This window comes from Rhinolophus sinicus, linkage group LG04 (genome assembly GCF_036562045.2).
Source record: "Rhinolophus sinicus isolate RSC01 linkage group LG04, ASM3656204v1, whole genome shotgun sequence".
Classification (NCBI taxonomy): Eukaryota; Metazoa; Chordata; class Mammalia; order Chiroptera; family Rhinolophidae; genus Rhinolophus; species Rhinolophus sinicus.
The window spans coordinates 166,476,942-167,053,657 of NC_133754.1; the positions used below are offsets into that span (position 1 = coordinate 166,476,942).

The following is a 576,716-nucleotide window of genomic DNA, read 5'->3' on the forward strand; positions in this document are numbered from 1 at the left end:
AATTTGATTACCCTGCGGTTGACTCTTTTTTCACAAATGTTGTGTTTGTTAATCAATTTTAATGTACTGGCTTGTGGGGGAGAGTGCTGGAATTGATGGCCAGTGCCAATGTACAAAAAAAAAAAAGGACAAAAAGCAGACCAAAATAAATTTCTGGCAGCCCTCAGATATCGCAGATTGTGCTTGATGGCTTTTCAAAGTTGATAACTCAAATCTAAATACACTCTCATATCAAGGGATGATCAGAAACTTCTTGAAAGAGGAAGCCCTAGAACAGTTACCTAATCTTAGAGGAATTCCAGCATTATAATAGAGATTCAGGAAGGTAATCTATTCAAAGAAGGCACTCAGGCTGTGTTGTCAGTTACTGATGAATTTTTCTGGTTGCTACTTTCACCCAGCGAAGCTCTCAGAGTGATGTGTTTATGGCAAACGTTAAACTGTTGAATTGTAGTGTTCTGGGTTTCATTCAGCAAACTCGGTTTTCCATTAAAATAGAAACTCATTTGGGCTTCTTTAAAGACAAGATAACTGTCTTGGGCTATCTAAGGTCATTATCTGAGTTTAATTCTTTGCACCCTCTTGCTGTAAGTCAGTGAAGGAGGAGGGGTCTTGGCAGAATTCACTGGGTTATGGGAGACGAAGCAATGGCTCGGAATGACAGTAGTACAGAGACTCTGGGCGAGATGGCCAGGACTGCCACCCCAAAGTTTGGACTCTAAGCCGCTTCTTACTAGCCAGGTGACCTTGGGCAAGTTACGTCATCCAGCTGCCCTCTACTTTCCTTGTCTATAAAATGGGACCTATGAATGTACCTACCTCCCAAAGCTTTTGTGAGGATTAAGTGAGCTAATGGATGTGAAAGCTACCATTGTTGGTTTCTCCCCTCTAGCAGTGAAACCTGAGGTGGTTATCACAGTTTGATAAACTTGAACTCGGTTCTGCAGTCCCAAACATTGGGAGATGATGCAATATCTTGATTTGAAGACTAAAATGCTCTTTCAGTGTTTTCTTTCCCCTCTAATACCCCAGCATCACTGCAGATACAACAACTAAGGACCAGGCTCACCTAAAACTTGGCAGAGACACTTTTAAGTAGGGCCAGCTATAAAACTGGGAATCACACCTTGTGGATTTGTGCCATGACTTGCAAAGGCCTTTTTTTTGGCTGTGTCAGATCTAGAGAAACAGTGAGTGACCTTGACCTTTCATAAACCAGTCAAGAGTTATTGGACAGAGAGGGGCATTTCAAGTCAAGTTCACCACTGAAGAACTATATCCTGGTTGACAATGTTGGCAACGCTCTGCTTGTCTTTCCTGGAAGAGGACGAGAAGGACCTGCTATGTGCTCCCTTCAGGAATCAGAGGAAGCATGGACATTTGAATTAATAATTAACTTCACCACTATCAGACACTGTACTGAGCACTGTGTTAAGCACTTTATATGAAGTGAGTCATTTCCCCACTGAGGTGGGTGCCGCCATTGGTGCACTAGAATACTGCCTGATTTACTCTTATTCCAGGACATAATGTGGTTTGCTGGTGTATGATAGGTAAGCAATACATATTTGTTTAATAAGTGAACCCCATGCTACAGTCAAAACCTACAGTGGAGAGTGGTTCAGCGACTAGCCCAGAGTTGTACAGCTAAGTAAGTGAGGCAGCCAGTGTTCTTGGAGCCCCCACGGGGCTGGCGGCATCACTACTGCTTATGTAGCCTGCCTTTTAGTTGTCCTTGTTTGCTCCTGTTCTCAGCTGTGCCAGGCTTCCCTGAGTCCAGAATTCTTAGATCAAGTTCCCCAGAGAGTAAACCTCTAATCTGCACCAGGCTGGGAGGAATCTTAGGGCCTAACTGCTTGGATGGATGGATGGCGTTTAGACTGTTGTTAATTTTTCACTACTACAAAATTTCTCTGTGCACCCTGAGACATAGTCACTATTGCCTTAGGCTCAATTTAGAGAAACTGATTTATTAGATCAGCATTATCAACCATTGGCAAGTTGTTCCTCAAAAAATTTACATTCCCATCAGCAAGGTATGAAGGTATTGGTTTCTCTACACGCTGGGCAGCACTGTATATTATGATCTTGTTCTTTGATATGGCTTTTAAATACTGGTATCTGCATATATCAGCTTTGGGGCAAATCAACCTTTTATGGCAGTTAGGTTGGACCTCACCCGGCTCTGAAGATGTGAAAGTTGAACAATGTTAGAATGTAATTGGAGACTTCCACTTTGCCCATATGGAAATAGAGGCCTCAGGAGTGGAGGTGACTTCCCCGTGCCACACACTAGCAGAGCGGGGATTATGGAATATGTGTCCCGTCCCAGCCAAGTCCAAGACTTCGCTGCATCAAACTGCACTGACACAGGAACCCTACAACCTACCCTTCCTGAACCCCTTTCCCTCCTGAAGCCAGAGGCGTGGACCTCTGGAGGGGAAGAGAACCCATATTTTCAGACCACCTTCTATGAGCTTCAACCTAGGTTCTTTGCATATATTATGCTCACAACAACCCTGTGAGGTAAGAATTATTAATTCAATTATTCAGAGGAGGCAATGGAAGAATGGAGATTCAATTAATCAAATTAGTAATCTGTGCTCAGTCTTGAGGAGATTTAGCATCAGGGACTAGATTAAATTTGTTTTAGAATGAATACTGTGGCAGTGTGTGAGTTAGATTTAAAGGGAGGAAGAATGGTGTCAGCAAAATCCATCTGCCCTGTGTGGCTAAGGGAGATGTTTCCTGAAAAGACTGAAGACATTATGATACCTGCTCCCTGCTAATGTACTAATACAAGCATAAGAGTGAAAACTAGCAGCACAAGCAACTTCTCAAGACAGTGTCTAGCTGTTTCAGGATCTGTGTTGCTCAGGGTTGAGCATAAGTCGAACACAATGCTTGCTGGCCGAGGCCCTGTTCTGGAATGAGTGAGCTGTCCAGCATGGCCAGTGTGTAAATGTCAAGTAAACACCAAATTCAAGTGCAATCTAACCATTGTGCTGGGACTGTTTGCTTTAGATATAATAGTCTGCAGGAAGGCAGAAGGAGAGGGAGGGGGAAAAATATATGTCACTTCTTAAGGCACATCGTGAACGTTGTGAGGCCTCCCTGGGCCAGCTGGAATGTTGTAGAGACCAACGTCAAATAAATAAAGAGCCTGCACTCCATGTTGCAAAAATAAGCATGTCCATTTGCTTGAAAAAAAATTTTTCAGATGAGGGAACATTTTCCAGTCAATCACACTGCAGCAAAGTCATCCTGTTGAATTTGTGACTCACAGCCTCTCTGTGTCAATAGACAGAGAGTTAGCCCAGTGTTATGACTTCACTAGAAGATGGAAGCAGAAGCTGGGATGAGGCAGGGCCAGCTTTAAAACAGGGCTCTCAGCTCTGACAATAAATAGCAAAGGAACGTCTGACTGCTCACAGGCTGGGCAACTGCATTTGTTGTGCCCTTTTCTTTATTTCCTGCTTATCTCCGAGAAAAGAACCAATTTAAACTTGGACTTACTTCATCCTTTCCTTGCATCAGCATTGATGGAGGACGTGATCATTGTAAGGGTTCTGACTGATGGCTCATCTCGTGGGTCTGGTGCTCTGTGTGTGTTATTATCCCATCCGGTTCTATGTATAGCGATTCTATAAGGTGGTATTTGTGTTATTTTATAGGTGAGAATCTTGACGCTCGCAGAGGTTAGACACCTTTGTAAGCTCCTGGCTAAGGATTCTAATACAGTTCTTTCTGGCTTTAATTTCAGATTCTGTGTAATTTTCGGACAGCCTCCCATTTGGCTGTCCTACTGTGAGCCAGACATGAGCCTTGGCACTAGGGCCCCACAGATAAACAAAAAGTGGTTCCTGCTTTCGAGAACCCCAGGGACCAGCCAATGACTCTTGTCTGGTATTCAAGATGACAGGGACATGATCAGGTTAGGTGGCCTGAAACCAGAAGATATTTAAGAAAAGATAGTACCCAGAGACTCCCTGCTTGTTTTCCAAGTTGGCACCATGTGTGGATGCCTCAGGAATGCCTGAGGGATAGAAAAACCACCGAGAGAGAATAGAGCATAGATGAGCTAAATGTGGCGCTAACTGGCTCATCTGAAGGCAAAGCTTACTGCCCATTGGCTTTGTTTGGTTGCCAGTTGGGGGGACGTAGAGGCTTCCTGTTTGGTCTTGTGTAGCCACAGAGCAGGATGGCAGGGTCGTGAGCTCTTCCACGCAGCTGGAAGGCCTGGCCTCTAGTCTGGGCCCACCTGAACACACACGTGAGCTTGGGTTAGTCATTTACTCCATCTGTACATTGGGCTCTTCAGCCCTAACGTGAAGGAGGGAGTGGAGCAAGTATCTTGTGGCTCAGAAGTATCAGGATTAATCTGGATGGTTGGATCCATGCTTGACTTTGTGTGCATGGCCTCAGCCTCGATAGTCTCAACCTAAGAAATGAAAAAAGCAATGAACCTGCTAGCTCTCAAGGCTGAGACGTTTCTTTTTCATTCGCCCTGCAACTCTGCTAAAAATTGAGCTCATAAAGTAGGTTTGATCCTTTAAAAAAAGTCTGCTGTCTAGCTAGACAAAAACAGTTCTTAGAATGGCTTTGCTTGCGTTTTAATATAGCACCTATTCTTTCTTCTTTCTTTCTGTGATCTCAGTGTTCTCCCAGTTATGAGAACCTGTCAGCGTATGTAATATATTTCTTGATTGCCTTAGTCCTTTTAAAGTTCTAGTCCTTAACGTTTTTCTTCTTGATGGCTGGGAAAATTCTTGAAAGGACACGGTCAATACTCTTTTGCTGGAGTATACTTTTAAAAAATTTATTTTGGCTCTGTGTTGTTTGTCAAGCCCTCATCGAGTCCTGTTCGTGAGACTGCTCCTTTTACCATTTTGAATTTCTCTCCTTCTGGTTGGCAAGCATCATGTTTCCGCTGTAATCTGCCTGAAAAACAAACAGGAGAGTTTACACTGGTCTCTGTGTCAACCATCTGCCCACTCAATGATCTATATAACAATGTAAGTGCTAGAAGACCGTGTGTGTGTGTGTGTGTGTGTGTGTGTGTGTGTAGGGAGAAAAAGTCGTTCATTCATTCAGACAGCTGATATTTAGGGAGCACCAACTATGTGTCGGGCTCAGTGCTGGGCGTTGGGAACACCTATGGTGAACAAAGCCGGATGCCACCCACAGGGAGCTGACAGTCTGTTGGCATGCAAAAGATGTTAATCAAATAATCACACAAGCAATCACAAACTGCAAAAACTGCTGTGACACAGGATGCCCAGTATAGGAAAGCTTGTACATAACAGGTGAAGCTGGCCTTGTTGGGGTGTGCAAGGGGTGCAGTGGGGAGAAGAAAGTCATGTATTCTCTGTGACCTCTGATCTCCAGTAAATAATTAAGACAAGTATTCATTCCCTTGACTTTCTAAACCTACCACGGCCTCAATGATATTTAAAAATTTTTTTTTAAAGAGAGAATGACCAAATGTAATACATACTTGTGTATGGGAACCCTGTGAGAATGTGAAAAACATCCAGACCTGTAGAAAATTTTTATAAGAGTTCATTTGAGCCCAAACTGATTACAGTTGCCAGGAGACAAGATCTCAAATGCTCCCCTCAACGATATTTTATTTTATTTTTGGGTTATAAACAATGAAAATTTATTTCTCACAGGTCTGGAGGCTGGGAAATCCAAGATCAAAGTGCCTGCAGATTCAGTGTCCGGTGAGGGCCCTCTTCCTGGTTCATAGATGGCCATCTTCTTTCTGTGTCTTCCTAGAGCAAAAGCAAATGACATTTTAGTTATTTAATTTTTTTAAAGTTATTTAATGCCCCATGCAAGGGACTCAGGGCACAGAGACAAACAAGGTATTGCCCAGGAGACATACCCCTAAAAACATTGTCATACAAGGTGCCAAGGGTCATAATAGCAAGTGGGGTGTACAAGGCGTCCAGAAGAGAGAGAGGTTGATTCTGCTTGAGGTGCCCGTGGCAGGGAGGGAAGAGGAAGGCTGTGTAGGCAGAGCGAGTCATGGAGGTGGGTGAGTGCAGGGTTTGCAGGTGGACTGGTATGAAACCCTGTGGGACCAGAGTAGAGTGTATAGGTGGGATTGATGAATCTTTGGAAAAGTCATTTAGGGACCCAAATTAAGGGACCCAATGTCCTGACTCCCCTTAAGACGGAGAGTTGCTCAAGATCCATGTGTTAAAGTTGTATTTTCCACACTTGCAGTGATTCTAGAACTGTGCTTAATTTTTTGAAATCGATGCGTTCTACCAGTCCTAATATGATTGATAATTTTCTTTAAATCCACTCATTTTTAAAACACTTTAAAACACATTGAATAACATGTAATATCACAATTTGGATGTGCTAGCTCAATATTTTATAACACATAACACCATACATGCATCACAACGGAAAGAAGCCTACAGAATCACCTTGAGTCCCGCCACTGGCGCTTGCATTCCATCCTGATCAAAACCATTCTCCGGCAACTGTAGGGCAATGTAGATGTGAAAAACCAAACATTTACTTATTTCTTCCATCATTAGTGTGTTATATTCAGAGATCGAGCAGAATCTCTTCTACCCAAACTGCTGATTTCTATGATAAGCAGGTAAGGTTTACTACATCCTTTGGAAGAAGCATTTGGACTTGGATTCTCTCTTCCTCCCTCCCTCCCTCCCTCCCTCCCTCCCTCCCTCCCTCCCTCCCTCCCTCCCTCCCTCACACACACACACACACACACATCTTATTTTCTCCCATTTCTGTGGTTCTGAAGAGCAAGTACTGTCCATCCAATGACAATCCACTCGCGTGTCTCCTCTTGGGCACCCCAGCAGGGCAGCTTCTCGTGATCAGTTGCCTGTTTAAAATGTACAGTGTATTTTTTTCTGCCCATGAACACTCATAACTAAAAGGAAGGAAATGTCCCATATTAAGCATCTTACCACTGAGTTAATCCTCAAAACAACCCTAAAATAGTAGTGGTTAAAGCACCCTTTACAGGTTAAGAAATGGGGGCTCAAACAGATCTGAGTAACTGCGAGTCTCAGGGCTGTGTGGCGAGCCAGACCTGGGCTTTGAATCCAGGATTGTCTAGAGACCCAAAGCCTGGAACTTTCTCTCTGGCTTCTAAATTCACTTGGGTGAACGCTGTTCCTCATCCATTTAACAGACATTTGCTGAATTCCAGTTATGTACAAAGTGCTCTGCTATATGAAGGGGGATTCAGAAGAATATCTACGATAGAAACTATGTTCCTGGAGTAGTCAGAATTGTAAAGAATTACATTTTTAACAATTGAATTTAATTAACTCATTTTTAAGTTTAAAAAATTGATTTTTGTATTAACTAATACATGCACATAATAAAAGGTTCAATTTATGAAAAATCTAAGATTAAAGGCAAAACTTTTCCCTATTACTCCAAAACAGTAGATCTGTTGTACAGATGAAACTATCATGAATACCCAGCTTCTTATTTTTACTTTTTACTTTACTCTGCCATTCTACAAAGACTTTGCAGTGAGTGACAGTGAAGGCTGGGTTTGCTTTTGTAACGCTAATAATGTAGAAATAGAAAACCAAGTTTCTGGAAAAAAAATTGAAAAGGAAGCTAGCCTGCAATATAGTTGCTATGACTGAACATCAAACTGCTGCTTAGCTTCCCGGCAGCCAAGACAAAGGGGAACACACTGAGTTCCATAGCTCTCATCATAGAGGAAGAAGCCCCATTGTTATTTTGGGTCCTCAAGCCTCAAGTTCACTTCTCACCTGGAAGCCCAACTAGGGACATTGATTGGCACAATAATTAATGTTTTGGGTATCAGTTTTACCACAAATGCCAATTTTTGTCTGTCATTTCTTGTGAAGGCTTTTAATTAAGGCCAAGAGCTTAACACGGAAGCAGATATCAGTGAGGGCTGGGCGAACCTGGCTCAACAACCAACTGGAACACAAAGCAGAATGGAATAAAGATGAATGAGGGCCACAGGTAAAGTATAGCAGGGACTCAGAGGATCCTGGGATTAAGAAGTCCCTCCTTATCTGTAGGGTGAGGGGGGTGAGGGGGGGAGGGGAATGCCTTCCAAGAACCCCAGGAGGTGCCCAAAACCACGGATTAGTACCAAGCCCTAATCAACTTCTTCACCTCTGTCGGAAATGTGGCATCAGCCTCTTCATCGGCCGACACAGCCTCTCCTGTAATTTTTATGTTTTTCAGTCCAAACCTATTGCTCAATCTATGTAACCATCACTTACTTGCAGTACATGGCTTGGTGTCACTTATTTCAGGGGACCCCTTGCTGAAGTCTCCGAATAGGCTCAATAGTTTCTGACGCAACAAGTTTCTGTCAATTGGAAGAAAATTTCTGTTCATGTCCTCCACCCACGAATTTAATGCCTTTTCCATCTTAATTAAGCCCTTATCACGCACTGTGGCTGTAACTTTTGCAGTTTGAGGTGTGACTGCAAAACTAGCATCGCTTTCTTTTTCTTTCTTCACAATTTCACAGGTAAAAGATTTGTTCTTACTGTAGCTCTTAGCAACCTCAGCATATGAATTCTTATTAAGTTGAGAACTGTCACCGTCACACTTGAAGGAAGCATTTTATGACTTCTCTTTGGCGTCTCCGAATTGCCAGCATCACTACTCCTGTACCTTGGGTCATTATTAAATAAAATAAGGGTTGCATGAACATAAGCACTGTGATACCACAACCGTCAGTCTGATAACTCACCTGACAACTGTGATGGCTATTAGCTGCTGACTAATGGGTGGGGAGCACACGCAGTGTGGAGATGCTGGACAAAGGGATGAATTATGTTCCCGGCAGGACAAAGCATGCTTTGCGAGATCTCATCAACCTACTCAGAACGTGCACCATTTAAAACTTACGAATTATTTCTGGAATTTTCTGTTTAATATTTTTGGACAGAGGTTGACCACAGGTAACTGAAACAAACCGTGAATAAAGGGGGATGACTGTATTTGCAAGTTAGGCCATGGAGAAAGCCTTCACAAAGGAGAAAAACTTCAGCCTGAACTTGGAAGAGCAGGAGTCAGTAGGCAGAGAAGAAAGTAAAAGGAAGGGGCACTCCAGGCTTTCTCTCACAAAGAAAATGAAAATGCTTGGCCTGTTTGGAGGTGGTCAAACTGTTGGGGGGTGAGAGAAAGAGATTCTAATAAGGCTTCCATTAAAGAGGCTGGATTTGCTGCTTGGACATTTTCTAGCTCTTCCGAGACAACTTTTTGTTGAGTTAAGCGAAAACGAATGAGAATCAGATGGACCACATTTCTCTTGAATACACATGGGCTTAAAAACGAAGGGGAACAAGAACTTGACAGAATGTGTGTTGGCTTTTGCCAAACCCAAAGTATTTGAAAAATCACACAAGACACATCTCGAACCCAAACACATGCCTGGACTCTCCCACCCCTAATTGCAGCTGCAGCCATTTAATGAAATGAATTGTGTACAAGAAAATGGGGTCTGAATGGAGGGGCCTCATTAAAGAGAATGACTGATGCAGGGCGGTTAGCCAGTGTGCCCCTGAGAATGTACACATCTCATTGCCCTGGTGGAGAAAGACAGAGGGCCCATGTACAGTCGCTAACCAAGCTATTGATCTAGCTCTCTTGCAGAACAATTAAAACCCCCTGTTGCTTAACTTGATTGTATCCCGTGTAGAAAGAATTAGGCATCTCTTATTTGTCTCCTCTGCCTCTCAGTTTTACACTGCAGAGTGTAAAATGGAACGGAAATATGTCTTGCATCAGTCTCTGGTCACGTGAGTGGAGAGCAAATGAGAGATTGTGGAAAGAGAAGAACAAGATCATTAACATACTATTTGTTATGATTCTAAACTTCTGGTTTGAGGATCATGAACCTTTGAAAAGTGTAAGGAATCAGGCCTAGAGAAGTTCACTAACTTGTCCATGGTCCACAGTTGGTTAGTTGTGGAATTCAGACTCAAGCCTGGGCCTCCGATTGTCGTCTTTCATAGCAAAAACAATTTTGCCAGGCTCAGGAACTGAGAATAAAAATTAATTCTCTCATGTATTCCTTCTTTCCTTCCAAACAGATTTTTTTTTTTTCGACTGCTCAGTGATGGCTGTGGGATCCAAAGATAGTTAAAAACTCCAACTCAGTCTGGAGGAACTGCCATGTAACTGCTGTCACAGAGTTCAGAAATCAAAACAGCAGCAGCCACAGAAGTGAGGTGTAGGAGGGGTGGGGGCAGGAGAAGAGAGGAGGAAGGCTGCACGGAGGAGGAAGCATTGGGACGGGCCGTAAAGTCCAATTTTCTGGATGGACCTGTGAGGAAATGGAGGGAGGCATGAGAAGTATGGCAGGCGTGGATAGACAGGTGAGCCGTGGGGATCTGTGACACTGAGGCTCAGTGAGGCCGGGGCTCGATTTGGGAAGGGGGTGGTGGTGGTGTTGGCACTAGGTGAGGGAGAAGTGGGCAGGGGTCAACCTCCAAGTGTCTTGTATGCCATGTAAAGTGGGGTGGTTGGCTTATGGTGTAGCCATACCCAGGACTGCTCAAAGGCCATCCTCTTGAAATGAAAGTTCTTAAAGAGGAGTCTGACTTATATTTTCCTATGTTTTATTGCCATTATTGTTATTATTACATTATTATTTGTGTGTGTGTGTGTGTGTGTGTATTTTTAAGGTCTTTAATACAATCAAAATGGCACGGTTGTTGAACTGTACACTTAGGATTCATGTACTTTTCTGTCTGTAGGCTACACCTCAACAACAAAGGAAATAAGTGAAATGTTGGGCAGGATCCTTACCCACTTTTTAAACTACAAGGTGTTGGCTCATTAAAACAAAGGTCGGGGTAGAGTAATTGGAATCTATAGAATTAGCTTTTTTGTCCTGGGGCGCGGAGAGTGTGACCCAAACAAACCTTGGGTAAGTCAGTGGGACTATGAGAAAAACCTGCCGACTGAAGGTCTCCACTTGTGTGTTCTAGAGATTCTTCTAGCTTAACACATCCCTAAAATCTTCTGCCCAAACCTGCTCTTGTTTCGTGGTTCCTGATTTTGGTAACACTGTCATCTCTGGGTCACTCAACCCAGAAACCTGGGAGTTCCTTGTGACTATCCTTTCTCCCTTATCCCTCTATGTAGGTATTTCCCAGTCCTACTAACCTTACCTTCTAAGTATTTCTTTAGTATGTCACTTTCTCTCCAGCCCTAGGCTCACTGGTCTGGTTTGGGCCCTTTTTGTCTCTCACTCTTCTTCCACTGAAAACAAACAGAAAAAAAACGACAACACCTCATATTTTTAATTTATTCTACCAATTTATATTTTGCCACATTATAGTTACCTGGATTATTGCAGTAGCTGCCTGAAGTGGCCTCCTTGCCTCCAGTCTTTGCCCTGGAAAAGCATTCTCCATGGTGCTGCTGGAGTGATTATTTGTTTGTGAAAATCACTTGTCATTGCCCATCCTTCGCTGTCCTACATAGCAGTGCTCTGCTCGCACAAGACCGGCTGTGGGCTCCCATGAGCCCCATCTCTCGTTGCTTCCAGCCTTAAACTTGCCACTGACCACAACGATAGCTTGCAGCTTCCAGAACAAGGTAAGCTGCTTTTTGTTTGCGTGCTGGCTTGTGTTGTTTTGCTTACAGGCTTTTGCTTTCTTTTGTTTTTGCCTTTGCGCCTTTGCTCATACTGTTCTCTCCCCTGGGGATGGCCTACCTACCCATCCCTTATTACCCCAACGGGGACGCTTCGAAGAAGGGTTCCTTCTGAATCAGCCTTTTATCCTCAGCACCTGACATGAAAATTGGCACACAATCGTTGATGTTCAAGAAATATTTACTTGATGAGAGTTGTTTTTGTTTTGAATTTTTATGAGAGGTTTTTTTTTTTTTAGCCAAACTGACGACATATGCTGGGAGCAAGACCTCACTGTTCTCTGGATGAGAGTATTCTTAACTCATGAGCATAGTCCAAGATGCCCATTCACTCATTCACTTATCTGCATGATCTCGTTTAATCTTCGCAGAAAGCTCATAGGCAGGTGCCATTCATGTGATCTGCACTGGTATGGTCACATTGATTTTCATTGTTCTCACATCCATAGCATGGTATTGTAGCAGTTGGTAAATAAGTGGCAACTGTTCTGAGTGCCCCCCCCCACGCCTCCTGTGGTGTTCCCTATGATCCAGCAACAAATGAGTTAACTCCACGCACTGATGGGGGCCCCAGGAACCCATGTAGTTTCCCTGCCACGTGGGTTGTTAAATTGTGGTGCACTGTAACCCCAGCCCACAGGGGAGGTTTCACAGGCCCCAGGGTCACAGCAGGCAAGTGATGACTCTTCCTCTGAGTCCAGGGCTCTTCCCAGGACCCAGGCAAGCCTCTTGCGCCTGCCTCTTCTCATCTGTGTGTTGTCACGTATCTGGGCTGGCTGAACCCACTTACGTTTTGACAAACTCCTCCATGCACAGAGTGAGGCTCAGGGTAACCTAACGTCAGAGGCTTGAGAATGGCCTTCCAAATTTATCTAAGCTTAAAATATGACACCGAGCAATGGTGGTCTTTCCCCCCACGTAAAGATGGTGTGTCTGTGTGTGTGTGTGTGTGTGTGTGTGTTGTAAATTTAAGATCAGCCAAATTAAAATTAGTTCAACTCATTCAAACAAAATTACATTCACATGGAGACACAGTGGGGAGTCTCTGGCCTGAACGCGTAATTATTTTCCTTGAGTTATAACTGTTTCCCTGTCTCTTGCTATCCAAAAATATAGAGTTCCTTTTTCAGCTCATACCTCCCTGAGGGAGAGTGGGGCAACTGGAGACAGAGCACAGGGCACAAAATTCATTGCTGTTTCTGCACACGGGGCCCAACATTTACACATAAATAAAAACATCCTTCTAAGGGTGAAGGCTTTTTGCTCTGAAGCTCCTAGTCTCAGCCTGATTCTGCTGAACATCCTGGGATTTGAAGGACTTTCACATCGACCTCCCACCTGCCCTGCCACACCCCATCCCTGGTCCTTATGTCCACCCCGAAACCAGGACCAACTCCAAATCCCCTGCCTCCATCTCCTCCCTGAATGAGCTTCTACCGTGTTCCCCCCAAAATAAGAGCTAACTGGAAACTAAGCCCTAGCATGATTTTTCAGGATGACACCCCCTGAACATAAGCCCTAATGAACCTTTTGGAGCAAAACTTAATATAAGACCCGGTCTTATTTTTGGAGAAACATGGTACCACATGGCCTTGGTACCAGCCTGTCCACCTGGAAGCCTTGGACACATATGAGAAGTCAAGGGCAATGTAGAAATAGCTGGGCGCGTGTCACAGACCAATAGCAAGCATCTCCTGTGTGCTAGGTTCTAGTCTAGGAAAAAGGGATACTCTGTGTTTCCTCGAGTTTAGGACACTTTTTTCCCCTCCTATTTTAACATCTTTGAAACTGGGATAGGCGTTACAATCAATGGCTCTCATAACCGCTGTTGGACAGGTGCCAGTCATGACGTGTGAAGGCCGTAATCAGTTGATTCCATATATAAATGTATATAATATGCACAAGAGGGATAAATGTTGTCAAAAGCTGTTTCTAACTAAGTTCAGAAGAGCTCTTTCACTAAGTATAAAGTAGAAATTCCCAGCGATAAGAAGGCATATGTCGCAGTATAATTGGCAGCATTTTTTCTTTCTCAGTGGCTTATAAAATGTTGAAATATGATATTTGGGTAGATGACCCCCTTTGTCCTTGAGGAGCTCGTGTTTTAGTAGGAACCCCCCCCCCCATGTCATTAAAGACAGTGGAGCAATACGTGCTACAACAGAGGAAAGCTGGGGGTGCTGTGGGCAGACAGGAGAGAGAACTGACCAGGCAGAAGGGGCTGGGGGAGGCTTGGAAAGGGAGGTGGAATTGGAGCTAGAACTTGAAGGATGCCTGGCAGTTCATCAGGCAGAGGAGAGGAAGGGCATTCTACCAGCCAGAGGGAGAGATGCAAAGGTGAAGATGAGCATCACTTTGGGGAAAGGATGGATAGTCTGTGTCTGGGTCAGGGCTGGGGAGGGAGGGCTCCTAGACGCATGCGGGAGGAGTGTGGTTTTAATCGGGGAGGGGACACGCTCAGGCCTGTGTTTTAGAACAGTGCCTGCCTGCAGTGTGCCAGTGGCATGAGGATAATTGCTGGGAGGCTGTGGAGGTGCTGCTGGGAGGGTCCAACAAAGGAGGTGTGAGGCTCTGTGTCAGGGAAGGAAGGGCGAAATGGGAAGCCATGCTTGCCGGTTGTCAGACATTTTATCTCAGTTGGTTCCCACAGCCACCCTTGGAGGTGGGAAGTGTCATCCCTATTTTACAGTTGAGTAAACCGAGGCTGGGTGAGGCACAGTGATTTGTATCATAAGTTGAGTAGGGAAAGCAGAACAGTACCAAGGGAAGGTAGCTGACTGGCTGTTGAGCATCCTCACGCAGTGGCACAGCTGTGGAGAGGACACTGTGACCTTGGTGCCTAGTCCAGGGGCCTGGCAGGTTTAGAGACTGGGTTAGCCTGCCCACCCATGGCTGCTTCAGCTCTCGGGGCTGGAGTCACCTACACAAGTTCTGAGACATGGATGTTCATGTTATGTTATACTGGTCCATACCATTCCATGCCATATGATATTATATATTGATTTACAATGAAAAGTAGAAGTTTCACAGTGAGGGCAATACCCCTGTTTTCAGCATTCTCTCCCTCTAGATCTGTCTGTAGGAAGCCAGAATATGACCAGAAGGTTACTTTGTGGGCCTGGAAACTAAGCAAGAGGTCTTTTATGGGCCTTTACTCTTTAAAGGTATCAACTCCTGACAGGCTGGTGCACCCATCCTGCCACTGGGAGGGTACAGGCCCAAAGTCCACTGGTGAGGACCCCTGTCCCCCAATCAGTGCTGGGATCTACTTCTGTGTCTTACCAAGTCTTTGCCGTGATCTACTAGGCCCCAGACAGCCTCGCTCCCTGTTTCCTTCCTGACTCAACTCTGATTCCCCGCTTGCAGACTCCCTTCCAACACCTGACATCCTCCACCTCTGGCCCTTGGCATCTGTAATTTCCTCTTCCTCTTCTCCAGACACTCAGATGGCAGATTCTCACCATTTCAAGTTGTTGCTCAAGTACCAACTTCTCAGCATAACTGACCTTTACAATATTGTAATCCTCCCTTCCTAAACCCGGAAAGCTCCATTCCTTTAGCTGACTTTATTTTCTCTGTATCATGTATTTTTCTTAGTGATCTTTTGTTATCGCCTGACTTCCTTCCTAGAATATAAGCTACACAAGAGTAGTGCTCTGGTGTTTTGTTCATGCTACACCCTCATACCTAGAACAGTGCCTGGCACAGGGTAAAGGTTTAGTAACTATTTCTTGAGTGAATGAATGAATGAATGGATGGATGGATGCTTTTTCTGTACCTCCAGAGACTGACACTCCTTTTCTTCCTGCCTCTGGCCACTTCTGAAGGACACATTCCTTCTTTAGATACCTTGACCCTAAATTAAGTGTAGCTTTTGTTCTGGAAGAGCCATCCTATCTTTTGTCAGATTTGCATATCTTTGCCCTAATGCTTGAGGGCATCTCACTGTCACCTCTAATTCTAGTCCCGTGACTAGCCTGGGTGAGTAGATAGCTGCCGCAGGACACTCAGGCCCTCTGATACCCCAGCAGTCCTCCCCGTCTAGAACCCTAGAAGTAGGTAAAGAAGGTCGAGGTGTCTTTAAGAGTTCTAGAGAGAAGGTAGGAGGAGGTTGGGTGAAAAGAGGAGAGCTGAGTAACAGGGAGCAGGGTCGTCTGAGTTAGAAATTCAGGAGTAGCAGTGGGTCATTTTGGGAGTGCTGCGTCCATGACATTCATTTCTGTTAAGGTCAAAGCTCGCTTACCAGAAGTGAATTCCAATCGAGCAGCTGATAGCGAGCTGTGGTTTGGGAAGGCAAGTATGGTTGGACCCGCAGGCCTATAAGCCTTATTTGAAGGGACTTCAAATACGTGGGTCCCTTATTTTCAGGGTCTCACTGCGATGGCTGTGCTCAAGCTGCAGGCCTCTCCACATGGAAGAGTCTCAGTGTTTCCATAGAACCTTCTGCCCTCTGGGCTGGAGAAAGGCCAGTCTGAGACACCTGCAACTTCCAGTGTAATGAGATCTCTTAACACGTGACGTTTTAACTACTGGTTTATCTATCTGTGTCCTCAACTAGACAGGGAGATCTCTGGGGGCAGGAGAGCTTCTGTTTGCAAAGCTCCCTCCTTTTTTAAAGACTTTTTTTTTAATAGCAGTTTTAGGTTCACAGCAAAATTCAAAGGAAGGTACAGGTGTTTCCCATGTAACTCCTGTCTCTACCCAGGCATGCATCCTGGGGCGGTACTGTTCAACATCCCCCCCAGAGCAGTACCTGTGTTAGCAACTGATGAACCCACATTGACACATCATTATCACCCAAAGTCCATAGTTTACCTTAGAGGTCACTCTTGGTGTTTTATACTATGTGGGTTTGGACAAATGTGTAATGACATGTCTCCATCATTATGGTATCATACAAAGTATTTTAACTGCCCTAAAAATCCTCTTTCCTCTGCCTGTTCATCCCTGTCCCCTGACTTCCAACCCCTGATCCTTTTACTGCCTCCATAGTTTTGCCTGTTCCACAGTGTCATACAGTTGGAATCATACAGTATGTAGCTTTCTCACTTTGGCTTCTTTCACTAGTAATATGCATTTAAGGCTTCCCTATGTCTTTTCATGGCTGGATAGCTTATTTCTTTTTTAGCACTGGATAATATTCTATTGTCTGGATGTATCAAAGTTTATTAATCCATTCACCTACTAAAGGACATAAAAATATTTCAAATTGTGATAAAATATGCATAACGTAAAACATACCATTTTAACCACTTTTAAGTGTACAGTTCAGTGGTATTAAATATACCCACCTTGCTGTGCAACCATCACCACCATCCATCTCCAGAACTTTTTCATCTTCTCAAACTGAAACTCTGTACCCAATAAACCATTCTCCCCTCCCTCCACCCCTGGTAACCTCTATTCCATTTTCTGTCTCTGAGTTGACTACACTAAGTGCCCCATATCAGTGGAATCATATAATATTTGTCCTCTTGTGACAGGATTATTTCTCTTAGCATAATGTCTTTAAGGTTCATCCATGTTGTAGCATGCCAGAATTTTCTTCCTTTTTAAGGCTGAATACTATTCCATTATATCTATATCTGTATCTGTATATCTATATCTATATAGATATATAGATATATAGGTATTATATATATCACATTGTGTTTATCCAGCATCCATCAATAGATACTTGGGTTGCTTTCCTATTTGCTTTTGAGTTATCTCGTGTCCAGAATATTGGGTAGGTGTTATGTGAACGGTTAATGGATGAACGAAGCTTGAATGGCACCTTGAGAAGGTCTGGGGTGGAGGAGAGTTGAAGAAAGATTCCCCCTTGAAGCAGTGGGTTCTGTCTAGGGAAGGAGCAGCAGGATGCTGATGAGTGACGTTTATACAGCGTCTGAGACCTTCATCACTTCCCCTGTTGGTTTCTGTTGTCTCTTGTTTCTAGCAATGATGAGCAGTAACATTGTCCACACTCAAAGGGCCTGTAGATCTGTTTTTAGGGAACACAGGAAGTGAGGACTGGGGTGAGTCCGTCCCATTCTTAGCCTACTCTAACAAGAAGAGGAGCCTCAAGGTCACGTGTAAGAATTTGACATTTAGTCAACACCTGTGGGCACCAGGCACTGTGCTGGTCCTCATCCATCTGGTGTCACAGATGCCCCCTAACAAGCCTGTGAGGTCAGGATTCCCCGTCACCACACACACACACACACACACACACACACACACACACGCGAGGTGCTCCCTGACGTCCAGCGAGGGTCAGAGCTGATTCAAAGTCACACAGTTCTTAGAGCTAGACTTGGGCTGTTGCTGCAGCCTGTGCTCTTACCTCCAAACCTCACTATCCCCAAGTGGGCTAAGCCATAGCTGTGGTTGGCGTCTGGAAAATACTTGCCAGGTTGTAGGACTGAAGTCCAAGGCCTAGCCCCACAGAGCTCCTCGGACTGGTGTAAGATCAGTCAGGATGGGTTTTCCGACATTGTGGCCCCAGAGTTAGCCAGACAGCCTCTGTGGCCCTTTAGCCAGGGCCGCTTAGCTCAGTTCTTACAGTCTCTGGAAGGTCTCATAACTGGTCCAGAGGCCAGTGGGTCTGGGTCCTGACTCTTACTACCTGAGTATTCCTTGCCTACCGAGGAGGCCTCAGATGGCCAGGGAAGGGCCTGGGATCAAATGGAAGTTAACTTATCCTAGAAAAGAGCCCATTTTCTTCTCCTCTATCCTACGTCCTGGGACCCTTTTGGATCCCTGGGTCCTCCCTCCCTCCCTCAGGTGTCAAAAATGCAGGAGTCACTCCAGCTGGCATTCTCATTCTGGAACCTGCCACTTTCCAGCTATATGTCCTTGGGCAACTCATTTATCCATTGTGTGTCTCAGTGTCCCCTTCTCTGAAGTGGGGATAATCATTACACCCACCTTAGAGTGCTGATGTGGGGTTTAAAGGAGTTAATATATATAACGCATTTAGCATAGAATCCGCATGTTTATGGCTCAATAAATGTTAGCTTTCATTATTAGTAATCCCTTCTACATATGCCTTCTCAACCTCGAATGCCCTTCCTGTCATTTCTACTGCAGACCCAGCTCTCCAGCAACCTCCTCCAAGAAGTCTTCCCTGATTCTAGCCAGGATAGAGCCCTCCAGACCCCACAGTACTTTCACCCTCTTACTCGTGGTGTTTGTTATTTATGGGCCTTAATCCTCTCTCTTCCTGATTTGCGAGCACCGTTGGCTGGGAAGATGATTTTTTTCACTGTGCAGGCTGTGAAATCATGCAACACCAAGCATGATTTCCCCTCCATCTCTGGGCCTTAGCTCTTGAGGCCACATGGAGATTATAAGCCCTGAACAGGGGGAGGAGACCCAGGACTCAGTGCTTAGTCAGCTTGGGTCCATCTCGCTGTTCTGGGCTCCGGTTTCTCTCTCTCTACACCGAGGAGGCTGGGTTAGATGACTTCTGAAGTCCTTCCAGTCTTGACCATTTTACAAATAAACAGAAGGCACTAAATCCTTTAGAAAGCAATCTCTCCCATCTGCTAAGTTGGACTTCCCAGCCTCCACAATTCCCACTCAGCATCCATTTGTTCATTGTTGCGTTTAGAGCTTGGATGTCGGAGGCACAGAGACCCAAGGCTGAATCTTGGTCCTTGGTAATGGTGGCTTCATGCAAGTTACTTCCTCATTTCTGAGCGACTCTCTTTCCTCATCAGTACGTTGACGAACATGTTAAGAGTGATTATAAAGGGTGTATTATATGAACTCATTTTTAAAGGGCTTAGCTCTGTGCCTATGATGGAGTCGATCAAGTGTAGCCATTATCTCACTTTCCAAAAAAATAGGAGAAGGAAAGAAAGAAGGACATCTGTGGCTCCACTTTTGACCAAAGCTTTTCATAAACAAACAGTTATGTTTAAAAGCAAGGAATACAGGACATCATTAAGTAAAATGCTAATTTATTTTACTGATGGTAGTCCTTAGTTCTCAGGCTTTATTGCATACGTACACCTTAAAGAACAGAGGCCTCCTACATAAAGCATTTTCTAGACCAGTGCCTTCAACCATTTGACGTGGAATCCTTCCCCATCGCCTTGCCCTTTCCCCCTCCTCCTCTTACTGCTCTGTTTCAGGCTCAGACCTCCTCACCCATCCAAAGGTAGCACTGAAGTTGGTTCCACTGAGAAAAGCGATGGTCCAAACTTTCCTTATAAACCAACTGGTAACAATACTGACTAATTGAAATCAGTCTATGCCAGGTACCAGGATAAAAACCGCGTATGAATCCTTCAATTCTCCTTGCTGTGCTCTGCAATAGATGTTACTATGATTGCCACTTCACAGGTGGGAGAACTGAGGACCAAAAATATCAAGACATTTGCTTGAGATCACAAGGCTGGTGTATGTGGTGAAGTCAGGATTTAAATGCAGTGACCTGATTCCAGATTCTCCAAGATTAACTACTGGGCTTTATTCCCTCCCCTGACAGTATGTGAAGTTCACAGACTGGGGAAAGGCAGCTAGATGAGGTGATTGTAGGGAGCAAAGGGAGCGATGAGGATTGTCACTCCTTTCTCCTCACGTCCCCATGTGCCCGTGTAATTCAGGCATTTACCTTTTCTTCCATACCGTTGCAATAACTGAACCTCCTAGAGGTCCACACCACCACGCTGGCCACTCACGGTTAATCTGCCATCCCAGATGGCTGGGGAGATCTTTCTGATACCAAATCTCACTATTCAACTACATCATCTAAAAACACATAAGTGAGTAGGGGGCATATACACTCTTTAATAAGTGGTTATGGAACAACTGATAACCATTCAGGGAAAAAATTTACACATGTACACACACACACACACACACACACACACACAAAATCGGAGTCCTACCTTACACCTCATGCAAAGTGAACTCCAAGCAATTTAAATATTTAAAGATAACAAATGAAACCACGTTAGAAAAAACATGTATAACCATTTTTATAATTTTGAAATGGAAAGAGATTTCCTAAGTATTTTGCAAAAATACAGAAGTTTTAACAGATGCACAGACTTTACTATATATAAACATTAGAAATTCACATATGTAGGGGAAAAAATCCACAAATTAAAGAGGAAAAACCAAATATTGGAGACGATATTTGCAACATCTTAACAATGAAAAGTTAATATGCTGGCCACATAGAGCCGTCTCTCAAAATTATGAGAAAACTTTAACGGCAACATGGACAAAATATGTGAACTGCCAATTAGGGAAGAAGAAATAGAAATGACCAATAGCACTTTTTAAAAGTTTAGTTTTACTAGTGATCAAAGAGATAAATAAAACAAGATACTATTTTTTTTACCAACCATATTGACGAATGGGGCATGTGTATACCTTTGGTGGAAGTGTAAGTTGATCCAAACTTACAAGGAGAATTTTATAAGTTGAACCTGAATTTTGCAACTTGAAGTCCTAGAAGTCAAGCCTAACCTTGAATTCTAGGAATTCAGTTTGGGGACATATTTAAGAATCGTGAGAAAGCTTTGGGTCTTTGGATAAGATAAGAATTACGTGGTATTTATAGCATGTGCCTGTTTGTTTCTCCGGGAGCTTGTGAGGCCAGCCTGCAGAAATGAGTCTTATTCCCAATGTTGGGCACAGGCTGTAGCAAAGGGACCAAGCAAATATGGCTCGGCGTGTGTTTGCTGCCTGGTGACTGAATAGCAAGAAGGAAAAGCATCAGTGGAGGTATGCGCGTGGCTGCTGTTAACAACCTAAGAACTTCCCAGTCACCGCCCTCCTAGGGCAGTCCATTCCCCTGGGATCTGGGGAGAGAAAAATTGAGGCAGTTCCTGTTTTTAAAAATCCAGTGGATGGACTAATAGTACCCCCAGCAGTGTATGAGAGCTTGGTTACTCTACATTCTTGCCAACACTGGGTATTACCTGACTTTTCCATTTTAGCCATTCTCTCGCGTGTCCAGGGTAGTTTCTAATTTGCATTTCCCTTATGCACCTTTTTATATGTTTATTGGCCATTTGGATATACTGTGTGTGTGGTGTGTGTGTGTGTGTGTGTGTGTGTGTGTGTGTGTGTGTGTGTGAAGTGCCCATTCAAGTTTCTCCTCCTCCGTCTTCTCCTGCTTCTGCACTTTTTTCTATGGGGTTTGTCTATCTGTTTGTAATTGATGTATAGGAGTTCTGTATACGTTCTATTTGTGAGTCCTTTGTTGGATATATTTTTGCAAATATCTTTTCTCAATCTGTGCTTTGTGTTTTCAGTCACTTAATGGTGACTTTTGAGGAGGAGTTCTTATGTTTAAAGTAGTCCAACTTACCAGATTTTTCCTTTATGATTACTGCTTTTTATGCACTTTTTATAAAAAAATTTTGCCTACCCTAAGCCATATATATATGTACATATATATATATATATACATATATATGTACATATATATATGTATTTACAAAGCCATGTTGTTTTACTTTTAACGTTTAGATCTATAATCCATCTGGAATTGATTGTAATGTGTGGTTAAATTTTTTTTTCATGTGTTTATCCAATTGCTCTGGCACTATTTATTGAAAACATCATTCTTCCCTCTCTGCATTGCCATTGTCACCTATATCATAAATCAAGTAACCTATATGAGTGAATCTGTTTCTGAATTCTTTCTTTCAATCTGTTGGTCTGTTTGTGCCCAAACCACATTGTCTTAATTACTATAGCTTTATAATATGTAGTGGTATAAGACCTCCAGCTTTGTTCTTCAAGATTGTCTTGAATATTTTTTTGCATTTTTTATATAAATTTTAGAATCAGCCTGTCAATTTCCACAACTGTTCTGGCAGTATACACTAGAGTGGAACAATTGCACTCCTAGGTAAATACTTAGCAGAAAGAAATATCCAAGAGTGTCCATAGCAACTCTATTTATAAGAGCCCCAAATTAGAAACCACCTAAATGTCCATCAACAGAATGGATAAATAAATAACTGCACAGTCAGAGTGGAATACTTTGCAGCAAATGAGAATAAAGCAACAAAGTGCTACATAAAACACCGTAGTTAAATCTCACAAGCATGATGTTTTATACAATAAACCAAAACCAAGAGGGTTCATACTGGGATTCCATTTATACAAAGCTCAAAAACCAAGTAAAGCTAACGTCTGGTGTCAGAAGTCAGAGAAGTCATGTCATGCGGTTTGGGGAGGAGGGGTCACTGTACAGGCCTCTTGCATTCAGTGAACATTCAAACACTTGTAATTGTGCACCTGTCTGTATGCATATTATAATTCAATTAAAAGCTTAGAATTAATTCAATGCAACAGCATATATCGAAGGCTTACTTGGAGGCAGGTAAGGGATGAAGGAACAAGCCTTTAAAATTTTGCAAAGCATAATGGGACCAAAAAGACCAGTCCGTTTGGCTTGCCTGGGGGTTGGGGAAGTTGTGTCAGTTACTGGGCGCTAAGTAGGATTTCAACTACTACAGTCTAGGAGCTATTAGTGCTTTTAAGGTCAGGAAATAGAAACACATGAATCTAATGCGACAAGTTGTACTTCTAATGTGAAACAAGGTTAAAGTTTAATTTAAGGCCTGACTAATTTCCTTGGAACTCCTGGGTAAATAGGTACGTTGTAATCTGGATGGGGATTATAAAAACTCTAAAATCTCTAATAGGAAGAAAATAGATACATGGATCCCTTTATCCTCTATCCTTGAGTACACTGAACAAGTTACTAACAAAGGTCGTTAGTTAGACGTGGCTTCACCAATGAAGTGAACTGTAGTTGTATTTGTTAAAGAAACAAAAACAAAAACCCCTAAATTTCTCAGGATAGTAAGGAGTTGCCAAAGGAGCCCAAGAAGGAACTATACTCATAGGTAAGGTCCAGGGGAAACCTTGGATACTATGAAGCAACCAGGGACAGGGAGATGGAATTTTCGTTCTAATCGTTGGCAATTTGGGGAAATCCCAAAGGACCAAATGTTCTGGAAGAAATTTTGTGTAGTAAGAATGTCCCCAAATTAGACCTCTCAGCTTAATTCAGGCCTTCTGGAACCGGCTGGCTTCATGAAGGGTAGTTTGATTGCTTCCTGAGAAATGTAAACCAACTCGATTCCACCAAGTGTGGGTGAAAGCCAGGCAGGGGGGGACTTGGTTACTTGTACAATGCGGACTGGTTCTGCACAGATGGAATGAACTGCTATTTCACAGCTACTTTGTTGCAAAGTATCTCAGCCCGGTGGAAAAAGTGTGTAATGGAAAGGACTCTGGAGGCAGACAGATAAGGATGCCAACCTTTCCTTGGCCATTTACAGGTTCTATGACCTTGCAATGCCACATCACGACTTCTCTGTGCCTCGGTTTCTGAAAAGTGGGGATAATAACATACATCTCGAGTCACATACACCTTGTGAGAATGAACTCAAATACAGAGTCTGGCACATACCAGGCCTTCACCCAATAATCATAATATTATTATTATTTTCGCAATGCTTTCTGGCTGACGTCATGCTGGACAATAACTGTGGCCTTGAGCATCTCCTTTTCTAGGTCAGCGTGTCCAAGTTAGAGTTCCTACTGTGATTTCATTTATACAAAGTTCAAAAAAACAAGCAAAGCTAATGTACGCTGTTAGAAGTCAGGAAAGTCGTGTCGTTTGGGGAGGAAGGGTCATAGTGCAGGTGTATGGTGCATTCTCTTTCACTTTGGATATATGTATGCCAAATCACGTGCTCACAGAGCCTGGCTCAGTCCTCAGGCAATGGGAACTTGGCAATGAAGCCGGGAGAAGTATGGAGCTATTGATTGGACTATCTGTTGCCATAAGTCTTGAAAACTCAACATAGGATGTTTTGAACTTTAAAAAAAACACACAAAAAACAGTATCCCACAGTGAGAACTGCATTTTCTATTGATTTCAGTGCATATGTGTTTATAGATGAAATAATTGTATCACAAGGCAATACTTATCTATTCACTGTAATGTACCCAGATCTTTTATATGCTAAACTCTTCTATCTCTCTTAAACAAAAATGTCGGTTGCAATCCAGTATATTGATTTTAGTACCTATGAATGGATCAAAACTGGCAGTTTGAAAAACATTGCTCTCCTCCAGCTCCTCAGATTATAGACGAGGAAACTGAGGCACAGAGAATTGGAAAGGGAGTTGCTTAAGGAAAGTGGTAGGTAGCACAGGACTGAAGCCAGATGTGTGGATTTCAAAGCTCTGGCTGTTTGGCTGTTTCCACAAACCTCTGGAGGTGCACCCCAAGTGTGTAAACAGCATGACTCCTGACAGGCTGGAAGGGACTGTTTTTTGTTTTCTTTTTAATAAGAGGATCGGCAAAGGCTGTTAGATACAACCTTTCAGGAACAGGCCCGTTGCTAAAAGGAAACACTAGAATACATATGTCTTCTGGAGTTCACAGCTCCGCCTTCACCTGCGAAGTGTAAGCAGATACCTCACCTCCTTCTAGGTGGCCTCTAGGACTGCCCATGCTGTGGCCAGAAGAACTAGCAGTTCTGCTTAAGGAACTGAGTGGTTCTGATCTTGTCCTGCCTTCTGCAAACAGCCAGAAGCAGTTTGTTAATCTGCCCCCAGGCCCGCCACTGTTTGCAGAGCTAGAAAAAGGATGTCAGACCTTAAGGCACAATGATAGTGGGGAAGGCTGGTAAGATTCTGTCCAGAGTGGTTTTTGTTGTGGATTTCTTTATGGGCGGCTCCTTCACCTCTGTAGGAACGGAATGCCGGGCCTTCACTGTAGATGGAGTTTCTGAATTCCTCCCCAGTGCTCCAGGGAAATTGAGTGCTACTCAGTACTCTTTCCTTATTCTGATTTGTCAGTTCTTCCCATTCTAGTCTCATCTACCTGAAGAGGTATGCACTCTGAGTCTTGCTCATCCTGCTACAGGACTTGGCCCTGTAAATGTGGTTTGAATCCCAGTGAGTTGTGCTATTTCCCAAGAATTTGTTTCCCTTGAGCGAGATTTTTTTTTTTTTTAATTCAGGGAAGGACATGGACTTTTGGCCTTATATTCGTGGCTGCGCCAAAGCCCAGAAATCAGATCTAACTGGCTATGTCTAACCAGCAAGTTTCTGCTTGAAGACACACAAGGCTCATGTTGCTGAAGCCAAATTTACAGAAGCCTCTTCTGTCACACCTTGGCCTTGCCTGCCATCTGCTCTTTGGCTAAAATGCTTGAAATTCTGCCCAGGTGTGTGTGCAGAGCTGTAAGCTGGGAGGTGGGGCACTGCTGACCTGCCCCTTATTCATCCCCTCATCATTAGCAATTGGCATGTATTCATTGCTCCTTTATTGAATACTTACTGAGTACCTTGTCGAGGGCCTTTGCTGGAGATCTAATGGCCAAGTGAGACAGATAAGGTCCTTGGTCTGATGATGATTCTATTCCAGAGAGAGAAAGCCTCTGTCATAAACATGTAAACAAATGAGATAATGTTACATAGTGTATACGTGTTATGGAAAGAAAAAAAGGATAATGAAATAGAACGATTGGGGCTGGTCTCCGGAAGGAGATAACATTGATCAGAAATCTGACTTACAAGCATGCAAGTATATGGCCCAGTGAAATGAGCTGGCGGGCGTGGTGAAGGGAGAGAGTCAGAATGATGGCTAAGCTGTGAGGGCGGAGGAGAGGTAAGGGGGTGGCGGCGGGGGAGAAAGGTGAGGCTGAGTCTTACCAGGTGTGCCCTCCATGTTCCAGGAGGTGTTGTTAGGTCCCAGGAAGGAATGTACATTTTATTCCAAATGCAACGGGGATGTTGTCTCTTTCCTACCTTTCTGACCTTCCTCTCTGCAAGCTGCAAATTGTGACTTCTGGTCTTGCTCCACTTAAGACTTCTGGTCTTGAAGGTGTCCTCAAAGCTGATGGCTACTACCCTATAGGGTAAGATTTGTTTTTCCTTTTTAAATTAAAAAAAAATTGTATATATGATATAAAAAAACTATCTTTGTGCAAACAATATTATGACAAGAGATAAAGACAGGAAAAGCAATCACTTCCCCATCTCCACCATAACTAGCAAGACAAATCTCATCTTCCATATCATGGTCCAATACTTGCCAATAGATACACTTTTTATATATTTCATCTGGTGAGAATGACCCATGGTATGGAGCAAAATATAAATCGTTTACTAGCTAATGCATTCCACTCCCTTCTGTCTTCCTTTCGGCAGCCCTACTTACTGAAACTAACATTGTTAACCAAAGCAGCCAGGCATTGTGCAAATTGTTTTAAGTGCATTATCTCAAATAATCAACATAACAACCCTGTGAGGTAAGTGCTATTATTATTCTCTTTTTACAGCGGAAAAACCGGAGGCCCAGAAAGATTACATAAATTGCTGAAGATTATGCAAATTGTCACCACTAGCAACAAAGTCAGAATTCAAATCTAAAGTCCCCAAACTACTGTGCCCTTGAGCTGATCTAGGTACTGCCTCCCAGCTCCATCAATTACAAGGAAACTTCACCAAACCAGGTTCTTTTAAAAGGAACTTCTGCTTCTGCCTAGCTGGGCTGAGAAAAGGACTGTTGTTGGGTTTTCTTCATATGTATCTCATGCTTCCTATAAATTATGCTGGTCATTAACATGCATACAGCTTGGTAAACAGTTAAATGTTTATCAACGTCTTTCAAATATATGACCTCACTTGCTACTCACACAGTAAGGGCTCTTTCAGTATGCCCAGTTGACGGATGGGGAGAGAGGACAGTGACCAGCCCAAGGTCATCTAGACTTGCAGGAGATTTCTGTTGCCAGACCAGGAAGATGAGGATGGATGGGGAATGGTCGGGGGCTCATGTTATGGGTAGATACTGAAATTCTGTTTTCCTCGTCCGTGGATCTTCCTGTGCTGGATGTTACCGTGGGAGAGGAGGTGGGGATAAATGTTCTCAATTTCCTTCTGCAGAAAGGGTTAATGCTCTTGAGTTGCCCCAACGCTTGGCCCAGATTCTTGACTTTTGGAAGCTATTTGCCATTTCACTCGTATATCACAATCTCCCAAGGAATCCTCTGAAGTAATGCGGGCATCCTGTGTCCAAAGTGATCCAGTTAGGTTAAAGCAAAGATTTCCCAGTTTTTATTTTTAGCACAAAACATCCGTGTTACCGGCAAAAACAACTCTGCTGACCATTTAAGTAAGGGCTTTCACACCTACTATCTCAACAATTCCCAGTGAGGCAGACAGGCTTGCTGTTATTTGTGCCCATTGTACAGATGAGGAAACTGAGTCCCAGCGAGTACCCAGGGCTAGTAAGTAGTATTGTCAGGACTACAGTCCAATTTGTCCAAAATGAATCCGAGTGTAGTTCATACTTTTCCCACACTATGCCTTTTTTGTTTTATTTTCTAAAAAATAAAAGATATGAAACATTCAGCTGCCCTAAAATGGTTTATTTACTGCAGTCCTGCCAACCTCCCACCCAGGATAATGCACCTTATAGATCTGTTCTCCAGGCAGCATCTGAGCATCTGGCAAATGGTAGGATCGCTCCCCATGGCAGCTGGGAACCAGTGAGTGAAACATTTACCAAGTTATTGACATAATGGCTCCTCGTGTTTGTGTAGGTATCAGGCAGTTATAGATTGCTTTTTAACACTCTGTTTAAAAATGAAAATAAATGTGACAATAAGCCCCAAATGGCCCTAATAGAATGTCAAGAATAATCAATACTGGAGTATGGTAAGTTTATAGTCCAGGGAGGGAACTCAGTGGGGGACCCATGCATGCTGCCTGATGGGGCTGAGGGTTTGCAGGATGGGAGGGAGTTCAGAGGGCTTTGAGAGCTGGAGGAGGATGCTGGAGCAGGGGTGAGGAAGGAACAGTTCGTAGGTGATCTCATGCCAGTCCCAGGGTCCCTCTTGGTGACATCAAGAGCAATCGCATATCAATGTCGTAGCTGCATATAAATGAGGTCGCCTTCTAAAGGTGAACCATAAACTAGCAAAGCAGGGATACGACCAGAGATATGCAAATCAAAAGGAGATAGAACAGATGAGCAGAGCAAGGGTATCCAGAAGTTTAACATATCTAAAGAAGGATTGTGCAGATCTGAAGGGGACCAGATCATTCCTGGAATCTTGGAAAAAAACAGGAACTGCAGAGACTGATATGGTCTGGGCACCAGACTTGGAGCCATTCTCTTTTAGGGTAAGTGGAGAGAGGTGAACGCTCCAGGACACGTTAGCTCAAACCTGCTACACTTGCAGGTTGCAGGACTGTATCTGGGACCCTCCAAGAGTCTACTGTGCCTTCCTATAGGCAGGTCCGTCTATAGAGAACATCTGCTGGTCATTCATGCCCAGAGGGCTGCTGAGGCAGGAACCTCTGGGAGCATTTGGGGTTTGGGGATATAGTGTTAGGGATGGTGATGAAGTGAGCAGTGGCTGTGAGGGGAAGGGGAGAGGGAGGGGTATTCAGACTAATAACTGGATTTGGCCAACAAAAGATCATGGTGACCTTGGTAAGAACTTTCAGTAGCAGAATGTGTCTGATGCCAGCTTGTGTGCCGTGCAGGACTGGGGAGGAAGACAGTTGAGCCAACTGAAGTGAGAGCTAAAGCAATCGCTGGAGGGGAACGCAATGAAGGGATTTCTACATTTGTTTATTTATTTTGTAGTGTGTGAGAGAGATGTAAGCATCTTTGAATGTGGAGGGGAAGAGCTGGTGGAGAGGAATGGATTACAGATACTGCAGAGAGAGCAGGTGGGACTGACAGCTTGGTGCCCCTGGGGAGATGGATGGGAGGGTCGCAGGCTCAGGGGCAAGAAGAGAGGCAGGACTGGAAGTCTTCTGTGCTGAGGCTGAGTGAGCCAGTTCAGGGTGGGCACAGCTCTTAGTGTGAGGAGTGGGTGGGTGTGGAACTTGCTGCCGAGAGAAGTGGTAGGTCATCCTTAGCAGGTGTCAAGGGAAAGGCTTCCTGACGGATCTTCAGACAGCAAGAGCCCTCGCCCCCAACCCCCAGGAACAAAACTGTGAGGGCCAGTCAGGGTAAAGGATACAGTCTCTTTCTGCCCTCGATGGATGGTGATACAACCAAAGGAAGAGTCACCAAGTCCAGCCCGTGTCCAGTGTAAAAATGAAAGTGATACTAGAAGTAGCGCCATTATGAAATCTAGACACATCAGTCTTCTCCAATGTATCATCGAATACATGGCTTTGCCAGCCCTGTGTCTTTATTCCTCACCCACCCGCCCCCCACCAAGGCGGCAACTCACTGAGGACCCAAGGCCCCTCCTCAGCTCAGGCTGGGACCTCACATGTACACATCCGTTTGGGGAGGAAGCGGAAGCAGGGTGAGGATCTGAAGCCTCCATGCCAGACAGTAGGGAGCCCAGGGAGATGCCATTTCCAAGAACTCCCATCTTGGAAGTGGGAGCTGGTGGGTGCTTCTTTAAGCAAACTCGTCAGGTATAAGTGAGTTACTCTGGAGCCAGCTCTTCTCATTATAGAAGGAATCTTCCTTTACTTAATACCTGCCAGCAGATACCAAAGTTCCTAGTGCATTCAATTAGGACTTAAATGTCAGCAAGGACACGTGGGCCACACAGATGGGCCATTTCCCTCGGGTGGTGGCTTGAGATTAGATTGGGGTCCTACACCTGGAGGTATGGGGGAAGGAGTTTTTCTGAATTGGGATCTCCCTTCTCTAGCAGCTAGGGCTGTGCTCTTTCCTCCCCAGGTCTTGCTTTGGGTTTGGCTGGAAGGAGAACAGATGCTCAGATGGTCCCAGTTTATGAAAAAGAGATGAGCACAGTCCAGGAAAGGAAACTACTGGTGGAAGCCAATTAGAAATAGCAGCTGGAGGGCGAGGCTGTTCTACCGTGTTCCCCCAAAAATAAGATCGGGTCTTATATTAATTTTTGCTCCAAAAGACGCGTCAGGGCTTATGTTCAGGGAATATCATCCTGAAAAATCATGCTAGGGCTCATTTTCTGGTTAGGTCTTATTTTCAGGGAAACATGGTAGTAAAAGTTGTGCATGTTATCTAGACTGGACTTGGTGATGAACATGGCAACATGTGAAAAACTGTAAGCAGCGCAGACGTGCGAATGCCCCTCGAGGGTTGGCAGTGTGGTAGTGAGGGAAGGGCCCGAAGCCAGGACCCCAGTCCTGCCACTTCTCACGGTGTGACTTTGGGTCACTGTCACAGTTTCCTCAGCTGAGAATGAACATGACAATACCCAAATCTTAGGGCCCTTCTGAGGATCAGGGGAGGCAATATAGTTTGAAGTTCTGTGCAAATTAAGGTACCCATTACAAATGATTCTCATCAGTAGAGACTTCACACACCGGGTAGGTATACGCTTGCAAGAGCAGAGGTGTGTGCCACATTCATTTATTCAGCAAACTTCTGATGTTGCCCGCTGTGTGTGAGGCCCCATGCTAGGCACGTGGGATACAAAACAAACAAAAACAAAACAATCAGATGTAAATCTCAGACCTGAAAATTGGCCAGTGTGTTGCAGGAGCGGGGAAGCAGTGATTTCGGTAGAATCCTGCTAAGCGCTGTGAAGGAAGTGGGTGACATGTTCTAGTTTTGGGAAGGGATCCCACGTGAACTGAGTTGATTTTTGAGAGGGCACATTGCAGGCTGAGGAGGAAAGAAAGGCTTTCAAGGCAGAAGCAACAGCCTAGGGCATGGAGCAGCAGGCTGTTTGGAGAACTTGCAAGAAAAGCTTTGGCGCCAGGGCATTGAATGGCCTAAATCCTGACATGAACCTTCTGAAGGACGGCAGGAAGCTGTGAGTTCTTTTGGTTCCCTTTCCTTCTTGTCAAGGCTTTCTTGGGATGGGCATTAAGAGGAGATGGGGATACAAGGAATTTGAGGTGTTAAAGGGGAGACCTGGGAGCCTGGGAGGGAGAGAAGTGGGTCTATGTGTACATGCCGGATCCCCTACTCAATTGCTTAGGGTCAAAAATATGAGTGAGAGGAGAGTGGGCTCGGCCGTACTTGCTGTGAAAAAACTGTTTTAGTTCATTGAAAATTTAGATAAAAGGTTAATATCTTATAGATAAAAAAAAACACAAAAAACCCTTTTGCTTGAATCCAAACACAATTGCTATTTAGGTTTAGGCCTCTTCTTCCCATGTATCTCCTTAAGATCAGTGTTCAGCCCTCATCAGCCAGCATATAAGGCCCAACTGCTTTTGGTTCATCTCTATTCTGAATTGTATCTAATCCCTCTACTTCTACCCAAAACATGTGTGTAGTTACGCTCCTTGGAATATGCATAAATACTCATTTCTCATGGTTAAAACTCCATCTCATTAGTTCTGATGGCAGCCGGCTGAGGGCGTGAGGAGGTCCCGGTTGTACAGTGAAAAAGGAACAGCGCATGTGCTCTGGGACCAGGGTGGCTTGAAGCCCTCCAGGCACCATCACTGGTGATGGTTGTATCATTTGATCACAGTAGGGCTAAGTTTCCTCACCTGGAAGGCAGAAATACTAGCACCTATCTTCTAGGCTTTTACAGTTCAATGTCATAACAGGTGTGGAAAAAAATCCCTTGGTACACTTGAAGGGAGCAGGAATTTATGACTGAGGAGTTCAGTGCTTTATGCAACATATATATTCATATATACATATATAATGGTCACAAATCACATCCATATCTATTCCCCCTTCTATATTCCTCCTCCTCTTGTTATTTTGCAGTTGCAGATGGAGGAAGCTGGCTAAGGGATCAGCAGGGTGAAAAAAAAGTGTCATATTTAAATTTCCTGCCACACATTTTGTGTCCTGAATACATAACAGAGGGAGTTATAGAGGGAGTATCAAATATTAAAAAAAAACATTTGTAGAAGTACAGCATGGTGATGAAGAGCATGGATGGTAGCTTCAGACAAACCAGAGTGCAAATCCCAACACTTCCTACCTGTACCTAGCTGCTCTGAGCCTCAGCTTCTTAATCAGTGAAATGGGTATAATGATACAGGCTTCATCGATTACTAATATGCTGTTTTGCACAGTGCTTTGTACAGGGTTGGTGCCAGTAAGCCTGTGATAATTCACAGAAGCTACTAATCATCTTCATCATCATCATCTTTTTGAAAGATTTTTGTGTCAAATTTTCTATTAACTGAGGTAAAGGTTTCTATTAATTGACCTTAAAGGCTGATGTTTGTTCATGCCTTCATTTGTTCAGCAAATATTTACGGCATTCCTACTATATGTCTGGCGCGGTGCTAAGCTCTGTAAAGTTCTGAATGAGATAGTGTAGGCGATCATATCTCTAATGTGAGTAAATAACTTCTCTGGTATATCCCTTTGTCAAGTTTCAGGTGATTACGTTTAAGAAAAGGGTTGAGTACTGGTGTCTTTTATTGGTCACTAAATTATTGTGCTCTGCTTTTCTTTTTTTTTTTTTCAAAAGAGATTTGAGGCAGCATAAATAGAACTGACAAAATAAGGAAGACAGATCAAGAACCATCAAACGTAATGGGGAAGTTAGTTGATCCAGATGCGTAGCATAAGAACATTAATTGCAATCGTGCACTAAACTTAGAACTGAGCTTCCCAGTAGTCAAGGGGAAATGGAAAAGGATGAGTTAAAGGTCATCTGGGACAATAAATAAAAGCAAACCAGCTCATCAAATGTCACTTTCTTTTTCCTTCAGTGGGAAACTCGAAGAGAGGTTATGAGATAAAACTTTAAGACACATTGAAATGAAAAGTATCCCCCAAATCTGTTACCAAAGAAATAGCGTTCTTAGTGTGGCTGTCTCCTACACCAAGACATGACAGGTGCTGACACATTTAGACGATGAACGAAAGCATCACAGTCAAGTTATAAATAAGGCTTTCTGGTGCTGTGTATGATGTAGGAACTGCTCGGAGAGAGACTCCAGGGAAATAAAGTTGTTTGCATTGTCTTAGATTGTTTCCTTTCAAGTATCAATTGTTTCAGCTAGGCTTTTTGCAAGGGCTAGCAAGCAGAAAATTGTAATACAATTAGAGATCGGCTATCTTAATGTTGTTGAAATAGGCAAAAACATGGTAGAATAAAAACACACAGAACCCCCGCCCCCCCCACCAACAGACCACCAACCAATCTGTTGATTGAAGAATCTTTCATCTTCCCAATGTATGACTTTAATGGTATTAGATAGTAGCCAGAAAATTTAAAGACTTCTCTACAGCTTATTTTTATTATGTTTATTTTTATGCTTCATTGTGTGTAATGTGTCATTATTACTGTGGCTTTGTTCTGATACTAAAGCACAACTCTTAAAAATACCAAGTTGAAGCTCTAGGCACATAGTCTCCCAAAAGCTGTAAGAACTTGCACCTGGAAATCAGAGAACTGAAGAATTACGTATTATAGGAAGACTTGCGTGTGATGCTCCAGCCCCAAATTTACAGATTCTTTTCTTTTTTTTTAAATTAAAGTTTATTGGGGTGACAATTGTTAGTAAAGTTACATGGATTTCAAGTGTACAATTCTGTATTACATCATCTATAAATCTCAATGTGTGTTCACCACCCAGAGTCAGTTCTCCTTCCATCACCATATATCTGACCCGGTTTATCCTCTTCTACAAAATTTCTACCCCCGACATTTACAGATTCTAATAGGACTTTCATGAACTTGCCACATTCCAGGAATAATTAATTTAGTTAGGGAAACTTGGAAAATATTTTAAAAGATTAGGGTAAAAATTTTCCTAGAACCCTCTACTTGATCAGAAATGGTTTTCTGTAGTGAAATAATTTTCCCTTTTCCCACAAATATGCATTCAGCAAACATTACCGAGCACCAACCATCTACTATGTGCCTGGGCCAGCGTAGGGGGTGGTTGTAGTCATGGGTGCAAAGGTAAGTTAGTCTGGTGGGAGATGCAGGAGGGAAAGGAGTCATAGTTTGCTGAGAGCCGCAGTACAGAGTGGTACCAAGTGTAGTCGGAATCCAGAGGGAGAAGCTCTGTCTGACCGCATGAGCTGGAGAAGACATCCCAGAGGAAGAAGCTCAGGCTGAATCTTGAAATACGAGTAAGTGTCCCAGAAATGGATGAGAGAAAGGATATTCTGAGCCAAAGGAAAAGCATGCACCAACATGCTGCAATAGGAAAGAGGGTGAAGCAACTAGGAAACAACAAAGAGTCCACTGGTGTGAGCAGAGGGACCAGGGGTGGTGGGAAATGAGGCTGGAAGCTCCGTTTTCAAAATGCGTGGGTTTTGTGAGAGCTGTTGCTTCCACAGAGAATCAGAACTCTAGTGCAGATAGGAAGTTGGTAATGTCTCCGCTTACACCAGGGCCCCTCTTTCTAAGAATGGTGTCATCCTCGTATGTCCAGACTCTGGTCCAATGTCTCTTGCTGGCTGTTGGACAAAGAACTTCAGTTTTGTGTATCCAGGAAAGTTGAACATACCTTGAAAGCCAGACGAGAGGTTTGCATAATCGTCCTTTTGGAAGTCACCAGAGACAATTGTAGGAGTTTCACGACCAGAATTGCGTTTTAGAGTTATCACTCACGGCACAGAGTGGGTGAGGAGAAACTGAAGGCAACCTCTTGTGTGTGGTAAGAGGATGACGGCATGATTGGGGCAGTGATGGAGAAGAAGGAGTGAATTGGGAGAAGCTACCAGTCGGTTATGGGAGAGGAAGTAATGCATAGATTCAAAGATGACAATCGTTTCTGGCTCGAACAAAGAGGTGCATAGTGGTCCAGTTCTTTGAGAGAGATGGCATATGAAGAACAAGTATGTGGGAAACATGATACATGAGTATGTTGATTTTGTGGCCCTCATAGGACCTATCCAAATGGTGGTTAGATATAAAGGGTTAGAGCTCAGGAGAGAAATATGGGCTGAAGATAAGGATTTGGAATTGTTAGTGAGAGGATGGCCATGGGAGGACAGGCGGTCTCAGGGAGTGCAAATAAAGAAGAGAGCTTAGGACAAAGTCCTGCGGAACTTGGACACTTGCTGGCCCAAGGAGTTCCTTGAAATGGCAGCCTCACCTGCTATGTGACGTTAGGTAAGGGCCCGAAATCCATGACTTGGTTTCTTTATCTGTAAGGGAGATAATTGCAGTAACTCCTGAGTGTGATGTGGGAGATGAAACGAGTTAATACATACAAAGTGCTTACCAGAGTATTTGCTCATAGTAAGAGCTCAGTACATGTTAGTAACTGTTTTTCTCACGTCGCCATAACAGCCACAGCAGGAAGAACACTGGGAGCGATGGGTTTGAGAGTAAATGCAGGACCTGGTTTTGAATGTCACCTCCACAGGCTGTGAAACCTGGACCCAACTGATTTCCCTTCTCCCAAGTCTTGGCAACGTGGGGATAAGACCCAAAGTCCTTGTTCTTACCTGAGGTGACGTTAGAATTAACTGGGTCCTGGACCCCTTCCATCCCTAAGATTCTTACATAATTGTCCTGGAGTCTGACCAGGGCATCAGGACTTCAAACAAACAAACAAAGCAACCCAACTCCCCAGGTAATTCTATTGTGCAGCCAAAGGAGAGAGAGAGCCTCCTTGGAGGATCTTGTGGAGATCAAAATGAAAACTGGGTGAAAGGGCTTGCTCACTGCTAACGTACTTCTGACACCTTCTCACTGTTTTCCTGTGCTAGCTCTGAATTCCCTCTCCCTTTAACTTTGAAAGAAAAGTAAGTCTGTACTTAAAAAAATAAAAAAAATCCCCTGTCCGCGTAGGCCATCATAGAAAGCAGTCTCTTGCTGCTGCTTCATCTTTGGCTCCAAAGTCAGCCCAGCCACACCCGACTAATAACACGCCAACAGGGCTTTTCCTGGGCTAAGCAACAAGGGTCTGGTCGTCAGAAGCTCTCTCCAGCCCTCTGGAAGCTCTGAAGGCACAGATTTGACAAGCCACTGAACACCCTCTACGGTGGGAGGAGGAAAGGGAGGACGTGGGCAGGGACAGTGATAGAAGCACAGGTTTCCGGGGAAGGAGCAGAGCCATGTGGACTTGACTGTCAGGACACTTTGGGGTTCAAGAACGCCCATTGTAAGGGGAGCATGATGAGGGACCCGAGGAGGAGGCAGGCTGGGTTAGGACCTGTTGCTGTGTATGTGGAAATGACATGTCGAAGCTCTGACTCTAGGACAGGAATTTCCACCTTGTTTTAAGAGCATTTCGTACACCTCCTCCTCTTCTTCCATCTATTTCTTCATTGTTGTCTTGTCACAGGAATCCCAGAGATGTGTTTGTCAGCTCCCATAAGCCTAAAGGTCACATTATTTTTATTATATATCTTGACCTAACTTCGATGGGCTTCCGCCAAGTTAAGTCCCGTCAGTCAGTCAGGCAACAGACCTTCATGGCTGGAACCATCCTCAGGGACTCCCCTGAGCAGCAGATTTGGATTTACTGAGGGCTTCATGCTAATGGTTATTCATCCACAAGCAGACCTCATGTCTGCTCGTGAGATTCCTGATGTTATTTTAATCCCAAGCTCTACAGTCCCAGTCTTACCAATTAGATTTCTGCTTTCTCACCGCCTTGAGACCGGGTCTCCAAATTCCTTTTGATCAAATTCATGCACGTCATTCCATTTATCCAACTATTCATTCCTGAATCCAGTGATCTATCCACCTACACTCACTCACCCATCCTCAGTTCATCCATCCATCCCTCCACCCATCCACCCACTTACTCTTCAACCAAGTTTAAATCCTTCTCCAAAAGTAGTATTTGGTATTATTCCGTGGAGACAGAATATGCTCACCATATGCTAGCTATTTTATTATTATTAATCAATAATAATAATCAATTTTATTATCAATTGAATCATTCAAAAAAATTAGTCTTCTTTGGTGACTGTCATGTGCTAGTTACTACTGAGGTTACAGTAACTGCTGTGTTTCCCTGAAAATAAGACCTAGCCGGACAATCACCTTTAATGCGTCTTTTGGAGCATAGGTAATCGCGTCAGGGTAGCAGGGTGTGTGGGAGGCGCAGAGCCTGCCGCAGTCAAGCCTGGCCACATAAGCTCGGGCCAGCAGATTGATGAAGGCTCTTGGGTGTCATGCTAAGACATTGGGAGCTGTTGAAGGGATTTCAGCTTTGTACTTGCATCTGAAATCGACTTGACTGTTTCTTCTAAAACCAGAAGCAGTTGCCCCTCCCATACTTTCCAAGTTCAGTCTCAGAGCCACAACTTAATAGACTTGACCTGGGAACAAAGTCACCTGACCCCAGGGCCACTGATTTCTGTCCACCACTTTACGCTGCCAGGCACCCCTTCTCCTCTGACTCATTCTCCTTCACCCCATATCTAATCTTTTTTATCTGTCAGTTTTCTAACACAAGTCTGAAAACCTAGTCAGAGCTCAATAAATGTTTGTTGAGTGAATCACTAATTCCTGTTGAAGGGGCGTGTGTGTGTCTCCATTCCAGGTCTACTTTAAGTTGCATTGGTAGAAAGGGACTGGATTAGCAATGAACAAATCAGGTTGCAGGCCTGGCTTTCTCAGTGATGAACTGTACCTCTTGGTCAGGTCTCCACATATTCTTGGGATTCTGCTGCCACGTCTATGAGATGGTAGCTCTGGCTTGCCTGAGGTTTGTGAGCTGAGCAAGGGCTTTGCTAACTGTAGAGTGCAACACATTCATAGGGTAACGTTCCTGCTTCTCCCCTAGTTTAGGTTATCATCATATTACATCAGATAATGGACAATCACCTCCATGCCTGCTCTATCAGTCACGGTCCTTGCAGGACACAGATAGTACATTTGGGAGTATTTAGTACAGCAACTTTTATAAAAGGGTATTGGGGTTTGGGGAAACCACAAAAGCATTTGGGTAGTACTTTGGGATTAGTAACACTGGCTATTTTGGCCACTCCCCCAGGCCTGAAGGGTCAAGGGGAGGGAGGCAGGGGCATCAATATACCAAGCTGTCTTCCATCTCCTCCCATCTCCTGCCAGTGCCTCCCATTGGCTGAACCCAACCGGAAGCCAGGGTCCAGGTTATCACTGATGTAGCCCGTAAAGGTCAGCTTCCTGGGGCACAGAGCAAAGTGAAGTAGGCAGAGTGGCTGTAGGGGTCACACGGGAGGTGTCGTGCATATCTATCCTACCCACATTTATTGTCTCTCCCCTGCAAAGCTGTTCCCATTGCTCTAAATGCCCAGCCCCCTCACCCTATATCTGGCTCATTCCTATTTGTCATCTAGCCTTTTATCCAGGCCTCATCTCCCCCAGTAAGCCTTCCTGAAACTCCTTTCTGTCACGATATGGGTCATATTGTAGGGATTGTTTGTTCTCTGGAGATAGGACCTCTGTCTTCTTTCCCTTTCCATTCTCCAACCCCAGCGCAGGGCCTGTGTGGAGCATACTCAGGAGGTGTTGCTTGCCCTGAGCTGAGTTCTGTAAACTGGAAGCACAGGGCTCCATGGGTTTCTTCTCGCCTACAAAAGCTTCAATGGCTTGCCATTTTCCGTGAGTCAGAGATATTCCAAACCTCTTTCTTTGCTCTCTGAACTGCTCCATCTGCTCTCATGCTCACCCATCTCACACCCAGCACCTACGCCAGCCGGCCTGCTAAGTTTGGGGATCCTTGACTTCTGTTGCCGTGCCTTGGGTTGTTTTGTGATTCATTCCAGTTGGGTTTGTTTTTGGAATTTGATTCTTGGTGTGCACATGAGTGTAGGATTGCTTGGGTAACTCTAACAACCTCTAGAAAAGTTATGAGTGAGTCTGAATGTATCACACAGTAGTACTTACACACATTCTCTCTAACTCCCCATCCAAACACATTTATCTCTTCTGTGTCTGGGCTGATAAGGTGCCTGGGGTACTGGGAAAGGTAGAGGAGGTCTGTGGATTTATTGGTTCCTTCTTTCATGAGCTGTGACCTTGAACGAGAACCTTTGTTTCCCACCTTTTCAAGAAGTGGGTCAGACTACTGTCTTCCTGGGCAATCCTGGAGACTCTGGAGGTTTTATATGTAAGCACTGTAAATGAAGACATCTTAAGGCAATGTCAGCAGGTAGGATTCTGTGCTGTCCCCAAAGCAGCCCACTTGGCACTGCCATTAACTTTCTTGAAGGCAGTAGTTGTGTGTGAGTGGGTATATGTGCTGCATCTAGAAATCACAGATATTTTCATACCAAATAATAGTTGTTGCAAATTTCTCAAATATCATACTCATCACTGCTTGGAAATTAGACTCACCATCAGATCTTATTACTTAATGGATTAATAAAGAAGCCCCTATTATCATATCACAAATTTGCTTTTTAATATGTTAATAGTTGGGGTTTACACGTTTGCCTTTCTTTGTAATCACCTGTATTTTCGTGTACGTCTGTAAACACAGTATGTTGAGATGTCGAGATGGTGCCAAATAGGTCCCTAGGGCACACATGTGTACACACACATACACGCTCACACACACACACAAACTGCACAACCTCTAAAGAAGTCAGATTTGGATTCCAGGAAATACCCTCAGGGGAAACTGCCAGAACCCAGGGATACTGATTGCTGCCGTCTGCAGGTGCTCCAGGAAAACGGGTAGGGGCTTGGACACAGACAGCTAGGATGGGAGGGTTGGGAGACAGAGGGTGGGGTGTGTGGGGGGGATCAAGTGTGAAAAAACAAATTCAGAGAGGCAAGTAGAGCTTTGGGGCTTAAATCCCAGCTCTGCCATGCACTTGCTGTGTGATTTTGAACAAATTCCCTCTCTTTGCTGAATCTCAGTCTCTTCTACCTGTGAAATAGTGGTAATAGTACTGCAGGTCCTCTAATAACGTCATTTTGTTATAACATTGACGAGATACCCTAGGAACTTACCTCTTGTTTCTATCAGTGAGCCTGTGTGCTAAAATTATTTTCCTTCTACATGATTTCGCGTACAGTCACAGAACCTACCCATGACATTAAGTGAGGACTGATGTACTACCTTGCAGGGTGACAATGGTGATCTAAAAGAAATAAACCACGGGTGCCAAAAATGTATGCAGGTAGACACTTAGGTCAGCGTTGCTCAAGCAGTGGTTCGCCATAATCAGAAGTGTCTGGATGCTGATGGTAACCACTTTAAGCACCTCTTGTAATTGCAGAAGTCAAATGTGACTTGTATTCATCTTTTGTTATCGTATATATCGAGTATTACAATTTTAAGAGTTCTTTCCTTTCTTAAAAATGTGTATTCCTTTTTTGGCACCCTCTGTATATGTGGTGTGCCTTCCACTGAGCTTGACACACACAATAGGCCCCCAGCCATGGCCAGCACAAAACAAATGAAAAGAGGAAGGTCAGGGAGCAAACGTTGTGCCTTCTGAGGAGGGGTGGTGACCACCTGTCCTCATGTCCAGACAGTGCGCTGACAGTCTCCACAAGTCTGATGTAGTGCTGACCACCAGGAATCCTTAGGGCTGGCATTTGGGGTTTGGAGAACTGAGGAAATGTTGCTTGCTTGGGTGCCAAGCCTTAGATTCTTCAAAGGACCCTGGTTCCCTGGGGTGGTCACTTTGTGGGGCATGAGGTTAAAATCCGTCTGCCTCTTCCCCCTCTTAAGGGAAAACAGGCCGTTAATGGGGCTGCAGTGGTTGGGTCTGGAATTCTTAGGCTGTGAGGACACCTTGTCCTCAACTCACCTGGGCCTGCCTGTGGCTGAGGGCCCGGAGCTCGTCACATGGCAGGCTCCCGGGCTCTCATGAGGGCTGGTGTGGTGGGCCCGCGTGGCAGGCGTGGGACTCACAGAAGCACACATAGTAGGCCCAGGCGGCCTTGCTGGCGTGGTCAAGGCAGGACCAGCACTAGGTTGTGACGAGGTACCTGGGGCGTGGTTTTTAAGGAGGCCCTCTCTCCCAGGCGGCCGACCTTGGACTTATACAACCTTGAGAATGAGGACATCCTGACATTTTGCACCTGAGGACCTCTTTTACCTCACCCTGGTCTAGGTCCTGGGTCAAGGAGAGTGAGGTGAGCCTCACAGGCCAGGTGTTTTCAGATTGGGCTTCACACTGAAACCATCGGAAAAGCCTGTTAAAATGCTGAATTCCTCCCGAATCAGAATCTCTTGGGTGGGGCCTTGGTATCCTTGTGTATCACTATCCCTTCCGATCATGCTTATGGGGCCAACCCCAGGAGGGCCCCTCAGTAGTGTAGGGATGAATCCAGACCCCACAGATCTTTGTGCTTTACAAAGCACTTTTCCACACACGAAACTTATTTGATTTTCATAAAGATGGGGCCCATTTCAAAGAGGAAAATCACATCAGTGATTATGTGGCAGAGCCAGAAGCAACACTATTCATTTATTTCTTCATTTGTTTTCATTTGGCAAACATGGATTAAATATCTCCTGAGATACCCACAGGAAATTGCCACCTAGTAGGGTTTACACACACACACACACACACACACACACACACACACCCCCGCACACAGACTACTTCACATCCAAGGGCTGTGGGGATCAGAGGAAGGGGCAGTGGGGACGTGTGTGGGGAGGAGGAGTCCCGGAAGGCTTCCTGGAGGAGGTCTGGGCTTGGTTTTGAAGGTTGAGTGTGATTTCACCATTTATGGAAAGGCATTCTTGCAGAGGGAACGGCACATACAAAGTTGTGCTTTGCTGGGCTTGAGAAGGTTGAAAACGTGGTGATTCACTGAGAAGAGGCTGGGTAGGTGGACGGGGATGAGATTGCTGAGTTTGAATGGTTTCCGTGAGACCACACAGGGAGTCACCGAAAGTACTATGTCTGGGCAGGAGAGTGACATCAGCCATGTGGTTTCGCCCAGTGCTTCTCAAACATGCCACGCGTGTTGCCTGCACATCACCTGGGCATCTTGTTAAAATGCAGATTCTGACTCCATATGTCCAGGATGGGGCCTGGCCCTCTGCATTTCTGACAAGTTCCGGGGCGATGCTGATGTTGCTGGTCCCTGGAGCACACTTGAAGTGGCTGTATTTCTACTCACAGTGGACTAATGAAGAGAGAGACTGGAGGCAGGAAAATCACCAAAGCAGGCACCGGGGAGTGGAGAACGGGTTGTTCAAGAAGGCTGTTGCTTCTCCTGTGAGCTTTGGGAATGAGACTCCATCAGCCCTGGCTATGTCATCCTCTGTATTTCTCCCACGCAGAACAGGGCAGACGTAGGAAGGGTCAGCATTCGGCTTTGCTCATGTCTCTTGAGATGGTGAGTTTCGGCACCTGACATCACAGTGCTCTTGGGCGATCGTCATAACCTATCAATAGTCACTCCAGCACAGGACTTGGAACAGTTTCGCTAGCAGAAAATATGAGTGTCTTCCATCCTGGGGTAAAATAGTGTAACCACAAGTACAGGATCCATAGAATGTGCCCAGCTGTTTCAGTGGTTTCTGTTACTATTTGTGAAGTCTTCCTTCTTGTCATCTGCTAGCAGAAGAGTGGTGGCAGTTGCCAGAGGTTTGAGGAAAAAAAAAAAAAAAATCATGGGAGAATTTACATTTGAGAAAATTCCATTCATTGACTTAATTATTTCTGGGAATTCAGGAAAGACCACCATGATCCGTTAGCCGCGAAAACGCTTGGGTCGGCCTTGGAAATGCTAAAATTCTGCAGGACCAGCTTTTGGGAAATCCTGTACTGTGCAATTCTGTAGCCTGACTATTTTGCTTGTATTGAAACTTTCTGAAATATTAAATAGTGCTATAGCAACATAAGGTGAGCTTAACATAGGGAATGAAAATAATTAAATCTAGGAGGGGGCAGTGATAAATCTTGAAGTCATCACCCTGCCATTCTTATCCTTACATGTCAATGTTTCCTGTTTTTTTTTTCTAGGCTTCATCATTTTATGCAGACTTATTTTTTTCTTTAAGCAGTGGCAATTACATTCGATTTTGTTTTCTGCTTTTTCTACTTGACACTGCAGCATAACTATTTTTCCATGTTGTTATGCAAGTCTCATAACCAAGTTCATGGGCTGTATAATACACTGGTTAGATGTATGATAGTTTACTTCAACCTTGCTATTGGCCATTTAAGTCACATGGTGCTTTTAAAAATGGAATGAGCAACACTGTTAGTGGGAGTGTGAAATGGCACAACCCTTTTGGGAAAGCAATTTGGCAATATGTATCACAGGCCTGAAAAATATTCATTGCCTTAGAGCTAGTCATTCGACTTCTGGGAATCTCTCATAAGGAAATAATCTAAAGTGCAGAGCCGGATTTATGCATCTAGATAGAAACTTTATGTATAATAGAGAAAAATTTGAAACAACCTAAATGTTCACACATAGGGGAAGCATTATGTCAATGATTACATAGCTGCTCAATGGAGTATTATGCACCCATAAAAATGTTTATGAAGAGTTTATAAATGGAAAATGCTTACATTATGATTGAAATAAGCAGGATGTAAGATTGTATTTATACTATGCTCCAGCTGTGTAAAAATAGATGAACAAGTATGCATAGAAAAGGTTGGAGGGAAACACACCAAAATGTTAACAGTGGGTAGCAGGAATAGGAGGGATTTTATTTTTATTTCAACTTTTCATGTCTTAAAAAAAAGTTTATTTTGTTCTGATAAAAAATTAACCCACTTTTATTGAATAAAATTGCAAGCATTAAAGAAATATGCACTGTAGAAAGTTAACCCTTGTTCACTGTCCTCTTTGCATATATCTAAAATAAGTTTCCAAAATCAATTTAGTGTGAGACTGTCAGACCAAACTATTTTTGAAGTACTTGTACATATTTCTCTTTGGTGGAATTCTTTTGCTTTTTATTTTTTATTAAATACATGTATCCTAAGACAATTTAAGTTCTACATAATGCAATTTTTGGGGAGTCAGAATTGTAGTATCTGTGATTTTCTTTATAAGAAAGGAGGATGAGGTCAGCTGAGCACTAGTTACGCACATTATCAGACGGGCATTACTATCAAGTTCTGAATTGCTTGGATGCCTTGGACGTGGAGTAAAATCAGTTTGTTGACCTGGTCCTTGTGATTCTAGATAATCTATCCTGATGCAAAATTATTTTTATGAGAGAGTTAAACTAGAAAACCTCTACATTTCTGTATTTTCCAAGTGGTCTAGCTGACCAAATATTTATAATAATTAGAACAATCTTTAAAACCATACAGGCACATAATGAGTTCTTTAGGAAAGAATGGATTAAATAAATTATGGTAAGTACATTCAGTGGAATGCTATATAGTTGTTAAAGATAATAATATACCTCCATATTTATTGACGTTGAAAACATGTCTGCAACACGTTAGCTAAGTGATAAAACGTAAGTTCTAAAACATGTACACTGTGACTCTGGTTTGTAAATATTATGTTTAGTATAACATACATACACACACACTTACATAATATCCTAGAAAGGGATTCACCAAAGTATTAATGATAGTTATCTCTAAGGAGTACGAATGTGGGTGATTTTAATTTTCATTTTCTTTGATTGAATTTTCTAAATTTGCTAATGAAACATTCAATGTTTATTTGATTTAGAAAATAATTTTTCAAATATATGGTAATGGAAGGAGAACTGACTCTGGGTGGTAAACACACAGTGGGATTTATAGATGATGTAATACAGAATTGTACACCTGAAATCTATGTAACTTTACTAACAATTGTCACCCCAATAAACTTTAATTAAAAAAAAAAAAGAAAAGAATTTTTAAGAGTCCCCCAGCTTAAAGAAAAGAGGAAGGAAGAAGCAAGACTATCTTTTGCATGGGAGGTGAAGAATTGTTGAAAGAAATTTAACCCAATGTATTTCTACTGTGTGATTTTCCACACAGGCCCTTGGTGCTGACATGTGCTCCTGTGAAAATTAAGCTACTCACTGTTTCTCCCACCCATCCCCTTTCTCACCCCACCTGTATTTCTCTGAATCTAGGCTAAAGGCCTAGATGGAGCGTCACTTCCTCCAGGAAGTCTTCTCCCCCCCACCAACAGAATTTTTACAGTCATGAATCTGATTCCTTGTCTCATCACTATTTGTTGCGTTAGGGATATACAAGACACTAAGATATTATTATTTAAGATATGAAGATATTATCGACACTAGAGAGTTTCGTAAATAAAGTTATAGGAGCTTTATATTTCTGCTTCTCCATATTGCAGAGTTTGGTAAGTAGTAGGTGCACAATAAAACTTTGCTATAGGACTGAGAGGTTGACACAAGGTCCTTTCTTCCCTGGGAGAAAGGGTGACTGAGAGATGATAGTCACAAATAAAAGTGCGCTAGCAAAATAAGACAGTGACATCAAAGAACCTTCTAGAATGACCCCGTGAATGCTAGGGATTGCAACAAGCACTTAATTTCCCTCAATCCTTTTAATAACCTGTGAAATAGGTATTACTAGCCCCAATTTACAAATGAAGAAACCGAGGCTGAAGTTTGCACAGCCAGTGAATGGGGCAGATAGGATTTTCACCTATCTGAATCTACAACTCCTGAGCTTTTCCATGGGGCAGGAGAGGCACCAGATGACTGGCTCGGGAGATAGGGTCGAAGGTTTCCCTCTTCCAACTCAAATATCCTTTCATGACAGGTAGCTAATAAAGGTTCCAGTTTCATTTATGATTGGATGGCTATCATATGCCAGTAAACTAGCAAATGGCATGGCATTTCTTTTCTTTTCTTTTTTTGATAGGACGTTTATACCTGTCTGCCCAATTAAGAGTTTTATTTCTAATTTCTATTTCTTAGCCCACATGCATGTGCCTGACCAACATAACCTCTCCTCTGAACAATATGCAACAAATGAGGATGTTTTCCTTCTAATGAGCATTGAGAAACGATTAGCTGCTTCTTTCCCTGTCTTTCCTGAGCATGGCTGCTGAACTGCACCGGGTTACTGTGTTTCCCCGAAAATAAGACCTAGCCAGACCATCAGCTCTAATGCGTCTTTTGGAGCAAAAATTAATATAAGACCTGGTCTTATTTTACTATAAGAGCATAATACCCTTATTTTACTATAAGACCAGGTATAATATAATATAATACAATATAATATAATATAATATAATATAATATAATATAATATAATATAATATAATACCGGGTCTTATATTAATTTTTGCTCCAAAAGACGCATTAGAGCTGACGGTCCGGTTAGGTCTTATTGTCGGGGAAACACGGTATATGCTGGTGAGTGGCAATTCAAAAGACAGGAGAGGCACAAGCCAGAGAGGGTGATAGAAAGAGCATAAAAAGAGCAAGAAAAAAGCAGAACTTCTAATTGTATTTAAAAACATTTACAGTCAATTAAAAAAAAAATTTTTAGTACTGAGATGTAATTGATATATAACATCGTATTAGTTTAAGGTGTACAATATAATGATTTGATATATGTGTATATTGTAAAATGACCACCACAATAAGTTTGTTAACATCACCACACATAGTTACACACATATTCTTGTGATGAGAAGTTTTAAGATTTACCCTCTTAGCAACTTTCAAATATGCAATACAGTATTGTTAACTATAGTCATCTTGTTGTACATTACATCTTATACCTGGAAGTTTGTACCTTTGGCTACCTTTCCCCATCTTCCCCAACCCACAGCCCCACCTCTGGCAACCATCAATCTGTTTTGTTTTTATTAGTTCAGTTTTTTTAGATTTCACATATATGTGAGATCATGTGGTATTTTGTTTTTCTCTGTCTGACTTATTGCACTCAGCATAATACCCTCAAGGTCCATTCATGTTATTGCAAGTGTCAAGACTTCCTTCTTTTTTTGTGGCTGAATAATATTCCAGTGTGTGTGTGTGTGTGTGTGTGTGTGTGTGTGTGTATGTGTACCATATTTTCTTTATCTAGTTATCTGTTGATAGACACTTAGGTTGTTTCATATCTTGGCTTTTGTAAATAATGCTGCAATGAACGTGGGCGTGCAGATATCTTTTTGAGATAGTAATTCTGTTTCCTTCAGGTGAATACCCGGAAGTAGGATTCCTGGATCTGTTGATTTTCATTATTTGCTGCAGCTGTGGCCTGTAAAGTCACCGTGCAAATGGAATTAGTGTTCAGTGAGGAAACGCAGGGTTAGGTTCCTGTGAGCCTCCTGTCACATGTTTTCATCAACTGATCAACACATAACTTTGTTTTATGTATGTTTCTGTTTAGCGACACCTTATTTAATACATATTGTTGATTCATGAACATTGAACTGACAGCCAACAGCACCATAACTGAGGCCTGAAAGAAGCATCTCTAACATATTTTTCCGTAAGGCATATCACTGCCTACGTGCACTTCGGAATAATAGCACTTCAGCACTATGCTTGGGGGCCATGGTAAACAGTGAAATCACCAACAAAAAGCACAGACAAAAAATGAGAAAAACGTGGCATGAAATAAACCTGTGCGAAGGATACTGGTTTACAGTATGAGAGCTGAAACAGGAAGGCAGAGCATCGTCTTGTTCGACCTTAGCTGGGAATGTGTGGTGATAGTTTGCTGCATCTGTCATAACAAAACACTACCGACGATGTGGCTTAACAACAGAAATTCATTTTCTCACAGGTCTGGAGAGTGGAAGTCTGGGGTCAAGGGGTCAGCAGGTTTTGTTTCTCCTGAGGCCCTCTCCTTGGTTTGTAGATGGTCACCTTCTCTCTTTGTCCCCCATGGTCTTTCCTCCTGTCTAGCTCTGTCCTAACCTCCTCTTCTTGTAAGGACATCATCGATAGCCCCCCCCACCCCCCCGCAATGGTCTCATGTCACTTAATTACTCCTTTAAAGGCCCAATTTCCAAATAGAGCCACATGCTGAGGTACTGGGGTTTAAGACTTCAACATATGAATTTTTGGGGCAGGGGAAGTAACAGTGTATGTCTTGGGGACTCAAATTTTTTGCTGCTCTGCGCGTGTCTGTAAATGACCTCAAAAGCACTGTAAGTATTGATTTCCAGGTGACAAATTCTGGCTAGTAGGTGAATTCATAAATAAGGAGTAATGACTTGGGAATAATGAGGATTGGCTGTCACTGTGTCAATGACAACTGTGGAATTAGACATCTGGCAGGCTGCTGAATTGTTTGATCCTTGCAAGGCTGGTGTAAAATAAACTTCCAACTGCAAGAAGATAACTTTCTCTCCCGTTTCCGAGACATGGACTGAGATACATAGTCCGGGTAACTAAGAGGAAGGGAGCAGGAGCTTTCTTACTCCCTGTCACCTCCTCCCCTTCCCTCTTTCTCAAATTCTTCTCTTGGAGTGAAATCCTATGTAGTTTAAAGACAAGGAAAACAATAGTGCTTGTAAAGCTTCTGGCCTCACCCAAAATATTATAAAGTGAGCTATAAATCCCGGGAACACAATGTCTGCACACTCTGGAGCTTTCTAGAAACTCTAAGCCAAGCCAGTGGAGGGTCTGGGGCTGGGGAATGGAGAATTTCTCACACTCGTCCACTGCTCATGGTCTCTGCAACAGGCTCCTGTTTATTTTCTCCTTCAGCTCCCTGAACAATCTATGTGTGTGTGTGGGAAGGGGTGGTGGTGGTGGGGGTTGGGGGGGGCATGGCAGCAATTACTGGAGTTCAGAAGGAGATTGAGTTGCACGAAATCCTGTGGCTGAAAGGGGTCAGCATCAGAACCAAGGATTTCAGACCCCCCAGATTTATCCTCTTTTTGTGACTTTTGAGTTCGAACAAACTGAATCATGCCCAGTTGTTGATATCAGTGTATCTATATTTGGGAGGATCAATGAGTCTTTCTAGCCTTTGAGGTATTTGTGAATTCTTTTACTTTTTCATGCTCATTTCTTGAGTATCTACTACAGTTGACCCTTCAACAACATGAGGGTTAGAGGTGCCAACCCCCATGCAGTTGAAAATCCACCTATAAATTTTGACTCCCTCAAAACTTAATGGCAGTAGGCCGTTTGCATCCCTGTATTCAACCAACCGTGGATGAAAACGATTTTCTTTTCTTTCTTTCTTTTAAATTTTTATTGGGGAATTTTATTATTTTATTGGGGAATATTGGGAAACAGTGTGTTTCTCCAGGGCCCATCAGCTCCAAGTCTGTCCTTCAATCTAGTTGTGAAGGGCACAGCTCAGCTCCAAGTCCAGTCACCATTTTCAATCTTCAGTTGCAGGGGGCACAGCCCACCATCCCATGGGGGAATTGAAACCAGCAACCTTGTTCAGAGCTTGCACTCTAACCAACTGAGCCATCCGGCCACCCTGAAAACTGCTCTCTACATCTGTAGTTGGGAATCCTTGGTTGGGAAAACTGCGGTTGGGAATGTGAAAATACTGTTTTCAGTCCAAGGTTGGTTTGATCTGTGGGTGTGAAACCTAGAGATAGGAAGGGCCTACTATATTTATAGAACGCAAGCCACACAGACGGGGACCTGCGCAGTTAAAGCCCATGTTGTTAGGGGTCAGCTATATGTGCAACAGAGGGGATGGGCCTCGGGGTCCCAAGCTGTGTGAGTTCTGGCTGCCACCACGGTGGAATTCTGAGCAGATCAATAGAAGTATAATGTGAGCTACATATGCAATTTTAGTTTATCTAGTAGTCTCAACAGAAAACTGAAACGGGTCAAATTAATTTGACGACATTTTTGTTTAACCGCGTATATGCAAAGAACTATCCTGTCAACATGTCATCGATATGAAAATTGTTAATGAGGTATTTTTACACCCTTTTATTCGTACTACGTTGTTTTCAAAGTCCAATGTGAACTTTATACTCACTGCACATCTCAATTTGTACTAGCCCCATAGGTAGTGCTCAGTAGCCATATGTGGCTGTTGGCCACCATATTGGATGGCACATATCAATGGGAGATATTTCTAGATTAATTCATACACCACCTTGGGAGGCTGGCTATAATGAAAGCCTATACTGTGTACGCTGGGAGCACTGGGGAGGCCGCAGTTTACTTTGTCTGGGAATTGCTTCTGAAGGGTTTCCAGAGGAGGCGGCTTCTGAGTTGGGACTTGATTGCACCCAAAAGGAAAGGGCATCCTTGGCAATAGCAGGAGCACGTATCTGGGGACTAGTGAAAGAAGGGGGCCTGATTCCCTGAGCTGGTGTGGTCCTGACATTCTTCATGTTGGCTTGAGTTTTGCAGTGGGATTGGAGTTACCAGAGGTGACAATAGATTTTCAGTCCTGATGAGTTTGCTCAGGGCTGTGTGTTTAGAACTGAGCAAGCCAATCCCTGCTTTCTACTGGCTCATCTCTGGACCAGTGCTTTTCAAACTCAAGCAGGCATCAAGAGTCCCTGGCGGGCTTGTGAAAGCACTGACTTCTTGGCCCTCCCCCAGAGTGTCTGATTTAGTAGTCCTGGGGTGGGGCCTGAGAACTTGCATTTCCAGCAAGCTCCAAGCTGCTACTGCTTGTAGAATCTGTCTTTGAGAACCACTGGCCTAGTAGATGAGTAAAGCTATCAGACAATCATTCAACAGACACTCCCAGCTTAGCACTTTGTGGTAGGCACTACTTCAGCACTGGGGATACAGTGGTGAGCAAGACAAGTGAAGTCCCCTTTTTCAGTGGAGCTTTGAGCATGGACTCAAATAATACATGGTGGGGACCTCAGGGATCTGGAATTGACCGGATAATAATATCCTACTTTTAGCCCTAAAATGCGGATGCTTACACAAATTACAATGTTTTTACATCGAAGATTATTTCTGCTCCCCAAGAGCACATCTGTCAGAAGGGATACACCATGTGATGAGAAATTATTGTGTGACATACTTGTGTCAGGGGCTTTACAAATATGATCGTGTTGCATTTTGAGAATGTGATAAGCATTGTTACCTGCTTTATGTAATGGAAGTGACTGAGTTTCAGAAAGGTTGGTGGAATAACAGAGCAGTGGTTTGTCTCTGGTCTGTCTATGGGCTCATGGTGTTCCCTCGGTGTGGTCCTCTTAGCAGCACTTCCCTCTCCTCCAGTTTTTCTAGTTCACTTTTCTTGCTCATCTTTCAGATCCCTGAGCAACTACCGATTCCTCAGAAAAGTTTTTCTTGACCTCTCTGATAAGTTTCCAATGGTGTATTTATTGATTGTTTAACTCACAGAGCCTGCTACATGATGGTGCTTAATAAAATGTGTTGAATGAATGAATGAGATGAATGAATTTAACGAAATCAGGGAAGGCTTCTTGGAGGAGGTGGACCTTGACTTAACTGGGCTGAAAAGAAGACATTTCAGGAGACTGGAGCAAGGAGAGGAGCAGCCTGGCAGATAAAACCGGACATAGCCTTGAACTTGGAGGGATGGAGGCCCCTGGGGGGAGGGGGAATCAAGCATTCTGCACAAACTTGGGACTTTGATAGATGGGTGGGGGTTATTTTGGGGAGAGATTGTAGAGGTAGATGTGGATTCCTGATAAATGAGTTCAGGAAATAGGGAGCCCTTGAATGTTTAGGGGTAGCTGAACCACATCTAACTTTTTTTCTGTTCTAGAGAAAAAAATTCACCTCCTCAGGGTCTTGTGATGGGCGCTTGAGGGGTTCCATAGGAAGAATCACACTTAAGATTCAAGCTCCAAAACTATACGATTAGGATCAAGTCCTAGTTCCAGCCCTTAATAGCATATGAGTGGGCAAGTCACTTAACCACTCTGAAACTCAGTTTTGTTCTCTGAAAAATAGGCACCTCTGCAAAAAAAATAAACTAACTAAATAAAATCACTGACTTCATTGTATTGTTGTGCAGACCAAATGAGATAATACAAGGTAAATGGTCTGGGATATTGTCTGGCGTGTGGCCATCACTGAAGACGTACTAGTTGTTACTAGGAAGACGATTTTTCTCTTGTCTTCCCTTTCATCCATCCCTTCTCTTTCTCTTCCTCCTCTTTTCATACTTTGCCCACAAAAAGATTTTTAAGGGTTCCTGAGTGGAACCCTAGAAACGGCTCTTGGTATCCAGGTAGGTGGGACCTCACTGAGGGGCTAAAAGGCAGGATCTGGGGGTAGCAGGGCAAAGCCCAAGGTGAAGCTTGGCCACAGCTGGTGGCATTTAATTCCCCACTTGATTCCCCGCCACTGACAAAAGGCAGATCATTCACCTTTCTGTCTCGGATTGGACACCTCCATCATGGGACCATACTCTCAGCTGACCATTATTGCTTTTATTATTGTTTCACTGCCCTAAATTCCTAATCTCCTCCCAGGAAATGATTTGGCAACTACTGAGGCCTGTGAGTGGCTGGGGCCAAATCAGATGAATGCCACAGAACAGGCTAATCTGAAGGGAAGTCCCTGCCTGCAGTAAGACCACATTGCACTCACCTCTACAAAAAAAACAGAAACAAATGACGCTTAACGAAGGAAAAACATACTTTCCAAGTTCACTTGGCTGCAGAGCCTTCTAGGAGGCTGAATTACAGTAAATCTAAAAATAAGGCCTGGGGCGGACCAGTGCGCTTTTCCCTTAAATGCACAAAAGATTTCTTTTCTACCTGACTAGGGAACAATATAATTCAACAGGCACGTTTTGCCTTATTTTTTTGCGTCGGACCCAGAAAAGCTCAGGGGAGAAAGAGTTCCTGAGATTGTAGCTTATTGCTTGAAGATCAAACCAGGGAAAGTTATTTTTATACCTAGTAGTTTTTTTCCCCCCTTCGTTCTCCTTTCAACTGCCTGGTATTTATCCTCACAATTAGGGGGTTTGTCTTGTTAAACAAAGTATTTTTTTCTTTCTTTTCTTGATTATAAAAGAAATACATGTTCGTGGTAGAAAATTAGAAACTACTGAAAAAAAAAAAGGGAAGGAAAAAAAGATCTGTCATTCAAAGATAACCACAGTTAACTCTTTGATACTTTTTTCTTCTTTCTTTTTTTCTATGCTTCTTTTAAATAGTTAAGTCTGTATGATACGTATAGCTTTTATACCACAGTTGCCATGAAATATTTCCAACACATGGCAGAATGCACTGCATGTCCCTTTCCCATCACATTTTCCTTCTCTCCCAGAGGTAAGTTTGTTTATGATTCCATTGCTTTTCTTCATAGTTTTGCACATATTTAAGTGTCACTAAACAATAGATTGTGCAATTCTGCATGTTTTTGAACTTAGTCTAGACAGCATAGTGTATGTTATAGCTCAGGAGTACCAAGGAATCTTATGGGAACTTGTGACCAGGTGACTCTAGGTTGATTACCCCAGATTCAAGTTGCTCCTGGTGTGCTATGTAGACAGTAGCAGTAATAGCCTTTTCTGTGTGAGTCAAGACATAAAGGTTGGGCAGCCATTGCTTTTATTTTTGATTCCTCCTAAGTTTGTGATATTCAACTATGATGATATGTTTATTTCTACTTCGTTCATTTTTACCATTGTGTAGTATTTCAGTATGTGAATATATCACAAGTTATAGTACTTATTCATTATCTGATAGACAGACATTTGGGTTGTTTTTGATGTTTGGCTATTTCAAGCACTGCTTTTATGGGCATTCTTAGACATGTTTCTGGTTCTAATTTAGAACATACATTTATGCTGGGTTATAGGGTATGAGCGTCCTGAAATGTTCCAGAAAATGGCAAGTCGTGTTCCAAAATGATTGCACAAACAATTTAAACTCCTTTGGAAAGTGCATAAGGGTTCCTGTTGCTCCAGATCTTTGGTGATACTGGGTATTGTCAGACTTTTGCATTTTTGTCATTCTGGTGTATGAAAATGATATCACATTGTGATTTTAACTTGAATTTTCTTGATTGCGGATCAGGTTGACTGCCTTTTAATTTTTTTTCCTGAATTTTGCCATTCAAGTTTTCTCCTTTTTTGAAAAGTCCATTAATATCTTTTGGTCATTTTCCTGTTTGTTTGTTTGTTTATTTATTTACTTATTTATTTGTAAGAGTTCTTTATATACTCTAAATACTATTCCTTGAACACTGTTATAACTATTTCCTCCCAACTTTTGCTTTTTTATGCTGTATTTTGATGAATAGAAATTGTTAAATTTATCAATTTGATAAAGGTTAACCTTTTTTTGGTGGGTCTTACTTAAGAAATCCATCCCTACCCTGAAGTCATCAATATATACTATATGTTTTCTTCAAAACATTTTAAAGTTTTACTTTTCATTTCAATTACTAAAATATGTAGAACTGATTTTTTTGGGGGGTATGGATGAAGTAGGGATCAAAATTTTTATTTTATCTTCCACGTGAATAGCTGATGGCTCCATAACTATTTATTGACTAGTCTATCTTTATCCACAGACATGTCACAGAAACCCTTTCCTATCTTAGGTATCTATAAATGCACCTGTTTCTGGCCTGAATTTTCTCCCAGTTGACATGTATGTCTCTACGTATTAACAGTATTCTATCTCAATTTTTATCATTTTATAATACGTTCTGATATTTGGAAGGGCAAGTTTTGCTATTTGTTTTTCTTCAGAATTATCTGAATTACTATTGGCTCTTTGCTTCATACATTTTAAATTAGATGCTCAAGTTCCCTGTATAACCCTGTTGGTATGTTTCTTTCAATTGTGTTAAATCTGCAGATCAATTTAGGGGCGATTGACCTCTGTATATTGAAACTTCCTATCCACGAATGTAGTCCCACTCTCTCTTTCCATTTCAAACTTTTAAAATGTCATCTAGCAAGTTTTATAGCTTTCTCCATAAAGGTCTTGCACATTTTATATTGCAACTATTTTTGTTACCATAATAAATCGTATTTTAAAAATTGCATTTTTAACTGACGACTGTTGGGTTATAAAATGTAATTGAGTTATATCTACTGATAACCATTTTGCTAGTTTTCTTATTCTTTCTTATAATTTGTAGTTGCTACTGGTATTTTCTGTAGACAATCATATAGTTTCAGAATAAAGATAATTTTTGTATCTTTCTTTTATTTGTATTGTCTAATTACATGAGGTAGGACCTCTAAAATAATACCAAATTTAAACAGCAGTTTCTTTGCTGACTGTAAAGGAAATTCTTCTAATAATTCACCAGTAAGTATGATATTTACTTTGGATTTTTGTAAACACTTTTTTTTAAGTTGAGGAAATTTCTGTTTCGTTTGCCAAGTTTTTTTTTTTAAAGCATTTATTAGTGTTATTTTTTTTAATTCGTGTTAAAATTTTAAAAAGCTTTTTGGTGTGTCTACTCATATGCTCTTGTGATTTATCTCACTTTATATGTTACAACGATGAAGAGCAAAAATAAATATCTAATTTAAATTAGTGGTGTTTCTTGAATAGACCCAATTTAATCATGTGTATTGTCTTTCTTTATAATTTCTGGATTTGATTTGCTAAAATTTTGTTTGGGAACTTTGCGTCTAGGTTCATATGGCCAGTAATTTTTATTGGCTGGTGATTTTCCTTCTTTATATTATATTTGCCTCCTTTTGATATCAAAGCTGTACTTTCCTCATCAAATGAGTGGGGAGGTCATGCTTCTCCTTCACTTCTCGTCAAGAATTTGAGTTATCTGTTTTTGACATTTAGTTAGAACGTGCTTTTGTAACCACTGGGCCTGTGAGTTCTTTGTGGGCTGGTTTTATTATAAATTATAAACTTAATTTCTTTAATGGTTAAAGGAAAAACCAGGTTTTCTAATTCTTTTTAGTTAACTTTAGTAGATTATACTTATAAGAATCTTTCCGTTTTATCTAAATTTTAAAATGTGTTGGCATAGCATTGTTAATGGTATTTATCTTTGTAATCTCTGCCCTATCTGTAATTGTCGCTTTTATTATTCTTCATATTTATTTGAGCCTTCTGTCATTTCATTCTTGGTTATTCTCACCAAAAGTTTATCAATTTTATTAGACTTCATAAAGAACCAACTTTTGACTTTGTTCTCTCTCTTTTCATTTTCTGTTTTACTAATTTCTGCTCTCATTTTTATTTCTTTATATCTACTCTCCTCGGGTTTATTCTATGGTTATTTTCTAATTCCTCAAGTTGGATATTTCGCTCATGGTATTTCAGCCTTTCCTCTTTTCTAATCAAACCATGTAAGGCTACCTATCCCTCCTCAAGTGTTGATTTAGCTACATTCAATACATTGTGATATGTTGCATTTTCATTTCATCACAATTCTGTGTGTATGTTCTAATCTCTACTTTAATTCTTTCTTTGATCTTTGACATATTTAAAAGTATGCTCATGCATTTCTGAAACCATAAGGTTTTCCTTGTTATCTTTTTGTGACTTATTCCCAACTGAATTGCTTTGCGGTTAGAGAATGCAGCATATATGCTATGCTTCTGAGTTTTGTTGGACTTACTTCGTGGTCTGGAAGAAAGATTCCATGTATTCAGGGGAAACCATATGGGAAGCACTTTATGTACATAGACTCCCCCCAACAGAGATTCCAAATACAAAATTTTTTTCAACAGATGAGGAAACTGAAACTCAGAGGTGTAAGTGGAGGAGGCAGGAATTAACTCAGGTTGGTTTAACTCAAAACAGTTTTTCTACTCAGATAATAGCACAGTTTCTTATTTGGAAAATAAGATATAATATCATTTAATGAAGAAAATAGGAATTTAAGGGCTATCTGGGTATTTCTCCTTTTTGTCTTAGCACTAGCTTTTCATTAATTTCCCTACCCATTCAGGATATCTTTTGAGGCTGCCCCGGGCCTATCTGTGGATCTGTGTCTTGTCCTTGAGAAGTCCAGGTTCTAGTTGGAAAGTCAAGAAAACTTAGGTTACCTTCTTCTAATATGACTCTTAACACTTTGGATCATTTGTTCTTTTAGTGAAATACAAAAAAAAAAATATCTCTTAGAAAACACTCAGCAGAGCATGTTGAATAAGTAGAGTTGCTATTTCTGGGCAGTTTATTGTGGTGATGATTCTATAATCATTGTTGTGTATTTTAGGTCCCTGCTCTTTTCAAGTCTCTCCCCCTGCCTCCTGGTCCTAGACACACCTCTAGTTTCCATCCGCAGCTCTCTCCCTGGGAAGTTTCACCTAATCCCATCACTGGTTTCCTTGGGGGTGCTGGCTCCCCCAGATCTGTGTCTCCAGCCCCTACCGTGCTTCCATTTCCTACCTTCACTGACTGGTGCCTCTCTGCTGAGGACACCATTAGCCTTTGGCTTTAGGGAGTGAAAGCTGGGAAGGCCCCTGAGCGCAGGGTTGGAGGCAGAGGCTGCCTTCTCCTGCTCTTGCCACTTGAGATGCTTGCACACCTGCCTCTGTGCAGCCTCCTTCTCCCTCCCATCCCTTTGTTCCTCACATCCAAGGATGGGTGGTGGTTGGGCACTTCCTCCTACAGTGGGTATCTCATCTCATCTTCCCTAACCCCCTTGCAGGAAAGTCATTCCTGCCTTTACTTTGCAGATGAAGAAATTGGGAGCTTAGAGATGTGAAAATCTGCCCACGGTCTTGGCTGGGGATGCAAACTCAGGCCCACCTCCAAGTGGGTGTTCTTTCCCCCATTCTGTGGTCTTAGAAGACTTAAGATTCTATTTCTGCTGCTTCTAAGTAGTGACCTTGGGCAAGTCACTGGCCTTCTGTGGAACATAGTTTCTTCATCTTAAAACTGGACAGACTCATTCTATCTTCCGTTTTCATGGGGTTGTTGGATGTTTCAGAGCAACAGAAAGCTCTGTGGAGAAGACACATGAACTTGGAAAGGCTGGCTGCTAGGTCGGCTGTCTGAGCCTCACACATTCTCTCTGCCCAAACTGGGGTACCTTCTGAGAGCCGAGCCCTTCTGGGTTTGCTGTCTGTGCATGCCTGGAGTCTGGGAGGCAATTCCTGGGAGGCAGAGAAAGCAGCCTGTGCACAGAGCTGAGGTGGAGGGAAAATGGAGCATTGGGGAAACGGCAAGGACTTTTATGGCTGGGCTAGGGAGGGTGAGAGGCAAGCAGGGCCCAGGTTTCCTGGCTTTGGCTTTTAATTCAAGGACAAAAGGAAGACAGAGAAGGCATTTGAAGCAACAATGGTGATGATGACAGTAATAGTCATGCTGCTGCTAATAGCTAATGTTTACTAAGTGCTAAGCTTTCCTCCATTAACTTGTACTGCATACAACCACTGTAAGGGGAAGAGGCTATTATCATTTTTGTTTTACAGATGGGGAAATCAAGTTCAGAGATGTTAAGTAACTTACCCAAGGCCACACAGGTGGTCTGCTGTCCACCCAGAATTCAAACTCATACTGTCTGACTTGACCACCACTTGCTCCTCAGTGGTGAGAGCTGAAATGTTAACATTGCTCACTTTTTCAGGTGGACTTTTAAGAAGATATTTCTGTGTAGAGGAAGAGAGGAGGGGAGACTGGAGGCAGGGAGAATAGTGAGAGGCCCTGGTCTCGCTAAATGATGATGGTAGCCTTAACCCAAAGGGGTGACTATGGAAGTCGATACATTTGAAAGGCTTTAAGATGCTGGAGTGAATAGGACATGGATTCATTCATTCAACAGAGGTTGATTCAGTGTCTAAGATGTGTCAGGCCCAGAAATGGCTAGGCCTTGGTTGGGCTGTTGTCTGAAAGAGTCGGGGGTCTGTGAGTGAGAACTGAGAGTCGAGAGTGATTTCACCAGACACAGAGGGTTCTTCCTGAAAGTGAAAATGCAGCCCACACCACTGCCGGGGGCAGAGGAGGTGAGGGGAGATTACTAGAAGGTTCTAATAATCTCCCCTCAACTCCTGCTGAAGGGAGTTGTGGGCCACGTAGAAAAAGGCCTCCTGTGGTTCCCACCCTGATGGGACTGGCTCCCTTTTGGCTCAGGATGAGGTTGTCTTGGCTTTGATTTCTCGTTAATTACCCTCGAAGGTTAATTCTGTAAGTGCCAGTAATGACCAAGAGTTAATTTCCCTCTCTCTCCTGCCTGCCTCATGTCTTCATTTTTTTTTCTTTAATGGGCCATCCAAGCTTGTTGGAATGTTTACCAAAGCAGGATAGTTAGAGATGTAAATAAATGAATTTACCTTGTCAAAAGGATCTGGAGATAGAATTAAGGGGAGAGGAGTAATTTACAGGTGAATAATTACTTGGAAACCTCAGCAAGGAGACTGTTGGGGTTCTCTAATTATTTATCTTCTCCCAATTTTCTCTTCTTTGAACTGCTAGCATGCGGGCATATGGGGGTGGCATGGGGAGTGGGAGGTGTTATTTTGGATTTCCCCTCTCGATTGTGAAATACCTTTTGGGGGAGGGCCTCAGCCAGGATGCAGGGTTGGCCAATCAAGCCCTTTGCAATTTGCAGGACACTTTCACACTCATGACTTCATTAAGATCTTTTTGTGTGCTCTCTGAGGTGGATGAGGTTGCTAGCCCCATTTATGGATGGGAAAACTGAGGTTCCTAGGGGTGAGGTCACTCCCCACAAGCCACATGATGAGTAAGTTGTGTATTGTGGGTCAGACCCAGGCTTCTCATTCTCCCTGGCCTTCCAGCTGCCTTCTACCTTCCCCAGAGGGTTCTTGTCCCCTCCGAAACGCCCCAGGCTGCCTGGGTTCCTCCGCTAGACACCCAAATGCTCTGTTGGGAACAACCTGCTTCGTCTTCCCTGTAGGCTGGTGGCCGCGCCCCTTCCTTACGCAGCTCATTTTCCATTTTAAGATTTCCTGTTTGAACTAAAGGGCAAAGATCTCGGCAGTATCAGCCTGGAGCCGGGCTTCTGTGTGTATAAAGGGGAGCCTTGGCCCCTGCCCTCTGTTTGTCCACTGGCCTTATCGACGGAGCCCAAGTCCCAAGTTCAGAGGTTCCAGTTCCTTCCCGATTTGCTGGGTAAAGTCCGGCCCTTCCGTGCGGGCGGCCAGGGTGGGTGGCCAGCCTGGAGCCAGCAGTCATTTACAGCCAGGCAGTGCTTCCGTCCTGCCTGGTGAGTGAGCCACCGGCTGCAGCAGACAGAGAGATGGACAGATGCACGGACATGGGGATTTGGGGTGCCTTCTCTCTCTACCTTCTTCCCCTTTGCCCTGCTGGCCTGAGCAGCCTTGTGTCCCTGTGAACAAGGCCAGCCAGGGAGGAGGTCTGTGCTCCCTGCAGCTTCCTTCAAAGTACAGATCTTCTTTTGGGGCCAGTCTGGCCCATCCAGGCCAGCACACACACTCACGCTCACACACAGATTTCTGCACAAGCACAGACTCCCAGTGAACACCAGGGCTCTCCATCGCTGAGTCCTTTCCCGGAGAGAGGCACTTAACTGGTACCATTTTTATGGGGGATAATAAGAACGAGTGCTGGGAGAACAGCTTGTTGGTTCCAAGGTCCTTTCATGTCCTGGTCTCATCTGATCTGCAGGACAATCAGGAGTCGTCCAGATAGTTATCGCCTCCCTTTTACAGATGAGCAGTTGGAACTCAGAATCAATGGCTTCGTTCAATCAGCCCTTTATTCAACAAGAGTGTCTAGGGAGCTCCCATCTCCCAGGTGCTGGGGATTAGAGGAGAGGGCAATGCAGTCCCTCTTCAGGTTGCTCAGCAAGTCAGAGAATAAAATCAGTGATTGCAAGGCAGGGAACAGAATACCTGGAGAGGCACCTGGGAGTGCTGTGGGAGCAGGGGGTCAGGGTGTGGGTTGGAGGCTCAGGAAATGTTTTGTCAAGACGTCTGTGAAGTGAGCAGGCTGGGACATGGGCATGGCTCTCCGTGGTACTGGCAGGACATTCCCCACCTACCAGTCTGGGCGCGAGGGCCCCTTTACATAGATTCCCACACGACTCTAGGTCTCTCCACGGAATGTCAGCCCCACGGGAGGAGAGGCTTCTTGTGAACTGCTTTATCTCCAGGGCCTACACGGGAGCCTGGCCCTAAGCACTCGATAAATATTTGCTGCTGAATGAATAGACACAGACGCACACAGCACTCTGTACCTCAGAACGATAGGATCCTCAAGCTGAAGGAAGTTTCTAGAATAGTACAGGTTGCTGACTCCAGAGCCAAAACCCTGGAGACCTGACTCTGAGTCTCGTGTGCTTTCCCCAAAGACTGTGGGACTAGGTGCTGGTGTGAGAGCACCCAAATTCTGGTCCCATTTACATCTCCCAACTTGGTGTGATATTTCCACCACTGCAAAATCATCCTGTTGGCTGACCTTTCCTGCTCTAATATTTGGTGAGTGCAGGAATTTCTGTGAGCTGAAGAGACTCCTCTTTCCAGTCTGAGAAGACAGTCTGATCTCCCTTTGCCAACCCTTGTGGCCAGAAAAATGCCTGGTCTGTGGTCACAGCTGTCGATCCTCTGGGCTCCTACCCGCCTCACCACCCCACTAGCCTGCCCTGCTGCCTCCTGGGGATGGATGAGGGCGCAGCCTGCCCACCCTCCCATGTGACTGCGCCCCCTCTGAGCCCAGCCTCCCCATTCCCTTTTCCAGAATGAGAGGTCTGAGACCCAAGGAGCCTGGGGACGATGGGGTGTCTGTCACTGGGCTATGCTAGACTGTGGCCTGTGTAGGCTGCTGACCCACAGCTGCCCATGCTGGTCTGCTCTTCCTTTCTCCCTCATGGATGCTGATGTGTGGTGTGGTCTGCAGCAGGATTGAGGCCCAGAGACGGCAGCATTACTGGGAAAGACCTGGAGCGTCCAACGAGCCCTCAGCTTTCAGCCAGCATCCTGTCTGGGAGGCAGCACCTAGAGGCTTCATGGGGAGAAAAGATGCTCCATTGTCTGCCCCACCAGCCAGCCTCTCTCATCTGAGCCTTTTAGGGCTGCGTCAGTTTCTCTTCCCTGTCATTTGTTGTCCCCTTCCCCACAATGCTGTATTTTTCTATCCTCTTCCTCTAGGAGTAAGTCTGGCATGGTGAAACTTGAAGTTAGAAAGAATAGGGAGCCTTTGAATTCCAGCCCTGCCACAAACCAGCAGTGTATCTTGAGCCTCAGGTTTTTCATCTAGAAAATAATTATTTTTTCCCAGGCTTGTTGTGGAGATTCTGTGAGATAATAAGGTATGTAGGCCTTTGGGCAGGTAATAGCAGTGAACAATACCGTAGCATTAGCTCTGTGCTATACACTATTCTGAGCACGCCACAGCCCTAGAAGGCTGGTACGATTTACTTTCATTTTACAGGTAGGTTAAGTTGTGACACAGGGTCAGAGCTGGGATCATGAATCCAGCAGTCTGGCTCTTAACCAGTAGCCCATTGCCTTGGAGACACGTGTACTTGCTGGGTTCAGTGGCTCCCGGCTAATTTGGGAGCCGCTAGTGTATGCCAGAATGAGACTCATCCTTGGTCATCTCGGGGCCTTCCCCTCTCCCCCTCCCCCCTCATCCCTCCTTGCTCTCCTTTCCCTTTCCTCCCACATGCCCTCCCACACGCCTCAGGCTGGGACTTGGCTCTGTTTTCTCATTCTGCAGAGGAGTGGCGGCAGAGCACCTTAGGCCAAGGTTTTGTTAAGAGGCATAAACTGAAGTTGTATTTGTCTGTCTTTGGAGTCTGCTGTTTAAAAGGTTTCTGAGTGATTCAATTCAACAGACATAACAAGGTGGCTAGAGGCTGTCCCCCCACAGAGCTTACAGCTCAGAGGCTTTACCAGCAGGATGCTCCCCCTGCACCCTCCCTGCCCCCAAGGCTGAACCTGCCAGAAGCAAAGGGGTCTCAGCCTTAGCACCTGTAGGCCTCAGAGGCCAGGCTGGAAGGGACCTGGGAAACCAGGTTTAGAGATGGAGAAGGGCTGTGTCCATTTCAAAGAGAGGAAGGGCGAGGGTTGGGCTCCGAATCCAGCACTTGTGATTCCTGACTGGGTGCTTCCTTTGACTCTTTTCCTTTTACATTTTACTTCTATTTCTAAAGCTTCGGGAGAGAGAAGGAGGCCCTCGATGGCCCATGATGGCTGTAAATCCCACTTTTGAGAGTGGGGACTCTTGAAGGAGGCCCATTGCTTATCCTGAGAAAGAGCGTGGGGCTGAGGGTTCGAGCAGCAGGAGAGGAGACCAAGTGACTTGCCAAGGGGCACACAGCGTCCAGGAAGGCAGCGTCCCCTCTCTCGCCTCTCACGGGCCCTCTGAGGGGTCCTTCTGGGCAGAGAGTTTGAAAGAACAAACTGGAGGCAGCAGAGCGAGAGCCTTGGGTTTGTGGCCGAGCTCTACTGCGGAGGCACTGGGTGGTCTGCAGAGGGGTTCTGCCTGTCTGCTCTCACATGTCCCAGCTGCACAAAGACAGGCTCCCCCATGACCACACCTGTCCAGCCTAGGACAGGTGGATCCAGACTCAGTCAGCTATTCCCATGGCATTGCATTGGGGAGCAGAGTGTGTGTGTGGGGGGTCATCCTAGGCTGGGGGAGAGAAGACCTCTGTTGTTTCTTTCCCCAAAACTCTGAATTCTCCCATGAGTCCCGTAAGAGAGTGTTGGCTACCTCTTATCTCCAACAAGGGATGTACAGTTTTCCTCTTCTGACTTGAAAAAGGGAAAGCAAGGCAGGGGTAGGGATGGGGGGCACCTTTACCTAGGACAGGGTTGAGATAAAAAGAAGCAGGGACCTCAGTTCTAAGACATTCTCAATTCAATACCAGTCTTTATGGGGTGAAAGAAAGACACATATTCAGTGGGCACATCCATGCTAAGTTGCCCCTGGGGGTCGTCAGAAATCCAAATATGAACAAAAAAAAAAAAGGTGTGTTTTAGGATCGGGGAAATATGATGTTTACTTAGAAATGAAAATCGATTGCCTTTAACTTGTGATAAGATAATTATGCTCCTGTGAGTCAGCGCCATGCATTTGTGTTCATAAACCTCCCTCATTAAGCAGTAAGGCTACACATTTTATCTTAATTCATATTTTATAGGGCTGTGAATTCCTTCGTTTATCTCCCTTTGTTTTCCTGTGTAGACAGAAGGCTGCCTGGCCTCAGCAGAGGTGACTTAACTTATTATCTAGCAACTATTTCCCTGGAGCCCAGCCGAGGCCGAAGTGGGCTCTAATTTCTCTTCTTACTGCTTGACCATAACCTTGGATGATTCACTTCATCTCTGTGCCTCTGTCCTCTCACCGGCACAGTTAATTTAACATATTATGTCTCTCATGGACATGTTGCAAGGATTCAGTGAGATATTGCTACAGCTCCTCTATGAAGGAGGAGTTGGTATTGTCCAAAGTCCACACCTGGTCTTAGCCATTCCTGCACACTGTCCCAGTTACCATGAATGGCCCTGTAAACATGAGGTGGTGTTGGCTTGATAATGTCATCTCCTGAGGAGGGGAAGAGAAGGTCTCTGGAGAATGGAACCAATATAGATGGAGGGTCTGAGATCTCACTGCCTGGATTCAGATCTCTTCTTGACAACCCACGAGCTGAATGAACCTTGAACATGGCAATCTAGTAACTCTTTAAGCCTCAGTTTCCTCATCTGTGAAGTGGGGCTAATGATACCTACCTCATAGAATGGTTGTGGAGATCCAGTGAGAATATCAAGTGTTATGTATATAGTTTGGCACAGTAAATAAGAGCTCTGATGACTAATATTTTAAAAGAAAAATATATGCCAGGCCTGGTACTAGATACGTGCCATAAATTAGCTGTGATGACCCTCTGTAAGGTCAGTGTTATTTGCTTTGTGTTGCAGGTGAAGGAACAGTCTTGGAAAGGTGAGGAGCTTAGGCTCCCTCTCCTTCCACCTGCTGCTTTCCTGACTCCTCAGGGGTAAAGGAGCTCTCTTCGTGATTGAGCATGGTGACCTCTCATTCGTTGCCATGCTGGGGTCTAAGGCTCCTTTGAAAGTTTCTCACTGAGAGAGAGTCTGGAGACCCTTGGGGTTGGCTTTGATAGCCATTGACATTCATGGGGCCACTCAGTTGGGCCCCCAGCCCCCCTCCTGGTCGCCCCACTCAGTCCTCCAGTTAGCCACTGAAGCCTCCAGCTCAGAGCTCTTGTCAGGTGCCAGCTCCCCTGCAGCTGACTCTGGTAGGTTCCCTTGAAAGCTTGCAATCAGCTGTCCTGGGTCTGTCTGTCCTGTGAGAGGACTCTGGGGACAAGATGGAAGCTTTAGTGACTGTTGGAGAGCTCCACAAGGTATTGTGTCTCTCACGGGGCACACCATACCTGGAAGTCTGAAAAGAATCCCTTCCAGCAGAACCCCCTCAAACTCCAGGGGTGTAGGGGCGGCAGGCTAGGCCCCATTCGTCGGACATTCTCTATGCTCTAAACGCCATTAGAGCACCATGTTCATTAGATCAGTCACTCATCATGAAAACCTCACTATGCAGGTGTTATTATTCCCTTTTATGGTTGAGGGATGTCGTGTGAAGAGTATGTAAAAGATCATAGGCTCTGGAGCCACACTTCTTGGGTTTAAATCTGGGCTCTTTCATCAACTAGCTGTATGGGCACTTAACTTCAGCTACCTGAGCCTTAGCTTAACCTTCTGTAAAATGGGAATATCTGTAGTAGCCAACTTCATGGGTGACGGTCAGGATTCAGTTAGGCATTGAATGGTACACCATAAATGGTAGCAGAAGGCTGATGTTGCTGGAGAAATATGATTGGAGAGGGGAAGTCCCACACCCCAGGGCACTTGGCCAGGAAGAAGTAGAAGTAAGTCTGTTTGGAAGCCAGATACGCTTGAGTCTAAAGCCTCTGCTGTTATCAACAGCATCACATTTTCTCCTTTCATTAAGCTTCCCGACTCAGACCAGTTCCAGACAGAGCCTAGAGCCAGCTGGAAAGTGGCTAAGGAGAAGAGAAGGCAATAGCAGCAGCCCCTGTGGAGACACTGGTCAACGAGAACTGAGGAGGCCCTAACAGCTTGTACTTGTTCAAGGAAAAACAGTTCCCAAACCATCACAGGCGTAGTCGTGTGGCCCCTGTAGAGTAGGTGTCCAGGGAAAATGTGTCTGGCTCCTACCATGACACAGAGAATTGTGTGGTACGTTTGCTGCTTTTGTAGCTTCTTTTAGGGCATGTCTGTCCTTCTAGAGGGACAGAAACAAAGAACATGCAATCCAGGCTGGACGACTAGGCCATAGCCAGCAGATGAGTTGGGGATGGAGAGGGAGGGAAGTCATATTTGGGTGCTCCTCTCTGCCCAGCACAGAGCAAGGTGTGCTCATGGATGAGCACATACTGTTGTCCCCATCACCCCGTACAATAGCTCAGAGAACTGACGGGACTTGTCGGAGGTCCACATGAAGACGTGGCAGCGTGAGTGCTCCAAGCCTCCTGGTCTTATTTCAGTTTCTTCAACACACCAACTCCTTTTTCTCCTCAGGCCCTTTGCACATGCCTGCCCCTCTGCCTGGAATTTCTCCCATTTCAGGCCTCCTTCTACAGTCTAAGGGATTCTTTCTTTAAGCTCCATTTTTGCTTCATGGTCTCAGCAATTAATTTCCTGGGCAGATTTCTTCAGTAAAACGTAAATGCCAAGAGAGCAGAGTATTGTTTTAGTCATGGTGGTAGACTCACCACCTAGAGCAGTTCTTGGCACTTAGTAGGTATTCAACATTTTCTCAATGAAAACATGAGAGCTAAGAGTCTGACCCAGAGTTCAGGCATAAGTGGCCACTCCGCATTGCTTTTTCTTTTTTTTTATGTAACAACTTTATTAAGCTATAGCTCACATACCACACAATTCATCTGTTGCAAGTGTACAGTTCAATGGTTTTTAGTACATTCACAAAGTTGCACATTTACATCACCATAAAAGGAAACTCTGTACTCATTAACAGTCACTCCCCATTTCTCTGTACCCCTGGCAACCCTAATCTACATTCTGTCTCTACGGATTTGCCTAATCTGGACATTTCATATAAATGAAATTCATATAAATGGAATCATTACATGTGGTCTTTTGTGACTGGCTTCTTGCACTTAGCATAATGTTTTCAAGGTTCATCCCTGTCTTAGATCAGTACTTCGTTCCTTTTTATTGCCCAATAACATTTCATTGTGTGAATATACCTCATTTTGTTTGTCCATTTACCAGCAGATGAGCATTGGAGTTGTTTCCACCTTTTGGCGCTTATGAATAACGCTGCTATGATCATTCGTGTACAGGTTTCTGTGTGGACATAGATTTTCATTTGTCTTGGGTGTAGACCTTCACCTTGCTTTCTGTTTTGCCAACCAGCTACAGCGGGCTCTCATTTGAATGGGTGGAGCCTGGCCTCCTGGGAGGAGCTAATCCACCTTCCCTCTTTTTCCACCTGCACCTAGTCAGGCTTTGCCCTCCAAGAGCTCCGTGAATGCTGGGGGTTGGGGAAGGAGCCTTTCCATCCCCAGCCTTTCCATCCTGGTGACCAGGCAGCCATGCTGTCTTCTCCGCTTGCAGTCACTGCCTTTGTCAGCACCTCTCCTTTCATCTTTATGGAGGGAGAACAAAGATCGAAATGCCCTGTCCCCAGACAAAAACAGACACAGCATTTTAATGATTAACATCATAACATTATTATTGGCCTGCACAGGCCTCCTGCTGTAAATGTGCACAGCACCCCAGCTTCCAGCTCCCTCGTGCTCTAAGCCCCAGGGCGAAGGATAATTTCATAGAGATTCAGGGCTTCCCTGGGAAAGTCCTGTACACACTCTCTGCTGCTACTGGTACATTCTGGGCAATTCTAAAACTTTTCCCCATAACCCATGACCTCTTTTTTTTTTTTTTTTAATTTTATTGGGGAATATTAGGGAACAGTGTGTTTCTTCAGGGCCCATCAGCTCCAAGTCATTGTCCTTCAATCTAGTTGTGCAGGGCACAGCTCAGCTCCAAGTCCAGTTGTCATTTACAATCTTAGTAGTCGCAGGGGGCACAGCCCACCATCCCATGTAGGAACTGATCTGGCAACCTTGTCGTTAAGAGCTCGCGCTCTAACCAACTGAGCCATCCGGCCACCCCTCCGGAAGCTCAGTGGCAGCTCGTTGCCTTCCATCTAGTTGTGGAGGGCGCAGCTCACTGGCCCATGTGGGAAACCAACTGGCAGTCCTGTTGTTCAGAGCTCACGCTCTAACCACCTGAGCCATCCGGCCGCCCCCAACCCATGGCCTCTTACCCACTCCCAGGTGGTCTGCTGGGCACTTGTCATCTGTTACCTCATTTTTACCTTCTCAGTCACCCAGCAAAGCAGCTGCTGTTACTCCGTTTTCCAGATGAGGAAGTTGAATCCAGGCTTTCATCTGTTATCCCCAATCTGCTATATCAAGAAATCTTAAAATACTGAAAGGAACACCTGGAAATAAAAGATGCTGCAGCGGAGCCATCCGTTCACCTACTTCTTTGTCTCTTTTTGGGGCTAATTTTCTTTTTTTTTTCTCTTCCTTATAGAATCATTCTAGCTCTTGAGTCTTCCTCCTTTCCCTTTCTCTCTCCCAACATCCTCCTTAGTTTGCTTCGAGTGGACACAGAGGGGCTTAAACGTGTCAAATTGAATAGTACAATTTGCTATTCAGCCTTTCATTCATGTGCCGTCTCAGTCATTCATTCGATCATTCACTCTGTGCTCATTTGTTGAGCTCCTTCTATGCCCAGGACCAGTCTCCATACCATTCCCTGTGGATACAAAGGTGGTTGTGGTATGATCCGAGGCTCCAAAGTCCTCATTGTCCAGCGGAGAAGGCAGAGACGCAAGCGAGCAGTTTCTAGTTAACGTGAAGAATATAACTGTAGAGGCTGCAGTTATAGCACGGCACTGCTACAACACACGGAATAAAAACCGACCCGGAGAAATCATGGAAGACCTTCCTGAGAAGGTGTCACCAGAGTTAGGAACTGAAGGATGAATAGGAGTTTATTTTTCTCATTTATTCCTGGACAGACCATGTTAGTAGTGTCAGGCTGTCTGCTTATACTCTGTCATTTAAGCAGACGTTCTCCATATCACATACCTGGTCTTTTCTGGCAATAGCTGTTGAAACCAAGGATTGACCTCAGACCCCAGGAAAGCTGATTCTTAGGTAGACCGGTAACCACTGATTAGTGTGGTCTGGCTTGCAAAGATAAGCTCAGGCAATCAGGTTCCTTTTTCAGGAAGTCAGACTTGGGAACTAACAGATGATCTAGTTGGCGTTGGTGCTGCATTTGCCAAGTTGCCAGGTAGAGTTGAGGTTGGAAGGTCACGATGACTGTGTGTGAGCGAAGGTATATTAGCAGTAAAGCAACGAGTAAACAGAGGAAACCTGGGAGAAAAAGGAGGTTGAGAACGAGAGGTAGAGAAAACCTGAGATGTCATGAGTGCGAGAGAGTCCAGTGGCTTCTGAGACAGTGAGCAACAGGTGCCTGGGGTGGCAACAGTTTTCCAGTCCCCAGGGTAATTCTCTACTTTCACTCCTGTCTTGGGATACCTGTGGGAGACCACTGAACAGCCCCACTGTACATTTCCCCTTTTAGCAGGAGCTCAAATGACTCCTGTGCCTTGAAACCCAGAGTCTTGATAGAACAATAATCGATTCCAAAAATGTTTTCAGGCAAAGCAGAGCTTTTCCAGCTGGGGAAGAGGAAGAGGTCATGGTAGAATGGGCTAGAAAGGGCCAAGCTCTGAGGAGGTGGGACGTTCAGTCCATTTGGGCCTAGAATCAGGGATGGGCCTGGTGCACCAGACTGAGGCGATTTAAAAGGAGTCCTTCACAATTTGGGGACGTGAAATTGCAGTAACAATTACTAAGTCATTCTTTCAACGAGGATGCAAAAGACTGGCCTTTGTCAGGAATGAGGCCATCCGTTTCCCTTTTATTCCTGGCCTCCCTTCATATATAGTTCTCATCTGAGGCACTTATCTCAGCTGAACTTTTGGCAATGGCAGAGCTAGAGGAAATGTTCTTTATTTTCTACAAGCCTCCACCTTTTACAGCCTCTCTTGCCAACACTCTTTCTGTTATCAGGAGCTGAGAGATTTCATAGTTCTCATTGTGTCATTGAACTGGAGTGTTTCCCTTTCCTGCCTCCTACCAGTGGTGTTGACCTTGGGCAAGTGACTCAATCTCTTTGAATCTCATTTTCTTCACCTCTAAAATGGGAGTAATTGTACCTACCCAGACAAACTTTCTGTGGGGAAGTACCAAGATTTAAAAAAAAAAAAAAAAAGATTAACATATCTTAATTTTTAATTTTCCAGTCCATCAGAGACCAATACTAGAATGCAGCTTGTGACATTTTCAACCTGAGTTCAACAAGCTTCCAAGCTGGTCTTGACCCTGTTCCGTGAGGTGAGTCTGCTGATGACGTGCTTGTCACAGCGATGTCCAGGTGTGAGGAAGGTCTCTCACCACTCACTTTCATTTCTGTATTGATCGTGATGTGGAGACAGAGTTTGTGTACCAACATCAGTCCATGGATTGTTTTGAGTAGCGCTGGCTTAGGGGTCTTACAGAATCAACTCATGTCAACCCATGGATAGGACTTAGGGAGCTGAGAGTGCTTTATGTGTAATGCGTGTGTGTGTGTGTGTGTGTGTGAGAGAGAGAGAGAGAGAGAGAAAGAGAGAGAGATCTGCGTTGCGTTTATGGGGTCATAACGTGATGCTGATCTGTTTCCTGAATGCTTTCAATGTTTTCTTTAGCTTTTCCAATGACGTTCCTGTACTGACTTAATGTTTTCTGGTGTGTCCCTTTCTCAGTACTGTGGCTTTAGCCACAGTGTGTGGACACGGGAAGGTAACATGTATGCATGCAGAGGCTGCAGGTTTTAGAGTCAGGCAGCTCTGAGCTTGAGTCTTGGCCACTTTCTAGCTGTGGGATGTTGGGCAAGCTCTTTAATCACACCTCAGCTTCTTCTTTTATAACAGAGTGCCGGTGAGACTTAACTGGCAGTTCTTGTGAGAATTCAATGATCTGGTGTGTAAAAAATGCCTTGTGTCTGGCAGGTGCCCAATAAAGCGCCTCCCTTTGTCCCTGTTTCTGTCTGTTGTATCCTCTGAGATTTGGAAGCCTCAGGACGTGGCATAGGCAGGCAATAACCAAGGGTGGCAGCAGTGCCATAAATCACTGTGTCAGCACGTCCCCACCCACTTTGCTGAGGACGCAAGTGGAGCCAGAAACAAACAGCGTGGGTACCTCAGTGCTGAAGCCTGTTCCTTCCATAGCCTCTCTGCCTGAGGGCACCTCTGGATCGCAGGCAGCATAGGACCCCAAAAGTTCCCTGTGGATGGGGGGCCATTCTGTACAGGGGCTGTTAGTTGCCTGCCCATTGCCTCCTCGGCCTTTCTTCTCTGCTAGCACAACCTTGGTTTTGTCATGGAAGGTGTCTCTATCTCTAGTTTGGGTGAATTGTTATTAGTTTAACTAGTTATAGTAATCTTGTTTTCCCTTGTCAGCAATGGATATTAAGATGGATGTATCTATCATCTACTGAGAATGGACACAGAGGGACTTAAATGTGTCAAATTGAATAGCACAGTGTACCATTCAGCCTTTCATTCAGGTTCCATCTCAGTCATTCATTCGGTCTAAGGGATGTAAAGGAGGAGCTGATGGGAGGCATCTGGAAAAGGTTCCTCAACTCTTCAAAAGGGGAAACTAGAAGTCTCTTTTCTGCCCCTGCATGTTTTCATGTCCAGATGTGATGCCTGGAACTGTGGCAGCCCTCTTGTGACCATGAGGAAAGCCAGTCTGGGAACAAAGTTGATATATTGAGACATGGAAAAAGTCTGGGTCCTTGATGAAGTTGTCAAATCATTCCTTAAGTCACTTTACCTCCAACCTTTATGTTACTTGAATTGGGAGAAGCGGATTATACGAGCATTCTGTATCAAAATTCACAAATAAAATGTGCAGAAGTGGATTTTCTGGTACCTGTAATGTTGAAGGCAGAGTGATGTTTGGGGATTCCTGCACACAGGCTCTGCTTTCTTCCTGCAGGTAAGGACATGGACTCACTCGTGCTATGTTCAAACACTCCCTTAAACAGAACCCACACGTGTTAGGGTAAATTCTTCTAGCCTACTGACTTAAGCCATAAGTAAGAAAAGGGTAGTGACATAGCCCTTCGAGTACCATCAGAAGTTCAGGAGAAGCCTCACTGAGACACATGCTCTGATCTGTACCTGCCTTGTGTGGTCACTCTGAGTTCAATAAAATTCCCTCCCTCCCTCCCTCCCTCCCTCCTTCCCTCCCTCTTTCTTTTCTTTCTTTCTTTCTTTCTTTCTTTCTTTCTTTCTTTCTTTCTTTCTTTCTTTCTTTCTTTCTTTCTTCCTTCCTTCCTTCCTTCCTTCCTTCCTTCCTTCCTTCCTTCCTTCCTTCCTTTTCATTCATGCACACATTTGAACTTGTTGAGTGCTTCCCATATGGCAGCCACTGGGAGTACAATGGAGGAGGGGGACCGCCTTTGGAGAGGTCACGTGCTAATTGACAAACACTTTGGTTGCTCTACATGCCAGATTCCCTTATAGGATTCTCAATGTCTCAGCGACCATGTATGTGTCACTTTAATATTTTTAATTCATTTGAGATGTGTCAAGGAAGGGGAGATTTGTTTCTGCTGTCATTAGAAAATCTAGGTTCAGTATATGTGTCCGTTGAGTTGGCCAGCAAAAGCAGCACACTGGGAAATGTAATAGCCACATGTTTCTTTTACATAGTGAAAAAACTATAACTCATCACATTGAGGTATGAAATAGTTATTCATACATGATATATCTGGGTCTCAGATTGTCAGTGTTGAGTGGTTATTGGTCCTCAATGGGTATCTGTTCCCCTTATGATTCACCCTAGTAACTGGTGACAATCCTCAATTTTTCTGTTTATGTCCCGATGTACTTCCACTGGCTCTTGCATCCTTAGCTACAAAGCATTGTAGAAGAGAATAAATAAATACTCAGGACAATGTCTTTGCAGGTGATGGACAGAGATACCATATGAAGCGCCCAAGGTTTTGAGCTTGGGAAGCTTTGGGTTTATGCTCTCTTGGGGGGAAATGAAAATGTGAAATAAATTTGTTTTTATATAATGAACTACCGAGTTTCCCCGAAAATAAGACCTAGCTGGATCATCAGCTCTAATGCATCTTTTGGAGCAAAAATTAGTACAAGACCCGGTATTATATTATTTTATATTATATTATACCCGCTATATATTATATTATATTATATTATATTATATTATATTATATTATATTATATTATATTATATTATACCTGGTCTTATATTATTTTAAAATAAAACTGGCTCTTATATTAATTTTTGCTCCAAAAGATGCATTAGAGCTGATGGTCTGGCTAGGTCTTATTTTCGGGGAAACATGGTAGCAACTAACATCACTGTGATAATTAAATTTGTGAACTCACCCTAGAAAAAGTGCTACATACCTCGTTGCTGAATGTCACTATAGTCACCTTCAAAGTACTCTTGGGAAGCTATGCACCCTCACCAGCACCTAGTCCACCCTTCCAAGCAATTTTGGAACTCTTTTCTGGAATGGCCATTAGAGCTGTTATATTACCAATGATGTCCTGAATGTCATCAAAAGGTCTCCCTTTCATATTTCCTTTTCTTTGGGTAAAGAAAGAAATCATTGGGGGCCAGATCAGGTGAGAATGGAGGGTGTTTCAATACAGTTATCTGTTTACTGGCTATAAACTCCCTCACAGACAGTGCCGTGTGAGCTGGTGCATTGTCGTGATGCAAGAGCCATGAATTGTTGGTGAAAAGTTCAGGTCGACTAACTTTTTTATGCAGCCTTTTCAGCACTTCCGAATAGTAAACTTGGTTAACTGTTTGTCCAGTTGGTACAAATTCATAAGGAATAATCCCTCTGATATCAAAAAAGGTTAGCCACATCGTTGCAACAAGTTCATGAACTTAATTGTTAGACCTTGTGCTTCCCGGAACATGGGTCTTTGTTTCCACGTCTCTGGAACGTGTGTTTTTGCTTCCCAGAGGAGAACCTCAGTTAGGATCTGGTTCTTATTTCTCACTCCCCACCTCCTTATCCACATGTTGAGACTCAAAGAGTGGTTGAACCAGGAGGGAGAAAGAAGGGCTTTGGAGACATGGGAGATGGTAACTTTGGCAATGTGTAGACATGCTTTTCGTTCTGCTATCCTTCAAACTCAGGGAAAAAGAAAACCAGCTAGATAGAGAGATGGCGTGATGTGTGTTAGGGCTCACTGCAGGCGCTCCCACAGGGATGGAAAGCAGACTTGACTCTATCCTGCAGGTTAGAGCTAGGGTTGGTTGCAAAGAGCAAAGCTTCCTGGCAAGTGCAGTGCTCATGCTCTAGATTCCTTGACAATAGCTCACTCCTGTCTTTGTTCCTCTTACCAGTATTATGTCTACCATGTAATGAACAATTTATTGTATTTCCATTCAGTACAACACATGTATATTGAGCTGGGCTCAGAGAGAGGTACAAGGAATACTGAAATGAATTAGACGTGAGTCTGCATGGGACTCAAGAACTAGTGGTGGGGACTAACAAATTGACATACCTTGAAAGCTCAATAGTTAAGTGCCCACCTCGCAAGACTCACAGGGCTGAGGGAACCCAGAGATGGGGCCATGAGAGCTCATGATTTGTGGGAGCAGCTAGGAGTTCAGTGCGACTGGAGCAGAGTATCCAAGTGCTGAGAGTAGCAAGAAGGGAGGCTGGGGGACGGGCTCAGGTTGTGCCACGGAGAGCCGTGCCTGGATGTGTCTAGAGGATGGACTTCATCCCGTAAGTGAAAGGAATCTTATCGGCAGGTTTTATGCTGGATATACATTGTACATGGTCAAATTTCTTCCCTCCCTCCTGCCCTCCTTTCTTCCCTTCCTTTCTTCTGTTCTTTATTTTTTATAACTTCTAACTGGCCTCTGATATCCCCTCTGTAGTCTTTGTAATAATAATAATAGTAATAAATAATAATAATAATAATTGCTACCACTTTTTGAACCTGTACTATGCTCTAGGCCTTGTGCTAAGCACCATCCCCAAATCTCATTTAATTCTCATAATGGCCTCATTAGAAAACAGCCTGAGAGAGTTTAACTTTCCTAAAGTCATGCAGCTAGCAAAAGGTAGAGCTAGAATTTAAATACAGACACAGTTTGACTATAAACCCGTTCCCCTAATTAGGAGGGAACTGTCCAAGGCCGGCTCTAAAATACTTGGGGCGAGGGGATGAAAAGCAATAGACAGATATCAGTGACATGGAGAGGGAGGAATCATGGGAACACAGGATGCATGAGCTAGCCGTAGGATTCTCCGGTGCATGGCAGCCAGGTGCTGTGTATGACGTCCTCCTGCTCCTTCGATCGTTCCCGACTCTTCCTGTAACTTGAGAGACAGCTCCTCAGGGGTACAGACAAGCCTGCTGCTTCCTTTTATCCCAGAGCTGGAGAGCACAGCAGCCTTCAGAAGAGAATGAAGACGACTTAGGCTTCCCAGACAGGGCACCAGCAAGTAGCCAGTAAGTGGTTGCAAACCGTTTTGCAACCATTAAGCGCCCTTTTGATGTGACATAGGAATAAGAAAAAAAATTCCCCTCTCTTGAAGGATCCGGTGATTCATTTCTTTTTACACTTCTTTGCCCATTGAAGCCCTTTCCCTGCACTCAGTCACAACAATAAAGGGATAGTCAGCTTCAACCAGATCAAGGGACAGAATAATTTGAGGCCTGATTGAAGCTTTGTTCCTCACAACTCTTACTGCTTAATTATGACGATGACGAGGACGATGTCTTCTGAGTGTTTACTGTATTCAAGGAAGCTTCATAAGAACTATAGAAGGTAGGTACTCTCATTATTTCCTTTTACATATGGGGAAGCTGAGGTTTAGAGACATTAAATATTTTTTCCAAGATCACACGGGTAGTGGTGAAGCCCGTTCTCTTATCCTCAAAATATGATGTTTATCAGTACTGTGATTTTATTGTTGCTGTTGTTATCATTATTATTACATTTTATGGACCAAACTTTATGCCAGACCTGGGCTGGGCAGAGGCACTTCTAACTCAGGGTCCCATTGAAAACTTCACCACCGCTCTGTGCCTGGCATTGCTCCTACAGCCCAACGCTCTGCAGCATTTTCTTCTGAAGCTGTGCAACTGCCTGTTTACTGTAAAATCCATTTGTGAGGAAACAAAAAGCACAGTGAAAAAAGCAACCTAGGTCCACATGACCTGTTTATTCTTGCAGCCTCCCTTCCTGTACTTATCTGTGTGTGTTTAGATTTTGATTACAGGTATCTATTTGTTTTTTAAAAACCCATGCAATGTTTTATCCTTCCTTTATCACTTGACGTTATTTGGGGGCACTTTTCTAAATCTTCATGATCAGAATGTGCTCTGACTGCAGTAACCCCCTTGTTGATGTGCCATTATTTATTTCAAGACCTCTTTTTTTTAGACAGTTTAGTTTGCAATTACTATCCGTATCGATGTTGTTTAAAAGATTTCTTTGGAGTTGCCTTTTTGGAATAGTTGTCAGGAGAGGGCTTATTGGGTCAAGGGCAGCCATCATGTATTTATTGAGCACCTGCTGTGTTTAGGAGCTGGAGACCCAGATGCGAATAGCACAGACACATCACTGCCCTCTTCAAGCTTAACACTCATCCCCTGGGGGACACAGAGACCAAAGTGATAAATAAATAAATAGTAAGACAGTTACGGATTGTGAGAGTGCTGTGAAGGGATAAGCAAAGTGCTGGGATAGAAAATAATTGGGGAGGGAGGGTCCATTTGGGTAGGTTTCCTGGAAGCCACTCTGCGAAAGGGTCATTTGAGCTGAGACCTGGAGAAGGAGAGTGAGCTGGCTAGAGGGAGGGAGCGCGGGCAAAGCGAGGTGACCCCCATATCAAGTGAGCTGGATGTGAGAGCCGCATACAGTGTACAGATGGCCACACACTTTGGTGTATCGCTTGCTTCAAAAATCTGGATCCTGTTTGAAGTGGTTCTTCAATCCCGCTCTCCCTACCCCTGTAGTAGCCGCTGGGGCCTGGGGCTCACACAGTAGCTGCAGGACTCATTCTCAGCTCTGCTTTACTTGTGTTCTGGGCTGGCTTCATTCTTAGGCAAGTTCTCCTCTTGTTGTGGTGAGATGGTCACCAGTAGCTCATGCTTATGTCTTTACCAGTGGTTCTGGCTGAAGTCTTGTTTATTGGCTGAGTTAATGGTGGCCTGGTGGGAGTCGGGGAGGGTGGGTAGTTGGGTGAGTTGGTGGGGATAATGAGGTGGGGTGCAAGGCAGGGAATGATCATCCAAGCATGGATTATGTACCCCTTTCTGGTGCTGGGATGTGCGTCAATACCCCCTAGACCTCACGGGGTGATAATAGTGGATGGGTAATTATTCAAAGAAAATGACATTCTGCTGTCAGGAGGAGGTGGGCGGCTGGGCAGGCAAAACCAAAACGATCTACTTCTACATTTACCTCTCTCTCACTCGTTATACTCTGGCACTGGCCTCCTTCCTCATTCTGGAACCCCTGAACCCTTTACCGTCTCCATCACTTGGCACATGCTCCCTCCTTCTGCCCCAAATTCTCCCAGAAAGACCAGCTCATTCTCATCCTTTAGCTCTTAGCTCAAATGACCCTTTCTCCAAAGCTTCTCTGGCTGCCCATCCAAGTAGACTCCCCAATTATTTTCTTTCTTTCTTTATTTATTTTTTAAATTTTATTTTATTAAATTTATTGGGGTGACAATTGTTAGTAAAGTTACATAGATTTCAGGTGTACAATTCTGTATTACATCATCTATAAATCCCATTGTGTGTTCATCACCCAGAGTCAGTTCTCCTTCCATCACCATATATTCTATCCCCCTTACCCTCATCTCCCACCCCTCATCCCCCACCCTCCCCAATTATTTTCTACTCCATCCATCACCTTGTTTCTCTCTTTTAGACACTTATCACAGTCTGTAATTACCTTGTTTATGTCTTTGTTTACCCCTTTGGTCTCTATCCCTCCTGCCAGTATGTCAGCTTGGGGAGGACAGGGAATCTGTCTGTCTGTCCTCCTTCCTGCTGTGTCTCTAGTTCCTCAAACACAGCCTGGCACGTAACAGGTGCCCATGACATATGTGTTGAGTTGAGTAAAGGAATGAATGGGTGGACGTTCGTAGTTTCTCCAGACTTCCTGGGTTAAAGCCAGAGTCACTGGCTTAAAATGTGTAGATTTAGACCAAGGGTCCCAAACCCAAAGCCACCAGCATTCAAGCTTTGACTTCAAAAGTTTCAATTCCTAGCTTTACTTCTTTCTATCTTGGATAAGCCAACAGGCTTTTCTGGGCCTCAGTTTCTTCTATAACACCAGCCAAAAGACCCTTACCTCTTGGGGTGGGGGGTGAGAATCAAAAGTGATGTGGGATGTGGAGGGGTTTTGTAACTTGAAAAGTGTTATGCAAATGTCAGGCCTTGTTATTGCCAATAGATCTCTGAGCTTTCTGGTACAGGATTCCAAGCCACATCTGCTTTGAACCCCTTCCTCTCTCTCTTCCTTGCGTGTCTGGTTTCTAGCTTGCATTTATGTCCTTATTTATGGATCAATTTATTTGCTAAATAGAGTAGCTGTATTGTCCCAGCCCCAGTGTTAGGTGCTGGGTTATGGTGGTGAACAAGCCTTACGTGAGGAGTCACAGGTGTGTGTGTGTGTGTGTGTGTGTGTGTGAGTGTGTGTCACTCATGTGCACATGTGATATGTGTACTGGAGGAACAGGGACAAGAATGAAGGACCCGCCTCCCCCTCCCCCATTTTAGGTCTTCTCAGACATTGTTCTGCCTGTTTATTTAAAAAAAAAGGTGGGGATCTCTGGCTCTCAGTGATAATTGTATGTATGAAGAACTGGCAGGTCATCAACTATAATTTTTTTTTCAATTAAAAAATGAAAATGATCTTCAAAGACACAGAATTAAAAACACCAGGAATGGAAATCACTAGGTTTCTAACTTGGTCTGGACACAAAGGCCTTCTTCCTCCTTATTTCTCCCCAGAGGCCCAGGGTATTGGGCAATCGCAGGCCAGCCCATTCGACTCTTCCTCATTTGGCCAGGACGCTCGCCGAAATCCTTCTTCCAGGACGCTTCATGTGAACACACTGTACAGTCTCAATTTCATCACTGCCTTGGGGGCTCAGAACCCTCCACGTGTGCTTTTGAGCTGGGCCATCTTTATTCTTTTGTGCACGTCTGTCTGTTCTCAGAGGGTCTGAGCCTGAGAATGTGGTCCAAAACTCTAGAGGTTTTGTCACATGTCTCCTTAGCTTTCCGGTGAAGACACAAAGAATATATATGCCTTGTTGCTGAGGCTGCCACAGTCATTCTCATGGATAGCTTGGTAATTGCCTTTTGGGGAAGTGAACTCTGCTTTGGGGCCTCCCTGAAATCTGCATACACACGACACTGATGGGAAAAATAATACCTTCTCAAAGCAAGCTGAAGGGTGAAGAAAGAATATTTTTATTTACCCTAGACCTGTTCTTCTCAGCCCACTCAATTCACCCGTGTACCACTTGGCAGCTGCCACTGAAGGCATAGGTGTCCTGGTTCATGAATACTTTCCAGAACATTCTTCACTTTGCCTCTGTTCTAGATTTGTTCAGTATCAGGCCTTTGGCTGTGGTTTCCACATGTGATTGTTAATTTTATGTGTCAACTTGACTAGGCCAAGGGATGCCCAGAGAGCTGGTAAAACATTATTTCTGGGTGTGTCTGTGATGGTGTCTCTGAAAGAGATTAGCATTTGAATTGTTGGACTGAATAACGAAGATGGCTGTCCCCAGTGTCACTGGGCATCATGTAATCCTCTGAGGACCTGAGTAGAACAAAAAGGTGGAGGGAGGGTGAATTTACTCCGTCTGCTTGAGCGGGGCTATCCATCTTCTCTTGCCCTGGGACATCAGCACTCCTGATTATTGGGTGTTCAGACTCAGGCTGAATTACACCACTGACTTCCCTAATTCTCCAGCTTGCAGATGGGAAATCATGGGACTTCTTGCCTTCATAACTGTGAGCCAATTCGTATAATATATCTCCTTATATCTATCTGTCTGTCTGTCTGTCTGTCTGTCTGTCATATCTATCTATCTATCTATCTATCTATCTATCTATCTATCTATCTATCTATCTATCTATCTATCTATCTATCTATCTATCTATCTATCTATCATCATCGCTCTGTCTCTCCATCTATACATCTTTGATCTTTTTCTTGCTCCTGACCCTCGCAATTATCAATTTATTTAGGTTCTCCTGCCTTGGTCCTTGGCTTTCCCGCACGACTTGTGTTGAATCCATCCCCTTGAACTCCAGTAAGCTTCTGCAGATCCTGTAGTGCCATCCGGGCCTCCGTCCTTAGCTTAGGCCTGTTTAATTGACTCATCCTGAACTTGGAAGCCTCCCATGAACCAAGCTCTAGCGAGGCACTCGTAGTCTGTGTTATCTGGTGGGCTTACACTGGGGGCACCTTGCTCTTCTGAGGGTTTTGTTTTTCTGAAATTCCAGAGGACCAGACCCCCCACCTCTCACCCCCAACAGGTGTTCAGTGTAACTGCTGCCTGAGCAGAGCAGTAAAACAATTCTTCAGTGCTATAAACTCAAGGGCTCGCCTGCTGAAGGTCAGTGTGTTCAGAGAGGTTTTACAGCCCGTAAACATAGCAGCCACTTACAGTGGAGCACATTGGGTCGTAAATTATTTCACCAATAGCACTAGCCCCTTATTTACAGAGAAATGGGGGCGGGGGGAAATTATACATGCGTCCACTCTGCATGGTGAGAAAATGCAGTTCTGGCTTTCCCCATGGACTTCCTATCATTCTACTGATAAATTATTTGTTTTTCCCCCTTTGCCTGTTATTAACATTGGAGTTTTGGCCCTCAGGCCCAAACTACATTTGCCCAGTCAGTCTTTTTTCTCTGCTAGAACTGCAGCCTTGGAGAGGCCCTGTTTGGTCCAGGTTGGCTGTGTGCAAGGTGGTTCCTAGCCCCGAGACTACGTCAATGACAACTAGTGAAGTCTAGAACTTAGAGGTATTTCAGGATTGGTGAGGGTGGCTTCTGCAGCGTGTTCTGCGATGAAATGACTTCTGGGAGCCCTGGTCAGTTCTGCCACAGGCGAAGCCTGGGTGTCCTGCTCCCTGACTATGCAGAAGGAAAGGCCCCATTCACCTGCCGGCAACTCTATTCTGCTGCTTGGCACCTTGTGCTTTTTTCCATTTGCCCTTCAGTCTGGATCTAGGGCAACTCGGGTAGAGAAGGACTGAAAAATTACATATCAGGGAGGTGGGTGTCTGACAGCCCCTGGGGTGTTTGAAAGGCCTCTGGATAAGAAGTCAGCCAGATAGATATTTAAAACCTGGATCTGCTCAGGCCCAGCTGAGTTCACTGGGCACTTTACATCATCCTGGCCCTTACTTTCTTCATCTGCAAAATGGGTTCAACTGGGTTCACCTCATGGGAGAGGTGACATGAGGATTCCTGTGAAAGAGCCCAGCATGTCGTATGCAGAGAACTGAGCTACGTAGGTCATGTTCAGCCTCTCAGCAAGCTGTCAAGGGTTGGTTCCTCGGTAGTTCCTCCTCCTCTCCCCATCATGAGAACTTCAGGGGCTGGAGAAGGTTCCAGACATTGCAACAGGGCCCCCATGCATGTGGGCCTGGGCTCAGTGTGAGCTGCCCTGGAACTTGGGAGGCCTCACACAATGTGAATCGGCAGCCGGCCGCTGCCCTGTGGAGCTGTGCTCTGGTGGTTTAACAAGACCTGTCATAAGCCTCCCTGCTGCTCCTCTGCTGTGAGAGCTCTTCCTAGTTATGGGCTTTCCCATGGTTTGGGTTAAATTGAGTTGGGGGTTTTGGAAGAATTGTTCTGGGCAAAGGATGTCTCTTCCTGTGCAGCTGACTTCTAACTATCTCCAGACAGACACCAGGCAGGGAGGGATGGAGCAGCACCAAGGTATCGAGAGGACAGCTGCTAGCCCTTCCGGCCCAATCAGCCTCAGAGTCCTGGTGGAAGGCGCCAGAGGCTTGTAAAATACCAGGATGTTTTCTATAGCAGTTGCAGTAAAGGGCTTTCCCTAGTCCTTGATTTCCATCCAAGACTGATTTGGGTCTATGGGTTTCTCACTTCCCCTTCTTCCTGAACAAATGAGCCAGATCCACTTGAACTCTGCCGAGCTGGATCCCGTGACACACACCGAGGAGGAGAGAAACTGTGACCTACCAGCTCCCACTGTATCGGCTGTGATATTTCACTGAATCCTGACAGCAGCTCCTATCTCTAGGATGGAGTAGATAATTCTGGATGCAAAGGGAACTGAGGCCCATGGAGGTGAACTGACTTGTGCGAGGTCATGCAGACAGGAAATGGCAGCTGGGGTTTGAATCCAGGACTCTGGCCCCAAATCCCTGAACAACTTTGCCACTTCAGAGGCCAGAAGGGAAAAAGACCGAAACCTGGGGCTGGAAGAAGGCAGAGTAGAGGAGTGAGGAGGGTGGAGGAAGAGAAGAAAAGGGAAATACTTAAAGAAAAGCATGTAGTTATTGCCTCACTGAGGCAAATGAAGTTTGCTCATGCGATAGCAAATTTTGAAACTTGACTTTGAAGGCTTGATGTTCAGAACTCTGAGCTGTGAGGCCTGCGTGGTGAGAACTTTCCCAGCACACCCCACCCACCCCACCCCCAACCTCTAATTATAGATCTGGTTGTTGGATCATGCTTTCCCACGCAACTTGATCAGATTTATTGAAACAGCAATTTTTCTTATCCAACCACTTCTTATTGGCAGTTCCACAAGCTATATATGCCATCCAGCAACAGGGGGTATGGGGCTTAAGCAAAGGGGGATGCGCGTTTGGCCACCCCCATTACTCAAACGAGGAAGCAAGTACAGAGTTTATGACACTTGCCCAAGGTCAAATGGCTGACAATGGTGAAGCCAGACTTGGACCTCATCTCTGTCAGATTTTGGGACCCATTTTTCTATAGTCCTAGTCTGAGGGCTGCTTTGTACGAAAATGTTCACATGTGTTCTCCAATTCAGTTGTCACAATAACTAGAAAGTCAGGTGTGTGTTCTTATAGATCTTATCTTGTAGAAGGGAAATGGAGACTCAACGTTAAATGCTTTGACTAAGACCCCATGGCTGTCTAATGCGTGGTAGAACTTGCACTTGAATTCTCTAGACTCTGACTTCCTGTTCTTTTTATTTTACTATGTTTAAGGACCAGAATTCCCCCATCTTTCCATCTTCCTTCCTTCCCTCCCTCCTTCCCTCCCTCCTTCCCTCCCTCCCTCCCTCCCTCTCTCCTTTCCTCCCTCCCCTCCTGCCTTCCTTCCATCCAGACGTCATCTTTTCAGTACTGACTTTTACCAGGTCCTGTGCTATAGTGATGAAAGCCTTCAGGAGCCTGTGGTCTGATAAAACCAATAATGAATTATATGATAAAAATGCATGGTAAGTGTGACCATAGAAACATGTGGGTGGAAGGAGATTAATCTGCCCAGTTGGTTGGGGAAGACAGTGATATTTTGCCCCTGCATGTTGAATACTTTGTTTTGAAAAGTGTGTTCTGTGTGTATTTTTCAAAATCTCCTAATTGAATGAGGCACCTGCCTCTGTGGCATCCTCGTGGGCAGTGGTTGAGCAGGAAGTCATCCTCCATGCGAATTAGGTTAATTTGATGAAAATGAAATGAAAAGCTCTGTAATCTGGGGTGATGGGAAAGGTCGGGGAGCATGAAGCTGTACTAGCTGCAGAAGTTGCTCATTGAGTTGTGACCTTGGGCTCTAGCTGGTTACATAAACCACCTCAGGTGAGAGTTAACCAGGGCTGGCCCAGCTGACAGGAGCTGGGTTGCCTCTTCTCATTAGGATCCTGAGTGCATTTCTGGAACTGTCCAGACATGTAGAGAGGGCTCCTTTTCTGGAGGTCACATTTCCTAGGAGGTCTCCAGGTGGACTTCTCTGAAGCCCTGAAATTGGATGTAAAAATGTGTGTATATGTACATGTGCAGTTCTCGGGAAGAAGGGCCATCACTTTAGTCAGTTTCTCAAAATGGTCCATGAGCAAACTCGTGTGAAGAACTAGTGATGTAGTTTCTGGTTCCTACTCAAGCAGAGTTTTGACCCAGTAGGTCTGGGTTGAGGCTCAGGACTCTGTGTTTCAGTTAGTTTATTTATGCCAGGTGATTCTAATGCTCAGTCAGTCTTGGGAACCGTTGAACTAGAACTTTCCATCTCCAACTTCAATGCGCATGAAGCCCTGGGGGACCTTGATAGCACGCAGATTCTGATTCCTTAGGGCTGGGATGGGGATATAGATTCCACTCCTAACCAGCTCTGAGGTGACGCTGCTGCTGCTGGAGGGTGGACCACACTTGAAGTAGGAAGGGTCTACAGGCACTTCTTTGCTTGGGTCAGTCGTGGGACACTGGTTAGATTCAAACCACGTCCAATTCCTCTGCTTGGGATTGAGGTGAATTACTCAAGCCACTTCCCTTTTAGAAGGACGGTAAGACATTTCTTAGGGAGTGTTGAGTACTTCACAGCCAAATATGCCATTTCCACTGGCGGTATGGAGCGTGTAAAGAAGAAGTCCGGGGTTAGATAGACCTAGGAATAAATCCTGGCCCCAATATTGATCATTCCTAAGTATCATTAGGGATGATATCAACTATAAATAACAGAACAATCGACTAACAGTGGTTTAAATCAATGGTTTATTTTTCATACATAATGAGAAGTCCTGTGGTAGAGCTGGGAGCCTTGGATCCACTGCCAGTCATGAAGGACCCAGGCTCCCTCTGTTTCTTTGCTCAGCATCTCTCGTGTGTAGCTCTCACGGGGAAGAGAGCACATCTCCCAGCATCTGGCCAGCATTTGGAGCAGGACGAAGGGGACACTGGTTGGAATCATGTTGCCTAGCCATCCCTAGCTGCAAGGAATGTTGGAAAAGGATTATGAACATTTCCAACGTCTCTTCTTGAAAGCGGCAGGAGAGAAGAGCTTACAGAAATGCAGTTGGCTCAGCCCACAATAATGTCGGCCACATCAGTGATTCTAGGCAACGACTGACTCTCTCTGAGCTTCAGTTTACTCATTTGTAAAACCGGAGAGTAAATGTGATGAGCCGTTCCCATACCAGCAGCAATATCGTCACCTGGAAACTTGCGTCCCACCCGTGACCTACTGAATCAGAAACTCTGAGGGTGGAGGCCAGCAATGTGTGTTTGAACAAGCCCTCCAGGGCATTCTGAGGCACACTCAAGTTTGAGAACCACTACCTTAACGATTTCTGGGAAGACGAAGCAAGGTTATTACTTAAAGCATTTGACACAGAGTGTTCATAGCTTGTAGCCTGGGAGTTCCACATGTTAGAACAAAACAAACTGATAGAATCCATTTCTTGGAATGCTGACTTTGAAGAAGAAGTTTAGAAAATATCCAGTCAGAAATTTCTAAGGTCGGTTCTGAGTAGTGATGTCAATCCTCTAAATCCTTAGGGTCCTTTTGAGAATGTTGACTTAGGGTACTAAAGAAAGGCTACTGAGCTGAAGGAGGTTGGCGAGAGTTAGCTATTCCTTTATTTCTCAGAAATGAGAGCTTTGTTGAAGTATAATTCAAATACCATGAGATTCGCCCTTCATACGTACACAGTTCGGTGACTTTCAGTATGTTCACTAAGTTTTGCAACCATCGCCACTATCAAATTTCGGAACATTTTTATCAGCCTCCAAAGAAACCACGTACCCATTAGCAATCGCTCCCCATTCTCTCCTGCCCCCAGCCTCTCTCACAACCACTAATCTACTTTCTGTTTTTAAGGATTTCCTTTATCAACCTATCTATCTATTTACCTACTTATCTTTTTGCTGATTTGTTTACTAGGAAAAATTCCAAGATTAATGCTGATATCCTTGGAGAAAATAATCCCAATTCTCAGACCGAAGTTCCAGCATGAATTCATCCTGTGATATCACCATAACAAATGTGATGATATTGTTTATTGTTTATTGTTGTTGACAAATTTGATTTTGTTGTTCTGTTGCGCATGAGAACATTTGGGTAAATTGTTACACGTCTGTGGTCTTCAGTCTCATCTATAAAGTGGGGGAGCTGACCACCCCTGAAGGATCTCTAAGGACCTCTGGTTCTGAGAGTCTAAATTGCTGTTCTGTGCTCATTAGAGACAACCAGAAACTCTGCCCACAGCTCTGGATCCTGCACTGTAAGTGGGACCAATTGGTGGAAGGCCACTGAAATGAAATAGATTACCAGGCTGGGGAGTGGCCAGAAGCCTTGGCGGACAAAACTGGGGAGTTACTTTGGAGAAAGAAAGGGGCTGGAGGTCTAAGAGACTGGCCTTGAAGTCTTTATCCTGGGAAGAAGGACGCGGATGGATTCCACAGGGCTCAAGGGGCAGAAGCATGCCTAATGAAAGGAGTTTCAGATCAACACAAGGGAAACCCTACGATAGTCAGAGATAGCAAATATTTTATCGGGTAGTGAGTTCCCTGTCACTGGAGGTGTGCTTGTGGTTCAGTCATCCAAAGGGGGTTGGGCTAAAGGATCTTTCAGGTTTTGGGCAAAAATGTGATGTGAATTTCTGGAAGTCTGAGATCAAAGTCAAGTAAATGTGCATTAAAATCCTTACCTTTTACCTGCTTCCATGGACTACAACCTATGGCAAACAATGCAGGTTCTATGTGTAACTTGCCTGTCTCCTCTATAATTGGAGTCTTGCTTTGCATATTGGGGATTTCTCCACGGATGTGTGAAGAAAGCAATCTTCCTGTTGGCATTCTTTTTCATCACTGGGCCAGCCAGCACTTGTATTTAGTATTGGTCCCCATTTCAGTGTAATAGGAGAGAAGCATGCAAACAGAACACTGCTGTACAGGGGACAGGGGCCTTCATGGTGGCCCCAAGAGGGTGGGGGCTCCTCTGTTGGGGTAGCCAAGGGGGTCTTTGCAGCACAGAAGCTTGAGCTGAGCCCCGAAAGAAACAAGGAGTCCCCCTTGAAGGCGAGGGCTGAGCCACGTGGCTGGAACTCCTGCTAGCAAATTCCCTACCAGTTCCCTAGGAATCCAGGGAAGAAGGAGGATGATGGCGCAGTGTATCAAGCACCAAGTCTGGACAGCCCTGTTTAAGCACTAGTCTGTTTTATCTCACTGAATCCTCACATCAGCCCTATGAGAAAGGTATGATTATTTTCTCTAATTCCCACAGATGGGAACTGAGTCAACTGGCTAGTCACATAGGGACAAATAATGATGGGCAGAAGGAGGGACCAGGGGACTTCCAAAGGCCTCACTGAGGAGGTGACAGATGGACTGGCCTCGGGGGATGAAGAGATGTCGGTCAGGGGTAGAGCAGACGTTGCCAACAGAGGAAGGAGCATGTACCGTGTGACAACGTGGGGTGCCTGAGGAGTAGGAGGTGCTTGGCCTTTCCATGTGGCTGAGCACTGGCCTGAGCCGGTGATGAAGAGTGGGTGCAAAATGCCCAGCCATGGTCAGTCCTTGCAGGACTTGTGTGTCCTGCTCTAAGCAGCTTGCTTTTGCCTCCTAAGACAGGCAGTGAGGACTCACTCACTTAGGTGAGTTCAAGAGTCTTTCTCCAGGAGGCTACTGGGAAGTGGACTTTCCCATGACCTGTCGTATCCCCCTGCTTCCCCCAGGGTCTGGCTCTCCGCCTTGCCCTTCTCTTAACAAGTGAATGTTTGTGACTCTAGCAGGGATGGGTAGTCACAAAGGAGGCGCATCTCACCTGATCTGTCCCTAAGAAACTTCGCAGGCCAGACCTTTAAGATCTGGTGCCTATTGCTATGAGGTGCATCTCCTTACTGTGGTCCTCACACATGGAGATTGGACTCTCACTCTGTTTTCCTGACCACACTCAATGCTGAGACGAGACTGTACGGGAGAGTGGTCTTCCTTTGGGGCTCAACAAAAAGTGTGGTGATTTAGGCTCCCGAAGCCACTTCCCAAAAAGTACCACTCCCAGCACTCAGTGTCTTGCTCTTTTGTATTGGCACGTAGCTGGTGGAACAGAAAGAGTTAAGGCTTTGGCACCAGAGGGACCAAAAGTTGGATGCTGGTGCAGTTCTGTCTAGCTGTGTGGCTTTGGAGGAGAAACCAGGACGAAAGCACTGGTTTTGCAAGGTTAGAGATCATAGAAAACAGACAGTTGGGAGCTGTTCAGACACTGGGTTTTTCATTCTGCATGTTGCATTATTATTCTTAGCAGAGTCATCAACAAGGTATCTTGGAGAAGCACCCCTTTTCAGAGGCCCCAGAGTGTGAGCAGGGTTTATGATGGTCCCCCTGGCAGTTGGGTCCACCCAGTTTCTTCTGCAGACAAATGTTTGGACTGAACTTCACCCTCTGCACAATGAGGAAACATGTTTTAAAGACCTCACTTGTCAAAAAAAGGCTTATAAAACGGACTTAACGAGACTTCTGGATACAGCGGGAGCCGTAGGATTGGCCGCTCTGGTGAGGGAGGCTGGAACGCAGCCTTTAAAGCGCTGGCCGTGTGCTCCAGGCCTGGTGTGTCCCATCCTGGCCGGGTCACGTGTTCCCTGCTCACGCCTCTTTTTACTTCCCTGATAAAATTCCTACCTGGATAATGCTCTGAGATGACTGACTGTTAAATGCCCTGCAAATACAAAACCATGCTGCAAGGTCCCACTTGAGAGAAGGCCGGAAGATCTCTAGTTCAACATGAAAGTTGGCTTCTTCTGGATAGAGCAAAACAACAGAATCCTTCTAGGCCAATGCCTTCACTTTTTAAATGATGAAGCTGAGGTCCAGAGAGGGGAAGGTATATTATCTTACTCATATTTTACAACAATAAAAAAATAAACACATAGGATAGGACTTGATGCTGGATGGGAGCTTCTAGACTCTTCCCCCCTCCCCCGCCCCATCCCCCTCCTGCTCCTTTATTTTTTCCACAGAGAGAGAGCACAGTTTGTCCTCCCAGGACCAAATGAGGTTGGTAGCATACTGTTCCCATTTTACAGAAACAGCAAACAAGTCCCCGGACATCACACAGGTTAGTTGGCTGTGTGGTGGCTGAGCCAGGATCTCAGGTGTGCCTGATGACAGAACGTTCTCTTAATTACAACACCACATTTAAGGTGAGCACGCTGGAGTGGAGGGCCTCGCTGCCTTGGGAAGCGGCTGATTTGGGACTCAGATCATGACGGCCACACGGCTTACTGACTCTTCTCTACCTGTGGTCAGCTTCTGAGAAGTCAAGTTCCTTTGTTAAGCCCTGTACCCCCTTTCATTGTTAGGAATATTGGGACTTTAAAGGGAGGGAGTTTGGGGGCACATACGGCTCTGTGAAAGGGTGAGGATGGATGTTTTCATGTTCAATTGGCAGCCCTAGGCTGAATTCCTGATTCCCCTTCCTTATCTGTTTGCCTCTTGGTCCTTTTCTTGGTGTATAGACAGTGCCCAATAAGTAGTCGCAGGGTGAATGGGTGAACTGCATTCTGTGTGAAGGCGTTAGTTCCTTGTTTGGACGTTGGCTACTGATTCTCAGGGATGGGGCCTTCTCCTTCCCTCCGCCCTGCAGGGCTGGGCATGGTGCCTGGCTGGAGAAGGCATCCCATGGGCACCTACTGAACAAGTGCATACATGGGTTTCTTTTTAGGCTGCTGGTACTGAATCACCCAGCTGGACATGGGCCCTGATTTTGGAAACATTCTCGGCTTTGTGCATTTACAAACATGTTCCTATAGTTTGGATCTTGCAGCCATCTGACCCCTGCGGTAGAACCATTATCTGTGAAGGAACTCAGTGCCCTGAGGGCCTCCTCCAAGGTTATGACCTCGCTGAAGGAGAACTGGGAACAAGGGAGGGCCTGGGGGCGAGGGAGGCACTGCACTGCCAGGGTGGATGGTCCTCCGTCAGGAAGAAATGACACCCATGACCTGGGGCGTAGTGTTCGCCACACAAGGGCTCACGAGCCCTGAGAACATGGGGGTGCTCAACCCACCTGGAAGTGCTTTGCTGATATTAATGAAACTTGGTTACTAAGAGTCAGTTGGAAGGATTTGAAACGCCACCTTTCCTCCAAAGCCTTAGGAAGCGTAACATTAGCAAGAGAGAGGTTTCTGGTTTTGGTTTTGTTTATTCACGGAGAAGTCAGAGTTAGTCCAGTTGAGGGTTGGCATGTGACACAGTGTCAGGGGTTCAGGCTCCTGTCTCGGTGCTGTTCTCACTCAAGATCACCTCCTGGCCCAAGATGCCAGCTGGAACTCCAGCCGTTATATCTGCACTCAGAAAGCAGGAAGAAAGAAAGGCCGAGATAAGGACAAGCGCGTTTTAAGCACACTTCCTAGAAATTGCAGACACCTCTTCCAATTATATCCCATTGATCAGAACTTCGTCATGTATCCAAATATAGCAGCAGGAGAGGCTGTAATTTATTAGTCTGGGTGGCCACGTACTCGGCTAATAGCAAAGGGTTCTCTCACTGAGGGAGAAGGGGAGAGCTGACACTGGAGGGTGACTGGAGTCAGTGCCACAGGTGTGAATTTGCTCTGTTCTTCCAAACCTCCGGGCCAGAGGGAGTAGCTATTATTGCCAAATGAGTTTTAAGGAACCAGAGACAGAAAAATGAATGAATGGCTTGCCCAGGTCACCGAGTTGGATACTAGAGGAGCTGGGATTTGAATCCAGACTGTCTGGAAAACCTGAGTTGTTTACTTGTCCTGCTTTTTGATTGAGATGATGTTTTCCTATGAGCAAGAAGGGTGTCGATGCCCAAAGAACATAGGAAAATGCCCATTCATCTGTGGCTCATTCAGCCATTATTGACTTGTGTGCCCTTTATGGGCCAATTGTCCTTCTCCAATTTGGCATCTGTTAGCTTCCTGACAGCTCTTCTCTTACTCATCTCTGCACGTCCCGCATTCCTGCAGGGGCCCGCAGCTAGGGGATGCCCCACGCGTTTTTGTTGAGTGAATTCATTAGTTACCGAGTGAAGCTCTATCACAGGGCGTTTTATTACCCTGGCTTTCTCAGGGCTCTTGTCTATGTGTCCTGAAGGGCCAGCCCATTCTGCACTCATCAGGCACACAGAGGCCTCAGAAACCCATCTCTCGCGTGCTTTTCAGAATCTCATACAGCCTGGCTGTGCCAGGTGCCCTGCCAGACCCTGGGAACCTAAGAGGGGAAAGGTGCTAATACCGTAGTTCTGAGAGCAACGATGAGCTTTCCACTTTGCTGAGTGCTTCACGTAATTACTGCCGTTCTGCTTAACCCTCAAAACAATGTTCTCAGGATGGGAATGTGACTTTCCAAAGGTCACACGGCTAATAAGTGGTGGAGCTAGGAAGCCGACCCTGGTTTGTTGGATTCCAGATCTTGTATCTGTGCACCATTCATATTATTTATTTATTCTTCTGTAAAGATTTGACAAGTCAGACATTGAAATAGGTGCTTAGCATTACCCATGGCAGCAGAGACCCAGAAGCTGGATAAATGACTTAGAAAACCTAGTTTGCTCTGGTCACACATTACCTAGGCACACCCCTCTTTGGCCCCTACCCCCCAATGCCAACAGACTCTCTCTGTCTCTCTCTGTCTCTCTCTCTACCTCTGTCTCTGTTTCTGTTTATCTTCCTGGCTTTCTGCTCAGATTTTTCCAGCAAATTCAGTTACTCTGCAGTGAAGTCACCGGGCCTTTCACCCAAGGCCTCCAAACTCCTCCATCCACCAGCCACCTTTCCTTTTGTCAAACCTTCCCTGTCGGTCAAGGGCTGTGTGATAGGGAGGCACCCCTGGCTTGTGGGTGTGTGTGAGGCCACACACTGAGTCAGCCTGGCTGGGAAGGGAGGCTTCTCTGGCCAGAGCGGCCCTGAGGCTGGATCTCAGGGGTCTCGGGTAATTGGGGGTCATGAACCTCTCAGCGCACTTCAGCACACACGTCAGGGGCAGCCGTCAAGACACGGGGCTGCCCTGCGTGGTTGCAAAGGGCTTTTCCGTCATGTCTTTATTGCTTCTGGCCCACAGCAGTCCCAGAAGGGCGGCTCATAGTAAGAACTCATTTTACAGCCCGGGGAGAGGAGCTCCTGCCAGTTTAAAGGGAGGATCTGAATCCAGAAAGCCAATACATGTCAGACGGGGGTTTCAGGTCTCCTCCAGGCCCTGCTTAGCTTGTCCGTTCACACATTTTCAGGAAGTCCTTCCGGCCAGACTCTATCCTACCTATGTGCTCTCATCCTTGCCCACTGAGCCCTGAGTGTGCTGGTGTGTTTTTTGGTCCCTCGCGATCGCCCTGCTTGTGATGCCCTAGGGCCTTTGCTGCAGCTGGTCCTCCTGCCCAGAAGGCTCTTGTTCCCTATCACCCTGTGACTGGCACCTCACCTCTCAGATCTCAGCTTAATGACCTTTGTTCCAAGGCCTTCCCTGGGGACTCAGTATAGCGCTACCTCGGCCCTCTCTACCATCGCATGTGCCTTTTTAATGTTTTGTTTTGTTTTGTTGTTTTGTTGTCCTCCCCTCTCCCACTCCCGCTTCCCCAGTATAGTATTATGAAAGCAATGATCTCTCAGGAAGGCAGGATGCTTTAGAATAGTGACTCAGAGCAGGGGCTGGCAAACTTGTCCTATGAAAGGGCTAGACTGTAAATATTTTAGGCTTTGAGGGGCCATACAGTCTCTGCTGCAACCGCTCAACTCTGCCCTTATTGTGTGAAAGCCACCACAGACGATGTGAACGGATGGATGTGGCTGTGCTCCAATAAAACTTTATTTCTAAAAACTGGTGGTGAACAGATTTGGTCCACAGGCTATAGTTAACAGTCCCCCAGTTCAGAATGTTGATCGCTTTGAATCAGCTGAGCCATGTTTGAATCATACCTCTGCCTCTCCTTGTCTTGGGATCTTGTGCAAGTTCCTCCCTTGCTTGGTGCCTCAGTTTCCCTATCCATCTGTGTATTCGAGATAATGACAGAACTGATCTTATGTATTGTTGTGAGCCTGTTATACAAATCTGGCTTGTTTGGTGCTCAGTCCCCAGCCTCTCAGGAGGTCCTGTACAAAGGAGGGCCTCAACATATATACTTGTTTGAACAAATGAATGCCTGGGCACCTACTGGGTGCCAGGCTTTGTGCTGAGCTCTGCAGAGATGTTGATGAACTCGAATGGGTTGGGCTCACTGCTCTCACCGTGCTCAGAGTTTCGGGGCTGTGATAAACGGTTTTTACCTGCTGGGGCAGCGAATGCCACGTCCCCTGGCAGGTGATATTGACGAGGGAAGGAGGGAGTGGTGGGAACAGTGGAAAACTGAAGCATACGTGTCCCCCTCTAAGTTGTAGCCATGGGCTGTGCAGGCCCAAGTTGTAAACCTTCTGATTATTCAAAAACGTTGGCATGGGTTGTACATCTAGGTGTAGTGTTTTGATCGTTGCAGGTAACAATGGATCTGAGAGAGCAACAAGAAACCAAACCCAAATAACTCCAAGTGAGCCAAGTGGACACACTTGCAGGTTGGGTTCAGTCATCCTCTTCTCACAAGCCCATGTTATGGGTAAAGAAGCTGAGGGTCAGGGAGGTCAAGCGGCTTGACCACAGGCACACAGCTGGCATGGAGAGGCTCTGGGGTTTAAACCCAGGTTCTGCTGACTCCCAAACTGGGTTCTGTACCAGTTGCTCCAGTTGCCACTGAATGAAGAGGAAAGGGGTGGCTTGGGAGGTTTGTTGTGGTCACTGGGAGCTCAGCAGCCCTCGGAATTTCACCTTTACTCCTTGTCCCAGCCTTGAGGGTTGGCTGCAGGACAGCCCCCCTGCAGAAGGCTGACCTCAAAAGCCAGGCAGAGGAATGCGCATCCCAACAGGACCCGGCTCCTTGACCCCCCAGGGCACCCCTTCACATGTCCCTCCAGCACAGTCTTCTGCCCATTTGTGCAATTTCTGCAACCTTGCTTTCATGTCCAGTCCCCTTCGGCAGAGGAACCTGGCCTCAAGGCCCCTTTTGCCCATTACCCTAGATGACCCAGGAGAGGGAGGGTGGAGGGAGACCTGCATATATCACTTCCTTCCTCTGCGGGGTTTGGTGGAGAGGACATAGTTTTTGGAGCTTGACAGACCTGGATTGGAATCCTAGCTCTGCAGTCAGTCACCTGCTGGGTGACCTTGGACCAGTTCCTTCACCTCTCTGAGCCTCAGTTTCCTTGTCTTTGAAGCAGGTGCAGGAGTCTGTTCTTTGTAGAATTATGCTGAGATAATATGTGCACCCTGGTGGCACATGGGCTGGAGTGCTGTGGTCACGTACAAGTCGCAGGGCCTTCTCCCCGCCTTCTCCTGTCCTCTTCTGTTCCCAACCCCAGCTGGCCCCTGCTGCGGCTCTCTTGCCTAGATGCTGAGAGAAGTTTGTGGAACCTGGGTGGATCTCTGCCCCTGTATCCCCTCTCCCCAGTGCCAGGGCTGCAAGGGAAGGGTTTGGGCATAAATTACGCCCATCTGTTCCCTCCCTGCTGAGGGAGGGGAGGAGGGGAAACACATGGGCCTTGGTGGATGTTGTACTTTCCATGTGCAGCTGTCAGGAACAATGGAAGGGAAAAATGCGAGCTCAGTGAGGAGTCCACCCCACCCTGCCTCCCTGCCCCTAATGGAGATCGCAGGAACCGAGTTCTCTGACGTCGGTGCTTCTGGAGAAGAGAGACCCCTCCTTGTACCAGTCCAGACTGTTCTCATGGCTACCCCTGTGTGCCTTCAAATTCATCATTATTCATTCATTCATTCATTCATTCATTCATTCATTCATTCATTCACTCATTCCACAAATGTTTCCTGAGCACACACATATCTGGGCCAGCCAAAGCTGCAGGCTAAGAACTGAGACCACTGTCTTACCTTTGCTGAGCTCCCCATTTGGTAGGAGAGACAACATAGTAACTGGCCAGCTTTGAGTGCAGTGGTGGAGGTGTGTGCACCAGGCCGCACAAACATAGAGGAAGAAAGGTTTCGTAGGATCATCCTTTGATCCCAGGAGGAGTTACTGTGAACGAGGGGAAAGTACTCAGCAGACTGAGAATGGGGAGTGCTTGGAGAAGCAGCAGGAGGTGGGCTGCGGGGAGTGGGAACGAGTCCTCTTTTCTCTGTCTTTCAATCCTTCCTCTTTACTGGATCCTCCCCATCAGCATATAACCATGTCTGTTCTCTCATCTTAGAGAAAACTCTCCCTCTACCTGATGTCTTTCTCTAGCTCCTGCCCATCAGTTTCCTTTCTAGTCAGATTCCCCAAGTCAATTTTATATGATGTGCATACTGTCTCCATTTACTTCTCTCCTATTCATTTTCTCCACAACGTACCTCTACTCTCATTGCTTCATTCAGACTCTTCTGAGAAGGTCATTGTGACCTCTACTGCATCAGGACTGCCTGAGTCAGTAGGCATTCCCAGTCATTTTATTTGATTTTTCAGCAGCATTGCGTGTGCTGGACCATTACATCCTGTGAGGTACAAAGCGCTTCTCGTGCTTTGAGCCAACACAAACTCTTGGTTTTCTCTCTATGTCCTTGGCTGCTCTTCTTCCTCCTCCTTTGTTGAGTTTCACTCCTGTCTACCAGATTTTTAAATATTGGAATTCCTCAAGGTTGGGAGGTAGGTCTTCCTGTCAGATTTGTTTTTCTTTATCTCTAGGTTGCTTAATCCATTCCCATAATTCAATTACCATTTCTATGGCGATAGCCCCAAACCTACATCTTTCTGCGAAAACCTCTAGCTTCAGACCATAGACCCAAGAGCCTATCTAGCATCTGCACTTGGCTATTGCTCTGTCTTCCCAAACTTAACAACTGAACTTGACACCCTCCCTCCCATCCTGATCCCTTTCAGGTACTGGCGCCATCACACATCCAGCGGGGCAGGTCAGAGACTTGGGTGCCATCCATGGTCACTCCTCTTCTTTACCCTCCCCCCCCCATCTTGGCACTGTAAGTCCTGCGTCCTGGGAAACCCCTCAGTCCTGGGGACACGAATGGTCGATCACTTTACTAACATGCAAAGGTAAAACCCCAAATCTCTACCATTACTGAAAAGGCCCTGCGTAATCTGACCCCGACAAACGTCATCTTGCCCTCCTTTCTCCTCGCTCTTGGGGTTCCAGACTGTACTCCATCATCCCTCAGAGCATTTGTGCATTCCATGGCTCTCCGTATCTAGAACATTCCCCCCTTTTGCTTAATCCCTTTTCACCCTTCAGATATCAGATTAAACATCCCATCCTTTGCTCAGAGAAGCCATTCTGGACACCCCCCAGATCTGACTAAGCCGTTCCCCATGATACATTCTCCAGTACCTCTCTCTTAGCTGTGTCCCAGTAGTAATGACATGATTAGTCAATGTCTGTCTTTTCATCAAGAATGTCAGTTGCACATCCTGAGGGGCTGTGGTCAGGGTGAGATGAGTGTGCTGCCTGGGCGCATTGGGACTCAGAGGCAGGGGCCTGTTTGTGGGGCTTTGGCTGAAGGGAGACAGGCAGGTGTGTGTTCTAGAGAGAATATTTTGGTGGCTCTGTAGAGGATAGATTGGAGAACATATGTCCATTTAGGGAGACTGGTTAGGAGGCGCTTGGGGCATGTTAGGTGGCATGAACTTATAAGTGTGTAGGACTGAGGGGGCTTATGAGGTTGACTCTTCATGGCTTAGAGGCAGTGATGAAGCTGGAAGACTTAAAGCTGTTTCCCAGGTTTGGGGGTTGGCGCTTTGGGTGCTGGGTGACGGCTACATGGTTAGGCACCATCAATTCTGTTGTGATCCTGATAAACACTAGGAATCCGTTCACTGTGGCTGCTGTCACTTCTTGAATGTCTAGTCCCCATATTTCTGTTGAAACTAATTTCCTTGCACCTCCCTCGGATCCGTTTTATCCGCCACCCAATCACAAAGCTCCGGGTAGACAAGAACAGGAGTCATGGTAAGTCAGGAGAATGGAACATTTTTAGGACTCACGGAGGGCTGTGGCCAGACAAGGGGACAGAGCTCTGGGCTGGCGGTTAGCACGTGTGGCTTCCAGTCTCGTTATAGTGCCTCACCAGCTCTGGGACCTTGGGCAAGTCCCTGTCCCTCTCTGGCTCCCCCACCCTCACTTCTCCAGGGGGTTGATTTAATTCAGTGGCTCTCAACCTTGGCTGCATATGAGAATTATATGGAGAGGTTTAAAAAATACAAACGACCAGGTCCCAGCTTCTAGAGATTGAGATTTAATTGGACTGGGGTGGGACAGACACGTTGGCATTTTTCTAAAGCTCAGCAGGTACTTCTTACAGCAGCCAGATTGAGAACTACTCGATCAGATGGTCTCGGAGACTTTTCAGCTCTGGAAGTCTAATATAAGAATGGCTCACTTTGGACCCCCGGGGTCCCTGGTTTAACCTGCCTCCCATCTTTGTACCCTAACTCACCTGTCCCTTGTGGTCCTGGCCTTGAACTTGGGCTCTAGGGTAGCAGTAGGGACAGTTTTCGGCTGAGGCTGGGAAGTAGAAAATGCAGTCTGTGGAGAGAGGGGGATGGGGTGCGAGTTCTGTGAGGAGGAACAGATTGAAGCGATTAACATTTAATCAGTTTGGTATTGTTCTTCTGGAGACCACAGCTTATGAGGCTGCTTAATAAATGTCTGGTCGGGGTCCAATCCAGAGTCACCAAATGGGTGTTGCTATGGTTTCTGAGGAGGTTGTTTCCCACACAAGTTACTGCTTCCCAACCCAAACTGAAAAACCAGCATCTTCCCTCTGCTCCTTAACTCTGTCCCTTCCCAGATGAGCCTGTGTTGGCTCGTCTGCCTGGGTCTGGGGCCATGCACTGGCTATGGTGGGACCAGCCATCGGTGGCGTCATGTGTGCCAACCTCTGAGAACAGCCCCACGCGTCCTCACTCTCCCCTCTTCCATGGGGTCCCATTGCTCAGCTGGTGTCATCAGCATGCCGAGGTTTCAGGGTCCCTGTGTGTGTGACCCCGTTGCCCTTGATCTGGGGAGAGGAGTGGTGGCAAGGCTGGACTGGCAGGCAGTGTACGTGTGTGTGTAAAAGTGTGTGCACACATGAGCGAATGGGTGGTTCTTGTGACTGAACATGTGTAGGTGAGTGTGCAAAAGTTTATGTGTAGTGGGTGCGTTGGTGCTTGAGTGTACTTGTCAGTGGGTAATGTGTCCTGGGTGTGACTTTGTGTGTGTGTGTATGTGTGTGTGTGTGTGTGTGTGTTTAAAGATCTGTGTGGGAATGGCAAGAACTGGAAGTAAGCACCTAGGCAATGCTGCCAAATATTCAATTTAAGACAAATGAACACTTACAAAGTCCAACATAAAAGCACTCATGTGAATATCACCCAGCTTAAGAGGTAAAACTTGACCAAGCAGTTGAAGCTTTCTGGACACTCTTTTCTGATTGTATCCCCTCCACCCCGCAGAGTGGTGGATTTGGGGTTCATCCTTCCCATAATGAGGCTCTCCCCTTGTCTGTTTCAATAGATAGGCTTCTTCCACTCTTGCATCTTTTTGTAAGACATAATTAAGTGTATGTGCGTGTGTGTGCACACAAGCACATGTGTTACATTGGGGGTTATAAGGAGAAGATGTGAGGTGGTGAGGGAGACTGGGGAAACCTTGTGACTCAGAGATGCTCTGAAAATGCCCAGTGACACCTTCTAGGCGTGTGACTGAAGGCAAGCTTCCTACCCTCTGCAAGCCTGTCTCCCAACCTCTCTCCCTTCCTTCTTCTTTTCCCCTCAAATTCCTGTAGTGTTTTCCTCTTTGGGGAAATTTGAATAGGAGCAGTTTTGCCCCAACAAGGACTTTAGTTGAAGGACTCCTGCCTGCTCACTGCTAAGTGAAACTACATGTATAAAAGCTCACTTGAGATGTGGTCCATTTTGACTACATAACCAAAGTGAGTGAGCATTGAGAACAAATCCTGGCTGTCAGGCAACATCTGAACTAAAACAAAACGACTTGAAAACTGAAGCCAAGATCCTGTAAGGAAATAGGTCTTTTACTGGTTTGTTCATCCATTCAGTCACTTACCCAGCTACATCCTTGGTTTAAAAGGTGAATGAGATCCTTCTAGTAGGAGAGAAAGACGAGGAAATAGGTAAAGACAAGACATTTGCTGATGTCACTGGAAATACACAGCGACAATGGAAATGCATGGCCAGGACTCCATTGCTTCCTCTCTGCATGTCTGTGTTAAACAATTACCATGCACCTCAGGTTGTACTAGACACCAGGAAGAACTGAGAACTAGAAGACATGAGCTGCCAGCTAGGTAGTTTAAAGGCCGTATAAATGTGAATAATCGGCTGATGGAGGAGGGGCTGACACTGCCATTTATCGAGCACTTATTTTGTACCAGGCACTGCAGGGGGCAATTGGCCTAAAGTGATCCTTACAATAGCCACTGAGTAAGTATTATCCCCAGTTTACAGGTGAACAAACTGAGTCTTAGGTTAAGGTATCTGTTTGGTAAATATCAGAGAAGAGAGTCAAACCCAGGTCTTTTGGACTTTCCAGCCCAGCACTGCTTTCTGAAAATAATTCTGTGGCAAGAACTATAATATGACTTAGTGTAAGTAGTTTCCAGTGAATAAGAAAACAAGAATTGGATGTGAATATTGAGAACATCCAGTGTAAGATAAAACATTTGGTTAGCATTTGTCTGAGAAAGCTTTGGAAAACCAGTTGTATGTTGTACATTTGGCTTTGAAGGAGCGGTCCTCTCATTCCAGGAACCTCACCTTTTTTATTTTCTGAACCCCGATAATTTAAAGCATATATTCTTGATACAATGTTGAAGGAAGATTCTTGAGACAAAAGAAAGAGGGAAATAATATCAATTGTCATGGCATAGGAGCTGAAATCCAAGTTTGATAATCCCTTCTAAATAGCTCTGAGCTTTTATGATTTGCTAGAATCACAGAAAGACTTAATGTAGCCCAAGAGTGGGGAAAATGCCTCGATTGCTAAGGCTGCACAGAGATTTTTTCAATTACTTCATAGTTGTTTTTGTTTTTTTTTAATTAAAAAAAAAATTTGTTTGAGCCCCAAATGATCTCCACAGTTTCCTTAGATGGGATTAGACATGAGTTTTAAGTTTTCAAAGTTAGGGACAAAGTTCCTGTGTCCCAAAAATGTCTTTAATTAAAAGCAAGAAAAAAAATGTATTTTTTTTTTTTTTATCCTCATCAAACTAAAAAATGGCTGAAGGGATTTTATTCAAACTTTCCCCCAAAATTCACCTTTTGCCAAGACCCAGCATGGAAAATTTCAGCCCAAAAGGATCACTCTTTGGCAAGTTACCCGAGCTAATGAAAACAGAGGGGCATAAAGGGAGTCTGTGTGTAGCTCCAACTGTAGTGGTCACTGGAGCCCACATTGTATGAGAAGAAGGGCCTCATTCAATAACCCCCCTTTTAAGTCCTTCTTATCATCAATATGGATGAGACTTGGATTTGAAGTGGTCACCACACAAAAAGCACTTACTTTACGAATACAATTTGGGTAGTGACATTATTTCAAGTGGCTTTGCTCAACTATGATTCATTTTGGAATAAAGTTATTGTAAATGGAAAGGTAAGAATTGTTCCAAGGAGTAACAATTCATTCATTCACTCATTCATTCACTCATTTATTTTATAAGTGTTCATTGAGTTCCTGCCATGTGTGTGGCACTTCAATAGATGATGGAAATACTACGGTTGGGAAATAGATGTGGTTCCTGCACTTATGGGTTTATGGGGGGTGGGGAAGGAAAAAGTTTAAATCACAATCTGTGCCAGATTCTGCAACAGAATGGGGTGCTGAGATGGAGAAGGTCAGGAGTGGGTGGTGACAGGGGGCTCTATCTGTAGGGAGGCTGGTGGAGGTCTAATCCATTTTCATTTAGCGTTTAGCAAATATTTGGTGAGTGGCCTCCATGCCTGGGTTGGGAGTGGTCCTTAGTGGGAAAACAGAGCTGAATCACACCTTGATTCTGCCCTCAGGGTGCTCTCAGACCAGTGGGAGAGCAGGCAGGTAAGCAAGGAGCTCTGATACTGTGTGACAGATGCTTTAATGCAGCCATGTGCAGTGTTTACTAGAGAGACGGGGAGGAGAGCTGAATAGGCTGGGCGGGCAGTGGCCAAAGAAGGCGTCTCTCAGGAGAGACAATTGAACAGGCGTTTGTGAGAGTCAATATTGGGAATACAGAGCTGAATGAGAACCAGGGCTGCCTTCAAGGAGCTTCCAGTCCAAGCTTACTTCCTGACTCACTTGTCTGAGGGGCTGGAGCGTGTTGCCTGACCCACCTCTCCAGTAGCAAGCCTGGAACTTGTATCAGAGAGAGTGCTTAGTAAATGGTGGGTTCCTTTCTCTGACATCTCGTGGGGTACCTCTTTGGATTTTGCCTAGGGTTTCAGGACTTGCCTTTTGGAGTCAGACTGCCTGGGTTCAAACTCTAGCACTAGGGCTTCCTAAGCTGTGTTGCTTTAGGCAAGTTACTCTCTGTGCTACAGTGTCCCTATACACAAGGCAGGGATAATAACAATACTTACGTCCTAGGACTGTTATAAGGACTAGTGGTGATAGTGCTTTACAGTCACTAAAGGCGTGGCTGACTCTGATCATCCTCGTGTCACTAAGTGCTGCGTCTCACTTTCCCACAACCCACTCTGCATTCAGTCTAATGATGTGCGTGGAGTACTTAAATGTCGGGCATTGTGCTAGGGAGTTAGCAATGACCATGCCGGACCCTGGGGTCTCCATCTTATAGGTGGTTAACTTCCTGAATGTCTCTAAATGAAAATTCTTTGCCTCATCTACCCAGTTAAATACCTATTGGTTATCTCTGTAACTCCAAAACCATTAGTGGGGGAGTGCCTGTTCATTTTTCATCAGCACATCTGGCTTTTAGGTGAAAAACTCTTGCCAGAAATTTTGAAATATCTTGTTACTTTAAACATCAGAAGACTAGGAGATTTCTTATTGTTAATTGGAAGTAAAAATTTCTTCGTGGCCCAGAGCAAGAGCAAAACTGTGATTTCACAGGTCAGTGGAAAGCTTACCATGGTTGTTTTTGCTTGGAATTAATTTTATTTAGGGAGTAGGAGGAACAGAAGGAAGGTGGTTTCCAAAATGATAAATCAATGTGGCTGTGCAAGTGCAGTTGAAGGAGGCTACTGAAGTGGGGAAGCATTGCCCACATGTGGACTTGGGTCCTCATTTCATCTCTGAGCCTCAGTTTCCCTTTGTGTAAAACTAGGGTAACAGAACCTCCTGTGTGGGGCGGGCTGAGGTTTAAACGAGCGTATGCAATGGAAACACAGCAGTCCGATACAGGATAAAGTATTATTCGCTATGGTTTTTGCTCCAGAGATGTGGACTTACTAGGGGACAGCGACATTTCCTCCTTTTCTATTTTCTGGGTCTCTGGATAGGTCAGAGGTGGTGGCAGGCGTGAGGGGCTCTGAGGAAACCTGTTGGGGCGTTTGGTAGGTGGTTGGGTAACACACTCCTGGGAAGTCTGTATTCTCCTCTGTTGCCCGATCTTTGAGAGAATTCCCCCCCTTTTCTTTAGTGAGCTTGTTTCTGTTTGTTTTTACATGTTTGCAAATCTTTGCGATGTGCAGTTGCAATGGATATAGGAGATACAGAAGGATAGGTGGGGACTTGATTTGAATGTGTGTGTGCACTGCAGTGGTGTGTATGCCTGGGGGCCTGGCCAGGGGCAGGCTTTTTTAGTGGCACCTTGGTGTGCGCCTTCCTACCTCCCCTCCCCAGCATCAGGCTTCCAACCACCCTCCCTCTGCCACCGCATTCTTCTTGTCATCCCTAGGGAGGCTGGACACAGAACCCAGGCCCTGCCCAGCACGCTACAGCCAGGCTGCGGTCCGCAAGCCTTGCCGGGTCTCAGTGAGGCTCGGCGGGGCTTGGGCGGTGCGCCTGGGTCCCGAGGTCGCCGGTGCTGGCACTCGCGACAGCCCCTGTGCGCGCAGCGGGCCTGCCGCCCGTCGGCCCGGGGAACTGACCAGGCCGCGTGTGAGCGCCGGGATTCCTGCTCCTGCCTTAAATATGCCGGTTATTTTTATCTCCCTACGTCAGGCAGTGAAGGCCATCCCACCAGTGGCCTCGGCCGCTACACAATGTTTCCCTTTAGTCGGGAGGGGAAATGGAGGGAGGCCAGACTTCCTGATCACATGGTGCTGAAGTCAATGAAAAAAAAAAATTAAGGGGGACCCCTCCCTTTTTCTTCCATGCCTGATCCAGAACCCCCACCCCGCTCCCCCCACCCAGCCCCCTCGGACTCTGTGCGTCGAAGAGAGAGGCACAGGCTCCAGGCGGAGGGCCAGCCAGGCAGGAGAGAGAAAACATAAACACGAGATTGTTGCAGTAATTGGTGGCTCTGAAAACACTGAGGAAATGAGAGGCTTGTACGAAACATCAGCCGACAAGAAACGGGGTGATGTCAGACAGCCTTCCAGGATTAGAAACCCTTAAAAGCTCGGAGCCCGCGGCTGCGGCGTAAAGTGCTGGGCTCTCCCGGGTAGGAAGCCGGGATTTCGCCCGACTCCCGGGCGCTCGCCATCGTCTGGCTTCCTTTCTGTCCTTCCCTTTTCTCCTTCTTTAACTTTCTGTTCTTTCTTTCTTTCTTTCTTTCTTTCTTTCTTTCTTTCTTTCTTTCTTTCTTTCTTTCTTTCTTTCTTTCTTTCTCTCTGCTTTCTTTCTTTTCTTTCTCTCTCTCTCTCTCTGTATCTCTTTCTCTCTCCTTCCTTCCTTCCTTCCTTCCTTCCTTCCTTCCTTCCTTCCTTCCTTCCTTCCTTCCTTCCTTCTTCTCTCTATTTCGCCTTTCTTTTCTTCTCCCTTCTCTTTTCACTTTTATTTCCTGTCGCTTCTTTATTAAAAGTAAAAGGAGAGACCACATCAAATAACTTCCATTTCTAATACACCTGGTATTTTTATATCTTTTCCTTACTTTGAAACACCTAACCAGACTAAATCCCGAAACAAACCCAAAAGGGGCAAATTATGCTTAAGTGTCTGTTGCTTGACTTGACTCTTCTCAGTCCTCATCCCCACCCCCTTTTCGGGTTAGAACTCACTTCTCAATAATGTGCAAACATGTGGAAGGGCTGGAAACAAACAAGAAGCATTTATCAAGGACAAGGTCACCAAGAAAGTGGGATTAAATTCTTGCAAAAATCTGGCCATTTCAGAGGAGAATATAGATTTCCTAGTTACAAGTCACCTGGCCACCCAGCTAATTACTCCAGCTGCTGCTGCCTCATTTTAGGAGATAATTAAGAAAAGTAAAAGTGCACGCGCGCACACACTCACTCACTCACTCACTCACTCACTCACTCCTGGCTCTCCCTGCCTTCCCCCAGCCCACAGGGCAGTGTAGCTAACAACCAGTGAGCAGGGGCTTGTGCCAGGTCCACCTGGAAACTGCTGCATCTTTAAGTTGGAGGACAGGTCTCATCTGTTCAGTGACACAAAAGGTGCCGCCTGTCGGGGCTCTCTCTTGGTGTTTGTCAGGACTAATGAGGCGATGTTTGGAAAGGGCTTGAGCCCTTCCAACCAAAGGCAACCACGACACCTTTTCAAAGAATGATTTATGTCCAGCTTTACCCAAATAGGAACCAAAAGAGGGTTTTCTGTTTTCTCATCTTTAGAGCAGATGAATTCAGCACCTGGATCCTTGCTTTGGGGCATTTCAGAAGCTTTAGAATCTGCCTTATTAATTGCTCTGTCACCCTCTACTGTGAGGGCAGTGTTTCCCCTCTCTTTCTGAGACTCAGAAAAAGGTTACCTCAAGGTCGAATCTGTGCACCCTTGGAGGAATTGGACCAGTTCCAAAGACTTGGGTTCCCTTCACCATTGCTCATGGTGAGAACAATGCCCCTCGGCCTGAACCTCTTCCCCACACACTTATAAATCTTGTGGTGATTTAGCGCCCTTAATGCTTGATGCTCCCAAGCTGTGGTAATTTGAGCCAAGTATACTTTTTAGTCTGATCCAATATACCTGTGGTTATGCCACCCACCAAGAGGTAGATAACAGCCCTGTTTCCTACTTCTCATGGGCACATTTTCCATCTTTGATGTTCCCCTTATGTTCTGCATATCCCAAAGGGAAACCTCATTTCCCCAGTCTTCTCCTGATGTTCCTATGTGAAATACTGTTTCCCTGAAAATAAGACCTAGCCGGACCATCAGCTCTAATGTGTCTTTTGAAGCAAAAATTAATATAAGATCCGGTCTTATTTTACCATAATATAAGACTGGGTCTATAATATAATAATATAACATAACATAACATAACATAACATAACATAACATAACATAACATAACATAACATAACATAACATAACATAACATAACATAACATAACATAACATAACATAACATAACATAACATAACATAACATAACACCAGGTCTTATATTAATTTTTGCTCCAAAAGACGCATTAAAGCTGATGGTCTGGCTAGGTCTTATTTTCAGGGAAACAAGGTAATGGGGTCTCCACTCCCTCATTTTCTCAACCTAGGAAGCTTGGGCTCTTCCTTGTCTGTTCCTGCTTGCTCCCCATACATATCAAGGTCAACAGATCCTGCTGTTATCCCCAGAAGATCTCAGGTCCTCTGATGCTTCTATCTATCTCTTGGAGTAAAAAACTGCAACAGCTCCTGAGGCTGACCGCTTTCTCTGGGTGCCTGGGCCTGGGAGTCTCACAGTTTGAGTTTAAGCCCCAGATTTGCTACTTAGGAACTTCACAACCTCAGGTAAGTTACTTTGAGGCTGGAAGCCTCACTTTGCTCATCTATAAAATGGAGATAATGACAGACCCACTGCATAGGCTTGTTGTGAGGATAAAATCGGATAAGGCGTGTGAAGGAGTTGGCCCAGTACCTGCCACAGAGTAGGTGCTCCATAAACAGCAGCCGTTATTTATTATGCTCTCTACGAGTGCTTCTCAGACGCCCGCTTGCTGCACAGCTGCCTGGAGGGCTTGGAGGAATACAGGTTCCAGGGCGCCACCCCGTAGCTCCTGATTCAGCAGGTGCAGGGCAGGGCCTGAGGATCTGTATTCGTAAAGAGCTCCTGGTGAGGCTGATGCTGCAGCCCCATGGACCACCCTGGGCTGTGGACAAAGTCACGTCTGCCTGTGTCTCTGGCTCCTTCTGTCCGCATAGCTTGGCAAGGCCCATGTGGTCCTGTTTTTCTCCTGGACCCACGCACCTCTCTAGCCTACTCACACCAGACTGCTCCCCATCTAAGCAGTTGACACCCCACAGCCCTCCAGGCTTCCTTGCAGTTTGAACTGCCTCACTGCTGGAAAAGTTCCCTCCTTCTCTTCACTGCCTTGTGAGCGTCTCCCCCTCGAGGCTCAGATGCAGGGCTTCCTCTTCTCTGAAGCCTTTCTGGCTTTTCCTCTCAGCGCCAGTCCCCTCCCTCCCCCACGCTCTGCTTCCCACTCAGACTTCCTCGTGGTGTTCACTGGGCTCCGAGCAATGATCTGTATGGACGTGCCTGTCTCCCCCACTGATCAGTGTTCTCCTCCGGGCAGGGCCCAGTTCTTGTTTGTCTCTTTGTCCCCAGGGTACACATAGCTCCTAACTCATGGAGAGGGTCAGTACTGTTTGTTGAATGAATAAGAGAAGGAATGAACCAGCAGCCTATCTTCTAGGAAAATCACAGCCTATTGGGTAGGATTGTGGGGTGCTCTGGGGCTACAGACATGCTCCACAGCCCCCAGCTTCCAGGAGTCCATCCCTGGCATTTAAGGAAAGAATGTCTTATTCCTACAACTCTAAACTCCCTCTCCCTTTACATCACTGAATTGTCCTAACATTATTTTCTCCACTCACAAGTGGGTGATTAAGACTAGAGGAGAAGAAGTGACTAGCAAAGGTTTTGTGGCTCAGAAGTGAGAGTCCAGCTCAGGTCAGCTTGGATACAAAGATCGCCCCAACCCCACCAAACATGCATGTGTGTGCACAAGCACTCACGTACACACAACACACACACACACACACACACACACACACACACACACACAGATACACACACACCTCTAGCAATTATTTCTTTATGGAGGTTAAGGCTGGCAGTCAGTTCTAGAAGGGTCTTGCCAGAGTGTTCCCTAATGGCAGTTGAGTTGGTTTGGTTACTTGTCCAGGGTTACCCTCACCAGGCTTCAACTCTGGGCTTGGAGCTTCCAACATCTTCCTGGCCCCAGCAGCAACCCAGGAGGCCCAGAAAGGCAGCAGGAGGGCAACTTCTGGGCCAGTTCTGGAGACGGAGACAGGAGATCAAAGGGACGGGAACAACCTGCAGAAAGACCTGGTGACTGAACTACATTTTAGCTATAGTCCGTGAGGAATAAACCCCAGAGCTACGATGACAGTGGTAATGATGACAGTGTTTGGGTGCTTTTCATGTACCTGACACTGTATCCTGGACTTTGCATATATTTAACCCTCACAGTAATCCGGTAATATAGGGATTGCTATTATTCCTGTGTAGATGAGGAAACTGAGGCTCAGCAAATTTAGATCACTTGCTCAAGATCACACCGCTAAGCAGGAAAAGCTATGTGGAAAAGACAGATCCTTATTGCCATCTTATTGCCATGGCAAGTGATGAGACCCAGTGTTAGGAAGCAGAAGAAACGAAAAGACTTAGATTTCAGTGACAGCTTTATTCCATCTCTATTGACCATTTCACACAAGCCTGAGGGCACAGAGACTCTAGAGTCCAGGATTCTAGACTGGCTGAGATGGAAAGGCTGGGCCATCATCTTAATCAAACCTACTTTGCACACATGTGGCCAGGTTGAGACACAGAGAGGGCTTGGTATGGGCCTAATATCACACACAGCTTATGAGGGAGCGTCTGAGTTGGGCCTATAATCCAGCAGAGCTTTCTCCATCCCTTCCTCATACAAAAGTGTACTGGGGCACCTATACTAGGCCAGGCACTCATGATTTTGAGATTATTTCCCATTGGCCCCTTTCACCCTGACAAGGCTCTGAAATAAGAAGTTCAACGGTGAAGTTCATTCAGACATCAATGGAGAGGTGAGGTGGGCAGGCACCTGACACAAGCCCAGGGATTGCTGCATTGTCTACACTTATCGTCTGGTTAGTAACAGGGGTAGAAGCATATTTTGACCTTTGGCAAGAATGACTTTTCTTGGGTGGCTGTTTCCCTGCATTCTTGACACCTCCAGATGACCCATAGCAAGGAATGACGACCAGGGTCACGCTCTGCTCACACATAAAATCTCGGGGAAATCTGATAGCCTCATTTGATATGCCAGGTATTAGCTGAATGGGACTGGCAAGTGATGGAACCTCTCTGAGCCTCCATGTACCCGTCTTTAAAATGGAGATAAATGAAGTACCTGCCATGCCTACTTCACCAGGCTGTTAATGTGAGTCAGAGGGGTTGGTATATGTAAGGAGGGCTTCGTGGAGCCAGGGTCACATACAGGTTGTTAACGTGACCATTACTGCCCTTGGGCCGCTGGAAGCAGCCAGTTCAGGAACCCATATTTCTAAGACAGGGCACGATAGGGCAGGGTGGATGTGGAGGCAGAGGAGAGGAAACCACACCTATACACTCGTTGGGCCTGTGCCTGACACTCCATCAGGCACCTTCTATTCATGCTCTCATTTGAGCAGCACTGTGACCCTATGAAGTGGGTATTTGTAGTGCATTCTATGGTGGCCCCCCAAAGATATATCCATGTCCCAACCCTGGGAACCTGTCAATTTTACCTTATCTGGAAAAAGGGTCTTTGAGATGCAATTCAGTTGAGGATACTGAGATGAGATCATCTTGAATCATCCAGGTGGGTCCTAAATCCAATGACAAGTGTCCTTATAAGAGACACGAAGAGGAGAGACTCACGGGGAGAAGAGAAAAAGGCTGTGTGAAGACAGGGGCAGAGATTGGAGTGACGCAGCCGAGGATCACGAAGCTCACTAGTGATCTAAGCCAAGGGACCCCTGGAACCACCAGAGCTGGCAGAGATGGGAAGAGTCCCCCTTAGAGCCTTCAGAGGGAGTGCAACCCTGCCAACACCTAGATTTTGGACGTTTGGCCTCGAGAACTGTGAGAGAATACATTTCTGGGCATTAAGCCACCCAGTTTGTGTTCACTTGTTATGGCAGCCCTAGGAAACTAATACAGCATTATGTTTACCCCCTTAACAAATGAAAAAAACTGGATCAGAGAAGTTAAATGCCTTCTTCAAAGCCATCCAGCTAACAACGAGCTACAGTTCAAGCTCAGGCTCACCGGACTCCAAAGCTGGGACTCAGCCCCCCTTCAAGTAGTGGGAGTGTTTGAGGGATGTAGAGGCAGGTCTCCTAAGATGAGGAACTAGACTTCCTAAGCTGAGGAAAGATGGGAAGTGGCCCTTTCAGTTCTGAGGCAGATCTTTCAAGCCAGAGAATTCCCTAGGAGAAACGACTCCACCGCAAATCCCACACAGGTGGTGAAGGGAGGAATGTAAGGGTAGTTTTGGTGGTTGGATGTTCAGAGATGGTATCAAGAGCCATGGTTTTGGGGCACACTGGTTCAGCAGCTTTTGGGGACAGAGTCCCAGAGAGCAGATTCCGGGCTCTCGACCTCACGTGGGAAGGTGCTGGCTCTGGTAGTAGATGGCCATCAGCTGTGGCTAGTTGGCCATCAGCTGTAACCAGTAAGCCATTGGCCACTAATATAACTGCCGCGGCTACGCTAGCAAGTGCGGATTGCAGCTAGCACGGTGGGTTGATTGGCAGAGAAGCAGATGGCGGATTGTGGATGAGACGGTTAGCAAGCGTGGTTAGCAAATGTGGATTGCGGCTAGCAAGTGTGGTTAGCAAGCGGACTGTGGATTGCAGATCATGTGGATCCTACTTCCTGTGTCTCGCCCGGCCGCCAGTGAGACTGGGGTGCAGGAAGACCCCCTGTTGGGGTACTGGCGGATGTTTGCTTTTGTGTCTCGACCAGCCACCATCGAGAATATAGTGGTATGACTCCCGTATCTATGGCTCCGTGGATGTTCCTTTTTGGCCTCACCATATCCTGTGTTCTTGTGCCGGGAGCGGGACCAGAGACATTGCATGACACAGCTCATCCACAGGGGGACCTGGGCAACAATCCGCCAGCCAGTCTGAGCTTGGAAAAACACGATTTCTCCTTCCACCTTTTTTTTCTTTTTTAACACAAGCCAGGCTGGAAGGGGCCTCAATAAGGAAGGAAAGCAATAGGAAATGCCTTTAGAAAATGAGATTTTTCAGAAAGCATATCATGGCATTCTTGTTGCAAGGGCTTGGGCCCTGCAATTTGAAATAGGAAATCGGAGAAACCAAAGGCAGCCAATGAGAGGACAGTGTAGAGGCCCTCTCCGTTCAGAAGCCAGCTGTGGTGATAAGGCTGGCAGCTGTGGATATGGAGCCAAGTCACATGGAGGCCAGTTGAGCGAACAGTGGGTGTTGATCCAGAGCAGAGCAGTCTTGGACAGAACATGAGAGTTTTCCTCACACAACTGAAGGTCTGTCATGAGGCAGGGGGAACAGGTGCATTCTGAGGGGGCCCAAAGGGACACACTACAACCATTGGGCTGGATACATCATAGGTGGCAGTAGAATGAAAGGTTAAAAGCTCCCAAGCAGGGGAAATCCCAGTTTCACCTCTTACTAACTAGGGAAAGTGATTTAAGCTCTCTGTCCTCTGTTTTATCATCTGTACAATGGGAGTAATAGTCATAACTTCCCTGTAGAGTTATTGAGAGGATTACATTTTATTAAATATCAAGTTCCCGGAAGAGTATCCGGCATATAGTAATCACCCTGTAGATCCTAGCTATTTTTATCTTTACTTAGAGAGGTCAAGGAAAGCTTTCTAGTGGACACTGAGCTGCGATTGAAAAGATGGGGGTAAGCATTTGAGACATGGAGGCAAGTGGGTAAGGTCACAATAGGCAGAGGGACAGCAAGCACAGAGACAAGCAGAGACGCACGTGAGTGTGTTTGTTCCAGGGGGTGTAGAGTTCCAAAAGGAAAGCAATGAGAGATGGGGCTGGAGGGGTTGGTCGGGCCAGTGCATGGAGGGCTGGGGTGTCTGAGTTAGGAGTTTGGACATTGTCCTGTAGGTCAGTGCTTCTCAAACTTGAGTCTGCATCAAAATCACCTGCGGGCTCATAAGAACACGTGGCTGGGCCCTACCCCAGAAATTCTGATCCAGCGGATCTGGGGTGGGGCCTGAATTTGCATCTCTAACAAGTTCCCAGGTGACCCTGGTGCTGGTTGGTCCAGGGACTACACTTTGAGAACCATTGCCACAGGTGGCAAGGGCAACTGGAGGATTGAAGGCAGATTCAAGGTGAGGTTCAGGGGCGGCTTTCAGGGGAAAATGCACTCAGTTTTGTTGCTCTTGAAGCCACACTGGTAGCCACCTGAGACCAGAGTGGGAGATTGTTGGAAACGGAGTTGCAGGAGCTGACATCTTCTGTTCTCTGATGATGGCAGTAGCATACAGGTTGGCAGGACCCAGGGAAGAAGCGTCCAGCAGGCTGTCTCAGAGGGCAGTGGTCTGGCTGGGTGCCACTCCAGGCAGTTTCACACTTTATTTTCCTCTTTCATGAAGGGTAGGTGACCTTCTTCCTGGGAATCCCAGGATATAGAGCAGAATCCAGAGAGCAAAGGAAAACCTCACAACTGCAGCTCCTTCCAAACCCACGGCTGCCACCCACCTGGGGCTCTGTCAGTAACTGCTGGGGCAGCACGTGGTTTCCTGGGGTCGCTGAGGAAGGGAGGACAATTATCAAGGCCGCATCCCACCCCTTCTCTGTCAGTGCTGGGGGAAAAACAATATTTAGTTAGTTAAACACCCGGCTATGGTTTCGTTTGAAAAGCTGGCTTTGATTAGGAGACTGCAGGGGTTGATTTATGAGGACAGATGAAAAAAAAGAACAAGCATAAATGTGTAGAACTCACCCAAATGATGACTAAGGGGACATAGAATAGACAGAGTCCTTGCAAACAGAGACGGAAATGACTTATTAAGCTTTTAGGTCCCATCTTGTGTTCATGTAGTCACAGTTCCTGATGATATTCTTTCAAGATTTTTGTCTAGACTGGTTTTGAAATCAGGGCTGCATCAATTGGATTGAGGTGCATATTTTTTCAAGATGATTCTCACCTCTGCAAACAAGTTTTTTCCCGTGTGTGTGTGTGTGTGTGTGTGTGTGTGTGTGCATATATAAAATATATGCAATATATAAGCTATATATATGAGTGTGTGTGTGTGTGTGTGTGTATATATATATATGCAATATAGTTTTCTTTGCTTCCTGGTGACAGGCGCTTGTGAAGGGATGTTTATTAGAGCATTGCTTGAAAATGAAAAACTAAAAACAGTCTACAGTGTCCATCCATCAATGTGGGGGTTTGATTAGATAACCCATCACTCCCCCAGACTATGGAATTATATGGGAAGGTTTACAAGAACATGGTCTTTTTGCCATGTGTGTACGTGCAGCCATCTCAGGTGCAAATAGTAAGATTCAGGGTAGTGTATCTGGTTGATTGCTTGAGTGCAAAACCACACACACACACACACACACACACACAGTTGCCTATTTCCCCTATGAACATACACGGATATAAACTCGTAGACAAAGGCTTGGAAGGATGCACATCAACATGAGCCTCTGGGGAGTCCTGTTTATCATGTTTGTATTGTTTGCATTGAGAATGTATTGACGCAGTACTCGTGTAATTAAGACATCATTAGAAACAGAACCAAATCCTTACTCTGAACTCCTATGATAAGAATGACAAGAACTGCAACCCTCGCCCTCCATACCTTTTTCCCAGGACCTCGGCAGTGTCCTCTGACTCTTTAGCCCCTTGGTATCTGCCTCTTGTCTTGGGCCCCTGATGATGCTCACCTATGAGCTTGCCCCCTGTGAACTGCTCGTCATGACTTCACCTGGCCTTGGCCTGATCCTCACAGCTCACCTCAACTGACCCCAAGCAGAGTTGTCCCCAGAGCTCGGTCTCTGAGAGAGCCTGTGTTACAGCTCTTCTTGTAGACTGGCTGTTTCAGTTTTGCACAGCCCCATTTCTCCTTGCCTCCTTCTTTGCCTCCCCTTCTTTCTCTCTTTTGTGGGGTTGGGGTGAGACAGTATGAGCCACACCACCATACCAGGTAACACTCCAAAGATCCCACCGTACCAGGTCTCTGCAGAGCACTGGCCCACCTTGTTCTCTCTTCCTTTAAGATGCAGCCCTCCTCTCCCTGGCCCACTGCCTAGAAAGTTCTGGGCAGTTGTTCCTTCTGCACTGATTCCAGAATCTCATTTCTGGGAGGTCTGGCCTGGTGGTGCCCACAAGTCCATGGTGGGCACCCAGGAGAGATCTCCTTCCGGGACACTCACAGGATCATGTTTTTCCACTGCCCTCAGTCATCTAGCCAAGGAATACGCTAGCTAAAAGCACCTTGGTTTTCTCATTTGTAAGTTGAGAAGATTGGTTTCGATGGTTTCTGAGCTTGCTCCCAGCTCTGACGTCCAATGTTTCACTTCATGCCTTTGTTGGTGCTCACCTCTCCAGGGTGGCCCTTGGACCACGTTATTCCATTCCCACGACAACTCTGTGGAGTTGACAGGGTAGCTCATATTTCTCCCATTTTACAGCCTAGGAAAATAAGGCTTTGAGATGGCCAGACACCCAAGGTCGTTTAGCTGGCATTGGGACCTCGGCAGGTGTTTGCACATACAACATCTGGAAAGAAACTCAAGAGGAATAAGAGCTTCTCTGGTAGATACAGGGGAAAGCATCTTCCCAGCAGAGGGCAGAGGGCAGAGCAGCACACAGAGTTGAAGTGGGGTGTGCCCTGATTAGCTCAATGAGGCTGGAGCAAGGGGTGTGGGAAGGAAGTGGAAGGAGAGGAGGCTGGGCACCTTTTCCGTCTCCTTATACCTGGTGTTAGGTTAAGGTTTGCTCCAAAAGACGCATTAGGGCTTATGTTCAGGGGATGTCATCCTGAAAAATCATGCTAGGGCTTATTTTCCGGTTAGGTCTTATTTTTGGGGAAACACGGTAAATAAGTTTGCCTCAAATACTTCTGCCTCTGGGAAGCCCTCTGGGCAGTGATGTTCTGGTAAATGTTTAACAATAGTTCCCCCCACCAAAAAAAAACAACAACACACAACCTTTATTTACAGTTATTTACATAACTGATTACCAGCTATTCCCACCGTGGTGGATTTCAAGTTAGCTATGTGGTCACTGAATACTTAGTTAAGAAGAGTTGGCTCCCGGAAGCCAGTAAAAGCCACCTCACTGAGTCGCTAATTCTTTTCTCTTCAACAGAGGGTTGCCCCGCTGACTTAGCAACTATCACGTTGCTGAAACCGTCTGTAAATAAGTCTTTTATACTGGAATGTGTCAGTTTGTCAAAGGCAGTATCCGTTTGATTAAGTGATTTAATGATGATTAAGTGAATTAAATCTGCTATTAAAATGTGTAAAAGCACATAAAGTACTTTGGAATAGTTCTGACACTAGGAAGTGCTATGTAAGTGAAAGCCGTGCCTGAGGTACTAGCTCTCTTCCAGTCTTGCAGGGAGCACTGATAGCGCTCAAGGTCATGCCTATTGAAGGGATGATGAACTCTAACCCAAAAGGGCACACAGGCTTTACTTTTCTTATTCTGCTGCTTTTCACAGACCACCCCTTAATCCAAACTAATTTAAAATTCTATGCAGCTTTTTGGTTTCATGGGGGGAAAACCCTCCCACTCAATGCCTATGGACAACAAAGGGCCTCCAAATCTATTCTCTTGATAATGGACAGGACTAAGTCCATTGCACAGGACTAAGTCATTGGGGAGGTGGATTTGGATTCTAATGGGGGCTCCACCATTTTTTTGGCTGGGTTTCTGAATGAATTGCTGCACCACCCTGAGCCAAATCCCCTCATCTGAAAAAGGAAGATGATGACACGACCTTTCTTAGGGTTAATGAGACTAATACATGAGTTTGGGAACCTGGGCTGTTCTGTTTGCTTCCTATCCCGCGATCTGCGTACCGTCATCATCTGCCCTGCTCCGTTGGCACCCAGGAGGCTGGCCGATACAGCACTCCTTGCCCTAAGCCGTCCCTTGCCAAGCCTAATGCCTAGGCACGTAAGAGAGGCTTGTTAATAATATTAGCAGCCACCGTTTATTAAGGGCTGAAGTTGAACTAAACCCTGTGCCAAATGTTTTTTTTTCTCAAGTGCATTATATCATTTAATCCTCACAACAGCTCTGTGTGGAAGGTGCTAATTATGATACCCATTTTGCAGATGAGAAAAGGAGAGCTCAGAGTTGTTAGTGATTTGGTAAGTCATCAAGCTGGCAAGCAGGGAGTCATGATTCAAATTAATTAATGCTAATCACACCATTATTTGGTGAGCAGGGACCAAGTCTTAGACTCAGAGCCACACTGCAGAGTTGTGTACCGGGAAGTGCTGGACAAACTCTTGCTTGTGGGTGAAGGCTGTCAGTTCAGAGCCCTAGGTTTCTGCATCATTGTTCCTGGAAGTTCTCCTTCTGGCGTCAGGGCCACCCTTGCCTCCACAGACCCTGGCCTCTTGTTTAGCGTGTCTGGGCTGCTATCTGTTCCCAAACAAACCCCAGTGGACGGAGTTTCCTCTCATTACCTCTTGCCCATATTTCTAGCCGCTTGGAGCTGCTGGAACAGCCGCATTGTCGCTCCTCCACCCTCCTGGTCACCCACACCCACTGGTGTTTACAACATGTCTCTAGCATCTGCGAACTTCATTAGAGCCGGAGCTACACCCTCTTCCTGCTCATTGGTGCAGACTGTGTATGCGGCCAGATCGCACATGGCTCCCCAGGGTGCCTGCCAGACACTTCCACCAGCCAGGCCAGATCTCCTTCTCTGGGGACCCCTGGCCAAGCCATAATCCAGAGCTTGTGTCTCTGTAGGAGAAACATTCCTGGTACCAAGGCCACACTCCGTTCTAGTTTGTGGCTCTGGTTGGCACGATTTGGACAGTGGCTTAGAAGAAGTATTAATTTTGGAGTCAGGAACACCTGCCACTTATTATCTCTGTGATGTTGGTCCAGTTGCCTAGCTTCTCTGGGCCTCCGGTTCCTGATGTGTAGAACTGAAGATAAATAGGGCTGAGGGTGGAAGTTATTACAGAGAAAGCTCCTGGCACATCTTAGGTGTAAAATTCTCTCTCTCTCTCTCTCTCTCTCTCTCTCTCTCTCTCTCCCCTCCTCTCCCTCTCCTCTCTCCTTCTCCCTCCCTCTCTCTCTCTCTCATTTCTAAAGACCACTTTGAGGCTATCAAAGATCAAATAGTGTAGAGTATATTGTGATTTATTTGTTTATTTGGGGAGTGCTATCTACTAGATGTTGATGTTATCAGAGATTAGAAGGATAATTACCTTTATTTTATAGATGAATATTCTAAGGTTCAGAGACTTTAAATTAATTGTTTTCACGGTCGTCCAAATAACAGATTGGGTTTGCAAGCAACTCGAATTTAAACTGACTCTTTATTTTCAATTTCTCTTGTCATTTTTAAAGAATGAAAATAAGCAAGCAAGTGTTATAAGCCAAATGAAATCATCTTTATTCTTGTAAAAAGACAGCTGCCTTTGCTCTTTGCACTGATTCTTCTATAGCCATAGACTCTCTTGCTAATATCATTGTCATTTGTGACTTCATCACACCACTATCCAATTCTCTCTGCTCCTTGGGTGAAATGAGCTTTCTAAACCCATTTTGAGATATCACCTATCAAGGATGGGATTCCGGAAGCTGCACTGACATTGGGCTGATACCGGAAAGCTTCTTGCATAGGAAACAAGTCAGGACTTAAGTCTAAATATGGGGATGCCTTGGATAACAAAATAGGTCTGAAGGTCATTGTCATTATTGTTCATTTTCTTCTTCTTAAGCTCAGAAGGTGACAAGTGTTTAAAAGTGTTTTCCTCCTACACCATCCTTTTATTGAGAATAAAGAGCATGGAAGCTTTGGGCTGTGAGCTTGCACCCACCACCATGTTGTGAGTTCCTTGCTGGCACACTGGGCCTTACTGATCTCTACACACCTTTGTGGCCCCTTCCCATAGTGCTTTGCACACAACTGCAGGCAAACACGAATGAGCAAACATTTACTGAGCAGTCTGTTTGTTCTCTGTATTATGTTGGGTACTTTCACATGAGAAAAATAAAAGTGACTTGTCCCAGGCCACACCAATAGTGGTAGAGGCTGACTCTGAACCCAGCTGAACCTTCTGACTCCATATTTAGTGCTCTTTCCTTTATATCTCAGCTGCCGCTCAGTATCTCCATTAATGATGATTATTGAGCAAGATTTAAATGTCTTTTCTTTCAAAGGTTGCCAGCAGTGTTGTATATGCTGTTGGGGGAAGGAGGGTGAATGAAGAAGGCATGATCCCTTTTCACAGAAAGGATTATAATGAGCTTCAGCTGTCTGGGTGGTTCACTCACCATGTGAGAGTAAAGAGGATCAAAGAGAGCAATGTGTCACCATGGGAACTGTCCCAGTTTTATAATCTTCATTTTTCAAAGGCCTGAATATGAACACATGGAAAGCAGGAAAAATTCGGTGAATGGGAAGTGATGCAGGCTAATGATTTAAATACAAGTTTTGAAGAGGGAAATCAGAGAGTGGAGAAATATTTTGAGCAGATTTATAAATTGCTGCTCAACTCACTTTTCAAGGATGAGTAACAGTTGGCTGCAGGTGAGAAGGAGAATTATGGTCCATATTTGGAAAAGATGCATTGAGATCATGCTTCTTGCCCAAAAGATATAGCAATGGCCTTGCTCAAGGAGAAATGGAAGAAGCTTCTGTAGGACAGCCACTTACCTGAGTGGGAGATGCCTGGAATTGCTTCTGAAAGGAGATAGGAGCAGAGATGACATTGTGGAGGGAGCTTGTCAGATTGCAAAAAATGGCCACAAATTATTCCCCACCCACTATGTATATCTCTTTGCCTGTGACTGCAATTCCTGTCATCAGGAGGTGGGATTTCCAGTCCTGGAATAAGGACTTGGACATGTGACTTGTTTGGTCAGTGAGATGCTAGCAAATGTGACAGAGGCAGAGGCTTGAAAAATGCTTCAGATTAGGGACAGCCCTATGCTGCTGCTTTTGGTTACACTGAGACCACCACCATATGAATAAGCCTAGGCCACCTGCTGGGTGATGAGAGATACATGGCCTGGTTACTTCCATCACCCCGTCTGACAGCTAGACAGACATGTGTGAGGCTGTTGATGGCCAACTGACCTCAAATGAGTGGGCCCCGTTGATCCCAGATAGAGCCAAGTTGAGTTGTCCCAGCTATCTCAGCCCAAACTTCTGACTCGTAGAGTCATAAGTGAATAGATGGTTGCTTTAAGCTGCTAAGTTTTGGGATGATTTGTTATACACTAAAAACTGACGGATACATGGCGCAAACACCAAATGGGAAAAGAAAACTGCACTCATGAGGTAGGTGTAGAACAGATATTGGCAACAAGCTTACAAAGCTTCAAGTATTTACTGGCTCGCTACAGAAACAAATTGATGTAGGATATAAACAATGGGGCTTCAATGACAAACCTTCGTTCAAATAGAAGCACATAATTTAAGAATCCTGAAATGAATATTGTTGATTTTCTAGTTATTAAAAAATGACATGTGCTCACTATAAAAAAATGCAAAACTTTAGACACTATGGAAAAGCATAAAAGAGTACGTGTACATTCAGAGATAACCTCTTGCAACTTTGAAACATGTCCTCCCAAACATTTCTCTTTTCCTATGTATGTTTTTTCTTAAAAAGAAATTGAACTAATCATACTTTTTCACTTAATATGTCATTAATATACAGTAATAATTATGGTACTACATCATCATTTTCAATGTCTACATTGGATTTAGTTGTATAAAGACTATCATATATTGATTACCCGATCCCTCATTGTTTTAATGTTTAGCTTGCTTCCAATTTTTCACCACCTCGATCACTGCTATGACGAATGATGAACATATACATATACATACATATGACACTTGTAGGAAATCATCCTCGAAGTCAAATTGTGGAAGACAGTGCATAATGAAACAATAGATAGAAGTGAAATTTTGGTGTCAAAGGTTATCCACATTTGCTGTTTATATAGCTATCCCCCAGTTGCTTTCTAGAAACTCTGTATCAACTTACATCCCTACCAATAATGCTTAGAAAAAACTATGTGCTTTTGACCTGCAAAGTAGACCAGAGCATAGAGGAAACAGAGAGAGGAATTCATCTACGTTTGTTCTACAAATGCAAGTGGGGTAACCTTGGGAGAAAATGACCATGTCATTTCAGAGTTTTCAGCTGCTCAAGGGGACAGTGAAGATGATGATTGGATGACTCAGGTTCTGTAAAGCTCTTCACGGGTAGAAAAGATGAGCCCAGTTGAGGGTGATGCAATGTCAAATAGAGATAGATGTCAAGTCCTGCATCTGGCCCTGAGTAAGCAACAGTATCATATCACTACATGGTGGGGACCCAGTGGCTTAACAACCAGCCATGTGTGAAAAAGACCAGGGAGCCCAATGTGTGTCACCAGGAACATGTGGTGCCATCAAAGCTAATGACACCATTGGCTGCACGGCATCTGGAGAGGAGTGTCCTGTTCTACTCTAGGCTGGAGGAACCATATCCACATCACTGAGTTCCATCCTGGCTATGGTACTGTAAGGGTGATCTAGGTAACCTGGGGTAGGGGCTTCTGAACAGAGAAGGAGGGACTCCAGTTCTTTTCGTTTAAGCAATATTGAAAGAGTTGGGAAGGCTTAGCTTAGAAAACAAACAAGAGAGTCAGGAGAGACATTAAAAATTTTTTCAGCATTGGGGTTTTCAAAATAAAAATATCTTTATTATTTTTTAAAATTAGAGGTAATCAGCACAAAAAAGGAGAACACAAGCCAAAAGGGGTAAAAAGAAAAGAGAATCACCCTGAATTGTATTCCAAGAGGAATGCCATTAACATCTTGAAGAACATACTTTCAGACAGCACTTTGCAAATTCATACACACAAAATATGCATGCATTTTACATCAATGATATACTAATTTTTTTCTCACTCAATAGTATGTAATGAACATATTTCTGTGTCAACTAGGTCATCCTATTTAATGGCTGTTTAGAATTTCATTGTATGGTTTTATCATAACCAATTTCTTATTGGTAGAAATTTGGTTAAGTATTTCTGCTGGTATAAATACACAATTTAATAATATCTTTGACTTATTGTACAATTGGTTAATTACCTTCTTAGGATAAATTCCTAGAAGTAAAACTTCTGGATCAGAATATTTGCACAGTTAAAATTTTGATATTATGCTGTCCTCCAGAAAGATTGACCAATTTACACTCCAGTTATCTTGGTTTCATTTATGTTTCTTAGGTTACTTTGGTGTCTTTGAATACATTTTTTAATATGTTTAGTACCATTGCATTTCTTAATTTATAAATTGCCAGTTAATATCCTTTACTCATTTTTGTTTTGAATAAATTTGTATGAGTTTTTTGTAGGTGTTATAACACTTTATTTCATATATATATATATATATATATATATATATATATATATATATATATATATATATATATATAATCACATATATTCCCCCTCCCCGCCGTGTGCGAATTAAACTTCTTTATGTGGTTTGTTTATTTGTTTTTGCTAACTAAATTTTTCAATTTTCAGTAGCCAATTCTATTCATTACTTTCATCCTTCAATATTTTTAATGGTTGTCATGTGTAATAGGATTAGACATTTACTCAGTTTATGAAGAAGACAGAACCAGTCCAATGGGAGAAAAGTTGCAGTGTGTCAGACTGCAAACCACACATAATAAACAACTTTCTTCCAATTAGAACTGTCAAATGTGGAATGCATTGGCCTGGAAGGTAGTGAGATTTCCCATAATTAGGGACTATCAAGCACGAATTGCACGACCACCTGATAGTGAAGCTGTACCGGGTGAGGCCAGACGGGTTCTGGCATCCTTAATTATTTACAAGGCAGATTTTTCAAATGGGATGACAATCATTTGATTCTACTCATTTTTCCCAGAGAACTTGTTTCAAAACTGTAACACCATCTGCAGTGTGGGCTTTCCAAGAGCAACTGGACAAAAGCTGATGTGGCAGAGCTAGCAGCTCTAAATTAAAATAGTTCTGAACCGCTGATTATTATTAAAAAGCATACCAGAAGGAAGCTAAGGGTCATGTGGTTGTCATTCATGAGTTTTACTTTCATCACCATACATCACCTTGCAGCCACAGAAATTTCCATGAAACCATATGAAACCCATAGTAGCTGATCTCCCACAGCTAGGGATGAAAATGGGTTTAGGCAGAGCTGACTTCTTAGCACAGGTCAAGCATGGACCTGGCCAAGTCCTAGGATAGCACCAGAGCAAGGTGGTGCTGGGCAAGATGATAGAAGCAATCTGCTATGATGCTGCTAGTGTACATCTGGCAAAACTGAGTTACAGAGAGGGGAGCGGATATCCCAGTAAACACATCTCGGAAAAGTTAGGAGGCGCTGCACTTCTTGATCAGTCTGACCATATCGGTCTTCCAGTTTTGATCTTGGGTTATTGCTTTTTGTTAGCTAAGATTGATGGGGAACAGTTATGGCTAAACTTAGACTTGGGGGCGGCCCAATGGCTCATTTGGTTAGAGCACGAGCTCTGAACAACAGGGTTGCTGGTTCGATTCCCACATGGGCCTGTTACGCCCTCTGCGACTAGATTGAAGACCATGAGCTGCTGCTGAGCTTCTGGAGGGGCTGCCAGATGGCTCAGTTGGTTAGAGCGCAAGCTTTCACCAATAAGGTTGCTAGTTCAATTCCCACATGGGATGGTGGGCTGTGCCCCCTGCAACTAAAGATTGAAAACAGTGACTGGACTTGGAGCTGAGCTGCGCCCTCCACAACTAGATAGAAGGACAAAGACTTGGAGCTGATGGGCCCTGGAGAAACACACTGTTCCCCAGTATTCCCCAATAAAATTATTTGAAAAAAACCCTCAAAAACAAAAAAAGTTAGATTTGGAAGAATGCTCTTACTTTCCACCCATCCATCCATTCAACAGTATATAATGAAGCACTACCATGTGCAAGGCATTGGGAATATAGCAACGAACAGGAAAGATAGCAGCCCACAGCCTAGAGGGGAAGACAACTTGAAACCACCCTATGACAACATAGGATAGTGAAAGGTCTGAGGTATAGGATGCTTTGGTCGTTCATGTCCATGACATCAAAATTTGTCCAGAGGATCAGGAAAGGCCTTCTGGGAAGACTAAACTTAAGGAGAGATTCAAAGAAGGAGGAGGAGAAATTGGCCATGAGGATGAGAGAAGAGAAAGAAGACGATGGCCAAGTAAATATTTTGGTGAAAGGAGAAGCATGTGCAAGGGATCCAAGCCAGAGAGAAATTTAGATTTCCACATCTCTGGAGTTGTATAGGGCTGCTTCTCATGTGATGTAGTGGAAAGAGCCAGAATTTAAAATACGGCATCAGGTGTTTGGCTTTTAGCCCTGCCAGTTCCTGGCTACATGACCTTGGCAAATAACATAATCTGTCTTAACCTCAATTTTCTCATTTGACAAATGGTGATAATAATACCTACTTCACAGGATTATTCTGAGAATGGGATGAGCTAATGGATATAAAATTGGCCAACATGGGGTTAGGTTTTAAATATCTTAAAGCCTTCATTTTGAAGTTGTCAATGACCAAAATCTATTTCTTTCACCTGGCCCAGATCTTCTTTGCTGTCTGTGAACACGTGTCACCTGGATCAGTTCAGGAGGCTGTTACTATCTCAGTTCCTACTTTGGGTCATTGTGGAGTCAGGCACTGTGAGAATGTGCAAGAAGTATGATGCAAGGATCTAAAGGTGCAGTTTAACTGAGGAGAGAAGGTTAGTCTAAAGTGGTGTCTGTCTTCTACAACGTCTGCTGTCTCCACCTCCATTTAGGCCACGAGCCCCTGCGAGGCAGGTCAAATAGGATCTATAAAATAGGTCCTCTCCTCATTCCCAATGACAAGACTCCCAAGAGCCTTGCGGAGTTGGTTCTCAGCAAAACTTAGTTAGATAGACCCGAAAGAAGTTTGAGAACTTACAGCAGAGTTTAAAGGGTAGTCAACACAGGGTATAGATCAGAGGGATTATGGAAATAAAAATATGTGTAGATCAGAGAAGATTTGTAGAGGGGAGGTTGGAATGTTTCACTTTCGTAGACGCTGCCAAAGAACTTTCAGGGCACTTTATGCTCCTACCAGTGATGTATGAGAAATCCAGTTACTCACATCCTTAGTTGATGTCAGTCTTTTTAATTTTAGCCATTCTGGTGAGGAGACAGTGCTATTTTATTGTGGTTTTGTTTTACATTTTCCTAATGACTAATGATTTTCAGCATCTTTTCATACGATTATTAGAAATTTAAATATCCTTTTGGTGAAGTGCCTGTTCAAATCTTTTGCTCATTTTAAAAAGTGTTGACTGTCTTTTATTGATTTGGAGGAGGTCTTTATTTTTTATCTTTTTAAAAAATTCTATTTTGGTTTTTCAATTACAGTTGACATTCAATATTATATTAGTTTCAAGTGTATAGTCTAGTGGTTAGACATTTATATAACTTATGAAGTGATCCCCCTGATAAATCTAGTACCCTCCTGGCACCATACATAGTTATTACAATATTATTGATTCTGTTTGGGGGAATTTTTAATGTTATGGATACAAGTCCTTTGTTGTATATGTCTACTGCAAGTCTCTTTTCCTGTCTGTGACTTACCTTTTACTCTTCATAGTTTCTTTTGGTAAAAGAAATTCTTAATTTTAATGCAAAGCAGTATGCCAAGTTTTTCCTTTTAAAATGAGTTCTTTTGTGTACTGTTTAAGAAGTCTTTACCTACTCCAAGGTGATGAAGCTATTCTCTTATTTGTTTTTTTCTAGAAGCCTTTTGTAAAGTTTTTACTTTGAAAACATTTCAAACCTAGAGACAAGTTGAAAGACTAGTACCATGAATTCATGTATGCCCTTCACCTAGATTCATCAATTAAAAATTTTTAATAAACTATTTTTTTCTACAAAAAAGAAATGTTTGCATATGGTTAAAAATATCCACTCTGATGGACGATGACAAGTAAATGACAAGTAAACCTAATTGCTCTGACCGGGTCCTCCTCCCCAAAGGCAACTGATATTGTCGCTTTTTTATACATACTTTTACAGATATTTTCCATAGGTATACCTCAATATAGTTATGAATATTCCTTTTACTTATTTACCAAATTGAACATATTAATAAGGTGGTCGTGAACATTGCTGTTTTTATTTAACAATGTATCTCAGTGCCCTTCCCGTAGCTGCCCTTTTGGAAAAGACTGTATTCTTTTTAAGGGCTGCAAATAAGTGCTTTGTATCAAAGCTTTATAATTTAAAGCCACCGATCCCTCCTGAAGGGATCAGTTAGGTTGTGTTTAGTCTTTGCTTGACACAAACAGAGCTGCAGTAAACATCCTTGTACACGGGCCTTCGTGGGAGTGAGCAAGGCAATGGCTTGTTCCAAGGGTATGCGTGTTTACAATTCTGTCAGTTCTGGCCAAATTGCCAAAAAGGTTATTTTGGTTTTAAACCCCCAGCAGCAGCACGTGATGGGGCGTTTCCTCTCTCTGGAGGAGTTAAGGAAGCGGAGAAGAGGAAGGAGAGCACTTATAATGGAAGGAGCAGTATAAACAAAGGCTGAGAGAGCAGTCTCCTAACCTCGGCACTGTTGACATTTTTGGCTGGATGATTCTTTTGTTGTGGGGCTGGCCTTGGACTGCGGGATGATGAGCGGCATCCCTGGCCTCCCTCCCTCTCCCCAGGAGATGCCAGTAAAAAGCCACCCTCTCCCCACCTGAGGCGTGACAACCTAACATGTCTCCAGATATTGGCAAATGTTTCCTGGGGGGAAAAATTCCCGACGTTGAGAACCAAGACTTGGGAGAAAGGATGTCCAAGGATCAGGCTATGGAGTGTGTGTGTGTGTGTGTGTGTGTGTGTGTGTGTGTGTGTATTTTTATTTGGTAAAGTGAGATCACAAAATAACCCCAATGCTTTATTACTAACGAGCAGCTCAGGGCTGGTCCTCTAAGTGCACACAAGTTGTTCATGACCTTGAATCTTATTTGAATCTTGCAACAGCGTGAGAGGGTGTTGATACCTGCTCTACAGATAAGGAAATCAAGGCTCAGGGAGAGACGTAGAAGCCAGTGGCCTCCCCTGGCCCTCAGGTGACAGCACTTGCCATTGCTCTGCTTTGAGAGCCAGCATCACTATTGCAATTTCTGAAAACACAGTGTGGAGCCATTTACATGTATGTTAGTCATTATTTCCATCATCCGTTGAACCTCAGAATAGTCTCTAAGTCATCGTTCTCTCTCTCTCTCTCCTCACGTTTTGGTTTATTTTTGGAAGTGAGATCAATGGGTTGCCCTTTGCTTTCTTTCAGGAAACTCTCTGCTGCGTTTCTAACCACACCCAGGAGTAGAGCGCATGGTTGGACCTTCATAGAACACATGACAGCCTTTCTCCAGCTCAGTTTCCTGATCGACGAAGTGATACCTCTGCTCCCACGCTCTACAGGTCTTGTTGTGTATTACGTTTACTCTTTGGCAGCCATTACTATAATTTCTAACTCATAGGAATAAGTAACAATGACTATAGAAGTTCAGCTTCTAATGAAGTGCTGGTGCATAGTAGGTGCTCAGTAAATGTTTGTTGAGTGACAAAGTGTATAATCACCTGATTACCTAAGAACAGTACTAATCTAGGCAATAGGGAATCTGCCTCAGAGGTCCCTGAACTTTGGAATGCCACTCCAACATTTTCTAAGCCCCTCCAAGCATCAAGATTTGCCAGAGCCAGCAATGCTATCCAGACAAGGTGTTTGGGCCCCGTTTGGACCAGGCCCAACTTGGACCCCACTTTGGCTTTGGTCCCCATCTCTCCCCTTTGGTATCCTTTCCAATCCTCTACCTAGTGCATGGGGTTGACCAGATGCCCCAGAAGAGCCCCACACTTGGCATCTAAGACATGGTCTTAGAGACACATGAACGGAATCTGCTTCCAGGGAAGCCGCCTCGTGAAAGGATCTTTTCTGCTGGTCAGAGAGTATTTATTTTGCAGGATCCAGCACATGAATTTGGGCTGTCAGAATAGTGCTGAAACATGGATTTTGGTGACTGAAATTGTTTATATATACAGAGAACTCACAAAAATATTTGCATGGGCCTCCATATGCCCTCGGGCTAATCCTGTCTAGTGGGTTATCATTCATTCGTTCAGGCCGTCCTTCAGGAGAGTGCATGTCTTCACGTGACCTGCAATGAGGTAGGGTACTTGCTGTGATAAGTGCTATGCTATTTTATTGTTATTATTATTGGCAGTATGACCTCATGCATGGGACCCCAGACAAAGAAGTAATTAATCCAGCTCGCACACGGTGTATGGTTTCAACAGAAGGGAGGTTACCTTTACGGAAGCCGTAGCATTGGAGCTTAGGTCTTAAAGAATACCCAGAATTTCTTCAGGAGGGGCATGCCATTTTCAGGGCACAGAAAATAATTCTAGGAGGCTAAAGGATATGTGGGGGCTGAAGAGAGATGGGAGATAAACTGGAAGGAAGGTGGACCCATAACACAAAGGATCCTGTCACCAGGTTTCTCAACCTCTTTTCTAAAGAAAAGGCCGAGTCACCAAATGCTTTTTAGCCAAGAAATAGATGATCTGTCAGCTACATTGTTTAGAAAGTTCATCCCAGTGGCTGGGTGGAGGTTAGATGGGAGAAAGCAAGATAGGATTCAAGGAAACCCTTCTAGAAGCTCTGGGTAAGAGGGAACCAGCACCTGACTGAAGGTGGCAGCTATGGAGAAGGGAGGCGGTAAGGCCACAGCTGGTGGGACCGCAGTACCGAGAGACCAGGAGACTCAGAGTTGCCATGTCCTCTCCATCAGGGTGGCCTTTTAGCCTTCCTCCCTTTCCTACTCTTCTCGCTTCCGTCTACTCTGCTCAGTTGAGGAAATGGGACAGGCTGAAACAAGATTCTCTCCTGGGCGTGAAGGGAGCTGAGATGAGCAGAACATTGGCAGCCCACCCTCAGGAAGACCTTCCCAGAGATGCTCGTAGAGTATTGTTTTCAGCCTGAATAGAGAAAGGCCTCCCCAAAGCCTTCTGGATTTATCCTGAGGGGCTTCAGGCAGGCTGATCAGTTGCCTCCAGAGTGGCCCATGGACGGGTCCCAGCACGCTGCCGAGCTCTCCTGTGTAGTCTTCCTTCCCCGGCATGTGTATGAGTCCCCATGAGGACCTGTTGCATCTCTGGAAATGACCTCAGTCTTTAGAATATTTGTTCTTTTTGGCTTTTCAAACAATGTCCTCGTTTTGCCAGAGGAAAAGGGAAAGAGACTCTCTAAACGAGCAGGCCGCCCTTTGTTCTGGGCCCATAAATCTGGCGTGAGCACATGTCCGGCCTTCCCGCCCCTCCTGCATCATTGTCTCGTTGCTGATTAATAGGTCAGAGCTAACTTTAAACTGGCATTTCCTGACCAGCCCATCTCCCAGCCCCCCACCCTGCCTGGCTGTTCTTAAAAACCCTCCGTCCGTATTTTAGAACATGACTTCACAGTACCCCATGGGCTCTTCTCCGGGTGGGCTCCCAGGCGACTGCTCTAACTTTGGCCAAAGCTGCCTGCACAGTTCAGGAGTTGGCCCGAGGAAGGGCTCCGGCTGAGAAGTGGGTGTGCGGCTGGATGGGTGCCCTCTCAGGGTGTTTGTGCCCCCCCTGGCCTGGCTCGTCTTGGAAGATCCTCCCTGCGCCCATTGGAGGGGCTGTATATAGAGAGAGTGTGACAATAAATAGGACAGGGTGTTTTGTTTTGTCTATGTCTTTCTTTAATGCTCTGTGAGTTACTGAATTAAATCTCAGCCATGCCAACTGATGTTCTAGAAGAGAAGGTTCCAACATGGAAAGTGCTGCTGATGTTGACTAAGTAAAGCAGGATACAGAAGTTGCGCGTGTTTGTTACCCAGCCATATAGTTCTCACAGTTACTATGCTTCACTTGGGTAACCAGGAGGTGGAAGGGATATATACCTCAAACCTGGCTTCAGTTCTGTGAGTTGTCCTTTCACGCAGGGATAAGCGGTAGCATCTCCACCTATGACTCTAACCTCCGGCTTGTCAACGACCTAGTTGATAAGAATTCCAATAGCATCCCCAGTCTTAGCCAGGTAGGCTGTAATCCGGCTCATTGAAAAACAGCTTCTATGTGTTGAAAACCCACGGCCATCAGGCTGCAGCTGGGGAAAGCTAAAGCATCTTATGGAGGTCATCTCAGGTAGTGAGCTCAACAAGCCAGGATCATCTCCATGTTGCAGGGAAGACATGAAAGTCAGAAGATAGGAAATTGGTTTATAGTCACACAGCTAGTAAATGAGAGTGGAGTGTGAATCCGGGGGTTTCTGAGCCCAGTGGCTGTGTTCTTTCGATTATTCTGCTTTCCTAATGGCCAATTGAGAGTTCAGAAAACATGGGGACCATGTAAAACTCTCAGTGAGTTTAGCAAGAGACCTTCTGCAAGTCCACATCTGGTGTTAACAGAGCCTGATTGAAAGGTCTGGTGGGGAAATCAACCATGCAGCCTGAGGGGGTCTCTCTTACACTCAGTGAATCCACCTTCTTCACTTCACCTTGGGATCTGAGACAGCTGAGCACCTCTGGACCTCAAAGCCTTTCACCGTAGTGACATTGAGGAGAGTAATACACAGAGCTAGTGGTTGATTTCTCTGATTTCCCCACCTTATCAGCTGATCAGGAAAACAGACTTTCCATAAATAAACAAGCCCTGGGAGCATCCAACAAAAATAAACAATGAGTGACCGTTGAGCAAGTCCAATTTAAATTACCTAAAATTCTGGCTTTGGAAAGCCCTGGTTCCTTCCGCATTTCAATCATTAGACTCTTTTGGAATAAAGAGTGTTCCAGATAGGTGGTGATGAAAGACTGAGATACACGTAAGTCATTCACAGGGCATTAAAAAAAAAAAAAAGGCAAAATAAAACATCCTGTTCTACTTATTTTCATATACACTCTCTCCATGCAGTCCCTTTGATTGTATTCAGGTATTATCTTTCAAGGCCAGGGAGGTGATAGTTACTATGAAAATTTTAGAAAAAAGTAGATATACAAAAATAATAACATGAAGGCAACTCTTAATCTCATCATAAAGACATAACCACTGTTGACATTTTGGTGTATTTTTCTTTAAGGTATGTGTGTGTGTGTGTACATACCTGTCTATATGACTAGATAATAGACATACTTATATAGAATTATACGAAATATTCTCTTTTATAGCCTGCCGTACTCATTCAACCTCAAGAATATCTTTTCATGTTAGTAGCTGCTTTTCTACAATATCACCTTACACGGCTGAGCAGTATTCCGCTATAGGGAAGTACCATAAACATTTTAACCCATTTCCTATTTTGCCCACTGCTTCTGGTGTTAGTTTATGTTAGGGGTTTATTATTTATTGGGTACTTTTCATGGGCTGCATTTTTTACAAATATGTCATAGTGGGAGGCAGTGCCCAGTGATGGAGAGACCTTCGTTCAAAGCCCATCTCTGTTCCTTACTAAATCTTCGACTTTGTGTAACTTACTTAATATCTCTGAGCCTTAATTAATTTCTGTGGAGAATATGGGGAATGATACTCTCCTTAAAGGGCTATTGTGAAATTGAGGTGACAGGAGATCCACAGGGAGTCAGGCACAGAGCCGGTCCACAGCTAACGGTAGCTGCCATTGTTGTTGAGTGTGCCCTGCGCAGCCTGAAGGAAAGAGACCAGGGAGGTGTTTGTGTCGGTCTGAGGAGCCTGGGGGAGCCCTGAAGGGAGAGTTGGGGTAAGCAGGCAAAGCAGGGAGACTTGCAAACATTCCTCTGGGCCTCTGCTTTAGTTTTGCAATATGGATCCAGGGCTCTGAGAGAGGACACATTTTCTGCTGGGAGATTAGATGTAGGTAAAGGGCCTGATAAAAATCTTGACTATAGTAGGTACTAAATATATTTGTCCCTTCTCTCTCTTCCCTTTACAATTGATTGACAAGTATAAAAATGTGAGCCTTTTGCTTTCTTGTTCTCTTAAAAAATATTTCTATCCATCCTACTCTTTGATTGTTCTAGGCTAATAATGGTGGTTCCTGACATCTCCATAGTAATAGTCCCAGCATTTTACATACATTGTCTTCCCACAACAAACCTGTAAGCTGCAAGGTAGGGGTGGTCTTCAGTTTTGTAAAGAAGAAAACTGAAGTCAGAGAGGTTGAATAGCTTGCCCAGTCCGACAACAACTCTAGACAGCTTGAAATTCAGGCCTGTCCAGCTACCCAAACTTCCCCCTGCTTTGAATGGATGAGCGTTTCTTCTGGAGCCTTCAACCTCAAGGTCACTGGCTCTCCCTTTCTCTTATTATCTTTGCTTTCATAGGTGACTATTCTACAGGCAATGTTCAAATATCCAGTAAACTTAGGGAGACCAGGGACCCTTGTGATTGGAGCCAACTGCATGGGGAGCCAGCCGAGTTGTACTTTCAGCAATTATTTAAGCAGAGAAGAAATAACGCTGCTTGTATGAGCGCCAAACCCTCCCCATCGCTTGTGCCCCATCCACCTCTGATAAGGGGGATGTTTTGGGATTCGTATTCTTTCTTGACTCTGGAAATGAAACTTGTTTAGCTGTCATGTTTAGTTTTGGACACATTTGCCGAAGCAGCTGTTCACGTTGCACAATTTATGCTTCTCACCAGCTATCTCTAGCCTTACCATAGGCAGAGGACATGATCGTTTTTCTTGTTCAAGGATGAGCTGCAGTGATGAAAATAGACTTCCTCCCACCCCACCCCAAACCAACGAAGAGAACAGAAGTGGTTCCATCATGTCTGTGGGAAGGATGGGGTGGGATGTGAGTGACAGAATGGACCCTGGCTTCACGGTCAGAGAGATGTGGGTTTCAATTTCAGCTCTCTCTCTGACCTTGCTGACCTTCTGCTGTCTCATTGGTAAAGTGGAAACAAGAGTATGACTTATCTCATGGTGAGGATTAGGTCGGCAAGATTTATACCAGGGCCTGCTAATCATAGGCACTGTTCTAAGGACTTTATTGACAAACTCACTTCATCCTTACCGCAAACCCCATGAGCAGATATTAATTATCATTATCTCCATTTTGCAGAAGAGGAAACTGGAGCAGAAGGAGATTATATAACTGGCCCAAGGTCACATAGTAAGTGGGATTCAGTCGGGGGTGTCTGGGCTCTTCATTACGACTCCATACTGCCTCTCATTATAGCACATCGTGAGCTAGTGCATGGGAATTCCCTCCACTCCCTTTGGGCAAGTGACTTTTCTTTCTTTTTTTTTAACCAGAAGAGGATCTGTTCTATAATAGTTGAGACATGAAATTCAAATACAATAAACCAGAGTGGAAATTCATAAAGTCACTTTAAAAAGAGTCCCCCAGAACAGGAGGACTTGTCAATGACAGCGTTGAGGTATTTATGGATTTGAAGATGGAGGAGAACATTTTGAAGAGGGTTTCATCATCCATGCAAATGAGAATTAAGGGAAGTCACAGCAGTATCTGGGTAGAAATCAATCTGGCATCATCCAAGCCAGAGTCTCGGCCAATGCACTTTGAGAATTACATCTCCATGGACACACAATCCCCACTGAGGTCATCTGCCCAAAGGATGAGGATGTTTGATGAGGGTGACTTGAGTTTCTGGTCTACCTGATGGTTATCGCTCCTTGTAAATGAATGCACTGACACTCTGGTTTATTCGTATACATCCATCTCATTATTCTTGGTTGATATGAATCTTCTGTGAGAGATTAACCTTCCTGTTGTGATCAAATCAGGTGTCTGAAATGGAAAAGAGTCCTGGCATCCTGGCATAGGGGATTTCACAAAAATAATAAAATCAGTGTAGGCTGTTGTGGCTCCTTGGTGATAGCCAGGTAGATTTCTTCAGTCAGCTCTGTTCATGTTACCATGGACACTGCACTGTGTCTCCCTTAGCTTCTACAGATGTCAGTGACTCTATCCTGGCTCCTGCTTCCCCTGGAAGCTCTGGGCAGATGTGAAGGTTAGAAAGGTCTCTCTTGCTTAGCTTGAAAACCTGCTTTCGTGGTGCTCCAAACATTTGCTCCTATTCTACACATAGCCCTCAACTCCATCCTTGGGACCGCCCTTTGAGATTTTTGATGACAACCCTCATTACTCCCAGGCTGTTTTTGTGTTTTGTTTTTTTTCCTCTCTCCAGACTCTAGACAAGTGGCGTTCATTCCTTTCTCACATGGTGTCCAGAACCTTCTTGGGCCCAGTTACTGACTCCTTTTTTATGTGGGTTGGAGAATTTCAGTAGGGTTATCAAAGGGCAGAAGAGAGTGGACAGGGATCCTCCACGAGGTTTGGGGCATAGCTTAAAGCTGCTGGGCGCAAGCAAGACATTTCATGAATGATTCATGCTTTATCTTAGTGATGATGATGCAGACTTTGCCTTTCATTCCAAATTTAATCTATGGTTGTGAAATAAAAATATATGATTTTTCATTCCTCCATCTTCTTCTGCTGCATAACTGTAGTGATAGTTACACCCCAATGGCAAAGTACTAATGAGGAGCGTGGGTACTAGTCTGTAAGACTTGAGTCTTTCAGTGTGGCTTATAATTGTATCAGAAAGGTGGCTCACATTGCTACAGCTGTTGTCAAAGAGGGGAGTGTGTTGAGGGGCGGGCAGGGAGCAGAGTTGGGTAGAGTTCTGGGTGTCTGTCAACATGTCAAATGTCCTAGCAATCCTACATATGGGATCTAATGGATGGCAATAGTGTGTAGAGTGGTCATTGTAGCGTCACTTCAAAGAGCAGTAGTCTCAAGTTATGGTCAAGTAAATTGTGTACATGTTGGGAACACACAGAGGTAAGCTGTTTCAAAGACTGGGAAGAATGGAGTGCGTCTCTGTACTGGCGTGGAGGGGTCCAAGGTATTTTTTAAAGGGAAAAAAAATCAGGCTTAAGAACATTCTGGATAGTGTGATTCCACTTTTGGTTTAAAGAAAATTACACACGTTGTAAAGTCATGCAGAAACACCTGGAAGAAGATAAACACTTAATTGTTATGAGTGGTAATCTTACTGGGCAGAGAGAGGGTGGGAGACAGATTTTTCAAAAATTTTATGAGGTATACATTTTCTGTTTTTTTCTTTGTATTATCTGTATATATCTCCTTTTTTTCTTTATCTATTTCTGCCTTATTTGAATGAAGACATATTGCTTTTGTAAATAAAAGCATTGCTTTCTAAAAAGGAACACAAGGCACTATGCTTATGTTTATTTTTTCTCTTAATGCTTTCAAAATTAAAAAATTAATGCATCATGGTAAAAATTGAAAAAGTATAAAAATATAGAATGAATAGGTCTGCTCACCATCCTACTCCCCAGAACTTCTGTGCAGACACAACCCTGTATATAACAAAATTTCCCTTTAAAACCACCCATATACACATGTGAGCCTACAGTGTTCTACACTTTGCTTTTCTTTTTAACTTAATAATACCTCACGTAGTTTTTGCTGTGATGACATATGCAGATTATCATATGGTTGGTCCATGATTGACTTACCAGACATTTAGGTTATTTTTTCCTATTATAAACAATGCTGAAATGATATATGTGATATGGGCCTCCTTTAGTGTCAGTTCTGGCCAAGTCGCCAAATCCCTAGGAATGATACAGTCAGTAGTGAATATCTCCCTCCCCAATCCTAAACAAGGTGCTGGACCACCTAGACAGGCCCTGCTGAGACTGTAGCCTGTTCTGCCAGCGTGGACCATCAGCTGACTCCAGCCTTCCAAAGGCAGCAGAGGTTGGACAGGCTGGGAAGGAGACCTTCTCTGGGGAGTGTTGTTAGTGTGTCTCTGCCCCTCTCCACTCTCATCTCCCATGAGAAGGTAGGTTGGATGAAGCCCGCTGAGGAAGGCTTAGAGGGAACTCTCCAAGAGCGTGGCATCGGTTTCTGGGACCCGAGTTTGAGAGTATAAGGCTTATGAGGAGAAGCTAGGGTGGCCTGAGGGGATATAGAAAGAGCTGAGAGCACCTTGCTGGGAGCAAAGGAGAGCAACAGAGCCTGTCATCTGTGCATCTACAAAAAGGCCAGCAAGAGAGAGGGCCCCTAGAGCCTCTTTGAAAGAGACTCTTCCCAACAGGGCTCTCAGAGAGAAGCAATGGGGAGTGTGGGAAGCCCAAGTCCTAAGGCAGAGTTGCAAGTAGCTGCCAGAGGACGCCTCACCAGCATCTGGGAATTGCTAACTAGGAAATCCCCACCAGCAGCCCAGCCCATAGGGCAACAGCTGGGCTCCCAGAAGTACCAGCCTTGTGACACTCTATCTCCTTTCCCCATTTCCTCTTTATCTGGTCAGTTCTGGGGAGGTAGCCAGGTGAGGGGGAAGAGGCGAGGTGGAAGAGAGAAGATACTCGCTTCCCAACTGGCATCCGAGCTTGAAGCAGACCTGAGCTGAGGAAAGGAGAAACTTTCAGATGGAATTTGTTCAGAGTTCTGGTCAATACACTGGATTGTGCTTTGAAATTACAGACTTTTTGTGAATTAAAGGACCAGGTGAATAAATTCACAGGGTGAGAAAAAACACAGTTGTATTATAATTGCCCCTTATTGAGTCCAGCTCATTCTATGTTCTTTGTGAACATATGTGATTTTATATGTAGCATACATTTCTCAAAGTGGAATTTTAGTGCAGCAAGAGTATATCTAAAATTTTGATAAATGTGGTCAAATTGCCCTTCAAATAATGTGTTCTTATTTACATTCATTGACAGATGAAACTGGCATTTTCCTGGCCTACGCTTTCTGTGTTATGATTATCAACCATTTTAGTCTTTGCTACTCTACCAGGTTAAAAAAAAAAGATATTCCATATATATAGATATTTTTACTATGAGAGAAATTAAGATATTTATATTTATTTTTAAAAGATGTTTATTATTTTTTTTCTGTGAACACCATTTCAAATTTCACTTGCCCATTTTTTTTCCTATTGGGTTGTTGGTCTTTTTCTTATTAATTAGTAAGAACTCTTTATATATTAAAGCATCAGTCCTTGGCCCATCACATAAGTTGCAGATATATGTTCATGTGTGTTATTTGCCTTTTGATGTAGGTTATTGTGCACTAATGGATTTTCAAGTGTGTGGCTGCTATTGTATAGAGTGAATACAAACTTACTCTGGGGTGCTCCTGAATTAACAGCAGTTTTTTTTTTTCCCCCCTTTTATATTTTCTCCATCAATAGGCAGCACAAGCCTAAGTAACACCACAGCAGGCAAAGGATGACCCTTGAGGTCAAGAGGTTGGGAACCACCACTCTAGGCTATACTGATCGCTCCTGAACTGTGTCACCCAGAGCTGCACCCAGCCTTCTTTGGTTGAAGTTCATTACTTAAGTCTCTTGTGAAGCCAGAAATCATTAGATTGCTAATTCCTTATAAAACACAAGCAAACGGCATTTCGAGGTGGGGCCCCCAAAAAAGGAACTGGAATGTCTCTCTTCCTCTCTCCCTTCTCCCTTTGCATCTCCTGCTCTTCCTCCTTTGCTTTTCTCTCTTCTCTAGCTTCCTAAAGGAGAAAGGGAGAAAAACAGAGAGGACAACAGTGGGAGGGCAAGGTGACAGAAAGGGAAGGCTCTCCATTGTTTCAGATGAAGCCTAGGTTCTTTACCATGGCACTCAGGGTCCTTGACATCTGGCCCCGCCTGTCCTTCTCTCTGTCCCCCACACCCTGCCACTCAGCCACACCAGTCTACTCGCTCTGCTCTCTGCCTAGGGCAGCCCTCTGGCCTTGCCACCATCTGGTTTCTCTACCAAGAGCTTGCTTCCCCTTCCCCACCTGGTGTGCTTGTGCTTTGCAAATGTTACTTCCTCTAGGAAGCTTTCCATGGCCCAGGCTGAGTTAGTCTTCCCTCCCTTGGCCCTCAGTTTTCTTACAGGATTTACAACATTATTCCACAAGTCTCTGGTCTCTCCCATCAGCCTGTGAGGCCCCTGACAGTCAGAAACTGCCCGACTCACCTCTGGGACTGACCCAGTTCTTGGTACATGGAAGTGGCTTCGCCAGTGTCCATTGAACAAAACATTGTTTAAAGAGCAAACGTGTGTGTTAGGGAAGGTGTCGTGATGCAAATGGAACAGTGTCCTTCCCAGTGGTGATGGAGACCCCCCCCACCCCCGAGATCTTCACCCCATGCCAACTTCTTCCTCCTCAAGTCCTAAGCCTGACACTGGCAACCTGCACTGAGCCTTGTGGATTCACATATGGGCAATGCCCCTAGTGGGCAGAGGTCAACCACTGACCTCCACTGGGAGCTCCATTCCCTTTATCATGCCAGAGAAGAACCTGGGAAAATGCAGAGCCCCTGGCTATTGAGTTACATCCCTGAGAAAAATCTGCTTTGAATAGTGATCCTCAAACTCTGGTCAATGTCAAAACACCAAGGCCCAAGCCCTATCCAGCTTCCCAGGGCCTGGGCCTCTGTATTCTTCAGTCGCTCTCCAGGTGATTCTGCTACACACCAAACTCTGAGAACCACTGGCCTAGAAGAAGTGGACTAGAGCTCCCCCCTGTTATCCCAACAGCATTCTTCCTTAGCTGACAACAGCTACTAGTAGTCCAATCCTTTCCAAGTCTGCTATCTGCTTGCATTTCTTCCTGTACGTTCAATCCTAAATGGTTGTGGGCTGTTGCCCTTTCTTCTCATATTCTTCCTACCAGATCTCAGTTCCTAGAAAACTCCTCACTATCCACAGCAGCACGTATTTGGTCCCCACCACATATGCGTGGAATGAATACATATACAAACAACCAAGAAAGTTTAATTAGGAAGCACTTACAGGTCTCTACTTGCAGCAGTAGTTCAGGCACTAGGAGAAGCAGAAGACGCTCGGGGAGATTGCGTTCTTGTTGAGGACAGGACGAGCCATGAGCTGGGAGTCACGGTCAGTCCTGCTGTTGACTGCATGTCACTCTGAGCTCCAATTTCTTCAGCTCTTGAATGGGAACAATGACAATAACAATAATACCCATCTTCATGGTTTAGTGTGAGGACTATGTAGACTAATGAGAGTGAAAGTGTTTTCTAAACAAATCCATGAACATAAAATACTATCACAAAGAAAAAAACAACCTGGTGAATAATGACAAATTAAAACACATTTTCTCCAGCTCTCCCGACCCTACATTTTTGCAATTCTTCCCCCATAGCTATCAATTTTCAATGAGAGGTGACACATGGTAAGATGTTGAGCTGGTCTTCCTCTTCTTAGTTTCCAGGCTCTTGCACGGATGTGGCAAGCCATTGGTGGCTTCCTTAGGAATCTATTGAGAGAAGATTTGCTACAGAACTCTTCTCTCCTTGCATCATGGTCAGCTCGATTTGCCTTCTGCCCATTCAGAGCCATCACAGAGGCTGGTGGGCTCTCCTTTGTCTCTGAGTGGCATTGGGAAGACCACACTCAAATTTTCGGGTGTGTTGGCCATTAGCAAAGCATCACTTCCCTTTTAGGAGAAGAAATTATTCACTATCGGGGAAAAAATTGCTAACGCTTTGGATGGTTTGCATAAAAAAAATAAAAAAACAGATCACATTTTTTCTTCTTCTCAGCAATATGGAGAAATAAATGCCAGGTACAGTTCTTGGTTTGTAAAATAATAATACTAACCCCCAACATTTATAAGTGCTTTTGAGTTTACTGAGAAGCTAGTTTCACATCCATTTTCTCATCAGTTTTTCACAATCACCTTTTAAAGTCGCTTGTGCCATTACCTCGATTTTTACCGATAAGGAAAGTGATCCCCAACAGGGAGGTCAGGCTCTCACAAGCGCTCACAGCTAAAATATTAGAGTCATCGTCCCCACTGAGCAAAAGAAACTTGCAGATGCTTGAGGAACCCAACATACTCACACAACAACAGCTAGGATGTTTCAAGAATGAGTCTCACCTGTTTGTGAGCTCTGCAGTTGTCACTCCCTGAGGATTGCTGAGAACACCTGTCACATCTGTCAGCGAGGCTCCCATTACAGCTCCGAAGGAAGGGCCTGTTACGGGGCTGTTAGTCATGCACGTGTTGCTCTTGGTCATCAGCTCAGTATGAAACTCAGCCAAGAACCCAGTTTTCCCCACCAGGCTTCTAACTGTTGTAAAACGTGGAGGGCATTTTTCCTTCGTTGGGTTCCCTGTTTGCAACAACACCTCCTTGACTTCTGAGTTTGCACTGTTTCCTTCTAGAAGGCTGATACCTTGGCATTCAGATCACCTGATGATCTGATTCTACTTCTTTTAGTTCACATTCTCATCAGTTCCTTTCTCTTTGTGTCTGGGCTTCTTTTCCTACAAAATGAGAGCTCCTGTTCTTACAAAATTAGAGGTCATTTCCTAAAGATCTATTGAGCCATCTCTCCACCTGCACATTCAGTCTTAGTCCAAATCCTCACCATCAGTCCCCTAGGCGAGGACAAGGACGAGGACGAGGGCGGCCGCCTTGGAAGTATCTCCAGTCTCTCACCCACTATTAGTTCCCTTGTCTGACCGTGTCGTTCCCCTGTAGTAGGTATCCACTGGCCCCATGATGAAAGCTATACTCATTAGAGGGCTCAATGAGACCTTTATCATTTGACCTCATGCCCACCTTCTTGTCTAGCACTGTATTGACCCTGTTTAACTCCAGCCAGATCAATGCAGTCATCATTCCCCAAACCTGTCACATTCTTTCATTCCTTTTTACCTTTGCTCAGACTATCTCTCTCTTGGAGTGCCTTCCCCTCTTCTGTTTAGTAGGCACACTTCTAGTATTTTCTCAAGGTTCAATTCTTATGCCATCTTCTCAATGTAGCCTTTTCTGATTTCCCTAATAAGAATGAATCCTCTCTTCTTTGTGCCTGAATGACATTTTATATCCATTATTCATTCATTCGTTTGTATATTTATTGCTTTGTCAATCAGTATTTGAGCAGGAAATATGTATATCAAACAGTGATGATTTCAGGGGAGGGAGTATAGGTGTCAGGGAATTGAGTGATATATACAAACATCCCTGAGACATTATCCTTACTCTTAAGGAACTTATGGGACACTGTACACATACATCAATAATATTAGTACAATGTACTGTGTGCATTAATGAAGACGTGAACAAAGGGTTATGGGATTATGGAGAAGGCAGCAGACTAATTCTGTTTGAAAAAAATCAAGGCAGGCTTCACAGAAGGGTAGATATTTGAGCTGGGCCTTTATTCATTCATATGTATTAAGGACTTGCTAGCTGCCAGGGACATTCATTAGGGAGTTTGATGAAGGTGATGCGTGATGACCAAGTGAGAACTTGGCAGCTGGAGAAGGATGCGGAGAAAGCAATTCCAGCAGAGGAAGAAGCATGGGCACATTCACAGACTTGTGAAAGATCATGGAAAGGGAGCTATTTTGTGCAGCTGGAGCTCATGGGACCCTGTGAAAGTGAGGAGAAATTCGGCTGGAAGAGCAGGCACCAGACTATGAATGTTTGTGTACAATTATGACAAAGGGGGTTCTGTATCCCTGTAAAACTTGTTTTGTCATTTCAGTGAGTCTCACCGATAGTGAGCATCTTGTGAGCAGAGGCCACAGCTTCTAAATCTTCAGGACCCAGCACATTGTGTGGCATTTAACAGGTGCACAGTTAATCTTTGTTGAATTAGTAACTATATCTCCATAACTCTATTGAGTAGGAGGTTGGTGTCATGTGTTTTGAGATTTATTCCTATTTTGGCTACTATTCCTGATGGGCTGTTATGCTGAATGGGACCGGTCCTAATTTGTAGGACCAAGTTTCAGGGGGTAAGTGCACCCAGAACACATGTCACCTAAGGCAGCCTGAAACAGCCAAGAGAGCCTGCATGGTGTTGGGAGGTCAATGAAGCATTGTAAACATAGGGATGACAGGGGCCCTTAGTCTTGTTAGAAAGGCCACTTTGGAAACAGTGTAGAACAAGGGTGGGCAAACTATGGCTCATGAGTGAAATCTACCCAGCTCCTGTTTTTCTAAATTAAATTTTATTGAAACACATCCATACACGTTCATTTGTGTATTGTCTGTCACTGCTTTAGCACTACAGTGGCAAAGTTGCCGAGTTGTGACAAAGATCCTATGGCCTCAAAGTGAAAAATACTTGCTCTCTGCTCCTTTACAGAAAAAGTTTGTCAACTTCTGATGCAGAGGATGGATTAGAGGAGGGCAAAAGCCGGTGAGAAGGACTTTTGTTAGGAAGCCATAGCAAATGATAAAAGCCATGGCATTGCCCTGAACTAGGCAGGGGCATTTGAGCTGGAGAGAAGGAGAAGGTGCCAGAAGAGGTGAAATCAACCAGACTTGGGGACTAATTAGGTGGAATGGCCAGAGGATTCTAGAACAACTCCCTTTCTAGCTTGGGAGGGTGGTAGTACCAATTGCTGAGGTTGGGATGCCAGGAAGAAGAGCAGGTTTGGGGATGCAAAGCATGATTCCAAGTTGGACAGGTAGCCTTGGGACATCCAAGTGGAGGTGGTAGATGGAAAAGTGGGTCAGGAGCTCGAAAGAGATCTGCTCTGGATACAGACTCAGGAGTTGTCAGGGTTTGGCTGTACAGATTACCAAGGAAAGTGTGTGGAGTGGGAAGAGAGATGACCAGCGATGGAACCCACAGAAACACCAGTGGTTAAGGATGGACAGAGGACGAGGAACCTGGAATGGAAATGGTGAATGAGGTCCCAGGGCGGATGAAGAAAACTAAGAGAGTATTTTCTGGGCAAATTTAGCTAGACAAAGTGCACCTACCCACTGATGTTTCAGAAAGAGAATGAGGTGGGGGTTGTAGATAGGGGCACGAGGGAGAAAGGGTGAAAGTAAGAAGGATGTAGTGCAGCCAGAGATAAGTGAGGACAGGAAGAAGCAGCCTCCATTCATTGAACATTTCTTATGGGTCTGTTAACATCCTAAGTGCTTTACTTATGTGAGTTTATTTCATCTGCACATCAGCCTTTCAAGGAAGGAATAGTAACCCCCCTTTTACACCTGGGAAAACTGAGGTGTACATACTCAGCCACTCACTGGAGGTTATACTACTGGCACGTGGCGGGTTGGGGCTTCTAACTCTCAAACCAATGCCCTTAAACCCTATGGCAGGTGACAGACACATGGCTATTCTACTCCCCCACCCACCAAATCCTTACAAATATCAACGGTCACCAAAGACCAGCTCCAATGTTGTCTTCTGGAATGGCTTCCCCTCACCTGTCCCCATTCTGTGCTCTGTCCTGAGGCAGAATTGTATTAGGTCAAAAGCACAGATGTGGGAGCCTGACCGCCCGGGTTCAGATCCCAGCCCCAGCACTTATAAGCTGTGTGAGCTTATCGCCCAGCCTCCTCGTGCCCCGATAAAATAAGGTTGATGAGAGTCCCTGTCATGTAAGTTGCTGGCTCATGTAAAACACTTAGAGCAGGACTTAGTGCATAGTGAACATTTAATAATGGCAACTCTCAAATGACATTCACGACATGCCAGGTGCATATATATTAGTTAGCATTTACTCCTCACAACAAACTTCCAAGGAATGAATTGTTTTTTCCATTTTACGGACAAGGAACTGAAGCATAAAGAGGTGAAGTCACTTGCTGACGGTCACACAGCTCCAACAAATATTTGGTAGGGTTGACGGTCTTGCTATCCCACTCCCGGTCCCATCAGAGTTAGTGTTTCTTTCTCCTGTGCATCCCTCAGTCCTAGCACTCCTCACGTCGCACTGTGGTTCATTGTGTTTGCTTGTCCGTTCCACAGCACTGGACAAGATTGTGCCTTATTCCCTTTTGTATTCCCAGCAACAAGGAATGGTGCTTTACACTTTGTAGAGTCTCAACAAATATTTCCTGAATAAATTACTGATGGAACAAACTCATATTGAGATTACGAACTGAATCCAGTTGGTCTTCACAACTGCCCTGTACAGTGGGAACATTGAAACTTCCCCTGGGACACTCCACTCGGCTCTCAGAACATCCCCTCAGCTGGCCATCTGGCGTTAATAAGTTTGGTTTTGCCCTAATGGGAGTACCACTGTTTAGCCCAGGGCAAGAAAACCACTTGGAAGGGCTAGTATTGGGAGATAGTTCTCAGGTCCCCAGATGGCTGGCCTTACTGATTCTGAGAACCTCTCGGAAGCTTCCAGAATGCATTTACAAGCACACAAGAAGCCAGACCTGCTGCTTTTCAGGCATAGTTCCTTTGGGCCAAACATTCTATCCCTAGCTCCCCACTCACCTGGTCTTCACTCCCAAATGGCTTCTAGCTCTCTTGAAGGCCATCCTGCTTCCTTCCTGTGGGTGACAACTTGCTTAGAGCCCCTCATGGCCTTTCACGGGAGGAGGAAAACATGCTCTAGAGCTGACTTTGCCTTTGTGACCCCCCCATGGGAAGACTTGGCCTCTCTCGTGAGTTGATTTGGGTGAGGAAGTTCTGCTCTGGTGGTGAAAGCAAAGTCATGGGACCCTGAAGCCAGGTTGCTTGTTCTCAGCCTCTTCACCTCCTGGTGGTGGGGTTTCTAAGTTTACTTTGCTCTGGCAGAGTGACGTTTTAATTTTAGCTGGAAGGCGCCTGGGTGAGGTGGAAAGACTCCTATTGAGGGGACATGTGGCAGGGTGGGGAAGGAAGACACACTGGAATTCATCCCACGGGCTCTAAAGCTGAACGGTACCTGTAGAATCTCTTAGTCCAGTCCTTCCATGAAAAGCATTGGACTGTTAGGCCACACCTGGTTGTGTGACCTTGTGCAAATCCCTTAAACCTCTCTGAGAATTTACCATCATTAAAATGGCCTTCTTAGTGGGGATGGTGCCATGAGCAGATGTATTTGCAAATGTGTATGGTTAAGGAATTTTTTTAACTCTAGGGCTCCAACTGTATACATGCCAGTTACTGTGAATATTTGCATGTATGTACGGGGGTCTGACAGTTAAGTTCGCGAACTCATTCTAGAAAAAGTGTTACCTACCTCATTGCTGAATATCACTATGGTCACCTTTGAAGTACTCCCCTTGGGAAGCTATGCACTAATGCCATCACCTAGTCCACTCTTCAAAGCAATGTTGGAACCTTTTTTCTGGAATGGCCATCAGAGCTGTCGTCTTATTACCCTTGAGGCCTGAATGTCATCAAAATGTCTTCCTTTCAATATTTCCTTAATCTTTAGGTAAAGAAAGAAGTCATTGGGGGCCAGATCAGGTGAGAAGGGAGGGTGTTCCAATACAGTTATCTGTTTACTGGCTAAAAACTCCCTCACAGACAGTGCAGTGTGAGCTGGTGCATTGTCGTGATGCAAGAGCCATGAATTGGCAAAAAGTTCAGGTTGTTTTCGTTTAATTTTTTCATGCAGCCTTTTCAGCACTTCCAAATAGTAAACTTGGTTAACTGTTTGTCCAGTTGGTATAAATTCATAATGAATAAATGCCTCTGATATCAAAAAAGGTTAGCGACATCATTGCAACAAGTTCGCAAACTTAATTATCTGACCTCGTATGTATATGTGCGTGTGTATAATGCATTTGTTGAATGAATGAACATTCCTGTGCCTGTTTCTTTTTTTATGAAATGATATGGTGCCAGTACCGACCACATAATATTGCTGTGGGTTTTAAATGTGTTAGTACCTGTACAAATTTTAGAAAAATTCCTCAGCAGGCAGGAAGTGCGGGCATATAATAATAATAATAACAATTATTATTATTATTGAATAATTATTATTGGTGGCCGGGAATTTGCTGTCTTTTATTTATATTGCTTATCCTCAATGCTTACACCTGGCACAGAATGGCTGCCTGATCAGTATGTGTGTAATGCATGAGAGAGAGTTGACAAACAGCAACAATAAAAGGTACCTCTTTATTGCCCGCTTTTTCACTATCAGAGCCGAGACTTGGGTCCCAGTGCCAATCAGGAAGTGATAGGTGAGCTTTCAGGGAACAGCTATCTGGGCACATTCCTTGTGGTCCTGGGTGCCCCAAACATTCTCCTTCCCACGGCGTGAGGAGCCTCACCCTCTGGACCTGGAGAATGCAGACTTACATTTAGGGGCGCAGCTCCCAGCTGAACCGGCGGTACAAAGAACTTGGTAAGTGCTAATGGGAGCTTCCCTGCAGCAGGGGCTGCTGCCCAGGTAAAAGCCGCCTGTCACGACTGGGCTCTTTCTGACCCTCCAGATGGCCTGGGCAACCCCTCCAAGTTGAGGAGCTGTAAGGGAGGTGGTGGAGCCTCCACAGTTCTCTGTCTGTAGCTCCACGTCTCCCGTCTCAGCAGGCAGGAAGTGCAGGCTGTGGCTTTGGTGACCCATCTCTCTTGGTTCATTATAAGAACATCGAGGGGTAACCCCTGCGGTCCTTGCCTCGCTGGATGGTGAGTCATCTCCGCTGCAAGCAGCCATTCGGAAAAAGTGGTTCTGCTCAAGGGCAGATTCCTTAGGCCAATAATCACAGGCAGCAGCTTCTGGATTCCAGCGAGAAGAGCAATTGGTTCTCACCCAGACAGTCAGAAAGCAGCAGGGGCTGTTCCCCAGGCTCCTATTGACAGTGTCAAGAACATGGCCTTCGGAATCATACTGACCTGGTTTGAATTCCACCACCGACTAGCTGTGGCTGTGTACAAATCGAGTACTTCTTTAAATCTTGGTTTTCTCCATCTGCAAGATGAGGACAGTAATATTTTCCTGGTGGCTCTATGTAAATTCGAAAGGTAACACACGTAAGGATTCCTAGCATAGAGCCTGGCATACAGGTGATGCATGGTAAATGGCAGCTGCTATGATTCATGCAAGCAAGGAAACAGATTTAGTGTAGTCTCTCGAGCAAGGTCAGCAAACTTGCTCGAGAGACTAAGGTCTGTAAAAGCCAGGTATTAAATATTTTAGGTTCTGTGGGGCCAGACAGTCTCTGCTGCAACTACTCAAGTTTGCCACACAAAAGTAGCCATAGACCATACTTAAATCAATGGCATGGCTAGGTTTCAATAAAACTTTATTTACAAAATAGGCTCCTGGTAGGATTTGGCACCTGGATTGTAATTTTCTCACACAAGGAAACTGAGCCCTATAATACCCACATATTCTAATCACTAATAATATTTTATCTGTTTTATTTTTTATGGCAGTTATTTAATTCTTCTTTGCACAATAGAGAATCTCAGCTTGGAAGTCTAAATTGTGTTTGTCTCTGGACTCAGGCATGACTGGGCATATCTTCAGAGTCCATTTTGCATATGGAACCATCTCAAGGGGAGGAAGAAATGCAAGTGCATTAACTTGGTTCAAGGATAATGGTGTAATTGTAGGAGGAAGAAGTACTTTTGAGTATGTTTGCTTCTGGAAGTCAGGGGCTATACCTGACTCATCTCTAGGGACTGGCATAGTCAGTCTTTTGTGAATGAATTTAATAAATGGATCCTATCTAATTCCCTTCAGTCCTCCTAGCACAGTTGTATGTCTCTGAGGGTAGATGGCTCTGGCTAATTAGATGTAATATTCCTATGTGCAATTCAGAACACAAATTGCCATGACAAAGATTGGGATGCATTTTGGGTTATTTGTGTAACGTGCTCCCAATGCCTCATGAGATTAAGGCCAGTGCCCACATAATAGCAGAGGGCGGTGTTCCTTGAAGATCGTGACAGGTATTTTCCAACTATGGCCACACCGATGGATATACCATCCCACATGTTCTTATTACAGTGGATACAAACACTCTTCCATCAATAAGTGGGCTCTATGTTTCCTCCCTTTGGACCTGGATGGACCTTTGTAACCATCAGAATGTGGCAGAAGTGATGCCGCATGACTCCCAAAGCTAGGTCATAAAAGGTAATATGGTTTCTACTTTTTGTTTTCTTCTTACTCTCAGGACATTTGTCCTTGAAATCCATCCACTCTGTTGTGAGGAAATGCAGGTCACATGGAGAAGGCACTTGGAGTGCTTTGGATGACAGTCTTAGTTAAACCCCAGCTGACAGTCAATGTCAATACGTGAATAAAGGAGCCTTCAGATAATTCTAACCCCCAGGCTTCGAGTCGTCCAGTTGAGGCCTTAGACATCATGAGGAAGGGATAAGTGTCTTGTCCAAATTCCCTATTCGCAGAGAGATTATACATGAGGATTGTTTTCTTAAGTTACTCAATTTGAGATAATTTGTTATGCAGCCTTAGAGAGCTAATGCAAAGATATTGCAATCCTTTACGACCTTTCTAGCCTTATGATGTCCCAGAGGACTTGAAAGGGCAATAATGCTGGGAAAAGGCAGCAGGCACCCTGAGTTTATCATTCATTCATTCATTCATTCATTCATTCATTCATTGTTCATTTATTTCCTACTCTGTACCAGGCTCTGTGTTAGAATCTGCAGAAACAGATGTATATGCTGTTTTAGTTTCTAGTCTCAAAGAGGTCATAATATACAGGGGGAGACAGATACTACCCAAATAATTAAATTTGCAAACTAATAAGGGCTTAAAGAAGCCAGCAGGAAAACAGTGAAGGGAACAATTATTTTTACCTGGAGGCATTTGGAAAGGCTCTACACAGAAGGTGACACTGAGTTGAGTTCTGCAGGAAGTATATAGACGTTCACTACACAGCCAGGAGGGGAGCAGGAATTTTAGGCAGAGGCAACTGTGCACAGAAAAGTTTGTAGGTGGGAAGGAATGTGGAGGCTGGGGCAATATGGCTGGAAAGAATTTGAAGGGGACTGGCAGGAAAGGGAGCAGGGAAGGTAGGATGGAGTCCTATCGCGATGAGCCTCCCATGGTTGGTCTGAGAACATGCAAGTGTATTCTGTAAGCAAAGGAGCCACGGGAGTATTTTAAGTATGGAATGAATTAACTGCTCAGACCTGGATTTTAGCGGGGCCATTTTGCAGCACTGTGGAAGAGGGGCAGGAAGGAGAATTGAAGCCACGGAGCCCAGTTAGGAGGCTGTTACCGCCTAAGAGACCGTGGAGGAAGGGCGCGTGCCGAGGCAATGTCCGTGGTGAAGGAGATGAGATGGATATGTGAGAAGTTGTACAGCTGACCCTTGCATGGGAAGAGCAAGGGGAAGGGGGACATCCCCCTGTTCCTGGTCTGGGTGTTGGGGCGGACGCTGGCGCCGTATGAGTAATATGGTGAGCTCACCTTCAGACCTGTTAGGTTTGACACTTGCAAGTGGAAACATTTCATAGTCAGTCTATTCGTGGATCAGAAGATCCCTGGAGAGATCTGGGATGGAGATAGAGCACTGGGAATTGTCATCCTATATGTATAATCAAAGCCATGGGAGTGGGTGAGGTTATTGAGAACAGAGTTTCTCAACCTTGATAAACACGGCACATATACTGTTTTGGTAAACATACCTCCCCGGGCCCCCCCTACACACATACATGCACAAAACCCAAACAAACAGACCTAGGAAAATAAACTGATAGAACTCTGCTGTCTTGGATACAGCTAAGAATCATTGCACCATGCATGTGTTTTCATAATCAAGGAGATTTTGCTGAGCTTCACCTGCAAGGATTTGTATTCAAAGAACACACATCTCTTTCCTTTATTAAATATTACGTTACATATTGTTGAATATGTTTTTTAAAATTTATTTACCCAGTCTTAGAGATTCTGATAGGAATTTTATGCTGTCTCCCTGAGGCCTAAGTGACACCAACTTTTAAAGAAAGGGCTGAGAAAGAGGCACCTGGGAAAAAGATAAAACAGAGAGAGCCCAGAGCCAGAGAGGCAAGGGGTGGGGGTTGGAGTTTGTGGGGTGGAGGGAACAGGGGAGTCAGGGACCAGAGGGCTTCTAGGGAGAAGCCACCCGTGGCAGGTACTGCTGCAATGAGGCCCGAGGCAAGGCCTTTTGGTCCCGGGACGGGCAGGCAATGGTTGCATACTGCACACAGATGGACCAAACACGGGAGGATGGGAGCGTGGAGGTCACCCCTCCTCAAGGGGAGCTTGATTGCATGATTTGATGCTGTCACACAACAGTTATTTCACAATTCGCATAGTTGATTTCACGCATGTCTGAAAGTTCTGCTGTGCTCTGGCAGTTAAAAGTGTTGTCTCTGGGCAGTTGGGGAATTGGGTGCCCCCAATATGGTGCCACTTGTCCAGAGCAGTTTCGGAGAAATGGGCGAGGCAGAAGTCAGATTGCAGGGATCAGAGAGCCCCAGGGGAGATGCAAGAGCTGTGAGGGTTGTTGACTATTCTCCTGGCTGGCTGAGGGCACAGCCACAGTCAGCTCTGCTCTGACAAACAGAAACTGAGCACTGGAGCCACTTCTGTGCTTGTAAGGTCTCTATTAGTGACCAAGGACCATCAACTCACACAAAGGGCATGGGCAGCACAGCCGGATTTTATTTGCATTTCACCTCCCTGCAAATTTCTCCAAGAAAGAAAAAACAAACACAAAAACATAAAACAAAAAATCCTGTCTATTTGCATGTGTGTGCAGTGGTAATTTTTTCAGAGAGGATGTTAAATCAAGGCCAAAAGAGTCATTAAAATCAAACACACCTTCTGTACCCTCTCAATATCCGGGAACAATAAAGCTTAAGCAAACAAAATTGCCAATAGCCTAAAAATGGAAAATAAACCCTCTACCTTGCCTAAGTGGGGTCTGAAGAGAAACCCCTGGAACTCTGGATATTCCGGAACCAACCCTTTTGTGCTCCGGAGACTTTAAGGAACAGGTCTCCACATTTTGTTTGCCTGGATTATTTTATTTTATTTTATTTTTTAACTCTACATATGACCAGTTGCAACTGTTGCCAAAATTGTCCTGGGTAGTCAATAAGTACATTCGTTTTCTGAGAGGGATGTATTTTGAAGAAGAGCAGAAAGTACAATGTGGAAAATGTCAGGAGGAATTAAATCAAAGAGTGACATAATTCCCAGGGGGAGGCAGACGTCAGCTGCATTCCCTGTCTCTTGCTCTCCTTTGGAACTCTTTCAGAACTCATTGGAAAATAAATATGTATGTGATGGAGAAGTGGGTGGATCCAATAGCTACAATAAGACAGAGGGAATGAAATGCAAACACACCCTTGGTTGGATTATTAAACTGATTTAAATTCATAATTCACAGCTGTATGTAAAGCATTGTTTTCCATTGTATCTTCCTCTCTGTACGAAATAAAAAAGGTAACTTGGGGTTTATTCATTTTGACTTGGAACATAGTACTCTGTATAGTAGACTCGCAGTAAGTATCTGTCAAATATTAAGCGCATAAATAAGTGAGAAGGAGTAAGTAAATGGCAAATGTGTCCATCTATAAGCAGCAGAAATTAGGTCAGGGTCAAAGGAGCTTGTTGGGTTGTATAAGATTAAATTGTTGTGCAATTCAAAACAAAAGAAAAACCCTTGTGCTTCTATGCCAGTCGTTATGTAGGCAGGTTCACACCCATTATTGTATTTAATTCTTCCAACAATACCGTGAAGTAAATATTATTATCTCCATTTTATAGTTAAGGAAAGGCTTAGGGAGGGTAGCAATTGCCCAAGTAGCATATTTAGGAAGTGATGAAAATGCCATTCTTCTTACTCTTAACCAAGTCTTCTTTTCTTACTCTGAACCAAATTTTCTTTCATACGTTATGATAAACACTGGATAGTTAGAGGTGTGTATATATCCATTGTGGCCTCCAGGAATATTGCAAGTTTCAGAAAACCCAACAATAGAGTTTCATTTTATATTTCCCAGATCCAATGTGAAGGAAAACAAAACAAAACAAAAACAACACCTCTCATCTGTTTGGATAGTTTAAATGGAGTTCTTTTGAAGATGTAAGATAAGTGAGGTTTTGGCTATTAATTTCATAAACTTGGGTCTCCCCAGAATTTGGGTACTTTATCATTTTCAAAAAATAAATTTTATTCTGAAATAGTCACAGACTTGCACAACAGTGGCAAGTACAATGCAAAGAACTCTTTTTCCTTCTGAATTATTTCAAAATAGGTTACCAATCTGATGTCTTATGAGCCCTGAATACTTATGTGAGTATTTCCTACAAAGATATTCTCCTTTATAACCACAAGGCAACCATCCGAGTCAGGAAATTGACATCTCTACAGTACTATTATCTAATCCTCAGACCCCATTCCAGTGTCACCAATTGTTCCAATGATTTCCTGTTAGTACTCTAAAAGACTCCACTTTCGAATCGTTGTTCTTAGTTGTCACGTCTCTTTAGCCTCCTTTAGCATGGAGCAGTGGACCTGTTCTTGGTCAAATGTTCACTTTTTAAGTTGTTTATCAGTATGAAGTCATGGTTTCGTATTTTATTCAATGAGTTCTAATCCTTTGCTTTCATCATCATTTATGTTGATCTTTGAAGTGTCCCACATTTGGCCAGCGGGGGTCCTATCAATCTGGTTTCTGTGTCCTTTTGACACATCAGGATCATTCTTTGAGTCTTGCCTTACTTTCTGCACAACAAGATATTCCAGGTCTTTATTTTCATGACCTTGACACTTTTGAAGATTACAGGCCAGTTATTTTGTAGAACGTCCCTCAGTTTGATGGAGTTTGCCTCATGTTTCCTCATGATATTATCCCAGTTGTGCATCTCTGGCAGGAATATCATGGAAGCGATACTGTTCTCACTGCATCCATCATGTTGGGTGGGATTCCAGTGTGTCCCATCATTGCCGATGCTCAATGTGATGGCTTCCTACGGTGGCATTTGCCAGGACTCTTCACTATAAAGTTATACTGCTTTTTCCCTTTGTAATTTTCCCTTTGTAGGTACTTTGAAAGTAAGAAAATACCCTGTTCTTGGTCAAATGTTCACTTTTTAAGGTGTTTATCAGTATGAAATCATGGTTTCTTATCTCATTCAATGAGTTCTAATCCTTTGCTCTCATTATTTATGTTGGTGTTCGAAGTGTCCCAGATTGGGCCAGTGGGGGTCCTTTCAGTCTGGCTTCTAATGTCCTTTTGATATATCACCATCATTCTTTGAGGCTTTCCTTACTTTTTGGCACAACAAGATAGTCCAGGCTCATCTTGTACTTTCCCTGCGTCAGCCCTGGAATCAGCCGTTTCTCCAGGGAACCCTGGTTCCTTTTAGAGTCGAATGTTATTTGAAAGCCAAGATTTGAGTGCTAGTTGTGCTCATTTCTATAGGGGTGTCACTGTTTCCAGGTCCTTTGTATTGACAGAGCCAGGAAACACACACACACACACACACACACACACACACACACACACACACACACACCACATCTATCTCTACCTATTATGTATGTATGTATGTATGTATGTATGTATCCTTTATCTATCTACATAAGTACTGAAAATAATGATTTCACTCACGGTTTTAACTCCAGATGAACACCATAAGATTCATTCTAGTTTTCTCCTTTTTCATACTGTGACGCCCTTCTCCCACGGCGAATAACCTGGTTCCCATTAGCCCTAACATATTTACTGATTACTTAGTCAGTAAATGTGTAACCTCTCTTCCAGTTCTGCTGCTTTCCCGTCCCTTGTGTGGGTGTCTTCTCACCCCAGCTCAGGGGGACACCCTGCACTGGACTGTGGATGCTCTCATCCTTCTTGGGCTTTAATTCTCCCTTTTGGGCTATTCCCCCATATGGACGCTCTTCTACCCAGGCTCTGGCACCCCACACTGGGCTGTGTCCCCATAGGGACTCCCTCCTGACCCTGTCCAGGAGCTGACATCTCATGCCAGGCTGTCCCTCTACAGGCTGAGGCTCTGACACCCTACTCTTAACTGCCATGGCTTTCCCATCCCCAGCTGGACCTGCTTTGTCCCAACTAATGGGTTTAGGATTGAATAGTTCAGAAAGGAAGAGAAAAAAGGAGAAGGGGAAAGAGAAGGGGGGAAAGCAAGTGTTTCTATTTTAGTTAAAAAACAGGCTACTAAAAATAATCTTTTCATTTTTAGGAAATTTTATCCAGGCTAGAAGTAGGTGGTTTTTTGGTTTGTTTGCTTGTTTTTTCTTTTTTTTAAGGAACATGCTTCATGTATTAAGCAGGCAATCGTTCAAATCATCCTTGGCTGCGTTGGATATCTTTAGTTAGCACCAGGCATCCATTCCCACTCCCTTCTTAAAGATCTTTCTTTACCACTGGAGATAGAAGGCTAAAAACTACATTTCCCTTACTCCCTTGCAGTTGGGATTCTGGGAGCAAATTACGTTCCACCAATGAGATGAAATTCCAGGAGACTTGGAAGTTAGAAGTGAGTTGGATGCCACAGTCCTGTTGTCATTGTTGCCGGCAACTGAAGTCATAGACACACGCGTGTCTGGGGACTGACTCAGATTTATGGCAAGTAATGAAGTCTTTTTGAGGATGAGAGATGTTGGCCGTTTAAGTCCGAAGCAGCAGCAGTGCACTGAACTCTGATTCTCAGCTTTGGGAGGAGCCAGTATTCTCGTAGCATGCCTCCTCCAGCTTGCCAAGGATTATATAAGCACCTCATTCCCTGTATTAAATACCTTTCTGTTTAAAATACCTTGAGGGACTTCTTTTTTCCTTATTAATTCCTAACTGGCACACTGACTTTGGATATTAAGGGGGGATAAGATAGTAGGCAATAGATATTAACTTTTGGAAGAGAATCATTGCTTTTTATTTACTCTAACTTGTTTCGTACTTATTATGGGTAATGTGCTAAGCTAGACTCACAGATATGAATAAAGGTAATGAATGCACACATCCTGGTCTCAAGAAATTACGGACTGGAAGAAGGAAGTACAGGGGAAAAAAACATGATAAGCAACCATGTCTAAAATGAGACAGAAGGTGATGTGTTATAAAAGAGATACAAGGAAAACAAAACAAAACAAAAAGCTACAAGCATAGCGTTCCTCACAGGTCCTGGCCTGGCTTACTTAGTCTTCAGCACCACTTGCTGTCACTAACCCCTTGGCTTTATGCACCTAAGGGCCACCGTATTGAACTCTTTACCGTACTTTAAACACCGTTCTCCCTTTCAGAATGTTCTTCCTCCACCTTTCCTTCCTAGATAACGCGTGCACATTCTTCAGAACTAAACCTCAGTGGCACTCACCTCCTCTGCAAAGGAATCATATCGTTTCTCTCTTCCTGCTGGACTTCTGATTAACTGGGGAAACCAAATGCTTGTTGAAGGCATCTCTCCCTCCTTTCTTTAAAGTCTCTGCTTACTGGTCATTTTAGAGAAAGTGGCCTCTAGAAGGAGAAATTATACTATTAAAAGGCTCTCCCCATTCCCCCCAAGGAAATTGCTTTATGGTTGCAGAGTACTTAAAGCAAAACTTCCAAAGACAAATCCTTTATAAGAAGACACACACTCTTACGTATGCATGCATTTGCGTATATGTGTTTCTAATTCCTGACTGTCTCTGCCTACCCTTGGGAATTTTTCCTCAGGGTCTAACATATCTATGATCTGCCAGAACAATTGTAAAGCTGATCTCTGGGCAAACATAGGAAGGATTGTTCAATTGCTTTTGTCTCTGTGAAGATAGATCCTTTGTTGACTTCTGAATTAATTCATATGCTTCACTCCCCTGCTACTTGTTTGGGGTCTGGGTGTTGTTCAGCATTACCATTGTTATTATGGGACATTCATGGAATGCTGCATGTTTGGAAAATAGCTACCATGGTTTGTTAACCAGCACAAGCTGAGAACATTTCAGCAATGGTTGATTCACTTTGTAAAGCCCTGGCAACAATACACAATATTTATGGGATTGCAAAATCTTATTAAATGAATAAAGTTCCATTTTCCCTACATGGATTCCACCAACATTTATTGAGTGTCGACTAAGTGCTATGCGCTGTGCTACGATTCCACTGAATGAATGAACATTCATTAAGCAACTCCTATGCCAGTTATTGGGTAAATATTCCACTGAGTGAATAAACATTTATTAAGTGCCTTCTAGAGACCCAGGTATAATACTAGGATTGAACTAAATGGATAGAATCTTATTATGTATGTTCAATATGCCAGATACCACATGAACCTTCCATCAAATGGATAAATATTTATTAAGTATTTTCATGTGCTAAGCACCAAGCTAGGCACTTTAACATTCCACTTAACCCTCATCATTATAGTGGAGAAGAACAAATATTATTCAACCCATTTTATGCATGAAGAAACAGAGGCAAAAGGCTAAGGTTCATGACAAGACTTCGTGGGACCTGAGATTTGAACCCATGTGTCCTAATGCTGTGTCCAGTGCTCTTTCCATTATACCATCATGGATTTCTATGTTTATTAAACTCAACCTAGTTCAATAATATAAGAACAAATGAGAACTGATGGTATATTGACTATCACTCAGTGGAATTTTATTTCTGTAATATTCTCAGGGCAAGAAGAGAATTTGGCCTTACTTGTTTAAGCATAGTCATCACCATTAGATTGGAGCAGTTAAAATTCTTATGTTCTTGAGTCCCAGCCTCTCTTACTTGAAAATGTTGTAGACAATGAGTTAAGTTAGTTCTCAGGGCTATGGAGACAATTCCCACTGGAGTCACTAAAACTCATGTAAGACTATTGATCCCTATAAAATGCCACAAGAACGGCACTGCCTAAAGACCAGAGAACTGTACTCCGGGATTACACTGCTGATTTTTCATACCACATCTTATCATTTCTTCAGTGAATTAGTCTGCAAATGTTCATTGAGTGCCTAGTACATAGCAGACATCGTGTAAGTGAACAATATTCCATGTAAGGGAAAGACCCAGTCAATTATTAGCTTTGTAATTGTTAGCTGTGTGCCATTAGGCTAGTTATCTAATATCTCTGAGTCTTAAGTTCCCTCATCCAGAAAGAGGATAGGTGTTTATGAGGATATCATTCATTACTGTTCCTTTTCCTAAACTCTTAATATTCAATTTCTCAAGTTACAAAATAAGCATATTATTACATGCTGCTATCATCTGTCTATTATCTATCAATCATCTATCTATCTCTATCATCTATCTCATCTAATAAACATTTTTAAGAATAGAATAATGTTTTATTTCTTTGTAACTGCATAGCAACTAAACTTAAATATTTTCTTTTATTTTTTAATTACAGTTGACATTCAATATTATTTTATATTTATTTCAGGTGTATAGCATAGTGGTTAGACATTTATATTATTTAGAGATGTGATGCCCCGACTAGTCTAATACCCACCTGAAACTGTACATAGTTATTACCACATCATTGACTATATTTTATGCTTTACTTTACACCCCCATGACTATTTTGTAACTACCATTTGTACTTCTTAATCCCTTCACCTTTTTCACCCTGCCCCCCAACTCCCTCTCATCTATCACCCCAACAAATCTAGTACCCATCTGACACCATACATAGTTATTACAATATTATTGACTATATTCCTTATGCTATGCACTACATCTCCATAACTACTTTGTAACAACCAATTCGTACTTCTTAATCCCGTCCCCTTTTTTCTCCCACACCCCTAATCTCCCTCCCATCTGGCAACCATCAAAATGTTTTCTGTATCTATGTGTGTGTTTCTGTTTTGTTTGTTTACTTTGTTCTTTAGATTCCACATATGAGTGAAATCAAATTGCATCTGTCTTTTCTGTCTTACACTCCACTCAGCACAATACCCTCCAGGTCCATCCATGCCTCTGCAGTGGAAAGAACCCATTCCCTTCCATGGCCGAGCAATATTCCATTGTATATATGTACCACCTCCTCTTTATCCATTCTTCCATCAACAGAAGCCCAGGCTGCCTCCACATCTTGGCCATTGTAAACAGTGATGCAGTGAACATATGGATGCACATGTCCCATCGAAGTAGCACTTGGGTTTCTTTGGATAAATATTCAGAAGTGGGATTACTGGGTCTTTCTTTGCCTCTTGTTATAGCCTTGTTTTAAAGTCTATTTTGTCTGGTATAAGTATTGCTACCCCAGCTTTTGTTTGTTTGTTTCTTTCTATTTTCATAAAATATCTTTTTCCATCACTTACTTTCTGTCTGTGTGTCCTTCAATCTGAAGTGAGTCTTTTGTAGGCAGCATATGTAAGGGTTTTGTTTTCTTATCCATTCAGCCCTCCTATGTCTTTTGATTGGAGCATTTAATCCATTTACATTGAAAGTAATTGTTGTTAAATATATAGCTATTGTCATTTTATTATTCATAATTTTGATCTTTTATTTCTTCCATCTTAAAAAGTCCCTCTAACATTCCTTGTACCACTGATTTGGTAGTGATGAACTCCTTTAGCTTTTCTTGTCTGGGAAGCTCTTTATCTGTCCTTTGATTCTAAATGATAGCTTTGTTAGATAGAGTGATCTTGGTTGTAAGTCCTTGCTTTTCATCACATTGAATATTTTGTGCCAATCCCTTCTGGTCTGCAAAGTTTCTGTTGAAAAAATCAGCTGACAATCTTATGGGAGCTCCTTTATAAGTTATTAGCTGCCTTTCTTTTTCTGTTTTTAGGATTCTCTCTTTGTCTTTAACCTTTGTCATTTTAATTATAGTGTGTCTTGGTGTGGTCCTGTTTGGGTTCATCTTGTTTGGAACTCTCTGAGCTTCCTGGATTTGTGTATCTGGTTGTTTTTTTTTTGTTTTTTTTTTACCAGGTTAGGGAAGTTTTGAGTCATTATTTCTTCAAATTGGTTCTCAATTCCTTGCTTTCTCTCTTCTCCTTCTGGTACCCCTATGATGCCAGTGTTGTTATGCTTGATGTTGTCCCAGATGTCTCTTAAACTCTCCTCAGTTTTTTGGATTCTTTTTTCTTTTTGCTGTTCGATTGGGTATTTTCTGATACCCTGTCCTCCAAATCACTGACTGGTTCAATTCTCTGCTTCATGCAGTCTGCTGGTGATTCCTTCTAGTGCATTTTCGTTTCAGTTATTGTATTCTTCACTTCTGATTGGCTCCTCTTTTTTCTTTTTTTTTATGATTTCTATGTCCTTTTTTATGCTTGCTATCTCTTTGTTGAAGTTCTCACTAAGTTCATTGATCATCCTTATAACCATTGTTTTAAACTCGGTATCTGGTAGGTTGCCTGCTTCCATTTTGCTTAGTTGTTTTTCTAGGGTTTTCTCCTGTTTTTTCGTTTGGGATGTATTTCTTTGTTTCCTCATCTTGACTGCCTTTCTGTTTGTTTCTATGTATTAGGTAGATCTGCTATGTCTCCCAGTCTTGGCTGGGTGGCCTTATGTAGTAGGTGCCCTGTGGGACCCTGGCACAGTTTCCCTGGTCACCTGCTCTGGGTGCTCCAGGAGTGTCCCTTGTATGGGTTGAGTGTGCCCTCCTGTATAGTTGAACCTTAATTGCTATTTGCATGTCAGTGGGTCGGATTGACCCTCAGGCTGATGGCTGTGGGGTTTGGCCATGTCCACAGCTTACAGGCTACTTTGCTGCTTACTCCACTGAGTGGGATTTGCCCCAGTGGGCTCTGCTACCTGTTGAGACTGCCCTTTGTGTATGTAGCTTGTGGGGCTAATTGGGCGGTGGTCTGCTGTGATCTGAAGCCAACTTCTAAGTATGTTGGTTCTAGGGCCTCTTGGGAGGGGCTCTGGTGCAGGCCCAGGTCACCCACTGCTTGTGACCAGCTGGGGGCTATCTGGTAGGAGCTACAAAATGATCTGTGTTTGTTCGCTATCTGTGCTAAACCTGGAGGCCATGCTACAAACTGAGGACTTCTGCCATCAGTCCTGGGTCTTGGGTAGCTCCACAAAATGCTAGGGCACCCTGATGCCCGCTGACACCTGCTGGTTCCCTTAAGGTTCAGCTACTGATAGAGCCTCATGTAGTATGCAAGTTGGGTGAGGCAGGGTCTCAGAGAGTCACTAGAATGATAAGAGTTGTGGTCACCAGTTTAATGTAAATTCTGGTTTGGTGTCCGTGCTGAACCTGGAGGTATTCAGCAAAAGTCTCGGAGCACACTGAGGCCAGTCGCCACCAGTCTGGGGCCTGCCCGACTCCAATAGTTTTCCAAGAAAGAGTGCAATGCAGGTGGGGCTGGCTGCTCAGGAGAATGTGCCTCTGGGGTTGAGGAAGTTGGGTGGGACAGGGTCCCAGCTGAGCTCACCAGACTAATTCAGATTCAGATTTGGCTTGTGGGGGTGGGATCAACACAGGAAAGATAGCGCCCACCTACTGACTGTACGGGGAAGGACTCCACACAGAGAAAATGGCAACTGCCCTCCAGCCCTTGGCCTGCAGACACACACCTTAGTCTGCCCCCTGTATGCCTCTGATGCCCCCAAGTCACTGTCCCTCTGCTGGAGCCCAGGGTGAGTGCCTGCAATGAGTGAGTCTGTGCAGGGGCCCTTTCAAAGAACTTCTGGGTTTACCACAGACTTCTATCCCACCTGGATAATCAGAATCCATAGTGTTTTTCACAACCAGATGTTGTGGGGTTCCTCTTCCTGGCACCAGTTACTCTGGGCTGGAGAGCCTGGTGTGGGGCTGGGGTCCCCCGCTTCTTTGCGGGGGGGAAACTTCACAGCTGAGATATCCTTCTGATTCTCAACTGCCACACAGAGGGTTCGGGTCAGCCCATTTCGCCTCTCTGCCCCTCCTCCCAGTCTCGAAGTGACTTTTAAATATCCTTAGTTATAAAACTTCTGTTCAGCTGGACTCTAGCTGGCTCTCCAGGTTGATTGTTCTATAATTTAGTTATAATTTTAATGTGTTCATGGAAGGAAGCCGGCACAGTATTTATCTACTCTGCCATTTTGGATCTGCCACATATAAACATTTTGCAAATGCTTTTTTTAGCCCATTATTTCCCTTAATCTCACAGGCCTAAAAAAGTAGATATTCTTAACCCAGACAAGAAAATCAAGGCCCAGGGAGACTAAGCAACCTGCTTAAGGTCACACAGCTGATAAATGGCAGAATTGGGATTTAACCTCAGGTCTGTCTGATTTCAGAGCCTTGCTTTCTTCTTCATACCGTGTTTGGCCTATAAAGACACTGATCAAAAAATACTCATGAGGAAGGTGATTCTAGCAATAAAATAGCAGAGTGAGTCCAAGGCAGGATTGAACCATCCAGTTAGTTTACTCTCAGTGTGTTCTAGAAGTGGCCTTTAGATGTTGATTTGAAACAAAGAAATGAAAAATCAATCTCCTCCAGTAATCACTAAAGAAAAGCTTTACAGGCTGGCAAAAAGGCTGATATCCTTATAAATATTCCTCATGTCCTGAGGTGGAGGACTGATGTAGACCTTAGGGTGCATAGAAAGAGCAGGCCTGGCTTCCAGTAGGCACCATCAGTTCTTTCTGCATCAATGTAGGCACCTTTCATCTATAAAGTAAGACAGAGGATGATTTGTTAAATGATTGCCATGGAAGTTCAATGGGAATTGTAGGTGAATGCATTTGGTAGAGACATGTTTAAGTGAAGTTTATTTAAACAAACATTTATTGAATGAGTCTATATAGTGCACCATCTCTGAGCACTAGGATACAATGGCAAGTAATGTGCAGCTTGTGCCATTGGGATGGTCTTTCTGAGAAATGGGTGTGATAATGGTAGCTTTAATGGAGTACAGAGGAGGGAGTAACTACTTAGTGGTTGGCAGGGATGTTATTTGAAGGTAAGGGGAGAGAGCAGAGGGGAGAGGGTAGAAGCCGTTCTTCTGCTCGGACAGAGTGGAGATGTTATTGCATTGCTCTAACCCTGATGCTGCAGCCATCCAGAGACCCTTGCCTCTGACCTTGTCCTTGGCAGAAAGCACTGCGGTTAAGTGGTACTGTGGAAAATATCTTTGTGGCTAATGAATCATCTAATAAAAAATATACTTAGAACAATGAGAAAAACCCTTAGCTGGTTTGTTCCCATAAAGAAGGGGCACTACAGGTCACTTCATAACAGCTTTCAACCCAGTGACCCAGGTTTCTTCCTCATGACCGGAATCGTGGTCTTTGCATTCTTCCAGATGTTCTTGGGACTTGGTGTGCCTTATAGATATACTATTTGCTGTTGTTAGGGTGATGAATCATGCCAGATGTAGATCCCCCAAACTTCCCAATTACCAAGGGAGTGCTGTGATGGAACCTTGATAGAATCCTAGGGCTATCACATAACTGTGGGGTTTGGAGCATGTTTTTTAATAACTCACATAGGAAGTATACACGTATAGGAATATATAGGGAGATAGTACCTACCTTGCAGGAGTTCTATGAGGAATCAATGAGATAATGTACAGAAGTTTGGCACAGAGTAGATGGTAAGTAAGTGTTACTTTCCCCCTTCTACATCAGGGGTCAACAAACTATGTCCCATAGGCCAAATCTGGCACTCCATCAGTTTTTGTGAATAAAGTTTTATTGGAACACAGCAACCGCCATTCATTTATGTATCGTCAATGGCATCTTTTGTATTCAGTGGCAGAGTGTGTAGCTGTGACAGGTATCAGATGTGCTGTAGGTGCGCAAAGCAGGAAATATTTACTGTCTGGCCCTTGACCGAAATTGTTCTCTGATCCCCATGGTACATAACGGCCTTTGTGAAAAATGATCTTATCTCCCTGTTCCCTTCCTTCCAAAAGTGCCCTTTATCAGACCAAATGCTATTTGTGGCTTAAACACTACTCTCAGGTCAGCTAGTTGGGGTCCTTCGGCTCTCCTCTGAATGCAATCCTGTTTATTAAAAGTCCTCTGAGTGTGACTCTTAGCACATACCCCAACCCACCCCGCCCCTGGATTTGGGCCATCCAGCTTAGAGAAGAGAAAGAGTGTCACCTGCCTTACTCTGGACGACAGCTTTCAGACTAGGGTGGCGTAAGCTTATATCTGTTACAGACGTTGCTTCGCTGTCTTTAGGACCATGTACTCTTCTCCTAAGCTCTTCCACCCTGTCCTCTGCACCAACACTTATAAATTTCAGTGTCTGACTTTACATCCATCCTTGTTAAATTCCTTCTTGAGATAATTTGTTCATTTTTTTCCCCGTCTTCCTGCCATCTCTTTGGATTTTGAGTCTGCTATCCAGTGTATATACTAAGCCTCCTGGCTTCATGTCTTTTGAGAATTGGCTCAGCTGGTTTCCAAGTCTCTGCAAGAAACTGTTGGAGCAGCCAGAGCTGAGGATTGCGTCCTCCAGGATGCAGTTTGTACACACTCTCCAGCTTGGCCTTGACCTTTGGAGACTGTGGCTGAACTGACTAGGAAGTCAACCAACTGCGTTGCTGTCCGGTTCACAATCTCTTTATCTTAGCTAAACTTTATCATGAGAGTTTGGGTCAAAGGCCTTTCAGACATAATATAGCAACATACAGTGCTTTTTAATCTATTAGTCTCTGATCCTAACACAAAAACAAATAGGGTTACTTGCTAGAACTTATTCTTGGGGATTGCTTAATGGATCCTAGAGCTCATTGTCTATTTGGGAATGATTATAACATTTTTGAGTGAGTTAGAATTTGTCATATAGTCTGTCAGGATTACTAGAATTTACCGAAGGCCTTCTGAATCTAGGGTTCATGCACTTGCATGAGAATAAATTACATCTTTATTTTCATTAATCTCTAACTGAAATTTAGCATGTTCCCCAATTGTGAATGTAAGCAACAAACCACAATCACATTAGCATGGCCTGTGACTGTCACCAGTATAAATCATGGATTCGTTTATATCACATTGGAGTTGTCAACATCTTAAAATATCTCTTAAGTTCAAAATTACTTTAACATTATGGTACTTGTTGTTTAATGCATTAATAAAGAAGCATATATATTATTATATTGCAGATTTAAAAAAATATTTTGATAGTTTTAATGTAATTGGTTTCCTTTTTAATTTGACACATTTCATATTATGCATTTGAAAATATTACTCTGAGAAGGGGTCTGTAGGTGTCACCAGATTGCCAAAAGGGTTTGCGCACAGAAATGCATATTTGTCATTATGATAGCAGCTTCTTCTCAAAAGCCTCAGGGGCTGGAGTTCTGCACAGGACTTCCTTTTACCCAGACAAATCCCCAAAGGGTCAGAAGAATCCGTATCTCACTTTTTCTAGGTTCTTGTCTTCATTCAGACTACGGAAACACTCGAAAAACTTTTCTGTCTGTTCACAATTTGAATAGGAAATGTTGCCTCCTAATATTTTTTCTCACAGGTCAAGCAGACCTGGATTTTAATTATAGCTCTCCCATAGACTTCTCTGGTCCTCAAGCTTCTAATTTGCAAAATAGGGATATTGCCATCTACACTGAAAGGTGGTAGCACTGTTAAACAAGGTAACATATGTTTTTCCATTGGATCCTCTGGAAAGTAGCCCATGAGAGGGAATTGGAAGCATAAGCAGTTCATTGGGATGGGGGAGGGTAACTGCATGTGGCAGGGGGAGGAATCAGAATTGGGCAGAGAAAGTCTTCAGACCCTGATGCAAATTTGACATTTATGATGAAAGGCAAGAAGGAGAAGCAAGACAGGGAGAGCTGCAGACTGTGATTCATATCTCACTAAGTCTCTGCCAACTGAATTGTTTGCTTTGGTGCAAAAAACACCTGTTAAAGAAGTCCCCTGTTGGGCAGAAATAGCCAGGTTCAGTCACCTTCCCACACCCAGTCATGGTCTACAGGGTGGTCAGGAAGAACGTGGCCTTGGCTTGAAAGCTGAGGTACAACCTGAAAGTGTTATGGCTGGAGGCTATTAGCTGCCTATTCTCCTGGAAGCTGAATGCAAACTCTTTCTTGAAGAGAGAGCTGAGCAGTCAGCCTTCATATCTGCCCCAAGTTGAAATGGCGGAGCACAGTCTTGCCGTAACATGCAACACACCTAGAGAGAAATAAGCGTGGTTATGGCCCATGTCTCTAAGAGAATTGCTTACCTGATTTTATTCATACTGGGCACCAGAATCTTGATTATAATCATCAGGTAAGCTAGGGGTCTTTTCATACCAGTACCTAGAACAGTTCTTTGACTTGGACTTTGTCGAAGTGACAGAAAATATGTTGAGAGTGACTTTGTGACTGAGTCCATGCTCTGTAATAATAATAATGATAATAATAATAATGATGATGATGGTGGTGATGTAATGTCTCTATATGGATATAGGGTCAACTAATCATGAGGCCTACATATTGGGCACTAATGTTAGCTTCTCTTTTTTGTGTCCTCCAGGAACAGAGCTTACTCCGCCCATGTAGGTGAGGAATGTTGATTCTTCTTCTCCCAGCTGAGCTCTGGTGTGTTCCACACCATCTTCTCCCAGGCAGTGGATACGGAAATGCCTGCTTCTTCCTTCGAAGTCTTTATCTCTAATCGTAGATGGTTTTTAGTCTTTGCTTAAGGACTTCCTCCAGGGGTATTCTGAAGGGCTTCCTCTTTATCATTTCATTACTATGGAAGCTACATTTTCCCTCTGATGCGCTCTTTAAAATGCTGTCTGTGTCCTTTGTTATCTGACAATAGATGTGAGGGGCTCCTTCTTTTCCAATTTAAACACTCTGGTCTATACTCTCTGGAAAAAGGTCCTGCTTCAGGGTAACTATTCTCTGTTGTGACCCTAGGAAGAGCATTTGAACCCCATCTGGCAGGAAGAATCACTTCCTTCTGAGGTACAAGCAGAATACCTTGTAGCCCCATTACACTTCCTGTGTAACATAGTTAACATTCCCCGACTTCAGGACTTACAAATGAATTTAGAGCTAATGCTGTTTAATCAATCCATCCCTGCCCAAGATGACGTGGGCTACAATGACATTGATGTCTATTAATTTCCATTGCCTGCTTTTCCTTGCTGGCTTGAGTCCATTTGCCATGGACTTGGGAGATAGTTGTTTCTGTCCCTCATTGAAGTGATATGATTGTAACCTCAGACTTCTAAATGGGTTTGTGCAAATAGTTCCTTCCCAGGATTGCCCTCCAATCCTCCAACCTCAGATCCCTTGGCAAGCTCCCTGGCAGTGATAAAACTGTCATCCAGGAGATGGGCAGTCATCCTCATAGCTGAATGGTGAGCCAAATGGACAAAGGGAGGCAGAAGCTGATGCCAAGAAGACCAGCCACTTGCCAGCTCCTCTTTGGCTGAGCCACTGCGTGCCCTGGAATGATGTATAGCCACGTGGCTGGGAGAAAGCTTGGCTCACTGAGGTCCTCAGTGCCTCACTCTCCACCCCTTTTAAAATCTGGGCTGAAAACAGGACGTGACCTCCAGCAATAATAACACCTATATCTCTCTTTGAGAATGTCTTATTTTCCATGCTTTGTGTGAGGTAACATCACTCTGAAGCAAGGATGATTATTTCTGTGTTATAGATGGGGAAACTAAGGCTCAGAAGTCACTTGCCACTTGTGGAACAGTCATAAGTAGCAGACTTGGGATGTGAACACAGGTGTGCCTGACGCCAGTGCCTGCACTGCATTCTCTCCTCTACATGCCGTGAACCAGGACATAATGGAGTCAATTGCACCCAGTCTGAGGGAAGAGCATCTGCGGAACAGATGTCTGACGCACTGGCTGCGTGCCACGAGGATATGGCTTATTCTTGGCGATAATGGCAATCTTGAGAAAGTGCTTCATGGCAGAAGTGCTTTTGCCATGAGTCACTGTTCTCTTTGTGAGAGTTTATAGCTCATCTACCTATGGCTCCCACCTTTTTATGCCCTAGCAATCCAGAAGAGCAATTCTATTAAGCAATGTCCTACCAGTAACATATGGAGTTTGTGGGAAGTCATGTGACTCACGTTAATCAGCACCCAGGTAAAATGCAGCTGTTTATGGGATTACGTAACTTACTAACATCTCCAGATAACCTGTGTCCGTTTTTTTTTTTTTTTTAAATCTAAGCGTTACTGATTCCTCCTCCTCACTGGTTTTCAAGTTAGAAATCCAAGCTCCTGATCAAAGTTCCCCCAGTTGTCCATGATCTGGCCTTGCCTGTCTTTCTCTCAATGACGTCTCTGGAATCTTATTCTTGGCAATATGTGCTCCAGCCATACCAACATGCTGGTGGTTCCAGAAGCAGCTGTGCTGACCCAGGCCTTTGCACTTTCTTTCCTTAAAAACACTTTCTCACCTTGTGTCCTCGCCTTGTCTTTGTGCATCTTGCAAGTCTCAGCTCTCAGACTCCCTCCCCTGATGTCTTCAGCCACACTTAGGCTCTCCTTCCTCCTCTTATCCTCCCACAGTCTCTTGTAACACCTCCATATCCAGTTTTGGGAATCCTCTGTGATCTTTTCCCCCTTCTGCCTGAACCTGTGTGAGCCTCAAGGGAGGGAAATGTGTCTTATTGTTCTCTGAACAGCTAGCAGTTGTTAGATAGCCTGACTCATAATCAGTATTTGGGAAACCTTTGGAAGTTTAACGTCAGGGTATTTTGGAATCTCAGTCATGGGCTGTGGGTAAGAAGAGACGGGATCAGGTAGAATTGGAGGGAGACAACTCACCAGCCTTTATTATTTGGCCTCACTGTGGGATATAGTGCTTCCCAGAATCAGTGTCACACTGAGTAAAATTAAAACTGGTAAATGAAAGCTTGATTCAAGCTTTCTAAGAAGGATGTGTTGACCAAATTCAAGGGTGTTAGGTTTTGTTGCATAGGTGAGGAGTCAGGTCCATGCTCTGGGTGTGGGACTGCAGACTATGTTGAAAGGAAGAAGATCTTTTGTTCCTGGAGGAGAACTATGTCAGGGCTTTGCAGGATAGCAGGCCTTGGCTAACCATGATGGATTCTGCACCAAGATTTCGACTGCAAAGCAGGAAGCCTGAGGCAGATGTCCCTTGAAATGGTTGTGAACACTTGGCAATGGTTAGGAAAAGAGCCAGGAGTGGCCAGGAGCCACTAATTGTTCAGCAGATACCAATCCCCAATTTTCCACCTAACTCAATATACCTCTCCAACTTTCTCTTTCTCTCTCTCTCTCTCGCTCTCTCTCTCTCTCTCTCTCTCTCTCTCTCTCTCTCTCTCACACACACACACACACACACACACACACACACACACACACACGCGAGCATGGCTGCTGGTGGAATGTGCTTCATCTTTATGAGAAATGCTCTGCCAGGGTAAGGTGGAGCCTGAAGGTATATTCCTCAGTCAGGGCTGTGGGTTGGGCCAGCAGGGACTGACAGCTACAGTAAATCACTTTTAGTGATAAAACACCAAGCAGCCAATAGAAGCTGTAATAAATATTTAGGAGCAGGGACTCACATTTAATACTTTTTATATTCCAGGCTGTGAGCGGAGTGCTTCAATGCACAGACCACCCTCACTTTAATTAATTTAGCTTAATATTTAATTGAAATTTTTGAGATAATTGTAGGTTCACATGTAGCTGTAAAAAAAATAGAGAGATGCTGTGTACTTAGTTTCCCCCAGTGGCGTCATCTTGCAAACCTATAGTATGCGATCTCAACTGGGACATCGCCATTGATACCATCTACAGATTGTATGCCATTTTCTCTAGCTTTACTTGTACTCGTTTGTGTGCTTGTATATTTAGTTCCATGTACTTCTTTTTAAATTAAAATTTATTAGGGTGACAATGGTTAGTAAAGTTATATAAGTTTCAAGTGTAGTATTCTGTAATGCATCATCTATATATTACATTATGCATTCACCACCCAGAGTCAGTTCTCTTTCCATCACCATATATTTGACCCCATTTACCCTCATCTACGACCCTCCTCTCCCCTTATGTCACATGTGTAGTTGGTGTATCTGCCACTGTTTTCAAGATACGCAATAGTTCCAACACCACAATGATCCCTCACATGGTCCCTTTAAAACTACACTCTCCCTTTAGTACCGTTTCTTAATCCTCAAAATACACATGTGAGGCAACTAAGTCTTAGAGAATTCTGTCATTTGTCAAGTGTCGTCCTGTCAGTATGGAGTGAAGTTTAGATTCAGAAGTTTGCCCAAAAACTCACATCACATTCATGTTCTTAATTTCTCATTTGTTCATTCATCCAACCAAATATTTACTGAGTGCCTACTGTGTTCTAAATGATTTTCTAGGGGCTGGGATTTCAGCAGTAAAAAGAGGACCGTGTCACTGCTTCTTATAGAGTTGCCATTCAAGTGTGAGAGTCAGGCCAGGCCTGTAAGAATCCAATGTATAATAGAAGTTCAGGTGAGGACAGTTGCTCTGAAGAAAAATAGAGGAAGGGGATAGAGGAATGGGGGCATGCTGTTTTAGATAGGGTGACCAAGAAAGTCTGCTATAATGAAGTGAAATTTGAGAAGAATCTTGATTAATGAGGAGTAGGAAACCCTGGATTTCTGGGGGAAGAACATTGCAGGCAGAGAGGTGAGCAATCACAAAGGTGCAAGTTGGGAACGATTGGGGCATGTTTTGGGTGTCAGGGAGGCCACTGTGTCTGGAGGAGAATGCAGGAGGGAGAGAGCAGGGGGCATGAGCTTAGAGAGGGGGCCAGAGCTGGATTGTGAGGGCCTCGCAGCCATGGGAAAGAGTTTGGGTCTCATTCTAAGTGGGAGTGGAAGCCACTGGAAGGTGTTTGTTTGTTTTGTTTTTTTAAGTTTCAGGTATACAAAACAATGTAATAGTTAGACATTTACACCCGTCCTCACAAAGTGATACCCCCCTATCTACTACCCCTTTGATAGCATACATAGCTGTTACAATTCCATTGAGGCTTTGAGCAGGAGTTACCATCATCCCGATGGTAACTGCTTTTCAGTTTGTAAAAAACCACCTTCTGGCTGCTGGGTGGAGCATGAGCTGGAGGAGGGCAAAGTTGAGAGCAGGGAGAACAATTTGGTGGCAGCAGTCATAACCCACATGAAAGACAGGGGTAGCCTGGACCAGTGTGACAGTGCTGGAAACAGTGAGAAGTATTTGGATTCAAGATGTATTTTATCAGCGGACCCCACCAGTGGACTTGCTGAAAGATTGGATATGCAGTGGGTGTGAGAGCAGATCAGAAAAGGGAAAGGGAGTCATTTTAGACAGTGCTAAGACTGTGTCACTTCTGCTCGTTAACCAGGACATCACAGTTTAGTGCCAGAGATGAGGAATCTTATTCCAAGTGAAAGGAATACTGTATCCAAAGCACTTTGCTGGCTTGTCCCCCTTCTCTCGCTCTCAATGGACAGCCTGTAGGTTCAGAGAGAAAATATCCTTGATCTCAGTCCACCATAAGAAAAAGACCATTGGCTCAATCATCTAGCAGACTCACAAGGTGGAGCCCAGTGCCCAGCCCTGTGCTGATACTGGGAAACCAGAGCTGATTGGACCCAGTCCCTGCCCCTGAGGGCTCCTAGTGTGGTGGGGAGATAGGCAAATGAAGAAACAATTACAGCCTTAAACGCCAGAGTGGAGCGACCTGTGCTTGTGTGTGTGTGTGATGCGGGAGGCGGCTGAGCATCCAGGGAAATGGGTGTGAGTTTTGTTGAGTTGAAACAATGGCCGTTGGGTGGCATGTTATGGATAGTGTCATGGGATGAGGAGATGCCCGAGCATCCGTCTTGCGGCTTGAGGAGGTGTTCTGCAGTTGCAGAAGGAAGACGATGAATTGCCGAGGTGGGAACAGCAACAGCAAAAAGACTGATCACTGTGCAGCATGGAGTGCTTTGGGGTGGGTGGGCTGTTTGTCCTGATGGAAACGCGTGAGCAGTGGAGGGAGAGGAGGCTGAGGCCGGCTCCCTACGTCTGGCGAAGCTGCTTAGATATCATCCCGATGGTAACTAGAGTGGGTGGGAGCCCTCAAAGATTGTAAGGAAAGGAGCTGCTTGGCTAGCTGTGGATTTTTCTTTTTTTTTTTTAAAGATTTTATTGGGGAAGGGGAACAGGACTTTATTGGGGAACAGTGTGTACTTCCAGGACTTTTTCCAAGTCAAGTTGTTGTCCTTTCAATCTTAGTTGTGGAGGGTGCTGTTCAGCTTCAAGTTGTTGACATTTCAGTCTTAGTTGTGGAGGGTGCAGCTCAGCTCCAGGTCCAGTTGCTGTAGTTAGTTGCAGGGGGCGCAGCCCACCATCCCTTGTGGGAGTCGAACCGGCAACCCTGTGGTTGAGAGGACGCGCCCCAACCAACTGAGCCATCCGGGAGCTCAGCAGCAGCTCAAGGTGCCGTGTTCAATCTTAGTTGCAGGAGGCGGAGCCCACCATCCCTTGTGGGACTCGAGGAATTGAACTGGCAACCTTGTGGTTGAGAGCCCACTGGCCCATGTGGGAATCAAACCGGCAGCCTTTGGAGTTAGGAGCACGGAGCTCTAACCGCCTGAGCCACCGGCCTGGCCCTAGCTTTGGATTTTGAAAGCTCACTTTTACCAAATTAGGAGCTTCATGTACGAAGGTCTACATCTTAGAGAACAAAGGAGCTACTCCTACCCTCAGCTCGGCAACCTTCCTGGGCATTCTTAGTCTAAGCTTCAGTCTTACCTGACACAAGTCTACAGATTACAACCTGAACTGTCAAAGAAGGGCCCCCAGTTGCCTCTCTGAAGCAGTGTCCACACCTCTCAGCGTGGTGAGTAAAAAGGCCTATTTGCTTGTCTCTCAGGCTGTGGGGTCTGTGGCAGAAGGGGCCTGAGCGGGGGTACAGCTGAGCTTGTGAGAAAGCCCTTCAGTTTGGGACTCCAGGGCCCTTCCTGGAAGCTGTGGGTTTTGCTTCCTGTGTGGTCTCAGATTCATCCCCTCATCTCAGTTTCTCCATCTGGAAAAATGGGAGAACAATATGTAACTTCTTGGGGTGCCGCAAGAATTATTGTGTGTGGAGGATTTGTACAAGGCAGATGAAAGCCTTTCTCAAATGTGCATCTGTCTACACACACACTAACAGATAAGACTAACTGGAAAGAAAGAGTGAAAATACATGTGTGTTGTAGATAAGCTCAGTCCTTGCTCTTTCTCCTCCTTCCTCGGGGTCATGGCAGAGGTCTTTGCCAAGGAAACAACTTCTATCACCTGGCTGGTAAGTTTTCTCCCCTGTGAAATGGAGCTATATGGTCCATCTCTCCTAGGGCGATTTGAGAGTAGTACTTGGCACATAATAAGTGCTCAATAAATGTTTAATACACAAAAAGAAAAAGGTGTAAGCATCTGAGGCTTTTCAGATGCATTGAGTTCATCAAATTCTCCAGAAGCTTCAAGGAAAGAATCTAGAACATAAGATTTAGAGGTAAGTTAGCGTGGTTCCAAATTGTGTATCCACAAGTTACTGGTGATGAGACCTTAGGCAAGTCTCTCACTGAGCTATGGTTTTCTCCTCTGGCACAAGGGGATATGGCCCTCTTTCTTATTGGATTGCTTTTCTTCTTGTGTAAAATAAGATTATGTGCATAAAGTGATCAGTGCATAGTACGGGCTTTAGTGCCCAATAGTTGAGTGTTTTTTGCTTTTGCATCTGTTGTATGTATTTGCACACCAATCACAACTCCATTCTGGAGAAGAGGTGACTTCCCCGGTCATGCCAGGGGTTGCAAGGCTCCGAGTCCACATGACATAGGTACAAAGTCTCAGCTTTGTGGTCTCTCTGGGATGGTCACACAGCTGTTTGAAGGGACAATCAAAGGTTTGTAGCTGCTGTGTTGGGGCACAGACAGACAGCAGCAGTAGCGTGGTGGTGGGGGGGACAACTGCCTTTGGGCACTAGTGTGTCATGCTTTGGGGGACTGTCTTCTGATGTCTAAAGGCCATGTCTGACTTTTAGAAAAAAGCCCACCCTTCTCTCTAACTACACAGAAACTAGATACCATGTTTTCGAATACAATCCTTTTTGACCCCCCTCTTTCCTTTATAGATTATTTGTGCATGGACACAAATAATGGAAATTTGTCTTCCCAGGAAATGATGAGAGTCCCCCGGAGGCAATAGTCTCTGGAGGCGAGGTCGCACAGCCAGCAATTGGAAGATCAGAGTCTTAAATATCTGTCAACTTGATGTGTAAAACCATCCTCCAATGCCTAACCAGCTAGAGCGCCTGGCCTCCATACTCTCCTGACCCTGTGCTTGCCAAGCCCCCGGGTCTCCCCCGGCCTGTAACTTAGCTCCTGTAACTTTGCCTATGTCTCCCAGGTGTTCTGCAAAGTGTCTTTTGTTCCCACAGCAGTTTACCTGCTTTCAGAAGGCTCTGCTCCCCGATCATGCCTGCCCGTGTGCCACTGTGTCAAAGCCCGCTGAATTCTCCTGTTCCAGTGCAGTGTTTCATCGCTCGGATACCTGTGTGATGCCCCATATCTGTGTCACCTAAGACATGCTGCACCTTCTCCTCTGCCCCCCCACCAGGCTCTCCTACTGCTCCTCCAGCTGCTGAATTTCACATACTTCAAAATCCCTGCCTGTGTTTCTCGTTTGCTAAGGCAGTGCAGCTCCACAGAAGCTCTAAGGAGTCCCTGGAACTGAATGCTATGTTAGCTTAGTATCGAGGGTCTGCCCTGCTTGGTTCTGCCCGTGGTGGCTTTGGCACTTCAGAGTGTGGTGAAGAATATAGGAGGGCATGGTGAAGGAGAACCCCAGGTACATGACAGGGGCCTTGCAGAGGGGAACACTCCAGAGACAGTGGCTGTCCTGAGGACGGTATCAGGCCCAGGACCGGTGGGAGGGCACAGCCATTGTGCTGAGCCGGTGCGGGTTCCTCTTCAGCCCGCACGGGGTCCTTCAAGACCATACTTTGGGCACTCCAGCCAGTGGCCCCTCACAGCATACCTCTCCCAACCTCGTAATACTTGGTTCTCCCCATTTCTTTTTCAAGACACTTTTTCTGAGGCCTCCATTAAATGACATTATTCCTGAGGTTATTCCGGAAAGATTTCAGAATAGAGTTCATCGTAAGGGACTCTAGCGCATGCAGTGTTGGTAAACCAGGTCTCTTTCCAGGTAAACCAGCTCTCTTTCCACAATTCAGCTAATATTTGCAGAATGCCATGCGTGCCTCAGGCACAGTGCTGAGGACTGGGGACGGAGACATGAATAGGCATAGTCTCTTCTCTTACAGAGTTTATAGTCTACACAGGAGGTGAAAGCATCAACATGTGTAAGATAGATGTCATGTACCATGGTGATGGTTGGTGATGGTATGAATGATGGTGGCAAGGGCAGAGGAAGAGGCAAAAGTCTGTTTAAGATGTGGGTTGGTGCTGCGACCCTCTAGAGAAGGATGTATAGGAGTCCTTGTACTGAAAATGGCATTGCCCTGGGTCGGGGTGGGGAAATATAAGGAAGAGGCCATGTGGTACAGTGCTTGGATATTGGAGCAGCATAAAGCGAAGCCGTTTGGCCGTGCCACACTACTTGATATGTGTGGCAGGGACAATGTGTGTGTTCACCAACCTCCTTTTCCTTTCTACTTAGACGCATAGCTAGACTGCCCTTCCCAGCCGCCCTTGCAATTAGGCAGGGCCATGTGACTAAGTTCCAGTCAGTGAATTCTGTACATTCTCCATACTTTTGAATTTTCCATTCCTCCGGTTTAGTGAAGAGAACACCAAGGACTAAGGGGATGATAGAACCATAAGTTGGATGGAGCAGTCCCTGAACAGGTGTGGGGAGCAAGGACCCAGTCGACCACCCATTGAACTCTAACATGAGCTAGAGAAAAATCTATTGGTTAGGTTACTGAGATTTTTGGGGGTGTTTGTTTCTGCAGTTGTTCTCTCTGGATTAATCAATGCAGCTACAGAATAAGGTCCAGGGAGGGAGGAGAAATTGGAGAGGAGACCTGGGGCCAGGTTATGAAGGGCTGTGAGTACAAGTATGCGCATGGACAGCCGTGGAAGATTTGCAAACTTGTTTACAGTATGGGGTGATGAGAGGTGGCAATGAGGGGGTAGTAATGAGAAGGCAGTTAGATTTGGCTATACGAGTATTTCCCAGAGGATTAACTCTTTTTGAGTTAATATTATGGACACTCTGGCTAAGGCCATCTTATAGCTGGAAGACTAAAACCAGACACTACCAGCACCATGGTATATACCACTGAAGTCCTCATATCAAGTCAGAGCCAACCAAATCGACAACATTCTCGAGGATCTGCTTTGGTTTGAAATTTTTGTCATGCTCGTCCGATGGTGTCCTTGACACTGAAATCCCCACAAGAAATTCTACCTTTCCCATTAACACCCTTCCCATGACAGCAAACGGGAGGCATTCTAGAAATCCCTTGAAGAGTATTCCTTCTCATCTTGGCCAGTGGAGGGGAATCATGCGGAGCCCTGAACTGATTTGGTTGACTTACAGAAGTCTGAGGTAATTGGAGAACTGTTTCTAGCACCTCTAGATATATGCATACAAGCCTAGGAGTCTTGGACAGTGCAGTGTAAGTCTGAGGAATGTCTGGATCCTGTTGACTCCTCAGTTCTGAGATGACCCTTGAGTTTGGAAGAAATCCTTCTCTTTGCTACACAGCACCAGGAAAGAGCTAGAATGCCTTGGCGTTAAGTGTTTTCTGTGGTTGTACATATAGCAACAAATAAGTGAGGTCAAGGCAGATATTACTCACCGAGAGAAACCAGATAAGAGTCAAGAGAAGGGCGGTGAGCAAGCTGGTATGTGTGTCCAGGGCCGGAATTGTTCTCTGAAAGAGTGTTCATAGGCCCGTGAGCATTTCACTATTGCCTGCAAAGCAGATCACAACTTGTGCAAAAGAAATGCCTCTTAAGAGGTGTTTATTTGGTTCAGGATTGTATTTCAAGTGTTTTTCTGATGCAAAAGCTGCATCAGAAAAACACTTGATATAACTGATGTAACACCACTAGAGAGTAAGAGGTGAGGTGCATGTGGAACTGGTATTTATTGTGTCCTATAAGGTGCCAAGCTCCATGCTAGGTGTCTTGCAACATTGTCTTGTTTAATTCTTACTAGAATTCTTTGGAGTAACGTGGCGTTGGGCCCATTTTATAGGTGTAAGTTGTGCAATGAGAATATCCAACTTGTTACAGGCGAGGCCAGGGAGTGAATCCAGTTTCTGTTCTCAGAATCCCTATTTCTCTCCTCTCTCCACTGATGGCAGAGATGTGTTTTTCCTGCTAATTCTCCCCTTCTCCTACACATTCAGTGTCTTCAGGAGGCATGTGTCTTCGGTCTCCAGAAGAGCACTGGGTCGCCTTTGTCTTCTTCCACTCTGTGCTTGAGCACATCCTGGACCCCAAAGCCTGCCGAGGTTTTCCCACTGGAAGGCTGGCATTCCACCAGTGCCGAGGATTAGCCATGGCAGAGCCCTAATGGGGCTGAGCCTGATTCTTCAGGCTGGGGAGCTCTGGAGGCCCCCGTAAAGATGAGCGTCATGGACAGATGGCATCTTCTGATTCATAGCATCTGTTGGCGCTAGCCGTCAGGGAGACCACAGCCAATCAATTCTCGGAGTCTCCTGGCTGAACAAGGCCCGGACCACTGCTGTAAACCAGACCGGAGCTGTTGGCAGAGCCAGACATTCTTCAAGGAAACACAAGAAATTTAAGATAATCCGGGGGCAGGATTTTCATCCTGGGCTTCCCGATTTCCCTGAGAGCTGTGTGCTATTGCTAAATGATAGTGGAGAAAGCAGTTTAAGATTTCCTTTGAGAAATGGATGCCTCATGCTGGAAGTTGGAGGGATCCCATGGCTCCAACATGAGGAAGACAGACACTGTGATTCAAAAGCAAGAGCCTGGGCTTTGAAGTCAGCAAAACTGGGTTCAATTCCCATCCTTAACTCTTACTAGCTGTGTGGCTTGGGGTAAATGTCTTGGCCTCTCTGAGACTCAGGATCCCTAGCTATAAAACGGAGATACTACTACCTACCTTGACTGTATGTGAAGGACTTAGCACAGTATCTGGGTACCATGGGATTCTAATCAGCAACCTTTCCCTTTCTGTTATGTTTGGGTCTCTGCTTGCTGAAAGTTTGGGTTCTAAAAACAAGGCTAAGAGGCTACTTTTATGGGCTGTGCTTATGCAAGTTTCTCCATGGCCCATTTTCACGGGTAATTAACACTAAGTTACCACATCAATATACTTGTCAGTCTGACACAGTACAAGTTGATCTCTAGATCCATGGATCCCTAGCAAAAAGAGTGCGAGCTCACTCTGGGGTCCTCAGATCTCAGCACTGCCACATATCTTCATGATGAAGGCAGACTGGTTATATGCTTAGACTGTTGTTTCTCTGCTTGGGTTTTTCTGATAAGTAGATGGTTGTTCAAGGAAATTACCTCAGGCCAGCATGGCTGCCTCCCAACAGGCCTCTGGCTGATAATTCAGAGTTATCATCGTCAATTCACCCTCCCTTATTGATTGACTGATTGATTGATTGATTCATTCCTTCACTCATCCATTCTGAGTGACAAACATGTGCTAGTACTGGGGTACGATGATGTACAAGACTGCCTTCAAGGAGACCCCAATTCGAGGAGAAGACAAGGGGCTGATGAGTGCACCTGGATGCCGTAAACGCTAGAAGGTAATAGGCTAAGGGTGAAAGGAGGCATCTGGGAAGGTGCCTTGTGACAGGTGATGTCTGAGCCGAGCCAAAATTGACAAGTAGGAATCAAGTTGACCTCTATTATTTTCCCTTTTGCCCCCCCCCCCAAAGGGACTGTCAACCCCTGAGCAGACATTCAGCTCTTCCATTATCTGGCTCCTGCCTCAATTCCTATATGGCTCGTGACAAGTACAGTGGTCCAAGCATCCTGAAGACGTGCTCTCTGCTTAGGTTTTGAGGCTATCTTATATCTCTGAGCTTGGATTCTGACCTCTTTCCTTGTACATACGGCTTTCTCTCTCTCATTATTGATATCCTTCTTCTCTTCAAGCCTAAACTCAGTGCTGCCCTCCATGAAGCCTTTTCAGATTCCTCAACTCAGAATTCACTGCTCTTCCGTGTGCTTTCTGTGGACCCTCCTATTTAGAATGTGGTGGCTGTGCCTTGTCTCATCATTCTGTTGATGTTTATCTCCTTAACTAGATAGCCTATGAGTCCTATTACAGCAGGAATCATGTCTTATTCAAGTGGCTGTCCCTTCGTGCTAATGTTAAAAGAATGTAGGGATGAATCGATCAGTGAATTAATAAGGAGATGAAATAAGTACAGTGTGATTATGGGTGTCGTCTCCATAGTTAAGAAATATCCTTATGGGGGCGGCTGGTTGGCTCAGTTGGTTAGAGTGCAGTGCTTGTAACACCAGGGTTACTGGTTCGATTCCCACATGGGCCAGTGAGCTGCGCCCTCCACAACTAGATTGAAGACAACAACTTGACTTGGAGCTGATGGGTTCTGGAAAAACACATTGTTCCCCAATAAAATTAAAAAAACAAACAAACAAACAAAAAAAACAGAAAAGAAAATAAATATTCTTATGGTGATTACTACTATAGCAAGGGTTCACATACATAGTTCTTAGTAAACTTTTGCTGGTGCCAATTTCGGCAAAGCAGAATTTTTTCTCCCTATTGATTTTGGTGAGCTGAAACCTACAACAACAAAGCAACAGAAATGATAGCTGCCATCTATTGAGAACCTGCTGTGCTAATTCCTTGTCATATTTATTGTATTTAACCCTTATCCTGTCCTTACAATATAGGTACAGTTATTATCATGCCCATTGTATAGGTGGGGCAACTGAGGCACAGAAAGGTTAAGTCACTTGTCCCAAGTGTCATAACAAGTAAGTTTTAGAGCTGACGTTTGAACTGATACAGTCTGGCTCCTGAGTCAGAGCTCTTGACGGAAGCAGTGGATTGTCTCACTTTCTGCACCCTGTCAAGGGTTACCTAACTTTTCCCTTGCACCAAAGGAAGAACTGGCAGATTCCTGGCATAGTTTATACCTATCGCATCCATTGCAGCCTTGGCAAAGATTCCCATACCATTTTATGGAGAGAGCTCTCCTAAAAGAAAGCCATTTTCAACAGAGACATGCATGGAAAGGGCCAGTTTATTTGGGTTGAATCAAGGAATTTCCAGGCCTTATTGACAACGGAATTGCAGCTTGTTGAGCCCCACCTCCGCTTAGGGAAAAGCCTGTGATCTGATGGTCTTTCTCTTCTTTGCCAGCATTTTGCAATATCGGTAGGGCCAGGCGTTATGATGGAAATTCCAGTTGTTGTTTTCGTGCATGTTTCTGAATACGTACAGTCCTGACATCTGCAGTCCTGCAGTGGAGGTTCATACCCAGCGTGGTAATCTGTTTCAACACTGCCAAATAGTTCATTTGAAAACGTATTGGCTGCTAACCCATTTTCTGCTGTTGTGTTTTGAACAAGTGTTTCCCAAAACTATTTCCTAACAGCACTGAGGAGTCAGGAGAAGAGAGAAACTAAAACAGAACAGGATTGTAGAATTTATTGGGGAGGAAAAACACCAAATAAACCACCACCACCGCCGCCACCACTACTCACCTCCTGACCCCTAAAAAGCCTGGGCAGTAGCTCTGATTTGAAACTAGAGCTTCCGAGCTGGTGGTCTTTCCTTGATAAAGGCGATTTTAGTCTTTCTTTAGATTGGGGGAGTCTCTTCACCCCTTTGAAAGCTTTCAGTCAGCAGTTGTGACTTCCAGGAGATGAAGTTGGACATAGTGGATGTTTTGGAAATATCCAGTCATAGAAGAAGCAAGTGTGAAGATGTGGAGGACCGCTGGGTCCCGGGACAGAGCTCCCTGGTCTGCATGGTGATGGGCACCCTCCCCACATGTCTAGCTCGGCCCCGATGACGGAGCTCGCTTCTCAGATGATCTTGAGTTGAACAGACAGGCTCAGAAGCTACCGGAAGTGCAGTTCCTAAAATTCCAATAGCTATCTTCTGACCCATGCATTGAGATTACAGCAGGGCCAGGTTTACACTTTGGTCAATGTTGCTCAAGCAGTAGTTTACCATTATCAGAAGTGTCTGGATGCTGATGGTAACCACTTTGAGCACCTCTTGTAATTGCAGAAGTCAAACATGACTTGTACTCATCTTTTGTTATAGGCATATATTATTACAATTTTAATAGTTTTTTCCTTTCTTAAAATGTGTATATATTTTTTTGGCACCTCTGTATTTTTTAAAATATATATTTAGAACATACATACATTTAAAATGCATATTTTTAGAATATGTCTATTTAAAACATATATGAAACATTCAAGCTTTGCATTATTTGTATATAATATATACATATGTATATATATACATTTATATGTGTATACACATATAAACCATTTTCTGTTTATATAGCTATAAGAATATATATATATAGATAGATATAGATATAGATATCTCTTTCCAAGTAACTGTTTGAGAAAGAACCAGTCTATATTTAAAATTTAAGTTAGAATTTAAATAAATTAAAATTTAAATACATTAAATTTTAATGTTATGTATAGAATGGTTCTTTAAATCATCATTTATGTGTGTACTTGTATATACATATATACATATATCCCTTCTTTTCTAAGTAGTTACACACACACACACACACACACACACACACACACACTCACACACCATGAGAGGCAGAAGAAATTCATAGCCCTTTGTAAAATCTCTCACTTACTTGGCACTTGGGTGATGTGGAAAGTGTTCTCTCTCTACCAGCTCCCCACTTTCCATACCCTTTGACCCCCACATAATTACCACCTTGTTTTTCTTCTTTTCAGTTTTTCAACAGAGCCTTATTTTTTTATTAAATGAAAAATTTGATGTGTAGTTCAAGAGAAATTCAGTCCGTATGTTTCAGATTCATTTACAGTTAAATCATCAGAAGTCATTTTGCAATCACAGTCTGGCAGCCAGGGGACTTTGGCAGCTTTTTTCGGTCCTTTGACTTGGAGTCAAGATGTGCTGGGCTATCTGGCACAGAGTGCTCTGGACTCCCCAGCAGGCAAGCGACAATTCACTGCAGCAACTGGTAGGTGGGGCAGGGCTTTGGGCCTGGGGCCTGTTAACTTCTTTACCAGTGGCTCAGGAGCCTGCTTTCCTAATATGGACTCTATCTTGTCATCCTATACTCAGTTTCTCCATCTATAAATTAGGATGTTATCTACCCCTAGTAATTCCTTTGTGCTTCATTCCTCTTATCTTAAAATAGGGATACTAATAGTACCTACTTCCTGTGGCTGAGAAGAACGCGTAAATCATCTAGGGAAAGTGCTTAGCGTTGGGTCTAATAGGAGTTCAGTACCGCAGTGAATGCTCTTATGGTTCGCATGATTGCCAGTGGGTAGAAAGCTGCCACTATGGAGGATAACTTCCAGGTGCCAGGTGTTGTGCTGGCCACTTCTTAGTCCTCATGCTGATGTCACTCCCATCTCCTAGCTCTGTCTGACTGCTGCACCCTCTCTCTTTTCACACAAATTTCTCTTCTCTTGACTTTCCCTTCCAGTTAAGGTCTGGGGCTCTGCTCCAGGCCTCCTCTTTTCTTTCCCTACTCTCTCTGGCGGATGCATCTTTTCCTGTGGATTTAACAATTTCTAGGCTGGGTTTCCAGCCTCCACGTCTGCTCTGAGGTCGAGGCCCTTCTGTCTGTATTCACTTGGACAGTCCCCAGGCACCTCTCACTCAGTAGACTCACGCCCATGTCCATTAGCTCCCGGTGTCCTCACCTCCCCGGGCTCCCACAGACCTCCTGCTTTGGTCTTCGTGTTGGTTGTTAATGGCACACACCTAAGCCGGGTCACCCATCTTGGTTACCACCCAATCTAATAAGTTGCCAAGTCCTGCTGATGTGATTGATTTCATGCTTTTCCAATTGGCGTCTTCCTTCCAGTTTCCACAGTCGTCCTACACTGGTCCAGGACCTCAGCCTCTCTCCTTTCGGCAGCTACAGCCCCTCTCCTGTCTCCTGACTTCCAGCTCTGCCCCTTTGGCGTCTCCCCCATTCACGGCAGGGGTGAGATTTCTGAGACCAGGTTAGAATCATGCCACTCTTCTGGCTGCCAACTGTCTAAAGAATGACAACCAAACTTCTGAATTTGTCATTCAATACCTATACCATCTGTCCCTAAGTTATTTACTCACCCTCGTTTTTCTACCATCTACCATTGAATACAAGTTTCTGGGTTTTCTACTCCATAACAGCCTGGCAATTCCTGCATAGGGCTTGGAGCCACCTTCTGAGTGATTATACTGAGGCCACATACCACATATGTTTGCTGTTGAATGAACTCAGGGCTTTGGAAACCTGAAGGAGCAGGGGTACCCCTCTGTGCACTCCGCAGCATGCCAGCTGTATGTCTGCTGAGCAGAGCACTCCAGCTCTGTCAACCCAGCCTCCATAAGGAACCTCTTACTTAGGTGATCACCAGCCATGCAAGTTCAGGGAGACATGGGGCACTCTACTGGTGTGTGTGTGTATGTGTGTGTGTGTGAGGGGGGTGACATTTAAGGACTTCACTAAAGGACAAGCAGTTAGCTCTGGGCACCTGAGGTAGGCCTTTGACCTGCTCTTCCCCCACCTCCCACCCCCAGGTCAGACCAGAAGAGTTCCTGGCCTCAGCTGGTTTCAGGTGGCCTATCAGGCAGGTAAGGATTTATGGCTGGAGGCTGACTTGCCGAGGTGGGCACCAGCTTTCTGTTCTCTGTGTTACCCTGGATCAGGCACCCCACTTTGGCCCCTCCACCTTTTTATACCAAGAGGAAAGGGATGAACTGGTGTCAAGTGCCTTCAATGCAGTTAGCTCCATGACAGTGGCACCCACCTATAACCAGACCCAGATTGTTGTCATAGGAAGCGTTAGCCCACGTCACCTGCTTCAGAATTTAGAACAAAATAGATTGAGGGTCGTTGAGGGTCACAAAGCTTCTCTGCAAGTTTATGTAGTAGAAGATGAACCTATGAAAGTCATACATGTTAGTGGACCAAGGGAAACTATGCTGGGTAGAAAGGAAGGTCCTGGAGGAAAATAACTTGAATGTTTTCATGTCTCAGCTGGCCATCTCTGGTTGCTGACTCAGCTTTCCCACTGGACTCCTATTATACAAATATCTCTAAGAGAGTGTAAACCAAGTTCAACTGATGTTTGTATAAGCTGCTGAGGGATCTCGGAGAGGGAGGGATGAACGTGGTCTGGGTCGAGGCAGGAGATAGGACAAGGAAGGGATATTTACATTGGGTTTCAGAGTGTGAATAGGAGTTTTCCGGGAAGTTAAGAGGGAAAAGCATTCACTGTAAAGACAATAACATGTACAAAGTCATGTTTAAAAGCTAGTAAATAGGTTTAGTCTGGGGCTTAGGGAGGGGTGGGGGAGATGAAGTTTTATTCTGATGTATCCACTTGGAAGGTGATGGAAGATGTTCCTTCTCAGACAGTGAAGAGCTAAAAGTTATGGAGGCGGAGAAGCTTGGATACCGTCCTCACAGTACAGAGGGGCCTGAGAAGGGTGGAGTCACTTTTCCTGCAGCAGGTTCAAGTGGACTTGAACCCTGCCCTTTTCACCCCTGGCCCGGTGCCTTTTCATTTTCTGTCTTCTGTCTCCCTCCCCATGACTCTAAGCAGGACTCATGCGGGTGAGCGAACATCTCCAATGCAGAAACTCTTTGAAAAAACAAAAAACAAAACCCCAAGCAACACAGAAATCTGGGGATTTCACTACTCCAAGCATGGAGGGGAGAGGCATGCCTGGGCAAGAACTCAGCGCTAGATGGGCTGGGTGGGACCGGAGGACTGACCAGAGACGCGTGGGCTCACCCTGAGGACACCAGCCCCAGGGCTCTCCCTCTGCGATGCTCCTCCTTTTCGGCAGGGGGGGGGGGGGGGAGAGGGGGAAGGAATTTCAGAGCGAATATTTGTCACGAAAGGAAATCTTGGCTGGCCTCAGAAATCACAGATAATTAAGAGATATGATTTATCACTGATGATGTTTCCCAGGCACAGCCAGAGTGTGAGTAAGTGTTTTTCAGGCTGCTTGGGAAGGCTCTACTCTGCTCACACGTCAGAGGCCTCACGCCGTCGTTGCTGGGACACCGGCAGAGCCTGGGCAGAGGCCGCTGGGTCTTCCCAGTAACCATCCCCTGGGCCTCCAGTCCTGCCCTGCCAGGGGAGAAGGCGACCTGGTGGGATGGAGAGAATGCTGGCCTTGACACAAGACAGACTGGGGTGAGTTCCAGCTTCTGATAAAGCACCAGGCAACATACCTAGCTTTTCTGGGCCTCGGTTTCCTTATTTGTAGAATTAGCACGCAGGTTCTCAAATGGGGCAGTGTTATCCCCCAGAGGACACTGAACAATGTCTGGAGACATTTTCAGTTGTCACAAAAGGGGGGTGGGTACTACTGTCCCCTGGTAGGGAGAGGCCAGGGGCCTTGCTAGCCATCCTGCGATGCGCGGGACAGCCCCAGCATCAAAGGATTGTCTGGCCCCAAATGCCGGTGGTGCTGAGGCTGAGAAAACCTGAGTTGAAGCAATGACACGGACCTCAGAGTTACTGAGAAGATGAACGGGATCACATGTCTGTACTGCCTGATGTGAGCAGGCCCTGCTGGTTAAATGGCAGTTTAAAAAAGGGGTAGCTCAAAACATTTCTCTTGCAAGGCCGTGAGGCCACCAGTCTGAGGTCGTTCCGAAGGAGAGACGCCAGCTGGGAAGGGAGGGAGGCTGACCAGTGTCTACCCTCTAAAAACACTTGCTCCCTTCTTCCCTTTGTTTCTCCCTCCCTTCCTCCACTTCCTCTGTTCCTCAAACATTTACTGAGCTAGGAACTTGGGAAATAGTAGTGAACCGAACAAAAAGCTCCCTGTCCTCATAAAACTTTCATTCTAGTGAGTTTCCCGCAAATGAATACATCATGTTAAATCAAAGGGTTAAAAAGTTCCCACAGAGAAAAAAGAAAGCCTGGTAAGGGACCTGGACGGGGGTGAGCTGTGTGTATAACTGCAGGAGGTGAGGACAGGTCTCCCTGATAAGGTGGCGTTTGAGCAGAAAGCTGGACAAAACGAGGGCCCGAGTCCAGCAGAGTTAGCATCCTCCTCTGACCTGGACCTCCTCACCTTGTCCCGAGAGCCCTGATGGCCTTTCGCGAATGACCTAGCTGACGTTGGCAGGGATGAGGGTCCTAGGCCAGCTCCCTAGGTGTGGGGCCAGGCAGGAGGTCAGGAAGATCAGCTCCGCCTGCTGGCCCGCCCTGCGGCTGGCTGCTGGGGTGTTTGCAGAAGGAAGGGTGGGGGTTTTTACTTGATTAGGGTCTATGTGCTCAGGCCCTGGCTTGAAGGGAAACTGGCTGGGTGCCCAGGGGGTGAGCCGTTGGCTCTTGGTCTCCTTGAAGGGGGGATGGGGCTCTTTGTACTCCACCCCAGGCCCTGGCAGCCAACTCAGGGCTGCGTGCCACAGCAGAGGCAAGGCCAGCTTCCAGATTCAGGAGGAGTGTGTCTGGAAGTGGGCCTTTGCCACGGTTGGTGCTGCGGGAGTGAGAACATTGGTGGGGGGAGGGGGAAGACACCACCTTTGACTACTCTCTTTACAGGTTCCCAAAGCTTTTTTTTCAACAGTGCATTTTCTAATTCCTGGGAGAGATATTAAGGAAGAATTAGCAGGGCTGGGTATTTGTGGAGGAGGTAAAGAGGCTGGGAGAGAGAGATGGGGGCGGTCAAAGCTATCTCCATTTCAGCAACATTTGTTTCCATTTATAAGTCTTCGCTGTGTGTCTCCTGCATGGCCAGGACTGGACTAGACAATAGTGTGGTCTCAAAGGAACTACTCTGTTTCCCCGAAAAATAAGACCTAGCCGGACCATCAGCTCTAATGCATCTTTTGGAGCAAAAATTAATGTAAGACCTGGTCTTATTTTACTGTAAGACTGGGTATAATATAATATGATATATAATATAATATAATATAATATAATATAATATAATATAATATATAATATAATATGATGTAATATATTATATTATATTATATTATACTAATTTTTGCTCCAAAAGACACATTAGAGCTGATGGTCCGGCTAGGCCTTATTTTTGGGGAAACACAGTATGAGTACAGAAGGGACCACATCTGTCTTATTTGTAGCGGTAGCCTCAATGTCAAGCAGAGAGCTCTACCTGCAACAGGGGTGCAATTAACACTCGGGGTTTATGGACTAGGCGGGGAGAAAAGACAAATGACAGGTAGTCGTCCTCTCTGGTCCTCTAGGTTGTGTAGTTAAGATTCCGATTACTGTGAGAGTTTGGAGAAGTGGCCAGGAGAGGAGGAGACTCTGGTCCTGGAGGGTCTGGAGGCAGGTCCAGGAAGCACTGAGGGTGGCCTGTCCTAGAGCCACTGCGATGGTTAGTTAGGTAGGAGATTTAGGGAGAAGCTACGTCTGAATGCCAAGGTAAGAGGACAGTGGGAGCCATTGAAGATTTTGGAGTTGGGAGTGAGTGAAGATGAAAGGATCTTCCTGGCTCCACAGCTTTGCACCTAACGTTCTCCTTGCGTGATACCCACCCATTCCCACTGGTCAGGCTTGGACTCTTAAAGACCCACCCTCAGCAACTTCCTCTCTGATTGCTTCTTTGCCACACCTCAGGTCAGCTGTATGCTTGAGTACCTCTGGTGACGGGATGCTCTCTACCACCCACGCTGCAGTACAGAGATTGCAAAATGGTGACCTGCAGGCCATGTCTGCCTTTCCTACAGGCTTTGTTTAGACTGACAGCTGTTTACACATTTTTCACATGAGTCCCCAACACTGAAATATCAGATTTTGCACCCAGAAGTAGAACTTCTATCTGGCTTACCTTGACATGAGAAGACTTGGCCATGCTGGGCGTACATTTTCAAACGGCAAGAAGTGGCTGAAGCCTAGAAGCAGCTGCCCCTTTAGATGGAGCATGAGCTCTCCAGCTTTCTCCAGCCCCCACCTCTTCCTATGATGCCCACCATGCTTCCCTCATTTGTGTAACCTGCCTGGCACCTGTTGCCTTTGAGGCTTATGACATAAAACAGGCATTGGAATCAATCAGACATGGGTGCAAATTCTGACTGTTCCACTTACCAGTTGTGTGGTTAGTTACCTGATTTGAGCCTGGTTTTCCTCTGTAAAATGGGAATCATAGCGCTCACCTTTGGAGTTGTGAGGACTAAATAAAATTATGTATGTACTGTGCCCAGCTGAGTATCTGGACAGTGCAGGCAATTTATAAATGGCAGGTCTCATTTTTATTGGCATTGCTTTACTTCCTGGATCTGGATTTCAGAGGTTTCTCCTGGATGGAGTCTTCCTGGCCTTCACTGAGATAAGGGGAATTAGTGCCTTGTATTTGTACGGCTCTGCATATTCAAAGCCCTTTTGTGCTGACTCACTGACAACATTCATGGGATGCCCTCTGCCCCCCTCAGTCCCCACCCCCAGTTCATCATCAGTGCCGTTTCCTTTATCCTTGTTCTGCGTTTTCTCCCTGAGCTGTCTTCCTGATCAGAAGGCGGGGCCTTGGACGTCATTGATCCAGGCTCAGTCTCCCTCCCTAGGCTGCAGTGGTCGGGCAGCACTCTTTAGACAAAGTCTGGAAGCTGAAGGCTTGTCAACTTGGCGATCCCCAACCCCCTGTCCTGAGAGGCAGGGGCTCAGTGGGAGAGCTTTGGAGTCAGACAGGCCGGGTCCCAGTCCCAGCACTGTCATTTTCTACTCTTGGAATCTCGGTTAACTTACATGGCCTTTCTGAACTTCAGTTCTACCAAGTGTCTGCAAAGAGGGGCTAAGAAGACCTACTCTGCAGGGCTAGCATGAGAATTAGATGGGATAATATAGCATCGACTTGCTCAGGAATATGATAAGTTGTTTAATTGTTTATTATTTTGGGAATGTCTACTGAGTGCTAGGGACTGTATCACTGGCTCCCAATGCATAGTAGTGAATCGGAGCAGGTCCTGCCCACAGGGAGCCCCAATGCAGAGTTTAGCATCCTCTTTCTCTGTACTGTGAGGATTGGGTGCCCTTTCCCAGCGCACAAGAAGGGACTTTTAATTCATACAATCACAAGGGAAATGTGAAGTCTCAGCTCTGCCCAGGTGGGAGAGCAGAACAGGGTCAGGAGACACAGAAATAATAGGTTCTCTGGTTTATCAGGAGGAGCAGCAGGAGGCCAGGGTGGTGGGAGAGCCTTGCATCTCCTCTTCTGGAGGTAAATAAAGCTTCCTGAGAACTTTGGACACAGCCCAAAGCCTGCTCCACCTTCCCTGCAGGCCAGTGAGGCAGGGAAGATGAGCATGGTTTGGCCTTGGGTGCGTCTGTACCTGGCAGGACCTCCCCTGCCCTTTTCTGGGAGCCTGGCTGGGGGTACCAGCAATGTCTGCCGGGAAATATCCTGGTGCTAGGCATGGCCAGGAGTGCTGTGGAAAGGCCCTCGGACTTTTAGGAAGTCCCTGGACAAAAACTGGTGTGTTCCGGCAAGTGTTTTGCATTTTTAATCTTTCGCTTTGATAGGAAAACTTATCAAAACCATACAGTTGAATATTTCTCTGGCAGTAATTTCCTTCTCAAAATGCACACTGTAACTCTAGGAGGGGGTGCTGCACTGGCGTGGAATTGGAGTTTGGCTTGAGATCTTTGGAAGTATGAGGCAAGAACATGGAATAAGTTTGCAATTCTGATAGAGTCCCAAGTGTCAGGCAGTTACCCTATTGACATTAATATATAAAAATGATAATAATAATAATATCACGTAATGTGTACTTACTACGTACAAGCACTGTGGTAATATTTTAGGTGCATTATCCCTTTTAATTCATACAACCACAAGGGAAATGTGATTGTGCCCATTTTAAAGGTGGGAAAACTGAGGAACCAAGAGGTTAAATGGCCCCCAAATAAGAGAGTTGGCATATCCTCTGGGTCTGACCCCTGAGCCTGCACCTTAACCACGGAACTTTAACTGCTTTGAAGTATGGCTCAGCCATTTGGCGAGGAGGGCCCATTTTGAAGTGCTGAGAAATAAAAGGATTTGCCCAAGTCATCCAGGGAATGCTTGGTAGGACCGGGACACCAGTGCCTTTGACGCTAGCCACTGGGGGAGCTGCAGCAGGGAAGGCAAACTGCATTGGACTCGCAGCAGGAACCACTTAGATGACTCTTCAGTCAGTTCTTTGCTTTGAGGCTTTCAATGGCTCCTGTTTGCCTGGGGCAAAGAATAACCATTTGGCTTGGTCTTCTAGCTCTCTCCAACCCATGACTTTGCTGCACTCATCCCTGTCATCAGCACTTCACGCCCACACTCCAGCCTCACACAAAGCATGATTCTGTCTTTGGAGTCCCCATGGTAGGCTTAGAAAGCACATCACACGCCGTGGTGACCTGCTTTCATGCCCACTCCCTACACCTATGCACACACACCACAGAGAGGTCAACAGAGAGCTCAGCTCCTCTAGGGCAGAGACCAACTGACTCATGGTGATCCCTTTACCGTGCTTCCATCGCAGAGCCTGGCACAGAACTCACACCGCATACACATTTAGAGAAGAGATAAACAGATGAGTGACTCAATGAGTGAGTGCGTGCGTGTGTGTGTGTGTGTGTGTGTGTGTGTGAGTGGAGGAATGATTGAATGAGTACAGAGTTGAATGGATGAGTACAAATCAGCTCCCCTCTTCCAACACCATCTCCAATACCAAACCTGGCCAGGGCCTTTTGCCCTCTGCAGGTTCAGACTCTGGGAAGGTGAGTGAGTGCTGAATTCTTGACTAGAGACCTTTGTTTCCTCTTAGAAAGATAGCAATGAAAATTTGCATCTTGATTTACAGTTCACGAATCATACTAGCAGACACCACCTCATTTCCCTTCATAAAGGAGAAAGAAGGTGAGGTAAGGTATGTCAGCACCAAGTGGGTGCTGGACAAACATGAGGTTCCTTTTCCTTCCGGCTCAGGACACCCATGTGATATGGGAGAGACAGTCCTAGGTTCCAGAAGCAGCCAGGGCTGGAACCCATTTGGCTGGTAGAGACCCTGCCCCACCTCACCTTCCTAGAATGGCCAAGAGAACTCGAGGGGAGTTGGAGAGAAGGGAGAAGATGACCAGAACTCGACTCAAGGGTCTACCAGGTGCCAGCCTCCGGGTCAGGTGTTTCAGGTACAATAGCTCATGAATCCTCAAAACTGTCTCTGAAGAAAGGCTTATGATCTTTTGATAGCACCCACTCACACCCTCATGAAGGGTTAAAGTAGCTTGCCCAAGGTCACTCTATTTGAACATGTAAAAGTAGGGGTTAAATTAAGATCTGTCTGACTCCAGACTGCCGGTTCTTTCTTCTACATGACTCCCCGGAGCTCCCTCTGGCTGGGATGGATTAATTCCTTAGTTTGACTCATTATTTTGTGATTCTACTGTTTGGAATACAAAGATTAAGGAGACACATTAGCAGCTCACACTGTTTGTGTGCTGGGAGGGGGAAAGTGGAGCATAGATAGATATATAAATTATCTCTATGAAGTGCTTTAAGCCCAAAGGGATCTGGGAGTGCTAGGTGAGGAGAGGAAGCAACTTTGCTAGGGGTATTGGGGAAGGCTTCCTGGAGGAGGTGACTGATTTAGCTCTTTTCAAGACACTTCGTGATGAGCCAAGCACCTATGCAGGGCAAAGTGTTCTCCCGGGCCAGTGAGAAAAACAAAGGTTGCATGAGACTAAGTGGTTAGGGGATGAAGGTGGCATTGAGGATGAGTCAGGTACAGACCCAGCCTTCGTGTTAAGTGGGTTAAGTGGGTTAGTCTGTGCTCTGGGAGACACCCAGTGTTTCACGATGTTGAGAGAAAGAAAAGGACATATGCCATTGAGGGACCGTTGCCCACCCAGAAGAATGAGTATAAGAGAGGCTAAGAATATTGAGAGCAGCACACATATCCAGTGTAAACTTCAGTTTATCCTCGTATTTTTTATGGGGATATCTCTTCCTTTTTCTGCCTGGTAAAATGCTATCATCCAGTGAGCAGAATAGCAGTGTGTTCAGCCACAGAAGGAGGACATCCATCCATAGGGGACAGTATGCTCCCTAGAGCATAGGCGCACAGAGAGCACATACATTTGTGAATTTGTATCAGTCAGCTTTTGCTGTATAACAAACCAGTCCAAAGCGTAGTGACTTAAAACAAACAATATTCATCATTTATTATACAAAAATGATTTTGTGGGTTGGCTGAGTTATTCTTCTGCTCAGAGCCAGCTTAGCTGTAGCTGGATGGTGTTACTCACATGTCTGGGGCCTCTTCTGGGATCTCTTTCCATGGGCTTTCTCCTCAAGAGGCTAGCTGGGGCTTGTAAACGTGGTGGCAGAAGTGTTCAGCAGGAAGAAAGGGCAAGCACAGTGCTTTTATAGCCTTTGCTTGCTTCACATTTGCTAATGTCCCAAAGATAGTCACATGGCCAACTGAGATCCAAGGGATAGAGAAATCAGCTCCACTTCCTAATGGAAGGAGCTGCAAGTGACACTGAAGGAATGGGGAGAATCTGTGGGTGGGAAATCCAGTGATCTTGGTGCCCAGGGCAGGTGATGGAGGAGACTGAAGAGACAGAGACATACCGTGATGGGCCTTGAGTGCTGAGTAAAGGGGTTTCAATTCTATTGTGTTTGTGATAGGAGTCCATGAAAGGATTTAAACAGGGGAGTGAGTACAGGACCAATTTAGCATTTTAGAAGGCACATTTTGGTGATATATTAGAAAGAGGTAGATCCAAAGCTAAGAATCCAGTAGGACATACGCAGTTTAGGAACAGGGAGCCAAGGCCTGAACTGAGACCCTGGGACTGAACTCCTGGAAGACAAGGCCGTTACTTGCTGATGCTTTTAGCCTCAGGGTCCAGCACACGACCTGGTTTAGACAAGGTGACCCATGAATATTCAAATGAATGTTGGAGGAGAACAAAGTATGGGCTGGCAGATCCTTTAGAGGTGGCATTCTCCAGGGTTTTCCTGAAAGGCAGAAAGACATAGGGAGAAAAATAGGACCCGTGTGAATGATCAGAGATGGGCTCATGTCAGCCAAGGAAGGGAAAGCTGGGTGCAGAGTCAGAAACCAGTCGCAAGAAAATAGGATGCAGGTCTGTCTGTCCATCTTCTATCCTCTCCTTCATGCCAGGGAGGCCTTATGAGTCCACCTTGGGTAACTTGCTTTATTTACCAGGACCTCACTTTCCAAATTCTGGGAAATGGAGATGGCACCAGGCAATGCCAAGAATGTGTTTTGAGGAGAAACTATGAAACAATGCCACATGAAGGCATTTTTGTTTTTTTATTTTACCAATGCCTGTTCATCATGGTTGAGTGCCACTGGACAAACCTACCCATGTCAAGGGCAGGCTGGGTGTGATGGAGCAGGTACTTTTCCTTAATGGAGAAGCTTTCCATTGGGAACTTCCCAGCACTGATACTCAGTGCTATTGCCAGTCTACCTTTCTAAAGAATGTTAGTGTCCCTAATGAGATCATCTACTTAATGTCCTGGTGATGTCGAGTGCTATTATGCCCATTTCTCAGATAATGGATGTCTCCCACTGAAGGTGGTAATAGGCCGTCAGGGAAAGCCTTGGCAGAGGCTAGGACAGAACACAGAAGTCTGAACTCTGACCTCAAGGTTATGGCCCTTCTCCAGGGTAAGCTTCGACACAGACTTCTCAGGTTTACTCAACTCCAGTGCTAACCAGCTTCTCGGAGTCCTTTGTCTCCAATAGCCATCGTTATGTAAAGAGCTGAAAAGCATATGTGCCAATTAATGAAAAAGATGTTCCCTAAAAGGGATTTTTATGAGATCAAAAGGGTTTATAACTGGGACAGGTCTGCAAGCGTTGAATGCTGTGTTTTTCTGGCATGTGCTATAATTAATACATATGTTGAATATTATACATAATGTGCATATTAGTGACCCAATGCACAATTCATATGTTAATGCTATTAATTGCATATTACCTAGGCTGCTTAATGAACATTACATAGGTTTTTAATGAGTGTAGTTATTATAATTGAATTCAATTATATTTCTGCTATGCATATGAAGTCAATAGAATAGCTGTACCATATAGGCAAAAGGAAACAGGTGTTTGTAGTCAGGGCAACTTGTAAGCTGGAGGAAGGGGAAGGGAGAAGCCAAGGGCCTGGCATGACGTGCTTGGCTGGGCCCTTTGTGGGACCCGGATGGCAGTGCACAAAGCAGGGTAAACAGCAGGCAGTGTATACACAAAGACAGGCTCTCCAGGCTCTCCTGCTGCCCCTTTGCTGTGCGTTTGGGACAGGGTGCAGCCCTGGAGCCCTGAAGCCAGCCACGCCCATGCTGTAACAGGACACTTTCCTCCTGGCTGACCCAAAGCCGGAGGGTGGTTGCATCACTTCCTCTGGCACCACAGAGACCACGTGACTCAGGCATCTGGGCTGGCCAGGGATGCTGGCACAGGAGTCCCCGGACCCTGCATTGCTTCTTTCCTCTAGAATCTGTGTCTGGAATGGAGAGGCAAAGCTGATGCAGCAGCTGCTGCTGTCACTGCTGCTCACACAGACTCTTACACTATCCAGAAGGGGCAGCCCCGTGTGTGCAGAAAACCAGGGAATGAAAAAGGCACCGACATTCTGGACACTTAACTTCCTGGAGAAAGGAAGAGAAAGGTGACTCAGATACGATGGGCACCTGGGGCCTAGGCACTGCTGATGTTGCTGTCTTTAATCTTCACAGGCAAGAGGCAGGATGTTCCTATTGGTTGAAGTGACACTAAGCCTCAAGGGAGGTTAGAAATTTGCCTAAGGTTTTTTTTTTTTTTTTTTTCCCCTCGCTCTCTCAGGAACACACACAGCTAGCTAGCTAGTTGAAGGTAGGATTAGGACTTGAACACAGACCTGTCTTATTCCAAAGTTTACAGCATCCAATTAGCCCAGGCTGCCTCCATGCAACTTTGTGGTCCTATTTTTGACTTTTGAAAATCTTTAATATGTAATAATTAAAAATTTTTAAATTGAGGTATGATTGACATATAACATTAGTTTCAGATGTACACCATAATGATTCAATATTTGTATAAATTGCAAAATGGTCACCAGAATAAGTCTAGTTAATACCGTCATTATACATAGTTATAAAATATTTTTTTCTTGTGACGAGAACTTTTAAGATTTACTCTCTTAGCATCTTTCAAATATGCAATACGGTCTTGTTAACTATAACATGGTGTGCATTACATCCCTAGGACTTATATATTTTTTAACTGGAAGTTTGTTCCTTTTGACCCCCTTTCACCCATTTTGCCCAGCCCCCACGTTTACTTCTGGCAACAGACAATCTGTTCTCTGTATCTAAGAGCTTGTTTTTTGATTTCCGTTTTTTTTTTTTTCAGAGTTCTCATATAAGTGAGATCATACAGTGTTTGTCTTTCTCTGTCTGACTTATTTCACTTAGTGTAATGTCTTCAGGCTCCATCCATGTTGTTGCAAATGGCAGGATATCCTTCCTTTTCATAATTGAATAATATTCCATTATATTCACACACTATATATATGTGTGTATATATACACACTACAAATGTGTATATACAGTATCTATCTCTCTATCTATCTATACATTTAGATAGACACATTTTCTTTATCCATTCATTCATCAATGTTGTGCTCCTATTTTCAAAGGCCACTCTAGAAGTTTGTGTTAAGATAATGATGGAAGGAAAAGCTTGGTGGAGACAGCAGGATAGAGAGAAAAGGAAAGAAGAAAAGAATAATTAAAAAACAAAAATCACAGAGAGAGAACTTCATTTTTCCAGTAAAACTTCTTGCAAAGTATAGATTTGCAAGTCTCCTCTTCTGCCTCTCTCTTTCCACTCTCATTGACCACCAATTTGCTATGTTAGGCTGGCCAGGAATATACTTTCTATTTAGAAAGTGAACACAGCCAGATTTGGGCCCCGGCCTGGGGCCTGACTCACTTTTGCTGGGATGACACATTCACTGCACATGTTTCACAATTTTCAGAAACACCAGATTTATTTCTGTCAATACTCGGAGCCTCACATTGCTGCCCACCTAGGCCACACACTGAGGTGTCGCTATTTTTTTTCTCCTGGGGTTTAAATGGATGGGAAGACATCCCATGCCTGAAATATCACCCTCGTTTGTAAGGAGAAACAGTCTGGCCAAGAATCGCAGTGTTTTTAACCAGAATTTGGCTGGCTTTCAGTGGCCACCATGCCAAGGCTGTACCAGCCAGAGGGATGGCTGTGAATGCTGAGGGGGTTTGAGACTTGAAAACAAGGAAAAAAAATGCAGACGGCGGAGAGGGGAGGAGAGAATTGAAAGTTGATTAAGTTTGGAGTGGAAGGAAGGAAGAGGAAGAGAGGGAATTTAAAAAGAGAAAGGCAGAAACGGAAATAATGAAGGAAGGATGAGGAGAGAGAAGGGAGGGGTGAATTCATTTTAACTAATAGACTATTATGTGACTGTCAAGCAGTGTTTGGGGTGCTTGTACACACCACCTCATTTAATTCTTTTAGACACTTTGTGGGTAAGCATTACTAATCCTCATTATGATTAATCAGAAAGTAGGGGGGTCAGGAAGTTGGAATACCATGCCCTAATTTATACTGATAGTACAAGTCAGAGTGAGGATTTGAACCCCTGGCTCTCTAACTCCTCAAAGGCTGGAGGACTCCGCTGGCAAGAGCATGATGGGAGGCCCCGTGATCTGGATGGCCTGGGACCGTCTCCTCTAAGGGGGTTGTTTACACACTTAGACATTAAGTGCTTAAGCCTCAAAGGGCCTGCCACATACACAAAGCTCAGGGCTCAGAGCTATCTGGAAACTTTCTTCAGGGTAAACAAAAACAACCACTTCAACTATTTTGCCAACAAATCTCTCTCCAAAAAGAAAAGGAAAGGGAAAGTGATGCTATTTTTTCCCCCTCCAAAGTAAAGGTTACAACAACATTTTCTTTGAACTGATGTGAGAGCAGCCAGCAGACATTTCTTTGGTAACCATCTCCATGTGTCCGTGTGGAAAGTACCTTGCAGTGACTAAGCATGAGTCGAGGTGATTCACTTGTCACTCTGCTTGAGGACTTTGGTCGTGTTCTGGCAGCGCAGAATGTTTTCATGGGCTTCAGACCCAGGCTCTCCCCCTTGCCCCCTGCCCACCCCCTCGTAGGGCACAGGTACCTGAGAATGTACACCTTTCTTGGCTTGTAAGGTGAGGACCATGGGGGAGGGGTGGAAAGCTCTCTCTGGACTCCTGTCAGGCCTTCTAGGAAAGTCTTAGCTGCTGACTTCCTTGGCTGCTTGCTGAGCAGTCGGGGGTCCAAGGCAGCATCTGAAATGAAATGAAGTTAATTTACCAAGAATCCAGGATGTGTTGGGAGTTTTCTCTTAGATTGTCTCAGTCTCCCTCCCAGTAGTCCAGGGACGCACTTGTTACCTTCCTTCTTCATCGCAACTGAGGACCTCACAGGGAAAGGAGCCTGACAGTTCACACAGACGTGGCCTGAGAACACAGGGTTGATTAATGGCCATGCGAGGCCAGTGAAGCAGGCGTATGTGTCATGGTACAGGAGCGTCCACACGGGACTAGTCTGTCCCCAGGTTGATTCTTTTTACAATTAAATTTTTAAAAATTTAATCATATTATTTTAGTCCTTTCAGGTTGCTGTAACAGAATACCATAGACTGTGTGGCTTATGAACAACAGAAATTTCTTTCCCACAGTTCTGGAGGCCGGAAGTCCAAGGTCAAGGTGCCAACAAATCCAGTGTCTGGTGAGAGGGGCTTATGTTCTGGTTCATAGATGGTCGTCTTCTCACTGCGTCCTCACATGGAAGACAAGGTGAGAGAATTCTCTCAGATCTCTTTTATAACAGTACTAATCCTAGTCACCTCTGAAAGATCTCACCCAAATTTCACCACACTGGGGATGAGGTTTCAACATGTGAAGTTTGAGCGGGGCGTGGGGGGCACACACACTAAATGTTTATTTGGTCTGTAGCACATATATTTATAGAAAATGGCATATATCATGAGTATATAGCTTGGTAAATTTTCACAAACTGAATATAGCCTGTAACCAGCACCCAAATCAAGAAACAAAACATTACCTGTGGTAGCTCATCTCCAAGATGGCTGCCTTCAAGTCCTTCCCTCTGTGTGCGTTGTACCTCTTTCCCATGGAAGTGGAATCTCTTCCTCTCCTCTCTTGAATTCAGACTGCCTTAGTGACTTCTTTGACCAATAGAATGACATGGAAATGACACTAAGACTAGGTCATAAGAAGCCTTGCAGTATTCACCTGGGTCTCTTAGAAACTCTTGGAACTCTGAACCACCATGTAAGAAGTCCAACTACCTTGAGACTGCCAGGTTGGAGAGGCCACGTATAGGCACCCCTGTCAACAGTTTAAGGGGAGCCCAGGTTCCCAGTAACCCCCGCTGAAGCACAGAACGTGTTAGGACAGCTTTTCTGGACCCTGCAGACCAGTCCTTCTACCAGCTGAAGAACACTGAGTGACCTCCATCAAAACCTCATGGAGCCAAGAATCCCCCAGGTGAGTGCACCCGGCCATAATTCCTGACCCACAAAGTCATGTGATATGAAGAAATGGTTGTTGTTTTAAGCCCATACATTTTGGGATAGTTTATTAGGAAGCAATAGATAATCAAACATTATCAATCACTACAGAAGCTCTCTGGTGACCCTTTCCTGTCACCATGTTCCCTCCAATAGTAACTATTCTCCTGATTCCTCTGTTATAGGTTAGTTCCTTTTTTTTTTTTATACTTCCTATCAATGGAATCATATGATATGTCCTTCTGGTGTCTGGTCTCTGGCTCAATATTATGTTTATGACATTCTTCCCTGATGTTGCTTATTGCTACAGGTTGTCATTTTCCGCCGCATGCTACTGTGTGAATATATTTATTTACCCATTCCACTGTTTATAGACATTTGTGTTATTTCCGTCTTTGGGTTGTTATGAATAACATTGCTATGGAGATTCCAGTGCATGCATTTCTGTTGGATGTATACCCAGGAGAGGGACTGCTAGGGACTAAGGTGTTTTTAGCTTTTGGAGCCATTGCCACATAGGTCTTCTAAGTGGTTGTATCAATTTTGACTCTTATCTGCAGTGTTTGATGGTTGCTCCGCAGTCTCCTTAGAACTTGTTCATTACTGTCTTTTTCATTTTGTGTTTGAGAATTGTATGCAATTTGCTGGCTCACTAGAAATAGCTGGGCTGTGCACCTGCCAAGGTGGCATCTGAGGCGTTCAGGCTAAATGCAGAAAAACTGAACTCCCTTGACCCAGATTGGAAAGAATGTTGCAACTGTCCATTCACTTCCAGAAAGAAGGTTGCTGGGCTCAGCTTCCGCTTTCCTCATTCATCTGGAGACTTTTTTCTTTGTAAGTCGGGCTCGCTGAAGAAGTGATGCAGGATGTGATTGGGAATCTGACAATTTTCTTCACTCTTGGGCTCTGAGTCATCTCCAGGTCATGGGGTATTTGGAAGAATGTGAAGTAGTGTGTGGCAATTTGGTGCATTTTAGGGCAATCATGGGTGGGTGGCTAGGTCATAAAAACCTGTCCAGGGGATTTGAAAATTCCTCCTGCCAGACCCTCCGTACCTCACAGGTTTGTCTTCCTAATTGATGGGATACGCTATCTGGGCACACTGAACTTGAAATTACAAACAAACAAACAGACAGACACAAACCCCAAGAGTGCGACTTATTTGGATGGATGGATTGAGCTTATGGCAACTGGAAAAAGTATGGGTCTCTTGTAACTAACGTGCCCCAAGTCCAGGGGAATCACAGATTTCGAAAAACGCAGACATTTGGTGTGATGGTTAGTTTTTTTTGTGTGTTAATGTGGCTAGGCTGTAGTTATTGAATCACACACTAATCTAGGTGTTACTGTGAAGGTATTTTGTAGACATGGTTTACATCTATAGTCAGTTGATTTTAAGTAATGGAGATTGCCCTTGGTAATGTGGGTGGGCCTCATCTAATCAGACGAAGGCCTTAAGAGCAAAAACTAAGGTTTCCTAGAGAAAAAGAAGTTGTGACTCAGACTGCAGCATCTTGCCTGAATTTCTACTCGGCCCTATGGCTATCAGGCCAACTAGCCAGTATATTTACATATACACATATACTTGTATGTATCTGTACACACAGATAGATAGATAGATAGATAGATAGATAGATAGATAGATAGATAGATAGATGCGATTGGCTTTGTTTTTCTGACTGACATATGGCCTAAATGAAATTAACCAATCTGGAAGAAACTCATAGATTTGGATCAGAGGCCAGCCTATCCTAAATTCCTATGATGCTTTTGGAGCGCGCCTGATTATCAGACACCTGCCCTGCTCAGTCTGACTCAATTATAAGAGGAATGAAGCTGCAAACCACACTATGGATACTCAGGAAAAGTTCTCAGTGACAGTATGACATGTCTGGTGAATCCTGTAGCCAAACCCGGGACTGTGGTTCATCCCACTGCTTCTGTGAAAATCCATCGCCTCTCATGACTGGACTAAAGCTACAGCTGAAAGCAACTCGCTGTGAGGTAATTTGGAGTCAGAATTGAGGGGTCCTTCCTTATTACCTCCCTCCTTCTAACTCACACAGTCTGAAAATACCGGCGCTCTCAGTGACTCAGACTGAGCAGGGGACCAGGGCTAGACTTACAGTGATGGACTTATGTTTTGCTTTTTTAGAAATAAAATTAGTAATTCTTAAAAACAACTTTTACATTAATGATTTGAAAACAATATTCGTTCTGTATAATTAACTGCTTATTTTTGCTACGAAATAGTCAATGTGGCTTCATACGTGGATTTCTGCTTCTGATGTAGCTCCTGATGGCAAAACAAACAAAACACAAACCTACTAACCTCGGATGTTTCTGCACAAGACCTCAGAGCCTCGGGTTTCTGATAACCCTGCAGTGCAACCTTGGGTGGGTCACTTAGTTCCTCTACCCCTGAGTTTTATAGATGCCAGAGCAGGGAGGAGCGAATGAGGTCATCTCATGTTGACATTGACAAAATGAGGTAACTGTCTCACGGCACATTTCCTCACAGAAATAGAAAGCATTAAAAATCGTTAAGACATCTATATACCAGACCCTGTGCATGTGGGTGTTAGGTCATGGATTCCAATGCTTCTAGCTCTCTGTAGAAAAAGTGACAATTGTTATCTGTAATTTTAATAGTAAACTCTGGTTGAGCTCGGTTGTACTGTTGTCTGCCTTCCTTGGAGAGGTTTTATACCCAAATCAATATGCAACTGCCTTAAATACCCTGTGGTATGCATAGGACTATGTATGCACACAAACACACAGAAATAAGACACATCTGTTGACATCAGGGGACATTCCTGCTGCAGACCCGGGACCAAAAGCACCTACCTTTCAGAGAGACTGGCAGGCTCAGTCTACTGCAAAAGCATCCTGCTCAGTCCTGAGGTCCTAGATGTTCTCCTGTCGACACATTCCTCTCCTGTGGGCAGGGCACTCTTACAAACCCTCACAGATGACTGCATCACTCTCCTCTGAGAAACCTACAGAGGCTCCCATTTCCTATGGGAAAAACCCAAACTCCTTGGTCCTCCATGACATGGCACATGGCATGCTTCTCTTTCCGTCCTCATCTTATGTGCAACTGTCCAGCAACACACAGAATGAAGCTCTCCCTTCCCTGAACACGCCAGGCTTGTTCTAACCCCCATGTTCTCATTCGTGCTACTGCTCTTGTCTCTCCCTTCTCATCCCTACTACTCAGCGAAATCTATCTTTTAAGAGGCAGCTCACATATCACTTCCTTGTTAAATCCTTCCTGGCTTTCCTGGGAAGATTTTTTTTCCTCCTTCACTTGCTTCTACAGCAGCTTTCATGGATTTCAATGATGCCCCTTATTATGCTGCACTGAATTAGTTTTTCTTTGTACATCGACTTCCGCCTTAGAGGGGGAGCTCAGTGAGGGTAGAGGCCGAGTCTCGTTTCCAGTCGTGTCTCCTTCACTCATTCCAGGGCCTGGCATAGATGAGATGCTCATCACACTAGCTGAGGAATCAATGAAGGGTAACTGTATCTATTCTCTTGTTTGTTTACACAACAGATGTTTATTGTGTGTCTCTTCTGAAACAGGCAGACAGCAATGGGAAAAAAGGAAGCAGCTGACAGTCTAAGGAGGTGACCCGCCATACAGTTAACACACACGTCCACGTCCGGGTACAGTGTGTCATTGCTGAGTGAGACCCTGGTGCATGTTCTTCCTCGGCCGTGCTCATGTGGAAGCACATGCGGATGTGGGGTCACCATTTTGAGACATCACAGGGACAGCAGCTACCCTGGGGAGTCTTCAGAACCCATAACACCGGGACTGTGAGCCGCAAACCTTTGTGACTATAAACCACAGAGATTTGAGAGGTTATTTGTTACTGTAGCATCACCCAGTCTATCCTAACTACTACTCAACCTCTGGTGCAAATGTTAAAGACAGGGAAAGGCTCTCGGCCTGAATGTGGGCTTGGGCTCTGGGAAAACAAGTCCTGTTTTGCGGTTCCCAGCCATCCTTCTGTTTCTTAACGAGACAGCCAGGATCTGAATCTAGGAGCCAGAGCTTCTGTCCATTTTGGCCCAGGAGAGGACTCATTGGAAGTGCCACTTTCATTGCCGTAGCATATTCTTACCTGTATAGGGAGATAAGATCTGGCTGAGGTCTGTGTGATGGCTCTGACCTTGGCCAGGGGTCAAGGCATGCTGTGTTCTTGGGAGGGAAGCTCAGGGGCCTCCTGTAGTCCGGTCTCCCTGCTGAACTGACTACTCCCTGGAGTTAGGACCTGTGTTTAGAAGACGCTGAGATCAGATATGAAGGTCAATGGCGCCGAGTGGTGGTGATGGGCAATCTTGCTTTGACCTGGAGTGTCAGTGCAAATGGCTCACTCTCCATTTCTCTCTAACTGTGGTAACACACCCCACTGTAGTGTGTGTCTGTGTCTGTGTGTTTCCTTAAAACAATTCTCTGGAACTCATCGTTCTGTTTTACAAATTGGAAACTGAGGTGCAGAGAGGCTGAGCGGCTCAAACCAATGTCATGGGCTATTTTGTTGAACAGCTAGAATCCAAAAAGTGGTCTTTTAGATTTGAAGGCTTTGGTTCTTTCCCCTCCCACATAATTGTAAAAGTGCGTTTCAACAAATACTTCTTGAGGACCTCTCTGTGAGCACCAGGCAGGAAGGGGAGCAAAGCTTGCTCACCGCCTTCACGGAGCTCTCATTTTGTTGGGAGACCCAGGACCATAAATGAATGGTTATAGCAGAGAGTGATAAGTGCCACGTTTAGAGAGCACTGGGGAGGGGTTGGGAGAGAGGGCTTCCTGGAGGAGGGGCCATGGGGCTGAGACTGGAAATATGAGGGGACATTTTCTGGGCAGCTGCGGAGAGTAGGGGAGGGAATCCTAGGCAGAGATTCAAGCATGTGCAAAGGTACCGAGGTATGAGACCTCAGGCCTTGATGGGGAACTGAAAATTTAGTTGGTGTGATAGCGAGCAGCAGGGAATTTAGAATTTGCAAGCGACCTGTAGTTCTCTGAATTCTGTGGGGGCCTTAAATGATTTAGATAATTACAACACGTCTTCCTTTGGCAGCACATCAGTCACCCCGTCTCAGCAACTCTCCAAGTTGCTGAGGACGCTGGCTCAGTGCCACTTCCACCACCCCCCCAGCTGGACTGGCGGCAGGCCTGCCTGCGTGAGCCTCTGATGGCAGCGCCCTGAAGGTACTAAACGCATTCCAGCCAGGGCAGCTCAGGAGAGTCTGACAACCTTCTGTGCGGCCCTCCATCAAAGGGAATAACAGCAATTTTAAAGGGCAGGGTAATTGGCTTTATTTGGAGAGACTTCTACACATTACATGCTGTGCTAGTCACTTTAAATATTAGCTCACTTTATTCCCTCAGTCATCCCAAGTGGAGGACCTTATCGTTCTCAGTTTTAGGGGAAACTTGGCCTCACAGGGTTTTAATGGCATGTCCTGGTTTTACGTGGCTTGTCCCTCTCATGTGGTCTTACTTCTGTTGATTTCAGTTAGATTCAAAACTGAGAGCAGTCATCTATAAAATGGGTATATTTCGTGTCCCTTAAGTTTCCTGAGAAATTGAAACCCATCCCCAAGTCCATTGGTGGGCCTTGGTTTTCCCTGACCACCTTTCTCAGGGACCTGGCTGGCACAGGCTCTTTGCTTGGTGAGGGCATGCTACCTTTGCAGCCTCTTCCTGGCTAAGGAAGTGGGGTGACAGAAATGGTAACTCCTTCCTATTTTTAATCCTGGCCTTTAACCCACAAAAGTCACAACTGGCCTTTGGGTCAGGCTTCCCCAGAATAAAGGGAGGAGGGACATAAAGAATTCAAATGGGGAACTGGTTCAACAAGGAGGAGAGTGGGGAGGAGCGGGGCTTCTAGGAGCAGGCAGAGGTCGCAGGGAGCCCAGCTGGAGGAGGATGGAGGATGGAGGGGCAGGAGGAGACGGGACAGTGTACAGGGCCTGTGCACAGCAAGTGGGTGTGCCTTCCGGCGTAAGGGAGTACAGAGCGGATGGAGGGGCAGGAGGCCGGGATCGGAGCCCGGGAGCGGGAAGTCAGAGAGGAGCAGTGGCCGGTGGTATGTTTTGGTTCTGCTTTCAGAAGTGCAGCCGTGGTTTGACTGCAACATTCAAAGACCTGAAAATATGGAAGCAGGCTTTGGGGGAGAGGAGCACTGAGAATAGCAGTGGTGAATACGGGAAGTGCTGAGCTGAGGGCTCTTCACTGGAGCCATGGCTTCTTTCTGGAGCCTATCAGTCTACAAGAAGAGGATCCCCAGGGCTGAACTGCTCTGGGCCTGCTTGAGTCCCCCAGCGGGTTCTGTCTTTTGCCCTGTATCTGCATTCCAGACCTGCCCACATCAGCTTAATATACTTCGTGAACCTTAAGGGGCCATATAAAAAAAGTTGCTGTGAATCATAGTGATTATGTATTCATTCAGCCTGATTTATCGAGACCTAATCTGTGCCAAGTCCTGGAACTGGGAGATGAGCTAGAACTCACTGACTGATGAAACTGTATGATGCAGTGTGACCAGCAGTATGCAGAGGCACACGTATAGAGCTTTGGAGCCCAGAGAAGGGAGAGGCTGAGTGAGCCCTGGCAGAGTCAAGATGGTCTTCTTGATGGATTTGCAAAGATGTGCCCAGGAACTTGACTGAGGGGAAAGCTAAGTGCAGGCCAGGCACAAGGGCTGCAACGGGCTGAAAGGAGATGGAGAGCCGAGTACGATCGGGGAACAGCCAGGAGTGGGCAAAGGTGAAACCAGGAGATAGGGGCATACATGTCAGGTGTGGCAACTTGGATTTTATTCCACAGGCATTGGGAACTATGGGAGGCTTTTGCAAAAGGTAAAGGGGATCTTAGTACTATATTTCAGAATCCTGAATTTATAATAATTATAATAAATAATAATATTAATTACACATGATGATGGTAACACAAGTAACGAATCTATCCATCATATGTCAAAGGTGATGGGATGTCACTCCCATGATTATGTCCCGTTATATATGACTCCATCTCCGTGGGCTGTGGGGAGAGAGTTTCCTGCTGGCCTCGAGGATGCAAACTGCAACCTGGTGAAGTACCTATTGAGAGGACCATGTGACAGGGAGCTGTCGTGGCTCCTAGGAGTTGGCCTTTAGCTCATCAGCCATTGAAAGCTGGGATCCTTAGTCATTCATCTGCAAAGAAATGGATTCTGCCGAAAACCTGAATGCGCTTGCAAACAGTCTTCCCCATTCGATCTTCCAGATGAGAACACAACCCAATGGCAACTTGACTGGAGCCTGTGAGACTAAGTCATGCAGGGAATCCTGACTCGTGGAAATTGTGAGATAAATGTTTGTGTTTGTTTAAAGCTGCCAGTTTTGTCGTAATTTGTTACAGAGCAATGGATAACTAATACAAGTTCATCTGGCAAGTAAGCAGCACAGGAATCTGCTTCTAAGTGAATCTAGTTTGTGTTAAGGAGTACAGAGCCGTAGTATGTCTATTTTATAAGCTGATGGCATCTGCAGCTGCCCACAGAGTAGAATTTGAAAGATAGTGCTGCCCCACCATGTGCTCCAACCCCTAAGAGCTCTCCATTGCATGTCAGTCATCAGAGAGTAAATCTAACCTTTTCAGAGTCTTCCAGGCAGGACAGGGAAGGGGAAGAGCAAAGCTCAGAGTGAGGTAGGCCTGGACCAAATCATGATGCTACCCTGCAACATCACCTATTCTGACTTTTCTGAGACTCATCTGTAACAATCTACTTAGACACACTAAGAGGAGTACACAAAATGTCTGTCAGTCTTGTCAAGACTGGAACATGGCAGATCTGCAGAAAAATGTTTCTTTCTTTCTAACCATCTGCTAAGAACCCAGTTTTGGAGTACCTGCTATGTGGCATGGCACACGGCCATCACCTACTGTTTGTCACTGTCTAGAGGTACATTCTTTATCTTGATCTCCCTTGTTCTAGGTCTCCCATGTCCTTCATATTAGTCCTTGCTCTCCTAGAGGTGACACTGTGTTGAGGAAGACACAACAATACATGTTGCTCTGTGTGGAACTGAGTTACCACCTTTACCACCTACCTTCCATGTTCTAGGCACGTTGTTCACTTGAGTGGAAAGCTGTTATCTGAGTGGGAGGAGATCCCAGGAAACACTGATGGGGACGAGTTCTGAGACAGGAGGGGAAGGAAAAAGTATCAAGCCAGATACCATCTTGGGTGACTGGGGCTCCCTCAGTCCTCCTGGGTGACAGTGTGGACCATGACTGGGGGTGATCCCAACCGAGTGGCGACGAAGTGACTATTTACCCACAATACCCCACTGTCTATGTCTGAGCATGGCTCCAGGGGCATTAACTCTGCCCATCTGTCTTGTTCTGCCGTCGGGCCAAGTGTGCTCCAGTGCCTAGAAAAAAAGAAAGGCACATGTGTTTCCATCACCTTGGGCAGCCTTTGGTGTGCAGAGATTAATGCTGACGGTACATGGGTAAGGCTTCCGTCAGGATAATTCCAGGGAAAGTCCTCTGGACCTCTCAGGGTTGTGAGAGTTAATGGTGTAATGCCTGGCATGTGGGGGGTGCTCGACAAATACTAGTTTTCTCTCTCTCTCTCTCTCTCTCTCTCTTTCCCTCCCTCCCTCCCTCCCTCCCTCCCTCCCTCCCTCCCTCCCTCCCTCCCTCCCTCCCTTCTTTGCTTTTCTTTCTTTGTTTTGTTTTTTTTTTTAAACTATATTTTCGCCAAAGAAAGGTTTATGAGAAACTTACTGAATGAGGTCTTAGGAGCCCAGGCTACTTTGCAGCAGGTGGGGAACTGGTAAGAACCAAGAATGCAAACGTTGCCCTGGGCCTCCACACCTTCATATGCTCTCGTGCCCAGCAGACCTCAGTTCCCCACAGCGTGAGGATCAGGCTGTATGCCAGCCGTCTGGTCCTGCTCACACACTCTGTTCCTGTGGTTTGAGAGTCGCCCTGGTCCACTGGGAAGTGGACACCCTCACGGTGGCCCAGTGTGGGGAGAAGGATGCAGGCACTGGAGGCACACAGCTGTGATCCCAGCTCCGCCACTTTAGAGCAGGGGGATCTTAGGGATCTTAGCAAGTCCACTTTCCTTTGCGTTCATCTTCACATCTGTAAAAACGGGATAGTAATACTTATCTCCTCTGTGCTTATTTGCGGGACTATGTACGATACCAAATACAGTCGACAGTCCCGTTTTGCGGTAGTTGTCTTCTCTAAAGTCACCCAAAGCAGTGAGCGAATGCTAAGCCATTGCTCCCAGGGGAGATACAGGGTTAGATTACTGTGAGCTGCTGATCACATTTTCACGAAACGATCATGTGTGTTTCAGTTTAGAGTCACCTCACTTAATACACATGGTTCATCCATTACTGTTGAACTCACGGCCAACAGCACTATAACTTATGCTTGAATAGAGTTTCTCTAATGCACGTATTTCCTCTGTGAGGCACATCACAGCCTTCTTGGGTTTACGGGCGCTGGACAGCCCTTCAGCACTACACTTGGTGGCCATTTTAAACAGCAAAATTATCAGCAAAAAGTCCCCCAAAGTGAAAAACATGGCATTACGTAGACCACAAGATGGATACTTATTTACAGCATGACAGCTGGAAGCAGAAGGCAGCGCGTCACTTCGTAATACGTCAGCTGGGAACGTGTGTGCCGCGGACTCAAATATTTTTGCTGCTCTGTGCGTGTCTGTGAATGACTGTGAAAGAGAGAGAGAGAGAGAGGCCGCAGTATTGACTGGGGTTACAAATGAATTTTAGCAGTTAAGTGAATTTGCAAATACAGAATCCAGGAATTAGGAGGATTGATTGTACTTCACGTTAGGCCTGGCACGCAGGAGGTGCTCAGTTAAATGGCAGCTTATTATATTATCATCAGGAATAGCGTGGAGTCTGGCACAGATCTCCTAGAGGACACCGGGAATCCAAACACCAGCTCACTCCCAGAGTAAGCAGGAGGGAGCACGTGAGTGTGAAGTCCCTCAAACCAGTGCTCCAGGAACACCACGGCCTCCTGTCTCTCTGCCAGGTCTCCCAGGACTCCCACATTCCGCAGGCTTCACACCTGGGCCTCCCTGGGAGCCAGAAAGTGAAAATTCCAGGGCTGCACCAGGCGTCCCCTCATTTGATATTGAGGCTGCTGGCCCTCTGTGTGCCAGAGACAAGCCCTGGGTCCAGCCCAGCCTGGCCCAGACGCCTGCATGCCATTGCTGGTGAGCACAGGCCTGTATCCTGCCATTGTTCTGCGAAGGGCCGCCGTGGGCTGAACTGTGGCAGAGAGGGAATCTGTTTCCAAATTGCTGGATCACAGAGGGGAAAGAAGTTGACCTGCTCTCTACCACAACACCCCCTTCCTGCTCTCCACCCGCTCTCCCTCCGGTCAGGTGGCCAGAGAAGCTGCAGGAGGTCCTTAACCTCGCTTTCTGCACTTTCCCAGGGGGAGGCAGGAAAAGAAAGGGAACTCCCATTTCTCGAGGCTTCCTCTGTGCCAAGCCCAGGGCTGGCCATTGTCCACCACTGCGTCATGAAATTCTCCCTCTGCAGTGTCCAGTGACACTGGGTTACAGATGAGGAAACTGAGGCTCAGATGGTCCCCTGAGCAGCAGTGATTTCAACCCCAGCTTGCATATTTGGCAACATTAACTTGATTTGGGTTCAACGCAGGATTATGTCAGAGACTTTTCAAACAGCATGAGAGGAGTTCCACACAGGGGCCCTATAGCAATCCTTACGATAAAATGATAGTAATAACAACAGCAACAATCCAACCTCTAACGGAGTGCTTTCCAAGTACAGGGCACCATACTCAGGGCTTTACATAATTTTCTCATTCAATGTAATCATCTCAGTGTTTTGAGGTGGGGATTATCATTATACCCATTTTAGAGATGGGGCATCTGAGGCTCAAGAGATGTGAGCTGACTTACCTGAGGTTATAGAGACTGTAAGTTAGAAAACAGGAGAGCAAGGACCGAAGGCCAGGCTGTCTGACTCCAGAGCCTTCCCTCTTACCTGCTGCATGGCCTAGGGCTAAACTGCCATCTGCTTCCTCATTTTCAACCCCCTCTCCTGTCAACTGTGACTCCTCCATCTCACTGAGTGCAACAGGCAACAAAGGTCACCAGGAGCCAGGGCCACTTCTGGGGGAAGAGGCCAAAAGCCTTCCAAGCTCTGATGTACAGAGTGAGATGCTGTGGTCCTCATCACGACTGCCTTGTCATTATCATCACGTCACCGTCTTCTCCATTCCCATCATCGTCATGGCTACATGGCTCAAAGGACTCCTGCTCACCCTAAACTTTTGGTTCAATTTTCCCATCCTTAGTGCTTCCTTTGGGCTTCATGACTTCTCTCCTATTAGGCCTAGTTTCCAGAGAAGAGAGCTACCATTTATTGAGCTCCTACTGTATACTGAGGTCTGTGTTAAGCCCATCACACCCTGTGAGGGGTATCGTTAATACCCTTTCCAGAAGAGGTCACCTGAGAAAGGTCAAGTCACTTCCTGAAGATAACAGTGGTGATTTCCGTGGAGCTGGGAAAAAAATTACTGAGGGATTTTTAGTTTTAAAAGAATATCATCTGGTTCCTTTCCTTTCTCCATTCTCTTTCCACCAGCTTGTTCACCCATTAGTTATTTGGATTATTTTCTTAGAGTGCCTCTAAATTTGGAGTTTTCATCTGCTGGCCCCCCAATATTTTCAACTGTAGTGATGCACTTTTCATACTCAGGAGGTGTCCAAATGGCATGAACTTGGGGTTTAAAAGTGTATCTCAACCATCTCTTCCTGTAGAGCCAACATAGAAGCCTGGACAGAATTCCAGCATCTTCTTTCCTGCCCTGAGCCTGGGGTGGGTGAGTGTAACAGTTGAATTGTGGGAGTCAAAGGGACAGGAGGTGCTGGGCTCCCAGCTTGCCTTCATCCTGTGGAAACCGCCCCTCATCCCACCCTGGCTAAAGCAGTTTTCTTCCCATGTGATTTGTGTCGACCACACAGCATCACATCCATGGAAAGATGAAATGGAGCCCACGGGCAGCCAGATCCCACAATCCCTCAGGTCACCTGGAAGGGACAAGAGGCTGAGAAACATTTTACTTGGCACTGTGAATGGTAGGCTTAGGCTCTGTAGTTCTGCAGTCAGTGCTACAATTTACTCCCTGGGTGACCTTAACTAAATCACTTAACCTCTCTGAACCCAGCTCCCTCACCTATAAAATGGGGGCAAATAATACAGATCTTGTATGGCTAGGAATTTAGCAAAATTATGTGTGTTGTAGTAAAGTAGGTGCTCAATAGATGTTACTCTCCCTCCTTCTCTTCCCTGTCAAGCAGGGTTATGGTGAGAGCTAAGAGAAGCACCCAAATCCAGTTTTTCACCGGCCTGTCCCTCCTCTTCTAGGACAGAGTTAATTGCTGGCTAGAATGATCAGCAGACCAAATATTGGCCAAGTACAAGTTTGGTGCAAATGCATATGAACAGTGATTTAGTGAAGCACCCACACCCAGCTCTACCAGATTGTCCCTGCTCCAAAGGTGGAACTAGGAATGTGTCGACGTCTACCCTAATGTGAGTTTGGATGCGTTTGGGGCGTGGGTGTGGGGATGACGAGGACTGGACCTTCCACAACTACCAGAGCGTGAGGACCGGCAAAGTTGAAAACAATACAGTCGACATTCAGGAAGGCACGGCAGCTGTGAGGACCGGTGCAGGAGAGCAGCGGATGGGGCCACGAGTTCAGAAAGAGGGAGAGCAGGTGGAGATCACCTAGAGGTTGGGGGTACGCCAGGAGCTTCCAAGTCAGCTCTGTTTGCAGCTCACTCTCATTGTCCATCTTGAGTGTGATGTGTGGGTGGGTAGTCCAGCTGAAAGGATGGGACATAAAGAGAGGCCAAGGTTAAAATGTACGACTCCTCCTTTTTCTGGAAGACATGTGAAATAAAACATGTTATCCGAGCCTCCCCAGTGCATTAAGATATGCGTTTCCAATACTTTCCTCATTACCATCTAGGCTTACTTATTCATTTTCAAGCAATGATCAGTTTGGAGGAATTTCAACGTCCTGCATTTTCAACTGAACAAAATTCATCTTAACCCCACACCCATCCAGTATAAAATAAGAATTTTTTTTCTAATTTAATAATCATCATTAAAGGAAGTCTATAATAAGAAATTAATCCTTCCAATTACTTTTTTGGTAAAGGCAGATATGAAGTTTCTCTTAAGGCTTGGCAGTTCTCTTCTTCTAAGGGGGGGATATGTTCCTTTGTAAACATATCAGGAACATCACCTCCGGTTGTCATGGAGATGGTAAAAGTACCATGGCAAGTCCACCTTCTTACTACATGTCTGTTTTCCAAGGATAGGCGTGCCTTTGTGGTTTTCAGGGATACAAGGAGAGGGAGTCATAATTAAAAATGAAGGGAACAAGAACAAAATCATTTCTGAAATTATAATTTTGTTTAACACGGATGCAAAAGATGGTCACCACCTCCATAAATGATCGTAGGTGGGGTGTCCCCGTGGGAAAGCAGAGTTACAGTGCTCGTTCTGGCAAGGGTGGCCCGGCACATTTGGCAGCCTGGACCATCTTCACTGGGATAAGTGGGGTGGGGCTGGTGAGGCGGAGACTCCAGTCTAGAAAGTGTGCCCAGGCTCTCAGCGACGTTGATGCTGCGTCTGTCCTGGATAAGACTAGAGTTGAGGGGATCTTGAGAGCATTTCCTCCAAAACCCATTTCACAATTAGGGAAACTGCCTCAGAGAGTTTCTGGGAAATTTTCCTTTATCCTGAATCCTGAATGTATAAAATATTGAAAAAGTCAACAATGAACTCGAGCATAAAATTTCCAGATATAAGTCTGGTCCATGAGCATACGGGAGGATGTTTAACTTCACTAATCAAAGACATGCTAACTAAAACACTGGAGTGCGATTTCCTAGTTTGAGAAATTTAAATAAAATATTCAGAATGCGGGGAAGCATTAGAAAAGGGGCACTCTCGTTCACACTGAGGCCAAATGATTTGATTGGTGCAACGTTTCTGAAGGGCATTTTTGCAATACCTGTCAATATCTGTGAAGAGGCTTAAAGATGTACATATAGTTTTTGACACAGCAGTTAAAAGTTTAGAAAGTTATAAACAGGTAGATGTACACAAAGGTCAAATGAAGGGACTATTTACATAGCACATTCATAGAATGTGATATTTATAATCACAAAAATATCTGGGTTCATCTTCCTGATTTATTTCCAAACCTTCTTTATCATCATTGACAGTTGAAAGAACATGAACTTTGGTGACAAAAGATGCAGATTTAAAGTCCTCATTTTGTCTCCTAGCTGTGTGACTTCTTAAGTCATTTCATCTTCTGAGTTATTGCTGCCTCACTTGTCAAATGAAGTCAGAAATAGTACCAAAATTGGAAGTGCGGGGTAAGGATTCCTGAGTTCATATGCGAGGAAGCACCTTGTAAAGGCTTACACCACCCAGAACTCATGATTGTGGTAATTTCTTCTGAACACAGCTAAAACCACAGCCAGAACCCTCCTCTTGCTGTCTGCAGGATTATTCCTGGAGGAGGGGGACCTGCTGTCTTCCGCCTGTGGCAGAAAAATTCCCAAGCAGATTGGACCTCTACCCGCGACCCAGAGTCTGTTCAGCACGACTTCAGCACCCAGGGGGCATGGACAATTGAGGGATGGAGGACAGTTAAGAACATCCCATGACTGGGCCATTCACAGCCACCAAGTGGGGGCTGTGACTAGACAAGTGAGGGCAGTGACCTCAGATGTCAGCACACAGAGTTCCCTAACTTGGGTGACATGGTCATGATCGGTTGCCATAGCTGTGTGCTTCCTGTAACATCTGTTACTATTTTTTTTTTTTTAATAACTCACTTTGAAAAACTAAAATGAATTTATTTACCAAGGAAACTTTATATCACTATGGTAAAGGAAAACAAAAATAGACTTACTTGCTAAAGTACAGGTTAACCAAGGCACACACACAGTGACAACAAAATACTGAAATTAAATTCTAGCTATTCTTGCCTGCTGAAGCCTAGTCTTAAAATATGTTCTCAGTTACAGAGGAAAGAAAGTAGAAAGTGTAGAGAGCTGTTGACACACATGCACCAACATGGGAATTTCTCTTTGACACGTAATCCAAAGCACGAAAGGAGAATTGAAAAGTGATCACCCATCTTATTACATTCTTTTCTCTTAAGCGTATGATTCCTGAAATCATCCCCCACGGGTGACCTGCGTGGTTTTGTATCAACCCTTGGAGAAGTATTGATAGAGCCAAAGTCTCCCACTGTCTCCCCACCCATTTCATCAATGTGAAAACCGTGGCCCAAATAAGAGAAGAAGCTTGTTCCAAAGCCCACAGTGCATCAATGGATGAAGAGGCCTGTTTCCTTGCTTGATGTGCCTTCCACCAAATGCTCCAGTGGACCTGGTAAGATGGTTTGGTTTTAAAGGATAAACAAGATGAACAAAGACAAGCTCTGAATCACCGAGACTTTTTGTCTTGAAGAAATTACAGCTGCTCTTTTGCATTTGTGGCTCAGCGTTTAGAAAAAGGACAAAAAACAAAACAAAACAAAACAAAACACACACACACAAACCAGCATGCATCCTTCAAAGACTATTTTGAATTATAGACTTTCTTTGAAATGGCCTATATTTAAGCATGGAGTTCAACATGCAACATTCTTTTTGCTCGCTGAGTTGCTGCCTCTCTCCGTAGCCACCAATGTCTGCCACTACTTGTGTACCTTGGGAGCAACTGGGTTGGTACCACATGCTGGGAGGGAAGGGTTTCTGAGCTGAACTTGCTAGGAGTCTACGGGTGGGCAAGAATTTTTGGAATGAAAAGGTTTTAACTGGGTGGTTGGGGGAGCAGGAGAGGGAAGAGCAGAGGTTATGACAGAGTCCAAACCCTCATTAGGTGACCGCCAACAATTCCTTCTTGCAAAGTAGAGTTACAGTTTTCCAAGTCCCCAGGAAAACCTTTCCTGACCCCTAAAACTCCATCGTGTCTCTGATTTATGGTCCTGTTGTGTCACATTTTTAATTTCCAATAGTAGTCATAATTTAAAATGACCGATAGAAGGATTTTTGGCTTAACGCCTGTCTCTTCCACTGGACTGGGAGCTTCACAAGGGCAGGGTGTGTTTGTGAATCGCTGGTGTACCCCAGTGCCTAGCATGGTGCCTCGCAGATAGTTGATGCTCAGTAAATATTTGCTCACGGCATCAATACCATGTGAGAAAGGGAGGCACCTCCTTAGGCACGTGTCCTGGCGAGGTAATGGAGGGGTGTGGTGCACGAGTTTTCAAAGTGTGGTCTGGGGACCCCTGGGAGTCCCTGATAGCCTCTCAGGGGGTCCACGAAATTACAACTATTTTTGTAATAATACTAAGATGTCATTTGCTTTTCTCACTGCCATTCTGTCATGGGCATAAGGTGGAGTTTCCTGGAGGCTACTCAATGTGTGATGACGCTGTTGCTCTGATGACGAACAGAACGTGTGCTGTGTATTCTTGGGCTTCAAAAATTTCTGTTTTAATTTCTCATACGGTGATTGATATAACCCACAGAAGCAAAAGCTCTTTGCGAGCCTCCATAATTTTGAAGACCGTAAAGGTGTCCTGAGACCACAGTGTTTGAGGATTGCTGACCTAGTGGTAAACATGAGCCACCCTGGAGCCTGAGGGTCTGGGTTCAAATTCTAGATGTGTCTGGTCTTAGGTGAACTGTATAACCTCTTGGTGGCTTGGTTTCCTCATCTGTAAAATAGGGTAACAATACAACTGATCACATATAGGTAAGGCTGTTGAGTGGTTTAAATATGAGATGATTGCTACAAAAAGTAACTAGAACACTGCCTAGCACAGAGTGAGTGTTCTATAAATATTAGCTATTATGGAGGGCCAAAGAAATTGAGAGACCTGTTCAAGGTCACAGAGGAGTGAGTGACAGAGCCTCCCCTGAACCACTGGTGGGACTGAGTGTACGCATAGCTCTTCCCATGCCTAGGAGATGCAGAAGCTAGCAGGCAGGGTTCCTCTCCCCCAAGTGGCCCAGGGACCAGGAATCCAGGAAGAAGAATGTTGGACCAGTCGCATCGCCAATGAGTAATCTCTGAGGGAGGTGCTGGTAGGAAGAGGCCCCAAGGACAGTCACTTGGCCAGCTCTCCTGGGAAGCCCTTGTGGGCACTGGGCTCTGGCACCTGCAAGTGAGAAGGCGGCAGTGCTGGCCTGGGCCAGGGAGAAGCTCCGATTCCTGGAAGTGTGTATCAGCACATTCATTACTGTCTTATCAGCAGAGTGCAAAGGAGGTCAGGGAGCAAAGGACAGATCCTCTTACTTGTGACAAAACGCTCTTCTGGTCAAGTATGAAAAATGTTTCAGGAATGAGTTCTCAGCCCTGGTGTGAAAACAGATGTTGGATTATTTATTATTTATTTGTTTGTTTGTTTATTTATTTCCCTCCTCTGACATAATTCAGGAAGATAGGGCAGGAATCAAATATTTGAAGCCCAGCTGCTCACGTGTATAAAAGGCCCTGGAATGATGTCAGAAGAGAGGCTTCCAAGTCAAGGCCTCAGGGACTGGGGGAGCCTCCACCCACTCCCTTGTTCTACTTAAGGGGAAACTGAGGCCCACTTGAGCAGGAAAAGCGATGTTCAAGGTCATAGAGTTCAGCCAGGGTTCTCCGAGCCTTTTGCTAATGCCTAAAACAAGATTGGCAACAGTCACAAAATTAGGGCTGACAATCTTGAATGGGCCCATTAAAAAAAGGAACTTGGGAAAAATTAAGTGTTTATGACGAGGGCAAAAGTCTTCCCTAATAATTTTATTTTTTCTTCTTTTAAGTGATTAAGTAAAATAATTAAAATAGCCTTTCTCTCAAAAACAATCTATGTTTCTAAGGGACTAGAAGCAACTGTTGAGGCTTTTGGCCACAACATCTATGGAGGTGAAGGATTGACTAGTTGAAAGAGGTCAGGGTTTGGTGTCAAGCACACCTAGTGAAAAATCCTGGGTCTGTCATTCAATCGCTGTGTGATTTTGAGCAAGTCTCTGAGCCTCAGTATTTCCTTGACAAAATGTGGATAATGATGCTTTCTTGAAAGGGTGGTTGTGAAGAAAGTAGAATTACTATTCATGGCTAACTTCTTTGAACACTGGGCCATGAGCTTGCATGGGTTAAATGCATTTTATCCTCCTAATAACTCAAGGTCCTAATTATATTAAGAGTCCCATTCTATAGATAAGGAAATGAGGACTCAGAGCTCAAGTACCTGCTCACTTAAAGTCACTGAGCCAGAATCAGAGGTGGGATTTGAACCCGTGCTGTCTGACTCCACAGCCCACATACCTAGGATATAGCGGCACATATAAGAGGCGCAGCATAAATGGCAGCCAGTATTGGTGTTATTAAAATAATCATATTTCATTTCACTTGGCGTATGTAGCACCATAAAGGCCACACTATTCTCAGATCATTATTGAAAAGAAGTTAGGAAGTAAGAAATCTCTGAAGAAAAAACCCCAAAGTCTTTTCAATATATGGGATGAGGAACTAACAGAGTGGCCCTGACCTAGGGTTGCCATCCTGAGAGGTTTAAGAAAAAGAAGTAAGGACTCCTGAGTGAATTTTTATTTCATAAAATTAATAATGGAAATCCTAACGTGAGCCCCTGCTATGGATCTTCCCCGGAGAACGAAACTATTATATTACTCTGCTCTGCGTGGGAATTACATAACCCATTGGAGAGATATTGGTTATCTCATGTTAGTCACAAGGTCAGGTTGGCAGCTCTATATAAATGTCTTGATGAAAACAAATGGATCATTAGACAATACATATCTTTTTTAAAAAACAATTGTATCCTCTTTCATTACGTGGGGCTCATGGGAGAAAATTAATGACAGGGTCTCTTCTTGATAAGAAAGTTGGGAGCCACTCAGCTGAGATCTGCAGCCATTTCAGAGTTGTTTTATGAGCAGAGGCTGTCCAGGGTTGGCAAGGAAGTTCAGAAAATGCTGGATAACCCATTGATCTCTGATGCCTATAAAACCTCTGATCACTGGAAAGAGCTAGAAGCACATTTGCTCCACTGCATGATTTTAAAGCAGTAAATGGAGCTGAGATGGTGGACAGGATTTGTTCAGGATCACAGGGAAATAAGTGCAGGTCTTCCGAGTCATTGCTCTTTCTTCAATGGTTTTCAGACGTCTTAGGTATGTTACAAAAGGGTGTTCTGAGCTATTTGGACATGAAGCTCTTGTTATTCAGTAATCTGGGAGGCTTGCCAGAGAAGGTGACTTAAAGTATAACATAAAGAAAAGTATATGCAAGTGTACAGCTTCATGAATTTTCATGGACTCATGCAACCAGTACCCAGCTGGTAACAGGACATTACTAGCAACACGGAACCCCCACCCCCCATCTAATGCTGCCTTGTAGTAACCAGCATTCCCCTAACGGGTAACTACTATCCTGAATTTGGATATCATAGATTGATTTTGCCTGTTTTTGAACTTCTTATCAATGGACTCTTATGGAATATACTCTTGTGTTTGGTTTCTTTCACTCAATATTATATTTGTGATATTCTTTCATATTTTTGCACATAATTGTAGATTGTACTGTGTTTTCCCCCAAAATAAAACATACCCTGAAAACAAACCCCAGTTAAGATCTCAGCCAGACGGGCACATTGAATACATTATGATGATGTTCCAGAAGGTGACATCACTGTAATTGAATAAACGTAGATTGTTGTACATGAAAAAAATAAGACATCCCCTGAAAATAAGCCCTAATGGAGCAAAAAATTAGTATTAGACCTGGTCTTATTTTTAGGTAAACACAGTACATCTTCATTGCTGTACAATATTCTATTCTGTGGCTATATCATAATTCACTGATCCATGCTCTGTTGCTACGCATTTGGTTACTACACATAATGCTGTTGTGAGCCTTTTTTAGTTGTTCTTGTGAGCTTTCTGTTGTGTATCTTTTGGTGACTGTGTGCTCACCTTTCTTGGGTACATCCGAAAGTGGAATTGCTTGGAGAGGATGAGGATGAGATAATTTCTCAAAAAGGGTGGTGGGCAGAACTCTTCCAGCAGAGGCAGGGTCTATGCACAGGCATAAGGTGCAAAAAAGCAAGAGACATTGGGGCAACTGAGTGACCCAGGGGTTGAGCATATGGCGCCCATGAGGCCTGAGCAATGGGTGCTCCCCCTCCTACGACATCCCTCCTCTCCCTCCTTACCTCCATCTGGCTAGCTCCTTGTTCTTCAATCATTTGTATCTCAACTTTGAGCTCACAGTTATCTGGGAGGCTTCCCGACTGCCTTTGCCTGGGTAGTTATCTCCTCTGAGCTCCAATAGCCTCTCTCGATTCTCCTGAACACAGTTCTGTCCCCACTGCACTGGCACTGTCTGTTGACCTTGCCTTTCTCCTCACTAAACTGTGAGTTCTTTGAAGGACAGGGTGGTGGTGGGTGTCTCCTGTTTGCACCTCGGATCCTCTCTGCCCTTGCTTTGCCCTGTTCTCTATTCAGGAAGCTGACCTCGATGGACTGCATCAAGAGGCCTCCGTGCCCTTCGTGTCTGGCTCTGGCCAATGGAGGAGTCAGCTCAGAAGACTGGAGGTAGAGAGGATTGTGAGAGCAGGTGATCTTCCCCGTAGCTCTTGCTCTGCAGGAGGATCCTGGGCTGGCTGCATTCCCCGCAGAAGTTCGTAGCTTTTCCCCAGGTGAATAATAGTCCCGAAGTTTCCAGGCTCAGGGTATTGCACCATCCACGTGTTTCCCCTACTATTCAACCTATTCTGCTTCAATTGCCCTAGTTTGTGTTATATCTGCTGGAACCCTGACTGGTACATGCTTTTTATTCATCTCTGTACCCACCTAGCACACAACATGGTACATACTAGCGATCAATGAAGTTTTATTGACTAAATAAATGGGTAAAGAACTGGGAAAGGATGAAGGTAGAGGAGCTGGCCAGAGCCAATAGTAAAGGACCTTGGATACCTTTCTGCGAAGTTTAGACTCTAATCCTCAAGACCAGGTGTTGCAACTTTAAGTGTCTCCCGGGGCTGGCCAGGTACAGGTGGGGATTGTGGCAAACCCAGAAGTGAATTCTATCTGTCTATATTACGCCTGCACGACTCAGCATTAGTCCATTAATGCTGTGCAGGAATTTGGACCCAACATGACCAGATCTTCTGATTTTTCAAGAGAAATCGGAATCCTGATTTCTGATTTTTTTTTTTCTGTGAAATTTCTGATTTTTAATGCGAAATGTCGAGGTTTATGTATTGTCAACATTTCAGATTTTAAAACACTTTGTGCTGGCAAATAAAGTGTGGCTGCCAGTTGTAAGGTCTCCGCAACCGGTGGGAAGCCATTGGGTGGTGTGAAGGCAGGAAGTGAGGTGCTCAGATATTGCACAATGCCGTTAAAAAAGATATTCCCAATAAATGAGCTGCAGAGACAGTGGGCCCTTTGATCTGGGTCCCTAAAACTGTTCAACTGTGCACAGAGGCTCTCACACTAAGAACACCAATCTTTCTCCATGATGGGTATTTTTTTTTTAAATCAGTTTTTAGTTCTAAAAATAGTGTTTGGTGGATTTCTCCACTTTAGTCAGGTTCCCAGCCACTTTCTCTATTTCTGCTTCAAGCTGGGAGCTCTGAGTTCTTTTGGGTTTTATCAAATTATACACTGTGCAAAGGCATCCATTTCACCAACAGATGGACTTAATGTGCATGAAAATACATGCCTTTTAAAGAAACTAAATTAGTAGTTTCACTTCTTTCCCCTTTTATTAAAGACAGAGTTCCAGGAGAGCTCTCTGCTATAAAGCCAGACTTTACAGACATCAGCAAAATGAGATTTATTTGGATGGAATCGGACGGAACATCAGACAAGTCCTTCACAACAGTGAACCTGCAGGTTTCAAGTAGAGATTCGGCGTGCTCTGGCCCCCAGTCCCAGCGGTGCTTTACAAACAGAAGGAGAAGACAGTTTTTGAAACGTTCAACTCTTTAAGAGTTGGAGATTCTCTTGAAAGAATGAGTTCATAGCTTCCTTTGATCATGGGCAAGATGGCATGAAGACTAGGAAGCTACATGAAGCAGGGGGTACAGTCCCTGAAGCCCTGGAACTGAAGTCAAGAGACCTAGATTCTAGTCCTCTCTTGGTCACTAACCCATCCTGTCACCTCAGACAAGTTCCTTTTCCACTCAGACTCTCTGGTTTCTTACTTAGAATGTTGAGGCAATAATCCTACCCTGTCCACCCCACGAGGTTCTTCTTAGAGGATGAAAAAAAAAGGAAAATATCGCGGAAGAAAGCACTTTCTTTTCCATACGTTTATTTATGTATTTATTTGTGATGATGATACAAACAATAACATGAATGTATTCTAACAGTGAAATCTCAGTCAACACATTGTCAGAGCAAAAGCTCTCTTTCGCTCGCCTTTTTCCTTGTGTGTAGGTGTCCTTGGGGGTTTTTTTTTTTTTTTTGAATGAAATTATAGACATATAGACATATAATATAGACATTATGGTGCTTTTTTGGGTCTCATAAGTAGAGTCATGCTATGTATACTCCACAGTTTGCTTGTTTTACTGAATAATTCTATGTCAGAATATACAACTCAGCCACAGTTTTTTTGGCAGGTTTCAGACATGTCAGTTTGGAGGCACAGAGTCCTTTTAACCATTCCCTTCTAATGGGAAGTACGGTGTTTCCAATGTTTCCTTGCTACCAGAAAATGCAGTGTATGCCTCTTTATACCCATGTGAAAGTATTTCCCTGGGGTAGGTATCAAGAATTAAAATCGCGTGATCAAAGAGAATGCACATTTAAAGTTTTTATAGATACTGTGAAATTGCCCTCGAAACAGTCCACTGACGTCTGTTCCTGCAAGCTGTATTTAAGAGCACGCCTTTCCCCCTCCCTCACTGACACTAGATATTATTAGTCTTTAATTTTTGCTAATCCGATGAATGAAAAATGAAATCTTACTGTCATTTTAATTAGTACCCCCAGATAACTAGTAAGGTTGAGCAACTTGTCAAATCTTTGCTGGCCATTTCTAAAGATGAGGTCCTTGCTATATGTTAGGAGAGCTGAAAATGGTTACAGCAGGAAGAATGGCAGCTGTGGGAGAGACGCTGGCTCAGGCCCGACTCTTGCCTTACACGTTTGGCAATTGGGCAAGTTACTTCACTTTTCCAAGGCTCTGTATTCTCATATATAAAGTGGGAGACATACTGTTATTGAATGAATGTCTGTTCCCCCCAAATTCATACGGTGAAGCCCTGATCCTCAAGGTAATGGTATTTGGAGATGGTGACTTTGGGAGGTAATTAGGGTTGGATGAGGTCATGAGAGTGGGGGTTAGTGCCCTTATGAGAGGAAACCCCAGAGACCTTGCTCGTGCTCTCTCTCCACCATGTGAAGATACAGCAAGAAGGCAGGGAGCCAAGAAGAAAACTCTCACCAAGAACCAAATTGGCTGGCACCTTGATCTAGGATTTCCCAGCTTCCAGAACCATGAAAATAACTTTTTGTTGTTTAAACCACCTTGTCTGTGGTTTGGTATGCCAGCCTGAGCAGTCATATTAATTAATATACATATAATTAAAATTGTATGTTAACTTTTATAAAGTTAGGAATTGTCACATGCAGTTCCTAGAGCTGCAGTCGGTGAAGTGCCAGTCTGAGTCTGAAGGTCTGAGAACCAGAAGGGCTAACGGTGTAAATTGCAGACCAAGTCTGAGTCCAAAGGCAAGAGGAGACCAGCATTCCACATTGAAGACAGGCAGGCAGGCAGGCAGACAGAGAGCGTGAATTCTAGTCTATTCAGAGCCTGGTACTGTTCAGGCCTTCAGCTGATTGAACGAGGCCCACCACATTGGGGAGGGCAATCTGCTTTACTCAGTCTACCAAATCAAATGCTAACCTCATCCAGAAACACCCTCGTAGACACACCCAGAATAATGTTTAACCAGATATATGGGCACCTCATGGCATGGTCCAGTTGACATAAAATGAACTATCATAGATAGTCAGACAAACTTAGGGATTTTGGGGGTAAATCTAATCTTCTGGGGAAAGAGCAATTGCTAACCCTGATCCCCTCCTAAATCCCTATTTACTGTGTGTTGACATTCAATGGCTGAGTAGCTGTTTTTTTTTTTGTTTGTTTTTTGTTTTTTTTAAAGTACATTTCTAATAAGAAATCGAATCAAACATTTTCAGTCTTGTCTTTATTAGTGGAGATTATTATTTTGTATGGAGAAGGTTTAAGATAGATGTAGATAATGTCTGTAGATTTGGGTGTCCACAAGAAGTACTCAGGCCTGTTGAGTCAGCTGTATCAAAAACCTCCTGGGAAGAGAGCTTTGGGCACCTGTGCCCCTCAAGCTGGAGTGAAATCAAACAGCCTCCTAGGTTGGCACTTGGATCTGTTCTTACAGACAGCCCCTGTCTTTGGGGCTGGGTGGCTGGGTTGGACTGGGCACACCACACCCTGGGCAGCCTCACCTCTCCTTCTATCTGATTAATGGAATCTCTCTGAGCACCCAAAGGTGCTGGCATGTCTGAACACCTGGCTGCTCTTCACTGAGCCTGGTGCCCCAGTCCATGAAGTGGGAGTTTGGATGCCATGACCTTGAAGGGCTCTTGCAGCCTGGAAAGTCTGGGGTAGAAGAACCTCTTCAGTTCTCTTTCTTGCTCTGACTCCCTGAGTTGAGGCTCTCACTTCTGAAAAGCCCGGTGCTTTCCAGAATCAAGTTAAGAAGGCCTGAAGGAGGGTGTGCTTGGCTATCCTTTCCCTGAGGGAGTCAGTGTGCACCTTGGCTGTTTAAAAGGGGAGGAGTGGAATGGAAGGGAAATGCTAAAGTGGAATATGGCCCTTTCTTTGGACCAGGCATTGTCCTACAGGCGTCCCATATGTTCCCTCAGCTCTCACAGCAACCTGATGAGGTAGATAGATACCATTATTATTCCTGTCTTATAGATGATAAAGGCACTGCAAGGCGAAACAACTCACCCTATTCACTAATAAGGCTTAGGATTTAAATGCTGTGCCTCTCTTATATTGCTCTTCTTTTCAGGTGGGGCTGTGGATGCATTGTCAAAGTTGGCCAGACATCCCAAATGTGTCTACAATAGCCTGGCACATAGTAGGCATTCAATAAATGGCACCTACTATTACTACTCTAGGTGGGCTCTGGGATGCAGAGGGGGCTGATTTGTGAGCCACGGAGCAGATGCTAAATTCTGTGTATCCTGCCTGAAGAGTCAGATTAGCTGACAATGGTAACATTTGAGGTTCTCTGGACTATCAGGGTAGAACAGTATACGGGTGAGATTTTCTAAAGTAAGGCTTCTTTCATAAGCACATCAGTGAACAATCTCTTAGCACAACTTTCTACCTCATCCCCACTTCCTCTGGCCTACTTTAGGTCTTCACTAGCCTCCTGCTGGACCCTTCCTTCCCAAACCACCTCCAAGTTTATTCTCTAACCAAAGCATCATTTGCATCTGCCATATTCATTTCCTGATGAACAGCAGCTCAGGTGATGGAACTGCCCAACTCAAGAATATTCCAGGCCTGCATGCTCTGGCTCAGACATAGCTTTCCAACCATTTTTAGTTTTGGTCCTTTAAGCATCTTATGTACAAATCAGGACATTCTTTTATTCTTCAAGCATTTGTTGAGGACTCCTTACTCTGTGCCAGCATTTTGTTGGTTATGTGGATATAAAGTCAAACAAGACTTTGTCCCTGTCCTAGGAGACTACTGCTTTGTAGCCTCCTCCCCCCCTCCCACTCACCACCACCACTGATGTACCATCAGCACAGTGTCCTGGACGTCCCATCCCAGAGGTAACATGTATGTATTAATAATACAACATTCCACTGGCTCTTGGTTATATCTCTGTTCCAGATACTCTCCTAACACTTTCCCTTCTCTCATACTAGCTTGCTGACTTTCTCACATGTCCTCCATTCTGTAAGCTCCCGAGGCTAGGGCGTTATCTCACGCATCTTTCCTTTTCCCAAAGGGCCTAGTATGAAGCCTGTCACACATCTTTCCTTTTTCCAAAGGGCCTAGTATAATCTGGAGCCCCTGCTGTCACATTATTTGCTGAATCCTTCTGATGAAGGCTGATGTTAGGACTGAGCTGGCTGTGTGGATTTCCTCCTCTGAATTTACACAACTGAGATTGTGGAGAAATGGCTCTGAGCAGTTCCAAAATTGGGGCCGCATATAGAATCACCTCTGGAAAACTTTTAAAACTCTCAGTACCCAGCACAAACCCCAGACCAATTGAATCAGAATCGTGGAGGGTGAGACCCAGGCATTCCCTATGTTGTAAAGCTCCTTCTAATGTGCAGCCATCTTTGAAAATGACTGCCTGACAAGTTAGGTTTGTTTTTTCCAGGCTATAGGTTATCAGCCCAAGGGGATTTTGCACACTGGCAATAACATATAAAATGACTTTCCTATAATTATGTCCTTAGAAGGAAAATTTGGTAATTTTACAAAGAAGAGTGAACTCATAAGATCAGGGGTGATTTTACTACAGTCCAAAGTTCAAAAGTTGTGTTTCAGAAATGAGGCCTTAACCTAAAGGAGAGCAATATTTGGCAGAACAGGGCTGTAAAAATTTACCAGCAGGCAAGTAAATAAAGAAGCTAAGCATTGCAGAGCTCGTGGCAATAAAGAAATATTAGCCCAGTTGCCTATTACCAAATACTAGCCCCCAAACCAACATTGCTATTAATCTGAAGACATTGGCCAGGGTGCCTGTCACTGATTAGACTGTGCAAAAAGCCATCAGCCGGCTGTTGAGACAGAAGGTAGTTAGGGAAGGGTGTGGAAGAGGAAGAATGAAGAGCACTGCTAGTAAAATCCTGCTCTGACTCCCTCAAAGTGATTGCATTCATAATTATTACTTCAGTCCCACTGATAAACTCCTATGTGGAATCACCAAAATTACGTTCTGTATTTGTGTTACCTTCGAAATTTGTACTTTACAGTTTATATACCCACATGCCTTTCATTCTTACCAGAACAGTGTAAAACATTCACAAAACTAACTCGACTGTTTTTAATTCACTTTTTGATATATGCACATTCTACCAACACTCTCTACCTTTGGCTCACTGGTGAGTAAGGAAGCTGAACTAAATGGTTAGCAAAAACATATGACAGGGCTGGTTGGTTGTTCGAAGCAAGTTCTGGTTCCAATAAAAGCATGGCCTCTTAGCAGGGTCAGCACCCCATGCCCCTAGCTTACTCAGACATAGACGTCATATATTTACCTTGAACTTGCTTTGATCCTCGCTGAACTCCCACACATTGTGGGTCCACTGGAATTCTGTACTCACAAGGTGTGGCTGACACTATATGTGAATGGTGCCAAGGAATGGCGGACACATATATTGTCTCTTTCTTTGGCACTTACCCGTTCCCCTGTTCCATCAGACCTTATAAAACACATGTCCAAAGACAAAATTATTAAAAATTTCAAGATGGTGCCAATTCAACATTAAAGCAAACATAGAGCTCTTCTGAGTGCAAGACTTTGCAATGGCCCGGATCGCATGCCGATGAACATGGCCCCAGGTACAGTGAGGGAAGGTGATCTCATCCTTGTAAAGATAAACTGCCTTATAGAGCTTAGCCTTCAGTATTACTTTCAAGGCAGTACATTCTCTTTCAAAGTTCTCTTAACTGAATGAAAGTCTTTTCATACATGGGTTGGTGTGTGTGTGTGGAATTGTCTTTGTATCTTTCTGTCCGAGACCCTACTTTGGAGGAGCTGTCAACATAATCTATTTGCTTTGAATAAAATTTGCTTGGAAATATAATGACAAATTTCTACCTTGGATTTCTTTGTGAGTCTAGGAAGAGACATGTACACAAATAATTTCAATGCAATTTAAAAATAATGATAATGGTCATATTAAAATTAATAATAATGATTATAATTAACATTTTTTGAACATTACTCTGTGTTATGAACTCTGCTAAGTGTTTATGTATTTCTCATTTAAGCCTCATTATTATCCTATAAGATGGGCATTATTACTTGAATTTTAAAGATGATGAAACTGCAGACCGAAGAGGTGAAATAACTTGCCCGAGGGCATACGATCAGAACTAGAAGTTAAATCCAAGTCTGTCTGATTCTAATGTTCTCCTCTCCTCTTTCTGTTGGTCCATAGGAAACTAGTGGGTTTGCAGTCACAAATTGTCAGACATAGCTCAGCCTGAAGTCTCTAGTCTGAAAGGTGCCTTAAAGCAGTAATTTTCAAATTCTTGACAGCAATCCATAGTGACAAATTGATCTTACATCATGACTCAATGCACAGACACACACACATAACTGTATGTGTGCGGGTGTGTATCTGTCATGAAACGATACTCATCTTTACTCTGATGGGTCTTTTCTCTTCCTTTCCTTTCCTTTCCTTTCCTTTCCTTTCCTTTCCTTTCCTTTCCTTTCCTTTCCTTTCCTTTCCTTTCCTTTCCTTTCCTTTCCTTCTTTTCTTTTCTTTTTAATACCTATGGTGACCCTGTTGATATGATTACAGCATTTGCTAATGGGTCTGACTTATAGTTTGAAAACCCCACCTTCAGGGATATTGAGACCAGGCTTCTCTTTATAGATGTGAAGACAATGACCGGATTGGGAAAGCAATCTGAGAAGGATCTCATTGGTAAACAGCAAGAAAAGTGGTTCACAATTCAGGGTACTGAGCTGCTCGTCTAGATTTATTCCCCCCCCCCCCCCCCCGTTAATAGAATCACCATTCTATACTGGTGCTTCTAATAGCAGAAAGGGCAATCATTTTGTGGTCTGACAGCCCTAGATTCAAATCTGAATTCCACCTCATCTAGCTATGTGACTTGAAGTGTGACTTCGTCTTTCTGAGTCTGTTTGCCCCTCTGGAAAAGAGGGGCAATACCTACCCAATAGGAATATTGTGAGGAGAAATTAATATTAAGGCCCAGTGCTTGGTGCACATTATGTGCTCAACACAGGTGAGACACCCCAGGTAACTGCAGGAGACTTTAAGTGGGGGATGATGAAGGTTGAGAGTCATTGTAAGCTGGGCCTGAATGTAACCTTATGTAGTCCCAGAATCCAGTGCAAGCTAAAAACTTAGATTCAGAGATAACATCTGTATGTGTTAGTGGGGAATAGTGGGGAAAACGTTGGCTTTGGAGTGACACAGACATGGCTATGAATCCCAGTTCTAGAACCTTCTAATCTCAATGAGCTTCAGTTTATTCATCTGTAAACTAGGATTTTAAAACTTCCTTCAAAGACATACTGTGGGGATTCGCTGAGGTATCTTTTTGTTTCCTTCCCAACCTGACTTAGGCAGTTTACGTATCTTCAGATTTTATTTTACCTTTTATCGTGAAAAATGTCAAACATATACACAAGGGAAAAGCATAGTAAAATGACTCCCTATGTGCCCATCACCAAATTTCCAGCCTTCAGATGATACCACAGCCCCGACTGATAGCTTGACAGCAACGTCATGAAAGGCCTTGGGTCTGTGGCATCCATAAGCCACACCCACATTCCTGACCCACAGAAACAGTGAGATAATCAATACTATTGTTTAAGATTGCCAAGTTTTGCTACTGATTTGTTATTTTGCAACAGAACACTAATACAAGAATCAAAGAAAATGACGTGGATTAAAGCATCTAGCTTAGTGCTTACTTAATACACATAGTAAGTGCTCAATTAATATTAACTCGTTGGTATATGTGGCAGCAGCCACTCTGACAGGATATCTTGATACACTGTGGATAAATGCTAACGGAGGGAACTCCTAATTCTGGAGTCAAGGAAAAATTTAGAAATGAGTTTTGGGTTGTAGGAGATGGGTAAGAATATGAAGCAAAGAATCGGGGTAAGAGTGTGCTTTGTAGGGGACACAGCACAAGCAAAGGCATGAGGTGTGAGAATACTGTCTGTTTCAGGAACACTAAGCGGTGCAGTGTTGATGGTGTGAAGACCACATGACAAGAGATGAAATTGAAGGCAGACCACAAAGGACCCCGCTTTGATAAAATATGCTTTACACGGGATGACCATTTCATTTTAGGATGTTCACTAGAATCACATACTCAGAGAAGTAGAAAAGACTGTGGAGATGAGTTTTTTTTTTTTTTTTAAATTAAATGTAGTTCAATGAATTTTTTTAAAATTAAATTTTATTAGGGAATATTGGGGAACAGTGTGTTTTTTCCAGGGCCCATCAGCTCCAAGTCAAGTTGTTGTCCTTCAATCTAGTTGTGGAGGGCGCAGCTCAGCTCCAAGTCCAGCCGCCGTTTTCTATCTTTTAGTTGCAGGGGGCGCAGCCCACCATCCCATGCGGGAATTGAACCGGCAACCTTGTTGAGAGCTCACTCTCTAACCAATTGAGCCATCCGGCCGGCCCATAAGGTCATTCTTTGCCCACTTCCTCTCTTTTTCAGAGAGTCCTCAACAAAGATTAATATAGATATTCACCAAGGTATTTACCTAAGTCCATTGTCAATTATCTAATTATTAAATAAACAAGATAGGCAACCAAGGAGGTTTCATTTGGCCTAAAGGCATCTTGCATGGAACTCCTCATCTGTTGGCATTGCCTTTGTCATATAATAAAATCATGCTCCTCTTGAACAGCTGGAAATAATATATTTCCTTTAATCTGACAGACACTATGAATCACACACCCTTGATCAGGGTTCCCACTTTGCTTTAGCCTTTGGAAAGCTCAGAACCTAATTTGTGTCCCAACTTCCTGCTACACAGTGCTGGGAATCAGTCTTTTTTTGGCTTCATTCAATTTTTCAAATTATTTTGCCATCCCCATGATTTTTTTGACCATTTTCATTGGATTGTAGTGTAGATTTTTTTTTTTAATTCACTTTAGCTTTTTTCGTGGGGGTGGAAGTAGGGTCAACATAAATGTACATAACAATGAGGAAAATGAAGACTGAATCTCTACCTCCCTCAATAATTCAACAAATATTCCTGAAAAATACAAGAATAAATAAGAGGTTTGAGGAGATAATGGTAAGTTACTTTTAGGACAGGCAAATTTTGGTCCTTCTGGAAATAGAGGTGTCCAGCATTGAATTGGTTATGTAAGTATAAAGTTCAAGAGCAAGGTGGATTCTGGAGACAAAGACTTGGAAGTGATCAACGCAGTTGTTGAAGCCATGAGAGGGATGGTTCGTCAAGAGAGGTGGCCTGCCCTCAAATGAAAGCACAAGGTAGTGAAAAGATATACGTGCATGGCCCTTTAGCAATGCAGAGATTATCACATGACTGACGGATACATATGTACATTACCCATTCACCCTTGCAGCTCCCGAGTGACCTATGTAACACTATCTTGAATCATAATATTAAATCATATGAATGGACATAATATGCCAATTTATACTCCATTTATGCTTTCCATGATACATACTTTTTAAGGATTTATTTTCTTTTCCTATTGAGTTTCTAAGTCATTTATTTCCCTGTGGTTTAAAAATCAAAGTACAATATATTTGGACAAGGGATGTTTGGCTATAAAATTATATGCTCTGTGTTGATGGAGAAATGTTGGTTGCTTCAGGGTTGATGTTTTTCTGTGTCTGGCACATGCAAGATGAAGCTAATTCATATTATGAAATTTTTATGTTTTCTTTTTTTATTTTAATGAAATGCTTTAAAACTTAAGATCAGAGCTGGCTTAACAATATTTCCCAAGTAAAGCACCACCAAGTACAAATATTACAAAGGACCTCTGAGTTTTCTTGTTAAGTGGTCTACACATTTACATGAAAAAGGATTTTTAAAGTTTCCTACACTCTACACCCCGCCCCTGCACCCCCACCCCAGTGCTGGTTAACTAACCAATCCTAAAGAAAAGATGAAAGTATGTGAACCTTAAATCCTTGTGTTCTGGAAAAAATAGAGTCACAGAATAATTAAAATAAATTTCAACTAATGAGAACCAGAAACAATGACCCATGGAAATAGTGAAAACATTTGCATCTAACAGGTCAAAACTTCACAGAAAATGAACAATAGATTGTTTTAGCTTGCTACTGAGGCTGCTTATGAACTTTGCACTGGTTGAAGGATTGCGGGTGAGAGCAGCAGGGAGCTCTTCAAAATACACGAACTGTTTAAATGTTTTTTTAATTTCGTTAGCTGAAAGTTTTAATGTAACTTTTAAAAAAAAAAAACGTGACTTTTCATCTGGCTTCCATCTCCCTCCAGACATATTGGAAGTCCCTGACCTTCTGCTGGATTCCACCCTCTTGAAACAGCCTGTCCCTTATTCAGCTAGGCACAGACACTCCATCCACCCCCTGCTGTTGCAGAGCAGGTGACTGATGTAGAGAGTTCGCTTATTACTTGATTGACCTGGAAATGGAAATGTGGAAATGGATCCATTGCCTCTTACATCTGCATGAGGCAGTGTCTATGGCTAAAGAAACCCATTTCTTCTTTCTAGAATTCAGGGTAGGATACATTTTTCCAGCCTTCCTCATCGTTAGTTTGGGCTTTGTGCCTGAGCACCGAACATGCACTGAAATGTAATGTGCATACCCATCACTTGTTGAAATGCAGACTCTGATTCAGTGTCTCAGGTGTGGCCTATGCTTCTGCATTTCAGTAAGCTCTCAGGGAATGCAACTGCTGCTGGTTTTGTAGTCAACACTTCACGTATGAAGACTGTCCCTTCCAGATTGGCCATGAAATGTCCTATGCAAACTTCCACTATCTCTCAACCATACCTGCAGAGCTACAGGCAAAGCACTCGGGATACAGAGAACCTTGAGGATGGAAGGAAACTGGATTCCTGCATCACTGACTGGAGGAGCTCTGCTCTGGGGAGCTGCCTAACCCACGAGGCTCTGTGAATAAAGTGATAGGTAACCTTTTATGGTGTTCAGCCCTGGGTGTCAGGGTTTACTTGTTACTGCAGCATGGCTTGCTCTAATTCTCCCTCTTATCAACTGCCTTTTCTAAACCTTTCCTTGACGTACGATTTTGAATTAACTTAGTAAACTTACCAAATGTCAGTTTTGTACGAGGCATAATTCTAGGTGCTGCAGGATGCACCGATGAAGAAGCTGGAGTTCTTTTCCGAAGGAGCTGAGAGCGGAGATAAGAAATGGGATCAAATAATGAATTAACTAGTTTGAAATATATCAGGGCCTAATAAATCCTGCTGCCTGAGCTCAGAAGAGGGACGTGGAGGTCCCAGTTGTGGACATCAGGAAAGACATCCAGAAGTGGTTGGATTGACATCAGCCTTGAAAGACGGGTAATGTTTGAACTTGTAACAGGTGTGACAGAGAAGAGCACATCGGGAGGGTTAAAAGGATTGAATAGCAGGAAGATGCACAGGGAAGCGTGAGACTTGCCATTGGGATAAAGTGCAGGATGAAGGACTGGAGTAAAGGAATATACAAGAGAAACGAAGGTCAGGGTGGTATCATGGAATACGCGGCATGGCCGTCTAAGGAGCTTGGGTTTTATCCTGAGGATGGTGGGGAACTCTTGATGGGTGTTCTCACTGGTTACAGTGAGGAGAGGAGCAGGAGCAAAAGGCACTGGAGCCACTCTTTCCCCACCAGGGGCCTGTTGCAATAGTTCAGCTCCAGTTGCTGAGGCCTGAAGACGCTGAGCATAAAGATGAATGACACGGAAATCTCCTGGAAACACTGTGAGCAAGACGGGGCAGCTCCCACCATCGTCCCCTTTACAGAAAAGAGGAAGCTGTGACTGTGTTGCTCAAGACCTTAAGCCAGGGGTCAGGCCTTGGACCTCTAGCTTCTTACTCCAACCTCAGTATCGTTTCCACTTGAGTACATTATTGCCAGTGTCCTAAGAACCTTCTAGAATGGTCCTTGGTCAGCCTCACTGAACCTCAGTACAACAAAAGTCACACCTTCCAATATGGCCACCTTTGCAAATTTTAATTTCAGTACTTTTGAGTCACTTCAACTGGGACATTTACTGGAACTCTATTTCACTGTGACCTGCCAACAGCAAGTTTAAGATTCACTTTAACAAACTACGTTCTACCCCACAGGGATTTCAAGCACACTTGCTCCTACTTTTTGGGGTCTGTGACAGAGCTGGGTGAGAGGGTTTAAGAAGGGTATTTCTATCCTGTGAGGGCTCCCTTTGTCCCATGACTGGCCAGGTAAGAAGGGTGAGGAATCAGCTTTCTCTCCTCTTCTCTGTCCACATCTTTCCCGGACCCCAAGTCGGAGCCTGTAGGAGAGGAGTCCTATAAACCAGTAAATAAGTCCATACGGTGGCTCATGCCCAGGGACAACTCTGGGAAGGTGCTATTTCTGATGGACCTTCACGATCACACTGTCAGGAGGTGGCGACAGGGAAGGCTTTTTACAAATTGCAGCCAGAAATCTGTTTGAATCCTATGCCTGCCACTTCCTAGCCATATGATCTGGCAGAAATGATTTAACATCCCCAGAGCCAAGGTTTCTGTGGTTTAACATGGGGGTGACGATTATCTGCCAGAAGCGTATGAAGGTTCTATGAGGTTCCAGGGGTGAAGTTCTGAGCATGGTGTACTGCACAGGGTGCCAATCAAAGTTTATGCGGATTTACACCAACCCTAGGGTTGTGCTAACAAGAGTAATGTCACTTGCTATAACAAACAAATCTGACAGTTTCAGTGGCTTCAAAATAATAAAGCTTTATTTCTCACCCACGAAGCTCTCTATATGGTTTTCCCTGGCCTCCAGGAAGCCTTCCGCATGATAAGTCAGGGACCAAAGTGACTTCTACCTGTGCCCTCTTTCTCTCTAGGATAAGAAAAGAGAGAGTGGAGAAGGCATGCCTTGGCCCAGGAGGCAGACACATCCTTCTGCTCATTGGTGAGAAGTGGTCACATGACCCCCATGAAAAGCAAGGGGTGCTGAGAAATGGGATCATTAACATGGCAGCCACATTGTAGTGACAATCCTGTGCTATGGAAGGGGAGCAAGAATCTCTGGGGAGCAGTTAGCCATCGCTGCCCCAAGCGGGGCAATACTGAGGTGGCATTAGGCTAGGGACCAGGAAGTTGGGTTTATAGTGGACAACACAGCACTTCAGATTCACATTTCTTTCCTGTCAGCCTTTTCTAGAGCTCAATCCAGCAGATCCTGCCCCATTTGGAAACTGGCTATGAGCGAGAAAACATCTGTGGTTGGAAAGCGGAGGTGGTGATTCAGGCCTGTTTGGGACTTGGAGAGGATGCCCTGGGCCCTTTGCTCAACAAACAGCTCCCTCCCTCCAGGAGGGGAGAGGTCATCTGTCTGTCTTATTTGACACTTTTACCCAGTGACCTTCAGGGCTTCAGACACCTTCCCGGTAAGTTGGAGTAAGCTGGGCACAAGCTGTCCTTGGATTTGACCATAACTGACTCATTGAAGGTCTGAGTGAGAGGAGAAGGCAAAAGCAGACAAACAGGCACTGAGGACTTTGCCATCCCAGACCTGTGACGTGTAAACAGGCTGTTTGCTTCGTAGCCAAGGAACGAGCCTGGGCATGGGTCAGAATCCAAGCTTTGACAGCTAATATCTGGAGCCTTTAACTATGAAGTACTCTGTTCAGGTGGGGCATGTCGCCCACAACCAGGGCACCGATGAGAGGCAGGATGGTGTGAAAGAATGTGGCTTTGGAATCAGACACAGCTGGTCCCTACCACTTACTCTGCTTTGTGACCTTGGATAAAAGCCACTTATTCTTTCTAAGGCTCAGTTTTCCCATCTGTGAAATTGGCATCACATGCTGGACTTCAAATTCTTTAGGGCAGTGCTAGCATATAGATGTACAAGTAATATTTTACCCCCATTCCTTCTATGTGAAAAAGAGAGTCTGTTTTCTCTTCAAGTTAATGAATATGTATAATAGTCAATAGTCACCATTTCTTGAGCTCCTCTTATGAGCCATGTAGTCCTTGCAATAACGCTTAGATACTATTATTCCCATTGTATAGATTTGGACACTGAGGCTCAGAGATTACACCAGAGATAGTGACTTTGATCTTTCTACTGCCCTGCCACTGAGGAGAGAGAGACCACAGAGCAAAAAGAATCAAAAGGAACATACAGAGAGGATAAAGGTCAAGTCTGGAAGTCGGGAAGCATAGTCTCCAGTCTAGCTTTAGATAACAGAATTTTCATCTTAATCTACTTTCCCCCAGTTTTATTTGTTTGTACGTTCATTTATCAATTTATTTAGTACTAATATATTAGCAAACATTTGCTATGAACTTCCTATGTCCAGAACCTTGCTGGCCTCACAGCCTGGTTCCTGGGCCAGAGGCATCAGCATCATCTAGGAGTTTGTCAGAAATGCAGGATCTGAGACCCCACTCCAGACCTGCTGAATAGGAATCTGCATTTTCACAACATTCCCGGGTGATTCATAGCATATATTAAGGACTGCAAATCACCATTCTTGATGCTGCTCACTTAGCAGAAACATTTATGGAGGCAACCCCTTTTCCCAGGACCCCTGCCTTTCTAGTCCACACAAAGAACAGTGGGTAAGTTCTAGAACAGGCTTTGCCAGGCTTGAGTACCTCTGTGATTGTCTAGAGCCTGGATGACCCCTCCACCCCAGAGGTGGACATGGGGGGTACACCTCGGGCCTTAACAGAATAGAAGGTGCAGCAATAAAAGGCTGCCACCTTAGAAAATGTTTGGGGCCTCTTATCTCCTTCTCATCTCTTGCATCCAACCTGTGGCCCTGGGACTTTAGCTGGGGGCAGAGGGCAGTATCCAAAACCTGAGACCTCTACACATGCTTTCCAAGACATTTCTTGTGTCACCATAGCACCCAGAAGTAACCCACAGTTAACCTTTGCATCAAAGTGGTTCACACAGCTGCTGATTAGGCTGGGGTAGTAATTCTGTGGCCTTAAGTTAGCTCTGCTCCATCTATCCAATTGTGGCCAGAGATAATTTGTGGGGCTTCTAGAGTCATGAAATATGGAAAATGGGAAAAGCCATCTCTGACTTCCAGCCCATTTGGAAGAAGTTGGCTATTTAATAGGCAGCAACTCGAGATTAGGCAGAAGAGCCAGGGCCCGGCGTGCATTCATTTTTTTTCCTGTGAACACTCTTGGAAAATACAATTATGGAGCATCGGTCACATGTCAGACACAGGGAAAGTGATGGCATGTCAACTTGTTAATGCTTGTGATACTTTTGGGTAGTGCAGGGCTACATCCAGGCATTTTTCACAAATTGGAATGGGAATTTCAATAGGGAAGCCATGCATTTTTCACAACTGGGAATGGGAATTGATATTCAAATAAAGAAAAAAACCTCAATTAATGGGCCTTTGGAACATATTTCTTAGGCTGTTATTCCCCAGCCACTTCCAAGAAGCGAGTAGGAGAGGGAGTAGGAGGATGGGCAGTTAGTCAAACGGGAGAGGAGATGAGCTTGGATATGCTTCCCTCCCGCTTCTGATATATCAGAACCATCGCACACCTCAGCTTCCCCACCTCAGCAAATGCTGGATGGGCTCACTGTGGACCAAGAAAGTGGCTGGTCTTGGATGGCACTCACCGTCTTAGTGTTTGTCACCCCCCTCCAGCTTTCCATCAGTGAGTGCTAATTGCAGAGCAAGCCTCTTCTGATTGCCTGGACATGGGCAGCCAGACTGCCTTGCCACTGGTTTCCCAGCCAGACTCTGCCTCCCTTAGGAGCTTAGAGCCTTGTGTAGACAAAAGGGAGTGTGCTGAGGGCTGAGCTTCACAGGGAAGTGCTGGCACTCTGCTAATTAAATAAGCACAAAAGAATTGCTAATTCCACACAGTCAGGCTGCTCTATAAGAGTATGTACACTCTTCCTTTGGGAGCCCAGAGTGGAGTGAGTGTAAACTGAGAGGTAGATAAGGATCTGCGACTCCTTCATTGATTAGCGTGGCAGATTTTCATCAACGTCAAGCAACCTCCGTCAGTCTCAGATGTCGTCATTGGTGAAGTGGGACTTTCAAATAAGATACACACTTCTTGTCTTGGTGTAGGTCCTGCCTCCAAATGGGTGTTTAATTAGTAACAGCAGTGATTTTTCCATTTTGCTTCATGAAGGTAACTTGAATATAAAAACATTTTATATCCATTTATCTCCATTACAACTTCCCCCCCTTGTAAGTTAGTAAAGCTAGCTGAAGCATATACCAACAAACAAATGAAATTTTGTGTACCCGGCAAGCCCAGGGATGATCTACCTTCAGGTACAGCTGGATTCAGGGGTTCCAACAGTGACATCAGGGCTCAGCCTCTCTTCACTCTTTAGGTCATTGTCCTTCTGGGTATTGGCTCTCTCCTCGGGACAGGCTCTGGCCACCTGCAGCTCCCGATTACGGCTTATTAACCTCCAATGCCCATTTATATCGATCCAGGCAAGAATCTGATTGATTAGACAGCTACATCTGGACCAATCGCTATTGCTAGAGGTACAGAGCCCTGAGACTGGCTGACCTGGAGTGACAGGCCCAACCCTGGGATCAGGAAGGGGATGCTGGTAGATGTGGAGTTTGGTGGCTCTGCTGGCATGACACAGACGAAGAAGAGAGTTCCCCAAAGGCAGTAAAGATGCTGGGCAGGCAAAAACAAAGAACATTTACCCCACCTCAACAGCACTAGAGAAGGAAGGGACTTGTTCCTGTCTCTTCCTTAGGTCTCCCTATGAGTCAGTGTTAGTCCTGAGACAGTTGTTTGCAATGTCATTAAAATGAACTCTGTATGTGTACATCTAGCTTCCTTCCAAAGTAAAATAACTTGCAGAAGGGAAGAGCTGCTGCTGAGCTGTGCACATCTGAACTGTAAGTAGAAACCCCAGGCTGGGTCTATCACTTTGGCTTAGAACAGATGGGACTCAGGGCAAGATTTCACTCAACCAGCTGGGGGTCATATGGATGGCCCCTGCTCTACTTGCTTTTGGATCTACGCCGTGCACATCAGGATAGGCGGTATGTGGGACATTTTCTCCATGTATTTTGAATGCCCTCTTTGATTTCTTTCTTTCTTCTCCCCCCCCCCCCAAATGTTCCAAAGCAATAACAATAGCCAAACACCCAAAGCCGAGCCAATGTCACATGGATAGTTCTTTGGTTCTATAAGCTTTAAACTTGACTGCATTTTTTTTTTTTTTTTTTTTAAGATTTTATTGGGGAAGGGGAACAGGACTTTATTTTCCAGGACTTTTTTTTTTTTTTTTTCCAAGTCAAGTTGTTGTCCTTTCAATCTTAGTCGTGGAGGGTGCTGTTCAGCTTCAAGTTGTTGTCTTTTCAGTCTTAGTTGTGGAGGGCAACTCAGCTCCAGGTCCAGTTGCCGTTGCTAGTTAGTTGCAGGGGGCGCAGCCCACCATCCCTTGCGGGACTCGAGGAGTTGAACCCGCAACCTTGTGGTTGAGAGCCCACTGGCCCATATGGGAATCCAACCCGCAGCCTTCGGAGTTAGGAGCACAGAGCTCCAACCGCCTGAGCCACTGGGCCCACCCAGAACTTGACTGCTCTTGTTTGGCAGACACTTGTGTACTGTGTAGCTCGAAGTTGAGGAGGTCAGGATTTGCCTTTGCAAACTGATAAGGGAAAGGCCATTTTGTTTACCTTTCTACCCTTGTTAGTCTTTTGTGGCGGTAGGATCCATGGTCTTCCTTCAGAGCTTTCTCCCCAGTAGTTATTCCATTTGTTTCACAAATACTTGTTGAACACCTGTTTTGTGTAACAGGCTGTGTTAGGAGATGAAGCCCACACATGGTAGCCAGATGTGAGCTGTCCTTCAAATCTTACTCTGTCTCCTCAAGTCCTCTTCCTGTTTCCACCCTGGCCAATGTGGAGAAGGTGTCCAGCACCCCTTTACTCAAGATTCCTAAGAGGAGATGGAGGAAGCTGGCTTTGCACACCTTGGCACAAACAATTTACAACATTCTGAAATATTTTCAATCCTCAAAGTTGGTTCTGGGACATGGCCATATGCCAAGGTCATGGGCTTTCTGCTTTTCCTTTTCTACAGCCTTGTTGGTCCCAGTTTCCCCCATCCCAGTACCCACTCCCCTCCTCCTCTCCCACATATTCAGCCCTTTCTCTTTCATGAAGTAGAATGATTTATCTTTGCTTCAACTTTTACCTCTAATCTTGTTTACGTAAATAACCTCGTAATGCTTAGAAGACTAAAGGATCCCCCAGTTTCCAGGATGCACACTCTTTATAAAGTGATATTAACCTGTTAGTTATCAGGCCCCATTTAGAACCCAACGGCCATGATGGTATTTGTCACGTGTAAACTGGGAGATCCTGCCCCGGGATGCTGGTTAAGAATCAAATTCCTGGACCCTACCCCAGAAAAAGACAACCAGAATTTCTTTGGAGAAAAATGGTGGTTCTCAACTTTTTATGCATATAGGAACCACCTGGAGAGCTTTTCCTCTCTCTCTCTCTCTCTGTTTAAATGGCTCCTAAGGGATTCAAATATGCAGCCAGGATTTCCAATCATTGGAGTACAGATAACCTGCCCTGATTACACGCAACTCAAGTGACTCATATGCAGCTGAGGTTTGTATTGTGGAAATTCAGAGGAGAAAAGATAATTTCCCACTGGGGTTGGGGAGGGTGAAGCAAGAAAAAAAGTTCCTAGAGGAAGTGAGTGGGATTGTTTCCCCGAAAATAAGACCTAGACGGACCATCAGCTCTAATGCGTCTTTTGGAGCAAAAATTAATATAAGACCGGTATTATATTTTATTATATTATAGACCGGGTATTATATTATACTATATTAATTATATTAATTATATTATATTATATTATATTATATTATATTATATTATATTATATTATATTATATTATATTATATTATATCATATGACCCAGTCTTATATTATATTAAAATAAGACCGGGTCTTATATTAATTTTTGCTCCAAAAGATGCATTAGAGTTGACGGTCTAGCTAGGTCTTATTTTCGGGGAAACACGGTATTTGAAGAGGACCTGGAAGAATAGGTGGAGTTATTAGTTGTAAACAAAAAACGGGAGAACAGACAGTTTAAATCACCCCTGTTTCAACTGCAGGTTATTTAAAACAAGCTAATAGAGACCAGCTTTGCGAGTCTGTCCAACTCTCCCACCGCACAGTCATTTGCATAGAAACCTTCATATCGCCTGCCCCTCCCCCAACACAAGCTCTTCTCCCTCCACCAAGGGTCATTGGTTTTTCTAAACTTTCTGCCCCACTGATGCTAAAAGTCCTGGAAATATTCCAGAAATGCCAATACTTACATACCCAAATTCCATCTCAAAGATTACCTCTGACATTTGCAAGTGGCACAACATCTGTTGACAGCCACATGTTTCAATTGGGGTTTTAAACAATAAGGCCTCCTTTTCCTTGGTGGCAAACATCATCAGGTCTCATCAGAAGGTGCTGGGGCTGGAATGTGTACCCAGTCAGCCGAAGCCAACACAGAGAAGCATCAGTCACTGTGGAGATGGGCCCCTGACTGCCTTCCTCAACCTAAGGCCTGTTTGTTTAACTAACAGCAGTGAGAGTCTCTATTGAGGGCTGTTAACACTCCACAATGCTGTTTGTTGAGCCTGCCAAAGTGATAAGTGATGCTTGTGTTTACTCTTACTCTCAAGGCTGATGTAAAAGCTTAAAACACAGTTTTGAAGTGTTTAGCTTTAAATGAAGAAACTAGTCAGTTCTACAAATAAGCCAATGGTTTGGGAACAGAATCACTAACACTAAAAAAAATCCACAAATGTTTGCTGGCTCATAATGGATTTGCTTGATTATAACCATAAGGCACACACAAACACACACAATACCCACTCAAACACTCTTTTTTTGTTTTTTGTGATTTGTTTTTCTTTTTCTGTATCAGAATACACTCTTAAGATCAGTGTTCTCTTATCCCCAGCTCTGAGTTTAAAATTTAAGTGTTTTATTTCCTAACAGTTTGAATCACGCATGCCTGTTCTCAACAGGGAAAGGAAACACCGGGATTGCAGGAGACATGAAATGAGTGAGGGATTGCTTACTCCAAACACATATCTTCTTAACTTGAGCAAATGCTGGCTTTCCTGGAGAGCGGGTCTTCTTTGGTACTCTTGTCCATTCTGACTCCAAATGTCTATGCCCATAGAATTTGCCAGTTATTGGGTTAAGGGGAACTCTCCCTTGGTGAAGTATAAAAGCATTAAACAAATGTGTCTTCTATGTCTGTGAGCTGCCTGCCTGCCTCTGCAATGGCACCAACCACGTTCTCAGTGCCTTGACATTCAAAAGTTTTTTGTGGCCCCTGTGGGATTCTAAGACCCAACAAACAGATTCCTGCATGTTTTGAGGGGAGGTGACTCTAGAAGATGATAATAGTCGTATAATTTATTGTCTAAACCAGGACCTTTTAAAGAGTGAAAGGGTATGCTATTAATAATTACGTCTGGACTACAGGTGTTGGGTGGGACATTTGGTTTTCTTAGTAATAAACATTTGGTTATATTTATTGAGCTCCTACTATATGCTAGGAATTTCACTCGTCCTTCATAATCCTTCTATTTAATCCTCAGAGATGTTCTTATTCCCATTTTATAGATGTAGAAATGAGGGCTCAAGGAGCAACTCACGTAAAATGACTCATCTACAGCCACACCCTGGTAAGAGCAGACATGGGGAGGAGTTTGGACTGAGGTCTGTCTTATTCCAAAGTGCATATGCTTTGCACCGTATGGTATGATGCACCAGCCTATAATTCAATGTTTTCTTCTTTAAAAAAAAAAAAGCATAAAAGCCTTGCATTCTTAGGAGCCTTAGGTTTTTGGTTAACCATGTCCACCCCTGAAGGCAAGGAGACCAACGAGGAGAGCATCATAAAGAGCGTCTCCATCTTCATGTTTAACATGTTGGCCAACTGGCTGAGATGTCACTTATGGGGTGGGGGTGGGGGTGCTTCTATTGCTTGAAGGAAAGAATAAAAAGAAAGAAAGACAAGGAGAAGTGAAAGTAGAAGAGGAAGAGGAGGAAAAAGGAAGGAAAGAAGGAGAAAAGGAAAGAAGGAAGGAAGGAAGGACCCCTGTTCTGAAATTGGAAGCTCTTGTTTTGAAATTGAAAAGCTGAGTTCCAGAGATAGAATCTTACCTAATGTCACAACAGCAAATCATAAATAGAGGAAACAATGATCTGGAAAGTCCAGGTCTTTTGATTTTCAATCCATGTTTTTTTGCTACACTTTGCTGTGTAGCAAGCGTAAGTTGAGAAGACGTATTGCTGGTTAAAGTTATTTCCATATTTCACCTCATTTTTGACACTGGCAGTGAATTGCTGGTCCTTAGGGAAGCTTTTCTTTAAAAGGGGGATTAAGCTGTTTGTAAATTTTGAGCAGAAAAAGCTGTCACAGATTTCAGATATACTGTGGAAGAAGTTTTAAACAAAGACAAGTGCGTGCATGTTGAATTGTGTTGTCTTTCTTAGTAAAAAGAAACATAGTGTATTGAAATGCTTTCTCTTTTTCATCACCACGGTCCTGGGCTATTTAAAGAAAATTAAATGATAGTAGTTTCAGGTTGCAAAGTGGAGAAAGCTGCATTCGCTTCTCAGTGAAGTAGGATCAGGGGAATGGAGTGGAAAAGGAAGCCACAGTTAACTGTAGAATGCGGGGTAAGGAGATTTACAAGGGTGAGAACACAGCAGGACTTAGGAAGTCATCCCCCCCACCCCCCACCAAGGACTACCCAATGGCTGATGAATCTAAGTGAGCAACTCTTTTAAAAGGAGAGTCGGCGTTGGGGTTGGGCCTCTTGGAGAAGGACAAGGAGGAAAATCCCAACAGACAAGATTTGGGGTTCCATCCCGACTTCCTCAGAACTGTTCCACTTTAATCTGCTCACATTTATGAAGTACTTACTATGTATGTATTGGGGACTCTCCCAAAGACTTTACACATGTTAATTCATTTAATCTTCACAACCCTGTGAGGTTGACACTGTGATTTTTCTGCAGCTCAAATAGCTCATCCGTGGTGGAGCTGGAATTCAGACGGAGGCAGTTCAATTCCGAGCCTGTGTCCTCAACCCCATGCCACACTCGTTCTGAAGTTTCCAAGGGTTGTGGGGAGGCTTAAGTAATGCTGTGCATGCACGGGCTACAGGCCATCCACCCCCTCCAGTACCTGCTGCTGTGCATGTGGGACAGCTGATGATGCTCCTGAGTGAGGAGGTGAGGCGCCAGGGCCGTAGTGGGCGTGGCATGTTCTTCTCCTTGACACTGTTTCCCTTCATCTTTCTCCTTCGCCTTGACCACAGTGTGTTTACGAAGTTGGAGGACAAGGGGTGGCTCATCAGCCCTCTTTCTCCAGCAGATCCCTCCGGACTCTCCCACACACATTGCCATTTGGGGTCGGTGGTCAGATCACAGGGTGCCTGACCTCGGCTGTCCCTCAGCTTTGAGCTCTGTGGGTGATGCTTTCCTCTGGGCTGAATCTTGGTAGGGTACGAGCACTGACTTCCTGAGCATGTAAACCTGGTTAAACTTTCCCAACCAGGACTATGAGAATTTAAAAGTCTTCTGTTTATTCTTCTGTCACCATGCATTCTAGGAAATTCAGGAGCCAATAGGTAAAGAATGATATTTCAGAATGGGAAGAGACGTTAATAGTGGGAAAATCACGAACAAAGAAGTGTGAGAGAAGAGGAGAAAAAGACAATTGTATACCCCCCCAAAGATGATTCCTTGTACAACTATTTATTGAGCGATTTGATGAACATGTGATTTCTTGCAACTCTTCACAACCTGTGTATTGCCCAAAATAGTGAAGAAAAAGAAAATGTGTGTGTGTGGGTATACTTTTATGCCTCAGTGGAACTTGGCTGGCTCTGTGGGCACTCCTCCATGCCCGTCACAAGTGGTTCTGGCTGTGGTTGGGAGCCCAGATCATTTCTCTCCTCAGGGCTGTCTCTCGGCCTTGCTGTGATTCACTCACAAATGCAGAAAACAGAATCGATACTGACTTTTCAGATGGAGACTGAGCATTCTAAAGAAAGTTCGATTCATTAAAACTGCTTTACATTTCCAGGATTACGGCAAAAAGGCTAAGCAAAGAAAAGGAGTGAGGGCTGTTCTTTGCAGCATCATGGTTTCGCATTAGTGCCCATAAAATAAGAGCAATCATGGACAGTGGGTGCCAAAAAAATGGATACACATTTTAAGAAAGGAAAAAACTGTATTAAAGTTGTAATACTCAATATATACCAATAACAAAGGATGAACACAAGTCATGTGTATACATTTTTTTGGCACCCTGGTGTATCTTTATATATATATATAATTATACATACATATCATATATATATATATGTAATTTCCAAGAGGGCTCCATGAAAATATTTCAAGGCAGTTATGAACTAGGTGAAAAATTCTGGATTTGAAATCTGAGGACCTAGATTTGGATCCTGGTCTCATTTCTTATAAAATTTCTTAGTCTTGATTTCTTCCTATTCAAAAAGAATTATTGTGGGGACAGAATCCCAGAGAGCAGTTTTCAGACTCTCGGCCTCACATGGAAAGGTGCTGGCTTGGGTAGTAGATGGCAATCAGCTGTGACTAGTTGGCCATCAGCTGTAACCAGTTAGCCATTGGCCACTGATGTAACTGCCGTGGCTGAGCTAGCAAGCGCGGATTGTAGTTAGCAAGAGGTTGGTTGGTTGGCAGAGAAGCGGAGGGCAGGTTGTGGATTGTGTGGCTCCGGCTTCCTGTGTCTCCAACCCAGCTGCCAGCGAGAATATAGTGGTATGTACCCCCTATCTATGGCTCCATTGTTCCTTTTTGGCCTTGCCATATCCTGTGTTCTTATGTGGGGAGCAGGACCAGAGACCCCGCATGACAATTATGCATACCTCACAGGATTCTTATACAAATTAAATGAGATAATGTGGGTGGTGATGGCATTGTAAAATAGTTTATTAGCTATAAAAGAATATGATGATTTTTAAGAGAGAAATCGATCCATATAGTGAATGTGATATCTGGATAGTCAAGGACAAATCCTGACAGCAGATCTAAGCCCCTAACTTTACAGGCGCTCGGTGTTACCTAGTCATGGAGGCTCGTGACAGCCTGGAAAGTCATCTCTCCAGGCCAGAAAGTCCAAGCTGATCTCAAGGACCAGGGCTGGTCTGTTTCTTTCCCAAGCACAGTGCAGACAGCGTCTTCTGGAAGGAAGGATATATTCCTCCCACCAAATTGTGAGTAAGGACAAGCAGCAAAAGTGCCCTGAAATTTGCATAGGACTTTTTACAAAGAGAGTCAGGGAGCCAAATTCTGCTCATTGTTCTCCAAGTGTTAAATCGCCTTATTACCCATGAGGATTAATACATTTGTTTCCAATGAGGCTAGTGGTCCATGGAAGAAAGGAAAGCTCCTCTTTTGAAATGAAAACCTCAGTGTGGCAGAGAAAGTTCACTGAGATGGTACGTCCATGGGGGTTCTTTATCATTCTTCTAATAGCTGGATAGTGTTTCCAAGTATGGAGGGGAAGTCTGATGAATCTGGGGGTTCCCCTGATGCTGCCTGAGACTGGGGCCCTGTCTAATGGCGACCCAGCATCTTGTACCATTGGTCTTTGAGGCCTGGAATCGGATTTTGTCTTGTCAGGAATCCAGAACACTTGGAGGGAGCTAAAGAGATGGTTTGCCCTAGTTCGGTCATGTGACCATGGGGAGAGACTAAAGGTTCTTCCTTCCAGGAATTCAAACTCCTAGAGTGCTGGAACCATGGAGAGGAAATAGGAGGAAGCACTAGTGGGCTGCTTGCTCCTACAGAGCCCAGGCCTCACTGCTCCTCTCAGAATGTGGGTCAAGCGCAGGCAGAGGGGCTTTTCACCTGCAGACCAGCAGACTCTGAGTTCTGCAGGAGGAATGATTGAATGATAGCATCTAGGCTGTAAACTCTTGTTACCTCAAATCCCAGCATGGTACAGAGTGAGTGTTCATTAAGTATCTAAAGATTGAATGAAGGAATGAGAGTAAGCATTTCAGTCCTTAGAGCTGACATCCAGTGATTGGATTAGGGGTGGGAAGTAGGACTTCCTCGGATGTTATTAGGAATGTGTGCTGTATTTGGATGTCTGTTACTTTATTCCACTTAGATTCAATGAGATAGATAGAGAGAGAGAGAGAGAGAGAGAGAGAGAGAGAGAGAGAGAGATTTGCATGTGATTCCTATTGAATGGATAAAGGAACTGAGGATCAGTACCAAGCTCCTTGCTCAAGGTTACAATAAGGCAGATCTCAGGTTCAAACCTAGGTCTGTCTGACTGGCACGCCACCACTTTCCCTACTCTGCCATGCTGAGCAATGCCCATGGTGTAGACGTAAAGAGGTCTGCATTCATGAAGATGGAGGGTGAGCTGGGGCTATCACTAGATACCCAGTGAAAGGGCAGTCATGGTATTTTCTTCTTACTCCGAAACAAGAAATCCAAGTTCACACCTCTTGAGAAGTGGAGGCTTTTTAAAATTTTTTATTTATTTATTTATTTATTTATTTATTTATTTTTTGAGGCTGTTGTACCTGCAGATTAAACTGAGTATCCGCCAGATCTGTCACTGATATTTTGGCAGATATGAAAACATTTCTTGGCTACTTCTTTATGCTACATCTAGAAGCTGCTAGAATATTCCATGTCTATTCTGTCATTCAATCCTCATAAGAGCTCTGTATTATGACCCCCATTTTACAGATGAGGAAACTGAGGTTCAAAAGAATAAACTACTTGACTGAGGTCATATACTATAATTGGCAGAGCCCTTGTGTGAATCTAGAACTGTCTATCAGTGAAATGTTGTTTTTACTTCTCAGTTTGATGACATTGCAGTTGACTAGAAAAGAATAAGAAGAGGAGAAGGAGAAGGAGAAAGAAGAAATAAAAGGAGTTTAGAAGTTCAGCTAATTCATTGAGAAGCAGACAAACAATGCCAGGAATTACCCTGCTCTGACTTCTAGCAGAAACTTATCATCATCGAGGGATAAAAAATACTAACATTCTTGTGGCTAATCAGTAGATTTTTGGTTTTCAACTTTCCTTTTCAATGTCCCTTCCTTCAGCAAATATTTATTGAATGGCTACTCAGTGCTCAGTGCTTCTCTAAGCCCCGAGAATACAACTGGGAAGAGAACAAAGTTCTTGTCTCCTAGAGGGGGAGAAAGAGACAATAAACTCTTTCCATTCAATTATTTTATTAAACAGCTGTGCTGTGGTAGAATTCACATACTATAAAATCACCCCTTTTAAAATGCATACTTCAGTGGGTCTAAGTATATGTTATGCAACTACCACTCCTATCTGATTCCTCGTCAATTCCAAACGGATCTATAATTTGTCAGGATGGACAAATGCTTGAAGATAACTAAGTGGGATAAAGGTGAAGATGCTACTTGTCTACCTGGGGTGGTCGAGAGTCGAGAAAGGCCTGCCAGATAAAGGGATATTTTAGCAGGAACCTGACTGAGGTGAGGAAGTGAGACATGGATATCTGGGCAAGGAACAGTCCAGGTAGAGGAAACAATGCAAGATCCAGAGGCAGGAGCACAGCCAGTGCTCAAGGAACAGTAAAGAAGACATCAGCCATGAAAGGTGAGGACAGGGGAAGAGATATAAGAGAGATATAACGAACATATGAGAGATATAAGGAATTGTGTGGTAAAGCACCTCGTATCATGCCTGGGACCCAGCAGGTGCTCAGTACATGAGATCTGTGATTATTATGGTTATTATTCCTGTTCTCATCTTAAATATATCAAGTACCTTGCTTCCAGAACACAGGAGCTATAGTTTCCATTTGCACCCTCCTTCCCCCCACCCAGACAAGACCAACACTTTACAGTTAATACACAGTCATTAAACATCCATTTAGTGAAAGAATGGTATTTAGTCTTTAAATTAATAATCTTTGTTTGCTACAAGAACAGGCAGGCATAAATGCCCAGAAGGATTGATAAATCACAAAGACAAATTAATACCGAACAACACTGTTAAGTATTCCTACCAAAGAGGCATTATTTTCCTGAAGGCCTTCAGAGTTTCTATTTCCTTGAGAGGAGTGAAGACGTTTTTTTTCCTTTTCTTTCCCTGGCCTCTGGTTGAAGGCAGCTCTGTGATGGGGTTTCTTTATAATTGGGCGAGGGGGTGTCTGGGTCAAAGTGACAGCCAACGTGTGCTGTTATTACAACACATTACATAAATAACTCTATATAATTGCTACCATCCATCAATTTGGGGAGATCAGTGGTGAGAGATGCTGCCAGTTTTTTGGAATGAAAACTAAAGCTCCAAATAGCCCATATACTCACACTCCCTAATCAATGCCAGTTTTTTTTTTTTTTTTTTAAGGGAGGGTAAAATTGGTCTAGTCACCAACTCAACCTTGAGAAAGGATTCCCCTGTGTAGCCTTCACACTGGTTTGCAAGACTCTGCCCAACCCTCACTTAAAATGTTTTGTTCTCATCTCTTACCAAACCCTTTTTATCATAGTATTGTTCTTTGCTCTGCCTTCCCTGATATTGCAGCCTGAAGCCTTTGCTGAGTTGGCTAAGGGCAGTTAGTTTTCTGATGGGTTTAGTTTCATCTGACCACTACAGGAAGCAGAACAGCACATCCTGGCTTCCATGAAGATTTTTGGGGAGTTCTCACCGTCCAGTTTCTTTGTATACATGGGTCAAATTAACCTGATTCTGACTTAATTCCTTATTTTATTCTGGGTTGGCAGAAGAGGAACCATAAGTTTCAACAAACAAACACATGACAGCAAATACATTAGACATGCAGCATTCTAAAAGTGTGAAATTTGAAAATAGAGGGGATTCTCAATGATTACATCTTACTCTTGACCCCAGCCAATTTAACACACCGGGCTGCAAGCACCATGAGGCAAGGCCGTGCATATCCTGTCTCCCCAGGGCCGACAGTGATATGTGTGGCACAAAGGGGCAGAATAATCTTATTGAGTTGACCGTGAAGTAATGAAGTCACACTCTTGTTGACTAAAAATGAAATCGGACAGGAAGTTCCCGCAATCAGGATCTTTGGAGCAGAGATAAATGGTCAACAGCTTGGTTATCAATAACCTGAGAGACTCTGCGAACTCCTGGCATGTAGGGACCTTGTTTGGTTCCCATGTGAATGGGCCACAGGGTCTTTTTGGGGGTGGTGATGGTGGGGTAGCATATGTGATCAACAGGTGCTTGTTACAGATACTGTGGAGAACTTTCCGCCCCTGGCACATAGTCCAGTTTTCTTTCTCCACTGAAAGTTTGCCCCCTTTGTTAAAAAAGCCCGTTTCCTTCAGAATGCACCATTAGATGGGAGCCCCTACATGAAGAGCAGATGGGGAGCCTGTGAGGTCCCTTTCGCTTCATGTTCCATGCTCCAGCTACATCCTCCAGAAGCATTTGTCCGGATGAATGTTCAATGTTATAGCCTATAATATTAGTCAGAAGTATTTATGTGGATAATTAGTAGGAAAGGAATGGATTCAAGGGTGACTTGGTGCTTCCAGAACACTCTTTAAGAGGGAAAAATAAACCTTGCTAAAATTCCTCAAGCCAAGGGACATTGTTCTTTTCTTGTGGAAAATTGCTACTCAAAAACATGCTATAAAACGTGCCATGCTTTTGGGTCAACGGATACCATGCATTTAAATTTTCTGGGGTCAAACAAGGTCTTCCCAGTGATGGTTTTATTTTTCCTGGGTGCTGGTGTAAAGGGATGTTCATATCATTAAGTCTCCCCCTTCCTGGCAGACAGGAATAACAACAATAGTCACGGTAACAAGAACATCTTATACTTGAATAGCATTCTGTACTTTTGGAAACTTCATTCATTTGCGTTATCATTTGATCTTCAAAAAATGCCTGTGAGGATGGTAAGGCAGATACTACCATGATGAAGGAAACTGAGGACCACAGGGAAAGTGGGAAATGACTTTATTCAAGGTCTCGTAGTTAACAGGCAAAGCCAGAACTCAGGTCCCCCTATTCCCCAGCTGGCACCTTTTCTGCTGGAAGAGGGTCTGTGAGGAGGGGAGGATATATCTTCCAATTTTAATTTCTGTTGCCGTGGTTGATTAAACTGTATGAGAGATTCCCTTTGTTTTTGCTCCTGGGGTCTTTAGTAATGTTTGCGCTACACAGCCTTTAGAAGGCTTAACACCTTGTACCTGAACCCAAACCTTAGGTGATATTATGCTATTGACTGGAGAGGAAAGGATTAAATCAATGTATTTCTTATCACCTGTGTTCCAGAGAGAAAGAAAGAGTAATAGGAGGGAGAGAGAAGAGAGGAGAGAGAGAGAGAGAGAGAGAGAGAGAGAGAGAGAGAGAGAGAGAGAGAGAGAAAAGAGAATAGAGAGAAGGGAAAGAAAACTTAAGTTTTCTCTTCCCTTTAGGAAGAAGTAATGTCTGAAGGATTTCTGGAAGCCTGGTTCAGGCCTTAAACATTTTGTGACTCAAATCATCTAGGCTGCTGATTTCCAAGTTCTTCCGGCAAGAACCCAGGGACTTGTTCCTTAAAACCACCCAAAGAATGTTGCAAAATACTCAAATCAGAAACCACTTTATTTTTAGTTACTTTCTCCCCTTCCTCCTGTGAGTGACTTCTTGTATCAGATGAAGGCAGCGCATAAAACCTGTGGCCAGCTGACCTTGTGCCCCTTGAGACAGCAGCTGCCTACAGCTAGGAGATGGGGGTTTCTCTTTGTGACTCTTATGCCCCCTCCCCACTCTCCATTCTTATCTGCTATTGCTCACGTCTCAGATACTGTGAACCGTTGGAGAACAAAGAACATAAAGTAACTGACGTCTGCATCCCAGTACATGCCTGACACACAGCAGGTATTCAAATCCTCATAAATAATTGACTAAAAGGACGGTGGACGCTTCACATTCTGCCAGAATTGTTGTGACATGAGCCTCCGACTGTGTTGCTTCTATAAATACTTTCAGGGGTACAGGTTATTCCAAGGCTGTCCCGTCATGGAAAACAATGACCCAATGGGCCCTCTGACTTCTGTCCAGTTCATCGAGATTTCTCAACTCCTACTTGATGCTCAGCAAAATAGTCCAGGGCTAAATTCACCATCTTCAGCCCTTTTCCCTAAACCTGTTTTTATTTTACTCTTTTAAAATGGTATCCCCTTCCTCTCAGACACTCAAATTAGAAAATTAGCAGAGATTCTCATCTTTTCTTCTCTTTCACTGCCCCTGTGAATTGGTTACCAACGCTGTGAATCCTGCCAATTCAGTATTTCTCTAAAATACCCAAGCTCTCATTACCTAGCTCTGAATACCTCCCATGCCTCCTGCTGAGTGTCCTGACTCCCATTTTTCAGAGCAGCCATGCTTCTGTGCAGGATGGAGCCTGTTTCCCTCTGGCTTAGACCCCTTGGGGGTTTCTCTGGGTCTTTCATTCAGCTCCAGAATCAAGAATCTCCACACTCCTAACACAACTCACCAACTGCTTCCTACCCCTTCTTCCCATTGTCCCCACGCCCCAAACTACTTGTCTGTCACAACAGACTTCTTTTTGTTTCCCCCAAACACCAGCTTCTTTCGTTCTCATCCTGTGCTGATTGAATCTTCTCAAAGCTCCGGGGCGGGGGGCCCTCAGTGAGATGGGACAGATCAGCTCATCCTGCTGCTGCTGCCCAGGCCACGACAATTAACCTGGAAAAACCACAAACTGAGGACACCCACTGCCATGGACACACCGCTCAGGTCATTGCAGTGAGGACCACGGGAGCTTAACACGGTCAGAAATTTTGCATCTCTGTCAAAAACAATAACAGAAACAAAAAACCCTACAAGCTAACCTCAAGCCCTTACAGAATTGAAAATAACCCAGTCAATAGAAAGCCAATCAAAGGTCAAAGCCCAGAACTGCGCTGGGAGAACACCAGGAAGTTCTTTTGCCTACTTTCAAGTTTCAGATAATTTTTATGACCCCATGACACCCTGGACTTTAAGACATGGTGTGTTCCCGTACCTCAAGTAACAAAAGCCTAAATACTTCTTTCCTACAAACTTCTGTTACACCCCTCAAGGAAAACATAGGAAGAAAGGACACAAAGAACAAAAACAGATAAGACCATTTGTCATCTGAATGGTTTCCCTGCAAGGATCATCTCAAGCTTGACGGGAGGGGTCCACAAATCCCAAGGTAGGCAGGTCTTTCCTGGGATATTTAAGCCTCCCCCCCCCCCCCATTCACGAAACCTGGGGATACATACCATGTGGTCAGGATCCGCTTTGTCAATTGAAAGGTGATTCTTTATTAATCACTTTTCTATCCAATCTGTAATCTTATTCTTAAATTTGTAAAATTGCCCACAAATACCTCGCTCCTTCAAGTCTCACTCGAACTGGTTTTAACATCTTATTAATTGAAGAGCTGAATGAAATCTTGGACACCGTTTTATAGTTGTAAGAAAAAAATCATGCTTTTAGCTTTGTGAAAAGTATATTTTAACAATGCCCTTGGTATTGTTACTGAAAGTGGGAGGGAGCTGACATTTCAGAATTTTCTTGCCCAGCCTAGCTAGCCTTGTCTTTCCTTTGGTGGAAAGTTCTCTGCTTCCTCACAACATGTCACGCATTCTCACAGTCTCCTTTGGGTCTCATAGCACTTTAAATATACTCTATATTGTAACATGAATTAAATTGCATTATGGATCTTTACATGTAATGGCCCTGTTCACAGACTATAAGCCTTTTGAGGAGCTGAGTCATTTTTCATCATGTACCCCCCTCACGCTCCTATAGATCCATGCAGGCATTTGGTACAGATTTCAGGATGAATGAATGATAGATAAATGAATGAATAAATGACTTGGGCAAGGCCCTTGGAATATAAAGATGAAAAAAATCAGTTGACCTGGTGGAGAAACAAACTTGTATATGGATAACTCATCCAAAGCTCAGTTAAGTACATGTGTCTCAATTTTACAGTCGTATGCCGCTTAATGACGGGGATAAGTTCTGAGAAATGTGTCATTAGGTGACTTTGTCCTGCAAACGTCAGAGAGTTCACGTACACAAACCCAGCTGATATAGCTAGCCTCCTACACGCCTAGGCTGTATGGAATAGCCTATTGCTTGTAAGCTACAAATCTGTACAGCATGTTACCGTACAAAACAACACAAGATAAAATCAAGCACAAGATGTAATCAAGAAATGAAGTAAACAAGAGATGTATGAGGCTGCTGTTGGCATAACACAACATACTTTTTTATAGAAAGAGTTTTTTTTTTATATAAGTAGAAAGAGTACGCTCTAAAGTACCAATAAAAAGTATAGTATAGTAAGTACGTAACTCAGTAACATAGTCATTTATTATCATTATCAAGCACTACGCACTGTACGTAATTGTCTGCGCTGTACTTTTATACGACTGGCAGGGCAGGTTTGTTCACACCAGCATCACCACAAACACGTGAGTGATGTGTTGTGTTATGACGTAAGACAGCTACGATGTCACGGCAGTAGGACTTTTTCAGCTCCATTATAGTCTCATGGGACTATCGTTGCATATGTGGTCTGTCATTGACTGAACTGTCGTAATATGGTGCATGGCTGTAATTTTAAATTCACACATACTCCCATTCCTTTTGCCTGGTGTCAGGAAAGCTTATGGTCCCACTGTTGTGTAGATATGTATTTTCCTTTACATGGGGATGGCTGTGTGATGACTGACTATGGTTTGAATAATTCCAACTAATCAGTTCTGTACCTGGGCTTTGGAAATATTGAACAGTGTTCTCTGGAAAAGGACACAGTATTCTTTCAAGTACAGTATCATTTCAAGTATATTTGGTACAGGCCAAATATCATTGCTCACATATTTCAGGAGAAACCAGGTGTTGCCAAGGTTTCCTTCACTTAATTCAAGTAATATTCAACACAAAATTACATTTTGTCCAATGCTTTTGGGTAGAATTTTAGTATTTGTCATAACGGGATTAACTCATTATATAAATTATTACCTAGATTTTTCAGGACACTTTCTCTATGTTCCCAATTGAGGCTAGGCACTCCTCACTTCGATCCTACAGTGTCTGTGTCCTCATGCTTCTCCCATTAGCCCGATTTGTATGGCAGGGACCATGGTGGACTCATCCCTGATCCCAACCAACCAACACAGGGTCTGGCACTAAGTAGGAATTCGGTGAAAGTTTATTGAATGAATGAAATGAGAGGAAAGAGTGTAGGCTCTGGCTCAGACCTCACTTTTACTAAATGATTATTTTTCAGACAAGGATAATATCATGACTCTCATACAGATAGAAAATAGACACGTGCTAAAGATTTCATTTCATTCACTAGTCAATGAGGGAACCAGGCATATGTTATAACCAATTCAAAGGAGAAGTCAAAGACGTGACACAGGTATAGATGAGGAATATTGAAATGAATGTGCAAATAGAGGCAAAACCAGCTTCTTGCACAGACTGGAAAGAAGTGAATGGAACCTCTGTGAGTAGGACAGAATTTACATGTCTATAAACAAGAAGGATTTTGCATGGCTATCAGTTATCTACAATGTCCAGAGTTGTAAAATAGCTCCAGTAGAATCGATCAGATAACCTGGAAGGTGTCCTCTAGACAGTACAGAGTTTTCTCAGTAAAGCACAAATTTTCCCTTACACTTCAAATCTCACCTGTGCCTTGGCAGTAGCGCCTTCCGGTCAGAGATAACAGCACCAGCAAAGGCCTGGGGGCCAGAAGCCTTGAGTTTCTGTAAGGCCAGGGGAGTTCCTGGAAAGCAGAATGCAGAGGTAGACAGCAGCCAGATCGTAAGAAGTCTGGATGGCCAAGATGAAGAGCACAGACTTAATGTAAACTTTTAAAATTGTACAAATACAGCAAAAACATCTTTTGAGCGTTCAGTCCCAATTTTTACGTATTTATTGAATGATCAATTATGTACCTGTGTTATGATACCAGAATAACTCTAAGAGCACAAGTTCAGCCACTTATTGGTTCTGCGACCATAGGTAAGTTTCAGTTAAAAAACAAATTCGAGTAAATCTCAAGATCGAATTGGCTTTATTAAATGATTCATGAATCAGGCAGCATCCCATCTCCTAACTGGAGGGGTTGTACGAAAATGGAAGGTTTTTATAGGAAGAAGAGTGGGGCAAGGGAGCTATTAGGGGAAGAGAACAGAGAATGTGTAGGGTTTTCTTTTTTAATTTTTATTAAAAGTTATTGGGGTGACAATGGTTTGTAAAGTTACATAGGTTTCAAGTGCACAGTTCTGGAATACATCATTTATATATCACATTGTGTGTTCACCACCCAGAGTCCGTTCTCCTTCCATCACCATGTCACGCAGATTGCTTCTTCTCTCTATCATGGGAAATGGAGAGGGCCCATATGGCAGATTACCTCAATAGTGTTGACCAGAAATTTCCAGGCTGGTTGATGAGGGTTATGTTAGGTGTTAAATCTTGGTTTGACATCAGGGGCTTTTAGCATGAGTGACACTATTTTGGGCCTGTGGTTTTTCTCTATCACATCACTTAATAGAGCTGTGCCTTGGTTTCCCCATCTTTAAAATGGAGATGATGACCCTGGGCTATTGTGACGATTGTGTAAGTTAATAGAATAAATACAATGGGACTCAGCACATAGTAAGTGTTCCATCAATATTAGCTCAAAATCTATTCTAAAATATACTTGTGAATAGAAATTAAAATGAATGAGATATAAACTATGTGTAAATAAAGTTCTAACGTGTCTTTCTGTACTGAGTGGATCAGCTTGACCACCCTACAATGGCATGTGCATCCCCGTCCACACATTGTAAGTAGGAGGCCTGATGAGATCTATGCGTTATAGAGATGGCGGGTGTGGGGTGGGAGTAGGGTCAGAGGCAGGGAGCCACAGAAGAGGCAGTGTTGCAGTCCAGGAGAGAGATGAAGCAGCTTTAGCTGGAGTACCCATGGGGAGACGTGAGGAGGACTCACTGAGAACAGTGGTGGGGGTCCTGGTCTGATAACCTTTGCACCAGGACTTGGTAGGGTTGGCGGAATGAAAACAGGGAGAAGATGCTTGGTGTGGGAGACAATGGTGCAGAGAACAAGCTTTGGAGTTGGGAAGGCAGGCAGGGAGCTGCAGGAAAAGGACAGAGCAGGAAGCTTCCTGCGCAGTGGGCTCATCTCCCGCTGTCCTCATTGTTTTGGAAGATACTACTGCAGCTCATGCTGCCACGTGCTTGCATTCGTATTTATGACTGAGCCTGTACTGGGCCATGGAGTTAACCATTACTTATAGACTTACCATTTTGCAGATATATGCTTGTGACTTCATAGACAGTAGTTACTTCATTTAATTTCCCCCAATAAACCTGTAAGAGTTATTATCATCCCCATTTTACAGATGGAGAAACTGAGGTTTCAGCGGTTAAGTGGCTTGAGCTGTGTAATGATAACTTCAGTATATACACCCTGCCATATAATCCCAAAGAGCATGTATTCTTTTTCTTCTGCAGCCCACTGTCTCCTGCTAAAGCTTAGAACACTGTGCACCTTCTTTATGTCCTGGTTACCCCAGTTCTTAGTGTTCTTCCGGAGAAGAGCTTTTTCCCAAACTCTGGGGTACCTGCTTGAAGAGCAGGATACCTCAGCACCTGCTTGCTCGGGAGCTCCTCTTACTGTATCTCCATCCTTATGCAGGAAGTAAACAGATGGGTTGGGGAGAAGCCCAGGTGAGGAGAAGAAGCCTCCTGTGGCCCAAGAGACCTACCAAACATCCCCTAAGAAGGCCTGGGACAGCTGTGGCAGAACAAGTCAAGGTGAGAGGCTGGCAGAACCTGATCTTTTAAGAAGATTCAACTGAGACCCTCCAGGAAGTTCAGGCCATTGCGAAGATGAATCATTTGCCTTCAGGCACCTTCACAGGAAAAGGCCCGTGTGCGTCTTTGATGTCCTGCCCTCCACTCCACCTCCATTAATCATAAAATCTTAATGCTTCTAAAGAATTGGAGAAAGTCTACACTGAAATAGATAAGTTACAGATGAATATAGTACATAACTTTAAAATACGCTTGACAATTCTAAAGTCTTCACGCAAGACCTAAGGTAGATGATCAAAAGGTGGATGGGAGGAATCTCTGGGACCTGCTTGTAGGAAGACCTCGAAATGATTTATAAAGTGAGTGTCTCACCTTCCTATGACCTTAAAAGTCTGCAGCGCAATTCCCCACCCATCCTTGGTACGGTATTTAACATGCGGAAAGCCTGGTTAAATGGTGCTTAAGTTCTCTCTTATCTCAAGGCTTTGTAAAAGGCATTCAATGTTTGTTGAATGAATAAATGAATGCATGACAAAGTCAGTCTTTTTCCCCCTTCAGTACCAAAGGTTAGTTTAAGCCAAGCCCTTAACTGAGTCATCACAAGCTCTTGGAATCACTCATCAAAATAAATCTGACCATAGGTGACATGTTTGCCAGGACCATATTAGAAACAGTTCTGTTGAAACGCTTTCTTTTAATCATGGGAGGTGCTGTCAGAGTTGTGCCTGCACATTAAGTTATATTGTGACCCTGATCGTGACAGCAAACTCCCCCATTCCCTAGGTTGTGTAGAATTTAAATCTCTTTCACATACTTGTCTTGCGTGGGACAGATGAGTCTCTCATCAGCCTTTTCGGTAAATACAATAAATATTGAGTCAGAGATACTAGCACTGAGGTTCAGAGATGTTTCAAAGTCTCACTAGGCTTTGTCCATAGACTATACAGCAGAGGGGCAGCCCCTATATCATATCAGGAGCAGTTTCTCTTAAAAAGGGGATATTGTTCTTTCTGTTCTCTAAAGAGGCAGCTCAAGCTCGTTGAGGTTACAGAGAAAGCAGCTTCCCAATTTAGGGGAAATGGGAGCAGAGCAGTCTTCATGCGAGATGTAAGTTTCTAATACTTGGATTTTTCATAGAGTTCCCCTCCTCTTCTTTCTTGGGACTGGGCATGCAGCATTCTAGCAAGTTTAAAATGTCTTAAATTCAGACTAATCATTCATTTGAAACAGAACAAAAAAATAATAATGATAATAAAGCAACTGAATCCGAGTGTTGCAAACTCCTTTGGCAAATAATTGTGAAATAGCGTTGAGTTTGCCAGTTCCTGTTTTCATTTTCCATAAATCTATTCTGGTATCATTTTATTCCCTTGAAGTAGATGTAGCAAGTGCTCAGTGACACCGAATAAAATAGCCAGAGGATCATCAAAAACCTCACTATGTATTAAAAAACAGCAACAACAACCACTCTCTGACTCCCTGGTACACTTAGAAAGATGACCTCTTTAGGGAAAATTCAAAATGTGTTAGGGAAGCTGCAAAACTACTTGAAAACGCGTCCCCCAATCAACATGAACACATCTGTAGTGAGTGATTAAGCACAGCAATGATAAATTGGAGCAGCTCAGGTCAAACACCAAGATTCTGGTGACTTGGAGTGTCTGCAGCACTTCTGGGGGTGAGGGACAGCAGGGCGGGGTGGGGCCTGTGGCTTCACCCAAGGTCCTCCCTCTGTCTGCCACTACCCGGCTGTGTGGACTTGGGTCAGTGACTTGGCTTCTCTGAGTCTGCACAGCATCCTCGATGGGGGAGAGAATGACGAGGCTGATGTCAAAGGTTATTCAGAAGTGCCAAGGATGGGCGGAGCCTCCACCAAGTAGGAGCTCAGAAAATGGCCTCTGCCATCCTTGCAAAGGTGGGCGAGAAAAGTGGGGGGGAAGGAAAAGAAATCAAAGCTTTGCTTAGGCGAGGCTTGAGGCCGGGAGTTTTAAAAATGGGAGGGGAATCCTATCAGAAGCAGATTGCTATGTAAGCAAAATACCCGTTATCTCAGTGAGGCTTTCGGGATAAAAATCTGACACCAAAATTCTTTCCGTGTGCTGCTAATAGCACTGCTGAGCAGAACAAATGGAAGACATTTACCTTTCACCAACTCTCGCTGGCGCTGGCTTTTGATGGGGCAGTCAGTTCAGGCATCAGAGCCAAGCGCAGGCAGCTCGGGCTGGAGGGATCCAATTTGTAGCCTCTTCCTGGCCTGTTGCTTCCCTATTGCAAGCCCACCTTACCAGACTTTCTTATTCCTCCATCCATCCCTTTTTAAGTGGAAAGACACCTGGGATGACCATTCTGAGGGGCAAAGGCTCCTTGTGTGGTCCTCATTGTCATGCTGGTTTTGCACGACTGAAATGAGAAGGGGATCAAAATATCACTGCGGGCTTATTTGTCCTCATTCTCTCTGCTGGCTGGGCAGTGAGCTAGGCTGGGCAAGCATTTGGTGTCAAGAAAAGACAGTGTGGATTGGAACATTGTGTCTCAGTGGGTTCCCTCTCATGCAGAGCTCTGAGCAGTCCCAGAAAACAAAGTCTCAGGGCTGGCCAGGATCACAAAATGAGAACCATGCAATGTTTGATCTTCCTCTGAAAGCCAGATCCCGTGGCTATGCTCCCTCATGTCAGCCCAAGTGGCACACTCATCTTTCTTGGTCCCTTCTAATTCCTGCTTCTGTGCTCTGGTTGGGGGCTGGTATCCACTTCCCCTGTGTATCTGCTATTCTCTGTCGTATCCCCCGGCTAACACTGCATCTGTCGCGACTCAGCATACATTTCTAGGATGGGTGACTTTACATGACTATTGTACTCTGGTTTACAGCTGACTCTGGGTCCTCAATAACCTTTGAAAGTCCCCATTAAGCTATTTCTAGAGGACCATAAAAGTTTGTATCATACAAGGTTCAGCTTTTGGCTTAATTCCCCTGAGAAGACATAGTATAAGTAGCAGGTCTGGAAAGCCCTGAGAAATCTGGTTCATCCTCTCTGTGTTACTGATAAAAGCATAGACACCCAGGAAGTGGCAAGAACATGCAAACGCTTGAGGTGGCAGAATTACCATCAGACCCTCAATAGCCTGTTTATTTAACCAGGGCTCCCCACACCCTGGGAAGCATAGTGGGGTAGTGGTTAAGAGTGTAGGTTCTGGGAACCAGGCTGCCAAGTGGAAATCTTGGCTTTGACACTTGTTAGCTGAGTGAACATAGGCAAGTAATTAAACCAGCCCATGCCTCAGCTTCCATATCTGTAAAATGGGGAGAACACTAGTCCCTCCCTTCCAAAGTTCCTTAGAGGATTAAATGAGTTAACATCATTAAAACACTTAGAACTGTATCTGGCACATAAGCACTATATACATGTTTGCTAAAATTATTATTATACTCTATAAGATCTGAATAACCTAATAATTCCCATCCCATAACCATTTCTGGGCCCCGTTCTGTGCCAGGAGCAGTATGTGGATGGTAGATTCCAGATGAACAAGTTATGGTTTTGGCCCCCAACTTGCTTGCAAAATCCTTTTAATGGGAACATCGTGAGGGAATGATGGACCCAACCCACCCTGCGGCTTGGAGAGGAGCAGACCCCTGTAAAGGCCAAGGGCAGACATCAAAGCTGTAGCTATCCACATTACACAGATGGGAAGGTGAAGGCCTGTGTGAGAAATATTTGTTGCTACTTGTGACAGATTGTATTTACCAAGGATGGTGGTAAATACAATACCTCCCATTCCACATGCTTTTCCAGAAACTTGCCCCTTTCCCATCAAGAGGTGGAGCCTAATTCCCTTCTCCTTGAATCTGAGGCAGGGTCCCAGCTTGCTCAGAAGGAGCAGAATGCTGCAGAAGTGATGCTGAGTGACTTCTGAGGCCAATTCATAAAAGGCTGGGGCTGGGAAGTGAAATGGGCTTCTGCCTCCGAAGCTGGGGCATTTGCTGTTGGAGTCCTTAGCTGACATTTACAGAAATCCGAGGTTGCCATGCTGTGGGGAAGCCCAGGCCGCCAAGCAGGACACATAGTCTCTCTGGCTGACAAAACCAGCCGAGGTCTTTGCCAGACATGAGTGAAGAAGCTTCCAGATGATTCCAGCCCCTAGCTGCTGAGTCACCCCCAGCCTTTGCATTTTCCCTCCTGAGTCTATAGACATTGGGGGACAGAGTCAAGCCTGTTCCCTTTCCGAATCCCTAACCCATGGAATCAGTGAATATAACAAAATGGTTATTTTAAGGCAGTAAGTGTTGGAGTCATTTGTTATGCAGCAAAAATAACCAGACCACTGCCCTCGGACCTTCTGCGAGGATTCATCCTTTTAAGATTCTCAGCAACAGACAATTCTTTCTCCAGAGATCTTAGAGGAAGAAAGAGTGCTCATAGCACAGTTAACAAGATTTGTTTCTTCATGAGTCTAGAGAATTCCCAGAGATCAAAGATGTTACAGCTGGAAAAGTTTCTTGCCCTGTGTTATGTGTCCTGCTGGCCAACATCTGGCTGTGACAGCTCCCCAGGGAGTCATCACCAGCACCACCAGGAGAGAGGGCAAGGGAAAGCGATGGAGTCTCCCTCACCGCCCATCACTGTCCCACGCTCTTCTGCTGAGTGGGCATGGATTACAGTGTCTTGTGCAGAGGAAAGTGCCAAGTTAATACTGGAGCAACGTTAAATCCACCTGGACAGATGGAATTCCCCTGGAAGGAAAAGAACCCTTCGTTTGGTTGGCAAGATGGCCCCCACATTTTCTAGTCTGTTAATCATTTTACTATCTACTGCTTGCCCAGAACTCTAATTTCTATGATTTTGTTCAGTCCTCATGACCAGGGAGGGAAGCGGTTTGTCTATCTCATTTCAGCGAGATGGAGAAACTGAGACTCACAGACCCACCCAAGATGTATTGATTGCTAACACGTTATTTAATCAATGGTGAGGCTCAGACTTAAACCCATGCCTTCTGATTTCAAATGCAGGTCTCTTGTTATTGTGCTTTGAAAAGAATCTCTGTTTTGGAGGAAAACAAAAAAGTCTGTTTGTTCCAAGGTTGTCAGGAAAGTGCTTGTTAAACGTGTGATGTGTCTTGCTTTTCACGCCATTCCAAAGTCCTGGAATTCTGCACTTCATCTGTAAGGGAAGTTTGTTCTCTGCTCTGAGTGTGGGCTTTGTGTGGTTCTTCCCAGGAGTGAGACGAAACCAGTGGCGATTTGAAGTATCTGCCACTATTCATAGTGCAAATCCTCCCACCGTGGCTGACTTCACGCCCTCAAGCTGACGTCCTTGACCATGGAGTTGAGAAGAGATGCACGCTCTGCTCTGGTGAGCCAGTACTGGCCAACTCCAGCAATGGATGAAACCAGTGCAATTCAGGTTTTCTGTAATTCTTCGCTTTCCTAAAGCAATCCAGGACCCTCCAGTCAAAAATTTCATATTATCAAAGACAGTGAGCACAAACAGTCAGAATGAGCCTATTTCTGAAGACTACTTCTATGGAAGGGTACCATTTGGGTGTGGTGAGCAGTCATCAGCTCCAGGAAAACTCCTTGGATCTTTCACAAGTAACTCAGCCTCAATGATACAGGCACTAAATACTGATCCCTCAGGGGAATTCTGTCCAGGGAAATTCCATCCGTCCAGGTGGATTTAACGTTGCTCCAGTATTAACTTGGCACTTTCCTCTGCTCGAGACATTGTGATCCAGGCCCGCTCAGCAGCAGAGCGTGGGGCAGTGATGGGAGGTGAGGGAGAACTTACACATCTTGCTTGTGCTGTGGTCAGGGTGGAGGGCAGTGTTGCAGGGTTGGGTAGGAGCAGAAGACAAGCCCTGGAAAGGAACCCCACAAACTTCACCCTTGCTCCACACGTCAGCCATCATAGGCCTGAAGCTCATGTGGTCCACTTGGTTTCCATCCTTCTGGGACTATGAGTAAAACCTTGAAGGGAGGAAGGGGTCCCTAGAGTCTGCTAGGAGCACTCTCCAGAGCCGTGACACTCTTACGGGGGTGGCAATGCATAGCCCTTCTTCTCTCACTGCCTGTCTCCCCAGTGCTCCCCTCTATTTCCCCTAGATGTCTGGTAGCATACCCTACTCTGGTGGAAGAGCAGATGGAGAGGTAGGTGGCGGTCTGAAGGGACAGATGTGGTCCTGATGGAGATAGAGATCTCAGGGGTACTGGTGTACAGGAGAGCGGGTAAGATCCCAGTGTGGGAGTGGGCAGCGGGTGGGGATTGCTCAGCTGGCACAGGCCGGGTAGAGGACGTGAGAAAGTATACGAAGCCTTTGATCTGGCCGCTACCTTTCTCTCTCCCAGTCTCCACCCGCTTTCCCAGATGGAACTTCCTACAATCCCTTCAACACCTAGCCTTCTTACACTGTGTAACTAGTCTCTCGCAGAGAATTTATTGCTCCTCACTCTGCCCCACCTTTGCAACTTCTGCTTATCAGTTGAGACCCAGCTAGGTTGCGCCTCCCAAAAAATCCTGTTCTGGCCCTGGCCTCTCACCTCCTCTCTCTCTCTCTCTCTCTCTCTCCCTCCCCCTTTCTCCCCCCCCCCCCCCCCCGCCACCCACCCATACCACAGTCTGAGTGAGAAATACAGCCCTTGATTCTGGCCCCAGAGCTGCTATGGCCAGTTAAGACTTTCACCCTTTCAACCCCATTTCCTCATCCGTAAAGCGAGGTGGTGGATGAGCACTTCGGTTGTCCTAGAGTTCTGGGGAAGTCTCTACCACAAGTGTGTACCTACACTGGTGCCAAGCAACCAGCACAGTCTCTTCATTCCATTCTAAGTAGAAGTGCCTCAGGTCAGAGCAATTTATTTGCAGGCACTTACAATGCAGCCTTGCCTACAGTGGCTCCAATTCCATGCTGACATTTTCGATAGAGCTGTCTTAATGGAGAAAAATGACTTCATTCCCTAAATAGGACAGACTTTGGTAGGGGTTGGGGTGCGTAGTGGGGGAACTTTTATTTACATGTCACATTTCTCTAATTCTGAGGAATTTAAGCATCCTTTTGGCTTTGCTTCCCATTTCCTACCCATCCCATTAATGAAGATTAATGAAAGGACTAGAATCTATTGAGAAAAACAAATCAAAATGACAATTTTCAGTCCTTTCGCCTAGAAACATGGCATGCCCTATTTGGCCATCTCATACAATTCCATCCAGTAAAAACCGTGGTTATTAGGCAATTAATAGTTAGTTTTGGTTCTGCTTACTCTCTGGAAATGTTGTTTTTCAAAAGCATAAATGTGACAAGAAATTTCTTCACTCCGTTTTTTCCTAAGTAGTTCAAATATTATTTCATAATTACAAATGGGCTTTCCCCTTCTTGTGCAGGCAGGCTATGGCTGGTCTTTTTATCTGGGGTTTGAGTGTGACAATATCTCTATTTCCAGGGTGACAGAGAGGAGCAAATGAGGTCATGGATGGGAGAACTCTTTCCAAACTCCAGAACTCAAATGCAAGGAGGCAACACAGCAAATGGCAATCTCGGGCAGGCTTTCTATGAAGGTCAAGTGTCCTTTTGACAGGATGAGCCTGGGCTCTCTGGAGAGACTGGGGATGGAATTAGGTCCTGGGATACAGCCCCGTTAGCACCGGTTAAGAATCTGAAATGGAAATGCTTACACAAGACTAAGGCTTCTCCATGTACTTTTTTTCTCCTTTCCTTTCACAACTTATTCCCACAAATGCCCCTTTACCCTCTGATAACCTTCTCCATGTTCTTTATTTCTCCTTTCCTTTCACAACTTATTCCCACAAATGCCCCTTTACCCTCTGCTAAAGGAGTGATCTTTCTGTGAGTCCAGTTCCTCAACCTCAAAATTCGAGGAATTTGCAAGTAGTCATGTCATGTGGCCCTGCCTGAAGTTTCTCTGTGAACTCGTCCATCCCACATCCATGGTAGGTCCATGAAGATCAGATCTTTGCGTCCTTGGTGCACTGGGAAATTCTGTGGGCCACTACAGTGTTCTTGATACTCCCCCTCAAACGTAAATCTGGCTCTGAGAAAAACAACCAAGGCTTCCTCCTATGTGAGGGATGGCTCTGGAAGACATTTAGGACTTAGGGAGCCAGGGCAGGATTTTCAGTAGAGGCTTCTAGATTTATTTCTTTTCATTCTCGGCCTGACAAAGACCTGGCTAATTGATCTATTGAGGAGAAATGAACTCATGCACATTTATATCGCCTCCCTGTCACACTGGGGACTGAGCTATCCTGGTCCTATCCCCGTCACGTCAACTGTCAAATGAAGTATAGTCCTTTATGTTTTTCTCATGTGTACTAGAAAACCAGCCCCAGAGAAGGAACTCTGACCAAGTAAACCTTTTATTTAGAACTGTCCTCTAGGGTATAGCAGAAAGGGCAGTTCTCATGATTCAACGCCTCAAAGAAGCAGAAGATTTGAAATGTCAATCTTTTTGTGTATTTCAACAACTATTTTAATCTGTCTAATATCAGGGATTCACTTTCATGAGACCAAGTATTTGTTGATCTATTACTTTCTACTAGGCATTAGAATGGGAGAACACTAGAATGGGAGAGTTGAGTAAAGCCTCAGACTGCCAGTAGACCTACAAAATCTGACATCTGAATCATGTTTTACTGATCGTTTTTAGGATCTCCCCGTCTCCTGGTGAGGCAAGCAAGTCTGTGCTCTTTTGTATAAAACCAAAGCACAAGAGAAGGCATGACTTGCCTGAGGATACACAGATAGTTTACCACCCTAGTCCAAGCCAACTCCCTGGGTTCCTGCTTCTCAGGATTTCCCCAAGTGCATAGGTTATGTTCCTAGGAAGGAAGGGCCTAGAATCTAGAATGCTTGGGGATAACATATGTTGAACTGAAATGAAAAATAAGATCCAAGAGATCTCAACGTGGGACAGTGCAAAAAGTGCATGGCCTTTTGTACACCCAAAACTGGGGAAAAAAAAGTGCATGGCCAGACAGTGGTCTGGGGGAGAATGTATTGCAGTCAGCACGGAAGCACTGGACATGTGTAGACCCTGACTTTGGGTTATGTGTGTACCAGATGTCCTTAGGACGGCCAAATGCCTTCCCAGAAACCAAGAGCTTTGGACTTCTCACAAACACACCTGAGATACTGGGGGGACAAAGGGTTATAGCAGCCAAAGTTTCTGGTTGGAGACTGTGGTCCTGGCTGCCTGAAAAGTCCAAAGCTTTGCCATAGCTTTTGCACCCCAGACCAGCCTTCACAGATGCTATGCTCATAATCCGACTGCTCTGCACCTCGGAATCCATCATCAGCAGACCTGTCAGAATCCATCCCTCAGATCTCAAGGGGAACAATAACGAAAGATTGCAAAGGAATGGCTTGATAAGTAGAGCGCAAATTGAGCTACCACACAGTCCACCCAGTTTTCTACTAACTTTTCTTTCATTTCCATAAAAGCAAACACCTGGATGAACTAACTCCTGCTGGTGCCGTGCAGTGCGCTACAGCATCCAGTGGACTTCCGTATGTTTGTGTGTGCAATGCCATCTTTGTATTAGTAACTGTTAGTTTTCTCTTTGAGTGATGAGGGAATTGCGACTCAGAGAAATTAGCGTTTGGCCCAAGGATGCCGGTGCTGAAGTTTCTGAATCCAAAGCCTGTGCTTGTTCTATCATACTAGGTGGTCATTCTGTGGCACTTGATGGAACGCAAGAGAATCCATGAATGTAATTTTGGGATGCTTGAGCAGGGGAAGGGAGGGCCATGAAGGCCACCACCCTAACCCTGGTTCAGCTATAGCAGTTTTAGTTTATCTTATATACTGGATTTCGTATACAATTTCATTTGTGTCAAAGGTTCTGGGCATTTAAAAAGTGCTGAGATGCATGATTCTTCAGCTTTTAACCTACCATTTCCAAGTGAATAAGCCTACAGACCTTAGACAGATGATTTTTATATCCACTTGATCCTGGAGTGGTTGAAACTTTGGTTCAACCTTTGTAGATGACCCTATGGTTACTCGAGCCTCTGTCATTCATGGCAAACCAACCTGAGGTTTGTGTCCTGGTTGTACCACTGAATCTTCGTTTGACCTTGAACAAGTCACTTCCTCTTTCTGACCTCAGTTTCCTTATCTGTAAAATGAGGACATTGGACTAGATCAGCTTCCAGGCCTGACATTGTGGGGAAGGTTGAGGGAGGCATGGAGGTTGTTGTAGTCTTCTAAAATAAAGTACCCGTGCTTACTGGCTGGAGGCCAGATTTAGTAAGTAAAAAAACACAAAACATACAGGCCACCCGGTTAAATTTGAATTTCAGATACACAACCAATACTTTTTAGTATAAGCATGTTCCATGCAATATCTGGGACATAATTTTACTCAAAAAAATATTTGTCATGTATCTGAAATTCAAATTGATCTGAATGTCCTGTATTTTATTTGGCAACGCTACCTTGGAGGTATCCTGCTCTCTCTATCCCTTTAGCAAAGAATTGGAAAAGACAAACAAGTGAATGAACAATAAAAAAATGTGTTAATTTTTTGCTCTTGTCATCTTGGTAAAAATCTTCCTTTTTGATTGTTCAACTTGTGATATTATAGCACCCAAAAATATTAAATACAGAAAGTAAAGAAAATACTATTTCAGTTATTTTTTTTAACTTCATGTATTTGTGTTTAAGAAACATGATTCTGTGTCTGCATATCACCTTTTGTATTTGTCTTGGGGAGACTTTTTTCCCTCCATATCTGATGATCTAACAAATGGCTCTTGACTTAATAAGCCTCTCTTCTCCCTGTCCCAAACATGTTCTTTTGGCCAAAACCCACACTGCCATTACAGGGAATTCTGTTGGCTGTCTGAGTTTCCTTCAAACCTTATTATTTATGTTTAATACACACACACACACACACACACACACACTCACACACATACAAATCCAAACTTGCACTTTTTGCTTTTCAGCCAGTGATTGCATGTGGCTGGTGGTTTGACGATTGTGAAATAGTCTTGAAATATCAGTGAGGAAAGTGTTCCTCCTGCATTTGTGGCCCAACTCCCTGCAGTAGTAACTTCAGGTTTCTCTCTGTCTCCTTGGGCAGCAGGAAGCACCAACTTGGGGTGGCCCTGGGCCAGGGAAGCAAAGAGGCTGGCAAGACACAGCTCCCTGCATTTGTTCGTACATGTGCTCCTAACATTTTTTCAGATGTCCTTTCCAGATGTTATTTGGTCCTACTGGGAAATCGCAGGTATCCTAGATAGAATCAACGGGATACCTGGGCATTGCCAAGCTCATAGGTGGGGAGATAGGGAGGGATTAGCTGAGTGTCTAGAGGACAACGGCCCTGCCATGCTGACCCTCTGTGTGCTGGTCATCTTTGCACAGACATTTGAATAAAGAGGTGGTGTGTGGAAGGAGGTGCTGTGCCTGAGAATCTGCAGACTTGCATTTTCCTGCTGGGTCTGCCAGGGACTCACTGCTAGTCCTTGGGTCTCAGGGTCATAGAGGGTTGGTTGAGCTGATCTCTAAGGGATGTTCTAGTTCTTCCTTTCTGTGATTCATTCATTCGTTTATTGTGCAACAGTTGGTTCCTTTGAACACAGGTCTGGAAGTAGGAAATTCTGCAGCTTGGGGGAAACAACAACAGACTATAGGACTACTTTTTCTATTGGTATTCACCCAGAGAGACTTTAGATGAGAAATCAAGGTAAGTGTCAGAACACTGAGGCATAACCAACTTCCCTGCAGTGAAAACTTATATGTACTCTGCACCAGGTTCTGTTTAGGGGACAGAGACGAAGCAGGCAATGTCCCTGCACTGGGAAGCTAGCAGCCCAGGGGGGCAGGGACCCCGGCAGCCACTATGAGCTGTGGCTTTTGCATTGGTGGAGTGAAGGGCAGAGCTCTGTGGGAGAACCGAGGAAGAAGTGGTTCATTTACCTCTGCTTATTTCTCTTGTGGAAGTGATATGTTGGACCATTGGGGCAGCAAATAGAGGAAGTATATGCAATCAAAAATAGAGGAGTGAGGAGGAAATAAAAGTTCTAATCTAACAGAAGCTCAGAGGGCCCTGACAGGGACCAGGGATGAGTACGTTTCCCTGGTGCTTTGGAAGTTGGGATGTTTCTCCAGCGTAGAACTGGGCTCAGGAAACAGAACCTGCCTCCTTGGTCAAGAAGTGACACTAGATGTCAACAGCAAAGCACTGGGCACTCCTGTATCCCTTAGGAAGGGACTCGGGGCTTCCCATGGGAGGATGGGGAGGCTGCCCTCAGCAGTTTTGTGTTCCTCTTCAGGCCACCTGGTTTGGCCACTGCCGCAGATGGGGATAGGCTGGGCCCATGAATGCCTTCTGTTCCCAGACTCCCCACTGAGGTGTGAGAACCCATCCCAAAGGGTGTCTCTCATAGCCAGCAACAGTGGTTCACTGTGGGGCTGGAAGGCTGACCTGGGAATAAAGAGCCGTACTGCTGTCATGACATGGCTCCCCAATGGCCCTGTGGAGGAATATGCCTGGTGTCTGTAATTGTCCCTTATGTCAATTCCATAGCTCTACTTAAACCTGAAACTGTATCCCAAGCTCTTTGCCTCCCGGAGAGTTCACAGAATAATCCATCCACTTATCCACACATCTCTCACATGTTACACACAGTCCCAGGTGCATTGTCAGCGGTCAATAAATACTTAATAGCATGTCAATTATACCTCAATAAAAATTAAGTGACAATGAAGTCTTACTAAATTAGGGTGGCCCCTAACCCAGTGACTGATAGCTTCCTAAGAGAAAGGAGAGGGAGATTGAACACAGAGACACAGAGAAATGGAGCCATACAGAGAGGGGAGAAAAGAATGCCACTTGATGTCAGAGGCAGAGATTGCAGTAATGGTTGCAGGCCAAAGATTGCCAAGGATGGCCGGCCACCATCAGAAGCTAGGAAGAAACAGGAAGAATTCTTTCCAAGAGCCTTCAGAGAAAGCCTGGCAATATCAAGTGAACACTTAGCACCATACCTCTAGATCTATCCATGGTGCCACAAATGGCAAGAATTCATTCTTTTTTATCACTGCATGATTTTCATAGCACATCTTATTTATTCATTCATTTTTGATGGACACCTAGGTTACTTCCATATCTTGGCTATTGTAAATAATGCTGCATAAGAGTATACTTTCAGGGATCATTTCTATAGTATGTAAATAATGCTGCATGGAACACAGACTAATGGGGTGGTTACCAGAAGGGTGGGGGTGAGGGGATGGGTGAGAAGTGCAAGAGGAATATAGTCAAGAATATTGTGAGGAGTCTACACAGTGACAGATGATTACTAGAATTCGTGGGGTGATCGCAATTGTAAGGTACAAAAATGTCAAATCACTATATTGTGCAGAGATGAATACAGCCAATATAAAATTCTATACCAACTATACTTAAATAAAAAACAAATGAAAAACAAACAACATTCAATGGCTGACTAAATACTGAAAGGACTCAATAAACAAGGAGAGAGCATAGAAAGTCATCAGAGGCATATGTAATAAAGGGCTCTTTAAGCTGGCATTTGAGCGGAGGCCGAAGAGGCTCTGGGCTTCCGTAGCTCCCTTGTCTACTAGGCACAGGAGCCAGAGAGGCATCCCATACGAAGGAGCTCACATACCAAGCAAAGGGTATGCTAAGCCAGAAGGTCTGCTGAGGAAATGTCACGCGAGCACCGAGGTTTGAGTAAAATACGAAGCTCGAGAGGGTGACTGAGGGCAAATCGTGAGCACATACAATCGTGTCTGGACTTGGTTTTATCAGAAAAGGGGAACTACATGGATTATAGCCCAAGAAATTTATTTCCATTGGAGCTCGAGACTCTCCTTTTAGAGCCTTTTAAAGTTTCTCTAGGACATTTAAAAGTGCCTCTAACGTTGATTTGAGTCACCCCTAAACAATTCTGCATTTCTGCTGAACACTTCCAGGCTTTCCAAATCTGGGTGTGCCCTGCTTTGCTTGTGTCTCTGCAGATGCTACGCCACGTTGGGATGACACCTTGTTGCCTTTTGCCCCACACTGTGGCTTCTGGAGTCCCCACAGCTGGGGTGACAGAAACCAGTGACAGTAGCCATAAATCTTGGGCGAATCCCATGCTGACTACTTGTATGCTACTGAGGCCAGAGCAATGAGATAATAGTGCACTGTAGAACTCAGTAACTCTTAACCCCTAAGTTAAAGAGCTCCTTTGAAAACCCTCCTTGAGGTCATTTCTTAAGTCAATTCTCAGCTCTCCCCTCCAAAGCAATTCCAGTAAGAAGTACCTGTGGCTGGGTGCAAAATAGTGGTCCCCAAATGGCTACCATGGAATTTAATGTTTATTGTCCTACTTCCTGTCTATATCATATTGATGGGAGAATTGGAGGAATAAGGCTTATACGCATCTGGAATTTTTGGAGATGGGGCAGGTCATATTTGAAAGTTCTGGTAGATACTGTTGAACTGTGTCCCCCCAAAAAAGATGTGTTGAAGTTCTTACTCCCAGTGCCTTACAAAATGTGACCTTATTTGGAAAGAAAGTCATTATGGATGCAATTAGTCAAGTAAAGATAAAGTCATACTGGATTAGGGTAGGCCCTTAATTCAATCTGACTGGTATACTTATAAGAAGATAATCTGAGCACACCAGGAGAGAATGCCACGTGACTACAGAGGTAGAGATTGGAGTGAGCAGCTGCAGGCCAAGGAACACCAAGGATTGTCAGCCCCCACCAGAAGCTAGGAAGAGGCAGGAAGGGTTCTACCCAGAGACCAGAAGGTCCTGGCCCTGCTGACACCTTGATTTTAGCCTTCTAGCCCCCAGAACTGTTGGAGACTAAATTTACATTGTTAAAGCCACCCAGTTTGTGGCACTCTGTTCTAGTAGCCCTAGGTCTCACGCAGACACATAAAAGTTCAGACAATTAAGTTTGCGAACTCATCCTAGTAAAAGTGCTACATACCTCATTGCTGAATGTCACTATGGTCACCTTCAAAGTACTCCCCTTGGGAAGCTATGTACCAAAGCCAGTGCCTAGTCCACCCTTCAAGGCAATTTTGGAACTCTTTCTAGAATAGCCATCAGAGCTGTCATCATATTACCCTTGATGTTCTGAATGTCATCAAAATGTCTTTCTTTCAATATTTCCTTTATCTTTGGGTAAAGAGAGACGTCATTGGGGGACAGGTCAGGTGAGTAGGGAGGGTGTTCCAATATAGTTTATTTGTTTACTGGCGAAAAACTCCCTCACAGACAGTGCCATGTGAGCTGGTGCATTGTCGTGATGCATTAATTGTTGGTAGAAAGTTCAGGTCATCTAACTTTTTCACACAGCCTTTTCAGCACTTCTAAATAGTAAACTTGGTTAACTGTTTGTCCAGTTGGTACAAATTCATAATGAATAATGCCTCTGATATAAAAAAAAAGGTTAGCAACATCATTGTAACAAGTTTGCGAACTTAATTGTCAGACCTTGTATTGCTGAAAGGGACTGAGTCTTTCTGTTCTATCTTGTCCCAGGAGCAGTGCTCTGCTCGTGTTAGAGGTGGACAGCATCTCCTGGGTAGGAAGGTCCACCAGCATTCTTCCGAGGAGAGTTCTGAAGTATCTGCTAGCACATAGCTAGGTGTCCCATGGATGTTCAATAATGCCTGCTTACACCAGATTTAAAGTTATGGTTAAAGCTTCATTAAAATAACATTGAGGGGAAGTCAAACTATGGAAAATATTCATCACATTCCTCCTTCATAAAACTTACCACTTTCTATGGCCCCTGCCAGTATTTCTCCATTTGCACACACGTGCATGTGTTTGTGACCTCAGTCCACATTTATCCTTGTGACTTGCCCTTTTCCCCACACAATATTGTTGTTACATCATCTTATAATGTCAGCCTAATATTCCATCCGGTCGTTATACCACAATCATTTCACCATTTCACTCTTGTTGGTTATTAATTTTAATTATTTTAATTTTTTTTTCTTTTTTACTCATTTAGTTAACATTGCAAAGAACATTTTTGTGTTTATACACTTTTTTCCAGTTTTACTGAGAATTAATTGACATACATCACTATATAAGTTCAAGGCATATATCATAATCCTTAGATTTACATTCGTTGTGAAATGCTTAACCACAACCGGTTCAGCTAACATCCATCTTCTCATACAGATACACTAAAAAGAAATGTGATTATAAATTTTGATTCTTTTATATTATCTCTTTTGGATAAATTTCTAGGACATATTTACTAGCTCAAAGAATACAAATAGTGTTAACGATCTTGTTACAGATTACTATACTGTTTTCTAAATGAACAGGCCCAAAATACAGTGCCATTGGAAAATATGTATCAAACAGAATTCGCTACACCTTTATTTTCTGAGGTTGAAAATGTATTTATTTCCTCTATAGAATTCTCCTATGTGAACTGATATTTTCCCATGACTCTATTGGGTCCTCATTGTACTGGTTATCTATACATCATAGAAGTGAAAGTAAACCATCTGTGCCACATATTTAGAAATCAACAGCTACATTTTTACTACAATGGCATTTGTATTTATTGAAGAAAGTCACATTTAAAAAAACAAGTTGTTGTTATAGAGTTGATTTTTTTTTTCCTTTGGAAGTTATACTGTTATTTTCTATTCAAATTTGTGATTAAATATTCTGTTTTACTTCTGTGATTTCGATGGCTCATTTTCATAGTTTACTTTTTAATCCATTTGGGGTTTATTTTTTCATGTCATATAAGATGTAATCTAAATTTATCTCCAAATTGTGATCCAGTTACATAAAATGACTGATTAAATCGGAGTTAATTATCCCAATTAGTTTTGATGCTTACTTGATTATATATTAAATAATCCTATATTCTTTTTTCTGTTGTAAAAATACATGTTCTTTACTCTTTGAACATTGTACATTTTTATTATTGCTGCTTTGTGATTTGGTTTAACTCCTACGAGGTCTGATTATTTTTCCAGCATTTTCTCTTTTTGTGTGTGTTCTCATGCATTTATACAGCCTATGAGCTTCATATTAATTTGCCAAGTTCTAAAAGGAAAACACTTGATATTTGGGTTAGTGTCCATTTAAGATCTACAGCCATTATTGGGTGGGTCAGGGTGGACTGAATTTAAGTCACTACTTCTAAGTGGTGTAGTTGGGTGGAGTGAGCTGGGCTTTACAAGTGGACCATCCCTGGGTATGAATCCTGTCCTGCCACCTGCTATCTTGTCCAGGTTGTTTAACCTACCTGAACCTTACTTCCCCTTACCCACAGAGATAATAAGGCCTATGTCATTCTAATTAAATGAGGGAAGGGATGTGAAACACTTGACACAATATGGGCACTTAATTTTCATTTCCTTTTAATTTTCTCCCAATCACAATTTGTAGCTTCATTTGAACTTCTCAGCTTGCCCCCAATTTTTATGTTGTTATAAGTGGATTCCTTTGCCTCTGTACACTTTCACAACTGTTTCTTGAGGACACCCAAGGATTATGTAAATTATTACTCTTTTATCTTTTACCCCACCCCTTTGTGAAGCTCTTGTATCACTATGGATGGTTCTTTTCAGGTATTCGTGGATTTTTTTAGGTAGAGACCCTGCTATTCTTTGGCTTAGGGCTTCTGAAAGCCATAACAGCGCTCCTAAAGAGATGCTAGAGCATTTCAGTTCCTCGAGCCATGTTGAGGGGTGCCTCTGCCAATAGTCAGGAGCTACTCTTGGTTAACTCCCTCCAGGACCCCATTCTTGGGTCTTCATCTCTGGGCCTCTCACCAGGAGAGCTAAGTTCTTCTATCGGAAGATTCCAGATCTGAGTTTTACCTCTGCACCTACCACCCCATCCGCAGGTGGAACCCAAACAGTCTGTGGTAGTTCAGATTGCAAGTTTCCTCTTCACCCCTTGTGGACTTTTCACCTTTGCAAATGCACGTTTGTTTCCAGGCAAACAGCCCCTCTGTAGCAGAGAATGTGTGAGAGGGCAGCCGGCTCAGGCACCTAGAACCTAAGTTCTCATCGTGGCTGTGCTGCTACATGGCTGTTGCTCTTTCATTCATTTGTATTTCTCTCTCTCTTCCAAAAAGGATTTAAGTCTGCTTTATACTATAGGAAAAGTGAAAAACTAAGTTATAAACAGAGAGAAAGCAAACCGGAAAGTAGGGGCTGGAAAAAAAAAATGGAGCCGGGAATAACAAAACCACAAATATAAACCCCTGTGCACTTGCATTTGACTAGATTTCACCTTGAGCTTCCTAGCGGTCAGAAGAAATAGAAATACTCTGGGCAAGTTACTTTATCTCGAAATCTCAGTTTCATCGTTGTTAAAATGGTAATAAAAGCACCTATACAGTCGGATTGTTCTGAGGATGCACTGAAATAAGGGCTGTGAAGCCCTTACGTATAACGTGGAACACAGAGAAGAGACTCTGCAAATGCTAGTTTTTATCATTACTATGATTTCTTCTAGGCTTTCTGTTTGAAGTCAGAAATCAGCTGCTGCTTCAATTGAATTAGCTCTAGAGTCTTACCACTTTTCCAATATGGTAGAGGCAGAAACATGATGATCTGAGTTAAGTTCATTGCTGAAGTAGTGGGGGGAGTGTGAGAATTGATCTGCTCGAAAGAAGTATGATGGCGGGTGAAAATATAAAATAATGATGTTCTTTTGGGTAAGTTATTCCAACCCATTTCCCAAGACAAACTGGCCTCACTAGAACAGACTGCCAGAGCTTAAAGGACTCTTGATGGCTCTTCCAACACCCTCTCTTTCAGAGTGAGGGAAGAGTTGAATTTTCCAGCATTATCCAGCTAGAGTTTGACTGAACTCAAATTCCAGTTCTTTCTCTTAAAGGACCCGTTCACAAGAAGCACTAACGGAATTGAAGTAAAGACCAAAAAAAAAAAAAAAGCTAATATATTTATAGTTTAGGGAAGTGAGAGTCAGTTTGAGTTTGGACCGTTCATTGTTTCATTGTTATTACTTCAGCGGCTGGTAGGATTGTCCATCCTTCTTCTCCCCTCTGCTGGCCCTGGAAAGGCAGGTCTTTGCTGCCAAAGAGGACCATGGTGAGAGCTCACATCGTCTGGAAACAGTAGCCCTGTGCAATTTCTACCTGGTGTGGAGGAATGTAGATATTTACAGGCCTGTGCTTTCCTTAATGCTTTAACAGAGAGTACTGCTCAAGCACATGTTGGGGCTATTTAAAGCCTACGGAAAAGTGCCTTCCGAGGGCGCACATGTGCCCTGGAATCTCAATGGAACACCAGTGTATTTTGAGTGGCAGTATTTGACACTCTGAATCACAGGCCGAGTTCATCATGCAGAAAACTGAAGCCACAAGATGTGACAAGAGAGGCTGGGCCCCTCTCCTGCCTGTTCCTAGCAAATGAAAGCCCACATGCATGGGAGTAACAAAGCAGTCAAAATGGTTATGATGAGACGATGCACAGAGAGAATCCAGCTCCTAGGGAACGGCTCCGTCCCTTTTACCCAGGCTGATGTGTGCCAAATACGTGGCCGGACTTCCACAAGCACCCTCATATTACCCTCGTCACCCTGGGGCAGTGGGTGGTGTTATCAGCCTCACCTTACTCATGAGGTCACTCAGAGACATCGGCTGACATGCTCAGGGTCATGGTCATAAGCCAACCCAGGTTCCCAGCTCCAAGCCCAGTGCTCTTTCCTCAATGCCACTGCCATCTACTCTTGGTCAAAAGGTAAGTAAAGAAAGCAAACAAACCCAACCCCAAAATGAAATCAATGGTTTTTAAACAAGCTTAGTTCCCTTCAGTTTCTGGTGTGGCCATTCAGTGATGACTCGGGTGTCATCTTCTACAGGAGTAAACTGTGTGCCCGGGAGATGAGCGCTGATAACCTTTGGTGTGGTGGCGATGCTACGTGATTATTTTAAGTGATTTCTTTCTGGGTCCCAACCAGAGGGGTTTGTTTATCTGGAGAGTTGTACTTCCTCTCTTCCCTCTCCTATTTCCCTTTCTGAATGGGTCACTTGGGATGCCCGTCTCCATGTGCATCTGTGTGCACTTGAGATCTGAAACCCAAGCCAGTGGCACCACCAGCTGCAGAAGCACGCCACTCACCGTAATTTTTGGAAACCAAAAATGACTGGTCACATAACTGTGATTAGATAAAGCTTGTAATTTGTGTTTGCTGTAGTCAGCGCCATGGTATTTTGGGACAAACAGCCACTCTATGCTACATATAGCTTGGAATTTGCGGCTTTTGTGTAACCCGCCATTGTATGATCAAGGAGGTAAAGGAGAAAGAGGGGAAGGAAAGTGGACGAAGGGAGCGAGGTCAGGAAGCCCGACTCAGAAGGCAGGCACGGACTCAGGGCAGCTTTGGAGCTCAAAGGGCCCATAAGAAATATACAGTTGATTTACCCTCAAGAGAGGCCTGGTCAGATGGCAGACTCAGGCTCCCGAGCAGCACAGACCTCCTTTCTAACAGCTGGAACCACTTGACTCCCAGTGAGAGGCTCGGCCCTACCCAGGCTCAAGGAGGAATCCTAATCGAGCCAGAGCACGACTTAAGAAGCACCAGTCTAATTCTCCAGTGACTCAGCTTTTTAGTCTAGCTGATAGATATTCTCTGATGGAATGCTTCAGTTCTGAAAAGCCAGCCTCTCCCTGTTCCCACTTCTGGAAACAATGTCCTTACCTAAACATTAACCTAGAGCCTCCCCACGCCAGGCCAGAACTAAGTCAGCCTGAATTCCAGTTCTTCACACAAAGGCACAATCCATTCTGCTGTATCCTCCCTCTCTGTTGGATTTGTACACTGAAGGTGCCTTCCCCCCCCACCCCCGTCCCCACAAAGAAGGTACCTCCCCAAGTATATTCATCTCTAACCCCGAATAGAAAAGAGAAATGTTGACATAACTGGGCACCCCCCATTTAACTCTGCCGTAATAGCTATCCTGTTACACCAGTTTTGGAGACACTGTTACTTTACAGGTGAGAAAACTGAGGCCCAGAGAAGTAAGGCAACTTGTCTAATGACACAAACCAAAGTGACGGCAGGTCCAGTGTGGAACTCAGGTCAGCCTGACTCCTAATCCAGAGCTGTTTCTACTATTCCCTCAATTTTAGGACATCCAGATGATGGCCATAGGCCATTAATTGAAATTGTCACATTCAATCAGTATTTTTAATTGACTGTCATTTTTCTTGGGGAACACGAACATATAGCAGACACAGACCATGCCCTTAAAGCACTTACTATTTGTGGGCAGTGGTAATATATGCATAGAAAGTTATGCTAAATAGAAAATGCCAGGTGGCCCCCCAAAAGGAGCAGAGGGTGTTGGGAGAACTTGGTATCTGGGTAGCATGATATCACCTTCTACAGGGAGCAGGCATTTGAGCCAACTCTTGGATTTGGACAGAGAAGAGATTGAAAGCAAAAGATCCCTTTTAGCTTGGGGGAAGCTGGGATTGGAAAGATGGGCTGGGCAGAAATTGGGAAAAGGCATTTTAGACAAAGATGTGAGCATAAGCTCAGGCCTCAAGTTTTAAAGTGGTTGGCATGTTTGGGGGAAAGGCAGTTGGGGGAAATCCAGCCTGGCTGAGGACGCTTGGAACAGGGAGGTGGGTGCTTCTTCACATACTGTGATCAACAGAAGCACACTGACCAGGGAACTCTCTGGAATGGTTGGGTGCTGACGACTTTGGACATCTCAGGTGTCTCTTGCGGATCCATCTCTGGGCCACATTATTCAGGCATCCTCTGGAATATAGTGAGTTGGTCAAAATGCCTGTCCTTGGCTCCTTTACTGAATTTTCAACTCAATCCAAGCTCTGTTTCCATAATACCAAATATCTTAATAAAATGTGACAAAGACACAGAGTTGTTTGGGTTATATCAGGGAGAACATCTGGGTATTTGGAAATATCTGGACAGTTTGCCAAAAAAATATAGTCTGTGTCAAGTATTTGGTATTATGGGACATAGAGAGAGTCTGAATCACCAGCATGCCTTTTAGAGTTTGGAAAATGCATTCCTTTGAGGAGGGAAGGAAATTGTCACTCAGCGGTCCCACTTCCGTCTCTGGCCTACTTTCATCTTCACTATTTGTTGCAGATCTGACAAACAATTCCACTTGAAATATTATAGAAACCGGATGGTTCAACCTCTTAGTGTTGTATCTCTGGACAGAAAAAAATAGTCCATCTCCCCTGTTTGTGTAAAATCCAATGCATTTGTTAAATCTGAAAAATCTTCAATACGATCCTTGTGAGGCTGAGGCACTGTGCATAACTTGAGGACAGAGGGGTGACCAGGAGGCAGGCCTGTCTTGCATGAGGTCACTGTTTCATAAGCAAGTACTCTCAACCCAGAGCGACTGGACTTAATAAAGCAAGAGCAGCAGGCTTTGAGCACACAGATGAAAATGTTACAGACAGAGGAGAGAGGAAAAGGACGGGGGAACATGCAGTGATGGAGTAATTTTTACCTATTGTCTTCAGGAGTCAATAGGAGTTCTCCAATAGAGAAGGGGATGAAGGCATCATGGGCTTCAGAGACAGCAAGCGCACAGGCCTGGAGATAACAGACAGCTAAGAAGGTCGGGGGAAATGTCTGATATTCAGATGGATATTGGGCACGGTGAGAGGTAAGGTCAGAGAAGTACATAAGAGCAATGGAAAGGAAGGTACCCTATGTTATAAAGCTCTGGCCTTATCCTGTGAATTATGGGAAGCCCCCAAACCTTAAAACACCCCTGTTCTTATATCCTACAGCTAAACATTCACCCAGCGAGGACCTATCCATTCCAATCCTAGATACACTACGCAGAAAACAAAGTATGTATGCCCACCAAAGGCACGTTCTAGAATGTTCACAGCATCTTGATTTATAAGAGCCCCAAACCAGAAGTAATCCAAGGTCTATCAATAGAGGAATGACTACATAAGTTGCAATATTTTCATATAATAGAATACTTAAGAGCAGTAAAAAAGCGAACGAAGTAATGGTACTCGCCAGTACATGGATGAATCTCACAGATGTTGTGTGGAATAAAGAAGCCATTTTTACGTAACTTCATTTGTATGAAGTCGAAGAACAGGAGACTTAACCTGTAGTGATTAAAGTTTAAACAGTGGTTTTGGGGGTGGGGTATTGACTGGTCGAGGGCATCAGAGAACCTTCTAGGGTGATTCAGAGTGTTCTGTATCTTGATCTGGCGGTAGTTATGTGGGTGTATACATATGTAAAAATTCAGCCGACTGTATGCTGAGATTAGTACTGTACACTTTATTGAATTGTTTTTAACTCAATAGAAAGTAAAACAAAACATTAAAAAGCCACTCTAAATTGAATTTTAGAAATCTTAGTTGTAATATTTGCCATTATAACCCAATCCTCTTCCAAGAAGTCATTTCCCTGTGACAGATCCTCCTGTCACCCAGTAATGTGTATCATCTATGGGAGTTTGTTAGAGACAAGGTACTTCTTAGCCAGTGAGAACAAAAAAGGCAGCAAATGCATAGAAAGGCCGGAAAGTGAAGCAAACTTTTGGTAAATTTCACTTAGAACCTCTGCCTCTCGAGTGACAAAACTCCATGTGTTACTTGTACCCTCTTTACTCTATCTCTTCGTCTGTACCAGTCCTCCTGACCTATATAAGTATGAATTCAAGTCTCTCTAATCTTATAAAACAAGACAAAAATAAATAAAACTCCCCCTTTGGTCCTGCCTTCTTTCCAGCTTTCTCTCTCATCTCCTTCTTCCTCTCCTAAACCAAACTTTCAAAAGAGCTTTGCAAGCTCACTCTCTACTTTCTCAGGTAATATTTACTCTTCAAATCATTAGATGCTTTTCTCTCCTTGTCTTTGAGGTCTCAGCTTACTCTGCCTCTCAGCTGCATTGGGCATTGATGATAATAACTCCCTCCAGCCTGAAAATTTCTCTTCCTTGATTCTGTAAGAACCAGCTCTTCTGGTGAGCAGAAACGGTTATCGTATCCACCTCTGTGAGTGCTTATGATGGAAAGAATCACTTGGAAGCCAAAATGGATGGAAAGGAAGGCCAGCTGGATTACCTCCCAAGGGACCAATCCTTTGCAGGCCAAATTTCCTCGGAATGAATTGCAAATACGGTGCCAATTTATTTAGAACCTCTGTGTGTAACGCTTTACATAATTGGCAAAATGTAAATTGGTCCCTCTCTCATCCAAGTACAAAACGTCTTTGAGTGGAAGTAAAAAAAAAAAAAAAAAAAAAGCCTTACCAGCAACTGCCTGGTTCAGCTGTGTATTTTTGTGACATGCTCGGGCAAGGGCTGTCAGCTGAGACCAAAGAGCGTGTTGATGTGGTATTCTTTATGTTGGTGATTCATTTTACTATCTAAATTTAAACCCTTTATTCGTCCTCCCAAGAAGTTGGTCTGATTCAGAAAATCACAAAAGACAACTGAAGGGAGTTCCAGAACCACAGACAAATGGGAATTTTTTTTTTTCTTTTTAAAAGAACATTTAATCTCCTTTGGCCATGGGAAAGAATTATCAGGAGAACCTGTTTCTGAATATAATTTGTATTAGAAAAATTTCTCCCCATCCCTATTAAATAAATGTTGACCAAGTAGTTAAAGAATATTGTGTGAAGGTGTCACAAATTATGATCCTGCCAGGCCCCACCCACCACCCCGTGAAGATGGATTAAATGTAAGAGGACTTTGCCATGAGCAGGAAAAAATCATGCTGAGAACACATGGAGGAGAAAGGGGACTTGCTCAGTTCAGATTAGAAGGGCAGCTGTGATTGGCAGGAGGGCCAAGGAAAATTAAGTTTCTGGAAAATAGTGTTTCTTAACCTTGAATGCACTTTGGAATCACCTGAGCAGCCTTAAGAAAAAAATGCAGATGGCTTGGGTCCCACTGCCAGATTTGAATGTAATTGGTCCAGGGTGTGGACTGAAGTGTGGGACCTTTTACAAGCTCCCCAGCTGATTCTAATGTGCAGCCAGATGGAGGATCGCTGCTTTGGAGGACAATCCAACTGTTGGGAGCAGGCCTTTTTCCAGAGGATCAAGAGCAGTGGTTCTCGAAGTGGGTTCTCCAGACCACAGCATCAGCGTCACCTGGGAACTTGGGACATGCACATTGCTGGGCTCTACCCTAGACCTGCTGAATCAGAAACGCTGGGGATGGGGAGACCCAGCGATCTGTAGTGATCAGGCCGTGCGGGGGATTCTGAGGCACTAAAGTCTGAGAACCACACATCAAAGGAAAGGCAGCCTGGAAGAGGGCCAAGGGAGGAAAGCGATGGTTCGCCAAGAGAGGAAGGCAGGTTCCCCTCAGAGCCAAGGTCGGGGCAAAGACAGTAACCTGCAAGGACTTTCCCTAAGGAGGGGAGCACCGGAGGGAAACAAAGGCGGGAGCCAGAAAGGTCACTTAGGCGGAGCGAGGCCAAAGAGGTCCTCTTCCCATCACCTCTTGGTCCCACGTTCCTCACACTGAGCTCAGTTTGCTCAGCTAAATGGCTGATGGAGGATGGGACACAGAGCTTCTCCACTCTGTGCCAGGCATCTGGGCTGCTGCGGTGATCTGAGAAACACGCTGGGGGGTTCCCCTCGCAGTAGAAATAGCAGCACCCCGTCCCTATGCCTTGGGGTGTGGCTCCGGCACTGGTTCCATCCTGAGTGGGAGCCAAGGAGGGCCTCTTTGCTGCCTGGCTTGCTTTTGCTCCTGCTTTCCTCTCTGACTCACACCCAGCACAGTGGCTCTGGAGACTGTTGTCCCTTCCTCAGAAGAGTCAGAGACCAGGAACGAGTGCCTTTCTGGGGAGCATAGGGAGGGCAGACTCTCTCTACAGCACAGAAAATAAGTCGTTTGGCTCACATGGTTTAGTTTCCTTTAGCAAATACTTAGGGCATATCTGCTCTGCGCTGGTTCTTGGGGCAGCCTCCGGGGAAACAGAGAGAGGACAGAGCTTTAAGTCAGGTGGAAGGGGTTTCCTGCGCAGGAGAAAAACCCAGAGCTCCATGTCTTCCGCCTGAGAGGTGCTATAATGAGCGTGATGCTTTAGTTTTATAACCAGACCAGGACATGTTGGATGGTAAGAGTGTAAGCTACTAACAGTTAAGCCAGGACAACGGGTCTGATCTGGGGCTCTCCTGGGCATCCAGGATGCATGGCCACATTAGCCGGACTACGCAGAGGGTGCAGTGTTGTGGGTAGCAGTCAGCTCTCTACAGCCTGGAGCTAAATCCTTCAGGGGCTCCCCTGTGTGTTCCATGCTCCACCCCATACCCGCTCCCAGCATCAGCACCAGCCTGCACAGAGCACCATGCCACTCCTGTGAGGAGCGGCCATGGCTCTGACGTTCAGATATAATGCCCAGGCTTCTGCCTTGGCCACCGTCCCCAGTTGCGCTTGATATTCCGAAAGCAATGTTGGGCAGTGAGTACTCTTCTCAGATCCTCATCTGTCTCCTCCATAAAATGGTGCTCCAACCTACAGAGGCTTGTTGGGTCTGGGTTGACCACGAAGACCTGTTTTAGACATACATCTTTTTTTCCTCTTAAGGTCACAGTTAAATGCCTGAATTTCAGTTATACTGTGCCATCTGTGAAAAAGTCTTACTGAGTTTGGACATTGGTTTCCCCACTCAATGTCCACACACAGTGATGTGTGAACATTAAAACAGATCTAAAATCATTTCTCCAGCTCCAATAAATATTTCACAAGTGCTAACTATGTTCCAGGCACTGAACTAGGTGCCATAACACACTCAGGCTCTTTTATCTTAAGTTTTACAATATGCTTGTGATGTAGGCTATGCTAGATCCCTTTTACAGATAAGGGGAAACAAATTCCCCAAGTTCCACAGCTCAGAAATAGCGAGACTATGTCTGCCCTCAGATGAGGAACAGCTTAAGGCAAAGATCCAGATGAAGGTCACGCATTCTGAGACTGGACTCATGAAGGAATTTGGGGATCCAGGGCCAGGATTAGGGTGAGGCAAGTGAGGCCACCATGCAAGTGCAGGGTCAGATCCTGTCTTTATTTAAAATTTTGATGTTTTGTTCATCATGATGTATTTTATTTTGCATTAATTTTGATTTTTAAAGGGACCTCACTCAATGTTATTTTAATCTTTTTTTTTTTTTTAAAGATTTTATTGGGGAAGGGGAATAGGACTTTATTGGGGAACAGTGTGTTTTTCCCAGGGCCCATCAGCTCCAAGGCAAGTTGTTGTCCTTTCAGTCTCAGTTGTGGAGGGCACAGCTCAGCTCCAAGTCCAGTTGCTGTTGTTCAGTCTTAGTTGCAGGGGGCGCAGCCCGCCATCCCTTGTGGGAGTTGAACTGGCAACCTTGTGGTTGAGAGGACGCGCTCCAACCAACTGAGCCATCTGGCCGCCCAGGAGCTCAGCTGCAGCTCATTGTCATCAATCAAGTTGTGGAGGGTGCAGCTCGCTGGCCCATGTGGGAATTGAACAGGCAACCCTGTTGCCCAGAGCTTGTGCTCTAACCAACTGAGCTACCTGTCCACTTGTGGGGACAGAGACAGGAGTGCAGTTTCAGGCTCTCGGCCTCACGTGGAAAGGTGCTGGCTCGAGTAGTAAATGGCCATCAACTGTGATTAGATGGCCATCAGCTGTGGCTAGTTGGCCGTCAGCTGTAGCCAGTGAAACTTTGGCCACTAATATAACTGCCGTGGCTACGCTAGCAGAAAAACGGGAGGCTAGCAAGAAGATGGTGGCTGAGCTAGCAAGCATGGACTGCAGCTTGCGGATTGCAGAGGGGCGCAGATTGCAGTTAGCAAGTGGGTTGGTTGGCAGAGAAGTGGACGGCAGGCTGCGGATCACGTGGCTCCTGCTCCCTGTGTCTCCAACCCAGCCTCCTGCGAGAATATAGTGGTATGACGCCCCTACCTATGGCTCCGTGTGTGTTCCTTTTTGGCCTCACCATATCCTGCGTTCTTGTGTGGGGAGTGGGAGCAGAGACCCCGCATGACAATGACACCACTCCATTGTTATTTGAACCTTAATTATTGGATTTTGGCACCCTCTTAAATTTCGTGCTTGAGGTTAGTACCTCAGTGGCCTCACCCTAGTCCTGGCCCTGTGGGGACACCTCTATGATGCAGAATTTGACCTGATATACAACATAGTCACCCACTGCCCATCCCCCTTACCCCAGGCCATTGTGGATTTGTATTAATAAACCACATGGTCTGGTCTCAGGCCTTCTGGGCTCCAGTAATTTGTACAGGCTTCCCTGTCTCTGATAACCCTGATCAGTACCCAGCCCTCTCCTCCAGCCAATGCCTGGTCCGTGCTACTAGGCACTTGGGACGTGTTATGACATATGATTTGTATAATAACCCCAAGGGTGTTTGTTTTTAGCTCATGCAGTGTCTTGGAGGACAAATGCACACATTCCTGTGGACTTTGTAAAATGCTGATAAACACTTCTAGACCTTGTTTCTTCTTGGTAAACCCCTTCTTGACCTATGACCTCCATCCCAGCTGGGACCCAGAATATTAATGGATGCCATAATTTCCATGTGTTGAGCACTTACTATGTACCAGGCACCATCTAAGGGCTGTGCATATGTTCACCCAGTTAACCCTCATCACAAGCTTATCGGGGGCAGATTACCATTAAGTCCACTTTACAAATGAGAAAATTCAGGCACAGAGAGATAAGCAAGCCTTGCAAGGCCATGCAGCTAGTAAGTGGCAGAGCTGTGATTTGAACCGGGACAGGCTGGCCCTTGGTCCCACCCACTCCCCACTCCTGGCTCTGCTGCTGGTGGGCGATGAGTCCTTCCTTGGCACGTTGAGGAGAGCCTGGGACAATGTCTTATTTTACTCTGGCGTGGTGTGATTATAAATGACGCTAAGCTCGTGGGGGGAAACTGTAAATTGCTCTGTGATGGGCTGAATTGTGTCCCCCCCAAAATTTGTACCTTAAAGGTGACACTATTTGGAGGCAGGGTCTTTAAAGAGGTAATTAAGTTAAAATGAAGCCATTAGGGTGGGTCCTAATCCAATAGGACTGGTATCCCTATCAGAAGAGGAAATTTGGATACAGACAGGTAGAGAGGCAAGACCATGTGAAGACACAGAGAAAATGGCCACTCACAAGCCAAGGAGAGAGGCCTCGGAAGAAACCCACTCTGCTGACACCTTGATCTTGAACTTCTAGCCTCCAGAACTGTGAGGAAGTACATTTCTGTTGTTTAAGCCACCCAATCTGTAGTCCGTTGTTATGGCAGCCTGGGCAAACTCATACATTCTCCAAAATATATTTCCGAGGTGAGATACAGAGACACCACCCACCAGCTCTTGGGAAATACGGCCTGGGCTGAATCTTGCTGCCACATGCCTTGCTCCTCATTTGAGCTGCTTCCAATGCTCCTCCAAGACACAGAGGGAGGAAACAGTCATATGTGGTCACATTTCTACTTCTGATCTCCCTGGCGTGCGTGTTCTCTGCCCCTTCCCAAAGCCCCCTTGCCTTGGCTGGAATTACTCTGCCATTGGTTGCCGGCCCATCCTTCTTTCACACACTTCACCCAAGGCTTACAGTTTCACCTTCTGAAAACATAGCTCTGATCATGTGTGCCATGCTCCTGCTCTAAAGTGTTCCTTGGCTCCCCATTTCTCAAAAGGAAACACATCAGCAGTCAGTAGGACATGCCACTCCCATCCCTTTCCATCCCCATCACTGGAGTCACTGGAACACAAAGGAAATTACCTGCTATTCCCCACATGTTGCTCCCGTTTTCCTGCCCCTAGACCTTCGCTCACCCCATCCCCTCTGCCTAGCACACCCTTCTCTCCTTTTGCCTGTGCAAGTCCTACTGATTGCCAAGCACAGCACAAACTCCACCTCCTCTGTGAGGCCTTTGCCTCCTGTCAGCGGTCCTCTCTCCCTTTCCTTAAATCCCACCACACTGTCTCTCATGCCTCCTAAGTTCTTTGAACCTTACATTGTAGCTATTTATGTGTGTGTGCCATCCCAACCCCCTCCCACATTTGTAGACCTCCTGGGAACCTTCTAGAAGGGAGGCAGCACGGTGGCTTGGGAAGGGAAAGGCACATAGAGCTGGCGAACCTGTGTGTTCACGCCTCTCTCAACCACATGTTAACCACGGTGGGATAGGGACCCTTATCTCTACAGCGTGATTGGCCAGCACATAGAAGGTTAGGAAATAACCAGTGAGCAAATGGGCAAATCATCTCCTCTCTCTGCGTCTTAGTTTCCTCATCAATAAAATGGGGATGAAAATAATGGTGATAATCATACCACCTTACAGGATAATATTGGTGAGAAGTAGTGTGTAAAGAAGACATTTCTTTATAAACATTCTTTGAGTATTCTACTAGAAAGGAGACATCTCTGTCAAGCAAAACATTCATATCCTATAAAGCCCTAATGCTCCACTAGGTTTTCTACTTTGGCCAATAATAAGTGTGTGATGTGTTCAGTTACTCTGCTAGATGCTGTCATATTGAATCCTCCCAATAACCTTAGGAGGGAGATGCAGATATGTCCCTACATTATGAAAAACCAGGGCTCCCAACTTGCCTGAGCTGAGTGCAAGTCTCTGCCACACAGCCGGCCTCAGAAAGTCATCTGGGCACAGGGAACTGAACTGGCTTGGAAGGAGGAGGACCAGGAAACTGAGCCTGGATGGGTTAAATGGACGGTGCCTCCAGCTGGGGAGTCAGAGGGATTTCCAGGATTTATTGCGACCATGATTCCCCAGCTGGGCTGGATACAATCTTGCATCTTGGCCTTTGTGGGCCTGGCCGGTGACTCTGAAGATTTGGAATTTCGGGGCCTGAGCTGGCAGTGGTCTCCCTGAGCCAGGAGTGGGGTAGCTCTGATGAGTAGATAATTAGGACGCTTCTTTCAGCTGGAGATAAAGTCCAGAGCCTCACTCCAGCCATTATCCTGCCAACCCTAATAGAGCCAGATTGATGGATACAGCGCGGAGGGAATTTGGAACATTCTTGTGTACACTATATCACACTCAATAACCGCCAGTGCACAATGTGGGACTTTTATAAGCCATTACAAAATCCATTTTGAAACATCTCTGGGTGCGACAGCCAGCTGCAAAGCATCTGAAGTATCCCTGACATTTGGGCTTTGGTGGAGCTTGTGAGAATGCGAGGACTGGAGAGCGATCGCATCGCGCGCGCTTGTACAAGCCAAGAGAACTCGATCGTAAGGGAAACAGATGCTAGCATTACAACCCACTGTACATCTTATACTGTATTTCGGCAAACACACTAATCCTTCTTGTTAGACAAGAACAGAAACCCCCCAAATGCTTTCCATATGTCCCATTGTCTTTCTGGCCCTTTAATTCTAACTCAAAAGCCCCCAACTTAGCAACCTTCATATTAATGCTAAACATATTACATCAGTTCTAACATTGATATGTTTAATATGAATACAATTAAAGTTGCTTCAACATAATCCCGGTAAGATAAACAGCATTGCTATTATTATAAACATCCCTGCAAGATCTCTTGTAAAATATTATCAATACTAATAGAAGACCCCCCCCCCCACACACACACACACACACACCGATACTCGGACTAAACAATGCCACTGCCTCCTTACTAATAACAAATCTGTCCAGTGATTTAAACATCAGTGCATCCAATGTAAACACCATTAGAACTAATGTAAAACAGTTCCCCGGCCCGGCAAATCTTCAACCAGAAAGTTACTGAAGAGAAAGAACAGTTTCCTCGGCAAGAATGCATTACAGCCTGCTGGTGACATTTGCAATAGATTACTTAAGCCCATAAAGAAATGAAAATTGCAGGCCCATTTTGAGCCAGAAATGATGAAATTGGAGAGCGCGGGCTAAGTAGAGTATGGCACAGAGCAGCTTCTGCCCAGGGTTTGCAGGCCCTGTGTGGGTTGGAATGCACCCTCGTTGAGTCTTTGTGTGTACGTGGCTGCAGACACATCACATCCTTTTGGTCTCAGTTCCAGTCCATGGTCCCCACACGTGTAGGCATGAAGCTGAAGACAGGCCTTTTCAGACCTAAAGTGCTCGCTCACAAGCTGGGGTTGGCTGAGCATGAGCACGTAGGTATGTCCTCCCTATAATGGCCTTGCTGGGCCAGCGTGGCCCAGAAAACAGTCCTGTGGTTTCTGCCTCAAACGGTGGAGCTTTTCTTTCTTTCATTTACTTTACAGAGAAAGCCAGAGCTTCCAGGAAGAGACCTAGCTGTCTCTCCAGAGTCAGAGCAGGAGTATATTGTGTTCATCCGATTCTTATCTTACCTATAAAATAAGCAGACAGACCCCCACACCACAAGCCCTGGCCACGTTCACAAGCTCTTTTCATTCTTGCCTCTTTCCCTCTTTCTATCCTCTTCCGTGATTTACTGGCTCCTGACCTCTTCTTTGTATCGCCCATTTCTGAAAATTTCTTGGGTGTGGTTCTAATGATTCCATAGTTGCTCTTTAAAAAAAAAAATCTTTCACACCCACTTCTGCTACTTACCCCCAACTCATCAAGCTCTGGCTTTGGGGGCTTCTGAAAGGTGATCCCAGTAAGAAATAGCTCAAAACCCTCAACCAACGGCAGGAGGTCCCCACACTGCGTGGTGAGCTGGAGTTCTGACGACCTCTCAGGGCTTCCTTAGGACGTTTCCAAAGCAGCCGTACCTTTGTGGGCGGGGGAGGGGGGCTCTCTGACGTCTACAGTGTCCTCAGAATGAGAAGGTTCCATTGTCAGCCAGAGAGAGGAAAAGGAAATTGCCCAATTATTTCTCCCCCAAATATTTCAATTGAAATATCGCCCTTAAACAATTTTCACGAAAAAGGTAAGTATTCTTTTCCATTGATGACAGAACTTGTCAATTACCAATGAGTCCTCATTTCCTTGGTGTGACTGTGAGAACAAACCTCTGTATGTGTCCTTCAAAAACATCACGTTTCAGTATTCATTCACCTGGCACTAAGAGTTAGTTCAGCGTTTCCAATCTCAGTACTAATGACATTTGGGGTCAGATATTTTTTTTGTTGGGGTGGGGGTGGGGAGGGACTGTTATGTGTATTGTAGGATGTTTAGCCTCATTCCTAGCCTCTAACAACTAGATGCCAGTAGTGACTCCCTGGATGTGACAAGCAAAAATGTCATCCAGACATGGCCAAATGTCCCCTGAGGAAACAAAATCAATCTCTCTCATTCTCTCTCTCTTCCCACTCTGAACCCGCCGCCTCCCCGCCATACATATACCCACCGAGAACCATTGAGTCAGTTGGATGAATCAAGGCATCTGACAAACGAATATAGACAAACTCAGAAGCAAATTCTTGTTCCCTTATTTACTGCCTGTGTCGTCTTCTTGGGCAAGGAACTTAACTCCGTCTGAAGCTCAGTTTCCTCATTGGTATGGTGAGATGGATGATATGCGTGAACCAGGATGTGGGAACACACCTAAGTCTTCTATACGTCAATCCATGGAGGTTGTGATTCTCATCTGTGTCCTAAATCCAGCATCTCCTCCTCAAACGAGCCTGTGGAGGCCCAGAGCATGGACAGGGTGCTCTCATTTCCCCAGAGTCTGGAAAGAAGGAGAGCTGGAATTCCATTCCAGCCAAACATCATATTATTAATGCTGGGCAACTCTTTCCTAATAAAACCCCACACCATGTAAACACTAGTATAGTTTTCAATTTGTACTCAGATTAGATGCCAGGAGTGTTTGGTTCCATTTTATTTTATTTTTTAAGCGAAACCTTTACAGTGGATTTGAAAGCGAGCTATTTTCTGCCTCTCTGGAGAAGTGTAAGTTTTGGAAGGCGAGTTTCCCTGGAATGTTTCAGCTTCAATCAGGGTGGATGGAAAAAAAAAAAAAGAAAGCTGGTTAAATCACATGATAGAATTTCTGGACCCAGATTCATCAACTCAGTTAGGAAGTGCCCTATGGAGTGAAATATGCACAGAAAGGAGGCTTTGTGTCATTCTAAAAGCTATTTTATGTCCTTGGAAAAACAGGTGGGTGTTTATATTCGTACCCTTTTGAGTGTTCTGTTTTAAGCCTCACACACTGCAAATGTATCTTCAAAATCACCCCAGGGAAAAATCTTCCTATTGGGGAGGAGGGCATAGTTCTCAACTCCCCGCATCCTCATGTCTGTGAAGTACAGAACTCACATTATTACTGTTACTCTTGGTGCCAACAGCAAAGACCTCACATCCATTGAGCATCTTCCTGTTGGACTCTGGAAATCCAAGAATGAGTGGTAAAGTTTTCTACCCTGAGGGGCCCACCACCTGGCAGCGAAGGTGAGAGGACAGATCTCAAGGGAGAAGAGACCCCAAAGGAGGCTCAGCCTAGACTTCCTTTTTCCTACGACAAGGAATTAGGTCTCAGGGGGCTACTTGGAATGGAGAAGTGGTTCTCATTCCCGAAGCTCTGAAGATAGCTGAGCTCTAAGCTCTCCTGAGAACCCAGGGACCAAGGCACAGAGGTTCCTGTTACAGAGGAACCTGAGACCAAACTTCCTGTGTGCTTGACAGTGTGTTTGCAAATGGTGGAGACTCTGAAAGAGGGGGTGGGAGGGAGGGTGGTGAGCTGACCTGTGGGGGTGGCTGACCCAGTGCCATTGTCACTGTTTAGGGAAAGGGGCTGGCAGAAAAATCAGTCCTGGGGGAATAGGCCACTTCCTGCCCAGGGCTGGTCTCCTGGAAAGTGATGAAATGCCCAGCAGGGCCTCAGCCTTCTTGGTGAACTCACCTCCCATCCATTCCCAAGCACCTGGTAACCAGTTCACAGACATCCTCTGAGCACTATTCTGTGTTTGGACTGGGCTGCCTTCTCTTCTCATTCCAACTGACCCTGGGTCAGGCCTTCGATTCCTCCAATTCCAATGACCATTGCAATTCACTTCTGCAATGGATTCCTTCAGGTTTATCTCCAGCCAAGACCTCTTGGTGGAGCAGCAGGTTGGTCTATTCACCAGCCTCCTGGAAATCTCTGCTTTGAAGCCCCTCAGGCACCTTTGCCTCCAAGGGGAAGCCTCATCTGAGCTCCCAGCAGAGATAGGGGCTTATCTACTTGCCATCGTACTGGGCATCCCCCAGCTTGTCTTAGGGTTTGTCTATTTGTGCATATCTCCACGTCACTGTGCATACCCAGAAGGAAGGAAGTGCCATGTCCGATTTACTTCTGCTGCATCAAGACTTAGCCAAGGAGGTGCTCAATGAATTCTTCTGAGGCAAAGATTCTTTATTGATTAGGGCTCTGAAAAGAAGGCAGTGCCACGGGAAGGGATCTTATACCCACAAATGAGTATATGCCAGTGTATGAATTTAAGAAAATCTGTGAAATTAAAGCTGTCACAAGTGAACCCTGACAAGTTCCACCTGCTTTTCTGGGACAAGGAGGTTTACAAAGCATGGCTTGCATCCCCTTCCTCCACCCTACTCCTTTCCACCTGCCACTGGAGCATACAGGCCCACGGTAGACACCTTGCTAAGGAGGCTGTGGGCCCAGGGCAGGACCAGACCTCCCTGAGTTCACGTTCATTACTGCTGAACCATCTCTGCCCTTTCCCTCAGGGTACAGTGAAGAACGAGGAGGTGGAGGGGGTCAGTGGGCATTGGTGCTGATTGGGAAGACCATTTCCTGGCCTTGGTGACTGAAAAACGATGTTTAAGCGTCAAGGAAGGAATCATAAGGTGAAAACACATACCCCCCAGACCAGAGGAAAAGCCTGAACTTGCCCCACAGCAGGAAAGGGAAAGTTGATTGAGTCACTAAGATTCCCAGGACAACTGGTTGGGATTTGACAGTCAGTGGGAGTAAGGAGCCAGCAATTCCTGCCAGTAGTACTGGGCCCAGAGTCAGAAGCCACCGGTTAGGGGCAAGAAAGGTCTTTCAAACTAGGCCTTGGCAGAACACCCAGAGAAATTATTCGGAGACCCTCAGTGGTGCTTTGAGAACTTACCTCTGACCATGAGGGCCAGGAATCAGTCTTTGCAAAGCAGAGGTTTGCAGGGAAGTGGCTCTCTTGGTTTGCTCATTCTCAGTACCATGCCTCTGCATGCAATTGCCAGGAGGGCAATACCTATTTGTAACAATTCTTAGGTGTGGTGGTAGAGAGAGTCTCTAACTACAACTAGGAAGACAGCAGAAAGGTTTTTACTAGGAAGGTTGAATTCGCACTATTGAATGAAAACTAGACATGTTCCTCTATAACAAATATACATATATATGGCATTTGCTATGTGGCAAGAACTCTTCCAAGTGCTTTATAAATATTAACTCATTTAACCTTCAAAACATCTCTATGAGATATGTACTATTATTACTGTCATCCTACAGATGAGGAAACTGAGGAACAGAGAAACTGAGGAAACTGAGCTCACCCAGCTCAAAGTGGCAAAGGCAGGATTTGAACCCAGGAAATCTGCCCAGCATCCATGAAATTAGTCAGTGTACCCTGCTTCCTTATATCCATGATAGATATGTATGCATAATACATTTTCAAGATGGGATTTAGATATTATCTCCCAAATTCTTCCTCAGTAAAGGATTGATTAAAAGCTTTAGCCAGGTGAGCCCAAGTGTTCAGAATTTACACAGGTTATGTGCGGGTTTTCCTTCTTTGTTGGTGGACCCTCCTTTGTGGTTTCATCATTCTTACCAGCTGGAGTCTATACCCCCTTTGTCTTAGGGTGTTTATTTTTAGCTTTTGAAACCTGGCATTCTGCTACTCTGCTCACAGAGCACTCTAAGTCCCAGATCATTTTTTCAGTGATATAGTATGCCTACGGTCTGCTTTCTCCAATTTCTCTGAAAAATATCTACTACATGCTATTACAGAATGGGTTTTCTCTGTGTTTCATAACCTTGAACTTCATGTTTTTCTCCAGTCATGACATTCCATGTCTGACCGATTGTCTCTGTTTCCCATGTGCCGTAGGTGCCGTGGGTGCCATGGGTGCCAGTGTGGATGATGTGTCTGTACCTCTGTGAGTCTGCAGCCAAGTCCCTGCGGTGAGTCTGGGGATAGAGCATGCCAAGGACAGGTGGGTGTGGGACCAAGGAGAGTTAAGAACAAGTGGGGACCCATGGGGCACGTCTGCGCCTGTCTGTTATCATATCTTATCATGACTAACTTCTGGAAGTGATAGCTGCTGCTTCACCTTGGTCTTCCACATCCCATGCAAGTTCCTCTTGTGGCCAAGTTTCTCCTGGAACCGTACGACGAAAGGGATTCTGGGAAACCTAATTCCAGCTTACCTGACTTGGCACAGCAGAATGAAACATGCTGTTGTGCTCTTGTAAGATTTTTCTCTCAGCCACATTGGTCACTGCTGGGTTGGAGTGAGGTGGTGCATAAGTAAATAATCAGAAGTCTACCTGTTGAGCATGCCATTGGAGCAAGAGTAGTTGGATGGATGATTTTAAGATAACTTCTTCAGCTAAGATAGCTTGATGCATCCCCCCACCTGTACCCTGATGTGGCTGGCCCTGAGAATGGGGCCATAACTCTTGAGATCTCTTGGCTAGAATGCCCTTTTCTCTGGAAAGTGCTGGAATGAACACTGCCAATGTCTGTCTCTGTGACTCGGAGTTACTGAGAAAAATTTATCTTGAGGCTCTGCGTGTCGAATCAATACGTTTATCAAGTGGCCCAATCATGTATCTTCCTATGAAGGTATATACCAGCTCTTATTTGGTCAGGAGCTCTGATTTAAATTAAGTAGAATAAACAAAAACTTGCCGAGTGGCTAATAGTTAGAATGTTAGCAGCTATGATGGCATGTCCAGAAAGCTAAATCTCTTCCAAGACTTCTCAGTGCTTCTACAATAGAGGTGAAAGCAGGACCCTTCAGTCTTTGTCTTGGGTATTTCTGTGAGCACCGAGGACCTCCAGATCTTAAAGCCAGGAGGGACATGCCAAGAGGGCTCAATGTGTGCCTTCTAGAACGTGAGGCTGGCATTCAATTTCCACCGGTATAGAAATGATATGACTCAAACCCCTTGCCTGGTGCCAGAGAAACCAACCATGCCCCACCCTCATTGTAGGTATCCACTTTGGAAGCAGGCCTGAACCATAGGTAGAGGGGAGAGGTTTTATACTGGGCTCAGCTGTAGTGTTATTATCCTGGACAGGACTTTTTAATTTTTAAAATGAGAACATTCTTGTGCATTAAAGTAACTGGAAAACTTATTATCCAGGAATGCCTGAAAAGGTTATGGGACTGACTTGTGTGCCCCTGCCCCACACACACACACACACACACACACACACACTTCCCTGAGGGTAGAGAAAGGACGTTTCATTGAGGCCTTGTTCATGAAAGGGGTGGGAAAAAATAAAATTGTGTTCTGCTTGTATCCATCAAATCTGCTCATCATGTAAAACAGTTACCCTTGCACTGCTTTATTCAACTTTGTGCAAGATGAAGGATCCATTTGGCTAACTACACACCATCTAAACCGGTAAGGTAAACTCTCTGAGCCTTCATTTCTCAGTGCAGGTGTGGACGGCGACAGTGAATACCTCACAAAGAACTTGTGTGCGTTTGAAATGAGACCATGCTAGACATTTAGTGGGTGCTCAATAAAATGAGGAACCCGAGTAGCAACCTCACTTCCTTTCATGGGCAAGGGGGCTCCCCAACTTACACAAAATGATTTGCTGCGTCTGGGACAAAACCTAGTGATTAGCACCATTTGTCATGTTGACCAAACAGCAATAAATGGCTCGAGTGCAAATTAAAACAAGCATTCTGTACCCACGGCTTGCTTGTAATGCTTGTCGCATCAGGGTTGGGGTGTAAACAGAGGAGTCAGACCCCAGGTCAGTGCTCTGATTTTGGGTGGAAAATGACTAGAAGTGACCGTGTAACTCTTTATCACGGAGGATCCATTCACACCAGCCTTTGGGGTGGGTCCACCTGGTTTAAGGGGAAAGGTCTAGAACTCTGGGGCAAGGAGGGTGGGCTGAGACACACACTCCTTCCGTGAGCTAAGGTTCATATTGGTTCCACTTCTTGGCAGAATGCCTGGGAAGCAGCAGAGTGGTGTGGCAAAGGGTGTGGGCTTTGAATTCCAACCACCTGCTTCATGTCCCGGCAATGCTGTGTGGTTTTCTGATAAATGAGATGGTGCCTGTGTAGAGCACTCAATAATGGTTCTTCTTTCTCCATCTTTTCTTCTTTGTCTTCTTCAAAATTTTCTGCAGTGCTTCCCTTTATCTTTCAGAGGCCTGACTCCTCTCAAAGACTCCTCTCTCACTTCCTCCGAATTTGGGCTCCCCCTTAATTGATGTTACTTTGGTCCCTGAGCCCCTCTGTTACTGGTCTTGTTTTTTTCTCTCCTGCTGCTTTCATTCACCCTCTTCCTGTCACTTTCTCTTCCTCTCTTCTCACCTCTCTCCTCCTTCTTGGTTTCTCCCCATTCTCTGCTTTCACGTGCACAGAGGCATTTTCTACACAGATATTTTTTCCTTCCATTTTCCTGGGCCATCTGGCTGCATTTCCAGGCTACCACCAGGCCAGCTCCCAGGGGAGAGGCAGGAAAGAAGACAGGAAGGAGAGCAGGCCAAGGAGTTGCCAGCGTACCAGAGAGACAGGAATTGTCTTGGGAATTCCACGACTTGATATCCTTCTGTCCATTTTAACCAGGACATGACCTGCCTATTGGGGAAGACAACTTCTATCTCAGATACTCAATCAATTAATTGACACACACACACAGATAAAATATAAATCTTAACAAAAATAAAAGCAGAGCTTAAACATCTCCATCCCTTGGGCTAGGAAAAACTATCCTCACATTTTGGCTTCTCCCTCTCCCTCTCTTTTTCTGCCTGTTATTCTCCTGGAAACAAGGATGGCCCTTTGTGGAGCGTAAGCAAGGAGACAGGTCATTTAGGATAGTTGGTGGCCAGGACTATTGCTTCAATCCCCAGTCCTCTTTGCCTGGCACTTGCCATAAAAACAGGCATTGCAAATTCTGACTGCAATGCAGTTGAATCGTATGTGTGGATATAGAGATAAGTAAGGGCTGTCTCGTTGCCCATCTGGCAAGGTGAGAGTTGGTGTTGTAAAGATTAAATGTGATGACATATGAGGAAGGCCTAGAGTATTACCTGGCACAGATGAGGGCTTCACAAATGCTAGTTTCCTTTACCTTAAATGGTAGACATACTGAGGAGTCACAACTCATGAGCTCACGGCAACTCCGAGGTGGGAAGGGCCTCCCACCCAATGTAGAAACCTGATTCCTACGGTGTGGCCTGAGAACTACAGGTGCAGGCTCTGCTTGATCCCTCCACTGACGGGGAACTCAGACCCTAACTCCCATGGAAGTTTTGGTTAGCTGTCATTGCTAGAAGGTATTTTTTTACATCTCATTACTTCTGCTCCCCTAGACTTACCGCCAAACTTATCACCAAAGCTAGAGCCACAAGTTCTGCTTGTTTCCCCTTGTGGCAGCCCTTCTTAGCTCTGAGGCCACTTCCTGTGACGTTTTGGTGTCCCTTTTTGAGAGTAGACATCTACAGTGTGCTCAGGCACATCTTAAATGACTCAATTTCCTGACCGCTGACTTTCGTGGTGTCTGAAAGGTAATGTGATACAATCGAAGTGTCAGGCAGAGACAGGGCTGTGTGGGGAAAGCTGTGTGCTGACTCTGGCAAGTCACTTCTCGGCCTCTGTGTCTCAGCTTTTTAATCTGTACAATGGGGGTATCAGTGACATAAGCAAAGTGCTGAGCACAGTGCTGGGCCCATAAGAAGATAGTAATCATTGCTTTCCTGTCGTGCTCTTCTGGACACAGATGATTGGCCCACATCACTCTCACAGTGTGACTTGGAAGGGAAAATGGCACTTCGGATTGGTCTACATTGGACCCCAGCAGTGGACAGCACTTGCTTCTGTGGTTCTGGATCTACTTCATCAACCATCAGCTTGTGGCAGCTTTGGTTTGCAGTATCATACACGTCCCCAGCCCCACCTCCCTGCTGGGTGGGGAGCACGTGTCATCTTTGAATCATTTTGTGTGAATAGAAATTTCCCTCCTGTTAGAGTCAGTTCCATTCACCTTAGGACATAATATTCCAAGCACAGTCTGCACCCACCATTCCCTTCTTCTTTTCTGAAGCAGTTGAGGTAGGGTGGAGAAAACCACCAGCGTTCGTTTAGCAAACAGGATTGCAGACAAGCTCCTCTCTCGGAAGATGAAGAGTGCTTAATTCTATCCATCCAAACAACGGATAAATCCCAAACGTGAAAATATTATCAACAGGCAATAGAAAAATTACAGCCACAAATGAAAGAAAGGAACCTGGTCATCCTTTTCCAACTTTCCTTTCATATTCACTTGTATTTGTACACTTATTTGGCCCCTGTGAGTGTCAGCCAGGTGGTAGCAGGTGCCATACGTTTACAAAAGAAAAGACTACAGAAAAACTTTGTATTGAGAAGACTCTATCCATCGACTTCATTGTTTCTGTCGGTAAAAAAAGGTGTCAGTAAATTGGCCACAGCTCTTGAATTCCTTGGTCCCTTTGAGGAATGCCACTTCTTTGGAAATACTGACAACCTTTGTGTCAGGGAGGTCTGTGCAAATTCTTTCAAGCACTGCCTCTTAGACGCTTAAAAAAAGAAGTGACCCTTTCCAAATCTTCATTCTTTCCACATTTGCATATTCTCTTTTTGTAATGGCCTTCATTTGCATATATTTTTAAGGTAAGAGGTCATAAGGATTTCATGTGGCAATCTTTAGTTTTTCACTTATCTTCATATCGTAAAGAGTTCTTAGTGCTACTGCAAAATCTTTACAATGATCATTTAAAAATGAATATATTACTTCACATGGATGAAGAGTACTGTATTAGGTTTCAAAAATTACTGCAAATGTATAGCTTAATACAATATAAATGTATGATCTCACAGTAGTGTAGGTTAGAAGTCTGGGCCTCACAGGCTAAAATCAAGTGTCAGTGGCCTGGGGTCTTATCTGGGAGAGAATTTGCTTCTAAGTTTACTCATGTTGTTAGCAGAACTCACTTGCTTGCCATTCGTTCGTTGCAGGGCTGAGGTCCCATATCCTTGTTGGTTGTCAGCTGGGGCCAGCCCTTAACTCCTGGCGGCTTCATTCTGTTTCTTGCCTGCTGGCCTCTCCATCTCAGAGCTCGCAATGGTGCATTGAATCCTTCTCATAGATGGACTCTCTCTGACTTCCCCTCTGCCCCATTTCTCTACTCCAGCAGGGAAATTTCTCCGCATTTAAGGGCTCACATAATAGCCCTGCGTCCACTTAGAGAATCCAGGATAATCACTCTATTTTAAGATCCATGTCCTTAATTACATTTGCGAGGTAAATCCCCTTTTTCATATCATGTAACATATTCCTAGGCTCCAGGGACTAAGGACTGGACATCTTTGGGGCGGCATTATTTTGTTTACTGCAAACACGTAAGCTAATCATTACCTGTTGTTGGATACTGAGACAGTTGGTAGGTGTTTTATTTATTCTTTGTTTATTTTTATAGATAACACTGCAGTGAATGCTCTTGTCACTTAGTTTTGGTGTCAATAGGCCTCGTTGCTTAGATTAACTCCTAAGGGTGGGATTACTAGTCAAAATGACGAACATCTTCATAATTTGGTATTTATTACCCTAATGCTTCCCCAAAGAGTTGCACCTGTTTATATTACTACTGGTTTTCGGTTGAATCTGTTCACCTCTACCTTCTCCTTAGCTGAGTGTTAGCACAAGCTGTAAAATAAGATCACAGAGTGTTCTATTAATTGTGCATTTTTGTCTCCCAAATAAACTATAAACAAACAAGGAACAAACAAATTTGAAGACAGGGACCATTGTGTCTCTTACCCTGAGACAACATCTCAGGGAATGCTGAGATCTTAGCTGAAGGTCATGGGTGTGCTTGATCCAGTGTATGGCAGCTTGTGACGACTAATTGTGTACGTCTCTTTCTAACTTTGCATTCAGTGATGACAAGTCGGTAGCTTAAATCAGCCGTGATGGGAATATTTACACCGTGGAAATTGGCAAACACTACAAAATAATGTTACTTTTTATTTTTCTTGAGAGCTATTGGTTGATGGGTAATCAATGTGTCTTGGGTTTTGTAGTTGTCCTTGGGGTTCTAGGAATTCACTTTTGGTGTCAAACAGATTTTGGAGAGCACAATTTGAAAAGGAATAAGAGGGAAGAAAATATTTTCAGACAGCAGCCTGGTATAGAGGAACCAGAACAGATTTGGGAATAAGACAGACATTGTTTCAAATACTGGTTCCACAAAACTATTAACTTTGGATTTGAGGCAAGTTGACAAACTTCTCTAAATCTCAGTTTCTTTAACTGAAAATGAGGAAATTCCATGTACCTACCTCCTAAGGGATTTGGGGTGATTAAATAATGCATTGATATAAGTAATACAAAAGGTATACAAACAAAAATATAAGTTATGATAGTAAGTATAAATCCCTGAAGTGGTTGTCAACTCACTCCTATGTCAACTAAATAAGTGGCTTGATATTTTACCACACCAAAAATGCTGTTATTCCTACCTTACATTTGGGCTGCATTTGCAATATCCAGAGATGTAATGGTTAATACATTCAGCAAGAATAAAGCCTCTAATACCCATTCTCTTGCTCCAAATTCTAAAGGAGATTATAAATTGAGGACCAAGATGCATGTCTCATTTGCATCAAGGCCCTGGGTACTACCTGAATTAGTTTTCTTATTTCGCAACCAGTCATTTATTCGAAATATTAATTGAGCTGCTACATTTTGGGTAGCAACAATACCCCTTTTATTTCTATAGCACTTTAGAGCTTAGAAAATCACTTCACACCCATGATTTTATTAAAACCTCATAACAACAAAATGAGTTAGGTATTGTTATCCCCATTCTAGAGATGAGGAAACTGTGGCTCAGAGGAGAGAAGCCACTTTTCTAGGGAAGCCCAGCTAGTAAAAAGCTGTGATATCAATCATTCCTTCACCATGAGTAAGAACAAGTATGCCTTGTTCACCACGTGAAAGCAAAGCCACTCACTTGTGTCAATTAATTTATAATGATGATTAATACTTGCACAGCATACTTGCTGTTCATGGAAAGAATTCACAAAATATTTCTTCAGGTACTATCTCAACTGAGATGCATGAAAACCTATGAGGTACAAGAAGGAAATATGCGGCTGAGACAGAAGAAAGAGGACATTGACTGATATAACTTGGGTTTCCTAGAACGTTGAGTCAGAGGCAAAGCTCACGTGGCAATGTTTCATTGAGAAGTAATCCAGGGAAGCAAAAGTGAGGGGAAAAAAGGGAAATGAGACAGAGAAAGAGGAAAAGCAAATACAAGATGATACTTTATTAAGCTGGCTACAGCTTCTCAAGGATACACAGTAGGTTGCTTGGCCATGTAGGAAATCTTAGAAAGGAATAACTCTGACTCGGTCCACTCAGGATTTCCTGTCTCCTGACTCTAATGATGGACAAAATCCCTCTCAAGGGCATTCACTCCACATTTCTGGGCTGTGTTACTCACCCCTTCTGGTCAGTCACGGGGGAGGCAGGAGCATTCATGGGCAGGTTAGGTTAATCCTGAGGCGGCTCTTACTGCGGTAAGCACAATATAAGCCATGTTGAAATCTGGCCCTTGCTGTGGTGGGGAGAGTAAGGTGATTGTCAATGTCAGGGGACAGTGTGACTGTGACTGGACGGCAGCTAGGTGGTTTTGTGACCATGAGCATGTTAGCTTTCAATGGAGGACAGGCAGAAATGAGCGGACCTGGCTGGGCCACACAACAGGTTCGAAATATATAAACTTTTTCATTTCATCGGTACCATACTTCTGAGAGACAGATGTTGTTCTTCCCAATTTTTCACACGGGACTCATTGAGGGTAAGAGTTGGGATGGGGACTAACTGCAGGGCTACAGAGCTGCACAATCTGTGCTCTTTCTTGCTTAATTTCGTAAAGTATGAATTGCTGTACTTCATTATTTTTGTTAATTTTTTTTTGCAAAAAGAAAATTGGAGAATTAAGCATATTTATTTCACCCATATTCTAAAGTCATAGAAAAAGAGAGTAGTCATCACACTGCTTTCTCTAAGTAGAAAGGTGTCTCTGAGATTCTTGCTCCTGACCCTCGTTGGGACCCAGGGCCTAAGTGTAGATAAGCTCTTGCTGGAAGTCCCTCGCATGCCCTTTGCAATCATTACTGTGGACAGGCTCTTCCTGGGGCTCAGCTTCCTCCCTAAGCTGTCTCTTCTGCACATGCTCCCTGGCTCAAACAATGACAATGACCTCACCTAGGATTCTGCTGCCATACACCTTCCAGATTCAAGAATCATCATTCTAAGATGCTAATCTAGCTAAATCACTCTTCTCAGAAAAATACGTCCATTGCTCCAAAGACGAAGTCTGAGCCACTCAGCTTCCATGATTGAGTTCTTGATTTCCCTTCTCATCTCAGCTCTTAGAACACGTCCACTGCACAAATTTTGTTGGAACATACTGAAAGAACGTTCATGTATGTTCATGCTTATGTGCCCCTTTTCATACTGTTTCTCCTTCTGAAATGCTTTTTGCCTTTGTCCTTTGAGAACTTCTGTTTATTCACCCAAACTCTCCTCAAATGTTTCCTCTTTTCTAAAGTCATCGATGGCTCCCCTGTTCAATCAAACCAAAAGTTTCAGAATTTATACTTTCCTAAAGCTTTATTTATACCCCATCCAGTAACAATGATCACAGCATCTCATTATATATTTTGTTCATTTTAGGTGCCTTTTTCTCCCTCTACTCGGGCAGGGACTATATTGCATTAAACTCAGTACCCATGGTGCTTGGTGTAGAGAGTGGATCATATGAGGAACTCAATGACTGTTGGTTGACATGACTTAAGTCTCTAGATTCATCCTTGGGTTGTCTGGCCCTTTAACTAAAAACAGATGCTTGTGAATTGCCATTTTTGCATTTTGGGTCCTAAGACTCAGTATGCATTAAAAAAAAAAAAAAAAAAAAAGAGTCCTCACAGATGCTCAGTGGTTACTCCAGCACCAACCTATTATTTGATGTATCTTTCATCCCAAAGACCTTCAAATCCACTGCAGATGTAATTTTAATTATCAAGTGATCACTTCTTCACCTTAAGGTTACATAGCTATTTCCTTGAATAGTTGACTAAATATAAATCCGCACATGTGAAAGGTGAAACTGTATCAAGCAAGGCAAAGAAAAACTATCCAGGGGCAAAAATCAAACAGTTCCAGAACTCACACGAGAAGGACACACGTTCCAGTTTCAACTAGTTACAGTGGAGAGACTTCACTGAACACACAGAACAACCAATAAAGGCACCACAGAGGTCACTTCTTAGCAGTAGGACACCAAAGACAGGAAGGAAGAAATGGAAATACACTTTTGTAAGATTATTACATCAAACATGAAATAATAAAACATTTTTTCCAATAGAGACAAATACAAACTGTTATAGGTTAATATAAAGATATATAGTTAAAGCTAACATGACCACTGAAAATTAAGCACTGGAGGAGACAAAATGTAATACAAAAGCTACTAAATTAACCCAAAAGAAGGCTGGAAAAGGGGGATAAAAGGGACAGAGACCAGATGGGAGAAATCAAAACAAATAAGAAGGTAGGTTTCAACCCAAGCTTATCAATAATTTATATTACATGTAAATGGTCTGAACACTGCAATTAAAAAGCAAAGATTGTCACACTGTGTTAAAAGGCAAGATACAACAATATGCTGTCTTCAAGAAACACACATTGCATATAAAAACACATAACATGAAAAAAAGTAAGACGATGAAAAAAATGTACCCTAGACTAAATATGTTAACACAAGGAATAGTACCAGGGATAAAAAGAAATGCCTTCTAATGGCAAAAGAGTAAATTTGTTAGGAAGACCTAACATTTGCAAATGTATACACACCCAACTACAGAACTTCATGAAGTTAAAACTTTCAGAATTAAAAAAAAAAAGGAATACACAAACTCATAGCTATTATTACAGTATTAAAGACTTCTATCTAAGTAATTGGTAGGATACATGAAAAGAAATCAGTTATATTATAAAATACCAAGCAACACTATCAACCAAATTTACATGATTGAAAATCATGGAACATTACACAAAATAATGGAAGAATACACCTTTTAAGTACACATGGAACATTCACTGATATCCGCTGTATTGTGGACTACAAAATGATTGAAACCCACCAAGGCATTTCAATCCTACATATATTCTCTGATCTCAGCAAAATTAAATTAGTGACCAGTAACAAAGATACCTGGAAAAATCTTCCAATTAAAAAAATTAAACAACACATTTCTAGATAACTCATTGGTAAATAAAGAAATCACGAGGAAAATTAGAAAATATATCGAACTGAATTATAATTGCAAGAACCTAATATTTGTAGGATGCAGCTAAAGAAACACTTTAGAGAAAATTAATAGTTTTAAATGTTTATATTTAAAAAAGAAGAAAGATCCATAAGTGTTGTGAAGGGTCTGAGATTTTCCCCTATTTGCAAGCTAACAAATGAGCTGCCACAGTTTCAAGAATGCTGGCAGAAGACATGACACTCCTATATCAGAAACAAACAAACAAAAATATGCAGCAATAGCAGTAACCAGAGTATCAACATTTGTGATAATTCTGGAGTCCCAAATCCCATAGGACGATGAAGAAAGGGTCAGATGACACCCAACCATGCAATGAGTTGCATGACAGGAGAAGAAACCCAAACTTAAGAAACCTGGATCTTTTATAATGGATAGTAGCTTATGTGATCTTTGCTCCAGAGGGAGACATAGCATTTATTATACTGAACAGTAAACACACCTGCCTTTGCTTTGGCAGGAGACACTATATTCTCCACGACTGTTTGCCATACAAACATCCTGGAAAAGATAGTCCAGAACCAAGGCAATTAGTGCTTCTGCTTGCAAGATAGGCAGAAACATGAGACATCCATGGAGAACTATCTTCAACAGGGTCTAAACCAATTATCTAAACTTCCATTTTAAGAAATGAAAAACAAGAGTATATTTAATCCAAAATAAGCTGAAGGAAGAAAGCAATAAAGGTCAGAACAGAAACAAGTAAAATAGAAACAGACTAAAACTAGCAAAAAAAAAAAAAAAAAAAAAATTAAAAGCTTGCTTTTTGAAATGATCAGTAAAATTAATAAACTTTAAACTTAAGTGATCAACATAAAAAGAGAGAAGATGGAAATTATCAACACCAACAATAAAAGAGGGGCTGTCCGTACAGATCCTATGAACATTAAAGCACTAATAAGTTTATATTATAAACGCTTTTATGGAAATAAATTTTACACCTTAGATACAATGAGCAAATTAATAACACACTATTAGATTTTTTTATTGCTGCTGTGACAAATTACTACAAACTTAATAGCTTAACACAACACACAAATTTATTATCTTAAAAGTTCTGGAAGTAAGAAGTTTGAAATGTGTCTCACGGGGATGAAATCAAGATATCAGCAGAGTAGCATTCCTTCTGGAGGATATTTTCCAGCCTTTAGAGGCCACCTACATTCCTTGGCTCATGGCCCAGTTCTTCCATCTTCAAAGACAGCAACATTGGACCATGTCCTTTTTATGCTGCCATATCCCTGGTTCTCTTTTCTGCCTCTCCCACTTGAAAGAACTCTTGTGATTGGATTGGGGCCACCCAGATAATCCAAGATCATTTTTCCATCTCAAGATCAGTATATTAGCAACCTTAATTTCACCTGCAAATTTACTGCCCTTTGCTATGTAACACAACATACTTACAGGTACTGGGATTTTGATGTTAGCATCTGTGGGAGGCCACTGTTCTGCTTACAAGAAGCAGAGCAAGAAGAAATGCAACAAGAAGAAATAGAAAATATAAATAGCCCTACGTTTACTTAAAAAATGCATTAGTGATTAAAAATCTGTTCACAAAGAAAAGTCTAGGTACAAATGGTTTTTCTAGTGAATTCCATTAAACAATGAAGGAAGAAATACCAACTCTACAAAGTGTTTCATAACATAGGAATGAAGAGAAGACTTCTTACCTTATTTTATGACTCCAGTATTGTCTTAATATTAAGACAAAGATATTAACCAGACAAGATATTAAGAGAAAAGAGGCTAGTATTTAGAGAATAATATATATGGAAACTAACCATTTGGGTTTGCCTGGGGCTGTCCCAGCTTTAGCACTGAAAATCCCATGTCCCAGGAAACCTCTCAGTGGCAGACACCCTACACAGTATCCTTAATGAACACAGACACAAAAATCCTTAGCAAAGTATTAGAATGTTGAATTCAGCAATATGTTCTAAATGTAGTACAATGTGTCCCAGTGGAGTTTATTTCAGTAATGTAGGATTGGTTTAACATTCAAAAATCAACAAAGGGCATTTAACATATGAAAAATGAATGAGAAAAACACATAATTTTCTCAATAGATATAATACAATAGATATAACATAAATAATATTTGACAACATTCCACACTCATTTATGATTTAAAAACTCTCAGCAAATTAGGAATAGAAGGTAATTTCCTCAATTTGATAATGACCATTTATAAAAACCTACTACTTACATCATAATTAATTGTAAAAGATTAGAGGTATTCTCCTCTAAGACCAGGAACAAGGCAAGAAAATCACCACTACTGTTCAAACTTGTACTGATAGTCTTTTAAAAATATATAACAGATATCTATAATAATAAATACAATAGTAATTATAACAAAATATATGAATGACTTCTACACTGAAAACTACCAAGCATTGCTGATAGAAATTTTAAAAGATAAAAAAATAAAAAGAGGTATACCATGTTCATTGATTGGAAAAATTAATATAGGGTTTCAATTCTCCGCAAACTGATCTATTGATTCAGTGTAATCACAATAAAAATGTCAAATCTATTTTTTTGTCAACTCTAAAATGTACTTGAATACACAAAAATCTAGAGTAGGCTAAATAATTTTGAAAAAGAACTAACTACCTGGTACTTAATATCAAGCTAGAATCAGTATAGCATTGTGTCGGCATAAAGATAGACATATAGGTTAACAGAATGAACTAGGGTATCCAGAATATGTGGTTGATTGATTTTCAACAAAATGATCAAGGAACTCCAATGGGGAAAGGATAATTAGACAAACAGCCCCAATTTTTAAAAATGTGCAAAAGCTTTTAACAGACTTCGCAAAATAAAATACAGGAATTATAGGAATGAACAATAATGACATAACAACATTAACCATCAGAGAAATGTGAATTGAAACTTCAATGAGATACTGCTACACATTTCACTAAAATTAAAAAGACCAACAATATTAAGTGTTGGTGAAGTTTTGGAGCAACTGGGAATTCTTATACAGTGCTGGTGGGAATGTAAAATGGTAAAAAAAACACGGGAAAACTCTTTGAGTTTTTTTCTGTTTTACAAAGTTAGACATACAGTTACTATGTTGACTTAGCAATTCCACTCCTAGGTATTTCCCTAAAAGAAATAAAAAAAATATTTTTCTTCAGGCTTGTAAATGATTGTTCATAGTAGTTTCATTTACCAGACCTCAAAATTGGAAACAATACAAATATCAACTACTGGTGAATGAATAAACAAATTATGGTATATCCATAAAATGGAATACGATTCTGTAATGAAAAGAAACAAAAGTACTCATGCAAGCAAAAAACATGGAGGAATTGCAAGAACATTATGCTGAGTAAAAGAAACCTTACACAACAGAATATAAACTATGATTCCATTTACCTTAAACTCTAGGGCTGGTAAAAGGAAGTGGATCAGTACTTCCTTGGGGCTGGGACTAGAGGTGGAAGGGGGCAAAGGAGCACAAGGGAACTTTTTGGGTTGATGGAAACGTTCTTTATCTTGAGTGGGGTTGTGACTACATGGGTGTGTGCACCTTGTCAAATCTCCTCAACCTATACACTTAAAATGGATGCAGCAGAAAGGAGAGTGTAGGTCCCCAAGCTTGGTACAAACTGAGTTGTCTGAGGCTGGAGGGGGTTTCTGACCACAGCTTAGCCTCTGCCACTCAGACCACCTCTGGTGCAGCCTAAGGGATGGGGCTGAAGTACAAGTGGGTGAAAATGTAAAAGGCTAGTCAGGGATTCCTCTGGGACAATGAGCAATAGGGAATTGGCGTTTATGACTTTCTCTGCTTGGGAAAGTTGGAGGAGCAAGTTAGATGGGGTCCAAAGCAAGGTAGACCTGGCAGCTTAAGAGCAGAACAGAAAGGCGGTCTCCAGAGTGGGAGGAAGAACAGCCTGCTGTCCCAGGTATAGTAACAGTAGAAGCTGTGACAGATGTCTGAACCCAGGCCTCAGAGCAGGCAAAGAGGTGAACAGCAGACCACCGCAGGGCACTGGAGAGACTTGCCCTCGGGCCTCCATGATGGTTGGTGGGAATTTGAAGGGGACTGAGAGTCTAGGGACAGAGCCAGAAAAAAATTGACAGCAGTGTTTACTGTGATGGAATGGTAGTTCCTAGCTGAGTGAGCCTTCGCCAACCCATATGGGGCAATGAAAGATTCTACTAAGAACAGGCAAACAAGACTGCGAGGCTTATGAAAACGACAGATTTGAAGCACTTTGAAAACACTAGGTGATAATTTAAATAATTAATGCACTAATTGATTTCAGAACAACAAAGCAGTTACTGTAGATTTATAGGGTCCCCCAAGGCGTAGGTCATATAACCGTATGGTCCAGCTACTGGTAATGTAAGTCCAGACATTGAGAGTATGCGTTAGAGACATTGGTATCAATTGTCAGTGGACTTGTATTTTTTAGCTCTTTTTCCCCCTTTTTTATAGGAGGCAATTTTAATATAAATCTACAAACGTTTCTGAGAACACTTGAAAATTCAAAATAAAAAATTGATCACTTACCATACAGAGTTTGAGAAGCATTGCCACAAAACAGAAGCTGGGAAACTATAGCCCACAGGCCAAATCCAGCCCATCTGTTTCCTACAGCCGATGAGCTAAGCACGTTTTTCTAAATTTCTTTTCTCTTATTTTTAAATAGTTTTTAAAAATCAGAAGAGGGAACCACACGCTTCGGTGCAGACACAGCCAACTCCAAGAACCACATCACACACAACCAGTCCTGAAAAAGGCACGGAAACGGCACCAAGGAACCCAGATCACAAGGATGCAAATTCCTTTGTTTGTTTTAAATTAAAGTTTATTGGGGTGACAATTGTTAGTAAAGTTACATAGATTTCAGGTGTACAATTCTGTATTACATCATCTATATCTCACATTGTGTGTTCACTACCCAGAGTCAGTGCAAAAGAATGAAACTGGACTGCTATCCGTCACCATGTAGCAAAATTAATTCAAAATGGATCAAAGACGTAAGCATAAGACCTGAAACAATAAACTGCATAGAAGAAAACACATACTAAAACTTATGGACCTTGGGTTCAAAAAGCATTTTATAAATTTGACTCCAAAGGGAAGGGAAATAAAAGCTAAAATAAATGAATGGGACTATATCAAACTTGAAAACTTCTGCACAGCAAAAGAAACCATGGATAAAACAAAGAAGTGAATTTTTTAAGGGAGTGGACCCCAAGTTCCTGGCACAAGAAGAAGGGCCTGAAGAAGATACAGGATAACAACCCCAAGGACATGAGTGCACAGGCTGAGGCCATCAAGGCCCTCGTAAAGCCCAAGGAGGTCCCAAAGGGTGGCAAGCTCAATCGACCTGTCTACATCGCTCGCCCCAAACTGGGAAATGTGCTGGTACCCATATTGCCAAGGGTTTCAGGCTCTGCCGGCCAAAGCCCAAGGCCAAGGCTCAAACCACGGCGCTGGCTACAGCTGCAGCTCTGCCTCCAGCTCAGGCCCAAGCCCCCACCAAGGCTCCAGAGTAGAGGCTTCTGTCTGCCCCTATGAGGACGGGAGGGCTGGTGGGACCTGGGCTGCTGTCTGCATGGGGCTGAGGTCCTCCCGTGCTATTTGTACAAACAAACCTGAGGCAGGATCTGTCCAAAAGAAAAGAGAAACAGAAAACTCTGTGCCATGTGAAAAATCAGGAAAAAAAAATCACATTTCAGTGTGCATAAATAAAATTTTATTGGGACACAGCCATGCTCATTCATTTACACATTGTCTATTGCTGCTTTCAACTCCAATAGCAGAATTGAGTAGTTACAATAAAGACCACTGGGCCCACAAAGCCTAAAATACTTACTCTCAGCCCTTTACAGAAAGTTTGCCTACACCCTACTCTAGAAAAAGTTACAACTCACAAGCCTGCATCCTGGTAACTCAGCTGTTTGAAAATCATCAAAATGAAAGTGTTTCTAGGAAAATTGTCTTTATAAGCTCTGGGCTGATCCCAATAGGTCAGCACCCGGTTCAGTCCCCCTAACTAGAGTCTGCTACGGTCTCGCTCATTGCTTTCCATTGGTGTCCCGTGATTGCCAGCACGTGGCTTGGCTCAGCACCGGCTCCTGAGGAAAACTGCCTGCTGCCTTTGTTGTTCTGGGCATTCCCATTCACGTTTTCACCAGGCCTGACCCTGCCTGGCTTGTAAAATCTGATGGGATCTCTGCCCAAGGAGGGATGGCTGAAGGCGGGGGAAAGTGCCACTCAAAAGAGGTGGTAACATCTGAGCAGAGGGCAGGCTGCACCAAGATGGGTGGCACCTCGTGCCTGCACGCCTGGGCTGTGATCGCTTATTCCTGGATTTCCTGAACATGAAACTCACACACAGCGTGAGACAACTCATTAGCATTCCCAGCAAAGTTGAACAGTTCAAGCTTCTTGAGAGTCCAGTGTTTCCCTAGGAAGAAATTTGCAGGGGGGATGGTGGCGCTGGGGGTAAGAGACTTCTCCACATGAGCAGGAACGTCGCGCTGGGTATCTTGGCAGGAGCTGAGCTCGGGAAACAGTTTCATTACCCATAAGCCACATGAGGAGGAGTAAGTAGATGGCAGAGCTGGGCTTTGGCTCTCGGGTGCTCGCCCAGTCCTTGGATGAGCAGGGAGGCGGCTGAGATGCAGTAGAAAGAACACCGTGCTTGATGCCAGAAGGACATGCCAGTACTTACCAGCTGCTTCATCTGGGGGCCATTTGCACTGCCTCTTGGAGCTTTGTATGTGAGGTTCTATCCAGTCCATGGGGCAGTTGGGAGGGTCACAACAAATAAGGCAAGGGAAGAGTTTTGTCAACTGCAAAGCCCAATGCGAATGTGAGGTGTGAATACAAGGCCACTGGTGAGAATCATTCCTTTGAGTGCCCTGCAGTGCCCAGGGAGCTACTTTAGAGTTAGGATAGAGCCAACGGTCCTTTGTATGAAAACCATTTTAGGACTTTCTTCAGGTTAAATGCTCAGGTTGTAAGGGACCTGAAAGCCCATCCAATCCCATCCCATCCTTACCCCAGCCTCTCTGGTATATGGCTTCCTCGCTGCAACATCCTTGCTAGATGATTTGCCAGATTCTGCTTACATCCTTCCAGGCATGGGGAGCTCACTCCTTGACAAGCCAGGCCCCTTTCATGTTGGCTTAGCTCAGGCCATTGGAAAGTTCTCATTATTGGGCTGAAATCCACTTGTTGGGCTTTTACTTATTGATCCCTTTTACTGTTTGTATCCCTTGGGTCCACTGAGAACAAATCCAACAAATGCAATCTCCAGCTCCATAAGAACCAATCCAATTTCCTTTATAAATTACGTGCACTTTCATAAGTCTTCACCTTTTTTTGTTTCTCCAAAACTAGCTACTGTCAAGCGTATTAGTTTCCAAACTCCTTAACACTCGTGAAAAATATCAAGGGCTCCAAATAACTGTTTTACGTGGATATATAGCTACTGATATTTATCTTATTAGAAACTAAAACCAATAAATTTAGAAAATTATTAATTCACTTAAGAATAAAAATAACAAGCCCATTACATATTACCATAAACAAAAATTTTTATGAAAAATAACTATGGAGTCCCAAAAATGTTTGGTGGGAAGAATGTCTTTACTTTTTCTCTGAATCTCTTTAATACCTGGCTTAATAGAAGACAGTGGGGTTTTCATATTGGTTTCTTCATGCAATCTGTTGCCATCTATTGTTTTGGTTGGCATGTATAAAGAAAATCTGGCTTCACATAGATATGTAATGGGAAAACGGGGGAGTATTTTAATAGCATTTTTAGATAACTATGGGTATGTCATGTAATCTTTAGAAATCACTGCAGACCTGTGAGAATGTTTAGAAAGGTAAATATACCTAAGAATTATTATGAAAATAATTTTGACCTCATCGACTCCTGTATCCTGATATTCCTGAAAGGACCCTTGCTCGGGCCCTCATTGGCTGGTAAATCTGATCCCCAAATTTACCTCTTGGGAAATGAAGTGTTCTGACTAGATTAGGCTCAAGGCCCCTTTGAGCTCTACCATTCTGCAATCTGATGATGGTGGAGAGCCCTGAAGGGGGGATGGGCATTTGGTAGCAATGGCAGGTGTGTGACAATGCTCCTGTGATAGTATTGCTGTGAAAAATGACTCACAAAGCTGAGGTGTCATTTCTTTTCATGTAGAGAAGGAAGTAGATAAGCTGGGAGTGATTCTGATACATAGGTACCCTATCATGTTGCTCTGATCAGTGATAATAATAAAAAATGTTAAAATTAGTTGTCTCTCTATAAGCACTAAGAAAATGCCCAGGTGAATGTGGAGATGTCATAGCTCTAAGACCCACCTTTACTCTGTGACTTTCAAACTGGCTCCCTGGGGAGGCCAAAGGCATCCTCGGAAAATTATGCATGAAGGATTTAAACCAAGTGTCTATTCTGGGCCATCCATACTTCAGGTGGATTGACTGATGGGTGGTTTGTTGCAGAGGGAAAAGTGGAATGTTTCCGTCTCCTGTATTTTTCTGTTCCACACGTAGACTTTTATTCTCAGGTGCACATGTGACCCCAGTGTGGCTGGGGTTGGGCAGGTTCAAATAATAGTGACCACATTCCCTTGGGTGTTCCTTCTCCATGCTGACTCTATTTGCCTATAGCATTTGCTTCAAGCCTGTGCTCCGGGCTGGTGGACAGTATTGTCTCCTGTGCGGCCTAATAGAACTTTCTGCGATTAGGGAAATGTTCTATATCTGTGCCGTCCACTATAGCAGCCCCTGGCAACATGTGGCTACTGAGCAAATGAACTGTGGCTAAGGAACTGAATTTTCCATTAAAAAATTTAATTACCATACATTTGATCCCTTTACCAAAAAAATTTAATTACATATAATGAAAATAGCCACATATGTTGAACGTTACCAAATTGGACAGCGTTGCCTAATCTTTTCCATGACTGAAAGTTCTCCATTTTTGATAGTACTGTCTCTTTCTCCTCACCAAAGCCACTGTTTGAAACTCACCTGGGTCGCCCCACTGATTGGTGGCAAGAATCCTGGACTGGCATTCAGAGGCTTGAGGGTCCCTTGTGTGGGGCCCATAGATCTAATCTGTTTTCTCACAGCTGCTTTGCTTTTCAAGAGTGAGTTTGTTAGATAATCCACTGGGCAGGTAGTTGGCCTCCTTAGCTGCTACCAATATTTACATTCCTCCATGAAACATCTTACTATTTATTATTATCTGAAGCAAGTCTCGGGGAATCTTCCCATCTTTCTGAGCTACCTTTTCTTAAAGCTTCTCCTCTCCCGCATTTGAAAATGTGTCTCCTTTTAATCTGAAGCTGATTTCTCTTCCTGAAGTATCATGAGGGTGGCCAGGTCCACTTTCCCCCACGGTCCTGTCTCCTTGATGTCACTGACAGGCTCCCCTGACCAGCCAGAAGGACATGCTGTGTCAATTCCCCTTTGAACTGCTGCTCTCTAACCAGGCAAGAATTTAGTGTCTGCTTTTGCCAAAACAAACATCTAGAAAGCCAAAACCTTTCTTAGACCCAAAGTGTTTTTTCCTTCTGATATGGATTCTGACATTTTATTAGTTGCTTTGGTAAGTTATATAATTTTGGTAAGTTATATAATTGCTTTGGTTGCTTTGGTAAGTTATATAATTTTATATAATTGTCCTTGTATTTCAAATCATACTGTGACACCCCTCCTTTACCAAAATGTCTCTGAGAAAACTGACTACTGAGGGAAGGGAATAAAAAGAAAACTAGCATTTAAATGAGCATCTATTTTACTTCAGGGCCTATTCTTAACACTCACCTAACATGATCTGATTTAATTTTCAGAACAACTGTGTTTTGCAGATGGGGGAGCAGAGACTGTGTGTATACACACACAGACACACACATAGTCCATAGGAATACACATAGATGCAATAAAACCAGATATTAAGAAAAGCAAGGGAATGAGAATATAGGATTTAAGGTGATGGTTACTATGTGTGAGGAAGGGCAGGGGAGGGAATTGATAAAAGGACTACGGAGTTAGATGAAGGTCATTGTCAAGGACCTAGTTTTAGTTTTGAGAGGTGGTTTCATGAGTACATGCATTATTTAAAATAACTAATTAAATAGCTAATGAAATAAAAGTGGGCCATGCAAAAACAATGACCGAAATGTGTCATGAACCACTAGGATTAATTCAGTGCTATTTACCTCTTGTCCAATAAGAACAAGTCTCTAAAGGTAGTTGCCACTGGCTTTACATAATAGGGCTTATTTCTCATGTACATAAAAATCTCATGAAGGTCTAGAGGCTCTCCTCCATCTTGTAGTCACTCCAACTCGATTATGTGGCCTCCAATGTCAGCAGGGGCAGAGAAGGACAGAAGAAACACACTGGCCTTTAACAATTTCAGCCTGCAAATACCATATGTCATGTCTGCTCACAGTTCATTGGCCGAAACAAGTCACATGGCCCAGACTAATTGTTAGAGAGGCTGGGAAATGTAGAAGAGGAAATAAATATTTAGTACTGTCTCTGCCATGATTTTCCCCCCTTGTTAGCATAAAGATGAATGATTCTGGGTAAGGTTCTATTTTTATCCATCCTTCCTGTGAGCTTTAGTGGACAAGGTAGAAACCTCAAAGCAGCTTGGGTTTAGAGTCAAACATATCTGGGTTTGGGTCTTAGCTCTCCACTAAATGACACAGGTAAACACGAGAAAGTCATGTTCCTTCTCTGAACCTGTTTTCTTATCTGTAAATTGGGGATAATAATCTAAATGTTACAGGTTTAGTGTAAGGGTGAAACTGGCCAAGGCGGTAAGGTGTCCACTAACACCTTGGAATCTCAGTAATTGACTAAATGGTAGCAATTATTACTATGCAAAGCTACTATGAGGTCATTGTTCAAGTTACTTAAATCTCAGTGTAGCTTGAGGGATTGTCAACAATATCTTCCTTCATCATTGCTTCAAAATAAAACCACCAAGCCCTTGGTAGTGTTGCTATCTTGAATAGATTCTGTCTAGAATGAGGGGGGAAGCATCTATGTTTGCCGGAAGACTCAGACAAATGAAATAGCTATCTTTTTTGACTGTAAGTAGTCTTAGGATTTGTATCCTCAGTAAAGCAAGTAAACATATTAACTCCAGAATGGTCTTCAGGAGACTCGTGGTATTTTTTTCAGAAACGCTGTTTTAGTCAGGATAAACAACAAGGGGATGCTGCCATAACAAACATGCCTAAAATCTCCAATGGCTTAACACCACAAAGTTATTTCTTACTTATGAGAAGTTCACTTAAGATCTAGGAGACTTTCTAAGCCATTTCCTCTCCACGTAACAGTTCAGTGTTCCATATGCAAGCAGTTCCCACTGTCCTGTAGCTACACTATTTGGAAAATACCACCTTTTCAGTTGACGTGGCAGGGGAAGAGGTGCTGGACGTTATGGTATTGGTTGGCTAGGAAGTGACACTTATTACTTCTATACACAACACATTGCCCAGAATTAGTCAGATAGCCCTGCCTGACTACAGGGGTGGCGGAGAAGTGAATCCTCCCTTATGTCCAGAAGAAAAAGAAAGCTAAATAGGGGTGACCACCAGAAGTCTCAGCCATACTCTGGTTCTCCCCAACTTTCACTATCAAGACTGTCTTTCATGAACAAGGACACAGCAAGAAAGTCGTGTGTATATAAGGCATACTACATAGTTCAAATGCATCAAACTCCTTACTCCTTAAAATCTTTCACATATACTGCTTCCATATCTCTGTTTATGTTGCTCCATTGGTCCTAGAATGCACTTTCCTTTCATTTTTACACTTTCAAATTCTACCCATTTTTCAAGGTTCCCTCTTAAATTCCTCCTCTTTCCTTATCTTCTCCTGTGTTTAGTTTTTTCACCTATCCTCCTACAGCACGTTAGCCTTCTCCTGAGATCCTCTGAGCTGTTTGTTTTTACTCTGTCTCTGTCTCTCTCTCTCTCTCTCTTTTTTTTTTGTTCAAACATTTGAATGAGCCAAAGACAGAGTAGTGAAAGGAACATGTGGAACTTGGAATCACAATCAAAACTTTAAGTCCGAGGACCAGGAAGTGTAACTGTATTCTTTACATGGGTAAAATTCTGCCTGCCTTTTAAAGTCACAATTTGGCTGAAAATCAAGAAGAATATGAGCAGAGAAGCAAGAATAACTTTTCAGAAGAAGCTCTGCCGTGGACTTAATGATTACACCACTTACTCAGGTCAGTCACTTCATCTGGCTGGATGTCTGCTCCACACGTAGGACAGATGACAATTGGCAGCCAGCTACTACTGGCCAGGTGGGCCAAACAGTGAGACCCAGCTCTACACCAAGATAGCAGCTCCTGGCAATCATGAAATATCCTTTGGAAAGTGCCATTCCTTAACCATCCAAATGAAATGCACTTGTTGATCATAGCAAGAGCTGGTATCCAAGTAGTTTGCTAAAGATGTCAGTGTTCTTGGGTTTCTTATACTTTTGGGGTCAGATGCAGAATACCTGCTGGTGACCAGTCTCTACATAGCTTTCTCAGGGACACACATTCTTTTCAGCAACATTTCCAATGAAGGTTTTGCTTCATGGGATGTGCACTTTGGAAGTGAAGCCTTTCTTGTTTCATGACGCTGTGGGATCCTCCCTTGTGAACAGCAGCAGCACGAGGTGTGCAGACCTAACCCAGTTTTCAAGACTAACACATGAAGAAATAAAAACCAATTGAACTTCCCCGACGTTCTGGGCACCGTGCCAGGGTGTTCACATACTTTCTCTTACTTAATCTTTACAACAGTCGTGTAAGGTAAGGGAGCGACTATCAACTCTATTTTAGAGAAGAGACTGAGGTTCAAAGAACTTGTGCCCCACATCGCACAGCTAGGAGGCACACCAGCCAGGCAATACATGAACTCTATATCAGATGTGGTCATGGTGGACCATCACATTCCTGGCCTCGTGTTGTCCTGTGTTAGGCAAGTGGATATGGTCAGGCTGGGCTCTTGTAACAAGATCACAACCCAGCATCCTCCTCAGTTGTTCACTGGATAATAGAACGATGCCTGCCTCCTTCAGAAGATGACTTAGCATCTGAGTGAAGAGCTTATGGTATTTTCTATAACTTCTATTACAACCTTCCCATGTGTTAAGTGCCTCACGATGTACAGACAATACATCTATATTATCTCAGTTAAACCCCACAACCGTATTGTATACAGGCAGAAGTTCCATAGGAGGAACCTGGCTCAGAGCAGGTTAAGGAGAGGGTTCAAGGGCCACCATTGTTTGGGGGTGGTTTTTGGACTAGAAGCACGCCCCTGCTGTCCAGGAGGCCCTCTTTGAGTAGCCACAGTCATAATGCTAAGAGCCAGAAGAGATGCTGCTGTAGACCCAGCCGCACGATACTTAGAAGGGCCTCTGCAGAGAGTGTCACTTTCTCCTCTGTCCCTTGGCTGTGAAATGGGAATAATAATTCTAACATTTCAGAATTATTGTGAAGATGAAATAGAGATAATGTTGTGTGAAAGCCTCCTGGCACGTAGGAGATGCCTAAATTAACATGAGTGGAAATATTAGCGGACTCTTCCAGATCATTTCTAGAAGGTTGGACAGAGACTGCTTTGCGCTGTCATCTATGGAGCCTAAATCATCATCACATTTACCTCAGTGGTAGGGGTAGAGGAGGAAAAAGGAAGGGGAGGAAGGAGAGAGAAAGAGTAGGCAAACCACTCAGGATGCCCCTTGCTTCTCATTTATTCCTTCTGGGTACAATCGTCTACAGGGCAGCTGGGGAGGGAGAACAGAATTCATTCATGACCTTCTCGGAGTTTTCCCCCTGGTCCTGAGAGGGGCGGGCTTTGCCAGAGCCTTGGGAAGCAGAACTGCTGAGCTCTCTGGATACTTTAAGCACTATCTGCCTTTTCACAGCCAGCTGACTGATAAAAAGGATCTTGACAGTGAACCCACCCCAGCAGTGGGTAGTTAATGGCACTTTCGGCTGAGCTCATTTCTGGCACAAGAAGCAGAGGATCATAAACCAGAACTCTAACCTCAAGATGGATTCGATTTTCCAGATAGGGATGGTGGTTTCTAAGCCTCGAGCAAGGACAAAGCCTCCTGCTTCCAGAAGTTCTGCTCTGTGCGGTGCTTCCCTGTTTGCAGAGCAGGCTCCTTCACATCAATGCTTTGATCCTCCTGGCAGCTCTGCCAGGTAGATGAACTGGTCGGAGATGTTCCTGCTCTTTCTCCCAAGAGGAACCTGAGGCTCGGAGAGGGTCAGGGGTGTGCCGAAGCTTGCACAGCTGGCCCTGACACTCCGCTTTAAGACCCCCTCGACAAGAATTTCTTTCCTGTGTGATTTTGTTTGCAGAGTAGGATTCCAGGAGATTTTCTCCCCTTTAATCAGTACTTCTGGGCCCAGTATTCTAAAATATGGAAACTAAGGCTTTAGAGAGATTATGTTCTGTGCCCCAAATCACACAGCTAGTAAACGGCAAAGCCGGTATTAAAATCTGGCTTCTTAATTGCCCTGCCAGTGTTTATCAAACAAGGATTGATTCCTGGTTCATTCTTGGGGAGCCTGGGATTACACTGTTGGAAACATTTTGCATTTTTGTTTTGATGATGATCTGTAAAATAATTTACCTGTTATACATTAAGTACTACTTCAAACAATGGCAGTGATCATTTGAAATGGAAAGATTACTTTCTGATATATATTATAAGACATTCGTTGCTTCATTTTGGGGACCCCAAAGTGGAGACTGTGTTCCGTGTCTGAGGTCATTTTCTTAGGGTTCTATGAGGAGGTTTATTTTTTCCACATGTAAGAGTTCACAATTGACCCTGAACAACGTGGGGTTAGGGGCCCCGACCCCTTGCACAGTCAAAAATCTGTGTATAACTTAACTCCCCCAAACCTTAACTACTAATAGTCTACTGTTGTCCAGAAGCCTTACCAATACCATAAACAGTCAATCAACAAATATTTTGTATGTTATATGTATTGTATACTGTATTCTTACCATAAGTAAGCTAGAGGAAATAACACATTATGAAGAAATTCATAAGGAGGAGAGAATACATTTATAGTACTGTATGTACTTATTGAAAAAATCTGCGTATCAGTGGGCCTGCACAGTTCAAACCCATATTGTTCAAGGGTCAACTGTATATATTAGACAAGTTTCAGTAATTCTGAACTGTGGGTCCCAGCCTCCCAGCTGAATCGTAGAATCACGTCTGCATTCTCTCCTTGAAGTACGCGAGTGACTACTGCAATCATTTTGAAGATGAGGATCGGAAGAAAGGTTTGCATTGGTACCCAGGTCCCAGATTCTAGCTCTAAATTCATCCAGGTAACCGCCTAAGAAAGTGAAAATGCCAGTTTTCTAGCCAGAGAATGACTAAAAGTCTGTCATTTCTCCCAAAAAGATCCAGAGGGGTACAGATTCAAAGTGGGTGGGACTGAAAATGAGGACTGTTACAAACTTCCCATTGGTCAGTAGGGGTCTTCCTAGCAGGAAAACGAAAAGGTGCTTCTCCCACCAGCTTTGGCCAGTCACCTGTCCTGAAGCAGAACCCTCTCCATCTCCAGGATTCTATAAGGTTTTTGATTCCCAAATTCCACTGCAGTGTTTACAGTTCTACAGCCAAACAGTCCCTTACTTCAGCTTTAAGCAAAGGATTGCAAATGTTTGCATCCACTTTCTTATCTGCACTGGCTCTCCCACATCTTCTACATGTGGTTTTCATATGGCTTTTATGAATGCCCGAAGTCTGTTCCAGCTTGTTCTAATGTTGCACTGTTTTAACTGCCATAACACAGTGGTATCAACAGATAAATCAACTAGATATGCTGAAAAAATTATGGGCAAGAATCCTGTTCTCTTCACCCGGCCTAATTCATCCACGAGAAGAATCTGCCTTGGGAGTTGCAGGGAGAAGAGTTATGTGGAGCACAGACCAGAAAAATAAGCCAGTCTAACGATCCTCTTATTCCTAAACTTCTGGACTGTTTTCACTTAAATCAATGGCAATTTTCTCTAGAGTTGCCCGTTCTCTGAACCTTGTGATTCCTCCTTGTAGAGTGTTTGCTGAGTTGCTTCTTATATTCAGCTGTCTTCTTTTTCTCGGTCATGATTTCATTTGCTTAATAGGACTTTCTGCTGTGAATCATGGTAGTTCAGGTTGCCGACTCACAATATTTTTCTATCACTAAGGATGTCCTTGTCCAGACCTCAGATTCACTCCTCTCGCTTCCTGAAAGGAGAAAGTTTCGGAAGGATTGTTAGAGCACAAAAGGCCTCTCTCCCTCCCCTCTGCATTCCAGGATCCAGGGCTTTCCTCTCTGCCTCATTCTCAGCATCTTATTTAGAGTCTGATGGAGAGAGTTGGGGAACATTTGCTTTGGGGAAATAGGCTCTGTAATCCTTGGTCCCTGAAGTGATTTTCAATAGGAAATCGGAATTCCTGCTCCATGTAAAATGGGTCTCAGATGCTGAGAAATGAGTATTTGAGAATAATTTATGATTTGCTTTCCATAAATCAGTGCTATTTTGCCTACAAATCATTTTGAGAACTGTATATGGCTTCGTAAAAAACTGGGCAGAGAATGCTGATTGTCCGGGCAGAGAATACTGATGGGGAATTGAGGGGTGTATGTTGATCCCTGGACCTGTCACCAATTAGTTATATGACTTTGGCGAGTTGCTTCAGGATTTTGAGTTTCATAGGGGGCTGTAAAATTATTAAATTACATTCTTCAACAATTAATTCATTAGTTCAACAAACATTTATTGCCTGCCAACTCTCTGCCAGTCACCACACTGGTCCTTTCCAACTCTGACGTGCTATGAGAACCTGATCCCATGACTGGTTACATTCTTATAGAATGGATTTCATAGAAAGGAACTACCCTCATTTCACATTTACTAGGAGTCAGTGAAGCAATTTTATTTGATCTTTGCACCAACTCTACAAAGTGGCAGCTCCATTTTACAGATGCGGAGCTAAGGCTCAGAGAGGTTAACTGACATGTACAAGGTAACATTTCTTCTAAGTGGTAGCACCTGAGCTGGAGCTCCGGTCTGGCTAGCCACTGACTCTCTGAGACGGCTAAACTTTTAACGTCCACCCTTAGTATTTTCAAGTGTTCTGAGACACTTGGGACACAACTTTGTTTTTTGGTAGAAATGGAGACTGAGTTGCCCTCTCTGATGGATTTCGCTGCTTTCTCTTACTGAGGCCGATTTCCTTCCCATACCTGAAAATGGAGCTACCACAGTCCTGTCCATGGGCAGAGGGAGTAGCTGGTTGGTCCCCTGTGGCATGGGCTTAGGGGGAAAAGCAGACTCTTCAGGCTGCTTTTCTACCTGGGGAAGGTACCTGAACTCCATCACAGTCTCTGCTCTGCCTTAGGCACAGACAACCTAGTAAAAGTGTAGGAGTTCACAGTTAGAAAATACCAGAAAGACAATTGTTTCACAAGTCAAGAGGGCAGGTCCCAGGGAAGTAAGTTTGCTCTGGGGCTGGGCTGTCGCCTGAAGCTCTGCACTTCCTAGAATTCTTTCTATTTATGTTTACATAGGAGACATCGGGGAGGAGTTAATCGCTTTGAGTTCTGAAGGGATGGCTTTAAAGTGGTGGACTTCAGATGATAAAATGTGTATCAGTCCGTTTAAGCACAGGAAATAGAAATCACTCTAGGTATTTTAAGCAGGCGAGGGTTTAATATAAACAAGTGTATGCTTACAAAATAGATTAAAGGCTGAAGGAAAAGGTTCTAGGTTAGATTTCTTGGATGATTTCCAAGCAATACAGAACTGACCCCCCCAGGGTGGCTACTATTTTTGAGGTGCCACTGGTGCTAGGTAGATCATGAGTGGGAATCGCCACCATAGCAATCACCGGACAGCAGAGGGCAGGAGAATGGCTGCCCAAAGCTGCAATCCAGGGTTCAGGAAGGCAGATCAAGAAGCTGACAAGTCTACCACTATTTTTCAATACCCAGAATGCCGGAAAATAAGCACTGCTACCTGCTGCAAGAAAATCACAACTTTCCTAAGCAGTAATGAAAACCAGAAGCCAAAGAAATAACTTCTGCTTCACTTCTTTTTCTCCAGTCACATGAGTGCATCTATTGGCTTTCCAACCCTTTCATATATATGAAAGGTGAAATAGAAATTGAAACACCAATCCATTTTTTCTCCCACAATGGGTAAGGGTAATTCTTCATAGAGGTCCTTTTTAGCACCACGTAAAACTCCAAGGATAGAAGAACTGCTTCCAAAGAAAGCAAAACCAAACCAAACAAAGCAAACCACTTAGACATCCAACACTTACTCCTGAGAGCAGAAGCCACCCCAGTAATAGAGACACTCCTGTTCTGTATTTATGTTCCCTTTGTCCCATTTGGGAAAGGCAAATTCAACTGTGCCCAACGCAGGGCCCAGTATCTTTCCTTGCTTGAGCCCCACTCAGCTGGTGTCCCATCTCACTTCAACCCAGTAGGAAATTTTCTCATCAAAGAAAGCTGAGTCCAGTGGGAAAAGTGCTATCCCTGTCTCCTTGCTAGAACAACAGATGGCAAGTGTATGTTCAGTGTCATTTACCACAGACCCTGAAACCAGCTCTGTCCCAGGTTCTAAGCTGGTACAGAGAAAATAAGACACTGCCAAGTAGGAGAGGTAGAACATTATGTAAATGCTACAATGGAGGTTAAGCCAGAGAGAATGAAGGCAGGAAGCACTGGAGGGCTAGAAGGCACAACTTCTCTTTGTGTAGCCAATCTGCTCTAGTTGCCCACATGGTCCTCACCTTGACACAGGAGTCATATTTTCCTTGTGACAATGGTTTGGAAGATTAAGGTGCTCTGAAAACTCCTTGCAGTGGGCAGCTTCTGAAATAGCTCGCCATGACCCCTGCCTCCTGGTATTAACACCTGTGTAAACCCCTCCCCTTGACCTGGTGATTTGCTTCTAACAAACAGAATATGGCCTATTGGAGGGAATATCACTTCTAAGATTAGGTTATAGTCCAAAATGTGAAATGTGCTGAGGTCCAGAAACCCTGGGTTAGAACTTGATGTTCCTTCACTGTCTATGGCCTTAGTTCCCCTGGTTGACCAGATTCCAGATTCTCCCTCTGACTTTTTTGCCTCCAGCCACTTGTGGTGAAGCATCCATCCCAGCCAGCACATCCTGCCCCACCCCCAACCCCAGCACACGTATCACCCCCAATAGACAACGTGGCTCTCTGAGACCATCCTCTTGGATCACTGTTCTCTAATGTCACCTGTTATGGATGGAAACACATTCATTCTCTTCTCTTCTACCTCCCCCAACATCATCTCTCTGGGGACCTGAGGGGCACAGGCAATGGAGGCCCAGTCCGGGCCTGTGAGTCGGTCCACCAGAGGTCAGTCCCCTTAACAAAAGTCTGTTTTCAGTTAGCCCCACACATGACGGCCTCAACTCAGACCTACTGAGACCTTTTCTGACAGTTTTGGGCAAGGACAAATGCATTTCCCAGAAGAACACAATGTAGCCAGGCTTTCTGGAGACACCAGAAAGACAAATATTAACATAAAAAAAGAAGAAACATGTACGAAAACATTCAAAACAACCTTTTCTGTTTGTGAAGAGCAGAAACATCCTGGTTACTTTTATTTCTTTTGAAAGCATCAACTCTGAGAATGACTTCTGCCCTCAACCTCGTTAGCCGATGGACGGAGACTATGCTCGGCGGTGAGTAATCTGAGGGGAGGAAGGGAGTTAATGAACCCAAACAGAAGACGCTGAAACAAGGCCCTCCTCTTACTGTTACTGGGAACTATGCTTTATTACGAGCTGTCTTTCCAAAGGTTTTTAATGAGCTAGAGTCCTGTTTTTATCTTCCCTTCCCGAGAGTGAGACAAACACCACGTAGCTGGGGAAGGCCTCATCTGTGCTCTGTGGTCATCTCATGTTCGTCCACGTCTGACGTCTGCTCGTTGCCACCTGTACCTTATCTGTCAAGCTCAGGGCCCCAGAGGTGGACCACAGAAAACAACCTCCCACTCAATGGCATGCTCTGCACTGACACAGACTTCAGTCCTGAGTCCATGCTGTTTTCCCCAACCTGGGAGGACAGAGAAGAAACTGGAAAGTTCTTACCACCTTTGTTTGCTTCATCCATTCTTTTATTTAATAAACACGGAAAATCTACCATATTGCAGGCTCCATGCTTAATGGGAGAGGTTCAGAGACGGCTCAGACACAATAGCTAACCTCAGCAAGTTCACGGTTGTTGGGATGGGGTGGGGTAGGGATGAAGATCAGAAGCAGTGACCACACAGGGGTTGGAGTGGGGAGCTCAGGGGTGGCCTCCCGGAACAGGTGACACATGAGTGGAGAATCTCGGCTCAGTGCCACTCCTTGCCTGTTCCTTGGAGCGCTTGAGAAACACTTATAGCAGAATTGCAATCTGACAACTTCCATCAAAAGTATACATACTTACACATAGTCAAATGTACTCTGCTTTTTAAAGACTCTATTTTTCTAGGGCAGTGTTAGGTTTACAACAAAATTGAGAGGAAGACAGAGATTCTCAGATATACTCTTAAACCAAGCCATCTCTAGCCTGGGAATTTACAGCATAGAAAAACAAAACAAAACAAAACCCACTAATACCTAATGACATGCATATACAGATTTTTTTTTTTTTTTTTTTTTTTTTGCAGCACTGTTTGTACTAAAAGCACACACCACACAATAGAAAACTAAGAATCGCTGAATAATCACACATCCATCTTATGGGCCATTTTGCAGCTATTTAAAAAGAAAAAAGAGAATGCAGCTCTATACGATGACTTGGAGGATTTGTGAGCTATTGTTGGATGAGAAAAGCAACATAAGCAAAAGTGTGTGCACTATGATGCTATTTTTGTAAAACAATGATAAAAATCTCATGTCTGATGTACATGAATATATAGGTGTCAAGAGAATTACATGTTTGCAGAGAAACCTATGAAAGACTGCACGTTAGATTCTGCTGGGTGTTTTCTGTGCATCTCCAAGTCCATTTCCCACCCTTCCCCACCAGCTGTGAGCCCTGCAGCCTGACCTCTACGGGCTGTGTCTGTGGTGCTGTGTGCCCTTTGGCTTCTGATTGGCTGGGCAGATGGGAGGTACCAGCAAAAGAAGAAGGAGGGAGGAAGGTGAGGTCAGGATATATTGCCATGGCTGCTTTCTTGCCAGTGATGGTGGCTGTAGGTATATGCCACCAGTGTCTGGTGGGTGGGTGGGTGGGGAGGCTCTGTGTGACCACTCTCTCTGTTTTATAATGTTTTGTGGGTTTTTTTTGCCTTTCAAACAGAGGCCTATCTCCTCTTGCTTCACCATCTTTTTCTCATTTTCCTTAACCCTGCTAACACCCCAAAAACTGTCCCTTTATTAGTCTCCTTGAATACTCTGTATGAGTGTGCTGTTTCCTGCAACGTCCCTGACTCCTGTGGTTGTTAACAGGGGGTTACTGGGGGAAGGGACTGCAGACGTGAGACAGTGATGGAGGGGAGAGGAGAGTGAGAGGGGGGAGCCAAGCTAGAAAGGAAAATGAAAAGACAAAGCAAAACACACTTGTGGAGTCCAGTACATTTATGTACAGGGGCATATGTGGAATGAAGTTAAATAAAATAATAAAAACGGAGAGGATTAAAAATACACTTGCCCCGTCCCCACCGCTTCTTTAGAGTCGTGACCCTGTAAAGAGCCTTGCTCTCCTTTTGGCCCCACACATCTTTCCCCAAGCCCAGCACAGGAAGCTCCTGGGGGCTTTTCCTCCTTGTTTTCACCCTAACTGAGCGTTGCGAAAGAGGCAAGGTCCCTGTGAGTGCACACAGGACAGGGAAGGAAGGCGCAGCTCTGGAGATGGGAACCTCCTGGGATGCTCCAGCCACAGCACGGCGTTCTCCTTTATGCTACACATTCAGCACGTTTCTCCCGGCAGCCTTTATTCACGCTGGTCATTCTGCTCGCTCCTTCAAAGTCCAGTTCTTACCTTCCCTCCCGCAGAAAGTCTCCCCAGACCTCCTCCTCCCTACTTTTCAGGAGGTGTTAATCATTCACATCCCTCCCCTTCTCTTCCCTCTCCCTATATCTATTGTCGCTGTTTTCAACTGGAGGGCATTGTTTGGTCTGTTGGTTTCAGGCACTGAAATGGAGTTCTTTGAAGGCAGACACTGGGTGTAATGTCATGCCTGACTTTCACACCTAGCCCACGGCCAGCACTCAGGAGTTAGTTACTAACTGCATCAGGTTGATGGACTGATTATAGGGATGTCCCAACGAACAAATCTCTCAGCCGAACCCGTCTACTTTGTCATATTTGTATAAAGACTTCTGAACATAGAGAGGGGAAGTAACATGCTGAAGTCGCAGAGCGAACCTTAGCAGAGCTGGTCTGGAGATACTAGCCCAGTGCCTGCTTCGAGGACACGCACAGCCTCTCCTGGCCCGAACCTTCTCCCTCTCTTCCCATTCATCCTCTCAGCCTCAGGGTGTCCTGGCTGGAGAAGCGTGTGGCTAGACGTGGTTCTTTCTCCTGAAGCCATGCTGAGCGCTGCATGGCTTCTCACTTGGCTCAGACTTGCTCCTCCGTGCCTGACAATCTCCACTCCAGGATGGCTGCTTTCTTGTCACCAACTAATTCTACAGGGAGAGGCAGTGGGGGGATGGGGGAGGCAGGAGAGAGTGCATATCGCCTGGGCCCTGACATGTTACACTTTCCAGAAACCTTAACTGAAGCATATGAAGTTGACGATCCTGTTTTATTTCAGGAGGGAGAGGGGCTATGCACTTTGCACGAATAACCAGAAAAGAAATGCTTACTCATCTTTTTCAGACTTCCAGAAAATTTACATTCCTTCTAATATTTGCTTGTTGCAAATATCTCCCTAAAGAAATGATGGCCCTGGTGATTTATGGCCCAAAGCTGACTGCTATCCAAAAGGATTATTAGATACTCTGGGCCTGAAAAATAAGTTTGTGTCACACACACACATGTATACAGACACACATTCTTCCTTTCTCTCTCTCTCTCAAATCTAGACACAAAGTCCACAGACTTTCCAGAGCTCATGATGCCAGTGTGGCATTAGAATTCATCACTCTGCCACTTAGTAAGACTGTCACCCTGGGGGTTCTGGTCCCTGAGCAAGAGTCATTCTGGGCTATACTTTGGAAACTGTAACTAACTATACAAATATGAGCTATTACGGGTAAGATGACTGTCTAGGTAATTCAGGAGGGAAATTCTCTTGTCTGAATTGAATAATTTAGGGGAAAACATTTTGACTTGAATCACCCAGATGATTACCTCAGTTCTCCAATTCCTATTGTTTATGCTGACACAGCTTTTGAAATTTGGAAAGAAATTCTGCCATGAACATGAAATTGGAAACTTTTTTTCTTGGATGTGACTTTTTGCAGTATCTCTGAGTGATCCTGCAAACTCTTTGGGCTGGCCTTCCTCTGACTAGAATTCTCAGGTTGGCCAGAGGCAAAACCCACCTCCAATTTCTTGGCAGAACCTCTCGTTAATCCAACCCTGCTCCTCTTTACCTGAAGGAGAGAGTGAGAGTAGGCATGCAATACCTTTAAACACATAGGGTGGTGCCCACCTTTATTTACTAGCTAGAGAAGAAAGTTATCTTGTGGGCAGTGTGACAAAATTGCATTGTGATTTCTGGTTCTCCAAAGCGGAAGAGGGAACACAATTCCTTCCCAAGAAGTCTTTGGTTTGGCAGTTGGGGTTGTTTGAGTTGTGATAAAGGCTAATATTTATTCAGCCAGCTTCCCAAATCTGACCTGCTACTTGGAATCTGTTAAAGTGGTGACCAAGTCACAGGCCTGTTTGTTATCACAGCCAAGAACCCAGGCTGGTATCAAATACCAGTATATCATCTCTCCAGGACTGGCTTGTTGAATCGCGTAGCAGGGGGTTTCCAGTTTAATTCACTCTAGCTTGTAGAAAGATAATGCACAAAATAATGAAATCTAGGAGTTCATTGGGGGTTTAAAGATCAGCTAATGGTCTTGTAATATTACAGACAAAGAATCAGAGGCCTAGAGAGAATTAATGGCTTCCCTGGGTTATTTGGCTGGTTAGTTGCAGAGTCATAGCTAGAGCTGCCTTGGCTAGAGTTACCATTTATTGAGTTACAACTATGTGCCAGGCCTTGGGCAATTTGCATTACACGTAACAGAAGATTCACCTTCAAATGGCTTAGTTTCTAAAGGAAACACACTGCTTACACAATTCCATGCAGTCCCAGAAGGGCTGGTTCAGTGGCTCAAGTGAGTGATTATACTGGAACCTAGCTTCTCTCTTTTCTTTCTCAGCCCTTGTCCCTTTGCATGGGCTCTGTTCCAGGAAGACTCTATCCTTCGGGTTGCAAGGTCACTGCCAACAACTTGGGAGGTTATAGGATCCAGGGTTCAAATTCAGTAGCTACTGGAAAGTCTGCTTTGCATATAGCTCCATGATAAGTCTCCATTGGTCCGGACTGGCCTGATTTGTTTTCTGTGTCCACTGCTGAACCAATCACAGTGACCAGGTGATGGATTATGCTGAGTCATTTAAGTCAATCAGGGCACACTCCTGGGGATGAATTCAAAACCGAATCCTTCTACCTCCAAATAGCTTAAGGTCCACATTAACCTGACTTTACTGTGTGACCATTTCAGTAATGTAAGTTTACTGTTCCACTACCTTCATCAATGCAGCTTTATTTTTTCAAGGACCTCTTGTCCAGAACGGTAAAAGTTGCAGATTACTTTATTTCAGGAATTTCTTATCTAGCCTTCACTAAAAACAAACCATTTAAATGAACACCAAATTTGGAACTTTCAATAAACAGCACCAAATGGCTGTTTATACTCCAAGACTCTTTGAAACTCTGCCTCAAAACACTTTATTGTCTACCAGTCCCAAACTATTATATCACGGTCCTTAGCTAATCCTCATTAAGCCTCCTCCCACTGAAAGCCCATCTTAAACCAGACTTTCAAATCTTACAAACATCCCAGCCTCGCCCAGTGACATTACTAAGACTCTACCATGGCAGTATTCTCTCTTCCATCAAGAAGCATATCCTGAGCTTTGTCTTATCAAGGGCCTATTTCGGTGATATTTTCAGGGAGTCAGCATTCAGGCTTAATTCCCCTCAAAATACTTTACTAGTCCAGTTAGGGTAGAGTTAGCTAGAAGGGAATGGGGGTGGGTGATGGGGACAACGAGAAAATGTCGACACGTACTCCACGTGGGGGGCTCCACGTCTGAAGAAATGGACCTGGGAGATGAGGCATTTGCCATTGCTCAGCTGGCATTTGCTTTAGGGAAGGGAATGAATGAGAAGCCAGATGAGCACTAGCATGAGGAAAGATAGCAGGGACTCAATTGGGAAGACATGAATGTATAGTCTTGCCCCCAAAGTATCCCCGCGGCAACTTCAAGGGGCTCAGGGCTTTAAAACAATGTTTTAGCATTAGGGAGAGTCCTGCTTTATTCTGGGGCAGTGGGAAGAACACTGAGCTTGGAGTCAGAGACCCCGGGTCCCAGCTCTAGGCTCCTTCACGTAAAAGTTGTGCAGTGCTGGGCAATCACAGCACACTCTCTCTGAGCCTCAGTTTCCTTATTCGTAGAGTGAGGATGATAAAACCCATCCAGTCCTATCTTGGAGATGAAAGTAGATAGTAGATATGAAAGGGAAATTTAAAATGAAGAAATACCATATACATATTCTCACTCATTATTAATTTTGTGAGCCATCCACAAATTCTTACTCTGCTGCTATTGTGACCTATTTGGCTAAATTCTGGCAGAATTTAGAATTTAGGTCAGCCACTAAGAAGGAGAAAAGCTAATTGCCCCCAAACAAGTCTACAACCTTGATCACAATGGCGTACTTCTCCTGACAATGCACAATTTCCCTATTTGTAGGGGACCTAGTTTCTCCTGCTTTAATTCCCAGGTTGGTCAGTAGAAAGAACACAGTATTTAGAGTCAGAGAAATAGGGTCCAAGATCTCTGGTATGACATTTACTGGATATCTAATTGTGGACATGTTTCTTAGCCTGTTGGAGCTTTAATTTACTTATATGGAACATGCATAAAATGCAGCCAATTCACATGGCTGTTGTAAGGATGGTATATTAGTAGCCTCTCAATACATGTGCCTGCATTGGAATCTGATATTTAGGTCACATTCTATGATGTTTTTGTGACAAAAATCACACCTTTGTGTTAAGTCCTTTTAGGGTACCAGTGACCCCAGAGAAAGGAAACACATGAGGAATTGTACCCATGTCATTGTGAAGCTAATTGATTACAGCAATAAGATGTTTTGTAATTCTGAGGATGAAACATCTGGTGATTGTTGCAGGGATAATTACTATCCTTTATAATTGCAAATATTCCTGGACATGACACATCCTGGTACTCTGGAATTCTCACAAAGCGGCGTGGGGTGGTTGAGACATCTTTTGTACATTTGCATTTCACGGGATATTTTTATATAGCAAAGTGTTTCACAAGGATACATAGTTCTTCTTCCCACACAAGAATGGTAAAATGTCCCTTCTCTTCATGGTTGCAGACTTTACATTCCTTCAACAGCCTGCTCAGGGATGCACATGAATGGTCTTCAATGTTGGAAGCAGTGTGGTACTGTCTGGACAGTTAGCAGAAAGCATGGGTCTGTCCGTATGACTCCTGGTTTGTGTAGGTTATTTCATTAACATGGTAGCTTAGATTCTTTGGTAGAACAAGTTAAACATTGTATTCAGCACAAAAATCGAAGAATCATAGAGAAGAACTTCCTTTTACTAGGGGCTCCGTGTTTGTCCCTTTACATGCATGGAGAGAGGACCAGGAACATGGAGCCTTGGTATTCTCTGGTTATCCTGGACCAGCTAAGCATAGCCCATATATGACGAAAGAAATTCTGACAGGAGGCAGGATGGGACAGCCCAATGGGGAAGGTAATGGTGAAGGGGTGGGACAGCATGGCATGGAGATACCCAGTGAGGAATGAGGGGAAGAGAATGAGAGAGATGGAGAAAAGGAAATAATGTCTAAAGAGGGTTTTGGTTTTCTTTGTTGGATTCTTCCAGATCATTGCATCGTTTCCTGTGGGAAAACCTAGAGTACAGATCTGCATTAATTTCTAAGGCTTTTAGAATTCAAAGCTGTTACTGAATGCAATTTCATGGAAATATTGGTCCATGTAAGGGTGCGACCCCTGGGAAGGTGGCTTATGGCTATTAATTCTTCAGGGAGATCCTCTCCCTCTCTACTTGGTACCAGCATGTGCGATATGCAGTCCTCTTTGAGGCAACAAAGACCAAGTTGATTTCTATCCCTACACAATGAGGGTGTAAACATCCGAGGGTCCAGCTATATGGATTCCTGTTAGACTCCTCGAAACCGTAGGCTTATCTTCTGTCACTCACTCGCCACAGAACAGCAAAATGAGGCCCATATTCATCAGACTTGGCAAATGCTATTGAAGTGAAAACTGGCTCTAGGGCTTTACCAGCCTCTTTGAGTTTCCACCTTTATTCAATCCATCGTATGAATACTCTTTTATTTCTGAACAGCTTATATATTGGAAGTCCTAGCTAGAGAAGTTAGGCCAGAAAAAGAAATAAAAGTCATCCACATCAGAAAGAAAAAAAAGTAAAATCATGTCTGTTCTAAACAACAGAGAGAAAATAGACTGAATAAAGAAAAAATAGAAGCTCAGGGACTTGTGGGATTAGCATAAAACATCTAACATTCATGTCATTAGAGTCCGGGTAGAAGACAACTGTCAACACAGAACCCTACACCCTGTGAAAATATCCATCAATCAACATGATGCAATTGACACAGAATACTCACCCCAACAATAGCAGAACACACTATAGCACAGTACACATTCAACGTAGACACTATATATCCTGGGCCACAAAATATATCCTGGGCCATAAAATAAACCTTAAAAAATTTGAAAGATTAGAAATCATACAGAATGTGTGTTTTTACCGTAATGGAGTTGAAGGAGAAATCAATAACGGAAAAATAAGATGAAAATTTCCAAACACTTGGACACAAAACAACACTCTTCTAAATAATACATGGGTCAAAGAAGAACTCTCAAGGAAAATTAAAAAAAAAAAAATACATTGAACTGAATGCAAATAAAATGCAACATATTAAAATTTGGGGGACACAGCTAAAATCAGTGCTGAAATGGAAATTCATAGCACTGACGCATAAATGAGAAAAGAGGAAGAGGCTCACATCGGTAATATAAGCTCCCACCTCAAGAACCCAGAAAAAGAAAAGCAAAATCAATCCAAAGCAAGCTGAAGGAAGTACATAACTTCAGAAATTGATAAAATTGAAAACAAAATGATAGAGACAATCAATGAAACAAAGAGTTGGTTCTTTGAAAAGATTGAGAAACTTCTAGCAAAAACAAAGAAAAAGAAAGAAACAAAGGGAAAAAAAGAAAGGAAGAAAGAAAGAATGAAAGAGAGAAAGAGAGAAAGAAAGAAAGGCCCACATTATCAATATCAGGAATTAAATAGGGAGTAACATTAAAACCTTGAAAATAACCAAATAATAAGGAAATACTACAAACTATGCACAGACATCTGAAAACTTGGATGTGATGGACCAATCCCTTTAAAAATACAAAGTAACACAACTCACTCAATATGAAATAGATTATTTTAGTAACTTGGTGACTATTAAAGGAATTGAGTATTTAATTTAAAAACTCAAAAAATATATGTCCAGGCCCAAAGAGTTTCACTGAAGAATTTTACCAAACATTTAACGAATTAACACTAGTTGTACACAACATCTTGCAGAAAATAGAAGAGGAAGAAATACTTCCCAATTCATTTTATTAAACATACATACGCTGGAAGTTCTAGCCAGTGCAATAAAGCCAAAAACAAACAAACAAACAAACAAACAAATGAAAATAAAAGGCATACACAGAATATGTGGGGAATCTCATGGGATCCCTCATATATTGCTGGTGGGAATGTAAAATGGTACAGATACTCTGAAAAACAATTTGGCAGTTTCTTAAAAACCTAATATGCAAAAAGCATATAACCCAGTAACTGCATTCCTGGGCATTTCCCCCAGGGACAGAAAGACTTATTATGTTCATACAAAAACCTGTAGATGAATGTTTACAGCAGCTTTATTCATAATAGCCCCAAGGTGGAAACAACCCAGAAGTCCTTCAACCGGTAAGTGGTTAAACAAAGGGTGTTACGTCTACACCATAGAATACTACCCAGCAGTAAAAAGGAAGGAACTATCTATACCACGCAACAATGTGGATGAATCTCCAGAGTATCACACTAAGTGAAAAACCCAGTCGCAAAAGGTTACATACTGTTTGATTCCATTTATCTAACATTCTTGAAATGACAGAATCATAGATGGAGAACAAATGAGTGATTGGCAGAAGTTAAGGAGGTGGCGGGGGCGGGAGTAAGAGGGAAGGCTATAAAGGGGCACCATGAGGGATGCTCGTGGTGGTGGGAATGTTCTGTATCTTGACTCTGTCAATGTCAGTATCCTAGTTGTCCTACAATTTTTTCAAGATGTTACCATTGGGGGAAACTGGGTAAAGGTCCATTGTAGATCTCTCTGTATTATTTCTTAAAACTGAATGTACAATCATTTAAAAAGAAAACAAAACTTTCATTAAAAAAAATCAGATCAATTAGGATACTCAAGTTCATGCAATAAAAGGGCTTGACAGCTGCTGCTTTACAAGTATACAAAGTGATCTGATAGTACCAGCAGATGTCATTTGTGCAGCTTGTTTGGTAATTATACCTCATGGGTTCCACAGTAATTACAGTGGGACTCACATTATATTTCCCATGCCGGAAATCATCACATTCCCTTAGTAATTACTCAGGGCCAAACACCTTTGGCAGTGAAGGGTTTGCAATTGATGGCTGGCAAACTTGTCAAGAAATAAAAAACTCGGCTTAATTTGGAGATAGGATTGGGCGGTGGTCCACACTCCCTTTAGGTCTACCAGGACCATTAGCAAGATATTTGGGAAAATGTAAATAACGTCCTAATAATGAGTAAATAAATTTGTTTTCAAGAATGATAGATCCAAGATAATGCTTACTTTCCCTATCTACTGAAAAAAAATTAACTCAAGAAGGACATGACAACTCTTTGGCATCTGGTCAGTCTATTTTCACTTGTCTCCCAAAGCAGACCCTTGGCAGAAACACTTAGCACAGAGTTCTCCAGAAGGAACGCCTTCTAGGTTCAGGTTCTATCTAGTGAAGCCTCCCAACAGTAGGGTAATATCCATTTCCCAGAATGAAAATCTAAGGCAGGAGGAAAGTAGAGCAACTTCCCTGAGGTTGCAAGTGGAGTTAGTGAGAACTGAAGTTTAAACCTGGGTCCCTCTAACCACAAAATTCTGTCGGTCTCCGTTTTCGGCCCTTAGTAGCCAGTGTGGCCCCACTTGTCCAAGACATTGATTTGTGAGCTCAGAATAACAGCAGGTCTCTGAGCAATGTCAGCATGAAGTAGAAGGAGGAAGGGCTCTGTGTTGTGGAAAGAGCACTGGATTTTGAGATCTAAATCCTGGATTCTTGTACTGCCTTCAGCTCAGAGACTTTTGCATAAAGACTTTCTCTCTTGTGAGTCTCAGTGTCTTCATTTGTGAAATAGGTATTGTAACAATTAAATTAGATAATGAATGAAAAGTACAGGGCATAGGGCCTGGCCCATAGTCCAATAAATGATGGACATTGGTGTTGTTAGGAATTCCTCGAGCTTAGGGCAGAGCAAACACTCTGGCTCTAGTTAATCATAACCCTAGATTACAACAGGAACCTGTAGACCACTTGCTGCTCAGGTATCCATTCCAGGTATGAGAAGTGTAGGAGCCTCCCCATTTCCTCTTTGGAGGCTAAAGACTCAGGGTCTAATTTAGCATCTTAAGTCCTGCCAACCCATGTGCTGTAAAGGGAACCTCACTGTGTTAAATGTTATCTTCTCCGGAAGCCTTGCAGAGCTGGGGTCCATCAGCTGTTGGATGCTCTCTCTCAAGCCAAGCTCACAGGGCTTTCATCGTGATTGCCTGTGCATCTGTCTCCCTACTAGAAGACCAACGCCCTGAAGGCAGAAGTCTGCCTCAATACTGTGTCCCCGGGGCCTAGTCTAGGGCCTGAAACAGAGGTAGCATGCAATCCATGTTTTAAAAAAAAAAAGTTAAGAAATGGACAGGCACATGTCTGACCTTCTGGAGGCTGTGCTGACTTTTTGTCTTTGAGTGATCAAAGCTCAGCATTCCCTGTCCAGGCAGCATTTGATGTCACAGGGAGATGGGGCTGTGTGATGGCCCCAGTGGTAGGCACTTGGTGTTGGGCAAACAGGAACCTTTCCAGCAGAGCCGATGCTATCTTATCACACTTGTTAATTTTCATATTTGGCATTAAGTATGTATAAAGAACCTTTCACATGAGGGACTCCCGGGCTCACCCCTGTAACATTCTCATGTGTTGTTAGCATCTCATTTTTATTTCCTTTCTAGAAGCAGAATCACAGCCTGGCTCTCAGCTTGGACTCCCAGGGACTGTTGACAGGGACCAACAGCAGTGGCAGAGGTTGTCCCCACTCACTGACTTCCACTCTTTGCTGATGTCACAGTAGAAGACAGAGGCCGTGGTGGTGACTGTGCCACTGGGAGAGTCCAATACAGGGCAGGCATCCTCCACTGTCTCCTTGGTCCTCTTCCTCCCTGTGGAAACACTCTAGTTCTTAATCCCAGCTCTGCCACGCTCCAGTTGTTGACTTTGGGCATACAAGTCTGATCTTGAGTGTCTGAGCTTTAATATGGGGCTAAGAACAGTCATCCTTACAGTGTTGGGGAGAGGGTTTATTCCTCAATTCTGCAAGCGTCTAGTGACTGCCTGCTGCGTGCCAGGCCCTGCTCTGAGTGATGGGAATGCATCAGTGAACAAATTCAACCAAAATGTCTTTCCTCATTTCTTATGTTCTAGGAGAGGGAGGCAGGCCATGAATGATACAAATAAGTAAATGATACCGTGTATCAGAAGGGGAGAAATGATGTTGGAGAAAATCATGGCAGTGGGAGTAGCGAGTTCTGAGAGAAGGCGGTGTACAGAGTTAAATAAAGTGGTCAGAAGGGGGCTAGGGATCACAGAGATGACAATGGAGCAAAGACCTGAAGCTGCTAAAGAGGTAAGCCGTTGGGATACCGTGGGGAAGCATTGCAGGCCAAGGGATCAGCGAGTGCAAAAGCCTCAGGCCTGGAGTGGGCCTGGAGCATCTGTGGAGCTGCAAGGAGGCGTACGACGGTGTATGAATGTATAATTATCTAACAAAAACAAATGAAAACGATCTTTTTAAAGATTAATTAATAATAAAAAAAGGCCACTCAGGATACCCAACTTCATGCAATAAAAGGGCCAGAGACAGGTCAGCAAGGGGAAAAACGGGAGATATAAGGTCAAGGAGGTGGGGGTGAAATGGGTTAAGACCTTTAAGTTACTTGAGCATTTTGAGCAGAAGAGACAACAGCTCTGACCTGAGTTTTCAGAAGACTCCTCTGATAGCTGCATTGAAGGAAACCATGGCTAACAAGGAAAGAAGCAAGGAGGCCACTTAGCCAGTTAGAACAATCTGTGTAAAGTGCCAGAGCAATGTTAAGAATGGTGCCGGGCAGGGGATGGCATATCAGTAGATGTTAGGGTTACTACTCTAGTGTTAACAGGAGACCTCTCTTTAGGGCACATGGCCCAGGTGATGGAGACACTCAACCACTCTTTCACCTTGGCCATGTAAACCTGATGTGCTCTTTAGGGGAACAGTCTCCTTTGTAAGCAGGGCAACGTAGAAAAAGAAATCCATGATTTCTGTAGGTAGACAAGTTTCTACTGGAATCCCGGCTCCCAAACTTTCTCTATGACCTTGGGAAAATTCTTTCACATCGCCCTGAACTACAGTCTCCTCCGTGATAAACTGAATAATGACAGTCCCCTCCATATAGGGTTACTGCGAGCACTTATTATAAAGGGTCTGGCAATAGTGTGCACTCAAAAATGCTGGTTCTGTTTGCCATCTCTCATGCTCATTCATGCTGGACTTATTTATAGTATATGTTTCCTCTAAATGATGCTCATTTCTTTTAAGTATTTTCTGATGCAGAATCCTTCTCAAATAAAAAATGTCTTTAATGTTTACTAAAGTCTCATGTTTAATAAAAGAGTCTTTTTAATTTTAAAAGGACAAATGTCAGAGGCATGTACTAATCACTCTTGGTCAAATGCCTGTGGGACGTTTGTTTGTTCAGATTATAAGGCTGACCCGGCACCTAACTGAGTGCTGGGCACATATTAGGTGCTCAATAAATGTTTGTTGAATGAATGTGTGAGGCTATAATCAAGGACCCACTTCTCATGTAACTGATGGCACCTTACCCTAATGACTGGCAAAAAGGAGGCTAAGGGATAATTATAATAATAATATATTGTACCTCTAGACATTTTCAATGTATTAACTAGATGGATTCTTACACAGCTTTAAAAATTGGTATTTTAAAATGTATTTTTACATTAAACAAAAATTTTAGACTCAATATGAGAGCACTGAATTTGGAGTCCCAAACTGTGGGCTGCCATTTAGGCTTCTCTTGATGCCTGCTGTGTGGCCTTAGACATATGACCTATCAGGTCTGGAAAAATCATCATTAAAATATAATTGACCCTATGTGACAGTGAAGCTGAGATTGGCCAATGAAAACCCTTATGGATCCAAACCACCGTGTGCAGGATACGGATGAGGGAGTACTTTTAAGAGCACAGAACACTATTTCCTTTTTTGCACTATATAGCACTGTCCTATATAGCACTGAGGTGAAGACTATGCAACTGTGGGCAACATATTTGTTTATCATAAATCACTGTCTTCATTTGATGATTTCATGCTTGCCATAACAAGACCAAGGGTGCAAAGATATACAACCCAAAAGCTCTCTTTCCCTACCTACTCCTCTGTCCCCTCCCACATAGCCAAGGTCAACAGACCAATGCGAATTCTCCCATTTTTCTCTTTTATCATTCATACATAATCAAATATAAATATAAATATAAATATAAATATAAATATATATATATATATATATATATATATATATATATATATATGGCTCTACATTTTTCCTGTAATAAAAATCGTACTATGCATGTTACTCTGCAAGTATATACATAAATATATATACACATATACAGATAAGAGGTTTATTTTATTGGTAAACAAATGTGGGATCATATTATACACACTTGTCTGTATCTGGCTTTTCTCAACTTCTCTAGAAAACTCCCTTTCTAAGTCAACTGGCATAGTTTGAATTTGTTCTTTGTAATAACAATTAGTTCATGGCTAAGATAAACCATAATTTACTCAACCATTTCCCTATTGCTAGGCATTCTCTTAGTTTCTAGTTGCAAGGCAAATTACTTCATTCCTTTCAGCCATTTCTTTTTCTAAAAAGTGGAGTTACTAAGAGAACATGCTTCAGAAGGTTGTTGTAAGATTAAATAAGAAAATGCTTATAAAACATTTAGCAGAATTCCTGGCCTATTCTAAGTGCTCAATAAATATGAGCTACTGTTATTTTCCATAAAATGCTTTACAGTAGCAAGAAATCCATTGTTTAGATTCAGACATTCAGAGACCATGATATTTTGATTCTCTTAGACTTTTCATATCCAGTTACAGGTTTCTTTCTTCCTCTGTTCCCCCTATCCTTTTAATGAATCTCCATCAAAGTCTTTCTCTGTGGCTATTTTAATCAGACCCTTTTAAATTATCTTGATTTCTCCCTGGGGCATGGCAAATCTTCAGCTCAAAACTTTCTGTTTGTCCTTATTGAGTACAGTTTCTTGGGGGTAGGAAGAGGCTTCTTGGGCAAAGCAGAAGCTGGGGCAGTCTACCTTTCTCTTTGGGGGAAATATTTAAGGGAGTAGTCCACAGTCTGAAGGGCGGAGCATGCTACTTCAGGAGGGAAGTTCAATTCAGCACGTGGGGAAGGAGAGCTAAGCACGCTCAAGTACGATGCTTCATTGACTGTCCAGCTGCAAGAGCCCTTGGAGCAGGCAATTACAATATCAGCTGGGAGGGTCCTGGTCCCTAACCTGTGGCAAGCAGAATCCCAGCCACCACTAGGGCTTCCCAGAACAAGTCTAGCCTCTGAAGGAAGAGTCTGGCATGAGGCAGGGAGGTTGGAAAGACCCACACAGCAGGTTAGGCTCCATGGCAATAGTGAACTAGCATGCTTGGCAGGAAAACTGAGATAGAAATCCAATCACATGAACTGGATTGACGCACAGGGGATAGGCAGTGGGCATGGAAGTACATGACCTTCCCCAGGGTTCTATGAGTCCAAATGCAAAGCTCTCCTCGTTTTGGGTGAGGCTCAGAGACAGAGGCACAGGTCACTCTACTGGGTGGGTGTGAAGAAAGAGGCAATGGTGCCATTGTCTTAACCAAACATTTCACATGGCTGTCTGTTGCCAGGCTACACCTTCCAGGCAGGTAAACAAATGATACCCAAAGTGACACTTGCTCTAAGAAGATGTAAGTGCAAAGGATTATGGGAGCACAATGCGAGGTTTATACTAGGCCCTCAGCAAATGTTGTGCATTGATTATTGAATGCAGTCTCTGTGCTTTGGGAACAAACAGGAGAGAGCCTCTGCTTTCCCCTGGAGGAGTCAGGCATTCTTCCAGAATCACTGGGATTGAGTGGTTTTAGAGCAAAGATGAAGGAAAGGAAAGTTTGTGCAGTGACATGGGTAAGGAGATGAGAATGAGCATGTGTATTTGGAAACAGAAGTTTGATGTAGTTGGACCGAAGGGTGAGTGAGTTTGAGAGGAAGCAGGAGATGGAATTAGGGAAGCAGGGAAGATCCTGACATAAAAGCCTTAATTGCTAAGGAGTGCGAATCTTAGAGCAAAGGAAATAGCCAAGAGAAGACAGCAAGAAAGTCGATGACATGGTCAAATACATGTATTTCTGAGAAGCTATGTATAAATCAGATAGAGACATAACCAACTATTTTCCCATTCCATTACGGTATAATGTTTTTGTCTTTATGGCTGTGTGAATAACTTTGGCTCCTAACACTTTAGCCTTTCATGCTTTGGCCCTTGTCACCCTCAAATATTACCAAAATATCAGGTGGTCATGATTTAAGATAGGAAGGTCTGCCGATGAAGCCATCAGAAACTAAGAAAGCACTGAGCACCAGAAAGATAATAGACCATGTACTCAAGAAAATGGTATTGCCATTACGGGGGACCCTTGAAAGATCTAGCATGTTTATTGGTGATTTATACCCTACGGTAAATGAGTTCCTTCAGGGGCAGATTTGAGAAGGGGCAGGAGCATGCTAAGGACACTAGCTGGGGAATCAGGAGACTAGAGTTGTCATCTAGCTTTACATAACCCAAGAATAACATGACACTTGGACCCCATACAATAAACTTCCTCGGAAGTTTATTAAATCCTAGGGTTTCTGGAAAATGTGTGAAGAGTTCCCCTATTTTCTGAGCAGAGGTGGCATCTGGAATACCATGACAGAAGGAGTAGATGAGAAAACATTTAGTGCCACCAGAGCTGGCGGTCCCTGAGGTGATGGTGCAGGATACTAATTAGGGCTCACATCTGCACATCAGGTGACGTGGCTGCTTAATGGAGAAGATGCTGCTGGTTCTTCTTTCCTGTGCTAGGCTCACAGAGCTTTCACTTTCTATTTTGTTTCATTGTTTATTTGTGTCTGCTTTTCAAAATAGTACACCCTCACTATTTAAAAAGAACAAAACAAATGGAAAATCATAAAAGTAGAAGGAAAAAGGAAAACATTCTTTATGCTCTCCAAATCAGAGCTAACCATTGTCGACATTCTGCAGTATTTTCTTTTTTGTGCTTTTTCTGTACAATTTTCACACAGTTGAGTTTATAAACTCCCACAAGTAGCAAAAGGAAACTTAAAAAGAACAATCTCAATGTGAGAAAAAAATATCTAGTAATACTGTAGCATATCTTAACAATTATGAAAACAGGAATCAGTGTAATCGCTGAGTCTGATCTAATAAAAACGAATAGAAATAATAACATTTGTTTTCCTTTTTGGGTTGGCAGAAACTAAGATTTATGTAGCACTCGTTGTCCCAGCCCCAGAAATAAAACACTGTGAAGTAGGCATTGCTGTTGTCATTTTCCATGTGAGGCTCAGTGACATTGACTCATGGAGATCAAACAGCTGCTAAAGGACAGGCTTTGGTGGGCTCCAAAGCCTGAGGTCAGGTGGAAACCTGACCTTTCTGCCTACCCTTTATACACCACGGGGCTGCTTTTTACTTCTAGAGTTTAAAAATATTTTCTTGGGGGGACTGTGAAAACTACCAAGTTCTATTATGTTTTATTTTGAAATTCTACAATATATTCTAATAGTAGATACTTGTTATATTTGTGGTTGCGTTTTTTTTAAAAAAACAGACTTCAGTCTTTTTTAGAGAAGTTCACAGCAAAATTGAGAAGGTACAGAGATTTCCCACATCCCCTCCATCCCCACACATACCCGCCTCCCCATTACAATGTCCCTCACCAAAGTGCTACATTTGTTGCAATTGATGAACCCACATTGACGCATCCTTATCACCCAAAGTCCACAGTTTACATTAGGATTCACTCTCGCTTGATGTTGTACCTGTGGGTTTGGACAAATGTATAACGGCACATATCCATCATTATGGTATCATACAGAGTGGTTTCACTGCCTTAAATATCCTCTGGGCTCTACCTATTCTTCCCTCCAGCTCTCCTTACCCATCTTTTGACCTTTTGACTAGTCTTTCTCTAGGGACACTCTCCTGATTCCCAATGTAGTGATCAAAACTCAAATTTTTAGAGTCCCTTGCAGCTAAGTTCATTCTCTCTCTCTCTCTCTCTCTCTCTCTCTCTCTCTCGCTCACACACACACGCGCACGCACACACACACACACACACAGTATTCTTGGTTTCATCAGTTGGATACATCTATGCAGAACTTAAAATTAGAAGTGAACATTTTGAAGAAATGGAATCTTCCCAGACCTTCCATGTGTTCATAAGGGTGGGGGAAGAGATGTAGTTTTCAGGAGAGCCAGTGGCTGCTCGATTGAGTCCCTGAGACAGAGGTGGCACCAGGGATGCTGAGAGTAGAGGTTGCAATAAAGCTAAGTTCTTGGCATTTCCTGTTTGGCATTGATAGCAGTGATTGTAATGACCCTTTTCTCATCAGCCTTGCTATGGTGTGTGTGAGTGTTTAATGGCTTTATTGAGATATAGTCACATACCATTTAATTCACTCAACATATACAATTCTATTATTGTTTTGTTCTTGGACATTCATAGAGTTGTGCATCCACATTACAATGAATTCCCCCCAAAATCTCATACCTCTTAGCTGTCACCTCCCAACTCCCGATCCCTGCCTCCCCAGCCCTGAACAACTGCTAATCAGCTTTCTATTTGCCTAGTCTGGACATTGCATATAAATGGAATCATACGCGATGTGTCGTTTGTGATTGGATTCTTTTACTTGGCATAATGTTTTCAAGGTTCATCCATGGTGTAGCTGGATCAGTCCCTCATTTCTGTGTGTTACCAAACAATAATCCAGTGTATTATGGTTTTAAACACTGTTCCCAGAAGCATGGCCTCAAGTTTCTATCTTCACCTTTCCTAAGAATTCCCTGATATCCTTTTTAATATCTTTTAATAACTCCATTTTCAGCTTAAATTAGCCAGTGTGGATTCTGTTGTTTGCAACTAAGAACTCTCACTGACAAATTGGGAGTATATTAAGATTGTGACTTAAAAAGGTACTTCAACCGAGCCAGCTAGAAATTAGATAGTCTCCAAGGGCCATTCAAACTCTGAAGTTCTGAGAGTCTATAAACTTGAGACCACATGAAATGGCAGCTAACCTCTGACAGTGGGCTCTCTCAAGACTGAATTTTGGTTAGGGAGAAGAACTTCCTTCCCACTAGGCTGACTCCCTGACCTCTCTTCCCTAGGAGAGCCCATTGCCCACCCCACCCCATACTCATCCCCCCGCCGCCCCCCACAACTAGCCAGGGCCCTCTTCCAAGTCCCAGCCTCATAGCTCCAACTTCTCACTCTCTCTTGCTCTTACTTTATATCCCACTTGGACTGGGCAGAAGTCTTCACCTTTCCTCCAGCCAGGTTTCTCTCTGACCTTCCTCGTTTTCCTTGGTGGCGCCAGCATTCTCTGGGCCAAGAACTGAAGCTTCTCTCATCCCTCTTCTCTAATCACTTGTCCCCAAATTACCAGGTCCTGCTTTTCCTCCTGTGTAAGAGGGTCCTTATAGTCTTCCCTTTTTGTTCCCATTTAAACCACTGTTCTATCCAGGCTTCCATTTTGCTTAATAGTAGACTCCTCTGGTAGAAAAATGATTGGAAAAACAAACAAACAAACAAACAAAAAAACAACACCAAAAACAACCCCCAAAGTGACTATTCAATTTAGTCCAGCCCCTGGGGCCTCTCCCCTGTACCAGTCACTTGGCCAGGACCCCCTTCCCCCTCAAATGGAGGCTCCTAAGTGGGATAAGACATTTACACCTACCCACTTCACAAGGCTTCTGGCAGGATTAATGAGCTAATGTTTGCAAAATACTTTGAGCTTCAAGAAAAGCCAGGCGCCAAAGAACTACAAAGGGTTATTAAGATAGTAGGCTTTAAATCCCCTTAACAAGCTCCCTCCTCTTAGAGGTAATCTGGTGTGGATCCTCCTCTCTTTCCTAAAGCCCTGGATAGTTGCTCACCTCTGTATCTAGAGGGTGAGAGTGATGTCTCTTCTCCTGTTTCCTTCATTTCCAGGACTCTCAGTGTTTATAAATCTTTGAGCCCCAGGTATTTTAATATGGCATGTGGAATCCTTATAATGCTTAGAATCTTATCATGATAAGGGACCTTCAAGGGCATCTAGCCCTACTCTTCATTGCCTGGATGACGACAAAAATGCTCAAGGAGGAATATAGCACATGTCCAGAGATCTGTGGCAAGGTAGGCACAGAGGCCATGAGCCTCGTGTGACACACTGCCCATGGACTCAGTAACAACCTGCCCTTCCCTCGTCCCCCAAGGTCGACTCCGTCAGTGTGAACTGGGACGTGGTCTAGGCTGACAGAGCCCCCAAAGGCACTGAGACAGTCTCAGCCCAGGTTTAGATCCCCAGATGGGGAAAGTAGCTTGGTAGACTGGTTTTCTGACCCCTGTTCTAAAGCACAAATCTGAGCATGTCACCTCCATGCTCAATGACCTTCAACTGTCCTCCCATGGCCAGCAATATGGATGCCGTCTGCCTCATTTCTTGCCATTGGCATTTCTGCCAATCCCTTGAAGCTGCCACGCTTACCTCACCCCTGCCTCTCATTTTGTCACATGCAGTTCATTTCTTCCCCCCAATTAACCTTCCCCTTCTTATTAGTTTGGAAAACTCTTTGACTCAATCCAAAGTTCAAAAGTTCCCTTCTCCCATGGCCCTTCTTGAAAGTCCCCCACCTACAAGTGACTTCCACCACATGCGTTGTGTCTCTCCTAGTGCCAGGAACCAGCTCAGAGTCCAGGAAAGCAGGAATGAGTGGGACACACTGCCCTCTTGGAGCAGACCTCCAGCCCGATACCTCCATAAGAATGTTATGATGGAGGAGAGGACAGAATGCTGGGAAAAAAGAGTAGGGCCTGGGCATAGGGTAGACATCAAAGAAAGCTTCCTGAAAGAGGTTGAAAGGCACAAAGGATTTCGCCAGAAGGAGGATAGAGGATGAGAGGTAGAGTAATTCAGGCAAAGCAAGGAGCATATGCAGAGATGAAAGGATTCTTGAAAGGAATCTTGAAAGGATTCTTGAAAGTTTCCATGTTTGTCCCACTACATTGTTTGCATGTCTCCCCCACCAGGATAACAATTCTTCCTTATTCACTAATGGACAGATAGCATAGCTTAGGCCAGGGATCCACCAACTGTGGTCAAACACTTCTTTTTGTGTAGCTTGTGATTCAGGAATGGTTTTATGTTTTTAAATGGTTGAGAGAAAAAAAATCAACAAACTATTTCGTGACACATAAAAATTCTATAAAATCCAAATTTCAAAGTCCATAAACAGTTTTATTGGAACATAGCCATGCTCATTTGTTTTCATACTGTCGATGGCTGCTTTTATGCTATAACAGCAGAGTTGAGTAATTGCAACAGAGAGCAGATGGCCCAAGAAGCCTAGAATATTTATTATCTGGCCTCTTACAGGAAAAATTTGTCGACTTCTGGCTTAAGGCGATGGAATCAGACTGCCTGGGATCAAATCCTGACCCCTCTTTCTAATACCTTTGTGATATTAGGCAAAATTCTTAACCACTCTGGGTTTTGTTTTGTTTTTTACCCCCTCATCTGAGGATTAAAAATAGGGCTGTTATGAAAACTGTGTTAACATGTTATTAAATATAAAATATTTAGAACAGTGCCTTGCATGTAGTAAGCACTCAATAAATGTTAATTATTATTACTGTTGAGGTTCCAGAACCCAGCAGTGGGCTTGGCACAGTCTGTTACGCAAAGGATATTTATTGAAAGGATCAAATAAGTAAGTCCCTGAAGGTGTGTTCTGCCTCACCTGATTCTGTGTGGACTTTTACAAAAGGCAGAAAAGGGAACCCTGGCCTCACACTGATTCGTTCCACTTACCTTTCCTCTTGCCAGCACCCTCGGAGCATCTGCTAGCAATCTGGCTCTTGTGGCATTTTCCTTCTTGTGCTGTTAATTGTTAAATGAATTTTCAGGCTGTGGATGATGGAGGGAAAAGCAGAAGGCGGGGGGAGGGAATCCATAAAGTATGGACAGTGGGGAGCCATAATTGTGGGGTTTATGCACAAAAGATCAGGTTTCCAGAGAGTAGGGGGCCCCCAACATAAACAATTTCTCCCAGCAAAAGAAAAGAAATCACCATTCCTCAGAGGCCTCTTGTGAGTCCCACTGGGAAACAGTCGTCTTTAGCATTTGGAACGTGCTCCAGCCGCCCAGGGAAGCCAGCAGGAGGGCCGTGGAACAGAAGGGCAGCGGCCCTCATTTGTAAGCTGAATGTTTTTGTTGCTGCAATGCTCCCTCATGGTTTGGAATAAGGCTGTTGTCCCCGGCGAGGCATATGTCCTTTAAAAACGAGCCCAGAACACTCTGAGCACCTCCAGTGGTGATCTGAACTCACCCTTCAGGGAATGCTTTATCTGTAAATTCACTGGAACTCCAACGATTCTGAGCCAACCCTGTTGAGTCATGACAGACCTCCTTCTAAGTAGTTTTACTTTCCACATTCACCCTAACGTTAGTTTGGGAGCCCCTCAAAGGATCGAGTCTGTGGGTTCATGTCTGCCTTATCTACGTAGTCTTAAAAGTTAGCACAGACCAGAAGAGTAGGCGCCACCAAGTATGCGTTGAGTTGGGAGAGCGCGCGCGCGCGCACACACACACACACACACACACACACACACACACACACACACACACACACGGCACGGAAAGATTTCTCTTCAGTGTTCTGAATCTCCAGAGGCGGCTGAGCCCTGTCAGCCTATGGGCTGACGGGTGATCACACTGTGTTTACTTCCACCTTCCTTCCTTATTTTCAGCCCCGCAGCCTATCCTGAGACGGGAAAGAAGGCAGCATGTGACTCTTACTCACTCACCTCCTGGTACATCGAGAACTGGAATCTCGCTTCAATCGTAATTACTATGATTATAGCTCCCCGTGGAACTCGTAGGGTGAGCTCCAAACACAATTCCTCAAGCTTGTCAAATCACTGCGTCGATTTGCTTATGAAAGGCAGTTCTAATCAAAAGGGGTAATTACAATATTAAGTGCCAAGCCTTGGTGTGCAAACTCTTGAGTCATAAGATATTAAGCTTAATTTAACTCCACTGAAGGAGACATGCAGCGTCATGCTCTCAGCTTTCTGAGTGGAGGTGAGCCCGAGCTGAAAACTTCACTCCAGGAAAGTGGACAAATTAGTGGATCTATTAGCCACTGAACTAGCACATATTATACAAGCCAGAACACCGTCCTAAAGGGGGCTGTTTCCTTGCTGAAGTCCTAATGCTTTAAAGGTGGCCAAACAAGACCCCATCCTGTCTTACGAAGCTCTTAGTCTTTTTGGGCTACAACCACACTTTGACCTGACCCTAGGCCTGAAATCATCTATTCATTCATTCACTCATTCATTCATTCATTCATTCATTCATTCATTCATTCATTCATTCACTATATTTTGAGATTCACAGCATGCCAAGTCCTGTGCCGGGTAGTGTGGATGCTGAGATAAATAAATAAAACACCGCTCTAGGTCTTCAAGCAAGTTAGACTCATAAACAGGTGATTGAAACAATGTGAAAGTGCTGCAATTAAAAACATATTCAGGAGGACTAGAAAAAGGAATGTCCCAGCCTAAGCTGAAGGAGCCAGATAAGGCTGTGAGAGGAGGCACCCCCTGAGCTGACTCTAGCAGGATGAGTGGGTATGAGAGACTGCACGGTGTCCCAGGCAGAGGGACGCGCACATACGAGGTGAGACAGAGTAAAAGAATTACTGCGTATTTCTGGAAGCTATAAAGAGCTCGCTGTGATTTTTAGAAATGATATGTACACAGGGTACATGTACATGTACACAAGCACTTGGACAGAGGCTGTGAAAAGGAGCGGGAAGCCGAAGATAGTAATTGGATGTTCTTGTTGGTCATAGTCGGGTCATCCCAGGCTCCTCTCCCCGGAAAGAGGGTCAGGCTCCAAGTGCTACATTTTGAGGCATCTACACTAAAATGTGGGGGCAATCAAGCCGGCTCCACAAACTCAGATGCTGAAACACACCACACACGTAGACACAACTACCTTACCCCACAAGGCACAAAGGTGCTCCTGTTGGGTGTGGCAGCCACCAAATGGAGAGTACCCTTTTACACATACAGAAAATGACCCGGTGCCCTCAGGGACACACCCTCATCACATAACCAAGTCTGATTTGAGGTTCATTAGCAGCAAGGGAAATTGTCTCCTAAAATGAGTGGAGTGATCCATCATACTAGCTGATAGATCGCCTCGCCGATGAATGTGCCACGCAGCTTATAACCACCTGTTTTCCTTAACCACTGAATCATCCTTCAGTTTGGCGAAGGCACTAAAAAGAAAGATAGTATAATATGCATTTGAATCCATTTAGTTCAGGAATTTTGAGTTTTTTTTGAAAGCACATGAAACCAAAGATTCCAGGAGAAACAGAAGAAAAGAAACATTTATTACAAATATTTATTACAAAAAATATTAAGATCACATGCCATTATCTTAATATTTTTTTCAATCTAACATTCAAAGTCACACTTGCGGTGGAGAAATTGCTATTCCCATTCTAAAAAGGAAGATGTGGAGGCCCAGAGAGGTTAAACAATTAGACAAGATCACCCAGATGGTGGCTCAAGGACCGGAACTCAAGATGGTCTGACCCCATACCTGGCCTCTTGTAATAACAAGCTGCTTTTTCTTCTGATAAGAACGAAGATAATTACATTTTAAAAATCAAGTCACTCATTTAAGTAGAACATTTAATATTTTATCAAATTAATCATTCATTTATTTTCATCAACTAAAGCAACCATGGGCCTGGTTGAGACATGGCCCATAAAAACTGCAGAACAATAGGCATGTGTCATTGCCTTCCTTCCATCAGAACCCAAATGAGACATGTTTGAACCAGCCAATATGTCTACCCCTGGTCCTGAGCCACATGGCTCATCGCACGGCAACATTTAGCAGAGAAACCCGCTGTGGATCCTTGACCGCCAAGGTTCTGAGGCTAATGAAGCCAGATTCACGAGCCTGATCTTCTCTGGATCTCATTAGCATCACCATATTCTTGCCTTGCTCGACTGCAAGAGAGAGGCTGAAGAGAAAGTGTACTGTTGTCATCAAAGCCATTCATCTACAGGAACAATCTTTGGGAGCTCAGGGGCAACGACCAGGATATCAGCCCCTAGCACACGTCTAATGATCTGTGATGGAGAGATGGACCATCTGGCTAGTCCTCAAGACTCGACTCTTCCTTCCAAAGTACTGCTGTTCAGTCCTCTTTTGCCCCTTTGATGTTGGGGACAATTGGAGATCTTATTTGGTTTGATCAGTTTGGAAGGAAAAGAGTTTAGTTCTTTACGCTCTTTGAATGAATGGTTACCCAGAAACCCTTTTTGTTTTTTCACTTGAGACTCTTTTTCTTACTGAGTGAACAATGGCAATAATTAGTGGTGCTTTGCTAGTTACTTCCTAATGTCATGAACAAGGCTGATCTCTGTCTTTATTTAGAATCACTTATATTCCTAGATGATTAAAAAAGAAAGAAAAAGAAAAGAAAAAGAAAGAGCTTCATTTTATTTCTCTCCATTTCAATGCTCAGTGAATCAAAATACGAAGAGAATATGCTCTTGCTCCTGGCTCAAGTTTAAAAGCCTAACTAATGCAATCCATCCCGGGAATGAAGCAGTGCTGTTGAGTTCTTCCTTGGGAGGATATCAGAGAGGCTTGGAGATTTGTCAGCAAGGTTATGCTGGGTCATATGTTTATATTTTTCTGATAGCAGATTTCCTGGGAGGCTGGTATCTTTGATTGGCCTGTCATTTCCAGGCTTTAATATATAGTGTAGAAAGAGCAGTGGGAGGTTGGTCAAGTGACACTGTTTCTAGACTCAGGTCTGTTCTGATCACTAGCTCAGTGACCCTGGATAATTCATGTCCTCTGGACCTCAGTTTTCCTCCATAAAGAGGTGGTGCCAGAAAGCTCCTCATAGTCATGACATCGTAAGTTTAACACCACTGCAAATATTTTTTGAGTATCTACTATGCTTGGAACAGTGGGGCTAAGGGCTGCAAATAAAAAAGTGAGTCATAAGTGGCCTTATCTCCTGAGTTTCCTGGATTTTAGAGGGAGAGGCAGATACACATGTAGAGTGAGAGGGGTTGACACAATATATATGTGCTATGAGAAATGTATACAATCTATTATTGTATTAACATTAAATGTCCTCCTTATACCATTTACATAGACAGAATGGCTTTGAATCAGCGGAATAAAGGAAGGTATATTACACAAGTGTTCAGGATGAGAGGTGAGGTCAAAGCTTACGGAGAGATTAATTTATTTGGGAAAACTCACTCAGTTCTCAGTGTTGTTTTTCTGTTTGTTTTTTGTTTTGTTTTTAATCTTCACACAACAGAGTCTCCGGCATAGAGGCAATGGCAAGCTCTGGAGACAGGAGCTCCGTAAACAAACCTGTTATTAATCATTATCATAATGATCTGAACCAACCTGCTGAGCGTTTTGATGTTTGCTCAACTCCAAGGATTAAGATGAAAATCTGGGTGTGATCTCTATCATGGTTGCATTAGGATCTGTGGTCCATTAATCTCAGGCTGCAAATGACCAGAGGTAACCTCAAATGGACACATGGCCTTTCACCTCCCATCCTAGGCGGGCTCTATGCCCCACCCCTACTCCTGCCCTGGCTTTTACAACACTTGTAAAGGGTTTTCTGAGTGGAATCCAGCTATACTGCTGTATTTTCTTTCTATTCCAGAGTCATCAAAAATATTTTCCTAGTGTTTCCCTTCAGGCTGAATCCCCAGTGGCCATGGGAACTTGCCAAACAAGATACTTTCCAAGAGTAATGTCTTCACAACAAAAATCTGTAAACGATGAAAGAAGTGTGTGTGTGTGTGTGTGTGGTGGGGGGGGGGGTGCTCAAACATCAGAACTGCAGGCATGAACCCAAAATCTAAACACATGACAAAGGACGTCAGGGGACTGCTTTAGTCCTTTTGGAAGAGAGACCTGGGTTCTAACCTCAGCCCTGCTCCTGCTTTGTGTATGATCCGAATGGTGGGGGCAGTTAGGACCATGTAGGATTTAGGAACAGATAAATATCCAGGTTCTGTGAAGCACTCTTTGACCTAGCTCACGTAACGTAATGCCTCTGTGCCACCTCTGTAAAGGGAGAATATTAATATATAGATCCCCCATAGGGTGGTTGTGAGAGAACAATACTTCTGTAACTGTTAAGTATAAATTGAAAGGAAGGTGTCTCACAGATGAAAGCTGTCTGTGAGCTCAAAGCAAAGGTAAAGTGAGTAAACACATCACACGTATAAACCCTGTCATCTCTGCCCACTCTTCCAGACCCCAGGAGAATACAGTAGGATTTCCTTCTTTCCCAGAATCTTATGACACAGCTTCATTTGCTCTGGGGAGGTGACCACGCTGGTGGGCTAGCCTGGGGGATACGATCTAGCCTGAGGTTTGGGCTCCCTGGGGGGGTGTGACGATGCAAGGAGGTTAGATGTGAACACTCCACCGGTCTTTCCCAGTGTCGATTCCTTGACTTGCTACCTAGATCAAATTGTAGACCTCTACCACACCCCCTGCTCAAAGCTTCCTTGAGTTCTCTGGCTTGCCTTTAGGCCAGACAGCAGTCAGTGGCCAACGGACATCAGCGATTTTGCAGAGTCCTAGAATAGCCACCCTTGCACCTGCCCCACCATAATACTTTCTTAGGTCAGGCCTTTGTTTTTGAGGCAGGCTACATATAGCTGAGAAACAAACAGCAATGAAACAACCCTAACACGGCTAACAGAGTAGCAGCGAGCACAATTTAATGAAAACATGATAGGAAAACAGAAAGAAGCCAAAACATTATAAAAAAACCCAAAGTGAAAGGAGTGTTCTGCCTCTTAATGTATAAGAAAGAGTTTTGTGAATTGTCAAAGTATCTGTGCATCAGGGGTGGCTGTTCTACCATCGCGATACAGGCACTCTCACGCTCATATTTTGGTGGTTGGAAAGAATGTGCTCCTTGGGAAAACTCTGAAATTCTAATGAACAGCCTGATTGTAAGCTGTCTTAGAATTAATTGAAGGAAGATGATTTAATTCAGATAAACAAAAGGGATGTCCTGAGGAATTTATCTTTTTGCCTCTGTCTCACCCTTGGCCCAGGCTGAGCAGAAGACCTGACACAAAGTGGGCACCCTGTGAATTACGAATTTTATCCCACTCTGTCAGTTTACTGGGTACTTCCTAAAGATCCTGCACATTACCTTTCATTCCTCTTCTCCCAGTAACCACACTTCAACATTCCTTTTGTGATTACTTCCAACAGAGCAACAGAGCTGTAGCTCACTTTTGAGAGAACAGGGACTATGCAAACTATGTTATTCTTGGCGGTTCCTCTAAGACAACCAGGAATTTATTCTGGCGGCCTGTTCCCTCAAAGGACGTCTCCCTTTAAATCTTCCAGTACACACAGGTTGCGTGTGTGAACATATGCTAAGGTCCCCATGTTTTATGGAAATGACACTGAATCATTTTGCAACAAAGGAAAGGCTTTGGATGCTTTTTGGAGGTGTGGCAGAGTGGTAGGATCTGGGCAAACCAGTTGAATGGGTGCACCCCATAGCAGCCAGTGGCCTACTCTGGAAGGAACTGGGTACACAAACCGGAATGAACTGTGATTATATAGCTCCTAAGCATTCCTACCTATCATCCTGGGATGTTGTATTCTTCGCAACACACGTAAGGATGTCCCTAGCCAGTGAGTGGACTGTTACTCACCAGACTGAGAACCACCCACTCCTTCCCACTTAGATTCTCTTGGCCAAAGAGCCCTTTACAGACCCTTCAGCCTAGTAGCTTTGGGTCTTCCCTCCAAGGAGCCCCAGTGTTTCCCAACGCTGTCTATGGGTCAACTGTAAGGGCGCGGAGATGGGACTAGATAAGTTCTTGAAGCCCTGCTTTAACTACAGCAGTTCTGATGTTGTTCTTTTTCATATCTTGAAATTCTTTTAATGATTTATGTTAAGAAAAGAGTACTTCTGCTTTTAAAAAAAATGCTTGAAAACAATTTCCTTTAAAAGATAGACAAATTGGACTCAAGAGACGAAAAGTGAAACTGATCCCTTCAAAGTCACTAAAACGACTTCCATGTTGCCAAATTCAACCCTCTTCCTACTTGACCTCTTGGCAGCATTTGACCTAACTTACCACTCCCTCCATGTTGAAACACTGTCTTCTCTTGGTTTCCATGACAACGTACTCTTTAGAGTTCATCTGTCGATAGTGGCTGCTTTCTCTCAGTCTCTTGTGCTGGCTCTCAGTACTCCACCTCCAAATGCTGTTCTTTCCAGGGCTCCGTTCTGAGACACTATATCTTCAACTATATGCTCTCCATAGGTGATCACACCTGCCCCCATAGCTTTAAATGCTATTTAAATGCCAGTGGTTCCTACTTGCATATCTACAGCCCTGACCTCTCCCACTGAACTCAAGACAAGTATATCCAACTTTCCATCTTTTCCACTTGGATATCTACTAGGCATCCCCAACTTAACATTTTGAAGACACAAGTCTTGAGTGTCCTATCTCCACTCTATGCCTTGCCCAGCTGTCCCCATCCCATAACGGTCCCCATCCATGTACCTTAAATACGGACTGAAGTGGTATTCCTAGGCGTGGGATGTGTTGCCAACAGGACTGACTCAATCACTCTGGGCAAAAACCATCCTGTCTTCTCTTACCCCTACATTTAATTGACCAGAATCAGGACTCCAATTTCATCAAGTCTTTCTCCTCAGACACCATTTGAACTTAGCTGTTCATTCCTCACCTACATTAATAGAATAGGTTCTTAACTGGTCTCAGAGCTTATACTCCTGCCTCTGTTTCCCTCATAATCTATTCTCTCTGTAACAATAGAATCTTGTAAAAATGTAAATCAAACTGTATTACTCTCCTGCTCAAAACATTCCAGTGGTCACTTGGTGCACTTAGTATAAAGCCCACATGCCTTCTCTGGGCCTGTAGGGCCCAGTCAGGTGGTATGACTCTTACCCTCACTTCCCAAGTTCCAGGCGCGGGCTTTCTTCTGATCCCTGGAGGACTCCTAGCTCACTTTCATATTGGACCCTTGTAGTAGCTGTCCCTCTACCTGGAATGTTCTTCATCTAGGTCTCAAAACCAAGCCTGAGTGTTATTGTTAGACTTCAAAGAAAATTTCCTTGAGCTACTTTTCAAAGGTAGTCTTCCCAGGTTCTTTCTAACATGTTTTCTTGTTTCATTTCATTGCACTTACAACTATCCAACTTTACTTTTCTTCCCTCTTATTTATTGTTTAGTGCACTATCTCCCTTCAATCAAAGTCCATGAAAATAGGGACCTTGCCTGTCCTATGCCAGGCTTTCTCCCCAGCCCCTGGCACATGACTGGTATTCCACAAGAATATATTGAGCAAATGAATGAAAGTGACTTGTCCAGGGACACACAGGCCTGCTAGCACCAGGGCTCTGGTCAGGCTGCCAGACCCAACTTCATGGGGGGACTCATGAAATTAACTTGAAGCACCCCTGTTCAGGACAGAGGGTTTTATGGATTTATGTCATGTCTTTCATTCCATGGAGCAAAAGAAAGAAAGAAACTTCCTCAAGATATACTCTCTGGAGTCAGGGGGACATTTTCCTGCTTAGAAAATAAACAACTTATTCCACAAACATTTATTGAGGGCTTATTCTACGGAACTGTTAGGCATTAGGAATATAAGGACGGATATGACACGGTCCCCACCATCTTCTCTAGACAAGGGAAGAGACACCTAAACAGATGGCGACAATATTAACATTTTAGTGGACATGATAATGATAGCTTACCACTTGCTGAGCACTTATTATGAATGGGACACTCTTCCGAGGGCTTCAAGTGCCTACTTAACACGTTGCTCACAGCACTGTCTTCTCTTGGTTTCCATGACAACGTACTCTTCATGGTATTTACTATACCATATTGTTCTGTATTTGACACTATCGGTTAGTTGATTTGTTCAAGGCCAGAGAACTACTGTAGTGTGTGCAGAGCTGGAATTTGAACCCTGTTAATCTGTGAAGTGCATCCTTTTAGCTACTATGCTATACTGCCTGTCTCATACAGATGTGTGGAGAGTGACATAGGGACATAGGGAATTATTCCCCTACTTAGGTGGCAAGGGAGATTCAGTTAAGGCTTTACTGAGGAGATGACATTTGAGTTTGGATCTTGAAGGATGAGAAGGGCTTCCCCCAAAGGAGATCTCATGGGAGCTTGGGGGTAGAGAGAACAGCGATGTAGGCAAAGCCACTGAGTTGTGAAAGGGCCTACCTGTCTTGGAAATATTGTGGAATTCCCTGTGGCTGGCGCATCTTAGTGAGGAAGGGATGGAAGGTGAAACCGGAGAGAAATACAGGGGCAGGATGAGAGTTTTCTGTTATTGCAGGTTAAGAGGAATGAGTTTTATATCCTTGGCAACGAGTAACAAGTGGAGATGTTCAAGCCAGTGAATTACACATTGTAAGCTTGCTTTAGAAATGCCATGGGATTCATGCAAAGAGTGGGCAGCAGAAGAGGAGAAAGCAGTAGATCATTTAGGAAGGTCTTGTAGTGGTCCAGGCAGGAGATGCAAAGGGCCTGCAGGGCCCCTATCTCCTGCAGGTGAGCAAGGTGAGTCTGATGCCATTTGTGGAGGGAAAGGAAGGAAGAGTAGCTGCTTGGGGTAAGTCAAGTATGTTTGCCTAAGGCATGTATGGGCCATTTCTCCAGTCAGCTGCCCCCCAGATTCCAACCCACTGTTCCAAGCGCTCTGGGGACACAGCTCCCTCGGCACTGTTGTGGCTCTGGGCCCTGCTAGCAAAAGCATTGTGTCTTCTTGGTAAAGGGTGCACCTCAGCCCAGCACAGAAGTGAGGTCAATGCAGTTTTGTCTGGCCTGTTTGTCACTGCTCTTTCGCAACAATTTTAAAGACACGCTGAGGTCATATGAGAATGTGTTAACGTGTTTGGCGGATTACTATCATTTTGTCATCCCCGGGATTGGTTGGAGGGGATGAGTTCTTCCAGTATTTAGACAAGAAAGTATGGGAATTACCATTATCTCTCTCTATAGCTGATGCATGGAAGTAATCAGAGGGGAAAATATCAGCATCAGTGGATTTTTACAGACCACCTTTTGCCCTCAGGAAGAACAGTAACTGTAGTTTTCTCCCTTAGTACTCCAAATCAATAGGAAGAGGGTTTTGATGTTTGAATTTTTATTTCTTTTTAAATGGAGCTATTTCTGCTTCTCAAGTTTACTCTATTAAAATGGTCACAGTGAATTCTGCAGAATAAAGAAATCCTAAATACAAAGCATTCCCACGGACCCTCTCTGTTGTTATGAGAATTGTTCTCTGTGGTGAAGACCTGGTGGGAAATAGCTGTGACCAGCTGTGTCCTCATGTCTTGTCCTGCTATCAGACAGAAGCTGTCCTTCCATCAACTGCCCCTGCCCCTCCCCATCTGAGCATTTCACAGAAGCTTACCTCTATCCCAACAGCTCTCATGACAAAACGTCTCAGGACAACATCTGGAAACTTAAAGGAGGAATGGCTGAAGGTGGTTTGCTCCTAGTAGCCTCTGCTGGTTTTAAAGAAAATTTTTTTTTTCTACCAAGTACCTGGAAGACTGGACATAAGCTTCATTTCAATTCCTGCTCCCAACGCCTAACAATCTAGTTGCTATTGAGATAGTGATTATAACAAAATCTCTCCGCCGACTTGGTATTTTGTGTGATTCAGTAGATTGTGATTTTATCTATATAACACGGGCTTGTACGTAGCTGCAACTGTGTTTGGATTTAGAGACCTTTTCCCAGCCTGTGGAGTCCACTGATCTTACCACATTAGGAAAAGATGTGAGCTATGACGCTGGTGGATTTCATATGCTGAAGAGCTGTTGCAATAGATTAAATGTATTAAAAGGATTGTCGTCAGAAGTGTTTAGGGCTGAACTTTTAAAAAATGTGTTTGAACACGTTATAGAGATGTTTTTTAAGGAAAAAAATTTGGGATACGGTACATTTTTTTTTTTGTCTTGGAGATTCACACACAACACAACAAAGAAATCGTGTTTTGCCCAATTGTGTTTACACATAACATTTGCTTATACTTATATTGACAATGGTGTGTGTGTGTGTGTGTGTGTGTGTGTGTGTGTGTGTGTGTAAAACAATGAAAGAAGCTTGGAATGAATCATTTTCTAATGTTCGACTAAAAAATGCAAGGCACATGACCACAAACAAAATACTGTTCTATGTATGGATTTTACATTCAAGTTCTATTGCCATTAGCTCTTGTCTTATACTTGTAGATCTTTCCAAGCTTTGGGTAGTGTTGTAAGTTTGTTTTCATGACTTTTTCCAGCCTCCTCTCTCCCATACCATAACATTTTCCTCCTCATCAAATGTGTGGGAAGATTGTTCTAGGATTCCTTCTAGCTTTCATTCACTTTCCACTTGCTAGTTAATTGGATTCTAACATCGGAAGGTCCCTAACTCTGCTCTCTCAGGCCATGGTTAAGAAACTCACTTGCCAGTTCCAAAGATTTTCCTCACGTGCTTCTCCGCTTTCTGAGCCAGTTGACAATTGTTTCAAAATAATTTTACTCTGAGAATGACGTCTTCCTCAAGCTTTTAGGATATTAAACTACCAAGGTTGTCTTCCTAATATCTCAGGTACCCTTCTCTGCCACTTCCTTTCTCTCTTTCCATACAATAAAGGAGCCATTCCCTGTTAAACATTTATTATGCACTTTATATATTTTATCTCATTTAACATTCACAGATTGGGAGTAGTAGCCCCATTTCACTTTTGAGAAACAAAGACTCAGAGAGGTCAAGATACATGCTTAAGGTCACACAGCTAGTAAGTGGTAGGATAAGAAATTGCATTTGGATTTGTCTAATGCCCAATTCCATATCATTTTCTATACTCCTGTATCTCAAACTAGGGTATGGATACTCCTGGATCAGGGGTACCCCTACTCCCTGATCCAGAGGTACCCATTAGCCAGTCATGGAATCTACTAGACTATCTCTATACTACTTAGATGTTTTGGGTAGAAGGTAAATACTTTATAAAGTATTTTCATGGTAAAACAAACTAGTCTATATGAGCTGGGCTACATATTTTCAAAAGACTTTTTTTTTAAAAGATTTTTTTGGGGAAGGGGAACAGGACTTTATTGGGGAACAGTGTGTACTTCCAGGCCTTTTTTCCAAGTCAAGTTGTTGTCCTTTCAGTCTTAGTTGTGGAGGGCACAGCTCAGCTCTAGGTCCAGTTGCCATTGCTAGTTGCAGGGGGTGCTGCCCACCATCCCTTGCAGGACTCGAGGAATCGAACTAGCAACCTTGTGGTTGAGAGGACGCACTCCAACCAACTGAGTCACCCGGGAGCTCAGCGGCAGCTCAGCTCAAGGTGCCGTGTTCAATCTTAGTTGCAGGGGTCGCTGCCCACCATCCCTTGTGGGACTCGAGGAGTTGAACCGTCAACCTTGTGGTTGAGAGCCCACTGGCCCATGTGGGAATCAAACTGGCAGCCTTCGGAGTTAGGAGCATGGAGCTCTAACCACCTGAGCCACCGGGCTGGCCCTCAAAAGACTTTTTAAGATGCAACTAGAAACTGCAATAAAATATTGTGCTTTTTGAGGTATCACTGAGCCAAACTCTTAGACTCCCAAGGATATCAGTTTGCTCTTATTTATCATCAGGGCTACACCATGGAAAATAAACTTCGCTTCTCCCTTGCTACTCCCCCACTTCAAAAAACATGATGTAAGATTCTCAACTCAGTTCTTGTCTCCTATTCTTCTAAACTTTATTATTTATAGTGATTTCATTCATTCCAATGGTCCTATTTCTAGCTTCCCAACCTCCCCTTTGACATGTCATTGCTTTGCTTATTCACTCGTTCATGAGATCTCGACTGTGCCTCTATTAACAACATACAGGGCATCTGTATCTCCACGTGTGTACACAGAAACATCAAACGAAACAATTAAAAATAAATGAAATTCCTCATGTACCACCCCCAACACGCTCCTTCTCAATGAGTTTTACTGCTGTTTTTCCAATCATTTATGCTTCAAACATGAAACTTTCCTAGGTCTCCACCTTTGCTTTCATCCCGACATTTGTAGAGTTGGAAACACCAACTGTCCAGCTGTTGCCCTCCTTCCCCTTTGTGACTGCCCTAGGTCAGTCCCTCATTGGGCCTTGCTTAGGTTGGTGGTTCTCAGATGGGCAATTCTGCCCTCCAGGAAACAGTTGGCAATGTCTGGAAACATCTTTTATTGTCACAACCGGTATTTAGTGGGTAGAAGCAAGAGATGCTGCTACATATCCCACAAGGCACGGTATCTAAGCCCCCACGACACTGAGCCCCAACAATCAAAGTGTTGCGGTTGAGAAGCCCTGGCCTGGTCTCTGGGAAAATCTTGTTCCCTCGGTTTCTCCTCTATGCTTCATCCTCCATCCAGCTGCCAGATTAAGGTTTCTAAAGCATACACATTCGGATGTCACCCCACTGCTGAAAGCTTTCAATGGTTCCAGCAAATCGCGAATCCTGTCATTCAAGATTCTCCAAAACAGTTCTAGCCTTAGATGCCACTTCCTCCCTTCATACCACACCTTCATACCACACTTCCTACACCAGTTCTCCCAGGCGAGAGCCTCTACCTTCCATGCCTTTATTTCTTCCCTCATCCTTGCCCCTGCCACTGTCTATCAAAATCCTGCCCCCCTTCCAGCCTAACCTCACAGGGTACTTGAACTTTCTAAAGCCTTTCCCAATTCGCCAAACGAGTAATACCTTTTCCCAACTCTTCTCTGTGTGGGATGGCCATCTTCAACAAGTTGTATTCCCTTGAGGACAGCAATAGAGCTGCTGACACGCAGATTTGCACAACACTGAGTCTCGCCTGCCATGTTACAAGGTTGCTATTAAAAAGGGAGAAGTGGGAGGAATGTGAAAAGGAATGGGCATCCTGTGAAGAAGGGAGAAGGGCCATCTGATCACAATGCTCTGAATTGGTGGCTCAGCTGTGTCTGCTTCTCAAACCCCCATCTTCCACCATCTGATTCTACAGCTCCCTCTATTCACTCTTCTTTGCTTCCTCCTTTCCTCTATCTCACTTCCTTTCTTTCCTTTTTTTAAAGAATATTTATTCTCAAAGGAGAAGCAATGAGATTACTATCAAGGGAATAAAAATTGCCTCTTGAAAAACAAACAAACAAACATAGATATTACAGTGGTTTGTGGCCCTCCAGAGTGCAACCCTACCCCAAGGAATCTTACTAATTTCTCTCATTCAGGATAATTTACATTTTAATGTGTGGGGGTGGCAATAATTTTTTTTTTTTTTAAAGGCTAAGAAATGCTGTTCTGGAATAAGGAAAAGGGTATATGCATACACACACTTACATATTTTTAAAACCCACGGAAAGTTTTTTAAATGTTCTTTCATTTGTAAATAATTAGAGAAAATATAAAATACTTCAAATTGCATTGTGATTTGCTCACCTGTTACTCTCTCTGTTTTTTCAGTAAGGACAAAGAGGCTGACAAATGAGGTATAGTCATTCATCGCGATCTCAGTGAAGTGTCTACTAATTCATTTTTTTCAAGGTTTTTCAAGGTTTAAGGGAACGAATGCAAGTCAAGCACTGAAAGGCAAGACTGGCACAGGCTAGGCACTCACTAACACCAGCCACTAGCACCAGCAGCATCATTATTACTGTTTTCCTTCCATCCCGGGTCCTGTGGTCAGGTGCTGGGAAGAAGGTGGAGAAAACAGACATAGTCCGCACCCTGATGTAGCTCACACTCTAGTGGGTGAGACAGGAAATCACCATAGCACATATAATTACAAACTGGAGTAAGTGCAGGGAGCTATCACAGTATAGAACAGGAGGAACTGATTTAGTGGTGGGGAGGAGGGGCAGGAGGAATGAGGATGTCTCCAAGGGCAATGATAATGAACTGAGATCTAAAGAATGAGTTAAGTGGCTGAATTAGGATGTGAAAAGTGCTCCCCTGGGAAGGGCCAAAAAGTTTGAAGGCTTCTGAGCAGAAGGGAGCGTGGAATGTTTGAAACACAGAAACACCAGCACGCCCAGAGCCTAGAAAGCACGGCAGAAAGAGGCTCAGGATGAGTCTGCTGAGGCAGACCGGGCATCGCAGACCCTGGTAAGAAACTTAGATTTATCCAAAGACTCATTGGAAGCTGCGGAAAGTTTTTAAGTAAAGGAATGACATACTATGCCTTGGGGTGCTGTGGGGGAAATGGATTGGGTGAAGATGAATGGCAAGAATGGAAGGGGAGTGATCAGTTAAGAGTTCTTGCGATAGTTCAGGTCAAAGGTGATGGTGGTGGAGATAGAAAGTGTGTATACACTGGGAGATATTTAGAAGGAAAACCCAGGAGGAATGCACTACATGTGGAGGGTGAGTGAGAGGGAGGTGTCAGGGAAAACCCCTGGGCATCTGGTTTAGGGAACTGCATGGAGGAGGGTAACGTGACCAAGGTCACATAGTTGGTTAAGCGGCAGAGCCAGGCCTTTGATCCGAGGCTTAGGCCATCACCTATATCACATTGCAGCTGGTTCCCAGGGTTGATTTACTTCTGCCCCAGTTCCTGTTGAAACATTCTACTTTTGTATATGGGCCTCATGGGGAAGTTCTTCCAAAGTTGGAAGCTTCTAACAACCTTGGACTTGGAGTAAGGAGAGCTGGATTCAAGTTCCAGTAGCATGGGCAGGTCACTCAATATGGCAAGCTGGCATCCTCAGACTGTTAGACACAGAGAATCAAAACACCTATTTCAACATGTAGCGCTGGGAGGGGGATGGTAGCAGGGACGGAGCCAGTCTACACCCACTACACCTCAACTTGAACCCTGTCTACTCCTCACATTCCCGTTTACTCCTCAAGTCACAGTTGTGTGCTTATCGTGTAAAGAAAATGTTGTTCCTGTGACTTTTGAGCCAAAAGGAGCTTTTGGTTGGATGTTTTTTTTTGCTCTGGAGTCCCAGGTAAAGTCAGTTGCAATGTCTGGCCTGTTAGAGACTCAGGAAACGTGTGGTGACAACACTTGCCCACAGTCTGTCCCTCATCATCACCAGGTAGGCCACTAAAGTATTCTTCTCTGTGCTTGAGGTCTGGAAATAAAAATGGTAGTCGAAGAGCCTGAGGCCTAAGGCAGATGATCTCAAAATTTACAGTGCCTAAGAGTCACCTGTGATGGCTTTTAAAAATCCAGAGTCCTGGGTCTCACCGCCCTAGAGATTCTAATGTAGAAATCCGGCATGTGGCTGAGGAATCTGCATTTTTATAAGCTGCCAATGAGCAGCAATAGCTGGTCATGTAAGGCCGGTTATGTAAGTGCTGCTCTGAAAGAAACACTAGCCTGGCGACTTGTCAATTTGGCTGTGATTCTTCGAGGGCAGAAACCCTGTCTGGTTTGCCAAACCAGGGCCTAGTAGGGTGCTAAATTTGAGTTAAGCTGAATAAACATTGAATTTTGTCAAACTGAATTACTGTGTTGTGGCCCTATTTTCCTTCCCGTCCATCCCAAGTCAATTATTGATGAATCTGCTACGATTTTAGGAACAAGGGATTTTAGAGAAAGGAGTGAGATTCAGGAAACATTTGTGTATGCGTGTGTGTAGGTGATGTTTGGAGCCAGGGAAATCCCAAAGTGCTACCCAACAGGCTCAAAGGATTGAGATTCACATTTGCAAGGACCTGTTGCTGTTGGGACTCCATTCCAACTCTATTCACTCAAGGTTTTTGTGGAGATATACAATTAAAAGTAAATGAAGGGCCGGCCCGGTGGCTCAGGCGGTTAGAGCTCCATGCTCCCAACTCCGAAGGCTGCCGGTTTGATTCCCACATGGGCCAGTGGGCTCTCAACCACAAGGTTGCGGTTCAACTCCTCGAGTCCCGCAAGGGATGGTGGGCTCTGCCCCCTGCAACTAAGATTGAACACGGCACCTTGAGCTGAGCTGCTGCTGAGTTCCGGGATGGCTCAGTTGGTTGGAGCTCATCCTCTCAACCACAAGGTTGCCGGTTCCACTCCCTCAAGGGATGGTGGGCTGTGCCCCCTGCAACTAGCAATGGCAACTGGACCTGGAGCTGAGCTGCGCCCTCCACAACTAAGACCGAAAGGACAACAACTTGAATCTGAACAGCACCCTCCATAACTAAGATTGAAAGGACAACAACTTGACTTGGGAAAAAGTCCTGGAAGTACACACTGTTCCCCAATAAAGTCCTGTTCCCCTTCCCCAATAGAATCTTTAAATAAAAAATAATAATAATAAAAAAAAAAGTAAATGAAGCCCTGCTCAGGATGAACAAGGCACATATCTCACTCCTGAGGCATTATCCCCAGGGCCAGGTGGAAAATTCCAGGGGTCCCATCGTGCCCTGAAGGCAGATCCCTAAGGGGTGTCCAGCTTCTTTGGACCACGTGTTTTCATTCTCTGCACTGTGCTGTCTCATCCACAGCAGCCCATCCATGCATTTCCTCCGAATCTCCCTCCGGCCAGTATTGAAATCTTTTGTTGATTGTGAAAGGGCTGGAGCAGAACTTCCCACCAAGCTTGCTCTCACTACCCCAGCAGGTGTGGCCCCTGACCAGCTATAACTCATGTCCTGATACATATTTGAAAAGCAAAATTTAAAACAATCATACACTGGGTAGACATATGATTTCAAAACACTAGGTACAAGAGGAGGTATTTACAGGAAACTCAGGGTGAAGCACAAAAAGGCCTTTGAAAGGACAAGGGAAACAACTCAAAGTGACTGGCTTTTCCTTCATCCTAGCCAAGCTACTCACTAGTGTTGATGCTGACACCGAACCCTTTACTCCTGTAGCTGCAGTCCCACTTCTTTCTTCCAGGCAGCTTCATGCTTTCTGAAAGAACCTGATCTTGCCCGTGACCGCTGATTGAACCTGGGGTCAATGTCAGCTTATTACAAGGCCACCAGGTTGGCAGGAAAAACTTGGGAGCAAACAGAACAAGGTTTGAATCCTGGGTCCCCTACATGAGTGATCATAAATGAAATCTTCCACACTAGTAGATACCTATGCCACGCTTCATGCCTTCCAGATGTGGAGTTAACATCAGGGCAAGGAGAAGAGTTGAAAACTAAATCAATGATGTAGAGGACGTTGCAGTCCTGGTTACTATTGGAGCGGGCCCTATGAGCAGGACACAGGCCGGCTGGCATAAAGGACTTGTTTGCTAAGATTCATTTTAGCACCAGAATTCCTGCTTCCCCTTTAAAAAACTTGAGTTTTAAATTAAAAAGTGTTTGTTTGTTTTGCTCTGTTATAGTCTGTAACTTTATAATAATACCCCGTTGTATGTCCGAAAGCTCTTTTGAAGACATTGGTTGGGTGGGCAACTCATATACATGTGGACAGTCACTACATGCTGTTTACAGAGCGAGTTAGTAAGTCCTAGCCTGACCTGAAAATACACCAATGACAACAACCGTTCTTATTACAATGTTCCCTTTTGCAGTCTGAGAGGCACTTGGTTCCCCAAACTGAAAGTCACTCAGCAGAAATCTCTTTTTCTAAAATGGGGACAGTCTTTGGATGAATGTAAAGCAGTTCCGAGGTGCCACGGGGAGAAATAAGAACAAGTTCACTGCCAACTTTTATTGGAAGTGCACTTGACTTCCATCCACCCCTCCAAATTTCCCTGTCTGAACCCTGCCCATGCTCAGAACACGTCCTCTACTGTACCAAATGTACTATAGAGCACCAGTGCTTTTGGAAAAGAATACTCAATGTTGCAAAGATAAGGCTATCTATTACGCAGAAGTGCTATTCGCCAGAGAGGTTCGATTAAAGAATATTCTGGGTTCCACCCAACCCCACATAAGTAAGAAATGCATTCTTATGCAGGACAAGGGGAAGGCATCTTATCAAACAGGATTTTACTGGCCAGGACTGAACTAATGATTTACCCCAGAGAGTGTGATCTGAGAAAAGAAACTACTACTCTGACAACCTATAAACCCCATTTCTAACATTCCAGCACCAGCTCTATTATCCAAACACCCAGATTTCTAACAGTGCTCCACTGTGACCTAGAACAGGGGTCATTTATTGAGAATTACTGTGCATCTTATGTTAAGCACAAAGAAAAATGAGAAAGCACATTAAGTGCCTTTGCATGATGTCAGGATCTAGGACACAGTAATTGTTTAAAAGTGCTATTATTGTTTTTTTTATCATTGTGGTTAGGTGTCATTTTTTCTATCTGATACCAGCAGTGACTACCCCCAGCAATGATTGCCATCATTGATTTCCCTCTTCTAAGATCCCTCCTGTTAGGCTCTCCTACGTCGTGAACAATGACTTCTTTCATTTATTTTTATAATAGATGTATATCTAGTCTATTTATTATCTATCTATCTATCTATCTATCTATCTATCTATCTATCTATCTATCTATCTATCTAAATCTTCCATAGATTATTCCACTCTTTTCTCTTCGGTTTCTCTGTCATCTAGTCCGGATTATAGCAGAAACCTTTTTAAATCTCTCTTCCTCTAGTCCTTGAGCCTCCTGAGGGTAGGAATCCAGATGCCCAGAGTCTGATAACAGCTCCATACATAGGACCCATGCACAGATAAATGAATGAATAAACTAGCATGCTAATCCTCCCACCACTAGTGCTTCCCTCTCCAGCAAGCATAGCTACCTCCTGAAAATTCCGTCTTTATCCAGTTACTCCCTTGCTCAAAAATATAAGCGCTCTCTATTACTCTTCAGGCCAGGTTTCACGCCACCCCCATCCTGTTATCTTGCTCTGCCTATGCCCTGTCAGGTGCCACCTCTTACTCTTATCTGCAGAAATCCTAGTGCCAGGCAGTTTGGACTCCTCTCAGGAACTAAATTTTGCACACTCATATTTTTTTTCCAGATTCTTGCTTATGACTTTCCAACCTTTCTCTCTGACCATCCAAATCTGACCCATCATTCAATGCCCACATGTCAAGCCTTAGCAACAATACAGCCCACACAGGCACAGCCTCTTCTTAGAGTTTCCCACACCCACATCACCTCTGCTTGGCTCCTCATCAAATGCTTCCCTTCATTATTATCTGACAGTCAATTTACAAGGTCTTGAGAGTAGGAGCCATGCCTTATGTTTCTTTTGGAGAGGGACCATTGTTAAGGAGTCTTATCAACGTAGTCCTGTCAAAGCAAACTAAATGCACCATGAATTTACAGAAGAGAATTCTCTAGCGTGTAGAGCTGAGCTCGGTCTTGTTTCCATGTGATCACTAAATTTACTGCTTTAGATAAGGACTGAATCAAAGTTAATTCTTTGGGTCTCCAGTGTCAGTTGCCTAATAGGTAGATCCTAATAATGGTGATGAAAATGGTAGCGGCTGACATATTTGAGCCCTCACTATCCTGTGTGCAAGGTCCTGTGTCGAGTATTTCAATATTTTAATTTAATCATAAAAAATCCTTAGAAATAAGGTCTTTTCTCCTTTACAGGTGAGGACATGAAGCAAAGCTTCAAACATGCATCAAGCCCTGACTTGGTTTCATCCCCAGAGCTAGATTCTGGAGATACAGAGATGAATCAGGCACCGTCTTTACCCTCCAAGAGTTTACAGTCTAGGAGGGAAGAGGAAGATGAAAAATTACGATTCAAGTTAATAAGCACAATAGCAGAATGAGAATTAGCCTTTTGCTATCAAATGACGGCAGATATCCATCCTCTCCAAAGCCCAAGGGATGCCTTAAAAATAATGTCAGCACTTAACTTCTGCAGTCTTCCTCCTAACCACCTATAACCCCAATTTAGTCAGGAGAAAACATCAGCAAATTTCAATAGAAGGATATTCTAGAATATACCTGACAAGCACTCATCTAAACTCTCAAGGTCATCAAAGACAAAGAAAACCTGAGGGATTGTCATAGCCAAGAGGAGCCTCAGGAGATGTGATGACGAAATGTAAGGTGGTATCCTGGGTGCAATCCCGAAAGAGGCAGTGGAGATTAGGTAAAACCTAAAGAAATCTGAATAAAGCATGGACTTCAGCTACTAATAATGTGCCAATAATTGTTTGTTAATGATAACAAATGGACCATACTAATATAAGATGTTAACAATATGGAAACTGACTATTGGGTGCATGGGAACTCTCTATACTATCGTCTCAAGTTTTCTGTAAATCAAAGTGTTCTAAAATATAAAGCCCATTGAAAATGATAATGTCACCCTTACCATAAGGGTTGTGAGTGACTGTCAGGAGAGTGGGGTGGGCAAGGCAGGGCAGCTGAGCCAAGGAGCTCATTTACAGAGGGGAGGATCGTATGTCCGGTTTCGGAGCTACTGCCCTGGAGACTCTGGTGGGGAAGCCCAAATGTCCGATGGGCAGCTGAGGCGTGTAGCACCCAGGGGAGGGCAAGAGGAGAGCTGAGCTCAAGACACACTTGGGAGTCATCGTGCACGTAGGTGGTAGTTGAAGCACTCGAGGTCCTAAACACCATTTTGGAGATGAGCAGCCAGCAACCAACTCTGTTATTACTGTGTGACGGATGAGCCGGGGGAGGCCGGGGGAGAGCCAGCGTGATTATAACTGCAGAACAGCTGGAGCCTTTCATCCTTGGGGGGAGCCAAATCATCCTTGGGGGCACAGACACTGTGTTTTCCTTATTCTGGAAGGCATTTCCCGAGACAAACTCTGGATATGATAATTACGCTGGTTAGTAAGCTGATCTAGCCTCAGCTGCATAGACAGGGATCCCACAACAAAATGCTCTCCTGTTATTCAATACACTGGCTTTTCCTAAAAAAGGAAACATTTTCATTCTTTCTTCTGTAGTAGGTTTAGGGTAATTATGTTAGATGAAACTATTTTGATAACCATCTTTCTTGAGGACACAGCACCTCAGTAGTTTTAAAACCTAAGTTAATTAGATAGCTGTTAACAAAAGCTTCCATTAAAAAAAAAAATCCTCAAAAGCTGCACCCCAGACTCCTGCTATAGCAGAGGAGTCAATGCTAAGTACAGCTTTTATCATCAAACTGGCACTTTTGTCTAGTTAATCATAGATGTCTGCTGCCTCTGAGATGGAGAAGGCACCCCCCCAAACACACACACAACTCTTACCCCCAAGGATGAAAGACCCATCACCACTTAAAAACCGTGTTTTTCACCTGACAATCCCAGCGAGCTGGGTCTTATATACACTACTAACATATTAACTTTACTTATTCAAGGCCTGCCTAGTTTGTAGGAAAAAGCCATATCTTAGAAATGGAAGGGGGTTAGTCTTAGCTAAGCCTGAGGTAAATATCCCAGTGAGCATGAAAGGGTGTGTAGAATTATTTAGAGGTGGGCAAAATGGCCAGGCTCCTAGAAATGTTCCCAGCAATGGATTCTCAGAAATGCAGTCTCATGGCTAAAAGCAAATGATGCTTACACAGGACTCCGATATCCTTTATAAAGCCTCCCCACCCCACCCCAAACACGTAAGCAAGCACAAGCACGTGAGAACACACACACACACACACACACACACACACACACACACACACCTCTTTGATTTCCAAGCTGGGCAGTTTCATCCACTTTCAGAGAAAGAAAAAGTTGGTAGCTAGAAAGGCTGCCAGGTAGCTTTGGCTCCTGGCAGAAGGCAGTTTGATCTTTGGCCACAGGCAGCCTGCATCTGAGCTCCTGCTCTGTGTCTCATGGGCTCGGTCACCTCACGTGTGCTGCCTAGCTCCTCTGAGTCTCCTTCTTCAAGAAATGGGGATAAAGATGCTCCTGTCAACTCAACGAACACACATTTAATGTCTTCCAAGTACCAGGCACTGTGCTGGGATACAGTGGTGAGCAAGAAAAACACGACCGCCCTGCTCAGAGACTGGCATGTTTCAGGGAGGCACTGTGAACTTCAGGGATATCCAGCGTGCACGCGATCACCGAGTACACAATATTACTGTGCTTTTCTCCCACACCAAGATGCACAGTTGAACTTGAGCAAAAGGATAGTCTAATGACAGGACACTCGGCTGCACTAGGCCTAGGAAAGAAGGGTGTTAGTTTACAGAGCCCCAAAAGACTTTCATAGCAAAAACACGTTGAAGGGCCAATGTTCTTTGGAGTCATAAAGAGCTGGCCCTGAATGATTTGCCTTGTCCCTTACGATCTATAATGACATTGTATAATTTCTATACTGTCTTTGAGGGTAAATATTCTCATTTGTAAACTGGAGCTATTTTTAGTAATTCCTACCTCAGGCTGATGCTGTATGTGATAAAGGAAATATTGTATGTGAGAGGGCTTGTCCAAGAGCTAAGCGACACCCACATGGGAGGTATTATTGATTATTTCCATTATCATTAATGAGTAAACACCAGCTATGACAGCAGCTGCCATGTGGTACCTTTGGGGCTGGTTTTCTGGGCTGAGGTATTGCAGCAGAGACGTTAACACATTTCATAGGCTCCAGAATGACATCCAATTAGTAGGAAGGTTTGTAAATACGTCTCTGATATAATTAGGAACAAGCCCGAGGATTGTGATTTTCCTGTAAATAACAGCAACGAAGACCATGGCACGGAGAGAAGGCCTGAGAATGGCCTTTCCCAAATCCTCAAGAGCAATGGCAGCAGTGTTTCTCACCCACGGTGGGTCCACTTGGTCTCTAGTCTCAATTGACTCGATCCCTCCCCATTTCAGAGATTGAAGGGCAGAGCACGTACACGGCACAATTGTACGTCGATCTCAGAAACTGCCCTCACCAGTAATCAACCCAATCATCTGAGGCTGATTTCTTTTGAGTCTTACAATCCCAGCTGAACTCCAGGCTGAGCCGAGGGACCACTGCAGAGCCCGGGGAACCTTCGTGATCTCCACAGACTGGCATTTTAATCCTCATAGTCCTGGAGGTCTGAGTTGGTCTGAAGAGTTTTCATCCTGTCTTTTAAGAGGCCCTGGAATGCTCATGTGAATAGACTCTTGGAGAGCATCTCAGATGTTCCAGAGTTTTAAAGGTGGGCTTGCAGCAATTCCCCTGGACTGGAACAATATAGTAAAACTCACCAGGGCTTAGTTATGCCAAACTACCATAGTTTCATGAATTCCTCATCAAGTTTCATACCCCTGTACCTTGCACGTGCTTTCATTCTGCTTGGGGCTCCTCTGCCTGCCTGTAGATTCCCTATTCATCCTTTAAAACCTAGCTCAAGGGTCCCTCTGTGGAAACCCTGACTCCCACCCTCTCACCACTCCACCAACAACCCTGGCTTCAAATAGTGAGTTCTGAAGAAGTGATTATTGTTTTCTCAAATTCTTGGAGTTGACCTGGTTTCTTCTCTAGCTTCTGACAATTAGACCAAGCGCAATGCAGGAGGCTGGAAATCAACTATGCAGTTGTGAAACCTTTGATTTGAAGCAAGATTTCAGGTTGCTCAAATGTGAGTTATATAACCTTTGCATTGTGTAATGGGCAGGAGGACCTCACTGTCAGCAGAGATTTGGAGGCTCTATCTGTTGTCACAACACCTCTGCCTCACTTCCACTGAGGCCATTACACCTCCCAGCCCCAGCATAGGTCCTGGTCTAAAGCAGGCACTCAACACAGATATTCTGTTTCTGAGGGACAAGAGAACAAACTCAGGGTGTGGGGGGGAAAGGATCCTGGGAGTCCTTTCCCCATCTTCTCTACAAAACTTAGTGACCCATTTGCAGAAACCTGTCTTGGCTGCCTTGGAAGCTATTTCCCCATTTTAAGATCATAATCAGGACCGAGGAGGCAGTCTCATTATTGATGAAGCTGACTCTTTAGCAGTAGGCGTTTGGGTGAAAGACGCCATCACACAGCACACAGTGGTAATTATTATATCATTACTAATGGCTTTTGTTTTGCTTTTCTATGGTATGGGAAACATTGTTTAAAATTCTCGAAATACAATGCCCATTCCACATTCATTCTTTCTACTTTTTCTATTTGGATATCCTTCTGTGAAAGATTTCTACCAGGAGAAAGGGCTAGACCCAGAAAAATTAGAACTTGAACCCTCCCATGGTAAATCAGGCTAAAGGGGACCAAAGCCATCTCATCCCCCTGAGATGTGGAACAGTTGGCAAGCCATGGGTTTCATTCCACTTCAATCCATCTCCATGCTTCCTTCACCTGGGGCCTTTCTTTGCCTCTCAACCAGAGGTGGTCTTTCTTTCTCCACACCTTTTCTTTCTAAAGACTCTTATCCCACCTGTTGGAGTGTTTTACTATTCTTAGCATATGAAGAACTCCTTAGTTTTGGACCATGTAACCACATGGTTGCGTGGAGAACATACACTCTGGAGATAGACAAGTGTGGGTTCAATGTCTTCTGTCATTGATTACCTGTGTGACATTAGGTGAGGTACTCAAAATTTCTGAATTGGTTTCATCATCTATGAAACAGGGATAATACAACCTACTTTGCAAGTTAGTTATGATGATGGAGTAAGATACCATGATTGAAGGGTTTGGCAGTACAAGTTAGTGCTCTGGGATTAGCCAGCCTCCCCCACAAACCAGCAGGTAAGTCCTGTCAAGTTATTTAACCTTCTAAGCCTCAGTTTCCTCTTGCGTAATATAAGGCCAATAGGGCCCTTCTTATAAAGTTTTGAGAGGATTAAATGAGCTAATATATGTAAAAAGCTTTCCGCATTACTTGATACAAAGAGAATGCTCAATATATGTTGGCTATTCTCAGCACTCCATCCATTTTCATTTCCCTCTCTTCCACCCTGACCTGAAGCATCCCACACAGCGCTTGGCACAGAGGCGGCAGATGCTGTTGAAACGAAATGATGTTAGGTTGTACATCTCATCACATAAAGCCTTGGGTGTTCACTTCCCCTGTTCCAATGTGATACAGTCCCTAGGATTTTTCTTAGTTTTCCCTTGAAATTAGTTTCCTTATTTAAAAGGAAGACCTCAGCTAAAATATCAAGAGTTAGCTAGCTTAAAGGAGAAGGGGAGTAAGGGTTATGATTGAACACACAGGAGAGAGAGAGAGAGAGAGAGAGAGAGAGAGAGAGAGAGAGAGAGAGAGAGATTGGGGGAAGGGACAGAGAATATTCTGGAAGAAGTTTGGTAGGTTAATCTTGCACAGATCGCGATGCTCCTCCTACACGCATACATATTGTATTTGGAGACACAGTCACTGTCCCCAGGCTGCTGGTGGTGGTGGGAGGATGGTTTGGGGCTGACACATTCCTTACCTCACCAGAAAGCTTTGGCACACAGGAATCTGTGACCAGGATGGACCCGGCCCCACAGCACTGTTCATAAGAAGCCCAGTGAGGTCCCTCTTAGCCCCACAAGCTGGCAACCCCAATGCCCAGAGCCTGCTTCTCCAGAAGCCAAGTATGTCATTCTTAGTCAGAATCATTCCCTCTCAGAGTCCTTGGGGGCCACAGCCAGGCCCCTCCACACTCGGTCTGGCAGCAGAGCCCAGTGAAAGGCAGTTGCTGGGCCATGGGCCATGCTGGCCTTGGCCGGCTCCCTCTGCTTCCAGTGACTCAAGCCCAGCACGCAGCCTGCGGAAGGACTGAGTGCCCCGGGTCTCTGCTGCAATTAGAGCATGTAATTGGAAAATCCAAGAGGACTCTATTGGGAGAATTCCCTTTGCACTTAAACCCAAGCAATTCTTAGAAACCATCCAGAAATCCATGCCTGCAGCAACATTCCCTTGGTCTCAGAACCATCTTTGCGGGGGCATGGGCCGGGAAGAGAACCCTGTACTGTCTTCCTTTAGTTCTTTTATTCCTGGATGTAAATAGAAATCCAAATCTAATCTGGAAAGGGCTCCGAGGTCAAGGACATGACCTACTCATACAGGGGTTTCAGAAATTTCTACCAAAAAGTTAGGTAACTGCTTTGGCCCACCCATCCTTCCAGATACCATTGCCTTATGGGGCCCACAGGAGACTGCATCTACTCACCCACCCATGATGGTTTCAGGTTTTGGAAATCATGCTTTAGAATAAAATGCAGTGTAGCTTCTCCAAAACGTGTTAATACAATAGGTCATGTTCCACTTCATTTTTCAACTTACAAATCTAAGAAAATATGGGCGCTTTGCATTCTACTTTTCCCCAGGATATTCAGGAAATAGTATATCTGTGGTTTCCTTACATTAAGCAAAATTTCCTCACTTCCTTTCTTCCCTCCATCCCATCCTGGAGTTGGGCTTTGCTCTGCAAACCTTTACTGAACAGAAGAAGGTCTTCGTGCTATGGCATTGCCGCCCACGTTTCCTGACTATTCTCTTTTCTGCAATAAAAGTCCACCAGGTATGTTCGTATTTTGTTCATGGTTCCACTTACCAGCCCCATGCTGGAAACAAGCACTTTCCAATGCTTCCTCCCTCCCTTTTCCTTCCAGTATACATTTCTTTTTAAAAATTGAGATGTAACATACACGCAATAAATCTCACAGATCTCTGGTGTACAGCTCAGTGACGTTTTTGCTTACATACATACATACACATACCTCTGTGTAACAACCATTCTTACTACGACATAGACCATTTCCAGCACCCAAAGCCTCCGGTGTGTCTCTTGCCTTCAATATCTCCCACCAAGGGCAATCACTATTCTGACTGTAGTTTTGCCTGTCCTTGAACTTCGCATAAATGAAATCATACACCATGTATACTTTTGTGTCAGATTTCCAATGTTTTTCTACAGGGAATTCACCTTCTAGACACTTGAGAGGCACTGAACAAATATGCATTGAAATGATTGCATAAAAGCTCCATGTAGGAAGGTGATTTTTTTTTTAAAGAACGTCTGTTTTAAAGGAAAGACTTTCAGGGCCAGACCAGATCTTCTCCAATAAGGACATTAAGGGCATTAGCAAAACTAATGCTCATAGGTAATATTTAAAAAGACGATGAATATGAAAGGTACTTTCCAGTCCTATTCCCTGCTCCTTAGCACCCACAATAAAGGAACTAAATTCTTCCTGCTGACAGGTTCACACTAGTATATCATTTTTGGATTATTTTTGAAGAGGAGCCCATCCCCAGGGAAGAGGCACAGCTCTGGAGCCAGAGGCTGGATTTGAATCTGTGTTGGCACCACCATGAGGGTGGCACAGTGGAAAGAGTCGGGGAACCATGGTTAACATGCCTCCTAGTTGTGTTTGCTGGGAGAGTTGCTCAGCATTCCAGCCTCAGTTTGCTAATCCAGAAAAAAAACACACTGAGTGGATTAAAGGAAATAATGGCTGTAAATGTGCAACGAGACTATAAAGCACTAAAGAAAAATTAGTTCCCCAAACTAGTTGTGATGGTTCAATTTATATGTCAACTTTGCTGGGTCATGGTGTCCAGATATTTGGTCAAACCTTATTTTGGCTGTTTTTGTGAAGGTGTTTTTTTTGGGTGAGGTTAACACTTAAACTGGTAGATTTTAAGTAAAGCAGGTTACCCTCCCAATTATGGTGGGCCACATACAATCAATTGAAGGCCTTAATAAAACAAAGACTGATCTCTGAGTAAGAATGAATTATCCCAGCAGGTGGCCTTTGAACTTGAACTGCCTCTTCCCTGGGTCTACAGCTTGAGGGACTACCCTGTAGATCTTGGACTTACCAAGCCTCCACTATCACATGAGCCAATTCCTTAAAATAAATTTATCTATACCTATGCCTATACCTATACCTGTATCTATACCTATATCTATATACACATGCATTTTATTGGTTCTGTTTCTCTGGAGAACCCTGAGAACCATTTAGTTTATTGATACTAATGTTTTCCTATTTATTTTGTTTTCTCTTTTATTCCAGATGCTATTTAGTTTATTGTTTCTTTTCTAAATCACTAAAGAATATATCTAAATCACATTTTCTTTGTTTGTATTGTTATTAAAGCCATTTTAAGTTATAATTTTTCTTTCTATTATTGACTTGACCACCATCCACAAGTGAGGAAGGGGACGTAACTTTCTTGTACACACACTATGCATTGCACTCTGAGCTAGGTTGTTAGTGATATTTAGAACTGTTACTTCTTACCACCCATGGATCTTGGTATACATGTTTCTAGACTTGTTGGCTCACTGTTAGACACACTCCACCTTCCATGACACCAGGGTCATGCTGAAATTCCTCCAGAAGACGCAGTGTAAACCCAGGAGACCAGTTGAGTGTACCCAGCTTTGTTTGCTACCTAGCATCTCTCTTTCTTCCCATGGTAGTGAACCGATAGGGTCAAATGTAAAACTTCCTGAAATCTCTTCGTTCTTCCCCTAACACAAAGTTTCAATCCAGATTTACTTCTTGTAGACCCCTACTTATCTTTTCTTGGCTATGCCAATCTGAGAGCCTGCCAGGCAAATGGTATACCCTTAGTGCCTTACTGCTCTGTAGGGCCTCTGCAAAGGGAACTACTTACCCCAGCCCAAATGATGGCCAGTTGTGTGTCTTTGATGGCCGCAAAGCAGGTCAGCATGCTGTCAGACAAAAGGAAGTGGGACCATTATGGTGTGTGTCTTCTGTCATAAAAAACAACAACAACAACAACAAAAATGTGTTCACATTCTTGGATTGCTTCACTGGCACATGCATAATTTTAGATTAAAAAAAAAATCCCATGTGATCAGATTTCTTTAGCTTTATTATCATCTAACTTTGTTGCATCATGAATTGAGAATACGATGGGTAGAATTTCAGTTTAGATTACTGAGTTCATCTCAGGGCTCTATGTGCTCTCTCCTTCCTCCCTCCTTATCCATTTCTTCTTTTACAGAAGTTATAATAGGGTGAGGGACTATTTCCCAGTTTTTTAAATGTAGTTTTTCCTGGTGTAAATCAGCTCTATATAAATATTTCCTCTTTCATTTGTAGGAAGGATGCTTAGATCTTTGATTCCTACATTGGTCTTATAGCTATAGGTCTATGCTGTTCAGTCAAGTACTAATAATCTAAAATAATATTATTTGTTGTGTGAACTTGGGTAGTGATATACTCTCTCAGTGCCTCACTTTCCTTGTTTGTAAAGAAGCGACAATAATATTCACCTTTCAGTGGGGTTGTGGTAAGGATTTACAATAATATATTTTTTTAATGGTTCATTATATTATGAGCTTTCAAACTTACAGCTATCTTAGATATGTGCTTTTGTGCATATCAAATCTTTCATTTAAAAGAAACAAAATAATGTTTGGGAGGCACTGGATATGGTGCTGGATATGGTAAGTGCTGAATAATGGAGTTATCGTTTTATTATTACAGGTTCAAACTACGTATAAGAAGAAAAGTCTGAAACAAGCATTTAAAGTGCTCTGTGAAAGCCCTGTGTGAGGCATCATAGGACAACCACAGATGCATACATAGCAACTTCCCACCCACTCCCACTAGCTTGCCATCTAGCTGTGGCAGCACATAAACATGGGTAGCCAGTCAAGGCATATGCCCAGTCCGTACTTTAGAATAGCGCTTCCTAAACTCTTCCATGTCATAGCACACGAAGAAAATAAGAGTATTTATACAGTATACTAGAGCAGGTTGGAGGGCGCCTGCGGGTGTTTATATGGGACTGGGTTAAGAAAAAAATCGCTATCTTTTCTTTATATGAGGTTGGTGCAAAAGTAATTGCAGTTTTTGCAATTATTTTTAACCTTTCAAACCACAATTCCTTTTGCACCAACCTAATATTGTGACGAAACACAACATTTTAAAGAATACATTAAATATTGAATTTACATAAAACTCCCAAATAAATGCTTTGAAAATTTCCAATGAGTAATTGAGCTTGCATCCATTAATATAACTTTTAAAATATCACTCCTTATGCTTTAAATGACTGCGCAATCCTTGACCATGAGAGCTTAATGATTGTCTCTTTACATTTTTTACCATAAACCAAAAACTTTTTATATAGCGGTGCTTCAAATTATAAAACATTTACATCACAATTTAAAATTTTCTAGAACTGAAATTATCTTGAAAGAACCTAAGCGCTCTCCCTTTTTTATCGGTAAATCATGAATCATGTGTGATAATGCAAGTGGATTTCAAATCCAACAGAACTTCTTTATGTCATGGGTTTCAGAATAACGACGAAGCTGCAGTTTGTATGAGATGCAGGGATTCTTACAGCAAACACCTTTTAGCCAGTTAGTAAACCACTAAAAGGACTTATCGGCCATGAATGAAAAGAGGCATCTAGTCCATGTGAAACTAGAGACGAGCTACTACGTGTTGCTGCACCCACCAGGATCTCCCATTGGGCCTCCCAGGTCTGCCCGGCCCTGACCGCACATGTGACCGTTCCCCAACCCCTAGAACCTCTGGAACAGAAACTCCTCCGGCAGCTCCACGTGTCCTTGTTCACAGGACAGTCATATTACAGGGCCTGGCCTGGGGACGGGACCTAACCCACAGCCCCATGGACTCGCATATTACATGTGGCTCATTAAAGGTTATGGTGAATAAAGATGATTATGGTACCTCTGAATAGGTACATCTGACCTGCATCGAGGAGTGGACTTTCGTAAAAGTTGGGATATACCCAAGTAAGTGTGACACACAGGAGAATGCCTTCCATCTATATGTAGGAGGTGGGAGGGAAAAGTTTGCAAACTACTGAGGTGGAGGCCAGGACTTTGGAGCCTGGTGTGGGGTTAGAGAGCATCCAGTTGAAGCCCCTCATTTTACAAATTAGAGGAGGACTGGGATCCAGAGGGAGAAGGGGGCTACCCTCTGGTCACATGGGGGTATGGGCAGATCTACGTAACCCCCCAGCTCCTTCCAATGCAAACAAAGCAGATTCCAAGGTCCCCAATGGAAGACGGAGGCCCAGTCATTGAGCCTGAGAGCACAGACCCGCAGGGAGCCTGCCCTGTGCTGTGTTCTCACCCATAATCACTTTGGGTCCTTCATTTGTATTTTTTTAGTGTTTAGGACTAAGAATATAGGCATTTTGGAGGAGAAGCTACACATTCCTTTGGAGAAGAATAAATATACTACTTGGTAAAAAAAGAAATAAAGGACCGAGCTGGTCTGGGGGTGAGAGACCCTACTCTGAAGTCCCTGGTTTAGACAAGAGTTAAATGTTCTATCTGGTCTAGTGGTCTAACCCCCTAGGTGCATAAAACCCTTGCTGCATAAACGTGCTTTCTTCACCAGAAGGCAGTCTGTCCTTTTGGTACCTTTTCCTGACATGAATGAATTCAATATAGATTCCCTGAGAGAGAGAGAGAGAGAGAGAGAGAGAGAGAGAGAGAGAGAGAGAGAGAGCAGAGCTTAGTGGTTACCCACATGTGTGTAGGTTCAAGCTGTCTGGCTTTAAATTCCACGTCACCATGTCCTACCCATGTGACTGGGAGATTACTTAGGCTCTAAGCTTCAGCTTTATCACCTATAACATGGAAACAACTTGCCTGATTGCTTTACTCTGTATTAGAGTATCTCAGCTTTGGCACTAGTAACATTTGGGGCAGATAATTCCTTGTTGGGGGGGTGAGGGGGGGTGCTGTTCTGTGCATTGCAGGATGTTTAGGACCGTCCTAGTCTCTACACACTAGAAGCAGTACTTCCCCCCTCCCCTGAGTTGTGATAGTTAAACCATCTCTAGACGTTGTCAAATGTCCCCTGGGGGGAACATTTGTAAGGCACATGCCTGGCACGTAGCATTGTGGTTCTGACCTGGCTCCAGACCCATCTTTTCCACTTCTGAAAAGCCATTCAAACTTTCTGAGAATTATTTCTTCATTTTAAAACAGGGAACATCATCCCTACTGGGTCTACCTCATTGCACAATTATGAAAATCCAATGAGATCTCTGAAATAAAAATGCCAGGGAAACCATCAAAGCTGTCAGTCGCTGCCTTGACACACTAGTACTGTGTGGTGGATAGTTTGGTAATGAGGCTGCATGACTGAGTTTAAATCCCTTCTAATGTTCAAAGTGCCTTGTGATATCAAAGCACTCAATACATTTTAACTTCTATTGTTATCACCTCCATTTTACAGATGAGGAAGTTGAGGCTCAGAGAGGTAAGGGAACATGACCAACGTTACACAGCATGGTGTACGGAGTCAGGGTTGAATTCAGAAAACATTAACTGCAAAGTTGGTGCTATGTCCACGACACTCGTGTGCTTCCCAGTGAACACAAGTGTCATGATTAGAATGATAGCAGCCCCTTCTGCTACCGTGTTTCTCCGAAAATAAGACCTAGCTGGACCATCAGCTCTAATACGTCTTTTGGAGCAAAAATTAATATGACTCAGTCTTATTTTACTATAAGACTGGGTCTTTAACATAACATAACATAACATAACATAACATAACATAACATAACATAATATAATATAATATAATGTAATGTATATAAAGTAAAATATAATATAGTATAATGTAATGTAATATAATACCCGGCCTATAATATAATAAAATATAATACTGGGTCTTATATTAATTTTTGCTCCAAAAGATGCATTAGAGCTGATGGTCAAGCTAGGTCTTATTTTCAGGGAAACACGGCAGCAAAGGGAGTTGCCATTTATAAAACAGATGTCCGTTTTTTGGTCAGAGTTGGAGGAAATACCACAGGATAATAGGACAAGATAATTCAGATACTTTTCTACTACTTTCAATTCAGAAAAGAGATGTCTCCTTAGGAACCGCTTGAAGGAAGTTGTAAATATAAAGGCAGAGCCAACCCCATCTCTATGCTATGAATCACTCACTTGGAGGGTTCAGTTTGCCTTCCACATCTGGGCTCTTATTTTTAACTTTGCAAGCCTAGGTGTCTTCCTAGGGGAAACCCCCCTGTGCCTGCAGCCTCTCACAAGTTGAGGCTGTCAGCTGCCTGTCCTGTGAGCACCCAGCAGGCGGAGGCGGAGCACAGCATGCGGTCCTCTTAGCTGCTTCCCTTGGAGAAAGCTCCTGATAGAGCCTGAGCTCAACAGCCCGTCACCCCTACCCTCTGCCCCCAAATACACTCAGGTCAGTGGCCTTCCAGAGAGGATGTCCCCCTCTGGGTCTTGACTGACCTTGGAAATTACTCTGAGCAAGAGGAGCCATCTCAAGCCCCCCATTTGTGGTTGTATAATCATAAGAAGGGCAGCCTACCCAGGGCACAGGGGACATCCAATCACAGCCTCTTCCCCCGAGACTCCATTTTGGACACAGGATTCAGGATTCCAGGCAGCTGAGGGTGCGAGCCGCATGGGAAGATCAGCTGCAGGGGCAAAGAGGACGTTTCGGGGAGCTGAGGGACAGTGCTGTCCAGAAAGATGCCCCAAAGTCCTAAACGTGCGTTGGGAAGTGCAGTGTGGGGAGGGGGGAGCATGCATTCTGGAGTCACAGAAACCTGGGTTTGGAGTCCCAGACTGGCCAGGTATGAGCTGTCTGACCTTCTACTAATCCTTAGGAAGGATGAGCTTTTTCTATTTTCTTCAGATGCTAAAATATACCCCAAAAGACTAGTTACTGAACCTCTCCAACTCTCTGTGCAGTCAGCTGAGACTACCCAAGCCAGCTGAGGTGAGTGTGCAAACACAGCACCGTACCCAGGACACACGGACGCCCAGGAAGTGCTGGTTCACGTTCTTCCTTCACCAGCTCTGTGGAGCACTATGTGCCATTGTCCCCAGAGGGGACACATGATAAAGGCACAAGGATGGAGTCTGCAGTCAGTACCCTGCTCTGGTTTCAGTTCCTCTTCTTCTCAGCACGCAATGCTCAGCAAGTCACTTCCCTTCTGTGAGTCCACACCTCACACCTGTAACATGGGGACAACAGGTACAGGACTGCTGTGCTGACCCATGAGATGACACACCTGACGCAGTGCCTGGTGCAGTGAACGTGTTCATACATCTATTCTTTGATGCATCCTTTCTACCTATGTGCTAAGTACTCCAATCGGCTCAGAGATGGGGAACTTCTGAAACTCTTCTTAGCATTGCCTAAGCCAGTATAAATACTGCCACTCACACCAGCTGACACAAGTCACCATTTGTCTCCTCTGTCTTAGCTGTACTCAACTCCGGCCATTGAATCACCTGGGGACTTTAGAAATATGAATGCCCAGGTCTTACTACAGAAGATTCTAATGGACTGCCTGAAATGAAACCACTGGTTCTTCTCCAATGGTTCATTTTTCATTTGAAGAAGTCAAAGCTCAGAGAGGTTGAGTGAGTTCCTTGAGGGCAATCAGCTAATACGGACAGAGGATGAGTCCAAGCTAGTTGTCCACAGCGCAACAATCTTCCCTGTTACCCTATGTTCTTTCTCATTGTCTTGGCAACTGTTTTTTCACTCATCTCCCAATCTGTCCCTTTCGGTAACCGCCAGCTTGTTCTCTGCATCTATGGGTCTGTTTCTGTTTTGTTTATTACTCTTTTTTTTTGTTTTAATTTCTTTAGATTTCACATAAGCGAAATCATATGGTATTTGTCTTTCTCTGTCTGACTTGTTTCACTTTGCATCATACTTTCTGGGTCCATCCATATTGTCACAAAGGGCAGGATTTCATTCTTTTATATTGTTAAGTAATACTCCGCTGTGTGTGTGTGTGTACGCGTGCGTGCACGTGCCACATCTTCTTTATCCATTCATCTTTCGATGAACACTTAGGCTGCTTGCATAGCTTAGTTATTGTAAATAGTGCTGCAGTGAACATAGGGCTGCATATATCTTTTCAAATTAGTGTCTTTATTTTCTTTGGATAAATATGCAGAAGTGGTATTGCTGGGTCATATGGCAGTTCTATTTTTAATTTTTTGAGCAATCTCCATACGGTTTTCCATTGTGGCTGCCCCAATTTGCAATCCCACAAATAGTGCATCAGGATACCCTTTTCTCAACATCCTCCCAACATCCTGCGCTTGATGTTTGCTGATTTATTGATGATAGCCATTCCGACAGTGTGATGTGGTATCTTATGGTGGTTTTGATTTGCATTTCCCATCTTTTCATATATATCTGTTGGCCATCTGTATGTCCTCTTTGGAGAAATGACCATTCAGGTCCTTTGCCCGTTTTTAATTGGAGTGTTTTGGTGTTAAGTTGTATGAATTCCTTATACGTACATTTTGGATATTAACCCCTTATTGGATATATCATTTGTGAATATCTTCTATTCAATAGGTTGTCTTTTCATTTTGTTGATGGTTTCCTTAGCTTTGCAAAAACTTTTTAGTTTGATGTAGTTCCATTTGTTTATTTTTGCTTTTGTTGTCTTTGCTCAAGGAAACATATCTAAAAAGATACTGTTAAGACTGATGTCAAAAAGTTTATTGTCTTCTAGAAGTTTTATAAACGTTTCAGGTCTCACATTTAAGTCTTTATTCCATTTTGAGTTTATTTTTGTATATGGTGTAAGAAAGTGGCCCAGGTTCATTTCTTTTTTCTTTTTTTTTTGCATGTTATCTATCCAGTTTCCCCAACAACATCTATTGAAGAGACTGTCTTTACCCCCTTGTATATTCTTGGCCCCTTTGTCATAGAGCAATTGACCATATAAGTGAAGATTTATTTTGGGGCTCTCTATTCCACTGATCTATATATCTGTTTTTATGTCAGCACCATACTGTTTTAATTACTGTAACTCTGTAGTATAGCTTAAAATCAGGGAGCATGATACTTCCCACTTTGTTCTTTCTCAAGATTTCTTTGGCTATTCAGGGTCGTTTGTGGTTCCATATAAATTTTAGGAGTAGTTGTTCTATTCTCAGCAACTTTTAAGCATTTGATTCACTTGTCTGATTCAAAGAATAAATGAGACTTGAGGAGGGGGTCCCCAGACTTGGCCTCCACAGACCAGAGAGAGAATGTTTCTCTGATTGGCTCAGAATTTCATGGAGCATCTTTATTCCACAGATAATTCCTGAGATATTTGCCATGACCTGTGCAATGGGCTAGGCCTGATGATGCCGTGTGAATGAGACATGGTCCCTCTTCTCGGGGAGCTCATAGCTGGTTCTTAGGAGCCAAATTGTGTCTCCCCTAGAATTCATATGTTGAAGTCTTAAACCCTGGTATCTCCGAATGTGACTGCATTTGGAGATAGGACCTTAAACAAATAATTAAGTTAAAACGAGATCATTAGAGTGGGCCCTAACCCAATATGAGTGGTGTCCTTACAAGAAGAGGCAATTAGCTTACAGGTCCACACAGAGGGAAGACCATGTGAAGACCCAGGGAGGAGAAGGCAGCCATCTACAAGATGAGGAGGAGGCCTAGAAGAAACCAACCCTGCCAAAACCTTCATCTTGGACTTTCATTCTCCAGCGCCACGAGGAAATAAATTTTGTTGTTTAAGCCACCCAGTCTACGGTACTTTGTTATGGCAGCCCTAGAAAACTCACACACGATTCTAAAGGCGAGACAGACAAGTAAGGAATTGGCCAACTAAAATACCCTGTAATAAACATCAGGATGGTCATGAGCTGGGGTTGCTACGTGAGCCCAAAGGATGTCCCCAACCCTGGAGGGAAGGGTTGGGAGGCTGGCAGAGGAGGCTCCACTGATGAAGAAATACTTAAGCTGAGTTTTCAAGAACAAGGAAGAGTTTTCTGGGGGAAGTGGAAGAAGAGTGTAATGCAGGAAACCAAACTAGGGAATGTGAAGGTGTAGAAGTGGGAGAGAGCATACCCTGCTGAACCTGTGGGGTAAGGCAAGTATGGGGGCACGCATGATGAGATGAGAGGTGAGGCTACGAGATAGGCAGGGGCAGGTTATCCAACGCCTTGTGTACGTTCAGCTCAAGGCCAGGTGAACAGGAGCCAACGAATGTCATCATGCAGAGGAGTAGCAGGTCACGTTTGGTAAAGTGGCTCTGATGGTCACGTGAAGGCTGGATTGGAGTGGAGAGACCAAAGGAAAGGAGACCACGGAGGGGCTGCTGCCACAGTCCTAGAGAGCAATGCTGGGGGTCGGAACTAGTGCACAGTTCCAGGGCATGGAGAGGACCCGGTGAGTCCTGGTGCAGAATAAAGCAGGTTGGAGAATTTTTGCTAAGACACTGTGATTGATTAGGTGAGGAGGACAGACGGAGTAGGAGTCAGGAATGACTCCCAGGTTTCTGGCTGGGGCCAGTGGGTAGTAATGGTGACAACCGCTAAGGAAGTTTCATTCCCTCCTGTCTTAGTTTCTCGTCCCCTCCTGTCTTAGTTCGGACTGCCATCCCAAAACACCCTAGATTGGGTGGCTTGAGCAACTGAAATTCATTTTCTCACAGTTCTGGAGGCTGGAAGTCCAAGGTCAAGGTGGCAGCATAGTCGGTCTCTGGTGAGAGCTGTCTTCCTGATTTACAGAAAGCCGCCTTCACATTCTGTGCTCACGTGACCTTTCCTCAGGTACGTGCTCCTGGGAAGAGACAGAAAACAAATTCTCTGATGTGTTTTCTTACAGAGACACTAATCCCATCAGACCAGGACCCCACCCTCATGATCTCATCTAACTCTAGTTAACTCCAAAAGGCCACATCTCCAAACGCTGTCACATTGGGGTTAATGCTTTAACATACAAATTTGGGGGAATACTATCAATCCATAATACCTCCCCACTGAAAAGAGAAATAATCGTGCCATATTATCTCAGCCATCTCTCTGTGCTGACTGAGTTGAGCCTCTTTGATGATTTTGGGAGGAGACTTGCAAGCACATTTGTTTACATTCATTCATCTATCCTACCATCCATTGGGAGAGGTGCTAGGAAAGGAGCTTTACATAGGCAAGTTAGGGCTAAGTTAACTCATAGCTTGAGCTAATAGTGAATACCTTTTCTGGCATAAACATGGAAAACTAGGTTCCTGAGGACCAGGCTAGGTGAGGCCCTGACCTAGAATCGAAATGTCAGTTGAATCAGATGCCCACAGGACCTCACTATTTTGTAGATCCAGGGGCAACGTTCGCAGCATGTTGACCTCAGGTCATGACCATCTCGCTTCTGGACATGAAGGTCTTTAGAGATGACCCCATCTGTCTCCTTTCTCTTTGGGACAGGCTTGCATGAATTCCTCAGGCAGGGGACGGTCTGCTTGCCTGACTCGTAAGTGGCTTGTTGGGATGAATCATGCTCCAATTCGCTCGCTAAGAGGGTTTACTTGTCGGAAAGAATATTCTCTTTGATCTCACGGCTTAGAGTGTTTAGGTTTTGTCCACGTAATCATGTAGCTGGCATCAAACTCTGCCAGCCTTTAGTTCTTTGAGGCTATATGGCAGTCAAAGGATTTGGGCACTGACCCTCTAGCCGGTGTGGTTGGACTTCAACAGAAACTGGAGCCTGAAGCTTTTCTCCAGTTCTCTGATGATAACTGCTCAATCATTGTAGTTTATTCTAAAGTGGCCCTTACTGCTGAGAAGTGATTGAATGAGTGGGCATCTGAGAAAGACATGGCTCCGCTCCTGAGCCATTCCCACCTGGTGAAAAGAGCCATCTTGATAGACTTTATTTTTGCCTTCGCGCTTTCCAGTTACAGAGCACATTCGTTCTACCAACACTGTAACCACTCAAACAGCTCTGAGAGGTAGAAAGGGTGAGGTCGATGGGTTTAGTTTTGCAAAATAGAAACTTTAACTCATTAAAGGATTTATCCAATCTCTCATGTGGTAGGAGTTGTGAGGCAAACTAACACTTACTGATATGCCAAAATTTTTGCATATACTAAGTTAATCTAGAAACCAACCCAGTGCAGTAGGTTGTCTTATTGTGCCCATTTAAAAGAGGAAGACAGTGAGTCATGAGGAATTTAAATTGCCCATATGTAGCTAAGGCAACATTGACCCCTAGTCTTCTGCTAACTAGTCCAGTGCTTTTACCTGTTACTCTGCATTTAAACTCCCAAGCCTGACTGTCACGTGGAAAATAGTATTTCTGCTTAGGTGTATTCTGGCTAAGAAGAACCACAGGTGGGAAAGTGGGCATCTCCCCCATTTGTAGGTAGATATGGAAACTTTCTTTCCTTTGTATATAAAATGAAACAAAGCAGAGACATGAACCCGCTGCCCCACTGCACTTCTGTCAGAAGCCTGAGCATTGCAACAATCAGACATCGTAACCCCAGCCGAGATTCCCCAGGCTTGATTACATCGCTCAAGACCGCAGGCCTGAGTTGCAGGCCCTACGTGGGGAAGGCCACGTCTTCTCCGGCTTGTTGTTTGTGTTCCTCTCCGCATGCACTCTGCGGTCTGGCAAGGAGCTGGGTACCTCAACGGCGGCAGTCCTCTTCAGTTCCTGGTCTGAGTGAGCCCAGCTCAGTTTCTCAGCCTGACAGAAATGAACTGAAAGCAGTAACCTGTCAGACAAAGCACTGCAAGTCCAAAGACATGTAGGCACAAGGTCACTGAATGGGAAGACATTCTTCCGAAAACTGCAAGCATGGGGCAAAGGCTATCACCTCCGCAGCCTCCGGTCTTCCTTCCTGACACTCTCTCTTGGAACCTGGGAGTGCTTGCCTGGGGTTATTTGTGAGGTGGCTGGGTCTTAGCTCTGACAATGTGAAAGGGAGAGCAGTGAGGGCTACTGCATCAGGTGCTCACAAGCTCCATCTCCTATAATCTCCATCGAACTCCTTCTTTGTGGAGTGGCTGTTGGGGCCCATCTTACAGTTGAGGAAACTAAAGCTCTGAGAGGCATAGTCCTTTGCCTAAAGCAACTGGCTAAACTTGCACTGGAGCCTGAATCTGGTTGGCTGCTAAACCTGTGCTCTTTCCAGCATTCCACATTACCCAGCGGCACACTTGTAGCACTTTCTATGGCTCATAACACTACCTATTCCATAAGCCATGGCTATTTAGAGCCAAACCTTTCTCTTCAGGAGAAATGAGCAGTCTAAGGACAACGACCCTCTTGCTTATCCCTTTAACCCTCACCAGACCAAGCCCAGGGCCTTGTAAATAGTTGGTACTCAATAATTGCTTGCTTTTATTAATTTGAATACTTAGATGCACAGATAGCCCATGGTTTGTTCTGCCCAAAGGCCAAACCCCACTGGCCATGGGTGGCATTTTCCTGTGCCCTGCGCTGGTTGACTCTCTTCACTATAACTAGATTTCTCACACATTCTCTTGGGTACCATTCAAGGAATGAACTATTCTATGCAGCAAAGCTCTAATCAGAGGCACGAAAGTAAGCTAGGTTATCTGGGGCAGGTTATATAGGACAGTGGTGATTTGGACTCTGCGAATTCCCAAATCCATGTTGCAAGGTCTGTTTTCAATCTTCAGGCATTGTAGGCATCTCCAGGGGCTGTAAGAAGAATGCTCTCATTTCAGGACAGAGTATAGCCAAGAGCCAACTTGGCAAGGGCCAGAGGGATATAAATTCAGAGTGACAACCTAAGGAACATGGTTTTAATAGAAACATACTTCTATTTCTTCTCAAATCACATGTCGACTGTCTGTTTGCATGGGGAGACTTGAGCTAAAATGAAGATTGTCAGAATTGGTAATTGAGGGGCTCTGCTTTTCCCCATAAAGCTCCCCTGTCTTCCAGATGACAACTATGAGAAATCACTTGGGTGGTTGGGGACTTAGTGAAGTCAGCATTACAGAGCAGCCAGGGCAAACGTAGGTATGATTTGTTTCATGCCAGGGGTACAATTCTGACAAAATTCATTCAAGAAAATGTTAACTAATCCCTGGGCTGTGTTGGGCACATGCTAGATGGCAATGATTCAAAGGTGAACAAGATGCCTCCTTGCGGAGCCTGTGGTCCAGTGGAGGAGGCAGGCAGATGAAGAATTTCCTACATTAGAAGAACTGCAGGTGTCACAATAGGCATGTTTGGGCATGGGAAGGGGAGAAGTGAGAAAGCCAACTTCACAGAGACTGCCTGGGAAGGCTGAACAGGAGTTTGAAGGATGAAGCAGAGGAAAAAGAGCATTCCGGGGAGATGGAGGCATTAAAAAAGAATAGAGTGTTGGGGAACTAACGGGATAGAGTTTGGCTAAGACCACAGTTGTGTTTTTGGACATGATGGAGAAGTAGGAGCTATCCCTGGAGAATGAGATGGGGGTTAGGTCACACATGGCCTCATACACCACACTAAGAAGCATGGACTGTCCCCGTGGCAATGGTATAGGAGTGACATGGTCAGAGGTACACAGTGGCTGCATCATGGTGGGTGAAGGAGACTGGGATCCAGGAGACCGTAAGAACAGAAATGGGGCTGATGTGATGGTATAGGCAGGAGGCGATGAAGGTCAGAACAGGGTAGGGCAGTGGGATTGAACAGACAGGAAGGATAGGGAGATAGCTAAGAGGCAACTTTCAGAGGCTGCTGTGATTACCTGCAGCTAAATCACCTGCTGTGTACCAAAGACCTTCTAGGGCGCCAGGTCTCAGGATACTCCCCGTGCTGTGAGATGCTCTGGTAAAGAGAAACGTACATCCAGGGCCTTACTGTTTACAGGGTTCCTTCATGTGCATTACCTTAGTTGTCATTACAGGAGTCCCCAGAAGCACACATTACTAGTATTTAAAATTAAATTTTGGTTCTTCTGATTATAAAAAAAATCTAGAAACAATAATTGTAGAATTCTTGAAACCCCCCCCTTTTTTTTAAAGGAGGAAATTAGAATTGCCCTAGTACCTAGACTGAGAATTAGTTAGTATGTTGGTAAACCAGTTTCTTATAACACAATGTTAAGTGAAAAAAAACCCCCCAAAAAACAAAGCCATGTTTCCATCCCAATTTTATAGCAGTAACAACAAATTATATTTTTCTAGCTTTTATTGTGGTTATAAAATTGGGACTGAAATATAAATGTTTTACATTCTTTTTTTCTTATTTTAGCATTAGATTGCAAGCACTTTCTATGTTAATAAATCAAATTTGCAAGCCTAGTTTTTCATTGTTACATAGTAGTCTAACATACTGGCATGCTATAATTTATTAAAACAATGATTGGCCAATAGGTCTTGATGAATATTTAGATTATTTCCAAACATGAGAATTTTTACTCTCATAAGTATGCTTTGCTAAACACCCTTTAACCTACCTTTCCCCCCTTTCACTTCTAATTATTTTCTTAAAATAAATTCCTAGTGGGTCAAAGGATATGTGCTCATTTCAAAGACTTGGTATTTGTTGCCAAATGGTTCTCTGGAATTGTTCATTCCAATGCACCACACCTACCCACAGTGAAACAGCCAGACTATATTATCCACCTTCTTCAGCATTGATCATTATCTTTCACAAAGTCTTTGTCAATCTGATAGGCATAAACGATATCTTATTACTGCGTTTATTTCTATATCCTTATCACTAGTGTGGTTGAATGCTTTCTCTCACTTGATGGATAATGAAACTGAGAGTTAGTGACTTGTCCGTATCGCAGATCCAGTAAGCGGCCAAGAGTGGACTGTAAGCTTCCCCAGACAGACTCCTTAGGCAGGGCTCTTCTCATTGTGTGATACTGTCCCTTTGGTGTGGGAAGAGTCACTCTGACTTCTTGGTGTTGACTGGGTTTCCTTTCATCAGGGTCACACCCTCAGGAGCTCCTGGTCTGCATGCAAGAGCATGCCCTTCTTCCAGAGGGACAGTAGCTCCCTGAACCTGTCAGAGAAGCCAGCGATGGGGACAGTTTATGCTGTGCTTTGGGTGGAGGCCCCAGGTATGCTATGTGCTTAGATGGCTGGCTGGTTCCCATGGAACCTCTGGATGGAAAATGATGCGAGGAACTGAACCCGTGTTCTTTTGAGAAAGAAAGCCGGGGCTGTCAGCCCTCTGTCGAAAACCCTTCCATATTCCCTCATTGCTTTTAGGATCTGGTCCAGACTCTGGCATGCACGGCTCTGAGCGCCTGTCCCAGCCTACTTCCACCATTCCACACCATGGCCTTTCCAGCCAGCATCACTTGCTCACACGGCATGTTTTCCTAGAATCTGTCTCTTGTCCTTCTGGCCTCAGTTTCAATGTAGCCTTCTTCAAGAAGCTGCGTTTTCTGTGCTACCACAGCCCTCTTAGCTTACTCCACCTACCGTCCTCCCCCGAGGGGGGACTGGCTGTTTATATGTCTGCCTACTCGTCCCGGAGCCAAGCACCTGTGCAGCCTTGGCCGAGAGGGCGCACATTCTAAAGGAATATGGACGATGTGTGCTGGAAGTCCCACAGAGAACCTACAGGATTCCATTTGCGATTGGCCCCAGATTCCTCCATTCACACAAGTATTCACTGAAGGGCTACAATGAGCCAGACGCTTTGGGCACAGTGACGTGAACAGACACTCCCTGTTCCAGCACTGAGGCTCTCACGTTGTCAGCAGCTGCAAATGCTGGCGGCTTTCAGCTGTGTCCCTCTTTGGGAATGTCCTCAGCTGCAGAGAGCTGCCTGGCCCAAGGTTTCATCACCCCTCCTGTCCTGGAGGCAGCCTCCATCCCAGGCAGGTCAATGGGAAAGTGTCCACAGAGGCCCGACCTCCTTGTTGCAATTTGGAACAACTCCTTCGTGACCACTGCACTGCAGTTCCACTTCTCGGTCTGCTCAGTCCTACTGCCCCCCTCTCCTATAGGGCTTGATCCCAAAGACTCCCCAGTAAACTTCTTGTATGCAAATCTCCGTTGCAGAGTCTGCTTGTGGGGAACGCACCCTGCGACAATGGTAAGCAACACAGACATGACACCTGTTCTCACAGAGCTTCGGGGCTGGCCTTGTCATCATACTCACCTTTGTTTCTTACCAAGGACAAAGCAAGAACATCCAATCCCAATAGGTGGTGCTCACTGTGACACTTGCCAGTGGCCCGAACAAAGGCTCTTGCAGCCACAGCATTCCCTGCAGCCATCATTAAGGCAAGAATGGAACTGACTCTGCAGCTTGTGATATTTGTTCCATGAACCTGTCACTGAGTGACTTCTGAGTCCCAGGTGCCTGTGTGGATGCCAGGGACAGATACTTGAGGTGTAGCTCTTGACTTCTAAGGCCACTGTCTAGAGGGGAAGATGGACAAGTAAGCAGACAACTGGGGACATAGGGAGATAAGTACCCCATTGAATACCTGCAGAGCTCTGTGGGCGATCCAAGGAGGTGGTGATGGCCTACTCAGGGGTCCAGAGAACGATTCCCAGAGAAGCAGAAGGAGGGGTGCAGGGTGAGGGTGGTGTTGCTGGGAAAGCGAGGGGAAAAGAATTTCAGATGGAAGAAATGGGTGCATAAAAGCACAGAGGGGTGAGTGAACAAGGACGTTTGTATCCATCACTTCATGGAGCGCCACAACTTAATGAGGTCGACTGCAGGGCCCTTCCCCTTACTTTATAGAGAAACTGAGGCCCTGGGAGGATAAGCAGCTTATACATAGCCATGTGGCAGGCGGGAGGGGGACATTTTTGTGACTTGAGCCTGAGTCTCTGGCCCCAAATCAATGGTTCTGTCTATCGCACTGGTTAGCAAACACTGAGTTTTTCTTCAATGGCCGGCACTGTGGTCAATGAGGATTAAAAGGACAATATCAAGTCTTGACTCTTGAAGTACTTGCATAAAGGATAAATAAAGTCGATAATGTCATGGGACAGACGCTGGAATAAAGGCCCATGCAAATGCCCTGGGATCACGGCAGAGGTATGCTCTGGAAAACGGTCCTTAGCCCTGTTTAATATTTGGTACCAGTGATTTGGACAGAGACGTATAAAGTCCCGCTTATCACATCTGTGGCTGACACACAGCTGGGAGGGATAGAAAAAATGATTGATGACAAAATCAAACTTCTCAATGATCTCAGTTGGCTGGAATGATGAGCCAAATCCAGTTAGATGATGAGCAGCAGGGGTCCACGCGAGGGCCGGCACTTCCCTCTACTAGTCAACTGCGCGAGAAGAGGGCAGTAGAGCCCGGCCTGGCCCCCGGCCAGAAGAGAGAGATCTCGGGACTTCACCAGTCCTCAAATGTAACTTACACCAAGTATTTAAAGTATAACAAGCTAGCATACCTTAGTCTGTGTGAAGATTATACTTGTAGTTGTGGTTCACATGTAACGGGACATTTTATGAGTCACTTTGGAGGTGGCCTGGTGGTGGGGGACAGCCTCTTCAGATGGAGAAGGAAGTTACTTATTCGTTTCTTCATCTGGGCAATGCTCCCCGTGAGCTGACCACATACCAGGTCCTGGACAACACGGAATATTGGCTGAGGACATGCTGGGACGTGGAGCAGGACTTGTGCTTACGTTCTGCCGTGTATCAGTTGTGTGACTCTAGAAGCGTCAGGGAGGCTGGCTAGGCTTCAGTGTCCTTATGAAACGGGGACCCTTACTTCAGTCTCATAGGGTCTTGTGAGTAATGAATGAGATCATGTTTGTAGAATGCTGAACACAAAATTGGGCCTGAAGTTAGTATTTAAAAATGATGCTTACTGTTTGTATCCCGGCAAATCCATAGACATCTATAAATAGGAAGCAGGATCCCAGGTCCCTTGGAGTTGGGTTAAAGGTTGGGGCTTCTGTCTTCAGGTGAGTTTCAGGAAAGAATGATTATTTTTTTCCACTGTAATCATCCTCTCTCTTTCTCTCGCTCTCCCTCTCTCATAAATTTCAAGATCGAGGCAGGACCCAGCCCCCAAATCACTGAGGCATTATACAGATAAGAGGAACAGCCATCTGAATTAGGGTCTGGGAGACATGGGCTGATTTCCATAATTCTGGGCTGGGGTGTCTGTCCTTAATACCCTTTGTTTCAGGTAGGGTTGATTTCTCGGCCTCTGGGTCTCAGTTGCCTCATCTGAAAAGTGAGAGGGTTAGACCAAATTAGGGGTTTTCAAATGTACATGCTTGGAAGGTGCTGGCCTCTGTCCAAAGTCTATGACTTTACACTCAGATCAATTCCTGATGGCTCCATGTTGGGCTATAAGAGAGATAAAGGGTTCCTTGCTGTGGGTAGCCATGAAGGAAAAAATGCTGCTGCATCTTTTCCTTCCACACTCATCATCCAGACTCCTGGGCTACTGTAATGAGTTTTCTTCCCAGCTCTGGGAAACGAAAGGAGGAAAAGCGGGGGATATGGTGAAACTGCGTTGCTCACCCACTTCTCTGAGTGTGCGCAGGATATTATGAATTGAGTGAAGAAGATGAGAGTGAATACTTTCCATTTCCATCCTTAAATCTCTTCGATGGAAACTTTATTTTTGTTGTCAGTATTAATAATGAAGTGACAAAACTACTCGGAGACTGAAGTTCACTTTGCATTGCAATATCGCGTATGTATATATACTATGTCAATTGACAAGTTCTGTCACGAAAAATATTACCTACAGCATAAATAATAAAATACAGTTTTACATTGTATTTTTATCTTAAAATTAAAAGAATATCCTTTGCCAACTGTCTTTTCTTGGAAAAGATGGTTTTCCTTCTGAGATTATGGCTTTCCATAATAAAGCAGGGGGGGTTATTATCTCATCCTTTTATGAAACATGATAATTGATGGAAGATGCTTTTATTTTAAAATTATTTTTAATTGTATTACTTGGAAGAATAAAAGATTAACAACCTTATAATTGTTCCCCTCTTTAAAAATTTTTCCCTGGTCCATGAAATAAAAAAATAAATAAATAAAAAAAAATCTGTAAACAAATTTAGGAAGAATTTATGCATTATATCCCTAAAGTAAACTCACTAAATAAAATACATAGTTGTGATGTGTCACATAGTTTATTTTATGTGTCAATTTATTTGTGCCATAGGGTACCCAGATATTTGGTCAAATCATATTCTAGGTGTTTTTAGATGAGATTAACATTTAAATCAGTAAACTGAGTAATGAAGATTACCATCCCTACTATGGGCGGGTCTCATCCAATCAGTTGAAGGCCTGCCTGAATAGAACAAAAAGGCTGACCGTCCCCCAAGTAAGAAGATTCTTCCTGCCTGACTGCCTTTAAACTTTGATATTCATTTTTTGTTTTCCCTGACTTTGGACTTGAACTGAAACATTAGTTCTTCCTGGGTCTCAAGCCTGCAGCCTTCAGACTAGAATTATACCATCAGCTCTCCTGGTCCTCAGGCCTTTCCACTCAGAGTGAAACTACACCATCTGCTCTCCCTGGGTCTCCAGCTTGCTGCCTCACCCTGCAGATCTGGGACTTGTCAGCCTTATAATCATTACATGAGTCAATTCCTTGTAATCAATCAAGTAATCAATGTCTGACTCCCAATCCCAGTGTATTTAGAATCAACCATGCTTCATTTCCCTCAATATAGGGCTCAGAAAATGTCACCAGAGGTGCCTAAATAGCTCATGTCAAACACAAATAGCTACTGCTCTCCAATCTATTTCTCTGAGACCTGCCCCCTTCACTTAGCCTACTCTATTACTTCCAACTAAAATTATCTCCTTCCCATTCCATCTTTATCTGTCAAACACTTACATGTTCTCAAATGTTTACATGTTCACACATCACTGCCAAAGGAAGCCTTCTCTGATCTGCCTCCTCAGACTATGTATGCTCAATAAGTCTACGTAGCACGTGACCATCACTTCTTAGCAGCACATTCTGCCTTATTGCACGATTAGCTGCGTATTTCTCTTTCTTTCCTTCACGTTAGACAGACGGAAGCTGCATGAGAGAGGGAGCTAATGTCTTTCTCTCTTGCTCCTGGTCCTAGCACAGCTAATAAACATGGGATGAGTTGAATGGAACTGAACACTTCCCCCTAGGTCATCTGACTCAAACAACCCACACACAATTGCTGGGTCCTAAATTTGAGAGGAAACCTCAAAACATCAAATGTCATCTCCTGCTGTCTCTCTACTTGGACTCAGGACAAGCCTGAAATGGCCCTGTTTGAACTGGTTTTCTTTGCCTGATGCCATGACAAGACCTGAGGTGTGAGTGGGAATCAAAAAATAAAGTCAAGTTTTCAAAAATGGTAAGAAGTGTTGGCGTGGGTTTTTCAGAGGTTTGTGAGGAAGACATGTTCACCCCCATTTTATTTACTCAGCAAGCTCCTTCTTCCAGTAAGACAACCGAGCATGGAGATAGAGAACCTGGGAGCTGGGCAAAGCAGTGGCCCCGGCTTAGCTTGGTATCCAAGGTTCTGAGTGGTCTTACCTCAACCTGCAGGTACAACTTACTCCTCCTTTTCAGCGCATCAACTAAAGCTCATTGCAGCCTAGCCAACATTTATCATACCCTGTACTGTGATGGAAACCAGAAAGGCACTGGAGATACCAGGATGGAGAAGAGCTAGGCCATTCCTTTGAGAGGAACCACATAAGGTATTTCTCCAGGAGTGATGGTAACCAAACAAGAAAGGGAGAAGGCGGACGCAGGTACGACTCTGGACCACACTACAGAAAAGAGTGATGCCAAAACACAATTGAGCTTGAATATTGTAAATCCCATCAATGCCAAGGGAAGTGCATTTAAAAATAAACGTATACTTATTTTCTAGTGATTTTAAACACATTTTTAAAATTGTACCTTTTGATTTTATAATAACCTTAGACAAATTATTTAATCTCCTTATGCCATCCATGATTATTTATCTTTAAAGTGGGTATTACCATACATAGTAGCTATCTCAAAAAGTGTTTTACATCGATAGTGAATAAAAAGTGCTTAGCAAATTATCAAATATTATTTTCACCAGTTTCTGTACACATGATATAAAGCAATGTTCGATAGGCTGTAGGGAAATGGAATGGTGGAAAATAACTAGGATCTCTTCCAAGTCACATTCACAAATCGCTTGGTGACCCCACATAGATCATTTTATTTTTTCTATCCCTCCCGTGTGCCTGATTTAGAAGACAGGGAAGATTGTATCTGCCTTATATCTGCCTCCTCTAAAGAAAGAGAAGATGATTTAGAGTCCAGGAGACAATGAGAACCTATGGGAAAAATGGAAGGCAGGATTTTTGTCATTCTCTCTTTCCCTCTCGTTCCTTTTTATTTTTTTGGTCTTTGCAAAAGACAGTTTTTCATAATATGTTTTTACTTTCGAAGGCTGGCAAGACCGCCAGCTTGGAAACCAAGAGTACTTAACTGCTAGCATGACCTGGTTTTGATTTCATACTAGGGAAAGCATGACAACCAATGGTGAGGACGAAAGATGCACGTCTACCTTCGAAGTAAGTATAGTACTAGGCAGATGGCTGTAGTGAAAAGAGCATTAGAAATGGGGTCAGGACACCTGGGTTTGAATTCCTGTTCTGTTTTTCATTAGCCATCTGACATCGAACAAATTAATTCACTTCTGGTTCTTACTTTTTTTGTACATAAATAATAATAGCACCGTTTATCTTAGAAGGTTTCATGTCCACATAAGTACTGAGTATGTTGGTTCTTGTAGCTCATGCATTTGGAAGAGGATGTTACGTAGAAGGCTACTTACGCTCTGTAAATCTTGATGCCTCATGGAGAAACATTTCCCCCTTTTCTTCTCTATGTTCACTCACTCCCACCACGGTAACCCAGTATTTTATGGTCTTAAATACCATCTATGTGTTTATGATTCTCATCGACCTGGATACTCTACATGTCCACTGGAATGGCTAATAAGCATTTCAAACTTAACATATGCAATGCTGAACTCCCAATCCCCTCTCCCCAGACTGTTTCACCCACAATTATCCCTATTTTTGTGAATAGCATTTGGCTCCAGTTGCTTAAGCTCAAAACCTTGGAGTCTTTCTTGATCCCTCTCTTTCAAACCCACTTTCAAACTACCAGTAAATCTTACAGGCTTTCCCTGCTTTCATAATAGGTTATAGAAGCCCACCACTTCTCACCATCTTTGATGTTACCATCTCAATCCAAGGCAGCATTTGCTCGCACCTCGATTGCTGCAATGGCACATGCTAGTCTAGAAACTCTTCCCAACAAAGCAGCCAGTGTCATTCTATTAAAAATAAATAAATCTGATCCTGTCACGCCTCTGTTCAAAACCTTCCCAAAATGTTCCCCTCCTACGGGGTCAAGCTGAAGTTCAAACACTAGCACCCCCCCTCCCCCCCTCCCTGCCAGCGCCGTCAGGCCCCGTACCTCTCTGCCTCTGGCTGCCTTCACTGCAGCCACACTTGTCTCTTTGCTGACCCTGCTCTCTCCTGCTTGGGACTTTTCCTCCAGTGGTTTCCTTTGCTTTCAATACTGGCCTTCCAAACAGCTCCAGGTCTCGCTTTCTCTCCTCTTTCAATCTTTGTTCAATGTCACCTTCTCAGCAAGGCCTTCTCTGACCACCCCTTTTAAAACGGTACCTTAATCCCTGCCCTCCTGATCCCCTTCCCCACTTAATTTGTATCCAGAGCACTTTTCACCTTCCAACGTCCTGTATTTTACTTGCAACTAAAATGGAAATTCTGTGACAGCAGGTAATTTATTTATTTATTTTTTAATTCACTGATTTATTCCTCTGTAACCATGCCTGGCTAGGGCCCTAGTAGACACTTAATGAATATTTTTCAATGAATGAATGAATGAATGAATGAATTAATGAATGATATGGCATTCTTCTAAAAGGAACATCAGTGCATGAAAACAAGCATTGGTTACATTATCTCCATTTTACAGACTAATAAACTGAAACTCTGGAAGATTAAATAATTTGCTTATGTTTACACAATGGGTGTGTTTATGGCCAGATTAAATCAGGTCTCACAGTGTTCAAATCCATACTCTGTCTATTATGCTACAAAACAGGATACATTTGAAAAGGCTCCTAAAATTTGTGCTTAAATTTTAAAACAACAAAAAAAAATGTCTGGCCTTACCTCCTTGCATAGTTCCTTCAGCCTCCGGCATCTCTCGGGATGTTTAGATAAGAGAGGCTTCTGTGCCCAGTACACATCCTACAGAGATCTGTGTGTGTGCTGAGCCTTGGCTCTGTTCCCTGTCGCCTCTCAACTAGGGCGTACGAGTGTGGAGCCCCAGGTTGGGGAGGGAGGGCTGGTGTTTCACGCAAGCGTCTCGCCGTCCATGAGCAACTAGGTTTCATGTCCCAGCCCCTGCCTGACACTTCCTCCCCAGTCAGGCGGGCTCCTGTCTCAAGTTTTCTGAAACAACTTTTTTCCTTTCTTCACACAGCTTTCGTCCTCCTGCTCTTAGCCTGATGTTGTGTCTGGCCACACAAGCCATGCTGGCTATTTTTACTGACAGCAGCCACCAGCCCATATGGTTCCCATTACCACAAACTGTTACCTTCATTGAAACCAGTTTGCAAATGAGTGGACTGCAGGCAACGGGGAGGTCAAGTCCACGCGGCCACTCATGGGGCTCCCGGAATTGGCCTGGACAGGTATGTTGGTCTTGATGAATGTCCTTTAAAACCAAATTAGGTTGGACAAAATGCTGATTAATTACTCACATATTTTTTTCTTCTTCTCCTTTTCGTCCATGTTCAATTCAGTAGGTTTTCAATGGAGTCAAGTTTCAAAGACAGGCTGCTTTTTATAGGGAGACAAATTGGGAGTTGTTTCTTTCCACTTTGGGAGCTTGCTCCATGATGATATCTCAATGGGACATGATGCATGTTAACCCCTTGGGCAGTGACAGAAAAATGGCCCACAGTCATCGGTGCAGAGTACACGAGTGGACCCTAAGAATGCCCTGCCTTCAGGAAGCTTGTTAGAGACCCCAAGTCTTCAATGCAATTGATAGCATCTCCTTTGACACACAAAACACTTTATAATTTATAAAACATTTTCAAACACATCGTCTTATTTGAGTCTCACAACACTGCTGTGAGATTCCATTTCTCCCTTAACATTTTACAGGTGAGGAAACGGAAGCTGTGAGGGGATATCTGACCATCCCTGGGCTACATGGCCAGTGAGAGCCTGAGGTAGGATGCAACCTCAGCTCCACAGACTTCAGGCAAGAGCTCATGCCCCAACACCATAGCTGCCTGAGTGGCTTGAAATAAACCTGGCAGGGCTTGTTCAAAGACACAAGCCAGCAGCTCACAGTGGGGCCTGATGGGGCATGCTGCGTCGAAAGTGGATGTTGGCATTGGGACCCAGGCTCACAGTTGCACTATATAGCTGCTGCCACTCCAGTTGGATGACACTGAAATGTAGTAAACAAAGGGCTTCTTCCAGCAGTGGAGAACATCATCTTTCCAAGGCCCAGGAGCTATTGTGATGGGCTGAGAGTAAGCCTTCCAGAGCAGTGGGTAGGTGAAAGGGAGACTTTTGGATGGAGAATGAGACTGGAGGAAGGCGCAAGCCATTCTGAGACCCCTTCCAGCCTGACCGTCCGTGATTTGGAACCTCCTCCCAGCCCTCCAAGGGCTTCTTAGGCTCATCTCCCCCTTGCAAACCAGGTTTCAGCTCCACTTGTGTCTTTTGCTCCTCAGACACACACAGTTTTTTTCTACTTTAGGGTCTCTGAGTGCATTGTTGTTCTCTTTACCTGTTCTTTGCCAATCAGATGTTTCCACATCAATGTCCCCATCTCAGAAAGTCTTTTCCTAGACACTGAAATAGGTTAAATAGTGACTCCCCTCTCCTCCAAAGACATATGTTCATGTCCCAACATCTGGAGATTGTGAAGGTGACTGGATTTAGAAAAAGGGCCTTTGATGATGTAATTAAGTTCAGGATCTTAGATGAGCTCATCCTGGGTTTAGAGTGAGTCCTAAATCCAATGATAAGTAAGTTCTGATTTTTCAGGTGTCCTTAAAAGAAGAAGAGAGAATGTAGAGACACACAGGAGGAAGACAGCCACGTGAGGATGGAGGAAGGGATGGGACTTATGTAGGCCCACGCCAAGGAATGCTGACAGCCACCCGAAACTGGACAGGGCAAGGAAGGATTTGTCCCTAGAGCCTTCAGCGGGAGCACAGCCCTTCTGACACCTGAGTTTCAGATGTCTGGCCTCTAGAACTGCGAGGAAATACATTTCTGTTGTTTTTAAGCCACCGAATTTGTGGTAATTTGTTACAGCCATCTAATCTAATTAGCACCCCTACCATCCCCATATACACACAGATATTTATCCATTATTAATTCCATGTTTGATCCTTTCATGTCGATGATCAATTCCTAAATACATCATCATTTGGGATGACTTGTGTTTTGTCCTTCTTCCCACTTCTTGAGGGCAGAGACCACGCCTCTCTTTCTCACCTTTACACAGTTCCTAGCACGTGGCCGGCACATAGTAGGTATTCAAAAATACTTACGGAATAAGTAAGTTCTGACTTTTCTGCCTTCGTATCCCTCCCTGTGTTCCTCCACACGTTACTCCCGCTACACTCTTCTCCCCACTGCCTTCTTAGGTCTCAGTTCTTTTATACACATAGTTCCTTCTTCCCAGAATGCTGCCAGCTCCTTCTCTCCCTGGCAAACTCCAACTAGCTCTTCAAGACTGGAGTACAGAGCCTTCCACTGGAGGCATGGCCTAGACTCCCTCCACATGGCCCATTGTTCCTGTCTCTGCTGCAGCATGTAAAAGAGGGAATGGAATGTCTGAGTACTTGTTTCTACTAGGCTTCAAGCTCTTTGGGAGGCCAGGACCATGCCTTATTCACATCTGTAACCCAACACCCAGCACGAGGCCTGGGCCTGAATGCGTACTTCATTTACAAGCATGTTAAATAAATGAGTCATTGCAGAAGATGACTCTTATTACCCATTTTTAAAACAGTTCAGATTTACAGAAAAATTAAGATTGAACAGAGTTTCCATATACCCTGCACCTAGTTTTCCTTATTATTAGCATCTTACATTAATATGGTACACTTGTTACAAATAACGAACCAAGATTGAGGTATTATTATTATTATTAATGAAAGTCTACGTTTTATTCAGATTTCCTTAGTTTTTGTCTAATTTGTTGCTGTTGTTATTCCAAGTTCCTATCCAGGAAACCATGTGACATTCAGTTATCATGTTTCCTTAGGCTCCTCTTGGCTGTGACAGTGTCAGACCTTTGTTTTTTATGACCTTGACAGTTTTGATGAGGTATTTTGTAGAATGTTCCCCTATTGGAGTTTAATATTTTTCTCATGACTAGGCTGGGGTTATGGGTTTTTAAGAGGAAGATGTCACAGATACAAATTGCCACATCATATCATCACATCATATCAAGGGTATATACTATCAACATGATTTATTGCTGTTGATATTGACCTTGACCATTTCACCGAGGGAGTGTCTGTCAGGTTTCTTCACTGTAAAGTTACCCTTTTCTTCTTTCCCTACTGTACTCTGGAAGTAAACCACTATCAGCAGCTACAATTCATTTTTAAGCTATAGTTATACTTTGATTTAATAAGTGTTGCTCTAAATAACATCCACCATTGGTTAATTGTCACAACACTCTAAATGGGAAACTGAGAGTCAACTGAGGGAAACTTCCTTTGACAAAACTATATTCCCAGGGTCATACACCTAGTAGGAACGGAGACAAGTTCAGTTAGATCTGACCTCTTCTCATGCCCTTTTTCTACTGTGTCCCTAGAGTATTAATCAACTAGATTCTTAATATGGCCTTCCAAGGGTCCTGGGTCTTGCTCCACTGAGAGTGAAATCAAAGCTTGGGTTGGGGGAGCAATAATTTACCATCTACACTGTCTCTGGAAGCAGTTTTACATGTAGATCTATTCCACGTACCAACATAAGCTTCTTTATGCATCACCAACACCATGAATAAGAGTCATCCACTCATGTCACCTCTGTCTGACATACTTCGGGGATGTCAAATTCTAGCTTTGGCGATCTAACTTGGGTACATAACACAAAGGTGAGAGGAGAGGGAGGGCAGAACATGCTTTAAGATTATTTTTAAGGGTAGATGGAGGAAATGCAGTATAATATTCCAGAATATCAGAATTTAAGGGACTTAAAGTCCCAGAGAGTGGCAAAGACCTACCATACATAGGCTGACTACACAGGGAGATGTTTGCAGAGCTGGAAGTAGAAACAGTGTCTTCAGTTTGGCTCAATACTATTTTTTTTATTTAAAACAGGTGGCTTCCAAGAAGCAGCAATGTCATGGCTGATCACTGTTCGTATTTGGCAGGACCCATGGGTAAGAGCAGGGACTAAGAAACACACTTCTCATCACTGATGTAGCACTGTCTTTATACCCCCCGGGTGCCATGTGGGGGGCCGTGTTGGGACATGTAACTAATCTCTTACGAGGCTCATCTGTCCATATGAGTAAATCCTTTGCTTCTAGGTTAACCAGGACTGAAAGGTGAAGGAAACACTACAATGTATATAAAACGACTGGAAGCACTAAAGAGAGGGGAGATTCAATGATCCACAATTTGTTACCTTCCCTTCTAACAGGGAAGGCGTCGTGCTTCTCACTGAGGCCATTTCCAGAGCTGAGGTGAGCACCAATGAGACAGGATTGCAGGCCCACTGGTCTATATGACCACACATAGAAAAAGGTGGCATGGGTTAGATACATTTCCTTTTGTAGAATTCTATGGGATCACAATATCAAGGGCTACTATGGTAAATCAAGGACATCTAAAACTGGTCTGAGGAGATTCTTTTCAAGGTGTTTATTTATATAATAATAATCCCACAGTGACAAACATTTGTAGAGACATTTCTCTCCTAAGTCATCTCTCATGTATCTTCCAGTAAACTTGACAGATTGTCCCCATTTTACAGAGGAATAAATTAAATAGCAAATTAAAGTTTAAACCCTAATATCGGGTTTCTGTTTACAGACATGACAATACATTCAGCTCACCTTCCTCACTTGATCTTCTCTCCAGGGCCTGGGAGTCTGGGATGAGGGGTCGGTAGAGGGGAGAAGAAGGAGCTAAAGGACTGAGGTTTCCTGGAGAACAATGCCGGACAGGAGAAATAATACGGGCAAGAAAAGCTAACTGAGTTGGGCTCTGTTACACATGTTTTACATAAAACACCTCATTTCATCCTGACCACGGCCCTGGGACATGGACACAGATATCATTTCCATTTTATTACTGAAGAAACTAAGGCTCAGAGGGGCTAAGTCATTCATCTAAGATCATGTAACTAATTAGTGGAGGAGCAAAGATTTGAGTTCAAGTTCTATGTTCTTAGTTACCGTGGTGACTGCAACCCTCTGTCTTTTCCTGAGCATCAACAAAAAATTGACTGATATCAGTGAAACGTGGATCATTTTGGAAATAAAAAATCACAAAAACAAGCAATATCTAAAAAAATCTAGCGAATACAATGCCTAGCAGACTGTCTTGCACATAGTATGTCTAAATCAGCATTTCCCTTCCTTTTTCCCCTCTATCGCACTTCCTTTGACAAATAGAAAGAAGACTTATTAGCATATGTTGTTTCCTAAGGTTCCCTTAATACAGACAGGGGCCAGCATTCAAATGCTCATTATATAGACAAGCAAGGACAGTTTGTCTATATAATGAGACAAGGGGTACAGGCCTGGTGGTTATACCCTCAGGTCCGTGGTGGGGCACAAGACACAGGCCACCTGTATGCTTCCTTTTTGCTCTTTGTTGGTTGTTGCTACCTGAAGGAACTTCCATAGATATGTTTTAATAAGTGGACTAGCAATTTTGCCTCCACCATGAGCGGCTCTATTATACAACACTCATATACATACGTTTACTCATGAATAAGATTTAAGCACTCATGGGAATCTGGAATTCAATGTATACAACTTATCAATGATAAAAAGTATCAGGAACTGGCAGTGACAATGGATAAGGGAGGTAAGCTGCTGACAGAAGAGGACACGAGGTGTTTGCTACTGGTTTACATACAGCAGGTGATGAAAAAGTATGTTAGGGAACGCAAGAAAAAGTAGTAAATTGTAAGCATTCACAGTCCTACTCTCTCTCAGCCCATTAAAGGCAATTCTATCTTCCTTTGTTCAGTTTCTTCCCCTTTCCCACTTGTATCAGGCAGGAAAGTGTTCAGCTGCAAGGAAAGGAGACATTGAGACACAGTGGCTTAAATACTCAGAGGGTAATTTTCTCATATATGGTAAGTCTGGCTTCTGGAATTGGTTCAACACTTCATCAGTGTCAAGACCATGTAATTCCTTTGGCCTTAATTCATGTTCAACACCTCATAGTCAAAAAAGGCTGCTCCAGCTCCAGGAATCACATTTTTTTTTCAAGGCAGGCAGAAGAGGAAAGGGATTTTAACAGAAACACTAATATTTCCCCAGATGCTAAAAGAAATATGAACAGAGATTGATCTAGAATGTGATTCACTGTGACATCACTTATGGAATCAAAGAACTGGGAACAAATTACATGCTAAAGAAAAGGGGACTGCTTAAGTACATGTTGTTATATCTGTATAGTAGAAAATTAGTCAGACAATAAAATATACTTAAAGAATCCTTAGAGATGCTGGAAAACGCTCGTTTAAATTTCTAAGTGAAACAAGCAGGACATAAAACTATATGATTCCAATTACAATATTTAAAAATACATAGGTGTATAGAAAAGATTGAAAGGACTAGCTGGGGTTATCAGAGTTTTCCCTTCTCTGTCTTCCTTTATTCTTAGCCTCTTCCACATCTTCTCTAACGAGAAGGTTTTATAACCAGAAACTATTTTATCAAGAAAAGAGCTCACTCTTGCCAGACTCCCACATTGTCTACTCCTTAATTCTCATCCCCACCTCCTGCCAACACTCACTCACCTTCAGGTCTGATTTCAACTCTTGACCTACACAGAGGGCTTTAGACTATCAACTACCATGTGATCATTCTCCCTCCCGTCTAATTTTGGTAAGGTTTTCACATGTCCCAATTTTCACCGGTTGTATAGACGTAATTATTAAGAGTTCTATCTTTCCCTTTTAGTAGTCTCCAGTATGGATGATAAATTATATGTTCTCCCTAAATTTGGGGGAGGATGGGGACTCTGAGTGAGGCCAGTGATGTTACATTACCCCCGTAACCCCTCAAGGACGCCCAACTTGCTAAGATTACAGCACCCTGAAGTCACCATGGGACAGTCAACAAAGCAAAGAGCCCGGGGGCAGGAGCCAGCAATGGAGATACAGAATCAAACTTGAGCTCCATCTCTGACAAGCTGCATAACAATCAGGTCTCCAAGCTTTGGCATCCTTTTCTGTAAATCTAGGACTGTAATGCCCATCTCGCTTAACTGTGGCCTGAAGTAAGCAAGGGAGTCCACACAAAGTGCAGGAGGATGTGGCCTCAAGCTCGGCAGGCACAAGTCCACTGCCACCCCTATTCCTGTCGCAAACACTCTGAGGTCAGTTACCTCAAATTACTCCCAGGGTTCCCCTAGTCTCTCCTTGGTGCAGAAATAGCAAGGAGGCATCCTGGACTCAATGTCAGGGTGATGCAGAGAAGCACAGTGATGAATGGCATAATCATATCTGATTTATATGCATGACCGTAAGGGGAAGAATTGCAGGGATCAGTGACAGGAATTAGAGGGCTTTAAAAAACACGGATATCACTTCCTTCACTCATCAGTTCCCCGGCCATGTGCCCCATCTGCCAGGGGTTCTGATATGTACTTGATGTCTGTAAGAGACTGTCCTTTTGGGAGAGGCCCAGGGAAAATTCCGAGAGGTCATCGATAAGCCCTGTTTAAAGGCATGCTCCCTCACAAACTTGGGAAGAGCAGAGTAAAGGGCTTGTGTTGACTCATCCTGGGTCCAGATTTTGGATCCGAAACCCTGGGCCCTGCAGTATGAACTCAATAGACACACAGGTCATGAGCCAGTATGCTTCTCCAATGGATCAGTGTACACTGTTTTTCATTTTTCTTTGCATAAAACTTTCTTCTCCCTGCTACATGGAGGCATCCATTTCTCTGAGAAAGAATTAAACATTGTTTTCAGCAATAATGTGTCCATCTTCGGCCATCGTCCCCCTTGGTTGTAGTGAGTCAAGAGACTTAGACGCTGGATTTTGTTGAGAAGAGAACAAAAAGGATTTCCCAATCCCCAGTCAAGAGTTACTTCTAGTATATTACTCTGAGTAACTTGGAATGTAAAGTGGGAGGGGCTCCCAGAAACACGAAGAGGAAGAAGAAATGCTTGTATTGGGGGTTTGTGGAGAAGAAGTAAGAACAAGATCTCTAAGTCAAGTTCTTTCTACCTCCACCTTTTGAGGTGGTCAACATCGTGGGCGGGAAGGATAGAATATTCCAGCAGGAGACAATCAAAACATTGCTTGGCTTCTCTGAGTATAGAAACAACAGCACTGATGCATCATACACAGTAACTAGGGGGTATACACTCATGAGCACCTCGCTAGTGCCAGGTGGTGTCTAAGTCCATTACACATGCGATTTCACTGAACTCCATAGTAACAGACTGCATGAGGCGCCCCCGTTTCGGAGGTCAGGGAATGGAAACCCGAGAATTAGAAATGCATTTTCCAAAGCTACCAGCTGGAAAGTGACTGAGCTGAGTTTCAAGCATGCAAGGAATGATCCAGAGTCCATGCTCTAAACCCCAAGACCCCACTGCTTCTTGGTCCTAACACCACCTTATACTTATTTTGAGGCTTACTAGGTGCCACATTCTGTTTTAAGGATATGACAAATGTTATCTTCTTTGACCCTCAGTAACTCCACGGTGTACGTGCTTGTCATCCCCACTTCACACAGAAAGAAACAGAGGCAGAGAGAAATTTTCAAACTTGCACAAAATCATACAGCTAGCAAGTGCCCACAGTGAGATTGGAACCCAGGAGGTCTGGATCTGAGTCCTTGCAGCTGTGAATGAGCCTCGGGATTCTGTAAGGCCGGAGACAGGAGACACAGAGGAGACACTGGGCCCTAATGACTGAGGGAGGAGCACGTTAGTCCATCAGCTCCCGAGGGCAGCAGCCCTGGAAAGGACTTGGTCCCCTGGTTCCAAGATGACCCTCACTTGTCCTCTCTCTTCTCCATGATCATCAAAGCTCACCTGGAGAATTGGAAGGATTGAACTCATCCCTCATTTCCTTCTCTTCTCCATCCTGATCAAGGCTCAGTTGAACTGTAAAAAACTCCCAAATGACTTGTCTGTGATCTCTTCCCTCTACAGCCAGACCCTCATGTATAACAAGTCTGACCCTCTTACTCCTCAGGTTAAAAACATTCAGTGGCCCCCACTGTCTAAAGCAGCACTGTCCAATGGAACTTTCTGTGATGATGGAAATGGACTAAAAATAGCCAATAGACATATGTGGCTATTGAGCACTTGAAATATTACTTGTGCCACAGAGGAGCTGAATTTTTAATTTTATTTCATTTAAATAGCTTTATGTGGCTAGTAAGTACTGCACTGGACCATGCGGGTCCAGAGTATGAGTCCCCAGTCCTTAGCCTGACAATGACACTCTTCCTGGGCACAGCCTTCTCATTCAGTGGCTTGACCCAGGTGAGCTACCTCGTGCTTCCACGCTTTTGCACAGCACTGGGAGCAGAGCAAGACAAAAGAGGCACCCAAGGAGGCGCTTTCTCGGTGTCATGCAATGCAGTCTGGAAAGCCCTTCAGTGCTTTCCCTTCTCCCTCAGTCCACACGCACTCAGCCCTCAAGCCCCATCTCAAAATGCCTCCTCCACCAGAAAGCCTTTTCCAATACCCCCCACCAGAGCCAGGTCTCTTTCCCTCCGGGTCACCTACAGCTTACACAGCACTTTGTCAACCCCTTCTCACACTGAGCCTCCTGTCTGGTTCCCCATCTGCCTTTCCTCTGGTCAGTTTTTTAAGACCAGAGCCCATGAGTCATTCACCTCCACATCAGTGCTTTCCTAGCCAGAGAAGGGGCTCATTCACTGAGTAAAATTCAATTACTGAATTGAATATTTGTGGCAATGGAGGCATTCCATTCATGTGGTCTGACCCACAATGACAGCCCCCCCCAAAAAAAGTCTAAGGCCTGACCTACAATGAGCCCCTCCCCCCAAAAAAGATCTAAGATAAAGTACAATTTGGGGTTAAGCCAGCATATCTGATGTCAGCCAACAGAAGGAGGGGAGAAGAAGTTATCATTCTAATGACTTGAAGTTTAATTCTAAGTCTCGCTAGACTTCTCTCCTGCAAGGCGCCCCATTCCCCCATCCTCGGCGCCTCCACCGCACATCTCTCCACCTCCTCTCCCTTCTCTGCCACAACATGGCCTTGCTCCCTTGGCCTCTGCCAGACTTTGGAATCCGTCCCACTCCTCTTACCCTCCAGTAGAATTGGATGCTGTTGGTCTTGGCAACAACCTTGAGGCTACACTTGTTCCTTTACCAGCACTAATTAGTTACTGAATAAACAGCAAGAGAGCCTCAGGATAGGCCCACATGGAGGACCTTCGGGCTGGGTGGAAAATGTCAAGACGTACTGAAACTTCTGCTCTGAATCACGTCTGGAGAATGAAATGTTGGACAGAGCCAAATCTTGAAACACATGAGAAAAATAAGAGAATGGGGCACAGTTCTCCTTGGAGTTCCTGCGTCTTGGCAACATGGTTGGGAAGAGAGAAAAATCCATGTGGATGGATAGAGCTACGAGGCCGCTTTGCTAATCCTTCCCTTGCTGTGTGGTTTGCTCTGTGGGGGCTACTTGAACTGCAGTGTTGATTGAAGTTTCATGTCTGTGGATGGTTTAGAAGAGGTAAAAGGATCAAAGTTTTCTCTAAAACGTGCAACACCTACTTTGGGACAGGAAGTGACAGCCATGTGGGCTGCCTGGGTCAGGGCTCATCTCAAACACACTCACTCAAAATCAGAGGAACCGCAGCCCAGAAAGAGGAGGGGACTTTGCTCAGTGCAGTTAGTAGCAAGGGAGTCCGGGCCTCGAACTTGGGTTCTCTGACTCCCAGGGGAGTGTGGTTCTGCTGTAACTCAACAACAGAGGGAACATGGGTTCTGGAAACACGAGTCGACTTTCTTACTTAACTGTCTCCCCTTCATTCCTTACAAATGTGCCCAGCAGAGTGGAGGATAACTGAGAAGTTAGCTATCAGCTCTGAGGTCATCACATCTTCTGGGTGGGGTGATTAGAACAAGCTCAGAAGCTCGGGGTAAATGACCTTGAGTCAAGTCCAGATTCTTCCCCTTGTTCGCTGCTGACTGTGGGCACATTATTAAACTTTCTGGGTTTTTGGCTCTCATCTGTGAAGTGGGGCTGGTAAACCTGTCCTTGTAGGCAATTTATGGGGATTAGATGAAATAATGGATATAAGGTATGTAACTCAACAGCTCGGTTTATCATATTGAGCAGCTGCTCTGGGTCTGCTCTGGGGATTCAGAGATGCCAGCTGGATACCTAGGAGGTGGCAGGCATCTATCGTGGCCCGTTGGTGGGGGTGGCGAGGAGAGGGGATGCCAGAGGGTGGACCCATTGGCCGCAGACATTCAAACCCAAGGAGTTGTCCTTACTCCCCGTGTACCTAACTGCAGCCCCACTTCAGGCAGTGCTAAGCTCCTACCAGCTTGGCAGCACCCCCTCCCCACTCCCACCCCAAGACATCTGGAGCAGCTGACTCAAACACCAGTGAGATAATGTTTTTATTTGCTCTGTTTGTTTTTTGTTTATAAACCTGGGCTCCTGGGAGAAGCCAGGTCCAAGACGTGAAGGTCAGCCCTGAGGCTGACCATAGGACCACAGGGCCCAGCTGGGGAAAACACCAGGCCGCCACACCTAACAGGCCTGTCCCCAGGGCCCTGCCCTGCCCCGTTACAGCACTTCTGCTCTGTGCCCTGCCCTGGGTTGGAGGCTGCAGAGACAGAAGCAAAGCCAGCAAGGACCCTGCCTGCCCTGGAGACCCTCAGGGGCTCTCAGAGAAAGCCGAGAGACTATTATATCATGCAATATGATCAAGCTATGACGGCAACAAAGGCTCAGAGGCTTATTCGAGGATGAAATTAGTTGTAGCAAGTCCTCAGAAAAAAATTAACCATTCGTCTTACAGAAAGGGAACACTCAGGAGTATTAGATGCAGCAAGGAGGCCTGGAATCCAGTCTTGGGGATGGGATGTGCTAGAATCCATGCTGGGCTCTGCTTTGAGGAGATCACAGAGTTGTGTAGGATTCAATCCCTGGCCCCAGATAGCTCTTAGGTCTGGTGACAGATAGAACACACGAATAATCACAATTGTGTTAATCCTGCAGCAACACTCTCCAGCATCGCAAGCTCCTAAACCTCCTAGAGCCTCAGTTTCCCCATCTGGACTATATCCTCAGTATCATAATTATCCTTTTTGTACACTGCTTTTGTGAGATGAAATAAACCAGTCTATGTAAAGCAGTTAGCGGAGCTCCTGGCCCATTGTAAAAGCTCAGTAAATGTGATTTATTAGGAAGATAATGGTGTTGATTGGCAAGATATTTTCATGAGCCACTCAAGTGGGGGGATATGTGGTGGGGGAGGGGGAGCACGGTGAAGGTGACCTTGGGTTGGGACATGAAAGATGAGTAAGAGTCTAGCAGGCAGAGGGATCGATGGGGAAAGAACTGGAGAGCAGGTGTGAGACGCCATGGCATTCTGGAAAAATAATGGCACTTTGATGTAAAGACCAAATTCCTTCAAGAACATCTAGATTCGGTTGGAAAGGTAAGGAAACACTAAACGGACCTTGAATGCCAATGTAAGCAGTATAGAGTTTGTCTTGTAGGCCAATGGTTTTAAATTCTCTGGCCGGTCTTCCTTCCTTCCTCCCTTCCTGCCTCCCCTGCCTCTCTCCCTTCCCCTGAGAAACACAAAAAGTGCTTCAAAACTGTCTGCCTGAAGATGAGAAACAAAGGTCACTAATCCACCTGCTTCCCCCCCCCCCCCAACTGGTTAAGGACTGCTCTGTGCGATGTTCATTCCCTTGAATTGTCAGATTTGCCCAAGCACCTTTGCTGCGCAGGTCCCCATGGGTGCCCTACTCCATGATGTGAGAGAAACCCCAGGGCAGCAAGTGAGAGACGTGTCGATGCAGTTGGGGGACAAAGCCTCTGACTCCATCGGCAGTGGCTGCGGTGAAAGGTGGGTTGACAGGATGTGATGTGGGTACAAGTAGTGGGAAGGCAAGATCTGTCTGATAGCTTGGGTGTGTGGAGAGGTGAGTAGGGAGAGGAAGTCCATTTAGGCAACGGTCGTGATAGACCAGGTGAAAAACAGTGAGGAGAAAAGCAAACCACTTGGAGTGACAGGAAGGGGAGGCACCATTTTGGAGAGTGGTTAGGGAGGGAGAATCCACAGGGCTTGGGGACTAGATTTGGGCGATGAGGGAGTGACTGGGCGATTGCCAGGTGGCCAGCTGGGGCAGCCAGACAGATGGTGGTGCTGCTCACCCAAGCAGGGACTTTAAAAGGTGGAGAAGGTTTATTTTTTCTTAGAAATGGAACAAGCATTTGTCCTTTCACAGGTGGAGAGGGAATACCTCCTTAGCCTTCCTGTAAGCCTCCACCAAGTAACTCACTGTATGAAGCAGAAAGGAATTCCAATATTGTGCATATAGGGCTGGGGCAGGGGGTGTATGCACAGAACTTGCTATTTTTTTGCTCCTCACCTTACTTTTGTATGGACAGAGCTACTACCTTCTTCCCTGTCTTGTAGACTCATAGACACTCAATGCTGCAGAGAATCTCTCTTTTTTCAGATGGAGAAGCAGCCACAACGAAGAGATACATCCCCATTCACAATGTGACTGGAAATCAGAACCCCGACAGACACCCAGGCCCGTTTCTCCTTCCTGGGCCCTCCTCTGTACCTTCCGAACCTCGTCTTTGTGTGCTGCCAGCTTTCTCACCTTAAAGTGGGCGGAAGGGGGCTCTGTCAGCATCGCCTACCCAGACAACCAAACAAAAGCCTTGCCTGTGTGCAGCCTTTAGAATGTCCGATGCTGTTTTCCAATGATTTTCTCTCTCAAGCCCCAATTCCCTCCTTGTTTCATCCAAGGTGAAACTGGTCCACAGAGCAGTAAAGTAACTTGCCCAAGGTCTCCTGACCAGAGGGGAAACCGGAGCCTGAAACCAGGTTTCCTGGACCTTTCCTATCCCTAACGTAGGATTAAAACCCTGTCCCTATATGAAGCACACTCGAACATAGCAGATACCATTCGATATTACTTTCCTCTTCTCATCTGACCTCTTCCACCAAACCTGCCGTGGTTCCCATAGCTCCTCCAGCCAGTGTGTTCTGGAGGAGCTCCCGGATGACTCCGTCCCTTTGTAAAAGGACAAGAGTGGTAGAGAGACTTCCTGCAGCTCAGAGAATGCCTCTACTCACTCTGAGCCTACATCTCATGGCCCTGAAGACAACGTCCAGACCGCTTCCTGACTTCGGGGTACCCCACGTGCACCCCATCCCCACTGAGTCTGCCTTCTCTTTGAGGTCATCCTGCCTGCCCTGGGCACAGCTCCTGTGCTCTCAGTCACCGCAGCCATAGGGTGCGCGCACTCAGCACCCTGGACGTCACTGCCTGTGTGGGGAATTGTACCCAGTAGGGGACCACACTCCTTGAGAGGGACACAAGGCTTATTCCCACCGTGTTCCTCTGCTGATTAGGACACAGACTGGCACAGCGTAGATACTCAGTAAATTCCTGTTGAATTCATGCAGCTGTAAACAAATATGCAAATCAGTGAAGCAGTGAATAATGAACTCGCAGAGTTACTGTAGCAAAGATGTGTGAGAGCAAGACAAACTATGAGGTACCAGACAAATACGGCCCATCATCCCCATGGGTTAATGACTTGGACCTTGAAGAGCTGGCCTGTGTGCTCGTGTGGCCTGTGTTGGTGCTGGATGCGTTGCCGTTTGGGCGGCAGGAGACAAGGAGAACCTTGCAAACTAACCTGGTTTTTACTGTTATGGAAGGAGCCATGTTGTCGCTTCTGAATAGACGGTGGCACAGAAAAAGCGTTAATATCATATTCAGATCAACAGGGCAGATTCAAGCCATAGGGCAGTCTGCCGTTCCCACTTAGAGGGTCGTCTGGAAATGCCAAAGGGCTCCAGGTGATCTTAACTTCTTTACTTCACTCAACTCGTAGACTCAACTTTCTCAGCGTTCAATGGAGACATAATAGCAACTGCCTCCCAGAGGGGCTGTGTGAGGATTATGCAGATTAGACAATGCATGGCCAGAAGGAGCCCGTCCTGGTCTCTGCCCCCTAGTAAATGCTATAATAAGTAACGGGCAGTGACGCTGGCAAGAAGAATGGTATTGATGAGGCTGGCCACTGGTCGCTCCCAAATCCCAGTGCACCACCTGGCTTGTAGGTTGGGCTAAGTAATGTTTGTTGAAGAGCAAATAAAGTCAGATCCTGCAGGGGAACTTAATCAGGCAAGAGGGATAAACATGTGGAGTGAGTTACTAGGGAAAGCAATTGAAGCCAAGACTCTAAATGAGTTCATGAGAAATCAGGTTTGTTTCTTTATGAGATGGATGAAAAATACGGTGAAAAAACAGGAAACTGGGAGCCTGATGAACCAGAAAGAAGGGCAGTCATTGAAAAAAGCCAGATGGTTTCTTCTGTTTCTTAGCATTAGGTCCATCCCACAACAATCAGGGAACTACTTTATATGAATGATACTGTGATCATTTAGCTGGGCTGGACTGCAGGGCACACTGGGTCTCAGTGATCCTTTGGGATCCTTTGGGATCCCTTGGCTGGGTAACTGACAAGAAGATGAGATAAGGCCAATCCTTGATGAAGTATGGGAGAGAGGGAAGCCGGGGATTCTAAGTGCCTACCAGGCTGTGGCATAACTTGGGTATAATTTGTCATTCTCTGTACACTGTGACCGTCCTACCCCAGTGACAACTGACCAGACCAAAGATTTATTCTCTGGCTAGAATCTAGACGTCAGGTAATGAGCAGCAGCCTTGAGAAACTGGCTTGAGCATCTGCCCTGCAGGGATACTCCATATTATATGTGCTAAAGGGACACAATCAGATTCTCTCTAGGGAAGTTACAAATATGACACATAGAGGAAATTCAGTGAAAAAGAGTAGAAATAGTAGAGAAACCTGCAAGTAGAGGGAGAAGCAATTGGAGCTAGGGAGAGAAACAGAAGGGAAGCGATGCAAAAGGAGCACCAGAACAGGGAGCCCCAGGGCCCTTTTAAAAGGACAAAATTCCAGGCTGCTGTTGTTTTTCATGTCACAAGGCATCATGGGTACTGAGGGCTGGCAGAGCAGCTGCCAGTTTCTGGAAGCTCCTTACCTCCCTGATATACATATTTTCACAAAACCACTGTTCCTGACGCACCCCGACTTTTCTTTGCACCCTGAAAGAGACACCTGTCCACATGTGAGGTTGGGGCTGCACCTACACAGAGACCTGTAGGGAAGGTCTGCAGAGGAGAGCTCTGAGCCCAGTGTCTTCATTCTTCCAATCTGCGAGGTCGACTCCGGGCCTGCCTGGTTTAGGAAACACCCTATCCACTGCCAGAAAGCCTGAGGGGAGGGCAGGCTTCAGAGAGAAGGCAAGTTGAAAGAAATAGGTCCTCAGGACACCAGCCAAGAGCGCTAAGGTGTCAGACCAGGCATTTGTCCCAGCAGGAGATGGGACTTGTGTCAGGAGTGAGCAAGATGCCTAGGGTATCAGTGGGCATATCTTACCCTAGATGGGAGTGTGCTCTAAGCAGCCCATGGACAGAGCTGCCCAGGGCTGTAGCCAGGCTCGCCAGACACCAGGCACTATTGGCAGTGCCCAGTGGCAGGTTATGGCTCTCTGAGAGGGGTGGCAGGACCCCTCTCAGAGCTAATGTGCTGTTGTACCATGCTCCTCAATTAAGGACAACGCTGCTAAGTTGACTCAGGCAGGGTAAGATCAGACTTGTAAGCTGAAGACTTCATGGGCTGTTGGAGAGTTGGTCTGGGAAGGCAGGAGCTGCCAGATGCACTCGTGTTTATCCATCTCGTACAGAAACTGGTCAGGTATAACTGTTCTTCTCTAAGCTATGGTGTTGCTAAAGCCCATGTCCCAGTCTTGTCTCTATTTCTAGCACCCAGCATGATGCCAGGCACGTGAGAAGTGCTCCATAAATCACCGCCGAATTTATGAATAAACATTTAGAGCTGGGGAAACGCTGTCCCGAGAAAAGCACAAACCTAAGATTCCAAATTGTATACTCTTCAACCCGAGACCTTCCCTGGTCATCGTAGGCAGGATTCATGAATACACTTCATGCATGAAGCACAGGGTAGCTGTGACATGGAGGAAACACTTTCTTCTCTGGAGACGTTCAAATCCTGCCTTTAGGAGTTTCTAGCTGGGGGGCTCACAGAGGGTTGCCTAACATTTCTGTTTCTGTTTTCCCACCTGTTAAACAAGGAGATAATGCATATTCCCGGGGGGACGGGGGGAGGACTGAGCATTTGATCAGATGACACGTGAGAAAACAGCAGCCCACAGCACAACTCGATAAATATTTGTGGGATGGGAAATGCCATTCTGGTGACTAGGTTCACCATGGCTCAGTTCTGCTTTTGCCTTGACTCATCCCCCTGTTGTCTGCCAAAACCTGTTCTGTGCTCAGCCTGATTTCTTCTCAAACCTAGAGGGACGTTCACAAGGCTGGGTGGCATCTGACAGGAAGCCACTGTTGGTCATCTGCTGCCCATCCTTGGGAGATAGGCAGACTCCCAAGGGGAGTCCTGAGCATGTGAATCTGTCATTGAAGCCACGTCTCAGGGAGCGCACTGGCACCTTTAGCGGGAGGGATTCACCAATGCCAGACGACTGGGACCCACTGGCAGCAGGAAATTCCTGTTTTATTAATGCCTCCGAGTTTACGCAATGTCATTTGGGTGAGAGAAGACACAGGTTTAGGTCTGCTACATGCAAGATTAAATAAGGCAGAATGTCAGGGAAGCGGCAGAGATAGAGCTTATGGATTTATAAAGCAGATACATTGAGAAAAAGCCATGATGACTTCTTTCTATCTTAACTAAGGAAAAGGTGCACAACGCCACAGATTTCAACTGCAGAGGGCACGAGGACTCCCCTGGGGACCTGTCGGAGGGCCGCAGGCTGGGAGGCATCAGCGCATCCATTAATGGGACAGCAGTCTGAGCCAGGCTCTTTTCATATATTATCTCTCTTATCCACACTGCAGTCCTACATAGTAGAGATTATTATTATCATTTTTATTTTTTCAACTATGTAATGCACAAATATGATATCTTAAAAAAAAGAAATATTACTAAAAGTCTTATAACAAAGAATAGTAATCCTTTCTGTCTCCATCCCTATTTACCAGTTCTGATCCCATATTCAGACATTTCAACTATGTTGTTATTCAATTTATATTTCTAAATAACATGTGTACGCTGTTTCTTGATATATCAATTGTAGACGTCTATTGAGCTAAACAAACATCATTTGTTGACATTATGCTGATAATGTAATTGATTAATTAGTTCTCATACACACCACGCTGGTGGAAGTGAAATGAGATTTCATTGTGGTTTTGGTTTGCACGTCTCTAATGGGTAATGATGTTGCACATCTTTTCACATGCACACTGGCTATTTGTATAGTTTCTTTAGAGAAATGTCTATTCAGATCATTTGCCCATTTTTTAACTGGGTTGTTATTTTATTATTGAATTGTAAGAGCTCTTTATATAGTCTGGCTACTAGTTCCTTGTCAGATATATGAGTTGTAAATATTTTCTATTTATTCGTGGGTTATCTTTTCACTTTTTTGAAAGTGTTTTTTGGAAGCACAAAAGTTTTAAATTTTTATCAAGTCCAATTTATATTTTCTTCTGTTGTTTGTGCTTTGGGTATCATAATAAGAAGACTTTACCTAACCCACAGCAATTAAATTTTATTCCTAGATTGTCTTCTAAAAGCTACATAGTTATAGCTCTTACATTTTGGGTTATACAAATTTTGAGGGGTTTTTGTATATGGTGTTATTATTTTTATTTTTAGATGGTTGGCAGTTGAGTTGTAAAGTGAATTTACCCTTTTTCCTGTTAATATTTCAATTACCTACTGTAGTTATATAGAGAGGGTATTGATTTTCATGTATTTATTTGTAACCAGTGACCTTTCTAAACTCTAGCAAGTTTTTCGTTTTGTTTATTTTGGGGTTAAGAAATAGAAAATAATAATTGATTTTAAAATTTCCTTTTTAATAGATTTACCTCTTTGTACTTTATTTCACTGACTTAAATTTCCAGAACAATGTAAAATAATAACAGATGATAGTGGACATCTGTGTCTCATTCTTGAATTTAATGGTAATGCACCTGGTATTTAATTTTTAAGTTTGAAATTGACTTCTCATATTCTTTATCATGTGAGAACTACCCTTCTCTTCCTTCTGTCCTATTTCTAGTTTAATCAGGACAGTATGGTAAATTTCATCAAGATGATCATTTTTTTTCTTCTTTACCATCTGATGTCTTAATGTAATGCAGTTATCAACATTTTCAGTATTGAACCACCCTTGCATTCCTGGAATGGCTTCTACTTGGTCAGAGTGCATTATTCTTTTAAGGTACTGCTGGTTTGGATCTCCTCACATTTTATTTATGTACTTGCACAAATGATATTGCCCCACATGAATATCTGCCAAATTCTCTTTCTTGAGTCAAACCAAACTACACTAAGAAAGTAAGTGTGGTTGGCAAGTAAAGGCCCAGGTGAGATTTCAAGATCTCATTTCTATTCATTTTGGAGAACTTGGTCATTGTCAATCTGACAACGTGCTTGTTCTGTCTTACAGTTTCTCACACCAAGGTTCTGCCCCTATTTTGGCGAAGCACAGAAAAGAAGTACTGAAGCATCACAGGGCAGTACCAGTAACATAAAACTGCAAGAGCACAATAGTTATACTACCATTTATTAACTATTTCCAACATGTCATACTGTCCTTGATATTACACATATTTCTTCTACTGTTTCTTCTTATCATCAATATTATTATTATTGGCAAAAAACATGTTGGGATATTAATTTGTGTTTTCCATATGATAGGAGGATGGAAAAAAATGTGTCTGGAGCATGTGTTCCCTCCCCTTGAAAGAGTTATTAAAGGTTTTTTTTTGTTGCAGCCCTCAAAGATAAAAGACAACCTCATATTTACTCCCATCCTCAGACCTTTGTTTGAGGAAAGTATTGAGGGAAGTTGGTATTTGGGGTGGAGAAGGAGGCAGAACTGGCCCTACAAGGTAAGCAAAGGTTATCATCCTAGAGCGTAGGCTGGGGAAGCATGTTGTGGCAGGTCCCACAAGTGACAGGAACTCATGCAGCATCCTGAGAGGTGCCAGGATTTCTGATGGGGTGGTACGTGGATGCCACAGAATCGGCCACTGAGAGTCAAAGTCTTGGGACCTATGAGAAATAGTCCAATGCTCATGCTTAGCATGAGGGCAGAGAGTTCCCTGTTTGTGAAAGGAAATATCTTCATTTTAACATCTCAATCAATAGCGATGAATCTAAGAATAGAGTTCATTCTTCACTTTTTCAGACACCATGAAAGACTCCTGGATCTGTGCACATAGCCTAGAAATAAGACAAGGGTTTCCCCCAACTCTACCTTATCAAAGTAGTGGTTTGCTTCTCACACTTCCGTGTTGGAAAGTAAATTCATATCTTCTATCTATGCAACTCTCATTCAGACCTTGGGTGGTTTTCTTGATCATCATTCCCATTGTCAGATAAACAAACTAATACCTGAGCAGTTATTTGTCCAAGTTCATGATACCATCTTAAGTTGACCTGAGTTCAGAAACCATGTCTCAACAATCATACCACATTGCCCTCCTTAAAACAAACAAACAAACAAACAACAAAGAAACAAACAAACAATAACCTATTTCTTACTGAGGGACTACTTTAAGCCAGGTAAAAGGCTAAGTGCCATATATATGCATGCATGTATATAGATATAGATGAATACATAAATATATGCACACCTTTGTTTATATAATCTCCAGAGCTTATAAGAAACTTTCAAGGAAGTTATTCTTATTAGTACTCATCTCATTTTACGATAAAGCAGAAGATGGGAAATCATTCCGGTAGTTGATAGATCCAGTTTCTAGGCCCAGTTCTGCCACCAACTTAGTTTTTTCACTTGTGACACGAGAATAGCAAAACCTGCTGTTCCACATTATTATGGGTATTGAGTGAGGTACTGGAAAGAGCAGGATCTCATTAAGTGTAAAAAGATGTGCACACGTGTACCTTGTCTTCTCTTGAGATTGCAATCTGTACTGGTCATCTCAACTGCGAGCCTCTCTCAGTAGTTACCAGGATACTGAGACATACATTACAATGCAGAGGGGACCAAGACACCAGGAGTTGGACACCGGCCTTGGAAACTGATTGTTTACATTTGTTTGTAGTCTCCTTGAAGCAGAGGTTAGGTCATAGTTCTTCTGGGCCTGGCAAAGTCAGCTGGAAACTGCTAACAGCCAGTTCGCCATCTGATTGCTTCTTTCCAGTCCTTCCTCACATTCAGGGAAGACAGACAAACAAGATGCACTCTCATAACCACTCCAAGGAATCTCCTTCTGGCAGTTGTTCCCAGCAGAAGAAATGCTGGAGATTTATGCATGAAGTTAATCCACGAGGCTCCGAAAGTGATCTCCTGGTAGAAATCAAGCCGTCCCAAAGAAGGTCCAAAGAGACTTGCTGTGCAGGTGTCTGCCCTCAGGATGACACCAAGGCACGTGTCTGTGCTCTGAGGTTGCTGTTTGGTGTTGGCTACAGTGAGGGTTGCTTAGGACACACTGCTGATCCAGGCTAGTGATGGAGAGGTCGCAAGTATTTGTCAAAGAATCACTATAGTCAGCCTCACCGGGATCACAGCTCTGTAGAACCTCCCCGATCTCCTCCCCGCACCCCCACCTCTGAAAAGCAGCCAGACTATGTCAAAGATAATGTGGGTTTCAGGAGAAAAGTCAGTAGGAAACAACTGAGACTTAGATATAGATTTCTTTCTCCATAAATATTGGGTAAGTGTGTCTGGGAAAGGAGGCAATTGGGACACAATAAGGACCATGAGAATAGAGACCCATTTTTTATTCTGTGCTCATTCTTTCTGTATTCCAACGCACTTGGAAATGCCCGGTGCATACTTGATACTCTATAAATACTGGTTAAGTGAATGAGTGTTTTGGCAGTGAGTGAGGTGGTCCCACTTGCTGTAAGTCTGTACAATTTAACCATTTTTTTCATGTGGAGGAATAAATTCTGTACTAACCCAGTTTCTTCTCATTAAGAATGATGATGCCAGATACGAAGGGAGAAACAGCCCTAGGCACAGAATCAAAAGTTCTGGGTCTGAATCTTGCCCCTTCCTCTGACTAGTGTGTGGCCGTGGAGAAATCATACCAGGATTTTGAGCTTCAATTTCCTTATCTGAGAACTTAGAGTAATAATTCCTACCGCATGAGGCTTTTTTTTTTTTTTTTTTTTTCATAATTCAGTGAAAAAATGTGTGTGATCTGCCAGTACAGTTTCGGGGAGGTGGCAGTTAAAAGTAAGAGCACATGTTCTGGCACCAGAATATGTTCAGATCCTGGTTCTGCCACATACCTACTGAGTGTCCTCGGGCTAGTTACTTAACTTCTCTAAATCGCTTCTTCATTTCTAAAAAAAAGGATAGGAATATCTGTTTAATTGGGTTGAGAGGCCAATGAATGTAAAGTACTTAACATGCTGCCTAGAATATGGTAAGCACTTCTTATTATTTTATTCTAATTATCAGAAAGAGAAAGCAATTTCTCATTTGCATATCAGCCTTTGATAAGATAAAGATGCTTATTGTTTCTTAAAGATTTTTCTCTTGTTCTTTTTAATAAACTTTTAAGAACACGGCTACGCCATGTTGTTGAGCTTCACTACAGAATTTTTATGCAGCATTTTTTTTTTTTTTTTTTTTTGCATTTCCCCCACTCTTACTTCTTTTGGAATAGAACCACCAAAACATGAAAGGACTTTATAAACTGAATAACATCCTCTGCCTTTCCCCAGATATTCAGGATATAATCCAAGTTCACGATGCAATTAAGGAGGAAGTGTAAACCAAGGGACACCGATCACACTGAGGCAATATGTGCCGGCTTCTCTAGTGTGATCTCAGAGAATTCTCAGGTCGTACAGGGTTTCTGTGCCCCAAGTTTCTCATCTCTCAAAAGGGGATTATTGACTCATAGTGTTGGAGTATATATGGAAAAGCTTTTTAACTGGACGACTGAGAATATAAGTACTACCATGTGGTCCTCAGAGCGAATCCGTCATGCTCCCTTCTTCTGGGTGGTTGAAACACCCTATAAGGATCCTCCTCTTTCCTGCTCAATGAATCATCCACAGCTCTCAGAAAACTTAGATTTCTCCTTCTACCCTGATCTCTGCCCACATGAAATTGCAGCATTTCCACGATCCTCTTCTTACACAGCTCATACCCCCCTTCTTTTTCTAATGGAAATAGGTTGCTCACAGATACTCTGAAGGTCAGAATTCTCAATCACATATTCCCGCTGTTTTGCAATCTCTTAATTAAAAAAAAATTTTTTTACTGGGGCATATTGGGGAACAGTGTGTTTCTCCAGCAGTCTTAATGACTGACAAATAGCATTCCCATAGGAAAGACTGTTCTTGCAAGAGTGGACTCAACACCACCACCTCCCTTCCCTACCCATTTCTCACTTTGCATCTAGCTTCCTTGGAAACCTTGGGGCCTGTTTGAGTGAATCCTCGGGTTAGAGGGTCTGGAGGGCTCAGAACCGGAGCACAGTCCTGTCTTGGCCACACAGAGCTCAAGACCCAGAGAATTAGTCAAGCCAGGCTCACCGGGCGAGGCTGGGTCCAAACACGTCATCTGAATTGTACCCTGTTGTTTCACCAGATGCTGTTCTATGTCTAACTTCATCTTCACAATGCTGTGTGAGGTAGGAATAATTTCCTGGTTTTCCAGATTAGAGACTTGAAGCTCAGAGAGGTTAAGCAACCTATCTGAAATCACACAGCTGGTAAGTGGCAGAGCTGGAATTCAAACAGGAATCTGCCTGACACTCAGGTTCTTTTTCCCCATAACAATCTACCTTCACACAGTAAGTCAAGATGAAATTTGTGGGATGAATCCCAGAAATATTTTGCCTTGGTTGTAAAAACATTTTCCAAATGAATATAGAGTATTAATAATTTCCCAAGGAGATTTGAAGGCTGGGAATGTTGGAATGCTGATGATGGCACTAATGAAAACAGCCAATTTTATCAGATGGGCAGTTTTCCTCTTGAATCTTCTAGTCTCAAAGACCCAGAGGTTATTTTTGATTACATAAGCAGCTGCACGGATCCAGTTTAGGAATCTTGAAACCACATATGTGACTCACATGTCATTGTTGTAACAGTAGGAAACACATTAACTCGACTTTAAAGAGCGTTCAATGAGAAGTCGGGCTTTCAGAAACCAGTTTCCCGGTTTGTGAAGCACACAACCTAAGCCTTTCTCCTGATGACAGTGTCACAGTGGAAGGCTGTACATTATATGACCTGACAGCTTAACAAGACTCTTTTGCTTTTACAGACTCTCTGTCCCAGCATATTTCACTGAACTTATAGCAGGTGACTAAGGAATATTTCACCACCAGGACATCTTGAGTTGCAAGCCAAAGGGACTGTCATTTGATTGAACAATACATTAAACATGTTTTCTTAAAGTTTGTATTACAAAATCATTCTGTGGAAATCCTAAACAATAGTTCTTTCGGTCTCGCTCAGAATGGACGTTAATGCTAGTATATTACAGACATTACTGAATGAAGGAAGATGTCACTTCTCTTTTTCCAGGTATATACCGTTGATTCTTTTTAGAGAAGTATTTGCTTAAAATCAGAGTTTTACCATAGTTCGATCACCAATGTGTGTGTGTGTGTGTGTGTGTGTGTGTGTGTGTGTGTGAGTCTCAGAAATAATTAACATTTTTTAGTGTTTACGTAGGAGTTGAAGACCCAAAGCATATTCTAGAGATTAGAAACTGGGGTAGGACAGAAATGATTAGATTTAGATAGCCAACCATGAGTTCAATGTCCAATTCTGCTCCTTTCCTGGCTGCATGATCTTGGAAAAGTCACTAAGCTTTTCTGTACCTCAGTTTTCTTGTATCTAAAATGGGGAAAATAATTTTACTTCATGTGGGAGTGGGGAGAGGAGGGTCTGTGAGGATTAAAATAAGATGATGGATGGAAAGTACCTGATACACAGTAAGTACTTGGAAATGTGGTTTTATTCATTTCTTTGTCTCCCTGGGAGCAGTGGGCGACTAAATAATGAAACAAATTCTCAAGACAGGACGCAGAGGCTGGAAGAGAGCATAGGGGAAGGAATTGGGCAGGGCCAGAGTACAAAAGAAGAAGGGCGGAGGAACCCAGAGCCCACTCTTACTGAATGCCTAGCACCCTTCTGTGGATGTCAGAAGAAACAGGTTAAATTCTATTAAGATACATGAGAGTCTAACTTGTGTGGACTGGTTTTGACTTAAGAGCTTTGGGGGTTTTCTCTCTTCTGCTTTTTTAGGTGATACAAAGAAAAGGGGAAAGAAACATATGCTTTTATTTACTTGAGGAAGGGGAGGAGAAGAGAGGAGAGAAGAGAGGGATGGAGGGAGGAAGGGAGAGAGGGATGCAGGGAGGGAGGGAGGGAGGGAGGGAGGGAGAGAGAGAGAGAGAGAGAGAGAGAGAGAGAGAGAGAGAGAGAGAAACAAGCAGAACTTAATGTTGGGCTATTAAAACTCTGGTAAAAACTGAAATGGTAGTGCCTTGAGATTTCTTTATCATGTTATAGGTTCACCAGGGGTCTAGTTATTATTATTGGAAAATTAAATAAAAATATACCCAGAAAGATAAAGGCCTTATTTGATAGTTCTCTAGATTTTGGTTTGTTTACTCTAAGTAAAAGCAGCTTTATTTGAGTTTGTGTTGTCTGTACAGAGGAGTTTCACATGGGTGATTTTACATATACACATGCACTGCCTTCCAAGAGATGCCAGCCTCTGCAGAACTGGGAGACATGCTCCAGGTTTGCTAATAAAAGTCTTTATCATCTTTTGAGAGGTGATTTGACTGGTCTTGATGGGCATCTGGATAAAACAGTCTAGTGAAGGAGAGAACGTGATCAAGTTTATATGCATACAGAGGCCCAGCAAATAAGACTTCACAGCAGCCTCTATAAAGTGACTTCAAAAGATTTATTTGAACACTGTCCATCAAACTGTGAGTGTACTCCAAACGGCCGGTGTGGACCTAGACTGCATTATATCTACTCAATGGGGTGCATGATAAGGCAGGACCTTCCTAGGCCCACCCTATCCTGAGAACTCCATTAAAAGCTTGTTGACTATCTCTTACTATAGAGATCCTGTGTTACGTTAGAGGTACATGAAGTCTAGAGCCAAACAAACCCACCGGGGCTGACATGGGCGAATGAGTGGGCATGTTTATGCACTGTCCAGATCCCCTCAAACCCCTTTTACATCGCTATGCACTCCTTCGCTGGCTTCCGGTGCCTTTGTTTCTAATAGATGGCACCCTTGGGCTACTGGAGCCACTTTGCCCAACAGCTCTGAGAGCTGGAAATACCCAGGAGTTTACAACCCACTGGGTGGCCCTTTGTCAATGAACACTCAGTTCCCTTGCCTCAAGTCTGGATGAACTCAGGTGTAATTTCTACTCCAGAGCCTCCTGCGGGATCAAGCTGAGGCTGGACATTGCCTGAAATTGCACACTTGCTTGTCGTGTTCCCTTCCTTATCTTGCTTTCCTTACTCCTCTTCTAGGCTCTCCTGGGAACATTCCCCTAATAAATCACTTGCATTTGAATTGTCATCTCAGGGTCTGCTTCTAGAGAAAATGATCTAAGGTAATGAATTAGTCCAAATGCTTCAAATTGAAATGGTGTGAATGTGTGCATGTGTTTGTATACATGTGTGCAATTTTAACTATTATACGCCTCTTCTCATGGTTTAAAGGGGCCTGTTTAGTAGGGGGATCTTGTAGATCTCTTTAAAAGAATAAAATTGATTCTTTCCTTCCTGTGTTGGGAGTGAGACAGGGATCCCTGGAACGGGATTGCCGACTGTAGATGTTGAGAGTAATCTCTGCTAGAAGCTATGAAGAAGGTGGTTCTTTGATTCACAGTGACTCAGAGGAGAGAGGGAGGGAAAGAGGGAGGGAGAGAGAGAGGGAGGGAGGGAGGGAGGGAGGGAGAGAGAGAGAGAGAGGAGTATGGAGTAGCTGAGGGTCTGGGTGATGCAAAGTGTCCTGAGACCCCTACAGCAGCTACTGTTTTGAGCTTTGTCATCTGAAAGAAGTCACAAGTGGCCACCTTCAAATGTGTGGAGCATGCAAATTTCCTTTGGCAATCCTTAGAAATAATGGGGACCAGGAGATCCTGATATTTTTCAAGAGTTGGCTATCAAATCAGTAGGCATTCAGACCATATCATCACACTTTCCAATAATCCAAACAGCCCAAATAAATATTCTGCATGCTTATAAGCTTGACTGCCTCTGGGGTCAGGGGCTCGATGGAGACATCCAAAGAGAGATGCGAGGGGGTCCTATCAGGGACATTGTAACTGGGACTCCAGTGCCAGCTGGGTGAGAGAGGGTATCAACTAGGTAACCCTTTCCACTCCTAGGGAATCAGTGATTCCATATCTAACTAGAGCATGAGATTGGCAGGGACATTGTGACATTTGCTGCTTTTCCCTACAAGAGAGCATTCATTGTCACTTGACACATTCCTCATAGCCCCCTCCTGAGCTGCTATTACAGAGAGACAAAGCTAACAAACCTAAAGTTCAGAATTCTACCTCCCTTAGGTAGGCAGGAAAATAACCTCCTCTTTCATGAACAGAGTGTCATCAGCTGGCCTACCCAGCTTTCCCTGCACAGGATTGGATATCGTTGGAAATTTAGGACACATCCCAAGAAGGTTTGGCCCTGGTATCTCTTCATTCACACTAAATGATGTGCCATTCTGAGCCCCACCCCCATTTCCCTCACCTGGCTCTACCTGCAGGCTGCCTCCCATTGTCAGTCCTACCAGGTACACACATTTCATTTTGGTGCTGCTGGTCCCATAAAAGACTAAGTTTGAGCTCAATAGATGATGTAGAAGGGATAACAAACACAGGCCAAGAAGGTGAAAAAACAAAGGCAAATGTGTTTAAAAAATTGACATTGGAGTTAGGTGAAACCAGTCACGTCAACTTTTTTAGCTTCTTGATTTTGAGTGTTTGAAAGAATAAAGCCTATTTGGGCTCAGATCATATTCATGAGAATTAATCTCCAAATATACGATATATTTTTCTCTTCAATATCAGTGCTCACTCTGGGCTCTGAGCTGGGGTGTCCAGGGTCTCCTCACGGTGCAGCGGCTACAGCCCATCCCTTCTCTTGGAAACTGTCGAAGAGTGAAAAACCCTGGGAGAAGTGGGAAGTAGGGAATACATCTCTCTACTTTGAGAGAACAAGGACAATAGCACCAGGATCTTCTTCCCCTTTGAGGAAGCCATGGGATATGGAGTTATCAAGGCCAAGAAAAGGAAACCATAGATGTAAGTTACCAAATGGCACAGAGAGAAGCAGCAAATAGTTTCACGGGAAATGCCCAGCTGTCAACTCCTGTAACTTTTCACAGATCAGAGTGGTTATGAGAAGGAGAAGGAGCAGGTCTCTGGCCTTGACCTTCCCTTGTAGACAATGCAGTCTGGGGGAGAGCGGGTTACACTGTGTGTGGGGGACTCACTACTCTCCCTCTCCATTCAGCCGAAATCCCACTGGGATATTCTAATCTCCTTGGAACACGCTGCATTATCTGTACTTTTACGCAGCTCACGTTTCAAATGGCAGGCTGTGGAGCAATCTGATTGTTTTACAGGCACAGCCAAGAGAGGAGCTCCGATTCCTTTCTCTTGGCCAGGTGCCCTCGTTGAGGAAGAAGACCTGTGGTGTATAGAGACTGGCCAAGTGCTTAAAGATTTCAGAAACTTCAAAGGCAGGGGAGGAGCCAGAAACAATAAAAAGGGAAATGATAAACATGCAGCTTAAAGACTGGCTGAGTTAGAATCCCTGAGAAGCCACTCTGAGCAAAGTGAGGGGCTGATTCTCAGAGGCCCATGGCAACATTCCATGGCATTGCACAATGTTCCAAGAAGCAATTATTAGCTTTGTTTTAGTTGTGATTAGCACAGTTAATGACTCGTAGAGGCGGAAAGACAATGGAAGTGGGACAGATGAGCCCACCACAGAAAGAGGTTTCTGCTCCAGCTCTGTACTCTCTATCTAAGGGCGATCTCGTCCCACCTTCCAGGGGGCCTAGACTGCCTCCACCCATTTGGGGACTCCTGTATAAGGAGAAACAAGATTTTTATTTTTACAGAGGCAAAAGCCATTTCTGCATAATAGCTAGATGAGATGTGTATTCTTAAAGGACTCATCATTCCCTGGGGACAAAGCTACGCCAGGGGACTTTCCATCATTAGGGTCATGTCTACACAAAGACCAAGGAAGAGTCCAGGAGATCAGCTAGAATGTTTAGGTAGAATGTTTAGGTCCAAAATATTGGAAGTGCTCAGCCTGACTGTTCTGGGTGACTTAAATAGTTTCCGGGGGTGGGGGTGGGGAGTAGATAGCTAGATTTAATTCAATTCAACAACTATATGTGAACATTTTACTATGTGCCTGGCACTTTTCTCGGGATGTGGCTATACCAGTGAACAGAATAAGGAGGCCTTCTCTCATGGAGCTTACCTTCTAGAGGAGGAGACAGGTAGCAAATAAAAGTCACAGTACAAACAGTATGTTTGAAGTTGAGAAGTGCACTGGAAGAGAAGGAACGCTGAGCATGGGAAGGGCATTGGGAGTATTGGGAAGTAGGGTGCAGAATTAAGTAGGAGGTTACGTTTTGGGGTCATTGGAGCAAAGGCATGAAGGAGGTGATAAAGTCAGCCTACAATTTCTAGGGGAAGAACATTCCAAAAAGAAAGAACAGTTCCCTAAAGAGCCAAGCCGGGACAATGCCTGGCGTGCGTCAGAACAGCCAGGGAGCCAGCGAGGCCACAATGAAATGAGTAAGGTGGAGAAAGGATGGAAACTCAGAAAGAGACGAGGGGGTGGGGAGGTCCTGTAGGGTCTTTGAGGCCATTGTGAAGATACTGTCAGGGTACAATATTTTTTTTTTCTATTAAAGTTTACTGGGGTGACAATTGCTAGTAAAGTTACATAGATTTCAGGTGTACAATTCTGTATTACATCATCTATAAATCCCATTGTGTGTTCACCACCCAGAGTCAGTTCTCCTTCCATCACCATATATTTGATCCCCTTTACCCTCATCTACCACCCCTGTCCAGGGTACAATATTGCAAACACGAAGTCTGAATACTTGGGGGACTTGAATAGCTCAGACAGGGGGAAAAACACACACACACACACACACACACACACACACACACACACACACAATCACACCGTTCCTGCCTGTAAGAATCTGAGTCTAGCAGGGGAGATAGGTTAAGTAAACATATAATAATAATAATAATAACAACAACAACAATAATAACAATATAATGCACGTGGAAAGTAGACAGTATCATAGACAAAGGCTCAGATGCAGGGATGGGGAGGAAGACCCGTGATCTAGTTTGGATGAACCAGGGAAAATGCCTTAGAGCAGAAGCTATCCAAGCCAATTGGCTCAAGTGCAGAATACACTGGTTGGGCATTTTACTTTACAGGTGTGCCCATGGGGACCCTGAGACTCCAAGGAGGTTGCCCAGCACTTAGCCTCCAGTCCTGGCTACTACCTACTGGAGCAGTTGCCCTTCCTGTGTGCGGACCCGCTGGGAGTTCAGTTTGGGGTGACCGAGGCCATGGGACACAAAGCCTCTGTGGAGTACGCTGTCTCGGCTTCTGCTGTTCCTCGCTGCACTCTGTAGGAGCATCTTTCAGCCGAATACTTCCCTTAATAAAACCTAGACTGCAGACAGTATAAAGGTGATCCAAATGAATTTCCCACGCTGGCAAATCCTACAGCAGGACAAGGAGACCTGCTATCAAACGGAACGTATGTGGGTAATTTAATTATGGAGTCACTGGAAACTTAAGGTCTTCAAGGTCAACAGCCAGAGCAATGAAATCTATTCTTCTTGCGAGAGTAGGAAGTTCGCAAAAGTTGATAGTAGGCCAACCTGCATTCAGATCCACGTTCATGCTCTTGCTAGCTATGTGACCATGGACATATTCTACTTTTTGGTTGCTTGGATTATAATACTCGCCTTTCCCAGCTCCCAGGACTGCTCTGGCGGTCACAGTTAGGAAAGCGGGTACAGTAAGCTGCAAAGTCTGCACATACGATGCCTGTCTTCTTCAAAGGGGATGTGTTTACAAACTTCATTGGCTTAGTTGGTCAATATGACACACTATTGCAAGCTTTTGATCCACAGCATCTTTGTATTAGAAATTAAAACCTTAGGAGATACTTTTTGAAAGCCTTCAGGCAACAGAGGAGCAAACCGGGGCCCATTTAAGATCGCACAGCAAATTAGAGGCAAAGCCCGGCCTGGGTCCCCTGATTTATCTCTCAGTGCTTTTTCAAACACATTACAGAATGTAGCTAGTAGAACATGTGAATGAAGGTTCTTCCTGCTTTTGGCTGAGTCAGAGAGATGGGAAGTATCATTTCCTCCTGGGGCTCTTTCACTGGAAACACCTTGCATTTCCTTCCATAGTAAGTACTTTCTCTGCTATAAAACCATTCCTCCCCGCCCCCCCCCCCATACAAAAATATCAAGCACCAATTGGGTACTAGTCTGATATAGGTACTTGTATGAAAACTGCTCTCTTTAATCCTCCCTGTAACCCAATGAGTTATTAGTGACCCCATTTTGCATATGAAGAAACTGAGGCTCTGAGAGCTGAGGTGACTTTCCTAAGGTCACAGGGTTAGGAGGTAGCAGAGCTGAAGTTGGAGCCCACTTTTGAAGGCACCCTGCTTCAATTTCTTTCCACTTTACCAAAACTCTAAATGTTACTTTCTCTTTGAGCCTCTGCAGAAGCTAGAAGTCTGGACTATTAAAGAAGCAACTGAAAAAGTGAAATCTGGCTTTATGAGTAGACCTGATAAATAGAATGAACATCACAAATGGACTTTGGGGGCAACCTGATTTTTTTTAAAACAAGATTGCAGAACTGAGAGCTAACAATGTTTTCCAAACACATAGTGACTTTTCATCCAAAGCATTTGCACAAATAAGATGTAGATGAATCATAGGTAGAATTTATGAGTGAGTCGAACGTGTAGCAACGTGGGAGGGCCTATTAGAGGCAGTGTTTATGTAATAACAGAAGCACTGAATTCAAAATTGCTTAAATCAGAGACACTTGGCAGATAGGACAGGTTCATTACCATCGAAAATATATTAGAGAATAAAGAAAAGAGTGAAAATGCAAGCTTAGCTATTTAGAAGCAATCGCTCCTGACACTGTAGTGTATTTTTTCCTTTTTATCTCTGAACATTGGTTTTTGAATATTACTTTTTGAAAACATTGGCTGGAATCAGACTGTATGTGAAGTTTGTGTATTTTGCGTTTTTTTCACTTGATATTATTAATATTATTTACTATGATGTAAAACATACTTCAAAAATAATGTTTAGTGGATAAATCATATTCCATTAACGGAATGAAAGAAAAAAAAATATCAAAGAAACAGGAGTGAAAAATGAGGATAAAAACCTACTGTGGAAAAAGAAAAGGTGAGAGGAGGTCCAGGTTTTTTAGGTGAAATTTAAGATTTTTATGAAGAAACACAGAATGGATGCTCTCATTTCAGTGCTATTCTGAATTGGCTTCCCCATTTTTAGTTAACATTTCTCTTGCACCAATTGGGTACTAGTCTGATATAGGTACTTGTATGAAAAGTATTTTGGTGGACTCTGTTAAACTGGCCAGGTGCCACAGTGCAGGAGGTGGCAAGCCTTCCCTGTAAAGGGCCAGAGAGTTGATAGTTCAGGTTTCGAGGGTCATATGTTCTCTGTTGCAACTACTCAGCTCTGCCAGTATAGCAGGAAAGCAGCCACGGATGATACTAAACCAATGAGCGTGGCTGTGTTCTAATAAAACTTTATTTACAGAAGCAGGCGGTGGATGGGATTTGGCCCTCCACATGAGATTTTTTTGTTTGTTTGTTTTCAGTCTTTGTCTGGGCTGGGGTCTGTGCTAGATTCTGTATAGATACAGAGAAGGACAACACTTTTTGTTTTTGCCTTCAAGGAGCCGGGAGAGATAGGAAAAGGAATCATTACAACACAGAATAGTTAGAGCAATAAACAAGGTGCAAACAAAATTCTGGGAGATCAAAGAGACAGAAGCAAGTGGGTTATCTCTGGGCAATCAAGACGGCCTCACAAATGGAGGGATATCTAGCCTGGGTCCCAAAAAGGGAGTATGCCTATGTGTGCCCATTCTGTTGGTTGTGTATTGGTTCTTCTCCTATGAGGTTTGGGGGTGTCTCCATGTAAACTCCCAAGTCTTGGGCCTGGCCCAGACAGTAAAATTTCCCCCAAAACTGGTGAGCACCTTCTGGAGCAACCTTAACTACACCATTGCCCTGCCTTACTGTTCACCCTCGTTTGATCCACCTATGAAAACAGCAGAGGCCGGTGCCTCTTTGAAATCCTTCCGTGCTGTGTTTATTTGGTGTGTATACATGTTACATACAAGGTACTAAAGATTAAATCTTGGAGAGTTGTTTCAAGATACAAATTCCACCCACAGCTGTGGGGCAACTGTGGCCTCCATCCAATCCCATAATGAGTGCCTACTATGTGCAAAAGGTGGTTTTCTTGGGCTCTCATACAAGATAATTGTGAACTATCTTATCTTTTTTTTTTAAGGAGAGCGCAGTTCACAGTGCCCCAGCTCACAGTGGCCCATGCAGGGATCGAACCGACCACCTCTGTGCTACCAGCACCGCACTCTAACCACCTGAGCTAACCAGCCATCTTGTCATCTAAGATAATTGTCAGTACCATGTCTACCATCCACCACCCGCCATCCACCAGGAGCTGCAGGACAATTGTCAGAGACAAAGGGTCCTGAGAAGTTTGACTCAGGGAGCCAAGGGAAGAAGGAAGTAGAAGGGAAGGGTAGTCGTGATGGGGGGAGGAGGTATTAACTGTTTCTCTTTTAGCAGGAATCCAGCTGAGGTGTTAATGATCCCATTTCTATTCTTGTTAAGAGTAACCAAGCTCTCCAGAGATTCTTGGAACAACAGTGCTATCTAAATACTCAGTGTTTTTCCGCATGCACTATAATCCCCTCAGCTTTGCCCAAACCAGCTGCTGGAGAAAAATTTACAACAATCCTGATAGATTTCTGTGAGAGCAGTGATGAGAGACAGTTGGAGAAATGTGTCAGAGTGCTAGAAATCTTTCTATTTAGGGGTCCAGAAAATTAAAAATTTTACATATAATTAAAATGTGATTAAAATATAAAAATTAATTTAATGTTCAAGTCTGCTTTTAAAATTCTGAACCAGGAGCATAATTTTTTTTAAATAAGTAAATACTATATATGTAATGAGAAGTTAGGAGAACGACGCTGAGAGATAGAGGAGACAATGATACGGAGAAAAGATAAAGGAGAGTGAGAAAGGAGAACAGGGAACAGAGCCCAGCATAAAAAAGCAAAATTTCCTAAAGATGGTGAGGGGAAGAGGGTAAAGGTTGAGAGGAAAGAATGAACTCCTAGGAAAGAGAGAAGGCTTAGAAGGAAGAAAAAATGGAGGAAAAGAGTCACATGCATATAAAAGTTCAGAAGAAATTACCATCTGGAATCTTCACGGGGCCTATTGAACGCCCATGGCTTTCAGCTCTTCACATTGTCAATCTTAAAACTCCAGAGGCTCTGACCTTCACGGAACTGCCTCAGCAGCCCAGCCAGGCAGAGGGTTGAGTTGGGGTTGCTATAGCATCTCTCAGATCAATATCACTTCAGATACTAACATGGAGGCCGCTCTCCCGCATTGATTGGTGATGGATTTGGACCTGGGTAACTGATTATCAGCTCACCATTCTTCATGTGTTTCATATAAAAATGGAGCAAGACCCCTAAGCCTGGGATTGAGCTTGTGTCAAAGAGCGGGCATTTGAAAGCATTTTTGAGCAAAGATAAGAGTCTCCCTTTGTAGTAAGAAAAACTGCATTGAAGCGATGAAGATAATGGCATCTGAGTCAGCACATATTTACTCAACAATGACAGAGAGTTCCAAACCCTGCATCTGTCCCTACACACACGTCATCTCATCTAATCTTCACAATAATCCTATAGTTATTATCTTCATTTTCTTGGTGAGGAGACTGAAGCGTGGTGAGCTTCTATGTATGTGATTTGTCCAAGCACCTGTAGCTACTAAGTAGTGGGGTTGGGTGGAGCCCAACACCAAAGTCCGAGTACTGACCATTATCTTAGCTTTTATAACTGCTTGGACCTGCTACAAATTCACCAGGAGCAAGAACTTGGCTCAAGGGCTCACTAGACAAAGGGATTCTCAGGGGACATTTGGAAATGTCTGGAGTGATGCTACTGGCTGGGTGATGCTGCTGGATGGAGGCCAAGGATGCTACTAGTCAATGCACAAGTGAGCCCCCACAATAAAGAACTACCTGGCCCAACAGTGCCACGGCTGAGAAACCCTGAATGAGATAGAGGCCCTCTCTGTCTGTCTGTTACAAAACTGTCTGTTACAAGGACACTCAGATATAGTCAGACTGCACAAATTGTAATACTTTAAGTACGCTGGAGGCCTCTCGGGGGAGACAAAAAGTGGGAAAGTTGTCTTTTCTACTTTGTTGCATAAATATAAAACGTTTGGCCCAGCAATCCTCAATGAGTTCCTTTTAATACAGTGTATTAGGAAGAAAGTAGAAAATGCTGATCAAAAGCATGCTGGAACTTTTCTTTGCCACTTCTTTAGCCCTGTTCATCTTCGGCCTAAAACTCTGCAAGACTGACTTGATTGCTCTCCTGTCTCCGTTCAGGGTCCCTCGAGTCTATTTCCCACCCATCATCTTTCTAAACCACAGGTAAGGTCATGCCATTGCTAAAACCTTCCAGTGCATCTTATTGTCCCCACAAGCAAGATGGTTTGTCCTGCTTAGCTGGCACTTGGGGCTTCCATGATCCTGCCGCAATCTGACTCTCCCAATGTTATTTCCAACATTTCCCTTTCCAAACATTCCTTATATTCCAACTAAGCTACAATACTTGCTCTTATGAGTTGGTCATGGACAGGATCATAAGCTGTGTTTTCTTGCCTCTGTCATGTTGCTAAAGCAATTCTTTTTGCTTGGAATGCACTTTGAATTGTCAGTCCTGATCAATTCTTACCTAATGGGCCAGTTCAAATACCACCTCCTCATCAAATTGTTCTCTGATTTCCCAGATTACAAACAAATTCTTTTACCTCTGAAATCCCACAGAGCTTTCTCAGTACCCCCAAATTTAAATGTGTGTACATGTATATGTATTATATGTGAAATATGTAATATGTAATAGATAGAACATATTATACAATATATCATATATGTTGTATTAATAAAATTGTTTTTGATATTGATGCACAAACATGTATATCACTTAATGGAAGACAGTAGAAAACTTAGGAGTAAACTCAAATGTATAATTTAGTATAAATTTAGTATATAGTAAAAGGGCATTTTAAATGAGCAACTGACTATTCATTAAATATGTACAACACTTTATACCATTTCAAAAATATACTCAGACGTATTAAAAACACAAATATTTAAAAACCACTATAACAATATTTAAGAAAATATATTCTTAGGATAGGTAGGCCTTAAATAATACAGAAAAAAACAAAAGTGAAAAGAAAATAAAACCAATAAATATCACCTAATTTAAATTAAAAAAATTTTTTTTGATTGGAAACGGTACATCTGAACAAGGTAGAGACATACTGGGAGAAAATATGTTACATAGGACACAAAAGATTAATATGACTAATATGTAAAGAGCTTCAACAGTTCAGTAAATAAAAAAATGGCCCAATCAAAATAATAGGTAAATGACATATGAAGGCAATTCACTGATTAGAAAATACAAATGGCCGCTGAGCACAAGAAAAGACAGTAAACCTCACTAGGAATCAGTAAAACATAAAGCCATCGACCGCATCCCACTTTTAGTCCATACGTTTTGCAAAATGTGACAGAGGCTAATGATATCAAGTTATGGTGAGGGTGTGGAGAAATAGCAACTCCTGCAAACTGTAGATATGAATATACTTGATAACATTTATTTTCAAAAGTAATTCATCAAGTGTACTGCAATGTAACATGCGTACACTCTTTGGCCTACAAGTACCATTCTAGGAGTGAATCTTTCTGAAATACACACACATATGCAAAACAGCGGAAACTGAAATGTGCATCAAAGGGGAAATGGTTACGTGAATGATGCCATCTACATACTATGGAATACTACACAGCCATCGAAAGGGGTGGTGTCAAGGTACACATATTGACAGGAAAGGTTGTCTCAGTCATACTTGAAACTGAAAAAGCAAGACACGGTTATGGACGTACAGGCAGACACGGACAGCACGCCTCCTCGAAGAGTGTACACTAGTGGTTAATCTGGGGAAGGGATGGGAGATGAGGGAGGGAAAGATTCTTTACTTTGCATGTTGACCCTTCCCCTTCATTTTTATTGCTTTATGGCTAGTTTTTAAACTAGATACGAGTATAACTTCTATAATTTTGAAAATGATAAAATCAATATTTAAGAGGATAACTGTAACAGCTACCATCTGTTAAGCACTTAGATTCAAAGCATCATGAAAATTATCTTAAGTGCGTCACCCCATACAACCCACGAGCGACCTCCTAAAGGTATGCATTACGTCATATTACAGATCAAGAAACTGAGTTTCAGAGAGGTTAAGCATTTGCTCGCTGGAAATAGGAAGAGTAGCTGTAGAAGCAGATTAGAACAACATCTGACTAATGGCCAAGACAACACCCTTGACCGTAGGCGAGGATGAGAGTATTTGGTAAGGAGGGGGCCCTGGCAGCAGGGGCCGGGAGGGGTGGGCTGGGGTCCATGGACCAGTGAATGATTGGCAGAGCCAGGGAGACATACAGGTGCAAACCTTAGAAAGTACCAAAAGGCCAAAAGTGAGGGGTATATGTGAGCAGTCGTATGAGTCCTGCCTGGTGAGAGGCATTGTACCTGCCGTGGCCACGGGTGGGGAGGTGTAAAGTCAGGTAGTTTTACAGGCACAGGTTAAGGTTCAGAAAATGGTCCTATGGAGAAAGGAGCTCATTTGTTCTGGAAAATCCTGCAGGATGTGGATAAGGGTAGAAATGGGCAGAACCGTCTGGGGGGACAGACTTCAGCTAGATACAAGGATACATGAGTATACATAAATACATATTTGATAAACTCCAGAAAATCTGGAGGAAAAATGAAAAGCCTGGACTAACTGCGTAAGGAAGGCAATCCTGTTACTGGAGAAGTCCTGTCTTGGTTGGGAATGCTGCATGAAAAACTCAAGTGTGACCTTACAGGCGACCCCCAGTGTCCAAAGTCTGCGTAGTGGAACACTAGGGTCCACTCTCTTATGAAAATGAACAGGTATGGAATGCTGCCATTGCTTGCTCCTGCCCACCATACCCCATCATCCCTTTTCATTTGGGGAACTACTTTTTCTCCATTGGATGCAGCCCTGGTAAATCTATCAAGATGCCCCCACCTCTTTTTATATCCCATGAAGCCAACCCTTCATTCCCCCTGGAATTTGAATTTTAAGCAGATTCACACAAGGACTGAACAAAATGGTTAGAGTGTTCTTTGTTTGTTCACCCAAAAGATAGCACCTTGGAGGCTGACTAGTTATCTGGCCCATTCCCTGGAGTCTCTCAAGAGTCTGTCCAATTGCAGGTCTGAGAAATTAGCTACACTCTCTCATTCCAGTAAATTCTGTTTGACTTAGGTTGGCTGTAGTTAGTTTCTATAGCATTTTACCAATGAACCTTAAGTGATACAAAAGGATTTACAAGTTACTAGTACCTAGAATTGGTCATTCATTCATTCATTCATAGCCTTTGGTACGTTAGGCTCTGTTCTTGGCACTAGGTACGCAAACCCAACGATCCTAGGCTTATGAGAAAAACAAGCGCAAGAAACTAAAGGATCAACCAATGAGGTCCACAACCCATTCTAGGGGGTGAGGGGCATGAGGGACTATTTCCTAGAGGAGTTGACACTTGAATTGAGTCAAGGAATAAACCTGCTCCATCCCTGCTTCTTTCGCCATCCTTCTACTGTGTCCACATTAGCAAGCACATTTCCATTAGCTAGTCAGAGCCATTGAACTTGTATCCCTGAAAGCACTGGCAGGAATAAAGGAGTTAAATAGATTTTCATAGGAAAGTTTGGGAAGCTACACATTTAGAAAGTTTCTTTGGGAGGACAGTATGAGTTTCCAAAACGTAACCAAAAAAATGAACCCCTGGAGTCCAGTCTGATTCTGATTTAGTGAGGCAGGAGTCATTGAGCAATTACATACTTTTTTATGATAAAGATAATTGAATCATAAAATATAAAGCACAGTGGTAAAAATTACAGATATGACCCAAATGTGGTCACATAAAGTAGTTTTGTCTCAATGAAGTGGAGATGGGAGGGCTGTCTCCTTGACTTCAAATCGTCCGTCCCACGTATTTAATGCTTTGTATGTCTGTGTCTCATAACTTATGACATTTTTGCTTCTGAAATTTAATTATATAATGCTGTGAAATAAATATTTTTTATACAATAGGAATCGGAAATAGCCTCCTTATTTTGGTAATTATTGGAAGTTTGTACTCCTCCAATTACTGATTTTTACAGCCCCACCATCCAATTGCTCCAAATTAATGGCTTTTTAACCACAAGAGGTTCCAATTGGAAAGTGTCTCTCAGGTTAAATATCTCATCATCATAATGCTGCTCTTCTGACTAAATAGAATTGCTGGGTCTCATCATTTAGATCTGAAGATTGGGCCTAGATGCTCCACTTAGCCAATAAATAGCTGTACGAATGACTTTGGATGGGGCACTTCACTTCTCCAAGTTTAGTTTTCTCAATTGCTAAATGGTGACTTGTGTGCCTTCACTGTAGGGTTGCTAAAGACGAGGAAAAAGACTATGACTGTGTCAAATATGATATAGAGAAGTTATTTAGTTACTGCCAATTACATGTTAAACCAGACCTGATGCCTCAAGTTTTGGGTCGTATTCCCCTTGGCAGAGAAGCATGAGGTCGCATGATTGAAGTTTCATTTATTTAACAAGCACTGCTGAGGCTCATATCAGGCACTGGGAATAGAAAAAAAAATGAATGAGAACCAGTCTCCGCTCTCAAAGCTCTGTGGGATCAGCAATTACATAAGCCAATTACTGCGAAAATATTACGGTAAAGCCTACACACACGGCACGTTTTCAAAGTACAGGGAATACAAACAAACCCCTTGCTCTACCTGAAGAGTCAGAAAATGCTCAGAAGTAATGTTTAAGATGAGTCTTGAAAGACAGAAAGAATTTAATAGGTGTAGTCAGCAGAATAATATTCTGTATTCTGCCCCCACCCCAAAGATATCCATCTCCTAATCCCTGAAATTTATGAATATGTCACCGCACCTGGGAAAAGGGAATTCTGTGATGTGATTGAGAAGAAGGACCTTAGATGGGGACATGGCCTGGGTTAGCCAGGTGGGCCCACACTAGTCACATGAGTCCTTAAACATGGAGACCTTTTCTTTTCTGGCTACAGTCAAAGGGAGATGTGACTATGGAAGAATGGTCAGAGGGATGTGATGGGAGAACTCAACCCACTGCTGCTGCCTTTGAAGATGGAGGAAAGGGCCACGGAATGCAGTCCTGCCAACACCTTGACTTTAGCCCGGGATACCCCTGTCGGACTTCTGACCTTCAGAACGGGAAGATAATAAATGTATTTTTTCTCCCAGCCACTAGGCTTGTGGTAATTGGTTACAACAACAGGCAACTAACAAAATGGAAGGGTTTACCAAAATGGAAGGATGAATCAATGCCCAGGGAGCATGGTAATTTCTAGTCACTGCAAGGAGTTCGATGTGGCTGGAATGTAAATTGTATGGAAGGGAAAAGACAGAGAAGGGCTGGAGAGAATCAGACCCTTGGTGATAACAGCAGCAGTAACTCAAAGCCATCCTAGGAGCTAGTTACTATTATTATCTCCCTGAAACCAAGTCACAAAGCCGGCTAAGTCACCCCCTGGAGCTTAACGCAGTACAGCACGGCCAAACTGGGATTCGAACCCTAAAGTCTGGCTCTAGCTTTCTCCACAGAGGCCTTGGGGAAGTTTAAACAGGAGAGAGAATCACAACTGAGAGCTGGAAGATCAGCTTGGTGAAAGAAATAGAGAAAAAGAACTTCATTCCTGTCTTATTTGCACTGCCCCCCCACACACCCACCCACACCCACGCTCTCTGCTGGTCTTGTTTATCACTGATAGACAGTTCAGCAACACATGAGCAGGTAGGACACTAGAAAACAGCTAAGGGAAAAAAGGGGGTTGAGGAAAATGAAACAGAGAGCGCCAGAGAGATATTTCTCAAGGATGGGTTACTCTGCTGCAAATATTTCCAGTGAAGTTTGCTGTTATTATTTCACAACTCCTAACACTCTCTCCTTCCTGCACATGCGTGCAATACTTAATTCTTAAAGACCAGAATGTTTTCAAACATTGCAACACTTAGATAATTGGAAAGACTCAGTATCAGTTTGTCTTTCGTCGGCTCCACTGGATATCCCATTTGGATGCCCTGTCACACCGCACATGCAGACGAATTCCCACAGGTCAAGGGGTCTTTCTTGTTTGTTCCTGACCCGGTCTTCTCAGGGGTACCCTCAATGAATAAGTGAGTGAATAAATGAATGACTAAATCCTCCCCCTTGGAAGCAGACTTTATGCTAGGGACCCAGATGAACTACAAGCTTTTCTGAACATGATTTGTAACAAAAACAAAACCAAGTTTGCATCTTAGAATCATCTGGAGATTGTAAGGAATTCCCTTGCCTAGGCCCCAGCCAGGCACATGAAAACAGAACCATCAGCGATGGGGTTTGGGTATGGTTATTATTTAAATGCCCTACCCACACCCGCCCCCAGGGGATTCCAGGGTTCTCTATGATTGGAAACCATGTCTCTCAGCTTGTGAGAGCTCTTTGACCTGCAAAGAGAAGAAAACCGGTGACTTTGGAGTCAGAAACACAGGTTGGATTCCTGTCTCTCTCCTTCAGTAACTTGAGGAAGGTGTTTAGTCTTTCTGTGCTTCCGACTTTTATCCTTAAACTCTGACTGAATACTTTTTTCACAGTTTTTGGACCAATTCAATGGCATCAAATATGTGCAGCAACTGGCACAGGCTGACACATAGTAGGTGCTCAGTACATTGGAATTCTTCTCTCCTTTTCCTACATTTCCTCTTGTAGAAATCCGGGTAGCACATCTCTGGAGAAATAAGTAGGGTTGTCCCCTGATAACCTCAGCGCCTCCCTCCAGCCGGAAGCCCTGTGCACAAACTCTGTTTTTCACCAGGTCTCCAAGTGCTGTTCCCAGCGCTGGCCTACACCTTTCCTGGGCAGCTGGCCAACTTTGTCACATTGTCCCAGGCTTACCGGAGTGCTCTGCCTCTTGCCCTGTACCAAAGAGGATCGATGGGGGGGTCCCTGGCCTGGAGTGTAATTCTACAGTGTGTTCAGCTGTGCCCTGGCCCAGGCCACCTTTGCACGGGGTGATCGTGCAGCCTGCTGACCCTCCTGCCTGGAGTTCCAGCCTGTACCGAGTAATGCTAGTTGGCATTGCCAGACCCATTACTCAACACCATCTTTCCAAGAGCTTGCCAGGGACCTTTATTTGAATGTCTGTGCTACTATGAAAAGTTCCAAGGAACAATTACCCAATAGTTCTCATTATTCCAATCTGCTGTGGGCATCAAAGCCTCTGGTATTGTTCCATACGACCTACATGTAAAAACTGCTTGAGATGCTATATTTCTGCTCCCAGCGACAAAGGGTGTTTTTTTCCCCATACCAAGGAATTCTCTGACACTGGCTAGATGTTCTACAATTCCACTCAATTCTGACACAGTCGACCCCACAGGTTAAGGGTTCAGTCCTGCAAGAGTGGACTCCCCCACTTCAGACACGACTTGCAAGGCCAGGTTATTCCCCGGGCTTCTGACCCAACCTGAAATAGAGCAGGGGCTCCCATGACTCCCCACTGAGGGTTCGATTCATTTGCTGAGTTCTCACAGAACTCAGAAAAACATTTTACTTACTAGATTACCGCTTTACTATAAAAGGCTATAACTCAGGGACAGCCAGAGGGAAGAGATGCACAGGCCATGGTGTGGGGAAAGGGCTCGGAGCGTCCACGCTCTCGCCAGCATCACCACTCTCCCAGCACCTGTGTTCACCATCCCCGAAGCTGCCTGAACCTATCCTTTTGGGTTTTTATAGATGCTTCTTTACACAGGCATGATCCATTAACCCCTTGGCCGTTGATGACTGAACTCAATCCGTGGCCCCTCCCCCCTCCCTGGAAGTCAGGGGTAGGAGACTGAACATTCCAACCCTCTAATCCCAGGGTTGCTTCCCCTGGTGATTAGCCCCTATCCTTAGGTGACCTGGGTGTTTCAAAAGTTATGTCATTAACATAACAAAAGACACCTTTACTGTTCTCATCACTAAGGAAACTCCAAGGGTTTTGGGAGCTCTGTGACAGAAATGGGGGCAGAGACCAAATACATATTTCTTACTAAAACTCACAATGTTACAGATGCACTTAGGAGTCTGTCCTTACAGCATCGCTGTCCTCTGGACAGCACTCATATCCCATGGGAGGAGGAAAAGCAAAAGCATTACCCCTCCCTCTCTTCAGGAATGCTGCAGGTTCCTGGAAGGCTCCCAGGCCAACCTGCCTATTCTGGGTACAACTGTTCACAATTTACAGATGCTTTTCACAGTGCTGACTTCCCGTGATCCTCCCCAGAATGCTACTGGGATAACAGGAAAGAGATGATTACATTCCCATTTCACCAACGAAAACTGAGGCTCAGAGCCAGACTCCCTTTGCTCTTACCAAATAATGCAGAAAATCACACAAGTGTTGGTTTCCCTGTTTCAGGTGATGGGCCCTGGGTTTTGTTTACACAGAGGCCTGTCAATGGGCTGTTACTTCCAAATGACTTCCTTGAAAGGTGCCACAACCTGAATGGATAAAGTTGGAAGGCAATGGAAGCAGGCACTGTCCACTTCTACTCTCCCCAAATCCATGGTCATTGTCCAAGTGGTTCTGAATATATTTGTTGACAAAATTTCCAGAAAATTAATGACGGCCGTCACTATTTGCACGACAGAAAGAACCCTCTGCAGTAATTCCTGCCCTGGCTGGGATTTGGGAGCTAAAATCATCTCCCATTTGGAGATTCCCAGTGATGTTCCTGGGAAGTATCTCCACTTGGCGTGTAATGGATCAAGGCTCCCTCCCTAAGCCGCAGCTCTTCAGGCCTGAAACCAGAGACCCCTTTTCAATGAGACCAAAGAGCAGGAACTCCTGGGGGCCTGGAAAGTATTCCACTTTCCTGACTCCAACTACTGGAGGATTTGGGCTGGATCTCTGGGTCTTGCATCTTGTATAAACTGAGAAAGGGAGGAAGGGAGGGAAGGGGGGAGGAAGGAAGGGGAGAGGAGAGGCAGAGGCAGAGGCAGAGGCAGAGGCAGAGGCAGAGGCAGAGGCAGAGGCAGAGGCAGAGGCAGAGGCAGAGGCAGAGGCAGAGGAGGCAGAGGCAGAGCCCTTCAGGGAGCCCCCAAACAGCTGCCTTATTAGTTGTTTGCTGCCAGTCAGCATTCGGATCTGAGCGACTCTGAGATACTGATGGCACAAGCCTACCTGGAAAGCCAGGCCTGAGGGATGCAGGAATCGACCACAGCACAGCTGCCTCTGAGACAATCCTCGAGGACAGACCTGCCAGGTGCTTACTGACAATGAAGACAGACAGCTGACTGTGTGATTCCACAGTCACCTACAAGTCCAGCTAGTGCAGGAGAACAAGGTCCAGCAGAAAGATCGTGTGCAGGGCGCAGTGGTGGCTAACTGTGCAGTTGCCCATCAGCCACCCGCATGTCACAGTCACTAATGTCACAGCTCTGTCTGGAGAAGGGCAAAGTATCCCCATTTCTCACCACTGAGAGAGAGGTCAAAATGGACCCAAACAGAACGTGCCTCGTATTTTTAGCTCCAACTGCAGGATGGAGAACTGAAATGAGTCCAGTGTATGCCCCTTGGCAAAAAAAAAAAAAAAAAAAAAAGTGCTATCAGATTCAGAAAATCTTTTATTGTTTCTAGAGATTGTAAAAGATTGCCCTATTTGTGGTCGTTTCTAAATGTGTTCCTACTCTACAGCTAGTCCATGGGCAGGTCTCTTCCAAAGAACTGTAAGCTGTCAAATGCCATTAGAAACCAACCTGGAGCATTTTCTTTAATTTTAGGAAGAAGCAATAACCAATCCAAAAGTTCACATCAAAATGTCAATTTTCTTTTTGCTATCAGTTGGTAAAGCATCCACAATACAACTCATTCTTGATATCTCGCCCAAGCTTGAGGTTGTTGCCCTGTCTCCCTGCCCATGGGGAAGAGAAAGGTAAGAGGAAATTATGAGTCCCAACTGCTTACCCGGCTGCTGTGGGGATCAAACAAGGTGACAGATGTGAACGTCACCCCAAACTACACAGCATTCCATGAATGCTGTTTATTAGCAATAGGTGTGCTTTTATTTTTTTCACGCAAAAACTGGGGTGTCTTCCTGACCTCCCCAGCCTGCATGGACCTATTGCAGAACACTGTGTGTGTGGTGTTTTTTTTTACCACCAGAGCACTGTTCTCATTGTATTGCCATTGTTCCCCCACTTGAGAGAAAACAACATATCTACTGATCCTTTGAACCGCAGTGCCAGCAGGATAGGGCCACAAGAAGTGCTGAGACATGCAAACGTGAAGAGACCCTTCCCTTTCCTGGTCCAGGGCGTCCAGTGGGGCAGCCTGGGAGCCTCGATCTCATCGCACAGTCCTCCACTGCAGAAGGCCCTCCCATGGTCAACTTCACTGGGAAAAGGGACTCGTTCCTGCAATTCCCACATGTACAGCATGGATGAAGATTACCTTCTAGAGCAGGGGTGTCCAAACTTTTTTCAACAGTTTTCACCAAGGGCCATATGCGGTAAAATACACAAACAGTCGGGCCACTTACTCGAGGTGATATACGTATTGCCTCACCTGGTTTATTTAAGTAAACTAAATATATTTTTGGAATTTGCTGCAGGCCAATTAAAAATGGATTGCGGGCCGTAGTTTGGACACCGCTGTTCTAGAGTTATCCATTTCTGCTTTCAGTCAGGGGACTCTGAAATTCAGCAGGTGAGCAGGTCCAGGTAAGGACAACCTTGGTATTGACACAGGAGAGTGGTGTGCTGGAAAGGTGAGCTCCTGGGGGCAGCAACGATTGTTATATTCCCAGGAGTTTTGCTAGCCCGTTGATGTCACGTTGATATCTTTACATTGGCTCTGGTTGGCAGTATTCAAACCATGGAAATTGGTCAATGCTACAATTGAAGCTTTTTTTCCCCTTTTAAGGAGCTGGTTGTTAAATATTTACGAACACACCCCTGATTTAAGGTTGCATTCAAGTGTGGAACCCACAATTTTGCTGGTGCTTTCTGGATTATATTGTCTTTTCCCCTCTTCCCAAGGAGCTTTTGAGTCCTGTCCCTATCTGCTCTTTGTGTGTACTTCTGGAGAAATCCTAGTGCTATGTTCCCAGAAGTCAAAGCAATAGATTGTGTATTTGTACAGTGACTTTATATTGTTTGAAGTGATTTCACAGGCATTTCTTCATTTTGATTTGTACCACAACCCTGAGAGAGACAGACGTCTTTCCAATTGGCAGATGGCAAACTCTAGTTCAGGAGGGTTCCATGGGAATGATGGGGCAAGGTAAGGAATAGGACCCGGGGAATTTCCCCACCACTTTGCTACCTCTGAAAGTTACTAAACAAAGCAGCTACTATTCCCAGGACCAACTGCAGCCAGGCTGGGGAGAGCCAAACTGCAGCGAGGGCAGAAATGGCTTTTATGTGGTTTGGGGCTGCATGCTATGATTCTTTATGTAGAAACAAATTGTCCTTTTAATTATTGTGTGGGCTGCACTGAAATAGATGCAGATTCCTTGAGCCGCTGGCAGCAGCCGGGATGGCCCAGGTGTGCAGACTGACGAGTCTCCAAGTTTCAAACTTGGTGCTTGTGACTGGAAGTGGTATCTGTGTTTCTATGCAGAACATTTGTTGTTCGTTTGCTTGCATTTTTTTTACTAAGCCTTTGGAATATTGTAAATGGGAAGCACAATGCAATCACTGAAGCATGGTGGCATATTCCATTATGAGAAAGAGCTGGGAACAAGGCCGTGGGGAACAGTTAGCAGTGGGTATTCACTGAGACATTAAAGGACCCGGTCCTGCCCACCCTGATACATCTCAGCAACGGGAGTCTCATAACGCTTGCCAAAGGGTAAGCTCATTTGATGCAATGGCTGGGGCTCCTATCTTCTGAAAATATCCCCCTATATTATCATACACGTTTGATGCAGGGAAGCATGTTGGCTTACACAGAATTGGGTTTTGAGACAATCGAAGCAAAGAAAAAGCTGCACCCCTATGATGCATTCTCCAGCCTTGGGGCCAGGGTGACCCTTCCCCACTTGCTGCCCGGGCTCAGGTGATCACGAACAACTGACCCTTTGCTCCCCCCTAAGTGTTCTTCCACAAACCAAGTCTCATGATCACCGCCCCTATTCCTCCCCAGAGACGAGGGCCCTCCGATGTCCCACCTCCCCCAGGCAACTTGAAAAGGAGGCACAGTGCACCCTGAATGTGAATGGCCTACACAGCAGGGCTTTCTCTCACCCTCCTGGAGATCGGACTCCTTGGAGAGGGGGTCATTGGGCCCCCAGTGCCCCTTTCCTCCTCTTTTGATAATAACACTCTGTTCATAGGAAACTGCTGCTACTCCATGTCGGGGACTGAGTGTCAGTCTTGGTGGGTTTTTAATTAGCGCTTCTCCCCTCTCTGGCTAAAGAGAGACCCCGACCGAGTCTAACTCACTCAGACTCTCTCCCAGGAACTCTAAGGGGACCACAGCTAGCGCTAGCTCATTCCAGAAGCTGTGATGTGAGAAGCCTGTCCCAGCTTCCTACAAACTAGATCCGCAGGGTACCCTGGACCCTGGTTTACCCTTGGCCTGATTAGTCCTGTGAACTCACTTACACGCCTCCAATAAATTATTTTCTTGGTTTGGTTTTTCTCAGGTTAGATGGCAGAGCTACTGCTCACAGTGAAGACAACCTTAATTGGCAGAGTCCCAAACAAATGAAAATCTTATTTTTTGAGGCTGGCGGGCTCTAGTCATGGCCCATTGGCATCTGGGCAGGTCTGAATGCAGACTAGCAATGGCACATCCCCACTGAGCTACAGTAAACCAAAGGTGGAGGAGGGGAGGTGAGAATGAACCGGAAAACAATGTAAAACTTTGGGTTATAAACGACTAAGACTTTTACGGACACTGAAGGTGCACAAACTGGGAACTTTCATATCTTTCCCAATTTGTTTCTGAGTTCATTCATCTGTAATACGATGGAACGGGGCCAGGGGGCCGGATCCTAGAAATCTATGATGTTATCAGGCTGGAGTTTTCATTCATTCAGCAACAACAAACTGAGCACCTCCTCGCTGCTAGCACTGGCTCAGGGACATGGGTAGGACGCAGCCTCTGTCCTAGGGTGACATAGTTAGATCTGTGTCTAAGGAAATGGCCCAGGCCGGAGGCACAGAGACTGCTGGGTGGCGATGTTCTGGCATGGAATAATAGGGGTAGGACATGGCTGTGGACACGGGAGTGGCTCCAGTCACCTATTTAATGACCTAGAGCAGGGGTGTCCATACTTTTTTCAACGGTTTTCACCAAGGGCCATATGCGGTAAAATACACAAACAGCCGGGCCACTCACTCGAGGTGAAGTACCTATTGCCTCACCTGGTTTATTTAAGTAAACTAAATATATTTTTGGAATTTGCTGCAGGCCAATTAAAAATGGATTGCGGGCCGCAGTTGGCCCGCGGGCCAGTTTGGACACCCCTAGGCTAGAGGGAGAAGCCCATGGGAGCCAGTTTCCTGACTTAGATGATGGTACATCCCTGAGATATTAAAGGGCCACCAGATTTTTTTTTTCCCTGTGGTGGGTGGTTGGGAGGGAATTGGACTACTGAGGCTCAGAAGTCAGTCCCTTTCTATTTTGTTTCTCAGGATAGTTGCACTTCCTCTGCTCCTCTCCCCGCCCCAGGAAAACTGGTCTCTCCATTCCATAGAACTGGAGACCTCACAGCAGACCTCCCTGACACCTGCTTTCCTCATAGTCCTTGTACTTCTCAAGACAGCAAGAAACGCACGCAGCAGGAAACTGCTTAGCAACTGCACGTAGGAAATTAGGATTCCAAAATATGACTGTGGGGTTTTTCCTCCCCATTTTGTTCTCCTGTTTTGTTTTCAGATGTTCATGATTCAGTCATTGTTCCATCACACAACACACTAACCGGTTCTGCAGCCCTGGGATGTGCACTGCACTGAAGGCCTCAGCTCTGCTCCGTTGGGGGGCAGAGGTGGAGGGGCAGGCAAAGGTCCTGTGCCCATGCACCACAGAGCAGGCGATGCAGGGGGAGCGGCAGAGGCCCCGCGGTGGGCAGCCCCAGGGAGAGTCTCTTCTTAGGCAGCCCCCGGGGTTTCTCTGGGGCTGATACTGCTGGAGTTTCTTTTCCTCCATCTCTTTCTCAAATCGTAGGGGCCCCTTGCTTGTAATTCTCTCTCTCCCCTTATCTCTGCTTTCTGGCCAACTCCCAATGGGTCCATGTTTACTCATTTGGCAGGATGAGTCTGTTTCCCACCCACCTTTGTCTCTCTGGATAGGCATCTCTATCTCTGTGTCTCTGCATTGTTCTTTCGCTCTGTGTGTCTCTCTAAGGTGCTATCTTTCTGTGTTCTCTGGGTCTCTCTCCATTTCTCTTTTGTCTGTCTCTTTTCTGTTTTCTCACTGTCTCTGCTTCTCTTTCTTTCTGACTCTCTTTGTGTGTCTGTGTCTCTTTCTCTGTTAAGTTTCTCTTTAGTTCTCACTATCTCTCTGTATGTCTTGGTTTTTCATGTCTCTTTCTCTCTGTTTTTCTCTGTTCTCTCTCTATGCCTCTATTCTCTTTCTTTCTCTCTCTCCCTCTCTCTCTCTCCCTCCTTCCCTCCCTCTCTACTTCCCTCCCTGCCCCCACCCTCTCTCTTCTGAATTTTTCTGAAGCTCAGCAGCTTGGCCCAGTTCCCAATGAAATGGGCTCAGTTTCCAGGACAGAGAATACTGCACACTGAGGGTTAATTTTTCTCCTTCAACATCAGCTTTCCTTCCATTTCAGAATCCCCAAGTCTGGCCAAAATCGCTTCCTAGAAAAGGGCCCACGTGCCATGGCAGAAGCCACCCAGCCATGCTGCACCCTAGAGAGCACCAAAGAGGGCGGGACTGACAACTGCAGCAGGCAGCGTGCTGGGATTCCTCTGGCCGTGCGCCAGCTAGTCAGAGCCAATTAATATGAAATCAATAGGCCAAATCGACATTTTCAGAAGTTAGCTCAAAAAAAATCCCTGAAGATTAAGCAGCCTGTGGCCTTTGCTATGAAATTGTTACCACACCACTTTCTTTTCTTTTGAAAGTCCAGATGGGCAGATAAATCCAAAGTGGATCAACCACATCTGTCATTCCTCCACACAAATTACACCCCCTCCCACCACTTCCCTCTTTCCTCCCCAACATGCAACACCACTCAGAGCCTGGGCTGAATTCATATTTTATGCCGCACTGTATGTTTTGAATTCCCCACGGTATTAAGAGAAACCGCATCATGACCCCTCCGAGGCAGCGAGCTGGCAAATTCTGAAATCCGCCTGTTCCGAAGGCGAGAACTGTGGGGGTGAAGGGGCCTGCTTTCTTCCAGGCTAAAATGGGCCAACCGTAGAATCCAGTCCCGTCGCCTGCCTTGGCTGCTCTTCTGAACCAGTACTCAAACCCTAAATTTTCTGTGGCTGTTTTCCATTTTCAAAGCCCCCTTTCTTACATTTGCTAGGTAATGTAGCATCATGCCCTGTTTAGAGATGGGGTTACTGATAAAGGCCTTTCCTGAGAGCGGGAAGGAAGGAGAGAAACTGGAGCGAGGTTCCTTGAGCGAGCGTCCCTGATGGACGGGTGCTGCTGTTGGAATCAGCGTGGCCTGTGGGGCTTTGGAAGCCAAGTCTGAAAGTTAAGACAGGCACCCGTGGATGTCTGTCTACATGGGTCCTTGAAACAAGGAGGACTTGAAGCAAATGTCAGAAATCAGAGGCGGTGGAAGACCCAAATCAAGAGAGTATTGGAAGCACAGCGCTAGGAGATGCGTAAGAGATTGAGGCCCCTGCTGGCTTTGAGTCCTTCATGGGGGATACACGGGAGACTCAGAAGGTGGAGGACGGACAGACAGGTTCTCCAGCAAATGCAGGAGACGTTTCAAGCCCTAGTCCTCCAATTCCAAAACGTGTCTTCTTTAGGTAAAATGGCGTTTTCCAACATTCCTTTATGAACAAAGCAGTCAAGAAAATGCACCTTTTTTCAGGTCAGGGACACCTATGAAAAGTTGACTTTTCCTTTAGGATTATTAAAAGTGTAGGGAATGTGCGATTTTATGTGAGCTGGGACTCTTGGCACAAAAACGGGTTTCACACGAAAAACGAAAATTATAGATAGAATTCCAGAGCGGGAAGATAGTTAGAGATGGACTGATCTAGCCTCTTGATTTGACAGAAGAGGAAACAGAAGCTGGGAGATGGAATGTCATATACAAGGTCACACAGCAAGTGTGGTGGAAGGTGACCCCTACTCCTCCACTCCAACACTGCCAGTTCCTCACGTGATTGTGACCCGTGCTAAGAGGAACAGGGAAAGAAAAGGGTATTGTCTGAGTAGAATAGCACTCCTGGGTTCTGAGACTATAAAATACGGTTGTTTAGTAGGTAGAGGAAGGCTAGACTTACAGAAAAGTGACTTTGGGTTTTGCATAAGTGCGTCAGCCTTAATAAGCAACAGCCTTGGTCTCTTCTGAGGTTTTGACATTGACGGCCTTGCTGGTGGGACCCAGAGTGCCGCTTTGCTCCTGAACAGAGTGTGGCTTGAGTGGTGTCTCCCCGTCCCATTCCCTTGCTGTGTCACCAGCTTGCCTGGCCCTGCAGGCCTGAGTAGAACTGTTCCTTTCTGGCCTGGCCTGATTCCAAAGCCTGCTGCCTGGTCGTTGTCCTGATGTTGGCTGGCACTAGACAATCTCTGTCATTGTCCCAGCCACATGTTCACGGCTACGTGATGGAGATGGCCTGCTAGCATTGGGAATCAATAGCTTCTGGTATGTGCCAGACCTCTACATGTTGAGAGTTAGACCACAGTACCTCGTCACCCCTCCTGTCACCTGCCAACACCTGCACGCACATTTGACAGATTAGTAAATTCAATCTCACAAAAGAGAAGTGACTTGCCAAAAAGCACACTGCCCTTTGTGGTAGTTTCAAGGTCGAGACTTCGCTCTACCGAGCTACCTCTCCATTTTCACTTCTAGTGAAGGGAATCCCCTTGGGTTATTGTTTTCAACCTACATTTTATAGGATCACATTCTTACTTTCAGTTTAAATGTTAGGTAATGTCAGCAGAAGAACAGCAAGGCCATGTCTGGATCACTTTCTATGACTGCACAGCAACTGGAATACCAAAATATATTTTGAAAAAGGTTAACCATGTTAAAAAGCCAATATTCATTAAATGCCCCCTAGTACCAGATCTTGTTTTTTAAGTACGTTATGGATACTAACTCATCCAATCCTTAAAATAGCCCCATGAGGGAGATGCTAGCATTTCCAGCTTTACAGATGAGGAAACCAAGGAACATGGACATTAGGGTACCTGCCCGAGACCACACTGGGAGTAAATAACAGAGCTGGGATTCAACCCAGGTGGTCTGTCTCCAGAGCCATGCTTTCAACGGCTTATGCTGGGCTGTGAAAAACATTGCGTCTGCCCGAGAAATAGTCCAAATCAAATACAATTAGATTTGGTGAGCAATGACCGCTAGCCTCTTTCCAGTCTCTGGATGTGGCTTTGCATCTGCTCTTGCAATGGGTAGTCTGTGGCTGAGACAGTAGTCTCTCCCTGGCAGCTCAGGCCCCATGCGGGACCTGGGAGACTTAGAGAGGAAAGCGACGTACGTGGTACGTGGATTCAAGCCCAGTTTAACAAAATTAAGAACTATTGTACATAAGGGTAAATTGAGGCCCGGAAGGGTTAAGTGACATATACCCCTGTCTCCGACACAGCCATTTGCATGGAGCCAGCACTGCACATGTACGAGGTTCTAAGTCAGACCCTGTTTCTGGACTGAATGGCTTGAGGCTACTGGCCTCCTTTCACTCCTTGGGGAAGCCTGGGGTCTCTACTGCACTCGTGCTGGGGGAGGAGATTTGCCCACCACCCAGACTAACACTTAGGAGAAGAAAAGAGAGGTAGAGGAGTGAGGTACAAGGTGAGCAGGGCTGAGTCTCTCTGAGAATTCAGACTCCAGGCTCCTGGGTATGGGTTGATAGGAACAACCTTGGGGAAGAGTCAGAGGAACATCAATGCATTTCTGCAGGACGGAGAGTTTGCCATTGATCAACACAGCTCCAATCCTAGATTAGCCGCTCTGGAGTCTTGCTGGCTTGTTTTATAAAATAGGGCTGACCTGCTCCTGATCATGCTAAATTGTTTAGTGATTAATTACGATGATACAGCAATTTCTTATGAATGGCACACAGTGGGCCACCTAACGTTTTCCCCTTCCCCATCTTCCCTGTCACAATCTGTCCTCTATGATAATGGCCGAGAGAGGGCATAGAGGGGATTTTATTTCCTTGCAAGAATGATATGAAATGAAAAGTAATTTCTAATGGTTTGCTGGTGTTAAGGGTTTTCAACCACCTTGTACAGCAGACAACAGAGCATAACAACCATCTGGTATGTTAGTTTCCTAGGGCTGCTATATTAAATGACCACTAACCGGGTGCCTTGAAACAACAGAAATGTATTCTCTCACAGCTCTGGAGGCCAGAAGTCCAAAATCAAGGCGTTGGCAGAGTTTGGTTGTTTTTGGAGGCTGAGGGACAATCCACTGCACGCCTCTCCTAACCTCTGGTGCCTACTGGCAATTCTGGTGCTTGCTGTTCTGTGGCTCATACAGTCATCACTAGTCTCTGCCTCCCTCCCTCTTCCCGTGGCCATCTTCTCTGCGTGTCTTCTCCTTTGCTGTCTCTTAGAAGGACACCTGTCATGGGATTGAAGGCCCACCCTCATCCAGGATGATATCATTGTGAGATCCATACCTTCATTGCATCTGCAAAGACCCTTCTGCCAGAAAAGGCACATGCTGAGATTCTGGATGGACATGAACTTTTGGGAGGTGGTCACTGTCCAACCCATTACAGACAGATTCAACAGGGGGAAAGCATCTGGAAAAACAGGATCGGCTGTGGATCCCATCTTTGCCACTTATCACTCATTTGCTGGGTAACACTGACCACATTGCTTCCCCTCCCTGATCCTCAGATCGCTCCCCTCTAATGGGACCGGGCAGGAGAGAGAACTTTGTAAAATGCTGCCTGAGACTGAGTGGACTTGACGACAGGACCCTGGAGAAAAAGGAACTCAGTGAGAAAAGAGACTGACGAAGTGGGGTTGTGCTGGCATCCTGTGAGTAGCAGCTGAAATCCTTTCCCCAAAATGTCCCGACCATAGTTGCACAGCCCTTTCCTAAGTTGGCCTTCTTGACCGCCTCTCCAGTCGGCTGCTGTAGCTTTCCAAAACTTCGATCTCTGAGGCTTAAGTGAGGAGAGTGTGATACACAAGCTCTCTGCCCGCTCGTCCACACTCCCACAGACAAGCGTGCAGATATTATATAACTGCATCGACAGACAGTCATGTGACCTGAAACCCATTCTCTGTGACTAGTTGGCGGGCTCTCTGTTCAGGCTGTAACTGCTGAAATGCATGCGTTCCAGATGTTTATCTCCTAATTACGAGTCTCTGATGTGCCACTTACAGTAATGTACTTGTACATGCTAATATTTTCTCTGCCCCCAGAGGATCTGCCAGGGCGGATTTGATGCAGGAGAGACAGAGTGTCTCTAGTGTGTTTGAATTAGGCAATTGTGCCCCAGTCACGCCAGCACCAGGTGCCAGACCTACTGCCAGGCAGTTCCAATGAGCAACCGTTCACTGATGTCTGCTCTGAGACGAATGAGCAGTCCTCGCTTTTAAGGGCCTCTCAGCCTCCAGAGAGGGGGGCCATGACAGCTACAGACCACCGATTCGCATGGACGGTGATCAGTGCTCCAAACCATCTCTGGGGAGCAGGTTTCGGGCTCAGGAACCCCTCCAGAGGCATGGGTGAGAATGGGACAATGTAGCCGGGCTCTCCACATGGCACAAGAAGGAAACAACCAGGCAGATGTGAAGCAGGGCTGCACTCCCAGCAGAGGACAGAACCTGAGCAAAGGCGTGGAGGTGTAACAGGCCACAGATGTTAGGCATGTGACTGATGCTTGGGCTACAAGGAGAGAGTGGGAAGGATGAGGCCGGAGAGGTAGGCTAGGGACAGATGACACAGGGATGTGAAAGCCAGGCCAAGGAGTGGTTTTTGTAAACACCAAAGGAGGTATGGTCACGTTTAATTGGGAAGAGACACGATCAGAGCAGTATTGCAGATAAGTCACTCGCTAAAGCCCTGAAGACTGATGGAAGGAGGCCAAAGGAAGAAAGAAGGCAGAGAAGCTATTGTAATACTCCAAGTTCAAGATGGTAGTGGCCGGAATGGGGCAGTGCCTGGGGAATGGGCACTGATAGGAGAGTGGGAGGGTGAGGCAGGTAGGAATGAAGGAAAACTCTGATGCTTCCTGCTGGGATGACTTTGGATGTGGTCCAATAACTGAGATGAGAACTTCTGGAGGAGATGCAAGTCTGAGAAGACAGTGGGAAGGGTGCAGTGGAAATGAGGAGGGTCGATTTGGGAGCCACCGGGTCATAACTGCATAAGCCCCCTCCATGTGGGGTGGGCCATGCTGGGTGGGTCCGAGGAGAATCTCAGTTTGCATGTTCTGAAAAACCTGGTCTGACCATCCACTGCTGACCATCCAGGGTTCTAACCCACAGCTCTAGCGTTGCCTTTGCCAATGCCCTTCACATCTTCCTAAGGGTCAAGGGGAAGTTGTTATCCACCTTGAACCCCAACCTCAGATCTCAGCCTCCACTCCTGCCCCTCAACCACAGATCGGCAAGTGCCCCAACCCCTCAAAACCCCACCTCTACCTCTGTCCCTTTGGCGCTCTTTCCTGCTCTGCCTCTCCATCTCCTCCTCTCCTACTTGCCTTCCTGGGCTTGCCCGGGACAGGGATCCCCTGAGTCTCTAACTCTTCCTGGGCCCATGGTTGGGGTTTGGTGGATAGTGGGGAGGCAATGGGCAGGAAGAAGGCGGCATCTCCTGGCCCACCCCCTTCACTTCCTCTCCCAATCTTTCTCACCCCTCCCAGCATGTTCCTCCTTTTGCATCTTTCTGAGGAAGACCTTGTGGTCAGTTGAGGCTACAAGTTGAGGCCTGTGGAGGGATAGTGAGAATGCCTGGTGGGCCTGAGTGATTCACAGGCATTGAAAAACTGGCCCTACCCCAAGAGATAACTCCACAGTGAACCAACTATTCTGTAGACTCAGCATCTAGGAGGGCTTCTCCATCTGCAATCACTCAATTTCTTTTTTCTCTCTTGCCCATCTTCTTCTTTCCTTCTTTCATTAAGTGTGAACAGAGCAGCTCTTCCTTTGCACAAGCACAGCGCTAGTCCCTGGGGATGTGACCGTGGGGATGTCCCGGAGGCTGGTCACAAAGAGCACCGGGTACCGTGGCAGAGAAGAAAGCGAATGCTCACAGTTCCCACACTGAGGTCCATGGCAGAGGAGAGTCCCGAGAAAGGGAAGGAGCGGTTTCGGAGGAGAGCTACTTCCGCCACGGGAATGACATTGCAGCTGGGACTGTCCCAGGAAAAAGGGCATTCAAGGCAGAAGCAATGTCCCATTCCTTTCCTGTTCCTTTTCTACCTTCCCTCCTTTCTTTCTTCATCTCCCCAATCCTCCCTTCCATTGTTTTATCCCAAGAAAATAACTAATGAAATGCTTTGACAATATCATGCCAGGTCCTGTGCTAAATACTTCACATGTCTATTTTTATCTAATGCTGCTTATGAGACAAAGACAACCCCCACTCTATTATTTCTGCTCTAAAGATGAGGAAAATGTGGCTCAGAGATTTTACAGGACATCTTATAGATGGAGAATGGGTAGGAGACCTTGGAATTGGATGATGGATACGGTTCTCCCTTGCTTTATATACCACCACCTTTTAGACATTTTGGACAGTGATTTGTGCGTTTCTTCTAATCTGTGTAGGTAAAAAGCCTTCCTGTCTTTAGATGAGAAAATAATGTGAATGGAGTAAGAAAAGTGCTAAGAAGGAAGCCAGAAGACCTGGTCCCTTTATTGTTCCACAGAGGCCTGGGGAAGAGGGTGAGGAGAGGTCCTTCCCCTCTGCACATCTGCCCTACACAGCATGGGGTCTCTGAGCAGAGCAAATGGGACCAACCACACAGGCCAGAGGCTTGGACGGGCTCTTACACAGTTGCACGGGGCCCGTGCTTGTTTTAACGCTCTGCCGTCGCCATCTTCAAATTCTTCATCATTTTAACAAGAGACATCACATTTTCCTTTTGCACCGGCCCCACACATTATGTAGCCAGTCTTTCTTGGGGCACGGGCTTTCCTGCCCACTCCCTGTCACTCTTTGGCTGCCGCCCTTCAAGCCATTCCCCACCGGCTCCCCTGCGGCCTGGACTGTTCCTTTGATCTGAGCCACGGGCTGGTTCCTGGGTCCTCACAGAATAGCAGAATGATGGTGTCCAGCACCAGCCGTGATTATCCAAATCATTTCCTCCTGTGACCAGGACCTGGCTTAATACTTCCCAGGTACCAGGTGTTCCCCAAATATCTGCATGTGGAAGGGTTTGGGTGGCTCCATTCTTTTCTCTTTCGATAAAACAATTAGGTCATTTAGACTATGAAAAGCTTTGAAATCATGAAAGTACTTTATTTGAAGTTTGGGGAAGAAAGGACTTTGATGGTGAAAGGAAAGACAGCTATTTCCATTTTAAACAAGGAAACAGCAGGAGAGATTTCTGTTAGGAAGGTAATAGGTGGGACGCTATTGTCCAGGATACTAGTGTAGGGACCCTATGGAATCACTCCTTTAGTAACTTGGGACTAGGCCCAATAGGTCAAAGCCACAGAAAAAAATCTTTGGACTCAGAGTGATGACGAGCTTCTAGCATTCAGAAACTTCTGGATGGGGATTGGACACTCATAAGGGAGTGAAGTGCGGTCTCTGGAGATGTCAAGTGTGGTGCCTGTTCATGCCCATTCCACAGATGGGTGGAGAAGCTCCAAGCACCCAGTGCGCCCTTGGACCAGATGGGGTTTAAAGTTCTTAACAACCCTGGCAACATGTTTCGTTGATAATAATGACTCTGGGATACGGAGTTTTTCTTCCTGTTTATACCTAAAAGCTGAGGTAACTATTTCCGAGGGAGAAAAATGTAGAGTCCACATTCTTGTATCTAGTACCTCATAGAGAAGCAGGAAAACACTGATTGCTTCAAATTCTGTCAATATGCTCTGAAGCTGGGGGCCTCCTCAGAAATGAATGGATGAACACATGAAGGGCAGGAGAAACAACGTAGAAACAAGCAACCTGGATCCTTTAAAGATGAACAAGATCAGAAAGGGTAGACCTTCCCAGTGGTGGCTCTCCCAGGACATGGGGTCCCACAGTCCTAACCAACCCTCCCGACTAGCTGCTGCAGAGCCAGCCAGCCTCTGGGCTGTCCATCACCCTGCAAAGCGGCGCTCACAGCCTTAGCACACACCTGGCCGAGGGCCCGGGGAGAGAATGTTCATGAAACGCCTGATAGAAACTTCTGTGACCCTTTGACATTGCGGTGTTCCCGGCATTTCCACAGGCATAAGCCACATCCTGGAAATAAGCCACACTCAGGTACATGAAGATGGAGCTGGAAAACGCCTGTGTTTATTCAGTGGAACGTGTGGAAAGCATGGTTCCCAGAGGCAGGAGGTCTGGGTGCTCATTCTGGCTCTGCTTTTGAAACACTTGCTGGCTTTGGCCAAATCTTTTCTCTCTGGGCCTCACATTTCCCATTTTTAAAATTCAGGTATAATGAACAGTCCTACGACACAATGTTTGTGAGGGTTTAATTATTACTTAATTATATACTTAACATTTGTAAAATGCTTGGAAAAATGCCTGCAACATATAGTAAACACCATATAAATAATGAAAAAACAAAAACCAGAAAACAAAACACTGTCTTTAACAGCAACCTTTCAAGATAGGCATTCTCATCCCATTTCACCTAAGCAATTTGAGGTTCAGGAAGCAAGTGCTGTCCCCAAGGTCATATACCTGGACCCACTTTGCCAATGCCAACGGGTCTAGATCAGCTATGAGATGACTTCCAATTCTGATAGTCAATGATTCTGTCTTTATAAACTGACAGTTTTGCCTGGATTTCATTTGTCCATTGGTTCTGGTGGCTACCAGCTAGGTGCAAGAAAAATTCACTTTCATACTCATTTCCAATTCCATTAATGATGTGGAAAGCGATTTTCAGCACCAGTACTGTGCTCTGTGTTAGATGTGGCCTGTGAGTCTCAGACAAGCCCACCTGGCTATGAAACCCAGAACAGCAAGGTCTACTGTACATCACTGATATGGAGCCCAGTTCTCCCAGCTCAGCAGCAACTCTGCATGTGCGCCAGGGTTGCCCAAACAAAGGTCTGATCCTGTTTCTGCCCCTGTAGTCCCTATGTAGATAGGTCAACGGCATCAACATCCCACAGCCTTCCAGGCTTCCAAGATACCAGAGTGCCAGTGCCATCCTCCTCTTTCACCCCCACAGGTAATCAATCACCAATGCTTGTAAGGAAAATCCCATCATGCCGTTTGAGATCCCTAAATGAATCTCCATTGTATACAAGATACAGTCTGAACATATCATTCCAGACCCTTTAAGTGCGAGTCCTTAACTTCTCCTTCTGGCCCATTCATTCTCCTCCTACAGCTTCCTCCCATTGGCCTCCAGCGCAGCCAACCCTCCAACCACAGAGAACCTCTTATTTCACCCAAACATACCAAGTCAGCCCCTCCAGCCTTCCTGTTCTACGCCAGACACTTCCAGGAGACATGCTCCGTCCTTTCCTCCTTTCCTGTTAAGATTCCTAAGTGCCCCTCCTCTCTAACTCTCGATCTCCTCCCCAGGTGCCTTCTCAGGAACCTCATCTTGTCTCTGGTTTCTTCTTTTTTGTTTACTTGTCCCTTTCTATAAACCTGAAAATGCTCACTCTCCACCATTCTAACAAAACCTCCTCAAGCTCATGTTTCCCTCCAGATTCCACCTTTCAAAGCCAATACTTAACTGCCTCTAATTTTCCACCTCTTACTGACTCCTCAATCCATTAAAATCTGACTTCTGGTCTTTTCATTCTACTGAAATGACTCCTTCCCATGGTTCCCCAAACCACCTTTTTCCTCCACCTGAAATCCTAAGCACTCTCAAGGCATTTTTAATTTGACCTCTCAAAAAATATGGGTTGATTTCTGCTGATTACTCTCTACTTCTTGAAAGACTCTGGTCCTTAACCCTGAAGTTTGTTGGTTTTTCTTGTATCTCCCTGGCCACTTCTCAGTTTTCATTGCAGGCTTCCCGTTAAGTGCCCTTTGCCCCATGATAATTGTACTAGTCAGGATGAGCTAGTTTATGCTACACTAAAAAACAATGCTTATAATCTCAATGACACACATTTATTTTTTGTTTGGGCTACACGTCCAGTGCAAGGCAGCATAGGGCAGGTCCAAGAACCATGGAGAGTCAAGCACCATTCCTCAGCATAAACAAGACTGAGTACTAATCTAGGAAAGTCCAGCTTTTCCTGGCTAGATTTCAGAATTGCTCTGGTGAACTCTGGAACAGGAGTGTCTACAGAAGTTGTCTTATGCCTGTCCGACCACTGTGTGGGGGGCAGATACATTTTCTCTTTCATTCACAGGAGTTCAGATCAAGACCTACACTCAGGGAGCTATCCTTAAGGAAATGTATCCAAGAAGACTTCTCTCTGAACCTAAAGCTGGTTTAGACGATGAGATTCTGAACTTCAGTCTGACGCCTATAATGGAATGGGACTTTGGGAGCCTTGGGAAGGAGTAAGCACGTTTTGCATGTGGGAGGGATATGAACTATTGGGGGCTGAGATCAGACCATCACAGCCAGCCTCCAAGGATACACCTGGCCTGGGGGGCTGATAGGATATTTCAAAAGTGATGGACTGTGGCTTTTGAGGCTAGGTCATCAAAGGTATAGCATTCTCTCCCTCCCCATCACCTCACCTCCTCTCTGTCTGTCTTTCTGTCTGATCACTCACTATGGGGGAACTCAGATGCCATGCCATGAAGGCATCAAGCTGCCCTATGGAGAGGTCCAGATGGCAAGGGACTGAGACCTCTTGCCAGCATCCATGCAAGTATGTCCTGCTAGCAGCAGATCCTCCAGCCCTAATTAAGCCTTCAGATGACTATAGTCAGCTTTCTGACGGCGACCTCATGAAAAACCCTGAGCCAGACCTCCCGATAAGCTGCTGCCGAATTCCTGACCCACAAAAACGATGTGAGATATGGAAGTTCACTATTAAGCCTTCATTATCTCTATTTGTGTCCAGTCCATGTTAACTCTTGTCTAAACTACTGCTTTTCGAATCTGCCTCTTTGCTTTCAAATTTGTTCCTTTCCCGACATCTAGTTTCCTTACAGGGACTTGAATGAAATGTTAAAATGCGACTCTATTGAAAATCTATTAGAATTTTCTACTGTTCTTGGCGTCAAGCCCAAACTCCTCAATGTGGCCTGCATGGTCTGACTTATAGTATCTGACCTTTCCAGACTTAACTCTCAAGGTTCCTTTCTTTCAACTCAAAATTCAGACTACCAAATTGCTTTCACTTTCTAGAATTAGACTTCCCTTTTCTTCACGCTTGGTTAGACTTCTCACATGAGCTTCTCTCTGCCTGAAACTCTGTTCTCTTTTCTCCCCTAAACCTCCATTCATCTCCCGTTGAGCCCACATCTGAGAAGCCTGGCCTACCTTTCTTGTCCAAGGGTGGAAGGGGACCCTCACTGTGTTCCAAGGTAAGATATACCATAGACCTATCACAATGTTAACCATTCTGTAATATTATTTAACTTATAATTAACAGTCATGTTAACAATAGCTCCTTGTAACAGGTGTTGTTTAGGCCTACCTCTGAGCCATTTGCAGACATTTTCCCTATTCAAGAGCTTCTTGTGCATCTGCTTGAAGATGCTTTTTGGTCATAGAGCATGTCTGACCCACACCCAAGGCAGGCTGAAGCTCTGCAAGGTTAACTTCAATCAATGAGACGTAAGAGTTGTTGGATAAATAACCCATATTTGTATCGCTATTGGGACAATCCTGAGTCGTGTCTCAAGGACTCCCCAGTGGGATTGAGTCCCAGTTGCTCTCAGAAAGAACCTATTCACTAACACACTCTTTTATTATCTTCTGCCCTTCCCTAGGTCACTTCACTTAGTTACTCTCTCACAGCTTCTTCCATCCTTTCTCAAATAAACCACATGCACACATAGTCTCGTCTCAGGTCCTGGCTGGAGTAACCCACAATAAGTCACAACCATTCCATTAGCACTTACCATGAGCTGGATGTTGGGTGAAGCTCACTATGTGGATTATATATTTTCATTCTCTTAGCAACTCAATGAGATAGGTGCTAATCCATAAAATTGGGGTAATAATACTTACTCATAGGATTGTTGTGAGGATTAAATGGGATAACTCATGTAAAGAATTTAGAACTTGGTATGTATGATAATGCGTGTAAAGAGCTTAGCACTGGAAGAAAAGATCAATTTGAAGACTTTAGTACAGTCTTTTGCAGAGTAAGTAACTGGTCATTTGTCCAAAGTCACACAGCTGCTAAGTGGTAAATTTTTACCGAAATCTGCCAAATTCCAGAGCTCTCAATTATTATTTTACACTTGCTTATCAGTTGTAATCTGCTATTGCACTGCTCTCCACAGCAGATTGAAAGCACAATGGTATAAAGAACTGTGCCGATTATATTCAGTTTTATTCCCAGAAGGTGGCATTCAGTGGATAGATAGCAAGACATTGTATAAAAAATAATTAATTCTTTCCTTCCTCCCAGCTCAGTCATTTATATTTGGTTTAGGGTACTCATTACTCAAAATAATTCTTGGGGTATCAGAGTAATCATAAAAATTATATATGAAAAGAATGTGTCTTTCTTGAAAAGCCTATTTTTTATGTTTATTTTTCCCCTGTTCGGGATAATAGTGTAGATCCATCACGGGAAGGAAGCATCGTTAGGGGTAAGACATGCTGGTTTTGAAGTAAAAAAGACCGGGTTCAAATCCAGTATTTTTAACTGTATGACCTAAGGGAGAAAATACTTAGCCTCTCTGATTTACAGTTTTTTAATCTATAGAAGAAAAAATAATTATAACTCCTATACTAGTTATCTATTGCTGCATAACAAATTAACTCAAAACTTAGCAGCTAAAGGCAACAGATATCTATTATTCCACACAGTTACTGAGGGTCAGGAGTATAAGAGTAGTTTGGCTGGGTGGTTGTCGCGCACGGTCTCTCATGTGATTGCAATCAAGTTGTCTACTAAGGCTGTAGTTATCTGAAGGCTTGACTGGGGCTGGAAAATCCACTTCCTAGTTCACTTGCATGATTGTTGGAAGGGGTCTGAGCTCCTCCCCCATTAGTCTCTCACAGCATGGCAGCTGGTTTCTGCCAAAGTACAAGATCTGAGAGGGAAAATGAGAGAGCACCTAAGAAGGAAGCCACAGGGTCTTTTGTAATCTAATTTGGAGGTGACATACCATCACTAATGCCATATTCTACTGGTCACATGGACCAATCCTGGCACAGTGTGGGAGGGGGCTACAGAAGGATGTGAATAGCAGGACAGGATCCTTGGGGGACATCTTGGAGGCTAACTACAACACCTCCCGTATACAGTTGTAGTGGAGAGTTTCATGTACCTAGTATGTAGTTGTCTCTCAAAAACATTCTGTTTTTTGCATTCAAGGGAAACTACATAAGTTCTGGAACCTGAAGAATACATTCAGCAGCCCAGAGTTTAGTTGTCACCCCAGTCTATCACCATGAAACAAATCCAGTTACTAAACCTCACCCCCTGCTGAGGACTAACCCAGTGATACCAGTAACAGCCAATCCCGATCTGCAGGGCTCCTTTCAGTTTCCAACATGTATTTACACTTGGGCAAGTTTTCATTTTATGTCAGAACGTATTTCCAGCTTTCATTTTATGTCATACTATATTTCATTTATCTCAAAACTCCATGGCATATTCATCATTACACTTTCCCAGCAAGGACCATGAGCCTTAGGAAGATCACATGATGTGTCTAAGGGCACACAGCTACTAAGTGATGGAGTCAGGATTCACACCCAGGTCTTCTGACTCCAAACTCTATTCGTTTTTAATTATTGTATGCTGCACTAGCAGCAAGTAACTCATTTTATTTAAAAAAAGAAAAAAGGAAGTAGGGTGTTGTTGTTTTTGCCCTTTGCAGTCACTGCTGTACATGCGCACAGCAGTTTCCTTAGGGTTCTCTTACATGTGACTGTCACTTGTGAAGTGGCCCAGCATCTCCCAGAGCACATCTCGGTCAGCACACAGATCCCTGCAGTGCTGGTGGATTGCCTCAGGGGGTTGTTTTCTCTTTACAGCACCACAGGCGGTGGCTGCTGCATTTCACTTGCTCTTTCTCATCATTTCCCCCCCACACCCCTCACTATGCTCCACACAGGCACACACCCAGGGAGAAGAAGGTGAACAGATAAGATCTCTCAGCCCACAGATTCCCGGTAATTAATAACAGGCAAATGCTTTCTGTCAAGGGCCTCCCCAGCCGTGGGGTGGTGGATGAGGGCTGTGCATGTAAGCGGCGTGGGTCTCCAGCCAGCAAAGAACTCAGACAGAACCTGAACCCACCAGGTCTTGGAGCCCCGAGAGCAGGTAAGGGCACACAATGCAGACCCATGGAGTGTGGCACTTACTCCAGGGACTTGGACATGCTGCATTCACAGGTCCTGAGGACAGCTCTGGTGCTGTCAGAGGGGTAGGCTCACCATTCAACCTGCCAAGTACAGCATCAGGGAAGCAAGGGCATGAAGATCTGGGAGCACAGCCAGGCCCAGGGAATGGGAGTGCTGACGGCACAGTGCTGGACACGTCCCCAACACCCCGACACCCTCTCACCCAGTCTCACCTGCAAACCCACCTGTGGTGGCCTGGGAAGGGCTATTCTTATCCCCATCTGACAGAGACTTCATGACTCAGAGAGGAAATGACTCAGCCAAAGGCTGACAACGTACAGTTGCCATACAGTCATGATTTCTAGGCTATTAATTAACTTTCTAATCATTTACACGTAGGAAACTGGCTTCTTGCTTGGGACCCATTGCTGAATCTCTGTATAGCAGTGCTTATGAAGGATTACTACGCAAACCCTTCCTCTGCCCCCGGGGTTGATGCTCGTAGGCTTTCCCTCCTCTAGTAAGTGTGGGGGGTCTTCTGAGGGTTACAGCTCACTCACAGCAACTTGAAGAGGTCTGAAATTCTTAAAGAAACACAGCAAAACCACAGTGAAGGAGCAGTGTCTGGGTGGAGGGAGGTCAAACCAGGCCCTTGCTAACGAGCTGTCCTTGGGCATTCATTCCTCTCCTACCTCTTTATCGGCAGGGCCAGTGGACTGTAATTTCAAGAGATGACCTCCTCTTGCTCCTTTTTTCAAGCAAGAGTTCTTGATAGAAGGAGGTGTTCGGAGCAAACAGGAGGGGCAACCTCTCTCTTCTTAAAGTCACCAGGAGGGACACCCACTTAGATGTAGGTTTCTAACCATCCCCTCAAAACACCTTGCGAGACTGAATAGTGATTATCTAGGGGAGCATGAACACACAGGCCAAAATAATCATATGGGATAAATAGTATAAAAGCAACATTCATTATGTATAATAAAGTAAAATGATAGAAAGGACAAGAATTGAAAATATGCATAGATGCAAAGAACAAAGAATATCGATCATGTGAAATGCAAATAAGTTACACAATTCCAAGTAATGATTTTAGAAATGAAAAATACAACTGTTAAAGAAAACAAGCTATGAAACAAATCTACTGGGGGGAAATATCAGAATGATTACCCGGGAAGATAAGTTAGTGGGATGAAGGAGCAGATTCCCTCCTAAAGTCATGGGGGGGGGGGGAAACAAAACAAAACAAAAGCTAAGGGAAAACAGAAACGGAATTGCCAATATTTAAAAAATAGCAGTTCAAGAAATAGAGAAGTAGAGAAAAATGAAGAGAGAAAAATACTTTCTGAAAACCAACTGATGATGTCCCAGAAGGCCCTGCCTCTGTTTTGAAGTTCCACTCTAACTAGTAGTGTGAATAGCAGACATCCTTGGTCTATCCATCTTCAAGGTCATGTATCTAAAGTTTCTCCATGGAGTGTAGTGTTTGGAATAGACTGTTTTTATATAAACGCTTTATCCCTGGTTTGCTAGGTGTTTGTTTTTTGTTTTCTCTTGTTTTGTTGTCATAAGTAGACGTTAAACTTCATCAGATAATTTTTTAAAATAAATAATTGTAGTTCTTCATCCGTGATGTAATCATATTAAAGTTTTCTTTGGTCTATTATATTAAGATGGACAAGTGATATTGATAGATTGATTACCTGCTGTTGAAACATGCTTCCATTGCCAGATAAACTATACTTCCATATAAGATATATTTTTAACCCACTTTTGAATTGACTACATTCAGATCATTTATTATGTTTATTATTGGCTATTCAATCTGTGTGTTTTGAGAGGATGTGTTAAAAAAATCTCTTACTATAATTGTTGATTTATCTGTTTTTCACCACAGTTTTATAATTTGCTGCTCGATATATTGGGAGGCTATATTCTTAGGAATATATGTACTCATGATGGATATTTCTTCTTGCTCTATTGTTCTACAATATGACATGCTTGTATTTCTTTTGAGATACTGTTTCGTTCAGCTTTTTTAAAAAAAAATGTTTTTGTTTTTATATTGTGGCAAAACACACATAAATATAAAATTTACCATCTTAACTGTTTTCAAAAATAAAATCCAGTGCATTAAATACACTCCCACTGCTGTACAACCATCACCACTACCCATTTCGAGAACTTTGTAATCATCTCAAAACGAATCTTCTGTGTTTAAGCCTGCCATCCCAGATTTCATTTGGTTTATATTTGCCCGATATGTCTTTTTCCATCATTAGATTTTGAAACTTTCTTGTATATTTTTTTACTTATGCGTGCATGTTGACAACACAATTTGTCTTTTTTAAAATCTAAACTAATACTCTTCGAGTTGGTGAGTTTAACCATTTATACCTATTGTACTTGCTACATTAATACTTTTTCACTATTTTATTGCTGCTTTCTATTATAAAATTGTTTCAGGGTAATCTATAACTAATCAGTATATAAAATTTGATTTATCCAATAGAAAAATACCTTGTATCTTTTTTCTTTTCTGTTTCCCAGTTTATATTAAGTTAATATCAGTGTTTTGTTACACGGTTAGTATTTTCAATGTGTTAGTATTTACGACTTGCATGAATAGGAAAGAGTGTCTAGCACATACTTATGTTAATTTTGTCTCTACCCCCTTTTCTCACCTTTAACTCTGCTGTGATCTATTTGTCTAAAATTATAATTCTAAATTATCTTTCTATTTTCTTTAGTCCTTTTTTTTTTAAAAACAACTTTATTAGGTAACTTCATCGTTCTGCAATTCCATACCTCTTGAGTTTCCCTTGTGGGTTTATTTTTTTCTCTATGTAGGAATTTCTATCAGGAGTGTTTACAAAGTGGGGTTTTGTGTAGTACAACTACTGCGGTTGCTGCAGATATGTTGTTCTTTTACTTTTGTTTCCTACACTACCTTTAAGAAGTACCAATAGGATGGTCATCGACTGCTCCAGCAAGGAAAGCCCAGCAGGTCCCCACTGTTCACTTCCTTGTAGGTTAGAGTGCAATGGGCCCTTAGTTTAAAACCACAATCTCAATTTGAAAATCCTAATGTGTCCACTTCCAGAAATGAATCTCAGTGCCAAATCTGATTTAGTGTCATACCTTCTCCCCATTCCATCTTGTGATGTTTTAGTGAAGCCTGCAGTGGAATAAAGGGCATGTTGGCTTCTTTGTTTCTCTGCCCTACACTTCTCCAACTGTTCCCCACCCCTACCCTCACCATCAAGCCCCTTCTGGTTTCTGTTTTGTTTCCACCAAGATCTCAGGTTGAGGAGAAAGAGGAAGGAGAGATAAAGGGATAGGTAAGTTGTTACTTGAACAAATTCCCTTTTAAGCTGTCTCTAGGCTCTCTGGACCAGGCAAATGTCTAAATTTTCATGGAATTTTTGGAGGGTCCCTCTTAGGTCCCTGTATCTTGCGGTTCCTGGGTAGGGGTGGATGTAACATTCTTTTAGATGGTCCCTTTCAACTCTTTACTCAGTCCCAAGCCTCCCAACCACCACCACCACCATCAGTTTCCTTCCCCCACTCAAAATGACACCATTAAGGAGGTTGGATGATACAAGCCCCACCCCACTCTCCTCCCACACTCACAGAATTTTCTCTCCCATAGGGCCCATCACTTGTCCACAGGAAATATCCACAAATTCCTTGCTCCAACAACCTGGGAAAGTAGACTGATACCAAAGCAAACATGCTCTCCAGGCTCTTAGTCTCTCATTCTCTAGGCTCCTCAGGCAGAAGGGACACTGATTTCTCCATCAACCAAACACAGGGACCAGACTTCTCCAAGTGGATCTATTGAAGTCCCATCACTTGTCTTGAGTTGAAAAGAACTTAGCACTGGAGCAGTTCTAGACAAAGAATTCTCTTAACAAAATCCATACTCTTATTCTGAAATGCTTGAGGGAATTGGACTGAGATAAATAGCAGCTTGGGCTCTTAGTATCAACTTGCCTAGTTTCAAAAGCTTGTGTTATATGATCTTGGGTGAGTTATACATTTTTCTCTATGTCTCAGTTTCATTATCTATAAAATGTGGGTAATAGCAAGACTCAGCTATAGATTTTCTATGAGGATTAAATATGAAAATACATGGAGAACACTTACCAAATACACTGAAAGTGCCTGCTGATATTCTATGACAAACTGTAAATCTCTGTATAAATAGTAGATGCTATCATTATAGCAAAATGATTCAATTAGGTTCCTCATTATGATTTTGAAATCAGAGTTCATAAATCTCCCTGAATCTGTGAGCTTAAGTATGCATGAGTATGAATCAGCTTGAAGAAAATTTCTGAATAATTTTTATCATTATTTCTACATAGTTTTCTGATAAATTGCAAATGATGATCAAAATTGCAAATTGCCCTGATAACATTTCTACAAAAAATGAGTAGGGCTGCTACTCCCTCACTCTCTGGTGTGATCATTTATCTCCTTGGCTGCTGGGAACATTGACAACAAGGGCTTGGGCTACCCTTTCTTCCTCGTGAGATGACAAGTACAAATTCCTCAAAATCTGGTTCCAATGTCATCTTCTCAGTGAAAGCTGACCTTGACCAACCCTCACGAATAGAAATGTTTCCTTCCTGCCTCCGCAGTCCCATAGTATTGTGCACAATTCCCTCTTCTTGTCTGGGTACTGTTCTTTGTACCTCCATTTCATCCACACTCAGTAGCTCGTGTGACCATATACTCTGGTTTGTCTGCCCTCCCCATTGTGATAATTTTGGCTTTCAGACCCCTACTTGTATCTGACACCTCAGGGTCTTCTTGTCTCTAATATTATTAGAAATTTAGAGCTAAATAGAGGTGGAATTAGAAGCCAAGAGAGCATAGAAAAAGGAATCTGTACACCTGGAAGTGAAGAGGGTGGAGAAGAGAGGAAGGCAAAGGGTTTGAGATTTGTGTCTTGAAGGCAGAAGTGTTTTCTGGGTAGAGACAAACAAGTGTCAGTTGGTTTAAGGCAGATAGAATGGCTTTGGCAAAGCACAGAGAGGCATGGAAAAGGTGTCCATGACGGACCATGAAGACAATTAATGGGTGGGAGTGTAGGATTGGGGGGTTGGGAAGAATGACCGAAGGTGATACTGGGAAGAATGAATGAAGGTCAGTGAATGCTAGCTTAATGAGCTTGGGTTTTGTTATTTACACATTGGGGATATCTACGTTGTTAAAAAAGGAGGGGTGGGGGACAAGGTAGGAGCTATTTCAGAAAGATCATTCTGTCTGCCATGAGGTCGGTTTAGAGGGTACACTCAATATCATCAGCCTGAAAGGGTCAGTTCTTCAGTCTGTAACAGCACATAGATATCTCCCACTCCTTTAACACCCACCTGTTACGGCTGAGGAATGCCTCCAGAAATCAGATAGATGAGGATTCTTTGCATAGAGTGTGCATATGGGGAGTGGGGAGGTAATGGGGGTGCAGGGAAGAATGCACAGGATGTTCGATCCCTGTGAATATCGGAAAACGAATACAGCCAGGTCTGTGGGCTTTATCAGGAAGCAGACAAGATGTCCAGAAGGATATTGCTGTGAGGCACACGACAGGAGGGGCCCAGGTGGGGAACACAGGCAAAAGAGATGGAATCCAGAGAGATACAGAAGGATGCTATCTTGGACCTTGTGGCATGAATAGGAACTGTGCTTTGTCAGTCTGGTTATTTGTTCTGATGCTGGCATTTCACTGGGCTTGTTCCTGCTGTTTTGCAGACAGGAGGGTAGTCACTGGGTTATGTGCCCCTCCTTCTGGCCAGAAACCTCTGTTACTGATTGGAGGCCACAGCGCAGGCCAGCCTCTTCTGCCCCTCGCAGCAAGGGATGGCCGGTGGCAAGAGTTTGCTCAGCATCTTAGTGGAGAACTGGACCCTGGCTTTCTAGGTTTTTCCTTCTTCCTCGAAGGCCCACGACCTTCGAGTGACTGGTACAGAGAGGTGGATTATGGGTATAGAGTTCAAGTGCTGCTATCTTTTTGGCTGATACTGCATTTTTCTTCCAAGTTCATAAATATGTACAAACAAGACTTGATATTAATAACTATAAATTCATTCTCTCGCCTCTACAGAAAAGGAGTTACCAGAAAGCATTTCATCAGTATGGAATCCTAAGTGTGGCCCAGGGTCATTTGATTTCAATAAATCAGTGTGGCTAACTGATGGCTTCAGAGACTTTCTATTTCCAGGAAAGCTGACAAGATGATGAGAAAAGCTCTTAATGACTAATATCTCATGGCGGAATCTTAATTACCACAGAATTCATAGGAAGTACCTGGTAGCTCTACAGATGATTTGATTAGAAACCACATTTTAAAATCTCTCCTGGATGAGTCAGTTATAGCATCCTTTGGGAGCCAAGTCTGTGTGTAAGGTCTCATGCCTGCAATAAATCTCAACGTTGAAGAAAAACAAAATTTCCTCAACACCTGCATTTTCAATGTCTAGCCTAAACAAACAAACAAACAAACAAACATGCCACTTTTTTCTTGACTAGGCTAAGACTAGGCTGGAGTTAAAATGCTTGTCTAGTTGCTATTTCTTGTCATTTGTCAATCACTATAGGTAGAGATCATGTAAAATCCCATGATATGATATATTAGATGCCACACCATGTAAAGCCAACCTCTTTATTCACGTATATACTCAGCAATCAACAGCCACTGAGCCCCTGGCACAGCTGTTTGCTAAATGCTAGAGCAGCAACAGTACCGAGCAAAACCAAATGTAGTGTCTTGCCTACTTGAGCTCACAATTTATTGGAGCCGATACGCCTAAGCGAAAAGCTACCCAAATAAGTATAAAGGAGCAGATACTGGGTCAGCGATACAGGCAAAGCATGACATTAATCTGTATCACTCAGAGAAGCCTGGCTTTCTGAGAAAATGGTCATTGGGCTGAGGTATGGAAGAACAGTAGGGGAATGATTTAGTGAAGGGAGGCCAGGAGAAGGGATGTGAGAGAAGGTGGGAATTGTATTCTGGGAAAGGGAAAAGGAAGCACAAAGGCCCGCGGGCAGGATGGAACTGGAAGATGGCATGGCTGGAGAGCAATGGGTAGTGTGTGTAAGATCTATCTATCTATCTATCTATCTATCTATCTATCTATCTATCTATCTATCTATCTATCGTCTATTTATAAATAAGCTCATTGTAACTACCCTGTGTGCTATGTACCCAGATGAAAAAAATCAGACAATAAATGTTAAACAGAACAGAAAGGTTGGAGTAGTTTAAAAGAGTCTCAAGATGTAGGCTGGAGTCTCGACTGAGAGAAATTGGGATGGGGGTAGGGAGTGGTAGGTAGACGACATTTAATTTATGTTGGAGGCTCAGAGAGCACCCGCCGGAGGCGATGGTGTGTGAACTGAGAACTGAAGGGCCAGGAATTCCTCGTGAAAATCAGGCAAAGGGAAGTGAAATCAAATGATGCAGCTCAGGACGGTAGGGGTGGAGGTGCATGAGGGCACCTGCAGAAGGTGAGGTGGTAATGTAGGTGGAGGCCCAATAATAAGAGGCCTTGAAAGTCAAGCAAAGGAGTTTCAACCCCAAGAGCACCAAGGAAAGAGGTAATGGGGGACGCTGGGGAGTGTTGGGGCCTCTGGTGAGCGGGAGTGGACCTGCCCAATGCAGGTGCAAATTCAATGTATACATCACAGCGTTGGCTACATAAAATCTACTTGCAAGTCTTTACCATCTTGCCTTGAACTGGAAATGCTTCCTGTGAGGATAAGTGGACAAAAGATATTTTACTTCAGTAAGGGAGACAGGTGTGCGACTGTGTGTGTACATGTGCATGTGTGCACGTCCAAGTGTGTACTTATGTGTGGAGAACATGAGTGGGGGGAGAAGCCTGAGAAATGGGTTCCAGTTTGGAACGGCCTCTGGATCTGGGGTAAATATGCTCTTTAAAATCCCTTCAATGGCCAAGAGAACGTAAACTCCCCAAGAGTTCACACCCCTTTATTTCCAGACACCCCCCTTTTCACACTGACATGTTCTCAGCTGTCACTCCAGTCAAAGTAGGTCACCTACCATCTCACAAACATGTGTGGCTTTCGCATCCGGGGTTGTTTCATCCCAGGCATCAGCAATATCTAGCTTCTCAAATCCTTGCAGATATCACCTGAAACATTACTTCCAGGAAACTTCCAGATCCCGACTGTGAAGGAAGCCCTTTCCCTCTGCGCTCACATGGAACTTGTGTACGTGGGACCGTGTCTGAGTCACGGGCCCGACACAGGGTAAACAGATGTTCAGTACCTATTTTCAAATGAACGAACAAATACTATAATATTTGTGTTCATCTTTTCTTTGTACTTGGAGTGAGATCTCAGGAGGTGTCAACTCTGCAGCCCTCACAGTGCATGACAATTAAAGGTGCTTAGTTCTTATAAGGTTTACAATAAGATGTAGGTGCTTAGTTCTTGTAAGGTTTACATGAGTGAATCAATAATTGAGACTCAACAGAAACCAAATTTGGTGACATCATCCAATGGTTTCAATTGGCAATGGAACTATTTCCCTGGGGGTAGGTGCTGGAAATGTGCGGGGTGTTTCTGGTTGTCTCAGTGGCTGGCGGGAGCTCAACTTGCATTTAGTGGCCGAGATCAAGAAGGACAACTACCCTGCAAATCAAGGGAGAGTCTGGCATGACAAAAGCATTTTTCCACCTCAAATGCCATCTGCACCACTTAGGAAGAACTGCCCACTTTAAATGATGTTGAAAGACGAGAAGATATTTTGAAGATAGCAGGAGACCCTTTACCTCTGGGGAAATTAAAACAAGAGAATGTTGTCCTAATGGCCTCTCTCAACCCTGCCCAGCCCTGTGATACTAAAATCCTGGGGAATGTAAAATCCAGGCCAAACGGTCCAGACACAGGAGACCCACCCCTTGGCTCATGTCATGCAGGGGCAGCCTCAGAGATCCCTGCTCCCAGCAAAAGGGCTTAGGGCTAGACTGTGCTTCTTCTGGCCAGGACAGTCGGCTGCTCCTCTGCACATATTTCCTCTTGGAGAAATCACTCAGAGGAAATGCACATATCTATATTCGTCACATAGATGCTATCACAAGGCATGCTACTAGACCATCCTAAGGGATTTTCTATTATGTGTCTTCTAACTAAGCCAATAGCAAGAGTCAGCCATGGAAAGCAAAGCATTAAATGTGTGGAGGGGAAGTTGAGGTGGCGGCAGGCATGAGGGGGCAGGATGTCTGAAAGGAGACGTGACCGACCTCACAGGACTTTGTGAAGCCTCCTCCCCCTTCGTTATGATGGAATTGACCACTCCCTCCCTTACAGTACATCTATATACTTTTATATAGATATAGATTGATATAAATATTACATTTGTGTAATAAATATTTGATATGAATAATATAGCCATATTCTTGGTCACCAATAATCTTATGACAAACATTTTATTTTGATGGTATTATATATGATTTTATATAGTATTAACAATTATTAATATCAATATTATTATTGCCCATTATAATATTATTAGAGTAGCAAATTTTTTATGATGAACAATGATCGTGTATCTTCCCTGATAGTCCTGAAGCTCCCTGAGAACAGTGATAATATTCTATTTATTCCCAGGTTTCCAGTACCTAGGAGAACACCTGGCCACTTCCTTCCTTATACTTCATATACATTCCTGTTTTGTTTGAAAGCACATATGATTTTTTTTTAAAAATTCCATCCTTGACACAATCTATAGCTCTTAAGAGCAGTCCCTATATTGTACTCACTTCTGTGTCCCCAGAACCTAGCTGAGTTCCACATACTCCGCAAAATTTGACTGAATCAAATTAAACTGAATCGGTGAGAATAAATCCAGCACTGGAAGCTCTAGTATGAATCATGTCAATTATGCATGATGGGGCTACTGAAAAAATATACCGAAGAAAAGGGACTAACAGAGCTGAAGGAATAAAGGGGCGCTAAGAAATAGCGCAGGAGAGAAATACAGCTGCCTTGGAAGAGAATGAGCTTCTTGATGAAGGAAGTGCTAAAGCAGAGGGTGGAAATCTTGGCAGAAGAGATTTAGAGACTCAGCCACCAATACAGAGCAGGCGGACTTGTCCAGAGACATGCGATTGGAAACATCCCAGGAGCTGATGGAAACATAAAGTTTTATCTGGTTGCTCTAAAATGCAGATTCATTCACAGAGTCTCCGGAATATCCTGCCCTACTAGCACAGTCCAGTTCAACATACTAGAGAGACACTAGGGATCAATAGAGAAATAAAATATATTCCATGCCTTCAGGTCATTCCTAACCTCCCTCTTCCTCATGATTATATAAAACAGGAAATTCTTTCACTTAGATATTTTGAGTCAGATTTCTAAAACTTAAAATCAAGAGAGTCTGGGCTAATAAAGGCACCTACTGTTGCTTTCCCCAACGTATCATTAAAAAGAAAAAGCTTCTGATCTCTCAAAGGAATTCTAAAGACAATCCACTGTTTTGAAGAGAAGGGTCCATTAAATATTGTTTCCTTCCCCTTCCCTTTATAAAACTTCTTGGAAGAAAAGATGATACAGGAACATTTGTGACAACATGAATGGATCTTGAGAGTGTAATGCTAAGCGAAATAAGTCAGACAGAAAAAGCAGAGAACCATGTGATTTCACTGATATGTGGTATATAAACCAAAAACAACAAAAGAACAAGACAAACAAATGAGAAACAGAAACTCATAGACACAGACAATAGTTTAGTGGTTACCAGAGGCTAAGGGGGGTGGGGGTGGGGGGTGGGAGATGAGGGTAAGGGGGATCAAATATATGGTGATGGAAGGAGAACTGACTCTGGGTGGTGAACACACAATGGGATTTATAGATGATGTATTACAGAACTATACACCTGAAGTCTATGTAATTTTACTAACAATTGTCACCCCAATAAATTTAAAAAAAAAAAAAAAAACTTCTTGGAAGGCTACTAGTAATTTCAAAGTGTGTTTGAGAAAAGTTGATTGATTGCAGTCAGCAGTTTAGAAATGAGACCATTTTAATTGAGATCATTGATTGACCAGGATGCTTGTTCTCAATCAACAAGAAGCAAGCAGAGCTGCAGAGAGAAAAACTACTCAGGACTCTTCGCTCTGTCCTGCCACCAATGGCCCTGTCCTTTGAGACAATGATCACAATTTGACATGGCCTCTCCTTGGTTCTCATTCTGAGTGACAAGAGGAATCAGTGAGCGTAACTGATTCCAGCCAGTCCTTTCTCCACTCCACAGGGGGGAAGATAACAGTATTGCCTACCTGGTTTGTGTCTGAGTTTTACTGTCTGTCTCTCTGAAGATACAGAGTCTTTGTGGCAGCAGTGTCTCTTCCCTGTTGTGGCCAACACTCTAAACGTCAACAACCATCTTCTGCAATCATGAGAATACTGGCTCCCTGTTGGCTTAATGATGTCACATTATAATGATGACAGTAATTATAATCGCAACCTGGGTATACATATGCTTTCCATGGAGAATATCAGGAAACTTCTGTGTCCCCTTTAGAACTTCATGTTTCAATTAGTATGTTTACAATGAAAGCCTGTGAAAAAATTACTCAACCAATTCCAGCGCTAAGTAGTTACAGTCCTCTGATCATTCACATTTCACAGGGAAGTGAAATACAGTCAGACTCATAATGTTTAATCTCTGGAAGCCAAATCTATAAGAATGTGCGTCAGAAAGGTCTCTGGTCAAAGGATGGATAGTCTATAACATGTTAACAAGCGCCCTGCTTTGGCTGCAAGTGATTTACCACATTCAGTCACATTTATCTCCAACAAAGAGAAGTTGGGGATGTTCCTGATCATTTAGGCTGACAACTACGAGGGCCTGAAAAATAGTATCAGTTGAGCACTTTATTCCAGACATTATGCCACGACTTTTATAAATATTATTGCATTTTTCACCACAAAACTCTACCCATTTTACAGATGAGGACACGGAGGCTTGGAGGGACAAACTGCCCAAGCGACTGATGATGGAGCCAGGATTTCAAGTCCAGGGTGTGTGCTCCCCACTTAATAGAGCGAGTGCTTCTCTGATTTCCTTCACCTGTACTTGGTGCATCCCTCTAACAGACCAGTTCCTACATGGGCTGTCATTATTTCCTTAAAACTTTGCCTACTCCACCAGTTTCTAAACTCTTAATTTTGCTAATCTCTCTATGTAGTGAACATTGCTTGGCTATCAGTAGGAATTCAGTAAATGTTTGTACAGTAATGGAATAAATGCATGGAAGGGAGGGAGGGAGGGAGGGAGGAAGGGAGGGAAAGAAGGAAGGAAGGAAGGAAGAAAGGACGGAAGAAAGGAAGGAAAGAGGGAAGGAAGGAAGGAAATGAATAAAGGAATGATCAAACAAAAGCACCTAAAATGAATAGTTTCTTCCCTAGATTCTTATTTGAAATCTTTCCTAGAGGTTTTCTAATTTGCTTTTTCCCAGCTGCCCTGGAGACAATGTATCATAATTCACTGAACTTTACAGAATGGAATTCTGGGCAGGTCCTTTAGGTACAAACCTGACTTAGGCCAAACCCTTCTCAGAAATGCTCATTATGTAGGGAGGCAGGCAGGAACATAGTCATGTGACTGCAACTGGTACGTGACAAAGGTATGCGAGAAGAATTCCTTTGAGCAGAATTCAGTATTTGAAGATTTCACAGAGCAGTTAGTGCTTGAGGGGGGCCATGAAGAATGAGTAGGTTTCCAGAAAAATCAGTGTTTCATCATCAGAAAATTTCTTTCTTTCTCTAAGGTTTGCATTTTCCCTGCGTACTCCTCAACATTTCTCATTGGACAGGAAAAGGATTGAGAAACACCACGACAGCAAGCACTGTCTATGACGTGCGAGCGGAGCCAAGGTGACATGGCTGGGAAGAGTCCACATCGAGGCCCTGCATTCTGAGGTTATCAGTGAGTTCCCACAGCACCATGACTGTTCCTAAGAGCATCTCTGTATTACTGAGAAACAGTCTACATTCCTTACCACAGTGCACTCAGCGACTCCCCCTGCAGAGACCAGCTCTTCCTCCTGTCAACTGTGAATGGAAGTAATTTGTTTACGGTTCACACAGATCCTATCAGGCCAGGAGGAGACAAGGAACCACATCTTATCATCCCATCTGCCCCTGCCTTTCTGTGGTATCCATGCCTGTGTTATAACCATGGAACCCAGACACTCGGAGCAAAACAGACGTGTGGGCTGGCCATATAATCCTCTTGTTCCAAACTCAGGTCGCCCTGGGTGGAGAAGTGGCCAAATGAGATAGCATACGGTTAAGACCCAAGGGCATGATGAAACAGAGGCAAGCAGGGGCAGGGAGACCCGCAGAGAACTCACGTGCACTTGGGGATTTGCCCACAGCCCCAGAGCCGGGGGAGAAGCTTGAGGGTTGAGGTGTCAAGCCAAAGGGTGTTCATGACAAGAGATGACATTGATTTATCCCCCAAAGCTCATCAGATCCCAACTGGCACTGTATTGACGACCACAGTCTTCGGTCTCTTCATACTTCATGAACAAGATGGTCTTGGTTCTCTCCTGCATCCTGACAGGTATGGGTCTCATCATCTCTTGTCTAGAGTGTCGCAATAACTTCCTAATGGTTTTCCTTGCTTCTGCTTTTTCCCACCTCGACTCCATTCTGCATGTTACAGACAACTCTACCCATGACCGTGCCCTTGAAACCCATCACTCACTCTCCATCATATACAACAGCTCTATCCACAGAATTCTCTGGGATGATAAAAATGGTCTATAAATGGCACTGTTCAATATGGCAACCACTAGCCACATGAGTCTATTGAGCACTGAAATATAGTCAGTGCAACTGAGGAACTGATTTTTCCTTTTGTTTAATTAGTTTATATGTAAAGAGCTGTATGTGCCTAGTGCTATCACGTTAGACACTGGGAACCGGCAGGACAGTGTCCAAGATCCTCAGCCTGGCACTGAAAGCCTCTTAGGATCGATCTAGTGCCACTCTACAAACCTGTCTCGTTTCTTTACCACGTTTCCAATTGCATTTCCCCACAAATAAACTAAACTCTTTATTTTAACCTCTATGCCTTTGCTCAAGCTGCTCCCTCTAATCAAGCATCCTCTTTCCCATCATCTACTTAACACATTTCTATTCAAATTGCAAGATCTAAATTAAATGTCACATCCTCTGGGAAGCCTGTCTAAACTTCTCTGCCTTACATAATGAGTCACCCCCCCACCCCCAGCCCCGTGTTCCCAAAGCTCACTGCATCTGCCTCTATTAACGTATTTATCACATTGTATTGTTATTTGTTTACCTGGGTCTCTCACCCACTAGTCTGGGAACTCCAAAGGGCAGGAAGCCATTCTTATTCATTTCTGTAACCCTATACCCAAGGTAGTCCATGTTGCTTAATGTTTGGTGAACATATGCAAGCCTGCAGAATGAATTCTTCATTTAATCAATCAGTATTTAGCTCAAAGAGCAACCTGGACTGACAGAGACTTTTGTAAACTGTTGTAACATCAAAGCCACTGAGGCCAACCTGTTATGTCAGGGACAGTTTCATATCCATGCAATGATACATCTAGTTAAATGGAGGGTCCACATAGAACTCTCAAGTCCACTTTAAATGTGAAAACCCTTGGACTTGGGTGGATGGTGTGCTCAGGGTTGGGAGGTGAACCTGGAAGAGGCTGGAAACTGCAGATGCCTAGGATAAAAAGCCAGCATCCTGAGGCGTCTGCATGCTCAAGAATTTTGAATAGTTCCTTCAAGGTGCCTTTAATAAGCCAGACACAGAAAAACAAATATTGCATGACCTCACTTCTGTGAGGACTACAGCAAACAAACAAAAAATAACCTTATTATTCTTTACTTGAGAGTGGAGGAGGTGCTGCTGTACAACACAGTGCCAATGGTTAGCAATACGGTATTGTGTTCTTTAAAATGCATTAAGCACACAGATCTTATGCTAAATGCTCTGACCACGCACACACACACGAGAATACAAGGACATTTGTGGAGGTGGTTAATACGTTTAGCCCCCTCATTGGGGCGATGGTATCACGGGTTATGCATCTGTCCAAACTCAAGAACACGTACACATTAAATGTGTGTAATTCTATTTTTAATCAAGTATACCTCAATAAAGCTAAGTATCTATCTCAAATAAAAGTGAAACTATACTAAAATAAAAGGGTGGGAAGAAGCACTGTATTACCTTCTCCTCTATAAAGAGAACTATTTTTGAGCTCTCATGTGCCATGTTTTATTTATGTTATCTCTTTTGACCGTTCTAAAAACCCGGTGACATTGTTATCTACCTTCTACAGATGATGAAATCTGAGCTCAGAAAAGAGAAATGATTTTGCGAGCTCTTCCATATGGTGAATGAAGATCGGACTAAAACTCAAACCTACTTCTAAAACACAACTCCCCAGTTGCTTTGTATCTACAACTGGAGATATCACATGGGAACGTGTCTAATTTATGTTCTGAGCCCCCTAATGCCTGAAGAGGTTTGATATGCTCCCAAAGTGTTCAGGAAAATGAGAGTTGAAAAAGCCCACACAGTTACCCGTTCTGCCCCCCGCCCCCCATTTCACACTTGGGAAAACTGAGACCCAGAGAGAGGCAAGCACTAACTCAATAGCGGAGCGAAAACGGAGTTGCTAATCTCAGGCTGGGGTCTTTCCAGCTTGTTTTAAGGTTCATTAAAAAGATGAGCTTCTGGTACTCTCCCTGCTGTGCATCACTGTATTAGCCAGGCTTTCAGACACCAGCAAGCACATGCCTTGCTGGCCTCAGGGTGCACTGGCATGGGCCTTCCAGAAAGCACTTTAGCAATCTGCATCAAGGGCCTAAATTTGCTCAAAAGAATTGACTGAGTAACTAGTCTCATTTCCTGGAAGTCATCCTGAGGAAATCATCCACAATGTGCCAGTACAGTTGCCTGATGACCCTGGGATCAGAGGAAGCAGAGTTTGCTAATTATTCCTGCCAGTGCACCAGAAAACTCCCAGCCACAAAGGTGTGGCTGGCACGAGTGGGTCAAGATAGCCTCTCCCATGAAGCCTTACTTCCTCGGCCAAGGTTTTTAGACAAAGTGCATGGAAGGTTATTCCAGGTGACTGAATAAGCCAGACCTGACTCTTGTGCAGACTTTCCATATGGATAAGAGAAAACCTACCAACCCCGATCTTCTGAAGTTGGTAATAGCAATAGATGACACTCCTGCTCCACGAAAGCTCCCTCTGATGCTTTTCTCCTGCTCTCTGAGTTTCCATCTAAGTAATATCAAGGAAAACAGGAGTATACGTTACAGCTGAAGAGCTCACCAATAAACTCTATTTCACGAGAAAGAGGAGAAACCACAACGTTTTTAAAAAGGCTTTTACAGACAAACTGTTTCTAAGCACAACCACGCTCCTGAAACACTCGATGGTCTTGAGATGCAGGATGCTGTTGGAGTTTATCTAAGACTTCAGATGCTATGAAGACTGGCCATTATCCTTGCCAGACAGGCTTGTCCATCTTCCCATCAGTTGCAAGACATTTAATAAAAACAGGCTGCGTTAATTCATGCTTGTTTTATGGACTGCTCCACAGGGCCTCCACTGGGTAAGCCTGCAACACCCAGCCGTGCATGGCAAATGGCTAAGCAGATGGTTTCAGTTTAGATAGTGGCTGTCAATGGTTTGGTGCGAACAGCTCTTGCAAACCAGCATGAAGTGAGCAGATTGCATGGTGGCTGGGAGAAGCATATGTAATTGGAAACAGTAGCCACTTACAATGGGGGCACATTTTCAATCTTGATCAGAGTGGCTCCAGTTTGGAAAAAGAACACTGATTAACCAAATGTGTTTTTGGCTGTGATGAATCCATTATTAAGAAAGTTTGGGTAGTGTCTCAAGAGAGTGCTGGGCATGGCTACATGAATCAAGAACGTCTGGGTCCCAGAACTAATCCTGTTCCCTGGAGACTGGGAAGCATTGGGAGAAATCGGGAGCATGCTCGGAAAAGCCCCGTCAGTAAGCTGGACACAGCAAAGCTGGAGTTCTGGTGGCGGAAAAGGTCAGATAGCTCAGGCAAACTGCTCAGGCATGGAAGACCAGAAACGGCATAGAGCCACATGGGTTCTTTGGGGAAACAGAGAACCAGTGTGGGTGATTTGGGGAGACCTCACAGACAGACGACATGGAAAGTCTGCAACAGATGGTGCAGCCATGGGTCCAGGGTGAGATTAAAGACTGTGGGTCTTGAGGGGAAATAGTATGGGTAAGACAGAGGTATTTCCCAGAATGACTGTGAAATGAAAATATTAGCTGGAACAGTTACAGGGCAAATGGACCACGGCAGGGGTTGGATCGCTGACTCAGAGCCACCTTTGCAGAATATGCAACTTCAATATTTATAAACATTTCTTGAGTAACTCTGAGCACCTAGGCCCTGAGATATGCTGAGGACACAAGGATCAGAGACAGGGGTGACCCTCCGTGATCTTTTTCTTTCTTTTGCCTGTAACTCCAGGTCTTCCTTGGCTCCATCAGCATCTCTCTAGGAAAGATTCCGCTGCCCTCTATGATTGTATCAAATTCTCCCACTATTCAGTGCGCTGAGTTGTTACCGTTCCTAGCGTCTGTAAGCTTTAGTTTTTCATATATTGCATGATGATTTGATTAACTCCCTTTCTAGGCTGTACGTACCATGACATTCGGGAGCATTTCTGGGTGTTTTGTTTTCCCCCTCCCATATTTTGTATCTCTCAGGGAATAAGCACACAAGAATATTTGCTTAATTAATGCATGGGTGAGTGAAAGGGCAATAAATGATTTCTTTTCTCAAAGTTCTCAGAACCCATGAAATAAACAGAGTTATAATGCCGAGGTAGAAGGAAGTGCCAGGCTCGGGGCCCATCCCAGGCCATGGGAGGGCAAGGAAGGCTTCCTGGAGGAGATGACCCTTGAGTTAAGGTTTGATACTTAAGGTGAATTTGGCTCAGCAAAGCTGGCTGGAGGGCTGGGGAAACTTGATGTTGCTCCTGAGAGATGGAATGAAGCTGCTTCAATGCTTTCTGCCCAATGCTCCAAAATGGAACCAGTATTGGGTGTCCCTGGCCCAGCTATGGAGTGTATGGGGTGGAAAGGCAGGGGTCCAGATAAGGCCTGGACAGGATAGAGAACCAGGCGGTGTAGGTACATCAGTCTTTCTTGGGGAAAATATTGCCCCTCTGTCAGAGTGATTGTAAAATTGGCAGAGCCGGACGCCTGGTTGCTGGTGTCATGGGGGCAACAGAGAGGGACCGGGCCCGCCTGAGCCCTCTGAATCCACAAGACTTGACTCTGGCCCACATTTTCCCACAGTGGCCTATCCTGGGCCTGGCACCATCTTTGCTGGGTGTCAGGAAGGCCGGCTGCCCAGCCCAAGGCACTCTTGGCACGGAGGGCTGGACTGCGGCCGCTGCCCACAGATAGCCTGGCTTTCTGTGATAGTAAGGTGCTATCTCCTTGAGTCAATTTCCTCTGGTGATAACACTCACTCCATGCAAACAGCCTACGTGAAGGAGCCATTCTTTTCCCTGCCCATTTCCACAGCCTGGCTCAGCTCTTTTGACAAAACATGGGTTGTTGACATGACAAGGTCACCTAGGAGTTGTGAGCCACACGTACACACTGGACTGAATCAAAGGAGGCTTCATGCCATCTGGCCCAACACCCTCACTGACAGATGAGAAATCCGAGGCCGAGAAGAGGAAGGGACTAACTCAATGTCCCACATAAAATCACTAGCACCTGAACCACCTGAGACTCTCCCTTCAGGTGCTGAGTCCACAAAGGAAACGATACAAGAAATAAGCCAGCATCTGAAACCCGTTTCAGAAAAGTAAACAGTTAGGTTGGGTCTTTATAGTAATCATACTATTGGACACTTTACCATACCTAGAGACCCAGCTGCGTGACTTCAGGCAAGTTGCTTTACCTCTCCGAATCTGTTACAGAGGGATGAAAATGACCACGCTTCTCACATTGTCCCTGTCCTTGAGAACTTCAGTTATCTGGAAAGACAGTGCTCCAAACCAATCATGATATGAATACAATTCTAGAAATGTGTACATGGTCCACAATTAGTCCAGGGGATGAGAGTGTCTGGGAGTACCAGAGAGGGCTTCTGAGAGGAGGTGACACTTTTGCAGAGTTTTTAAGTAGTTCATCACGTAGGTATGATGGATGAGCACTAAACCATAAGAGGAAGTGTACACCCAAAGGCATGTGGGAACTCCCGCCACATGTTGTGATTGGAATAGCAACTGCCAAGAAGTGGACAGGGGCTGTAGCGTGGGGCAAAAGCAGGAGTTAGACTCCAGATTGTGAAGGGCAGGAGAATGGTGATCAGATCTGAGACGAAAGCAATCACTCTGGTACATCACGTTCAACACGAAAATAATCAAGTCAACAGCAAGTGAAGTTTACCTCTCTGAAATTGGCCGTAAAAACTAAAAGATTCATTGTCAACATATCTTATGTTTCCTTATATCTAAGTTGTCAATTTGAATTGTATTGCTTGCATAGTTTAAGTTGGGTATAATAGTTTTAAAAGAGCGACAATTATAAGGAGTTTATAACTACTTTCATGCTTGCATATAAAGAGAACCAGGTCAAGTTTTGTAAAAGCTCATCTGGAATTTGCTACAGAAGATGGAATATTTGGGACTGGATTGGACTCAAGAAGTCCAGCCAAGAGGATGTTGCAGGTGAGAAATGGTCCAGTTGTCCAGGTAAGAAATAGTCCTTGAGACAGAAGAGAGTTTTAAAACGCTGGCTCCTGTTCATACGCTCTGGGGACGACTTCAGTTTCTAACTCACATTATTAGTATTTAACTTGGCTGAATAAAACCACTTCTCAGTTTCCTCTTCTGTAAAATGGACATAATAATACCATGGAGCTACCTCATTGGATGACTACAAAGGTTCATAAGAATCCAGATGAGGTACTTAGCCCAGATTTTGGCTAAAGGATGTGTCCAACAACACCTGAAAATGTCACAGCAAACAGCACCAGCAAAAGACAAGGATTGGACCAAGGGTGATGTAAACTAGACCGTCTTAGCACATGTTGACACATGATTTGGGTGTGGAGGGCGAGAACAGAAATTGGGGGAAGGGGAATCTTTAGGATGGAAGCCCCCGAGAGCTCCGGCGTGCAGTCAACAGGGCCCTGTGGTCAGTTCTGTTCTGAGCATTTCTCTGATGCTCAGCCTGCCCTGTGGGGATGAGTGTGAGGGATCTTAGCACTTACAGCCATAAGGTGAAAAAGGATGCCTTCATGTCTGCAACTGGGCCTCGCCTCACAGCGTCATTTACTGACGGCTGCAGGGTTTCGGTTAGAAGACCTGAGCGTCAAGGCTCCTCTGCCTTCTTTTGAAAAGTGAGCACTTCCCACGGCACTGCTTTGGTCAAAGTAAGACATCCCTCAATAACTATTCCTACAAATCTTCAGATCTCCCAGGCGGGGGCTGGATATTTTCCATCCACCTCTAGTTGCTCTCCCTGTACGCTATACCAGGAGGGAAAGACGATTACAAATGTAAATTACAAATTGGGAACAAGCTCTTTTCACATTGTAACATTTAGAAAAAATATAGTCAAGGGGTGCTGTCATTCTTAGCCAGATTTCACAGTTTTGAACCCTCCATGTTTGTCAAAAATTGTTATTTCCTATAACTTCAATAGACTTGGGGAAATGTTCCAGTCTACTAGCTTTGCTGAGGAGGAAAAGTACATTGTTTTAACTTGAATATTCCTTTGTATTGGAGCAACATGGTGCACCTGGTCAGCTTAAACACCGTTTCCAAAGAACTGAAGAAGTGCAGGCTAGTAGAATTTGAGAATCCCTAACATGGAAATTAAAGAATGGATTTTATTCATTCATGCATGCATGCATTCATTCATTCATTCATAATGGAAGAAATATTTATCTATCTTTAACTTTTTGCCATATCCTGTCATCTGTGCTGGGGATACAGCAGTCAGCTCAAACCAGAGTTTAGGACCTTGGGGACCTGCTCCTCCACTACGGAAGGCAGGGATTAGTCAAATTCAATTAATAACAGCACAATTGCATTTAACATTGCAAGTGGGATAAGGGGAAGTATGTGCAGCTGTACGAGTGTTTATTAGAGAAATTTGATCTTCTCTGAGGGGTTTGAATCATAGCCCTACCACTTTCTAATCACATGACCTTACCAAGGAACTTCAATGTCCTGTGCCTCAGTTTCTTCATCTGCAACCCATAGCTCTGCCTCTCAGGAGTGTGGTGAGAACTATAGGAGACACAGTATGAATATGCCTGCACAAGAATGGGCTATAGTGAGTGCTCAGTAAAGAATCGCTTCCTTTGTTCTTGCTTCCTTGAGGTTATTAATACTTCAGATGAAAACCAAGTTCTTTTCAAAATTGTCTGTTTTGAAATTATAGAGGTAGGAATTAGTCTATATTTTCAGGTTGACTACCTCACAACCAAAATTCCCACTCTGTCTCTCTGTCTCTCTCTCCCTCACACACATCACTCTAGGCCTGGGCTCCAGGACCAAGAGAGGAGGAAGGCAGGGTAGCACTTGGTCCCAACATTTGGAAGCAAACCCTTGACACGATGACGAAGGCAGTTCACAGCACTCAGTGCTGTTCCCCTCTACTCACTGTCCAACGGTTCTCCATGTGAATTCTACGACTGGCTACGTGCCTCTTGGGCAAGAAACAGGAGTGGAGCACTGCTGATACCTCACCAAAGCGCCTCCTCTCACTCACTGGTCACTCAGATACTGAACAAGGGAAAAGTCATTCTATGGTCACCAGCCCTGAACCGAAGTGGTGGCTATAAATCAGCTCTTTCATAAAATGTGGACTTAACCAAACCGAAAAATGCCATGCATGGAGGAAAGCACTGAAAAGAAATACACCAAAGGTATAAGAATGGGAAATATGATTTTTTTTCTCCTCCTTTTACTTCAATACATTTCCCTAAACATGACTGATATTACATACTACTTTTTAAATGTGAAGGTAAAGACAATTACTAAAGAAATACAACTGTGAGCTCACTGATAGACTAAGTTGAGCAGATCTCAAAAGCACGACAGTGACTCTAGCACAGACACCCTATTCACTTTGCCAAAGCAAGAATGCCAACTCTGGGATATAATTTAGGTGGGGGCTTCTCTGACTCTCCCCCCTTTTCCTTCCTCTTTTCCTATAAATCTGCTCGCTCCTGGATGACCTAGAAATGCATCTTTTATTATGCTTGTTACACCTCTTTACTGTTAGAATATGAGTTCTTCAAGGCTGATAATCTTGTCTTGGTCAGGTTTTGTTTTTTCTTTTTTTCTTTTTAAACCCCTGTACCTAAGGCAACGCATCTACAAAATAATATAACAGTAGAAGGAGTAGAAAGAGGGAAAAGGAACTAGTATTCACCATCTATGGACTAGGTCCTTCCACGGGCCATCTCATTCTGTCTTTAGAACTAACAAGTTAGGCGTGTGCTATTAATACTTTACAGATGACAGAATCGAGCTCAGAGAGGCTGTGCTATAGATGGCTGACCGCTGACACAATGTGGCATGAAACACATTTATTTTTTACAAATTGAGCTGTTCTTGGATATCTTGCAGATCATGCAAACATAAGAGGCAAAGAGTTCAATAATAAAGGATAGATACGTTAAATGCTTTGGGGGACTGGGCGGCAAAGTGGGAGGAGTCGGGGTGAAGTCGAGACTGCCTGTCTCATCCACAGGGGGCGCCCGTGCTCACTTTTCTGACCTCTTGAAAAGATTATCAGGGCCTGATGGTGGGAAACAGAAATCTGACTAATCCTGAATCGCACTATTTTTCTTAAGAACACTTAACAGAGTTCTTCCAAGTTCCTAGGAGGAATTGGAAGTTGACATCAGAATCTCACTGACTGACAATGATTACTTGGTCTAGGTATTTATATTTAAATTAATAATATAGACGCATACATCAATTCTGAGTCCCACCTGTGAATTCGGTAACCCTCAACTGATCCTTCTATTGTCTTCATAAAATCCAGGGTACAAATATGGATGTAAACGAACTTCATGCCAGATCAACAATTCCCTTTATACCTTTATAAATGAGGATTTTTCTGCCCTTATGTCTCATATTAGCTGAGACACCAAGGTTTCCAAATCAGGTTCTTCCTGAGTCACTCAGAATAAACCCAAAGAATGAGGACTTCCTAGTATGATTTTCAGCCTTCTCACTGAGGTCAGCTCTCAGTCTTGGCTTAAAGCATTTCATTTTGTTTGTAAACCACAATCATTGAATTACTTTGGAGGAGGAGAAATAGTTGAAGGTCTTACAAGATTTTTATCAAGTACAGTATCTTCTAATCAAGTCAGTGGACACATGGCATGTGATTTTGGAAAGTAAATATGATTTTTAAAAAAAATGATGTTGTTTCTTTAGAAAATAATAAAACAGTAAATAACACAAGCTAATCAACATTGTTGTAAGAGAGTCAGATTCTACCATGGTTTTATTTACTTATCTATTTAATTCAGGGAAAGTTCTGAAAGCAATAGAGATTTAATGCAAATTTCTGCTTTTTCTACATCTTTGCATCATTCAGTAGTCACTGAGCTTCTACTGTGTGCCAGGCACCACTCTAGGCATTCAAGAAGGGTTCAAATACTGGCCCCACATTATTATGCTTACAACATATTGAGGAAGTAACAGAACCAGAATATATTATAGAAAGTACCTGGTCAACTCCTAATCATCCTTCAACACAGCTCAGCTGCCACCATATCCAGGCAGTTTCCCTTCATCTGAAAATCCAGTAACTCATTTCTAATTGCATTTATTAGTGTATATACTACACTATCTTAAAATTATTGGTTACATATCCATCTCTCTACTAAAGCAAGCACTTCCCTCAAATAAGCACTTTTCTTTCTTTGGAACAGAGGGATTCCAGACATAAAGATGAAAAGAATAGACTTTTCTTAAACGTTGTATATGTGATAAGTGTGTTACGTGAAGAGGGAAAAAAAGCCACAAGAACCATTAAGGGTATCCATTACGGATAGTGCAATGTAGGGCTGAAGTGGAGAGACATAAAGCATGACAGAGGCTGATAAATCTTGGCGGTAAATGTAAAAATATATGGAATCTAAAAGCAAAGGGATTTGTTGTCATGTATTTGGCTTTGGAAGATGCAGAAAAACTGTAAACACTTTGGCAATTCTAGATTAACCGAAAGGGAGATGAGAAAATTGAGAACAGGAAGATACATTTAAGTTTAGCAGAATAACTATTTCAAAATAACTTGCTGGCTTTCTTATTATTATCACCAAAATTCCTCCAGGGGAGTTTTATCCTTGTATTTGTGTATCCACAACACTCCGTACAGTGCCTCACTCTTAGTGGCTACTGCATACATCACATTGAATCAGACATAGAGGCGATGATATAGTGTATAAAGATGATTAAAATAAGATGGTAAGAAATGCAGGGAGTACAAATGAGGAAAAATTACTTTGAAAAGTAAATAAAGATGCTAGTTAAAGATTATTTATTGTACACATGCATTTTCCTCTATTTCTGTCTCAAAATTCCATTTGAATAGTTTAGAGTCTAAAAAATAAAGGCAAACCCACAAGAATAAAGAATAGAGGAGAAAACAGAAATGGTTTTTTGGAAGATGGGAAGCAGATGGGAACTGAATTAGCAGACCCAGTAAAGCTGAATTATATAAGCCAGCAGTAGAAAAAGCTGCAGAATCCCCAGGCTTGGTGGCATTTGGTATCTCTGTAAAGTGGGTTCAAAATAGGAGGATTGATTGGAAGTATATTAAAAATCACTGAGAAACCCCTACCTTTAACCATGCAGCTAAGGAACTGCTATGATTACATCCTGGCAGACTACTGGAGGTTTTTTTCTCTTAAGAGGGTAAAACATAAAACAGTACATCTCAAGATTGGAGAACATGAACAGAGTTGAAAAGTGGATAAAAATGTACATACTGTATGTTGTTATTCAGACTTTCCCCTCACATAGCTTCCAGGATGCAGAGATCTAGACTTATACCCTCTAGGCAGGAGGCTAGAGGGCGTTTCTGGGGAATCTGATTATTCTGAGAGAAAGAAACCTATAAATGCTAACATTAGAGTATGAAATGGCCCAACCAGATAATTCTACACTTAAGCCCAAGAAACATCCTTCCAGGTACACAGAACTTTTTAGTGTCCCAACTTAAATATGAGAAGTTTGGGGAAAGCACTTAACATGAAACACAGAGACCAAAATGAATAAGCAAACAAGAAATATGGCCAAAGCAGGGACATGAATGTTTCAAAAACTGTCATTATTGTTCCACAAGAGATTAAAGGAGAATTTGTATCAATGGATGAAGAACTATACATAAGCAATGAGAACACATAGCACATAGGAAAACTTTTTCAATGAAAACATAAATGAAACATTAAATGAGAGGATTTCAAAGTAAATCTGAGGAAATCATCCAGAAAGAAATATAAAGAAAAAAGATGGAAATAGAAGAAAATAAATGAATCATTCCAGAAGGTATAACATCTGAAAAAAAAAAGGAACTCAGGAAAAATATAAGATATAAAACAGAAGGTTAGACATAATTTAAGAAATAACTCAAGAAAGAAATTCAGAATTAAAGGATAGAGTTTTCAGGTTCAGTAGATCCAGCACAATGGGTGAAAACATACCCACAACAAATAAAAACACGCAGTCACAAAATTTTAGATCACTGGGAACAAAGTCAATCTCTAAAGTCTTTCTGAAAGAGGAAAAAAAAAAAGTTTTCATACAAAGAATCAAGAACTTAAAAAGTAACAGACTTTTCCAAGCATACCTAAAAGCTAGAAGAAAACTGAGCAATGTATTCAAAATTGATTTCCAGATGAGAATGTTATATCTAGACAAACTACCCATTAAGTGGGATAGTAAAATAAAGATATTTTCCAGTATTTTCAAACTTAAAAGGTCTCAAATAAAATGATTGACCACATACCCTCATTTAGAAAGCCACTTGAGAATGTACACCACCAGGAGAGAGAAAACTAAGAAAGAAATGAGATCCAGGGAATAGTGAATCCAACACAGGAGACAGACAATGAAGAGTCCCCAAGATAATGGCAAAAAAAAAGGTCCCAAAGTGTCTGTCATGCTAGAGCTCTAGAGAACAATCTGTTTACATAAGAGAAGTTCAGAAGATTTTGGGGTATTTCTTCAAGATGAAATCAATATCAGCTAATGTATCTGAATGTATTTAGAGATTTGTCATAACTTGGGAAGAATTTGGGGGTAATTTAGTGATATGTATATGGAAAACTAAGCAAAAAGAAAAATCTTTTGGAAAACTAAAAGGCTGTGCAGGAAAAGTAATACATAACATGGATCATCTGTGAATGCATTTATATAATCGTTTTAATGTAAATACTGAAAATTAATTGAACCACAATTAAAGTGTAATTACCTTGGACTAAAATGGGAAACAAAATGTCCCTGGATTAAGTGGAACAAAGGGTAAAATAGAGCCAAATCCTTATTTCCCAAATATGGAAAGAATGAGCTAAAAGAATGAGTGTACATTCTTGCAAGTAGAATCATTTGATTGTTTGAGGTGTACATATGAATCACATCGACAAAATGCAAAGTGAGTTTTTAAAAAAAATGAATGTATCAAGTTATGGAAAAAGGTAAGACACTAACCTCTACCTTCAGTTCTCAGGGAACTATTTTAATTTCTAAATATTCATAATCACCAACACTCTTGCTCTTTCCTTCAAGGATTTAAGATAGCCTCTGAGATAATGTAACGATCTTTTATTTGCCTCTGAGAGGTTTATAAGTCATTGCTTTTGCGATTAAAATTGCTCTGGAAGACTAAGCCTGGCGGCCATGTTGTCTGTTTGCCTTAGCGAATTTGGTTACAAATGCTGAGCAAAGACTTTGCCTCCCCGTTCTGTATTTGTGTTTACTCAGGCAGGCACCATTTGTGGCAAAGCAGATAAGATCTGTTCCCAGGCCTGTAAGGAGTGACAAGTATATTATTTGAACATGTGGGAAAATTATTTAAATAAAAAATGTACAAGATTATCGACATCCCTATCACTCAGTTTAAACAGGAACCAAATAAATGCCACCCTGCCATCATGTACTTTGCAGCTTATTCTTGAAGTATCCACAGAGGACAGGGAGGAAAGATGTTGAGAGGAGCTGAGAATTATTGGAGGTCAGTATGGGGAAAATAAAAACTACAACTACCATATAATGGAGGTCAAGTTTTAAACCAATATTATCTTATTTAATCTCTAGGCCAACCTTATCAGATACTTACTGGTATCCCTAATTTACAGCTAAGGAAGCTTAGTAGATACTTTACAGATAAGGACATTTCGAGTTTAAGGGAAAGAGCTAGGAATGAAATTTATGTCTATTTCTTATAAAGCCCAGCCTTTTAACCTTTGCACAACTGAGTGAGAGCTTATTCATTTTGCTAATATAGTAGGGAGATTTTATATTTGTAAGTATATGTACATACACACACACATTTGTTGAGAGATAAATATAAGAATAGAGGATTCTGGAATCCCGTTTTGACCTGTCGCCCATAGGTCCCCTTGCAGTTTCTAAGGGAAATAAATGTACCAAGGATAAAGCCCAGTCCAGGTATTGTTTTTGTGCAGCTTGGTTCTAAATATCATAGTCCCTTGGTTAGCTAGGCTGAGTGGTGTGGAAAATGCCTATTGCTTGGCTGGAGACAAAGCTGGTTGCCAGGTCTCCTCTAGCTATTTTTCTAACGAGTGTTGCGCTGGGGAAGCTTGTACTGGCTTGTGAGAGCCGATAGCTAAGTTTTCAGGAATTTTACAAGCCAGTTGATGTCAAGCTGGTTGCTTGAAATGGGGCGATGGTGGGAGTATTTACACCACAGAAATTGGCAAATGCTACAGATAGGACTTCTTTTTATTTTCTTTTCTCTTTTTTCCTTTTGTTGTTGTTAAACTTTTACCAGCACATGACTGCCTAATCTAGTACTTTAGCTCCCTGAATCTAACCACTCTTAATGCAGAGCAAAAGCCCGTCCAGGGAGAAAAATCTACTCAGTGCAAGTACAAAGAGCTTTTCCCAAAGCCTAGGTCTACTACCCCAGGACTTAAGGCAGGGCACGAGCTTCTGATCTTACTTGTATCCAATTCTGTCAAAGAAGGCTGAGGAGGAGCCATCAGTAAAAGAGAGGAGAAAGTCAAGAATGAGCCAAGACAGATGGCTGGATCACTTCCCAGAGCAGCAGACTCTCTCTGCCTCTTCTTGACTCAACTCCTTTTTCTGGCCTCAGATTTTAACCACTTTGCTCCTTCACACAGAAAGTCCTACCCTCAAGCACTGAGATCCAATACTATCTTTGAACTTTGCCCACCTTGAAGGACCTCCTTTTAAGTAGGGGACTTTCAGCTTTCCCAGTGCTGTAGCAACTTACTAGCTGTACAAATGAAAGCAAATCATATCACGTACTTGAACCGCACTTTTGCTTGCTGTCAAATAGGGTTTTAACACCACCCTTTCAAGGGATGCTGTGAGGAACAAATGTCAAGGTCCCTTATATGTCTACTTCCAAGCAAGACAAATGTAAAAGATTGTTACTGTCCGAGTTATGATTGTGGATTTCAGCATTTCAATCAGGGAAGATATCTGGAGATCAGAAAGACTCTAACTGGAATTATGCCACCCACCTCAGAGACTAAAACAGCTTATTTCATGAATCATGTAATGAACAGCAGGCTCAGGAAGATGACGCTCCATAACCAACACTCCAGAGAGCAAATGAGTTCTTCCTTCCATCCCCAACAATACGAAGAGGTTATACTATACTCAGACCTGGGCTTTGTGATGTAGTCCAACCATCACAGGATGTCACCCTCTGCTGGAAGCCATCTGGGAGGACAATGTCCCTGGACACCTGTGTTTTATCCTAAGGAAAGACATGGTTCAAGGTTTCAAGGGACCCAGATGACAAACCAGCTATTAAAGATTGATGAGGGAAAAGGAGTGGATGGGCCAGTCAATAAGGTCCGTGTGACTCACACACGCCTCTCAATATTGAATACATTGCTCAATTTTCTTCTAGCTTTCAGGTATGCTTGGAAAAGTGTGTTACAGGATATTTCACCATTTATATGGCCTGGAAGTGACCTACAAGTGACCTTCACTTTCCGGTAGCCAATCCCTAACCTTGAAAGCTCTGTGAATAATACATGGAGGAACTTCACTGCTCTTCTCATCTGTATATCACAGGTGGTTTGATGGTTCTGTTGATAACAATGACTGTTACACAGGTGCGGGTGTGTGTGTGTGCATGTGTGTGTGTGTGTGTGTGTGTGTGTGTGTACACAGAGCAGCAGATGAATTTCTGTTTTAGTTTATTGCTTGGGAAAATTTTCTTACAACCTACAACAAGATACACTTCCTCTTATTCTGATAGTGACAGTGAGGTTATATTCGGTTTCCTTTTATTATTATTATTTTTTTGTCTTAGCTAACAAGAGTCAGCTCAATTTTGTCTTCGTTTGTAGAAAGTGCCTCTGAGTAGAATTTTAAGATTATTAAATTTTCCCTCTTCTGCAAAGGCTTTTGGGTAGCAAAACTCTTATTGGAAATTTGGCAGAAATTGAATGAATAAATAAACTAAATAAACAGTGAAAGGATAAATTCACATATAAAATGTTCTACTGAGCTGGTCTCTCAGAACTCCAAATTTTATGTTGGATGGCTTTTCTGGACTGCTGCCTATTACAGTTGCCTAAAGTAACAGAAATGGTAGATACATATTTCAAATTCACTATATCTTAGTTTACCAAACAGTACCATTGGACAACAATGTCTGTACTTTTCTTAGTGCATAAAACATTGTGAGATTCCATAAGTGTATGTTTAAACTCCAAGGTTACACATATAACTTTTATTATACATTTTCTTCTGTGGGGTAAAAATAAACATCCTTGTTTCCTGAAAAAAAGAGACACTTTTTTTTTTTTTAATGATTAGTAATAAGCATGTCAAATGTTCAATAAATTTGCGCTGTCAACATGAAATTCTGCAAGGCCGGATACGAATTTTGCAGTAGCCTTGTGAAAGAAGATGGGTGTCACTTTGGTCAAACAAACCAACGTGTGTAATAAAACATTCTATGTTTGATAAGCCTTTTGTCACTAACACGTCTTGATTAAACCATAGTCATGCAAAACATGCACTTGGCAGCGTTAAAGCCAATATTGATAGTGACCTCACCTTGGCCACCTAGTACAGGAGAAATTTTTCTTTTTATTTGACTTGCTACTTTTTTTCATAAACATAGTTCTATACATATTTACTTTCTCACTCTCCAGCACCTCATACCCACAGATACTGGAAAGAATCAGGCTGTCCCACTTCCTCAATATTCATCCAGCTCTAACACTCTTATTAATTCATAAGATATGGCATTCATGGGAACAAATCCACTACTGACAAATAACAATCGTGTAAAAAATTAACTTTCAAAAGCACTTCCTGTGGTATACAGGATGGCTTCCAAGACTAAGAGTATAATTGGATGAATAATATTGATCAGACAATACACACAACATGCACATATACACACACACACCCGTGCTATAAATCTGTAGATAATTTTCTCATTAGGTTGATCACTGAAGTAGTAAGATTGGTAAAAATGGTATCTATTATAGATTATAAAGGGGGTGGTCTTTTTGGACAGGTTATTGGATTCCATTTTTAATAATTAAGATTCATATACATAAATACTATACTTGCAATTTAAATCCAGGGCAATTAGGTATCAAGATGAATCTCTACCCAAGACGAGATTCAACTGTATTTTCCCCAGTATAATTTCAGGGTTCTATTGGCTAGAGGATTGAATGCCAATCGCTGTGCCTGTCACCGTGCATAATTTGTAAGCCATGGACAACCAGAGGTTATTGCAGGGGAGCCATAACGTGGAGAGGCAGTGAGATGAAGAGCTTCCCATTATCCCCTGTCCTATCACTAGAGGGACAACTATGATTCAAGGTGACTCCATGGAATGCAATGGATCCTTGATGGCCAAGAAGGTAGACAGCCTCAGACAGTACCCGGAAGTCTCAGGTACCTCATTTGGAAACTGCGTAGACTGTATACATTACATTACTGTGACGATCAATGAGAATGTGTGTAAAATGTTGGGTACCATGATTGGTGTATAGTAGGAATTTAATAAACGCTATTTGCTTTCCCTAATTAAAGATTAAATTAGCCCCAGCACGACTTCTCAGCCATCTGTTAGACAAAAGATCTCTTCACACATGATCTTAGTACAAAAGGCACAGAGGAAGGACTTTGAGAACCTGGGCCCTGGCTTCAGATAGCAACCTTTGCGAGAATCTGGCCAGCTCACGTCTTCTCTTTGAGTTTGTTTCCCCGTCCCTAATATGTGACCTCGACAATTACACCTATCCATCTGGTGTGGTCATTCTGGGCCATTCTGGGTTCCTTAGCGTCTTCCCTAGTAAAGGGTGTTATTGAGGTGGCTATTATGGTATAATAGTTCTGGCCCCAGGAGAGTCCCTTAAAATGATTATTTACTACAAGGAAAATTAATATACAAACACCTTTATCCCCTCAGAATACTTTCCAGGAGACTTGTGATGAAAATATGTAAGTCCTGGGAGCAGGACAGCAGAACCTAAATGAGCCGAAGTCCGCTGTCTACTTAGATTTGTTGTTCATATTCATCTCTAGTGCTCTTCCTGGCAAATTCCTTCCATACCGTGGGTGTCTGATAAACTTCTGTGGGATTAAACTCCAAATTGCATTGTAAGAAAAGGAGATATTCCTTCTTATTCCTTTCACGCTATGTTTGATATCCCTCCCTCATTCCCACACCCAGTGCCTGACCCCTTAATAAATTTTACTGAAGAATATTAATTAGCATTGGGCAAGTAGTATAACCAGGTTTATACATTAATATGATCATTTGGGTGGCAGTGCGGAGTAGTCCATGAGTCACAACTGTCTGCCCAGTATTCCACTGAGCACTCAGGGTACAATGAGGACTCTCCGAAGTCCCTGCTTTCAGGGAGCTCATGGTCTCCTGGGAGAACAGCTATCCTCAGATAACGTGGGGGAAGGAAACTCTGTAACTCACAATGCACTCCCTGTCTTCAGCAATGAAACTCACTTTCCAAGAAATGTCTTCCTAGATAACATGGTGTGCTGCAGTGGTCTGCAAAGTCTTTATTTAGCCTGGAGCCCTTTGCCCAATCGAAAGGTTAGGTGAAAGCAATAACAAAACTGTTCAGGATTAGTAGAAGTAGTTCTGACAGGAGTAGGATGAGGAGGCAGAAATCTATCCTTCCATGATGCAATTGCAGGCGTGGCTCCCGGGCAGCCTGTGATTGGCTGCGCCTATGGTTGCTCCCCACTGACAAAGGCACTCCTGCAGAGTAGAACCTGGTTGAATTTAGTTACATCTATCACAACCTGCATTCTTTGACAGACTTGACATTTTTATTCTTCCCATAACAGCCCCGTAGACTGTATCTCTAAGGGGAAGTCATTCTTGTCACATTTGAAAGGGTCCTTTTGTCAAAATTCTGGAAATATTTTATGCTGTCCTCTATATACTGACATCATCCCTTGGTTAAATGTCCCTCCTTCTGGAAGACCTTTTGTCATTCCATAAAGTGATATGAATATCCTGTCTGAGTGTACCCCTTACTTCCTGAACCTTTCACCGTCATAATATCCTTTATATTTTATTGACATTTCATTTTTTTAAACTTTGAGGTAGACAAGGAGGGAGCCATGTATTGAACATGTATTTCTTTGTTCCTGGTACTTAGTACATTACCTAAAATGTCAAAGGCACTGAAGTATCCCTTTTTCATTGAATGCTCACTGAGTGACTAACGAATAAATGAAGAAGATAATGACAGCATATTTAGTGGTCATCATCCAGACTGCTTTAAAATTTCTCGACTAACTTTGGAATTCAGAAGAAAGGAGCTGAGCACTGTGTATGTCTTACTGATTCTTGGCTAAAAGTTGGGGGATGGGGGGATTTTCTTATTGACATTTTACAGATGAGAAAACTGAGTCCAAGATCACACTTTGAGTCAGTGGAAGCGCTGACATTTCAAATTGCCTCTCTTGGGCTTGAGGCTGTGTTCCTTCCACTCATGACATCACATTGCCTCCCTACTGGTGAGTGAAGAAATAACAATAGCCCGTCCACTTGTGTATTTCTTGAGTGTCAGGGCACTTTCATAGCCAGAGCCGCCTCTGTGTTGGCATGGCAGCTGTAACTTGGGGGGATGTGCTGAGCCCTCTGCTCTGTAACAGAGCCAGCTGCAGAAGGCACGGCCAACAGCTTCCAATCAAAGGAAATCCTGAAAAAACAGCTTGAGGGATCTACTGTGGATTCTCCTGGTCACAGTCCTTGGCAGTAAATAATACATGAAAAGAGACCAGCTCATGCCAAGGTGGACTTCAAAGAGGGTGGGGCAGCAGTGCTGGAACCCTGCATTTGGCGTCTGTGTTGTCTGCCCATTCCAGAAGTTAATTCACAGAGAGTGGGATGAAGGGAATGCCTCCCTCCCCTACAGCTGACTCGTGGGAACTGTGAGCCTGCATTAACAGGAGGGAAGACCAGCGTGCTAGTCTTTAAAGAGCATTTTCCCAGCTCCAAGCCTCAGAGCTGGGCCTTGAACCGCTGCTTTGACATGTGTTCTTAGCTCGTCCCAAGCAAGCGCCAACACAATAGCCTTCACTGATCCATACAGCAGGACCGAAGGATGGAATCCAAAGCATGAGCCCTGAGAACAGAAAGTCCCAGGGCTCGCTCTGTGCAAGTTGCCATGAGCTCCAGCCATGCATCCTGCAGCCAAGGATGGGTGGCCCCTGAGCAGGAAACTCTCTGGCAGCCTCCGCTGCGTGCTTTGCCTGCTGACAAGAGCACACCCTGGCCTCAGTTATTGCCCTTATAAAACAGCTCAAGGAGGATGTGAGCCAAATGTTTTAAATGTGCCTGGAAGAAAAATGTTAACTATGAATCCATGTGGTAGAAAGTACAGTACAACTGCAACAACACGCCGTGCTGATCACCGCGGAGGGCCAAAGAGGGGTGCAGCTGCTACCCAGCTTTCCACTGGCTTCCCCCTTTCTCTCTGAGGCAAGTCGACTGGAGCAAGGGCTGTCTTGACATCCACTTTGCAATGGAATCTGAGAAACGGGCGCTTTTGTGGCTGTGAGTAGAGAGTCATTGAATTTTCAGAATTTTCCTAACCAGGAGAGACTGTACTAATCAGTTAGTTTGCATCTAAATAGAGGAAGAAATTGAAGTCCATAGATGTCACCAGCAAGGTCTAGCCTTTCTTATTAACATTCATTCTGCGCGTTTCCAAGCCACACTTTGCAGAACAAAACTAATGTGGATAGGATGTCTTCCATGTCCAGTGCCTATGGCTACCAGATACTGCCCTAGGTATTTTCCCCACATCTTATTGAATCTCCAACGTAGTCTTGTAATGTTATCACTCATATTTTAAAGAGTAAGACACACAAAAAACTGTAGGTGTTCATGCAAATTGTGTGCCCGGTAAGTGCTGGAACAAGCATTCAAACACAAGTGCCCCTGACTGCAAAATACATGTTCTTTTCACTGTAAAATGCCACTCAAATGGCATAAAAGGTATCTGCTATATTTCTGGGCTATTGACATGCATGATTCTAATATTTCTAATGAAGATTAGAAAAACCTCTGAGTAACTCCTTGGGGAGAAAACCTCCTTTGCCCTACTTCACGGTGAAATGCTGGCAGCATTACAATTAATATAAAGAAAAGGACAAGTAGAGCCATCTGTGACATTAATACTTATTATTTTTCTGGACAACACAATAAAGCAAGAATCAGAAAGATAAAGTACGAATCCTGGGGAAAAGGATATAAACTTATTATATTTTAATGACTGACTATATTGGGTAAAACAAAAGAAAATAATTGAAAAAACTACTACGACTAATAAGAGAGCACAGTAAGTTAGGCAAAAGAGATTAAGAATAAAATCAACAACTTTTCTAGATAGCAGCAACATCCATTTACAAAACATAGTGGGAAAAGATTGATTATACTCATATTAAAATATACTCCTAAGTGGCTTTAATAAAACAGTATGATCTATGAAAATGAAACTTCAGAGATTTACAGAGACTGAAAAGAAAATTTTACAAAATCAAGACAGATTTAAAGTTCCCAGATGAGATGAATAAACAAGAATGCCAGATCTTCCTAAATTAATATATAAGCTTATCATAATAATAGTGGGGCTTTCACATTAAGAAAAATGGTTGAAAAATTAATCAGAAGAGAAAGAATATATGAGTAACGGAGCTAAAAACAAATTTAAACAAGAGAAATATTTTGCCCACTAAAACATATGTAATGCTACTATAGTCATTAAAACAGGATCATATTGTCATAAGACTAGACAGCTATATCAGAACATAACAGAAAGTTCTAGAACAATTTAAAAATACTATAGAACTTAATATATTATAACAATGGAAGCAGCAAAAGTCAATGCAGAAAAGGTGTAATATTCATTAAATGATACTGGGCAATGTGCTTAAAAATCTGGGGAGAAGTAAATCTTACTTGATCCTTATTTCACATCTCTACCAATTCAAATTCTGTATGTTTTATAGATATATGTGAAAACAAGGAAAACAATTATTTTTAAAAAAGTGAATATTTAAATTATCTTAAAAATAGAGCATAACTCCTAAATATAAAATAAATGAAAAAAATCACGAATAACACATCAATCACCAAATATTAGACATTTTTACACAAAATGTGTAAAAAAAGTAGAAGAGAAGTAAGAAATTGGAAATGCATTTTCAATAAATATAAACAACGGTTTAATATTTTTAAAAACAGTATTAAAATACTTCTTACAAATCCTTTTTCTCTAACACCATTAGCATAAACAGAATGGCAGCCACACAACAGCCCACTTTCACCAAGTGTTTTCATCTAGTTGCTCTGCATCCATCATCCCATCTAAACTTCACAATGTAGAGTTGGGGTTTTATTCAGGTGTACAAAGTGAGAATACTGAGGCAAGGGGTGGTTACGTGATTTGCAACAGGTCACACAATTAAACAAACAAACTAACAAAAAAAACAACTAAACCAGACACATCTGTCTCTTAACCTCTCAATTCTCAACATGATCCTGTATAAAAGTGACCAAAGGCAATGATATATTTCACAAAGGAAGAAATGCGTTTGAGCAAAAGTAAATGTTCAGCCTGCGAGCAACCAAAATTATATAAGACATACCATTTTTAAGTAGCAAACTGACTCCCCCCAAAAAATGAGAAATAAGAACATTCAGTGCTGGTGAGGGTCGACTTCATATAGCTTGTAGAGTCAAAAATGTATACAATCTTTCTGGAAGGGAATTTGGCAAGACGAACCCAAAGTCCTCAAAAGGTTCTTACCCAATAACTCCACTTCTAGGAATTTACACTGAGAAAACCATCAGAGGAACTCCTAAAAATGTTTTCACTCAGGAGGAAACTCATTGCAGTTTACAACCAAGCTTACAACCAAGAACTAAAAGTAAAGTTAGTTAAATTGTGGAACATCCAAAACATGGATGTAGTAGGCTAAATAAAACAAAAAACCATTCAGGTCCTAACCCTCAGAGCGTGTGAATGTTACCCTACATGGTAATTGGGAATTTGAAGGTATGATCTTGAGATGGAGAGATTATCCTAGATTGGGTACAATGTAATCGCAAAGGGAGCAAAGGGTCAGAATCGTCGCAGGCAATGTGACTACGGAAGCAGAGGGAGAGGAAGCAATATGATGATGGAACCAGAGGTTGGAGTGGTGTAGCGCCACAAGCCATGGAATGTAGGCAGCTGGAAAAGGCAAGGAGACAGCTTGTCCCCTAAAGCCCTCAGAAGGAGCACAGCACTGCCAATGCTTTGATTTTAGCCCCCTGAGAATGATCTAAGACTTCTGACCTCCACAACCATGGAACAATACATTTGTGTTGTTTCAAGCCACAAAGTTTGTGGTCATTTGTAACAGCGGCAATAGAAAACTAACTTTAGTACTAAAATACCATTAAGAATCACATTTTCAAAAATAAATAATAATATAGGATTGTTGTCGAGATAAATGTATTTGAAAACAGGATTATAAAGGTTGGTATAAATGTTAAATCATAAGTTTCAATCATCACCAAGATTTAACAGACATAACATTTCAAAGTGAGGTACCAAGTGGAGATGAAAATTTCTAAAGGAAATAGTTGTATGTGTAAAAAAGTTACATGACTCTTTCATTCCTCATCCACCTCTAGAATATGAAAATACCCAGTTTGAGAAGTTAAGAAAGAGGAATCAGGGCGAATTTCTTTGGAGAACACTATCGCTGTGGTGTGAGTAACTTCCATGTGTGTCCACAGAGTGTTTAAGTGTGTATGTGCTAGTCCAGGAGGTGAATGCCTGAAACTCAGCTCAGACCTACTGAGAATAGTTTCAACAGGACCACCCAGAAACTTTATATGTCTTTCTTGAATTTGGGAGTCCCACAGTAGAAAGAGCCAGCCTGGCTAGCTCTTCCGGTGGTGGGAGTAAAGAAGAGATTGTTGTGTTCCTGGCTGGCAAGCACTCCTGCAGGAGCAGAAGATGTGTGTTTCCCATGGAACAAATATCTAGAGGGAGAGAGAGAGAGAGAGAGAGAGAGAGAAGCAGTGTGGGATTAGAGTCCTATCCCACGGGATTCCTAAAGGGTAGACAATCCCCACTACAGAGCAGTTGAAGGTAGTACTGGATTACTAGGGACTGAGAAAGGAGTAGACATGAGCTTGAGAAGGAGAGCGCATCACCAACATCAGGAGAACTTCAGGTAAAAGGTCTGCGGGAGGCCTGGTGTGGGGGCAAGACTGTCTTGAAGAACACATTTGAGGTCAAGGACAGCACCAACTTCGGACATCTGCCTGGTCCCGGGAGTGGGAAGCCTGCCTTGGACAGTTCCAGTCACAAAGAAACTTTGAGCTCCTCCCCTGACTTCAACCCTGGAAGGGTCGGACATGGACAAAATTAGGCATGGAGAGCAAAACCTGAGAGCAGAAGCCAACCACACCCCCTTTGCCATCTTCTGGTTTCCTTGTGGCAGCCAGCTTAGCTGGGCAAGTGGGGAAGACAATTTTAAATCAGTTTTGATTACTATAAGGGCCAGGGAATTGTAATTTTTGAATGGCAATCGTGTTTGCTGAAGAAGGGACCATCGGCTCTTTTATCACTTAGGCATAATCAGAAGAGTCATAAGATTGCCCAGTGTTTCATTTTAGGGCAGGGGAAGAACTATTTCTTCTAATTAATTTCAAAAGGACAGTGGAAGAGATGAAATAATTTTGCTTTGTGATTGTATCTCAAGATTTGTTCTGTCCAAGATCCTGGTTACATTTTGTGTTTTATTTTTGTTGTTGCTGTTGTTGTTTTATTCTTTAGTGTGTAGAACAAAAAGAAGAAAAGAGAAGAAAAAAAAAGGAAGAGGAGGGAAGAGGAAGGGAGGGCAGAGGAGGAGAGGAAAACACCAGAATGTTAGTAGAGTTCTTTTGGGTTGGTTAGGTGATGCAAGAATTTTGTATTGTCTCTTCTTTCCAATATTTTTACAACTTTATAATCAGACCAATAATGTTTACATGCATCTACCCTCCTATGCAAAAGATCCCCTTCTTGGTGTCTACATAGCATGTGACATTATTAAAAGAGAGTTCCAAAAAGGAAAAGTCTTGGCCATATGGGACTGGAGGACCTTCTTCACTCCTAAGTATCACAGTTTCCGATCAATGTGTTACATAACCTTCCTGTACCTGATATTGTAGAATCTTTAATTTTAGACTGATGCTTCATTATAGAAAGAACCCACACATAGTGGGCTGGAAGCAGTCAAACAATAAAATACTGATGGCCAAAAAAAAAAAAAAAAAAAAAAAGAGAGAAAAGAAAACAATGAGCTGGCAGTTTTTAGCTTCAATTCATAAAATCAGGGTGGCATTGGTTAATGGGATACAGAAAAACCCCAGAGAGACAAGAACTTGTGGATACCAGAGAGAGAGAAAGAAGAGTCTTCTAAGTAACCCAGAGGGTTAGAGTAACATTTTTTATTCACACCACTGCAACTACAGAGTGTGCTTTAAAGCACAAATGTGAAGAAATCCAAGCAGGAGCTGAAAAATAATTTGGGAAATCCCTACTTCCAAAAGGATTCTTGGGATGGTAAAGTGCATAATGCATTTCAAACCCAGCGCTTATCTCACTGTAGGTGCTTCATAAAAGTTAGTTTTCTTTTCTTTCCAAGCCCCCTCCTACTCCCCAGCCCCCTTCATAAACATATGGGCACCTCACTGGGGTGGTTTGGCACCAGATGTCTCATCTCTGCTTTCTTTATTCCATTTCAGACTCTTGGGTGAATTGTCATGCCTGATATGGTTGATTTCAAAGCCAAGTTTAGACGATGTGAATAATTAAAATCATGAAACTTAAACTCTCAAATGAAACATTTCTGAGTCCTGCACACAGAGGAAACTTGAACATTGAATTGGAAAGGAGAAGCCAAACCGCAGCCAAACGAAAAAGGCTACAAATCCAGCATTTTAGGTACCACAGAAAATTAAGCACAGCAGGCAGAAAGGCAGCAAAGTTTATCTTGAATCTGGGCCAAGAGTGAGCCAGGAGGAAAACAAACAGGCAAACAAAAACTCTGTAGTGAAATGTATTAACCAACTAAGATTCCGTGGATGCCAGTGCAACCTTTGAATTGATCCTGACTAGGTGATGGTCTGTCTTCCAGGGTCCCTGAGCAGATGAGTATTTGCAGACACAACTATGCAAGGCCATGCATTGTCTTTAAATACAATGGTAAATTAAAGGTCTTTGGGGAGACCCAGAATAGTTCATGGAGGGTTCTGTGGTTAGACTGGTGCCTATACTCTTTAATTCTGCAAATGCATGTACTGAAAACGTAACAACGATCCCTCCTGATAGGCATGCGGCTCTTGTGGGATCTAAGACCTCCTTCCATCAGACCAGCACATCCATAAGGAAAACACACTCACACTTCTCCACACACATACACACATGCACACGGACCCACGAGTTTCCTTCAGCCCGGCAGAGGCGCATGTACACGTTCTGACATGCCAGCACTGATACACACAAGGGCATACACGTGAAGTTCAAAAAGGAAGTACAGAAATTGAATGTTAAAAATAAATCCAAGAATTTCCTAATGGAGTTTAAAAAAAGAAATCTGAGGAAAAATCTGATCACAGTTTTAAGTATTTCCCTCCCCCCACTTTGGTTCCACCCAGTTTGTCAATGCACTTTGCAGTGTTTAGCATAACGGTCTCTGATGGAAAAATTCTAACACATATGTTCTGAAACTACATTTCCGGAAATATAACTCAAGAATCAGAGTAGGTCCAGAGGTGTTAGTAGGGTGTCCTATCTATTAAAGTAACGCCAACACAAATTTAAAATCAAACTAACTTCACACATGAAGATCATTATGTTTAGTGGCTAATGAAAAAAGAAAAAAAGAGGGAAGATCTAAACACAGTTGCCAACAGCCTCGCTTCCTTAAGACAGCCAGTGTCTATTGTATGGCCCACAACATTAGAAAGTCTATACAACAATATATGGAGTGAATTACTGTTCGAGGACTCACTTATTCAATTTCCTGAGTGTCTACTCTTTGCCAGTCTCCACTGTAGAAGCTGCAGGGTCTTCCCCCAGGGACTCACTATCCTATGTTGCACACTCTCCATCTCATTCAAAATATTTGTCCTCACAATATTTACCAAGGATGAAAAAGAGGGATTGCTATTTCCCCTACTTGGAAAAAGAGGAAATGGAAGTGAATCACTCCGGAAGTAAGAGGATTCAAAGGCATGTTGGAAGTGGCATAAAAACTCTGTTGGAACAAACTGTTCTTGCACTGGGCTGAGCTCTCTGCACCACGTGCAGTACAGAAATATTCACTTACCAGCTGGAAAATGGCCTGGAAAGTACATGAGCTGCCTTGTTAGGCTGAACCCCGATGGCTGCTGCAGAGCTTCACATATCCAGGACTGGCATTACTTTCGAACTGTAACCAACAGTTTTTCCTCCCCTTAATCAACCAACATGAAATGTTCTGTGGTTGGGCTGGCAAAACTGCACAGTGAAGCTGAAAAGGATGCTTCTGATTTCAGCCTGTGAACTTGCAGTGGCACTGGTCACTCTGAAGCAAATGGGGGTGGTGGCTGGAGGACTCTGCCTGGGCCTCATGCTCAGTGGGCCCCCCGCCCCACATTCTGGAAGAGGAAGCTAATGTACCTTACACCCCCTGTCCGCCTTCTCATGTGCTTACACAAGATAAACACTGCTGATTCACTTCCTAAGCAAGATTGCAATGAGCAGTATACATCACCAACAGTGTCTTCATTTTAGATGCTTAGCTACCATATTGTTTCAACATGGCTGCCAAAGCCACAACTTGACCACAAACTACTACATCTATACGTCAGCCATAATTCCATGCCTGCGTTCCAGGCTTGTATTTACAACTACCTACTGAACGTCTTCACTGGAATGTTCTATAGGCACCACAAACTCAGCACATTACAAACAGAAGATATTTGCCCCAATATCCACCTCCAACAACAAAAAAATCCAGATTCTGGAGAGCAAGATTTAGCCAACATTTTTCTGTAAAGTGCTAGTCAAGTTTTTGTCTCTGTAAGCCATATGGTCTGTGTCACAAATCCCTGACTCTGCCATTACAGTGTGATAGGAGCCATAGGCAACATGTAAATGAATGTGTATGGCTGAATTCAAATAAAACTTTATTCACAAAATCAAAGCGTGGACTGTTTTAAAACAGTCCATAAATTACCTACCCATAGTCACTCAAACCAGAAGCTCCTGTTATTCTAGACTCTTCTTGTTCCCTAATTTTTCACACCTTTCAAATCATTCAGTAAATCTTAACCAGTCTGTACCTCTTAAAAAGATTGCAAATCTCTTTTCTTTTATTCTACCACCAATGAATTTATACTAATTACAGCAACTTGTGCTATTTAGAGCATGACTGTTTTATGGGCAAAACCAAAGCGTAATATATGGCCACTGCCCTATGGTCTCCATTGTTTTTACTTTTTAATTCAGCAAATATTTACTGAGTTCCTACAATGTACTACACATTATACCAACCACCGAGGGGTCAGTGATGAACGAGAAAGATATGGTCCTTGCCCCCACAGAGCTTCTGAAAGTAAAAGGAATATTATTTTAAAGAGTATAAAATATCACAATCTCTGAAAGTGGCCTGATTCTGTCTGAGTGTCACAAAGTTCCCCAAAATTAAAAGCCAATTTTTAAGGAAGAACTTGTCAAACATTTATTGAAGAGAAATAAACTATATATATTCTGAATTTGAATATAAACCAGTTGCTTAAAGTAAATAATAAGTATTAAATCAAAACCATCTTACTTATCAAAAGAGTACAGCATTCTTTATCTTTAATAATTTCTGAAACACAAATTAAAGAATTTGGAGATAGTCTTACCTCACCCACCAGCACTTCTGAGTATTCTACATATCAAACTTATTAGTTTGCATCAATGGAAACTGCTACATAAATTTAATTAATCATAGAAAAGATCATGCTGTCTTATTAAATCATTCCCACTTTTGAATCATAACTCCAGTAGTCTAAATAAAAGGGTGAATAATATTATACAAACCCCTTTTTTATTGAAGATAGACCAGAGGACCTTCTAAAAAGGCAACTGGGATGTTTTGAGATGCAAAGTCATATTACATTAAGAGAAAATAGGGTCATTTGAGGCTAGAGAAGATAATAACTAGCAGGCCATACCACTTATATTAAAATAAAAACCTGAAATAGATAAATAGAGTTTGATATTTTATATATGTTATCATATATAGTATGTAATATATAACATACAATACACATAAATATCTATAAGCATATAATGTATAAATGTAAATGGAATATAATATATAAAGGATATTTATGCATATATAGCTCATATGTACATACTTATATAGGTATATATTATATGTACATATATTTTATTCTTATGTGTGTATATACTATATATACATATGTATTACATATACATATGTATTATATATATATATATATATATATATATATATATGTAGAGAGAGAGAGAGAGAGAGAGAGAGAGAGAGAGAGAGAGAGAGAGAGAGAGAAATTATATTTATCTTAAAATATAGCCCCAAGAATGAAAGTTCTGGAAGGGCGGTTCAACTCAAGGGAGACCCTTCTAACGGTCACAGCTGTCTGTAAAAAGACTGCCCTCCTAGGGAGGGAAATTGCAGAGAGAGGCTGCATGGCCTCCTGGCAGGATTCCATAAGAAGGATGCCAGCATTGGCAGGGAGCTGACCTTGCTGTCCTTGGACGCCCTGATGCCCTGAGAGCCTGAGGCCTGTAGAGACGCCTTTATGTATAGGAGTATTGGGTGTCTGTAGAGATCTCTTTTCCCCAGAAAGCAATGGCATGCAAACGAATAATGTGCCTAGTACTCCAATAGAGGAAGGATTCAGTACATGTTGTGAAATAGTTGGCCTAGAAAGTATGAATGCATGCTTAACACTCACAAGGGCATTTTTCATGGAGGCAAAAGAATGGATTCTCAGGTTCAGTGTGGGTTCCAAAGACATTTCCTAGCATCTGATCACTGAGAAAAGTAAAACAGGTAAGTGGATTGTGTTGGCTCTGGAATCACACTGAGTTCAAATCCTGCCAGCAAAATTGACTTGATGTGGGACCTTGAGTAACTTACTGTCAATGCTAGATTACATTTCTTTAATGTATTCACCGAGTCTGCCCTGCTGGAGTATCTTACTCCCTGCCCCATTAATGTCAGGCTTGGCCATGTTATTAGGTTGGTGCAAAAGGAATTGCAGTTTAAAAAGTGAAAAATACTTCCAAAAACCGCAATTACTTTAGCACCAACCTAACATTTGCTTCGGTCAATGAAGTTGAGAAGTAGCACATGTTCCTTTTCATTCTGTAGTTTTAAGAGCCATTGTATTTCCTATCATCACAATACTCCACCTGTCAGGACACAGCTAGGACGTAGGTAGAGGCTACTCTTTCAATGTGCTTCCCAGAGAAAAGAACCAACATTAACCTGCAATGCGCATACAACATGAGAGGAAAATAAAGCTTTACTGTTACAAATCAGTGAGATCCGGGGTTTTTACTGCAGCATAATTTAGCTTCTACTGTTTAATATATTACTTTAAAAACCACTCTGTTTACCTCTGTAACAGGAGGATGACGAAAAAATGTATTTTAGAAAACGGTTGGAGCAAATGAGTTCATTCATGGAAATTACTTCTGGCACAAAATAAATGTTACTAATCATCATAGCTGAACTACACAAAAATCCTGAGATTAACACACACCATTTCTCAACGCGTGTTTTCCAATTACTGCCTGATGTACCAGGAAGAATCACCAGTAAGAAGGAAGATCTCAATAACAGATTAATTTAGCAAGGCAGTCCTGAATCAGCTTTTATAACAGACATTTCATCACTAAAATAATGTGTGAAGGCAACGGGTATGAGAAACCTAGGCATCAGGCCTGCCCACTCACTAGGCTTTAGTTTCCTCTTCTTTGAGTAAGAGGGGGTGGGGTGGGCTTGCTGGTTTCCAACGCCCTGGCAACTTGTAAGTGCAGGAGCATTCGAGCAGAATATATTTCAACATTACAAACGATACATTCAGAGAATGAAATCGTAGAAGGCGGCCCTGGGGGACGTTTGTTTATTCCGGTTCAGCAGTAGTGGAAATTTGAATTCCAGGTGTCCAAGCAAAGTTCTGGAACCCAGAAAGGCTCTGTAACATACCCAGGAGATGCCCTTCCTTTCATGGGCTCCCAAGCCTTGCAGGGGATGGCAGGCAAGGAGCCAGTCCTCTGTATTCAGCTTTGTCGACATTTTGTGGCCGAGCCTTATGGGAAATCTGACTGACATGTTTGACAAACATATTCCACTCATTCGTGTCCCCAGAGCACTGGCCTGTGGGTAACAATCCCACACCTGCTGCAGAGGGACAGATCAAACTAAAAAGGCCTCTGACATCTCCAATTTTTATTGCTGTGATTTCATAGTCAGTCTCTGAGTTCACACAATAGCTGAGTGGCGGCTTTTTAGCCACACATCAACTTAGAGAAACCTTCCCTTAAGAACTTCAATTTAAAAGACATACAACACCCTGTGCTGCTAAGTTTGTAGTGAAAAAATTGCTTATGAAAATACTGCTGGTGGCAGTGTAAATTGATAAAAAACTTTTTTGGAAAGCAATTTTAGAATATCTACCAAGAACAGCAAAACAGTTCATTTCATTAGACCTAGTGACTCAACTACGGGAAATTTATTTTAAGGAACTAGTTCCCTTAAAGGGGGGGGGGAGGTGGAGGGAGGGAAGGAAACTAAATGCAAAACTAAATTTATCGCAGTACCTTCCATAATAGTGAAAAATTAGAAACAACTTTAAAGTCCTCAAATAAAATACTGGTTAAGTAAATTGCACCCTTTCCCTTCAAATGAATTTGATACAGCAAATAAAAATGTAATTTAAAATACTACATATTCACGGGCAATGTCTACGGCATAGCATTAAGAAAGTCAGCTCTAACACGACTCCGTGTAAAAAAGGAATGATTAACATGCTTGATTTACTAAAATGGCAAAAATAACTGGCTATTTTTTTCTTTTATTAATTTACTGATTTCTGGCTTGTGTTATTGGATACTCAAGAAATAAATCTTTAGAGGTAGAAAACATCTGAGAAGAGTTCCATCATTCTAGCCTTATATTCAGTCTATTCTTTTTTCCACCTCATTCAAATCTTGGGCTTGTGTATTTTCTCAAGGGAGAAATAAAGATTTTAGTACTCTATGTAAAGTATTATAGACCTGTGGGGTTTTTATGCATTTGGTGCTTTTTGTACTTCCAGTTTACTTGTAATGGTTTCTGTACTTCCAGTTTACTTAGTTTGAGCATTTTAAAAAATCCAATGCCAAGGCAAAATGGTCATGACTTATAAAATATATAACAGTTTTTTTGGTTTCTTTTTTCTTTCTTTTTTTACTTATGAAGTCAATGCCTTTATAAAAGAACCCTGGGAAATATCACACAGGCAGAAGGAACCATCAAATACAGGCAAACTGTGTCACATTATCTGGGGGTGACCATTAGTTTCCATTTGCTGTGAAGAAAGCAACTGTGGCCGAAAGCAATTTCACTGGCCCAGAATCCTCACAGGCCGGGCACTGCTTTTCCAGGCAGTCTTGTTCAACCAGTGTTTGCCTCCTGCAATTCAAGATCCCTTTTTCCCCTTTTCTGCCAATCCTCACTTCCTGAAACAAATCCTATTTCAGTTTGCAGCCGAGATTCCCATTCTCTCTGCCAAGAAACCTGTGAGAGCGATGCTTTTATCTTTGAAGGAATGTGCCTGTGCAGGAAGCCAACACCCATCAGAGTAACATTGACTCAGGTCTATTCAAATTTGCTAATACTCAGAGGAGGTGTGGCATGGTGGAAGGACTTTCTGGGTTACATACCATAGACAGGGGGATAAGATCTCAGCTAAGATGCTCCTTGCTCGGTTTTATCACTTTCACCAAAGCCACTTAGGCTCTCTGAGCCTTAGTTTCTACGTTTGTAAAAGGTTAACAATAATTTCAACCAAGCTGCCATGATGATTGAACAAGATAGCATATGCAAAGCATCTGACTCAGTAACACTCAATAAATACTATCTATTATTATTATCTCAGGTATTTTATTTAGCAAGCATAACTAGTGCAATCTACCTGTTAACATATGAACCAACCCATATGATCAAAAAAAAAAAAAAAGGAAAGAAAATGTAAACTGTATCATTGCTCCATTTTGACTTTTTATCCCCTAGTGACTTTTATTAGCCAGTGCCTAGCTTCTTCATATAACGTACATATGTTGGAAATTGCGAGGGCAAATAGGTAGAGAATGGGGAGGAGAAATAACAAGAGGGGAGGTATGGACCAGACAGTTCGTAATTTATCAATACAAGAAGAGACATAACTTGATTTTTATTTTTTTTTAAAATGATCATAAAATTAAATAAACACCCCTGTCTTTGTGACTTGAAGACATGTTTTTGATGGTTTTGAGGCACTTAACTCTTTTAGATGTCCATTTAATTTTGACATTTGAACATTAAATCTCCTCAAGAGGCATAATTGATGTATCCATAGATTTTATATGTAAATGTCCTTCATTCAAATCTCGTGTTGTGGGGGGTGAGAGGTGGTGAGCATTTCCCAGTGCATGTTTTCTTTATGACAAATGAAGGGAAATCTCCCTGTCCCTTTGGCTGCCAGGGCACAAGCACATAACCTAGACTGAGCCAAAGATACAGTCTGATCAGGAAATTAGAACTGGAAACAAGAGATGCCAAAAAGAAGTGAAATTGGAACGACTGTGGTGTCACACAGCAACTATGGTGTCCAAGGTCAGTGTCCAGTAGTGGCAGTCACGACCCACAGTGCAAAGCAAGGTCTAACAGCAGTGGGAGCCACATGTCATAGCTGCAGTCGCGTCCAACATTGGTGGTGTGTGGTCCTGGTCACGCTGCTATTGCTGCCTGGCTTCCAGACACTCTTTGAATCTGGTCTGTTTGCCAAATCCACTTCATCAAACTTCCATGAATGAACAAAAATTCTCTTTTATCCCAAAGGAGTTGAATGCTGTTGTTTACAAGGTCTGACAATGAAGTTCGCAAACTCATCCTAGAAAAAGTGCTACATACCTCATTGCTGAATATCACGCCGGTAACTTTAGAAGTACTCCCCTTGGGAAGCGATGCACTGACACCAGTGCCTAGTCCACCCTTCAAGGCAATTTTGGAACTCTTTTTCTAGCATGGCCATCAGAGCTGTTATCGTATTACCCTTGATGTCCTGAATGGCATCAAAATGTCTTCCTTTCAATATTTCCTTTATCTTTGGGCAAAGAAAGAAGTCATTGGGGGCCAAATCAGGTGAGTAGGGAGGGTGTTCTGATACAGTTATTTGTTTACTGGCTAAAAACTCCCTCACAGACAGTGCCGTGTGAGCTGGTGCATTATCGTGATGCAAGAGCCATGAATTGTTGGCAAAAAGTTCAGGTCGTCTAACTTTTTCACGCAGCCTTTTCAGCACTTCCCAATAGTAAACTTGGTTAACTGTCCAGTTGGTACAAATTCATAATGAATAATCCCTCTGATATCAAAAAAGGTGAGCAACATCGTTGCAACAAGTCTGCAAACTTCATTGTCACACATCATACAACCAAGGAGGCTGGCTGGCACACCATGTGTGTCCCTGTGAGCCATCTCTAACACCTGCGTGTGCATTCTCTGCAGATACTGCCTAACACAGGTACTTTATACATCGTCCTCAGCCTGGTCTCAGATTTCAGTCTCCATTGATCTCTCCGTTGAAAAGTGTCGGTGTTAAGGACTTCATTTAGGGGGGTACCAAATGGGTGATTAATTTTATATGTTGATCTTTAACCATAGTCATGCTTTTTCTAGACCTACTAGGGTATTTGACGCTGTGTCTCTTCGTTTGCTTTGCTGTGTTTTGTCTCTGCCCATCTGTTTATAGTTCCTAATTTCTACTTATAGGTGTATATATTATGTTTGGTGTGTACTAGGGTTCAATTGTATATACTAGGGCTAAAGCAAAATTCTATGAGGGTATTTGATGTACAACTTTGTTATACATTTGCAAATAGAGTCCACATAACTTTTGGGTTAGTTTTGTTTCATTTTTGTAGAATTCAGCTATGGTACAGTACCCACCAAGTGTGGTCACTCTGCCAGAAATGAGCTTAGGGCTTGCCCCAGTCAAAACCATAGTTCAAAATGTCTTGATTGACACGAAGATCTAAGTGACGTGTTTCATGAATGCAACTGAGAAAAATGACTCTTAGGGACAGTTTCTGAATTTTCTACTCTGTTCTATAAACTGGGACCTACTATCTACTCATAAATATTAGAAAGTAGTTCCCCTACTCTTAATTCTACACCTCCTGCCCCGACCCCTAACCCCAGGGAATAGGAAAAACTTCTCTGAGAAGTCTCAGGTTCTCTCTCTTCTCTCTCTCTCCCTCCCTCCCTCCCTCCCTCCCTCCCTCCCTCCCTCCCTCCCTCCCTCTCTCTCTCTCTCTCTCTCTCTCTCTCTCTCTCGTGCTCTGCATGTGCTTCCAAGTGGAAGAACAACTGGATCAGAGCCCGGAGGTAGCTCTGGAGACCTGAATCTCTCTGTTCTTACTTTGAGGACTTTCAGGCATTTGCTGGCCGTGTTTTCTTGAGGCTAAACTGGCTGCTTAAGTACATCTGTTTATTGAGCTAAGGCAGCTCTTTCCAAAGACTAGACTCTAGGACAAGGAGAAGGCAGCTTGCTGAGGCCACATTCTCTGAACTAGCATTACTAGCAAAAGAACAGTTATTTCAATCTCTATTTCTCTGACTTCTCTATCTCTCAATTGGTTTCAAACACAATGTGTATGTATACGTGTGATATATGCCCTGAGAGGTTGGAAGAAGCCTCGTGAAAGATTCAAGTAGTTTGGGTGTGTTAAACCTCAACTGTAAGTAGAACTGTGTAGAAGTCCTTCCAAAGTAAGGAAAAAATAAAGGTAAAACTCAATCTGTTCTCTTTTTCTCTGTAATACTCAAACTTGTATTCTAACTCCCCATATCATTGGGGTTCCAAGATGTCTTTCCTCAACAACATGCAGTACATCACTTATTTACATTGACTTAACACCTATCTGCACCAGGCACTGACGGTGCACACTAGATCTGTCTCTCAGAATACAAAGATGGATGCAAGTAGCAAGGGATGGGGCTGGGAGGGAGGAAAGAGCCACCTAATGAAGAACCGTAAGTAAAATGCTAAGGAATGTTGGCATAACCCTGAAGTTCTTAGCTACTTGATATCTCAGCCACCTACTATCCAAGCAAGTCTGTGACCTGAAGCATGGCCGCAACCTGACCCTCAGAGCGCTGGGACTTCACAGATGGCCTTTACAGGCCAATTAGTGTGAGGAATAGACCAAGTAGAGTGCTAGGGGTCCTGCCAACTCCAATCAGGACACTTCCACTGTCACCTGAATTGTATATTTACATGGTGCTTAAGAATTCTTCTGAAGAAAGGGCATTTCAGCCAGAACCAGATAAAAACCAAACTCTTATTCCTTAAAGATAAAACTACCAATTTACAACACGTCTATTGAGGACCCTTCTGCAAGTAGCTAACGGTAAAGACTCAATTTATTTTATATGTGAAAGTGTGAATCTCAATTTGCATCTCTAGATGTACAAGGAATAGCACATTTATGTCTTTTCTTTATATCAAATGAAAGATAACTCTGAGCTGTCACTCTACCAGGGTGGCAAGAAGCCAATCTCAGTTATGAGAGGTCGTCCCCTTCTTCCTATAAGGACATATCAAAATCTGGGAGCTTCCTTTGGTGCCCCCCAAACGAGATTCTCTAATTGCCAGTCCACCATGGTCATCATAAACATAAGCCTAAAGCAGCCCTTTCGAGTCCCGCTGCTTCCACGCCGGAGCTGTGGGACCCCTTGCCACTCCAGTGCTCAGAACCCTGCCTTCCTCACACACACCAGGAAGCCAACCACGCTCAGGTTTGGTAATTTTCCTAGAGAACAAAACAGGGCGGGGTGTGAGTCTGGGTTCATCACTGAACCCATAGCCCTTCTCCATCTCTCAGGTGCCATTCCCACTCTGGTCACATGTCTCATCTCTTCTCTCCATCAAGGGCACTTAGCACAGTGCTTTCAGTTAAGCCTGCAGGAAAAAGCAATAAGCAAACCAAGACAAAATTATGGCTTTCTAGTGGCTTCTATAGTACTTTCTCCATTGCAAAATTTCATGAAATGTGAAATTAATTAAACCCTGCTACCTGTTTAAAACAGAGGTTGGAGAAAACATAAAAGGACATCATTGCATGGTGATACTTCAATAATATAAATAGACGGTTTTGTTTTTAAATAACTATGTAAAGTGTCGATTTTTGTCTTTCTAATCGCTGACTCCTCTTCCTGGAAAATAACTCTGAATTGCCAAATAAATTACTTTGCTCAGCGTTTAGTCACCCTAAGGACGTGTGACCTTTCTCTTTTCCGTTTCAAACAGGGACAAAAGCCATCTGCCAAGGGCAGCCTTCACAGAAGCTTCCTGGGCAGAGCTTAATATTTGAGGCCAGACTCTGCAGTTTGGGAAGGGCTTTCTCTTTCCTTTGAACCAGGACTTTGACAGGCACTGCGTGAGGCCAGGTGACACCCAAAGTCTCTATTGTTATTCCAGCTCCTCACAGTCTTGGTGGGAACCAGCTGGCTCAGGCCACTATTGGGCTGGCATGGGGGGCTGAGGTTCTTGGCTGTGAGAAGGGGTGGGCTGGGAATGGCCCATCTGCAAGAGTGTAAAAACAAGAACTGTTCAAAAGCCCCATTAAGAGCCAAAGCAAACCACCAATACAGGCTGGGCAGACAGGAGGAAACGAGGTATAAGATAGCCGAAGTGACTACAACAAGACCGAGTGAGCAGCTTCAGAATGCTCACTGCCTTTCTATTGGGCTCGCAAGGGTGTGGGTTGGCTGTGAACGCTGCCGTAAAGGGATCCGATAGCTGTGGGGGGTGAGAAGGCCAATAACTCCCAAGACAGCTACAGCTTGGCTTTAGTCAGGGCTCAGGTGTCACAGGTTGTGTCATCTTGGATGTGGGCCACCGTAAACACTCTTGACCCCTTGCCCTACCCCTCACTCCACCAAATGGAAGTGGGGTGAGTTACCTTGTTCATGGGCCACAACCATGGACTTCAATTAATGAAGGCAATTCTCTCATATATCTTAACATTCCGTCTTTACAGAGACCAGTGGGAAGGAGGCCTGTGGCCAGACAAGTGCCCTCCCTGCCTTAAAGATATAGGCTCCAAGAGCAACATGCCAGAAGAGTAGAAAAAGAATAGCCAGTGGTTTCCAGCAAAACCCAGGGATGGAAAGAAGTGCCAAGATCATCAATAAATGGTAGGTGCAATATTATCACTTCACATACGACTTCGTTGGTCGTTCTGACGGAGAGGCTGCAAAGGCAACATTTGTACAAAGAACTCATGATTTCCAAAGAAAAATAGGAAGTTCACATATATTAACTATCTTCTCTGTGCCAGAGTCTTTATCTTTACATCGCCTCCTTTGGTCCTTATAACCCGCCTACAAAGGAAGCATCATCTCCATTTTCACAAAGGAGAAGATGGGTGATTTGCCCAATGCCGCTGTTTGGTAAATGGCAGAGCTGAGAATTAATGCCCAGTACTTGCTTTTCTTTTAATTTTTATTTCTTTTATTTTTAAATTACCTTTGACATACAAATGCCCAGTACTTCGGCCTCCCAATCGAGCACTCTTTCCAGTACACCACTCTCCAGAAGGAGACCATCTCAAGGGTGTTGACCATCATTTTGTTATCTACATTTCAGGTGTGATTATTCAAAGCAATCAATCCTATTGATTCGTAGTCACCCTTTATAAAAATGTTCTCATTACAACCAAGAACCACCAAGAACCACCTGGAAACACATGGACCAAGCTACTCATCATCAAGTCAAAAGAGGAGCTTATTATGTCTCTTTCACAGAAGAGAATGCGATTATATGGCTGCCTATTTATTCCTCAAATTCCATTTTAAGAGATGTCGTTACAATTGGTAGAGATTATTTTTAGAAAAACCCCAAATTGCTCCAGCCTTGGTCCGAGGTCAACAACAGGACACGGACGAGCAGCAAGGCAGTTTCGGGTGGTCAGCCTTCCCGTTGTGGGGTGTATACCCAGCAGCTCATCTGTAGCTCGCTAAGAGGATGGTGACTCATGATGTCACTGCTTTTTTTCAGCCTCTGGAACCACGGGAACACATGAGTTCAGAACAGAAAAGACTGTATGACCATCAGAGAGAGTTCTTCTACAGAGCTCTCTGATTTACGTAAAATTATAGGCTGCCAGAAAATCCCAGGAAAGGGTGTCAGCATTTTCCATAGGGGCTCAGAGAATGTAATTTTTCATGTGAAATCAAATCAGATCTATGATGGAAACATGAGGAGCCGAGGGGAGGTGATTCATTTAATTCATTCACTCATTCATTCATTCATTCATTCATTCATTCATTTTTCCTATACTTCAGGAGCATTTGTTTGTGCTAGCTTCTGGAAATACTGAGACTGCAATGAACAATATAGATAAGCAATATATAGTCCCTGCCTTGAGTGGCTGGGACATAGTAGGTACTCGATAAATATTTACTAAATGAGAAAATGCTCTTAATAAAGTACTGTAGTGTTTCAGAGAAAGATATTGAAAGGAAAGACCATTGGATTTGTGTTTTGAAGGACGAATAGGAGTTTGACAAGTATATGAGAGAAAACAAATCCAGATAAAGGGAATGACAGATACATAGACATGGAGGTGGAAAGAAAGAGTGTTTGGGTGCTCACCAGCATTCCTGTGGTACAGGATTGTGCATACATGGGGGTGGGTGAGCTGTGCAGGAGTTGAAGCTGGAGAAATCAGCAGGGACGTACTTGCTAAGCTAAATACCCTGGACTTATCCTGTAGGCAAAGGGGCAAGGAGGCATCCTGACCGACATATGTTGAGGAATGCGGTTTCAGAGCAAACATGGATGACTCAGCACAATCTATTCGCATTCCCAGAAACTATGCTCAGCCCTCTCCTTGTGCTAGTGGGTGGGCACGATGTCTCCAGGCAGGAAGACCACCCGCCTGGTGTCATTGCGTACACATCTGACTTCCATGGGGATTTTTCTAAGCCCCATAACATTAGAAAAGCTTATTCAGAAATCTGGAAGGCGAAATTCTCCCATGCTTTTTTACTCATACTTTTGTTCTTTTTTTTCCATTTGGTTCACATTCTTTTATTATTACAGTCACAGAATTACTTCTCTCTTCTGCTTCTTTAGTTCTCCAACAGAAAAACTGTCACCTTAAGTATCTCTTTCTCTGACTGGCAGATAATTCCACCCACACTTCCAAGTCCAGTCAAATGTTTAACAGGCATTCACCGGACGCCTTCAGGCCAAGCCCTGAAGCAGAGATGGGCCATTTTCATCAGATCCTCAGTTGAACTGTCCCATTCGCCAGTCTATTCCCACACCCCTCCAGACTCTCCTTACCAAACCTCCTGGATACCACTCCCACCTCACATTCACCTTGATGTGCTGTGCACTGAGTCAAACCTTGATTAAAGGTAGCAAACACATGAGTAGCAAGAAATGGAAAGAATAGAACAGAATAGTAAGTGTAAAGAGTAACAACCATTTATTCTGTGCTAACTCTGAGCCGGACACTGCTCTAGGGATTTTCATATTTATTAACTCATAAGGGGATAGGCAGCAGCATAGAGTCTCCAGCCAGAGGAGGATATAGGAAAGAGGAAGTTGGCTGCCAAGAGAGGTGTCAGCTCTCACCACTTCCTTTCACTATGACATAGCCCACTCAAGTCTCTGCCCAGTAATGGTCTCCCGTTGTCTTCCAGCCACCAAGGATTTTGTCTCTGATGCTTCTATTCTCATTCTTATTCCTCTTGCCTAACAGAATCTGGAAAGAAGGGGGAATCTGACCCATTTAAGAAGGTTTATTCTGTTGGGAAGGGCATCAAATACTCCAAATAACGACTGTATGAGAAGCCTTAAGCAAGCCCCACCTCCTTAAAATACATCTTAAAGGCAAGCGGAAGCCACTGAAGGTGTTGGAAGAGGGAGTAACATAATCCAGGTGTGTTTTAGCATTTGTGGCAGAGGGTTTTGGTTTTTCCTGAGCTGCTGGCTTCACATGCTGGCAGAACATTCTAAAGGAGAGCTTGAAATGATAAGAAAACTATCACAGCTGCTCGGGAGGGTAGCATTGTTTACAGAGTCAAAGCATTGGCATCACACCTGTTCTCCAGTGAGCGTCTGAAAGACTTCGAGCGCTTTGAACTGAAAGCAGTCTGTTCCGTGCCCTCCACACCCCGCCTTTCACCAGGCCATTTGTCAATCAGAGGAAACCGGCAATTTTGCAGCTCACCGAGTGCTTGACATGGAACTGTAGCACCTTCCCTTGTGCCCTCTCCCGCCCACCCTGAACTTCCCTGTCCTCATGGCCCATGGCCATCTTGCCAGCTCATGTGCCCTGAGTTGGTACTGATACAAGCAATGGCTTCCTTCACCCTCAGGACCCAATGACTATTCTTTTCTTTGCTCCCATTCTGCCCGTCCCTCCTCTCCTGGTCACTCCCTCCTTTCTTTTTATGCACTCATAAAACAAATGGTCATTTAGTACCCACTATGTTCCGAGTGCTATACGAATGCGGATACAACTGGGAAAGTGTCTCCAGAGCTTCTGCCCTCGTGGAGCTCAAGAAGAGAAAGGTAAACAGACGTGTGGAAGGAGCTATGATGGGGAAGAACTGGGAGTATGAAAGCAGAAAGCCAGTCTAGCATGTCATCAACTCCCTGGAACGAAACAAAACAAAATCTCCAGAAATCACCAAGTTTAGATGAAAACTCAGCAGATATGATGAGTATGGGTGTGAATTTCACAGTCATTTGACTCCAAGAGGGGTGAAGCTGTAACTTTATTTTAACGAAATGTAATTAAAATCATGGAAAATTTAATAGTTTGTTTTGTGTGTTTTTTAATGTGAACTTAGCCAATGAAAGTTAAAACTTGGTTAGCCTAAGGTTTTCTCTTCCTCTCTCTTTTGTCTTCCTTTCCCAGCGTTATCTAAGTTGTGGTAAAGATGGAGATGTTTGGGGTAATTGCCCAGAACTGGTGTGGAGCGTGTCTGAGGCAGAGCCATGACTATTCCTCAGCGACCTCCCGCCATGTTGTCGGGTCCACTCCTATCACACCTGAGTCTCCTCTTCACTCTGTCTCTTAGAGCCCCAGACTCTATGTTTCTGCCTTCTCTGCCTCCAGAGAATATAAAACTTAATTAACACTCCAATGATCTCTCTTCCTAATGAGGACCCCTTTTTATCTTATATACAGAGCAATTAATCTTCCCTTTGTCTTAGCATCTCTCCTCCATTCTAGGTCCAAGGCCTTATATTTGAATAACAGTAGCCTCATCAAAATGTTTTTACAAAACAGCAGTATTCCTCCAAAGATAACTCAACTAAAATATATAAATACAGTTTATATATATGTACAGTTCTTTAAAAATGAATTTTTTTTGTCTTGCTACATGTAAAAAGGTTAAGTTCAAAGTCTGTTCTCTTCTCCCTGAACCATGCAGCACTCCAAGCACAAAGCCCACTTTTCTGCAGAAAGATTGTAGTGTTGTTTGTTCAGTAGCCCCAGGTTCCAAGGTGATAAAAAAATTGCATGAATTATAAGAGTAAATCTGCATAAAGATCCTTAACAACAGTTTTGAAAACCTTGATCCCACAAAGACTATTTTGCATCTTCTCAGAGGTACATGTTTTACCAGTTGTGCCATTATCATAATAAATTCAAAATATAAATATCAAGGACTTGGGGGCTACATGGCTTTCTAGGTTATCCATGCTTCTGCTCCTCCTTTAGCATAGAAAATGGAAGTTATCCCTCTCCTTACTATTTTAAGAGATCATGTTCTAAGGGCCAATTTCCTTAAAAAGCTAAAGATCCGTCAACAACATAAATAGAGGAGAACTCTATTTATAACATGTGTATGGTTAGTCGTATGGTTAATTTAAAAACAGAAGGGACTGTTCCTTTCCTTATATATCCTTTCACAATCACATTCAGGGCTTCCGAATATATCCACTGATAAAATTTCAGGACAGGTGCTTTACCTCCAGTCCCACTAGCTCAACAGGTATTCACAACGCACAAGCTGTGCTGGGCATGGGTACATCAAAGTGGAGAGCTGCTTGTAAAAACAACTCTGGGGTGGGGAGGGTCCTAAAGCCAAGACCAAAGTAGGAGGGATGCTGCACAAGGCAGTAGAAGGCAGCTTAGCCAGGTAGCCATGATTTTAACCAAGAAACCAAAAGCTTTTGGGGCACTAAGACAAGGACAGAACAGCAGCCCGTGTAGTGAAATCACAGTCTGCAAGGTGTGAGCTGCCGATGAGGATGGTGCCAGGGTAAAGGCACCTTGCTCTAGGAAGCACTGGTCTAATGTTGGTCCTACCAAATACCTCCTGCTTGGGTGCCCACCCTCTGGGGCCATGCTGGCATAAAGCCTCTCCTGAAGGCATATGGAAAGGCCAGTCTAACTCTCCACTGAAGAAACAGGGAAACACACTCTACATGTCGTGAGCATGGAGTCAGTTGCTTTTTTAGGGCCATGTGGTCTCCATCACTCCTCGTCCCTCTTTTCCAGGCCAATGCTGAACTATACGCTTTTTAGAGAACGAGTCCAGATAAACACAGGCTCCTTGTTATTGGTGTAAGTTCAGAGCCACTTTAAAGAATGATGAACAAATTGTTTCCTTGTTCAGCCACACAAAAGGCACCGGTTTGTGCTCACATTTCAGGATTCCAAACTACGAGGTATGCAGGCAAACTAGACTTTGATGTATGCCCTTAAACAGTAAAAGTTTACACTCCACCTTCCCAGAGGTAACCCTGGTATGCTGGATGGGACGCAGAACACCCCCGATGCTCAGTTCCTTAAGCCATGGGCCCCAAAGCATTTTGGTTGTGCCCCAAATTCATTTGCTTTTTTATCACTCAGAGAGAGGGGCTGGTGGCATGTAACAGTTTCACATTCATAATCCTATCCACTTCTTTCAAAAACAGGAATTGTAGCATTATAATAATTATAAACTCATTTTATATATGATTCTTCCAAGATCACACAGCTGGTGTTATGGATTTAAAATTTAAACTCAGATCCCCACAACAAACATCTTCCATGCATTATGTCCAAAACAGTCCTGCCAAAAGGAAGCAGCGGGTGGGGGAATGGGAAACATGAGTTATTTGCCAAAGTCCTAGGATATCAGGATTTCACAGATTTTCAAAGATGGTGCTAGAGTCTTCGGTAGAGTATTTGGTTCTTTTGAAGTAAAGCCAGGGTAATGGGAAACACTGAATTTGCTTTGTTAGAACCCCTTTTTTTGGCTCTTCCAAAGTCCAGCTTTTTCAAATAAAATGACATGTTAAAAGCATTTTTGCTTTGCTGAGTCTGAATGGCCCGAATGTGGCAGCAGCCCAGAGCATGCTGGGAAGAGGCAGAGTTCCAGGGTATGTCCAGTGGCCCAGCACTGCCTCTGTCCTGACCAGGACCTGCTGCTGCTGAGGCTAAAGATGAGTAAGTCTCCCTCCAAACCAAACAGTAATTAAGAGAGGATGCATTTTTAGACTGCAGTGGTCTGGTGCTCTTCTGGCAGCTTTGAAAGCTGTCAGAGCTCTGCTCAGGGAAAAGGGAAGGGACGACCATGTATTGGTTGAGTGGCTTTGACAGACTGGGCACTGTGCTAAGTGATCTACATACTTGGTGACATTCTATCCTAACAGCATCCCTGTAAGAGACAACTTACTAGCCTCATTTTTTTAGGGTGATGATAACGAGATTAAAAGAGAAGAAGTGACTTGCTCACCAGCGAGTCCTCCAAGCTGGGACACACAGCTTCTGGAATTTAACCCCAGATCTGCCTGACTGTAGAATCTATTTTAATTTTATTATGCCAATTCTTGGCAGCCAAATTTTAATGCCTTTGGAATTTTCCACGTGCTCTAGGTTCTCGTTCCTCAAGAAAAGAAATGAAAACCACAGAGAGGTGGGCATTCCATATTACCAATGCCCAGATCACATTTATTCTTTAAAATTGAACATGTGTCTCTTTCTCTTTACGATCGTGTACCTCCCTTGATATGGAATGTGTGGAGAGTACTGTGTATTCTTACTGATCCACGATAAGTACAGAAATTGAAAGTAAATGGTTATAGCTATTTGACAGACTAACTTTTTGCTGTGAATCAAGATATTTGGGCTTGTATTATGTATGCTTCCTTTTTTTTTTTTTCATTTTATTTTTTCTAGTAATTAATTATTAATATAGTTTTAAAAAGTACCAGTATGGAATGGAATGGAAATGAAACAAGGAAAACTTTCTTCACCTCAAGTTTGAGAAGCACTGTCCCAAAGTCTGAGAGATCTTTGAAAGCAGAGGAACCATCTTTTAGCATCCATTAAGTGCATGTTTTGATGAAGGTCTGGATAACTGTGTAATTTCTCACTTAAGGAATGGCTTCTTGCTGAAAACCATACCACTTGCTACCTCAAGCATTTCTGATGTGAAGGGAGGGAGGTAAACCAGCGAAGCAATTAAAAGCATGGACACTGGAGTAAGAGGACATTGAATTTGAATCCTGTATCTGCAACTTAGTAGCTATGTGATCTTGAGTAAGTTAGTTTTGTTGTGACTTAGTCTCCTCCTCCATAAAAAAAAAAAAAAAAAAAAAAAAAAAAGGGAGAGAGAGAGACCTACATTAGAGAAATGCAAATCAAAACCACAAAGAGAGGCCAATTCACACCCATTAGGATACAAGAATAGACAATAATAAATGTTGGTCAGGGTGTGGAGAAATTAGAACCTTGTGCATTGCTGGTGGGAATGTCAAATGGTACAGCAGCTGTGAAAAAATGGTAGCTCTTTAAAAATGTTAAACATAGAATTACCATATATTCCAGCAATTCCACTCCTAGGTTTATACCCCAAAGAACTGAAAACAGGGGCTCAAACAGATACTTGCACAGCTATATTCATAGCAATATTATTCATGACCTACAAAAGGTGGGAAAAAACCCTAATGTCCATTGATAGATGAATGGACAAATATAATGCGGTACATATATACGATGCAATTTTATTCACCCTTGTTAAGAGATAAGGTGAGGCATATTAAACATGTTAAAAGTTTATCTGAGCAAAAATTAATTCAAATTGGACAGTACCAACCCAAAGATGTCAGCAAGGAGAAACACTTTTACAGAGAAAGTGCGGAAGCAAAGCAAGGCAATTACTAGATTGGCTATAGCTGAGGTGGTTGCCTTATATGGGAAAGCCTCGTTGGCTGTTTGTGATTGGTTGTCCTCAGGTTTTGATTTCGTAACGTTGGGGCATTTATAGGCTTAGGTTTCGGTTTGTTACACAGGCCACCCAGGCAGTAGAGGAACCCCGGCCTAATGGCCTCCTTGTTTAATTAACACACCAAAAAAAGGAAGGAGATTCTGACACATGCTACAACATGGATACATTTTGAAAATATTATGCTAATTGAAATAAGCCAGACACGAAAGGACAAATATTGTATGATTCCACTTATGTGGGGCACGTAGAGTGAGAAATTCATAGAAACAGAAAATAGAATAAAGGTTATCAGAGGATGGGGGCAGAGGGGAATGGGGAGTTATTATTTAATGGGTGCAGTTTCAGTTTGGGATGATGAAAACGTCCTGGAGATGGATATTGGTGCTGGTTGAACAACTTTGCAAATGTCCTTAGTGCCACTCAATTCTTTACTTAAAAGTAGTTAAAATGGTCAAGTTTGGGTTATGTATGTCTTGCCACAATAAAAAGAGAGAAAAAGATGGTGTTCGCCCTCCCATCCTACTTACTCCTAACTGCTGTCAGCACAGGAGTCGCACGGCATAGAGGCTGGAAGGAAAGGTGCCAAAGCACTTGGTGAGAGGCTTTGCAATTTTTCTGTATTTTCCAAACGTTCTTTAGTAAGTTAGTATTCCTTTCACGATTGGGAAATAAAGACGATGTTAAAAAACTATTTTTTGTTTGAAAGTAGGGTTTAAAACCCCTGTTCTCCCCCATCAGAACTGAGAGGGCTTTGTCTTTGCCTCAGGATCAGGCCATGGCGGGCTATTTTTATCTAGCGGCATCACCACAACCAGCCAAACCCAGCCACATTTTGTGTGTGTTCAGTGTCTTGGGCTATTTTTCAGACATTTAGATGATTGGAGAAACCCCAACGGCGCTTGTCTGGAAGATGTTGGCTCTTAATTTCTAAGGTAAATTTGAGGCACATGTATTACCGTCTCTCTTCGGTCATCTGCCTTTGAAGTGGGCTGGCCACTGAGCTTAACTGCAAGCTTTGCCCTGACGTCGCCTTGGTCTCCCTGAATTACTGTGGTTGGGGGCAGAATTGCAGGCAGCACTGGGAGGGTGCAACTAGATGTACTCATTCAGCAAATTCTAATGAAGCAGCTAGTGGGTCCCAGGCAAAAGGGGTGCGTGGGGCACTCGGTGAGGTTTCTGCTAATGAGGGGCTCACTGTCTATAGGGAGAGACAGATGAGTAAACAAATGAGTAAATGGAATGTGACAGGCTTAATAACGGAGCGAACCGAGTGTAGTGAGAGCACAGCCAGGGATTGTACGGCTCAGGAAACCTTCCTGTGGCTACTCCGTCTAAAATGGAAATGCACAGTAGCCCTGTCCCATCTGTCACTTATGTCACATCTCCTGTATAATTTCTTTCATCATTGAAAGCTCACGCCATCTTGTTTATTTACTTGTGACTTACAAGGTCACAAAAGCGCCGGGAGTGGGGACACCTTGTCTCTCTCGATCACCACTGCACGTCCTGCACCTGCAGAATGTCTACCCAGGAGCTGTTTGGGGACAGCAAACCTGTGTGCAATGGGAGTCGGACTAAAGTGCTGTTTTCAAGCAAGCCCTGGGTTGCTGTTTTCGGTGATCACAAGTTTATTTGGCATGGCTTTGGTGGAGAGACTGTCAGAGATTAGGGAAAAGCAGCTCAAGACACAGCCCTCATAGCCACCCCCTTGTGACACCACTGTCCCATAGCATCTTAGAACTCCAGAGGGACCACAGTCATTTATTATAAACTTCTAATATAATTTAAAATGAAGCAATGACAGAAAGAGATTAGAAAAATTATGCCGTGTTTTAAATGTTTGCATGTAACAAAGGACAGTTTTAAAGACAGAATGCAATGTTATTCTGTTAGTCACAGAATAATTCAAGTGTTTTTCAAAAAGTGAATTATAGTGCACCTTGGGCAATGTGTTCCAGTAATGGGATACAAATTTAAAACAGTCTAATAAATGACTTCTCTTACTTCTTAGGGAACCTCTTTGGAGAAGATGCCTCAAGCCTCAATCTAGCCACACGAAACCCATGCCAAGCAGTGCTCAGGTCCCAGCTATGCTCTGTACAGGCCCTTCCTGGTACACAGTAACTGCTCACCAAGTGACTTATGAAAACACTCTAACACATGTATGATGCCGTGACTGCATGAAGTCAAGAAAGGAGGGCACCTGGATTGACTCTATGAAGATGAGCTGCACCCCCGGAAGCTTGGTGGCAGGAAGGACAACAGGCTTCTAGGCTAGGGGACAGATGTGCAAAGATATGGCATAGACAAATGCAACCGTGTGCTCTGGGAACTGCCAACAAGATAGAGCTGCAAATCATGCAGGGGACCTCGTGCAATGTCCAGTGTGAGAGCTGGCAAGGGGCCGGACCCACTGGGCTTTGGGAAGAGCTTAGAGCTGATGGAGAGGCACTGGAGGTCTTTAAGTAAGACAGCGAGTAGGATTCGACCTGCCTTTTAGACAGATCACTTTGGCCCCAGTGAAGAGCAGGGTCCAGCCAACTATGGCCTATGGGACAAATCTGGTCCTCCATCTGTCTTCGTAAATAAAGTTTTGCTGGAACACAGCCAAGTTCATTCATCTGTGCATTGTCTATGCTGTTTTCACACTGCAATAGCGGCGTTGAGTGGCTGTGATGGAGACCATCGGGCCCACAGAGCCAAAAATGTTTGCCACCTGGCCCTTTACAGAGAAACAATTGCTGACCCCTGGTCTAGAGGAAAAAGGAATTGAGTCCAGAGGCAGGGAGACCAGTGAGGCTCCTGCCAGGAGCCAGCAGTGAGGATCAAGATGATACAGAGATGTTAAGGGAGCAGAATTGTCAGGACTCAGTGTTTGGTGGGGGACAGAGGAAGGTGCACAGAATGACCCCACTTTTCATCTGGGTGACCAGGTAGATGTGGTATCGCTCACTGAGAAAGGAAAACAGCTTTGGGAACAAGGAAATAAGATACTGACTTTGGTTTTCAACATGTTGATTTGAGGTTCCTTGGGGTCATCAAGGCAGAAATGTCTTCTAGGCAATAGGACAACCGAGCCTGGAGCAGCCTGGAGACAGACATCCAGGAGTCGTCAGCATATTACAAGAGGTAGCTAAAGCAGCAGGGGAGAGCAGGAACACAGAGAAGAGCTGTGGACTTAGGATGGAGTCTGGGAACCCCCCAGAGCTCAGTTAGGGGTAGACAGAAGCATGAGGAGCCCAGGGCCCTGGGGAAGGCTACCTCTTACCCAGAAGCCCAGTGCCGTGCTTCCTCTTCCCTCTTCCGCCAAGACAGAGTGGGGCTGGGGGCTCGGGGGGAGCCCTCTTCTGGCTCCCAGCTCTAGGAACACTATCCTTTTCACCTAAGAACGGCCCCATCCTAAGAGGCCTGTGGGAGTCAAATCATTTTCTATTTGTCACCCCAAGTATTGCTCTCAGGTCCCATCAAAGTGATGCTAAATGTCGAGATGAAAAGGGGACTGCTCTGTGAGGTGCTTGGAAACCTACAGTGATGGACCGGGTTTCTCTCTTTTCATCCAGACAAAACAATAACAGTGGGCACTTACTCTATCAATGTCCAGTTAAGGAACTGTCAATATATTTTCTTCCAGAAAAGTTTCAGTCAGGACCTTGTCCCCAAGATCATGTCCTTAGCCCTTGGCTTAGAGGGACTATATATATAGATACATGTATGCATATATGCTATATATCATATGTAAATGTGTATCACATAATGTATAATGTGCTATAACTCTCTCTCTCTCTCTCTCTCTCTCTCTCTCTCTCTCTCTCTCTTTTGGGGGTCCAACTGGCAAACTGATGCCCCAAAGAAGAAGGAGTTTGCAACTAGGCCAACAAGTCTATAGCAAAGGTAAAAATTTCCCTTGTCTTCTGACTCTAATCCTAGGATTCCCTCCCTCTTGGTTTCTCCTCAGTGACCCACAGGACTTAGCCATCTTGATGTGGATTTTAATGTTGTTCTTCTTTACTTCCCACATCTTCCACTCGAGCCCTGCCTCGCCCAGGAAGGTGTCACGTCGACACGGGCAGGCATACTGTTAAGGCTTCAAGGAGTGCAAAGCTCATTCTCCGCACTTCTGAGTTTCCTCAAGCACTTCCGGTTCCTGCCCTGCCTTGACCCTTCCTTCAAAGATACAGTGAGTCCCCTAGTTGGTGGGGACAGCTCTTGCTGCACGGCTTCCTATGGGTATCTTCAAAAGTCCTGAGCCTGGGGATTTGCTCGACCGCTCCCCTCCCTCCCCAGTGATTACGAGGCAGTCATTATGGCTTAGAGGGTCTGTCCTGTAGACTCCAACTTTCTTATGTTTAACTATTTCCAAGGCAGGCACACGTGGCTCTCACACTGAACCACACACTCCAACAAGGTTTTATCATTTTGAAAGTCATCCCTTGCCATCCATCATGCTGACTCTTGCGCCTGCCTGCCTTTCTGTTTGTTCCAACTGTAGGTGGAAATTCGGGAGGTAATCTACTTTTCAGAACAGGGGAGGAGAAATGTTCGAAACAAAAACTTTGTGTCTGTGCAAGGTCTGGAGAATGGGGTAGGTTGGCTCTGTATTTTGTTTTCGTGGTAATTTATGTGACACCCACATGCTTTACCTGTCTGAGAAAGAGGAAGTCCAGAGCTGAAGATACTACAATGAGTATTTGGATTGGGAATGAGGCCCATCACAGCCTGGCCCTGCCTATTCTACTCGTTCACCACGGCTGGCTGCTCTGCACACAAATTCATTTTTCCCTCAAACATGATCCAAACTTTTCACCCAGTAGGCCATCAGCCTTACTCTGAGCCTCTAAGTGACAGACCCTGGATCAGGTCTGAAGGACACAAGAAAAAGAATGACCCACCTCAAGACATAAACCCTCTGGTGCTCTGGTAGTTTCCTAAGGCAGCCAGAACAAAGCACAACAAACTAGGTGACTTAAAACAACAGAAATGTATTCTCACAGCTCCGGGGGCCAGAAATTGAAATCAAGGTGTCAGCAGGGCCATGCTTTCTCTTAAAGGTAGAACCCTTCCTTGCTTCTTCCTAACTTCTGGTGGTGAGTGGCAATCCTTGGTGTTCTTTGGCATACAGCTGCAGCACTCCAATGTCTGCCTCTGTTGTCACATGGCACCCTTCCCTTGCTGTGTCTGTGTCTCTGTACCCTCATGTGGCATTCTGCTCCTCTTATAAAGACACCAGACATATTAGATTAAGGGCCAACCCTAATGACCTCATGTTAAGTTGATTACAACTTCAGAGACCCTATTTCCAAATAAGGTCACATACACAGGTACAGGGGTTTAGCATATCTTTTTGGAAGACACATAAAACCCATCATAACTCCTATCCATTTTTCAAGGCTCAGTGTAATATCCTTGGGGAATGTTCCCTGATGCCCCAGACAGATGGAGCCCTTTCTTCCTCCATCCTCCCAGGAATGAGTCTCCACCTTCTGGTACTTGCCTTAAACTGCCTCATCGATGTGTTAATTTGGAGAATATGATCCCCCAAAACGACTTGTGCAGGGATAAGAAAACATTACCTTGGGCCCAACATATTATTTCATGTTTGCATAGCCTCTCACAGACTGTAGAACTTCTGCATTCATTCTGTGCCCGACCTGGAGCTGCAGAATCATCGGGCCTGAGGAAGCTTGTTACGGAATCCAGGATGGAATGGAGGCACTGGCACGATCTCACCACAGCTGGCCAGGGAAGCCCTGGCTGACGGTGCCCCACGGATCCGTCTGTGGTGTGTGCCTCAGCCTGCCTGCCAGCCAGCGAGCAGCTTCCCACTGATTCCTCTGGCTATTGTCAAATCCAGAAAGCGGGCTCTTCAAGGGCAGCATGTGGCTTGGCTGAGTCAGGGCCACTTCCTTTCCCCACCCTGGCCTTCTTAGCTCCCTGCAGCAGCCCAAATAGCATGCCCAAGCTGCTTCTCCGCCTGTATTCCTAAGCCACCCCACTTGGCCAAGATGAATACCTGCATTAAAAATCTGTATCAATCAGTGTCGTATGGCCCAGAGCCCTCAGCATGGTCATCTGCTCCCCTGCCTCCTGCGGAGGCAGAGGCATCCAGGAGGAGTTGGGGCACCATCAGGGAAAGGAGGTCAGCGCTATTTGCTAACCGAGTTTGAACTATTTTGGTATTTTAGCACCCAGCCATACCTATTAGTAAATACGAGCCCTGCTATTAGTAAATACCGCAGAGAGCAATCGTCATGATTACATTCCACAATCCATGTCAAGTATTTAGTATAATGCCTGGCATACAGTAAGTGCTCAATAAGTGTCAGCCATTAATATTGCTATTAATAGCGACATGGGGCCTCCCAGGAACCTGAACTCTGGTCAGAGTGGACTAATTGCACCAAAAGATGAGAGCTCCCCACCTCCAGGCTGCCTCTCCACTGTCCTTTCAGGCAGCACATACCCCAGCATACCGGGGCGCTGGCTCTCAGGGATGCCAGTTCTCCCTATCTTTCTCAATGCCCTCTCCCCCTTTCCCTGGACTTGCTCTCTCAACTCCCCCCCCACACACCCCCACCAGATTCAGGACTCAATCTATCCTTTGCAGTTGGTACTCCAATCAGAAAGTTGGGTCAACATGCCCATTCATCAGCCCTCAGTTTGCCCAAACAATAAATTATGCTTCCCACTTCCTCATCTACATACTATGTACTGGGGCCAAGAATGCACTGGATGCTTCCAACTGCCTGGGACACGGCCAGACATCCTGATTCTGGAGATTGTTCACTGGAGCCAGGCTCTGACAGTTGCGAGATGTGTCCTGCTCAAAGAGCTGTTCCTCTGAGCTGACTGACTAGCGGAGCCTGAAAGAAGGCTCGGGCCAGACCCATCCCCGTGAACTGACTCTGAGCCTGCTCCCAGCCCTAAGACAACGGCCTTCCATGAAGCCCAGCAGATGCCCACCTACTGGAATCCTTTCTACAAGGAGGAAGGTTCCAGACTTCCCTCGGTGCTAATGGCCAATTAAATTAATTTTGAAATTAGCTCCCTCCCTTGTTTTTCATCTAATACTTACAGCACCAGTCAGAACCCTTGCCATATTCTAGAAATCCAAACTCAGTGATAATAATTATTGTTTATTAAGTGTTTGTAATGTGCTCGAGAGGGTGCTAGGAGCTTACATCAACTGCCCAATTGTAACAAGATGCTAAAACTGAGGCTTACACAGGTGTTGCCAGGTCTCTGAGCCAGAATGTCAGAGTCTTGTTTTCCCATACAGTACCATACTGCCTGTGAATCACAAACAATCCTTGTGCCCAGAAGATTCTTTCTAGTGAAAGCATGCTTCATAATTAAATAACCACCTCCTCTTACCTTCAGAACACGATGGTAGGAGCTTGGAGAATAGGGACCTCTCGCCTACGCCAGAGGATGAGAATAGAGACCACCTGATTTAAAACCCCTCTGCGCAGATGGGGAAACTGAGTCACTGAGAGGCACAAAGACACCCCCAAAGCCCCACAGTGAGTACCGTGTTTCACAAAAAATAAGACTGGGTCTTATATTAATTTTTGCTCCATTTGGGCTTATTTTCAGGGGATGTCTTATTTTTTCATGTACAACAATCTACATTTATTCAATTACAGTCATGTCATCTTCTTCTGGAACATCGTCATAATGTACTAAATGCGTCCATCTGGCTGAGATCTTAACTGGGGCTTATTTTTGGGGTAGGTCTTATTTTCGGGAAACACGGTATATAGAAGAGCCGGGACTGGAGCCCAGCCTCCCACACAACCTCTGCCCACTGCTCTTTCCCACCGCCTGGGCCCCGGGGAAAGAAGGAGCAGGCTTGGTAGATGTAGCAAAACCCAAAACACGGCGCCTGGTTCAGTTTGAAGTTCAGATAAACCACCAATAAATGTTTGTATATTGGGATACATTTTTGTATATCCCAAGCAATATTTGGGACATACTTATACCAAAAAGTTATTCATCGTGTGTATGGAATTCAAATGTAACTAGGGCTGCGGTATTTTATTTGGCAGCTCTGGTTGGGATGGATCCCCGGGCAGTCAGGACTTTGGGAACGGGAAGAAAGGAGAGCTGCATACACTGCTTGTCTGATTATGTGAAACTTAGAGAAACGACCTACGGAGCCAGAGCAGGAGGAAGATACGGGAGAGGACTGGGTGATGCAGAGTCAGAATCTGCAGCATCCACCCTGTCAGAAGGTCCATAACTCAACCCAAACCCTCCAGGAAGGGAGGGGGTCAGGGACACAGAGTGACGGACAACAGAAGCATGAGGGGGGCAGCAGAGAAGAGACAGAGAGGGGTCAGCCTGGTGAAGGACCCCCAGAGAAAGGGACAGTTAGAAGCAGCAGAACTCTTCCAAGCAGCGGTGGTCACCAGTAGGATGGGGCAGTGTTGGCGCGGGGCATCCTGGGCAGGCGGAGCATGGCAAAAACGCCTCCTGAATTTTTTTATTCCCCATGCTAGCCTTCCTAGTGTCTGGTAGCTTGCTACAATAGGAACAACAACAAAAAATTTGGCGTAAGGATTTCCAGTCACATCAGCACCACTTCCCAACTACGTGACCTGGACACCTTTACAGAACATTTCTGAGTTTTTTCCTTTATAAAATGGGATTCACAGAGCTGCTGTTCAAATCAGATAAGAAAATGAGGCTACAACTTGATAAAGTGTTGGTGTAAATGCTAGCTCTTACTGCAGTAAAGGCTCACTCTGTCTACTGAATAAATGCTGTTTTCGTAGTTTCTCACTCTCCTCATCAAAAATACGTCAGGATCTTACAGTAAATCCCACTTGTGAATCAAGTCCTCTGCTGCTTTATCACTCCTTGCTCTTCCAGTTTGAGAAGAGAATAATTGAATGATTTGAGGCTGTGAAGGGGCCAGATCTCCCGGGGTCTTGGTTTCCATCGTCATCTTAGAGAGCTGCTTTGGCTCTCAGCAGCACACCGGGCACTATTAAATAATTTCCTGTAGCAGTAGGTTGTAGGAAATGGTCCCTTAGTGCATAAAAGTTTTGAGGATGAGGTCAAGTAAGGATTATCGGTGTTAAAAAGTAGTTATGTGGACAGACAGGGATGGGAGTTGAGACAATGAGGAGCCAAGAGAAGGAGGAGGGAAGGGGGGAAGGGGGGAAAGGGAAGGAGAGGGGAGAGTAGAGAGAGGCTGAGCTAGGATCTGGTTACTCTCTGTTTGCAAGTTGGTACCTTTGGGACTAACGCAAATGATTTGAGCTCCCTGAACCATTTTCCTGATCTACAAAAGGAAGAGACACTATTTGCAGATGGGTTGAGCTGACAGTTATTGGAAAACATTGGAAATTTTACTAATATTTACGGAATGCCTTATGGTACACATGGTATGTTCTGATCCATCCTCCTACTTGAGTCTCAAATGACTCTGAAGTGAGCAAGACAGTGATTGTTATCGATGTTTCGTACTGAGATTCACGGAGATCAACGATTTTCCCAGTATCCACTGGCTAATAAATGACACAGCTAATTGCCATTGGACCAACTGCTGTTCTCTGGGACCCTGGTTCCACAGAGTGCCTGCTGTGGGCTGGGCCTTGTGGTATGTGCTGAGAGTGAGGTCAGCCAAACCAACCTGGTCTCTGCCTTCACGGTGCCCACCGTCGATCGGAGAAGACAGACGTTAAGTCAATAACCACGTAACTAAATCTATGATTACACACCATGGTAAATGACGCAATGAAGTAAAATAATCTCTTAGAGAGTAAAACACAGAGGAGATAACTGAGCTGCGGAAGGCCTTTCTGCAGAAGCAAAGTGTAGGCTGAGACATGCAGTGAGAGTGTGATGTACCCAGACCCAGCATGAGGCATTTCGGGCAGAAGGAAGAGCATGTTTGAAAGCCCTAAGGTATAAAACTGCAAGGACTCGATCGTGATTGAAGCGTATTTTTTTTTCAAGGGGGAGAGAAATGCTTGCTTAGGTGGAGAGTTAAAAGAGGGTAGCCCCATGGTCCTTCACAACTAGAAACAGCACAGAAGAAGTCCTGGCTGCCTGCTCTTCCGAGATTTCTAAGTGCCCCAGTCAGGCACTGCACACACATTTACTAGATGTATTTGAGGTGCAAAGAAACTTGTTTTGTCTGTAACTGCACTTAAAAAAAAAAAGTCTGCGTTTATGTTTTCCAAGTAAGATAATTAGTTAGAAAGGCTTCACATTGTATAATTCCATAGATATTATGCTGCTCACTAGTTACAACAATAATTGAGTATGCCTCTTAAAGATGACTTAATTTCACAAATGAGTTGTGCTCAAGTAAATATTTACTTCTAAATGCAATTTTGTTGAAAAACCTCTCAGAACACTTTCATTAAGCTCGCATGATGCATAGGCTATGTAGTTATTAAATCATTATTCAGAGGGATGTTAATTTTTAAATAAAGAGAAACACATGCTTTCAATGCATCAAACACTTATACTGGGCTACTTACATGCCAAGTCGTAAGGTGCCCACGATAACCTTGGTTTCTGGCATTAGTTTTCTCTCTCTCTCTCTCTCTCTCTCTCTCTCTCTCGGCAAGTCCAAGATAAAGCCATGATCTCTCACCTTCTTTCCATTTCACTGCTCCCACCCCGGTCAACGACCACTTACAGGGACCCTCGCCCTAGACCTTGACATATCCTAATTCCCCTCCTGTCATCTTTCAGTCCATTTTGTGCACAGCAGCCAAGTGAACTTTGTAAAATGTAAACCATATTATAATACTCATTTGTTTAATACCTTCCAATGATTTCCCAAGTTACTTAGAATAAAATCTAACCTTACCATCCACCAGAAAGCAGCAGTCACGGGACCCATCACGGCCCACCTGACACACTGCTATCCCCTTAAGCAATCTATGCTCTAACAGCACCAGCCAGTTCTCTCTGCCTTAGTCACTCAAGCCGGTTCAGTTCTCACCCCAGGAGTTTTCAGCCGTCCCTCTCCGTCTCCCCAGAATGCTGTTCCTCCAGTTCTTTGCATGGCTGACACCTTATCATTCAGGCCTCAGCCAGAATCGCTTCCTGGGGGACAGCTTCCCTTCCTTCCACTCACTCCATCACATAACTCTGTTTTATTGTCTTCGCAACACCTACCTCTCTCTGTTTAAATTTAGCTTGCTTCTTTGTCATTTTTTAATTGTCTGGCTCCCCTCCCCACCCCTTTAGATAAATACCTCCCTGAGAAGAAGGGTCTGGCTTGGCTTGTTCACAACAATATCCCCAGGGCTTCAAACAGTTCTGAGTCCATTGTAGATGTTCAATTGGATTTGTTGAATGAATAAATTAAGACCTGAGCTCTGCCTGAAAGACCATTCATTTGTAAAATTAAATTGAACGTGGGACACATGCTGTCATTGAGGTGAAGAAGTCCCAGAGCCCAGCCTTCCCCTCCTCAGTGTTGCTCCCACCCTGAGATTACAAGGAGAACGTCCGTCCTGAAGAGTCCTGCTCCAGTCCTGCCTCACTCCAGTTCCTTTTCCACAGTGCAGGGAGTGTTCCATCCCATGCTTATGGCCTTAAAGGATAAAGTATGAACCCATTAGCCCCCCCGCCTCCCAAGGTATTTCTAGCTCTGGTTCCAACCAAGCTCAGTAGCTTCCCTTCTGGCCCTCTCCTCGCAGGCATCCTTCAATCCTCTGAAACCAACACACTCGCAGATGTCAATCACCCGAGCTTTGCCTTTCCTCCATGTTATTAATGTCCTGTTCTCTCTGCCTCCACTTCCAGTTTCCATTGCTTAGCCTGGCTAACCCCTATTCCTTGTTCAAGGCTCAGCCCAAGATGATTTCATGTCTTGAAAACCTTTACTGTTTTTCCCCTTCACCTTCATCTGCTACCCCGGATGGGGTTGGTGTCTCCTCTTTGCTTCTGCGGTTCCCGGTGCTCAGCTCCATCCTAGGACTCATTGCATTTGATTGTTTTTGCCTTTTTATGTCTCCACTAGACCAGGAACTAGAGGAGGCATTCTGATGTATCTGAGTTAGCACAGAATTCTCAGTATCTAACACAATACACAAGAAATACTTACAGAATAAGTAACTGAATTAATGAATACATAGAATAAAATTCTCAGGGGCCAGGAAAGGAGGGTGCACTGAAAAGAGATGAGGCCAAATCAGAGAAGCTTCTAGATATAAGCAATGCGGGTCTGTGGTCACTTATGAGCAATTCCAAACACAAAAGCTCTGAAAACCAAGTCTTTTCTTAACTCATTAGGTGGCAAAATCTCACTTGACCCATTCAGTAACTTTATTTATTCCACTTAGCATGAGCGTTCATATTCTTGGTTGCAAAGCATTAGTGCGTTTAATTCTTTTCCCCCTTCTTCCGCCTGCCCTCTCCCCACCCTCCCAGTTCAAGCCTTTGTTTCTCAGTCTAGTTGTGTAGGACACAGCTTCCTGCCCGTGCTGGTATCATGAGACTTGCGCTCCCACTAGCTTTAGCTCTGGCTGCTTACAGCAGCCCAGCTCCAGAGAGAGCCATTGTTCACAATCTTAGCTGTAGAGGGCGCAGCTCACTGGCCCATGTGGGAATCGAACTGGCGACCTCGGCGTTAGCATGGCGCTCCAACCACCTGAGTCACCGGGCTGGCCCCACGTTAGTGCATTTAAATTCAGGGTGCTGACCTAGACTCCACTGGAATTGTTTTGTAATATACAGCATATAAACTCTATTATCTTTCTTAAATGCAAAAAACATTCTGGACTCTAAAACACATCTGGCCCCAAGGATTTTAGATAAAGGATTATGGCCCAGTATTTCCACTGTCCTAAAGGATGGATGGGATCCCAGTACAGTAGACAGAACTGTACAGGAAGAAACAGAATGTGCAAAAGAAAAGCAGCAAGTGGATTAGGAATGGTGATTTGTCTAGAGCCATCTGAGGGAAGAATGTCTACATTTACAGGAAGGTCATACTGAAAAGATGTTTGGGTCTGATGGAGTCCTTGAATTCCAGGCTATAGAGATTGAACTTTATTTTATAAGTGATGGGAACCAAGCAAAGGCTTTTCAGCAGACAAGGGAGGTCAGTAAAACAGCTCTGATATTCTGGAAACAGCCTATATTCATCTTGTTAGTTATGTGGCATTTAACTATTCTAAGCTCAATTGTTTCACCTGAAAAAAAAGGGATAAATAAAATGAAAATCAAATGGTGAGTACATGTGAAATATTTTCTAAACTGTAAAGTTATTTTAAGATATCAAGTGTAATTATTAAGTGACAATGAAAACTAAAGGGTGGCTGAGCTTGTGGGATAGCTAAGAAGCAATAACCAGGTGGAAGCCACAGGCGTTTATGCCTAAAAACAACTATGGAATTTGTCATATTGATGTCCCTCCTAGAATTCAGAGGGAGCGAAATGTCCCGTTTCATTTACATGACCTGTGTCATTGTTTCCCAATTTCAGCTCCTTTTAAGAAAGGGCTAAAGAAGTAGTAACCTGTAAACACAAAATCTTTGAGGATGTGTCATTAAGAATCTAGAACACTGAAATCGGCAATCCCCTCACGCGAGGGGCTTGGGTGCTACGTCATTTGCATTTGATTGAAAAAAGATATTATAGGAAGTCACTGGATAATAAAGACACCGTTGGAGTTTGTATCTGGATTTTTTTTTTCTTCCCTAAGTGAAAAGACTGAAGGTTTGCTCTGCTTCTGAACTTTCTTGTCTCCAAAATTATTACTTTTTCTTCCAAACTACATCTTTGAGAACACATTGAAGTTTAAATAGAACTGTTGTATTACAAACTCCGGTCATTTTAAAGATTGAGACTGAGACCCTGAGATGGGAAGCAACCTGCTCAGCACCGCACCACAGTGAGTCTAAGCACGTGGTCTGAAGCCTAGCCATAGCCTTTTCAATGTACCAGAGCACGGCTGGAGGGGATGGCATGAGCCTGGACAGAGAGAAGTAGATAGCGTCAATCATCCCTCGCCCTAGCCAATGAGTAGGAAGGTGTTTCCATCTTGTCCCGTGTCTTCCAGCCAAACTGTAACCTCGTCTAAACAGTATGTCCCTGTCCAGGTGCCCATCTTTCCCAGATCCAGAACAGATACCTGACAGCAACAGTTTTGCCCCTAGGGGGAATGATGGAGAAAATCCTAGTGCATTTTCATCTCCTACCATTGCAGATGTGTTCATAGCAGGCACTCATTCTGTCCCACACTGCTCTGATGCAGGCATTGGACACTGAGGGCCACGGGCACCGTGATGAAATGCTCACCCAGCACTGCTGAGAATGGACACAGAGGGAGCTGGGTTGTCATGGGGATAAGTGGGTGTGTCTAGTCCAGCTGTGAGAGCTCCATCCCAGTGAGGAGAGAATGAACTGATGTCAGTCAGGGCAGCATGTGAGAGCTGGCAGTAAGCAATTATGAAAGGTGAGTCTCGAGATCCATAATTGAATGTCACTCCAAGGAAGAAGAGAGACTATTTTATTCAAATACAGCAGAATGGGAAATGCTCTTAGAGTTACCTCTGAGGTGGTTACCAAGCCATTTAGAACACATTTAGCCAGAATATCCTGGAGAAACAGTGAAGACTGGGTGGGATGGCCAAAGGAAGACAGAGGAACGGCCGATGGAAGGACGGCTCAGAAATTGAACTTCTGGCTTTGGTTTAGGGGCCCTGACAGGTAATCTTAATGCAGCAGACAATTGTGGAAGACAGTCAACAGAAACCCATCTACGTCTCTTCTCTCTCACCCGATCTCCTTTTCAAGCAATGATAAAAGAAATTCTACTGCAGGTGGCTGGAGTGGTTTGACGATGCTCTCCAGGTTACACAAAAATCAGCGCTGAAACCAAGCTCTTGTTAGCACCGTGCTCTAAGCAGCTGGGTTCATTAGAACCAACTCTCTTTGGAAGTGCATTTGTTTCCACATATTATGCACATGACACCTGCCCCCACACACTTTCTACCTATGTGTGTATACATGTATTTTCAGGTTGTGTAATAAATCATTCATTCATTCATTCATTCCATCAATATGCATTTACTGACACATACTGGGTATTGAGAATACAACAAGAGGAATACTTACTATGCTGTATTTCCATTTTGAAGAATCCTGGAGGGTTTTTGTTGTGTGTTTGTTTTGTTTTGTTTTTTAATCGCCTCGATGGGATAAGAGAATTGAGCTCCTAGCTACCTACTGCTCTATTTCTTCACTAGGAGTTTTCTTTGGGGCATTTCATACTTAGGCCCCTCAATCTGCCCAGAGATGCTTTCATTTTACTTTTTCCAAATTGCTTTGTCAGGGCTATAATGACTCTTCCTTCCTTTATGGAAATATCAGTCTCTTAAGAAACCTTCCCAGCCCTGGTCCTTCTCAGAATTAACCATTAATAATTTCTTCTTCAATGCCCCAAAAGCACCCCCAACACTGCATTTCTCTCACTTGATTGAGATGTATTTGTTTCCACGTCAGTTATAACATTTAATTTCTTTCTGAGCTCCAGCACGTAGCTCACGGACTGGCTCATAGTAGATGCTCAGTAAATACAGTGCTGAATAAAATTTAATTAGGCACAAATGTATTTGCCCTATTGAAGTCATTGTCTAATTCAAAAGAGTGTCACACCCGATAGACGGGAAGACAGACATACCATGCCAGCCTGTTAATCATCCCCAATTGCGGAGATATGCCCTGCCCTGGTGAAACAGCCTCATGGAGATGTATGACCTAGCAGCTATTGATGTTATGAGACCCACTCTTAGTCACCAAGGGAAAGACCAAAAATGAGCCTCAGATCTGAGTGAACGGGAAGACGTTAATGAGTAGCCTGAATGAATTACACCGGCCTGGTTTGCTTCTTATTCGGCCTGATCCAGTTTCCATGCATTTGAAAAAAACAATAAGGGCAAATATTTAGGCAAAGTTGCAATCCAAATAAAACAAAAATGTTTTGTGATGTATGTGGGGAGCAGGGAAGGAGCATATACACCGCACATAGCAAAATGCCCATCTAGGGAATCGTTTCAGGGAAAAGCTCGATGTCAGAAGACTTGGCAAAGAGATAGCTGAGTGCTGTGTGCAGCCCACCAATGCATCATGATTCTGTTTCCCAGCTTATACAACACAGTGGAAATGAGGCCCTCGACTTCCTCGCAGAGAAGCATATGGCTGACAGCCATAAGTATGGATCACTTTAGCACTGCTTATTATTCCTGCCACTACTTACTGCTTTTAATAAAATCCATAGCCTGGCAGTTTGTTTACCATCTCACAAAATGAGGTCTTGCCAGAGGAGAGCAGTATAGGGCCCATCTAACATTTCATTATCTTTAATGTGGTCAATGTGAGAGACCTGAAAAGCACAGGAGAACCATTAGCTTAGTTAGACACATATTTCTCCATCAGCTCATTGTTTATTCAATGTGGCAAGTTCAAATACAGGGGGAGAAAACCCAAAGGCAACAAAACAAAAGAGACCCTTGCTTTTCTCCTCCTTACCATTCTCCATTCTTTGGTGCTTTCATAGGAGCCATGAAAGCAGCAGAGAGGCTAGAAGTATGTTTTCTAGACTGCAAGGAAATATACTGACATGTTTTCAATGGTGGATTTCAGCAGTAGGCATGTGACAATTTAGTTTTTCTCCTAAATGTTTTTCATTTTTAAAGTGTTTTTTTTTTCTGTGATACGACATAGGTACATAAATAAAGGGGCTTAAACCTAGACATAGAATTTATAAAATGTTAAACGAATACCCATTTCCCACTACCTAGGTCAAGAGATGGTTACCTTCAAATCATGATGCCAAGCCCACCCATCCCTAAAGGTTTCGACCTTCCTGACCTGACTCCTGCGGTAATAATTCTGTTTATCTTTGTTGTTGAGCCATGTTCTGTACCTCCTGAAACCATATACGCTTTGTCTGTTTTAAAACTTCATATAAATGGACTCAAGTTGTACGTATTCAAGTCCAAGTTCTTTTACCCAACATTATGTTTTTAAGATGCATCCGTGGTCTTGTATATATCTGTAGTTGATTTGTTTTTATTACTATATAATATCCCATTACATAAACATGACATTAATCCATTCTACAGTTGATGAATGTTTACATTGTTTCCATTTTTGGCTATTTGGACCAAAGCTAATATAAATATCTGTGTTGGAATTTCCTAGTACATATGTGTACACATTTCTTTATGGTATATTTAGGACAGAGGTGGCTGAATAAGTGGTTATGTATAGCTTCAACTTTGATAGATATGGAAAAATGTTTTAATATAATATAACAAATACAATATTATGGTATCTTTAACAACAAAAAGCTTTTTCTGTTAATGGGGCGGGTATACTAAAAAGTCCTAATGGAAAGATGACCTAAGCTTAATTTGGGAATTTACCACAAAAAGAAGTCATGTCGCTGTGCCAATTTTACCATGAAGCCAGTGGATTGCTTTTATTGTAATGCCCCTTATTCTAGGGTTCAGGAGTGGAAATGGGGGGAGAGGGCATAAAATGGGAAGTGTATCTATGTTTGTTACTTAACTGAGAATATGTATTTTTCATATTTAGGATGGTTTTCTGTAATATAGTGGAAGATAACATTGGCCTTTTAGTACTCACTCTGGCTTTTCCCCAAAGTCAAAATGACTCAGGACATCGAGGCAGCCATGACAGTGCAACTAAAGACACTCACAAAAGAGGACTTCCAGAACTGCTTCAGAAAGTGGCAAGAATGATGGGATAAATGTGTTTGAAGTGAGAGGGAGTATTTTGAGGGGGATTCATGGTAATGCATCTTTTACTATAATATATATATATATATTTTTTATTTAAATGTTCACCGTATTGTTCGATCACACCTCAGCTGTATATACATAATGCTTAGCACAATGTTTGATACATTATATGTACTCAGTATATTAGCTGTTTTATTTGCTTATTGTTATTATATCAGATGACCTCAAAGGTAACTACAGGTGTTTACATTCTGTATTTGCACTCAAGTAGTGAGCAGAGCACAGATTTCTTTGACGAAGACTGTAATCTACATTCTGGCAGCTCCATTTACAAGCTGCACGACCTTTTCTGAACCTCAGTTCTGTCATCCGTAAAAGCAATACAGTCATAGCTCTGCCAAATATTGGCTGGAGTGATCAATGGTTAAGTGATATAAAAAATATAGTATGAGCCTTGGGACTTATCTGGCCTGGGTGCTCTCCTTGTGTCTAGACAGCTACTTTACGTCCTCTGAAACTCCACTTCCTTTTGGTCAAAGGATAATAAGACTTGCCACAACTTAACACAGGTAAAGCCCCTGACATGGGGCATGACCTACATATAGTAAGGCCTCAAAGCCTCTTGGGGCTTCGGTTCACTTTTCTGTGAAATGAAGAAAGTGATGGCAATCTTTTCTAACTCATAGGATTCTTGTGAAGATCAAAATAAGATAATGGAAGTGAAATGACTTTTTAAACTATAAGCTGGTAGCACAAGAAAAATTCAAATTAGCAAGATCGTAAATTAGCCGGCCAGGATTCATGTTGCCTAGCTTTATTTGATAAAATGAGTATATTAAAACAAACAAACAGACAGACAAAAACTCTCTCTCTCTCTCTCTCTCTCTCTCTCTCTCTCTCTCTCTCTCTCTCACACACACACACAAACCCAAATGCTCTTTCAACATTCAAGATCTCTCTAAACAGTGTATTCACTGATTTATTCAACATTATTCAATGAGCATATGTTACATCAGAATATTTTCCTAGCAGAATTCTTTCTTTTTAATTATTCTGATCTACTTCAAAAGATGATCTCATAGCAATAATTGGAGAAAGACGGATACAAAAATGAATAAGGGAAGAAATTGGGCTTAAGAAAAAAATCAAGGCAAAAAAATAAAATGAAGCCAGAGGCAAGATAAATCCATGAGAACTAAGGTATAATTCCATAATTCTGATAAAGATAGGCTATATGCTTTACTTGTAGGAGATAACACAAAGAGAAAAGCAATTGATTAGAGTGTTTCTCAAAGTGTCATTCACTGACCTTGCATCAGAATATCCAAGGGTGCTTATTACTTTTTCCATCACCTGAATTTCCATGCCTGCTCATTGTGTCTGTGAACATTTTACAGAAGCCCTAATACCTACATAAAGCTGTCCTGCTATTTGAAATTAAGGAGATAGGGAATGGGATCCATAGTTACTCCTGGCAAAACCTTTTGGAAAATAATTTGGCAAAAGCGGTAAAAACGCTAACAATCAATAATAAAAATTCCGGGTTTTTGTTGTTGTTGTTGCTGTTTTTTAAGAAAGTGATTTGGTCAAAAGAAAAGCGAAGGCCATGGGGTAAAGATGGTCATTGCAATTCTATCTATGACTGGTTAAATTGAAAACAGCTTAGTTATGCAAAAATGGGGAAATAACAAAGTAAAATATAGAATATCTTTTCCATTGATTACTCTGGAGAAATAAAAAATGATAATCATGGCTTTGCCAAAGTGGCTCAGTTTCTTCAATGAAACTTAGAAGGTGAAATTCAAATGATTGCATTGATGCAAAATATATAAACTAAGACTGGAAAATAAAACTCAAAATGTTATAATGTTTTATTATAGATGGATTATAGATTTTTTTGTTTCACATTTTTAAAATTGTCTTTTATTTTGGTTTGGTTTGGCTTGGCTGTGTGTGTGTGTATGTATGTATGTGTGTGTATGTGCACTTTTCACCCCAAAATGGGCAAGTTTATTAACTCTATCACCACGTATTATTAAAAAATTAAGAATCAAGCTTTAATTATTTTCCACTCCTCCCTGTCTGGACAAAATTAAGGTGGGAGTAAGCAGTGAGGGAATAGGTAAACCTTATAACATCACTAAGAGAATGAAGAAAGACCATGAAAATATAAATTCTGTTCAAGAAGAGCCACAACCCTCAAAATCTCTTGGATTTTTTTTAAAGCATGCTTTTCTTGGCAGCTGCATTTATCAACATATGTAAAAATATTATCCAGGGTGCATTCTGTATTTTCAGAAATGTGACATGATAACATCCCTTAAAGAAAGGGATTTTGTGGTGAACATCCATCAGTTTTCACTCATGGGACTCCCTGAGGCAAGACCTTCTGTGTCATGTCAACATTTTTTTCTCTCTACCAGCAAAATTGGAAGATACAAGGAGAGATAGCATCTCAACATCTTGTCATCACTGCCTTCCTCACCCTCATTCCACCAACCTCCTTCCCCTGGTAGAGACCAAAATGACAGGAGAAAAAAAAATGTTGCTGTTATTGCTTTTTTTTTCCAAGAGAAATAATGTCAAAGACAAACAATGTTTACAGATTTAACCCAAATGTTAGTCATAAAATGATCTTCCAGTGCTTGGATGTGTAATAAGGCATCCAGCGCCAAGTTAATACTGCCAGCAGAAACCCCATCCAACTTTCTAAACTGTCTTCATCTGAACTGGGAGCAGCTCCCAGGATGCTCTGAGGGATAATCCGATAAAACCGGTCAAAGGGCACATTTGCCTAGGTTTTATGCTGCTAGATCCCGATCTCTTTTTCTCCCATTACCAGAGAGCATAGAGTTCTTTGGCGGATGGTGTGGGTGAAGGGGGGACCCTTGCTCAGACTTCCTTTCTAGAAAGAATAAAGCATTTGCATTGGACTGCTCTTTTCAAGACCAATACTCTTCTATTGGAAAGGCATGTGAAACTGCTTCTTTAGCCACTAAAACATTGGATTTGATAGTAATCGCCCTCTTGTTAATAGTACAAAGAAAAGACTCACGCTAGAAAGTGTATCATGAGACCCCAGGGTCACGATACTTCTGGCGTGGACAATGGGGTTTATAGAAACTGGAATGTTTGCTCAAGTTTCTTGGGGCAGCAGCCTGAGCTGAAGTAACTACCCTTTTCCTAATTAGCCTAGCACTAAGAACTTTCTCCTCCCATCAAAGAAAATTTAATTGGCTCAATTTGCTGCCACTCAGTATGAAATGTCTCCTATTGGTCAGAGTTTCCAACAACACATCACTGAAGTAGCTGACCTCCCTCCAGCTTATCTTTCCAAGGAGCAGTGTTGTTTATTCTCAAAGCACAGTGGGATGGTCACATTAGTTTATGCAGAAAATATTCAATTTAACACTCTTTCATCCTAAGGAATCTGCGCATGTGGAATTTTTGGCTCCACAAACTCTCCCTAACACCTCTTAATTCTAGGGAGATGTTTCTATAGATCTGAAAGGGTGCTTGGAGGATGGAATGTATTGAAGACTCCTCCACGCATACAAGTGAAGGCTTTCTGTCCCCTTTGTCGCACGGCTTATAATACAAGAAGGGAAGGAGGCTTTTTTCCCACTGGAATAGTGTGGGACAACTACAAAAGCTTCTTACAGTAATTATAATAACCAGGCTGACTGCTTTTGTTTTTTCATAGTCCAGTAGAATAAAACAATTTAGCTATGACAGGGCCAACATTTAAAAGGGTTCCTCTACTTATAGCTGGGACTAACCGTATGATAGAGACAAGAATTTGGAAAGCTCTAGAGTCCTTCCTAATCCCCCCAAAATGTTTTCCAGTGATGAGTGGAAATGCACACTATTTTGTCTATTTCCTTACAGCATTTAACACCCTATTAACATGCAAATATTAGCCAAAGATATCCAAATGAGATGGTGACTTTAGAAGGGGATGTAACTTCTCTCTTCCTACCCCCTACTGAAATTATCACAAGCTCATTTGTTTAGAAATTAGGAAAAGGCTGCATCTGTGCATTCTAGGGACCGATGCCTTTATTATAGGGTCCTCTGCTAGATGAGACAAAAAACCGAAAGGAAGTCAGTGAGGACCAACTTGTCAGTCCCACATCTGAGAAAGCAAGTAAATGGAGGTGATCCATGGAGGCTCCTAAAATTTCCAAATGAGAAAGGCAAGAAGAAGGCACAGGATAAACAGGAAGCTGTTTTGTGAAAATTATCATAGTTTTGATGCAGCAGTTTTGCCAGAAAGTTAGCAAAGAAATAAACTTTTCCTTTATTCGCCAGGCTCTGATACCTGGCTACAGCCACACTTTACACCCAGACAAGAAACACGGTCAAATGGGAAACTGGATGCAGAAGGTGAGCCTTGAAACAATGATTTAGACAAACAGAGAGCACAGCAAAGATGACCTGGATCATAGCTTCAGCTCTCTTCCTTCTTCCCTCTGGCTGTTTTATCAGTTGATTGGAAATAGACACATCAACTTGCCCTCCAGCCTGTGATGTGAGGAACCAGGTGAACAGTGAAGGGAAGCAAGGATCATTCACTCACCTGTGTTCAAGGAATAAGAAGCAAAGGTCATCCATTCACTTACATGTAAGCATGAATAAAAGGGAAGTTGAGAATGTTCCCAGTGAAATAAAAACCACAGTGACAACAATGGATAATACAGCACTGCAAAGGCAAGAAAGAATATGCATTTGGAAAAAATACATTATTATATTTAAAAAAATGTACCTAGTTTTTACTCTTAATAAAATTCTGGGAAAACTGAGACGATGAAGTAAAAGAAAAAAGGTAATAATAAAACAGTCAAATATACTGTTCCAAATTTGGAAAAATTGGTCACCTACAGGGATCTCCCCCATTTCATCGCCTTCTCAGAGGTAGGTTTAAAGTCAGGCATAAGTAAATGGGAGGTGGAACAAAAGAAGACAATCACAGAAGGAAATTAAAATGCAACAGCAGACCTAAAATGTGCTTTAGAAGCAGTAAAGGGCAGAATCAACATTATGTAAATTCCACTCTGTGATGTGGAAGCCAGAGAGAAAAAAAACTCTTCAAAAATGAAGAGGAAGGTGGGGAAGTGGGAGAAAAATGAGGAAAAAAGAAAACAAAGATGGCACATATATATGACAAAAAACAATGATACTTCATTATTGTTTGTGAGTAAAACAAATGGAGCCAATGACAGAGAATATGTAACATTATAACAAAAGAACTGAAGATCAGCAGCAAGTTTGATATAGAAACACCATAGTGTATGTGTAACCCAGGACATTGTCTAAGAACACAAATTTCATCTCATTTGTCCAGGAGAAAGTTGGATATTGACTAGCAAGAACTGAAATGGAACAGTGGGATTGAAAGAAAAATGTTTTTGAGCACAGGCCTGAACAGGTCACCCCAGGTTTTGTTGGTGATAGGGGTAGAGAATCATCTCGTCCTGAATTATACAGCTTTTCTGGGCAAGAGAATTAAGGCCTTTTGCCCTAAAGCATCCATTGCATGTAGTGAATGAACTTCTCCCTAGCATCTGGAATGCACTAGCAGCATGCTGGGGAAGTTGGATAATGGCCATTCAAATCACTTGATATATTCTGTGGTTCAGATGGGGAACCCCAGTCAAGAAAGGCTGCCTAGAAGGGTGAGTTAATAATGAGAAACAAAGATGATGCAATCCCAAAAGCCAGAGACCTGTAGCTGGAAGACGGGGTTGTGGCCCAGTTTCACCATTCTATGACATAAACTTCTCTGAGCCTCAGTTTCCTCATCGGTTAAATAGGGTAATTATACTACTGACCTCACAAGGTGTGTTCCAAATGAGATAGCATTTCTAAAAGTGGTTTGTAATCCGTCGCATATGGTATAAGCGTGAACATGTCCTATGAACTGGAAGAAATCTCAGTGATTAAGCCTGATTCTCAGGCAAGTATTTCAATGGTTAGGGAAATTGCACACATCCAGCCTTACAAGTCCTATACATGCTCACATTTACATACATATTTCTACATAAAACCAAGTATTGAGAGCAAACCATGGCAGGTTTACCTTCTTCCTTGTTCCGAGAAGCACCAAACATGGGGGATGGAAGTTTACTTGCCCCTCTTGGGAGGTGTACCCTATTTAATAGCAGTTACTTTGTCAGCAGGCAGGCGGAGGGGTTGTACCTGGTAGAGAAACCACAAAGGCAAGGCCACCAGGTAAAACTGACAAGTTGCATCCTATACAAGGGTACGGAGCCAAGGGTGTGAGGGGATACCGAACACAGGCCACGTTGCTCTGGCCAAGCCATATGCTCTGACTCAGGGCCATGTCCTTCTAGAGGAAGGGGGAAGGGCTGCCTTTGTCTATGAACAAAGGTGCCACCTGCTAACCAAGCCTTTTCTTCAAGGTGGTGTGGTCCACTCAGGGGCTGGGGTGGGGAGGGAAAGCCATCTTTTTTCTGTTAATTTTGCAAAATCGAGTCATAGCCCTGAGGAAAAAGCATAAACCAGCATGACAGAGAAAGCTGGATGGAGACAGAGAGACAGAGAAACTTCCAAGTAGACTACACATATCTCTTCCCAACTTCATATTCAGTGACCAGGTTGGTAGTTAGAAATCCACATGGTCTGCCATTGCTTAGCTTTGGGGCAAACACTCTAGCAATGGGGAACACTTTTCTTGTTGGAATAGATATAATTATTAGGAAAATTATTATTATTATTGTTGCTGCTATTATTATTATTAATTATTAAGCTGAAATAAAGATCATTGTAGCATAAAAAAAATTAAAAAAAAAAAAGAGAAATCAGCATGGTAGAAGTTTTTACACCCCAGAAATAGGCAATGCTACAAATCAGAGCTTCCCTTCCATTATTAAATATTTCCCACCACTGGATTAAAAACAAGCTTTAAGAGGAAGATGAGGTATAAAATTTAGTAAGCACCTGTAGAGTGATCCTCGAGTAATATAATTATTAATATCCAACTTTGTAGACTGAATACATAGCTGAGAGTCTTAAAGAAGTTAAAGTATTTGCTCAAGTTTCCACCAACTGAAAGAGGCAGAGCTTGGACTTGTCTAGCTGACTCCCAAGCTCCATGGTCTTTCCATCACACTACACAGTTTTGGTAAAATCCGAAGCCCGTGATTCTGAGATGGCTCACCGACAGCACTTATCACATTAATTCTCCTTAGCATTTTTATTTCCCCCAGTGGCATCCAGGCACTTTAAAGGCCACTGCCGCACTTCCAGCACATTCCTCAGGGCTGTTCCCATGGCTCCAAAGTCAGCCTCCCCATTAAGATCCTTCTTCAAGGAAACCATCCCAGAGTTAAGCAAGTCCGAGATCAGGAAGCGCTGTGCATTTTCTGACATGGGGAAGATACATTACTACATTCGGGTGACTGCAATGTTTAGAACAGCTTTGGATGAGTATCGTACCAATTACATTATCCCTCGGGGAGCCTTATTAACATTAAAATGTCTTAGGAGACTAGCGAAAGACTTGAACAAAGAAAACCTCTTCTACAAAGGCTTCCTCGTAGTTTATAGTTGTGTTAAGGAACAACAACAACAAAAATCCACCTTGCCTCTCCCTTTGCACATGATATTAAGATAGATGATTCTTCTTGGACTATTGTAAGCAAATAATCTTAGAAAATAAGGACCCATCTCAGGATGGATTGCTTCAGACCAAAAGCAACTCTGTGTAGGAGGTGGTGTGGAGACAGCACGGATTGCAATCACACATACCTTGGTTCAGACTCTGGCTCTCCTAGTTACAGTATCAACAAAACAGTAAAAATGACAGTTATAATTTACTGAGCAGCTATTGGGGCCAGGGGCTTTATATAGTCTATTTTGATTAATTCCCACATCAAATGTGAAATGTGGATATTATTCTTACTTTAAACATGGAGAAACCAAGGCTAAAAAGAAGCTAAGTAAATCCAGCCAACTCAGATAAATAGTGTGGTAGGCAGCTTCTGAAATGATTTCCGATGGCTCTGCCTCTTTGTATTCACATCCTTGTGAAATCCCCTTCCCTTATGTGTGCAATAGAACTAGTGACTTGCTCCTAGTGAACAGAATACAGCAAATGAGATAAGCTGTCACTTCCAAGATCAGATTATAAAAGACTGGCTTCTGACTTGCTTATGGTCCCTTTCATATGCTCACTTTGATGGCAGCTGCGTGCTGTGAACTGTCCTATAGACTCATGTGGCAAGGAACTGAGGGCGGCCTCTGGCCAACAGCCAGGTCCTCAATCCAACATTCCATAAGGAAGTAGTAAGTGGTACCAACACCTGAGCGAGTTTAGAAGTGGATCTTACCTCGGTTGAACCTTGAGATGACTCTGGCCCTGGTCAACTCCATCATTGTAGTCTTGTGAGAGACCCTGAGCCAGAAGACCCAGCTAAACCCTGCCTGGATTCCTGACCCATAGGAATTATGAATGAATAAATGTGTGTTATTTTAAGCTGCTAAGTTTTGGGGTAATTTCTTATGCAACAATAGATAACTAACACAGGTTGTAAGAAACAGAGATGAGATTTAAAGCCAACTTTTCAACTTCAAAACACAAGCTCCTCCCTCTGGGCTGATTCGTTAAAAGCCACACGACCTTAGGCAAAGTACTAAAACTCTCTGAAACTCATTATGTACATGAATCAAGTAAGGGTAATACTCATATCACAGTACACAGAGCAGCTTAAATGAGATAATGCACATGATGCCAGTGGCTAAAATGTCAGTTGAAATATGAAGGAGGAGAAAACAATGAAAGGTCCCGGAGGAGAATGTCTTAATAATGCATGGCAGTATATGATGGTGGGGAGCATGGAAAACAAAGCAGTCACAGCATCGACTTTGCAGACCAGCATCCTGGGAAGCACACATTTGGGAAGCACAGTACCTAGTTGCATGATCTTGTTTCTCATGGGCACAGAAATAATACTGCACACCTCACAGAAGTGTTCGGAGAATTAAATGAGGTCATGCTTGTAGACTAACCGGAATCGGATCTGGGATACAATAAATATGCAACAGACTCTAGCCATTTTTACATTATTTTTCCAGTTAGTATCATTTTTACTAAGAATGATGGCATTTCATGGACCTGTCCGCAGGTAAGTAAAGAAGAATTTCTGGGTCAAGGCCTTTTCAGTAACCTTCATCCTATTTTGGAGTTCCTCTCTACTCCTCGAAGCATTTGTTAAGTCCAAACACCCACACTTTGTTCCTCCATCTTAACCTCTTTTCCCTATAGCAGGTCTTTTCCACCAATAGTTATGCCCTAAAAGAACAATTAAAATGGAGAAAACCTCCATCGAAGTTATGTGCTTGGTTTCCTGTTCATGAATTCTTCTGAGGGATTAATCATCAGACATCTGGTCTACTGCTAGTATCTAGAGCCACTACCGATGTCTCTATGGAAAATACTATGCATGGCACATAGTAGGTGTTCACAATGGCCTACTTAACATCTGCTAGAGCAAAATCCATGTCTATCTTGTTTACTTTTATGCCCTCAATATCTAGCAGAGGGCCTAACTTAGAGTAGATATTCACTCAACATTTGGCAAACTAAAGAAGGTACTGAACAAATGTGGTGGCTTTTCACCTTCCCTAAATAATCATTGTTTGATTTTCTAAAACATTGTGTTCATCAAAAATTTTAGTGTCTAGCATTTGTTGGTGGACTGGACACACGCATCGATTTCACTCTCTTTTTTCATGATTGTCTTCTCTTACATCCTGGTAAATCTGGTTGAAAAACTCAAAGAATGTCCCTCCCATATGCAGACTCAATGTCTACTCAGGTTCCTCTGAAAATGAAATAAGAGAAGACAAAAAAGTGAATGGCAGTAACAGCAATTATATGTATTTTATTGAGCTCAGTGTGGAGGTTGACTTAGGCACTGAAGCCACACAGGACTGTGTTAGCCAAGACTCACTTTTCAAAGGACTGTCTCATTGAAGGTATTCTTGTGCCTAGTAGCCCTGTTTTTCAATCTCAAAGATAAATTGGACATATTTAAAGAGGTAGGATGCCATGTAGTTATTCTGACACTAAATAGCCCTATGCATTTATGAAAATCACCGTAACTCTCTAGCCTCAAGGAAGTTGATGAGAAAAAGATCATTGATACTGAATTTTACATATAACCCACTGATTTCCCTTAGACCAGTAACCAAAACAAACAAATCAATTTATACAAAACAATCAAAACAATTTACACAGATGATCTAGGTATGGTTATTTTATAAAGGTCACAATTTCACTTATTTCCTCCTTTTATGCGTTTGTTCAATACGATTGGGGTGCTCAGGAGTTAAAGAAAGGATTTATTCAGTTAGAAAAATCAGCAAGATGTGAACCACATTTTAGAATTAGAAGCAGCAGTTGTATTATAAAGAAAAAACAAAACAAAACAAAACACCAGGCCTAGAATTTAATACGTGTGCACGTACATGTTCAAATCTTTGGCCTCCTCTAAATGGCTGAGTAAACCTGAACAAATCAGTTCACCACTTAGAGCCTCAATTTTGTTGTCAGTAAAATGGACAAAATCATTCTGACCTCACTTTGGCTCCACTGTGAGGTTTAAAGGGAACACTGCACATCAAAGGACCTAGCACAGCTCCAGGCAGATAGCAAGCACATATTAAAAAAGTTTGTGAAATCTCAATGAGAATGGGAATGGTTAGCTGTAAATGAAGTCTAATTAGAAAATAATTACATAAACCAAAACTTTGAATGATTAATGATGAAAATAAAAATGTTTTTTTCCTCCCTGCTCCATTTTTCTATTTAACATTGGGCATTCTGTCACAATTAAGGGCCAGAATTTTGTGAAAGTTACTCCCATAGAAACAAAGCGCTGGATTTATTTTTAAAAAATTAAAATAATAATATCAATAATAACAAATAGTTATTGCATTCACAATGTTCATGTCATTGAAATTAAACTCCAATTCTGTGTTTTCACTAAGAAAAATATATTTAAAAATGGCCACTCTTTCAGGAGCAATTTGAACTTGCAGAATACTTTTATGTTCTCCATTGTTGGATCACCTAACCTTAGCACACGCACATAAATGATGGGTTTACAATCATTCTCACAGGTCCTTGTGACGACTGCTTTTCACTCTCAAAGAGCAGTTGATCCATATTTCACAGAAGACAGGGCAGCCGCAGGTTACAGAGGTGACCTACTGATTCTGGGCCCGGCCTCATCCAGAGTTCAAGCCTCTCCTGTGGGTTCCTCTCCTGACCCATATACACTGTTGTGCCACGTGGGTCTGCCTAAGGACTCTATTCTTAACCTACTTTGCTTGACTCCATGGTTTCAACAACCTCTTACATGCTTATGTATTTCAAATCACCATCCCAGTTCTGTCATCTCTCCAGCCCTTCCTATGCAGGGACATATGAACACTTGTGCCACCATGTCTCATCCTGTACTAAACCAACATAGCTTATCTTTTTCTTCACTAAACCTGGATCCCTCTCTCCAAGAAAGGCACCACCACCCACCCAGGAAACATGAGCCAGAAATCTGGGAGTATACCTAAACTCATCTTTCACCTTCCCCACCTCCCAAACCCAAGGTTTGCTGATCTTTTCTTCTAAATCATCATGAATTAGCCCCACCTTTTCCCTGTCTATTACTGTCTTGCTTCAGGCTCACAGCATCTTCTACCTGCCCTACTGTAATATTTTCCTAAAAAGCCATCTTTCCTTTAGGCATCCCCTGCTCCAGTCCATTCGCCACATGGCAGCCATAGGGATATGCTGAAAATGCAAGTCTGATCATGTCACCCTGCCACCTACAGTCGCTGCACATTACCTCCAAGATTGGAGGTTCCGTAACTTGGCATCTTATACCTTACCTGTATTCCTACTAGATGTTCCAGCCGTTAGCTCCTATCACTCTCCTTATTGTGATGATGCTCGAGCTATACTAAACTCAGAACAGTTTTCTCTACAGTTTGTGCTATTTCACAATCATGTGCTATTTTGCCCCATGGTCCTCTACATAGGACACCTGTTCGCCTTTTGTATTCTTCAAGACTCAACTCAAGGTTTGCTTCCCTCAGGAATCCTTCAGTGAACCTCCAGGCTCCTGCAACACCACATGCCACCTCCATTATGGCACTAGTTAGTAAGAACGAACTTTCCTCTCACACTAGTCTGAGGTCTTTTTCAGAGCCGAGAACTGAGCCACATGTGATCTTCAAGAATATGGGCTCTGAGTTCAGAACTGTGGGGTTGGGATCCTGTTGCTCGTAGTTATTAGTCAGTTTACAAACTCCCTGGACTTTTTGAGCCCCAGTTTCTTTATCTGTTTTGAGGTGGTAATAGCACTGAATGCAATAATTATTAAAATTAAATGAACTGAGACCTAAAGAATTAGAAAGAGGTGGCCACTCAAATACTTGGACAATGCATATTTCAGGGAGAAAGAATAACACGTACAGAGGCATAGCTGATGAAACGCTGTCAACTGTCCCCATTCCTCCTCTCAAAAGCACTCAGCATAGGATTAGAGTTCCTAAGAGAGAACAGTGAAAGCCTCAGAATTAACACATGGTGCTTTGCAGAATCTTATTAGCTGGAATCTGCTTCACTTCTCCTGCCCCATTTAGATTCTTGCCAGACTCTACTATCACACTTAAACCTTGGGTGAAACTTGAAAGCCCTCAAACGTGGTGAAAAAGCTACAATGGCAGGGCCCCAAGGGATGAACAGAAATGCTGAAATGCAGCCGTCTGGCAAGGGAAGCTTGGTGAGGGCATTCTCCAACATGGCGTGCCTCGGGACGAACACTGCAAAGCACATATATTCAGGGAATGTGGGCTTCTTGTCAAACTTGACAGCAGGTTTATTTCAGCACAAGATGCATTGGCCAAATGAACAGAATCTCAAAGATCGCACCGGTTTTTAAAATGATTTTTGCTTTATAACAGAGAAATAAAATGATTTATGAGTTTGTCAGGGAGCGGATGTTGCCTTTTGAAAAAAATCCTCCCTTCTCCGAAGTGTCATGAATTGCAAATGAACCAACGGGTGATGTGTATGTGTGTGTGGGTACGTGTGTACGCACACATGTATCTCCGTGCTTGTCCTCTCTCTTCTCTGCCTCTGTGGTTTGGAAGCCAACTGCACTGTGTGCCTGCACTGACGCTGCAAGCAAATTGTAATTATAATGTTGAACAGTCATTTCCAAGACAAACCAAATCTGTGTTCCATTAAAGTCATGGAATAGTTAAACATTATTATTTTTTTTTCTTCCCAACCATAATAAAAAACAGGTTCCCCATTCAATCTGATGCTCCAGAAGTCAGAGGATTCCACATAGTCCCTTCGATGATATTTGGAAAATAGATTCTGATGATGTCCCAGGCATATCAGCAGGAGGTCAGTTTAACTTACGGTTTATCGTGCTTGCTGTGGTTTGGACAGCGGCTGCATGGAAGTCCTGAAATGGTAATAGATTTCCTCCCTGAGACGCTAAGCCTGCCTGCCAACTACTAAGCATATTCCCTCAGTGTGTCGTTTCGAGATGTTAGCTGGAATCACAGAAATGAGAGCTATACCTTCTATGGAACTAGAGAGGAGGAAATGCTGGTCTTTGGGAGTTGTCTCAACAAGAAAAAGTAATGCTTGAGTTTTTCTGTTCATCAGTTTGTAAGAATCATTCTGATGATAATTTTTGTAAAAGTGTCTTTGAAAGGAAATCTTTATAATTCACCAGTTATTGTATCCCAATGTCTTAAATTTACGTGCATTCAGAAGGTGTTTTAATGGTAAAAGTAATTTTTTAATGAATATATGGATTAAAAAAATGTTCCAACACCCACCGGAACCACTTTCCTCCTATAGAAAATCTAGCTCATGCGCACTTTCTCTTCAACCTTTTTCAACCATGCTGAAAATGACCAGTAGATTAAAAATGTCAATTTAGAAAGACCATAATCTTTCAGCCAATTCATTACTTAGCAAATCCACACTATATCTATAGTGTGGGGGAGGGATCCTGCCCTGTTTTGGCTTGTAAAGGTTTCCCTAATTTTCTAACAATCTTAGTGATGCATTTAAACAGTGGGTTTCATTCTGAGAGTGATTCACGAAAGATATACATTTTCTATTGCAACTCAGTACATGCAAAAGCTTACAACTCATGAAACAATAGCTTAATCCACACTACACAGAGTACACTCTAGTATTTTTATCCTATCCTATCCCACCCTATTTTTAAAATGCTAGTCACAACCCACTAAATTGATGGGACAGGGCCTGTAGTTTCAAAACCACTAAAGGAATGTTTCTCCCCCCTCCTTCTCCTCCTCCCCCTTCAATATTTTATCCAGAAGTTTTATGGAGTTTGTAGCATAAGGCTCTTCAGCACAGCTACGTTACCATGTTGACGCTTAACATTTTAGAGGACGAGGACAAAGATAAATGGTATCGATAACACAGGATTATTGTAGGGATTAAATGAGACCATATACAGAAAGCACTTTAGCTCAACCCCTGGCACGTAGAATATTCCCAATAAATGGTAATGAATCCCGATGGCAGACCTCTAACCTCATCCCTTTTGCTCCACAACAAATATCTCTAGACATGATCAAAAGAGGAAACAATTAGTAGACTAGCTGTCCAACTTATAGCTCATTAATATCCGTAACTATTTTGCACTGTATGTGGGGTATGAGCCTATCATTGACAAACCCCTGAGCCCCCCTTCACCATTTTAACAGTGTCGGTCACATCTGTCCATGGAATAATTACACAGTATAGAGCCTGAGAGAAGTTTGGCCCACGAATTATTAAAGGGTTCTAATAAATAGACAAAAGCTATGCGTCTGAGTTACTTGAATTCACCTCTTCTCCCACCCACTTAAGGAGCAAGTCCCTGCTGCGGGAGCCTCGGCAAAATAGTCCAGAGAAGTTCTCTTCTGTCTGTCTCTCTCTCTCTCTCCCCTTCTCTCTGACTTCCATCCTCCCCTTCATGACCTTCTCTCTCTACTGCTTCTTCTAACCCCTTTTTCTGAGAATGTGATGACGTGGTCCCAACCCCTACGGTTCCTTCTTATGTCTTTCAAACTCTGCAATTCTTCCTTTGGCAACTCAGTTTCTGCGGGATCTATAGATGGAGAGAGGACAGTGGTTGTATGTGAGAATGCCTTCTTTCTCCTCATTCCCTGATATTAAATACAATATATAACTGTGAAGATTGAGTTCCTTCTGTAACCCATCTGTCGCGTTCACATGAGCCTTGGCTAGTCCTTTAACATGGCTTTGACTACATTCCTTAAGAAATTATAATCCTGGCCTTAGGATGCTAAAGGCTCATCTGCCCCTTCCCTTCCCTGAGCTACACTGGACGGAGCAGCAGTGTTAACGAACATGCCTTTGTCGCTACCATCAGAAAAATGACATCATGCCCAAAGAATCTCCCTGTGGCTCCTCAGTGCCTTCTGGAAAGGCTGAGATTTTCTGATCATGACTCCCAAGGCATTTTATCATCTGGCTCCTGCCTAACTTTCCCTCCTTGTCTCCTGTCATGGTTGGTCTCCTCACGTGCCAGTTATTCTTTCTGTTTCTCTGTCTCTGCTATATGGAATGATTTCCTCTTCTCCCAATTTGCTAGCATTTCTGGCTGCTGTGCCTTTGTTCAGGCTGCCCTCTTGCATGGAAAACTTTCCACCCCATTCTACTCACTTCATCTGATGATTATTTCTTTATTTCTCAAAATTCAGCCCATATCTTACTTCTTCCTTCCCCGACTCCCCAGGCTATGCTTGGTCTCCCACACCATCCAATATACCTTTCTTTACTACATTTAATACATAGTATTAGAACAAGCAGTTTCTCCCAATATCATGCCCTCCTTCTCATTTCTAAATTTTCATAAGGAAAATTTATGGGTATTTAAAATGGGTATTTAGTGAATATTGGTTGGGGATTTAGTTAACTTATCAATTAATCTCAAGTCTAGCCTCTTGTGTTCTTTCAAGACTGAATCACTTGACTTCTCTAGAACCACAAGGGTGAGAAGGGATGTTCCATTCCTCCATCCCATAAATCTTTCTTGGTCTTCCTTTGCCTAAGAGTCAGCCTCCTGTCCCATCAGGAGAGAATTCTTTCAGACAATTCTATGGGTGGCTTCAGTGTGGTTTGCATTTGGATGGCTATGGGTGTGTATGGGTGTGTATGGGCGTGTGTATATGTGTGCACGCGTGTAGTGTGTGTATGATGTTGCAGCTTGAAACAGTCAGTATCTCATCTTCTATTTGCTTTTAGATTCCTCAGCTTGAGTCCATGTCCAACAAGTCAGCGTATTGCCTCCTGAATTATTTATCGACATTTGAGGCAAAGAAATGTGGTCCAGATGGGGATTTCTACCTAATGCAAAAAGTGCTTCCTCACAAACCAGACCAGAGTTCCCAAACTGGAACCTGTGGAGGGTGCAGAATTCTTCATCTATTAAGGAGGTTGGCTCACCATCATCAACAAGCGGAGTCAGACTCCCAGTCAGACTCACGGACACATCCATTCACCAGTCGCTGAGTCCAACACCTCTCCCTCAGCCGAGTCCTCCACCAGGCCCTGTGCTGCAAGGAGGGTCAGACACAGGTCTTGCTATCAAAGAGCTCAAAGTCTGCTGAAGCAAAGACCAGTAAACGGGACACAGGCATAAATATAGGGAGCACAGAATAGAGAGTCAATGGCAAAGCTGTACCAAGGCTTGATGCAGAGATAAAAGAATTCACCAGGTCAGTAAAGACATAAACACTTTTCCAATGTATCATATGAAGAGTGACTTGGGAATGTCCAAAGGTGATGAGGACCCAGAATTGTGTCCCTATTAGTGTGACTGCCACTTGAAGCCAGACTGCTTGGTACACTCTGGGGCATCAGGGAGGCCAGCTGAGCAGGGGATAAAGGAAATCAGCATGAGGGCATGAGTGTCTACAGAACAGACTGCCATTTGGAAGAATTCCGTGCAAGTAGGGCGAAGGGAACGAAGCAGAATTCAACCCCAGTATTTTGGAGCAGTAGCTAGAAAGCACCCCTATCACTCTATATCCCCGGGTCTTCCTACTTTCAGCACAGGAGAAGTGGCAAATTGGTTGGTGATGATACAAACAAGATGACTCCCAGGGTCGCTGACATGCAGTCCCTCTACACTAGATCCATGGCTGACTTCAGAATCTATTTTGTGGTGCTTAAGGGGAAATGTTCAAAAGATGGAAAGTCAAAATGGGATGATCTCTGCTGCTGCCTGGCAGTTGTCTTAACATCGGCCTTGATCTCGCTGTCATCTCCTAAAGAGCCCCTACACCTGGTTTAGTGCAGCGTGGCCCCTAGGCCCCCTCTTGTTCCTTTCTTCCTTGATATGTAGCCTTTTCTTGTGATCATTTACATGACAACTGCTACACTGAGGTACAGGTTACCTGAGCTGGGTGCATCCCCGCCCTGCATACATGCAGGGCCTGAAACCCAAAGAGCGTTAGTGAGGAGCGATCTCACTAGACCACACAATTAGAGGCAGGCTTCGTCCTCCCAGTTGCATCACCTTGTCTCTGGGTGCTAAGCTTTCATTTTTTTGAGATCTAATCTACTATCTTCAGCATCCCTGTTTCAAAGATTGGCAGGACAGAGGCTTTCAGAGGGTTTAATACCTTGCCTATGATCACACAAATATTAAATAGTAAGAGGAATCATTTAAACCAGGCACATTCAATTCTACTTTTCTTTTTTCTCTGCTATACTGTATTGGGAAAACTTAGGGAGAACAAACCTAGGAGAATCATGCATGTTTTCTGAGGAAAACTCATCTCTCAAGTACCTTGACGTGTCCTTGGACATCTAAGGGGATTGACGTGGCCTTCAAACATGATTTGTAGCAAACTTTCTCTTCGAGAAAACAGGATCAGACCCATGGGATCTCTGTCTTCTCCATTCTTCAAGGGGGTTTATGGAGCTGGATTGCACATTAGATGGCTGAAGTGCCTCAGAGGAGTGAAATACTTGAACTACGGCAGTGACTTATGCTGCCTGAATTGCAGCCAGTGCCCCAATTTTTCACATAGCCGGGAAGATTTCTCACATGTTTATGCTATTTTGTCAGTAGCTGGACGGAAACAATCCAGAGGCAAGCAATATTTTTGCTTCTCTAACTTTGCTCCATACCATGGAGCAGGGAGGTTCAACTGATTAGTCATTAAATGGCTGGAGAAAATGGCTTAGATGTCTCTGTTGACAGAGTCATGCAGCAGAGCCATAAGGGAATCTCATCTAAATGGTGACAGGTCATAGGAAAGCAGAGACTCGTATCACCGATGAACTCTGGGCACCAGTGGACTATTTAATGCTGCATCTGAATAAGAAGGAACCCGGAAGTTCATCTAATCCTAAACTAATTTTTAGAATTTCTCTGACCCAAAGTTGGAGTCTCTGGTTCAAGCATTTACATGGGCCAAGTAAGGTCAGGTGCAGCTATTATTTACCAAGAAGTAACTGAGCAACGATCTGATGAATTGTGTCCTCAATTTGTTTGCAAACAATTCTCCTGGCTCAGGTATTGGGACACCGTTGACTGCCTAACTCTACTTCTTCTTGGCTAACAAAACTCTGATTTTATTCATGTGACCATGTGCATAGGCCCAGGTCATCAATCATGATTGGTGTGACCCAGTCATGACAATCCCATTTCCTTGCATCAGTGATTTACTCAGAGTTAAGCAGGCCACCCACTTCCGGCCAATGAGACCTAAGGAGGTGTCACTGGGGAATGATGCTCAGAGCTGCAGCAGCCACCTTGTGACCACAAGGGGAGACAAGCCTACAAACTAGGGATGGTAGAGCCAAAGGACCGGAGGACTTAGAATCCTCGATGACACTGTTTCACTGGCAACCAAACCGGGGTCCTCACACCTCTAGACAGTATGCTAATCCAACAGCAAATGGCCTTACAGTTTAAGACATTCGTGTTGTTGCTTGCAGTTTCCCTTAATTTACGGATATATTAAGAAAATTTCCCATTATAGCTAAACTTTTGAAGAACAATTGATTCACTAATGGGTTAGTACACTCCTCAAAAGCAGGGACAGCTAGGTCTTTCCTCCTTGTATTCCCAAGGCCCAGAACAGGGTATGTCATCACGTGGACGCACAGCAAGTGTGCGACACATGTGTACATATATACCACATAGACAAATACATTGCAGGGTAAAATTTGGGATGGCTGTGATTAAATTTGAAATTAGCATTTATTCAGAACTATTGTCACACAAGCCAGCCCATATTCTAGCGGATTTCCCAAATCTGGTTGGACCAAGCGCAGGATGGTGAGATGTCTACCCTGGGTGCAGACAATGAAGGGTGGATTGTCTATAAAGGATTTAAGACAATACTGAAAATGGACTGAGAAGTTTGTTCTTTATTATCACCATGAGCCAGAAATTCTAAACAATGTCTGTGATAAAACACTCCTCCCAGAGAAAAATCTTTTGTTAGTCTAAATTCTAAACAATCATTGTGGTTACTACTGAGTTTTAATAATATATGTGTAAGCTTTAAATTAGCACTTTTTTGTTACTTATCCTTTAATAAACATTGTATTTTCTACACAGAAGTTAATTCAGAGAACTCCCAGTTATACAGGCAGCCCCCAACATGCACAGGGCCAGCTAAAGTCAGTCATGTCGAGACTACGTGACTATTTCAGATCATTCTAGCTCATGCCAAGTGCAGCTCATGTCCCTAGCACTTGTGGAATTATCTATCCTCATATTGAAATGGGTGATTCTGAATGAAGATCGATCGTATGGTGATTGAAAAAGATGAAGAAACAGAACTAGAGTTATTTCATTTCCGACATTCTGAGTAACCACGTGAAAAACTAATTTGTATTTAAAATTTAAAACAGAGTGAAGGTACAAGGTGTTAGGTTCTTGGCTGGTAAGTGCAATTTTAGCTCATAAATGAAATATTGTTCTGAATTTGAATTTTTCTGGTGTGAATTTTTAGATGAAGTTAACGAGACACCAAAAATACTATTTACAAACAGCTAGAATCAGCCTAATCGATGTACTTTAAAGCAACACACTTTAAAATTAATCCTTGAAATTCAGCACACAGAAATACAACAACAAGATGTAAGAAAATGGTTATTCTGCATAAGAAAAATATTCAAATTTCAAAGAAGAATGCAGAGGAAGCAATAAAAGAGGCTGTTATAAAAAAATCAAAAGGACAAAAGGTTGTCTGTCTGCCTCCATCATTTTCTCAAGGAAATGGACGCTTGTTTTAAAGCAAATTGATTAAATAATTTCAGTATTGTTATCATAAAGCCATTTTCTGTGATTTTTGCAGAAGATTTTACAGAATGTAACAGACATTTTTAAATAAATTTTCTGGCTATTTTAGTGGGTTTTTTTTTTTTTTTAATTTCAGAGACATTTGAAAGCTGGTAGAATTGATACGAAAGAAACAAAGACATGGCTACAATAACAATTTCTGAAATTTATTGTAAAGTGGGATTTTTATGAATCTGTCAAACTTAACTGTGTATCTGTGTATCTGTTGATTATAGTGAAAAAAATTGAAATTAAAATTAATAAAAACAAAGAAGTTTTGATCCACTATGACAGAAGAGAGATTGACAACTCTGGTTATTCTGTATTGAACATAAATATGCAAAGAGGATCAAATTTGACAAATTCCTGGACACATGTGCACAAGGTGCAAAAAACAGAAACTTAGAATGTTATATGTAAATGTAGGTTTATGCTTTTTCCCTTTTTAAGAAAATACATTAGTGCAATTACAAAGTATTAATCCTTTAACTTTCTTTCCTTATGTGTCGTGTAATTTTTATTGGCATGATTACATATGCATTCATAGAAAAATTTTACCGCCTGTCATTCTTTTCTTGTTCCTATTATTATTATTCTGCTTTGTGATTGCTACTCAAGATTGTTTTGTCACTTAGAGGCAGGAGGATAGGAGGGTGTTCAAAATGATCTGTCCTCACGTGTCAAATGTGCTAGGCTCACCACTTTCAGCAGCTATGTTTCACAAATGAGAAAGCCAAGATGAAGCCAAGTTAGTTGTTCAAGGACCCAAATTTGAGAACTATCCTGCGGCCAGACCTTTATGAAGAATCAGACAACTGCTATCCTTAGAGCCAGGAGAGCTCACCAGCTCAGCCCACGCTTGAGTGCAGCCAGGGGGAAAGTTAACTGGAAGCTGTTAGAATGGTGTGGTGGACTTCATGTGTATTCATAAATTTTCCTTGAATAGAAGACAACCCGCTCTAAAGCCTTTCACCCAGAGTCCCTTGCTTCACCCAAACAAAATTTTCCACTAAAAAATAAATATCAACTGTGAAACAGCCTATTTATGTAAGCAAAAACATTATCTAATCCCCATTTATGATGATTCATACATATACAATGTACTTGATTATACTTTTTGGTAATGTTACATTTCTAGTAAAGTTTATTAGAAACAGAACTCTTTGAGAGATGCAAAGGGAATCACTGTGAAAATCTACAATAAACCCCATACTCTCAGCCTCCTTCCCCCAGTTAATATCTTTCTTGAAGAAATACACAGGAAAGGTGAATGAGGCCCCTTCTCGGTTGTGTTATACTATATTCTGTTTCCATGGGAATACATACTAAGAAGATGAAATCATGAAGTACTCTAGAAGGTGCTAATATCTCAATGGGGCATAATGAGCTGCTGAAAATATCTACATTCACATAAAATATGGCAGAGGAGAACAATGGAAATGTCGGGGAGGAGAGGGAATGAGCGCCACAGACATGGCAGACCACACCGATGCTAATGCCATCCTAGGTTTGAAGCTGTATTTAATAACTGTGAGTCATCGTAATATTAAAATGCCATCGATCGCAATTTAATTTGGCCAGGGTCAATGTTTGCCCTTTACGTGTTTAAGCATCTCTCTTTCAATCTTTCTCCCTCTCTCCTGTAGAATTTCAACCCAAATTTCATTATCCTTCATTTCATCAAATTTGTCTGTCAGTTACCATAAGTGCCAAGTGATTTGCAAAGATTATCCCACTTGTATTTCAGAATGTGCTTATCACATAGGAGTTTTTTTTTCTATTTTGCTGCTGAGGAAACTGAGTCAGAGAGACCAGCACAGCTCATAAACAGGATGCAGGACTCGAACCCAGGTCCCTCTGATAGGTTCATTCTCCACTAACCCCTGCTTCCTTACTGATGACCCTGGTGCCTGAGACTACTATTTGATTTATTTCAGATTTGACAGCATACAAACATCCTAGGAAATTAGTTTCTTGAAGGCAAAACAGGAATCCCAGGTAGGCTTCAAGCTATCCCGTCACAGCTGATCCATCAGGAAGAAGGGGCATCATGAGTTTTCTCTGAGTCAAATACCATGATGGTTAAGCTAAAAGATCAAAAGCTCAGAAAATGTGTATCGAAAGAGAATGCAGAAGAGGAAAGGAAAATACCACAGTGAAGTGTCTGAGAACGTTCCCTGCTCAGCCCGAGAACTCATACATGAGCCCTGTGGAAAGAGGCTGTGGCACCAGCTGAAGGAGCTTTTCCATGAAGGACTCTGGTACATCGATTCAAGCTGTGCTGATCAGTGTACTAAATAGAAACCAGAATTGGAGAAAGGACACTGGCCTAGCACTGAATGGAAAATGATACAATTTTGGGATCAGTTAAGGCCAATTACCTGTAATAACAAACAGACTCAAAAAAGTATAATGGCTCAAACATAGAAGTGTTTCATGTTGTTTGTTTGCTTTTTGCTTTGTTTGTTTATGTTTTTGGTGTGTGTGCGTGCACACTCAGAAATAGTCCAAGGCAATTCTAGGTTGACAGAATAACTCTGGTCAAAGTCATTCAAAGATCCAGCTGGATGCTCACAAAGGAAAGGAATCAGGTTAGTATCTAGCTAGTAGATTCCAGGGAATGCATCCCCACTGGGGATTATTTACAAAGGAGAAATTCTCAGACAAAACAACTGATGGATCCCATCATTCAGACCTGCATACTTGGGTGTATACCTTCAGAGCACACACATTGAAAAATCTGAAATATATTGCCAAATTTCAAGACAATTATACCCACTTACTTTAGCAGTATATAAATGCTGGATCCCTATAGTTATGAACACTAGATATCTTTATAATTTTTAATATTTGCCCCCAAAAGGCAAAAAAGAAACTCCCATTTTAATATAATTTGTATTTCTTTGATTATTAGTGTAATATGGCATCTATTCGAATGCTTTTTGCCCATCTTGCATTCATGGTATTTGAATATCTGGTAGCTCAGTGTCCTCCCTAATTGCTGTTCCTTTTCAGAAATTTTTTACTATGTTATTTATTTTTGGATGAACTTTAAAATAATTTAATAAAACATTTTTTACAGAGGTTGAATTAAACATAGAGGTTTGTTCAAGGAATAACGGCATCACTAGAGTAAGTATTTACACAAGAACCAAGCATAACTCTTCCTGTATTCTCCCCTTTTTATGATCTTTGATGGAGTTTTCTAACTTCTGAACATTTACTTATTCAGTTGATTCCTAAATATTTTAGGTATTAAGCTATATTTTGGATCAAAGTGTTCACTATTGCATTCCCTACCTGACCTTTATTAGATAAGAAGTTTTTGAGTTTCGTATACTCGTTTTTTAACCAAGTACCTCATTGGTTTCTCTTTTTATATCTAATATTTTTTAAGTTCATTTCTTAAGATTTTATGAGATTGGAAACTTGACTTTTTCCTGTATATCTTTTTTCCTGTATATATTTTACTATATTTTCATAATTATTTGCATGGCTAGTTTCTCCAAAACAGTGTGAAATAATAGTGGTGATAACAGACATGCTTGACTTGCATCTGAGGAAATGGCATTGTGTGTAAATGTGTTTGTGTGTGTGTGAATCTGTACGCAGATGTATGTTTATCCATGAAGGAAACAGCATCTTAATCATATTCCTCCTAGACTTTTAACGAGGAATGATTGATAAGTTATTAAATGCCTTTTTAATATCTATCAAGAACAGAATTCTTACAGCTAGGTTTCACATTTGGCAGGCAGTTTCTAAGCAAAAATGGAGGAATAATTTTAGTTATATTGTATTTATTGCCTATAACAGAGAAGGGCAAATCTTTAGTTCAGTACAGATATATTTCCAATAATCTCAAGTTTATCCACATATTATAAAAACAATTTCAGTGTACTTTTTAAAAATAAATGACATACAAACTGTTTAAGGAGAGCAAAACAAGTGCCATGAAATTTAACGGAGATCAGGTAGTTATGTGGAAAACCTGGAACTCATTGCTCAAGGGTCACTGTGAAACCAAAATAAAAGTGCCCATGGGCACGTAAGAGACAGGCATACAGTTGCTTTATACCTCACAAAGAAAGTAAGCAGTTGCTTTTGAAAATAGACCTTTTTTGATTTAGGAGCTCCTTCAAGGGAAAGGAATTGATCTCTAATGTCCCTTTCAGATCTGCTAGACCAAAATGAGGGACCACTAGAAGTAGACATCTATGGCAAAGAATGTCAGAGATTTCAGAGGAAGAGGGAGTAGTTTGGTTCTGAGCTAATTGGCCTGGAGGGACCTACTTCCCCACGGGGAGGGAGGACAGAATTGTATTTTCTCCAGGAAGCCTTTCCCACTGCATCCCCCGCCTCCATCCCTAATAAAATTGGACTTTTTCTTCCTTCTAAGCCCTATAACATTTAGTCTGCCTCTCTTTGGCACTTTCTCTTCTAATTATTTATGCATAAATTTTTTCCCCAACTAGAAAATAAGACCATTGAAGGCAAAAGTTCTGTGTTTGTGTCAGTCCCACCCACGCCTTGTAGTACCCAACACAGGATTTTGTACAGAGCAGACATCGTGCAGTAAGCACTCATTGAATGAATAAGCAAGTGATACGCATAAGCTTAACTTAGAGCCTTAACAGAATTACTCCTGATAAACAGAAGAATGATAACAACAGTCCGTTTTTATGAAGTGCCTAGTACGTGCCCATGTGCCAAGACTTTAATATGCATTATCCCTTTAATCCTTATAATGGTCCTGGCAGGTAGATATCATTATCCCCACTCAAGAGAAGAAGAAATGAGCTTCAGAGATGTCACCCGACTTGCCAAGGCTCACATAAAACACACTGGAAGGCCTTTCTGACATCAAAGACCTGTTCTTTCTAATGTGCCAAGTTGTCAGGTGTCGATAGGCACTTCAACCCTTATTACACGAACTGTTTGGTGTTTCTATGCTGCAAAGATTACTTTGAAGAATTTGAGAAGAAAAAAATATGTCTAAATGTGGGTGGGATTTCCAACGAGTTTTGAAATTAGAGAAAATGTATTGCCAAGTACTAAACAAACACTGAATCTGTTTTATGAGTTAATGGATTAAGTTGGATTTCAGTGGCATTCATATACATACACAGCATACACATGTTCGTGTCTTTCTCCCAAGCTCGGGAGCAGTTGGTGTTGATCACAGACACTGCCAGCTAGCTGGATTGTTTCAGAAGAATGCTACACACAGAGTTTGTAGCTGAGACTGTGGCTGATCCAAAAAAGTTTGTGAAAAACATTTTGACAGCCTAAATGGTCCTTCTGAAAACAGAATAAGTGGTTCCCTAAAATATCCTCTTTTTGCTTAAAATATAAAGTTTTTGAAGGCAGAAATTGCATCTTTCTGTATAGAGAATAAGCTATTAATACATGCCCGATAATCATTTGTAAATAGAAATGAGCAAAACGCAGCCCTATAGAGTTTAAGCCCATCTACACCGGTTATACTAACAGGTACTACCAAGTCTGGTTTTCTTGAAACAATTCTAAAAGTCTTGCAAACGGAGAGGATTGAGCAAAGAGAAAAACAAACAAAGAAAACCCTTGGGGACCAGCTCACAAAGGGCCTTGTGTATCCTGCACAGAGGCAAACAACATCACAGTCAGCACACTGAAAAACTAGACGAGGAGCTACAGACATTGATAAAATCTTAAGCAAGGATGGAAAACTGTTTTCACATTGTATTTAATATTGGTTAGTTGTTAGTGGCTCTCTAGAGCTTCTAGCTGAGAAGGGTCTGAGACTAAATGCAGGCTCAAGGAGTAGAGTGTCATGATCTGCTCCTACTGTCTGGTGGTCATAGTTACGGGTGGTAGAGCTGGTGCTCCAGCCATGCATGTATATAATACCTTAGGATTAAAAGGGGGGAAAAAAGGGTTATACCTTAAAGAAATACTTTGGTCTGCCAGAGTCATTTATTCAGCTGTAAGACTTAGTGAAGAGGCCGTCAGTTTCTCTGAAAACATACATTTATTGAGGAACTGAATTGCTCAAGATAACTTTTCCTTTATTGAAAACTAATATTCCCTAGGCCTGAATACAGACAAGAAAAAAACATAAATGAAAAACTCAGTCTGATTCTTTTATTAATCAAGTGATGTGGTATTTAAGAGGACAACTTTTTGGCTCGTCCCCACCCCGTCCAATACCACACACATTTGCATGTGCACGTACATCCAGGCAGAAGCAGGGGCGAGCTCACCAATCAGAGCTGAACACTCACGTAAGGAAGCCAGACTGTGGGGAACTCTAAAGTAACAAGGCACAATTGTAAGGACTCTCAATGCCAAACCACAAATAGTTTGTGAAGAAGAACACTGGTACTGTGGTCCTCTGGTTTTCACACGCTCAGAGGCACTGGGAGCTGGAAGTTGCCCTAGAGGAGAAAGGAAACCCAAAAGGCTGCCTCACAGCAGTTCAACTTAGTGAAAGACGGTGTTTGATTTGACCTAGCTGTTTGCATGTCTTTAAATTTTGCTCCAGATTTTATCTTAAATTTGAAAACAACGGTTGATGATTTATGCTTTTTCATTTAAAAACAGTACTGGCTAAAATCTGAGTTATCCCTGTTTCTTGGAGTTACACATAGCAACAAGAACCTCTCTTAAAATCTGTTCACATCTTTTTGTAAGCTAGTTTTTGCCTTGTGGCAAAAACTTTAAGTGCCACAGAAAATAGCAAAAATAGAGTGAGTTATGTCATCATTATATCTATATGATGACTCTGGAACCGTCTGACCAGTTTAATAAAGTATATCCATTGTTCTAGGAAATAGAATACTAGGAAAGTTCATGAATGGAAATAACTAATCAGAACTGAAATTAAAAGTTACATAGCTTTGCCTTTTCATCTTTGGTTTCCAAATTGCCCAAATTGTCCAAAAAAAAAAAAAAAAAAGACCCTCCCCTTATTTTGCACTTTATTCAGATTATTGCTGAATAAGTGCAAAATAGCAAAGAACAAACTAAAATCATGTGCCCTAGTTTTAGCCAACAACAGTGTCTCATTTGTTCACAATATCTGATGCTGAGTGATTTCCAGTCTTATTATATCTGAACTTTCCACTGTAAGGTGCTTCAATTGTTTTACACATACTGTATTTAGGATATGGAATATATTTTTTAAATATAAACAATCATTGCCTACATCTCTGAACTCTTATTCCATAGCTTCTCAACCACACGATATCTAATTCTGGTACACTATCTCAAATAATCTTGGGGGAAAAAAAGAAAATGTTATTACTGAACCATCTCAAAGGAATGAAAAACTACTCCAGCAGCGTTAAGTCTTCAGAAGTTGACAATCGTCCTTAACAACCACTCTAGAGATACAGAGCCACGTGGCCCTGTAGCGTTGGGCCCACTGGAACTGGGCAGTCCTGGCCGGCCACCAGCAAAGACCCCAAAGCATCTCTGTTCTTTGGTTCTTCCTGGTCCGGGCCTGCCAGACAACCCCATCACACACAAAATCCCAACTCTTCCCCTAAGCATCGCCTCATGAGTCACGCAAGCAAATTTTCTATTTAAATCCACCCACCAACCATTTTATAGCTTTGGAGGCCTTGATCTTGATAATGGCATTATCCAGGATAATCCAGTATTATGCCAACTCACTGATTTTCCTTGGTTTTAATGGATGTTTTAATGGAACCGAGTAGCTGCAAACATTTTATTAGTCCTCTTTGTTGTTCTTCGAGTAATCCCTGTGATCACCCATTCTGTCATTTGGCTTATGTGTACCTCCCACTCAGGTGGTTGGTCTTCCTCGTGTGTCCAAGTTCTTCAAGGACCAGCTTGCTTTTCCTTCATGCCTTCTATGCTCATCGCTGCTTAATCTTTCTTCCCTTTGAATTTTTGTACAGTTTACTCTGTGCTTGTCTTCCTTTTTTCTACTCATATAAAACAGGTTTTAGCTGAATGTCTTAACCTCCCTAAAAGATTGAAAGTTCTCTCAAAGCAGGATCTCTGCCTGATTCATTAGGTACCAAGAACCTAATAAGAGCTCAATACATTATTTATTTGATCTAAGAATAAACGAGAGAATAGAATTTAAAAATATACTGTTATTACATATATATAATAATAGATTATGTACAGCTTCTAGGACTGTCAATTTTTAGAATTTTTAAAGCAATTAATCATGGTTCCCAATCTTTTTAACACACAATATCCTCCCATTACTTGATTTTGCAGCAACGTATCTCCCTAATCTGGAAAACGATTCATGGCATAATATTTTTTAGAAATATTAAAAATTAAGTTTATATTAAAATATTTCTTTGGATAACTGTTATAAAAGTAAGTCTGAGGATCACAAATCTTGGTCAAGTAAAACAACGTTTACAGGCATGGACATATTCATTCTAGGCTGTATTACTTTCCTAGGGCTGCCATAACAGAGTATTACAAGCTGAGTGATTTAAAGCAACAGGCATTTATTCTCTCAAAGTTCTGGAGGCTGGAAGTCTGAAATCAACGTGTTGGTAGGGCATGCTTCTCACACTATCACACTGGGCCTTCGGATTCCAATATGTTAAATTTAGGGAGACACAAACATTCGGACCATAACAGCATCCATATGTCATTTCCCCCTTTGGTTGCATGATGTGGTATTTTATAGCAATAGTTTTCCTAATATGGAACTATCATTATATTCCTTTCAAAAATCCAACCTGGACATGATGTAGGGTTCCTTTAATATTCTGCTAAATTTATTTTACTGGTGTTTTATACAGGTTTTTTAAAAAAGTTCATTTATATAGGCGATAGCCCTGAATTTTTCTGGTTTCTACATTTTGTTGTCAGGGTTTCAATACTACAATTATGCTAATTCATAAAATCAAGTTTTATCTTTTACTAGGTTTTAGAACACGTTTTATAGAATTTATTAAAAGTTTGAAATCACATAAAATGTTTAGAACAGAAGCCTTTTTATGTCAAATAATTTGACAACACTTTTCATTTCTTTTCTGGTTAATGATCTATTTTCCCACTTGTCCTTGAGTTTTTTTCTAATTATTGTCTTTTTCTCTACTTCTATTTTTATCTTGCATTGCTATTATAATTCTTGTTTTTCTTTTAATTGTATGTTCCTGCTATATCTTTGACCATCCTTCTATTTTTATCATTCTGCATTATTTGGTTTAGGTGTATCTCTTTTAAATATCATATGCTTTAATTGGGGGGCAGGATCTATCTGAAAGTCTTTGTTTCTTAAGAGGGGATTTTGGCCCTTTTATGTTTATTCTTACAAAATATTTTAGTTCTCATTTGGCCATTTTTTAAGAATTTGTGATATTAATGATTATTTGCTTTGTTAAAAATCTGTCAATATATGGATTATATTTTCTTTAGTTATTGTTTTCCTTGGTGATTAGGAAGGTAAAGAAGAGACTACACATCCTGGATCTTGATGGCTGAGCAATCAGATTGAGTAAACCCTGGTCTGGGAACTCAGCACTTTGTTTTGTTTTTTTGGCAAATAATAATATCAAAACTTCACAAGGCTAACATATTAAAGTTCTATAACTAATTAGCAATAGGACGGATACCACAATCTAGGACAAATGCTTTCTATGGCCTCAACTTGCGTGAAATTTTGCCCTATTTCATACAAGTTGAATGAAGACTATTTCATACAAGTGAATAAGACTTTTCCTTTTCAACAATTCTTTCCCCAAATGTTCACACTTCCTTCTCTTGGAAGAAGTATTTTTCTCACCATATCAATGTTCTTTACAATCTTAGCAAGACACAGAAGGCTGTACACCCACAAAGGAATGAAAAAATAATGTACTAGGTGGAGTTGAAATTCAGTGAATTATCAATAAGCCATCATATTTTCAAATTCCCTTTCATTTCAACTTAATACTGGAATTGGTGACAAAAATTTAGGCATGATTTTTGACATTAAGGAGCTCACTTCTTATGCAACGAGGCAGATGGATGAATAAGTAACTGTAATACATGGCAGACGCTAATGGGCATTACAATTTGGAAACCTCTTTGACATAATAAATATGGCATTCAGTGAGGTTTACATGTAATTCCCCCTCATGAGCATTATAATTTGAAAACCATCTTTGACGTAATGAATATGGCATTCAGTGAGGTTTACATATAATTCTCTCTCATGAGCGTTATAATTTGAAAACCATCTTTGACGTAATAAATATGGCACTCAGTGAAGTTTACATGTAATTCCCTCTCATCATTTCTCTTTGAAGAAAATGAGTAAGTGTTGCAAAATACTTTTAATAGAGATTAATTTACTCATCAGCCTTATTATGGGGTTGGTATTCTCATCGAAACAGAACACATACCTCCATACAAAAGCATGCACACAGACACATACTCAAAATTTAAAAGACCAAGTTGTTGCATTTTATCCATAAGCAGCATGATTCAATTGCTGAGGGAAAGAAGGAAGGAAGGCAGGGAGGGAGGGAGGAGGTAAAGGGAAGAGAGGAAAAGGAAGGGAAGGAGGGAAAATCTTTTTAAAAAATAAGAAGAAAGGAAGATGACTCATGAAGGGAAGAGCAGAACTCATCCAATCCATTTTAGTCTTTGTGATTTCTGAATGAAACTCTTTCAATGTCCTTCTTTATAAAATGATGGTTATGCCACACTCATAGGGTTGTGTGGATTTAAATTAAACAAGAAAAAAAATTAATTAAACAAGACAACAACTGGAGGCTGCTAACATATGGCAAATCCTCAGTAACTGGTACAACAGATTGCTACATTAATTGAGCACCTACTGCTTTAAGGGAGCTGACTGTAATCTCGTTTTGCAGCATGAGCCGATTAATTTATTTCCACAAATCTGGTCACAATACCTCCCTAATGTTGTAGCCACACACATAAAAAATGATCAGTGATTGAAATTTTTGCTTTTTAACAAACCACTTGGGTGACTTTGACACATTTTCTTTTTGTTGCACCTCCAGACACATTTTCTAAAATTAACTCATATTGCTCTATGCACAAATTAAATTCCAGTAAAAATGAAAGCTGCAATAAATCAACTCACCAAATCTTGTACTTTAAGAGGGATTCCATAAATCACATAGAAAGTTAGAGACTTTGTCTTGAAGAAAGTTCCATATATCAGAGAGATCTTTTTAAAAGTGAATAATTTATGGTTTAAAATAGGGATTGGGTCACCTTTTAAAAATGTATTCTCCGTCTAATTATCACAGTAACCCGGAGATGATTCCGGGTCATTCTTACTAATGTCTTTGAAAAGGTTCTCCTTCTGAAAACTGCTTTATGACGCTGCATAAATGAAGGGCATTATCCTGACCGTGCAGTGACAGCCTCCTTTTGTGGATGTTCTATTGTCCTTGCTGCAGGAATGAATTTTAATAATTCTTTTCCTCCTCAAACAGATTTTCCCCCATGTGTCCTCTCTTGCTGCCATGCTAAGAATTTTATGAGAAAGCTGCATAAATATTCCAGGCCATTATAATGTTTTCTTAAATACTAAACTTTCATTTTTTTTAGAATAATATTTAATTATTTACAACAACCTGGGCTTCATGCTAATAACGTCTTTATTTACCTGACATCGTGTTTGGATGAATCAGATGTGCTAAGATTTTTATATATTTTTTTCTCATTTACTCCATACAGCACCTCTGTGCATGACAGGTACTGTTCTCACCACCACATACAGCAAAAGACACCATGACCTAGAGAACTGAGGTAACTTACAATAATGGAACCAGGATTGCAGCCCAAGCAGTCAGATGGCAGAAGCCAAGCTCTTAACCGCTGCTATCTTGTCTCCTGGTTCACCATGACCTACCAAGGGAAACATGCAAACTTCAAAACAGCATGTAGAGAAGGATATATTTCCTTGATGTGTGTATACAGACATAAAATACATGTATATAACATATCATATATATGTATGTAAGCATGTATGATATTTTTAGATAATACAGACACAAAAATAATGAGAGTTATGATGCACTTTCTGTAGAAAGTTCTTCCTATATGCTAGATATTTCACATGCATTATCTTTTTAATTTTTCAAAATATCTCATTAACAGGGGTACTATTATCTTTACATTTTACAGATGAGGAAAAGAAGCACAGAAATTTAACCAAGGTCATAGAGTTAACAAGTGTTTAAGATGCAACCAGATTACACACTCACACACACACATATACCCACATATAACATGCATGGATATAGATAGATATATAGATATAGATAGATATAGATATAGATATAGATATAGATATAGATATAGATATAGATATAGATATCATACATACATACATACATATGGCCAAAAAAAGTATACACATTTTAAGAAAGGAAAAAACTGTATTAAAAGTGTAATACTCAATATATACCAATAACAAAGGATGAATACAAGTCATGTGTATACAGTTTTTTTGGCACCCCTGGTATATATACACCCATATATGTGTGTGTGCATGCTCATATATTATATATATACAGACATATTTTTTGTTAAAAAAGGGACCTTCAACTAACATAGCTTGAAATATCCTTTTGCATTATAAAATTAGCTTTAAAAAAATGAGTCCCAAGATGTCCCCTCCCTCAGAGCCCCTTCCCTGAGTCACTTAGGAATGGGTACTATCCATGACTGCCTCAAGACTCTCCTTTGTTTTTTCTTCTGTGGTTTCCTTTGGTTAACCAGATTCCCTTTAGATTGGCACATTCATTTTTCAGAGGTAGTGATATGTTCAGTTACATTGCTGTCAAGTCTTATGGTCTGAGAGACATGTTATCTCTTTCTGGTGACCCTGTTTCTGTTCCAGGGTTGGCAAACTGTAGCTATGCTTGTTTGCTTATTTGTTTTTTACAGTCCATGAAGGAAGAATGGCTTTTATATTTTAAAAATGGTAGAAAAAAACACAAGAAGAATAGTTCATGACATATGAAAATTATATGAAATTCAAATTTCAATGTTCATAAATAAAGTATCATTGGAATACAGTCGTGCCCATTCATTTATGTACAGTCTGTGGCTGCTTTTACACTACGAGGACAGAGCTGAGTAGCTACAACAGAGACCATATGGGCTGCAAAGTCTAAAATATTTACTATCTGGTCCTTTAAAGAAAATGCTTGCCAACCCCTACTCTTACTGCATTGTGTATTTATTTTAAAGTTCAACTTTCTGGGAGCTTTTCTTCTTTCCAAATTCATTCAGGGCACTTCACTATTGCCCCATGGTATGCTTTGATCTCTCAAGGACATGCCACTTTACAACAATCCCTTTCTAAATATGACCACAGTTGATTGTCTTCTCATTACATCGGAACGTTACTACAGTTCCTTGTGGTCTAAGAAAACCTGGATATAGAGTGGGCCATAGACTGAGTGTTCAGTTACTCACAATTGTTCTTCTCTCGGGACCTATGTTTTCTCATCTGTAAAATGAGTGCATTGGACTAGATTGCTGAAATCATTGTTATTATGGCATCCTGTATTATACTACTTCAAAATTAACATTGACTGAACATCAACTACAGGTAGGTAAGGAAAGTGAATGTGAACAGAGTTCTTGCCTTCAGCGAGCTCACAATCCAGCACTTGTCTGGATTGTCCAAATATTAGCTACCCAAGGGTATTAGGTAAAACAGTGACCCCACCCGCCACCCAGAGGTCTATGCCCTAATTTCCAAAACCTGTGAATATGTTTCCTTACAAGCAACAGTTTATCAAAGACACCTTGTAGACTATACTACACTTCTGGTGTCACATATGTTACCATCTGGCTGTCATGCTTACTTGGGTATGTCTCTGCTGGCATTATGCATTGCCGTTTACTGAGGATACGGCAATGAATGAGGATGAGGATACAGAAGTCTGGGCCAAAGTGACTCGTCTACCTACATTCAAGGAACTTAGAGGTAGACATGAATCCAGAAGAAATATCCCATCCGTTCATTTAATGAACATCTATTGATTATCCAGCACGTGCAAGACTCTGCTGCTGCCCAGTGTGGGAGTCTTTCCCCACCCAACCCCTCAAGGATTCCTAATACTCAAGAATTGGTTCCCCTTCTCTCCATCGCATGATAATGCTTTGAATGATTTCATCTTCCAAGGAATAGAACCTAATACATAAGAATTTATCTTCCTCTATTTAATCAGCGACATACAGAAAACTCAGAACTCCTGAATTGATAAATTCCTTTCCTAATCATGAGAAAGCACACAATTTGGGGAAATCACTTTGAATTTTGAAAAGGACGTAAAGGTCAGTCCTTAGGGGCCCAGAAACCACTGACCCAGAAACACTGTTGTTCTGGGCGTGGGTCACTAAATTCCAATGTCATGGCCGCGCCTCATGAGCAAAGTCTGCTGCTCATTTGGGTCATCAAACATGAATACATTCGTTCTCTCTCTCTCTCTCTCTCTCTCCCTCTCTCCCTCTCTCCCTCTCTCCCTCTCTCCCTCTCTCCCCTCTCATCTAAAGACAGTAATCAGTCTTCAACTCTTGTCCAGATATTCAGAGGAGAATTCAGTAAGTTCCATGTTGATTAAGTTTTCTGGATTAAGAAGGAAACAGGGGAAACAGTTTGTGATGAGGTACATACACTTCCCTTTGGACTCTGAGCTACTGTTGCCAGGATGTAAGAATGGAGATGAAAAAGATTCAGAACAGCAGTTGTGGGAATGGAGGGCAAACATAACCAACCCGAGAGTGCTGACAGCTTCTACTAGGATGAGTGGCTCAGAAGACATTTGTAAATAACAGGGAGGCATAGGATTGCTCAGTCCCATGTCACTCATGCCAGGGCTGGTACATGGCACATAGAAGGCCAGATTTTCTTTCCAGAAGACAAGGTGGAATTTGCCTTCCCTCAAGTAAGTAAAATAGTCCAATTATAAAATCTTGAATAAATAAATGAATGAATGAAAGTGACATCATGCACTACTATCATTTTGCCAGTCTCTGTGATGGATACTCTTCATGTGTGATCTGTTTTAATCCTTATAACAACTCTACGAAACTGGCATTTGCACCCTCATTGGTAAATACTGATGGTAAGAGGGGTGGAAGGGACCCTATTATATGCTGGATGCTATACACTAAGAAATTTTTAAATATAATTATCATTATTTAATCCTCACTTTAAAAAACCATCCAGAGCTCCATATTATCCCCATTTCACATATGCAGAAAATAGGGATTCAAAGAGATAATACAAATAAATAGTGCATAGCCATCTGAGTCCTGACTTCATGCTACTATCTGGCTATGTATGCCGGGGACATCTAAGTGGAGATGCCCAGCTGAGAATTAGAAATATATCCAAAAAGAGCTATAGATAGAGACATGGTACAGAGGCAAAATGAACATGGGAGTTTTAAATTAAAGCAGAACCTGAAAAATAGAATTGCTTTAATGTGGCCAGTTACGTGAGGTGAGAAATGGTGATGGTAAGAAATGTGATGAGGCTGTATGTAATAAATGAGGGTGGCCTAACATGAGCTTTCTTTTCGGACACTCCTGACAGATTCCATGAGCCATTCATCTTTGCAACTGTCACTTCCTGCAATTGAGTCTCAACTCCCTCCCTGGAAACTGCAGCCTCTTCAAGTTATGGACACCTCTGTTGCCATAGATTCACAGCGAACATTCATGAAAGAAGAACCTACATTCATAGTCTCTACTTACTGACCTCTTATTCACTCCTCAGTCTGATTGAATTTTTATTCCCATCATGCACCTGACACTGCACTCACTGGGGCCACCAACAACCTCTGTATGTAATAACTGTCAAGAACACAGACACATTTCAGAATTGCTTTTGCTTGACACTGCTGACCACCAACACCTTCAAGAAACTACTTTAATTACAGGTTTTGGTGATGTCATTCTCCTGTGTTTTTCCTTTGCCCTTGAGTTATTCTTACTCAGCATTTCCCAAACCTTTCCTCCTCTGTCCATTCCTTAGGGTTAGTGTATACCAGCGCCCAAAGGAGAACACTCTCTTCTCTTTTTTCTCTGTTGCATCTCATTTCCTCTGATGGCTTCAGCCATTACTTAATCACATGTCTTTAACTATGAAAGCAATATCTTTATAGAAACACACACACACACACACACACACATCCCTAGTTATATATTCAATTTCTCACCAGACATTTCAACCAGGACATCCTTTAGGCTTCTCAAACTCAACATGACCAAAGTTAACTCTGCATTGTTCCCCTGACCCCAAGCCTACTTCATCACCTGTATTAGTTTCCGACTGCTACTGTAACAAGTCATATTAAACTTGGTGGCGTAAAACAACACACATTCATTGTATCATAATTCTGGAGGTGAGAAGTCCTAAAATCAAGATGTTGGCAGGGCTTCATTCCTTCTTCAAGCTCTGGGAGAGAATGCTTCCTTCCCCCTTCAGCTTCTAGAATTGTTTGCATTCCTTGGCTCATGGCCCCTTCCTCCATCTTCAGGGCCATCATTGTATCATCTTCAAATCTCTCTCTCTCTCTCTCTCTCTCTCTCTCTCTCTCTCTCCCCACACCCACTTTACTGCTGTCATTATATCTACTTCTCTGACTCTAACCCTCTGTTTCCCTCTTATAAAGACCTTTGTGATTGTATTGGGCTCACCTAGATAAGAAGCCAGGATAACCTCCCAGTCTCAAAGCATTTAACTTAATCACATCTTCGAAGTCCCTTTTGCTATGTAAGGTAAAAGTCATAGGTTTTGGGGATTAGAACACGGACATCTTGGCGAGGGGGGCATTATTCTGTCTATCACACCATCTCTACTTGCTGTCTCAATAACGACGCTATCCTTTATCTAGTTGTCCAAGCTAGTCACCTGCAGTCATCTTTGATTTTTTCCTTCACCCTCCCTCCCCCCATCTAAGCCACTGACAAATTCTACAAGCTCCACCTCCTCAATTTCCCTCCATTATTCCTCTCCACACCCACTTCCTCTGCCATCTGAACCTTTCCTCCTCAGGTAGGCTCAACATAACTCAACTTAGGTACTGAGCCTTGAGATAGAAATATATAAACTTTGGATATGTTTGGGAAATTTTTTGGTCATTTTAAAAAGGAAAAAAAAATTGCAACAGAGACTTAGATAAATATTCTATTAAGAGGGTACTGTGGCAGAGTAGCAAGCCCCATAGGTGAGGAACCGTCAAGGGTAATTTTGAGTTACAGCTTGGCACTTCCTAACCCTGTGACATCTGGCGAGTGTTTTAAGTTCTCTAATTCTTGGTTTCCTCATCTGTAATACCTAACGTGTACACTATTCA

At 43.6% G+C, this 576,716-nt stretch overlaps 2 long non-coding RNA genes across 5 annotated transcripts; both read left to right on the plus strand.

The window, feature by feature from the left end:
• Positions 1-11,489: 11,489 nt before the first annotated feature.
• Positions 11,490-397,414, plus strand: LOC141571357 (uncharacterized). Its single transcript, XR_012496116.1, has 6 exons — positions 11,490-11,604; positions 125,934-126,067; positions 195,076-195,193; positions 290,884-290,957; positions 395,517-395,727; positions 397,103-397,414. It is a non-coding gene; the product is annotated as an uncharacterized LOC141571357 (long non-coding RNA).
• Positions 397,415-457,806: 60,392 nt separating this feature from the next.
• Positions 457,807-480,674, plus strand: LOC109448632 (uncharacterized). 4 transcript variants are annotated; one of them, XR_012495881.1, is made up of 5 exons: positions 457,807-457,935; positions 472,868-472,939; positions 473,689-473,846; positions 474,386-474,485; positions 476,248-480,674. It is a non-coding gene; the product is annotated as an uncharacterized LOC109448632 (long non-coding RNA). The 4 variants fall into 4 exon arrangements; XR_002137556.2 differs by having other exon boundaries at positions 474,394-474,485; XR_012495882.1 differs by having other exon boundaries at positions 473,689-473,839; positions 474,394-474,485.
• The last annotated feature ends 96,042 nt before the right edge of the window (positions 480,675-576,716 follow it).